We start from the raw sequence: 487587 nt of genomic DNA, 5'->3' as shown, positions 1-487587 counted from the left end.
AGCATAGATCATATTTAGCATTTATTTTTCACATATCTTTTTGAATAGCTAGGAATACTGAGTACCTACCGTGTGCCAGGCAGTGATCTGATTGCTCCAGATTCATTAGCACATTGAGCCTCACAGCAACGACACACGACATGGGTGGAATATTCCTCAACTCATTGATGAAGAAGGTGAGGAATGTAGGAGTCTTGTCCAAGGCCACACTGCTGGGTGTGGAAGGTCCAGACAAGCCACCTGTCTTATTCTAGTGCCCATGGGTACAAGCATGGCGTACCCAGAGACTCTCATCACTGTGTGGGGGACATTCTCAAGGTTGTCTCCCTAGTATGCACAGATCCCTCTTTGAGAGCCTATTAAAAAGGCAGATCCTAGGGATGCTGAGCAAGCCTGGGCTGGTGTGGGAACTACACGGTGTCCCCTGAAGTAGTCCCTTGCTTTTGTCCTGGTTGTGCTGGGGTTCAGAAGGCTCCCAGATGCACACCCACTCTGTGGGGGTGTGAAGGTGAGCAGTAAGCACAAAGAAGTGCCCTGGCCCATCAAGAAAGATGAAGAAAGCGCCGCCACTAAGTACACCCAGGGGAGCATGGGTAATCATGCTAGACGTAAGCATGGCTCAACAGCCTTGACTGCAGGTCAAAGTCAGGGCTATATCCTAACTTTAGTGCGCCATCATCAAGCTCCGTAAGTAAGTATAAGTAGGAATTCAGGATTCTTGTCAAGTACAAAAGTTTTGAACTGAAACAGAAAGATTCTTATGAATTAAGAGCCGCATATAAAATCAATTTGGAATGCAGACAGAGGAGTTCGGCAGAATGAGTGATCTGAATCCAGGAATGTGGGCTATGAGAGCAGTTTCTCTTGAAGGTAAGGCTCCCTGACGTAAAGCCCAGTGTGGCTCACTAGAGATGTGACATCATCATCATCTGGCCAGAATCTCTGGTGTTTAAGTCTTTGGAGAAGGGGTGGTAGACAGAATAATGGCCCCCCCCCACCAAAGACGACTACGTCCTAGTATCTAAAACATCTACACATCACCTTTTATTACTTTGCACGGCAAAGGGGACATTGTAGAGATGCAAAGACCATCCTGGGTTACCCAGTGAGCCCAAGGTAAGCACAAGGGTCCTTGTAAGAGGGAAGCAAAACAAAGTCAGAAAAAGGTGACATGATGAAAACAGGGCAGAGAGGGAGAGAGGAATTTGCAGATATTACACAGCCAGCTTTGAGGATGAAGGAAGGGGCTGTGAATCAAAGAACGCAGGCAGCCTCTACAACACTGATTTTCAACTGGCGTGCTATGAGAGGTCCTCAAGCGTGCCGTGAAAAAAAATTTTTTTTTTTGCAGTTTTTGGCCAGGGCTGGGTTTGATCCCGCCACCTCCGGGATATGGGGCTGGCGCCCTACTCCTTTCAGCCACAGGCGCTACCCCTGAAAAATTTTAAATATTGTTAATTAAATTATTTTCAAAAGTTTAAAGCAAAGTATGTTCCTCTTCTTTTTTTTTAAATCAACATAATTTAAGTGTGCCACAGAAGTTTAACTACAAGTTCAAGTGTGCTGGGAGACAAAAACGGCTGAAAAACACAGCTCCAGAAGCTGGAAAGGGCAAGGACACTGATTCTCTCCTAGAGCCTCCAGAAGAAACACAGCCCTGTGGACCCACTGTTCTGGCCTCTAGAACTATAAGATTAATAAACTTGTGTTGCTTTAAGCCACTTAGGTTTGAGCAATTTGTTACAGCAGTAGGAAGTCAAGGCAGAACAGATTTACATGGGACGATCTAATAGTTTCCTTAGCCCCACTGAAAAGGTCACCCTGGTTGATCCACTGCTGATCTACGCCCAGCGGAAACCTCTATGTCTACGATAGTTATTGAGCACGCAATAATTATTCACACCAAAAGTAAGATTTAAGATATAAAAATGCTTAAGGAAATCAGAACCACGTACAAAGTTTTTATTGTGTTGAAGAATATGTAAAAATTTAAGTTTATGTAATTGTCATGATTTTAAAGATTTGAACTCTTAAAGTGCTGGCTTATAATGCCCATTTAAAATGTGTCATCAATACATGTACCATCATATAAATGGGAACCCTAAAAAAGAAAGAAATTAAAACGTGTCACAAGTACTTGATTTAGATTTGTGATTTTTAGGTCAAAACCATACTAAGTTAATCTTTTTTTCATTTTTTTTGAGAGAGTCTCACTTTGTCGTCCTTAGTGGAGTGCTGTGGCATCATATCTCACAGCAACCTCAAACTTCTGGGCTCAAGTGATCCTCTTGCCTCAACCTCCAGAGTAGCTGGACTATAGGTGCCGGCCAGTGCCCAGCTATTTTTAGAGATGAGGTCTCACTGTTGCTCAGGCTGGTCTCAAACTCCGGAGCTCAGGCAATCTGCCTGCCTAGGCCTCCTAGCGTGCTAAGATTACAGGCGTGAGCCACTGCGATTGGCTCAGATGCATTTTGGATATTTGCTTCTTTTGTCCTTATTAGATATCATTGTGATGAATAAAGTTGTAAAATCAGCTGGCTCACATACTTAGCAGATAAAACATGTGCTTAGGGAGATGGCAAAGATGGCTGTCAGGTTTTATTGGAAAAATCAATATTTGATACTTAAAAGTCATCTTCATGGAAAAAGTCTAAATTCATGGTAAGCTATTGCCCTGGGGAGAGTGCTGTGGCGTCACAGCTCATAGCAACTTCCAACTCCTGGGCTTAAGCGATTCTCTTGCCTCAGCCCCCTGAGTAGCTGGGACTACAGGCGCCGCCACAACGCCTGGCTATTTTTTGGTTGTAGTCGCCATTGTTTGGCAAGCCTGGGCCAGATTTGAACCTGCCAGCTCTGGTGTATGTGGCTGGCGCCTTAGCCGCTTGAATTACAGGCGCCGAGCCAGTAAGGAGTTATTTTTTAACTCTGAGTATTCAAGGAGAGCAGTGCAATCTTTTCAGAGCTTAGGACCTCTAAAGATGGTGGACACATCTTGCAAAGCCACTTCTACAATGAGCAGAGAGCTCCCCTGGGTAGCACATACACTAAAATTTGAGTGATACAGAGAAAACTAGTATGGCTTCCGTGCAAGAATGGCACACACATTTGCAAAGCATTCTATATAAAAATAAAATCAAATTATATAATAAAAAAAGGAGACAGAATCATTGTGATGGCCCAGACGGGAGACTGGAAAGACAGAGCAAGGCCTCTCCCGCCATCTGTTGGTGACAGGTGTTTCCCATGCCCACTGAGGTTGGAGGCAGGCTTTGAGCTTTTTTTTTTTTTTTTTTCCAATTGAGACATAGTCTCGCTTTGTTGCCCTCTGTGGAGTACCTTAGCATCACAGCTCACAGCAATCTCAAACTCTTGGGCTCAAAGGATTCTTCTGCCTCAGCCTCCCTAGTAGCTGGGACTACAGGCGCCCGCCACAACATCTGGCTATTGTTTTTGTTTGTTCGTTTAGCAGGCCCTGGCTGGGGTCCAACCCACCAGTCCCAGTCATGTGGTCAGTGCTCTAACCACTGAGCAACGGGTACCCAGCCAGGGTTTGGGCTTTGATGATGATCCACAGCTTTGTTCATAGCTATGAAGTTTGTAAAGAAGGAACTTCTGACCATTCTATTTAAAATGGCAACATACTCACCTCATGGCACCATTAGGTGCTCCCCAATCCTCCTCCTGGCTTTATTTCTCTCTCTGGCACTCCTCAACTTCAGACACACTAGATTTTGCTTGCTATTTATTATTTCCATATCAATCAGATGATAAAGAAAAATCAACACACCAAGGCAGAGGGAGGGAAGGTATGCGTGTTGGCTTTGGGGTATGGAAGTCTTGGTGCTCAGGGAATGGTACGCCAGGTCATGACAGTAGATGACTGGTCATCATGGAAAATATAGTCAGATTAATTACTGGGCAAGAATTTCAGAATGGCTTAGATTTGGTATGCTTATTATCTCCCTCTTTTTTGTAAAGGATAATACAGGGCGGCCATAAAGTTCATATGTGATATAACTATTTAAATTGCACACAAACTTATGGCCACCCTGTACAGTAGAACCTCCCTAGTTGACCACTTCCCTACATTGACCACTTACTTAAGTTGACCTAATTTTCAAAGACCGGATGTGCACCAAATGTAGGCATCAGTACAGTAGGCCTATATCTTATAAGTTGAACACTTCTGTGTGATGAGTAGTTTGTTATAGTCTCTTGTGTGGTCAACCTATAGAGGTTCTACTGTATTTATTTTTTAAAAATTCCCCAGGATGTCCCATTGTTAGCAAACAATGTCCCCTCTATGGGTACATCAGTTACAATCATTGTTCAACACAACATCCTTGAGCCATTTGAAATGCCTCAAATGTCAAGAAACCCAACTTATCTCTGGCATGGTAAACTTTTTAAGGTAAATTTTTTCCTATAATGGTTACTACAGAGTGCTGCTTAATTTTTAGTTAACTGGAACCACATCCATCATAGGTATTCCAGTTACTGAGGTTTATGTCTATAAGGACAAAGTACCAGAGATAGAACATTTTCCCCCTTTCCAAGCAATTTCAAGAGAACTCAGCCACCAACACACCTCATTACCTTCTTAAAAATATAAAGTGAAATATTATTTTAGATGAACATTTCTTATGTCCTAATAACTTAGTATTATTTACAAAAAATTCTTAAGTTGATAAAGAATTTTGTTTTTTAATCTTCTATATTTAATACACCTTAAACTTAATTATACTTACCTTTTTTTAATAAAAGTATCACTTTCAAGGGAAAAAAATGAATGTTATTTCATGTACACAGAGAAATTGTGCTCTGTAAGAAAGTATGTAAATGTCCTTCTGCCCGACACACTTCCTACACCCTCCTGGTTCTGCTGTACCACTGACATTAATGAGGTCACAAATAGTAAACACATTTCACTTCCTGGGTAGATATAGGTATGTGGCAGAAAGCATGCTTTTCAGCAGGAGTAATTCTGCTGAATATCTTCACACATTCAGGGTAGTTGTTAGAATGGTAGTATTTTATTTGGCTTCTTTCTATGTCGCATTAGCACAATGCTGAAGTTATGTCTGTGTCCCCAGTTACCACCATCATTATTTGAGTCTTGGGACCCAGAGGCAGCATCCCCCATATAGGAGACAGACAGCGATAGGGGTACAGGATAGTGATAGAGACGCGGATTAGATTAGACCTTTAGATCCTTTGCTTCTATCACATTATTGTGAATTTATACAAATTCCATTTATAATTTAAAAACTGTACTATGTAACACAATTCTATACTACTAGAAAACATCCTTTTTTGTAAATGCATTGAAAAATTTCTGGGCATTTTATTAGGCCTATTTTTTAGCATTATTACAAATGCTGACAATCAGGTATTTCAAACCCCAAATATAAAGTCAGTTTTCTGAAATAAGTTATTTGAGTTAAAATGAATTCTATAGTAATACAAGAGATTTGCATGGGTTTTGTTCATTGCTTGCGGCAGAAGCAGCTTATTTCCCCAGTAACTACTTTTCTTTTCTTCTTTTTAGCAATAGACTCCACATAGTATGACCTGGGCATACAGTTGCCTACTAGGGAGCACATTTCCCAGACTCCCTTGCAGCTAGCGGTGGCTATACAGCTAAGTAGTGGCCAATAAGTTGTAATTAACTTCCCTGTTTTGCCTTCAAATAATGGCTCCCTTTCTGAAGGCTGGTCAGAGACATGGCAAGGAGGAGCCTTCAAAGGTCAATATCTTTGACAACGATCAAACAACAAAACAGAGGAAGCCTTAATTATCTGCTGACATACAAAGCACAGTTGCCCACCAGGCCTGGAGTGCCTGTTAATTCTGGACAGTGAATCTCTTTGTTACAGCCTCTGTTATGGACTAAACTGTTTCACTCCCCATTATGGACTGAATGGTTTTATCCTATCCCCAATCCCTTCATATGTTTAAGCCCTAACTCCTAACATGACTGTTATTTGGAGATATAGCTTACAAGAAGGCAATGAAGCTTAAATGAGCCTATAAGGGGGGCCCTAATCTGATAGAACTCATGTCCTTGTAAGAAGAACAGAGACCAGATCTCTCTCTATCCTGCCCTCTCTCTCTGCACACAGAGGAAAGGCCATGTGAGGACACAGGTAGAAGAGCCCTCACTAGAAACCAACCTGACAACACCTTGATCTTGGACTTTTAACTTCCAGAACTTTACCAGAATAAATTTCTGTTGTTTTTTTACATCCAGTCTGTAGTATTCTGTTATAGAAGCCCTAGCAAGGTCAAACAGCCTCTTAGCCTTTACACTAACTGATAACGTTGCTGCACTCCAGTACCTAGAACAGTGCCTGGAGATTAGCAGACATGCAATACATACCATTTGGATAAATACATGAATGAATAAAATGCAAGGACAATATTTAATTTGTGAAGTGCTACACAAATGTAATTTAGTGGAGTCATAGATGTTGTCTATGTATTCATTCTCCCACCCATTCACCTTTTTATCACTCAGGTTGTGTTTACAACCAAAATAAAACCTCACTATTATGGTGCCCTGTCTCCAACAGCCCATCCCAAATCTCTGTTGTCAACTCCTATTCATTTTACCACCTATAGTGCTCTTTTGACCATTACAAAGGCCACCAGTTCCCATTATCTCTTGCTTACTCTATGGTAATTGTTTCCAAACCTTTCCCTCTTCAGGCTCTGTACTTGGTCTGTTATAAGACTTCTAATTGCTTCTCTGAAATCCATTTTGCCTGTTTACCTAGGAACAGATATCTCATTTTATTCCATATGGCAATGCACTGTGTGAAACAACCTCATTTCCACACCATTCCTGCAACCTAGGGGCAGCCATATGATAAATTCTGGCTAAGGAGATAGAAGTGAAATTTGTTGGGTGGGGAAGGTTTCTGGAAAACCACTTTAAGAGAAGGATAGAAAGCTGAGACCAGGCCACTTTATTATTTTTGTTGACTGGAATTTGGGAGTGATTGTTGGAGCTCTAGCAGCCATATTGAGAATGGAGGAAGGAAGAGAGGAGATGGAGAAAGAAATTCTGTCCCTGATAATTTTGTGGAGCTGTAGTACCAGCCCTGCATTGCCTATTTCCAAGTTTCTTTTACATGACAATGAAATGTACTTTTTAGTATGTAAGCCAGTGCTGTCAGGTCTCTGTAATTAGCTGTTGGACACAATTCCTAATGGATACAGAACCCATGCCCATTACTGTCAGCCTAACCTTGCAGATGCATATTCTGAGGGCAGCAATTTTGCCATCGCTGATGCAGAGCTTAAAGGGTTATGAAACGGTTTCATAACATAGGTGGGAGGACTACCAATAGCCTCATTCTACAGATGAAAAAAAAAAAAAAGAAAACAAGGCCCAGGATCATATAGTTCGTAGGCACAACAGAAAGACTAGGACCAAGGTCTCAGATGATGCCGAGGGATGACAAGAGGTGAGACTTTGGTGTAAGCTACGGAATTTGGAGATTACACGCATGCTCACACATATCTCATTCCATCTCACCCTTTTGGATAACAAAACACTCCTCTTCTGGGAACCATCTCTTTTCCAACTGAAGCTGTCATCATCTGACTCTGGGTGAGCACAGGCACCTGATCCTAGCCCCCATGATGCTGCAGTTGGTCCAGAAATGGCTGTGTGCCCCAATCAGAGCCAAACAGACTTCTTCTGGGGACTGCCACTCATTCCCTGTGAACTTGAGCCTATCCTGTCTCCTTACCCATAAAATGAAGGTTAGTCGATTACTGACTCAGTTTGGCATTTGTGAGGATGAGATGAAACAACGGAAGGGGCCTGGGAGCTGGCAGATGTTCAGTTCCCATCACCTACTATTAGGCTTGTTTAGAAAGCTCTATTTCCCTAGACATCTTCACAGTTTGTGGGGTGGGAATCATGGCCTACAATTAAGCCCCCCAACTCACTTATATCTCTATTTTGTTTGCTTATTTCCCATCACAAAGAGAAGAGGTATATGTCTCCAATTTCCGGAAGAACCACTTCAACTGATTTGGCTGATGAAATGATGGACCTTGTGGAGAATTCCCATCCCTTTTCTGCCTCTAGAAAAGCAACTGTAATAGACAAAATTTAAGAAATATGCATTTCTTCTCAATCTGGCAATTTTAAAAACTACAGGCATTTGAATCAATCAGCTCTTGAATCAAAAGAGGTCATGTGGATGTGGTCATGGTATTTATTCATAATATATTTTCACAATGTATTAATAATAAAGAATAACACTTATTCATATACTGAGTATAACTTTTCCTGGAGCACTCTGGAGCTTTCTTGGAGTTGGAGAATACTGCCAAGTTTTCCTAATCTCTTTGGTTTTTAAAAGTGGGCAGAGTTTCTCAAACCAAATGTCTTCCACAGGCCACTGGTGAAGGTTTCCCTTCAATCAGGTTGAAGGGCAGAAAGACCACTGCTTTAAACAAAGAGTGGATTAATGGAAGATTAGAAGGACTGAGGCTCTTGTATTCCACAGTTCATTTCTTCACACAAATGCCAATTACTACAGCAGCCATGAAAACTGGCAGGGCATTAGGCTTGTGGCCTGAAGAGAAGTCTGTCACCTACCAATGTTTTCATGCAAAAGGCAATCCCGATGACTCAGAACCTGGCTCTGAACTTCTTCAGGTATACTGGTATGCTGAAGGGTAGTTCTGTTTTGTGTATCCTGTGTCTTGCTATGGGTAAACTCGTATATCATTTTAGAGTATTTTGACAAAATGGTGAGAGGATTTCACTTTCCCAATATCACTCTGTCACGAAGCTGCTTGGGGGACTCTCCATTTGACTATAGAGAGATCAAGGCACCATGGACTGAAGCAAAGTGTATTAACAATAAGAATAAGAATAAAGTCCATCTCTCTTCCCAAATAAGCATGTTCAAAAATAAGTAGAAATAGCTGATTTCATCCAAGTGGTCTGTCCATTAAAAATTGTCCTTCTGTTCCTCCCTTTTATTAAAAGTGTTTACATTTCTGAGTCTGAAGATCACTTAAATACATAAAATATTAGCACCAAGGCAGCATATTTTTTCCCAGAGATCACATAAAACTAAATAGATACTTAACATAATTAATAGTTGGTACAATCTGTGATAACACTAACTTACTTATTGGCTAATGACACTTTCCTAGAAATGCCAAAAACCTCTTTATACGACTCTCGTAGCACCTTGATGACAGTTAGGTTGTTGTTGTTGTTGTTTTTTTTTTTTTTTTTTAGAAAAACCACATTGCAATTTTAAAAAAAGCAACAATTTACAGATAAAAATAAACAATAGTGTACCGTGATAGTGAAGGATCACTTTTGTCATAGCACTACATATAATGTAGAGTACGTAAAATGCAGTGGTCTGACTGCAAGGGACAAAATAATGAAAAGGCAGTCATAATAGAATCATTTTACGTACAAAAATATTACATCACAATAAATAATTTCAAACATAAATATTAAACTTTACATCATTAGGATATTCCACATATATACACACATGTGTGTATATATGTGTGTATTCATATGCATATGTACACACATTTACACACACACACAAGCATACAAGTCCTCACACATACACACATGCGCACGCACCCAAATTTAAGGTGGAGGTATTGCATTACTATCCTTCATCCATCCCATAATGGCTTCCTCTTCAGAGCACCTGAAATAAACAAAAATAAACCAAAAATGTAAAACTTCTGCCTCTAATAAAGCATAAAATTAAAAAACCACTAGCCTGAAATCCCCACTCCCAAGATAACTGCTTTTCAAATATTGGTGTATTTCCTTCTAGTCTTTTTTCTACACATATGTGTTTATATGTATACACTGGAAATACTGTGTATATGTACTTACAAATTTTGAAACATACAACATATTTATAAAACATAATAGATATAAAATACATCAAGTATGTATCAAGTATGTAGTGGACAACTGATGATCATGGCCAGCCATCACCCATCTCTCCTCTTCTGGTCATAAGCCCTTGCATGTCCCTTGGGAATCATTGCTTTTCCAACTGAAACAGTCAGTAACCTGACGCTAGCTTAGGTGCATGATCTCAGGCCCCTGGAGATTGTGACTGATTCAAAAGTGACCATGTGACCTAATTAGAGCCAAATAGAGTTCTTCTGCAAGATACATGCCAGAAGTCGCATTAACATGGATCATTAGCTGTAAGGATGAGTAGTCCTAGAGCTGCCCAGGACCACGGTGTAGGGGAGATTGTCTGCCGGGGAAGGAAGCCACGTAGAGGCAAAGATTGCTGACTGACAGAAAGAAAGAAGTGCTGAGGACTCTGTTGGAGCCTGTGCATGCAGACATGCCAAAAGCTAGCACACCACTTGGATATTTCATTTATTTAAGATAATAAATTCTCATTATTTCCTACTTGCAAGAGAAATAATCTTAAGATCATAATTTTGAATATGGATGTTTAATTAAACATTAAAATACGAATACATAAATATCAAATAGGAACTCCTGTATTGCGCTCTTCACGTGCCTTGCAGGTTAATGGGCTGCTGGAAGTTTGACGGAAGATGTAGGCGAGTGACATGAGTGGGTTGAGTTGGTCCCTTGCAGCTGAGACACTAGTGTGATAAAAAGTGTCGATTCCCCCTTTTTCCCACTAGAGGGAGCACTTGCTAGCATAATCCAGTTAGAAGAGAGACTGCCGAATCTTTAACATTCATGAATGACTCGACTCCTGTGTATTTTGTCATAAGGCGGATTTTGATTTCACAGGTATAAGATGAGGCCCGAGATTCTGCATCCCTAACAAGTTCTCAGAAGAAGCTGGCCATGTTTGTCCTTGGTCTACACTGTGAGTAGCAAAGGTGTAGCACAGTGCAGTGATTGAGAGCACTGGCTTTGGTGAAGGACACTTGTGGGTTCTGCCAAGGGAATTCATCATGACTTTAGGCTACTCAATAGTGGGCCTCAGCTTCTTCATCTGTAAAAAAATACCCCCACCTTACAGTTTGTGTGCAAGGATTCAGTGAAATAATAACTGAAAAGTGCTTAGTATGTTGCAGCTCCAATAAATGCCACTGCTATCATTACTATAATACTCTTGGGTAGTACAAAATATTTCTCAAAGGATGATTTGAGAGTCACCAGCACCAGAATTCCCTGTGTTAAAATTACAGATCCCTGGTTCCACCAGAGATCTCGTGAAGCACGATCCCTAGAGATAGAGTCCAGCAGATAGTATTTTAAATACACATTGCAGAGGACTCTGATGTGAAGCCAAGGGATCTCCATCAAGGGTGGAGAACAGATGACTTCAGTCATGTGAGGACAAATAAGCAAGAGAGATAAAGGTAAGATAATGTTGGTTCAGGCTCAAGATGCTTAATAGTAACCCTGTCTGACCCACCTACATTTGCTCATCATTAGGCTACAGAAAAATAAAAGAGAGGGTCAGGTGTGGTGGCTCACGCCTGTAATCATAGCATGCTGGAAGGCCGAAGCAGGTGGATCACTTGAGCTCAGGAGTTCCAGACCAGCCTGAGCAAGAGTGAAGCCCCATCTCTGAAAATAGCCAGGCATTGTGGCCGGTGCCTGTAGTCCCAGCTTCTTGGGAGGCTGAGGCAAGAGGATGGCTTAAGCCCAGGAGTTTGAGATTGCTGAGAGCTATAAAGCCACAGCACTCTACCAGGGCAAGAAAATGAAACTCTGTCTCAAAAAATAAAATAAAATAAAAAAGAAAAAGAAAGAAAGAAAGAAAAAAACTAAAGAGAAAAAGAGAGACAGGCATAGGACACTTACCTTAGCTATAAAACTCGCACCTCCAGGCCAGTACCAGAGGATGGAGTACATTTTCCACAGTAACCACCGCATTTCCCTATGACTCGGGTACCATCCTGTAATAAGATACATCATTTTAGACTACTTGCTTGGCTAATGTTTGCAGAGCTTGCATTGGCTTTTGGGGAAATATTCTTGCACGCACAGTAGTTAAGTTTTCTGAACTGCAGTTCATAGTCTAAAGCAGGAGTTGGCAAATTATGATGTGTGGGCCAAATCCAGCCTACCACCTGTTTTTCTACGACCTATAGGACAAGATGGTTTTGACATCTTTAAATGGTTGAGAAAAAACAAAGAATAATATTTCATATCATATAGAATTCAAATTTCAGCATTTACTAATAAAGTTTTATTGGAACTCAGCCATGTACACTTATTTACCTAATGTCTATGCCTGCTTTCATACTGCTATAATAGAACCGAGCAGTTGTAACAGCTCTTATATTTTCACACGTCTTCTCGGGACACTACAAGTCACAATGACAGTTTTAACTTGACAGCATTTTGAGTGACACGTGTATCACTAGGTCATATTATTTATTTCCTTATTACCAGAGTACACCATTATGACAAATCAGGAAAAGAAGAGAAAGGCAGACTTTGACAGTTGCACTGTTAAATTACAGTGGCATGTGAATTATTTTGTTATCAATTCTAGATGACAAAATGTTTATTACAACACTATAGCTGTGTTAAAAGAATACAGTGTATACCAGCATTACCAAACTAAATACTCATCACAATATTCCAACTCACAGGAAAGCAGTGGTCAGAAATTTAAAAAATTTAAAATGGAATGCCTCACCATATAGCATGATTCTTTTATAAAAATAAAAAATGAAAATAATTTTCCTAGTGATTTGTTAGTCAACCAACAAAAACAATTTACCCATGTCAAGTTAATTAACAACACCTAGAGAAATGTGTTCAGAGAAAATACACTTAAGAACAGATACTTAAAAAGCTAATGACTTGGGGAGTTACATCACCAGTCAACTAAAAAACAAGGCAAATGATTGTAAGTGGTTATCTTTGGCTCTTGATAAGTCTAAAAATACTACTGATATGGTTCAGGTGTTATTGTTTATTTGAGGAAACAATGCCCAATCTGAAGTAAAAAAGAATTAGCCTCTGTGAATAATCCAGGGTATTTAGCAGAATAGTGCAATCATTTCTGGAATAAGTACAGGTGGGAGTATTTCAAAAGGTCGAGAAAGAACTGCAGAAAAACTGAAGTGGACTCTGTTAAGATGTGCTGAAAACAGAAGATGGTAAAAATATGTGCAGGGCAGAAAAAGCTGTAGTTGGGCAAATTTACAAAGGCCCATAAAACTATCAGATGTTTAAAGCACATGATTACTTATTGTATTATACATCAGCAGGTACTTTGTGGAAAATATTTGAACCTACCAGGTGCTATGAAATTAGGAGTGTCAATTATGAAGTTCATTTTCTATCATGGACCTAACCATCATCGGTTTTGTGAATTTTCTGTCAGACCTAGAAGTGCAATACCTTGACTTGTTTTACCATACACTGATTTGATGCTTAGCAGTATTAATAGTTTAATTTTGATTTTTGAGCTCAGGGCTAAAATAAAAATTTTTTTGAACAAGAACCTCACTCAATCACTCTAACTAAACACTTAATGGTTTTGAACATTACCATTTGTTTCAGTGTTGATAATGTTTCTTCATAAATTGAACCTAAAATTACAAGGCAGAAATGCACTTATGGGCAAAACTTACACTGTAGTAAAATCATTTCACTGACAGCATTTTTTGAATCACATGTAATGTTAAGCTGCTTTATATACTTCCCATAATTATCAAAAGTTAAAACAAGAAGGTACTCTTATTTCACGCAAATGTACAATTGATTCATTTCCTGAACTTTAAATGAAGTTCAAGCAGTATTTTTCAGACTTTAATGCAAATGCAAAGGAAATTTTCATATTTCAAAATCTATTTAAGTAATGAGGAGTTTCCATCTCATTTTCAATCGCAAGTAATTACTCTGCAATATAATTACATGCTAAAAGGCAAATATTGAGGGAAAACTCTAATATGTGTAGAATTCTATAAATGCCTGCCGAGTCATAAATATGCTCAATTAAAATTATATGGTTATGGACAGATAGTGTTTGGTGCTATCAATCCATGTAGAAAGACATTTAGAAAGATGTAATACATAATCTCATTTCCGATCAGCATTAATATATATTTATAATCAATTTTGATAATAGAGGACATCAATTAAGCAAAATGATTTTGTCCTCTCTATATCCCATTCTTCTCATTATCTACATGACAAAAGTCATATTAAATTATAATTGTATTTTGAATTTAATCCCCCCCCCCAATTTACACAAATTTGTTTTCTTTCTTGCCATATAAATACAAGGTCTAACTATTAAGTTTGTGAACTCATCCTAGAAAAAGTGCTACATACCTCCTTGCTGACTATCACTACTGTCACCTTTGAAGTATTCCCCTTGGGAAGCTATGCACCAAAGCCAGTGCCTACTCAATGCTTCAAAACAATTTTGGAACTCTTGTTCTAAAATGGCCATCAGAGCTATCGTTATACTACCCCTGATGCCCCAAATGTCATCAAAATGTCTTCTTTTCAATATTTCCTTTATCTTTGGGTAAAGAAAAATGTCATTGGAGGCCAGATTGGTAGAATAAGGAAAGTATTCCAATACAGTTACTTGTTTAGTGGCTAAAAACTCCCTCACAGAGAGTGCTGTGTGAGATGGTGCATTGTTGTGATGCAAGAGCCATGAGTTGTTGGCAAAAAGTTTGGGTTGTTTTCATCTAAATTTTTCACACAGCGTTTTCAGCACTTAACAAATAGTAAACTTAGTTAACTGTCCAGTTGGTAGAAATTCATAATGAACAAACCCCCTGATATCAAGAAAGGTTAGCAACATTGTTCTGACTCTTGATTTAGAGTGATGCAGCTTTTTTGGTCGTGGAGAACTTGCTGACTTCCATTGTGCACTTTAATGCTTTGTTTCAGGGTCATGTTGCTACATCCTTGATATGTCACCAGTGATAACATGTATGGCCCAAACATCATCTTGTCTCCACAAAAGGTCTTGGCAAACGTTAACTCTGCTTTGCTCTTGTTCATTGTTGAGTTCCTTTGGGACCATTTTGCAATGTTTTCATCAGTTAATGTCCACCCTGACCTCTCTCCCCTCAGAAAAGCGTTTAATCCATTTGTACACTGTTGTTTCCTTTATGGTATTATCCCCATCAACTTGGACCAACACATCTCTGATTTCACTTCCACTCTTGCCAAGTTTAACAAGAAATTTAATGTTTGTTCATTGCTCTAATTCAAGCTCCAGCATTCTTACAATGGAACGCAAAAACACTGCAATAACAATAATGTATGCCACTGAGCAAGATGCGGAGGTTATGAAACCTTACCAAGTTGTCTGTACAGTGCTGCCAATGTTACACACAGTGGCAAGTTTGTGAACGTCATTGTTAGACCTCATACAAACATAGTATCATCAATTTGACATCTTGGACCTCAAAGACTAAAATATGTATTGTGTGGCCCTTTACAAAGTTTGCCAACTCCCAGTTTAAACATCTGCACTCTCCCAATTCATCTTATACCATCCTTTTCCTGATGCTTGCATTTCTTTGGGCTGTTCTTTAGCTATGCCCCTTATATTGAAAGGCCTTTGTACATGCCATTCTCTGTGATTGGAACTCTTTTCTCTCCCCCTTTCCATGTGCACCATATTATCCCAGCTTTTGCCTGATAAATTCTTTGGAACTCAGCTCAAAGGCCACTTCCTCTAAGAACCTTCCTGACCTAGTTACTTGCTGCAAAAACTTCTTTTTGCAGTTTTTGGCTGGGGTTGGGTTTGAACCCACCACCCCCGGTATATGGGGCTGGCACCCTATTCCTTGAGTCACAGGCACTGCCCTGTATAATTCTTTTTTTAACATCTGTTTTCCTGCTAGAATGTAAGCTCCATAATGGCAAGGCTTTTAAAATACTTTTTAAAACTCAAGAGTATCTGCTCAGTGCCTGTAGCACAGTGGTTACGGTGCCAGCCACGTACACCAAAGCTGGCAGGTTCGAACCCAGCCCGGGCCAGCTAAAACAACAAAGATAACTGCAACAAAAAATAGCTGGGCATTGTGGTGGGTGCCTGTAATCCTAGCTGCTTGGGAGGCTGAGGCAAAAGAATTGCTTAAAGCCCAAGAGCTGGAGGTAGCTGTGAGCTGTGACGCCACTCTACTGAAGCTGACATAGTGAAACTGTCTCAAAAAATGAATAGATAGATAAATAAAAACTCAAGCATATCCAGAACCTATCACATTGTATGGCTCATAACAGTACTAAATACATATTTGTTAAATGAACAAATGAATGAATGAAACAATGAAAGTGAACTCTTCTTTTTGAACTGTAATTAAGATTGCCTTGCTAGGGTGGCACCTGTGGCGCAAAGGAGTAGGGCACCGACCCCATATACGGGAGGTGGTGAGTTCAAACCCAGCTCTGGCCAAACACTGCAAACAAAACAAAACAAAAAAACAGACTGTCTTGCTAATTAGTTCCCTTAATACCTTACCATGCTATGAAAAACTCCTTGCTTAATTGTGTATAATTACCATGTCCATAATCCCATCTCCCTACCTCCATTCCTGCACAATGCTTCACGTTTTCCACTATTGGGAATAACACTATGATGAACGTATCTGTGCCTACATCTGGAGATTTAGTTGGACTATATATCCTGACTGGGCCAAAGGACATGAAGATTTGTTACATACAGCCAAAGTATGAGTGCTTCTTGCAAACAATGGATAATTTCATTTAAAAAAAAAAGAAATATAGGTATAAAGATACAGTTAGATAAGGGCCAGTGGTAGTTCTGGAGCTAGCCCATGTCACCACCGTCTGGACTTGATGCCAGATCAACAGGCCTTCTACCCAGGAACTATCTCAGTAGGCATAGTACAGGGCCGGTGGCCTTCAGGATGAGATAGACTACCGATGATTTCTGTATCATCAAAGTTTATGCTTCTACCAAATTCTCCTGACCCAGGAAAGAAGCTAATCTGAGTCAGAGCTGCATATTTAAACAACCCCTGTAAGCCTCAGTTTCCTAGTGTACCGGTGAAATAGAAATAATAATCTTCCCTGTAGGTTTGCTGTAAGTGAGGTAATGCACATAAAGTGATTAGCATACTACTTGGCCTAATATATGTGCTCAATAAATGTTAACTTTTATTATCATGAAGGTGTTTTTTACATAAGCATTTCCACCACAGCCCGTTCCCATAGAGATGAGTAAGAGTCTGGATAATTATAAAATTACAAAGTTAAAAAAATAAAGGCAATGCTGAGTTTATCACATTCACACTCTCCCCTTAATTGGGACTCTGTTCATTTGATTTAGGTAAAAGTTGAGCTAAAACTTATTTTTATTACTGAATAAAAAAAGCCAAACCGAGAGAGCAAATAACAAAAATATAATTGTCATGGAGACAGTGTCTATTTCAGAAAAAAAGGTATATTAGATTCACCCACTCATATTATGAAACACTAATTTTTTTCTTCATTAAAGCAGGCCCTCTAGAAGTCTCTTTTCAATGAATATTTTGTTAGCCTAGCTTGAGCTATCACATATAATTAAAATGAATGAATCTCTATTCTACTAAGAATCATTTATATTTTACACTTTTCACTAATTCTTCTATTTTTCTCAGTTGTTATGAGAAGGAGAGGTTAGTGCTTATGATTTAGAAAGGCCAGCTTATCCGTGACTTATTTATAAATCTTTATGGTTTGCTGGTGGTAAAATTAAGCTTGGGTGGGGTAGATATTTTGCTTAGAAAATCCATACAAATAGTAATGAATGATTTTAGGGACTAAAATCCCATATCAGGTTCAAGATCATGTACAGTGAAATTTACCCTTGAATGTCCCTGAAAATGCCACAAGACCCAGCATATGTGTTTTTTTGTTTTTCTGAATCTAGCCCTAGACAGTTACATACAGTTATAAACATCTGTCTAATTTCTATAGGAAAGTCCAGCATAAAAAGCACACACATATAAAATACAAATTTACAGCGTTTCACTCTACTGGTCTGTGGCATGGTATTTATACTTGGGGAATAGGATTGTAGGATCTTTGTAAGTTAATTGCAGGTCACAGAGACGTGAGCTGACTGCACTTAGTGTGTGCACATATACACACATGTGGCTCAAATCAGGGGCCTTAACTTCACTGGCAGTGAACTGAAAGACAGGAACTGAGTCCATGTCTTCTATGGTAATACAACTTTCATTAATTTTTAATTTCAAGGCCATTGTTTGTTTACAGCCCTTTCTGTAGCACAGGAATGCCCATTAGACCACAGTCCTTAGTCACAGGCCCCTGGTTCCCCCAACCCGGCAAATTCCTCAGGCACACGAGGGCAAAGTGCCCTGTAAGCGCCCCTCACACCAGGCAAGAAGTGATTCTGCCTTCACACTGTTGGCTTCTGAAGGCCCGTTCTAGAACATTCTCCCTACAAGAGACCTGGATGGGCAGCTCTGAGAATGAGACGTGGATCCTGGGCCTCGACCCCCTTTCTGTCTGCCTGCTTCACATGCAGCAATCTAAGCAGACTGAGGAGAAACTCTTTAGATCCTGAGCTGAGCTGGTGCAGAAAAAGTATCTGCCCCAAAGTCCACCTGCTGACTAAAGAGGTGTCCCACACAACTCACTGCCAGGCTGGGGTGCGAGCTAGAGATAGGCTCAGCCCTGGCTCACACTGGAGTCCTACATCCTTCCATGAGCTATTGAATATCTCAAGTGAGGCTCAGTGCCTGTGGCTCAAGTGGCTAAGGCGCCAGCCACATACACCTGAGCTCACGGGTTCAAATCCAGCCTGGGCCCGCCAAACAACAATGACGGCTGCAACCAAAAAAAATAGCTGGGCATTGTGGTGGCGCCTGTAGTCCCAGATGCTTGGGAGGCGGAGAAGCAGGCAGGCAGAAAGGAGGCAGGAGAATTGCTTGAGCCCAGGAGTTAGAGGTTGCTGTGAGCTGTGATGCCATAGCACTCTACCCAGGATGACAGCTTGAGGCTCTGTCTCCAAAAATAAATAAATTAAATTAAAAAATATATCTCAGGCGGCGGCACTGGCCCCATATGTCGGAGGTGGCGGGTTCAAACCCAGCCCCGGCCAAAAACTGAAAAAAAAAAAAAAAAAATATATATATATATATATAATATATCTCAAGTGAGCCCCTCTCAAGTGAGCCCCTTCCTTACTCACCTGGGCCAACTTCTGAACCCACAAGGCAGGTACTGGGGCTATGAAAACACTATAACATTAATAGCTAATACTCGTGTGTCCCTGGTCTTTGCCCAGTGACATGCCAACAGCTGTACATTCTTACCTCATTTATGGTTCAGAAGAACCCTAGGTGCCAACAATAGATGAATGGTTACAGTAAATGCAGTACATATACAAAATGGATTACTCTTCAGCCATAACAAAGAATGAAATCCTGGTGACCGGTGACAACTCGGATGGAGCTGGAGGACATCAGACACCATGTTAAGTGAAAAGGTGGGCAGAGAAAATTAAACACTGTATGTTCTCACTCATATGAGGAAGCTAAAAATGTTGACTTCACAGAAGTAAAAAGTTGAGCAGAGAACACCAGAGGCTGCAGGGATAGGGAGAGAGACGTTAAATGATACCAAATTTCCCTAATCTGATTGGTATGCGATGTATGTATCGAAACATCACTCTGTACACTGTGAATATGTACAGTTATTATTTGTCAATGAACAAAACCCAATAAAATAAGGGCCACTCTAATCCCTATTTTATAGAGGAGTCCCCAGCCCTCTAGAAGTTAAATATCGTGCCCCAAATAGCAGAGCTAGTGAGTGAAGACTGAGAAAGACTTCAGAGTCTGTGGGCCTCACCTCTAAGATCTGCAGCCACCGAGGGCTATCACTGCAGCACTAAGGGCTGGGCCTACTGTAGGTCGCTAAGAGCAGTCCCACCACCTTTTCAATCTCCCAAGAATCTGACCTCATTCCCAACTTGCTGTCCCAAACTACTGGAGAAGGCACAGCTAGAAAACATAGATTTTTTTTACATGCAAACTGCTCAATATATAATAGCTATTTTAATTATAATCACTATTATTTTTATTAGGTAAAAATTGGAGAGTTCTTTCTATTCCACACAGGGGCACTGACAGTGAACTTGATATTGGACTTACTGTGATCAGCTCTGCCCCCGCCAGTGAGATAGCATCTCTCTCTTCCCAGGGGTACTGGAGATCCAGTTTTACCTCAAATGACTACAGGGTATCCCAAAAGTTGCCATACATACATTCAGAAAATAGGAAATTACAGCTACATGTACCATTATTTACAGAATATTAATTATAAAACTTTTTACAAAATATTTCTGTATGTGTTGATATAAAATATAAAAATATTAAAATATATCAGTTCATTAACTTTCTTATGTATGGAGACCTTCGGAATGCCCCATAGAGCTTTTAATTTTGCTTGGGGAAAAACATTTCATTGCCAAGGTGTTTTGTAGAATTGAGATTTTCATTGTGTTTTTTTCCCTCTGTAGGTCCCAGCAGAAAAAGAAAAGAACTTTATGGGGGCAAGACATGATTGCAAGAGGGACTTTACCTAACAATTACAATCAGTATAACCTGGCTTATTGTACCCTCAATGAATCCCCAACAATACAAAAAAAAAAAAAAAAGAAAGAAAAATGATTATTTAAGGGCTGAACCCAAACCAAGCTGTTTAGAGAACAGAGTTTCATAACCGGGCAAGGTCTGAGCATCGCAGAGGAGACTGGGCTTCAGTCCCCCAGGGCGAGATGGTGGTAGGTATTAAGGGGGAGCAGGATACGGCACTACTCCAAAGTGTATTCCAGGAACTCTGGTTATTTGGGGAAACTCAAAGGTGTAACTTTGAAAACAAGATTTTGTGGTTGGTTTAGTTTAGGTCAGTGGTTTCTTAAAATGCAGCCCCAGATCTGGAGCACCAGTACCCCCTTAAGAAATGGTAAGAAATGTAAATTCCAGCCTCTCCTCAGACTGCCTGTTTTCACAAGCCCTGCAGGTGATGTGATCCACACAGCAGTCTGAGCCACTGCTTTATGCTTCTAACGAAGCAGTTCAAGTAAAGCCACACAGGTTTCTTTCCTGTATATTTTATTCCAACCTCATATGCTAATGCTTACTATGGCTCTTGAGGGAGGAAATACGATATTATACAATTTTTTCCAAATGCACCGGGCCATGGGGAGCTCCTTTCACTGAGCATCCCTTGGGGATGCTGCTCCGTGGACCACCCTGTAGGTCAGGCACACAGCAGTGGTTCTCCAGGCAGCTAGGAGCTAGAGAGTGCTCAATAAGGAGTGTTCCATGGGCCCTTGAGATTAGTTTTGAGCTTAGGCTTTCTGAGCTGGCATAGAACACCAAGATTAAAAAAAAAAAAAAAAACAAAGCAAAAACAAAAACAAAAACAAACACCCCCCCAGCATTGCTGACAGAAACCATCTCCAATAGCTGTCCCTACAGGCTTGGGTAGCAGCCAGTGTAATAATCCTTCTCTCCAGAAGGTGGCGCTCCCGACTTTAATTACTTTTAGTTTCTGACTGAAACTGTCTTAACAGGCTAAGGGATAGGATTACAACTCATGTTGCACATTAACCTGGATGGAAGTGGAGGACATTATTCTTAGTAAAGCATCACAAGAATGGAGAAGCATGAATCCTATGTACTCAATTTTGTTATGAGGACAATTAATGACAATTAAGATTATGGGGTGGGAGGAAAAGCAGAAAGAGGGACTGGGTGGGGGGAGCCCGGGGCCTTGGTGTGTGTCACACTTTCTGGGGGCAAGACACGATTGCAAGAGGGACCTTACCTAACAGTTGCAATCAGTGTAACCTGGCTTATTGTACCCTCAATGAATCCCCAACAATTAAAAAAAAAATAGATGGGTTTCCTACAACCATGTTTTAGACAGTTAATGCTTTTGTTCTGGGTCATTGAAACATAATGCACAGTGTATTTCAAAACATCATGTTGTATACCATAAAAATATACCAATGTTTATTTGTCAATTAAAAAAAAAGAAACAATGCCTAGATTTTAGAGGGAAGGGGGTGGGGAGAGAACTGTAATTCTTAAAACACACCCACTGTCTCTCAGCTTTATTCCTTTCTGTATAAGAAAAAAATATTTAACAATTCATTTACAAGCAATAAATATGGTCATTTAGTTAGTTCATCAGATTTGAGGTCACTACTAGGCTTAGATGGTTTTTCACAGACACAAATTTAACCCTGGCAACTAGGGAAAAAAAATAATAAATTTTCCTGTATAGTCACGATTGGGCATTTTCTCTCTTGGTGGTGGGGCTGGAAATAGGTTTAGCTGCTTCATCCTAATTTCGATCAGGTAGAAATGTTTTTGATAGCGTTGCCAGATTGAGCAAATAAAAATACAGGATGCCCAGTTAAATTTGAAGTCCCATGCACTGATTACAACATATTTACAGTAAAAAAGTTCACTGTTTATTTGAAATTCAAATATAACTGGGCATCCGGTATTTTATTTGGCAACTCTACTTTGGAATAATATCCCCCTTTCCCAGTTCTCTTCCTTTTCCACCCCTACTCACATTTCTGAGGGCAGGGGAGCCCCCAGGCAGGGCTCGTCACTGAGGCCAGGATGGGGAAACAGCTCATGCTTGGGTAACCTTACACCTGCTTGCCTGCCAGCCAGGTTCCTGCTGCACATTCTCAGAACTTCAGAGAGAAGTCTCTAAGGGTTCTGTCCCGGCTGTACATCTGAATCATCTCGGGGAGTTTTAAATTCTACCTCTGCAAGGCCCCACCTCAGAGATTCCTATTCAGTTAACCTGGGTGGAAGGGACCCGGGCATGTGCATTTTGAACATCCCTAGGTGATTCTAATATATAGCTAGGGTGAGAAACAGCATATAGTTGAGATGCTCCTCCACATACGATGGGGCTATGACCCAATAACCCATTGTAAGTAGAAAGTATCATAAGTTGAAAATGCATTTTAATGCACCTAATCCCCCAAACACCAAAGCTTAGACTAGCCTACCTTAAACATGCTCAGAACACATATATTAGCCTGCAGATGGGCAGAATCATCTAACAACACTCTGTGTCATAATAAAGTATGGACAACAGAAAAACACAATTCAATTCAAATTGGGGGGAGGAGAAGGAGGGGGGGAGGAGAAGGGGAGGGGGGAGGGGAAGGAGGAAGGGACACGATGTAAGGGTAAGTGGCACACCTCCTGGGTATGGGACACAACTACAACGGGGACTCTACCTAACAAACCCAAACATTATAACCTAATTGTTTGTACCCTCATTTCAATCTAAAATTTAAAAAAATAAAATGTTGAATATCACATGCAATTAAATAAATACTGCCCTGAAAATGAAAAATGGAGTGGTGGTATGGTACTCAAAGTCTGGTTTCTACTGAATGTGTATAGTTTTTGCACCATCACAAAAATTAAAAAAATGGCTAGGTGCACTGGCTCATGCCTATAATCCAGTGCTGGGAGACTGAAGTGGGTGGAAGACCTGCACTCAGTAGTTCAAGACCAGCCTGAGCAAGAGTGAGACCCTGTCTCTAGAAATAGAGAAACTAGCCAGGCATTGGGGTGGGTATCTGTAATCCCAGTTACTCGGGAGGCTGTGGCAAGAGAATTGCTTGAGCCCAAGAGTCTGAGGTCGCTGTCAGTTACGATGCTATGGGACAGTGAGATTCTGTCTCAAAAAATAAAGTAAAAATCTAAAAAGTCAAGTCAAACCACCGTAAGTTGGGAACTGCCTGTATAGTCCCACACTTCTCAAGTTGTACTGTGCTCGGGATTTCGGTTCAGCTGTCGATCCTGACTCAGTAGCTTGGGGGCCACAGAACCTGCATTTCCTACAAGCCCCCAGGTGATGCTGATGTGCTCGCGTGGACCTCACCTGGAGAAGCCAGATTTTAAAGTACAAAAAATAGATTATTGTGGAAGCTCTGCATGTATTTCTAATTCTCCAGACCCATCACCTGATAAATTATCCCTTTCTTCCAGCCTCATTTGTATTTAAGTTTTTCTAAAACAAGATCATTTCCTTTAGGTTCACAAAAGTGAGCCACAGGTTGTCTAACTGCAAGATGTCTGGGCTGCAAGTGTTGGAGGCTTCTTCCTTTTTGCTTCCTGGGTAGGCAGTTTTTCTAATTACTCGGCTGGTTCACATGGGAACCTCTCTCAACTCACATGGAAACACTTCACCCTTAGTATTTTGTAAATTTTCTTCTTAACACTTTGCAAAATGGTTTGAATAAGTGGGAAAGCTGGCTGCTTCCTTCAGCAGCACCACCACACGTGAAAGGAAAGAAAAAAAAAAAAAGAAGGAAAAGAAGGGAGAAAGGAAACAAAAGTCACCCTCCACCCCGTCCGTAACCTTACCGGTGACTTCTTAATGTCGGAGACAGCGTAATTCCCCTGTGAAACCCATCTAGCAGATTCCGTAACAGACAGGCCGGTTCCATAAAGGTTGATGCTAAAACGACCCTGGAATAAATGACCAAGGAAAGATTTGTTAGCCCATATGACATCCCAAACAGTACAGGTACTTTGGAAAGGGATGGATGTTAATTGTAACTACTAATTATTGAGAGTATTTTGTTGTTTTTTTTTTCAGGACCAGGCATTTTTCAGACATCTTCTCGATTGCCCTCACAAGAGCTCAATGAAGGGCGTTTTCTTTACAGACGGGGAAACTGAGGCTTTAGCAGAGGTGATTAACTTCTCCAGGATCCGGTTAACAGTCCAACTCCTACCTTCCTGACTTCAAAGTCCTTGTTCCCAACCAGCTCCATTCGGCCTCTCTAACACAGCAATCCTGGTGTTACTCACAATTATCAGATTCCTTCAGGAACAAAATGTCACAGTGTAATTTTTCTAACAAGATCTCGCTGCCAAAGCTTCCTGGGCTTCCAGCTCCCTGGGGCGATGAGCACACCGCGTTCTAAGCACAGCAGGGCGGGACTTCAAAGACGGGGCGCTTTCCCCGGAGCGGCCAGCAGAGGGCACGGTTGGCCTGCTCAAGACCACGGGGGACTCGGGCGTGGGAAACTCCTAGGCCGATCTGCCACACCACTCCGAGGGTGCCTTTCACAACGTGCCTCTGCTGCTTTCATAGTGTAAGGAGATGGTGCAGCAAAGAGACGGTTTTTCTTTCCTTTCTCCAGTTGTCTCTGTTTCTCTCAACAATGACTTGGCAAAGGCATCTGAAAAAGTTTCTGGGCGAGGCTTCCTGTTCCACAATGAGCAGCTCACACCCCAGTGTTTCACCTGCACACCCTGCTCCTGGGACTGCCTTCTCTGAAACTGACCAGCCAGAGCCTTGTGAAAACAGTCTCTCACAGAGCAAGGAGAGTGGTAAGGTGGCACTCACAGCCAGCGGGACCTGTCTCTCCCCTGTGATTAGATCCTGGCTGTTTTAAGCATTTTAAAACCTCAGTTTGTCCATCTGTAAAATGGAAGGCAGTAACACTCAACTCCCTCCCAGCCCTGTAATGAGGACTAAATGAAATTAGCCATGTACCTTAGGACCAGAACTTACTTAGTGGATATGCAAAAATATTAGTCATCTGCCTTGCATTTTCTAACTGTTTCCTAAGTATTCATTTGATCTCGTCAACATAACGGTAAGCTTACTGAGGGCAGGGGCTTTGTCTGCTTTATTTATATCAGCTATGATTTCTAACATATGCCTAGCCCCTTGATAGATTCTCAATAAATATAACACCCCCTGCTTCTTGATTAAGGTTTCCAGACCTGGGGGTAGCTTAGAAGTCTCCTGTCATAAATATTGATGAGCAAGGGTTTATATACCCTTGTGGAGTCTTAGGTTCCATAAATGTGAAGTGGGGGAAAAACAGGATTCCTACATATGGAAGTGACCAAAGAATTTAGTCTGGACTAAGTCAGTGGTTCTCAACGGGGGCAATTTGACAAAGGGTGGGGGAGTAGAACTGTCACTCGGCATCTGGTGGTTAGAAGTCACAGTAATCAGCACTGCTGAGTAGCCTACAGTGCACAGGCCAGCCCACACAACAGACAATTACCCAGCTGACTGTGGACAGTGCTGAGTATGAGGAAGCCTGGTGTACAGGGTGAATTTATCCTAGAGTCTCACCCTCCTAACTTATTTTCAGGGTGATCTTGGGGCTTAACCTTCTGGAGTTCACCTATAAAATGGATTAGTAAGACTTAATCTGTGAATAGAGGTAATCAGACACAAGGCATAATGAGACGGTGGCAGAGAGTAGGTGATATTTTGGGGGGACATTATTTTTATGACAATACTATGCAGATGTTGCTGGTTCTCATGACTAGTGGCCTCAATATCCAGGTGTTCCTGCTGTGGCTGTGCTGGGGCTGAAGGGCCTCACTGCCCAGCCTCCTCGGACACTGGATGCTCATACTGCACGCTGTTGCCCAGGGTCCCTGTTTTATCTTCCTCCATCCTTCCTGCTGTTGAGACCGTCTGTCCCACCTGTACCACAGAGAAGGTGATCTGCTCTGGCACTGAAGTTCTCAGAAGGCCTGAGACTTGGTTTCTTTCCTGACAATGCCCCTTGCTGATCTGGGCGTCCAGGGCCCAGGCATGCTCCGGGCGAGTGGAAATCGGACTCCTCATTCCCTCTCTGCCTTCTACAGTTCAGGCTGTACATGTTCAGTAGATTTTAATGCTCTGAGTGCCACCAGAGAAGTAAAGACCTCATGTTCTTTCTAACTCTGTTCTGAGACATCTTTGCCTCTGAAGCTTTATATTTGGAGTCTAAAGGACACCAGAACTGAAGCTACTACCTCCTGGTGCTGATTTTTAAAAGGAAAGGTCATTAAGAGTTATGACTTCACCAGATGATCCATAAAGGTTGCAAAAGATGTGCTTAGACCAGAGAGGAATCCTGTACTCTGCTGGACAGGAAAAAAATGTTGCTGAAATTCTTGCCTGGAAACAGAATCAAAAAAGACATCTACTGGCCTGATACGGCTCCAGACACGTTCAGGCGCAAATATAACCTTTACTAGGCAGCAGCCATGTGAGTTTGGGCAAATTCCCCAATCTGTCTTCACTCTCCTTATCTTTAAAAAGGGGGCATTCTCACAGAATACCGTGGCCACTGACTGCTGCACTGAGCAGCTGATGCCCAGTGCCTAAAGCATGGTAAATACTCCATCAATAACACCATCGATACCAGCGCCACGTCTACTGTGAGCAGGATACAAAATACATTCTGGTTCTATTTTGAGGGGACAGCTCTTGGGAACCCACCCTTATGCATAAATCCCCAAAGCAACAGCAGTGGATGAGGAGGAAGACACAGATACTCAAATGCAGCATCCCCTTCCTTGATGTGTGGGTGATCATCAGGTCAAAGGATGAACTGCCCACTCCAGGTCAGTCTGTGTGAGCACCTCTGTCTTCAACCTTTTCTTGGAACACCGATTTGAAAAGCTCACATTTGTCATCAGTATAGTTGGTACCCAGTGAATGTCTAAGGAATTGAATTCTAAAAGTACCCAGTAAGGTTTGAACAATGAATGGCTGAGAAAAAAAAAAAAAAATGCGAATTAGCCTCTCCTGGGCTTTGAGTTTTCCCATTTAGGAACTGCTTCCTTGTCAGAATTTAGCAAATCAATCAGTTCATTTGTCTCTGCATTATTAAAATAAATGAATGCAAATTACTTTTCATTTACTTAAGCTTCCCAAAGGATGCATATGTGGAATCAAGAAAATCCTGAGACAATTAAAAAAGGCAGGACAGGGCCAATCTATTAGTCCCCTAAAATGCAACAGATACCAGGGGGTGTTTGAAACCATCAACTGCTTTAAAAACACTGCACTTCAAAAGTTTTCAATTCTTGGGTAATAGAGAAAAGGCTCTTTTTACCATTATGTCCTTTGTTTATTTTCTTTCTCCCCTGAGAGCTTCCTCTTCACTTCTCTAAAATGTTTAGCAATGCTCTTCTAAAGCTTGGGGCTGAAAAAACACTTCGTTAAAACAAAATTCAGATGTGTTTGTCTTTGGATAGTCTCTGTGGTTCGGGGTAAATCCATCCTATGGAGACAGTGCTTAAGATTTTGAACGCATCCCCCAGTTCCAAATCCCCAGCCTTGTGAAAGCTCACAGGCAAAGTTTAACCATAGCTTTGCAAAGACTTCATTCGAACCAAAGAGAAAACTGTGACCAAGTCCTCCTGACGAGAATCCCTGAATTCATTACGTCTGCCCCGCCTTCCAAGTGCAGAAAAGTCTTGCAAAGACCAACCCCTGCTTTGCAAAATTAGCCCAGACTGACTGTTACAGCACGTTTCCAAAAGCAAGTTCAAACTTGCCATGCCTCTGAAGAGTCAAGAAAGTGTCGAGCCACAGAATGGGTAGAAAAACTGCTCTTGACCAGAGCTGCACAGGAGGCCCAGCAGAGCGTGATGAGTTTGCACTTGTGGTCTGCAAACCTTACAGCACTGAAGTCGGGGTGACAGAGGGGGGTCATAGTAGTCCTGGAGGACTTCTAGAATATATTATTATTATGTTGTGGTTAATTCATTTACCTGTCCTTCTTCCCAACATCCCAATAAATTCCCCAAGGGGCGAACATTTGTGAGTCTCCAGTGACAAGGATGGTGCCTGGCATAAGGTGAGCACTCAGGAAACATCAGCTGATTTATTGTTAAGACTATTCTGGAGGCATTTCTGGCTATGATTAGAAAGTCAAAGAAAACCCCTATAAATCTTACAAATTTGGGGATATCCAAATCTAATATTTATTTTTTTTTAAATGTTTCATGCTCATTTTGAAAAGTTTGGAAAGCCCAGGCAAGTTAAACACTGATATTTTGCAAAAGTCCTTCCAGACTTTTTGTACATTTTTCAAAAAATATAGATGGGATCACACTGCATTTACTGTTTTGCACTTGTTTTTCCTACCTACCCCATAAACATTTTTCTATATTATTCAATAACAAGGATTGTTAAGGGCTGGCAGTGGTGTGTTGAGGCTCAATTGCGCTGGCTTTGAGAGTGCATCTCTCCCAACTCTCCAGTTAGTCATACAATATTGACAGCTTGAAATCAATCATGGGGCGCATATCTACACCACGGAAATTGACAAATGTTAGAAAGCAGGGGATTCTTTTCCTTCCCTTGGAGAGTCCGTCTTTAAGCATTTACAGGCACTCCTCCAAATATACAATATTCATTTTTTTAGCCATCATAATTTGTTTAACCAAGACTTTGCCATTGGATATTGAATTTGTTGCTAAATCAAAGCATTTTGCTGAATGCAGAAGTTAGGCATGTAGCTGTGATCATTTCCTTAGGAAATATTCTTTGGAATGGAATTAGGGGATTGGACTCTGTGAGGGTATGTGAGGCTCTTGATACCTGTGGCCAAATTGCCCTAGGGAGTAGCTGCTCTAATTGCATTCCCAGGAACAGATGAGGCCGCCGAGGGTCCCCTTGAGGTCAGTGGGAGGTAGGAGGGCCGTCCCTGGGAAAGGGGAGGCTCCCAGGACATACCTGTGGGCATTTGGCAGCACTGTAGCAGTCTCCGGCTGTGGCGAAAGGGACAGGATGTCCTTCGCTTGTCCTTGCAAACTGTAAGTCCGTGGCTATGGGGTGGAGAAAGGGTTAAAGGAAGAGGACAGGAGGAGTGGGAGAAAGAGGCAGGGAAGGGACAGGATATTAACAAGGAGACACAGAAGGGAACAAAAATAGTAAGATGGGACAGGAGAGAAAGAAATAATTTGAAGTATTAGTGAGCAACTGGATCCAGATGTGCTCTTGCGTTTTCCTCATGGCATCTGTGGTTCGGAGACCTTTGTTTCCTGGGTTTTATCAGCACTGACTGCCTGTCTCCTCACAGTATGGCAGTGTAGAGGGGGTTTCAGATGACTTTGGAATCAATTCCTACATAAATACCTATGCCAATCAGCTCTCTTAGACATAGTGTCATTGGCTGGCTGGGAACCTCCTGCAACACTGCATGGCAGGCTTAGGGCCAGAAGGACACAAGCCAGAAAAGCATTTCCAGTGATTTCAGAATCACTCTGAGGTTTCATCTGTCCTCCTGTGGCCTAGGCACTATTATTGCCAAAACGTGGAGCAATTAGAACCCACATCTTGAAATTATTAATGGCAGTTTCTATTTTTTTTAAACCAATAAAAACAATGTTGACCAAGAGCTCATGTTTTTAACCCCTACTGAAGACCCTGAGATCAGCTCTGCAAATGGATAAGGAGGAGTGAAACAGAGAATTCTGCAAAAGTCCTCAGCTGGGGGGACCAGAGGCCAGAGGTGGTTTTCATCTCCTTGCCTTGTGTTTTGGGAATGGCCAGAGGCCTCAATCTTTCTGTAGTTAACCACACTTTGGTGAGAGAGAAATCTGAGTTCTCCCTTCTGCCTCAGCATGCAGAACCCCTGGATCTCAGCCGGGGTGTTTTCCTAAGGGGAGAAACTGCAGACCCTTTGCCTTTAGCCCTCATCAGTCTAGCTAAAGGAAATTAACAATATCTTGGTACAAATCAAGTTCAAGATGAAAGCAAAGCAATACCATGGGCATAATATTAATGAAGAAAAATTAATTATTCATTATTTCTTTTTCCTCTATTCAAAGGAACATGCTTAGATATTTTAGTTGTCCTTAACCACTGCTATGATTAATGTCCCTAATGCAGATGCAGGGTGGGCCAGGGCATGAAATCAGCCCCTATGTGGGATAGTTTAGAAAGGTAATTCTGTGCTCCATTTTTCTTGTGCAAATTCACAATTGGATAACATGAGTTTTTATGCCCATGTGAGCATGTACCCTGTGCTGGGGAAAGCCAGGTACAGGGTAAACATTGCTGTATGACTCTCTTAGCTTAAACACTTCTGCTAACAGCTCGGCCTTCCCCACTGATCCCAATGCCTGGATAACACTTACTTGACCTTAAGGTTTCCATTTTGATGTCATATTTTCTGAGATGCTTCCCTGACTGCTCTCACTATAATAATGTCACTTTAATATGCTTTCATCAACTTCATTCATTCATTGATTCGTTTATTCATTCATCACAAATCTGATTTGTGCCAGCTAGCCACTTTGCAGGCACTGGGAATGCCGCAGTGAACAAAAGGGACAAAACACTGCCTGCAGGATGGTCATTACTGCACTGTAAGCTCCTGTCTTAACCCCCTTTGAATCCTCAGCACCCTCTCACCAGCCATGGCGCAGGGCACGCCCACTGACTGAATGGAGAGAAGCACGAACACATTCCCACGTGAGACCTCGCAGAACTTACTTATTATCTGCATGGTGGTCAGGTCTATTCTGATTTTCTGGAAACTGGAAAACCCAGCTGCTGTGTAATCCTTCCGACACTGGCAGTCATCACGTCGGCTCCCATTGTAGGGACATTCTGTGGGGTTGTGCAACCTAATTTACACAGAGAATGTTCTGGTAAGAATGGGAAAGTATTTCCAGGTGTCTGGGCTCTTATGAAACTGGCTCTCCTACCTGTACCCGTAAACTTCGGAGAAATTCTCAGAGTCTCCATGAACCAGTGTCACGTACTCTTTGGGGCGGTCGGAATGCATCCCCGCACAGAATATCTGTAAGACCAGAAATAACCTGTGAAGGGCCGCTCAGAACTGAGACAGTAAGAGCAATGATCCCTCACTCTAGAAACTTTCTTGACATGATAACCAACATCCAGCATTCACCTTTAGAAGCTTTCCTCTGATGACCAAGAAATATTCTCCATCTTCACTGGTACTTTTGAGTCTTTTTACTTCCTTGCAGTTCTGGGGTAACTCACCTGAAAAACACAAATTGCAAAAATGGGGCATGATGTTTTAAGATGTGTGATGTTTGCTAACAGAATGAATCGCATTATTCAGGCTAAAAGTTTTTAGCAAAGGGGATGATTGCTTTAAAAAAAAATTCTGTATTTCTAAGAAGGGTGAGCAAACAAATCAACAAAGAAAACCTTTTCTTCATGCAAAAAAGGATGGCTACATTTGGGCAACTTACAGTTATAAATATTATGGCAGGTTTTTCGTTCTTCTGGCTTCAGATCAGTGGGACATAAGTGGCTGGGTTGGTCCTCATTGGTTAGACACTGCACAGATCTCTGTATCACTCCAACACCACAAGATACCGAGCACTGTAAGGCAAACCAGGGTCAGCACTGGGGCTGTCCAGCACTGGAGGCTTGGGCTCCCGGCATTGTGGCGCTCAGAGCCCTGATGTCATGTACATGGCATCATTTCAGATACTGTATTGCTGAAAACAAATAGCTGATGTTTACTGAGCGCTTACTATAGACTAGTCTCTGTGCCAAGCTTTATATATTCATGTTTATACATACATATGTGGACGTGCCAAAAAAGGTATACACGTTTTAAGAAAGGGAAAAACTGTGTTAAATTTGTAACACTCAAGTCACGTTTGGCTCCTGCAATTCCAAGATGTGCTCAATGGGACCTGTATTCAATCTTTTGCTTTCGGTATATAGTGAACATTACAATTTAATACAGCTTTTTCCTTTCTTACAATACGTATACTATTTTGGCACCCTCTGCAGATAAAAACATATGTAAGTATAAAACATTTATACTGTTGCATACAATTATATGTAATTTATATATATACACACGTATACACAGATACATTTTTTATTTAAGCCTCACAATAACTTTATGTGATAGTACTACCATTACCCTATTTTACTGGTGGGAGATGGGGGGTTAAATATTAAGGAATTTGTTTAAGGTCATGGTGGAGCCCCGATTCAAACCCTAACCACTTTCAATTTGTCATTTGCCTGATCACTTTTCAAGAGTGAGACCCTTGCAGTCCAGAGCCAGGGGCCTGTGACAGTTTTCCAGGGCAGTCCCTAAGTACAGTATTCTGGCTTATCGAACCCTCAATGCACTCAAGCAGTTGAAGGACTGGAACACAAAGACTTCCTGACGACGTAAGTGGCAACAACAACTACTTCTGTTAACTCTTACAAAGTCGCAGATTTGAAGTGCTTTAAAAAAATTGTGGTGAAAAATATATACCCTTAAATTTACCAAATAATGTAAGTTCTTTTCATATACAGATTGAGTATCCCTTGTCTGAAATGCTTGGGACCAGAAATGTTTCCCATTTTAGATTTTTTCATGTTTTTGGAATATGTGCATTATTACCAATTGAGCAACCCTTATCTGAAAATCCAAAATTAGGAATGTTCCAAGAAGCATTTCATTTGAGCGTCATGTCAGTACTCAAGAAGTTTAGGATTTTGGAGCATTTTGGATTTCACAGTTTGGGATTGGCAATGCTCAACCTATTATAAACTCATTTCACCATTTCATCATCATCACAACTGCCCATTTTGCACGAGGAAACGGAGACACAAAAGTTTAGCAACTTGCCCAGTCATTCACCCAAGGTACCAGAACAAGGATTAAGATCCAGGCTGCCTGACTGCAGAACCCAGGCTTGAAGCACCAAGCCACACTGCCAGACAGGAAGAAGTCCCCTCCCTCCCTGTCCGCCCACTGCACATCCTAAGCTGTTTCCCAGTAGGACCTCTCCTGGAGCACAGTGACTCCGGGGAGTGGGGCAGGCAGGGGGTGTTTAAGGCAGGGTTTGAGAGCAAACATTTTTGAATTTGAGAGCTCAGTCATCTACTTACGCTCCCCCAGTTGCCCACTCTCCAGGTGGCCGAGACGGGGCACCCCCTCAGGAAGCAGGGCTGGACACTGGGGGGCTGGGTGCCCGGGCAGTTGACGGTGGTTTGGTAGCTGTACTCATAATTCTCCTTCCCGGTGTAAACTTCGCTGCACGAGACCAGCCTTTGTTTGTAGCCCTTTCCACAGGTCACTGAGCACTGTGAGGACAGGGGTTGAGAGGAGAGGTTGGAGCAGCTCCTGGGGACAGCCCACAATAGGCCCCTGACCTCCACAGCGAGCTCTGACCCCGTGACAATGCTGCAGAAAGCTCTCACTTCATTAGCTTATTTATTCATTTCAAGCTGCAGGCCCTGAGCACACAGGGGACAGGCAACCCTACGGGCGCCTCCCGGATCTGGCCTTTCCTCTGCACTGGGGGTGCCTTAAGCCCCTTCTCTAGGCTTCCAGCGGAGAAACGGGGGAGGCGCTCCAGCCCTCATTCATTCCATTTGCATCTTCAGCCCAACTGCACTGGCTGGCAAATCGCCCTTTTTCAAACCTACAAGGAACTCCAAATCGGGAGTGGGGAAAAGGAGCCAGCAGTCACCCCCCGAGCTGGCATTTCGACTGTGAAATCCAAGCATTGAGCCCAAAGGGGCGTCTGGGATCGGTTTCCTTCTCTACTTGATGCTGTTTGCTTTCCCATCTGCCCTCCACTTAATTTCCTTCTCTCTTCTCTTTCCCGGGATATAGATCTTGCCAGGCATGTCACTTTCTGCTTTCCTATCACTCTTGCTATCTAAATCATGCAGTTGCTTTAACTCTTTTATCATAAACACACAGCATTCAAAAATATTCAGCCAATACAGGCAGGGAGAAGGAATAATCTCCCTAGTGTCCCCTCTTCTGGGATGGGACATTAATCAGTTATTTATAAAGTTTTAAGTGTTTTAAAGTTTTGCTAAGTGTTTTATATCAGATACCGTTTAAAAAACAGAACTGAGTCACAATTAATTTCATTTTGATGAAATTTATAGGCACTTCCCGAGCCTCCCCTGCCGGGGAATCTGGATGGGTTGAACCTATGCCTCAAACCCAATGTCAAGGACTACTGTGAACACTCAGATAACATCATGGAATCCTTTGTTAAAGGTGCTATTTAAAATGAGGGTAGAGAATTAGCATTCTTCAGACCTAAGGTTCTCAGGGGAGGGGCAGATGAAACCCAGGAAACAATATGGCCCATGTGCTATGTCATGCTTTTCTTGGGGTGAGGAATGAAAACTTCATCAATTATCAAGGACAATTAAAAGCCACAGTGTCACCTGGGTACAGTGGCTCACGCCTGTAATCCTAGTACTTTGCGAGGCCAAGGTGGTAGGATAGTTGAGGCTAGGAGTTCAAGACTAGCCTGGGCAACACAGTAAGACCTCATCTCAAATAAATAAATAGGAAAAATTAGCAGGGCATGGAAGTGTGTGCCTGTAGTCCCAGCTACTTAGGAGGCTGCGGCAGAAGGATCACTTGTGCTCAGGAGTTCAAGGCTGCAACTGATCACGATCATGCAACTGCACTCCAGCCTGGATGACAGAGTGAGAGAGCCTGTCTTCAAGAAATAATAATGAGAAGAATGCGACAGTGCCTGCTTTGCTCTAATATCTCCCTTACTTGAAGCCATATGGCTTTTTCCTTTCTCTTTTTTCTATTTCTTTTTTGGGTAAAGTCTCTCCTTGAAGAAATCCTAAAGTCAGGAGAGGACGAGTCCAGCCAGAGGCATTTAGAGCATCCTCGGGCCTTCCCTTCCAGTTGACTGGAGACCTGGAAATGCTCTGCACACATTTCTTCCTTCTTTGGATGCCTGCCGTTCAAATGCCCAAAGGCCCAACTGACACCAGGCTAGGGGAGTATAAGGCTGGCCCGGGGTGTTTCATGCATGGACGATGGCAAACAAATGCTGTCTGTCTTACCTGTGGGTATCTAACCCGGCTCCTTCATGTGCTGACCTCGGCCCATACTAACTGAAACAAAGCTACGCGTTTGAGAAGTCACGTTAAGATGATTCTTAACCCTTACAACTCAGGAGCAAAAGCAGCCCACTGGCCATTTACAGGCCCAGTGGGAGGAAAGCATATGCTAAAGAAACTGAGCTCCAAATATGCTCAGGCTTTGGGTACAGGCTCCACATCTCTGAAAAGCTGGGAAGGACAGGTGCGCTCAGCTGGCTGAAATGCTGGGAAAATGTTGACTGTGGTTTCCTCAAACCATTTCAGAGCAGAGTTTGGAAGTGTAAGGGGCTCCTCTCAGGGGAGGGAAGCTCTTCTAAGATTTTACATGCCTTCCTGTCTGTGCCTGGCTCCTCATAAGCACATTGTACTTTTCTAATCTGAAAATAACAGTGAAGCAAAATGAAAACCATAAAAATGTGGAGCCCTTGTATTACGGATACACTTCAGGCCTTAGTAGGGAAACCCATGCATCCATCGGGGGTGATGAGGCGTCCTCACTGATAAATGGGTCACTACGAAAGTTTTGAGACTGACTGTGTCATGGTCCATTGTTTCACTTCTAAGAAACACAGTCGACAGCACTGTTTCTGATTCACCTGTGCAGGTTTCAACTTGCTCGGCTTTTTGGTGTTGCTGGGAGGGCTTCATTTGTTTCCATCTGCACAAATTTTACATTTCTTGAGTTTTGCGTATCTCAAAACTTGCATAATAACCTACGCACTAATAGCGGCCCCGTTTTCTAGTTGTAACAATCAAAAATGTTTCCTCAGAGGATAAAAATCACTGAAGTAGAGTGAAGGATGGGGAGGCATAGTTAGAAAAGACTTTAGGACCAGCGTTAGTGCAGAAATAATTCAACACCCAATACACATGTTATCTAAATGGGAATATTCATCCCATTTAAACAGAGGCCCTCAAACTTTTGAAACGGGGCCAGTTCACTGTCCCTCAGACCATTGGAGGGCCGGACTACAGTTTAAAAAAAAAACTATGAACAAATTCCTATGCACACTGCACATATCTTGTTTTGAAGTAAAAAAACAAAACGGGAACAAATACAATCACACCGCCTCATGTGGCCCACGGGCCATAGTTTGAGGACCCCTGCATTAGAAGGTGAACCTGCTGCCCAGTAGAACTTTGAAGAGACCTTAGTGGTAACAAACACGTTGCCTAAAAATCTTTAGCACCTTTGCTGTGAGCTGGATGCTTCCCTTTCAAATCTCTAAGTTCTTTTCAACAAATGACAAGTTGTTTTTGATGTTATAGATCTTTCAGGATAGTTTGAAAATAATATAATCATGCTGTTGGCTGGGTGTGGTAGCTCATGCCTGTAATCCCAACACGTTAGAAGTCTGAGGCAGGAAGAAAGATGGAGGCCAGGAGTTTAGGACCAGTCTGGGCAACATAGCAAGACTCTGTCTTTACAAAAAATTAAAAAATTAGCTAGACATTGTGGTAGGCATCTATAGTCCCAGCTACTTGGAAGGCTGAGGAAGGAGGATCATTTGAGCCCAGGACTTTGAGGCTCCGGTAAGCTATGATTGTGACACTGCACCCTGCTGTGGCATAATAATTTATAATTTGTTAATTATTAATAAAAGTGTCTGTGTCTAGGTAGGCACTGTATACAGGAGGATATATAAAAACATAGACACTTGAGATTCTTTGCATATGACAGAAAACTAGTTTATTCCTTTGGAACAGAGGTTGTTAAATGGGCAACCCACATCTGGCTTATGAAAATGGCTTGCTCTGTATAATATATATTGTTTTTTTTTTGTAGAGACAGAGTCTCACTTTATGGCCCTCAGTAGAGTGCCGTGGCCTCACACAGCTCACAGCAACCTCCAACTCCTGGGCTTAAGCGATTCTCTTGCCTCAGCCTCCCGAGTAGCTGGGACTACAGGTGCCCACCACAACGCCCGGCTATTTTTTGGTTGCAGTTTGGCCGGGGCCGGGCTTGAACCCGCCACCCTCGGTATATGGGGCTGGCGCCTTACCGACTGAGCCACAGGCGCCACCCTACTCTGTATAATATTTTAAATAAAAGATTTTAGCTCTAAAAGCCTGAGGAGATCTCATATAGAAGTCCAGACTTTTATCCTCTCTTGAAAAATAAGATTTGGTAACCCTGGACTCATATTTCCGCATGGCCTCAGCTGGAGTAGAAGAAAGCCTGCTCTCTTTACACAGCATGTAAAGAGCTATTTTGCCACAGTCCCCACCTCTCCCTATTGTCTCTTTGGCCCTACAATATTTTCTTATACTTACCCTTCTTTAGGCATCTAAAGGTATTCCATGAATTTGCAGCTGCTGCAACATTTCCTTTCTTATATGAATAGGACATCAAGGTGGATCACAGGATGTAGAGTTGATAATAGAATGTAGAGCTTAAAAACCATCTCATACACCTCCCCCCACTTTGTACATGTAAGACTCTGGCCCAGGAAGGCTGAGGGACTCATCCTAGACCAGTTCACAGTGGCAGAACTGGCAGGTGGGCCCCTGTCTCCCATATTCCTGCCCTCATCTCTTTGCCACTCTCAGGCCATGGCTGAGCTGAAGGGAGTTACGGATTCCCCAGGATGGTACCTCCGACCATTCTCCTGTGATCCAGACATACTCGCAGGGTTGCAAACTACAGGTCTCGAGGTCTGCAGGCCGCCTGCCCATGTCACAGTGCGTGCTGTGCACCTCGCTTTGGTCCGCGTCCACACACACCACCTTGCGGTACCTGGAGCCTTCCCCGCAGGTCCTGGTGCACTGTTAAAGACAAACAATGGACAAGTGATGGATAACTCACTATGCCCTATTACTGTAATTATCGGTTTTCCTGTGGGTATAGGAGTTAAGACTGTGAGACTCCTGACTGTAAAGATTATTGAGAATTCCATATTTTACCCCAGTCACCTAACAACACTGGTCTGGCCTTTAACACGCAGCAGTCTGAAGGAAGGAATGAACATATCAATAAGTGAATCTCAGGTCTGGAAAGGACCTGACAGCCTGGTTTCTTTAAACACTGACTCACTTTAAAACTTATGGCCAAATGGTTACCCAACAGAATCTAAATACCTCTAGCGTCAGGGACATTGTTACCTGTCCAGGTAGACCATGTCATAAGAACACGGAACTAAACAAATCTCTTCGAAGATTCCAGTCCCTTGTCTTAATTTTTTATTCCACAGGAGCCGAGATGACAAGTTTCATCTCTCACGAATAATTCCCATCAGGGGCTTAAACAGAGCTTTCTCATGCCCCCCTCGGGCCTTTTCTTCTCCATGGATCAATCAGCAAATATTCACCAAGTTCCCATCAAGTGTCAGGCCCTGTCGTGGATGCTGAGTGGAGATGAGACCAAACACAACTACCGTGTTCCCTGTTCTCGGAGAGGAGTTTTTATTTTAGGAGCAAAGGTAGACAATAGAGACGGCTAAGTAGTGAGATTTAGTGAGTACTATAATCTGCATTTTGCAGATGAAGAGGCAAGGACTTTGATTTCTTTAGGTCACACATCTCTTAGTGAAGCAGACAGGACAGATACATTTATTCCCATAAGAAAGTGGAGTATTTTATTCTAGGACAATCTCTATGCTATCCACAAATTCCTTGTCTTTTTTGCTGTAACCATCAGCAATTCCCCATCTTTAAGGTTTAACCTTAGTGATCAGTGTTGCTAAAGTTCATTCAAAGCCTATTTTATCTAAAGCACATGTGTCATTCAACATTTTAAGACTCTGGACCAGACTAGGACACCCCAGTGAGCTTACCAAAACCTGTGTCCAGGGTGGCTTCAAGTTGGCTATACAGCAGGGACTGAATACCCTGCTGCCCTGGCCCTATGCTGTGATTTTTGGTATGCTGTTGGCACACTATCTTTTAAAATTTATAATTTTAGTTTCTTTAGGGAGAGCCACAGACGAGGCCTGCCCTAACTCTTAGACAGCCTTTTCTCTTATTACCCCCTGTGTTTTTTTATATGTGTGTGATTAAAAAGATAAAATATTTCAGAGTTAATAAAATATTGACTATTTTAACCATTTTAAAATGCAGACTTCAGTGGCACGTAGCACATTGCAAGGCCGTACAAACATTACTCCTATGTAATTCTGGAGCATTTTCATCACCCCAGAAGGAAACTCTGTACCCATTCAGCAGTCTCTCCTCCTGTCTCCTGCAGCTTCTACAACCACCAGTCTGCTTTCTTTGTCTATGGATTGCCTGTTCTGGGTATTTCCTATTATATAGAATCATCCAGTACGTGGGTTTCACCACCTGGCTTCTCTCACGCGGTGTTTTCAAGGTCTTTCAGATTGCAGCACGTGTCGGTACTTCCTTCCTTTTAAGGCTCAATAATATTCCATCATATGAATGTATCACATTTTGTTTATCCATTCATTGGTGATGGACATTCGAGCTGTCTCCCTTGTGGCTACGGTGAATAATGCTGGTATGAGTATTTATATACAAATCCAAACACCTATTTTACTTACATTTTCCACTCTTTTGAGTCTATACCCAGGAGTGCAGTTGCTGGGTCACACAGCCTGCCCCGAGTCCTTTGTGAACCACCCTGCCCCTTTAGGAAGCAGAAAGGTTATGCTGATAAGTCCTGATAGCCTCATCACTTACAAACTTGACTCAGTATTTCTTCAGCATAGGAACAAACCTCAATATCTAGAGCCATTCATGTTGTTTTTTTTTTTTTTAAGAGACAGAGTCTCACTTTGTCACCCTCGGTAGAGTGCCATGGCATCACAGCTTACAGCAACCTTCAGCTCTTGGGCTTAGGCGATTCTCTGCCTTGCCTCAGCCTCCCGAGTTTTTTTTTTTTTTTTTTTGAGCACGGATAGGACTTGAAACCACTGTGAGGTAAGCACAGAGGAACACAATCCCTTTGAGCTAGTGCAGGAGGCTGGCTCAGCCTGGTTCCCTAGTGCAGGCCTAGCTCTGTGGTTTGGGGGTTTTCTGTTTTCCTGGAGCATGCTGTGAACTATTGTGCAGTGATAATGCTTTTGTTTCTTCACTAAAAAAAAGTGAGAGGGCCACTGAATGTTAAAAACAAAACAAAAACATAGCCGGCAATTCCCTTTTGTCTGCTATGAACGTTCATGTATAAATCTGAATACCTGTATGGTTATGTGCAGAAGAAATACTTAACTCCCCACACAAAAAAGTAATTCCTTAGAAAATCAGGACTCAGGTGACTCAGAGATCACAATTATCGAGAAGCCAAACCTGGACTAAACCTCCCAGCATCCCCTCTTGTTTCCACTAATCCACAAGGCTTTAACCTATGTCAATAAGTAACAGTTCTGAGCAGAAATGCAACGACTCCCAAATACTTCATGCTTGTTGAGTCTTTCTCCCTCTGTCTTAATGGTTAACTACCATAAAAACTGTTTTGCTATTGGTGAAAAAGTGAGCTGGGAAAATTTACTCTGAATGTAACTTTGAGAAAAATTAAAAATTAAACTAAGTAAATAAGTGACTTTCCCAGTGCTTTGGAATTAGTCAACAGCAGCTTGGAAAATCACGAGGCAAGGGTTTTCTCCTGGAATCTTAAATCCTAACAAGGGCATGGGGGCTGGGTAATCAGAAAACAAATCCAGCCCACGCCATCAGCTGGCTTCTTTCATCAGCTTTTGGTAATATCACTTCCTGAAACCCTCTATGATTGATGTTCCGAAAAATAGAAAGTTCAACTAGCCTCATTTTAATTTCCCAAGGTTTTCTCAAATTTCATTATGGCTTTTGGAAAAAAAAATCTCTAAGCAAGTGCATAAGTAATACCAACAGCCTCCTTGAATTTCATCATACACTATCATTCAGAAAGAAAATGATCACCTTGCTGGGCTGAGTTGGGGAGTTTGCCCACTGTCCTGCAAGATACCTCTGCCTTTAAATGTACTGAAATTAACCTAGGGAAAATAACTTTCCAAATCTGAGTGTGAAGAAGACCTAAAATAAATGGTTAAGGTATTATTTTATTCAGCCAGGTAGGTTGGCCACTGGGGGATGGCCTAAAAAGGATCATTTAATGCAATGGGTAGATACCGTCTTTTCTTAAAGATTGCAATCACATTGCTTTATGCTTTCGAATACATTTTTTGGTGCAATTCTGTAACCATAGGGGGACAAAAATCACTTGATATTCACTGGCTCTATCTTTTAAGATTGCTGATTTTCTCTTTGGAAGAAAGGATTTGTTGTTTTTAGTGCCAGATTGCCATCATTGGAGAGTGGACGGACAGGCATGTCACAGAACCAAATGGGGAACTCAACAGCACAGAGTTCCTGTGCCCCATTACATTGTCATGTGACAAGAAATAGTAATGACAAATCAATCCACTTATCTCAAGGATCATTTTAAGTCAGGTAGGTAGAATTCAGACATTTTTGCCCCCCAAATGGTATATTTTCAAGGGAAAAATAAGACAGAAAAAGGAGATACTTTGTAACTTTAAAGTCATTCATTCATTCAGCCAGTACTTCCAGTGGACCAGGTTCCGTACTAGGCACTGGGACACCACCCCAATTGCTCCCAGTCACCTTTTCTGCTTGTTATGACACCTAGGGTGGCAGCTACTCCCAGTCTGTGGTCCCAGGTGTTAGGTGAGCTGGCTAACTGGTGAACACTGGGCTTTCACACTAGAGATGCCTTGTGTAGGTAGGTGTGTAAGCAGATGGAGTTTTCACAGCAGAGGTGTCATAAGCCATCAGAAACACAAGAGGAGGGAAGTTCCCACAATGCTGAAACGGGACGTGGCTCAGGTGGTAACAGGTGAGAACGGGAGTGAAGGAGGGTATGAGTTACCTGGGCAAGAAGAAGGGGCCATTCTCAGGCAGGGCCCAGCATGCATGGAGGCTAGAGATGAGAAATGCCACGGGTGGGGAAGTGGAAGAGAGCAATGACCTCAGAATTTTTGGGTTTTCAGAGCAGATGGTTTGAGGTCTGGGTGTTTTTGTTTGTTTTTTACTATTTTAGAGATAGGGGTCTTGCTCTGTTACCCAGGCTGGAGTACAGTGCCTTGATCATAACTCACTGAAACTTCAAATTTCCGGGCTCATGTGACCCCTGCCTCAGCCTCCCAAGTAGTTGGGACTACAGGCCCATGTCACCATGTCCAGCTAATTTGTTTTTTTTTTTTGCAGAAACAGAGTCTTGCTATGTTGCCCAGTCTGGTCTCAAACTCTTGGCCTCAAGTGTCCTCATGCCTCAGCAAAAGGATGCTGGGATGTAGGCACGAGTCACCGTGCCTAGCAGGTTTGAGTTTCTGGAGCATCCCTAATGCCTAGGGCCTGGGACTTCACAAGGGATTGATAAATATTGGTTGAATAAATTAATGAGTAAATGAGTGATAAAGAGCTAATATCCATTGTAAACTTCATGAAAATCTTCTTAATTGACAGACACTTTTCTAACTTGGGAATCATTCTACAGCTAATCTCAATAAAGTCCTCAGAATCTAAATATGTGTTAGAAGGGCCCAAGTCCCTGAACTGGGCCAAAGAGCACTGGGGTGGGCAGTTCTGCAAAGGCCAGACATATCTGAGCACAGCTTGTCCATGGCATTGTGACAAGAAAATAAAACAGCTGTCCTTGTAGGAAAAAACAGAGTCTGCCTGAAAGTTCTAAAAGTCATTTTAGAATGTCCTTATTCTAAAGAGTTAAAGAAGAAAGGCCATCAAGTAGCAGGCATTACGCTATCCTCTCCCTCCTCCCTCCCTCTTTCCCTCTCTCCTTTCCTTCTTCTTATCCCTCCCTCCTTTCCTGGTACCCATCAATCCTTTTGTTCCTTCTTTTCTTCATAGATTCATTTATTCAAACAGTGTTTTCAATGCTGTACTATATTAATGCAGGGGGAAACTCTGTTGAATGAGTTTCCTGACCTTACATAGCTGAAAACATAAACAAGGAAAACAGTAATAATTCAGGATGCTAACTGCTGGAGGGGAGTCATTTCAGGGCAATGTAGCCTTTGATAAATTAACCTACCTAAGTGCAAGTTTCCTCGTATAAAATGGGCCTAAAAATACAATTACTACATTAGAACATTATGGAAAGGGTTAAATGAGATACTTTATGTAAAAATACTCAACATAGTTCCTGGTTCATAGCTTAGTAAACAATAAACTCTATTATTTTTATTGTCATCAGTATTAGGGCTCTTGTACTATACAACTCTAGGGGATACTATTTGTTCCCGTTGTACCCTATATGAATGGGACCTCCTGGAGTTATGCAGGGTGCAACCGTGTGCCTATACAAAATGTCCCTGATGATCATACCATGGTGAATGTGCAGAACTAGTTCTTCTCAAGGCACATGCCTGAATTATTTCTCAAAAAGGACGGTGCCCTATGCCATGGGCCTAGTATGAAATGTATTTCACCAATGAACCAGTAGATTTTGATAGTCCACCAAGAGAAAACAAAAGGGAAAATGCACACTCAAAAGGCAAACAAGGGAATAGATTCATAAATTGTGGTATATGTACACAATGGAATATTAAGCGGCCTTAAAGAAAGATGGAGACTTTACCTCTTTTATGTTTACATGGATGGAGCTGGAACATATTCTTCTTCTCAAAGTATCTCAAGAATAGAAGAAAAAGTATCCAGTGTACTCAGCCCTACTATGTAACCAATTTATAGCTTTCATATGAAAGCTACAACCCAACTATAGCCCAAGAAGAGGGGGTGGGAAGAGAGGGAAGGAAGGGGGGGGAGGGAGGGTAATTGATGTGAACACACCCACGGTGCATTTTACAAGGGTACATGTTAAATTTACTAAGTGTAGAGTATAAATGTCTTAACACAATAACTAAGAAAATGCGGTGAAGGCTATGTTAACCAGTTTGATGAAAATATTTCAAATGGTATATAAAACCAGCACATTGTATCCCATGATTGCATTAATGTACACAGCTATGATTTAATTAAAAAAAAAAAAAAGGCAAACAAGGGTTCTGAAGTGCTTGCCAATGACCACTAAGACAGAAGGGAACTTCCTGTGATGGGGGGCTCTAGCACATCTCATTCAGTGGGCGAGAAGGCTACATTGTGGTGGGCTTCCTGACCTCAAGTCCAGGAGGAAAGTCCAGACATGTACCTGCACTGAGCAGGAATCAGATAAAGTGGTGACTGAGTGAGTGGGTGTGAGAGGGGTGAGCAAGAGACGAGATAATGGCTGTTATTTAGGAGAACCAAGTGACCAGTCAACTTACTGATGAACAAGGACACTTTTGATCATAAAAATAGGAACAATTAATAATTACACTAGGGCTGTCCCAGGCAAACAGGACAGGGGTCACTCTATTCCTGACATGCTCTATTAAGGTGGCTGCCCAGCTGCAGTCAACATGCACTCTCAGCTTTCTTGCTTACTGTAGGGACAGGCTGGGCAGGCTGCTGGCAGGCCTTGCATATTTGGAGAGCATAAAGGTGTTGGATGGGGCAGCTCCCCACTCCTGCTGCCCTGAGCCTCACTCTTGCCAAGTCAGTGTCACTTGCGGGCCTCCCGTGGGGCTCCATCCACCTTTGCACCCAGGTCTCTCTCCCCGTTCAGACTCTCCACTTGGGCTGCAGGGCGTTGAGAAAGCCTGTATGCTCTCCTGAGAAGCACTACTAGATTCATCCTTCCCCAATGTTCACGAAGTCTTTTCTTTTTCTAAGAATGGTTAACCTCTAGGAAACTAGCCCCAGGTCAGGCCCTCATCTTCTTAAATCTTCTCACCTTATGTGGAGTTTGATAGCAGCATTTGAGTAAGGTTTTAAAATGACCATCTGCACAGCACATGCAAAGGCATAAACTTTCAGGCAGATTTTGTATGATCAGAGAAGAGGAATCTCCTCAGTGTATATGTGGCAAGGTTTTTCCATTCTTTGGGACACAGAAGGAATTGTAAATGGAACTCGCATTTTTGTGACTGGCTCCAGCATTTTCAAAAGCTGGCTAAAGTGTGAGCAGTCAGACTAGATTGATTTCTGGAAACTCTCTACTGTCCGCTCCTTGGAGCAGTCACACAGGGTTGAGTATGGCATGAGATGAGGAGGGAGAGGGAGAATGCAGGCAGTGGTATTTTTGAAACAGAATTATAAAAAGAATCAAGAGGTCATACTGGAGGAGAGTGGGTGAGGGGCTCCTCTTTCTTCTACGCGTGACATCACCAATCCCCAAATCATAACTGATGATAGATAACTCCACTCTATCCAATTTTCTCAGAACAACTTGCATAGTTACTTTATCCCCATTCTACAGATGGTGAAACCAAGGCTCAGAGAAACTAAGGATGCTTATTCTGAGTCACTTGACTACTAAGCGGCAGTGCTAGGATATGAACCAGGTCTGCAGAATTTTACAGTCTTTAGTGTTCCCAATCACTTGTGTGGCTCAAGTGCAATGAACCTGAATTGTTGCAGCTTTAGGCACTCCTCCCTGCCACTGAATGTCAGGAACAAAAATGTAAAGAAGGCAAAAAAACAGTAGACGGAGAGGGTGAGTTTCCTAAAGAAATGAAATTTCTCAAATAATGGAAATAATTCCTCAGGTGTGAGAGTGAAGGGGAAGAGGACAGGGGTGGGGGGCTGGGTCCCCACAGGGTAAAGAATACAGTTATAGGATCAATCTCATGACGGTGTAAGAGAACAAAGTCAGCCTCAAGTCCTGATTTTCCCATTTGCCAGATGTTAGGTATGTGATGCTTGGACAAATGACATCAACTCTCTGAATCTCAGTTTTCCTACCTGTAATATGGGATGATGATAATAATAATACCCATTTTGGCTAGTGGCAAAACAGGTTAGGTGAGGTGATGAACAAAAAGTACCCAGCACCGTGCTGGGGCCGCAGGATAACGGCTCTCCCACCCGTATCCTTTCCTTACATTCTGATGGGGGAATTCCTGTCTTAGTATTTACTATCTCTGCACCTTAAATAACTAATATCAGGAGACATGGTTTAGCTCTCTAATTCTCTTTCTCCCTTTTTCTATAATTTATTCTTCTGTTCCAGAAACAGAGGCTACCTCCTACTAACATCTTAACCTTCCTAATCAGACTTTTCCCCAAGGACACACTTAGGGTTTTCTTTAACAAAACATTAACGTGGAGTAGGGGTTAAAACAAGTCTGGTCTATTTTCTGAGTACACTGAGCATTCTACAGATTCAATCATTTTTTTAAATGTTAGAAATCCTTCACTAATTAATCAGGGTTTCGCATGAGTGCCCATCTTCTACTTGACAGCCAAAGTCACAGAAAGAGGAACAATCCAGAGTAGGTCCTACCTAAAGTCTGCCGTGTGGCTATTAAAACTAATAGGATGACCGAGTCTGTATACACGTATTTAAAATATTCCTTCCATCTGCCCCTCCTTTTGTGAAAGTTATCTGTATGCATTTGGCTCAAGGCCTGTTAAAGGTTTTTTTTTTTTTTTTTTTAAGCAGCCAGACTCAGAACACTCAGGAACACAGACAGACGTAGGAATTGCGTACAAACGAGGAGCTCTCCCACCCTCATCAGAATGTTTGCGTCTGACAGCGAACCTTCTGGGACAGAGCCAGCATTGTCACCGTGCTCAATGGCTGCTCTGGCTTCCTCGGGAATGGAGGTGATGATAGCAAGGGGGTGGCATGAAATACCTGGCAAGTGCCCCCTTCCTGGCTCTACTTACTACTTACTTCTTGCCATTCCTCTGCCCTCCAACTGTAGAGAGGACACGGTGGGCCTTGGCAGGTGCGTTCCGCCTCCGGTCTGGTGTGCGGGCTGCACTCGGACTCTCTGGCGAGTCTGTGTGTTCCAATCTGACAGCTCACCCGCCTCTGCTGCACGCCTCGGCCACAGGACACGGAGCACTGAGAAGACAGAGGACGTAAGTGGGAGCTTCGGCTCATTTATGTTCTGGGGGGGGCGGGGGTCATAGAGGAGGGGAATGAACTCCTAATCCAATGACTTTCATAGCAATCACATCACTTACTAATTTCCAATGAAAGGGAACCAAGATAGTATCTTACATGTGGGAACCCACTGTTTATCGATGCTGGAGAATGAGGAAGGTATTCAAGTTTGGAGGAATCTCTAAAGTTAACAAAACTCTCACAAGACTGGAGAGGTTGGTAGAGCTCATTACGAAACATTTAGCATAATCTGAGAGAAGGAGCACTGCCGTGTGAAATGAAAATTCTAAATGATTTCTAATCTGGAGGATCTGAGGTTCTTGAAAACAACAGATACAGCACAATACAAGAAGAATGTCTTAGCAGATGAAAAGCACAACCCAATCTGAGTAAAGCACTGAAGATTTTAGGGCCTTATAAGTACAATTATTTTCTCTAGTCTCTTCCTTTTCTTGTTTCTATTCCTGGAGATAGGAGATTTTTTTTTTTTTTAACCATGGAATTCATGAAAGTATTTGTGTCTATTTACAACCTCAGATGAATATATAAAGAATAAAATCTGACAAGAGAAAAAAACCATTTCCTCGAGCTTAATGTTTTTTGGCCCTTGAAGAATACTGTTAATCATCTGAAACATTCTGTTGACCGAGTTGCAAAACATCATATTAAATCTGCAATTAACTTTCCTCTAAATTAATTTTTTAATGATTTCTTCATTGCTGGGTTTCATAATCTCACTTATGGGCAAGCCAAGAATTATTGTCTTTATTAAAGTTTTGACAGTCAGAAATTAAAGGTTGACATTTGGAAAGAATGGCATATTATTACACTTAGCTATTAAAAATTACTTTCAAATTTTTGTGATAACCCAGCCTCCATTAATTTGTCTGGTATTGAGGCAATAAGTTCAACATATGTTAAAGCCATATTCCTCAGAGGAAGTTTTCTTAAAGAACAGAATCACGCTCTTTTAAACTAGAAAGGAATTCTCGTCCAATTAACCTACAGCAGCATTCAATTTTCTCTGAGGCTAAACGAAATTTGCTATCAAGAGTCACACCCAAATGGATTCTGATGAACATTAATTTTATCTGCATTTCAGTTTTTAAGAAAATAGGTGATGCTATTTAGAAGGCAGCTTGAGAAATCGTATTGTTCCAGATGAAGCTATGCCAGGGAGGGGGCCCATATGTTCACATCAAAGCTCGCTGAACAGAAGAAAATATTTTGGATCAACATAGCTACTATTGTTTGGGTTTAATTGTATTAATTGGATTGAATGAGTTTGTGACCCACAAGAGACCAGACTTTTAAGTCATTATGTCCTGGGTGTAATGGGAGAGTTCCTGGACACAAGTGAAAACGCTCTCTAACAGAATGGACATTTAATGCTCATTAGAGCTACATGAATAATATTTCCCATCGATTACATCACCAAAGGATGAACTGTAACATGGTACAGTTACCACCCCAGTGACAGAAGTGTTCAAACAGCATCATCAACAACAAACCAACTCCACCAAAAATCCCTTTGGCTATTTAAATTCCAGGTTTTAAATATAACAGTATGTATACATTTCTGGAACAATATATCCAAATAGAAACACAAAGAAAGAATAACAATGTTGCAAACAAATTTGAATTTGGCATAGGGCTGATGTATATTCAAAATCTCATAATGTTTGAATAACTTAAAGAAAACCTTAAAGATTTTGAGAGTGTGTAATGCTTTTTAGGTTACTAAGTAAATGAAACTTCTTTTTGACGCTGTTGTTATTGAATAAATTACTTATGGTTCAATGCAGGCAAGATATTAAGAGCTGTAAATATCCAACATTAAAAAAAATCACTTCCTACAATGTTCAATACTTTTGCAAAAGACAAATTAAGACACAAGAAAGTCCAATTATGCAATATGTCGTTCTGGCTTCTGATTTTCACAAGGTCAAAGCCAGCTTTGAAATAAATAGCACACTGAATTATTTTGGCATGACTAAAACGAAAGGCAAGGTACAAACCCTGCCATTCTGAATAACGCGTCCATGGTAATCTTTGCTCAAAATGAGGAGCATTGCATCAGAGTTAGCTCTCTGAGTTCTGCTTTTCTTCCTGAGCTGTCTCAAGGGGGGCAAAAGTTGCATACAGAGCCAGGCAGGCTTGCTTGGAGAATTCCAAGAGATTTGTGTAGAAGCCCCATGAGTAAAATAACATCAGAAAGATGCCTGTGTGACCCTGGAGGTAGCGATGGTGGTGGTGTGCGCCTGAGAGTGAGTGTGTGTGTGTGTGTGTGTGTGTGAATTTAACTTTTCTTGTTCTGTTCAGTACACCTTTTAGTTAGTTTGCAGAGCCAAATGTCAGAGCAGCCACTTGCAACGTGCTCCTCCTGTAGCCATCATTCCAGCATGCAGTCTCTCTGTGCAGATTTGAAAATAGATGTTGGCAGTTCTGAACTACTGAGCTGAGAGCTGTTTCATCTCTTCCCACTCCCCACTTTGCAATGCTAGTGTGCAGAACTCGCCCGCTCGCCCACTGCTGAAATTATGGTTGCTTGAAAAATAACTATATAAACCAAGCATTATAAATAATAAAAACAATAACAATAGCAAACTTTTACTAAGCATTTACTATGTGCCAAATGCTATACGAGGGCTCCTAAACCAAATACTTCTCTGTTGTGAGAGCTGTCCTGCACCTTAGAGGAACTTCAGCAGCATCCTTAGTTTGTACCCACAAATGCCAGTTGCAGCCCTTCTCAGCCCCCATGTCATGACAACAAAACTGTCTCCAAATGTTTGATGAGGTACAAAATCACCCCCAGGGAGACCTTAGCTCTATACTAAGCATTTTGCATATAATGTGTTTTAAACTTCAGAGATAACCACAAAAACAAATAAACAAAAAAGTAAAATTTGTCTTAGGCAATGTAGCATAGTTACTGTGGATTAGAACTTGGAGCCCAGCTTTTCAATATGGTGCAGTCTTTGGCATTTCATCAACGAGGGTGTGGTGGCAAAGCCTGTATTCAAACAGGCTTTGTCAATGCTCATGGTTCAAGTAAAAACAAAATAAACGGAGAAAGTCTACTTTTCATCACTGACCGTATGTATGTGGTTTCCTCAATTTCTCAAATACAAGCCATACCTTTGCCACGTTTCTCCCCTGCACACTTAAAGAATACTTCAGAATAAGACACCACAACTAAGATGCCCTTGAGATTGTACGCAAAGTCTTAAAGAATGGCTGGTAGATTCATAATGCAATTTTCCATTTTCCATTTCGGCATTAAAGCACTGAAGATCTTTTAAGAATTCTTATTTCACTAAATCTAAAACAACATTAATTACAGACACCCCATTATATTTTGTATCACTGTGAAAGAAAAGAGAGCTGTTAATTAAACCATGACATCCCTTTGTCTGAGAGGCCCAGGCTTTCCTGAAAGGTGTTGAACCATGAAAAAGACCTGCAGCTCAGGCTTGATGAACGGGTTGACTGATGAATTCATGATGGATAAATGAAGTGTTACTTGAATTCTAATCTGATCATTATTCTTTTTATTTCTGATTTTTATTTTAAAAAATACCTTTCTATATGAATAAGATAAGTTAAAAATTTTTACTCTGGGGTGGTGCCTGTGGCTCAGTGAGTAGGGAGCCGGCTCCATATACCAAGGGTGGTGGGTTAGAACCCAGCCATGGCCAAACTGCAACAAAAAATAGCCGGGCATTGTGGCGGGCGCCTGTGGTCCCAGCTACTCGGGAGGCTGAGGCAAGAGAATTGCCTAAGCTCAGGAGTTGGAGGTTGCCGTGAGCTGTGATGCCATAGCACTCTACCGATGGTGACAGGGTAAGACTCTGTCTAAAAAAAAAAAAAGAAAATTTTTACTCTGGAATGTTTTTGTATCATGGGAATTCAGAGCCTTTCTTTTTATCAGTCTGTATCAAGAATCTGATGCTGATTTTTGTCCTAAAATTTAACAGATATCCCTTAGCTCTTGATCAAAAAATTTTGAGGAAAAAAGAAAACCCTTTAAGACTTTATTGAGGATATCTCCCCTACACACACATACACAAAAAACTGATTTCCTTTACAAATTTGAGATTTCAAAGGATGGAGGAATGAAGCATTCCACTTTAAACTTCAAAACACCAATTTGGGGGCAAAGACTATAAAGAGAGGCCTGGCTGTAGGAATCTTCTATCCCCATATTGCACAGATCTTATTACCATCAGACATTTTGACATGATGAGAAATTGCACTAATTATGACCAGACTACATAGCTTCCTATAGAACACAGAAGGACCAGGTATAAAATCTACCAAATATTGTTGCAAAAGGACAATCATTACTCTTGTTTACTTTATTTTATTTATTTTTATATTGTTTTGCAGTTTAAGGCTGGAGCTGAGTTTGAGCCCGCCACCTCCGGCATATGGGGCCGGTGCCCTACTCCTTTGAGCCACAGGCACTGCCCTGTTACTTTTGCTTAATATTGCTGCCTTAGGGATATTCCTGTTTACCACCCAATCATTGGTAAGGCAATAGTCTTTAATAATGCAGACAGGCTTTTTCCATCAACCACTGGGTCTGATGATTGTTAGGTATAATTCTAAGTTATACCAATATTTAACCCATGCAGTGTCTTGCCTGCTTTTAAAATTTATTTCTGCAAATCCAACTATGATGTTAGTTCTAAGGCTGGCCACCGAGCATTACATAACTGTATATTTGGATTTTCTACAAAGGTGACTTGACTCTTCTAAGCAATGTTTTGAACAGGTGTGGGGTTTTTTCTGGGGAGGCATTTTGATAATCCTATTACCTTATGTTCGCAAAAACCTCCAGGGTTTAAAACTAATCATCCCAGCTTTGTAAGCAAGTTTAGACTTCCCATCAAGATCACATGATGCTGGATTAAAACTCACTCTCTGTTTACCAACAAAGAGCACAAGATTTTTAAAGTTGTTTTCTGTTGTGAATAAATTGGCCTTGAAAATAAGCATCGTTTACATGCTCTGAACTTAATATTCAGGGAGAATACAAACAGATAAGTTGAGGCCAAGGAACATAAAGAAAAATAAAAGAGCATAAAAGTCTACAAGACCAGAAGGTAATTAGTGTGGTATCTTAAATAACGTTAGCTGCAGGCTTTGACATGAATCAAACAGCCCCAAAAACAACAGGGATGGAAGTTACAGATGACAATGGTCACTTAGAGAACCATGAAGAAGAACGACCAGAATGAAATCCTGCCTCGAATGTGATCCCTTAAGGAAGGCAGAGGGGGTACTAGCTCTGGCTGGGTACCGAATCTTTGCTAAACTAAAACAAACACAATAATATGCCCTGAGAGGGATGATGCTACTGTGCTGGGTAATGATGCACCATAATTTTCATTTCCGTGACATGGAATAGACAGTGATGCCAGCTCAGGGCTGTTAAGAAAAATTCAGGTTTCAGGAATTTTCTACTAGTCATGTTGAAATGAAGGATTCTCAAATCCTCCCCAAGTTAACATAGCTGCATCTAATGCTCCTTTGGGGCCTTAAGAATCAGTGTCCAGGCTCTGGGAGAATCAATGCTAGATAGAGGCCGCTCACCTTGAATCTAGCTAGTTTCCCACCAAGTCTCAGGAGTCATCTGCATGATTCCCCACAACCTGGAAGCGCCAGAAATACAGCAAAACCTCACTGAATCACATCAGTGGGGAGAAGGATCAGCATTACATGCAGAATATTTTAAAAGAAATTGTGCCTTATTCCTTTGAAGTTAGCACCTTCCACCAAGCTGAGATAATGCACAAGTGTGGAGTCAGGAGATCACTCTAAGGACTGGCTTCCTCCACCTACCCACTGTTTATAGGTAAATAGAAGCTTTTCAAGTTCCTGTTTCAAATTCAGCAGGGAAACTCTCATATCCAGTTCCTGACTAGCGTAGGCAATGTTTAGAATTAGTGGAGTCTCACCGTCATCAGTGTCTTGGGTACTCCCCCTCTCTTCCCATCTCATACACACATCACGCTCATCCAAACAAAATATTACTCTTGAGAGGCTATTAGATTCAAGACCCCTGCAGAGTACTTGGCCTTCATTATTGCATTAAATCTTCATAAGAACCATATGAAGTAGGCTCAGTAAGGTTAAACAAATCACCCAAGGTCACAGAGCTAGAAAATGGCAGAGAACTCTCCCTCTTGTCTTACGTCTCTGTTGTAAACAAGCAAACAGGCAGAGAAAATATTTTCTAATAGATTCTACAGACAGCCAAGGTAAATTCAAGACTCAATCCATGCCAGGTGGCCACAGTCAGCTTTAGTGAAATCTGAATTAGGGGTTTCTAAATGGTGACTAATGATACAATGCCATCAGTGAAGTGAAGTATGGAGGGGTCCTCTGTGCTGTGTTTGACACCAATTACCTCTTAGGATTCATTTTCACAACCACTCCTTTATAGGTATTTCCCAAAGCCCCCAAGAGCTGCTTCAGCTCAGGGTCATACACCTAGTAAGTGTCCTGACTATTTAGCTAAAGACTCCTACCTCCCCCCACCCAACATTCCCTGAACTCCCCTCTCTAAAACCAAAACCATGCAGAGAAACACAGGTGAACAGGCTGGTGTCTGTCAACCGCGTGGCCGTGGGTAGGGAAGCAGTCGGTAGAGAAGCTTTGCTCACCTGACTCCAAGCGCCAGCCTTCCATTTAGGGCATCTTCCTCCTCGGCACTTTCTGTGCCCATCTGGCTTAGCAAGGTGTTTACAGTAATCACTTTCTAAATGGCTTCCATCTTTTGCCAGGCAGTAAACATTTCGTTGTTTATGCCCTCGACCACAAGAGACAGAACACTGCAATATAAAGCAATGGCAAGGTTGTTGTTGTTTTTTAATCACACGGAATTTGATAAAAAACCGGCGTCATGAAATATTAAGACAATGCCTAACAAAAGTTACTGTCCCCCTCTTTCACAGCTGCATTTCGGATAATATCTCAAGGCTCAATAGGGAACAGGGAGGGCACTGGGAAAAAAATGTCCAGAGCAATTCCATCCGGCATTTTGGCTCACTCCAAAGTGTGGGCTAATCCTGGTAATTTAGGCCAAAAATTAAAACAAACAAACAAAAAAAAACAACAACTTCATGAATCTAAAATTACCATGAAAGTCTGATTTGAAGTAGTCCTACTATGACATAGTAAGATACCACTTGAATAAAATGCCTTGTAATTCAGTGACTGGGATAAAGGTACATTTCCAAAATACAACTGTGTCTAATTTCTTAAGTGATTTAAGGAAACTCCTCAACCATTTTCCAGGCAAGAGGATAAACTCCCATTTTCCCAGTCCATTGGGAAGAGGTGAAAAAGGCATGTTAGAATCTGAAAGGTAAGCTCGCAGGTAAGTCCGTGCCAATTTCAGGAGGGAGGCACTACCTTTCAACTTTGATCTGCAGGTTCACTGAACTGTTTTAAATGTGACCTTGTCTGACCACATATAAGAAACTTGACTTTGATTTCAGATTAGGTTTCTCAGAAAGGTTTAGGAATCAAAGTGCCCACAGAATCAGGACAAAAATTTGATATGACAGTTCCTTGTAGAACAGGCAAGAGGCTGGCCCCACTGAGTGCGCTGAGATATTCAACGTCCATTGCCTCATTAGTGACCACAGAAGTCATTACCACTAGGATCATAAGCTGCTGGCTCAGGTTTTCAAGACACATTATTTTCCAATATAATGTTCTTGCTTTTTAGAGGGAAATGAGTTTAAGAATGAACAAAATGTGAAAATGCAATGAAAACAGTTTTCAAGTGTCACTGCCTTCTAGTCACTATTTTTTATTTCCTCCACTAACTTTGTGATTTTAACTTAAATTACCAACGTGCCCTTTTATGCTTAATGGATAAATAGCACCACGTAAAACATGTAGCCTAATATTAATTCAACCATTATTACCATGCTCCAAGTTACACCATTCATAAATGTCCCAGAGATGTTTTTCTAATAAACACAAATCATTATAAAAATTTCAGCAGCAGTGGATAGAGAAATGTAAAATATATATTAATACATTTGGCTTTAACTTTTTAACTTGAGGAAATAGAAACATTGCTGTTTTGATTTGAACTTTCATCTTATGAGTATTATGATTTGGTATAGTTGTTCTGAAGATCTTAATAGAGCAGTGATTTTCAACCGGTGTGCCCTGGCACACTGGTGTGCTGCAAAAAAATTTAATGGTCATTAAATAAATTGTTTGCAAAAGAAGTTCAAAGTACAGTAAGTATATACTTTTTCTTACCTTTTTTTTAAATCAACATAATTTAAGTGTGCCATGGAAGTATAACTATAGCTTCAAGTGTGCCGTGAGATTTAAAAAAGGTTGAAAAACACTGTAATAGAGGATATGGATAAAAGGAAGAAGCCCAATTTGAATATCTATACCAAAATAAAAATTCAACCTATGGTTAAATTTCTAAGAGTGGAATAAGGACAGATAGTCCCTATTATTAGTGACCAACTTTAATATTTAAAAATGTTATTTTGATAAGATAATATAAAGGCATAATTAGAATTTGGGATGAGTTCATTTGTTTATTCAACATTATTGAGCACCTACTATGTTCCAGAAATTATACAAAGTACAGGAGTGATGGACAAAACTCACATAGTCTCTGCCCTCATAGAGCTTACAGTGGGGGAAACCGAGATTAATTAAATGATGACAAAAAAAGCTGGACATTGGTGGCTCATGCCTGTAATCTCAGCACTTTAGGAGGTTGAGGCAGGAGAACTGCTTGAGTCCAGGAGTTAAAGATCAGCCTGGGCAATATAGCAATACCCCATCTCTACAAAGTATTAAAAATAAAAAATTAGCTGTTTGTGTGGTGGCTTGTTCCTGTAGTCCCAGCTACTCAGGAGGATAAGTCAGGAGAATCACTTGAGCCCAGGGAATTGGAGGTTTCAATTGGATCATGTCACTGTATTCCAGTCTGGTGACAGAGTGAGACCCTGTCTCTAAAAAATATACACACATGTACACACACACATACATATATACCATTTACTACATATGTGTGTGTGCATATTATAATGCATATTCATTGGGATGAATCCTATGCAACAGAGCAGACTGGAGTGCTTAGAAGAAGGCTCCTGGAGGCTGTCCCTGGGGTCAGACCAGCAGAGTCACAGGCCGTAATAACGAATCTGGATTTCCTTCTGCACGAGATGGAAAATCACTGAAGACTTTTAAGTCCAAGTAAGACATGGTCTGATTTTCGTTTCAAAAATTTTACTTTGCTGAGTGGAGACTGGATGGGAATCCAGTGTGAGTGGAAGGAAGGACAGTGCTTAGGAAGCTACTGTATCTGTTCTAGTAAGAGGCAATGGGGTCTGGGTTAGGGTGAGGAAGGGCTGGGTCAGGGAAGTTGGTAGGTTTAAAACTTGAATGTTTTAGGTAGAAATGATGGGTTCGGTGTGGGGTGGAGAGGAAAAGGCAACACCAGGGATGACTTTCAGGTTCCTGGGTTGGGCAACTGGATGGAAGTTGTAACACAGAGATCAGGAAGACTTGAGAAATAGCACCAGGAGTAAAGGTTATATATATTTCTAGGAAACAGATTGGACTTATGGAACCATGGGTGGGAACGCTTGACTAAGAGGAAGAAGCATAGCTGTCTTAGAGTAATCAAACGGACAGCAAGAACTTAAAGCAAGTCTGTCTGTAGGGATAGTCATTTCAATATGCAAATAGTCCAAACAAGCTGTCCCTTAATATGAAGGACAAAAAGGGAGTTGATGAAAATACTAATTTAGGAATCAACCATGGACATTAGAGGATACAGCCTAAAAGTAGGCAACAAGTCACAGAGTTATAGACAATTTATGGAATTACAAAAGGCACAACTCTTTCACATTTATTATATACTGCACTGCCTGAAAACTTTGTAAGCATTATCTCAATTAATTACCCCAATAACGCAATGACACACAAGAGTAGAGACAGGTCCTGTTACTGGAGACAATTGGTGTTTTCAAAATGGTCTAACAACCATAATTTACGTATTACCTCCCACATGACTCCAACACAAGTGGACACGTATCTGGTGGGGGCAACAACAGCATAGTAAAAGATAGTTAAATTATCGACAAGCTCCCTGATAGTTTACCTGAGGTGCAACCAACATTTGTTGCTAATGAAAGGAAAATGGATGAAGTAGTTTTTAAATATGATGGCTTAAAAACTTTTAAATGATGTGTATTAGCTGTAGCCTACCCAATTTCCATGTGTGTTTTTCTTATTTGGGGAATAAAGACTTGTAAAAAGAATGCAATACTTCAGCATGACTCACTGAACACCTTATTTGCTGAATATTGTTAAGATCTATAGGCGATTAGGAAGTTCTCAAAGTATATAATCTGATAATGCACACTCTTCTTTTAAGGCTTTCTAACTTACCCCAATGGAAAAAAAAATGACTTTATAAAGGAGCTGTCATTTTGATAATCAAACTCTTCAGCTCTTATATTCTAAGGGAAATTTCCAGTCCTTTCCCAGGCATCAACTTTTACATCAATGTGCATCGCTGAGATGAATAGTTAAATTTAGTGCGTGTTATTTACTGGCTCCATGTCGGAGAGTTTTTGCTGTTAGGAAAGTTTAATTCCTTATGTTTGCAGCTGAAATAGCTTCCTAGTTTGCCAATAGTACTCTTTTATTTTTTTCTCTCTCTTGGGAAAAAACCCAACTTGTATAAGGGAATGATTTTTCCCCTCATCTTTGAGCAAGATTCTCAAACAATGTAATCTCTGCTTGTTACTTGGAAACACCAAGGTCAGCATCCCAAGTGTGTGGGCTTTCAGGCATTTGTTTCTGTGTGGCCTGTTTGAAGGGGAATTGGAATGTGCAGCTTTGTTCAGATGTTGTGTTAACACTTTCGGCTAACCAAAGTCTAAGAGTTTAAAATCCTTGAACTTCAATTCATCTGGTGGAAATGAAAGTCAAGACGTGGGCAGTCTGTTCTTAACCTCTACCTAAGGCTTGATTTCTTAAGTAGCAGCAGCTCTGGATACCATGTGGATAGATTTGGGTCTGGTTTGCTTTTCCTGGTTTTAGGGGTACCCCGAATCAATTATACTGAGGGGCATGGTCTCTGAGTCATTAAGAAGCCAGCAAACCACCCTGTTGCATCTGCCTGGATGAGAAGGGGTGAAGAGCTAAAGAGAATAAGATCCCCAGGGTTGCTGAGGCTGCTGAGGACCTGGATGCCCAAATGAAGATGGAGCTCCACACAGAGCCGGTAAAGATACTGTAAGGAATCGAGGAGCAATAAGAAGGGGAAGGTGGGGGCCGGGTGCGATGGCTCATGCCTGTAATCCTAGCACTCTGGGAGGCTGAGGCGGGAGGACTGCTTGAGCTCACGGGATTGAGACCAGCCTGAGCAAGAATAAGACCCCATCTCTTAAAAAAAAAAAAAAAATAGCCAGGCGTTGTGATGGATGCCTGTAGTCCCAGCTACTCAGGAGGCTATGGCAAGGAATCGCTTGAGCCCAAGTAGAGTATGAGGTTGCTGTGAGCTATGATGCCAGGGCACTCTACCTAGGGGGAAAAAGTGAGACTCTGTCTCAAAAAAAAAAAAATAAATAAGGAGGTGGGGGATGCACACAATATAGCCAGAAGGAAGAGTCTGTGTGGGGCTGAAAGATACTGGAGCTTAGAGAAAGCACTGGACGGGTGGGGTGGGGACCAGGACACAGCAGTGGCAGCAGCTGCTGGACACGTGTGGGTTGATGGGTGATGCAGAGGCACCCTGGCAGTGTTTGGCAAGGTTCTACACATCCCGTGATGCCCGTCTCCAAGCAATCCACATGGATGAGATTCTGTCTATGTGAAATGTGTAGTGGGCATGCTGATCAACTCGTCCACATTTCCACCTATAGGACTGGCTGACAAATAGATTGGAAATAACCAGAACCGAAAGGCTAAGAATCATGTCTCACACACTAGAACCCTTTACCACGCTAAGGCAAGATTCTTCTTATCTAAGCATTTTTGACAATCAGATGGATGATGTCCCTCTGAGATAGGTGGAAAGAGTTCTGTTTTGAGACAGGAGACTATTAATGACTCTTCAAGGCCTTTCCCCTGTAATTCTGCAGAATATGAAAATAATATTTAAATCACTTCATTTAAAAAATGTCCAGTTGTGGGGGCGGCGCCTGTGGCTCAGTCGGTAAGGCGCCGGCCCCATATACCGAGGATGGCGGGTTCAAACCCGGCCCTGGCCGAACTGCAACCAAAAATAGCCGGGCATTGTGGTGGGTGCCTGTGGTCCCAGCTACTCGGGAGGCTGAGGCAAGAGAATCGATTAAGCCCAGGAGTTGGAGGTTGCTGTGAGCTGTGTGAGGCCACGGCACTCTACCGGGGGCCATAAAGTGAGACTGTCTCCACAAAAAGAAAAAAAAAAATGTCCAGTTGCATCTTTTCACCACAACAATAAGCTCTTCCTCATTCTGTTCTCATTTGGACTGTGTTTAAGAAAACATGAAGTGAAACGTCGTCTGGAAAGTATGTTATCAGAGAGGATGCAGTGCTTAGACACGAGGTTCGGGACTGCCTTTGCCAATCACAGTGATCAGTGACAACTGCGTGAGTGTCACACCACTGGGAAAGGCAAAAAGATGCCACCCTCTACCTACAGTTCCATTGAAAGAACCACATTCAAGTGCAAAGATATTAGGGATCGAATATAATAATCACATTCAAGTACAAAGGCTTAGGGATTCAAAGTTTCAAACACAGCTCAACGAAAGACCTGGAAAAATTATGTGGGCTTGTCACATAGCAAAAAGCCAGTAGCTGCAACTCACCCATGTTTATTTACTGCGTTCCCCTCTGTAGCCCATCAACAAATATTTATGGAAATGAATGAATATATGAAAGATACAGCCAACACAGAAGAAGTGTACTATAAACTGCATGTCATGTTTTCGTACAGGTTAGAAAGAAAGAACCACCTGGAATCTGACTCATGGTGCTAATGCTGAACTAATTTGGCGTAAGTTATTTCGATTCACAAAGGCCACCCAGGAGCACTTTCAGTTTGAGCTGAACTTCTGAAAATCATACCAGCAGCTTGCGTTGCGTTCATACCGTGACTAGGATGCTGGGCTGAAGAACACTGGCTTCTCATTTAATCCCGACAGCAGCCTGGAGGCTCAGGTGCTGTCAGTTTTCTTTTACACAGGTAAGGACACTGAAGGTCAAATAGGTGACATCCTTTGCCCAGGGTCACAGAGCCAGGAAGTAGTAGAGTTAGTCTTCAGAGATAGCATTTCTGTCCCCAGAACCACCATTTTTTTTTTTTGTCGAGACAGAGTCTCACTGTACCGCCCTCGGGTAGAGTGCCGTGGCATCACACAGCTCACAGCAACCTCTAACTTTTGGGCTTACGCGATTCTCTTGCCTCAGCCTCCCGAGCAGCTGGGACTACAGGCGCCCGCCACAACGCCCGTCTATTTTTTTGTTGCAGTTTGGCCGGGGCTGGGTTTGAACCCGCCACCCTCGGCATATGGGGCCGACGCCCTACTCACTGAGCCACAGGCGCCGCTTAACCCTTAAGCTATCTTGGAAAGAGGGCTTGGTTAAGAAAACAGGCTGCTCTCCTCCACCAGCCCATGGTGAAAACAGAAAGCAGATCTCAAGAAATGTCACTGGAGACGATTTTAGAGTCCTCTAATTCCTGAGTCTCCCAGAGAGCGGCTATGCAACGTCAACGGTTCTGACTTTGATTGTTCTTTTCACCACACATTTAGCACCTTGCAAAGAAGCCATCACAGGAAGCACATATTCAATCCTGCCAGCGAAGGGCCACATTTCCTCTTGGCTGAAGCCACACGCTGCTTTTCTCTTAGCCATCTTTTCAGGGTTTATCAACCCATGAGGCCTGCCTGATGCCACACAGTGAATTATGACTTCTGTGGACTAAATGAAAGGCTGCAGGTTGTAAATTCTGGCCTGCCAATTCACTAAGGAAAAACTATCTCCAAGATTATTCAGTCTACCTATTTATTTCACAAATTCAAGATTAGAGAAAAGAAGACGTGGCATGCTCCAAGTCCTGAAGCAAGTTAGAGGAGATGCAGGCTCAGGAGGCTTTTGTCGCTAGCAGGGGACACCATCTGGCTCCAGTCACACTGAGAGTCTGTGGTCGGGCTCCAGTGCTCTGCTCACTGCTCAGAACCCACAGCTAACCAGACACCTGATTCTTTCCATTCCAAACTGGGTGTGTGTACACAGAACTGAAGTGAAGGGCAAGGAACAGCCAGGTAGGTATAGACTTTGCACGTGTGGCTTTGAGGGACTGACAACGCCAATATAAACAAGAATGAGTTAGTGGCCGGGCACAGTGGCTCACGTCTGTAATCCCAGCACTCTGGGAGGCCAAGGAGGGTGGATTGCCTGAGCTCAGGAGTTTGAGATGAGCCTGAGCAAGAGTGGCTCTACAAAAAATAGAAAAAAAGCTGGCCAGGTGTTATGGTGGCACCTGTAGCCCCAGCTACTTGGGAGGCTGAGGAAAGAAGATTGCTTGAGCCCAGGAATTTGAGGTTGCTGTGAGTTGTGACACCACTGCACTCATGCCTGGGGCAACAAAGTAAGATTACGTGTCAAAAAAAAAAAAAAGAAAGAAAGAAAGAAAAGAAACAAAGAAAAGAAAGGAAAGAAAATTATGAGTTAAGATCAAATTCTGAGGGGTGACTGAGCCTAGGTCCTAACACAGGAAGGAGGTGCCCACCTTCACTTTGCTCTGAAATGTAGCACATTTGGGAGTCAGACAGACCTGGGTTGGAATCCCACCTGCCACACTGTACATGGTGCCTGGGGAGACAAATGACTTAGCCTCTCCCAGCTCAGGTCTGCTGTCTGTAAGATAGGACAGTAGCAGTATCTATACCCAATTATATTGGTGTTGCGATTAAATGAGATGATGCCTACAGAGCTCTCTGGATTGGCCAGGTAGCATACATGTAATAAAATAATACATGTTGTCACCATCACCACTGTGACTGTTTCTACTCAGTACAGTCTTTTAGAACATCTACCCTGAAGTTAAAAAGGTGAGTATTTAAAAATATTTTAAATAATGAACTCCAAGATTTAAATTCTAACACACACATTGATGGGTAAAGGTGGGACTTTGGTAAAATCTCGCTCCAGTGAATGAGTGAAGTGCTTTCTTTTCCAAAGGTCACAGAGAGCTCCACAGGACAGACATCAATGCTGAAGATTCCTTTTGTAGTGTCCTTTTCTCTTAGAGACTGTCACTTATTAATAAGATGTCTTCTTAGCAAAGAAAAGGCATCACATCTGAATGTCACATCTCTTTCTATTCCATCATTCCCTGCTCGCACTGTCTCAAGAACTACGGACAGTTCTCATTTTTCCCCCCACAAGGAAACATGTTTATTACAAAGGAAATACAAAAGATACAGAGGAAGAGATGCAAATTCTCATGTTTTTGTGATCTCATTGCTTTGATGGCCTGAGACACAGAATCATCATCTGTGATGAACATTAGGGAATACACAGTCACTTCCCGGCCACACTCTACCCGGCTTTGGGAGCTGTCATGGTCCTTTGTCAAAAAAGCATATTTCCTTAATGGCAACGTGAACCCATTTAGAGGGGTTTTATAGGGCTTCTCACAAAACAAGAATGACTCTGAACAGGGGCAAGAGGGACCAAATATTGAGGAGGAAGGGACAGAAAGCTTTACCAGGAAACAAGGGCTGTGACTTCAGGCCGTGAAGCCAGTGTTGACAGGCCTGCCTGACGGCTGTTTGTGGCTAGGACCACCCTGGCACTTATTACCATGAAAAGGAGCTGAGAGCTGGGAGAGATTGGCAGGGAACACCAAAGAAGAAAGCGGATGTGAGAGTCACGGTCATCACTGCAGCCAGATGGGGCATTAGGCCACCCTCCCATCCCCACTGCACCCACCCCCCTCCAGGCTTTGTGATGCTACAAAGTTCTATGAAAAGGAACTAAGAGTCACATGCCAATTCCTGGAGCACATGGAGGCTCCAGGCATAGGCTGTCAACACAGGGGCCAAGTAGGTGGCCCGGCAGATGCCCAGCAAGGGAGATGGCAGGGCCAGCAAAGGTGGGGAGACATGGAGAGGGACTGGTGCCCTCCACCCCCATTACCCTGGGACTCCCAGGACAGGGGACACTCCAGTTGCCCCCCTCTCCCATCTCACAACATAGCAACTTCATAGTAGGAGGTAAATTAAATTTTAACATTACATTAGTCATGCAAGTTATAAAACCTAAATTGAGGTTCTTCTTGTTCTGTGAGAGTGAAAATATTACACTTTTCCTCCTCATCTAGAGAGAAAGAAAGAATCTCCAAATGCAGCGCCTCGGGGGTTCCATCAGGGCCACACCAGGGGTGCCCCTGGGAACCTGAGGCACAGCACCAGGTCCTGTGACCCTCCTGTGCCCTTGGCTCCTCTCTTCCCTAGAGCACTGCCTGTTTTTGTCAGACTTCTTTTCCTTTTCAAGGGTAACACAGTGACTATTTGTAACCTGACTTCAGCAGAATAACATGTTGGCATTTTTCAGGAAAGAGGAGACGACAGTGTAAGAGCCCTCTCTGAGCCTGCGTTGGGGTTATTTATGAAGCAGTCTGGAGGACAGAGAGGGTAGTGGGTGAGATATTTGTTCCAGGATCCTTACTCTCAGCTGTTCCAAAGGAGAGTGAAGAAGCATCTGAGTAAGTAACTGTTTCTGTGGCTGGTAGAAACAGTGACCAAAGTTTCCTGGTACTCTCAAGGTGGACTGTGATGGAAGGCCCTGGGCAGAGGTTCATGGCTACCTGGCAATGACCACAGATAGATAATAGTGCTGGGGCAGATCCTCTTGACTTGACTTACGTGATTGTCAAAGGCTGTTAGTTAGGGATGGGTCTGGGACGTTTCAGCCACTTTTGGGAATGCTTCCAGTCTGCCTCTGGATGCTCACGTACCTAACAACGTCCACCCCTTGAACTTTGTCCTCTTCCCAAAGAAGCTATCAGTGTGTCAGTCAGGCATTTCTAAGACACAAGGACAAAGTTCACTCAATTGGCTTATCCAATCTAATCTTCTTTGTCCATCTGGCCCTTCATGAGCTTGGTATGAAAGGAACGCCTTTTCAGGCTGGCACGCCAAATACACTATACTGAAAAATTCACAAGATTTTGGCAAGCAGTTTATGTAACTAATCTCCTTTTGGGTGGATATTACTACCCAGCCCAGAACTGAGACATGCATATACATATCTGAGCCTGTATCCAGAGAAATACATCTTACTAGGAGAGAAAAAGGTCATTTTAACCATCATTGAATTAGACGCTCATCCTCCAATTTTGCATTGCTCTATCGGGAGTTCAAACGGCAGTCACTCTCTCTCAATATACATTATTCAAGTCCTTTGTGGCTTTTCTTGTCACCTGTTCCTGCCTACCTTTTGGTAAAGAAACAGCTCAAAGTACCAATATGAAAGGACAAGATGAGAAGAAATAAAAATCAGCGAAAAGGTAAATGGCATATAACACGGAAGTCTTGGCATTAAAAGTGGATGAAATTGTGTTTGATAGTTTTCTGCAAATTTAAATGATTCTTCCATTACTCTGAGATGTATTCATATGGAAATAGAAGGAATGAGTCAAAAGAGGGAGGGAGTTATGAACACAGTTTGGGGACAAGTCAGGCCTGGTTTGACCAGTACTATCTCTTCCTTTGCCATCGTCTGCAAATGCATATCTATACCACAAGCATCTACCTTTTCCAATTCTGACAACAGAGATAGGAAATGGTGGCGAATATGCACGTCAAACTTAACATATTCAAAACAGAAGTCCTAATCTTCCTCCCCAAATCTGTTCTTCCTATAGACTTTCCTATTTTAGTTGATGGAAACCATTCTTTCACTTGCCCAGTCCAAAAAACTTGGAGTCACTTTGATTCCATTCTTTCTCTTGTCCCCCACATCCAAACTCTCAGCTCTCCTTTGGAACTGCCTTTTTTTTCTCGGGGTGGCGGTTAGGGTCTTGCTCTGTTGCTCAGGCTACAGTTATCATACTTCACTGCAGCCACAAACTCTGGGGCTCAAGCAATCCTCCTGCCTTGGCCTCCCAAGTGCCTGGGACTATAGACACCTGCCACAAAGCCTGGCTATTTTTTCTATTTTTAGTAGAGACAGGATCTCGCTCTTGCTCAGGCTGGTCTTGAACCCCTGACCCCAAGTAATCCTCCCGCTTCTGCCTCATAGAGAGCTGGGATTTTAGGCATGAGCCATTGTGTCTGGTGGCACTACCTTAAAGATCCATCAGAATCCTTCTCACCACTTTCCCTGTGAGCATTGTCATCTGAGCCACTACTCTCATCTGAGTTACTACAATGGCCTCCTAATGGTCTCCCTGTTCCCTACAGATGTTCCTCCTGTGCCTTCCTCTGAATTCAGAAACCAGAGTCATCCTTTTAAAACTAATTCATGTTTCTACTCAGCCCCCCTCCCTTCACTGACAGTGGCTTCCTATCTTTCACTCAGGTGAAAGCAAAGATCCTTTCAATGGTCTGACCCTCTCCTACCTGCCCTTCCCCCACAGTCTATCTCAGCTTCCTCTGTGATTACCTACCCAACTATTCCAGCCACACTGGCCACTTTGCTGTTGCTAAGATGGCACTAGCAAATGTCTGTGTGGCTTGCTTCTGCTTTTCCCCATATCCTCACTCCAATGTTACCTATTTAATGGAAACTTCCCCAAACCTCCTTATAATTACAGTTCTTACCTCCTTTTCCACGCTGTTCCCTGTCCCTCTTCCCTACTTTATCTATGGCACTTAACATCGTCTTCTATAATATAAATTTTACCTTTTTTTTGTTTTGTTTGTTATTTATAGCTTGTCTCCACTATCCACTAGAATATAGGCTTGATGAGTTTAGGCTTTTTGTGTTTTGTTCACTCCTGTATCCACAGTGCCTAGAACAGTGCCTGGTTTAGGGAACACACTCAAATATTTGTGAAATGTTCAAATGAATGCATGAAAGGGTGAATAAACAATAGAATAGGACCCAGAGCCACTTATCTCATGAGAATATTTAAGGATTAGGCAAACATTCTGCACAATACTCAGTTTATTGTTAGAACCAAATAAATAACTATTGCTCTATCTCTGATGTCCATTCAGTCCCAAACTGGCCAAGTACTCTCGTGGTTTAATATTTAATTCACAGCTACATAACTAAATACTGCACAGGTAATAAATATCCAAGGGGAAGTTTATATGAGAATGTAACACAAGACAGACAGCAGGCAGAACTAGGAACTTAGACTACTTCAGTGCCCTGCAAATGTAAGACTAACATAAAGTTCCCCTCTACCACGGGCACCACCAGATAGTTTCTCCTTCTCAAAGATGCCACATTGGAGTACACTTTTGCCCGATGGAAAAATGTAGATAAACAGACTGAAAACGGAATACAAAGAAATGCAACAGACAAGAATGGATTCTATGAAGGTCAAGTATTTTTTATTGTCCACTCTGGCTAGGTACATCTAAAAGCAAAAACCTGAACTCTTAACACGTGTTTCAAAAGCAGTTTGTCTCAGTTCTATACTGATATTTTGAATTTTTAAAAATTTTTAAAGTTTTCTTTCATTTGGAAAGTGGTTCTTAAAGTATGGGATAGCTGGGATTATAAAACCAACATCTAACTCAAACTCTACTGCGTTAAACTCAGCAGAACGAAATCACGGCCATCCTCCTACACACTATCTAGCCAGCCCCCATTAAGCCTATCTCTTATGAGGGCTACTTGTTACCCAGATATTAGGATCAGGACACTTGCAGAAAGACCTATTTTTCTTAGCTCAGCAGGACTTTCCCTTACAGATGTACTAATCTTCATCATTCTAGGGTGCTATAAATGTCTAGGGGGAAGCCCATCCATCTCAGAGTTTTGGTCTGAGATTGCTAGGTGACCAAGTCCAATTTTTGAGTTTCTTTGAAAGCCAAGTGTAAAAATGTTCTATTCAGAAATGCAAATATTTAGCTACCTCCAACTTGTGATAAGTAAAATAAACAAAACCAGGAATCTGGCTGAAAACCCTTGGGAAATATTCAGATGTCAAAGACTCGGCTTGGGCCTTTTACAAAGCAGAGAACTAAATCAGTTTAATCAGTTTCCACTTGGGCAAGGGGTTGTTTCTTTTATGGGTCCCAAATCAAAATTAGTATTTCTAGAAGTTTTGAAAGCGCCCCCATGAAAGGCAGTGGGAAAATATGAGTTTTTGCTGTCCATCAGGTCTGGATCCAAGAATTACTGATTGTATAATATTGGAAACTTGCTTAACTTTCTCCCTGCACCTCAGTTTTCCTGTCTGCACAATGAACATAATAAGATCCATTCTGCAAGCATTATATGAGGATTAGCAATAATGCATGCAAAGCATCTGACCCAAGCTATGGCTCACAGCAGATGTTCGATATAGGGGGGCCTTTGCTATTCTTTTCCACTTCCAGTCAAATCTATGTGGCTGACTGGTCATCAGTTCATGACTGTGAAGTGCAGAAACTCATTCAATCAGAAAAGAGAGCTTTGGTGGTAGCTGTGTGTTCTTGTTTTTTGAGGGAAGATTTGCAGGTGCTCAAGCCTAGCCTAGAGTCACTGGTAAGATTATATTTGGGCAAAAGTCAAAATTCAATGTCTAATTTTAAAGGGCTTTTGACACATAGGCAATTTAATGTTCTAATTAATTCTGGACAGTGGCACCCACTGCCTTATGAAGAATCATAATCTCTTCTATATTGGGCTCTAGTGCATAAGTCTGTTTTTTTAATAAATATTTCTGTGGTCTTTCATCAAATGAAGTTTGAGCATTGTGGGGAAAGTCCAATGTTCCATTATAGCGTAAGTGCCACCATAAAATTTCTGAAATTGATGACAATAGCTTGGGTTCATCTTATTTGCCCTTCCTCTACCAATAGGTTTCTTCTCTAGTATTAAAGCTTTGGAGTCACTAATATTAGTGTTTATGGCTATTGTTACAGTGATCTTTTTAAAAGAAAACAATTGAGATTGATTTTCCTCCTAGGACCAGGAGATACATCATCTAAAATGTTCTCTGGCCCTCTGATCTCAGGGTTACACCTGCCATTCTGAGTATATAGGATGTGTCTGTGTGGCATGGAGCTTGGGCTTAGTAAATATATACGGCATTGGCCACCTTCTGAAGGAAGGAAGATTTGCAGTATGGACAAGAGGAGGTACAGAGAGGTAGAACTAGAGAACTAGAGAAACTTTCTTTCCCAGAAGTTCATATACAGAAAAACCAAATTAAAAGTCACACATCTGGGGCGGTGCCTGTGGCTCAAAGGGGTAGGGCGCCGGCCCCATATGCTGGAGGTGGCGGGTTCAAAAACAGCAAAAAAAAAAAAAAAAAAAGTCACACATCTGGAAAAGTTGATCACCTATGTAGTTTCTTCTGATGGGTTAAAAAAAATAAATAAAAACAAAATCCTTAGCTGGTGGGGAAATAATGGACTGTGGAAACATGATCTCTAAAATATAACAATTTCTCTTCCTTGAGGGGAGGAAGAGAACAATTTTGTAACCGCAAAGATTTCTCTGACTTAAAAATAGGGATTTGGTATCAAACATGTGTAAGAAATGCTGTAGCCTATACCCACCTAATGCCCATAAGAATGTGGAAAGTGAAATTTTGCTATGAAAAATCCATAGAACCAAAACTCCAGACATTGCCAAATATTCACAGGACAGTAGGGGTGGGAAATCCCCCCCTCCAATTGAGAAGCATTGAATTATCCTAAGTTCTCAGGTGAAACTTCACCAAGTTTTCAAAACCGAATTGATTTTACTTGACATGGTGGTAGCAGGGCACACAAAACTTCTTTGCAGATGGGAGTTATGAAGGGTCTCCCAACATCACTCCAACAAAGTCAAGGGCTGAGGGTAAACAGGTTGGGAAGCCCCTGTCTATAGAAAAGGTGACGTGTGCAACATGAAATCCATTCCCACACACAACAATGAAGATCCCAGTGGCAATGAGCAAACATGCTCTTCCTTCCTGACATCATGTCCGTGACCCTCCACCCAAAAGGGTTCCCCAACATGTCACGTCTGATTCAAAGACAACCAAGGAGTAGGAAATAATAATTTCACTCAGAAAGGACAAAGAGCAACACAAGAATAGGTGAGTTGGCTGGGTGGGAGCTTTTTATTCAACTCAAGGAAAACAAACAGCACACGTTTTTAAAAAATCTCTTTAGTTTTCAAAGGAATTTGAACTTTGACTTGGTAGCAGATTTAAAAAAGGGGGCAGTCTGTGTATGGTCAGATATTTACTGGAAGTTAGTAGCAAGACTTCCACTGAAAGTCTGGATTTCCCCCCAAAAGGACCATTCCTTTCATTTCACCTGCTTGAGTGGGAAGGGGGTGGAGGAAGAAAGGAGATGAAAAAAGAGAAAATCATGAGGAAAAAGCCAGTGGAAAAGTAGGATTTTATTCCTGTTCTCAGTGCAGTGCCCACTCTTCCTTATTATGCTATCGTGTAAATCTGAGATTAAAACCAGCTTCCTAAAATGTGTCAGGAATGTTTACGTTTGTGAAATAAACCCAGAGCTATTCTTGCCTTCCTTGCAAAGAAAAATACATGCTCTGAATGATTTATGTTCTTTTAAGAAAATTTTAAAAATAACTTATATTGAAAAATTTCAAACTTAGAGAAAAATTGTGGGAACATCACAACAATCTCCCTTATCCCTTCATCGAGAGCCGCCAATCACCATTTTACCACATTTGCTCCTCCATCTCCATCTCTGTGTATGCCGTTACCATTTTGTCTTCACCTGAACAGTGGGAGAGCAATTTATGGACATAATGTCCCACCATTTCTCAAACTCTAGTCTCCTTGAATCCAGGATTCTCTCCTACATAAACACCATGCAACTCTCCAAGTCAGAGTATCACTATTTTTACACCACCACTGAACAATCCTATTTCTTTCTTTCTTTCTTTTTTTTTTTAATGATTCCCTCCTCCAGCGAACTCTGTATTTCTAAACGTCTAGACCAGTGTGATAAGGGATTCAGTTCCTGAGTAGCTGGGTTCATTCTCATTCATTGATTTCAACTTTGTTTTAGCAAGTGCCTACTTTGAGTAAGGCACCAAGCTTGAACTGTGGGCCTCATCAGCTAGAGGAAATTAAGGTTGAAGGCAATTAAATAAATGATTTGGGAAACAATTTTTATTTGAAATGTGACCATTTCTGCATCTTTTTCTCTGTCCTAGATAAGGTAAAGAAAGCAAACCCACCCATTTCGTTTTTTCTCCTGTTATAATTCCCTTCTCTTTATCTTACCAAGTGCCCAAATCATAACTATGTTTTATCATTCACCTGCCACATGGACTAAGAGGTTGGGCAGTCCTTGAGAGAAGGAAGGGTGAAGAAAGGAAGAGATCGCAGGCCAGGACTGAAAGTGGATGACTGTCCTACCCAGGGACAAATAAGACTCAGTATTGCTGAAAGAAAAGTTCAGCAATGTAGCTTGGTTTTTGCTCAAGAAATAGTTTGGAAGACATTTTGATGCGTTTAATTTCAAACAGAGAATTACTAGAGTGAGATCACTTTTTAATAAGTTTTAATTTCATCATTTTTCATAATTCACCTATAGTGCTTTAGCATCTTACTGTCTACAGCAAACCTCACTGCCACAAACATCTGCAAAATCTCATCTCTGACAAAATTTGATCTATGATCCTAATTATATATACTTACTGAATAAACATTTTTATCATCTCAAGTTTTTCCATTTCTCTTTGTATATTAAAAATGTCCTAAATGTCACCCAATGTGTGATTCATACTCTTTTCTCAAACCCTAAATCTTGCTCTTTACCTGGATTAATTTTAAAAGAAATGATTTCTTATATTTATCTCCAATGTGCTTGCTCATCTCCTGAACAAAATCTGTAAATACCTCAATTAATTCCAGAATGTTTTAAGCAGTTACATGCTGGGTAACAAAAAATCTAAAATTATAGACATTCTTTTTCCACTGAGGTTACATTTCATAATTTTACCAACTATACAGTGACATGAGGGGATTCTCTCTGAGCTAAAACCAGTGGCTTGAAAGTTAGAAAATTCTGGGTTCAAATCCTGGTTTGACCACTTCCCAGCAGTGTGACCTATATTCAAGTAGTTCACTTCTCTCACAGTGTTGACTTCATCAAGTAGAGAGGATTCAATTTACAATGTGGGTGCACTGCTTAGCATAATTCCTAGCACAAACTAAATGCTCCAAAATGTAAGGGATTGGCTCAGCGACCATAACTCAGTGATTAGGGTGCCAGCCACATACACCAGGGGCTGGCGGGTTTGAATCCGGCCTGGGCCTGCTAAACAACAATGACAACTACAACAACAACAAAAATAGCCAGATGTTGTGGCGGGAGCCTGTAGTCCCAGCTACTCGGGAGGCTGAGGCAAGATAATTGCTTAAGCCTTGGAGTTTGAGGTTGCTGTGAGCTGTGACACCATGACACTCCACTAAGGGTGACATAGTGAGACTCTGTCTCCAAAAAAAAGAAAAAAGTGTGTGTGTGTGTGTATATATATATAATCATTATAATAAAAAAATCAAAATCCTCCCTATAATTGAGGAAACACATTGTACACAATTAAGTGGGGGAAAAACCACCTGTTTGGTGGGTAACTGAATCTGTCAACTCATTCACTTTATGAGCTATTTCAAAAGAACATGGTTTAGGGAGAATTATTTAAGTTATTTCTCACTCTAGTGCTTAAACAACCTGACACTGAGCATATTAGATTAATGTTTCTAAAAAACATACCACCTGCTGGATTATAGTTTAATTGAGGATGTTGCCCTAAAGAGGGAAAGAAAAAACACTTTATGTGGTCTCTAGAAAAGAGAGTTGATGACATCCTTAGTCAAAGGTCAGTCAATATTGCTGCATACATTTAATTTTTTTGGGGGGGGACATTTAGTATGGGGTATAAATATGAATGGACCCATAGGATTTGTTAACACTGCAGAGGCTAAGCTCTGCAAAGTGATGACAATTACAGTGATAGAGGAGATAGTGCCTCAAGTCTGTTTCTTCTGATGTGTCTTTGAAACAGAGTCCTTCAAAGCTAAGGAGTTCCACCTTTACCTGCTGGGTTCAGTGACTATGAAAAGCTGCCTTCCCCAAACTTTTATTTCAAAGAGGGAATGAGCTCTTGGAAGTCAAGCTTCTATATAAGGTGGCTACCTGGTGCTTTCCACTTCTGCCTTCTACTAAATCCATCAATCAAGCTTTGCCCTTTCAACCCACTGAACGTGTAAACATGCTTTCTCCTTAACTGAACTCACTGCCACAATGAACTTGAACTCTGAGGCATTAAGAGGAGAGTTTGTTTTAACAGCTGCTTTTACAATGAAAGTTCTGGAGTTACTACTCTCAAGACAGCTGGTTTGTACAGGCTCTCTTTCCACTGTCCTTGTTTTTTCTAATGCCCAGCTGTCAGGGAACACCCCACCACAGTTTTCCAAAACAAAGGCACAAAACACAAGAAGGGCAAGAGAACTCTAATGGTTGGATGCAAGGGCATCCTACATAGGGACTCCTTGTGTGCTGACATAAGGTTTTTCTCCCCAGTCTATTTTTATAAGTTTATTAATTCCTTGGCTAGTTTATTATTAATTGCTAAAGGTGTCCCATACCTTTGGAAAGGTTGCCCTCTCCAATGTGGTAGCCACTGGCTACAAGTGGCTATTTAAATTTAGAGTAAATAAAGTAAAAAAAACCCAACAACACAATTTCCTCGTCATTTAACCACATTTAAGTGCTCATTATTAGGCACTGGTGGCTAGCAGCTTCCATCTTGGAAAGCAAAAAGAGAACTCTTCCGTCACTGCACAAGGTACTGGGCTCTGCTGGCCAAGGGCACACCCTCTCATTCCTAAGAAAAAGGAGACACAGACCTAAGAGTGATGGGTTTCTGGGTTAAGCCCCCACATCAATTATTTTCCATACTATGCCCTGCACATCCTTTCCTTGGCTGCTCATTATCTAGTTTATAAATTTCTGGAAAGGGAAGTTTGGCCCATTAAACTCATTCAGGACAATCATCCCGCCTTGGAGGAAATAACAACAACAAGCAAAGAAGATGGTGTGGTAATGCACACATCCCAGATCTTTTAATTGATATCATTGAATAACAAAGGGGAAATGTACCCTCCTCCCACTGAGGCTGGGGGCCGCACAGGAAGAAGGCAGAAAGTCAGAGGCCCCTCTGATCCTGGCTGACAGACCACCCAACTCACATTTGGGTTCTAATGTGCCAGTGAATAGAAGCATATTCTCTTATAGGTTTTTTTTTTTTTTTTGTAGAGACAGAGTTTCACTTTATTGCCCTCGGTAGAGTGCCGTGGCGTCACACAGCTCACAGCAACCTCCAACTCCTGGGCTTAAGCGATTCTCCTGCCTCAGCCTCCCGAGTAGCTGGGACTACAGGCGCCTGCCACAACGCCCGGCTATTTTTTCTTATAGGTTTTTTAAAGCTCCATGCCGTGGCTAGGCAGCATTCATCACTGAAAATGACCTGACAATTGCATATTTAAAGGATAGGATTGCTAACTTATATTTGTTAAATAAACACCACCAGCAAGCACAAAGATATATACCCTTATAGCAATTTTTATTTTTATTTTTGTGGCGATGGTAGGGCAGCCAGACCAAAAAAACAAAACAGAAATCTGCCACCCCTCCACCAAATATCAGTTCTTTAATGTTTAGTTTTCTTCATTTAATACGAACATTTCTCTTGTTCCATTAGAATGACTAGTTCTGACTTAGTCACAGCTGTACCTTTAGCACCTAGAAGAGTGTCTGTCCCCAAATAGTCACTTACAAAGTATTTGTTGAAAAATAATTAGCTTTTTTTTTTTAAAAAAGGAATAACCTGTAGTTTTTCATTCCTCCTCCCCCTCTTAAAATAAATCTTTCTCAACTGTCCATCAGTTCTAATCTCCAGGATTCCCTCCCGGCCAATTATACTTGCACTCAAGCTCTGCCTCCCACTCTGCATTCCAAAGTTTCTATTCCTTTCAATTCCAGAAGGGCAACTCCATGACACCCGTCAGGGAGAGGACTCGTACTCCTCCTCAGAACCAATAACCCTCCTACCCTACTCCCCTCTGTGTTTGGAATTTTTAAGACCATAAAAATAGAAATCTGTCAGCTACCATGAAACAGCTATCAGAAAGTAAGAATTGAGTCTTTCATAGGCATACAGTCACTGTAAATACTGAAAGAAAGTATTAAAAGCTTGGAAAGTGTTACCTCCAATGAAGTAGAGGCAGGTGAGTGTTTTGATTTCTGAACACATTGGAAATGAGTTCTACACCAAACTCAAGTAAACTTTGTAATTTCATATGTTGTAAGACTTTGCTCCTTAAAAAACTGTCTTAGTTTTCACATTCCACACTGATATAACCAAATGATGTGGCTCTTATTTCTTTTTTTTGAAAGTGCTGGCAATATGTTTAAAATGTGTCTTCATTTTAGTAAAAATATAATAGGTATTAAACATACATATGCATTGAATGTGATATTCCTTATAGTCAAAATTGGAACATCATTTTCCTAACATGGCTAAAATTCTATCTTTAAAATGAAAGAGGGAGATGTTTTGCCATTTTCTAAACAGTTATTTAATGTTTTTCATAATTGCTGGTTATAGGCATGTACTGATGATGATAACGAATTTGGATTTTCTGTTGTTGGAGTCAAATGGACAATGTCAAAATTAGCTAAATGATATTGAGGTTAGGGGCTTAGAAACTGATTCTGACCATAGCTGTTTCTTTCTACCAATATAGTCAGTACGTTGACAGAGGTGTTACCACTGAGGTAGGTCATCACTTTGGCAAATGGGTTCCTATCAGCATCTCTCCCACAGGGTAGAACAAGAGCATCAGGGAGATGCGTTTGCTTAAGTTGACCTGGTACGCAGTAAATACTCATTTTAAAAGTTAGCTATTATCATCATCATTGCCTTTGAAGAAGTCATCTTATTCTTTACCTTATTAAAAAAAGTAACTTATATAAGAGCCCTCTTATATAAGAGCCTTGGTCTATTCACTCACAAATACTATACTAAACTACCGTATAAAGTGGAGGTCCAGCAGGGAAATGAAGGTATCATTGGGCCTCTAGGCTCATTTCTGTGATTTAGATTTATTTTCACCCTCCCTCCCTGATTTAGGCCCCCTTGAAATGCCCAAGTTTACTGCTATAGTACTTCATTTTTCTTAATAAGAAATGCTTCCTGGAATGTAACGCAGGTACATGAATAACAAAATTGACAAAGGTTGTAAGCCTTTTACGGTTACCTGAACACAAAGAATAAAGCGTTGTCAAATTTATGTACACAGATTTTCTCATGTGTTCAGAACTCCTTCTAATCACTCTTTTTGTCTTCTGGCTGTATTTTATCATTATCTACAAATTCAATAAATGGAGCATTCATATTTCATAGTTGAGACTCAGTGACTCAGGACAATAGTATTAGAAAAGAAAAAATTTCCAACAAGATGTTAAGCCTCATACATTTTTGTTTATATAACTAAGCATCATTTCCAATTCAGAAATATTTTATAAGGATCCCTTTAAAATACATACTTTGAAACTATCCAATTACATAAAGCTTGACACTTGGCTACTTAGATTTGAGGGAGAGATTATACAGCTTGTAGGGAATTTACAAAATTAAAATGTTATCTTTTTAAAACCAAAAGAAACATATACATTCATTTCTAATTCACATAGCCTACTTGCCTTTACAGTGTGCTGATAAACACTGATATTTTTAACATTGTATATAAAATTAAATAACATGAAAAAATAAATATGCTTTATTATATAAACACATAGAAATCTGTACCACTCAAAATATTCAGGAAATACTAGGTGTGACTGCTTAAAACTGTGTTTAGAAAACATGGTGGTGATATTTACAGTCTTTTTTTCTACAGGATAGATGCAGTGAGGTTAAAAAACACTGATGTCAAATATTTTCTCTTCCTACCTATAGAAGCTGCAAACTTTAATACAAAAATGAGGTAGATACAAATTCATAAGTTGGCCAGGCAGAAACAAAAGCACAGTTCCTCCATGAGCTCATAAATTTTCATTATTTGGGTCCACAAGCATTATTCCAACGCACCTAAAGCAAGGCTCAGAGAACACTTTTAGGTTTGTCATAAAAACCCAAACAAACAATTTCTTCTAAGGAGAACCATGGTCCCCCTGTTGTCTAGCAAGCAGACATATGGGCAAACCACAAAGGAACACGAAAGAACCACCACGGATACCTAGCAGACTTTTTAAATTTCATTATCTACTTGAATTAGCTTACTCTAGAATGCTCTGGATTTTAATCTACTTTCTGCTATGGTTTGATAGAATAGAGCTCTCTTTCCTATTTATCCCTCTAGCCATGGGACTTGTGCACTAAATACTGCGTATTTTCCCAGGATTGGCTGCAGGAGTTGACAGAAAGGCATGTTCGCTTAAGATATGTATTTAAAAAAAAAAAACTGCCAAAACAAAAGTGGGGGGCCAAGGATACATTTTTTTTTTTTTTTAAATAGAAAAGGCTGAATGCTTGAAGGATGTTTTTGAAAATCATGATTCTTAAACCTGCAATGACTTGAGCTGGAACCAAATGTCAGTCTAAACTAGGTACCCAAGCCCTAAGTTCATAGAAGCTTCATTTTAGAAACTCTGGAAGCCAAATTAACAGTGATGTCCTTCCTAAATACCGCTTCTTAACATGTGTTGAAGTAGGCGATCTCCATTTTGACCTTGGAGAGGGCTCACTTAACACAGCAGTGCTTGCCTTCTGACACTATCTTCTGCGTGGGAGTCCTTAGGCAGAGAAAGCAACCAGGCAGAAGGACTAATTGCTACTCTTGGTCTCTAATAAATCTAATTTGCTTTCTGTTGAAAGCAGCATGTTAGCACCTCAAATATGCTTTTTATTGTTGTTAATTTCACCGTCAGTTACAAGGATGAAGCACCATAGGAGTGGCTTTATGGCTATTAACACAATCCATTGAGGTATGCCAAAATTTAGAATTACTAAGATATTATACCAAAGCATCCATAGAAATAAAAGTAAAAATCCTACAGTAAGAATCTGAAAGACTGTCCTCTCACACACATAGTTAGGAAAAGGAATATATTACAAATATACCTATTTAAAGAAAATCCTTTTGATTTAATTTGTTTCAAAATGACAATTAAAAGCCTTGCAGAAGTGGCCTTGCCCCTAGACTGGAAAGGTTTTAAATATTTACAGAGGGTGCAAAAAATCTGTATTTTTACAGATTTTACACATTTTAAGAGATGTTGTCTACATATTAGTTTTCTAAGTTGAATTGAAGGTCCTATTACTGGTCAAATGTACCTAAACATGGTACGCACATCTATTTTACCTGCAATTCGTCTCCTTTTTAGAAATAATCAGTCTTATTTTCAATAAGAGCTCTTAAAATGTGTATACTTTTTTTGGCACCCCCAGTATTTGAATAATGATCACTTTATAAAGAAAGCATTAAAATCACATATACAGCAAAACTATTTTAAAAATCCATGCACTTGCTTTTGTGCATACCAGAGCATTAGACTCTCTCTTCCTCTTCTTCAGAAAACCATGTGCAGACCAAGGAAGACTGACTACTTCAAATAAAATTCATGTCTTCAGTTAAAATAATTCCTAGCTCACATTTTAAAATTTAATCATTAAATTTTAATGTCTTCTTAAAAAACCTTTGGGGGGAGGTGAGGATCTTGGGTACAAAAAAAATTGATCTGTGTGTAGAAAGTGTTCAAGAAGAAAATGCTATGGAATTTAATTTATAATTCTGTAAGACTAAGTTTTTTACCTGACTCTCCAAATAATTGTTCATAAAGTGAATAATATGGAAGGAGCAATGGAATTAGAGTTTGGAGAAGGGAAATACAGACTTTTTTCACCAAACCACAATGCAATGAAGAGTCTTGAGTAACCCTCCATAAGCGTTAAAATATTTTTTTTTTGGAGGGAGGGTCAAAATTAATGAAATACTACTTTTTGGAGAGCTAGTAGACTTTTTGAAATATAACTCTGTTGTTAGTGTTTCTGTCGGTTGGGTGAATAGGGTAAAAATATAATGAGCTCAAGAGAGAAAATTTCATGAAAAATAATATGTAATAGGTGATTAGGAAGCTGGGAATGTCAGAGGATATTTATGAAATTCTAGGGTTATTTTTGGTCTTCTTCAAAATGTTCATTTTGGGAGGGTGCCATTATTGTAGACAAAATAACTCCTGTATGTACTATATACCTAAGAGTAGCATTTTTTTAGCTCTTTAAAAAGTCCTCATAACCCACTGAAATAATACCAGTTGAGATGCTTTAAATTCTTCTAGATTTCTACTTAATACAAAGCACAGTGGTTATATAGCTGGTGGTGTACCTGCAGACACAACCTCGGTCATCTAAACCCTTCACTTTTAGAAGCATCAATAAATATTAACCATGTCACTTTACTTGATCTACTCTTTAGCTGGTTTCAGAAATAGTTAAGACTTTTCCTCAGAACTATACTGAATGCAAAGGCTCTGGACATGACTTGATATAGTACTAAATTTGGCTTCAGTGCATTTAATGTATTTACAGGACCGTTTATGCTATTTACAAGAAGCAGCCCTAATGGCTCCAGTAGCTTATGGCACAACTTAGCCAAATTATTGTTTTGACACAGCCGATCCTTCTGTTTGCCAAGAGCTGCCCCAGAAGTCTGCACAGTATTTACAGTGGCAAACCTGTCTCACCATGTCAGCTGCTAGCTAAGCAGATAGCAGAGGAAGACTAGGGCCAAAGCAAAAAAAAAAAAAAAAAGTCTAAAACAGGCTTCCTGTCCTGATGGAAGAGAGAGAATATTTCAGACACCGTAAAAAGGCACTGGGTCACTGATTCCACTGCTGGTCTTTTGCATTTTCAAATGCTTTTTGGTCTATTCTGTGGGTACAGTCTTTGTGGTGATTATGTTCAGAATGGTACCCAAGTCACACAGAGACAAATCATAGTCACTGAAGAAAAATTGCTTTGGCCTCAATAGGCAGGTATCTTCCCCAAAAGTCCAAAGTATGATAGCTTAGAAAAGGAAAGAACATCTGCTATCGAGTTGTCTGCTGAAATCACTATGTATGTATATACATAGTTCTTCTAGGAAAAGGCAGCTACTTCTTGGCACCAGGTCCTGTATGAGGTACATGTATTCCTTAAAGTCACTTTGGCAATATTGTAAAAAGTTAATTCTATTGTGCGTCGATATGGTGAAAAATATTAGATTATTTCTAGCATAGTTTCTGGGATGCCCTTGTGAGTATGACAGTTATCTGTCGCAGAGGAGTGCCCCAAAATACCTTGCAATTAGACAGTTTGCTTAACAAACATTAATAGTTAGGGCCGTACCGAGCTCCAAGGGCCAGTACTCCACGCAGCATCTTGTGGGCAAGCATGTGTGTTACACTGCTCACGATCGGGAGGTTTATCAAGAATTTCGCAGCTCAAATCTGGAAACCGTTCACCATTGGACCGCTGACAGACCACCAGTCTTGTTCGCATGCCTCCACCACACAGCTTAGTACACTGGAAGAATAGAAAGAAAGGCGGCAGTTATTTTGTCTGAACGGTGAACAGCAAGTTTTCTTTTCCCCCAAGAAACATTTCTTAGCCAAACTCTTATTATGGCATCAGACAAGGTAAGTCTCTGATAGGTGGAAACACATCAAATTACAAACAGTGAAATGTACAACAGACCAGAGCTCTCCAATGTTAGAGGTAGGTGTTAATTATTGAGTGCTTTCTCTTTTCTTGTACTAACAGCTTTTATATATATTGTCTCATCAGTAGAAGTCTAATTATTTGCCCAGTCTTTTATGGGGGGGCAACCAAGGTTCAGAGAAGTTAATTAATTTGATCAAAGTCAATCCATTAGCAAGTGATAAAGATTACTTGAGGTATAGAAAACCAAAAACAAACAAAAAACCAAAAACAAACCCCCCCCCAAATTAAAAAAAAAAAGCCCAAAAATAAACAGATGAAAACCACCCAATACAAAATAAACGAGATAATGATTTAGCCAGTATCATCTTCTGGCAACCTGTCAGAATCTGGCTATTCTCTGACCAAACTTAAAGGCCAATCTGGCTGTTCTCTGACCAATCTGGCTATTCTCTGACCAAACATAAAGGCCAAACATAGGCCTTTATGACGCTAAAACATTTTACTCTATCTCTGAATCTTAGGCCAACTATGACTTTCCCCTAAGATGACTAAACAGGGTGATGGGAACATTGGATAAAATCCTGACTCCTGGCTACATCCAAACTTGCGAGTCAGGAACAATTTGTATTTCTTGGACGGTGCTGCTGTGCTCACATCCAGGAACACTGACATTTGGTTTCCCTGCTGTGTCAAGGCCAGATCTCCCACAGAATTTGGAATGATCTGGTCTGTGCTGACAGCAAGCATCCCGGCAAATTCGTGTACTCTCCTGGCTTGGATCCAATTACAGAAGCTTAATCACAGGCCCCACAGGAGTTTTGGGAAACACACAATCGACAAGTCACAAAGCCTCGCTCCTCACTTCCTTTCCCTTCAGCAAAGCTCTCCAGAATGATGTAATTGTCAATGAAAGTCAACGGAAGCCCATTATGACTGCCTGCGACTACTAGGTCACGGGTATGAAACCAGAAGATGTGGACACACACTTTCTGCCAGGCAAGCATGGGGACTAACGTGCCCATCCGTCTCATTTGGCTTTTCTTCCCTTTTGGCATGGGGCCTCCATGGTGTTCATTCTCGTGTTTTATTTAATAAATCTTACAATCAAGTTAGAAAAAAACTCAACAAGCTATAAATATGTGCTTTCTCTGTGGATTCAAGGGTAGAGAGATATATTCTTAGTTAATTAAACATAAAAGAGTAAGTATCTAAGACCTACATTTAATAAGTTTAATAGAGGCTCAAAACCCCATTCATCAAAATGGAACTATTAGTAACAATTATTAACATTAATTATTAACACATTTTTATAATAGTTAATTATTTGAAGACTATGTGCTAGTCATTTGACAGCCACTACCTCACAGATGACATAACAATCATGAGTACTGTGAAGTCGGGGCTATCATTATTCCCATTTATAGATATACAAAACTGGGCAGTTGCATCATTTGCCAAGGTCACAAAGCTTAGAAGAGGCAGGGCTGGGAATGGTACCCAAATACTCCAGCAGGGAACCTGAAAAGGTAACAACTGAACAATTTCATTATTTGAGAATATAAGGCCAATTATTCACTTCTGCAATGAAAACACATCTTCTTTTCATAAAAATTCATTATGGTTTCACGGGAATTTGGAATACTGGGAGACACTGTGCCATGAGAACGAGGGTGTTCTATGCAGAAGATGGTAGGCCTCCATGGATCAGTTTAATACATATTTTAAAAGTACCCATGTTTTAATCGTCACAGATGAACAAACAACTTAAACCAGTTTTTAACTGGATTCTCTCCTTGCCTTCTTCTCCTATGTATTCAAGCTATCTCTTAGTAGCAATAAGTATACTTTATAAAAGTCTCCTAGTTATGCCAAATCCAGAAGTGTCTTCTGGACCTAGGTCTTTTTCCCTTAAAATAAGGTACCAGCAATACTTCGGTTTGCTCAGCACAATTCCTCCGTGTGTTTTCCAGAGGAAGTTCAGACGGGTGTGTCGCTCTCACCTCTCCCCAGCTGCCGTAGGCCCACTGGGGACAAGGGCCGGATTCGCAGGCTCTTTGCTCATCGGGTTTTATCCTCTCCACGCAGTCGCTTGCCATGTATCCGTTTTCATCCTGACACACAACCACGCGCCGCTGGGATCCACCGGCGCAGGTGCTGGAACACTAGACACATCAGTCAACAAGTTAATCCCCACCTCCATCTCCAGCTCAGGGACACAAAGAGACAAACGTGACAGAAAACATTCTCAGCTATCCACGAGGGACCCCAAGCAATCAGACTCTCCCGAGAACTTCCCATAGGGGGTTTATCTCCATGTCTTATAAACACCCCTCAAGGGCAGAAATGTGGCTTCTCCTGTGGCATGCTCCAGGCCCTCCACAGGGGCTCCGTAACTGCCTAATGAGTAACAAAACCTTGTGGCTTCCAAATTGGTCCTTTTATTGTCCTCCTTTATCCTCTCTGCATCTCAGAGAAGTACAGAGGTGTTGACGGACACCACAGTTTATTTCAAAATTCCTTTTCAAAACTCCAAGTTCCTATTTAGGACCAACATTTGACTTCCCTTTCCACACAGAGGTCATATTACACACTTAGTGAATTGCCAGTGGTTGGAATTAAGCTTCTGCATGAACTCATTCATTTATTCCAGGAAAAACATCATGGAATGTCACTTAGATATCACTGCATTAGAAGGTACATGCTCCCTTTTTTCCCTTTACAACAGGCTTACCTTCACTGGCTAAAGAGCAAGATTTGTTGTTTATTTTTTACTGGCCCAATGAACTTAATTGAATTCCATCTTGACAAACTTCTCTGTGGCTGCACTTTCTCACACACACTGTCTTTCACGTTTGCCTCTGTTTTATGTTTGTATTTCAGTTCATTTCCCACATGAGTTTCTCATAGTTCTCTAATTTATCTACACCTGGAGTGTTTTTTTTCTTTCTTTCTGTAACTTCCTTATCTTTTTAAACCCAACGTGTCTGCTGGTATCCTGTACTCTGACCTGTCAGTTTTAAAATCAGTTTGCCTATAAAATAACCATCTGGCCCTCAAAGCAATGTATTTCCCATGAATTATCAAGAATCAAATTGCACTTGGGAGCATGTCGTTAGCTTTAAGTTCTGAAGGCTGATCTGTGTTTTCTATCTAACCCTAGCTCAGAGTAGTGTTGTTTTAAAATACAGTAACAGCTCTGTGAGTTGACCACCCAAGGGACTGTGACAAACTGGCCAACATACAGGGGTGGTCAACATAAGGAAGTAGGCCTACTGTACTGATACATGAGGTACGTTTCTGATCCATGAAAATTAGGTCAAATTAAGGAGGTGGTCAGTGCAGGGAGGTGGCCAACTATGCATCTTCAGACATTGTTTCTTGTTTATCAACTTGTTCCATATCAGGATGTGAATATACTTTGCTGCATGTTGCACTGGACCACCATTTAATGTCCTTGCCTGTGCTGGTCAAATCATAAGTGATTGCAAAATGCACCGTAATCAATATATGTACTTTTATCTTTCATTGGGTATAATTCTTAAAATGTAGAGAAGGATAATAGATTTATTATTCTGTTTGAGAATACCAGCTTAACACATAATAAAAAACAGAGAACTATTATTTTAATTATCTTCGTTTGGAGACCATAATTTAAAATGTTAGAAAGTAACTTCCGTGTTATCAATAGATTTGTAATATGTATTTTGGCCCTTGAGTTTTTTCCTTGATAATGTAATCTTGTAGCATTCCTTTATTATATCACCTGTGAGCTTTATTTTATCACTTAAAATGCTGGTCACAGGATTTACTACTTGGTCCAATTAGTAACTGGAAGAAACAACTCCAGAAACCACATGCTACTTTCTCTCCAAGATGGCTGAGAAGCATGGACCCCTGATCCAAGGCAAACCAACACTCTGGAAGCCAAGTGACCAATCAACTGTTTCCTATTGAGAATCAGCTAAACTACATGAGATAGTTCTCAGGTTGAACCTAGCAGTTGAACTGCCCATACTTTTATTTTTTCAGAGACAGATTCTCACTCTGTCATTCCGACTGGAGTGCAGTGGCATGATCATAGCTGACTGCAACCTTGAACTTCTGGGCTCAAATGATCTTCAGGAGCTGGGATTAGAGGTGAGAGCCACTGTGTTCAGTTCTCATTGCACATTCTTGAACTACCTGACTCCTAGGCCTAAGTCTCTATACCCCATACAGAGGTAAAGTACTGTGTACATAACTTTCTCCAGGAGGTCTACTTTAGCATTATTTGATTAATAGGGATGCTTAGTTCCCTTCCCGTGTTTCAGACGTTCCCTTTTGGCTGCCTTTGGTAACAATATTCCAGTCCACTTTAGATGATAACATCTTCCCAGGTAAACATTTCTTTGAATGAGATGTATCATCTACAATGGACAAAACAAGGAAGCATGGCCTTTGGAAAAGGAAAAGGGTAAGGGACATTCATTTTTTTCCTACCTGCCCAACACACTTTCCCTTATATCTGGTAGCCCAATTTTCCTCCTAACTTGGTCTACCTATTATGATAGTCTTCCCTGGTTTGGTCAATGGGGAGCAATCAGACTTTTGTAGGAATTTGAATGAATCCTCAACAGAATAACTCAAGGGTAGTATAGAGTTAAAAGAGATTCATCAGACAGAAACTCCCTAAAGAAATTATTCCTTAGTTACCCCTCTATCTAGATCAAGGGTTGGCAAACCATAGCCCAAATGCCAAATCCGGCCCACTACCTGTTTTTAGAAATAAAGTTTTATTGAAACACAGCTGTGCCCACTCATTCATATACCGTCTATGGCTGCTTTTGTGCTACAATAACAGAACCGATTAGTTGTGACAGAGTTTGTATGGTTTGCACAGCTGAAAAGATTTACTATCCCGCCCTTTGCAGAACAAAACGTGCCAACTCCTTTGCAGATCCCTGAAATCCCTGAAGATGTTCTGGTCTCTGTCCCTACTGGGGCTGAAGGAACAGTTTGGTTTGTTTTTTTCTTTCACTTGAAAGAGTTAGTTTCTTTTCTATTTGCAAAATCCCTAATTGGTAACATGTGGAAAACCTAACAGAGGGTTCAAGTTTATGCAGAAATCTACTATAAAGTGAAGTAGATTACTTCAGAAACCACTGAAAAACTCAATTACTATTTTCTAGTGTTTAAAATACTTTGCTACCTTTTCTGCTACACAAGGCAGGAAGACCATGTACGGTTTGTGTACAGAACATTGCAAAGATGCATGTATACCCGTCATCCTCTGGGAGTAGGTCAGACACATCAAACTAGGGCTGAAAATCATATTGTCCAGCTTCAGCCTCACTTAATTTAGAAAAAAAAAAATCCCCAAACAAGAAACAGGCACAGTGAGGAAAAGAATGGTATTGCCCATTGTTTCAAAAAGTTTGCCTAATCCTCCCTAATTAGGAACTCTGCCCAAGGGCAGAATTGTTGAATCTTAAAGGACTGCATCATCCCCAAATGTAGAACTAAATAATAATATGAAATGGGTACAGGCGAAACTTACTAAAGGCAGAATACAAACGTCTACATACAATAACTAAGAAAATGCCATGAAGGTTACGTTGAACAGTTTGATGAGAATATTTCAGATTGTATATGAAACCAGCACATTGTACCCCTTGATTGCACTAATGTACCCAGCTACGATTTAACAATTAAAAAAAAAAAATCCTAGTGCTGTCATTAGAATACACATGCATGAGTTCGAATTTTTTTCAATCAGGAAAAAGCAGGGGACAATCAGTGATTACCTTCCCCTGATTACCCTTCAATTTCTCAGAACTGAAATCTCTTCTGACCCAGGCAAAGGGAGCCTTGATGGGGAAAGCCAGAGGAAGGGGAGGCGATGGCAAAGGTCTTGGGCAACTTGGCAGCTGTTGTGCATACAGCCAACACCGGCAGCAGTGGTGTAAATGTGCAGTGGCTAATGAGTATTCAAAGGAAAATATGTCTAATTTACTGAAACGTAACCATGGTGGGAAATGGTCAGCTTCCTTCTATTTCTTTTTAGTCCAGAAATAAACAGAATTAGGAGTACTATAAGAAAACCAAAAGCCAACAATTCAAAAGAAGACCTCTGAAAGATTAGTGAACACCTAACTGTGACTGCCCAGGGTCCCCTGACACCTTATCCTTCCTGGAGTTCATGAAATATGTCCAATATTCCATGGCATAGTTTTTTGGGGGGAAATTATTCAGTAAAAAATTAAAAACATTCCAAAGCCATTTTTCTTTTGATATTAAATATTTTTTCAAGGCCTTCCTAATTTAAAGGACAATGATAATAAGACAACTGTCAACACTAAGTTCTCTCTCTGTGGCAGGTAGTATGCAGAGCACCGTCATTGCATCATATCATTTAATTCTTACAACCCAAGAAAGCAGGAGTTATGGTTATCTTCATTTTACAGATGAGGAAACTGAGGTTCAAAGAGGAGAGGCGACCTGACTGAGGGCCCCAAATTTAAAAGTCTTAAGGCTTAAGGCTTAAGGTTGAGACATTTTCCCCCAGAGCCTGTGCTGATAACCATTAAGTTATGGTACCTCTTCCCTAAGTACAAATCTCACCTAGACTAGCTAGGATTTCCCCCCATTCCACAATAATGGTCTACTACAAATTACACAGCATTCTTGCCACTTGGCTATACTTGTGTGGAAAACAGTAAGAAGGGAAATGACTTTCATTAAGAATTCCCTATCTGAAAAATGTCTCTGTTCTCCTAATTCTCCTACAGGGATGCACTGCCTGTCATCTCCTGGATTAATCATGGCTTTCATGATACCTTCCAGGAGGCTACTTGAGTACATGGCCTGGTAGCGACCCCCTCCTCCACCGAGGGAGGCAGCTAACAGGTGCCCACAGGCAGCAGCTCAGGGGCTGCTAACTATCCCCTTAGAGTTCACCCTGAGCAAGTGACACTGCACAATGTCAATCCCTTGGGGAGGGGAGGATCTCCAGGTGCTTCTAATGGGTTTTTCCTCTAAATCCTACCTTAAGTGAAAGAAAAGCCAGCCATTTAGGGAAATACTTCCGCAAATACTCACTGCTCCCCAGGGGCCTGTTCTCCACTGGTTTCCACCGAGCACGTGGGTGCGGCTAGGGTTGGCGCTCCTGGGGCGATAGTCCGTGTTTTGGAAAGGGTGCTGAGCCAGGCCACCGTCTGGGGTCCGCTGAGGGCATGGTGACATGGAACAGTCCTGCTCGGTTTCTGGCATATAATCCAGGTCACATTCGCTCCGATCGAGCACATGGTCACTGTAGTTGACACACACCACTTGCCGGGTTGCCCTACCCTGCCCGCAAGTCACGGAGCACTATAGTGAATGTTCAGAAAGAGAAAGGGGTTGGTCACTGGGCAGGTGGCTACAAATTCCTGACTGTGCATTTGTGTGAAGGGACCACCACTCTCCCAGTTACTCAGGCCCCAAACCTTGGAATCATCTTTGTCTCTCTTTTCTTCCGACCCCATGTCCATGGCAGTGAGAAATCCTGTCTGTTCAGAATTCAAATCTATCCTCAATCCAGTCCCTCCTCACAATGTGCAGCCTCACCTCCCAGTCTGAGCTATCTCCCTCCTGTGCCAACTACTGCCACTGTCTTTCAGCTGAGTGCCTGCCCCTGATCTCGGCCCTCCTCACCACAAAACATGACCCTTTAAAACGAAAGTCAAATCATGTCATCCCCTCTGGTAACTTCCCAATTCATTTAGAATCATATCCAAAATCCTTATCTTGACCTACTTGGTTCTTTACCATGTAGCCACGGGCTGCTCTTGCACTCACCTCCCACCATTCTCTACTCACTGCACTCCAGCTCCACCATCCTTACGGTTGCTTCTTGACTATGGCAAGAACACTCTCATCTCTGGAGCATCACACCTGCTGTACCCTTTGCTGTACTATATATATATATATATATATATATATATATGTATGTATCTCCAAGTGGCTCATTCTTTCATATCATTCATGTCCTGCTGAACAACCGATCTTTTTGACCACCTATCTAAAAGGGCATCCCATCTTTCTCTAAGCCATCACTCTTCTTGACTTCTATCTAATAATTACCCATTCCTGTTGTTACATTATATATTTCTTTATCTGTTCAATAACTGGGTCCTCTATTGGAATACTCTTCATGAAGGCAGAGATTTTATATTCATTGTTCACTGCTCTTTCCATAGTGAGCTTTCACAAGCATCTGGTGAGTAGATGGATGGATCTGGTAGAAGATGAACTGATGGCCGTATCAGTGTTTGGAGGCACCAGGCCTTAGAGTGAGATTATCCACCACGTACTGAGGACCTACTTTCTGATAAGCCTTTAACGAATATAATCTCAAATAATCCTCACAATAACCTTGTAAAGGAGGTATTCTTTTTGGTCTTCTTTTAAGAACAGGGAAACTGAGAATCAAGGAGTTTAGCCACACAGCTCAATGTCATGCAACCAGTAAATGCCAAGGTCTGGGTTTTTACACAGTTCAATTTTACTATACCTCTTAAATTCCATGTATATATTATAATATTTATTGAGCTATTAATCTCTATTCTCCTTATGCTCTCTTCTTACCTATCCTGAGCTATTTCCTGAACTCCTGGATTTTTGCAGGACAGAAAACATAAGTTGCCTGAAGACAAAGGTTCTTCTGCTTTTATAAAAAACCCATAGATGGTGCTTGGTGTGCATAGGAGCCTGGGTTCCCAATACTGGATAAAAATCCCCACTTCCCTCTTGGCAAGGAAATTAAGAGTCATTTTACTCAAGGGTCACAAGGTGCAGGAGGCACCCAGACTCAAAGTTAAGAGAGTCTCCCTTTTGGTCCTCTATAAACCCACTGCATTCTGATGTGACTCAATGAAGACTGGGATCTCCAGTCATCCAACAGGATGGGTGCTCAAGCAGACTGTAAACTCATTTACATATTTTTTTTAGTAAAAAAAATATGGGCCAGCAATGTAACCATTCCTTGCACATTTACTTGGCTAAGATTCCTTGCATACTTGGCCAGCTGCATATATGTGGAGCATAATAATTTAGGCCACAAGCCAACTCTGAAATACTAGCCCTTCACGTTTGGGATCTCCCACTTTCCCCCCTCCCAGTTCCCCAATTCTCCCAATCCCAGAGGATTCAGTCGCTTACAGAACTCCAGTCCAAGGCCTTCCACTGCCCACAGGGCGTAACAGAACATTCCTCCTTTGCAACTGGTCTAGGCAGGGTAGCACAGGCACTCTCATCAGCTACAGAGCCATCCTCATCCCGGCAGCTGACATATCTCATTCGAGTCCCTTTCCCACAAGTGGCCGAGCACTGGGTGTGGGAATAAAATCAGACTTATAATTATTATAATTATTAATTATTAATATATTAATAATATATCAGATATATTATTTGAAATGGCTGCTTACTGGATGGTAGCATGACATGGCAGAGTCACATCAGAGAACATCTGTGTCCTATCTCCCCTCCCCATTTCTCCCAGTCTATTTCTTACCGGAGTCCAAGACCCAAATCGCCACTGGGTTCTTGGCACATTGTGTGTACTTCTCCTTGGTTCCGGGACAGCTAGGGGAGGGTGACAGGATGGTAATTCACAGTCCTAGATATGATGAGAAAAGAAAAAAGCCAAAGTTACCGTCAAGTCAACGAACAATAAAGTGGGCATGGTACTTACAACATTAAGGTCTAAGAATCTAAGCCCTCAGATTTCTGGGTGAGTCTGTGCAAATCACATGACATCTCTTAGTCCCAAGTTCTTCAACTGCAAAATGGGGTACAACCTGAGTCATTTTGTGGGTTCCTCAAAACAGGGTAAGGGTCTACTTAATGAATTTTAAAGCCATATTTATTTACTTGTTTATGTAAACAGAGAAAAAATATTTTAAGATGGCATGTAAGTCTGGACAGGGCAGCGTAACATTTTAAAATTAACTGGTAGTGTGTTAAAATTTTGAAGGCCAGATTCTGTTCCCACATTTCAATTAGTTTCATATTAAGAATTTGCTAATCATGAAACTTGCTTTTCCAGTTTATCTAAAGATAACACCTAAGGTTCAAAAGGTCAAACCTCGATATAAGAAGTGTATTCAACAGGCAAGTACCTGGAATTTATATAACACCTCTTTTTTTTTTTTTTTTCACGTTAAGCAGGTCCAGGCCAGGTTGGACCTGCCACCTCTGGTGCACAGGGCCAGCAATGTAACCACTCAGTGATAGGCACCCAGCCTATATAATACTTCTCAATCACTCAGAGGAAGTCTCTATAATGAATTGAGGTCATGTGGTATTTAGATAATATTCCCAGAGTTGCAGATGTGAAAAGAAATACATACCTACTCATATTCATTCCTGGCCTCAATGGTTAGCAACTAATCTCTGATTTAATGCCTCAGATGTGACAGGCACGGTGCCAAAGATGACTAAGGTGTCCCTGCCTTGAGAAAGTTACACATGGAACGCGAAATTCTGTTACTTGCCTCAGAACTTGCTTATTTCTCTGTCCGAGGTCCAAAGAAAGCCACAGGGAATTTTTCACAAAGTACAAAAATTATTCACATACTGCAATGGTGGCAGCCACCCCACAGTCAAATGGGTACTACAAAATAACTTGCAGGGAAATTACACTTCAAATCTCAAAGGGCGTTGCTAAGTCTGCACTCCGTGATTGTTTCAAATGTCATAGCTAACATTTCCCAGGCTTTCATCACAGTATGTTTTGGAACATTTTGATGAAATAATAAAAATACAAATGACACAAATCACCCATGGTATTTGGTTAATTGATCAGTGACATGAACAGTGCTGCTATATTCATTTATTTTTCTGACATTCTTAGTCCCTCAAAAACACAGCCTGAGATGCGACAGACAAGAGGTGTTTAAAATGAATGTAATACACTGGCTACGTGGGGTCTCACTCAGAGTATGAGTTCAGGGAATAGCCTGGCTTCGAATCCTCTCTTTGGCAATTAGCAAAGCTGATATGCAAACCCCAAATCATCTCTTTCCATAAATGATGCTAAAATCAAGGCCTACATAGAACTGTGTGCTGTTCTTTCTCAACCAGTTCTCTTGAGAAAAAAAAAAAATGCATGTGTGTGTTGATAGATATATGTACATACACAAACACATACAGTAGAGGCTAGACAATTAAGTTCAGAAATTCATCCTAGAAAAAGTGCTTACATATTTCACTGCTGAATATGACTACAGTCACCTTCAAAGTACTTCCCTTGGGAAGCTATATGCCTTCACCAGCACCCAGAGCACCCTTCAAAGCAGTTTTGGAACTCTTTTTCTGGAATGGTTATCAGAGCTGGCATCACTGTATGAGGTCTGACAGTTAAGTTCAAAACTCATCCTAGAAAAAGTGCTTTGGGGCGGCGCCTGTGGCTCAGTGAGTAGGGTGCCGGCCCCATATGCCGAGGGTGGCGGGTTCAAACCCAGCCCCAGCCAAACTGCAACAACAACAAAAAAAATAGCCGGGCATTGTGGCGGGCGCAGGTAGTCCCAGCTGCTCGGGAGGCTGAGGCAAGAGAATCGCGTAAGCCCAAGAGTTAGAGGTTGCTGTGAGCCGTGTGACACCACGGCACTCTACCCGAGGGCGGTACAGTGAGACTCTGTCTCTACAAAAAAAAAAAAAAAGTGCTTTGAAGGATGCACTAGGCCCTTCTATTAGTGCACAGCTTCCCAAGAAGAGTGCTTCGAAGATGACTGCAGTGATATTCAACAACGAGGTATGTAGCACTTCTTCTAGGACAGGTTTGCAGATTTAACTGTCCAGCCTCAGATGTTTACTTATTATCAATTTTACTGATATATAGGATGTATAGCAAACAATTTATAAAAACCAACAAAATATACAATTTTTTATTTTAAATTCCATACGTTCAGTTTTTTCTTATAGAATACTTTCGCTGATTTTTTGCTGAACTTTTGAAATTGTTGCCAAACTCTGGATATAACTGCCTAAAGAGTATAGTTTAGGTATGAAGGTTAATTGACATTTTGTTTATGTTTCAGAGTAGGGTGAAAGGGAGCTGATGAAAATGCCTGTCAAAACTTGGTTCACTGACCAGTGATGGAGAAGATCTCTTTGCTGAATCAAATAATTTTCAAATCCCATAAGAACATTTTCTCCTACATTTGTGCTATTCACAATGTAAAAGCTACAGACAGAAGAATCTTTTAAATTTAATCTGCTTTATTAATATTTTATTTATCAACTTCTTATTTTAAACAATCAAAAAAATAACACATTAAGACCTGAATTGTAGTGCTTGCTGATTTCTGTGGTGTAAATACTCTTGCCATGACCAACTTCAAGCTACCACTTGACATCAATGAACACAGAGTCAGGAGGAGATTTTTAGTAGCACAATTTTCATATAACCATCCAAATAACCTCAGAAGCATAGGCAACAGTAACATGTAGTAAAATAATTTGGAAGTGATACATTTTGATTTATCAACTTTCTTTATAATTCAATGTATTTAATTATAGATTCGTATTTCAGCTTCTAATATTGACTCACAAAATTCCTGAAAAATTTACTGGTTGGCTCTGAAACAAGTTAGCTCCTGCATATGTCTGCCTAGTGGCATAATACTGGTTATTGAATCCTACATTAAAATCATTCAAGCTGGGTGTTGTGGGAAGTGCCTGTAGTCCCCAGCTACTTGGGAGGCTGAGGCAAGAAAATGATTCAAAAAGTCTGAGTTCAAGAAAATGAGACTAAACAACCAACATTTGCCACCAATTAAGAATCAGAATCAATACAACATACATATATGTATATTTCAAATAACTACAGAACAAAACAGGCATGTCAAAATATTAGATTCTCAATGCAACGAACAAGTAAATCTGGATAACTCAGTTAATCAACTGGCTTCTCTATTTACATAATCTATAAAAGGATTTCAATTTTGTAGGAACTACTGGGAAGTTTTGAGATCTTAGTGCCCAAAGCCAGTAACTGAGTTGGACAAAGGAGACTCACCTGGGTATCAGTTGGCCTAGTGGCTGCATTACAGTCATTGTCATCCACCACTGACATGTACGTCCCAATGATGCATTTCACTGCTCGAAGCTGGTATCCCTGTCCACAAGTAACACTGCACTGGAAGAAGAAAGTCAGACAAAAAGGATACAATATTTAGCAAATCTTCTCTTTCCCTTATTTTCCCCATAACATTTTACAAAAGAAAAATATTTCTATGATAATGGGCCAAAGGGCAAAATTAGATAAAAATGGACAATCCTTCTTGGCACAAATTATACTGATTAACTATCGTGATTGTCACTTGAAATTACTTCTGCCTCCCACTGGCATTATATTTGTAGGTTCAGCTCCTGTAACTGTGAACTCCTGGAAGGATGGGAACGCATCTCCATGATAGTTACATCTTTCATACCATATGTAGCAGAGTGCCATGGCTATGATAGGTATTTACCACAGCTCTGTGACCTTATCCAAATTCTAGAAAATTGTCTTGAAAAAATAATTAGAGTTTGCATTCAGATTTTTTTTTTTTGTAGAGACAGAGTCTCACTGTACCGCCCTCAGTAGAGTGCCGTGGCGTCACACAGCTCACAGCAACGTCTAACTCTTGGGCTTACACGATTCTCTTGCCTCAGCCTCCCGAGCAGCTGGGACTACAGGCGCCCGCCACAACACCCGGCTATTTTTTTCTTGTTGTTGCAGTTTGGCGGGGGCTGGGTTTGAACCCGCCACCCTCGGCATATGGGGCCCGTGCCCTAGTCACTGAGCCACAGGCGCCGCCCTGCATTCAGATTTTTATATAAGATGGTTTTTGCAATATTATTTATAAAATACAACAAAATATTGCACACCACCTTAAGTATATGGCTATCAAAAGTTGGTATATATTGTGGCACACAGGGTAAAGAAAACAATGTAGCCCATAAAAGGAAAACTGTTACATTATAAACAGCAGTCTAGAAGACAGAAAGTAGGAGTCATGTCAGAGAAATGGCAGAGTAGAGAGTGCTAAGAATTGGTCCTTCCACTGAAGCAAACATTAGCTGGCAACAACTGGTAGAGTCGACTTCTCTGTTACTCTGGAATCTTATACAAAAAACTTACAGTGACTATATGAGTATTTAATGAACAAAAGCAAGCTGCCAAACTTTGGTAAGAAAGTGTAATGGCATTTTTTCTTATCCATCCACCATACTACACATTCCTCTCAAAGGCACATAGAACGTTTTCCAAGACAGAATTTACATTAAGCCACAAAATGAGTTTCGATACATTTTAAAAGATTAAAATTCCATAAAATATCTTCTTTGATGACAATGGAGTGAGACAAGAAATCAATAACAGAAGGAACACTAAAGAAATAACAAATAAGTGGAAATCGAACAGCATACTCTTAAACAACCAACAAGTCAAAGAAGAAACCACAAGGGATATTAGAAAATACTTTCAGAGGAATAAAAATGAAAACGGAACATAAAAAAATTTATGAGATGCAGTGAAAGCAGTGCTCATAGAGAAATTTATAGCTGCGAGCACCTACGTTAATAAAGAAGAAATATCTCAAATCAACCTTATATCTTAAGGAACCAGAAAAAGAAAAGCAAACTGAACCTAAAATCAAGAGAAGAAAGGAAATAATAAAGATTAGAGTGGAGATAAATGGAGAAGAGAACAGAAAAACAATTGAGAAACATCAATAAAACCAGAAATTGGTTCTTTGAAAAGATCAACAAAATTGACAAACTTTTAGCTATAAAGACTAAGAAAAAGAGAGGAAAGACCCCAGAATTACAAATGAGAGAGGGCATTACTACTGATCCTACAGCAACAAAAAGAATTAGAAGAGAGTACAATGACAATTGTATGTGAACATATTGAACTTGATGACACATGCAAATTACCAAACACAAATTGCCTAGAAACATAAATCACAAAAACTAATGTAAGATGAATAAAAAATATGAATAGACCTATAAGAAGCAGAGAGATTGAAACAGTAATAAAAGACCTCCCAACAAAGTCCAAGATCAATTCACTGGTGAATTTTTTTTTTTTTTTTTAGAGATAGAGTCTTACCCTCGGTAGAGTGCAGAGGCATCACATAGTTCACAGCAACCTCCAACTCCTGGGTTTAGGCAATTATCTTGCCTCAGCCTCCCAAGTAGCTGGGATTACAGGTGCCTGCCACAACGCCCAGCTATTTTTTTGTTGCAGTTTGGCCGGGGCCAGGTTTGAACCCGCCACCCTCAGAATATGGGGCCAGCGCCCTACCCACTGAGCCACAGGTGCCGCCCTTCACTGGTGAATTTTGTCAAACATTTAAAGAAACATTAACACCAATCATTCTCAAACATTTTCCAAAAAACTGAAGAGGAGCAATCATATCCTAACCCATTCCAAAAGTACCAAATAAAAGGAAAACTACACACGAATATTACTTATATATATATATATATATATATGGAAAAAATATAAAAATTCTCAACAAAAGGCTAGCAAATTGAATCCAATACCATATTAAAAGGATTACACAGCATGGTCAAGTCTTAAAAGAAAAAAAAGCAAAAAACCAATCAATCAATGCAATACACCAATACAACAAAGAGGGGAGAAAACTATATTATCTCAATTGAGGAAACATTTGAAAAAATTCAACACCTTTTCATGGTGAAAGTGCTGAAAAAACCAGCAATAGAAGGAAACTTCTTCAACGTAATAAAGGGTACTTACAAAAAAACCCATAGGTAACATCATACTTCCCCCCCCAAGATTGGTAACATGACAACAACTCCTGCTTTCACTACTCCTATTCAACATTGTACTGGAAATTCTAGCCAAAGAAACTAGACAAGCTATAGAATTAAAAGGCATGCAAATTGGAAAGGAAGGAAGAAATAAAACTTTCTGCTTGCAGATAAATTATCATACTATATACATAATATAAGAATCCATAAAAAATACTGCTGGAGCTCAAAACAAATCCAGTGATGGTAGGGTATAAGATAAAAACATAAAAATCAGGTATGTTTTTATAAACCAATGAACAATTCCCAAGGGAAATTTAAAAAAATAATTTCATTTAATTCAAAATAACATACAAAAGAACAAAATACTTAGGAACAAGTTTAAACAAAAAGATAAAAGACTTCTATAGTAAAAACTATAAAGCATTGCTGAAAGAAATGAAATAAGACCTAAAAAAAATTCAAAGACAAATGTTCATGAACTGGAAAATGGGGTATGACTAAAATGGCAATCTTCTCAAAATTGATCCACAGATTAAATTCAATCTCAATCAAAATCCTTATGTCCCTTTGGAGAAGTGAAGAAGCTGATCCTCAAATTCATACGGAATGGTAAGGGACCCCAAATAGCCAAAACAATACTGGAAAAAAAGGAGAAGGTAGAAGGACTCACAATTTTTAATTTCAAAACTTATGACAGTGATAAAAACAGTATGGCACTGGCATAAGAACAGACATATAGATTAATGGAATAGAATTTAGAATCTAGAAATAAAGCTATACATGTATGACCAAGAGATTTTTGACAAGGATGCCAGAACCATGCAACGGAGAAAGAATAGTCTCTTTAACAAGTGGTACTGGTCCCAGCTACTTGGGAGGCTCAGGCAAGAGAATCGCCTAAGCCCAGGAGTTGGAGGTTGCTGTGAGCTGTGATACCACAACACTCTACTGAGGGTGGCATAGCGAGACTCTGTCTCAATAAATAAATAAATAAATAAAAATAAGAAAAAAACAAGTGGTACTGGGACAACTGGGTCTCTACATGCAAAACATGAAGTTGAAATCCTACCTTACATTATGTACAAAGGTCAACCCCAAGTGGATCAGTGCCCTAAATATAAGAGCTAAAACTATAAAACTTTTCAAAAAATAGCAAAAAGCCCCATAACAATGGACTGGGCAATGATTTCTTTTTCACGTGCATATGATACCATAGCAAAAGCAACAACAACAAAATATAGACAAATTAGACTTTATCAAGATTAAAACATTTTGTTCTCAAAGGAAACTATTAGCAGAGTGAAAAGGCAATTCATGGAATGAAAGAAAACATTTGTAAATCATTTGTAAATCATAAGGGACTGATACCCAGAATATATAAAGAACTCCTACAACTCAACAACAAAAAAGTAAAAAATTGGGCTAAAAAATGGGAAAAGGAATAGTATGGAACTATACATTTAAAAGGGTTTAAGATGGTAGACTTCATGTTAAATGTATTCTACCACAATTACAATGTTTTAAAAACCAGGCAAAGGGGCGGTGCCTGTGGCTCAGTCGGTAAGGCACCGGTCCCATATACCAAGGGTGGCGGGTTCAAACCCGGCCCCGGCCAAACTGCAACCAAAAAATAGCCAGGCGTTGTGGTGGGCGCCTGTAGTCCCAGCTACTCGGGAGGCTGAGGCAAGAGAATCACTTAAGCCCAGGAGTTGGAGGTTGCTGTGAGCTGTGTGAGGCCACGGCACTCTACCAAGGGCCATAAAGTGACACTCTGTCTCTACAAAAAAAAAACAACAAAAAACAACAAACCAGGCAAAGGATATGAAAAGACATTTCTCCAAAGAAGATACACAAATAACTAACAAGCCCATGAAAAGATGCTTAGTATCTTTGTTGTTAGGGAGATACAAATCAAAACCATAGTGAGACATCACTTCACACCCTCTATGAGAGCTATAATTAAAAAAATGAAAAATAACAATTGTTGGCAAGAATGCGGAGAAACTAAAGTGCTTATAAATTGCTGATAAAAATGTCAAATGAGGAAACTGCTGTGGAAAACCATTGGCAGTTAAAAAGTTAAACAAAATAGCCACGTGACCCAGCAATTCCACTCCTAGGCATATATCCAAGAGAAGGGCAATCAGCTAGTAAAATAAATGCTTGTACATAATTATTCAAAGCACCACTATTCACAGTAGCCAAAATGTGAGAATAGTCCAAATGTCCATCTCGGATGAATGGATAAACAAATTGTGGTATATTCGCACAATGGAATATCATTCAGCCATAAAAAGAAATGAAGTACCATTGTACACTAAAATATGAAAATGTTACAGCATGTGAAAAGAAGCCAGGCATAAAAAGGTTTCTTTTGGGGGCGATGAAAACTGTTTCAGAACCCAGATAGATGTGGTAGTTGGAAAACATTATGAATATCCTAAATGCCACCAATTTGGTCATTTAACCACACCTACGGTGCATCTTACAAGGGTACATGTGAAACTTACTAAAAGTAGACTATAAATGTCTTAACACAATAACTAAGAAAATGCCGTGAAGTCTATGTTAACCAGTCTGATGAAAATATTTCAAATTGTATATAAAACCAGCACATTGTACCCCATGACTGCATTAATGTACACAGCTATGATTTAATAAAAAAAAAGAAAGTGGCTAATTTTATTATACGAGTTTCCTTTCAATTAATAAAAACAGAGCACAATCCAAGTATTAGTTTAAAAATGTTAGAAGAAAATCATAAACATGTTAATACTGGGAATCTCTGCAGTTGGATTTCTTCTTTATTTAGCAAAATTTCAAAATTTCTTTTACGAACACACATGACTCTTAAATAATATTTTTAAAAAGCCAGTTTCCCTAAATTGTACATTTGGTCAAAGAAAGAACAAATCTCTGGATATAAGATGGGCTAAGAATGGCCTGGAGTAGATGCAGCTAAAAAATAGGCCTGTCAGTTCTAATAGATGTTAAAATTCAAATCTTGACAGTGACCCTGAGCTGTGCTCTCTCCTTGTTATTCCCTAAAGTTATGCAGATGTGGACAAAAAGAAAGCAAGATCAGAAGCAAATGTGGACTTCCCTGTTTATTTAAACATAATTAGCCATTTGGACTGGGATGCTGTGAAATGGGGATGATTCAGAAGAGCATCAATAGTAGTGAGAGACATTGGAAGGGTGCAATAATAAAGCATGCATATTTGGAAATGAAGACAGAGGCTAAGGGACCAAACTATCTGGGCTGGTCAGAGTAGAGGGAGGGTCATTCTTTAAGAGATTATGTAAGTGACAGCAGACAGCTGCTCTGCTTCTAATGGGAACTCAGAGTGCTGCTCAAATAGTACCCAGAATGCTTTCTGCTTCTAGATTAGGAAGGACTTAATTCCGAGACTAGTGGCTTCTCAAATGCAAGCCCAGGGGAGCCTTTGACTCTCTTCCTTAAGAATGGTACAAGTTACGAATGTGGAACATACAGACTAGAGGACTCAGAAAAGATTCTTTCCAAGCATGACGATTCTGCAACTGTTGATCTAATTAATTATGTTTGAAAAGTCTGACTTATTTATGAGAGGTGAGCTTTGGAATTATGATGCTGGGAGGCAAAACATCCCTTCCAAATCCCGTTCCAGACCCTCCTGCCAAAGACTCTGGTGCTGGGTCACATTCTGTAACAGACCCACAGAGGCACGCTAGAAGATAACATCAGCCAGACGTGAAATCTGTTGTGAATTTGAGCAAATGCTCATGTGCTCAAGCTACAGTTCAAGCCAAAGGGTAAAGATATGCATGTGGGTCTGTAAAAGGAGTAATCAGCTCCAGAAGGGCAAGCAGCAACCCTCAGAAGTGGGACAAAATGGTTGAAGAGTTCTATGTGCTCAGCCTGGCACCACGGAGGTATAATGTGTGCCACACAGCACAGCGGTTAAATCCCTGCTGCTGGAATGCTCCTCTGCAAGCCCTCTCCAGATAAGAAAGAGAAAGAATGTAGTTAAGAATCTTATCATTCAAAATACCTGTCCCCAGGGACCCGCCTGCCAGGACGCACATTCCGGCTGCTGACAAGTCTGCATGGAGGCTGGTTTGGTCTCAGGGTCACACATTTTATCATTTAATCGATCTTCTCCAAACTGACACCAGACTTGGCGGTGCTTATGCCCTTTTCCGCAGGTGACCAAGCACTGTAATAAAAAGCAGAGCCAGTCAGGGTCACTGCTGATCAATGTGTTGTGGTATCTGGGGGTTATTTATTGATTAGCAGGAACAGGTGTGTTCTTTCCCCACCTTAATTCCTTCTTCCAAAGCAATTTGTAAGCACACCAAGTCTCATACTTTTCTATTCATTCATTCTGTATTTACAGTCTCTGGGCCAGTTTCACGCCCCGAATAAACTCAGCAACATGCTCTAAAATACTGAAGAACATACATTCACGATCTTCTAGCATAGGAGTTAACTGTGGGGAATTATGAGTCAGATCAACCTAGGTCTTAATCCCTATACAACCAGGGCACATGGTCTCTCTGGATCTCAATTTTCTCATCTGTAAAATGGGTATAATGTCAATCCCTACTGCCAAGAATTATGAAAATTAAATGAAAAAATCCAAGTCAAGTGCTTAGTAGAATGTTCACTCAATAAATGTCAAATATAATCATTATCTATGCCCACTGTAGAAAAATTTTAAAACATAGGTAAACATGATGGAGAAATTATAGTGATTCAAAATCTCACCACCCAAGGATGACCATTATCAACACTTTGCTTTTTCTTTCCAGTTTTTTAATTTAAGGAACTTTGGATCAGACTGAATTTAGTTTGATCTCTCCCCCACCCCCATTTTATCAAGTATTTTTGTAATGTCTGTCACTTAATTTGAAACGATACTTTAGCTAATACTAGCTGTTTAAGTAAAATTTAAACCCACTTTCTTATTTTATCTTTTTTAAACCAAAGACTAGAGTACAGCAAAGGCGGCTTATTAACCTAGAACTAAAAGCACTAGGTTTGTTGTTTATTTGTCCAGAAATCAGATACTGTTAATCACACATGCTGTTAATTGTCCACCATTCCACAGGCATTAATGGTGTCCTTTCCAAATTCATGTTTTACGTATTTGACGGTGAAAGGAAATAGTTAATACTCCACTTATATGGAGGAGATACGGGCATGCATGCAGCCGCTGCAGCACCTTCCTAACTTGGCCCATAAATAAGAAAACTCCTTTTCTCTTTCCACTTGTTCCCTCTTAAGGAAGGTAGAGTGAGTCACTTGCTTGGGGAGAATCTCCCTGTGCTCTGTTCATAGTGAGTGTTAAGCCTGGGCCATAAATTGAAGAAAGAGGCTCCACCTTCTTTATCTTGCTGTCTTGGGGTCACCTGGGCTAAGCAATGGAGGGTTCATTTCTATTTCTCTTTATTCCAAGTTTTTCTCTAGCAACAGGATGATAAGTCAGGGAGGTCACTCCCTGGGGTTTAATTCCTCTATTTCAAAGTCGAGGAAGTAGGAAACCTCATGTTGACTTCAGATCTAAGCTAGTATAGCTTTATGACTAATAAAGCCCTCATTTCCTTTCAGCAGGGCTCAAAGATGAGGGAAAGTGAGGGACTGGAACTTAAAATCATCAACAGAAGCGATCGTGGCGGGTGATCCAGTCAAGCCCGCCATACCTCTGAGGTCACTGGAAAACTAGTCACATCCAGTTCTAAAGTCATTCTGCAGGTGGAGAACTGAAGCTGTTTCCCCAAGGGTGGATGGGAGAAAGGTGCAGCAGGTTCAGCCTTAGACAGACCAGGAGAGCCCCAGAATTACAGTATCAGGGATGACCTAGTGCAGGGGTGTCCATGCCGCAGGCCACCTGCTGATTTTGTGAGGACGATATTTTGCTTATCCGTGGTGTCAGACATCATGAAAAGTATACATGGAACTTTTTTTTGCTAATCAGCTTTTCTTAGTGTTTGTGTATTTAATGTGTGGACTGGGACAACTCTTATTCTTCCAATATGTAGCAGAGGAATAAATAAGGTTGGACACCCCTGAGTCCTAGGGAGAAATAATAGCCTTCTCATCTCACCTCTGACCAGTCTCCAGATTTCCACTGTGGACAAGGGAACTCATTGCACCTCTCAACCGTGACTTTGTCCTGATGGGTGCATTTGCTGTCATCCAGTACATCATTTCGGGTGTTGACACAAATAGCCCTTCTCCTCTGGGTCCCACCATCACAGCTTTTAGAACACTGTAAAGACAAAAAAATTAGAGAAAGCTGTTGCTGAATTTTATACAAAGTATGCTCAAAATCCTGGCTATGCTGTTTTTTCCTGTCTTTGAGAAACAAACAACTAACCCTAGGTATAAATGTCACTTATTAAGTGACTCTAAAGGAGTCACTTCACACCGCAGAGCTTCAGTGTCCTCATCTGTGAAATGGGGGAAAATAGGGCTATGGAGGGGGGGGATTCGGTTATAATAGGGTTATTTGGGGGGAGATATTTTCATGTTATCAACCTATTTACCAGGTTTTTGTTGAAGTAAACAGTTAGCTCACTGGCACACAAAAGTCAGTGTGGAGCATGGAAAGGGACTGGTTGAGTTGTTCTTAACCCTCCCAATTTTCCACATGCCATACACTTTACAAATCAATCATGGTCGTCTTTTTTGCAGGGCTTGAATAAGGGCAGGCATTACAAATAAATCATGGCTCTCTTTTGCAGATAGCCTAAGTGGGGCTTCTCAACACAACTTTGCAAGGAGGCACCATCAGCTAATGAGTCTTAGCATCCAAGAAGACTTCTTTGAATGAGAGTCAACTTACCTCAGTCCAAGCAGAATAGCGCCAGCCACCTGTGTTACATTCTCCTGAGCATTTTTCCCGGTTGCTTGGTTTGGGGTTACTGCTGCAAAAACTGTCATCAACCTTCTCAGTCTTCCCATCCAGCCTGCTATATTTGGCACAGTAGATGTCTAATGTACGGTAACCCAAACCACACTGGGCACTACATTCACTCCTGCTGGCAACATGCCACCTAAGCACAACAAGATGAGAAACCAACATTACCATCAAGTATACATGCCTCATCTATATTCCACTGGGGGAAGAATTCAATTATTTTGTTCTTCACTAACTGAAATACCACGAAGCTCAAAGCCACTGTCAGTTACTAAAATCCAATTTGAAACCAACATATCCATACATTTTTCATGGCTGCCAATGCAGCCATAGAATGATGGCCAGAAGTCCTGTCTTTGTGAAGATTCCCCCTCAAAACATTCAATCTGAAATTCAAGCAACCAAAAAGAAAAAAAAAATCACACTGGAATTCAACAGAGCAAAAAATGAGTAATTTTATAGTTAAAAGGTTCAAGCAATCCATTGTGTCATTTGCCTTCTCCTAACAGAGAATCAATGTTGGAAACTCCCCCTAGGAATCCTCCTTTATGTGAGTCTATGCTAGAAAGTGCTCAATAGACATTCTGTGAATTAACAGAGGAATGAATAACTTCGACTGTAATTATGAATTTCAATTGAGCTAAACCCTGTGTACGTTATTATCTGTGGATAAAGACTCCAAATTCTTTGAAGATATAAACCATATTCTACACAACTCAATTATACACATATAAAATTAGATTTGAATCTATAAATCTTTGTGACCTTTGAATCTGTAATACCTAAAAGAGACTTTTGGGGCAAACAGTAGGTGCTGATGAATCATCTGGTTCTTTTAATGCCCCATGAACACTGTCAGAAGTGCTTAACTTAAAAAAATAAAACAAATAAAATTCTTACACTGAATAAGAAATGACCTTGAAACGTGATTTACAAATCCAAAAAGAACAACTTTTTTATAATCGTCATTTGATTTCATTCTTGATGGTTAATTCCCTAACTGCTCAAAGACTGGGTAGTTTGCTAATTACTAATGTCCTAACCAGCCCTTCCGTGCATACCTGTCCTGGGGGACAATTCAGGAAAAGGAAGAGGAGTATAGGTCACATGCCAGTCTTGGAATTTCTCACTAAAGTCCAAAAGTAGGTCACAGTTAGCCATTTGGCAATAAAGTGGGCTATGGAGCTTTTCTGTTACAGCGACACAGTATTGGGGGTTTGTTCTTACGTTGTCAGCGAAGGACTGCAAAACAATGCTTTATATCAGTGTGTCCAACCTTTTGGCTTCTCTGGGCCACACTGAAAGAAGAAGAGTTGTCTTGGGCCACACATTAAATATGCGACCACTGACGAAAGCTGAGAACCTTGATTTGAGCTTGCTATGATTTGCTTCACTTAGACTGCTATTATGGTTTGAAACATTGTACTGACAAGTTGGTTTTCACCTTGAAGATGCATGTTTAACTCATTTCAATGAGCGGTTAAATCCACTAAAAATGCTAAATCTGTAAGCCAGTTTTTATCAATTTCTGGCACAACTTTGGTTTTGATACCATAAACGACTTGATAACATGTCATAAATCATAAAATCTTGTCAACATTCGGCCTCAACTTAGCATCTTACTTCTGAAAAGTAAATGATGTTGCTGTAGTCAGCATCAGTGTTTCTAAGGAATTCCTGGAATTGGTGATGATTCAATTCCGCGGCCCTTAGGAAATTTACAGTCTCCATGACGACTGGCATGTTATCCATTTTTAAAGCTTTTAAGCATACATTTTCTTGATGTACTATGCAATGATGCTTCATCAAACGTGAGTTTGGGGTGGCAATTGCATCATCTTCTATCAACTTTAGAAGTCCCCCTGTTTTACCTACCATGGCTGGGGTATCATCAGTAACTACCCAGATATGTTGACAATGGAAAAGGAAAATCACTTTAACATATTTTTTACTGCTTTGTATCAATCTCTTGATTTAGTTGTGTCTTTTAACGGCACTAAAGAAGCCATTTCTTCAGTGACATTATATTCGTCATCTATACCTCTAATAAAAATGGCAAGCTGAGCCATATTTGTAGCATTAGTGTCCATTGCTGAAACATAAAATTTAAAGTTAGCAGCTTTACTTCCCAACTTCTTTTGATAAATTCTCCAGTTTCTTTAATTCACCTAGCTATGGTCTGGTGAGACAAACTAATTTTAGAAATAGTCCCCATTTTTCTGGGATAAATTATATCTCCTATGGTTTCCCTACATTGCTTAATAAACTCACCATCAGTAAATGGCTTGGGATTTTTTTTTGCCATTAAATATGCTACATATAACTGGCTTTTACAATGGAATCCATCTGAGTTGGAACTTGAAAAAAAAATGCTCAGAAGACAGACTTTTTTTAGTTCCACTATTTTGTCCTTATGACACAATTCTTTGTATGCATCAAATCTGGCAGCATGTTTTTGCATATAATGCCTTTTCAAGTTATAGTCTTTGATAACTTGCCTTACCATTTGCCTCAGCAAAAAAAGTAGTCATCTACCTACTTTTCATAGCAAAATCTTCCTTCATTTGTAATTTTTCTTTTGGGGGATTCTGTTTTCTTTTGAGATGGTGTAGAAGCCATGCTGGGATTAAAAAATGATAATAGATAAGGGACTACACCTACTTTTATCGTTAAAATTAATTGACCGGAAAATAGAAAGCAAGTTTTGGGTTCTTCCACATGTCACCTGCTGTTTGAGGGCAAGGTGGAAGGCTAATTTGCAAAGCATGGTGGGCAGTTTGTGAAGCACCACTGATGTGGAAGTACCTTGATAATCCATGAAAAATGCCTGACTATTCTAAATAACATTAAGTGCCTAATGTTGCAATTTATTATTGATAATTGCTGCATTACCAAGTCATCACTAGCACATGTAACGTCTGATGGTGTCATTCAACTGCACTGTAAGAGAACACACTTGAAGCTGCACACCACTATAGCACTGACACCACACGTGTGCAAACAGTGAGAGCGCAGTATGTTAATTTCATGTGATAAGAGAAACAGTGTTGTTGGTCAAGAAGAGCCCAATCAAGTGCCACCAAAAAAAAAAAAAAAAATCACTTAATGTTTTAAGCAAGTTTACGATTTTATTTCTGTCTTGGGTCACGTCCATAGCTATCTTGAGCCATGGGTTGGACACCACTTGCTTTATCTCATCAGGTCACAGTCTATGCAGGGAAAACTCTCACTTCCTTCAGGAAATGAGGCAAAATGTGGCCCAATTCAACAGCAGCATATGGAACTTTCATCTGCCCTTTGATTCCTGGCGACCTTCACTTTGCCTTTGTTACTGTTTCCGACGGCTAAGGGAGGCAGGAGTCCTGCTCTGGCAAGAGAACACACTGGCAGCTCAGGGTGGCAAAGCAGAGTCTCTCTGGTAGACACATAATCCCCAGAATCTCTGCAGAGACCACAGAATCCTAGAAAAGTTCTTCTCAAAATGCTACCCTCTGCTTGTGGTCTTGCCCTGGACAGCAGTCTCAACTTTAGTGCTTTGCCATCATTTGGTTCATTTCACAAGAATAAAACACAATTGTATTTTATTACCACATTTCAGAAAAGCATATTGCAAAGTGTTTGTTACTAAGTGGAAACTGAGAAAAAAAATAGGTGAGTATGTCTGTGTCACCGTGGGGGTTGTAGGATTAAATGGTTTTGAGAACTACTGAATTAAACCAATTTCTACACTGCAGAACTTCTCAGGGCCTTCAAAATGTTGATCAGCATTATGAGTCTCCACACAAAAGGGGAGAGCTGGTGAGGCTTCTCAGATATAACTGGTTTGCCACAGATAGTCTTGTGGAACTAGGGATCCACAAACATACCATGGGAAATACCACAGTATTTTAGAGTTTGACCACTTAGTAACAATCCTTTCTCCAGCCTTTCAGTTTTGGACATAGCCACTTGGCAATAATTAGTATAAATCATTATTACATTGACTATTAGTTGATAGAAGAAAGAACACCTTCAGGCTGGATTTGTGTCTTTGTGCATTTTAACCTGTAAAAACCAGTAAGACGTGAGTTTGAATCTGGACAAATAAATATGATCTTCTCTTTAATTTTAGGCATGAACGTGCATCTCTTTATTTAGGAGGGTTTTGTCAACCAATCCTAAACTCAGCATTTTTCTTTTAATTTTTTATTTCCTATTGTGTGGTCTTCACTTCCACCAAATGACACACCTGCAATCTCTTTACCTTCTTTTCCTTCATCAGTTACAGGTGTTATTATTACCACCCAAGCCTGTGATGTGAGCTGCTATTCTTATTTGGTCTCCATAGAGTTTAAAAAAATAAAGATAAGCACTAAAAAAACAGTGAGTTTTGCCAAATTAGGAATTTAGAATAGAGCATTTGGTATACCTACCATATGAAAGAAAAAGACTTTAAACCACGACTTTATCTAGATCATGTGATATTATTTTTAATAATCAGAGGATGAAGTATGGCAGCAGGAAGACCTGGGTGTGCATGTCACTTATTTACTAAGTGACCTGAAGCAAATCACTTAACATCGCTGAGCCTCAGCTTCGGTATCTGTGAAATGGGGGAAAATAGGGCTATTTGGGGGATTCACTGAGGCAAAGCACATATGGTAGGCATTCAAGAAAAGTATAATTTATTATTATTATCTTTGGTGTTTTATTCTACAACCAAATTTTAAATTGTATAACTCCACATAAACCATTGAGGAGAAATCCACTTGAGATCTTTTGTCTCATAAAAGTCACACATAAAAGTCATGTGGCTTTGAGGCTACCTTTTAATGTATTAGCTTTGTAAGGTCTACTTGAATATTATGTCTAAGGGTTTCCAATGTCAGAGAAACTTTGGAGAATATCAGATAAGCCAGTGTCACCACCAACTATGTTGTGGCTCATTTTGGAGTCTATTCAAATATTGAAAAATATTGGTTTCTGAAGTAACAGATCAATTATCATCTCTACTCTCAAATTGATGCTCTGTGAGTAAACTTTTTTCATTTTTAATTCATCATTTTTTAGAGACAGGGTCTCACTCTGACTCCCAGGCTGGAGTGCCATGGCATGATCACAGTCAATGTACTTCACACTCCTAGGCTCAAGTGATCCTCCCACCACAGCCTCCTGAGAAGCAGGGTGTGTGCCACCATGCCTTACTGATTTTTTTTTTTTGAAACAGTCTTACTCTGTCACCCTGCATAGAGTGCCATGGCATTGTAGCTCATAGCAACCTCAAACTCTTGGGCTCAAGCAATCCTCTTGAGTAGTTGGGATTACAGGCACCTCCACAATGCCTGGCTATTTTTTAGAGATGGGATCTCACTCTTGCGCAGGCTGGTCTCAAACTCCTGAGCTAGGCAATCCATCCGCCTCGACTCCCAGAGTGCTAGGATTATAGGTGTGAGCTATTGCACCTAGCTAATTTTTCTTTCTTTCTTTTTCTTTGCAGAGATAGTGTCTCACTACATTGCCGAGGCAGTCAAGAATTCCTGGCCTTGAGCGATCCTCCTGCCATGGCTTCCCAAAGTTCTGGGATTATAGGTGTGAAACATCATAGGAGGCCTACTGAGATAATATTAGCAGTTAATACTAAATAAGCCCTTAGAACATACTATTTATTTATTTTTGAGGCAGAGTCTTGCTTTGTTTCCCAGGCTAGAGTATAGTGGTGTCATCATAGCTCACTGCAACCTCCAAATCCTCAGCTCAAGCAATCCTCCTGCCTCAGCTTCCTATGTCACTGGGACTACAGGTACACACTAGCACAGTTGGCTAATTTTTCTTTTTTTTCACAAGACACAGGGGTCTCATTTTTGCTCAGACTAGTCTGGAACTCCTGGCTTCAAGGGATCCTCCTGCCTTGGCCTCCCAAAGTGCTGAGATGATAGGTGTGAGCCACCACTACCAGCCTCCAGGAGTAAACTTCAAGTAGAGTTCTTAAACAATTTCTTTTTTATGGTCACATTCTAGTACTCAAAATGTTTTGTACAGATTTGCTTTCTTTGTGATCATAGGAGCATGCTTAGCATGCATTTATCATGAAGGAGTCAACCAGCCACGATCTAATTCAGCTACTGGAGAAAGGAAAGGTGAGGGATTCCAGGTAAGATAGGGACTAGGAATGGGGCAGAAAACTCACGGGAATTACTTCTTTTCCCATAAGAATGAATAAAAGCTACACAAAATGGATCAATGACTATCACCCACCATTATAAATGAAGTAAGAATAAAACAGCTTTCTCCTAGGGGGTTAGCACACAGGATCTAGGGGTAGACAGATTGCTTTGGAACACTGAAACCTCTGTCACTCCACTTGTGTGACCTTGAGCAATTTGCTTAACTTCTCTTAGCTTTCTTTTTCCTTATTTGGAAAATGGTGATAATAACAATAACCATGTCACAGTGCTGTTTAAGGAATTAATAGAGTATTAATTATTTTAATAGGATAGTATAATAGGATAAGAACTATCCTATTAATAAAAGGATATTAACAGGATAATACATAGCTGTATAAAAGCAGTTCTTTGTGAATAGTTGGCTCTATTACCACTACTTTCAGAGTATTGGGAATTATAGCGATTATCACCTCACTCAATTTCTTAAGGTTATACTTCAAGTTAGTTAACTATTTTTTTCTGAAAAGATCTTTCCTTTTGACTCTAATTTGAGTCACCTGAAATGGGTTTAGGGATACAACCTATAACAAGAATACTCCCCAGTACAAACATCAACTTTTGAATGTCTTCTTGTCTTTCCACAATAAATTTTGTCAATGCTCTTCTACGAGTCAGTGACAAGCAAGTCAGTGACGCTGGTAGAGAAGTGTGGTGGGGTGCAGAAATCCTGGGCTTTGAAGTCAAAGCCTTTGGTCAGGACTGTCAAAGAAGATATGGCACTTGTGCCACAACTGTCCCTCTGATTCCTACGGCAGCATCACTAATTGATCACAGCACTTCTCTTTTCTCTCAGAGCCTCAGTAGAGTCTTATAATCTGTTCTCCAGCACTGTAGGCAGCCAATCATTGGACAGGATTTGACATGGTCATGTGGAACCCTCAAAATGCTTACATATTCATTTTACCACTATGAATAGTGAGTTAACACAATTCAATACCACTCTACATTGATCATTTCTCTTCTTAGAAAGAGAATAAAACAGCAACTCACCTGACCTGCATTTCCCTGTCATGAAGACTACACAATACAAGTCCTAGCCTACTTCAAGGCTATGGACTGGTTTGACTGCCTTTTCCTATATTCCTAACTCTATTCATTAATGGTGGCATAATCCCAAGCACTAGGTAAACTGGTAAACTGATAAACTTATTAGTCGCTGACCTTAAGTATTGTTGAAAAGAGATATTCTTAGATTAATGTAAATAATGATGAACAAGCAAAATAATGCAAAAATTGCTTGGGAATCTGGGGATGGAGTTTAATTGGTATGGGTTGGTGAGGTCCACAGGGTTAAACATGACATAGTTGACCTCACAAATATATGGGAAAGCTTTAGAGTTCTCCACCCACCCAGTATTTCCTGCCTCAGATTTCATATTTTTCTTCTATATAGAACTGTCTGAATATCAAGACATCTGTACATAGATTTTCCTTCTTATTCCTCACATGACTCTACTTTAGTGCACCACAACTTTCACATGCATGAGAGTTCTCTCTGTAGGGGGATACATAACAACATAGGTACTTTGAGGGACTAGGGTTTCCCCTTTTCTTTTGACTATTAGACCAAATTTTTGCATAAGATGCTAATACCTAGGCAGTGAGTTGTAAGGAACAACTGAGAATGTTTTTTGGCAAGCACCACACTCTATTAGCTATTTTTAATTTCCAGGTGAATAAGAAATCTGCAGGCATATGTCCTCAATCATCAGTTCCAGAGGGATGGAGACTTGGCTAAAGCTTATTTCACTGAAACACAAGAAAGGAGAACTGAAGACCAGCATCCCCACCTTCTCTTTCCCACATGCAGAGGCCTCCCACAAGACCCTCACAACTCAGCAGCAAAGCCTCACCTCAGGTCACAGTCTGTGCCGCAGGGTTCAGTAATAGGTTCTGGCTGGGGCAGCCGATCACATCTTTGATCAGAAACGGTGAGCTGATCAGATTCCCTGGTGCAAACAGGTTTTCGTTTCCGTTCCCCTAAGCAGGGAGGAAAAAAAAAATTATTCAGGGAAAGTAACCTATTCAATAAACTATTTAGACTAGGTATTGGCCAAAATTTTCTCTAAAGAGCTAGACAGTAAATATTTTCAAGCTAAATAACCTCTGTTGCATCAACTCCACCATCATGAGGCAAAACCAGCCACTTACAGATAATACCTAAACAAATGTGCATGGCTATGTTCCAATAAAACTTTATTTATAAAAGTAAGCAGTAGGCTAGATTTGACCCTGGGGCTGTTGTTTGCCAATCCCTAACTTAAGTAAAAGGAAACAAGGTAAGTAATATATGATATGACTTCTAAAACCATGTCTCTAGAAAATTAAGGTGACAGGACTGATTTTGCTTGGTTTTATATTTGTACAAACCTCTTAGGACGAGGAAACCTACCATTTACCGAATTCCTTTAAAAATTCAACTTGCCAGCCAAAAATAACCAGATAGATTCAGACAAAGCAGATTATAGAATGCATGCAGATAGAGAGGTTCATAGGTTGCACACATTTTGGCTGTTCTTTTAAAAATGAAAGAGATTTTTAAAATTTCTCAAATTTCCCAAACTCAAACTCAAAGCAGATACCTTGGCAGGGTTTGCTGCATGCTTGCCAAGGTCCGTGACTGTTCCAGTAAAACTGCTGAGGTTTATCTTCAATTGGAATATTGAAAGAATAGCGCACATCGGGGTTGTATAACTTTCCCACCGACAGAACCTGGAATGTATGGACAGAATGGAGAGGGTGTTTGTGGGCCTGTAGTTCTAACTGGAAGAAAAAAAGGTGGTGAAAAAAGAAAAGAAACACAGACAAATTTTTACCTGAAGCAAAAGTTCTTGTTCAATGCGATCTGTGGAGTTGATTCTTTCCACAACGTTGTCGGATCCGCTGTACTCTATCACAGCATTCCCAACACGGATTTCCCTTTTGGACATTGTGACAACAAAGTCTCCATTTAGCAAGAATTCACCTTTGCTGCTTGATAAAGCTGTGAGAAAAGAAAGTTTATTAATCTGGTGCTAATGACTAGCTGTTTAAAACATGAAATAACACTTTTATAGACAGGGAATCATAGTGCAAAGAACATGAACTTCTGAGCCAGACAGGCATGCCTTCAAATCCTAGGTTTGCCACTTGCCACCTGTGTAGCATTTGGGAATCATTTTCCTTCTGTCAGTCTCCATTTATCTCTAAAATGGAGATAAGAACACCCAGCCCTCATGGTATCTGTGAAAAACAAAATATAATGTAGGGTCCCAATTAGCATGGGGTTTGTTATACAAGACCCATAGTTACAGGATTGTAGATGAAAACAAAAGTGTAATGATTTGAAAATATGTACTAATGAACTGAACACAGAATAAAACTGGTTCCCAGACAAATCTCTCTGTGTATTTTAGAATTAGTTGATCCTACTGAATCTTGGATAAATTTTCTTTGTTTGACAGATGCTGAAATCTAAAAATACATGGTTAACAGAATGTTTAAATGTCACCTTTTCAGTAAGGGCCACTATAGTAGTCAGTCTCAAACATGGCCCCAGGATCTTTGCTTTCTCGTATTTATACTTTGTATCATCCCCTCCCATGATGAATAGGAATTACTGGGTAATCACCACCAGAGTGCAGAAATGATAAAGTGTAATTTGGGCAAGGTCAAAGGCGTTATGGCTCTGCCTTGTTCTTCCTTGGATTTCTGACTTTGGGAGGAGGCAGCTGCCATGTTGGGAGGACACTGAAGGAGCCCATGGAGAAGCCACCTACAAACATCAGTGAAGAACTGAAGTCTCTTGCCGAAAACTCCAAGTTGTCTGGGATGTGGATCCTTCAGTCCCCAGTTAAGCCTTCAGATAACACCACAGCCCCACCTGCTATCTTGACTACAACATGACAGGTATTACTACCAGAAACCAGCAATACCCAGCTGTGCTGCTGCTAATTTCCTGACATAAGAAACTGACAGTATATATTTAGTATTCTAAGCTGCTATGTCTTGAGATAGCTTGTTACATAGTAAAAGATAAATACACCTCCCCAGACCATTATCTTTCTTATTGTTTGGGATTCATTGAGGGTACAAAGAATTAGGTTACACTGATTGGATCTGTTAGATAAAGTCCCTCTTATAATTGTGTCCCACCCTCAAAGGATGTGCCATATACAATGACCCCCCCCATCCTCTTCCCTCCACTCCTCTCCCCACTTGCTCATCCCACTACCTCCCCTTGTATGAGCTCATCTACTGCCTCCAGATTAGAATTGAGTGCATTGGATAAAGACAATGGTTAGATGCCACAAAGTAGGTAGCAATGCCTTAACTGTATGAGTGTCGTCAGCACACAGAGGGGTTAGCACTCCCCTCTTCTATTCTTGTCAAGGTGTCATACAACACCCAGACCATTCTTTCTAAAACTTCTACCACCTCCCACTGCCAGCACAGATTTCATGTTTTTTTATCCCTTTTCCCACTTTAAATTTTCTCAATGGCATTTTGTTCATGATGTCTCCCCAAACAAGAATGTAAGCCCCATAAGGGCAAGAAGGTTGAGGCTATTTTATTCGTAAATATACCCTAGTTTCTGAAACAGCATATGGCAGGTGCTCTGGATACTGCCAAGAATGAAAAAAAAAATCAATGATATTGAAAAAGTAATGTTGGAGAACTGTCTGAATCAAGTGTCAAAATATGGCCAAATGAGGACTTGACAAGAGTTAGCCCAGTTATGGAATCTAAAATGGTCAAACTCATAGAAACACAGTAGAATAGTGGTTGCCAGGGGATGGACTGAAGGAGAATGGGGAGATATTGTTCAAAAGATATAAAGTTTCAGTTATGCAAGATGAATGCACTCTGGAGGTTTTAATGTAAGGCAACAGTGACTAGTTAACCATACTGTAATGCATACTTGAAATTTACTTAGAGGGTAGGTCTTACGTGATTTCACCACCAGTGCATGCGTGTACGCACACACACACATACATACATTTTAAAAGAAGAATGGAGGGAAGGAAAGAAGGAAGGAAAAACCCAAAAGAAAATGATAATTAAGTTCAGTGATAGGTATGTTAATTAGCCTGGTTTGGGTGATTATTTCACAACGTATAGAAATATCAACTATCAAATTGAACACCTTAAATACACATGATCTTTATTTGTCATCTGTACTATAATAAAGCTGAAAAAAAGAAGAAAGGGAAAGAAAATTGATAACGAGGATGATAAAATAGCTGCTTCAGAAAGAATAATTTACTTATTAAAGGGCCAAGAGAGATTCTCAGTAAAGTTAATGAACCCTGCAAAAGCTTTTCTAAAATTGACTCCCTTTCAAATTTTACTATTAAGTCCAAACTTCATACTCTGCAATTGTATGACTTGATATGGAAAACTTCTGCAAAAATATTTATCAATTGCTTTATTCTTTACAAAACGCTGGCATGGTTGAAGTGAAAATATAATTTTTTGACTCTAAAATCAAATAACTTTATCTTCCTACTTTTGTATTAATTTCTCATGATAAAATCCCAATGCTATCTTTTCCCCTTAGTAAGTATTTATTACAATATTTTGGTGTCATTTTAAGTATAGCCCTTACCCCGTTACCACTGCTCCTTAAATAATGAGCCCTCCTGAGTACCCACACAAACCGGGTACTCAATAATAAATCAGAGCCATTCAACATTTGAGCCCTGAACAAAACATTAGGAAAAGGTTCCCTTTTCTTTTGTAATTTGTGCACATTAGCAAATCTCAGCAGTGAGGAAAACCCTGACACGTACTTAGGTGAATAAAGGTAACATCCCAGACACCAATGTCAATCAGTTGGTACTGGCTGCCTGAGAAATCACGTAGAACAGAATTCACAAGCAGCATCACGTCCTAGCATCATATTAAAAATCTCTGTCTTGGTCACGGAACGAGGAATGACCAATTCATCTCAGGCAAGCGCCAAATCCTATCTCATCTTTCTCTGATGCTGGGGCTGTCCATTCACCACTCAGGTGAGAAGTGATGGGTATGTAGAAGGGGATTTAGGTTAAGTAGTGCACCCTGATGGGGACAGGAAAGAGGGCTGAGATGAAGCTCTGAATGTTCTTTGTGGTTCACTAACAGTGGGATCTTCATTTTCTTGGACACAGAAATCTCACAGAGTTTATGCAGTTGGATACTTTACTGATGCCAGGATCTCTCCCAGGACCAGGGATTAACTGCATTGAATTCTGTTCCCAATGCAGCATTTCATTGACCAGAATTTCCACCCATAGGAACACCATTTAGCCCCAAGGGAGGAACGAGAGGCCTTCATTTGAAATAGTTGGGAAGAACACAGGGACACAGAAAAAAGCCAGGGTTAGCTTTTAAAATGATAAGACCGTCTAACTTCTTGGCTTTATATTCTTTGATAGTCCCTACTCCCTATAAAACATAGTTCAAACTCCTTACATAACCTTGCTATAACTTTACAAATCTTATCCTCATTTACCATTCTAGTCTCACCACTCACTCCTACCAATAAACCTACATTTTCAGACCTGTACACCTCCACGTCAGTCATTTATTTTTTTCTACATGGAAGCAGTTAAGTGAAGTGGTTAAGACTGTCACATCTAGAGGCAGACCCATAAGGATTACAATTCTTCCCATTCTCTGTTTGTGTAACCTTAGATAAGTAACTTAAGCTCCATAAGCCTCAGTCGCCTTCTCTGTACAATGGGTTTCCTATAAGATTGTTAGGTGGATTACATAAGACTGTGCACTGAGGTTTTAGCTCTCGGCAGACCACAATGCCTGCATAGGTACCGTCCCCTTGTCACATCTCTGAGGCAGGGTCTTTTACACTATGTAGATGGTTAATTCATGGATGAGAAAAGCATGACTCAGAGATTATTAATTTACCAAGGCCACATGGTTTCTAATCAAGGAAATCTATCTCCAGAGTCTGTTAACCACGAACATTTTCCAAGAAGGGAGTCAGCAAATGTTTGTTAGATTAGTGAATGAATTCGAGCACTTTCTCTTGCAATATAAATGGAAATAAAATATGCTTAGGTTACAGATCTTTAAAATTTCAAACTGCTCAATTTGCTAGGCTGCATGAAACCTTCAGCAAAGCAACCATTTAAAAATTGATTTTCGTAAGCCCAAGAAAGATCCTAATCCATAGTAAGGTGCTCCATGGATGATGGTGAAAGAATGCATGGTGGATGAAAGCTGACACTCGGGGAGGACAGAGCTTCCAGCCAAACGGCTTTTCTCTATCTGTGTGAGCCTCCAACAACCTCATCTGGCCTGCAGCTCCTGTAGCATGAGGCCCACTGGGTCACTGATTGGAGCCAAGGTCATTTCTGCAGCACCTGCGGCATCCTAAGGCTGACGTCCCATGCGGGTCACTCACGTGGTGACAGCATGATGTGCTGTCAACAGAATCACCCAGTTCTTTCAAGTGAAGTCGCATACTAGCTACCCAGCTGATGTCTCACTAAAAAGAGGGAAATGAAATGTCACAATCCAGTTCTGTAAATGAAGTGATAATCTAGTTTGATTATATACAAAGAGTGATGGGCTATTCTAGGTTAATTGGGGGGCGGTCTTTTCCAATGTCCCCCAGGGTTCCTCTCATGCTTACGCTGATTTAGGGCATTTTACCCTTCACTGCATGTTCTTTATCCCAGTCAACAGCCAGGAGGGACTGGGATAGGAGCTCAAATGATAGAAGATTCCTCTTATGATCTGCTCTCGTAAAGGTCCCAGACATCCTTAAAATCATCAAATAAAGAGAAATTCCTGCTTTATCTTACACCAAATAGATTCCTGCCTTCCCACTGCCACAATTAATCAAGAGCTAAGTGTGCTGGAGACAAATAAGTATGACAGAAATGGCTACTTTTTCTTCCAAAGAGATATGAACGTGATGGCCCTGGGTACAAGTTGGCTTTAACTCAACAGGAGGGAAGGGTCCATGTGAAAGGATGACCTTTGACAGAGAGCCTTTCTGCTTCGGTACCTTGTGAAACAAATAGTTTCCTGAAAACAACCGTCTAATGCCCAACCTCCCACTAATGCGATTAGGGGAGCTAATTTCCTGGGTTGGTTTCCCTCCCATTGCACCCATCAGAACTGGGCTGCTACAAAGGCCCTCTCTCTTGGAAATCGCTCCCTCACCAAAACATGCAGGAGAGTACAGCTTGACTGATGATTAAAAGAACATGGAGGGAGAAGGATGAAGATCGCTTAGCAACGGAATGGCTATGACTCCTGTAGACACAGCATGGGTTGGAAAACCTTGGGCATTTGCCGCAATCTTCCTGCAAGCCAAGAGTAAACATTTACATACCCTGGACTTGATGACAACATCAAATTCTTCCTAACTTGTTAAGTAACCACCCTGAGGTTCAAAGGCTCTGAGGTCTTGACTTTCACACTCAGTGGCCTGTGACTGGCAATCTATGCTCACCCACTTTTCATTTGCTTCCAGAGACGCTTTCTTATGCCAACAGGTGACTTTCCCATAATATTCCCTTAAAGAGCCCTGAGTGCTGCCTGTCCCAGATGACAAATCTTCTTTAATTTTGTTTTCATTTTTTTTTTTACAAAGAGATTAAGAAACCTCCAGTGAGAAATAAAAGGTTATCACGAGATCCACCCTGAATTCAGGCACTTGATGTGGGCTGATTAAGTTAAACAGAATGGAGGCCACTACTTGGAGGAGATTATTTTTCCAAGGAGGAAAAGGATAGAAAAGAATTCTTCTCCCTTTCGAGAAGAAAGGAGCAACTCAATGTGGTTTTCAGCACTCGGGAAATTGATTTATAAAGTAGGTTGTATGCAATGCAGCTTGATTCAATTAGGAAGTAGTTAAGGACAAAGAAGTCACATGCTCAATTTTATAACCAAGCACACGAAGAAAAACGCACATTTTGCACAGTGGTGCAATGAAAAATGCTGGATTCCCCCAAAATAATTTGAACACCGTCTCTAAGAACTACGTTAATTGTCTTATAATGTCAACACTCCTTTGAATGTTTAGGGTGGCAAATAGCCAGTGCTGCCATTTAGTAATTAATTCCAAGTAAGACATTATGGGCCTTTAAAAGTGCATCTTACAAGGGTATATGTGAAACTTGGTAAATGTGGAATGTAAGTGTCTTGGCACAGTAACTGAGAGAATGCCAGGAAGGCTATGTTAACCAGTGTGATGAAAGTGTGTCAAACGGTCTGTGAATGATGCCCCATGATCATATCAATGTACACAGCTATGATTTAATAAAAATAAATAAATAAATAAATAAAAATAAAAGTGCGGATGAATCTGTATTTCCAAGGTAGGTACTCAGTATAGGGCGCATGAACAAGGCTTCTCAATGATTCAGCATTTACTTCAGACCTATCATGTGTAGGCTGTATATCAAGAGCTGAAGATGTAAAGATGGGGACCTGTCCTTACAACACTAGCAGGCTTATGAATAAATATGGAACAAGTCTCATCTCAGTTGATGGCAACTCCAACCCAGCCATCATTGCTCAGGTCAGAACCCTGCCGTTTTTGACTCTGCTTGATTTTTTCACACCTTTGACTCCTATCCGTCTCTCACCCACCATACTCAGTCCACCAACACATCTCGATGGCTCTGACGTCTAAAGACATGGAGAATCTGACCACACACTGATTGCCACCTCCACTGGTGAGCCGCCCGCATCTCTCTCCTGGATTACTGTGATGGCTGCCTAATCAGTGTCACTGCTTCTGCCCTGCACCCTTTCCATACCTTCTCTTCTCAACATCCCAGCCAGAATGCACCTTTACAAACACAGATGCAATTATGTCATGGTACTCTTCAGCTCAAAACTTTCAGGGGCTCCTCATGTCTCTCAGAGCCCAAGCCAAAGTCCTTCCAATTGTAATGTGAGTATGGCCCTCTAGACCTAGTTCTGTTACTATTCACCCTCACCTAGGTCTGTCCTCTGTGCTCACTCAGCAATACCCACAATAGCTTCCCTCTGTTATGACAACAATCCAAACATGCTCTTACTTCAAGTGCTCTGCAATGGCTATTCCCTCTACCTGGAATGCTCCTTTCCCAGAGAGCCTGTTATCTCTCTCCATGGTTCAAACATCGCCAACTCCACTGTCTCCTCTCCACCCTTGGTATCCCAATTTCCTTTATGCCACTCTGATGTCTAATAGCACAAGTAATCTTTTTTTTTTAGAGACAGAGTCTCATTTTGTTGCCCTCGGTAGAGTGCCATGGCATCACAGCTCACAGCAACCTCAAACTCAAGGGCTTAAGCAATTATCTTGCCTTAGCCTCCCAAATAGCTAGGACTATAGGTGCCCACCACGATGCCTGGCTATTTTTTTTTGTTGTTGTTATTGTTATCAATGTTGTTTTAGCAGGCCTGGGCCAGGTCCAAGCCACCAGCCCCAGTGCATGTGGCCGGCGCCCTAACCTCTGAGCTACGGGCACCAAGCCTAGACCTAGTTTCTTATGTTGACCACCTCCCTATGTTGACCTGTCTGTTACAGTCTTTTGGGTGGTCAACTTACATTGGTTCTACTGTACATTCACTTCTTTTAAAAACGGCTGTCCAGCAAGACTGCCCTGATTTCTTCTAGATATGAGTACAAACCACGTTGCTCTTCAAGGCTGGGAGGAGTCCCAGTGTACAAGGCAGCCAGCTGAATCCCTTTCACTCATGATTCTACTCCCCATGTCTTTCTTTCAAATGCCAGTTGGGCAAATTTCATAATCACTTGTGGCAGTTTACAAAATAATGAATCGAAGCGGGATTGGACAGAGTAAACTAACACAGGGTCATTAGTATGTGGTGGTTTAAATACAAGGAAAGATGTGAATTAATAATGTGTCTGTGTTCAGTGAGTGAGATTCTGTAAAGTGAAGATTCTGTAAAGAACAAAGTGGCTATTCCAGTAAAAGACTTGAGAAAAACACATACTACTCTAGAACCTTTGGGAATTAACCGGCATAATGAAATACTGAGTAAGTCTACCAACGGTCTGCTATTGATAACCTAAAAAAGTCAAGTAATGCCCCTAATAAAACATTTGTAAGCCAGTTACCCACAGGACATATTTTTTAAAGGACTTAACATGAGAATGATTTTATGCTAACCTTAGATGGTAAATGCTTGCAAAATCTGACTTGGGGCCTTTGTATTTTGTCAGATCCAGAGTAAACCCCTCGATAGGAAACAGTGCAAAATAGACAACCCTTAAATCAACACTCTGATGATGTATGAAGGAGAGGAGAAATAAAATCATGAATTTCAAGATTAACATCTTTTGTGAAATCCATGACTCTGGAAAGCTCTCTTTCTGGTTCTCTGGAGTAGCAGAAGCAGAATCTGCCAGTTGCTCCAGAGAAATAAAATCCCAGCAGTGGCAGGGGGCATCCCATCTCACCTAAGTAATTGTCATCCTCTGATTTCCCTGAGAAACTGTGCTGCCGCACATCAATATTGGTAGCACCAGCTGGAATTCGGACCACAGTATTGTAGCCTGGAAAAAATTTAGCAGAAATTCAGTATTCCACAGAATGGTTCAATTCCTTTAAATATGGAATAAAAGGTGGGCAACAAAGGAATATAATATAATTCTCACATAATTATTCTGCTAGGTGCCTTAGAGTCAGACTGATGATGTACCATATCAAGATTAATTTCATGCTTGACATTAATACTTTTATGTATTACGTGTGGTTAACAATTTTCAAACTTCGACCATTTCCCTTCTCATGGTTCTTAGGAACAAATTCTTACCATAATGTACTGTGTTAAATGTTCCTGCCACTGTTTTGCATGAAGAATTATCGCCACCACAAACCCCACATTTATCTCTCCGGGCTTTTGAGTTTAAAACATGATCGCATCCAGCTTGCTTTTAAAAAGAAAACATTTGAAATAAACAGTAAGTATTACAGTGATTACAAAATGGCAATTTATGTGTTTCTTTGAATAATCTGCATTTGGATGACAACAATGAGAAGTCCCCTTTAAACCTGCAAGGATCTTGAACTCAAATTATATATAGTCATGCTATTTAAAAGGCGGTCCTTGGGCCAGCAACCATGGGCATAGCCATGGGCATCCTCGATGCCCTTAGGAATGTAGAACCTCAGGCCCACCCAGTTCTACAGAGTTAGCATTTTAAAAGGATTCCCCAGATGTTGCATCTACAGATTCATGTTTGAGAAGCACTTGTCTATGAATAAGCAGAGGAAATGAAAAAAAATCCCTTAGAAATAAAAAAGGGGGTATGGTAAGACCTGTATCTAATTAAGGTGCTCATACCCCGTCTTAAGAGCGCAGACGCTGCCCACTGTAGGCTATTGCTGCCATGTAGAAATAGGAGCCCATTGTTGACATTTTCCAATTTTTGAAGGGGAGCTGGAAAATTTGATTTCTTGTGAAATCCCCTATGTTTAAATGTGGGCTGTGAAGGCAGGTCAAAGCATGACTGTAGACAGCCAGCCAGCTTAAGGCCTGAGGCTCCAGCACATGGATTCCTGAATTTCCTCACACATTAACACAATGCAGCAACGTACATTATGTTCCGAAAAGGACACCAGAAATGACCAGAATAACAGAGTCCACCCTCCTGTCCAGTCTCTTCCTTTATGTGAGCTAATCTTTGAGGATAAATTCAACATGGTGCCATGGAATGGACTGACAAGGAAATCCACACTGTTGCTCTGAGTTGGGAAGCATGTGATGCTCTTAGGGGCTCTTTCAATCAAATCCTACCAACCAGGAACTCCAATTTGCCTTTGGATCATATGCAGGAAAACGAATACATCATCTCAGAGCCCAGTTGGATCAGGAATGACTTTTGACTGGCAAGAACAGTGAAATAGTATCAAGCCCTTCTGGTGCGTTGCCATTTGCTAGAGATTCTCAATTTCCCGTTCAAGAATAATTAATGAGTATGTCATAAGTAGAAGTACTTGTGGTTAAAATCACAAAGAAGAATCTGAATGAGGACAGCTCTTTCTGGAGCACAGCCATTCAATACAGAAGACCTGCCCTCAGGAAGCATTTACTTAAGCAATGAGTTCAAGGTAAAGAAGAGCAAGCGTGTAAATTGTTATAATAAATATTTAAAGGAAGATTTGTGTGGACTACCCACAGAGGCCAGGAAAACCTAGGGCAGTGGTTCCCAAACTTTGGCACACTACACATCAAAATAAGGTGATGCTGATGCTGTCCCAAGGACCATACTTTGAGAAGATAGTAATTGCTATTCTATCACGGAAGCCACAAACCACAGCACGGCAGTAGGACAACACAATGAAGAAAACACCATCTGAGACTTACTCGGCAAAGGCCCTGGACACAGATATCGTTAGTGTCCTGGCCACACGGGGTTCCATCTACCACTCTGTCTCGGAGCTGATAGTAGGCTGTGTTCCCTGCCACTCTGCAGAACAACTTGCAACGGTCCTTCATCAAAACTAGAGAGGAGAAACAGGATGCAAGGTGACTTCTGTGCCTGGCCCCGAGACCAGCCTGCCAACAGCAGGCACCTACCCAGACGGACTTACTTCCACTGTACTTAGGGACCCAACGCACGTTGGGAAGCAGCCCGTTGATGTTAAAATGCTTTCCGTCAAAGTGGGCACACTGTTCATCTCGGAAGTCTCGCTTCTGCTTGAGACATGGCTCCGTGTTGCAGGACTTAAATTTCATTCTACGCCCTACACAGTATTTTCCACCATTTTTTGGCCTGAGAAAAATGTAAAGAACACACGTTGTATTATTATATTTCTCACACATCTTCCCTCATTCCTGATATTTGTATAATATGATGCAGCTATCTTGTATAGCTATTTATTGATTAACTGACTGATTAACTGATGGACTGCAGAGACTGGGGTTGTGTGTGTGTGGGGGGTTCCCCATGTTGCCCAGTCTGGCCTTGAACTCCTGACTTGGCCTTGGCCAAGTGATCTTCCTGCCTTGGCCTCCCAAAGTACTGGGATTATGGGCATGAGCTGCTGCATTCAACACTAAGGCTGTTTTGAGGATAAAATGGTAGGGAATGCAGCTTTAAGTATGAAATACAAAGCCTGAATCTCCTGGAGCGTTTTTTGTCCCTTTTCTTCAAAAGATTCACAGCCCTTGCATTTTGAAAACATAAAAGGTGAAAGGTACCTGTGAGCAGTTACAACACTCCCTGTCTACCTCTGAACCTTGAATTACCATGGTGGACCATCATAAACTTGAGCCCTTCCACCTCCATTCATTCTGTCCCTCCCAATCCTCTCTATTGGCAACCATTGTTTTTGTTTATTTTGTTTCATAGATAAAATGTAATAAAGGGAATGTGCCCATATTTGAATAAAGAGAAGTGGGAAAGAACATACTGGTTTCATTATCTTTTGTGTGACAGGAGTATGGAATGTGCTTTGCAAAGCATCATGGTGCAAATTTAATCTCAGCATGTATTTTCCAGATGTGATCCAGAAAATAAATTATACAATACATCGATCAGCAGTCAGCAGCTTGTCAAGTTCATCATGGATATGGGAAGATCACAGAATCATAGGAAGTCAAGGCTCACCTACCCAGGGCTAGAACAGCTTGGATTTCACAGCAACCCTGGGATACCCATGAGACTGAAAGAAAAATTTTCACCTTTTTCCATTACAATGAATCTTTCAGAATAATTCTGACTATAAAAAGTGGAGTTTTTTCTTCTTCAAAGAGGGGTTTTGATGAATGAGAAATACATCCATGGCCATAAAATATGGAATACAAGGTAAAAAGAATTCTGGAGTTGAATCTGGGTTCTCTTCTTGCCTTATCCTCGTGATATGGCCCTAGCCTAAGTTCTTAATGTCCCTAGGCTTCTATTTTCCCCTTCTCTAAAATGCATGCCCACAGTAGATGCTGGAAAATGTTAGCTGCTGTGTTATTACATGACAGCAGTACCCAGTCTAATCTGATCTGATTCAGCAGTTGATCTGAGCACCACCTATGAACACTGGGAGGCCTGGACTCAGTACCCAGATCTCAGGAAGGCCTACCTAGGGAAGATTGTCCTGTTGTTGTTATAAATGTCCTTTCCAGATCAAAGATTGGAGAATAAAGTGAGAGCACCAGATTTGCCATTACAAGCTGGGTGCCTCTGTGTAAGCTACCTGGTTTCCCTGGGCTCCGTCCTTCACATTTCATATGATGATGACACTGAAAGGCTTGCTGGGAATCTGAGGGGCGTAGCAAGGAGTCTGAGAAATGTTTACCATCATTTATCACAAAGAAGACTGTATGGAGGGATGCAAAATGCCACTTTAACACAGTGTGTCCATTGGATGGTTTCCCCATTAAGCCCAATTAAGCCCGTATGCTTTGAATCTGCACCGTGAACTCAACTTGCTAAAGCTCTTTCATGTCCTGCCCCGGGGTAGGGCAGATGAGGTACTTTTACACCAAGTGACAGGAAGTTCAGAGAAGTACTCTGCCCAAGGTCTAGCAGCTAATAAAGGGGCAGAGTCAGGCCAAAGTCCCCCACATTCTTGCCCCACTGCTACAGTATCCTTGTGCTGTGGTCCAGAGTCTTTTCCTTTTTAGTGGCATTTAGAGATGCAGACTTGGTTTCCTGGATACCAAGCCCTTTTCTCAGTACCAAGGCACCCCAGTCCCATGCATAAAACATTACAGATTACACATAAATAATAGATCTGGCCTGTACACTTGCTCAGGTGAAACTTGTCTTAAATGTGCTACAAGGAAGATCCCCCATTCAATTTTTCCTCAGGTTGAAATTATTTTTACAGAATCTTTTTAGATGTCTCAACTGACTATGGATGGATCATTTATTTATTGCCTGAAAGTAACTCATATTTCTTTCCCTTTGAAAAAAAAAATTTTAAGTTGATTTTCTTTTTACTCTCTTGTATAACAAGCCTTAGTTGACTCTTGAAATTTATCAAATGCAGTTGTTCTTTGGTCTGCAAATAGTTATTACTTGTAGGTGGCTTCCCTTCAGATGGCAACAGTTTCTACCTTGGCCTGCTTTGACCACTATAACATGGCAAATTGTATTTTGTTATTTATTTTTAATAAAAAACATTTTTTCATTAATACCACATTAAAAAAAATACTACATAGGAGAGGGAATACTGCCAGGGGTTATATTCCAGAAGGTTTGAATTCCAGCCCCGCCTTTTAATAATGGCACAATTATTAGGCAAATTGCTTAACCTCTCTAACCCTCAGTTTCCACATTTGTAAAAGGAAGACGATATTAATACCTACTTCATAGGGCTGTGGTGAGGATTAACTAGGTTAATACAATAAAAGCATTTAAACAAGCCCTGGCACACAGTAAGTGTTCAATACGTGTTCAGCTAGTACAAGGTTCTAGTAAAACACAGCCTCCCTAGCCAAATTTAACCACAGCCTGTTTTTGCATGGCTTGTGAGCTAAGAATGATTTTTACATTTTAAGATAATGGAAAACAAATTTTAAAAAAGAAGAATATTTCATGACACATGAGAACTACGTGAAATTCAAATTTCAGTATCCATAAATAAAGTTTTATTAGACCATAAGCCACACCCATATTGACTATGTATGTTTCTCCCTATATTGGCGAGTATTAAGTAGCTGTAATAGAGACCATATAAACTACAAAGCCTAAGATATTTACTATCTGGCCCTTACAAAAAAAAAGTGTGCTGATCCGATTTTTGTCACTGACTGTGCACAGCAACTTGTGAGGTAGGTAACAGCATCCTTGTTTTATAAACTAGGGAAATACGTTCAGAAATGCTAATTAACATGGCAAGGGCACAACCGGTCTAGTGAGAGGTGCTGGCTGGAAGCCAGTCCAGCTCTCCCTGACCCTAAGCTCATGATTCAGACTCTCTTCCAGCCTACCTCTTCCTAGACAGGACCCTTCCCATATCAAAACTTGGCCTGTGACTTGATTTATTTTTATGCAAAGGCAGATTATAATTTCTTTCTTAATTATCAATATGACTCAAACAAATGTGAATTTGTCCTTTTGAACTATATTCTATTTCTTCCCTCCTTAATAATGTGATTTCTGCCTGATTTGCAGGTAGTGTGTACCAGGAAAAGCTTTAGCCAACGGAATTCACCTTCTAGCATGGAAAAAAAATTATTTTATAATTTAAGAATTTAGCTGGATAGGAGTATTTTGTCCATGTAAGCAAATATTAAAACTTATAGGAGATGTGGTTTTAAAGATAATATTAACCACATTTTCTAACTGTTAAAACCCTTTTAAAATAGTGCATGTCAAATTGGGATGGAAAGGATTTAGGAAAAATGCTAGATTAATTATTGTCTTACACAGCCAAGTCAGATTTTTCTTTCAAGCACGTTATACAACCATGTTCATTAATACATAGGAAGGAAATGTGGGATGAAGCATGACCAAAACTATGAAAGAATTTTTGGAAAGATCCTCACAGGTACATTTTGCCTCAAGGAAAAAGCTGAACATTAGTCTACAAATGGACCTGAATGGAAATCTCATCTTTCATGTTTATTTACAATGAACGGTAGGCAAATTTAAGAGTGGCACAAGAAATTTCAAATGATACAACGAGCATACCCAAAAAGTAGTGTGCGTCCTACCCTCGAGGTTTTTAAGAAGGTGGCTGACAGACACTTGTGGAGAGTGCTAAAAGGCTATCAGAAGACTAGAGGGGATAGGGTAGGAAGCTGTATCAGAACATCTTCAAAGATCCTTCCAAATGGGGCAGTGTATGGGCTGATTCTTTTTTTTTTTCCTAAGACAGAGTCTCAAGCTGTCGCCCTGGGTAGAATGCCATGGCATCATAGCTCACAGCAACTTCCAACTCTTGGGCTCAAGTGATCCTCTTGCCTCAGTTTTAGTAGAGACAGGATCTCGCTTTTTGCTCAGGTTGGTCACGAACCCGTGACCTCAAGCAATCTACCTGCCTCAACTTCCCAGAGTGCTAGGATTACAAGTGTAGGCTACTGTGCACAGCTCCATCCCTTTATTCATTCATCAGTTAACGGCTCTTCCCCAGTAACCATTTCTCAATATTACATAACAAATTCATCTGAATTGAGTGCTTCTAAAAAACTGTGCTGTAATTCTTTATTATAGCTAAATGAGAAATTCAGGGTTTTGGTGGTGGTGGTGGGGAATAAATAGACATATGCTTTAGATATTCTTTTTATGTAAGACTTCATAAGCAGTTGCCATGGTGAAAGCCTAAATGGGAAAAATCTAGTTCAAAATCTTCTCATTTTCTCAAATCTATGAAGATTATTATTTTTTAATTTACCCTATCAGCTAATTTAAAAGCAAAAAAGAAGTATTAGGGGGGAAAAAAGTTCTGCCTTTCCTGAAGAATTGGTATGATTTATTTTTTTTTAATTCTGATAGACTGTTACAATTCTATAAATTGTATATGTTGTTTCAGCTACCAGGAAGCTCAGAGCCAAATTTCAAGCACAAAACAACAAGTAAAGGACCCAAAGGTCTAATAATGCATCTTCTAGTTCTAAAGCTTGGTCTTGTTTTTCATACTGTAAATTATGCTTCTGGTAGTACTAATTCTATCTTTTATTTATTTTATTTTCATTTTTTTGAGCCAGAGTCTTGTTTTGTCACCTGGGTAAAGTGCAGTGGCATCATCATAGCTCACAGCAACCTCAAACTTCTGGGCTCAAGCAGTCCTCCTACCTCAGCCATCCAAGGAGCTGGGACTACAGGCACCCACCATGGCCAGCTAATTTTTCTACTTTTAGTAGTGATGGGGTCTTGCTTTTGCTCAGGTTGGTCTTGAACTCCTGAGCTCAAGTGATCCTCCCACCAGGGCCTCCCAGAGTGCCAGGATTACAGATGTGGGGCACTGTGCCCCACTGGTGGTCCTAATTTTAAATTGTACTCTTTTACATGTTTCTTATAGGTCACATGACAATATAATTAATTATCCAATCAAAGATCCTTTCAGAATGAAAATGAGGGCAATGAACAACTTCTCCAAGGCAACAGGTATAAATTGGTACTGTCTTGCAAACCAGGATGCATAATCATCTTATCTGTAGGACATGAATCAAAATTGAGATTTAAAAAATTAAAATAGCATTTCAAGACAAAATATTAGGACCCCACCTGTAACACCAAATGCCGTTGAGATCAAAAAAGTTTTTGGCCGAAATTAGAAAACATATGGTCTCTACGACTTGCTCATCGAGTACTGCATAATCCCATGTACAAGGCTACTTCTCATCTTTTTTGGCTTTTATGCCTTTTCAGAGGGAGAAAAAAGCCCTAAGAATATAGCACAAAGCATCTGGATGCTAAATAAATACATTCTTGAATCAGATGAATTCTGTGGGGCAGGGGGGGAAATAATCCATTTGTCCTTAATAGAGTCATACTTTGAATTCTAAAAATGGAGCTCTACATTATATTCTAAGGGCTCATCAAACTGAGAAAAGGCATATTCCCAGCGAGGGGCGGCTGCTCCCCTCAAACTCCTTGAGAGGCATGACAGCAAACACTTCCACATTCTACATAATGAACCATCTGCTCCCTGAATTTCTCTGAACAAGCTTTTAAACGGAGATTTGGATCTGATTTTTCCCTTTCCAATGTCCCCTTCTCTTTTTAAATTGACTCGCCCAGAGCCATTGTAATCTCAGGATTCAGAGACAGTCTCCTTCCTCAATTAACAGGGACATCCGAACCTGCAAATAACTTGGAGGAGTTTTAATGAAATGATGTCAGTGCTGACACCCACTAGGTGGATTGTATTTTTTTAAAACCTCCCATAGCAAACAGCAAGGACAAGGACCTCTAATTGAGGTCTTTGGTGACTGGTTCTTAACTTCTGAATGTGAAATCTTTGTTTCTCTTTGAAGCTCAAGATCCTTTTCTGCTGAGATCTTTACACTGGGTGATTTTCTTTGTCTAGCCCATTCCAATTACAGAGTGATTTATCTCTCTCCGCTTTTCACATTACTTCTAGAATTGCTCTAAGACTTTACAATTAAAAAGGCCAAGTACTTCTTTTGAATGAAGTATTACTGAATCAAAATGTTAGTAAGTTTGCAATATCCACGCCCTCATAATAGCACTTAACTATAAAGTAAGAATTGTGCTCAAGGAAGCCACCAAATGGCTTTTAGTTTGTAGGAAATTCATCATATTAGCTGTTAGTTGCAACGGTTGTTTTAAAATCTTCAACAATATACACAGACAGAATATATAGTTGACTTTGAAAAGCAGTATGAGCCTTATTTTACATGATACTTATTTCATATAATACATACCTCATTCACAATCTGTTCTACAAGTCTGAGATGATCCACAAATTATTTTCCAGTGATTATTTATTGTGAGGAGAAAGTAGAGTACAGGAATCATGATGACAGAAATTTTTTATATCACATGTGTTTGTATCTAAATTTTTTTAAAAGCATGGGCTATATTTTTACTATTACTTTAAAAACTAATAAAAAATGTAGATTACATAGAAAATCTAATGTTTATTCATTTTTATCCATAGCTACAGTGTTAGTTTTACTGAGCAGAGTTTGTCTTACAGCCTTTTAGTTGTTTTAGAGATTAATATTAGGTGGACGTGAAATAGATGTTAGACTACAAACAAAATGAATTAAAATAAATTGATCATCACAGAGTATTTATTTAGACCAGGGTTTGCACATTAGTGGCCTATGGCTGTGTTCTTATAATTCACATTTTTCTTTTTTTTTTTTTTGGCCGGGGTTGGATTTGAACCCGCCACCTCTGGCATATGGGGCCAGCACCCTACTCCTTTGAGCCACAGGCACTGCCCAATTCAGATTTTTCTTATAAAAATTATTTATTTATTTATTATTTTTGGGGGGAAGAGAGACGTATTGCTTTTATTGCACTGACAGAAACAGTTTCTATTTAAATACACACAAATATATTTTAAAACATCTGGTAGAGAAACAAAGCACAGAAAGACCAAATGAGAGGGGCAGAAAGTTCTATTCCTTCTAACGCTGCTGTGAGCTAAAAGCTTTGTCCACATTAGACTCTCTTCCTACCGCTCCACAATCAGCTAGACCTGAGTAGTGCCTGGCACCTGGTCTCTGTGACTATCCAACACTGCTATGGTATCACACTAGCCCATCTCCTTCAGTTCACCTCTTCCTTCTCTCAGCAATTGAATTTGCTATCAATGGGTACTGCACAGTGAAATAATTTCACATAAAGCCAAAGCACCTGGGGTCTTTAAAATTAGCTGTTGGTTTATGAATCAAAAAACCATCCCTGTTCTGTAAAGACTTCTTCCTAGGCGCCCTGGCCCGTACATGCCCAATGGGAAGTCTAACAAAGTACCATAAAAGCTATTACTTATTTTTACTTGTGTACTATTTTCTATTCCTTCTAAACTTTATACATCTTATATCCACATAAAATTGGAAGTCATTCCTCATAATGAAGATAATAATTTATTATCTACATGTAAACAGTCCCCTCCCCAACAACACAAGTCAGCTGTAATAAACGCTAGGGAAAGGTTGGGCATGGTGGTTTCTGCCTCTAATCCTAGCAGTCTGGGAGGCCAAGGAGGGTAGATCACCTGAGCTCAGGAGTTTGAGACCAGCCTCAGCAAAAGTGAAACCCCATCTCTACTAAAAATAGAAAAACTAGCCGGGTGTTGTGGTGGGCAGCTGTAGTCCCAGCTGCTTGGGAAGCTGAGGCAAGAGGATGACTTGAGCCCAAGAGTTTGAGGTTGCTGTGAGCTATGATGCCACGGAACTCTACCTGGGGGACAGAGTGAGATTCTGTCTCAAAACAAACAAACAAACACCACTAAGGAAAAACCCCATTGATTTTACTTGAACATGTAAGTTCTAACAAGGCTAGAGGTTGCCATGGTCACATAAGAAGAATTATCCTGAAAGGCAAGAGACTCCCAGTCTACAAACGGCCAGGTAGTGGGATGGGGAGACCCTCGGGTGTTTTACCTGTAATACAGCTAGATTGATTAAAGAGTAATTCCCAACTTGAGGTCCCAGGTCCCTTGGGGTCTGTGAGCCCTTTTCAGTATTTCACTTAACTTCTTTTTTCCTTGTGAAAATTTATCTATTCACACTATTAATGCACTATCTCAAGTTGGGGGACTGGTGGGCAGTAGATATTCCCGGTCGTCAAAACTGAGAAACTTGGCACAGCCTACACAAAGCCCATCAATGGATAGACAGACTTCCTTGGGAGAAAAGTAATACAGAGCAGAGGTGCCTGGGGCTAGAGAGTTTGGGTACCTTGGGTACAAGCAGCCCTTGAAGTCCACCTGCTGTCTAACTTGGAAAGTGCTCTTCATCCGCCTTCAGGTAATTTACATCCCCCCCCCACCACCACCACCGAACATTCTACGCCTGCCACAGCAGCACCTACACCGAGGACTTACTCTGGTCTGTTGCACTCCCGTATGGCTGTTTTGATGCCTCCTCCACAAGTTCTTGAGCAGGTTCCAAAGTGACTCCAACTTCCCCAGGATCCATCAGTCACGGGGACCTCCATTTCTTTGGGAACACAAAATCCAAACTTGCAGTGCTGTATTTAATAAGGGGAACAGTGAGGGAGAGCTTGGCGCTGTGAGTCAATGTAGGACCGGCTGTCCTTTCAAATATACCACACTTTACTTTTTTCCCACGTGCTGCTTGGAAATGCTTCAAATTCATCATCTCTATGAATCACAGAAACTGTAGGGGTTTTAACTTCGCACTTACTGATTTTAGGCTATGTGTTCATTTACAGCTTTGTTTGGATAAAGCTGGCCAGCCAGGGAGTGACTGGCTCTGGACTGACAGAGTAACTCCAATGTTGGCCTTCAAACTGCTCTATTAGTCTACTAGAAAAAGCTGGGAGTGAAAACAGCAGACCGGTTATAGGGCCAAAGTGAGCGGCAGGATTCGTGTAATGTGTCTCCACTGACAAGGCCTAGAGATGTTACCAGGTACCAAGACTGGCGTATGTTCCATTGCTTCCAATGGATTTGAAAACCCAATTTTAATTACATAGGAGAGAAAGAGAAAAAAAAGCTAGTTACATGATTCCCACGAACTCACTCTCAGGCTGACACTGCAGCAAAACGGACACCTTACAGAGTCCTACATTTTATTACCTTTTTGTTACTGTTGGCTTCAGATTCTCCAGCAGGCAGAATGCTATGATGTTTTTTAAAAATAGTAAAAATAAAACTCCACAGCAGGATAAGTGAGTGGAGAAGCCCCTTCCAACCCTCTGCCATTGTTGGGGTGTGAAACCCTGACACAAAGCCGAGGTCACCAAGCACTGGACAAAGGAACAGTGGTGGCAGTGGCCTCAGGAGGGTGACGCCCCGCAGCTCACTCAGATCTCTGAAGCAGAGCTAGTGGCGGCTGTCATGATTTATCCCCAGTGAGGACACAGCCGTGGGGGGCAGATGCAGAAAGCCTGGAAGGTCAGGGGGTGGGTGGGGTGCAGGGAGACTGGAAAAACAAGAGGCAGGTGAAGGTCTCAGAACAGTCGGCCTCTCTGCCACGAAAGGCTGGGCGAACAATTATTTAAACAGTGCAATTAAGCTTTCTCTGGTCTATCTGCCTCCTCCCTGGTAATTATCCTCTTATAATATCTGGGACATGTCCTTTTCCCCGGGCTGTTTTGCAGAGGCTTAAAAGGTTCTGCACTGGAACCCTGGAACACTCGAGAAACATGGGCTGAGCCAGCAGGGATCATGTCACTCTGAAAATCACTTTAATATCTGTCTTCCGTGAACATTTCTGGGAATATATGCACATAAAAATACATGAATAAACGAACGAGAGGCAGTGGGGCCTAGAGTATCACTAACCAATAGAAATGGAAAATGAGCCATTGATAGAATTCAAGAATTTCTAGAAATTGCATAAAAATGTTGAAAAAAAATAAAGCCCTGAAATTAATTAAATTTTATTTAGGCCATGATATCTCAAATATCACATTATTTCTACATGTAGTCAATATAAAATTATCCATGAGATTTGTTTTTTAATAGTCTTTTCTTTGGTACTAAGTCTTCAAAACCTGGGGCATATTTTACATTTAAGCACATCTCCATTCAGACTGACATCTCAGGTGCTCAGTGACCACCAGAGTGGACAGATCAGGTCAAAAAGCTCAACTGGTAAGGAAGTCTGCCTGTGAGTGGTGGCTCTTCCACAGAAGAGTCATGGAAGTCTGAAAAAATGGGGACTTACCTGCCAGAGCTGTCTGGAGTATAACAGTGGCCATAATCACTGCAAACATGTATACAGCACTAGACTCAGTATCTGCCAGGCACTGTTCTAAGCTATACACACACATATTTATCCTTACCATACACTAAGGAGTAGGTATGATGGAACACAGGAACACTAGTACCTATCACTTTTATTTCTATAGGAAAGAAGATGGAGACACAGAGGGGTCAACACCAAGCATCAGTCAGGGAGGGGCAGGGATGAGGCTGAAACACAGCCAGCGAGACTGAACAGTGCCTACTTCTAACTGGAAGACATACTGCCTCTCAACTGTGAGCAAATGGGGACAATTTTTTTCTTTTTTTTTTTAAACATTTTTATTTAAAATGTTGGTGACAATTTTTGACACGTAAATAAAGACTGCAATTTTCACCAAATGTAAGAATTGTGAGATAGTTAAGTGGGGCTAAGACTCCAGGTTGTTCACCCAATATATATTCTCCCCTTCATCCCTCTACAGTAACAGAACTTGTAGTTTCCAAAGTTCTCCTACAGGTAGAGGAGGTCAAAGAGCTATCAACAGAATGCTCTGAGTGGGATTCCTAGGAAGTTCCTTTCAACCTTCTGTTCCTTGCCTTTTGACTTACTTCGGCTGGAAACTCAAGATTCCGTGGCTGGAGCTACAGCCATGTGTGACTCTGAGGATGAGAGTCATTTGCATCGGATGGTGGGACAGAAAGAGACTAGAAGCCTGGGTCTCTCACGACTTTATGAAGATCCCTTCATAAAGCTCCATCACCTGCCTTGCCCTTATACTAGCCTATTGTGTCAGGAAAAGAGCCAACATGTTTGTACTACAATAACTAGATCTGACCTGAACAAAATTCCTAACTAATATACCGTTGAGATCACAGATCTTGCTGCCAGGCACATATTTCATAAATTCTACGGAGTGAGGAGAAAATTCATATTCATGGATTTTAATGATGAGAAGTTTCCTGGAGATACATTATTTTCCTTCCCTCTAGACAATTCTGACTTCAGTCTCTTAATCTCTATTTTGTAGACTTCACATCCACACATGAGCAAACTCTGAAAGGACCATTACTCTCATTAAGCATTACCATAAACACCAGAACAAAACAAGAAGATAGTTTTATTATAGTGCTACCATTCAGCACTGCATTCACATGTCCTCACGGTCTTTTTTTTTTTTTGAGACAGAGTCCCAAGCTGTCACCCTGGGTAGAGTGCTGTAGCATCATAGCTCACAGCAACCTCCAACTCTTAGGCTTAAGCAATTCTCTTGCCTCAGCCTCCCAAGTAATTGGGACTACAGGTGCCCACCACAATGTCTGACTATTTTTTGGTTGTAGTTGTCCTGGATGTTTGGCAGGTTCGGGCTGGATTCGAACCTGCCAGCCTCGGTGTATGTGGCTGGCGCCCTAGTGGCTTGAACTACAGGTGCTGAGCCTCAAGGTCGTTTTTTTAAAGAGAAAACTTCTCATTAAAAATTGGTGTAGTGCCCATCAATCCACAAATTGATTAATAAATTGTGGTATATGTACACCATGGATTATGCAGCCTTGAAGAAAGATGGAGACTTTACCTCTTTCATGTTTACATGGATGGAGCTGGAACATATTCTTCTTAGTAAAGTATCTCAAGAATGGAAGAAAAAGTATCCAATGTACTCAGCCCTACTATGAAACTAATTATGGCTTTCATATGAAAGCTTTAACCCAGTTATAACCTAAGAATATAGGGGAGAGGGAGAGGGAGAGGGGAGAGGATGGGCAGAGGGAGGGTGATTGGTGGGATTACACCAACGGTGCATCTTACAAGGGTAGATGTGAAACTTAGTAAATGTAGAATATAAATGTCTTAACACAATAACTAAGAAAATGCCAGGAAGGCTATGTTAACCAGTGTGATGAAAATATGTCAAATGGACTCAGGTGGCAACCACCACGGAACAGATCTGAGACAGAAACGCAGGCCCCATGAGTAAAGGGTTTGCCTGAGGCGGTACTGGCCTGGGTAGAGCACGGGGACTAGAAACGCACGTGCAGAGCTAGGAAGTTCCCAGGGTGGGGCTGACCAGAGGACCGCTTTACTGAGCTTAAGACGCACCCAGCCCTCAGGGGATCACCAGCCTATAGACAAAAGAAGACAGGAGGCTAGAACCGACAGGTAACCAAATACAAACCTGCAGGAGCAAAGACAGGGCCTGAGGCGCAGGCTCTGGGAACTCAAAACAGCTTCTCTTCTGCAGAGAAATTTAGCTGGGACAGAAACAAATTCCTGCAAAGTTGTTCTGTTCTGTTCTGTCAGTAACATCAATCAGGGGTGGGGCTGGAACTGAGTGAACGCCCCCCAGCCTCCATCAAGTGTCCGAGGTTGTCAGGCCTCACCTCCCCCTGCTAGATAGAGGCAGAGTGCAGCGGCCTGGCTGAGCAGAAATAGATTTCCTTGTGATGAGGCAGGTGCAACTCCCTGGAGTATCTGTTAACTACAGGCAACTGGGTCAAAGCCCTGCCGGATTATCAGTGACTGGGTGTGACAGAGGTGGAAGGTGGGGAAGGAGGCATCATCCTTCCCAGACTGATCTATTTGCTGGGTGGGTCATCCTGACTCCATGGAGCACGGGAGCAAGCCAGATCAGAGTAGTCACCAGACCCCTGTGATCCAGTTGCCAGAGACCTTTTAAACTCTCCCACAAGAGACAGGTGCTGACTGAGACAATTGATTTGGACCTTTTGAACTGAGCCAATTGCCCGAGGACTATTCAGGTGGTGCCCTGGGTGTGTGGCTGTAAGAAGGTTTGATTTTCCATTTCCAATTGTTGCCTGTGGGGGGCGGGATGACTTAATTGATGGTATTTCTCCATAGCTAAGACTTCAACCCAGAGTAACTGTTTCACTAGGGTAGAACAGAGACCAGCTGAAAAAAAGACAGAACCACTTAGCCCCACCACACCAAACGGGTCCCCAGTTTCTCAGGCCATAGCACTGTACGGGTCCTCGACAAAGCTCCAGGGGAAAAATCAAATGGTGTAAAATAATCCTGGGGAAGAATCAGCAGAAAAACTCTGGTAACATGAATAACCAGAATAGATCAACCCGCCCCCCCCCCAAAGAAAGATATGGCAGATGTAACTGAAGATTCCATTCATAAAGAGCTGACCGAGATTCCAGAAATCGAATTCAGAAATCGAATCCAGAATAAAATGGAGGAAAATTTGGAATTAGAAATTCAAGAAGCAATTCAAAAGTCAGAATTAGAAATTCGAGGAGAAATTCAAAAGTTGTCTCAAGAATTTAACGAATTTAAAGACAAAACCACCAAATTTTGACACACTGAAGCAAGAATTTGCAGCCCTCAAAGATCTGAAAAAATACAGTAGAATCCCTCAGTAACAGAGAGGAGCAAGCAGCAGAAAGGATTTCTGACATTGAAGACAAAGCCTTTGAACGCTCCCAAACACTCAAAGAAGAAGAGAAATGTGGAGCAAAATGGATCATTCTCTCAGAGAGTTCTGGGATAATTCGAAGAAGGGTAATATCCGCCTTATTGGAATCCCTGAAAGTAATGAAGTGGCCTCGCAAAGCACAGAGGCCCTTCTCCATGAAATTATGACAGAGAATTTTTCAGACATGCCAAGGGATTCTGAAATTCAGATAGCAGACAGTTTCAGAACCCCAGGACGACTCAATCCCAATAAGACATCCCCCAGGCATATCATAATTAACTTCACTAACGTTAATATGAATGAGAAAATTCTCAAAGCAGCCAGAAGTAAGAAATCCATTACCTACAAAGGGAAGAATATTACAATGACTGCAGATCTCTCTGCTGAAACTTTTTAAGCCAGAAGAGGGTGGCCATCGACTTTTAATCTCCTAAAGCAAAATAACTTTCAACCCCTGATCCTGTATCCAGCTAAACTGAGTTTCATTTATGATGGAGAAATTAAATACTTTAATGACATTCATATGTTGAAGAAATTTGCCATAACCAAACCAGCTCTTTAGGATATTCTCAGACCTATCCTCCATAATGACCAACACAATCCTCTACCACAAAAGTAAACTCATTCAGAAACTTTTGATCAAACTCCAATTTCCACAGTGGTGAAAGGATTAAAAATGTCCACTGGACTTTTGAAAAACCGATACACAAAATTTTACCAGACTTATCAATATTCTCCATTAATGTGAACGGCTTAAACTATCCTCTAAAGAGGCACAGTTTAGCTGACTATATACAAAAACTCAGGTCAGATATTTGCTGCATACAAGAGGCACATCTTACCTTAAAAGACAAATATAGACTCAGGGTGAAAGGATGGTCATCCATATTTCAGGCAAATGGTAATCAGATAAAAGCAGGTGTTGCAATTTTATTTGCAGATACAATAGGCTTTAAACCAACAAAAGTAAGGAAGGATAAGAATGGTCACTTTATATTTTTTAAGGCTAATACTCAATATGATGAGATTTCAATTATTAACATTTATGTACCCAACCAGAACGCACCTCAATTTATAAGAGAAACTCTAACAGACATGACCAACTTGATTTCCTCCAGCTACATAATAGTTAGAGATTTCAACACCCCTTTGGCAGTGTTGGATAAATCTTCCACTAAGAAGCTAAGCAAAGAAATTTTAGATTTAAACCTAACCATCCAACATTTAGATTTAGCAGACATCTACAGAACATTTCATCCCAACAAAACTGAATACACATACTTCTCATCAGCCCGCAGAACATACTCCAAAATCGATCACATCTTAGGTCACAAGTCTAACCTCAGTAAATTTAAAGGAATAGAAATTATTCCTTGCATCTTCTCGGACCACGATGGAATAAAAGTTGAACTCAGTAACAACAGGAATCTGCATACGCATACAAAAACATGGAAGTTAAATAACCTTATGCTGAATGATTGCTGGGTCAGAGATGAGACTAAGAAGGAAATTGCCAAATTCTTGGAACAAAACAACAATGAAGACATGAATTATCAGAACCTCTGGGATACTGCAAAGGTAGTCCTAAGAGGGTAATTTATAGCACTGCAAGCTTACCTCAAGAGAACGGAAAGAGAGGAAGTTAACAACTTAATGGGACATCTCAAGCAACTGGAAAAGGAAGAACATTCCAACCCCAAACCCAGTAGAAGAAAAGAAATAACCAAAATTAGAGCAGAATTAAATGAAATCAAAAACAAAAGAATTATACAACAGATCAATATATCAAAAAGTTGGTTTTTTGAAAAGGTCAACAAAATAGATAAACCTTTGGCCAACCTAACCAGGAAAAAAAGAATAAAATCTCTAATCTCATCAATCAGAAACAACAAAGACGAAATAACAACAGACTCCTCTGAAATTCAAAAAATCTTTAATGAATATTACTAGAAACTTTATTCTCAGAAATACGAAAATGTGAAGGAAATTGACCAATACTTGGAAGCATGTCACCTACCAAGACTTAGCCAGAATCAAGTGGAAATGTTGAACAGGTCCATATCAAGTTCTGAAATAGCATCAACCATACAAAACCTCCCTAAAAAGAAAAGCCTGGGACCAGATGGCTTCATGTCAGAATTCTACCAAACCTTTAAAGAGGAATTTGTACCTATATTACTCAACCTGTTCCAAAATGTAGAAAAAGAAGGAAGACTACACAACATGTTCTACGAAGCAAACATCACCCTGATTCCCAAACTAGGAAAAGACCCAACAAGAAAAGGATATTATAGACCAGTATCACTAATGAATATAGATGCAAAAATATTCAACAAGATCCTAACAAACAGAATCCAGCAACACATCAAACAAATTATATATCATGACCAAGTCAGTTTTATCCCAGGGTCTCAAGGCTGGTTCAATATACACAAATCTATAAGTATAATTCAGCACATAAACAAATTAAAAAACAAAGACCATATAATTCTCTCAATCGATGCAGAAAAAGCTTTTGATAATATCCAGCATCCCTTCATGATCAGAACACTTAAGAAAATTGGTATAGAAGAGACATTTCTCAAACTGATAGAGGCCATCTACAGCAAACCCACAGCCAATATCGTATTGAATGGAGTTAAATTGAAATCATTTCCACTCGGATCAGGAACCAGGCAAGGTTGCCCATTGTCTCCATTGCTCTTTAACATTGTAATGGAAGTTTTAGCCATCACAATTATGGAAGAAAAGGCAATCAAGGGTATCCATATACGGCCAGAAGAGTCAAACTTTCGCTCTTTGCAGATGATATGATTGTATATCTGGGAAACACCAGGGATTCTACTACAAAACTCTTAGAAGTGATCAAGGAATACAGCAATGTCTCAGGTTACAAAATCAACATTCATAAATCAGTAGCTTTATATATACTGACAATAGTCAAGCTGAAAAAACAGTTAAGGACTCTATTCCATTCACAGTAGTGCAAAGAAGATGAAATATTTGGGAGTTTATCTAACAAAGGACGTGAAAGATCTCTATGAAGAGTACTATATAACTCTAAGAAAAGAAATAGCTGAAAATGTTAACAAATGGAAAAACATACCATGCTCATGGCTGGGAAGAATCAACTTTGTTAAAATGTCCATACAACCCAAAGCAATATACAATTTTAATGCAATCCCTATTAAAGCTCCACAGTCATACTTTAAAGATCTTGAAAAAATAATACTTCGTTTTATATGGAATCAGAAAAAACCTCGAATAGCCAAGACATTACTCAGAAATAAAAACAAAGCGGGAGGAATCACGCTACCAGACCTGAGACTATACTATAAATCGATAGTGATCAAAACAGCATGGTACTGGCACAAAAACAGAGAAGTAGATGTCTGGAACAGAATAGAGAACCAAGAGATGCATCTAGCTACTTACCGTTATTTGATCTTTGACAAGCCAATTAAAAACATTCAGTGGGAAAAGATTCCCTATTTAACAAATGGTGCTGGGTGAAACTTGCTGGCAACCTGCAGAAAACTGAAACTGGACCCACACCTTTCACCATTAACTAAGATAGACTCTCACTGGATTAAAGATTTAAACTTAAGACATGAAACTATAAAAATACTAGAAGAGAGTGCAGGGAAAACCCTTGAAGAAATCGGTATGGCGAGTATTTTATGAGGAGGAACCCCCGGGCAATTGAAGCAGCTTCAAAAATACATTACTGGGACCTGATCAAACTAAAAAGCTTCTGCACAGCCAAGAACACAGTAAGTAAAGCAAGCAAACAGCCATCAGAATGGGAGAAGACATTTGCAGGTTATGTCTCTGACAAAGGTTTAATAACCAGAATTCACAGAGAACTCAAACGTATAAGCAAGAAAAGAACAAGTGATCCCATCGCAGGCTGGGCAAGGGACTTGAAGAGAAACTTCTCTGAAGAAGACAGGTGCATGGCCTACAGACATATGAAAAAATGCTCATCATCTTTAATCATCAGAGAAATGCATATCAAAACTACTTTGACATATCATCTAACTCTAGTAAGATTAGCCCATATCACAAAAGCCCAAGACCAGAGATTTTGGCGTGGATGTGGAGAAAGGGGAACACTTCTACACTGCTGGTGGGAATGCAAATTAATACATTCCTTTTGGAAAGATGCTTGGAGAACACTTAGAGATCTAAAAATAGATTTGCCATTCAATCCTATAATTCCTCTACTAGGTATATAACCAGAAGACCAAAAATCACATTATAACAAAGATATTTGCACCGGAATGTTTATTGCAGCCCAATTCACAATTGCTAAGTCATGGAAAAAGCCCAAGTGCCCATTGATATTGTAGTATATGTACACCATGGAATATTATGCAGCCTTAAAGAAAGATGGAGACTTTACCTCTTTCATGTTTACATGGATGGAGCTGGAACATATTCTTCTTAGTAAAGTATCTCAAGAATGGAAGAAAAAGTATCCAAAGTACTGAGCCCTACTATGAAACTAATCTATGGCTTTCATATGAAAGCTATAACCCAGTTATAACCTAAGAATATGGGGAAGAGGGAGAGGGAGGAGAGGGAGAGGGGGGAGGATGGGCAGAGGGAGGGTTATTGGTAGGATTACACCTGTGGTGCATCTTACAAGGGTATATGTGAAACTTAGTAAATGTAGAATGTAAATGTCTTAACACAATAACTAAGAAAATGCCAGGAAGGCTATGTTAACCAGTGTGATGAAAATGTGTCAGACGGCTCTATGAAACCAGTGTATCGTGCCCCATGATTGCATTAATGTACACAACTATGATTTAATAAAAAAAAAACAAACAAAATATGTCAAATGGTCTATAAAACCAGTGTATGGTGCCCCATGATTGCATTAATATACACAGCTATGATTTAAGAATAAAAAAAGAAAAAAAATTGGTCTACAGGCAACGCCCATACCTCAGTGAGTAGGGCTCTGGCCACATACACCAAGGCTGGAGGGTTTGAATCCAGCCCGGGGCCAGCTAAAACAACAATGTCAACTGCAACAACAACAACAAAATAGCCAGGCCTTGTGGCAGGCACCTGTAGTCCCAGCTACTTGGGAGGCTGAGGAAAGAGAATTGCTTAAGCTCAAGAGTTTGAGGTTGCTGTGTGCTATAACACCACGGTACTCTACCCAGGGTGACAGCTTGAGACTCTATCTCAAAAAAAAAAAAATTGGTCTACAAATTAAAACATTTCTTAACTGTATGCACACTGACAGGTATCTGAAAGAGAGGAAGAACAGGGAAAGTTCCTGAGGTGACTGACACTGGAAAAAATGGGCTATTTGGGAAACATGTACCAGGATAATTCATTTTACCAGCAAATACATAAACATTACACATGGAAACAACCACTTAAGTCATAACAAAGCATTAAGTGACTGGTGACAGTGGAGCCAAGATAAAGTTAATTTTTCTTAAAAGTGTCCCAATTCACTTAAATAATATTTTACATACATGGATCTTTTTAAGAGGTTGGAAGGGAGTCTTTGGAGGTCAATTTTGTTCAAAGGAAACTTGAAACAAAAGAGTTTCAAACCTTAGACTCACAACCAAGGTTAAAATAAAAATGTTAATGGACTTAACAAGAGAATGGAGAAAACAAAGAGACTTTAGTGAGTCACTCATCAACATAACATCGTGTCAGCAGCCAAGACAGATTACTGCTGAGAGAGTAGGGCAGAAAGGCGAGAGAGAAAGAAAGAAAAAAATTAATCCAATAGCAAAAGGAGCCAGAAGTTGATAGCACATACAGAGAAAGGACATATACTACCCCGTTTCCCCGAAAATAAGACATCCTCCGGAAATAAGGCCTACTTACAGGAAAGATAAGACATCCCCTGAAAATAAGACCTAGCGCATCTTTGGGAGCACACCTTAAAATAAGACACTTATTTTCAGGGGAACAGGGTACTAAATCTATGAAACAAAATAACGGAAAAACCCCCCACAAATTGGGAGCACACCTTAAAATTAGACACTGTCTTATTTTCAGGGAAACAGGGTACTAAATCTATGAAACAAAATAACGGAAAAACCCCCCACAAAATTTCTGTGCCAACATATCTACCTTCTTTGGCTTGTAAAATGTATAAAGATTCTTCAGGGTATTTATACAGGGTGTCCATATAGCTTCTGTGTGAACACCCTGTATATCTTTGGTAAAAGCGGCTAGACATGGCTCCTTTTCTCAACTACTAAAAATGTGCCTATCATTTTCTCCACACAGTTGCTTCTCTAAAAGCTCCCCAAAGACCCCCATCACTCAGAAAACATAAGATTACCCTATAATCCCTTCTCTTCTGCTTCTGTTGCAAAAGACAGAAGATTAGGAAAAGATAACAGGCATCCTCCAAGTTTTTTCTGGTGTGGTTGGGAGACCACACCTCTACACAGGGCGTGGTAGCCCACTCACGATAATTCCCCCAAATTCAAGTCATTTCACCATGTTACTGAGAATTGTTTGTTGTGGATTTTTCAGCGACAACATGGGTCAAAAACACACACAGTGGGTGGGCGCATCAGGTTGACTAAGAACCATAGCAAAATACCAGTGATTTTTGGTGAGACCAAACATTCAATTCAATATGACTGGGATGGAGGGGTCAACCATCAACTGGTTGGGTCGCTGTGTTTAGAAGGACTCTGAAGTCACACCTTGATCTTATAAGAATGAGCGCCATGTTCTCAAATCTGAGAACCATATTCCCAAGCAAAACAATGATCCTCTGGCCACCAACACACTAATTAAATGTCCTGTAAAAAGTCTAAGAGTCATTCGTTAGCCAAAGAGATGTAATGCTTTTTAAGCCAACAGACGTCCCAGAAGCTATTATGACATCCTTATGTCATTTTTGTCAGGCTGTTTTTGGGGAAAGATGTACTCTCAATTGCTGAGATCCCAGTCATTTTGTACTAGACTTTACATTTTTCAAATAACTTTCGCTTCACTTTATAACCATCCTGAGAGGTGAGTGGAGAACCCACTAGTCCTCCTGTGAGATCCCTGGAAACTGAGATGTACTCTCAATTGCTGAGATCCCAGTCATTTTGTACTAGACTTTACATTTTTCAAATAACTTTCACTTCACTTTATAACCATCCTGAGAGGTGAGTGGAGAACCCACTAGTCCTCCTGTGAGATTCCTGGAAACTGAAGGAGCTTTGTAAATTTGTGTTATGGCTGCTCCAAAAGATCCTGCTGTCTCTTCCGACAAAGTCAAAGAGGAAACTGGGATGGGCAGGGGCTGCCCCAAAAGGTGTGTGTGACTTTAGGCAAGTCACTTCACTGTTCTCAGTCCCCTGTCTAGAAAACCAGAGAAGGCAGAGTTGAGTTCCACCATCTCTTAGGTAGGACTCCTTCTGCTGAAACATTCTGGGTGCTATTATTACAAGGTAAAGTGGAGAAAAAGGCATTAGGATAAGAATATAGACTAAAAAGTAAGTAAAGCAGATGATGGATGAGAGAAGAAAAGAAAAATATATATAAGAAAAACAAATGACTCAGAAATATAGTTTAGGGATTGTGTCACTGGTAAGTGACAAAATGCCATTTTCCATATGGATTAAAAAAAAGTCAAGATTTATATCCAAAACTTTTGTAAGCAAATTTTGGGACTGGTGATGATGCTAACATCACTAACGTGCCACGGGCATTTTTAGATGCACAGCAGGTGCAGAAGGGTAAGTTAATTATATTCCTAGGGGCGTGAGACACTGTTCCCACTGGGCGACACAGTGGCAGATTTTGTTTAGTTATTAACAAATAAGGAGAACAATTGTAACCCACCCTTAGAACCATCTCATGAGAATTTGGATTTGGATATATCCCAGGTGACATTGCACCTTAGCCCCTTAAAGGACAGGACACAAGTTGGTGAAAGCCTGGTATCGTACTATGAGCACAGTAAATTTACCGTATGTCTGTATTTCAATTCTACAGTGTTCTATCAACTTAATAATAGCTTTCCAATGCCACCCTGAAAAGAGAGAGAAGGAAAAGAATATGACCACCTCACATTAAACATACTCATAAATTGAAAAGCACTTTGGAATTTTAGAAATGCTAAAATGAAAGAAGGTCTTAAATTGATAGAATGTCCTAAAATTGAGGCAATAATGATAGGTATACCCTGATGCCAGCATTTTGCCATAATGTGAGTTTCATAATTTTCAAGAGTAAGCTAAACCGCCTCAAAAAGATATGCATGCTAGAACAGGCTGTTATTATCTTACATTAAACATCGGCAGCTGATTGAACACCAACCCCTGCGCATTTCTGCCGTCAGAGAGAAGTTTGAAATGGGGCGTTACTTGCCTTTCCAGGCTCACACTCCGTCCCGTCAGCCCAGGGTGTGTGCTGAGTCCGGCAGCCTTTGTGAGCTCCATCCACGTTATTGCACCAGAGCCGCCGGCATTGCATCTATTCAGTGCAGGTGAATGACAAGTAAGTGACAGTGTGATTAAGATGGTCTCAGACAAGACAAGGATTGCTTTCAACTAAGGCTTTGCTGATGATTTAAGGTAGGTGAGAAAAGGGTCTTTTTTTCCCTTCGTATAATAAATGACACAATGTTCCAAGGGATATAGAGTGCAGCCTATAAGACAAATTTCTGTGCATGGGAGGACTTAATGATGGTGCAAAATGAGACATAGAATGCCCTGGAGGCTTGGCGCCCATAGCTCAGAGGTTAGGGTGCTGGCCACATACACCAGGCCTGCTAAACAACAATGACAAATGCAACAAAAAATAGCCGGGCATTGTGGTGGGCGCCTGTACTCCCAGCTACTCAGGAGGCCGAGGCAAGAGAATCGCTTAAGCCCAAAATTTTGAGGTTGCTGTGAGCTGTGACACCACAGCACTCTACCAAGGGTGACATAGTAAGACTCTGTCTCTAAAAAAAAAAAAAAAAAGAATGCAATGGAGATACCCCCCTGACATCATGTGGTCCTCAGTGACATGCCCCCATATTACAGATGAAGAAACTGAGACTCAAAGAGATAGAGAAGAACACTCAACATCACACTGAAATTGTGTGGCTTGAATTTAAATTTTGAGCGAGGTTGTGATTACCTGTGATTTATGTTTAAAGTTTGGATTGAACCCCTAAGGTAGGGGTTTTGTTTGTTCTACTAGGTCACATACTGTCATGATCGTATTATACTCCTTTCTAAGACTTTTCAGGGTTATCAGAGGAAAGAAGACACAAAAAATTGTGAAATATTTTGGGCATACAAAAAGCACCCCCCAAAAAGAACATAGGGGTACCCACGTACCTACCATCCAGCTAAGAAAAGAAAATTTCACAGGCTTAGTAGAAGATCCTATCTACTTATCCAGGGTCCCTTGCTCTCACCAAAGGGGACCACTGTCCTGAGTAGGGGTCATCACTTCATCCTTTCCAATACTTTTCCCACATGTGTATAAAAATCTTCCCATAACATACAGCATTTAAGATTTATGTAATAGTACTGGACTGATAGATCCTACAATTTGCTTTCTTCCTTCCTCAGATACTATGCTTCATAGACTTACCCCAGTCAGTACCTGTGTATTTGCCTCTATATCAGGGCATACTTTTAGAAGATATTTTTTTTATTTCTCCTAATTATTAAACTGTGGTCATAGTAGAAAAGTTAAGAAGATATTCAAAGTAAATTTTTTAAAAAATAGAAAAAAACCCCAAACTACCAAGTCTTTTCTGTAGCTCCCCCCCCCCACCTTAGCCTTGAGAACACACTCTGTAAACATTTTTTATAATGTTATTTTAACTTAAAATCAAATTAGGAGTGTGTTCCCAGTTGTAGATCATTTTCAACTGCTACATAATGTTCCACTTAACAGAGACATTATAATTTGCTTAACCTTCCTTTTTTTTGCAAGTGTAAAACAAAGTTAGTTGAGGAAGATAAAGACAGGTTTACAGAGCAGAGCAAGAGACAGATAGAGGTTTACTGAACAAGATATGTCAGCCACAAACAATGAATGGACCCCCTGTTGTAACCAAAAGGCTCTGGTAGTGGTCTGGGGTCCTATTTTATACTGTATGGTTTGGGTCCATGCAGTATAAAATGATTCAGACACATCACCATGAAACCACTTTGATAGACAGTTAATGACATGATAATTAGCCTTAGGTTACAGTAGGTCACTTTCCAAATCTTTTTTTCCCCCTATTTCTTCTATGTTTATTAGCTTATGGTGTTATGCTCATTTTGACAACTAATACTTTCCTTAAAATATTCTGCTTATTTAACTTTTTAAACTTAATTTTTATTAAATCATAACTGTATATATTTATGGGGTACAATGTGAAGATTTAATATACAATGTGGAATGCTTAAATCAAACTAATATTGACTGTAATTAATTATAACTAATTAACATAAGATATTGACTATAATTAATTAATAACTAATTAACATAATCATGACATACATTTCAAAACAAGTAACAGTATATAATATATTAGGACTGTCATTTCAGTGACTTCTAATTTTTACTATCATGAGCAAGACAGAAATGAATATCATTATGGAAACAGTCTACTCAAAAATATTTTTATCATATCCTTGGAATCACTGTACTTCCTAATGTATATTATATACTGTTACTTGTTTTGAAATGTACCCTTGCATTGTGTACATTAGGTGAGATCCCACTAAATACCCTCCCTCCACTCGCCCTCCTCCCTTTTCTCCCCTCCCCTCTTTCTTTCTGAACTGTATTTGTGTTTTATCATTCTAGGCATTTCAGTGACTTCTAATTTTTATCATCATGAGCAAGACAGAAATGAATATCATTATGGGAACAGTCTACTCAAAAATATTTTTAGCATATCCTTGGAATCACTGTACTTCCTAATTCTCCATGTAGTCTTTGAAGCCTCTCCCAGCAAAATAAGGACACACACACCCCCTCAAAATGACAGAATGGGGCACCCGACAGAAGCACAGTTCTAGTGATGTGTCACCCAATAGCCACTGGCGCCTGTAGCCGGTAGAAACATCTATGTCATACACATCAAACTATCACACCTAGCCCTGTAGAGCCACCACCAGAAATGATTTCAAACCCCAGGTGGTTAGGATGCAACTTTGACAAGCTAAAAAAGGGCTAGAGTTTGGCTCCCAAGTTCCCTCTACTGCATCTAGACAAGTCCCTAAAATTTAAGACCTGGACAAGTCAAAGGGCATGCAAAGAGACAAGGAGAAAAAGCTGAGCTCTTTAACCACCAGCTCTATGACCCAGTCCCCTCTGAACTTCACTTTCTCACTTGTTCAGCAAAAAGAGATGATAGCATCGCCCTCCTGGGCGGTCATGAGAGTGAGGTGAGAAAGAGCGGGGGGGTGGGGTGGCGGTGGGGGCACCATCTGACAGCACGCAAGCGTCATCACCATAATCCCTGCCATCACTGATAGCCCATTTCATTCTCGGTTTTTCTCTGGGTACTTTACGAGACAGTGAGAATCCAACAGAAAACTATGAATAAAACGAGAATCTGTGGATGAGGGCAGAAGCGGCCCACACACACTTACCATATATGGGCACACCTGAGAACCTGGTCCAAAAATCAGTTCACATTGTTTGTTCACGTTGTAAAGAAGGCCTGGCAGTTGGGGAGGCAAAGGGTAAAGTCTGGATTCAGGTTCGTTAAGCAAACACTCGCCATAACCAGTGCTGTGGAAAGCAGAAACACACAGATGGTGAGGTGCACTGTTCATTCCCACTATAAGGAGGCTGGGCAGCTGTGGAGAAAAAAGTAGGGTCAGGATTCAGGTTCGTGAAGCAAATGCTTGCGGCAACCAGGGCTACAGAAAGCAGCACAGAGGGCGACCACCGTGGCCGACAAAGGCTTAGGCTAAACGTGAAGGGCACCCCACCATTTAAAGACAGAGAGGACAATTTCATTTTTACATTTGCTTCTTTCTTTTGGTCCAAGGTTAAGTCCAGAAGCTGAAGTTATATTTCTGCTCTGTACTTTGTGGAACCAAAAGCTATGTATTCAATATGGTCAGTAGGAAATACATGCTGTATCTACTCCAGCATTTATTTCAGGGTAATTATCTGTTTATTTTTTTTTACTATCTTTCTCCAGAGACTGTAAGCTTCTTATGGGCAAAGACATGGTCAGTGTCATCCAAGCATGTGGGCCCATCCGTATCAACAGGTGTTTAATAAATGTTTGCTGAAGGATGAAAGAGTGAAAGGACATTCAGAGGAAACACCTTACAACATCTGGTTAAAAAGAAAAACAGCAGCCCTTCAGTTCTTTCACTTTGCTGCAAATACCTCTCCTGGAAAATTCACACCCAGTGAGTTCTGATTAATAAAACCTCGTCTTCCCTGTGGTTGCAGAAATATACACCCAGTGACTTGGAGATAATCACTTAACCTTTCATACTTTTGGGAGAGAAAAGCAATAAATCTGTGACACAGGGGCATTGTCTAATGTAATTGGATCTCTGAGCAGCCTAGCAGGAAGCTTAAAAAACAAAACAAGAAAAAAAAGGAGAAGAGAAAGTGGTGGAGGGGGGCAGAGAGGGAGAGAGATGTCCTCAGTACAACACACGGAGGGCTGCTGCAATTTCCACCCACTCACATAATGTGCTATGGAATCGTCTCACACTCCACCCCTTTCCAATCCAGAATTCCTAAGTTAGAAACATAGAAACACTTAAGGCCTTCATCATGGAATCACATTCACTGTCCTTCTCCCAAGACCTGAACAGGGTTCAAAGCCTTACCCAAAATGAAACCACCATTTACACATTCTCTATGAGATCCCAACCTTTTGTTTAGCCCAGTCTGTAATCTTCTAAACTCTGGCAAGAATATTCAGTACACAGATGTCAGAGAGTACTTTTTTTCCCTCCTTCAAGGAATGTCAACAAAAATAACAACTCAAAAGGAATGTTCGACTCTGTATTTTCTTTCCCACAACTAGTTCACCGCATGTAGGGCAGATACTAGAAGACTGTGCTGAAGGAAAATTCAAGTCTTACTCTAGAAACTCAGTGATATATTTTCGACTACACTTTGACCACATCCAGGGGTTGGTGTAGAAGTTCAATGTTGGAGCCATGACATGCTGGGGACTCTTGACTCCTTCTTCTTTACATTTATTGTTGTCATCATGAGGCATGTTAAACCTAAAGCAAATGGAACAATTAAGAGAATGTCAATAAACCCCAAAGGACTGCGCTGTTATTACCATTGCTTCAGGAATGCATCTAAGAAAAAGATTTAACTAGCTGCTACATAAGAACCCGAATCCTGGCAAGTAAAACATAATTTAAGACAATTCAAAATGGACTGTAGTTTAAAATATGATTGTCACCCTATTTAATGGCTTTGATGTATAAAAAAAGATGAGTTGGGCCATTTATTTGGTTGAATTGTACTTTTTGGAAATGCAGAGGCTCTGAGTGTGCTGTAGTTCATGCTAAAATAAAGTAGTTGGCATTCCTAATAAGCCGTTAAAGGACAATTTACGGAGTTAAGAGTTTGGCAGGTTATAACATTGTAAATATGAAGAGTGAGTCAGATGTCAAAAATTGCAACCAAAAGCTTTCTACTAAGAGACTCACTATGGGTCTTGGCATTTTCCCCTTTTGGGGTCGGGTTGACAAATGATCTACCAGCGTAGGTCTATCATTACAAAGGTATGTGAGGTTTGCACACAATAAAACCCATAAAACAAAGTTGCGGGCATGGAAACCAAAGGTATGCCAATTCAACTGGCTTCCGTCAGAGATGGCAAATAGTTTTATGCTTCAAGCCAATGCTCACTGATCGGTACTAGCTTCCTGAAAAGTCAGGCACAAAAGGATTCTTAAATTAATCCAGGCTCTGCCTGTGAGACAGACGGAAGGACTGCCAATGATCTCTTGGGCCGGGGAGGGAACTCACAGCAGCATTAACACATACTTGCCATTCTTGGCTTAGGCAGAGGGAGTGGGGGAGAAAAAGGACAGGAAGTATTTCCTCAACCCAGAAACTCAATTCTTTGACCCACATGCTCAGCTCACGCATTACACAGATCGGGTGATAAGCTCAAAGGGGTCGCCTTCTCTCTCTGGATGACCATCCCCAACCACAAAATTGATGTATGTGATTAACTGAGCATTCCCTTCCCTAGTTCATCTTGAACACAGAAATAAGTGAGACAAAAGTGTGCAGACATGCTTCCTGTGGGAGTCAAAGCCGGGATAAAAGCCTGTGATATCTATTTCATTCATTTCTCTTGTGTTTTGTTTTCTTTTCTTTAAACACTGTAGGCACCTCAACATTTGCCAAAAGAGATAGGAAAACTAGATTATGTCTTGATGAACCTGGTAATAGTTCTTAAAACTTAAGACTTTTATGCTTAAGAAACTATTTCCTGAAAAGAATAACTGCTCTGGTTTGCAACTCCCAGATGCATATTGTAATACCTACATCAACAATCCCCTGATAAGTAAACCAGTCAAATCTTAGTGGATTTTCTGTGGTCAAAAGCAGCTAGTATTTCTTCTCCACCTCCACCATGACTTGATAAAATCAAGTTTATTTCCTCATGTAAATAGACAGAAAGTACATTTTCATTCAAATGTGGGGGATACTTTCTCACTGCAGTATGAGAAGGGAGGCTAAGTAAGGGGCTTTCTAGGGGGTGGGGAGGGAGGGAGGAAAACCTGGGCTGCTGAACTAGGAAGTCTAAAGGGCCCATAAGAATGTGAGTATAAGGTAACCCAGGTAACCAATGACCTATAGAGAGAGACAGTCAATGACCAATAGAAAAGAGCAATACTGCTCAGAGGTGCAGAGAGGCCAATGAAAGTTTTGCAACCAATTTCAAACAGAGAGGGTATTTATACCCCTTGTGTATAAATACCTCACCTCCTCCTCACCTCTCTCACCTCTCCTTCTTCATGGGAAGGACCCACTTCCAACTTTGGAGGTGCTCTAAACTTTATCTTTGTTCTTCTTAAATAAAATTTCTCTTTGTTACACTGTAACTTGTGTACGTTACTTTTATTTTCTATTTAACCTGCCTGTGCTGCTCCAATTTTATTTTCTGTTTTCGTTCATTTTTGCTTTCAATTACTGCTGTACTTTGGTTAAACTTTCTAGCTCAGCCAAGTAATTGAACCAGGTCAACTGGGTTTGGGGAACCAGGACTCAGGTCCCAACATTGTATAATGATAAATACTTAATGAATACTTTACAAAGATAATCAAGAATTTTCACTCTCCACAATGTACCAGGAGGTGTGTTAAATGCTTTATGTCATTTAATCATTTATTTGACCTCATGAAAAGCATCAGCTGAGCCTCTCTAACCCCCAAATCCAAAATGTTCCCAAATCTGAAACTTTTTGCATGACACCATGACACAAGTAGAAAACTCTATACATTGGTACTTATTAAAAACTTTGTTTGATGCACCAATTAAAAATATTATATGAAATTATCTCTAGGCTATGTGTATAACACGTATATGAAACATAAGTGAATTCCATGTTTAAACTTGGGCCTGTCTCCAAGGTATCTAATTATATCCCCAAACACTTCTGATCCCAAGCATTTTTGGATAAGGGATACTCAACCTGTACTATTAGCACTCACATTTTGCAGATAAGAAAACTCCCATAGAAACATTTAATTATTTGATTAAGGTCCCATGGCTACTAAGGTAGAGGAGCTCTACCTGGAATTCTCTTGAAGGAGTCACTGCGTTTCAGAAAGGTGCCTCAGAAAAAGGACAGAAAGGATATGCACAAAGCAGGTCTGGGCTGTTGCAGCTGCTTAATGCAAAGCCATGACTCTTTTCTGCTCTAAGTATTGGGCATTTAACAATATTTCCATTGGAGAAAAGAAAAGGGATGTGCTCTTAAAATATGTTTGAAGGGCATAGCCGGGCGTTGTGGCGGGTGCCTGTAGTCCCAGCTACTCAGGAGGCTGAGGCAAGAGAATCGCTTAAGCCCAGGAGTTGGAGGTTGCTGTGAGCTGTGTGAGGCCACGGCACTCTACTGAGGGCCATAAAGTGAGACTCTGTCTCTACAAAAAAAAAATATATATATATATGTTTGAAGGGTATAATTTAAAATATATACCCATCATATGTTGAACTGAGTTGGAGACAACTTTATATCTGCATCTTGGTCTATGAAGAGCATGACCTGCTGCACATAAGTGGCCGTCAAAAAACACTTGCATGGAAAATCTTACCTACCAGAGGATGCTGGCTCTAAATGAAGTTAACATATGACATACAAATCGATATACAGGTAGATTATATTAATGACAACTTTTTAGAAATTTATTTCAAAAATTTATAGTATAACTCCTTAATCATTCTAGAAAGAAAATAATTCAGATAAAAATCAGAATAACTTCTAGTAAATTTACACTGCTTTACTCCCTGTTCTAACCATGCCCTATCTCTAAAGAATCCAAGGGAAAAGCCATTCTATAACGACCACTTAGTCAGCATAATTAGGAATTCTCTGCATTTCTGTTCATTTTCTTTCCTGAAAGGGGGATATTACTGTTTCCAGACGTTAAATGTCCAAATTAGAGCTGTGTATAACTAGAATTAGGAATGATGTGGATTTGTGAAAGTCTTGTGAACCAGGGCACTATGAGGGGACCCTCCCAGACAAAGATGTTAAGTTAGAAAAGTTCTCCAGGATAATACATCCTCTGCTTTAGCAGAAGGAGCGGAAGGCCCTATTCCTCCTGTTCAGAAAAGAATACTAGATCTTGCATATTAAACTCCAGCAGTTAAACCAAAGACACGCACAAGTTGCGTCTGAAGAGGGTGCACTGCACTTACTTGACTTTCTGAAACCAGTCATTTCCCACAATTAGGTTCAAAGCTCTTCAACCCCGCAAACTCTACTATGACTTGGGAAGGGTCTTACACTCTCTAAAGTCAAGTAAATGCTCACTAATGCGAAGGAACAAAAGGTTTAGGTCACTCTGAATTAAATGAAATTACTGAAAGGAAACTCACACATGGCCCAGCTCGTGGGCGATTGTAAAAGCCGTGCTCAATCCACTGTCTTCACTAATAGAACAGCTTCTATACGGATCACAAATGGTTCCCAGTTCAGCAAGACCTATCCAAAGGGGGGGAAAAACCAACAAGGGTTTACTTTAAAGAGCAATTGCGGCTTGAAATAGAAATTGGTAATGAACTGTTTTAGCCACAGAGGATATACATGGAGGACTCACCCAAGGTATCACATTTGTCGTGAGCTCTGCAGATATCCTGCCTGAAAGCAAAGCAGACTTAGGCCTTGACAGCACCAGAGAATAAACGTCAGTACAAGCAAACACTTTAGAGTCTTCTAGGCATGCACAACAGCACACACTTCAGGGAGGGGCATTACAAAAAGTAAATTAACAAAGCTAGGGTTTCACAACTTGAGAAAGTTTGGGAATAGTTGATGTGAGGATTAAAAGCTACATTAAGAAGTCTTCCACAGCCTGGGAGGCCACAGAGCAGTTAGAAACCTCTCCAACCAGGATTTCACCCAATACCCTGGAGTAAGTGACCCTAGTTTCATAAAGACTCTTTGAGAACATTCCTGAGAAGGCACTAAACACCATTCATTTAAGTTCATTTAAGAGTGTTTATGACCCTATTGGAGGTGGCAGAAGACAGGTGTCACAAGGAGGCCAGCACCCCTGTTTGTTGCCCCATAGAGTGTTTTAAACATTTTGGGGATAGTAGCTACCATATAAAAATTAGGAAAATTCACATTAAAAAAAAATCCATCTTTTAGGCTTCTTACAAAATCACAAAAGCTGGCAACACTGGACCCATATTGCACAGCAATACCAGGTCCGTCTGAATAGCAGCTGCCCCTTTTATACAGATAGCTATTTACTTTCCAGCCTGCCTAACAGATTTATTCCTCATTTGGTACCTACTGGTTAGTGGTTCTCAACCAGGAGTAATTCTGCATCCTCCATGGGGCATTAGGCAATGTCTAGAAACATTGATGAATGTCACAATGTTCCCTTTCTTGGGAGGAAGAATGCTACTGACATGGGGTGGGCAGAGACTAGGGGTACTACTGAACATCCCCAGTGATCACGGCAACCCCCACAACCAAAAACCATCTGGTCCAAAATGTCAGTATTATCTAAGATGAAAAACTCTCTACATTATGGGCTGGCCAATAGGAATGTATGACCCATCCCAACAACTTGACCTGAAACTGCAAGAATCAAAGACTAAGAAATCCACATACCTTGTTACAAGAACAGCAGTATCATGCTGGATTCCACCTGGATAGTTCTTCGAATGCTGCCACTGGCAAAAGTTTTTTAATGTTGTCTGGGCATTAAAAGATATAGAAGGTCCATCCTAAATACAGAGAAGAATTATGGTTGGTCTGTTGAACCAACACCAATTAGATATGCCATTTCGGATACAGATAGAAGAAAAAAGAAAAAAAAAACTTCATTACCTGTTCATTATGAATCACAACTAAGTTCACAATAACAATATTAATTAAATTTCCAATACTTGGGTCTTTATAGATAGAGGCTACCTGCAACCGAGATAAATTTTTCAAAGTTAATTGTGAACTCCGTGTAAGCAATAAGCAGTTTATGTCTTAAGTTGGGCTCCACCTCTTTCTACGTTTCATGCTTGAAATCAATGCATGAAAATACTATATGCATTTTCTGGTTCTGAATTTTCATCATTTATTTAAAGTCTCTTTGTAAAATCCATACATGGCCATTTCAGATAATAATAAATTCAAACAAGTTTAAATTCCAAGGTGTTTTCCTCTGAAATTGCACTGCCACACAACTTAACATTTCTCTGTACCGGAACACTGGACATTAATATTCCGTCAAGCTCTTTCCTCCATTAGAAGTCTTGGATTGCCAACTTATAGAATCTTGCAATGACCACGTGTTCGCTAATACTACTGGTTCTTTATGTTTACCACTCATTTGTGCCCTTGACAACCTGGTAACCTTTTTTTTGGTTGTTGTTGGCATTACCATAACTAATTATAAGCTAATGGTCACTGAATGCTTAATGTGGTGAAAAGTGCACATGCATTTGCTTTAGTCACCACAACAAAACTCTGGGCTAGTTATTATTACAATCTCTGTTCAACAAATGAGGAAACTAAGGCTCAGAGAAATCAAGTAACTTGTCCAAGGCTATGCAATGGTGAATAGTAAAGTCACAATTCTCAATTTAGGTTTGAATTTGACCCAAAGTTCATGTTCATAATTAAAAGTCGTGTGACAGATCTGAAGTTATGGGGTGGAAATGCAGTGGTGAGTGTGTAAGATGAAAAAAAAGTAAAATATCTTATCAATTTTGGGAATCATATTTGGATATAAAATAAAATATATTATTAAAGTAACTTTGCCTTTTTTTTTAACTTTAAACATGGCCCCTAGAAAATTTAACATTAAATATGTAATTTATATTACATTTCTACTGGGCAGTGTTTTTAAGAAACACAGAAAACTTTTAACAGTGGTTTCCTCAGGAAAGGAGCTAGCAGTAGGCATAGAGAAGGATATTTATGTTTTAATCAATTGTTTTTGGTTCTGTTTGATTTTTTTTTGTTGTTGTTGCTGTTGCAGTTGTCACTGTTGGTTAGCTGGCCTGGGCTGGGCTTGAATTTGCCACCTTTGGTGTATGTGGCTGGTGCCGTAACCACTGTGCTATGGGTGCTGAGCATGATATTTATGATCATGCAAATATATTGTGTTTTCAATATTAAATGAGAGTAGGAAAAGAGAGTGAGAGATTCCTAGGCCTCACTCACCCGAGGGCTACCTAATTAGAACACCAGAGGCTCACAGCTACAAAGCTCTGGGTGTGACCGATTCACAGCCAGCATCCCACATCTGAATGTGCTAAGTTCAAAAGTGAGACAAAAAGCATTGGTTTGGGGAACTGGACAAGCTTACAGGTCACCTGCAGTGTCTAAGTGACTTTCTAGACTTACTTAACCGTGGGCAAGTGACCTAACCCCTCTGAGACTCAGTTTTCTTATCTAAGAAATGGGGATGATAATCTCACCCAGCAGAATTGCCAGGAGGATTAGGAATTATTCCTTTTAAGTGAAATGCATGTTGTCTAACACAGAATAAATCTTAAATAATAATGTAATATCAATATTAGTAAATAATATCAATAATCACTGATAACTACTATTGTCATCATAGAAAGGGAACCATGAATGACCTTACATTCACTTTGGTCACCTGCCTGAGTGATTCTGGAAAGCACTGGGTGAAAACCCATATTCCCCAATGATACATTTAGGGACCTTGCAAGTCACCTTCTCTTGAATGTACTTACAATTGACATTAAGGTTAAAATATAGTGTTGAAGGTTTGCTCCGTGGTATAAAACCATTCTGTTGTCTGCTACCACCATCACTTCCACAAACCGTGGATAGGATAAAAAACGTTTTGTCCTTCTGTGGGTCCTCTTTTCCCTCATGCTGTCTGTCTTGTTACTAGAGGCAGAAAACGCCTTTGTCGCTAAATCACCATTTAATACTTCCACATCCTCCGCCAGGTTATTCCTCTCTCCCCATTTTCTTCCTTGGGTCTTCTTGTCTTTACTGTGAATATTTCTGTGTTCTGTAATAAATCAGATGGTTTGCATTAAATTTCAAGCCTCATCTACTTTATATTAAGAATTTAACTTGACACGTCTTAAAATGATGCTTCTGTAGTCAAATTACACACAAGAACAAGTCCTCCATACTCAGACCTGTCCTGGTACAACCCAGTCTTTGTGCTCACCAAAATGACTACGGATTGGAGATGAGCTTCCCTGGGAGGCTTCCATACAAGCTACGTAGCTTAAGGGATCAGAGATCAGGCCTGAGTTTAAGGGCAACAATTGCAGGTGATTCTTTTCAGTTGGTAACAAAAGCCCTGCTGGGAGTCAAGAAATGTTGTTTTTTGCTATAGATAGTAAGGACCAGTAACACAGCTAGAGAGCTTGAAAGAATGGAAAGGGAAATGTTTCATATGTACGCTTTTTATTTATTTATTTATTTATTTATTTATTTATTTATTTATTTATTTATTTATTTATTTGTTTGTTTTGTAGAGACAGAGTCTCACTTTACTGCCTTCGGTAGAGTGCCATGATGTCACAGGACTCACAGCAACCTCTAGCTCTTGGGCTTCTGTGATTCTCCTGCCTCAGCCTCCCGAGCAGCTGGGACTACAGGCGTCCGCCACAATGCCCGGCGATTTTTTGGTTGCAGTTCAGCCGGGGCTGGGTACGCTTTTGATATTCAATGAGAGGCAGGACAGAGAGGTCTGAGAGATGGACAGACTAGCAGATGATACAAAGTAACTGCAGAAAACACAAATGGTATTCTATTACCGCATTTGGTCATTGCAATACTTGAAATACAAGAATAGGGTTTTGCTGCTACGTCTCAAGTCTCTAGTCAATGCCTCTGAATTTGTAATCAAATTTATTTTAGGGTGCAGTTAAGGAAGTAGATTAGACTCAGAGAATGTGGGTAGAGAGCTGGGGCCATGACACATAACATCAGATTTGCTCTACTCATGTCCAATTCTTGCCCAGGCCTTGTATTTTCTACACAAACTTTTTGCTCATTGACAACACCTGGAAACTTAATGGACCTGCAGGCTCTTTAGCCTCACACCAGACCTACCCAGGTGATTCCATTCACACTGAAATTCTGAGTCTCCAACTTGCCTTGAAGCTTTATTGCTGATGAAAACACTGGATTTTCACGTCATCACACAATAAACAGAATAAGCATGAAAGTGCCTGCCAAAAGATACTCTGAATAAAAATGGGATTTAATCAGTTATCCTGACTACCAGATCACACACAAATGTGCTTTACTGCTTTAATGTCACTAGCTCCTAATCTAAGATAGGCAACAGAATTATGCAACTAAGAAGTATGCCCCCCAAACAGGTAAGGACTAGAATTTGTTTCATACCCCAAGCACAAAAAGTTACATTGTAAGTGATCACATATTTGAAGGACCCAAATATCTCACCACTATAACCAGTTGCTAAACCAATCACTTTAGGCCAGGATGTGAATTTTGCCCAAGTGGACTGTTTAAGTAATTAATAAAATACAGTTGTTTCTCCTTTCCTCAGTTTCGGTTACCTTAGGTCACTGAAAATATTAAATGGAAGATTCCAGAAATAAACCACTCATTAAGCTTTAAATTACACACTGTTCTGAGTAGTGATGGAATCTCACACATCCTGTCCTGCCTGGACGTGAATCCTCTTGTTGGCAACACACCTACCCTGTACACAACCCCCAGCCTTCAGTCACCTAGTAGCCATGTCAGTGATCAGATCTACGGCCACATCATCACATTACCTCTGTCCAAGTCGCCCTTATTTTACTTAACAACAGCTCCAAAGAGAAAGAATGATGCTAACAATTTGGATATGCCAAAAGGAAGCCACAAAATGCTTCCCCTAAGTCAGTGGCCCCCAGCTTTTTTGGCACCAGGGACTGTTTCATGGAAGACAATTTTTCCACAGGCTGGGTATAGAGTGGAAGGTGGGAGGCGGAACATGGGGGATGGGATGGGAGGCAGAGCTCAAATGGTATAGCTGTGTGGCCCAGTTCCTAACAGACCTGCACTGCTACTAGACTGGGGGTTGGAGACTGTAGCTTTAATTGAAAAGTTCTAGACTTAAAAAGGAAAGAAAAAAAAATCACAGGCTAAGATTGCTACGGTGTACAGTAAGAAGTAATCTTCTATTCATGATTGTGAAGAAAGAAAAAGAAATTTGTTAGTTTTGCTGCTACGTCTCAAACAGAGAAAATTAGGGCCACAGAGAGTGGTAAGTGCTTAGGTAAGAGGGAAAAGGCATTAAGTTTGCAGATGGAAAACATAAACAGAAAAGGTGTTCCAACTCACAATTGGTACTATTAGTGGTTTCAAGCATACACTGAAAGTCTTTGAATATATTCCCCATGGATGGGGGTGGGTACTATAGTAAAATCTGTCTAAACCAGTGATTTTCAGCCTGTGTGCTGCTGTGACAACATCTTAGGTGTGGCTCAAAAACTTTTAAAGATCATTAATTAAAATATTTTGGAAGAAGTTCAAAGCACAGTAAGTATATTCTTTGTTTTTACTCTTTTGTTTTGATCAACAAGTGTTGATCATAGCAAGTGATCATTCAGTGTACCGTGCAAGTTTATCTATAGGTTCAAGTGTGCCATGAGATAAAAAGGTTGAAAAACACTGGTCAAAACTGTCAAACAAGTTATATGCAGTCCAACTCCAGGTAACATGACTAGCCCAAACCCTGGAATACAGTAGGATTCAACATGGGATTGTTTTTCTTCTAGTCTTTCTTTCAAGGATATTCACATATGTGTATCAATGCCGTACCAGCAATTAGGCTGTCATTCCATTTTTAAATCGTTGAATGACACAAAATAGATACCAGCAAGCACCTATCATGTGTCAGGCACTGAATTAGGCTCTTCTATAAAACCTAACTATTTTATGGATGAGGAAAGTAAGTATTAAAAAAATTTAGCAACTTGGGCGGCGCCTGTGGCTCAGTGAGTAGGGCGCCGGCCCCATATGCCGAGGGTGGCGGGTTCAAACCCAGCCCCGGCCAAACTGCAACAAAAAAATAGCCGGGTGCTGTGGCGGGCACTTGTAGTCCCAGCTACTCGGGAGGCTGTGGCAAGAGAATCGCTTAAGCCCAGGAGCTGGAGGTTGCTGTGAGCTGTGTGAGGCCGTGGCACTCTACTGAGGGCCATAAAGTGAGACTCTGTCTCTACAAAAAAAAAAAAAAAAAAAAAAAAAAATTTAGCAACTTGTCCAAAGTCACATAGCAGAAAGCAGAGGTATAAGGAATTAGGCATAGATTTGATCAATGCCCTAAACAAAGTTCTATTAAGCAAGATTTCTCAACACCTGGGAATTGAAATTGGCTCACAGTTTAGTTGACAGTTTCCAAGGTGAACTTGAATTGGGAAAAAGCACCTGGTGGATACTTTCAAGAAGACTTGCATTTGACAACAGGTATATGGAAGCCACGTTGAAAATTAAATATTTTTTAATACATTACAAAAATGTCAATTATATTGTGAAAAATAAATAATCCTTGTTTAATGTCTACTGTAAATATTTTAAATTGATCTATTATAATCAGTATTAATGTTTTATAAGTTTTAGCAGTTTTAAAGTTTCCACTGTTTTCCTACTCTCTAGTTATTGATTTCGGCTCTTTTATCTCTTTCCTTCTGTTTGTTTTAGGCTTAGTTTGCTTTTCTCTATTATCTTAAAGTGAAAGATTGTTGATTGGAGATTTTTCTTCTTTCTCAATAGAGATATTCACAGCTATAAATTTCCTTCCAATCCATCTTTAAGCAGTATGCCTTACATATGGGTATACTGTATTTTCATTTTCATTCATCTCAAAATATTTCCCAATATCTCTATTTAGGGCGTATGCTGTTTAATTTCACGTATGTTTGAACATCCCTTTTTTTCTGTAATTGATTTCTAATTTCATTGCATTGTGAAATGCACAGCAAAGATATGCTGTATTATTTTTATCCTTTTAAACGTATTGGAATTTGTTTTACCTTCTTGCGTATGGTCTAAGCTGGAGAATGTTACACGTGCACTTCAGAGGTATATATATTCTTCTGTGTGGGGTAAAGTGTCCTATAGATACTGTTATATGTGGTTGGTTTGTAGCGTTCAAGTTTTCTACTTCCTTGTTAACCTTTTGCCAAGCTGCTCTATCCATCATTAAAAGCTGAGTATCAAACTTTCTGTTATTATTGACCTATTTCTTCCTTTATTTCTATCATTTTTTGCTTCAGATATTTCGATGTTCTAAGGTGTATATGTGTTTACATGTATAACTGTTAACATGATCCTGAAGACTTGATCCTTTTAGTATTACAAAACACTTTGATAAACTTTACTGTGTCAGGAAAATATAATAAGCCAGTCACAAAAGACGACTACATTATAGGATTTCAGTCATAAGGAAAGTCCAGAAAAGGGAAATCTCTAGTAACAAAAGCAGAGTAGTATAAGTGGGGCATCCCTACCTGGAAAATCCAAAGTCTGAAATGCTGCAAAATTTGAAACTTTTTGAGCATCAACATGATGCCACAAGTGGAAAATTCCATACACAAGCGCTTAACACAAACTTTGTTTCATGCACCAAGTATTAAAACTATTGCATAAAATTACCTTCAGGCTATGTGTATTAGGCGTATGTGAGACACACCTCAATTTTGTGTTTCTATGTGGGGCCTATCCCTAAGATATCTCATTAAGTATATGCAAGTATTCCGAAATCCAACATCCAAAAAGCTTCTGGTCCCAAGCATTCTGAATAAGGGATACTCAACCTATAATTGCTTAAAGCTGGAGATAAAGTGGGGAGAGTGCTGAAAGATACAGGGTTTCTTTCTTAAGGCATAGAAATATTCTAAAATTTACTGTGATGGTGGTTGCACGTATTTGTGGATCTACCAAAAGCCATTGAATTATATACTTTAAATGGGTAAATGTATAAGTTACGAGAATTATAGTTAAATAAAGCTGTTTAAATTTTTTTTTAATTTAAAGAGATTATTTTACTGAGTTTGTGAAAAGTAAATAATCTTTATTTAACATTGTAAGTATTCTGATTTATTAGATTTACTTAAAGGAAAGTATACCTGCAGTGAGAAAAACAGAAAATGCTGTGTATAAAATTCATTCTTTTTGACCAATCTCAGAATCATTCAAAGGGAATTGGTATGGGAAAAATTGAGTTTGAATCAAAGCAATTATTTAAATAAAGTTGAAGAAATCAAGGCACCAATCCCCAAAAGGCTATAATATCTAACAGAGAACAATTCAGGTAAATTCTAATGTTTTTGGAAGACATTTCTTTTGTTGTTGTTGCAATTTGGCCGGGGCTGGGTTTAAACCCACCATCCTCGGTATATGGGGCCAGCGCCCAACCCACTGAGCCATAGGCACTGCCCCTTGGAAGACATTTCAATTTCAAGTAATCTGTGTATCACAGAAATAATTCAGCACACCGTAGGTGGCATGAAAATGCAAGAACTAAATTCCTTCTTTGGGATTGAAAGCATATCTTCTACTACATCATACTTTGCCTTTTCATCCTTCTGACCTCTTCTCCTAATGAGTTAGAATCATATTTATTGACCTAATTAGCCCAACTAATTTCTAGCACATTAACCACTTTAGCAAGCATTTTTGAATTTAAGAAGAACATATAAAATAGACCCAACCCTTTATATACTCAACCCTTCTGCCTCTGAATAGAACTGTAATAATAAGAAATAATTTCCACAAAAGGAGCGCACAGTGTTAGGATTTAAAAAAAGGCATCTACTTTTCTCTTAGTGACCTTTTAGCACAGTGGAATTGAGGCTAGTGTATAAGGCATTTGCAATGTCACTTTGCTAATAGTTTAATCAGAATGGACTACATGATGAAATTTCACTCATGTGGAAAGAACAATACAAATGGTCTGTGTATTCTTGCTCTTTTAAATCTCATACATAGCTTTATATTTATTATTGCTTTTTAAAAATAATACAGTAATATTACTCAGTGATTTTTAGTATATTCATAGAGTTGTGCAATCCTTGCCACCATCTAACTTTATGATATTTTCATCACCCCAAAAAGAAATCCTATACCTATTAGCAGTCATTCCGCATTCTCCTGTTTTCCCACCCCCTGGCAATCACTAACATATATTTAGTTCTATGAATCTGCCTGTTCTGGGATGGCACATAAGTAGAGTCATATACTATATGGCCATTGGTAAAAGGCTTCTTTTACTTGGCATGATATTTTCAAGGTTCATCTACGTTATACTGTGTATCAGTATTCTATCCCTTTTTATTATCAAATATTTTACTGTATGCATATACCACATTATGTTCATTCATTCATCAACTGGCGGGGATTTGGGTGGACATTCAATACCCAATTGAACAATGCTGCTATGAATGTTCATGTATAAGGTTTTGGGTGTATATATTTTTATTTCTCTTGGAGTAGAACTGCTAGGTCATACAGCAACTCCATGTTTAACATTTTGAGGAACTGCAAACAGTTTTCCAAAGTGACTACACCATTTTCTTGCCTTTTCTTAAAGTTGAGATAAGACATTCGGAAACAGGATATCATTTTCCCATGTTTCTTCTTCTTTGAGGATTCCTCAAAAATTAATCACATTTACTTAACTAAACAGGTTATGAGAAAACTGGCCTAGTTCAAATACCAAAATGGCATTTTGATACCTCCAAGAGAATCTATTGCATGTTTGCATTTGGAGAAAAGTGTAATATTTAGCAATGTGATGAGCACTTACATATGCTTGTAAACAAATTCAGGCATATGAACACAAAAGCTCTAACTGGCAGGTGTATGCTGACTATACCCACATCACAGGTTCAGATATCTTATTCCAAAGACATGAGTTCATGTTGACTTTTGTATTGATTTTGGCTTTGATGCCTACAAAAGGGAAGAAGTGTTGCCTATACTGTCACAGCCAGTGTTCTAGGAACTCGTGCAATGAAGGGGCTGAGACCTAATTCAGCTCCTATTTGATCTTGGGCATATAACTGACTCTGGTTCACCCTCAGTTCTCCCACTTATAACATGGGGTAAGAACAGTACCCATTTCATGGAACGGCACTGAGGAGTGATTGGAGATCCCTCATGCATGGTGCTAGCGTAGTGCCTAGCATTTAGAAAGGAATGAATCCATATTGTATCATTTTCCTCTCTATTTTTACCAGTCACGAACGGAGTTAGAACTAAAAGGAACCATTTAAGAGGAAGTGACCTGGGTTTAAAAACAATTTTCTGGTAGCATGTGCCTGATTTCACTTCTGACACTCAACTTCATAGTACTACAAAAAGCGTAGCGACTTCCAAACCAGAGTGCTGAGAGCTGGGCTTCCACCGGCCATACCACATCCAAAGGGCCTTATCTGAGTCAATTCTCTGGGCTTCGTTTTACTGACCTCTTAAGTGGGCATAAAAATATTCGCTTCCATCTTAAGGCTATTTTGAGAACTAAATGATAAAGTATTTACAAAATTTCCTATAAACTGTATGTTGAGGTTTTTAAAAAATCACTTCTTGACACCTATTTTGTGCAAGGTACTAGGCTAAGCTGAAATAAGTAACAGCGATGACAAAACAAGAATAAAACTTGGACTCAATTCTTAATTTGAGATGGTACCACTATTAAAAAACCTCACAGTCAAAAACTTTAAAGTCTGTTGATTTATTGATAAAAATGTTTTAAATGAGCTTCATGTCACATTGCAATACAATGAAACGCACATAACTACTAAATGAGTGGGGTTATTTTAGAATATAACAGCCAGGCCTTGTTAGTCAGTGGTTACTCATTGAAGTCGTTTCCCACCAACTGGAGTTGGGCTGAGGTGATTCAAATGTTACATTAACCACTGGGAAGTTAATGATTGCTCTCCATTTTCATAAGGTTTATCACAATTTAACTGAATTTCCTTAAGGCATTAAGCCACCTTTTAACTTCACATAGCACAGGACTAAAGGCAAGTCTCCTTTTTGCTCCACCCAAGCTTAACAGAGAAAAGGAAGACAGGTTAGGAACGAGGAGCAGTTTTCCAGTTGGATTCTAGAGCCAGACCAGCCTCAGTTCCCGTTTCTGCCCTAATGCTACTCTGGTTACCCTTTCTTAGGCAGTTTCCTGCCTCAAAACCTCAGTTTCTGCATCTGTAAAAGGGGGATAATAACAGCATACCTCAAAGGATAACTGTAGAGATTAAAAAAGATAATACATAAAATACTCTCAGAGCAGGGCATGTCACATACAGATTTATTAAATATTTAACATGATAATAATTATTAGTGATTACTGTTTTACTAGTAGTATACAAGGATTTCTCAAATAAATCTATTTCAGAAAGACTCTTGGGAAGAAGGAAGGGAAGGAAGGAACTAAAGGCATGAACGACCAGTCCCTGCTGCCACGGAAGGCCCAACCTAGATAAAAAGGACACACGCACGGACTGACAGTGAGAAGAAAGACAGTCTGACATGGAATTAGATGTAAATAAACGCAGCAAACACTTCCACTTCTCGACTGGCTCTAGTAGCCTAACGTTACCATACAGGTAACAAAAACTGGAAGCCAATGTCGGTTTCTCTTGGTTGTAGTCAGATCTGTGCTGATGGGCATGTTTAGGGAGTTACTTCATGAAGCCTCATACAGAGAAATAAAGTCTGCTGGGATCAGAGGATGATGAATGGACAAGCACAAAGTGGTAAAAAAACAAAAGACCACAGCTATAAAACCCATGAATTTTCTAATAATAAAAAATAATAATATGTTTCCAGTAACTGGGTGGAGAAAGAACTAAGAGACAGAATTGTTCTGTTCATATGCATTCATATAGAAAGTATATGAATGAAAAGTCAACCAAGTTTAATTATTCTTAGGGGTCCTCAATTTGCTAGCTTGCAAAACAACAGTGAATCACTGGATAGTCATTAGAATTACGTTCCCAAGCCCATCTCTCTCTCTTTTAAAACAAACCCTAAACTGCATTTAAAAAAAAACAAAAAACAGCGACATGGCCAGTGTCAAGCAGTGTTCCAGGCACATCCTGACAGTAAGCAGATGCAAAGGGCAATGGCAGGGGAGATTCTGGCTGTTCAGACTCCTTTGGGGCTGGCCTGAACCTTTATGAACAATGTTTCTATGAGAGTTAGTTTACAGGACATTAATCTCATAGATATTTCCAAAAACAAATCAATTAGTTTTGCACAACACTTAACACAGCTTTCTCCGTGTGCATTAGCATTTTAAAAGCTCTGAGAAGTCTTCCAAGAAAGCAACCAGTTTACTTGACTGCCAACCTTGCAGGGATCTATGCCAGTTTAAGAGGCAACAGTGGGCCAACAAGAAGAGGGAGGGAGTGTGTTGATAAGCTGTCCTCTCAGGGAGGGAGGGACATGCCCTTGGAAGAAAACAATTGAGAAGCTTCTTGGTGTTCAAGGACTGGTGAGGGTCAATGGGAGGCAAGTCCAGATGGCTACCTCATTATCTGCTAAGGGGGTGGATGTCTCCAGCTCCCTGGGGAGTTGAGTTTGCTGACTCAGGCATGTGGGTGGGGATTACATCACACTCACAGGCCCTTCTGCATCCTTCTACTAAATACAGTAACTAGGACTAGTGGCTAAGGTTTGTTGAGTGCTTTTCTTTCTTTGTATCACTCTCCTAAGCATTCCTTACAGCAACCCTATATGGTAAGGACTATTGTCTCCGTTTGATAAATGAGGAAACTGAGGGACACTTGAAATAACTGGAGAAAATATTTAAAGAATACCTATTCGAAGTAACGTAAAATGCTGAACGTATCAGGACCTGTATTTTATTAAGGAACTGTTTGGTTTTGCTATTAATATCCTGTAAAATACTCTTCAAGAAATATAGATTTTGATTCATTCCATCTATTAGCAGTAAAGGGTCCCAACTGCCCTCAGCTATCCTGTGCTGTCTGTAGCCTGTTGGCAATGGCCGTGTCTCAGCCCTCTTTATGCCACAGTTTGGGATTTTTAGGCCTAGCAGTCTCCAGGAGAAACAAAATGTGAGCCACACGTGGAAGTTAAGAATTTGGAGTAGTCTCATTTAAAAAAGTCAAAAGCAACAGATGAAATTAATTTTAATAATATAGTCTATTTAAGCCATATATCCATAATATTATTATTTCAACACATGACACTAGTCACTTCTCAAGGGCCTACCAGCAACTGCAGAGGACCCTACATTCTAAGCAGAGTGAACACAGGAGGCAGCGTGATGTGGTAGATAAGAATTTGGGCTCAGGAGTTGGGGAGGCCTGCATTTAAATCCCAGCTGCTCTGCATCTAACCTGTGTGACCTTGGGAACATCTCATTAGGACCTCTGTGTCTCAGTTTCCTCGTCTGTGAAGTGGGGATAATAACTGCTTTTGTCTAATAGCCTGGGGGGAGGGTTAGATGATTTCATCTATGCCAGGTGTAGAAACAGCCTGGTGTGTAGCAAGTGCTCTGGAGGCATGAGCTGTGGTGACTCTGTGACTTGTGTAGCTCCTGGGCTCCCTGCTGGTGATCTGCCTGCTATTTGACGTTTCACTGCAGCTTGTGGGAGGAGGTCCTGAGGCTGAACTGGTGCCTGTGGCAGATGGAGGTATCATTCCCATAACAAAGATTAAAGAGCAGCTGGGCTGGAGCTCTTTAAAAAGGCTTCTCAGCTACTTGAGGGAGCCTATCTCCCACATTCCTTTGATACACAAGCCTCCCAGTTTACAAGTGACTGAGGACTGGTTTATATGCCAGGGCCTGCCATAGATCCCTTTCTCACCCCAACGTTCAGTGACAATGGACATAAGTGGCCACAGGGGCATGATGTACGTTGGGGACAGGTGGCCCTCACTGGAATCTCCTCTCCTCCTCAACCACAGACCACCTTCCCCAGCAGCCTGGCCCAGCTCAGAAGAGATCAATCGATGGATTAATTTTAAAATCATATTTTATGGCTGTATACTCAGCTCTTGCTGCAACAACTTAATCCCTTAAGTGAATTAAAAGCCTAATATTTTTCTCTATAGGCTTGAGACAACTTCTTGAACAAACTTGCTAGTTTAGTCTTAATTATCCTTATACTTAAGAGAAATCCAGTGGTACTCCCCAAACTTCATTTGAGTTGTACTTTTGAACATCCCTTTTTAAAGCACGTCCACAGGCAGCTTCTTTGAATTTTGCAGCCTGGAAAGAACATTAGGACTGGGAAATATGATGTCTGTGCTCAGGGTCCAATTTTGCCATTTGTCCTACCTTTGAGGAGATGAGTCCCTTCAAAAAGTTCTGAGCCTTGATCCAACTTATCTATAAAGAGAGGGACTGGAATAGTTGTTCTCTCTAAAGTTCCTTCAAGTACTGAAATTTTGTGAGTTCTTATATTTTATAAGATAAAAGGGAATAATGATTAAAAATGAAGTCTTGAGATTCAAAAGAGGTGAAACCTGAGAGAGCTTCTCTCTAAGCCACTGTCACTTTTAGAAAGGTGATGGATGAAAAAAACCAAACGATTAGCAGGGTGGCATGATAGAGGGAGACAGAAAACCTCCCAAGGAGAGCCTAAGGCTACAGAAGTGGGCGTGTGCTGATGTTTAATTATAGTGCGGGGGAGAACAGTGTCTCCATTGCTTATTGGAAAGTCTTTATTTTGGACCTGCTAAAACAGCTAACAGTTTCTGAAAATCATTTCCCTGTTCTGTACCTTCAATGTTACAATGATATAAAATCAAACAGGAGCAGGAAGTTGGCCTGAAAGAAAAAAAATAACGCACAATCAAAGACACTTTTGGAAAACCCTTAAATTGTCCACAAAGCACAAAACAAGAAATTTCCACTTTCAAGAATAATGAATTTGGCTCGGCGCCTATAGCTTAGCGGCTAGGGTGCCAGGCACACGCACTGGGGCTGGTGGGTTGGAATCCAGCTCAGGCCTGCCAAACAACAATGACAACTACAAACAAAAAATAGCTGGGTGCTGTGGGGGCGCCTGTAGTCCCAGCTACTTGGGAGGCTAAGGCAAGAGAATCACTTAAGCCCGAGAGTTTGAGGAGTTTGAGGTTGCTGTGAGCTGTAATACTACCAAGGGTGGCACTCTACCAAGTGTGACAAAGTGAGACCGTCTCAAAAAAAAAAAAAAAGAATAATGAATTCACATCTCTCATTCCATCCCACCACCCAGCATCTGGCCTCTCAGGGATGAATTGCACACTGCCAGATTCTTCCATCTCTGTCTGTGTGTCACTGTCTCTCCCGATCTCCCCGTCTTTCGCCCCTCTGTGTACACATGTGCGAAACATCTTTGGGTTAAGTATGTGGTGACTCTTTTGTAACTCGTTTTCACCCATGAGCTAAGAGAAAGTACACCAGCTGGACGTGGAGAGTTAAGTTTCTGGATATCAATTAGCCAATAAAAACTATTACAACATGTCTTTTCTGTCAGCTTAGACAATAGCTTTGAATAACAAATCCTAAATAAGTCTTTCCTATTCCATTTCTGCCCCTGTGTCTTAGAGAAACTCAATACTCCGCCCTCCATTTTACTTTCTTGCTGTGTAGTTCTAGGTCAGTGTGAAATCTATGATGGATGAATTACTGGCAATAAAAGAAAAACCTGTGTATGAAATAAGTATCTGAAAATTAAGAGATTTTTTGAAAAGACAAAATACAATCTGGGAGATAATATTTGCAAACCACCTATCTGATAAAAGGGTTCTATCTAGAATCCATAAAGAATTCTGAAACTTCAATAACAAAAAAGAAAACATTCTGGTATTTTTAAAAGTGGGCAAAAGATGTGAACAGACACTTCACCAAAGAAGATAATATGGTTAGCAAATAAACATGAAGAAATGTTCAACGTCAATAGTCATTGGGGAAATATAATTTAAAACTAAAATTAGATTTCACTATACATTTACTAGAATAGTTAAAAAATTTTAAAAACACCACCAACAACAAAAAAGCCCCAACAAAATATTGATAATACCAAGTGCTAGAGAAAACGCAGAGGAATCAGAACATTCATACTCTGCTACAGGGGCTGCAAAATGGTACAGTCACTTTCAAAATCAGACTGGCCATTTCCAGGAAGTGCTTATCATATAACCCACCAATCTCACTCCTACCCAACTGAAATGGAAATTTATATTCACATAAAAACCCGTATATAAATGTTTATAGTGGCTTTATTTAAAACAGCCCAAAACTGTGTCCCTCAAGTATGTAATAGCTAAACAAACTGGTGTACTATGTATCGACATCACAGAATACTACTCAGCAATAAAAGAAAGATGAATTACTATTACAGCCAACAATGTGGACAAATGCACTTTGCTCAGTGATTCTATTTATATAATATTCTGGAGAGGGCCAAAGGCAGAGACAGAGAAGAGAGGTGGGGAGTAGGCCTGATGGCAAAGCTCTCCCTCCAGGAACTGTTCTATAACTTGGTTGTGATGATGGTTTAGTGACTGTACACATTTGCAAAACTTGCACAGCTAACACACTAAGAAGGATGACTGTTAAGGCCTGTAAATTACCTTAATATAAAAATGGATAAATACACTATGAAACATAAACAGAAAATAAAAAGATTTACAAACAAACAAGAAAAAACTTAACAGTAAAATTCTGAAGCCAATCACATCACCTTGAACTTTTTCCACATATCATTTGTATTTTTAATACCTCACCTCTAATTCCATCATATGAGAATTGGGGATCATTAAAAAAGGAAGATTGTGCCAACATTTGCCCCTCATCGATTCTGGTCCTTGTCAAAGCCCACTGGCCACGTGTACAAACCACATCACATCTTGCATTTGCCCGTGCTCCTTTTCGTGATATTCAGAACACTGTATATTCACTAATGATTTTCAGTTGCATGGAATACACACGCAAACATCTGGTTCAGATGTAAAAAAAAAACAAATGAGAAAACTCACCCCTGGATGGCTATAATGATTGTCATAAAGAATTCCACTTTGGGGGATACAAAGATGTAAATTTTAAACCTCAACTTTATTAAACAAGTAGGCTTATTCCCTCACTTGAAGAAGCTCAAGAAATTAGACTATGTCTTACTTTAAAAAAGACTCAAGTGAGAGGTCTGAAGGGTCCTCAGATTAAGCCCCAAATCCTTCTGCCTTTGTCAGCCAGACAGCCCTCTGCCAGAGCTCTCTGCTGATCCTTAGGTTTCTCCTAAACAAAGACGTATCTCAACCAGTTTCAAGTGGCTCCTGGGAAGATGCACTAATTAGTAGGTATCTACATCACCCTTTTTCCTCAGCAGAGAATGGGTTTCTGAAGCAAAGTGATAAGAACTTCCCAAAATATGATTATCGGGAGAGAATAGGGAAGGTCTTGAGATGGGGCAGAAGCTGGGAAGCAGGAAGCACCTCCTCTGCAGGAACCACCTCCTCTGGTCATCTCTGGATCCAGGAACTTATCAAAAGAGCTCCGGGAAAGGGGCAGGAAAGTATTTCACAGTCAATGAGTACTATGCTCAGCTCCAAACCAAGTGGCCACTTGATATGGCTTACTGAAAATTGGCTCTAGTAGGTTTCAAAACACAGGTGAGGGATATCCTTGAACAACAGGAAAAGGTAGCCTAAGAATTCTGGTCAGTGATGGACTGTGTATACAACAGTGATCTCGTAAGATTATAATTTCTTTATTGTACCTTTTAGGTAGGTTTAATACACAAATACTTTCCATTGTGCCCCAAATGCTTATAGTATTCAGTAGAGTCACAAGCTGTGGAAGTTTTTAGACTAGGAGGAATAGGTGTGCAGTCATCTGTGCCATCTAGGCTTGTGCACTTGTGCTCTATGATGTTTATGCTCACGAGGAAACAGCCAGCACATATCCCTTTGTTAAGGGACACGTTATTGTACTGTACTGTAAATTGAGGATCTTTCTATTGGTAAGACAAAAGCAAGAGGGCTATCAAAGCATTTCGGACAAAGGATCAAAAGGCAACCCAATCTCACCACTTTTTGTGCTCAAGTGAGTTACTCTGGTAAGAGACACAATGGTCCAGGCACTGGGTTTGGGAACCAGTACTGCTCTTCAGAAATCATTGCAATTGCAGTCTAACCATATGAGGATAAAGTGGAAGCAAAGACAAAAAAAAGTGCAAAGGCAGTGGTGCCTGTGGCTCAAAGGAGAAGGGCACTGGCCCCATACGCCGGAGGTGGTAGGTTCAAACTCAGCCCTGGCCAAAAACTGAAAAAAAAAAAAAAAAAAGTGCAAAGAAAAAAAGAGCTCTATGGAAGAAAACTAAAACTACAATGAAAATAGCAATTTTAACAGGAACAGTAACAACAAAGTGCGAAGTTATTTAAGAGACGATAACTGATTGCAATTTGTGGACCTTGTTAAGATCACAACCCAACCAATGACTGTACAAAGGCATTCAGTGTCAGTCAGAAACATTTTAATAGAAGTACTGTTTAGGTGACATAGAGGAATTATTAATAATTATAAAAGTGCTAATTTTGATCATCATGACAAATAATAGTACAGTTATGTCGGAAAATATCCTCCTTTTCAGAGAAGTATACTGGAATATGCTGGAATGATTTAGAGATGAAGTGTCATGATAACTTGGGTTTACTTTAAAATACCCCAGAAAAAAGCAAGCAAACAAAATCAAGAAGCAAATGGGAAAACATCTTAGTCATTGGTAGATGTAGATGATGTGTTTGTGGTAGTTCCCATTACTAATCGCGCTACTTTTATAGACCTTGAAGATGTGCACACTAAAATGGTTTTTAACAAGCAAATAAAGAGTAAAAAAAATAAATGCATAAAAGAGAACAAATGAAAGAAGAATCGGTTCCTGCATTTAAGTCCTTTTTTATTATCCTTTAATGATTTTATTGGAGGACTACACTACGAATATCAATGTTTAAAAAAAAAAGAAAAGCATGATTTTTATATAAATACCATAAAAAAGATCAGGCTGAAGAAATAAAATCAAGAATTCACTTATTTAAAACAGTAATTTTCTGGCTGGGCGCGATGGCTCATGCATGTAATCCTAGCACTCTGGGAGGCTGAGGCAGGTGGATTGCTTGAGCTCAGGAGTTCGAGACGAGCTTGAGCAAGAGTAAAACCCCATCTTTAGTAAAAATAGAAAAATTAGCCTAGCATCATATCGGTAGGCTGTAGTCCCAGGTACTTGGGAGGGTGAGGCAAGATGATGGCTGGAGCCCAGGAGTTTGAGGTTGCTGTGGGCTATGATGATGCCACGGCACACTGACCAGGGTGACAGAGCAAGACTCTGTCTCAAAATAAATAAATAAATAATTTACAAAGGATTTTAGAGGTCATTGCTTATATTGACTGTTTATTAGACAGAGGTCATTGAAGAATATTAAAAAAGAGGAAAAAAGTATAAAGACTGATAAAAAACAAAAACTGTAAATTAAAGGAAATCCCAAATGGCAGCAGCTATCTTTAAAAATTCAGAATCAGTCTTGGGTTACAGGACTGTTTCCTTTTTTTTTTTTTTTAGAGACAGAGTATCACCCTGCCACCCTTGGTAGAGTGCTGTGGCATCACAGCTCACAGCAACCTCCAGCTCTTGCCTCAGCCTTTGAGTAGCTGGGACTACAGGGGCCCACCACAATGCCCGGTGACCATTTCCCTTTTTTATACACTATGGACAAGTCCATCTGCCTCTCTGAGTCAAGTTTTCTCATTTGTAAAATGGGAATAATTGAAGCACCCCACCCCAACCCCCCAAGCTGTTGGGAATTAATGAAATAACCAGAGCATGCTTCCATATTGCCTGGCACAGGACTCCCTAAATGCTGCTTGTTCTTGACCATTGCAAGGCTGACAGGGTCTAAGGATGCAGAAAGTGTGTGGTAAAAATGCAGGCAAACTGGCTACTCATAAGTCACCTATTAGCCTCCAACCGCTGACATGCTTGGGGCCCAGGCAGGACTATGAAGTCAGCTAAGGCTTCTGTGACTGCTTGCAGCCCACAAGCTGTTGCAGAAGTGTTTACTGAAAGCTCCCTCAGGGATCTGCTCCTTAGCTCTGTCTCTCACTCCTTTTGGGCCCAGTTCATAGACCAGCTAATCTAATTAGCTGATTACTCTATGCTAAATTATTAATGGGATTCAAGAAGTTAATGTGTAACAAATACATACTCTAACAAAGGCTTGTTGGAGACATAAGGCCTCTGCCACATACTACATGATCAAGAAATGTTAGACATTATTAACATCATCTAGGGATTGGAAATCAGATGGAAGTCAAAGAAGATGCTCTAAAAACTTAAGTTAAAAAGGCATTTCTAGATGGCAGCTGCCATTTTTATTTTTAGCAGTGTGGCCCACAGGTAGCACACTGGAATCACATCTGAATTAAGGCTCAGGCCCACTTCCTACTGGCTGTATGACTCTGCACAAGTTTGCTCAACCTCTCAGAGCTATAATCTTCTCAACTGCAAAATAGAGGTAATAATACCTACCCTCTAATGTTTATGAACATATGTAATGTATGTGAAGTGTATAGGCAGTGATGTGCACATAATAAGACCCTCAGCAAGTGATGGGTTTTTCCCCTGTTTTAACTAATCCCCAAAGCAGAATGGGAAGTTATCACCTTATATTTTCTAGCTTTTATGATTCAGCTGTGAAAGCCCAATCAAGAATTGATGGTAACTTCTAACAGGGATAATGAACAGAGTCCTCAGGGACTAATGGAGACTAAATCTTGATAATCCCAGCATCAGTGCAACAGGTACACAGCAATTTAGCTGGATTGAGAGATAGATTCAACTTTAACTAGCCACAGGAACCCTAAAGAAGTAAACACATGGCAGGATTTTTATCTGTCTGGTTATTGAGACCATTACATTTCAAAACAACAGAGGAGGCTTGTCAATTTCCATTCTTAAGTGACCAAATCTTGGCTTGGCTGTTGGTCTCCAGTGACAGGTGCAATAGGGCTGTAAGTAAATACATGCCACTATCTCCATTTCATTTTACCTGTTTTTTATAATTATTGAACTATTCTAGAAGCATGGCAAAGGAACAAAATTATGAGGAGTCAAGAATGTATAGTAAAAAAGTAAAGACTGCCTATGTTCCTGGCAACCAGAAATAACTATTGTTAATATCTTTGTGCCTTTGCTCCAGATTTCTCTTTATACACAAGTACCCACACACTATCATTTTTTTTTTTTTTTTTGAGACAGAGTCTCATTATGTCGCCCTCAGTAGAGGGCCATGGTGTCACAGCTCACAGCAACTTCAAACTCTTGGGCTTAAATGATTCTCTTGCCTCAGCCTCCCAAGTGGCTGAGACCACAGGCATCCACTACAATGCCCGGCTATTTTTTTTTGCAGTTTTTTGGCAGGGGCTGGGTTTCAACCCACCACCTGTGGCATATGGGGTCAGCGCCCTACTCCTTGAGCTACAGGCACTGCCCCAGCTATTTTTTTGTTGTAGTTGTCATTGTTGTTTAGCAGGCCTGAACTGGGTTCAAACCCACCAACCCCAGTGTATGTGGCTGGTGCCCTAACCACTAAGTCACGGGCACCAAGCCCACACAAATCATTTTTTAAAATGAGATCCTACTAACCATACTAGCTCATCACCTACTTGTTCACTTAATATATATTTCCATGTTTGGCAACACAAAGCCATCCCATCACTTCTAATGGCTGCATAGGAAGCTAGTATTCAAATGCCCCATGATATATTGTTCTGTCTTCCTCTTGAAAGGCATTGAGCTTGTCTCCAGTCTTTTGCTACAGTGAACAACATTGAATTGAATCTTGCTCATAAACACCTTGAGGCATGGTCAAATTATTTCCTTAGGAGTGCACTGATACGTCAAAGAGCATGTAATTCCTACATGCCTTATTTAAGAAACAAAAACAGCTGGCTTTGCCGAGATGGGAAAGTGAGGGAGAAATTTTAGTTAACAAAAAATACCACTCTCTTTGAACAAACAAAAAGCCTTCTATGGGCTCTCTCCCATGTGGTTCTCTCACCCACCAGGAAGCATGTCTGGCTCACTGATAAGAACAATTAAAACCTCTTGTGCAAAATTCAGGGTTAAATAGGTCTGTGAGATAGAACCTGGGATTTCATCTGGAAACAAGCAATGGAAAGGATCAGCAGGAAGTGGTTTATAAAAGCAACAAAATCTCCTGAATGACTCCCATAAGCCTGTCCTTTGGCCCCCTGGTGTGTGTGACAGCCAGTCAGTGAGCTCAAATAAATCTTACTGAGCAGCCACCTTGTAAAGGACACTGGTCACAAGGGCATGCTGTAAGAAGAAGAAGACACCCCACTCCCCATCCTGAATGCTGAGGAACTTACAAACAGGATGAAAAGACAAATAAATGCAGGTGTACCGAAGCGGCCCAATGTATACACCTAGACATCACCAGTGATGGTGAAACAGAAACAGTCCCCCATGGCAGCTGCTGGACCAAGAGAAACTTGTGAGAAATAACATTTTAAAGTGCTACACTGGTACAGAGCAAATAAGCAGACAGAAAGGCCCCTCAGCCTTGTTACTAGCTGGCAGGGTGATTTTGGGCAAGTGCAATAAACCCTTTATGACCTGGTATCCAAGAAGCTTGAAGCCATTAGCTCTGAATTTCAGTACTTTGGATTTTCCTTCCCTTGCTATGGATTTTGTTTTCTACTTTCATGAACTTAGAGTCTCCTGTCTGCTAAATGCTGTCCTAGGGGCTTTCATTATTTCACACTCCTTTATTCCTGCCTACAACCTTGGAAGATACATGTTATTCTTACGCTCTAAAATATGCTTAAGGCCACACAACTAACTGGAATAAGGACAGTCCCTGGCACAAGGGAGATGCTCAATAAATATTTGATGGCTAAATGAATAAAATCACACACAAATGAATAAGCAAAGTTATAGATTTCTTCTAAACCCATAAAGGTTTCATTACATTAAACTCTTTCTACATCTATCTTTTTAATATACATTATCTTAGACTCCTTTTTCTGAAAATTAGAAAAAAGAATCAGAAATGAACAAGACTTATATTCCATCTGTATGCTGCATGTAATAGCTCCAGTGCCCTGCCCTGCTCAGACTCCCATAATCCAGAAACTAAAGGCTATTCCCAGCTCAGCAGAGGTCCACCAGGCATTCTTGGGCTAGGGAAAGTTCCAGTGGGTTGGTGTTGAACATATAGGATGTCACTTTTTAGAAATCAGTACATTAATACTCTGCAACTTTGGTTTCCTCCTCTATACAGAATCAGTGTTGGACTAGACCTCCCTGAAAAGGATTCCTCCAGATCAAATATTCTGTCTTACTACGAGAAGAGGAGATGTGGAAAGCCTGGACATAGAAAGCCAAGTTCGGAGCAATGCAAGCAGGAAGTAACTAGTACCTTAAGTCCAACTTGAGCAGTGACTCTCCAATTTAGATGAACATTGGAATTACTTGGAGCACCATTAAAACCACTGATTCTTGCTCCATCCCATTCAACTTGGAAAGTGGGTTTGTTTGTTTTTCTAAAGAGTCTGTATATGTGTCTGAGGCTCCAGGGGACTTCTAAGGTTTACTATTGGTTACCAACTACTGTTCTTGGTTGGCAGTTGGGGAAGAAGGGGGAATCCCTGAAACTGAATGGATTGATATTTTATAAGCAACCCTTTTCCTCTCTGACAAGAGGGAATACTCCCACCCCCAACTTACTGTCACTCCCTGTACAAAGGCTACCTGTTTCGGAGGTTTCCATGACCTGCTGGTCCGTCCCTCTAATGGCTGCTGGTGAATTGTGCCATATTCCAAAGTTCTTTCCAACTGTTCTGAGCCTCCTGCATCTGAATTCAAAGAAGGGGTGCAGAAGCAGCTGGAAGAGAGAAACCAGAGTGGCAAAGTCCAGCAGCAGCCTTTGGAATAGCCAGTCAAAATTTCTGGGCTCCTGACTCATCACACAGGTGAAGGAGGGACACACCAGACTGGTCAGGAGCGAACAAAAACCAGAAGGAAAACTAAAAATACTGGCACTGGTTCAGAAGGCGGTAGTAACGGCCCAAGTATCAATATGACTAGAACTGAAATAGGCTTTTTTGAAAAATTAAGGCGTCTTCCATTGTCCTCAATCTTCCTATTTTTAAGATTCATTCTGTGTGTTTTTTAACAGGATTTACCGCCTCCCCCCCTCCCCAATCAAATGCCCTTTGACTTGGGCAATTAATTTTAAAAAATAAACCTTGAGGATTTTTTTGAATGACAGTACCAAGTAAGACTTTCTCATCCTGTCCTCTGTCTCTCTTCCACTCCTGTGCAGAGACAACAGGTCATGAAATCAGACAGACAAGCAGGAGTCAGCCCTGGGGACCGGCTGTGAGATCTTGGGCAAACTACCACCCTGTAAGCCTCAGCTCCTCTTTTAGCTACAATGGAAATAAGAATGGAACCTATCACATGGGTTGTGATAAGGATTAAGGGAGATAGTGCAGGTAAGATGCTTTGCATAATCAGTGCCAATACAGAACAAGACCATAATAAATAGTAGGTTTTCTTTTTCAAAAATGTTGGTTTCCACTTTAGGGCAGAAGAATAGCACAAAGTGCCATTGCTCAATGAATCAATCAGTGAGCATATTATTTCAATGTCCTTCAAACATACACCAAAAGGATGGCAAGAGAAGAATCATATATCTCCTGTCTATCACATGTTATCTATCATTTATACATGTATAAAAAATGTGCTTGCTTCATATAGATTGGGAAGTCAAAAAGTAAAGGTCAGTGGTCTTACTAGTATGGTCAAATAAATGCGAGAAACATCTTGTTCATTAACTTGCTGGTGACTAGCAATCTTGACACCACACATGCTGCAGGAACTATTGTTTCTGATATTTCTGAGTACACTTCCTCCCTGCTCCCCATGCCCCTTGGCTACTCAGCTCTAACTGACAGAATATTGCAATTATATTCCATCCAGCCCTCGTGTAAGAACACAGAAATGAATGGAATAAAACCAAAAGTCTCACGATGCTGCCCACTTAGACTTGGCTACTTCCAGGCTATAAGCAATCAGTTTATCTTTTCTTAAAATATTCACCTTAGGAATAATAATTCCCATAAGGAAGAGAACAGCATATACTATCACACTGGAACAACCTGATACAGATAGATAAAGCAAGCAATCATTTAGGAAGCATTTGAGGAACTTCCCTGCCGATCTTCAATTTGGGTCTCATTTGGTGATACAAACAACAAAGACCCCAAGATACTATTTGATTTGAAGAAGCAACTTTTAAAAATAAAGAAAAGGGAGAAGGATCATTTTAGAAATAGGAACTCTGAGTTTTTTTAAAAAAAGTATTTGAACAAATGCAAGACCAAATTAAGGAATGACTTCAAATGAGAACCTATCACCAAGTAGAAAGTAACCAGGTTTCAGAGACAGTGAAGTGTAGCTGCAAGATTGTGGATTGAGAAACACAGATATAAGCTTTTCAAGGCGCCCAGAATAACATTTTCCTGACGACAGCCAAGCATGTCAGCATAAACCATCAAAGAATCTGGCCAGGACAGAAAGAAATCCAGTGATGGGCACATAAGCATTTGATTGGAACCTAACAGTGCAACCCAAGATCCATTCCTATGTTTCCTGAAGCCACTGAATATTAGCCAAACTGAAATTGATAGGAAAAATTCCAATAAACACATAGAAGTTTCCGTAAGCTCCATATGTAAGACTTTTTGGGAAAACATACATGGCTAAAAAACAAACAAAAATCCCCTAAAACCCCAAATGAATAGAAGACACCAAGAAAATACAAGTAATTTGTTAATTGAAGATGCTGCTATCACAGCCTCAACAAATCACTAAAGTTCAATCTCAAAAATTAGCAATTTCAATAGAAGAGGCAGCTCTGCCTATAGAGGCCACGGAGTCACAGATTTTTTTTGTTCATAACCTGACTTTGCAACTTCTTAGCTGCACAACCTTAGAAAATGTACTAAACTTCCCTTTAGTCTCCAGATCTCTACATAGGAGTATATTTACCTCATTTGAGGATTGAATAAATGGTGATATGATAGTGCTTCATAGACTGTGAAAGAGCTACATCTCTGTAGCAAAATAATGAACACAGCTCTCAGAGCTGGGATCTCTCTGCTTAAGCAAGAAGCAAATACCTGAGGTGTCACAGGCATGCCTTCCTGTTGAGGGGTCTCTCTGGGGCGCGCTGCGCCTATAGATAATGTGGGGTTTGTTTTGTTCCTCAGTATCTTCTTGTTCATCCATGGATAGCAGTGGTTCAATAAAATAATCCCCGTCATGGGACCGGAATGTGCCCAGCTGCAAAGGAAGAGAGATGAGAGGTTGATTTAATGTAACTTAGTCATCGGGAGAAAACAAACAAACAAACAAAAAAAAAAAAAAAAACAAAGGAACATTTCCAAGTACATATTGTGCCATTTTACCGAATCTTTTTCTCAGGAGGGCTGCTAAAACTGAAAATGCTGTGACTTATTCAGGGAAACATCATTGCCACATCAGTATCTTGTTCTTGATTTCACTTTGGTTTATTGCACCTGCTCTCCAAATCTACCTCTAAGAAATACTTCCTTGGTACCCAAGTTCCAATCATATTACTCCTTCAGGCTGTTGAAAGACAGCCTTTCTGTGTATTAAGACAGCCTGGAAACTTAAGGACAAGTATGAGCTCCAGAGGGAAAAGCTGGTCCAATGAAGCCTTGTTGTTGATTCAAATTCAGGAAGCATATCTTTGCCATAATGCACTCAGGTGGTGCCACCTGTACCTCTGGCATGTAGTCCTCTCACTCCTTCTTCTCTTTGCAATAAAGGAGTGACACCATACAGCTCTGGAGGCCCTAGGTTCCAGTTTTAGCACCACTACCTCCCCATCTACTTTGGGCAAGTTTCATAACTGCTCTGAGCTTCTGCTTCCTAGTTTTTCAACTAGGAAAACTGAAACTTACTGTAAAGACTTATTGCACAGATTAAATGAGATAATGCATATCCAGTGCTCAGAAGAGTGCCTGACACCTTGTAAAATGTCTAAAAACACATTACTAGTTTTTGAAGGTGAGGGTGTTGGCCTCTAACCACCAGGATACAAGCTGCTTTAATTAATCATTCCAAGCACCTTAAAAAAGGTAGCTCTCCTTGCCTCCCCACATAGCCCAAGTTTTATAAACAATAAAGATGCTTCAAGTTTGAACCACCCAAACTCAACATTACAAGGACACTAAAAAATTCCCCTGGCCATGATGGTATTTAAGAAGAGAAATAAAACTCTTCTCTATCCCTTTTTTAATTTTTCTGAAAAAAAAAAAAAAAAAAAAAAAAATCAGAGGCCTTTTACCCTTCCCTGGACACAGAGGAATGACCGTCCCTGAACATCAGCCATATCTGCATCAGTATCATCCAGGAGCTTGTTAGAAATTCAGTGTTCCTCCCTAAATCTGGTCTACTGAACCAAAATCTCTGGGTATTGGGCCCCCAAATTGAGCTCCTGTGGGTATTCTCATGAAGTAGGCTAAGGCGCTGCTTCCTCAAATCAGCTAAGCTTCAAAACCTCCTGGAAAGTTTATTTAATTTTAATTGGATTTGTGCCATCACAGATTCTGAACTTCTAGGAATGGGACCTGGAATCCATATTAAAAAAATAAAATTCTCTACATAATTCATGGGCCAATGGCTTAAGGAGAGGTCAGCTCTGGTGTGGTCATATTAAAAAACAGAGTAGCTGATTGCCAGCGAAGGAGTGATAATAAATTTATTGTCACCCAAGCAGCTCTGCTTGTTTTCAGTATACGACTCTAATGTTCTCTGAACACAGATCAACTTAACAGAGATGTGAACACAGGGAAAGAACACAGGTAAATGGGGAAACCAAGACACACAGGGAGGTAATTTGTCGAAAGTTCCCCTTCTTTGGTACAGAAGCAGCTGGATAATGCTAGTTTCGAGTCCAGAACTCAACATCCAGATGTTACTCCAGTGCCTTTATAGAAAAGAATCCTGAAGTTCTCATTAGGAGTTTCTGGCCTATGGTTAAGAGCAGGCGTCCTCAAACTTTTTAAACAGGGGGCCAGTTCACTGTCCCTCAGACCGTTGGAGGGCCGGACTATAGTTTAAAAAAAAAAAACAACTATGAACAAATTCCCTATGCACACTGCACATATCTTATTTTGAAGTAAAAAAACAAAACGGGAACAAATACAATCATACCGCCTCATGTGCTATAGATTGTGGGCTGCAGTTTGAGGACCCCTGGTTAAGAGCATAGATCAGAAAGACTGGGCTAGGGTCCTAATGCTCACTTATTAGCTGTGAGATGTTGGTAAGTCTCCAGCTGTCAAAGCCTGTGTCCTCCTCAGTGTAATGAGTTGTTTTGAGGATTGAGTTCTTGGGAGGATTTGGATGAGCTCATATATATGTAAAGTACTTCTTATAGTGCCAAGCACAAAGTAAACTGAATAAATGGTTCCAATAGGATTCCAGATTCATTGTGCTGTCAATTTGCAAAACAGCTGCTAGGCCTAAGAATGATCTTTTCTTGGTTAAGGTGACCATTTTTGTCGAAGATATTTACTAAGTATATACAACATACAAGGGTCCAATATACAAAACAGATAAATTGATCTGGACCCTGTTTGCCAAGGAAAAAGGGATAGGACACAGGTACCAAGAATTTTGATGCAAGGCCGGATACAGTGGCTCACCCCTGTAATCCTTATACTCTGGGAGGCCAAATCAGGTGGATTACTTGAAGTTAGGAGTTGGAGAACACCCTAAGCAGGAGTGAGCCCGTGTCTCTAAAAATAGTAGGCATTGTAGTGGGCACCTATAGACCAAGGGCATCAAAGTGAGATTCTGTCTCAAAAAAAAGATTTTTAATGTGAGGGAGGACATACTAAGCATCTTAAGGGAGAAACAGGTAAGTGTCCGCAAAGGTAAGGAGGGAGAGATGAACTAGGAAAAGGACCCTTGGGGAAGAAGAGATGTAAATTACACTTCCAGAGAAGCTAGGATTTGAGTGTGTGAAGCTGGGTGAGAAGACCAAGTTCATCTCAAGGCACAAAGGCAAGGAAGGAAGACTAGGATTGGGTCGGGGTGGGGAGAAGGCAGAGAAAGGAGCATAAAGCAGATTGCCTGGAATACAGGATTTGTGCAGAAATAACTGAGTCATGAGAGGGGACGTATTCATGCAAGTGGGGTGAGGGGGCTGTGTAAAATACAGCCACAGTTTGGTGATGTTATTCTGCTCCTAGTCGTCACTAATCTGTTAGTGGTATGTAGCAGGGATTGAGGAGAGAGACTGCAAAAGAAGCCTGATGGAAATATTTCTTAGATACCGGTCATAGTGAGAGGGTGAAGCAAAGGGGGCTACAATTAGGGAAGGTGAGCGACCCATCGGTGGTTGGGGGCAGGGGGAATGCACATCTCTAAACAGTTAAAGATTTCCGGGAAGCCTCCTAGATGAAGAACTAAAAACAGCACGACACGACTGCTACAGAACGGTAAGGGAAGTCTTGGGAGATTCCAGAAGACAAAGGGGCAGGGGTCTTGGAGCTGCATTAATGTCTGAAGGTACAAAAAGCCAGGGAGCCTATCTTTAAAATGTATTCGGGCCCTTTTCCCCAAAAAAGGCAGATTGCAAATTAAACGCAATATAAATGGGGTTATCACTGTCCAGGCAGTGGTTTCGGAGGCCCCGGGGTTCTCAGTTCCCAAAGAGACCACGTGCGCGTTCAGACCTAAAACTGCCAATGGAAATTCAGGTCCTGCGCAGCAAAATATTTATAGAACTGCTGGGGCCACTGTGTTTCCCGGCGTGGAGGCGGGCAAAGAGGAGGAGTAAAGACTGTTTACAAACTTGACGTACACACGCTGCCCTATCCCGAGGGTCCTTGAATTAGGGGTTACCCATCTTGGAATCTGGGGGTGCTCTGATGCTCTGGGCTCGTAAGCCTGACTTCTGCCCACCCAGGCCTTAACATTTCAAAGATGGGTTGGATTCCTGAGCTCCAGCCCTAGGTCTTGGGGCAGAGATGACTCACCGCAGCACCCCCTCCCCCTTCGACAAACTGCCGTCTCCGCCCACCCCCAAACAATTTCAACAAAGCACTTTGGGCGCCACAGCTCTAGGCGCTTTGCTGAGGGCTAGAGGGACTCATCCCTTTCCCCACGTTCTAGCAAGCTAAACTTCTCCACGCCAGTCTTCAGGCTGGCCTCACCCATCCTCCAATTGCTAGAAGGATGAGCTATCCAGATCTGCAACTTTAAGACCCACAAACGGCAGCACGCGGAGGGGGCAGCCGAGCGCTCGGGGTGAGTATCCAAGCCCCCACTTGGAAAAGGTGATGGGAGGGAGTATGGGTACTCAGAGAACAGTAAATGCATTACGGAGTACAGAGGCTAAGACCCTAGAGAGCATACCGCGCCATGCGCTGAGAATGACCCGGGGAAGTTTCTGCGTCATATACGCGCGGCAGAAACGCTAGTCGCTTGAGAAAGCCAAGGACCACCCTTCCTCGGGCCAGAACCTTACAGAGGGTCCTCAGACGTTGTGGGGAGGGATTGGCAGATGCCCTGTAGGACCTACTGGAGGGCCAGTGCGTGGGGTCGGCAGAGATCCCCAGCTAAGTGCGTATTTGACGGCGCAGGAAGGTGGCCGCCCTGCCTCGCCTGACTCCCTAGGGAAACATGCACTGCCGGCTCCCTCCCTCGACTCCTGGGAGTTCTCATGGGTGGGAGAAACCCCGACGGAGCCGAGATCACGTCCAAGCAGTCTCTCGGGGCTCTTTTCCACTATCTTGCTTCTCCCGGCCACCCCGCCAGCAGGGTGCAGAGTCGGGCTGCGCGGCACCCCCACCCACCGCTTCTACCCTAATTCAAAGCGTCCGGGGCAGGCCCCGCCCCGGAGTCCTCGGCCCACCCTTCCGATCCTGGGACGGGACCTGCTCTCTGTCAATCCAGTTCAGCCGCAGGGTTCCTGGCGCGTGAATAAAGGCCCCCGAGAAAATGCGGAGACTCTAGATTACGCACCGCCCTCTGCAAAACACAGAAGGAACTCCCATTGCCCTGGGCTGGGGATCCTCAGCCCACATCCACAACTCAAGACGCACCAATAAGGAGTCTGGTCCGCCCTGCGCTCAGCGGCTCCGCTCCCGGGCGGCCAACTTTGCTGCACGGAACCGCAACTCCAGCAACTTGCTCCGAGTTTGGAAACCTGACTTCCAGGTCGCCTCGCAGCGTTGGGCAAAGCACAGCTGAGCCGAGTGCAGACCCCAGAAAGCTCAGAAACATCCAGAACTCCCTGGGGGCGGGGGCGTGCGCTCCTCGCGAGTGTAACCTAGCTACCCAAACCGAAGGACGCACACGAGTTTCTAGATGATATTCACCGCTGGAGCGGAGACTCGCCGCAGGGAGAGTCTCTAGGCTGCAGGAGGGGAGGGGGCGCGCGCCTACTTACCATTCCCGAGCAGAGGCTGATGACGGCCGTGTGCTGGGACTTGGTATTGACATGGCCTTTGTAGAAACAGTGCTTGAGTTCCGTTTCCTCTTCGGAATAAAAGTTGGTCTGGTTCACCCCGGGCGCCCCGAGGAGGGTAACAGTGAACAGTGGAGCGATAAATCCGGCATGGGCAGTGAGATTAAATAGAAACTGCTGGCCGAAGGCGGAGAGGCGGTAATGCGCCTGGGAGGAGGTAGAGGACGAAGAGGAGGAGGCGAAGGCAGGCCAGGGGTCAGTGGCAGAGTTAATGCTCCGTCGCCTTCTCTTGAAGTGCACGTTGGTGGGAAAGGGTTCTCCGAAAGCGTTCACGCGGACGGGAGACGCGATTTCGTATTCGCTCAGGGTCTCTAATAATTTCACTGCAGAGAGAAGTAGTATATGAACCAATAATTCGTTTTTCAAGTCTGAATTTAACACGAAGGTGGGAACTTTGCCCTGACCTTATTTTTCAGCCTATTGAGAGTCATATCCCTTCACTCTTAACTGGTGGACAAATACTTGCTGAGCACCTACTATGTGCCAGTAACCGCTAGGAACTCTTAATAGCTAGGCGCTATGAGGACAGATTATTCAGAGCCAGACAATGAACAAGTCAAAAATACACATGATAATTTCAGATCCTAATAAATATTCTGAATAAAATATGTTGTTGCTCGCTGGTGCCCCCACTTATTAAGTAGCTTTGCTTTGGGACATGGTGTGGGAAAGAGAAAAGATATAGCTAAAAGCAAGTGGGGGGGGGGTTGCCAGATTGATACCCAGAGTGTCTCTCCCTAGCAACTGGCTGGGGATGACCTAAAGGGAGAGGCTGCAAGGCAGATAATTCTTTCTAGGAAAAGGAGAGAGGCCTTCGCCGCGGGGTTTCCCCGCTCAAGAGCTAGGCTGGGGAGGCGGCGACAGGGGCGGCGAGGTCCCAGGGGCCGGAGCCTAGTTACCTTGCCTCGGGTGCAGCCTGTCCTTGCGCACGGCCGCCGCGGCGTCTGGGCTCCCCATCTCGGCCAAGTCCCGCACCAGGAGCGTTAACAGTGTGGCCCAGGATACAAACTGCATGGTGCTCCCCACCCCTCCCCCCGCCACCCCCACCCCCCTCCCTCCTGCCCTCCTTGGCTGCGGCGGCGACGCGAGGCAGCGGCCGTGGAGAGCGCGCGGAGCCGGGCGCCCGCCGCCAACTTTTGACTTTAGGAGTCGCTGAGGTCTCGCCGCGAGGGTCCCGTCTGCGCTCGGCTGAGCAACGCCGCCGCCTGCCGAGAGCTGAGCCGCTCGGGCCGCAGGAGGAGCCGGAGGAGCAGCAGGAGGAGGAGGACTGGGGCTCGGCTGCTCGGCCGCATAATGTCCAGCGAGCGGGCAGGAGAAAGCGCGGAACGTGCGCTCCGAGGCGCGCCGGGCGCCCTGTGCTGGCCGGGGTAGCGGTGCGGCTTCTTGAATGGGGGGCTGGGGGGGCGGAGGCGGGGGGGCCGCGGGTCCTCCGCCGCCCAAGTGCCCCCGGTGCACGCCTCTAGGAGGAGGAAAGGGGAGGAGAAAGCCAGGCGAGCGGGGACCGCCTCCTTTCAGATCGTGTCCCCTCCTCGGCTGGCCGGTGCGGCCCCGCTGGCTGCAAGAGGCGGAGGCCGGAGGCGCCGCCAGCACTGGGGCAGCGGGTCGCGGGCCCCGCCGCCTAGCTGAAGTAGGGTTTTCGGAGACTCCCGGCCCCGGGGAGGGAACGCAGAGAAAGTCTCTCCCTTTCCTAGCGCGCGCAGCCCCTTCCTCCTCTCATTTTTTCGTCTTCGCCCTTCCCCTCTTCCTTCTCTTTCCCCTCCTCTCCTTCGAATGGCGTTTTTCTCCTCTTCCCCCCGTCTCTGTCCTCCTCCCCTTTTTCTTCTGTGCTCTTTCTCTTCTCCCCTTCCACATTTCTCTCTTTCCTTTCCCCTTTTTTTTCTCCGTCCCCTTCTCTGCCCACCAGTCCTCTCTCTTCTTCTGGTTTCTTGCAAGTGAAAGTGGCCCAGCGCCGGAGGAGCGCCTTCCCTTCCTGCACTTTCTCTCTCGGGACGACATTTGGCACCTGAGCTTAGCTCTCGATTTAATCGCCCTAAATTAAGAGTTTTAGAAATGGGTTCTTAATCCTGCGGTTCGGGTGTGTTTCGAATGCGTGGTCTCCGGAAAGTTTCGCGAAATTTTTAAGCTGTTCTTGCCCCCAACCTCTGTCCCCATTCCGCGAGGGTCCCCGGCCCAAAAAAGGTTAAGAACAGCTCTGGGCTGCGAGAGCGGGGCGGGGACTTTGGCGCCCCTGACTACGGGGGGGTGGGGGGTGAAGTTGTAGCTCCCTGGGGAAAGCGCCAGTCCCAGGAGGGGTTTCTCAATCACTTCCGCTAGCCTGAGAGATGCTTGGAGCGGCTGTAAGCGGGCACTTCAAGCTACGTCTACCTTTGCGTTCAGAGGCGATTTGAATGTCAGAAATTATGACAGAGAGGGAGGATGTGTGGGTGAGTGTGTGTGAGCGAGAATTGTTTGATCTCGAGTGGTTCAAACTCCTTTTTCCTGTTACCAGCCTTCAGAAAGATAGGATATTGTTAATTTCAAGAGAAAGGAAATGGTACTATTGGTAAAAAATATGGCTAATAAATGTATTTTTTGCCCAGGCAACCAAGATTCTCTGTTGGTAGGTGGGCTAGCCTTCAGGACTAGAAATACCAAAGATTGCCAACAGTGAGGACTAAATAGCAACATTCTAGAAGTGCCAAATAATCTGGAAATATTAATACATATTTTTCTCTGGGCGGAGAGAAGAAATAACAAGACTGAAATTTCCTAAGAATTGTTAACTCAAATGGGGTGCTACTGGAATTTCACAATGTGTATATAAAATGTAAAGATGGTAAAATAACAATACTTGTGATGTGCACAATTAGAGATTTTTAAAGGATGGCATTAAACTTGAACTTTCAATTCACTAAAATACATTTCTTCTAATACACACTATTTCTTTTAATTATGTAGTAAAATTCTTCACAATCGTAGTGTCTGGGAGTTTTAAGAGTTTATCAAAGAAGAAAAATACAAGAAAACAGTGTATTAACTGATTTCTATGGAAAGTATTGGAGCACTTTTCATTGTTTTCCTTAATTAAGCAGGGTTCATCTTTTTGAGCTCAAACCTCTCCTGATAAAGAGAAGCTACCAGTATAAAAATGATTATATGTAATAGAGTCAGGAACCTTCCTGGGTACTGTGCTTTCTTTGTAGGACTTTGCTTTAAGGATGAACTTTGTCAAAGGTTTTAAAACTTGATCCTCATACAACCCAATCATTTCAAAGAACTGATAGGAAAGGAAAATACAAGAGCCCTTTATGACCTCCCGAAGTGACTGATGCTTGGGTTTCTGAATTTCTTTCCTTCAGTGAGTTTGCTCATCTTCAGTGCTTTAGCTCCCTACCTGTGAATTGTAGGAAGTTGTGTTTTTTTTTTTGTTTGTTTGTTTGTTTGTTTTTGTCGCCCTCAGTAAAGTGCCATAGCCTCACAACTCACAGCAGCCTCCAACTCCTGGGCTTAGGCAATTCTCTTGCCTCAGCCTCCGGGGTAGCTGGGACTACAGGCGCCTGACACAACACCTGACTATTTTTTGTTGTTGTTGCAGTTTGGTGGGCGCCGGTTTTGAACACTCCACCCTCCGTATATGGGGTTGGCGCCCTACCCACTGAGCCACAGGCGCTACCCTAGGAAGTTGTATTTTAAATCATGAGACGTGAAAAAGATAACAGAACTAAGTAATTTAGGTAAAAATCTTTTGTTTGAATAATAATAATAATCTTTTATTGAGTACTTAGCGTGTCTCACTCCATATGCTAACACACAGTGTTTAATCCTCATAACAGCTCTATGAGACAGGCAGTACCAGTAATTTCATTTTACCAATGAGGATACTGAGGTCTAAAAAAGTGAAGTAGTTTGACCAGGGTCCCCCATCTAGTGAGAGACAGTATTCAAATGTTGTTTTATCAGTTTTGTGCATGTTCTTAATTACTACCATTTAGAATGAATACATGGTTAATCAGAAGTGTTGCAGATTTGGGGAAGGTTGGCTTAGACTAGAGTGGCTAAAATCATCAGGAGAATTGCCTCAAGTTTTTCTATGTGTAATTATTCTTTGGCCTTCTCCTTTTTCTAATGCTGAGTATTTAATGGTAATCATTTCACCTGTTTCATTGATATATCACAACTCTTTCCTCGGCACCTAGCATATACTACATACTCAAGAAATATTTACTATTTATTGAACAAATGAAAAAATATAGTCCCTTTACTTTGGATCAACTGTGCTAAAATGTTTTCTTTATTTTGTATATAAAAATCACAGTTTGGAGGTTGGTTCTATAAATAGATATTTAGAGTCGCATGACTCCAGAAGGGAAAAGTAGATTTTTAAGTTTAAATTGCCACTCACAAAAGTTTGCTCTGAAAAAAGAAGCAAAGCTTTATGAGGTCACTTGGAATTAATGGAGGGACAGTTTTTAGCCCATTTTCTTCTCCTGGGGCTTTACTGGAATTGAATGTTATTACAGGTTAAGTGGAAGTCTTTGACTGATCCTTTATGAAAACTGGATCCCAGAGGAGTGATGATTGACATTAGTCACTTGGGAGAGATAATCTAATCAATGGAAATGCGACCGATGACATCACAAATGACTTCTTTCCTTTGCCAAATACTGCTGGAAACATCTATTTCCACAGAAAGGGAAAACCCACATGCAAACGATAGGGAGGCACCAGCAGCCAGAATTGAAGTGAATCGTTTTCTGAGTGGTCAGCAGCATGTGGTTTCTGGAATAGATAAGCCCATGGTACTGGATTCTGGGGAGGGAATCAACCACACAGGGAACTGATGGTGGCTGAGCTCTGTGACCCTAGGCATAATCTTTGAAAGATGTGTCTTAAATCATGAGAAATGAAAAGGACACTCGAACTAACAAAATAATTCAGGTGAGAATATTTTGTCTGAAAAAATCATCACCATTATTTTTTATTGAGTACTTACCATGCTCCAGACCATGTGTACTGTGCCCTCTCTGCCCTGGCTTCTTATTTGCAGGGTGGGGGTGGGGAGAAACACTGCTGTCTTTGCTTGCCATGTGATGGAATTGACCTTAGTGGATTTTTTTGAAGTCTACCAATTAACTGATTGCAAGCAATGCATAGTGTTGAGGAAATAGTTTGTATCATTAATGATAATAACATTAAATTCTCTTCAGTGAGTTATTTCTGGGTGCTGGTTATTTAATCCTCATAGCAGTTCCCCCGTCTGAGTTTTACTGTCCCCAATTTTACTTAAGACGAAAATAAGACTCAGCAAAGTTAAGTGCAGTGCCTTGCCCAGTGTTAAAAGAGCCAGAAGTTGTAGCATTGGGAATTTCACTGGGGCTTAGGTACCTCTAAAGCTTGTAATCTACATTAATCCTAACATAAAGACTTTCCCCTAATTGATCTTGATTACTCAGCATTTATATTTGGCCTGATAAATATGATCTGTAAGAACATTATTTTTTTTCCCAAGGTTAAATCTAAAGGTTTAACTAGCTTCTCTTGAGCCTACTTGCAAATTGTAGTTCATTCAGTCTTTGAGGTGGCTCCATATAGCTCATGACTAGATTATGCCAAATCTATAAAGTGGGCCCCACCTTCAGCCTGTTTATTCACCGGGTTCTCCTTCCTTATTTTTCATTCCTAAAGACCATAGTTTTTGTCCAGTTTTGCTCAGGTTTGGGAACCCCATATGAATCCCACTAATATTTGCTTTGAGACTTTTCTTAGACTCTCAAATCCTTATTCCGCTTTCTCTAGTAGCCTATGGAATAAGACCTTCAGACCTGGGGTTTGACATCATAACTGCAAATGGACTTCAGAAGTGCCAGGTTTCTAGCTTAGATCCAAACTAGTATAAACTGGAGCCAAAGCAGATAGCAACACATGTGTGCAAATACAATTTCATTATTTTCTAAAAGAAATACTTGAAATAGATAATTACTAGCAATATGCTAGTATGGAATCTCATAACTCTCAGTATTTTTTTTAATACCAGAAATTTCCCTGTCCTGGTTTGTTCACACTTCTTGTTGGTTGATGTCCTTTGATAAACTTTGATTGATTCATTGATTGATTGATCATAGGGAGGGGGTCTCATTGTGTTTCCCAACTGGTCTCAAATTTTGGCCTTTAAGCAAACTTTTGCTCTTTACTCTCAGTTTTCCAAGCCTCTGTTAGACTTTTAGTTACGTAAGAGCAAAGGACAAAGCTATCTTTTCATAAGTAGTAGGCACTTTATAAACATATCTTAAATGAGTTTCAATTTCACTGTAGTTTTCAGAGCCTATTTTTTGTTTGTTTGAATTTATTAAAGTGATTCTTTCACGAAACCCCAGGAACAACTAAGGAGATTTCTGTTTCTCACAGTATCATTACTTTCACAAAGGCAAGTCCTGCTTTAATCAGAATCCTCTTGATTCTTTTTTGTTTGTTTGTTTGTTTGAGAATCAGAAATTTCCAGAGCTAGGCTTTCCCTGATGGCTATTTCAGGATCATGAATTATAAAGCAACCTTTATAGCATGTAAGAGTTGGACCTATCCTGTGGGCAGTGTCTGTCTCCATATCCTTTGCAAGTCCTGAATACAGGGTAATGATAGTTATTTGTCTCATAGGGATGTTATGAATTTGACTTAACTGATGAAAGTGTTGGCATAGAGGAAGTAGAATGCCCAGTTCATCGGTCTCCGATGCTGGTTAGGAACAGTGGTTCCTGCTTCCAGACTGGGCAAGACACCAGGACACAGCACTTCTTTCATAGTTCACCTTCCCTACCCATCACCACCTTAGGGGCCTTTCTCCTACTGGGAAAGAAAAATAGCCTTGTGAGTGCTTATCTTTCTTTGTGTATTTTGTCATGTTCATTTTTGCTGTTAGCCCCTCATCCATTTTTAAAATCTTTAATTTTTTAACAGATTTACTCTCTACTACCCACGTATAAGTCCAATTTAACATTTTTTCAAGCATTGGGCTTTTAAAAAAATTCTTGGCAGAATTTTTTTTTTTTTTTTTTGAGACAGAGCCTCAAGCTGTCGCCCTGGGTAGAGTGCTATGGCATCACAGCTCACAGCAACCTCCAACTCCTGGGCTTAAGTGATTTTCTTGCCTCAGCGTCCCAAGTAGCTGGGACTACATGTGCCCGCCACAACACACAGCTTTTTTTTTGTTGTAGTTGTTGTCTGGCAGGCCCAGGCTGGATTCAAACCCGCCAGCTCTGGCGTATGTGGCTGGCACCTTAGCCGCTTGAGCTACAGGCTCTTGGCAGAATTTTTTAAGTGACCAGAACATAATTTTCTTTTTGAACACTGAAAGAAAAACAATTTTTACATGGCAAACAATTTTTTACACATGCAAAACAGTACTTTTTTAGGTTAAGCACTTCTGCCAGACAAGTTGTCTGTCCTAATGGTATTTATTATAATGCTGACTACCAGGAACAATGGATAGTGTCCATTTCAAGCCTCCTGACAATCCAGTGACACAGGTAATGCCAGTGGCCACACTTTGCAGAGGAGGAAATGAAGGCACAGAGAAGATAGGTAGCAAATCCAAGGTCACACAACAAATGAGTGGGGATTCGGTGCCACGCTGTTGGATTTCAGGGCCTGCACTAAGCTCCTACATTATACTGACTGATAGGTAGTGATGTTTAATCAAGCTTAATATAGGATAAATACAATCTCGAAGACTGGAAATCCAAACATTCACAGAAATTCAGATATCAGGACAATGGGAGCCAGGGAGCCAATGTTGGGTGTGTTAGGGAATCAGTCACAAATGTGAGATTCTGGACGGCAGGCCAACTGGGGTTGAGAGGATGTCTTTCCAGCACCCCCAGATCACTCATTCACTCGTAAGACTGGCCCTGGGGAGCACTGGTTGTCTTCAGTAACTTTGTTGCCGCAATTATTCTAATAAACTCCACCGCTCTCAGTTGAACCCTGGTTCTGTATTGTTCATGCTGTGCTTTGGCCTACTATAAAAACAGTATTTGGTGAAGATACCTGCCTGGTAATTATAATAATGGTGCAGGATTTGAATTCCCTGTGATAAGTTTATTTGGGAGCCCACTACAAAAAAGGTTTTTGGAGAACTTTTCAAAATATCTCAACTGTAGTGACTTTCAAGGGCAGTGGGGAAGGGACAGGGAATACTACCTTCGTTTTCCAAACGAATACGCATACATTTGAAATGTGCAAAAATGTAGGTGTGTCACATGTACCAACTTGACCTGGTAGTGAGATTATGTGACATGGAATCAGTGCCAGCTGAAAGTGGTGTATTCACCTTGTACTACCTTTATCATAATTGGCACCAATAACAAAAATTAAGTTGCTTCCTGAAATGTAAGCCTAGCAATTAATTAGTGCCTTGTCAAGTTCCTATCAGATGCTGGCAAAATAATTGATTTTGCAGGGTTGTTTTTTTTTTTTTTCACTCAAAACAGGTCTGACGGAACATATTGGTGGTGTTCACGGCAATATAACCGGAATAAACTTCAGCTACTGTTGGGCCCTTTACAGAGAGGTACAGTTACAAAAGCAAGAGTTTGGAGGTACAGTTTACTTTTGAGCACCCTACCAAGGTGGTAGTGATGCTTGAATTCTGGTTACAGTAGGTAACAAACTCACTCCTGTAAATGTTTTTAGTCAGCATTTCTTACAAGTGATAATTCAGCTCATTAATTCGGAACATAAATCTGGACCCTGAAGAACTAATATTTGCTCTGTGGTACATGAAATGAAATGAAGATTGAGGTTGGGAAATGACTTGCCCCCTAATCTATGACTTTGTTCTTGTGTCCAGGAATGGCAGAGGTGGAAGAAAAAAAAAGAAAACCTGAAAAAAATTCAAGACCCTTTACTCTCCATTTAACTAACCAGGTGAAAAGGAAAGAGAACCATCTAGAGATAGTAAATGAATGAAATATTAGGCAATTGTTTAAAAAGTAAGAAGGGGGGTGGGAGGGAGGAGGTCAGATCGAGGGAGCGTGAATGGTGGGATCACACCTATGGTGCATAATGCAAGGGTACTTGTTGGATTTATTAAGTATAGAGTATAAATGTCTTAACACAATAAGTAAATGAGATGAGGTCTCTATTAACAAGTGTGTTGTAAACACTCCTAATTCTATATGAAATCAGCACATTGTACCCCATACATGCATTAATGTATACATGATCTATGCGTTTATGATTTAATAAAAAAAAATGGAAGGGCCATACATTTAGCATCTAAACATGTCCGAGATATATTATTCTGCAAGTCAGTGTTGTTTGTCTAATTGGTTCCTACTGTAGTAAAAATGGAATAAAACAGCAACAAATGAAATCTCAGCCTGTGATAAAATATGATATGCAGAGAAAAAGTCTAGAAGGATAGATATATATCCACCTATCACCAGTGGTTCTCTCTGGACTGGGAATTACGGAGATTTTGTATTTTCTACATTTCTGTGATACCTATTGCCTTGTTTGGTTCTTTTTACAACAAGAATATATTATTTTCTTAATGAGAAAAATAATTTTTTTTAACTAAAGAGACAGTACATAAAGAATATATGATGTTATCACTACTCTTAGGAAAAAAAATGTCTTATAAATTAATGTATAACCTCAGTGTTCTCTGTAACATTCAGTATGTGTTTCATTATTTGAAAATAACCATATATATTTTGTGTATATAAGAACAACCACTAGGAAGAGAGACTTCTGAGGGAAGCTGATGACCTGGATGGAAATATAAGCACTTGATAGAGAGTAATTGTAGATTTAGAACACGAATGAAGAAAAATAGCCAAATCGCAGGGCAAAAAAGATGAGCGCTCCCAACTGCTGGCTCTATAAGCAAGGAAAACATTTGTTCATTCATTCAATAAATATATTTATCTACTTCGTGCTGTGCACTTTGCAGATAGCAGAAGAGTTCACAGTCTAGGGGAGGAAGAGAGACACAAAATAAGTAATTCATGAACAAGTACATCATTAAACATTGTTCTAAGTATCGTAAAAGAGATTAAAAGGTGTAGATAAGGCAAACAGAAAAGAGCTCTTGGAGGGGGTGATAGGCAAATTGCAACCTAGAGAATAAGAAGGGGCCAGCCCCTTAAAGAACAGGAAGAAAAATATTCCCAGCAGAGAGAATAGAAGGGCAGGATCTGAGCTAGGACAGAAGCCTTTGTGGTCAGAGTTCTATGAAGAAGAGAAGATTTAGAATGGGGTAAAGGTATATTTCAAAATAACTAAAAAAATAGAATTGGAATATCCCTAGTGCGAAGAAATGGTAAATGGCTGAGGCGATCCATACTCCGTCACCTGATGTGACCATTACACATTATATGTTTATATCAACATATCACATAACCCATAAAGATGCACTATGATACATCCATAAAAATTAAAAATAAATTCTTCTAAAAATTTTTGAAAAATAAAAAGAATGAGGTCGGGAGAAAGTCAGCAGCCAGGTGATAGAGGGCCTTTAGCATAAGGAGCTTTTGGTTTTTAAAAGATGACTCTGGGGCGGCGCCTGTGGCTCAGTGAGTAGGGCGCTGGCCCCATATGCCGAGGGTGGCGGGTTCAACCCCGGCCCCGGCCAAACTGCAACAAAAAAATAGCCGGTGCTGTGGCGGGCGCCTGTAGTCACAGCTACTCGGGAGGCTGAGGCAGGAGAATCGCCTAAGCCCAGGAGTTGGAGGTTGCTGTGAGCTGTGTGACGCCACGGCACTCTACCGAGGGCAATAAAGTGAAACTCTGTCTCTACAAAAAAAAAAATAATAATAAAAAAAAAATTAATTAAAAAAAAAAAAAAAGATGACTCTGGCGCTCTGTGGAGAAAGGAGTCCAGACTGTGTTGTCCAAATTAGAAATCAGAGTGGTTTGAACTTAGGGTGGTATTAAGAGGCGGCAAAAATTGGACACATCCAAAGTATACTTTAAAGGTAGAATAAACAGGATACGATGAAGGACGTTATGAGAGATGAGAAGGAGAACAGGAGGAGGCAGGAAGATTGAGCTCCGGTATTACAATGCAGGTGTTGCTGTATGCAACTAACAGCCAGATAGAGAATGTGAAAGGATGAAAACACTACGGACAACAGCAACAGACTCTCTGAGATTAGAAATAACAAGAAATGTGCATGGCTCGTATGAGTAATGTTTTACACTAATGAAGACCTCAGAGGACATGTGTAAAAGAAAGAGACCATATTCTGAGGAAGACCGAATATTCCAAAGGTGCCCTGTGATAGTTTGTGAAATGACTGGAGTGTCAATACAAATACCAGACTTTTTTTCTATTATTTTTGTTTTGTTTCAACGAGAATAATTGATCCAGAGTTTGATTTAGGAAGATAAACAGAAACTTTGAAAATGAAAAGCAAAATGGAAATACCATATTAATACCAGATATGAGTATAGAATATAACACCTTAATAAATAAATAGGGTGATACTGGGTTGTGGAGAACAGAAAGCCCAGTGGAAGAGTCTACAAAATCCAGAAACAGATCTAATTGTTAGAATTTAGTTTCTAATAGAATGGTTTCTAAAACTGACTGGGAAACCATAGACTACTGGCTAGGTATGTGATGTTAGAAGTGACCAGGTCACCATCTGCTACAAATAATGACAAGAAAGTTAAGTCTGTGCTTCATACTTTATGAAGTTGACGAGGACTCTCTTTATAGTTTCATGGCTGGATACCTTCCGGACAACCTTCATATACTTGATCCATATCAAATGGATCAAAGATTGAATGTAAAAAATTAAACCAAAACTGGTCTAGAGGGAAACAGAAGGGAATAATTACTTTGTGTCTATGACCTCCTGAAGACTGTAACTATGACTCAAAGTTTGCAAGGCGAAAAGGAAAAAAATAATGGAGATATTTAACTTCATTGTAAAATAAACCAATTCTTCATGAAAGGAAACATGGTAACTTAGCCATATTGTGTTGCTGTAGTAGAATACCACGGACCAGGTAATGAATAAGAAACAGAAAGTTTTTGGCTCTCAGTTCTGGAGGCTAGGAAGTCTAATATTAAGGTGCTGGTATTTTTTGAGGGTCTTCTTGCTGTAACATCACATGGTAGAAAGGCAAAAGAACATGGGGGAGAGAGAGCGAGCACGCGCTAAACTCCACCCCCTTGTAAAATGAACTGACTCTCACAGATAACATCAGTCCATTCTCCTGACCTGATCACTCTCACTGGGGCCCCACCTCCCAACACCATTGCTCCAGGGATTAGGTTTCCAACACATGTTTTCCAGGGGACATATTCAAACCACAGAATATCCCAATCAAAATTGAAAGTGAAATGACAAGCTGAGAAGAAAATATTTCTTTTAACTTTGATCCATAAGAAAGGAAATACAAACAGCATAAACTTGTGACTAGGTGCTCTGTTTTACTCATAAAAAGAAAAATCTGAATTAAATATATACCAACATGAGTTTTTCGGCTATCAGGCAGAATTTAAAGTTTGATCAACAATAACTTAGGCTTTGGGGAACTCTTATACATCGCTGAGTGTGTAAATTGATAACTCCTAAGGAAGCAATTTGACAGCATCTGTCAAGACTGCAGAATCATACACCTTTTTGTCTAGCATTCTATGTTTTATACATCAGATATGTTTGCATATCTGGAAAATGACACACACAAGGTTGTTCACTGCAGTATCATTTCTAATGGTGTTGCTAAAGAAACACAACACTAGCAAAAACATAAACAATGAAAATATAAACTACAAGGGAATGATTTAATAAATCAAAATACATCTAGTGAAATATAATGCATCTATGAAAAGATTGGTACATAGTATGTATGTGTATGTAAAAACTGGAGAAAAGTAGTACTACGTAATTTTATTTGCACATATATTATAAAGAAACTCTGAGAAAATAGGTAAGAAACTGAGCCTAGTGGTTACCTCTTGAGGAAGATAGAGAACTGGAAAGGTGAAGGGGATGGATTAGTTGGCTAACGCTGTGTATGAGTCAGGAATTAGAGTACTTCAAAGAAACAGAACCAATAGGGGGGTGTAAGTGTGTGTGTGTTTATTACGTATGTGTGTATATGTTTTTGTGTGTGTATGATTTATTATAAGTGATTGGCTTGCATGACTATGAAGTCTGGAAAGTCCCCAAGTTTGCTGGGTGAACTGGCAAGCTGGAGACCCAAGAGAGCCAATGGTGTAGTTCCCATCTGAAGTCTGGGAGCCCAAGACCAGGAAGAACCCATATTTCAGTAAAGCCATATTTCATATTCATATAAGTTTAAAGGCAGGAAAAAGCTCATGTTGCAGTTTGAGGGCTCTGGAGCAGGAAGAATTCTGTCTTACTTGGGGAAAGGTTAGCCTTTTTTTCCATTCAGGCCTGATTGGATGAGGCCTATCCACATTTAGTCATCTGATTTACTCAGACTACTGATCTAAAGCTTAATCTTGGGCAAGTGTGGTGGCCTATACCTATAATCCTAGCTTGGGGAGGGAAAGGTGGGAGGATTATTTGAGGCCACGAGTTGCAGAGCAGCCTGAGCAAGAGCGGGACCCCATCTCTAAAATATAAATATAAATATAAATACACACACATATATACACAGGGTGTCCATGAAGTTTGTATGCAGTTTAAAGTAGTGTGCAATTTAAAATTGGACATGAACTTTATGGACACCCTGTGTACATATATACGTAAGAATTAGCCCTCTATAGTGGTACACACCTATAGTCCCAGCTATTTAGGATGCTGAGGCAGGAGGATCACTTGAGCCTAGGAGTTTGAGGTTGCTGTGAGCTGTGATGATGCCACTGTACTGTAGCCTGAGTGACAGAGCAAGAAGTGTTGAAAAAAAAGTTACTCTCCTTCAAAATACCCTTACAGAAACACCCACAATGGTGTTTGAGCAAATATCTGGGCATCCATTGGCCCAGTAAAGGTGACATTTAAAATTAACCACTACCAGCTACCATAACAAAACAGTAGTCTTAGAGGCCGAGTCCAAGATTAAGGTGCCTGCAGCTTGGTTTCTCCTGACACCTCTCTCTTTGGCTAGCAGGTGTGCACCTTCTTACTGGGACTTTGCATGTCCTTTCCTGTCTCTTCATGTTCTTTTGTTCCAGTTAAAAAAAAATTAATCAATTGTATATATTCACGGGATGCAGAGTGATGAATGTGTCCATACCTATAATGTATAGCAATCAGGTCAAGATTATTACCATACCCATCATCCACATCTCTTCATCTTCTTATAAAAATAACTAGTTCTTAGGTCTCCCCTTTTATGACCCCACCCTTTTACCTCCTTAAATGTCTCATTACCATATATAGTCACACTGGGGATCAGGGCTTCAACATATGCATTTTGTGGGGGACACAAAATGTTCAGTTTATAACAGGGGATAAGGAGGGCAGGGGACTTTCGTCGTTTATCTTTTCTTTTTTTCTTTTTTTTTTTTTTTGAGACAGGGTCTCTCTCTATCTCCTGGGCTGGAGTACAATGGCATTGTCAGAGCTCACCATAACCTCAAACACCTGGTTTCAAGTGATCCTGTTGCCTCAGCCTCCTGAGTAGCTGGGAATATCTGGGCACCACCAGGCCTGGGATAACAGCTCTAGTTTTTGTAGAGATGGAGTCTCACTGTATTAATCAGGCTGGTCTATAACTTCTGGCTTCAAAGGATCCTCACTCCTTGGCCTCCCAAAGTGCTGGGATTACAGATGTGAGTGACAGTACCTGGCCTCTTCTGGATTTTAAGATGCTTGAATGTATTATATATTTTACAAGGATCTTACCAGTGAACTCCCAGTCTCTTCTGCTAGCAGCTTGGAGGATATTGGTGCCTTTCACTGGGATGGGAAAAAAGAGTTTGGTGAGGTGGGAACAGGGAAGGGAGCATTGGAGATGCTGAAGAGAAACCGTATTGGGGTGTATGCAAGGTAGGTAGTGTCCACAAGAGTAGACTAGGTTGAAGGTGAGAAGAAAGGAGGGCTTCTGTGTGTTGACCAAGTCAGGGAAATGCATCAGGTCACCTAGGAGAGAGGTTCTCTCTCTTCCTTTGGTGTTCTATAACATAGGTAGCAGGGCTCTGCTCCCCAGAGTTTTTTGATTCAGTAGTCTTTGGGTGGGGCCCAAGAATTTGAACTTCTGACAATTCCAGGTCTGCTTGGGGACCCCACCTGGAAAACCACTAGTCCAGGACAATGATTCTTCATTCTAGCCTCACATTAATAGGACACGAAGAGCCTTAAGAAAAAAAAAATACCATTATTTGGGACCCACCCCACTATAGCCCGGTTAAGTTAGAACCTCCAGGTTGTGGTCCTGAGCAGTATTAATTCTTAAAGTTCCCTAGTTGATTATAAAGTGCAGTTCAGGATGAGAGCTTCAGACTGAAGGAAGGACCCCAGGGACATGAGAAAAGGTCAAGAACAAAGACCTTAATACACCTGCCTTTTAAATGACTGGGAGGCAAGGGGAATGGACTAAGGGTTGAGAAGTGAAAAGAAAGAGAAAACCAGGGCCTACACACTTGTGTGTCTTAGCTGATAGACTCTGTGCTGGGTTCTGGTGATACGGATATCATGCAAATGAGACCTACGCAGCCCTCAAGAGCTTTCTCAGTGTTAAGGGCCAAGATGCTCTTTTAAGGCAGTGATAGCATAATCTGTCCCCTTCTTGACATATGCCCCGTAGGGGTACTTGCTCACGTGCATAAGGACTGATGTCAGGGATATTCACAGCAACATTGCTTGTAATAGTGAAAAACCAGACACTACCTGTCCTCAGTCAAAGAATGGCTATTATATAAAATGGTGTTTCATTTGGTGAAACACTATACAGCACTTCAAAGGAGTGAACCAGGTAGACATCAGCTTTCCAGATCCCCAAAAATATTGTTGAAGGAAAAAAAAGCCAGTTGCAATATGATATGTATTAATATCGTTTATGTGAAAAATATCTCACACATGCATGTGTTTGTATATAAAGATATAAAAGGAGGTCTGCAAAGATGAACCCCACGTTCTTCTCAGGAGAGAGGAAGAGGGAACGTGTTTGTGACTTTAGATTTATTTGTAATGCCCCAGGCTAGAGCACAGTGGCTTCATCATAGCTCACTGCAACCTCAAACTCCAGGGCTCAAGCCATCTTCCCACCTCAGCCTCTCAAGGTTTTGGGACTAGAGTACATGTGACCATGCTCGGCTAATTTTTCTACCTTTTTGTAGAGACAGGGTCTTGCTTTTACTCAGGCTAGTCTCAAACTCCTGGCCGCAATCAATTCTGCCTCAGCCTGGCAAAGTACAAGGTGTGAGCCACCCACGCCCAGCCTGTATTGCTCTTAAAATTGTGAAGGCCTTTGAATAAATGCACGTATTTAATTATCTCAATGTTGCAATAATTTAAAATTTTAAACACCATTTGCCAATATTAATCACCACTATTAACTCTAAAGTTAATATATGCATGCCCTAGAATTGTTGGTTTTGCACAGGGTTCTGAAATAACGTTATCCATATTTGTTTCTGATTTGGGGGTTTATTCAAAATCTTCACTGACCACATGGAATATTATCTGCTAATCCATTTCCTAAACTAAGAAAAAGGGGGGCAAAACAATTCAAATAAAGTAGGGGAAAAAACCCACATTGCATGGCTGTTATTCTGTGAATTTATCTGCAAAACAAGCATGTTAAAATAGCATGTCAGTGGTCCCGACATCTTCCTTTCTCTGGTATCTTGACTGGCAGGCATATTACAGTTATTCAGTCCAAGGGCCCTGCTGAATGCTGCTCTGAAAAGTACCCAAGATTTGTATTTTGCAGGCCTCTGTCTCTGATGTAGCAGGTAAATGATATTGGGAGATTCTGTAGGTAAAGATACAGGACCCCCCCAAGAGCACACTTTTGCCTTACCATACTTTTGACTTTCAAGAAAAATAGATACCTTGGTGCTACCTAGGTTGACAAACCCCTGCAAAGAAGTGACCTTTAAATCCCCAGATGTCCATTTCCAGAGTTAGAGATGACCTCCTTGTGTGTAAATTCTAGAAGAACAGGGACCTTATCTATATCATTACCATCAATCCCAGGGCCCAGCATCATGTCTGACATAAAGTGGCTGCACAGCAAACATTTACGGAATGAAGGAAACCACACAAAAGGAAGAAAAATAAAATCGTGGATGAATTCTGTATAAAGTTAAGCAAAAGAAAGCAGACACAGAGAAGCATATCTTACTTATATTTTCCCTGTATGTAATATTACAAAATAGGCAAAATTAATTGCTAGCAATATAAATGGTTACTTCGGGGATTCTTGTCATGTTCTATTGACTGAGCTGAGTCCTGGTTATATGGATGTTCACTTTGTGAAAAAGTCAATGTGTTCGCTTTGTGAAAAAGTCATCTTTTTAAGCTGTGCAGTTATGATTTGTGCATTTTGCAATTTACGCTTTTTTAAGGTTTATTTAAAACAAAGTCAACTTTTTCTAGAGAAACCATCACTGTTAATAAAGGCACATAACTGAGGTTTTGAAATTTTGATTTTTGATGTTGCAGATGATCCCATCTCTGGAAAACTATTTTCCATTTCTAAACTTATTTTCATTTTGTGTTTTTGAAAAGAAAGTGTGTAACAACACTTCCAGGGCTTCAAGGTTTTGCCCTCTCTGTTCGAAGGCATTTTCTCATTCTTATCAGAATTCAGCTGATGGTAGAACAGCCATTGTAGGTTTGGAGGTAGCTCTGCTGTTGGGGTTTTAGCATCCATTCTTTTTCCTGCCTCTAATTTTTTCAAATTTCTAAACATTTAAACAGATAAGGAAGACTACTGAATGACAACCAGAAACTTCAGATGGGTGCACTCTCAGGGAAAATACATGATGTTTCCCACCATGGAATAACTACCAGACTCAGAATTCTCTAAGAAAGAGATTCCTGCCCCCCATATACCCTTGTGGTTCTTTTGATATTTAAACTGTATTATGTAAGGTCATGTCCAACGTAAAACTTGAAAAACATAGAATAATACTTTTGGCAATGATTATCAGAGAAAGCCTCAGTTTTGCCAAGGATGTGGAACAATGACACAGACTTAAACGATGCTGTTTGAAGGAACTATCTAGATAACTACCAGGAAGGTGGTTTGTCAAAACACATTAGATTCTAAATTTTCCTTTTGATTACGTATTTCTGGTCCTAAGAATTCATTTTAAAGAACGTAGCCTTGCATGAAGGAATAGCTATCATGGAGCATACTGAAGGGCTAGATTGCAGAAATACTGGGGAAAATACTAGATACATAAAATGGAAGATCTACATGAATTATGGTACATCTACACATTCAAAATGCAATTTCAGAATATTTAGTGATGGAAAAATTTTCATAACATTAGTAAGTGGAAAGTATACAGCACATACAACATAATACTGTGTGTTGCCAGAAGTATGTCTAAATAACTGTATCTTTGTGTAGGTCTGCTCACGTGTGTTTATAAAGCCAAAGTTTAGCACTTTTATTCTAGGTGCTAGAACAGCAGGCATTTCTATTTTAATGTGTGGCCTTTTGTGCCTGGCTTTTTGCACAGGCCTTAATGTTTTCATATTGTTGCAGGTATTGGTACCTCATTCCTTTTTATGGCTGAATGGTACTCTGTGGGATTCATAGAACACAATTTATTCATTTGTGCTGTTCCCTCGTTTTGGCTATTGTTAAACATTCCTGTACATTCATGTACACATATGTCACATTAATCCAACTCTTAGGTATTTATCAAAATGAACAGCACAAAAGTTGAGGCTGCTCCTTCCAGTACAATATGAACATTCATGAACCCATATTTGTGTTCACTCCCTGATTCTTTTGTGTATATTTCTAGGAGTGAAATTGCTAGCTGATAGAGTAATTCTATGTTTAAGATTTTGAGGAAACACCAAACTGTCTTCAGCAGAATGTTTGAACTGTTTTACATCTGTACCAGAAATGTTCAAGTCTTCATTTTCTCTATATTCTTTCCAATGCTTATTTTCCATTTTTTTTAAAAATAGCAATCCTAGTGGTTTGCTATTGACAGAGAAGTAGTACCTCACTGTGGTTTTGATATGCATTTCCCTAAGTGACTCCACAACCTTTGCAGAAAGCTTGTTTTAAGTCCTTTCCATATGTTGTAATTGTCCTTTTGTTGTTGGGCTGTGGGAGCTCTTTATATATTTTGGGTGCTAGACCCTTATGAGATACATGATTTACAAATATTTTCTTCCATTATGTCAGTTGTCTTTTCATGTTCTTTCATGCATTTGTTACTTTTACCCACTAATATTTATATAGAGAAATATTTTCAGTGCCTAAAATTATATCTTGGACATATTTTTGTGTTTCTACACATAATTGTCATTTTGATGGCTGCATACTATGCTGTTATATTCATAACCATTCCTGGATTGTTGGCAAATTATTTAAGGTTCTTTTGGTAACAGAAACCAGTTGATTCTAATGAATAATTCAATAACCAGGTATCAAAAAGAGGGACCAGCTGGCTTTGAGGATGGCATGCTTTTATAGACTTTGCCTGAGACACTACAGTCAACTTGTTTTTCCACATCCAGTCTCCTTTTCTCCCATTTCAGACTCTCATACGACAGTTATCTTTACTGGCTCAGCACAGGTCAGTGTGGAGCACTGCGCCATGCAACAGTGTTCATTCTCCTACACGCCAGTATTAGCTGCTGAGTTCTTCCCTGGAACTTACCCTGGCCTGAAGATCTCCTCTCCAGCCAAAGTCAGGTTTTCTTCCCAAGGGCAGCCGCATCCACTGGTTGGTGATACAGCTCCAGAGCTCCTTGTGGAATTGGCTAATACCTTGATATGGTAGCATTATTGTTCACTTTCCCCCATCCAATCCTGTTTACCTTACTTCCCCACAGGTATTGATCCCCCCAATACTTCCTGCATGCTAATATCTGAAATCTGTTTCCTGGGGACCCCTGGGGACGTCCTTAATCCAGTCAGCCCTGGCCCAGACACTGGGGGCATATCATGGCATCTAGGACCAACACTGAACGATTTCAAGGGTGGTCTCAGAAATGGAAGGGGTGGCTGTTGGGCTGCCTCTGTGCAATACCGAGACTATCCAGTTATGTTCCTCCAGATAACTCTGAAAGGAGCAGCCTTAATGTTTGTGCTATTTCATTTGGATAAATCCTTAAGAGTTGGATTATTGTGACTCCGAAGCATTGTATGCTGTTTTCCAGAAGGATTTCGCCAATTAACAGAGCCACTAACTGAGTGAACACTACTCAGAATTTTCAAATACCTGTAAGTAAAAAGAAGATAGAGAAAGGTAATATGAAACGTATAGGAAATCTGCCCAGTGATTTAAATCACTTATGTTGTCCCCTAATGTCTGTTTTCCCCTTCATCTCTAGTAATAATAATATTAATAAAACTTCTTTAAAAGCTCATGATATGATTTGACCCATTGCTGCTGAGAATGCATGCTGTATTTCTTTCAATCTTTCATAGGTAGATGTGCTTACATATTAGACATGTGGCTACATTCTATCCACTGAAATGAGAACAATAAATTGGGAAAACTTTCATTGTTCCTTTATTTATTTTATTTTTGAGACAGAGTCTCACTCTGTTGCCCAGGTTAGAGTGCCCTGGTGTCACAGCTCACAGCAACCTCAAACTCCTGGGCACAACTGATCCTCTTGCCTCAGCATCCCATGTAGTTGAGACTACAGGCACCAGCCACAATGTGTGGCTAGTTTTTCTATTTTTAATAAAGACTGGGTCTTGCTGTTGCTCAGGTTGGTCTTGAACTCCTGAGATCAAGCAGTCCACCTGCCTTGGCCTTCCAAGTGCCACACCCAGCTTCACTGTTCCTTTAAAAGAAAGGCGCACACTGTGGATCTTGCCTTTCTATTGGTTGGGAAGAGAGTGTAGCAGCCATCTTAGACAAAGAAAGATGAGCCAGAAAAGAGAAGGAGCCTGGGTCCCTGACACTGTGGAGCCCCCGTACCAGCCCCAGACATGTATGCTTTGTTTGTTATGTGGGAGGGAAATAAAAATCTTTCTTATTTAAACTATCAGTATTATAAATCTCTGTGATAGCAGCTGGATCTATATTCTAACTTAATATACTCCATTCTCAGAACAATCCTTTAGTGATAGTTATTATTGTTATTTTAGATACTAATGGAAGATTGCAAATATTAAGGAATTCACCCCAGAGTCACATCACAGGGACATCCAGATCAAATCCAGGTGTCTGATTAGAAAACTTATGTTCTCTCTCTGTTCTTTTTTGGAGCAATATAGAGTCCTTTTCTGGGATGTTTTCCAACACCAGTAACTAATTCTCCGATTCTACAGACACCAACTGGCTGTGCTGCAGTTCAATCCCATACTGTACGCCTGGGGTTAGTGTTAAATCCCACAAGTTGAAGGCACGCTTGCACAAGACTGTTCCTCCTTCCGAAGCCAACTGCAAGTCCTAGATCTCTTATGCTTCAGACAGGTTAGCTCTAAATCAGAGTTTCCCATGACCCTCTCCTTGTGTTCAATAATTTGCTAGAATGCTCATAGAACTCAAGAAAATAGTCTGCTTACTACTGCTGGTTTATTTACAAAGGATACAATTCAGAAACAGCCAAATGGGCACAGGGGAAGGTATGGGGGTAAAAGGGGAAAGGGCACAGAATTTCCATGTCTTCTCCAGATGTGCCACCTTCCCAGCGCCACACTGATGTGGTCACTTCCCCTGAACCTCATCACATTTCCTCTCTCCAGGGTTTTCATGGAGTTTGTCTCAATGTCCCCTCCCCTTCCTGGAAGCCAGTGGGTCTGACTGAACAGTCTAACCCTCTCTAGACCGACTAGGTCCCACCCTAAGTCACCTCATTAGCATAAACTCAGGTATGATCACAGGGTCTCCTTCTGCGTAATAAAAGATACTCTTTTCACTCAGGAAATTCCAAGGATTTTATAAGCTCCAATAATAGGCACCAGAGGCAACATCTAAATGTCTTTTACCACACCTTTGTAGGAACCTATTTTTCAAATCTCTGCCTTGCTGACTGTAAGATTTTTATACACATTATAAATCATAGTAATAAAAGTTGTTGAAAATGTAGAAATAAACATATTTTTGCCTTTGTTCTCCACAGTTAACATGTTTTTTTTTTTTTCCTTTTCTGACTCAAGTTTTTTCTGATTTCTAAACAACATTGGTATGAAAGCTATTCTTGTGTGATCAAGGGTACCCCTCTTTTGAGGCCAGGAAAGCTTTATAAATTTGTAGACTTTTGAGATGAATCTGTAATTATGGGTAGAATTTTGCATAATCAAGATTTTTGTCTTCTAGTTATTGGTGACAGAAACCCAACTCAAACTATAATAGTTTAAGTAAAAACAGAAAAAATGTGTTGGCTTAGCTAACCAAAAAGGGGTATCCTGCTTCAGGCACAGTTGGATCCAGGAGATCTAATGATGCCATGAGAGACCTATATCTCTGTCTCTCGGCCGTTTCTCCCTGTGTTACCTGTGTTTTCAGATAGGCTTCTTCCTTATAGAGGTAAGGATGGACACCAGTTCTCCTAGGCTCACATCAGCTACATCACAACAGCAAAAAAAAAGTGCTTTTCTCCCAATAAATCCAGCAAAATATACCAACAGGGCTCCATTTGGCCAGGTCTGAATCTGAAGTTCACTTTGTTAGAGATAGGCCCAACCCCATCAAACCCATGGATTGAGCTTGGGCAGGAGTGGTTCTCTAAAAGAAAAAAGTATGTTGTAAAACTAAGAAGGGTGATAAATGGATGCTGGGTTCCTAAGAACAAGTGATATTCATTACAAGTTTCACAGGTGGGGATGCAAAATGGGGAGGGGGTACCCAGGGGAAACAACAGCCTGAATAAAGGAGATAAGACAGTAAAGGAAGTCCAGTTTGGTGAAAAGATTGGGGAACAGAGAAAAGTAAAGCTGGAAATGTTGTAGAAAGCCTTGACAGTTAAGATAAGGTGTTTTTTGCCCACTTTTAAGGCAATGGGAGAATTAAAGAGGTGTTCAAAATATCATGATTTAAAAATGTAATATACCATCAGGTATAATTTAAAATCAATTTGTGTTCTTTATTTTCTTCAAGGGTCTGATACGTAGTCATATGCTTCATTTATAAGGCATTTATTTTCAATTAAAGTATATAAACTTGCTTCACCTATTTCTAGGAAAAGCTTTATTACATTTGCTGAATACATCTCTCTCCCCCAGCTCATTAAATTTTCTTTTGTCTATAACTTCAGAGTCTGGCTAAACTGAAAAATACATATTAGTTTGGGCAATCCTAGGTAGAGGACCAGGAAACTCACAAATAAATAGAAAGAATTCAACCAACCATGAATCCTTAGACCTGATGGGCAATTTACAACCTCGCTACTTTTAAGGCATTCATTTATTCATCATTTAAAGTTGTTCTTTCAACCTTAGCACAGACTTTGGAAAAAGAAATGTGTTTTGTTATAATAATGATTAAAAAGTCCCTTTGGAGGAAATAACTTGCTGATGGAGATTGATTTCCTTCTCCCTTCCTTTCCCATTTTCTCTAAAATGTGTCTTCTCTAAACACAGAAGCAAGAAAATGGTTGACTGGAGCCCAGAGTAATGGGCCATGAAATTCCCAATGGAGGCCAACTGAGGTTGATTGTAACTTGGTTTTAGTGGCCTCCGTTTGCTGTAGGGTTAAATGAGAAAAGGCTTTGCAGATAGTAAACCATGACACATGAATTCATTATAATCATCTCAGCAGCCAGGTAAGATTTATGTGGTGGGTTACCGTGGTTCCCATCTTGCTGATATGAGGCAGCGCCATGATGCTGAGTCCTTGGGCTCTCCAACAAGATAATCCTAAGTTGTTACTTAACCTGCCTGAGCCTCCATAGCCTATCTGTAAAATGGGATAATAAAAATATCTACTTATGTAATTGGGCTTTGGTAAGGATTAGATGAATAAAAAGCAGTTAGTTTATTCCTTACAGTTAGTTTAGTTAGTTTTCTAGAACTACCCTAAATCCCATATCCTGGGAACCCAGTCCAATTTCAGATAAACTGAGATGGTTGGTCACCCAAGAGTTAGGAACTCAGACACCTCTCTTAGTAAATATTGTCTATTTTTATTTTAGAAAAGTAAAGATTGGCTTGGCGCCGGCAGCACAGCAGTTACAGCGCCAGCCACATATGCCAAGGGTGGCGGGTTCAAACCCGGCCTGGGCCAGCTGCAGCAAAAAATAGCTGGGCATTGTAGTGGGCACCTGTAGTCCCAGCTACTTGGGAGGCTGAGGCAAGAGAATCACTTATGCCTAAGAGTTTGAGGTTGTTGTGAGCTGTGATGCCACGGCACTCTACCAAGGATGACATAGTGAGACTCTGTCTCAAAAACAAAAAAAAAAAAAAGAAAAGATTAAAATATGTAGCATAACATAAGGAACACAGGCATCACTAAGAAAATACATCTTTTATGATGAAAGAATTAAACTTTTTTTTTTTTTTTTGGTTTTTGGCCAGGGCTGGGATTGAACCCACCACCTCCAGCATATGGGACCAGCGCCCTACCCCTTTGAGCCACAGGTGCTGCTCCGAAAGAATTAAACTTTAAAGATTCATATCTTTAGGCTTCAGCATCTCAATCCTGTACTTTTTCTTTGATGCTTTCATTCAATTTTTCATCCACACAACCCCTGAACTCATAGAACTTACAGTTTAGAAGAGAACAGACATTTAATAACCAGTTACCTCACAAATGATTCAAACTGGCATTATGCTAAACAAATTTGATATTAATGACTTGTCAGATACTTGCTCATGAGTCAGTGTTCTAGGGATTTCTCTGAATCTAGCCACTCTCTAATGTTTCTACTTGCAACTATATTTTCATGCGAAGTGAGCGCCTTACAGTTTATAGCACAGCCTTTCGCCATGGAGGAGAAAGTTAATTGGCCTGAAATGGCATTTGGTCTGGTCCTGGGGTTTCTTTCTATATTTTAGTGGACTACGTGGGGAAGAAGACTGAAAGACTACAGTTCTGTCTTCTTCCAACCCACAATAGGCAGGGTGCTAACCAAGAGGGTGGAGGCCTCCCAGAATCTACACAGGCAAGCCAACTCTGCATTTGCTGGGCCAGAGTAACCAAACATGAAGAGACTTTAGAGTCTTACATTTCATTTTTTTTTTTTTTAGAGACAGACTCACTTTATTGCCCACGGTAGAGTTCCCTGCATCACACCTCTCACAGCAACCTCCAGCTTTTGGGCTTAGGCGATTCTCTTGCCTCAGCCTCCCGAGCAGCTGGGACGACAGGTGCCCGCCACAACGCCCCACTATTTTTTGTTGCAGTTTGGCCGGGGGGTGGGCTTGAACCTGCCACCCTCGGTATATGGGGCCGGCGCCCTACTCACTGAGCCACAGGCGCCGCCGGAGAGTCTTACATATCAACCCAGACTATCACCATCCATAAAAAAAAGGAAAAATGGGCTTTCCAAACATGGTTCCATTATAGGATGGAGTGGTCTTTTATTTTCATTTCAGTAAATGCCAGGAAATTCAGAATCAGTCACCTTGTCCAAAATATAATAATCTTTTGGTATTATATTTATGATAACCTATCACAGAGAAAGTGGATATTTCACCTGGGAGCCAGGGCAGTCACAGGGAGACTGACTTTCTTCAGCAATACCATGTTAATAAGCTCAAGAGAACTCTATGCTAGGCTAAAATGCATCTTGTCACCCCCACTGGCATGGCAAAATGAACAGAAAGGCAACCTCTAGCAAAACAGATAAGATTTCACAAAAAGATATGGAAATGGATACAAAATCTCTCACCGTGTCTCTGGCAAAAATAAAAGAACAAAAGAGCCAGTGGCCATTTCTTCAATGAACCTTCACTGGACTGTTTCTATTTAAAGGGACTTCTTTCTTACACTGAAGTTTAGGTGGCCACTGTTTAACAAAATCTTTGCAACGTTAGGTGTAGTATATTATCTTATGCTTTTTTATTTAGGATATGTTTCAGGGAGAATTTTTAGGTGTTTAGATTTGGTAGGAAATGCTATGGTCAGGTCCCACAAAGAAAATAGGGTTTAATTTTGGTCTGGGGGCTAACTCAGTGAGACAGTGAGGAGACTGTTGAAGGACAGTGGTTGGTTCTGTGGCATCAAGTACCAAGGAACTGGTTTGAAAGAATGGCTTCAAGGGTATGTCAGCAGCAGCATTTTAATTAGCATTTTCTTTTCATGTCTTGCTTATTTTGAAATTGCAGCAAGTCTGTGGCTATTTCTTAAAAGAATTTAGTACAAAAGTTGTGCCCCTTGCTATTCTGAGATCTTGCCCAAGATTTGAAAACATGCCCAATGCAGATGTGCTCTGATCGTTCAAATGAATAAAATAACTGCAAAAAAAATTTTTTTTTCTCATGGTGTAGGCTGGGAGAGTGCTAGAGAGGAGACACATCTGTTTTTCTTTTTTCTTTTTTTTTTTTTTAAAGGAAGATTCTTTGTTAATCAAACATCCTAGCAGGGAAGAAAAAAGGAGAAATCTTGTAATTGCTAATCTTGCATAAGTTTCATGGGCTGAATTCATATGTTGAAATTCTAAGCTCTAGTACCTTAGAATGTGAAAATACTTAAAAATAGGGCCTTTAAAGAGGCAGTTAAGGTGAAATGAGGTCGTATGGGCAGCCCTTCATCCAATGTGATTGGTATCCTTGTAAGAAAAAGAAATTTAGACACAGACCTGTGCACACAACAGAGGAAAGACCATGTGGACACAGCGGGAAAGCCGCCATCTTTAGGCCAAAGACAGGGCACAAACCAAACCTGCCAACACTTTGATCTTGGACTTCTAACCTCCAGATCTGTGAGAAATCTATTTCTGTTGCTCCAGACTGAGGCACTCTGTTATGGCAGCTCTAAGCAAACTGATACATTAAGTCAGATGATTATTTCTACCAAAGGATGTTGCAAATACAGCCTGCTCGCTCTGAGGAGAGGAAGAGCAGCTTGCTTTGCATCTCCCTGCTATACTTTTTTTTTTCTTGTAGAGACAGAGTCTCACTTTATCGCCCTCGGTAGAGTGCCGTGGCGTCACACAGCTCACAGCAACCTCCAACTCCTGGGCTTAGGCAATTCTCTTGCCTCAGCCTCCCAAGTAGCTGGGACACAGGCGCCCATCACAACGCCCAGCTATTTTTTTGTTGCAATTTGGCTGGGGCCGGGTTTGAACCTGACACCCTCGGTATATGGGGCTGGTGCCCTACCCATTGAGCCACAGGTGCCGCCCTTCTTTTTCTTTCTTTCTTTCTTTTTTTTTTTTTGAGACAGAATCTCCCTGTATCGTCTCAGCTAGAGTGCACTGGCATCATTATAGCTCACAGCAACCTCAAACCACCTGGGCTCAAGTGATCTTTCTTCCCCAGCCTCCCATGTAGCTGGGACTACTGGAGTGCACCATCACGCCCAGCTAATTTTTTCTATTTTTAGTAAAGACAGGGTCTTGCTCTTGTTTGACCTTGTCTCAAACTCCTGAGCTCAAGTGATCCTCCTGCCTCAGCTTCCCCAAAGTAGTAGGATTACATGCTTGAGCCACCACACCCAGTCCTCTACTGTACTTTCTTAGCTGTTTTTTTAAAAGTGCATCAGAACTTAGGGAATTTAGAATTCAGTAGAGTTTTTTTTTTTTTTGCAGTTTTTGACCGGAGCCAGGTTTGATCCCACCACCTCTAGTATACGGGGCCGGCGCCCTACTGCTTTGAACCACAGCCGCCGCCCCCATCAGTAGAGTTATTTTTTGGTGGGAAGGAATGCAAGGATATCTATCAGTCACATTCATTAATTTGAAAATATTTTAGTATACTTAATAAAATTGTTGATCATGCATAGAATAGAGGATAATTTTAATGAAGTAAAATAATTATTTTTAAAAGATTTTGATTTCTTTGCATGCTCTCATTTGTGCATCTTTTTTTTTTACTTAAAAAGACAGTGTAATTTTTGTTTCGTTTTTTTTCCCTGAAAAAAAAAAAAGTTGTAAGTTGTTTAAGATGTTCATGCTTAACCTCGCAGTGTTTAAGACTAATATAGCCAGAGATGGAATAAAATGCAGCTGGTTATAAAAAATGTAACACTACCATATCAAAAAATTTTTCAGTTGATGTTTTTCATGTCAACTGAAAAAATAATTTAAAATCATTGTATGTGTATTGCTACATACACATATGCACATCACTGCTATTATGCATAATTGTATGTAGAGGATGCATATTTTAATTGTACATACGGCATTACATGTAAGTTTATTTTACAAACTTAACCATAAAAAATTACTGTAAGAAAACAAACTGAACAGTGATTACTTAGGGCAGCGGTTCTCAGCCTGTGGTTCGCAACCCACCGGCAGTGTATTGAAGGGCCAGGGCATTAGGAAGGTTGAAAACCACTGCTTAGGGGAATGAGATTATAACTGGCCCCATCCCCTAGCTTGTTTCCATTTTTACCTACACTTCTTTAACAAGCATATATTACTTTTATGATTAAAGAAAATTATCTACCAGCAGCATAAAAATGTCTATGAGTTCCTGATTCGTTACTAATAAAATAAGCTGACCACCAAGTGTAAACACCTGACACAGAGCTGGGTCCAAAAGATGAGCTCAGTCCTATTTTTTTACACATGGATCAGACTAGATTCCAGCCACACAATAGGATGCACACAAGTGTCCCGGTGGTAGCTACTAGAGACACAAAACTAGGACTCAACACAATTTTAAAATTTGGGTTAGGAAGTAGAAGACGAGGGGATGTAGATTTTACAGTTAGTAGAATTTAATCATTTAGTGAATTTATATTTTACATTCCTCAATGGCAAACTTGCACATTTGTTTATTAAGGATTTATCAATTACATATTTCTGTGGAATTACAAATACAGACCCATCTCAAAAAACAAGTATTCTCCTTTAGAAAGAGGGGAAAAGTAAAGAGCATGTTGCAAGTCAGAATAGTATGCTACTTCAAGTTTCAATCAAAACACATGCTATGGGCATTGTATAGTTTTTATGGAAAACAGTGTTTTGGAACTATTTCAGTGTGAGATACCTGTGAGAGTCGTTGCTCTGAGCAAGCTCCCTTGTAAGCTTGACATGAGATATGGGGAAAATATCTATGTGATATGAAATTGCTCAGTGCTTTCGGCTAATTTCTGCAGTGGGGCTCAGCCTGGGACCCGCAGTCACAGAACTGGGCTTTTTTATCTTGCTTCTCTGCTTCCTGATCCTCCTTCCCTGAGGAGAAAAAAAAACCCTAAGCCACTTTTAGAACAGCTAAGGAAGTTGTGTAATGAGGAGCAGGAAAGGCTATTAACTTTAAGGAAGGCATTTTCAATATGGCCTAGCCCTTTCTGGCACCAGGGACGAGTTTCATGGAGGGCAGGTGGAGGGGGCCCATGTGAGGTGGAGCTCAGGGATGGAAGTGGCTGTCCATACAGATGGAAGTGGCTGTCCACACTGCTCCGTTGATCCTTGCCTCACCTCCTGCTGTGTGGCACATGGCCGTTCCTAAGCTTCGTGGGAGACGATTTTTCCTCAGATGGTGTGAGGGCAGTGCGTAGTGCCTCCAGCTCCTAAGAGGCCACCGACCAGCCCACCAGCACCTACAACCCAGGGGTTGGGTAGCACAGCTCTAGCTAACCACAGGATTTAGAAATTCTAGAAGTGTTTTTCTGAAGGTACTAGCCAGCCACTAACTCAAGAAAACATGAAATATACCACTCTGTGCAGCGTAAAATATTTTTTATTTTTTGGTGACAGAATCTCACTCTGTTGCCTTTGGTATAGTGCTATGGCGTCATAGCTCACAGCAACTTCAAACTCGTGGGCTCAAGCGATCCTCTTGCCTCAGCCTCTCGAGTAGCTGAGACTATAGGCACCCATCACAACACTGGCTATTTTTAGAGACTGAGTCTCTCTCTGGCTCAGACTGGTCTCGAACTCTTGAGCTCAGGTCATCCACCTGCCTCAGCCTCCCAAAGTGTAGGATTACAGGCATGAGCTGCCACACCCAGCCTAAAAATGTCATGTGTTAACGTCTGCAGATGGATGAGTACCTTCAGGGTGACAGGAAAGGACTTGTGCCTGTCAGCACTGTTTCTTACCTGATATCATTCTATTCAGTTCTCTGTGGAATGGACATAGAAGTAACTGAAAAAAAAAAATCTCTGATAGACTGCTTGGAGACGTGTGAGGGTTGTGAATCATTTGTATTCCTGGATTCTAAGCTGAGTGGTTCCTTCTCAACTGAACAAAGTACTTTATTTTCTACTTTGGTGTGAGTTGACCTGAAACTTTAGGGCTGGGCCAAGTTACAAATACACCCTAGTAGAAATTGGCCTTGCTTACGAATTCCTAACTAGAGTCCCATTTTGCTAAGGTTTAGCTGAATCTTGCAATCACAGGAGGACTGTAACAATATGAGCTTTCATAGCCCTGCTATTTAAGATTCTTTCTCACAGACTAAATAAGCAAAACTGCTCCCAGACATCCATCACGAAGGTCACAGACTGACTTACGGATCATGTAACTCCTAACTGGGTTGCTCCATTCCTTCAGTCTTCCTGACTTTGGGCAGCAGCATTCCTGAAGGCTGGAAATGAGTTTTGAAGACATTGTATTATTTGGCCGAGAAAATGGAGGGCCAGATGGCTTTGAAAGAATATTAAATGGCAGAAGATCCTCTTAGCATGCTTAATTGTTTCTAGAGATCATACTTTTATTTCTGACATAGTGTCCTCTTTGGGCAAAATTTTGCTATTTTATTGAAACCAGAAACAAAAACATGAGTAAGTTCTAGGTATTTTCTAAAATAAAAAACAATGGAAGTTTTTTAACAAGCGTAAATATAATTTTGAATATTTTTGATGGCACAGTGGTTAGGATGTTTTATCTTACAGACATATTCTGTTTTATTAGAGAAGGCATAATAGTTACTGTTTGCTTTTAGCCATGTACTCCTGTGTTGAATGAAAAAATTTTAAAGACTAGAATGATAGATCTTGCTCATCATTTGAAAACTTAAGTATGTATCAATGGAATCAAAGAATGAATACTGGTCTTTACTATCAGCAGGATTATTAAAATAATGTACAAAAAAATGTCTTAGCATGTTGCCTGTGACGTAACTGTTCAATAAACTCAGTTGCTATTGTGTTATGAATGGACTTAGAAAGTCAACTTTTTATTTGATATCTCCCCTTGGCTATCTCATAGGCATCTCAAACTTGACATACTCAAAGTTGAGATTTATTCAACTCCCTGTTGCAAAACTGGCTCCTCTCACTGGCTCCTCTCCTTGCACCAACATAATAAATGACACCCACATTTGTATTGTAGAATAATAGGCAGCGTCCCTCTTCTTTTACCACTGATGGTAAGATTCCTCTTCAACAAAAATGTCCCCAGACATTGTGAAATGTCACAGGGAGCAGGGGACAGAGGGGATCTACCCAGTTGGGAACCTCTGCTTCAATCCAAATTACTATCATCTACTATTCAATTCCTACAAAGTTTTCTTATGGTCTTTCCCCAGTAAGGGAAAGGTCAGAGAGGTTTTCATAACACATCAATCAGTTCACTTCCCAGTCTAAATGTTTTGCCTACTTTCCTTCATACGTTGGAGAAATAGAGTAGACCCTCCATAGTTGACCACCTCCCTACACTGACTACCCCCTTAAGTTGACTTAATTTTCATAGACTAGACATGCACCACTTGTACATATCAACACGGTGGGCCAGGTGCCTTATGTTAACCACCTCTATATGTTGACCAGTTTGTTACAGTCCCCTGGGTGGTCAACTTAGAGAGGTTCTACTCTGCTTTCAGTTGTGTTCGTCTTTGTGGAGTCTTAGTTCTTTCTTCAATCTGATCTTGTACACCTCCCTCACTATGCTCCAGCCATGCTGAAATTCTTCCCAAACAGACAAAGCAGCTGTGCCCTTCAGCACTTTCACACGGGCTCTCCCCGCCTGCAGTGTTCTGCAGCTGCCTCAACACCTTTCCATGTAGGAGCCTACTACTTCCCATCACAGGACCCTGATTGTTTCCGTCAATACCCCTCAAAGTTTGTCATTGTGCGTTTTTAATCTTGGATTTGTTGTTTGTGTCACACAAGACTGTATTTTTCTCAAAAGTAAGAGCAGGTCCATTTTATTCCTTACTCTATACCAATACCTATCATGGTGTCTTGCACATAATAGAGAACCCATGCATTTGTTTAGAATGAATGAATGATGAATGAATGAAATATGAAAAATTTTGATTGGGAATTGCTTTCCCCATTTTTTGCACTAGGGGGTGCCAAATAAAATACATAATAATTTTTTTACAGTTTTGGGGAGGTTAAGATGTTACTTTCTCATGATGCCATTTACTTTAACAATTTTTTTATTCATACATAATAGAGACATATTTGGAGGTACATGTGATCATTTAATACATTCATATAATTTATAAAGATCAAGTCAGTGTAATTGGGATATTTATGACCTTAAATATTTGTCTTTTCTTTATGCTAGAAACACTCAATCATTCTCCTCTAGCTATTTTGAAATACAAAATAGATTATTGTTGACTATATTGATATATTAGTTACTATAAAAAATAGATTATTGTTAACTATATTGATATATTGTTAACTATTGATATATCAAACACTAGGTCTTGTTTCTTCTGTAACACTATATATTTATATCCATTAATCAACCTCTTTTCATCCCTCCTACCCTCCAAATCTTCCCAATCTCTGGCTCCAGTCAATTCTCTTATTTTCATAAGGTCTACTTTTTTAGTTTCCACATATGAGTGAGATCATGTGAGATTTATCTTTCTGTTCTTGGCTTATCATTTAACATAATGACCTTCAGTTCCATCCATGTTGCTGTAAATGACAGGATTTCATTCCTTTTTATGGCTGAATAATATTTGTTGTGTGTATCTGTATCACATTTTATCCATTCACATGATGCCATTTAAATCTTGGTAGCTCAACATAATCATTTTTTTCACTTCATACTAGTTATCGAATTCAATGAGTTGTGCTAATTAAATGAGATATGCCTGCAAAGTGCTTCGCACAACAGTGCCAGTAATTAGGCTAAGGGCCCATTATGATTTTAATAATCTATTAAATTATAATTTAAAAGTTAAGTTTATATCAACCTTCCCACCAAAATGGTTAGAGGAAATAGTTTAAAGCTGCGAAGCAGTGCTAACTTACATTTCCCTTGAAAGACTGCATTTACATTTCCCAGAGTTCTCATTGTTTGCATTGAAACATACTAATACAACTTCCAATCCTTAGCAAAACATGGTCATGTACAAAACACAAATGGCTCAACTTTGAAGAATAAAGTGTTTAAAATGTTAGATTGACTTTACGTTAATCCTTGATATTCTAACTCCTAAATAAAAATGCCATATAATGAGATATTTATCTGAAAATTGTCTTGACACCTTTTAAATTTATTAAGGTTTTTCAAAAACCCTACTGCTGAGTGAAGATTTTATGACACATTTCCCTAATTTGGAACAAGCTATAGGTTAAGTATATTGCTTTGCCAAGACAGAAGCCAAGACTTCGATGGTATTGTCAAATGCTAACATGTTGTTCTGATTTTTCTCAGCATATTTTGAGCTATATGCTGTTTACAGCCTTCACTTTATCCAGTAGGCTGAAATTAAAACCTGTTAGGTAAAGTATGTGGAAAATAGTGTCTTGCAGATATCCATTTTCAAGTATAAAGTAATGGATAGTTTTCACACTATAAAGAAGATATAGTTAGAAAGTGAAGTAATTTACTTTCTACCGATCTTCATTTAGAGTTTCAAATTTCCCTGACTTCTTCATTTGACTATGCTATTTGTATTTTTATGCCCATTAGATCATCACAATGAAATGGGAATGTTGATTCTTATGTCCTAGGAAGGCGGGTTCACCCCTTCCCAAGCCTTTGCCCAACAAGCCATTATAATTGGATGAAAAATATTCCAAAGGAAAATTCACTGAGAACAAAAAAGCACCCAAATTATAAAAATATCTTTTGTAGGCTTGGCATCTGTGGCTCAAGCAGCTAAGGCACCAGTCATATACACCTGAGCTGGTGGGTTCGAATCCAGCCTGGCCCGCCAAACAACAATGACGGCTGCAACCAAAAAATAGCTTGGCGTTGTGGCGGGCGCCTGTAGTCCCAGCTACTTGGAAGGCAGAGGCAGGAGAATCACTTGAGCCCAGGAGTTAGAAATTGCTGTGAGCTGTGATGCCACAGCACTCTACCCAGGGTGACAGCTTGAGGCTCTGTCTCAAAAAAAAAAAAAAAAAAAAATCTTTTGCAGTTAGTTCTACAGTGGGGCAAATAAATAAACAAACAAACCAGGGACTAGTTTGGGATTTTATTCATTCTTCATGTCATACTTTAGCTCAGTTAGGTGGATGTTCTAGTAAGGCACCATATTATCCAAGTCATTACCCTTATCTGGTCCTATTAGTCTTGTGAAAGCACATAAACATCTTAATGAGCATTAGCTCTTATTCAAAGGGCAGGTTGGCCTGGGGACTGTGGAGAAATCATTTTAAGTTGTCTGTAGCAGTTGAAACACTATTCAAAAAGTTTTGTTCTGTAATGACCAGGTCCTATTACTTTCCAAGGTAATCTTTCTGTCTATCAACAGTCTTCGGGATAGCCTCATACAATTGGAGTTAGGGGTGAGGTGGGAGGGAGATTCACCAAACTTACCAATATCATGCTTGTCAATATTTTCATCTTGGTTGTTTTCTGCTCCATCATCATCATCAATATCATCAGCATCACTGCTGTCTTATTCTTAGTATGAGCCAGGCACTGGACTAAGTACATTATTTAATGTAATCTTTCTGTTTCTTGTTGTAGGCTTACCTCCATCATAGTAACAAAATCATTTACCTGAGAGACTACCCAACACATACAAGAACCCCAGAGCCAGGATTCAAAGTCAGTTCTCTCCCACTTCCAAATTCATCATCTCCATACCTGCATGCATGTGCTGACTTCAAGGCAGTAAGCCTGCCAGCTTGTGCTCTGTGCTAACCTTATATCCAAAAGTTCAATTACCTTTTTCTAACAAAAAAATTACTGAAAAAAAGTTTAAAACTCTTTCAAGGGAAGACTTTATAGTGCTCCTCCCAGTTAGCTTACAATTGATACTTACCCTTTAAAAGAAAATTACATTATAAACCATACTTCTGCACAATTCTCCCAGAGAGTGCACAGTGCTTAGTCTGTACCCATGTCCGAATAATAGGAAAGCTGCCTATTAGACATCTGACCCAGAAATGCTGTGGTGATGAATCCTGCCTTTTCCCAAGAAAAACAAAAACACATGACAAATCTTTAGGAATTTTCTAAATTACATACATAAAAGGAGGGAAAGCAGAGTATTGATGGCTTCATTTCAGAGACATTATGAAGATGTGCTCTGTAATAACAGTAGCTAACATTACTGAGCCTTCATCTATGCTCCAAGAAGAATGTCAATCAATGATTTAAATATTTTAGGCACACACGTATATGATATAAATTTTGTGTTCAACTATCAGTTCTTATTTTATATACAGGGATTCTAAGGGCAGGAGTGGTATTTGATCTTTGCAGGCTCTACGGTCCTGTGTAGAGTGACCACTGTATTTACTAGATGATACTGACTTATTACTATAGCAATAGACTTACTGTAGTTTACAGTTGGTGAGCTCCATAGACAATATCTGTCTTCATTATTGCAATATTGGTGTATTCATAGCACCAAGTACAGAAAATATAGTAGGGACTCATTATTAATCATTGAATTAGTACTAAAACTTATTTTATAAACAATTCACTGTATCCTACACCGTGTTAGATACTTAACATGTACTCAAATACATTCTAGAAATTTTACAATGGCCTTTGATTAAAATAGTCAAGATTTTCCTTGACTTGACTACTTGTTTTAACTCTGTAGTAATGGATTTGCACTTTTTCTTTTACCCAGTTCCCCTCCGTAACTTGAAGTGGGACTGCCCATGGAATGAGGCCAATCGTAGCAGTAACATCGTAGAGTTTGAATAAAGAAAATTGACCCTCACATGGATAAAACTGACCCTACACCTTCACCTCTTCAGTTATTACTACAGTAATCAAAAAAAGCAGTCTTGTAATAAGAGAAGTATAAGGTTAGGAGCAAGTGCGTACCATCTGGTCAGAGCTCTATACTAAAATGCTGGATGCATCCCAAACTTGCATCCTCACACCTCATTAAATTAAATTTATTTCCCAAAGTGTGGTCTGAGCTGCCAGGTGGCATGTAGGTTACTTTGTGGGGAAAGGTATTTTTTAATGCTGAGAGGCTAGTTTAAAAAAATTCAAGGCTTGGGCTAAAAAGCAAAACAAAACAACAATGCCAAAACATGCTTTCATACAAATTTTCTATTGCTGATTTTTTTTTTTGAGACATAATTTCACCCTTTCACCCAGGTTAGAGTGCAGTGGTGTCATCATAGCTCGCTGCAACTTCAAATTCCTGGGCCGGAGTGATCCTCCTGCCTCAGCCTCCTGAACAGTTGAGACTACAGGCATGAGCCACTGTGCCTGGCCTCATATGAGTCTTAGAAGTCTTGAAGGAAGAAATTTCAGGATAGAAAGACTTCGTTTTATTTGGGCTTTTTTGTTTGTTTGTTTTGAGACAGGGTCTTGCTCTATTACCCAGGCTGGGATGTGATGGCACAATCATAGCTCACTGCGGTTTCAGTCTCCTGAATTTAAGTCATCCTCCAGCTTCATCATCCTCACTGTCTGCACTAGCTAGGTCTGTCAGCACATGCCACTACATCTAGCTATTAAAAAAATTTTTTTTTGTAGCAATAGGGTCTCACTATGTTGTTCAGGTTGGTTTTGAACTCCTGTCTCAAGTGATCATCCCACCTGGGCCTCCTAATGTGCTGGGATTAGAGGCCTAAGTCACCTTGCCTCGCCTTTAGAATGACTTTGAATAGCAACACAGATAATAAAAGGAGATGGAAAAATGAGCCTGTTACATTTAGGGATGTCATTTTGCAGTCTGTCTGGTAGAGGAAAGACTCAGAACTTGCTATTAGAAGATCTGGGTATGAGTACCAGTTTTTGTTCTCCCTGCATTGACCTTGAACTGACCCTGAGGCTCAGTTTCCCTGTCTGTAGATTTGGGATAAATCTCTTGGCCTGGCACAGTGGTATCTCAAAAGTTATTCGACCAAGTATCATGTTCATAAAGAGTCTCAAGTGTAGATGTTTGGCACAGTCACCAAATGAAATTTTTACTTAATGTTCCTTAGATAAACTGACAGGACAAGAAATTAATTGTATTGCTTCAGCTTTTTGTTCCATTGATAGACTACGCTGCTATTCTTGGTGCATTATAATTTTTGGGGGGTAAATTCTGCAATTCTTTTGTTTTCGTACAGTATATTGCATTGTACTTTGTTCCGCTAAAATCATTCGTCAGGTTAATGTAAATATTTAAGAATGTAGCATAATTTTTTAAACTGGGTGAGCTCTAAAATATTTTTAATTGATTTAGAAACAGTACAACAGAAGCCAAGGCTGGGCCTCCTCACAAGGCAGAATGTACATAGAAGGTCACTGTTGTTACTTATATCGTGGTTTATTAGGAGGCTCTTCGGGTAGGCTGATGGGGGTCATAAGAGAGTTAAAGCCCTTGACCTCTGCTTTGGCTGCAGGGTGTGTCTAGTCCTTATCAGGCCTTACTTCATTTTTAAAATCTTAGAAACCACAACAAAGGAAAAGGCTTTGTGGAATTCTTTTGGAGATTGAATGTGACCCAATGAGATCCTTTAGGTAATGCTTTATAATACAGGAAGAGTATTATGAATGTAAGAGGTGATAATTAGCAACTCAAGTGTCCACGAACAGATGAATGGATATACAGCACATGGAACACACATACAACGGAGTATCATTCAGCCTTCAAAAGGAAGAAAATTCCGACACATGCTGCAGCACAGATCAACCTTGAGGTCACTAGGCTAAGTGAGATGAGCCAGTCACCAAAAGACAAATACTGTAGTGTTCTACTTATATGAGGTGGCTATAAATAGTTTGGTTCATAGAGATGGAAAATAGAATGGTGGTTCCCAGGGCCTGGAGTGGGGGTATGGGGAGAGATTGTTTAATGGGTATAAAGTTTCAGTTTTGCAAGATGGAAAAGTTATGGAGATGGATGGTGGTGATGGTTGCACACCAGTGAGAATGTACTTACACCACTCAACTGTACACTTTAAAATGGTTAAGATGGTACACAAATTTTCGAGGGAGGTAGTTATTATTACTCATTTCAATCAATCATTTGCCAAATAGACACCAGTCAATGGAAATAACTTAAAACTATGGTACCAATTTGTAAATTTAGATGAAAAAAATTGAAGCATCAGTTTTTTCCCTTCTTCCCTCCTGTCTTTCCTTCTGCAAACATTGATTGTTTGTGAATGGATAAACAGCACGTGGACTATGCATACAATGGAATGAGCTTCCACGTCTTTGCTGGCACTCTTTGAAGATCTAGGAACTGGGAAGAGAGCAAAGTCCTGGAACCTATGGATTTTACATTCAAGTGGCAGGGTGGGGGGAGTGGACAATAGACAGGAAAACAAATAATATCAGGCAGAGATAAGTGCTGTGAAGAAAAACAGCACGAAAGGTCCCAAAGAAAGTAAAGAGGTAGCAGGAGCTGCTGAGAGATCAAGGGGAAGCTTGTGTAGAGCCTTGACAGAAGTGAGGGAATGAGCCTGCAAATACCTGAGGGGATGGCTGTTTCTAGGTAGTAAAGATAGCAAGTACAAAGGCCCTGAGCTGGGAACATGCCTGGCATGGCCTGGAGACATCTAGGCCTCCCTTGTGGCAGAGAATGGATGAGTCAGGCAGAACAGTGAGAGAGAGGTTTGAAGGTACAGCAAGACCAGATCCAGACTGTGTAGGGTCTTGTGGGCTATTCACAAAGTAGTAACTGAGACCTAAAGAAAATAAGTAACTGAGGCTAATTGAAACATGCTGCTCTTCTGTGCTGGAAACTGCTCAAGGTCATCACAAGCCTTTCTGATGTTTTTCCACCTGTTTTCTCTTATCTATATACAGCCCTGTTACAAACCTGCCTCACTCCTTTTTTAACTAGTCCTGCTAAAAACCAAAGTTCAAGATCTTCCTTATATTGTATGTTAAAGATGTCTGATTATCTTCCTCTATTACTTCATGACTATGGAGGAAGTGCAAAAAGAGATGATGAGCTGAGAAAAAAGGACATTCTCTTGTTATGATGATTAATTTTATATGTCAAGGGGTTCCAAGATAGCTGGTAAAATATTATTTTGGGATATGTCTGCAAAGATGTTTCTGGTAAGAGATTAATGTTTGAAGTGTTAAACTGAATAAAGAAAGTCCCTAAGTAATGTGAGTGGGCCCGCCATCCATGGAGGGCCAACAGAACGTGAAGGTGGGGGAAGGGAAAATTTGGGTTCTGCTGGAGCTGTGACATCCATCTTCTCTTGCCCTTGGACATTATCACTCCTGGTTCTCACAGCTGAGACTGGGGTCACACCATCAGCCTCCCTCGTGCACAGGCCTTCAGCCTCAAACTGAATTATACTTTCACTTGTAATTTGGAAAATGTGTGTTATAGCATCATTTTGGAATGGTTTTTAAGCTACCTCTAAGCACAGTTTGATAAAAGTTGTAACGTGCACAATTAGGCAAGCATTAAGTTCTGCATTTGAACATATTTTAAAAAGCTATGCACATTAGATGCATGAAATGGTCATACTTTCTATCAAATGTTTTTTAATTTGCAAAGCAACCCCCTAGCTAGTAGCCTTCTGGTTTTCAGGTATGCCTTGTGTGACTTTGGGCTACTTTCTTGTTCTTTGCATTTTGGAACCAATGGTTTTTAGCATTGATTTCTACTTATGGACATTGAGGTGTTTTGTTTTTTTTTCTCATAGTCTTAAACATGCTTCCTTTTCTAGCCACACAAATCAAATTCCAATCTTAGATGGGCCAGAGCTAGCATGCAATTACTCTAACTGGAAATTGTTTTGTGATTATGTAGTTAACTTAGAGATGCTTCCCCATCTGTGAAAAGGGGATCATTCCACTTGGCTCCCCAGATTATTGTTTGATGAATTGAGAGAGCGATTTTAGAAGTAAAAGGGCCTATGCAAATGCTGGGTATAGTATTCTTGATTTGTACTCAGGGAAAGTAGTCCTCAGTTCTAAAAAGCTCTTTGTGGCTGCAAGAAGTTCCAGGACTGTGATCTTCAAACACTGCAGGAAGATAGCCTTCTCACTTTCTGATAGCCACACCACTGCCAGAGCAATATTTAGAAAGCAAATAATTGTTTTCTTTTGAGACAGAGTCTCACTTTGTCACCTCTGGTCTCGTCATAGCCGTAGCATCATAGCTCACAGCAACCTCAACCTGAGACTCTTGGGCTCAAGTAATTCTCTTGCCTCAGTCTCCCAAGTAGTTGGGACTACAGATTCCTACCACAGCGTCCAGCTATTTTTAGAGATGGGGTCTTGATCTTGCTCAGGCTGGTCTTGAACTCCTGAGCTCAAACAGTTCACCCACCTTGACCTCCCAGAGTGCTGGGATTACAGGAGTGAGCCACCAGGTCTGGCTTGAAAGAAAGTCTTGATCCTGCCACTTCTATGCTCAGATCTCTTCATTGACTCCAGTGCTTTGAGGACAAAATCCACACTCTCCTTAGAATGGCCAAAAGGGCCCTTTGCTGTCTCTTGTCCCTTGTCCCTCTACTGTGTACACCCACCATGGCTAATGCCCAGATGCAGCAGGTCTTACCTAGGTCAGTTCCTTCGCTGGGACGGCTCTTGCCCCCTTGGTCAGGGCTCAGAAAAGAACTAGACCAACAATGAGATCTCCTTCCTCACTTTGTATTTCTGCCTGCAATTTCTATCATCCTCCTGTTGATCTTGCAATCTCCAAACCATCTATGCTAGTGGACAGAGCAATTGGTGCTGAACAAATGCCTGTATGGGTACCAGTATTATTTTTTAAAGTAGGTATTTTAGAAACATTTGCTGCTAGATGACTTTGGGCTGTATTATACATTGTAATTTCTCAGGCCCAGCAGGTTTCTCAGCTTGAGTTTTCTTAGAGGTTATTACTAATGTTCTTTTGGATGTCCTCAGCATATACCAAAGGAGTGGTACAGAAAATAGCTTACCAATGTGTGAGAACCCCAGTGATTCATTCGAGATGAAGTGCTCCCCTTAGGTAACGTTCTGAAGTGTGTTACAGCCATACAATTAATGGATGACTCGGATCCCTTGAAATCATTTTTACTTAAAAACTAGAATACAGTAAGTAAAACTATACTATTCAGTGAAGCAGTATTTATCACATTTGTAAAGCCAGGATTAGACGATCATTCATATGTAACTGCGTATACAATTTCTAAACCCTTTCCTTCCTTGTCAGCCCTTCTTCTGTCTCTAGTGCTATATGCGTTCTTCCTGTCTCTACAGGAAGGTTTGAAGGGACCAATGAGAAGACACTGATAGAGCTCTTTGTGAAGTGAAAACTTGTGTCCAACAGGGAGGGAGCTCTGATAGCTATCTCGGCACTCAGTAGGCTATCCCCTACTGCCCATCATACTGGTTCTTAGTTGTGATGGATCAAGGACTTGGCTTATTATTCATCTATTGACTTCTCAGCACTTCCCAGCTTCTTTAGAAGTGTTCTGGGACAAGGAGAAAACCATGAATGAAGTCTGCTCTTCACAAGTCTGTCTTCTCAATCCCATGTCCTGCCCCCCGTCAGGGCATACCCCAATACGGACTTCATCATAGATTAAACTGGAGATTCTTGTGTCTCACAGGATGGGGTTAAAATCCCCAGATGTCACATACCAGTGTGTGACATGAGCATGCTTCTTAGCTTTATTGAGCGTTAGGTATCTTGTCTGTAAAATGAACACAATAAGAGTACCCTCCCTCTAGGTATCAAGTGAGATAATACAGAGAAAGCTGATGAGTATTGAATAAAAAGTTGGTACTTAAATGCAAGTAAAGCATATGGCAAGAGTGAGCAGTGAATATTATCTACTATCATATCATCATTATTATTTATCATTAACACAGGGTCTCGGGCAATTTCAGGTGTGGCCAGCTGCAGTCTACATCGTTTCCTGTTCAAAAAACAGTGATTCATGAAGCAAAGAGATGAAGGTGTGCTCAGTCCAGATAACTTTGGTTCTGACCCAATTTATTCTTTTCGGTAGAAGCCTTTAGTACAATTTGTTGACACATTTCTCTTACCAAACTTTACATAGCTGTTGGACCCATCAGCATTGTTATGACACCATGTTCCTGCAGGTCTGGAACAACGTGCCCTCCTATGGACACCCACTTGCTAAAAAGTGCCTGTGTCCTTCTGAGCGACTGCCCACTACCGGCTTCATGACTGCCAGCCCAAGTTCCTAGACACCAGGAAAGACTGGTCTTCAACAATAATTAATTATTATCATACTAATGGAGCAATTACTCTCTGTTGGTTGGCTTCTACATACTACGGGCAGACTTTATTGCGTTTGTGTGAATTGTCTGTTATAATTCTATAGCAGTCTCACAAGAGTCCTTGTACTGTTTTACATTTAGGAAAACTGAGGCAGGAAAAGAGGAAATAAATTGCCCACGGTCCTAGCAAAACTGTTGTAGTATTTGAACGCAGTTAGTCAAACTTCAGACTCTATGAGCAACCAAGTCTCTTTGTTTTCCCATTTCCCCCCATCTTCTTTTTCTTACAAGTTGAAGAGCCACATGAGATGTTCTAATGCTAGGAACTCACATTCCTGGAGCACATATTACATGCTGGGAATGTTATTGTTTTGCATTCTTTCTCCTTTTCTATTTCTAAAAATCCTAAGAGAGGAGAAAAGGAGTTCCTAGTGGTAAGTAATGGATCAGAGATCAGAGGTTCTGTGACTCTCAGGCAGGCTGGATCACCTGAAGTTCACGGGGACAGCTCTGGCTCCATAACCCATGCACCTTCTGTTACCACCACAGATACTCCATGAGCATATAATAATTACAAGACCTTGAATTAGATGCGTGGCTGTGCAGAGATACATTACAAATACTTTATGACCTGTGATCAGAGAGCCCATGGCCACAAACCGTCCTAATTATGTTGACTCAGTAAACACTAGAAGGAAAATATTTTCTTCCAAAAGAAAATTGATAGCATTTCTAGCCAGAGCTGAGACTTATAAACCATGGCACCCTTTTAAGCTTCTCCAAGTGCTGCCTAGATCCCCTGACAGTTTTCTGGTAGGAAATGTCCCCGACACTGACATCCTATTGCATGACAAGAATACAGTGGTAGTAAAAAGGGGCTTTCCTGAATGTGACTCCAAGATGTCATTGAGATGTTTTCAGATTCTAAAATAGTCACTTCCATCCACAGTCCTACAGGGTAATTAGAGCTTTGTCATTATTTCTGGCTTGGCTGTGATCCAGAACTCTGTTCTCCTTACCTCCCACTGTCTCCTCTCTGGAGCTCCGTGAGAGGGTGGACCAGCTGAGCACTCTAAATGTCTCAGGGCAGATCCTAAGGAAGAGGAATTAAGAACCAACCTTTGAACGAGAACAGACCAAACTAGAGCAAATGGAATGTGGGGCGGAAGTGTGCTCTTAATTTTTTCTCCAGGTTTGGGTGTGTACTTATAGGCTGTTAGAAGGAGCATGGGGTTTTGAGTAGACAGACTTCCCCCACCTGCCTTTTCTTTTTGAGGACACAGCTGACGTCGTGCCCACCTTCCACTGCGAGGCGCCGTGTTGTTTTTCTCATTGTCTGGAGTCAGGTCTGCCACACTTCCTTGACTGTATTCCTTCTTCCTGTCACGGACAGGTTTCTGGGGTCAGGCACGCAGCAGGCTCCAGCCCAGCCTGCCGACTCAGAAGTCAGGAGCCACCGTGTCCTCCAGACGTGGATCTGCGGTGCAGGGCTCAGACTTCTGAACTGGAACGTGACTGGGAACCAGAATAGGTCCATAGACATGGTGACTGAATTCCCAGGGTCTTCAGCCTCTCTGCAATGGTGCTGCCTCCAGTCTCTTAACAGCAAGGGTGCATTCCGAGAAATGTGTCATTAATTTCTGTCATTAATGTGTCATTAATGTCAATGTGTCATTGAATACTGTAGGCAATTATAACAAAATGGTAAGTCATATTAATGGTTAGATATTGAAACATGTGTTGAAAAATATCTAAACATAGAAAAGGAACAGTAAAAATATGTTATTACAGTCTTATGAGACCATGGTTGTTCATGTAGTCCACCGTGAACCAAAACATCATTATGTGGTGCATAACTATATTTGATAGTCTTTAAACAATACCCCAGGTATTGGGGGGTGGGGATTGGTCAGAGCCCATGCAGAGAGGATGCTGTGCTAGCGAAGGTACAGGTTGAGTATCCTTTATTCAAAATGTTTGGGACCGGAAGTCTTTTGGATTTCAGGTGTGTTTCTGGATTTTGGAATATATGCATATGTATAATGAGATGTCTTAGGGATGGTACCCAAGGCTAAACACAATATTTATGTTCCATAATTACCTTATACATTTAACCTGAAGGTTATTTTATATAATATTTTTAGTAATTCTGTGCATGAAGCCAATTTTTGACTGCATTTGGACAATGACCCACCACATGAGGGGTCAGGTGTGGAATTTTCCACTGTGGCCTCAGGTCAGTGCTCAAAAGCTTTTGGATTTTAAAGGATTTGAGATTTTCGATTTTCAGAATAGAGGTACTCAACCTGTACATCATCATACCCGGAGCAATGCTGGGTGATTTACTGGCATTATCTGAAATACGTCCTGTGACTGCTTCCTATGATGTAAGTGCTCCCATTATTCCCATTTTACAGATAAGGAAGTTAAGATTTAGAGAGATAAAGAAAGTTGTCTAAGGTTATGTAGTATCTTAGTTTATGTCCTGCTTTGGAACAGATCCCATGACAAGGATTGGAGTGCAAATAGATTCTTCAGCATGTTCAGGAAATACCAGTAGGATTGTTGGAAAGTTAGAATGGAAGGTCATAAAGGATGTGAGAGGAAGCCAACAGGAGACTAGCATGTCACTCCAAAGGGAAATGATGGAAAATGGCAGAGAACATATAGCCAGGAGTTACTCCTTCCAAAGGGTGAGAAGTCTGGCGTGTATTTTTATACCAAATTCTGCCAGTTATTTGCTAAGCAAGAGTAGGGTGGAAATGGTGGATTCATGCCTCAGCTTGGATAGAGCCCCTTCCTGGGCTTTGAGAAAGGTCCCCACACTATGTTTTTTTTTTTTTTTTCCTTTTAAACAAAGGGGTCTCACTCTGTTGTTCTAGGCTGGAATGAAGTGGCCTGATTATAGCTTACTGCAGCCTCAAACTCCTGGGCTCCAAGTGATCATCCTGCCTCAGCCTCCTGAGTTGCTGGAAAATCGGGCATATGTTACCATGCCCAGCTAATTTTTTTATCTTTTGTAGAGAGAGCTTCTCACTATGCTGCCCAAGCTGGTTTCAATCAAGCTGGCCTCCTCCCACCCTGACCTCAAAATGCTGAGATTACAGGCATGCGCCACCACACCTGGCCTACTACATACATTTAAAGGAAGAGCCGAGCCAAGGCCACAACCCACTTGCTTATCTCTTGCCACAGAATAACCCACTCCCAAAACTTAGTGGCTTAAAATAAGCAGCATTATATTTGTGCATGACTTTATGGATGTACAATTTGGGGCAAGTTTAGCTGGACTTTTCTTCTGCTGGCCCTACCTGAGCTCACTTCTGTGACTCTCCCCTCCCTGGTAGCTTAACTGGGATCTGCTTGTTCTAGGGACACTTCAGCTGGGACAGCTCCTTTCTGTTCCCTGATATTAGCAAAGTTTTTCTACGAAGTTTTAGGTAGTATTTTGGCTTTTCGGGGCATTCAATCTGGCACAACGTAGAAACTCTTCTGTTGAAGTCGGAAAGCAGGCATAGACCATACATAAACAAATAAGCACGACTGTGTTCTTATAAAACTATTGATAAAAACAGGTGGCAGAGGTGGGCCTGGTGGCTCACACCTGTGATCCTAGCACTCTGGGAGAATAAGCCAGGTGGATTGCTTGAGTTCAGGGGTTTGAGACCAGCCTGAGCAAACGTGAGACCCCTGTCTCTACTAAAAATAGAAAAACTAGCCAGGCATTGTGATGGGCATCCGTAGTCTCAGCTACTGGGCCTGTGAGCTATGAGGCCACGACACTCTATCCAGGGTGGCAAAGTGAGACTCTGTTTAAAAAAAAAAAACAAACAGGTGGCAGGATGGATTTGGTCCATGGGCCATACATGTACCATCAATTCCTGAGCTAGACCAAACTTCATCATATAGGGCTGTACAGTCAGAGAGAGTCAAGGCAGAAACTCAAGGCTCCCTGAGGCCTAGGGTCGGAAGTCCCACAGCATCGCTTCTAAGTTCTACATCAAAGCATGTTACCAGCCCAGCCCAGATCCAAGATGCGGGCAATAGACTTCACCTTATTGGAAAGCTCTGCAATGTCGTTTCGCAGAGGGCTGTGTATTCAAAGGTGGAAGAAAGGGAGGTGTGTCCCAGCAGAGCTTGTTTTCACAGTGCTTCTCTATTGTTTTTCCTTGTTGTCTTAAGAACCATGATATCCTCATGTTATTTTAACCCTCCCCCCCCCATTCTCTTTTGCGGGATGTTGGGGTAGAAGAAGGGAGGGCGAGGAGAAGAGGAGGAGACGTGAGGCCGTCTTAAGGCATCCTGCCTCTTCTATATCAGCAGTGGTTCATCTGGATTGGTGGCCATGGAACAGGTTCCCGTGCAGTGTTATGGCTAAGAGAGTATGTTTGGAAACAAAAGTGCCTGCTTTCCAAAGGAGTCTCTGAGAATGACTAGCAATGTGACCTTGGGCAAGTAAGTTAACTTCTCTGGACCTCAGTATACTCATCTGTAAAATGGGAACAAACACGTTTCTTACAGAGCTGTTGAGAGCATTCACTGACTTAAGGCATAGAATGGCTAACCACATGCACGTGGTTAACCTGGCATATAGTTAGCCTTCAACAGATGGCTAGCCACAATCATCCTTATTATTTATATTACATAGAACCTAGGCAGAAGGCCCTATAGTTCTCTTTGACTCAGCATGTATTATGTGGCAGTCATTTTACTTTTCACCTTGCCCGTGGTATTTCATTTAATATTCTCAACTCCCATAAGGTAAGGGTGATTCTAAAGTAATCACCCTTTTTTTCTTCTCAAAGGAATTGAGGCTCAAAGAAGGTAACGAACCTACCCCCAAACTGTGGTGGTGTGGGGATCCGAACCTAACCCTTCCACCAAATGCAATCTCAAGCTACCTTGATAAGGTAAACCAAGTCCGTGTTCCTTTTGCTGTTTACTCAGAGTGCCTTATTTTCTTCAGAGCTGTGTTGGTAGGCTTGTTTTAGAACTGTGTGGTCAGACTGGAAGTATGATCGGCTCTTTAAAAAACTCCTAAAAGTTATATTAATAAACATAGCTTAGATAAAGTTTGAGAATTGGCCATGATAACCAAAGACCCGCCAAAGGAAAATTACCCACATAACTTGTGTTGAAAGGATCAACAAATGTGTCTGGGGCAAATGATGTGTGTGATTTACTACCCAGGGCATGGACGGTGTGGACCCTCAAGAAGGTGGCTTATTCTCAGTCCTCAGCTGCTCACACTGTGGCCTGGGAGGCTGACCCCCGAGAAGGAAACACAACGGGTCATTTGTGAGATGATGTGGAGTTAGAGCTAAGAGCAGAGGCTCTTGGTGTGAGACCTGGTTCCGTCCCTGCTAGCTTGGGCAAAGACAACCATTTTCCATTTCTCTGAATCTGTTTTCCTTACATACGAGATGGGGAATGAATACACACATCTTAATCTCCTCGCAGACATATTGAGAATATTAATTGAGATAAAGGGCGTGAAACATGTAACACAGTATACTGCACATGATTAGCCATTATTCTTACTTCTAGACATGAGCTTATAGCCAATGCTTTGTTTTTGGGGAAGGCTACATTATTTCTCAGATGGTTTTTAGAAAATATGCCCTGATGTTAAGGGACAATGGAAAAAGAAAAATAAATTCAGAGAGGGCAGAGACCTTATTCAGTGGGGGAAGCAGTGGGCTGAGCACAGGACACAGTACATTCCCTGTATAGCACTCCCTGTCCCCTGTGATAGAGTGATCCCTTTCCAAGCTTAAGGGAACCTGAAAATTTGGGGGAAGAATGCTAATATTAGGCAGTGAGAGAAGATGGCCTTTTGGATGGGGAGTTGGGTGGTCCCGTCTCTCCTTCCAGACTTAGATTAACAATGACTTAATTCCAGAAATATTGTCAGCAAGTAAAATAAATAGACTAATGACTGTGGGCAAATTGTATGTTAATGTAGCTAGGCATTGTTTCCCATCTGACCCTTAAACATACATTTAATCAATCTAGATGGATGAGTCATCTTGCTCTTAATTAATCTTTTTGGGCATTTATAGAGAAAAAGCAAAGTCTTTACAAAGACCTTATAAATGTGTTTAAACTTAGTATAGATTTTTATTTATGTGCGTAGCATGAGCAGACGTTACTTCTAAATGATGGCTTGTTTTGAATGTTCTCAGACCTTCAAAATGTTTTACTTCCACCCTTGGGGAGGGAATCGGGGGTGAGTTGAAAGAAAACACATGATGGTCATTTTCCATGTCCCAGACTGGCTAACCTTTCTGGACTGTGCCTGTTTGCTTGGATTTTATGGCATTGCAAGTAAGGAGGCAGGAAAAAAGGGAAGGCTGCTGTCTCTTCAGGAGGCCCTTTTTGGGAAATGCTGCCACATTGGGAAGTTCATCTCAGTTGGGGTGACCCTGTGTTCAGGCTCCTTTGCCACAGACATCATCAGTGTCACAAAAGCATTTCCCTGGAGCCTAGAGGCCGGCTCTTACAACAAACACCAAGGCAGTGCCCAACTGCATTTGTTGTCACGGGCTTTGTTGTGTCCCACATCACTGGGGATGAATCATCTGCTTTGTGACTAGGAGCATGGTTCTGCTGCTGTTTGCTGTAGAGATTGACTAAAATTGGGGTCAATTCTTCCAGGACACCAGGCTGTGAGTGTGTGTGCATTGCAGATAAGGGCATTATCACTCAGTCTTCAAGCTCCTCTTGTCTGCCAAGTTTTTGTGTCCTAGGATCAATTACTTTGGCTATTTTTGTGGTCCTGCCTTTAGTTTTTGACATTCATTTGTACTGAGCACTTACTTTGTAGCAGACACCTGTGCTAGGTGTTGAGAATATAGTGGTGCATACTACAGACTAAATTCCAAGAGCTTACATTCTAAAGGTTTAGAAGAAGTTGGAATTCCAGATATTGATAAGTGACGTTTAAAAAAATGAAACCATTTACTGAGAAAAAAGTGGTATGTTTAGAGCCAGAAATAAGTGCACTGTGGCTGGAGGAGCATGGCCAAGGCTGGAGGAATGTGAGTGGGAATGTGGCCAGAGACGTGGGCTGGGCCGAGTCCTCGTAGGTCTCAGGGGACAGGGTAGAGAGTTCGGGTTTTACTCTAACTACAGTGGGAAGCCAATGGTGTCTTAAGCAAAGCACTGACGTGATCTGATCTGGGTTGCTGAAAGACTGCACTGGCAGTCAAAGTGTAATCCATAGATGGGTCATCGGCGTGAGCATGTGGCCAGAACGTATTAGAAAGGTGGAGACTTGGGCTCTGCCCGAGGTGTCTGAAGCGGTACCTGCATTTTTAATGGTTCCCCAGTTTGAGAACTAATTCAGTAGAGATGGAGCAGCAGGAGGAAGAAAGCTGTAACATCCCCCCTTCTAAAGTAAGGGAAGTGAGTTGTTGTAGGTAGATCTCAAAGACCTAACCCACACTTGCTTCCAAATTCCACTTCTGATTGCATTAACATAATTTTTTATTCACATATTTCTTTTGCTTCCTAGGTGACTCTCCTCTTTGCCTTTTACTCAGCAGCTGAACTGTCCTTTTTTTTTTTGGTCTTATTTATTTTTCTGTTCCTGGCCCCTCAAAGACCACAATTTCCTTCAAAATTCCAAGTAATAGTTGCATAAATTACCCATATCATAAAAGAAAGATAACTGGATCCCCTTATACTTTTGGTATAAGTTTGACATTACTACCACGTTACTAACAGAGGCTTCCTGAATGCTGCTGGCATGTATATCAGTTAGAATAAGGTTTGCTTTACCTGTTGACTGATTAACAATGGCTTATACAAGATAAGAAATTTCTTTTTCCAAGAGAATTAAATCATTGATTGATTACACAGGAAAATACAAGCTTCATTCCCATGTATCATTTTATCTGGTACCGTCATTCAATTTAGATACATTGCATATGATATATGCCAGTAATCATCTTTATAACCAATAATTCCATGATTTTCCTGGGTGACCCCTTTTAATGGTGAACTTCATAGTTCAACCATACCAAGGCAAAGCTAATGGCTTCTCCACCCAGGCAGGTTGTAAATGAAATTCAGATAGAACCTGTCATCACCCTGAAGCGGTTCTATCTTCACACTTTTGGGGAAGTTTACCAAACTGGCTTCAGAGCAGATTAACTTTACACACACATTAAAAAAAAAAAAAAGATACATTTATTCTTTAAGAAAATAAATGTGCCTTAAAGCATAAATGTGTCTTTAAAAAACATGTGCTGTAAGGCACACAGCACATCTCCTGGGTGAGAGGCACAACTGCATCAGGCACTTTACCTAACAAACACAAACCATGTGACCTAACATTTGTAACCTCATAGTAACCTCGAAAAAGACACATCTATTCAGCATTATGATTAGACTGTTTCATTTAGCAGTCAACAAAATGGGTGCAAAAAGATCTCCATTAAAACTCTGTTGGCATGCATTATAAGAAATGTCTTTCTTATCTCAAAATATAGAGGTAGATGATGTGGAATTGTTACTAAGTTTCTAGTCCATAAAGACCTCAGGCGCCCAGATTTGTTCAATCTCCTTTCACTGCACATGGCCTCCATTCCTAAGGTCACCTCATTGTCCAATATGGCTGCCTTACCTCCTGCCATCACATTAAATTTCCAGCCATCAGAAAATAAAATGTGAAAAAGACGGCACAAAGAAAGCATGGCAGTAGACTTTTAAGAAAGGTTCCTAGAGTTGCCACATAATACTTCTACTTCCATGTTATTGGCCAGAATATAGATTCACAGCCCCAACTATGTGGTCCCAACTCTGAGAATTGTTTTTTTGTTGTTGTTTTGTTTTTGTTTTTGTTTTTGTTTTTGAGACAGAGTCTCACTGTGTCTCCCTCCATAAAGTGCCATGGCATCATACTCACAGCAACCTCAAACTCTTGGGCTCAAGTGATTCTCTCTCTTCAGTCTCTCAAGTAGCTGGGACTACAGGAGCCCACCACAATGCCTGGCTATTTTTAGAGATGGAGGTCTCGCTGTGGCTCAGGCTGGTCTCAAACACATGAGTTCAGGCAGTCCACCTGCCTTGGCCTCCCAGAGTGTAGGATTATAGGTATGACTGGCTGAGAACTGTGGTTTTTGTTTTAGATAGCCAGGTACCCAGCTAAAAATCAGGTGTTTCATGCTTCAGAGGAAAGGAGAAACAAGTATTTGGGAATAAGCAGCAGTCTCTAACAGCATGCCTCAGGGAGTGTGATTTACTTTATAATCTAAATATGTAATGGTACCTCCCCACGAAATTTAATCTAGGCTGAATACTTTGTACCATCACCTCATTGTGGTGTCTTATAATTCTTTCCACTTTTCTTTCCAAAGAAAAAAGAGGTGTCTGATTTAGCAAGACTGCATTCTGCATTCAAAGTTGAAATGTGAAGATAAACCTCACCCACTTGGAATAGGATAAAAGAAAATCCCCTGGATAGAGAGAAATATGCAAACAGTGCTATTAACATATGTATCTTTTCCTGAGCTGGGTTTTTATGCAACGAAAGATTTGGAGGTAATCCATGCCCTACCACTGAGTATTCCTGATTCAGCAACCAGATTCCCATCATTACTGCACTACCAAAAGAATGGAAAAGAGTACAAAGACTGGACTTTTAGAGGAACCTGTTCCTAATTTCAAAACTTAGGTTTGGAATGGGTGTGTTTTAAATGCTTCAGTGCAGTGACTAAGAGGAGGCTGTGGAGTCAGCTAGGCCTGAGTTGAGAAATGGCATTTCTACTTAGAAGCTGGCTATATTTGAGCAAATAATCACAGATCTCAGTATATATGCTAGAAACTGGAGAAAACATAGTATCAGTTATGGGTTCATTTGCAATTCAATGAAATAGTGCATGGAAAGCACTTTGCACAGAGCTTGGTCCAATTTAAGAACTCAAAAAATGTTAGGTATTACAGATGTAGTCAGATTACAGAGCAATACACACACACACAATATAATGTGTATACTTTTTAGAGGCAGGGTCTTGCTCTGTTGCCCAGGCTAGAGTGCAGTGGTATCATACTTCACTACAACCTCAAACTCTTGGCCCAACCTCAAACTCAGCCTCTCCAGTAGCTGGAACTACAGGCTATGCATGGCCACATCAGCTTATTTTTTATTTATTATAGAAAAGGGATCTTGCTATGTTGCTCAGGTTGGTCTCAAATTCCTCCCAACTCAGCATCCCGAGGGACTTTTAAAGGATTTTCTTGAATCCTATTTCTGATATTATTTGTCTGTTTACTTACTGGTTCATCCATTAACTCCACAAATATTTGACACCTCCTGTGTGCTGGGTCCTAGTAGGTACTATTTGCTGGAGGGCCACAGGAAAGATAACAAGATGAATCAAACAGCTTCTGTCCTTAAAGGACCTCACTGCTCAGTGGAAGAGAAAAGAACTAAACAGGTAGTTCCAAAAAGAAAAATGCAAAGCATAAAGTGCTATTGAAATGAGAAGAGAGCAGGGCGCGGTGGCTCACGCCTGTAATCCCAGCACTGTGGGAGGCTGAGGAGGGAGAATCGCTTGAGCTCAGGAGTTCGAGACTCGCCTGAGCAACAGTGAGACCCCGACTCGTGAAAAAAATGGAAAAACCCAGCCGGGCGCCGCGGCGAGCGCCTGTAATCCCAGCGGCTTCCGGAGGCTGAGGCAGCGGGGTGCCCGCAGCCCGAGTCTGAGGTTGTGGTGAGCTACCACGCCCACTGCACTCTGCTCAGGGGCATAGGGTGGGACCCTGTCTCAACAAAAAAAAAAAAAAAAAAAAAGTGAAGAAATAAAAAATAAGCAACGAAATAAAATAAAAAAGCCAAAAAAAAAAAATAAAAAATAAAAAAAATAAAAAGAAATGAGAAGAGAGAATCATAACCAAGAGCACCCTATCTATGGCATTTCCTTAAGACATCATGAATTATAAGATGTATCCTTATTTAACATCATTTTGGGAGGGAAAAAAAGCAGAAATCTTACATTAAATGTGTGTGTAATGATTCTAAATCCTGTCTTAGTCTCAGAAACATGAATATGTAAGAAAAATAAAAGCTTGCTGTAACGTTGGGGAAAATAGTCCCGGAAGTAGTAAATTACTTTGGGATTGTCGGATGACACACGTTGTGTTGGTGAGCCAGCTGCAGGCCTGCATGCTAGAGCCCCAGTGGGAAAATTTTGGTTGGGAATGACTTTTCTGTCAGATGGAGACCGACTCATACTACGGCAACGAGACTGGTGCCAAGGAGGACTAGGATCAAATTTTTGGATAGGGTCTCTGTTTTGGGTTTCCTGTGCCTGGAAGCTTTCTTGTCCCTTATCTCCCTCCAGGCTACAGTCAGCCTACAGAACCGTCATAAGCCTTGCAGAAAACCCCTTGGGCTCTGCTCAGATGTCATAAATTCTTTGACCTTTTCTAGTAAGCTGTGCTTGAGTGATGAGAAGCAGGACTTTGACGTGTCTCCCTAGAAAACTAGTCATGATACTATACCCTCCCTTCAATGGTTAGCTGCCCATTGCTCTCAGGATAAAGAGCAAAACTTCTAAGGTGGCCTAGAGGACCCCTCGTGTTGCAGCCCTTGAGCACTTCTCGAGAATTACTGCTTTAATCCAGGAGAGCAAAGCCATCCGTGTACCCAAGGTCTTGTACCATGTTGTTTCTGCTTTTCCTGTTCCATTCTCTTTGGCTTCTTTCTTGGGTCATTATACCCAACTGTTTCCATTGCTCTGGGGTCTCTGCACGGGCCTAGAAGGGTCTTCCCACTCTGCCTTATGATTCAGATCTCACCTCAAGAGCTTCACACCCTCCCAAGGCCTTGCCTAACCCTCCCCCCCGGGGTGAGATAAGGGAGTGACTTTTGAATTAATACCTCCAGGTGTTTTGTTAGGTTTTGTACTACCAGACCACACAGTCAGTTCCCAATCATTTTTCTTCATGATTCTTTTTCTTTTTCTTCATTTCTTTTATTTTTTTTTAAACTAAGCCACCCTGTTCAGAAGTTCTTGTAGATTTTTTATCCTCTCCAAGAATTGGGTAGATGACGAGAGGAAAGATGATATTGATAATAATAACAGCAACTTTACATGTATGGCCCCATGTGCCAACTCTGGCCACAGGTAACGCCCATCCTGCATGGGGGCTAGAAGGCTCCCCAACTCCACACGTTGTTAACAAGGAACTCACCTGTGGCTCAAGGAGTAGGGTGCCGGTCCCCTATGCCAGAGGTGGCGGGTTCAAACCTAGCCCTGGCCAAAAACCAAAAAAAAAAAAAAAAAAGGAACTCCTGCATCCTGGCAAAAAATGCCCCTGCTTGGACTCCTCACAGGGGTGGGGAACCTGCAGTGTTAGAGCCGCAGGTGGTCTTCTGGATCTCTGAGGGTGGTCTTTTGACTGAATTCCTTTCCATAAAGGAATTTGTTCTGTGAAGTTTGGATTCGGTGAAGGGGCTGCTGCCCTCAGGATCTGGAGGGCCCACGTGGTCTTGAGGCTGCAGGTTCCCCACCCCAATTGGCTAAGCTGGGTTTCCTATCCAATCACTAGGGTAGTGGGGGAAGATTACCTTACATTTAGTTAGGTTGGGGCTATCCCTGGAGGTGGAAATGGAGCAAATCTGGCTGCTGCCCAGTGGGAGATGAGCATGATCAATGAGAAAAATGTAAGAGCCATGTCAGTTGCAGCCCTTTTTTTCTCAGGGATCCCTTTTATCAAATCTAGTGGCCAAGTTTGTTCCTCACTGCACGGTTTTGGTACCAGTGCTTATCTCAGATTTAGAGAGTAAGCAGATTAACACCTTTCACTTCTGCATCTTTTATTCTTGGCTGCAGTGTATTTGCGGGGATTAAAAGCTTACCTTCTACTAATTTCTAGTGCTAATCTCTAATAAACAAAGGATACTGCCAAGTGAAGAACATACTATTAAGTTGGTTGACATGCATTTAGCACTACAAGGCCTTTCACAATAAGATGTCTGATTATTTAGATTTACCTGCTCCTCAAAGAACCAGTCACTTCTAGCATGCCGATAGAAGTTCTGTGTGCTTACATTTACCCTAAAAATTTGCTTCCAAGGATGGCTTAATCTCATCCCACCAACTTTAGGATTAGAAAAGTGAGGATTTAAAGTCATGAATTTCAATGAAAGAGGAGAAGAGATGGTAAGTGTTCTTCTAACTTTAAAACACATCACATTCACCTGGAGAGCTTGATAAAACATGTATTTGGGGGCTCTACCCCCATTATTTCTGATTTATAGTGTTAGGGTGGAGCCTGGGAAGTTGCATTCCTGACAAGTCCCTAGATGCTGCTGCTGTGGGGACTAGACCTAGAGAACCACTGAGCTAGAATGACCTGGTTTGACAATTTGGGGATGGGAGTAGGATTTGGCCAGAGCTTCTTATGCTTCCTTTGAAAATCTGGCTCCAAATTTATAAACATCATAATCAATTCAATTCCAGAAAGCAATTCCATTATCATCTTCCGTGCCTGGGCACCCCAGTGTTCTCTTAGTCCTGCCTATATTAACCTAAAAACCCTCTTTTCTTCCTTGAGCAATACGCAGCTCTTCTGTACCCTCCTTTTTTTATGGTTCAGTTAGCCACAGTGATACGGAAGGGCTCACTCTGGGAATTGACCAGGTTACCAGATTCCAAGGATCCTAATAACTGTCCCAGTAGCTTCTGATGGGCAGAGTGGCCTGCAGGCATCAGGCACTTGGCTAATGGCTCTTCTGGCACTATGGCATTTAGCCCTCACACCACCCCTGTGAGATAGGGAGGGATATTATTTCCACCTCCCGGAGAGGAAACTCAGGCTGGGAAGAGGTTAAGTGCCTTTTCCTCTTAGCTAAGCAAGAATTCACCAGGCCTGTCTGACCCCACGTCTGAGCTGTCCCCAGCTCAGTTATACTATTTATCAGGTGAAACCACAGGAGGAAAGTAAACCACAGTGACCCCTTCCTCCACGATCTGAAGACTTCCCCCTTCCTCTCTGGCTCTGGCTCTGTGCACCCAGCTTCCCCCCTAATCTAAAGAAAACAGTGAAAGGCCTGTGATTCCTGAATACCTATTAATCAGAGGGAAGCGAAAAATCCCTACCACAGCATGTTACTGTTCATACCAGTGTCGTTAGAGAGAAGTTATACCATCCATTATTTTGATGGGTGCTGGAGGGAGGATACGGATGAGATCAGCCCCAAATGGATTTAGAAATTATTGGCAAGTATGTGGCGGAGGGTGTGTTTTGTACCTCTTTCAACCTTTCACTGAGGATAAATAGCATATGACAGTATGCAGTTATCTGTTTGAAAATGCAACCAAAAATAAAAAAGTGTTACCGAGGGGGAAAAAAATGAAGAAAATCAGGGATGGAGAAGAGAAAGGGCACGCGGAGTATGACGATCAGCAGATGAAAGCTATATTTTTCTCTTTATCAGAGAGGTCCATTATTGTGCCATATCTGTAGACCACGAAATGACTGCCCCTCACATTATTTCTAACCTTCTGACCCCAGGTTTGTTCCTAGGCAGTGAAAGAAACAACCCTAGGTTTCTCTGTATGCATGGATAAAAGGTAATCTTTTGTTTTTACTTCCAGATAACAGCAGAAATCCCGCATGAAAGTTAGCTAAAACTGCAGCTCAGCTGGAAGAGTGTTTATAAACAGTTGGGATGGAAAGACAAGAGCACGGTCGTTTTTTCCTCTACGTTTGCTCCCTGAGAAGGTTATGTGTTTAGATTTGTTCTGCAACCTGCCAGGCGGTTTTTTGTGGGTTTGGACTTGACTCCGTGTCTTCTGTATTTATTGTTTTAGAATCACTGGCTCCAATAAGTCTTCCTGTTCAACATAGGTTTCCAGTAAATGGCAAAGGGCCCTTAAATCTGTCTTGAACAGACAGGCCCGAAAACCTTCCCAGTAACCATGGGTGGGCATTCATCGAAGGGCTCGCTGTCATGTTTATTTCCTCACTTTGAAGGTAGAAGGTTGCCCCTCAGCTCTGAGAATGAATACAGATGCAGAGTATGATGATCAGCAGATGAAAGCCAGGGCAGGCTAACCGGCTGGGCTCAGAGGAAGCTGGCTTCAGGCATACCCCGCTGTTGCTACATGAGTGTTGTCATCATCACCATTGCCTCCCAAATTAGGCTTTACTGGGTCCAATTTACCTTCTGTAACTAAGACACAGATCACTTATCTTCTGTGCAGCAGTCATAAGACATATCCCAGGCAGACTTCAGCCCTTCCAGCTCTTAACTCCATTCTTGATGTTTTCCAACGATTACTCTTATTTATGTGTCTGCTTGAGATTGACCATAAAACTTTGACTCATACACCATACAGCCACAATGGGTGTTTATATACATTCCCGTTGCTTGTTGCTTTTGAGTTAGTGGATGGAGCCTTTACAAATATATTTGTCAGTGGTTCTACTATGCTTAGATATAAGGTAAAAATAAGTGGAAATTTCTCAGTATACCACTGCTAAGAGAGTTGGAGCTTTCTTCCTTGACTTTAACTCTTAGACTTGGCTTTTTTAAAGACACATGCTGCCCAGAATAATGAGGGAAGGATGGAAGTAAAGCCCCTGATACATAGTGAGTCATCAATAAAGTTTAGTTCCCTTCCACTCTTATAGTTTTCATTTCTTTTGATCTCAGAAGTTTTAGAATTCTTCTAAATTTGTACTTTGAGTTTTGAGTGAGGAGGAGGGTTAATATATATTCTGTTCCCACAATTAATGGGTTGAATTTCTTTCACTTGGCAATTAAAAAATTTTGCTTCTAGGTTCCACCAGATTGGGAGCTCCTGGAGGTCAAGTGCTATTCCAGACTCATTCCTGCCCTCCTTGTCCTCACCTGGCACAGGGCTTGGCTCATTGCAGGTGTGCATTAAGTGATTGTTGAATTCAGTTGTTTTGTTTCATTCAGCAGTTCTGCACGGCTCTGAGTACCTTAGTAAATGCAGCATGACAGAGCATGATAAAATATAGTAAAATCATTGAGTGTTAGGAAGGATAACATTTTAAGGATAAGGGGCTATATGTACAGAGACCTTGGCTTGCCTCAAGTCACAGGGTCTGAACTACTGAGATGGGCTTCAGGTCATGCTATCCCAGTGTGAGGCTCCACTCACTACAGACTTCATTTATAGCCACAAATATTTTAATATATTATTACCCTTAAAATTTATACGTTAACCAGAATTTACATGTTTAAGTACTAATGCCTGGTACCTCAGAATGTGATCTTATTTAGAGATAGGTGTTTAGAAATAGAGGTAATTAAATTCAATGAGGTCCTTAGGGTAGACTCTAAGCCAGTGTGACTTTGTAAAAAGGGAAATTGGGGCCAGGTACGGTGGCTCACACCTGTGATCCTAGCACTTGGGGAGGCCAAGGCTGGAAGATTGCTTGGAGCCAGGAGTTTGAGACCAGCCTGAGCCACAGTGAGACTCCAGCTCCACAAAACTTAAAAAAAAGAAAGAAAGAAAAAAGAAGGGAAATTTTAGACAGACATGCAGAGGGGGACAAGATGTGTGAAGAGACATACGGAGAAGGCGTCTGGGATTGAGCTCTTCCTCACAGCCCTTGGAGGGAACCAACTCACTGCAACTTTCATTTCCAACTTGTAGCCTCCAAAACCATGAGAGGATAAGTTCTTGTTATTTAAGTCACCCAGTCTGCGGGAATTTGTTATTGCAGCCTTAGCAAACTGAACTGGCTTTTGGTGTTAGTTTCCTAAGGATGCCATAAAAAATACCACAGACTGGGTGGCTTAAACAATGGCATTTACTGTCTCACAGTTCTGGAGACCAGAAGTCTGTCATTAAGAGGTCAGCAGGGTCGGTGCCTTCTGAGGACTGTGAGGGACTGGTTTGTTCTGGCCTCTCCCTTGGACATGGATAGGGCCATCTTCATGTTCACGTACAGCATCCTCCCTGCTATCTTTACATCATATTCCCTCCACATGTCTTGAAATAAGGAAAACTACTTAACTTTCAAATAAGGAAAACTACTTAACTTTCCGTCTTTAGGTGAATCCAAAGCCATGTCTGGCCTCCTCAGGGTTGCCTCTCTGTGCTTTCACATTTCTTCATTTACGACGAAGGTAAGGTTTGCGGCATCGTGGTTATTTTCTCTTTCCCTGTCTCAGTCTCTTCCTTTCTCTCCTTATTCACTTCTGAGCTTCCCCAGTACCCCTCTTTTATCCTCTTCTTTGTCCCTAATTCCCACCTCCACCTCCTCTGTATTAATTTTCTACTACTACGTGAGAAAGTACTCGCCTTACAAACTTAGAGTCTTAAAATAACACTCCTGTGTTAGCCATAGTCCTGTAGGTCAGAAGTCGGGGTGGCCTTGGAGAGTTTATTACGCAGGGTCTCCTAGCACTGAAATCAAGGTGCCAGCCTGCCTGGGGTTTAGTCTGGAGGCTCTGGGAAGAACCTGCTTCCACACTCATTCCTGTTGTCAGCAGAGTTCGGTTCCTTGCAACTGTGGGACAGAGAGCACCTTTTCCTTGGTCATTGTCTGCTCCTGGATGCTACTCCTAGGTCCTTCTACGTGACCTTTAGAGCAAGCAAGGGGATAGCTGTCCTGCAGTAGTGTCTTCTCACACTTTGTTTGTTGTTGTTTTTTTTTGGTCACCCTCAGTAGAGTACCGTGACATCACAGCTCATAGCAACCTCAGACTCTTGGGCTTAAGCAATCCTCTTGCCTCAGCCTCCCAAGTAGCTGGGACTACAGGCACCCACCACAGTGCCAGCTATTTTTTTTTTTTTTTTTTTTTTTTAGAGAAGGACTCTCACTCCAGCTCAGTCTGGTCTCCAACTCCTGAGCTCAGGTAATCCACCAGCCTCGGCCTCCCGAAGTGCTAGGATTACAGGTGTGAGCCACCATGCCCAGCCCTCTTCTCACACTTTGAATCTAAGTTCCTTTTCTGCCACCAGCTGGAGAAAGCTTTCTGCTTTTACAGACCTCCTATGATTTAGGTCCACTCAGACAATGTCCTTATTTCAAGGTCAACTTAGTAACCTTGATTACATTTGCAAAACTGCTTTTATCACATAACCACGGAGCAAAGATCCTGGGGCCATCTTAGAATTTTTCCTTCCTCACCCTGCTACTCAACCTAAGTAGTGAAACAAGATACAAACAGAAGCTGGTGGTTCATGCCTTTGTAGGTGTTGGGAAAATTCAAAAGCAAGATAGAATTTTAAATCTAGGGACAAGGTGAGAAAAAGAAGTTCAGGCGAGAAAGACCATGTACTTGATCCAAGTTATTTATCAATCATAATTGTAAGAGCAACTGTCTTTTATTAAGAGCCTAGTATGGGTCAATCAGTTTTGAGGATGGCCTTATACTGCTGGCATTATATTGAGTTTTTTTTTTATTTTTGGGCCAGGGCTGGGTTTGAACCCACCACCTCCGGCATATGGGACCGGCGCCCTACTCCTTGAGCCACAGGCGCCGCCCTATATTGAAGTTTTAATAACAATTTTCCAAAGTTCGTTGCATCAAAGAGGAAACCGAGACCTCTCGAAATTGAATAGCTTGTGTATATGCTAGTGACAGAACCAGAAATTCACACCTACGTCTGGAGGAGGCGAAGCCTGTGTTCTTTTCAGAGCTTTTCCTGCCCTCTCCCCACCCCTGCCAGATCATACAGTGGATCTTCTGTTTATAAAATGGCACTGTTAATAAAACCTGTTCAATGAGACAATTCAGAGAGCATTTTCTGATAAAATTAAGGAGATTCCATAGAAGCTACTATGAAGTAGGTCCCCTAATATCTGGAATTTGGAAAAATAATGTTTTCTGAATGCTGAAATGAGGAAGGCTGGCAGCAAACACAAAATCAAAGAGGAGAATGATGAAAAAGGGAATTCAGTGTGCTACTCTGAGCCTATATTTTTCTCATATTGTCCTAGAGGAAAAGAATGATCCATTTTAGATAGAAAAGATTTTGGACTATAGAAGTGTAATTAAATAGGCTATGTCTGGGTTTGAGAGCACCACTCCATGTAATGTCCAATTTCCCTTGCGTAAGCTCTGATTTATCATTTGGTGTCTATCTTTAATAAGGTAATACTTTATCTAGAAAAATAAACTTAGTTCTGGTATGAGACGGTTTCTTTTTTCTTTTATTTCTTATTAAGTTGCCAAGTAAGTCACTAAATACTGAGTGTGAGCCAGCTACATTCTAGGTATTGAATTAGGCATTGAAGATGGGACGTTGCTTCTGTCCTCCAAGAGCTTCCAGCTGGTCAAGTGAATGCTGTCCCTACTCTCTGACCCAGTGATGTGCAAAGCAGGAAGATAAGATGGGGATATCTCATGGTGCCATCCAGAAATACGGGTGGAACCTTGGAAATTGGGCAGGCCAAATCATGCTTTGAGAATTATTTCCAAGGTCTGATCCAGTAGAGCTTTCTATGATGAAAGAAAGGTCCTACATCTGCACTGTCCAGAATGGTTAGCCACAGACGGCTTTTGAACACTTGAAATAAGCAGTGTGACTGAGGGGCCGAATTTTTAATTTTATTTAATTTTTATTACTTTAGGTGTAAAGAGCTGCATGTAGCTAGTGACCCCTGTGTTGTGCAGCACAGAAATGCATCTGTGCGTGAAGCTTGGCCTTCCGTCAGCTATTTTGGGGCCCCTTCGGCTCCCCGCTCCTCTTTGACTGCTTGATGTATTTAATCTAATATCTGAGCTATTTCCTCAAGCAACTTAATCGTCTCAGATTAGTTTCTGGTATCAGTGTAAACACACCCAAACCAAACAATTTTTAGAGGTAGAATCACAAAGCAAACAATTATATTTTTAAACAAGCTGAAAAAGGTTATCAGCCTAAGCAGCATAGAAAGGAGTGGAAAATAATTAGTTGGATCACGTTATTTTAATCCCGTGTCTAGGTGCTCTAAGCAAACTCATCTCCTGCCATTTGAAGAAAGTTGCCAACATTTGCCCTCCTGTCCTTTGAGGAAATATGCCAAATATGCCTTCGTTTCGTACTGTTTAGACAGTTGTTTCAATGCCCTTTTCTGATGTTATCCCTGAACACACAATTAACAGATTTCTGCTAAGATCCCAGCTGCCGTGAGAATTGTCTGTCTGTCACTCGTACGAGGCTTCAACCCTGGCTCACTTAACATCGCTTGGCAATCAGATTCTATAATAACTTTAAGCTGCTCTGTCCGAACAATAAAGCTCTATGGAATTTCAGTCTAACCTTTTTTTTTTCTTTTTTCAAGCAAGTTTACCTCTTCTGTTCTTGGCCTCCACCAAGCCTGCGCTGCTGCTCTTAACAGGCTATGAAAGTTTTATGGGTTTTTGACCATTTTGCTTCTCTCAGGGCATTTTGATGCCAAAGATATCAGAAGTACAGTCCCGTTCCCTGCAGCCAACGGCTTGTCTTTCCTGGCCGCTTTATTGAATGGGTGTATGTCGTTGAGATGGAGCTGAGATTTTCTGGCAAGATAAGAGGCACTATATATTGAGGCTGTTGTTTCAGATTCCAGGCATTGTCCTCTCAAATTTGGCAACCCAGTAAGAATGTATCCTTTGGTAGGGCGGCGCCTGTGGCTCAAGGAGTAGGGTGCCGGTCCCATATGCCAGAGGTGGTGGGTTCAAACCCAGCCCCGGCCAAAAACCAAAAAAAAAAAAAAAAAAAAAAAAAAAAAAAGAATGTATCCTTTGGGCAAGGCACTACAATGAGTGGAGCACACGGGCCCTTCTCTTTCAAGGTCAAGGGATCTATAGTTGAGCTCAGTGAGGACTTTTGAAAGAACTATGGGCTTTCTAATGCCATTTGAAAGTAACTTACTGTTTTAAAATATCATGTAGCATGTAATTTTAGAAAATAAGAAATGTAGGGATGTGAAATGAGGATAATAATGCATATATCCTATGACCTAGCAATTTTATTTTCAGGTACCCATCTTTGCAAAATATTTATACATGTGCCCCCAAAAAAGGTATTCTAAAGGGAGATAATGAGAGTATCTGAGATTGCAAAAGATTTAAAACCATTCTAAATGTTCATCCACAGAAAGATAGGTTAAATGGGGCTGGGTGTGGTCATTCATGCCTGCAATCCTAGCACTCTGGGAGGCCGAGGCTGATGGATTACTTGAGCTGAGGAGTTCAAGACCAGCCTGAGCAAGAGTGAGAACCCATCTCTAAAAAAATAGTCAGGTGTTGTGGAGAGCATCTGTAGTCCTAGCTACTTGGGAGGCTGAGGCAAGAGGATCTCTTGAACCCAAGAGTTTGAGGTTACTGTGAGCTATGACGCCATAGCACTCTACCCAGGGCAACAAAGTGAGACTCTGTATTAAAAAAACCAAAACAAAAAACGGTTAAATGAATTATAGGACATCCCTATAGTAGAATAACTTGTAATCATTTGAAGATGGCACAGATTTATTTATGGGTGCTGGTATTAAATGATATTGAAGATAAATTAAGAAAAAGAAACAAACTTCAGCCCTATGTATTAGTTTACTTCTGTGTACTCAAGAGGCTTGTTTACATCAAAAAAGCCCCAGACACCCACATGTGTGTTTGTGCACGCATAGAGGAATCCAGAAGAATACCCAAGAAACTGCAAAAAGTGGTTACTTGAAGGAACAAGAGTTGTTTTATTTGTATTCCATTTGTACTGTGATTTTTTTTTTAAACCAGGAGCATGTTTTAATTTTTCCAGTGAAGAAATTACTTAATAAAAATAGATGCTATATCTATAAATCTACTATTCCAAACATTTAAAAAATATTTTGGAGTATATCCTTCTAGACTTTGCTTTTATCCATATATGGCAAATATATGAATAAAATGTTGAACAGTGATTTTGTGATTTTTTTCCCCAATTATAAATTTCTCCTATCAGTAAATACACTATCATCTCACTTTTTTGTTTTGATAAACTTTATTGATCATAAAATGCACAGATGGTAAAATTTACCCATGTTAAGTGCATAATACTTTGACAAATATAGACAAATTTTCACAAGGTCATTTTTAATGTTAGCATAGAACTGTTCCTTGCTAAACAGTAATTGCTATTTTCCTGGCCATAGAGACTAGTTTAAGGATAGGTCCATGAACCAAGTCAGCCCAAACTTAGCCATTCCCGGAATTTCTGGTGGCAAATACTTGATTGCCCATTCCACACAAATGGATGTTTAGGATGTTTTAAATGTTGAACTGCTATAAATAATGCAGAAATAAATGAACATTTTGAAGCCAAGTCATTGCAGACATTTTTGAAAGAACTGTGCCCTCTCTAGTGTCATTTTAAAGTAACTTCCTCTTACAAAAATATGTCATATGTAATGCCAATGTGCACATCTCTGCCCTCGGATTCTCTCTTTGCCTGCTTCTGCCTTTGTTTATCTTTTGCCACCTTGGTAAGTACAACTGGAGACATATTTGAGCAAATCTTACTACTTGACCAATAGATATAGCAGGTTGGGATGAATGTGAAGAAACCATGATGTCACAGAGGGAAGGTCTATTTAACACAGCAGCATTGTGTTAAATAGGCTACTTAACACAGTAAACATCCTATACAGGGAGCTCAGTTTCTCCACTGTCAATGGGGCCTCAGACATTGCTGTTTGCTCCCCGTGGACCTTGCTTCCCCCATTTGCAGGGTGGATTCCTTTTCCTTCCTTACGAGGGAGCTGCTCAGCTGTCTCCTCTCAGGGAGGCTTCCCTGCCTGGCCCAGCCACCTCTGTATCCCTGCCACCTCTTTCTTGCTTTATTTTTTTCCATAACACATCCCTTCTGACTTACTGAATGTTTTTCTGTTTTATTTATTCTGTCTCCCTGTACAAGTAAATTTCATATGAGCATGAATTAATGTTCTGTTAACTGTTCTGTGCATACCAAGCACAGAGTAGGTCTCCAGGTAATTTGTGGATGGAATGCAAAAATCATGTTTTACAGTTTAGAGAGCACATATACGTGACTTGTCCCTTCGTCGTCACAACATTCCTCTTCCATCCCTCATCTTTAAATAAGGAAACTGAGGCCTCAGGGAATCAAGTGTCTTGGTCAAGGCAAAGCATGCCTTCTCTGACTCCAGAACCATCTTTCTTTCCACCTTGTGAGGCACCTCTCTAAGCACAGTTACATATTTTATCCATTTTCTTCAAGGAAATGGTAGAGGTTATGACAGTCAGGCTAGGAACTCAGTGGAATAAAAGGGCAAGGCCCTGGAGACCTAAATTCTAATGCTGGCCAGAACAGCTCCCTATACAGGGAGCACTGTTCCCCTACTGTCAAAAAAGGAGACTAAACCAGACAGTCTGAGATCTCTTCCATCTTTTCTGTTCAGTGACCCTAAAGGGAAATATCCACAATTGATAAACAGATGCTGTCCACCAGTGGAGGCCATCCGTACTGCATTTAAACTCATGGACCCAAATTATTACCAGGCTGCTTTTGGTTCTAAAAAGGTCCTATGCAAGAAAGTGAATCATCACCTACGTTTTTGCTTATCACAGAAGGTGTCAAGATGAAATACTAGCTAGACTGATGATAGAAAATTCCGTTCTCAGAATGGGGAAATCCCAACCTTTTGTAGTTATAACATTCTGTCTTAAGTACTTTGTATGAACAAACATTCCTTTTATTAGTTAAGATTCTTTTAGTCACAAGTACCAGTAATTCTACTAACTTAAGCAAAAATGGTAGTTTATTGCTTCACAATTCTGAAAACTTCATGGTGGATATGAAACTTCAGGTAAAGCTGGATCAGGGGCTCAAATAATGTCATTAGAACTCTGACTCTGTCTCCCAGCTCTATATCTTTCTCTGCTGACAAAGTGACTGTCAGCTGCTCTTTACGTCTGATTATACTCTTGGTTCACCTAAGTCTTCCCAGAATATCCACCAAAAGTAAGGAGTGGTTCTGACTTGGGTCATAGGCCCATCTCTCCAAGATGGTCTCTCTGGCCAAGAGGATGGAATACACGGACAGTAAAGACCGGAATCATGTACCCACTCTTGGGTCACAGTGCTAGGCCTTATGTCACATAGACTATATGAACTGAGAGCAAGAAAGGGGTGATTCCCACATGAAAACAAAGGTGTTTGTACCAGAGCAAAAGGATGTAAACTAGGCAGGAAAAATGAACACAAGTTCATCGTCCTTTTGCCAGTCTCTCTGTTCATTTCCTCTACTCTCCAAACAACAGCAGGATATGGATTTTGTGATGATGATAGTGGTTGCTGCTGTGTTAGGGCATTTTAAAATTCATTTGGTTGTGAACCAAATTCATTGGGGGATGGAAAGGAATTCCTTCTCTCCCCATAAGGTCCCTGGACATACCCATGTCTGTTCCAACACCACAGCTAATTATCACTGCTTTAGAGAAATAGCCAGAAATCTTGCCTACGCTGGCTGGAAGTGCACCAGGGTGCTGTAGACACAAGTGTGTCTCAGCATGATACTATAAGGGTCACACCATGGACAGCCTCAGTGTGCAAGACTAAGGAATGATGCTCACCAGGTCCTGCCAGCATTCTGGGAGCTGGAAGGCCTACCAGTTATAATCTGGAATCTTTGGAAGAGCCAGTTACTCAGGGCCTGGAAGTAATTTCCTGTGTCCTTGTTTCCCCTTCAAAGAGAACAGAAAGACAAACTTCTTGCTAACTAACCCATCCCCCATCACACACACCAAAATCCAAAGACAATTTTAGTGTTTTAGAAAACATTTTATGTCTTATGGAGAAAGGATTAATTGGGGAGGAGTGGAGGAGGGAAGTAGTCACGGAAGATGATTGACTGATGGCGGATGGAACCTTCCCTGTTTCTCCATCCAGGCAGAAATGCACTCAACTGCCATAGGACACCGTGAATGCCAGGGGCCTTCTGGCAGCTTTCTTCTAAGAAAACTTACTTAGTCTTTACTCCCAAGAAGCTCACTGACTTTGATTAGGGTTTATATAGACTAAAGCTTAAGAAACTATGAAAATATAGATTGGGGGTTGGCAAACTATAGCTTTTGGGCCAAATCCAGCTCAACATCTGTTTTTGACAATATATATATTTTTTAACTTAAGGGAGTTTAATTGGGCAAAGAATAATACACAAATCAGTCAGCTCCCCAACCTGAATAGGTTCAGAGAGACTCCCTGTTTTTGTCAATAAAATGTTAAAACACAGAAATACTCATTTGCATAGTTGTGAGGTAAAACCTAAACTCTTTATTACTTGGATCTTTAAAGAATATCTTCCTGATATAGATGACAGTACCTATCCTAGAATGCAGAGGTGGTGGGAATGGGGAGGTACCCCGAGAAGGTGATACCAGAGGTGGGACAAGAAAGACACACAAGAATTAGCCAAGCAAGACTGAGAGTCAGGGCAGGCCAAGGCAGAGGGAGATCCTTGTGTCAACATGGAGAGATAAAAGTCCTGAGTCCTCAGGAATGCAAGAATTGCCAGAATGGAGATGAGGGCTGTGTCTACCTGATAGTTATTCAGAAGTCAAGACAGCTGGCAGGGCGGCTCACGCCTGTAATCCTAGCACTCTGGGAAGCTGAGGTGGCTGGATTGTCTGAGCTCAGGAGTTGGAGACCAGCCTGAACAAGAGTGAGACCCTGTCTCTAAAAATAGCCAGGCATTGTGTGGACACCTGTAGTCCCAGCTACTTGGGAGGCTGAGGCAAGAAGATTGCTTAAGCCCAAGAGTTTGAGGTTGTTGTGAGCTATGACACCACGACACTCTACCAAGGGTGACAAAGTGAGACTCTGTCACATACACACACAAAAGAAGTCAAGAGGACCATTGGAAGCTTTCAGCAGGGGTGAAGCTGAGCAGGGCTGATCTTGTGGACAGTCACTAAGCAAGGATGGAGGATGGGTTGAAATAGAGCTGCTTCCTTTCCCTTCCATTCTCCCCTCCTGCACCTCTCAAAATATTTAGCCTCTTGGAAACAAGCCAATGTAAGGTCCAAAACCATCTAAAGTTGCTGTGGTGGCCTGGGGATACCCATGTGACCTTGTGGTCCTCTGCTCTGGGAAGGCTGGTCCTGTCTACTTGGGGCTGCCTGCTCCTCCATAACGTAGAGCAGGGGAGTGGGGCTGATTATCCTCTTGATGCTTATAGACCCCTCAGTCTCAAGACAGAAATTTGAGTGGGAGTAATTTAATAATAACAGAAGAACTGGGCCCAGTGTAAAGAACCTTGCTGCCCTTTTCTCAAAATGACTTTCCTTCCTATGCATTATGATATAGCAGAGCCATTGGGGGTGGAGAGAAATATAAGGGATTGATTTTGCCTGACAAGGGGGTTAGGCTGTAGGAAGCAATTTTAATAGTCATGCTATAAAAGGGACATGGAAAAGGACAGAGACAGATCAGACCTAGGCCAGGGTGAGGTATGGGGTAGGCAGATGGGAAAGAAGATATATTTTTTATTTATTTCTGAACTTGAGCTACTGCCCACCTTCACCAAATAATAGCCATCCCTACTTTCAACTGGAATTACAAAATTCCTAATGTGTTTGAGGCTTTATTTCCTCTTCTTTATTTTAAGGAACAAAACATTCTTGCTAGAGGCATATTTTGGGTTCCTTCACTTACAAAGTTACTAATTTTAAAACTTGCTAAAACATTTCCATACTTAAATTCATGAAAAATATTTCTTTGAGACTTTTCACATTTTCATCTCCCCAGACAGAGACCTCAAAAGCTGGAGCTTCTAATTACAGGCAGGCTTTGGCAGCAAAGCCTGGTGCAGGCAGGTATGCAACACCTTCCTGTGCCTTCCTCGCTTGCCCTTGGTTACTGGCCAGGCCATCTACCAGCTATCTAATCAGGGTCCTGATTATCCCTGTCAAGTGTTTAATGATAACTGAGGTATCAGCCCATATGGATTTGAGTCCTGTCCTGAAAATAGAACATGGTCCAAGTTCCAGACTTGGGCATGCAGAAAGGCTGCAAGCAGCAAAGATTTCCCTCCAGTTGCGTTTCATTGATGGCTGCATATCTGGCTGACACTTGAGGCCAAATCCTGTTTTTCATTCAGTTTGTTCTCACAGCACTGTTAGGAGTACTGCTGTCTTACCAGAAGCTGAGAGAAAGAAGGGATTTATAGATAGTTGTCAATTATACACTCAAGTCACAAGCAGTGGCGGGAATAACCACACACAGCTGATCAGCAAAAGCTCTTGAGATGACTCTGTAATACATTCCTCTGCACCTTTTGCCTACCCATTTAGACTTCACTTAATAACTTGCTTTTCCTGTGCTGTTTTATTCACCAACCAGCTGAAAGTGTAGGGAGGCAATTCAAGTAGGAACAAAACCATCCTGACAAAATGTATGCATTGGTGAACCAACTCTGGCACTTGATTGGGGTTTATTGATACTTTATCTTTGCCTTTCCCTCTATTTTTTTCTACAATTGAAATTTCAGTGTTCCCCTAAAATTCATATGCTGAAAGGTGATGGTATGAAGAGGTAGGGCTTTTGAAAAGGCATGAGGGCTGTTCTTTTTTTTTTTTTATTGTTGGGGATTCATTGAGGGTACAATAAGCCAGGTTGCACTGATTGCATTTGTTAGGTAAAGTCCCTCTTGCAATCATGTCTTGCCCCCAGAAGGTGTCTTTATGAATGGGAGGAGCCCTCCTAAAAAGGCTTGAGGGAGTCCCTTTGCTCTCATACCACATGAAGCATGTAGAAGGTGTCATCTGTGAGGAAGCAGCCTTCACCAGACACCGAATCTGCTGGCTCTTTGATCTTGGACTTCCCAGCCTCTAGAATCATGAGAAACAAATCCCTGTTGTTTGTAAATTACCCAGTTTATGGCATTTTTGTTATAGAAGCCTGACTGACTAGGACAATCTTCTTTCTGCTGTTCTTTTTCTGTACTACAGAAGGATCAGGGGGTCTCTCTAAGGAGAGATCTAGCCAGTGCTTTGTGGTTTGCTATGGAATGAAACAGAATCTTGAAATAATGACTTCATTGTTAAACAGACTTAAGAATTTAGGACCTGGAGTGAGATATATAGAAATACAACTCTTGGATCTCTTTCTTACACTCTGGGTGAACCTTCAGTAAGTGATTTTTCCTCTGAGCCTTACTTTTGTCACCTACAACGCAATGAAGGTAGTGGTTCTGACTTCCCAGTCCTGCTGAGATGAATCAATCAGATTCATTCTAATATCTAGCCTGGGGCCTGGATATTAAAATACTACTCCAGGAACCAAATATTTTACACACAACAGTCCTAGATGGAACAAGGTAGAATGTTTACAAAGCTCTGGGCACTGTTTTCTGCCAATGATGCCATCCATGTCTTCATCAAATGTTTGTGGACCACTTTTCATGTCTAAGCAGTCATGAATGACAGTGGATAGGAGGCAAACAAGAATAGTTTATACGGTGGGAATGGAAAGGAAGGGAAGAGAAATAGGCTATAGACTGAATTTTAATTCAATAAATATTTGCCAAACTCATACAAGAGTCCAGGCATGATGACACTGTGTACAGAGCTATGGAGGACACAAATAAAATCCCTGTCCACGAAGACAGAACTCCTATAATTAGAGTTTGGGAAAGATATGACAGTGTAGCAAGGATATCAAGGTATAGAGAGAAAAGCCAGAACAAAAGTAGGAAGGAACACAAAATGAAGCAGCCTTATATAGTACATATAGTTAGATACCACTCTTCTGCTTTTAAAATCATGTTGCAGGTGTATGTATGTCCTGTCTCTCACCTACACTTGGTGAAATACCCCCAGTATCTACCTCCAATGCCACAGCTCTGAGGAATCTTTCAACATAGGCGAAGGCAGACAGGAAGAATCTGAACCTCTCGACCTCTTCCCCCTCCACTCACCTTGCTCTCCCTCTCTCCCCTAAGTGTTAATATGTTGTCTGTATAGGATTCCCATGGCATTTATTATAAACTGATTTGATTATTTAGATCGGCTGTCTACATTAATCAAATCTCACTTGTAGTCTTTCTGTGTGGACGTGGTGCTTCTTGAGCAATAGCAGCCACAAAATTGAACCAAAGCATCTCAAATGGGATTCGCCTACCAAACCAAACAGCCACATGCTTACAAACACAGCTGTATATAAATTATGAAATCAAGAACTATTTACCTTTCCTTCCCAGCACATGATTTTGATGGAGACCAAACATGGGAACTTCCACAAGACACCGGGAGGTGCAGCTGTGTTTCTAAAGGCCTCACAGGGTTTGAATAATTCAGAGTTTACATTAAATACCTCTAAGTATTAACAAGGTACAGAATAAACTGTTTGCTGATGATGCCTGAGTCTTCAGATAGGATGAACTCTTCTCAGTAGCTTACATTTTACATTGGCAAAGCAGGCAGTGACAGCCAACACCCTTGGGGGCCTGGAGTCCGTTTATCTTTCTAAGAAACCAGGTACAACCAGGCATCTGAAGCTGTTCAAATATAGTCCAGAAACAGGCCAAGCATGTGGCTTCCACCAGGGAGACTAGAATCTGAGCTCTTAATATGCAAACACCAAGGCTGTTTGTTTTCATCTTCTTTGCCAGCAAGATAAATGTAGTTTATTCTTTCTGAAGGATCATTTGGGGCCATTTACTTCCCTTGACTTAAAGTAGAAGCTACAGAAAAGGATTGATAATGTTTAAAAACTGCATCCATTTTGTTAATAAGCAGGCATAAGGCCATGTGCTAATGTTGTAAGGCATTAATGGGAATTCCTAGGTTCTAATCTAGGAGCCAGGCTGGGTCACCAGGGGCTGTCCACATGTGTTGAAGAAAGGGCATTTTCATGGATTTATTTGTGTCCAGAAAAGGGCATTTTGTTGCGGTCATCCTTGAACTTTACCCTGCAGTCTTCGGTGGACTATTAACTAATTTAGAGACAGCCAGCCACTTAGGCAGTGTAACTTTCACTTCTCGTGGGTCTTTATTTTTATTTTTTCCTTTTGATTTAGCAAGATAAAGAAAGGCAAAAGCTTCTAGAATTTATGCTTGGTCTCTTCAGCTACTGTGGTGGTGTTTACATATAGCTGAAAATTGCTATAAATCCATCTTAATCTTCTTGCTGGTGAATTGCTAGAAAATGCTGGAATACTTTATTTTGGCCACGTCCCAGGTCCGTTTAAAATGCCAGACACAGCAGGGCTGAATTCGTTCATGTTCGCTTGAGGACAGGAAAGTAGAGGAAGTTGTGTAAGGGGTTTGGAAATGGTAGGGTATGGAGGAGGGCCACAATAAATCTCAAACAAAAGGTAGTTTATTTGTGCTCCAAATACACCTTTCAGGAAAAGGCAATTTCTAACCCTCAACAAGTCACAACAGAGGGCAGATTGCAAAAATAGGGAATTGCTTTGAATTTCAAACTCAGTGAACTTGGAGCATGTCATCTTATTGTTAAACTCAGCAAGAAAAAAGAAACTCTCTTATCCAAAGTTAGGATAATTGAAGGGAAAAAATAGTGTGAAGATAATACTAAAAAACTATTTAAAAGGGAATATTCAAAATGAACCGAGAACCTTTAAGCAAAATTTGTGTGTGTGTGTGTGTGTGAATTTTTAAGACCTAGATTCAAATCTTCAACCTGGTACCTACTAGCTTTGTGGCTTTGAATTAGTTATTTAATCTCCAACTTAAATATCTATAAGAACGCCAACCCCACTAGTTTGTTGTGAGGTTGTAATTAGTGTGTGTACTATATCTGGTATATTGTGTGCCCATCAATTGTCAGTTGTTTTAAAAATTGTTCAGCATTTTAATACCATGGATGGCAAATAGGTTTGATTTCTTGTGGCAACTCTGAGTAATTAGTTGTGCCTGCCTGGAGGACTGTGTTGAGAATGGCTATGATACCATAACTGAGGTTGACAGAACAGAGGAAGGTGATTGATTATTAATGTCTGCTACTGGCACAGAATGTAAAACTGTATTTGCCATCCGGAGTCTAGTGGAAAGGTCACAAGATATCAGGAAACCCACACTTTCTTCCTCCAATTAGCTGGACAACCTGGGAACATATTTTATTCCCTCCAGGCCTCATTTTCTCTTATGTAAAATAAATGAGCAAAAATTTTTGATCTCTAAGGTCTCTTTGAAACTGAAAATTCCGATTCTAATCTAAAAATACTGCCACCATATCACAGGTTTGGAATGTTAATACATTTTATAAAACATGTTTTTTATTAGGTGCATTTATACATGTGAAATGTTCTCTGGCTCTATTTTGAGTAACGCTCACCATCACATAAAGTGAATGTGCTGGGTCAGTCTGGAGGTGGATGTTCCCCGGTTCTTGGCTCCCAGGTGCCAAGAATGAGCCCTGGTGCCTAGCGGATGATGGCGTGATCACAAATACAAAGCAATCACAATCAACATGCATTTATTACAGAACAAAGGAAAATACATCCCAAAGAGCAAGATGGGTCCCTCTCCATGAGTGGAGAAGAGACCCCAAAGTCTGAGCACAGGCTGTCTTTCATAAGCTAACTAAACTAATTAGTTGTCACCCTCCCCCTCCATTGGCTGTCATCTCCCATCTCTGGGGTAATTGATAAAACTTCTTAATATGCCTGTGTCTTCCTTCAAACCTTCCTGAAGAAGGGGAGAGAAGGGGACTGTAAATTAACAATTTTAATTATATGATAATGATGGGCCTAAGGAACCAGGTCAGTGCAAGGTCAATAGGGACTCCTCACTATCCGTTCTGACTACAGAACAGACCTTGCCATAACTTAGTTCCTACTTTCTGCCCTTAGCCACGCCCCTTAGTCTAAGGAGAGAAGCTGGGGGCCCAGGTCGTTAAGTCTCCTTCCAGGCCCCTAAACTCCCACTATACCTGTCAAAGAGAGAATCTGGGAGCCTAAAGGACATGTCTCCGCACAGCCCACAGCACAGGCAGCAAGAGACAAGCTGGGGTTTTAGGTGGCATGTCCCCCCTCAGGCACAGCAGCCCCTGTGGGTGGGACAGGCCATGTGTGTCTGTGATGGTGGCAGGGCTCTCTCTGCTGGAGCAGCCGCTGCCGGATTGAGGGCCTGTTTGGAGAAAGCCTGGTAGTGCCCTGTGTGAAGCCAGAGTGGGTGGTGCCCAAGCCAGACCAGCATCACCCAGCACATGGGTAGATAGTCAGTAAATGAAGCTACGTTTGAGGTCTCCTCCTCACTTGCTGTGTGCTTCTGCTTCAGTCAAAATCTCTCTGGGCCTTAGTTTCATGACCCGCAAAATGGAAAAAAAAAAACTATTTCTGTCCCCTCCAGATTCTCTGAGATATGGAAGAAATTAACAAAGTCACGTTTCTACAGTGCTTTGAACTTGTCAGAAGACAGATCTTATGTGACTCTAAAATATGAGTATTCATATAAAAATGTAGCCCAAAGATTGTTCCCTGGATACAAAGCACATTAATATCTATTTGATGTACTACAGCTTTATTACAACACAGTAATGCTTCCAGAAGGAAAAAAAGAGATGGATAAAACATCTAGACTTTATCAAAATGTTCCTTTTATGTTGAGCCTTCATTTTTTCCTTGGTGTAAATCACACCATCTCCACCAAGGTTGAAACGTAAGTGAAGGTGAAAGAACCTTGATGTTGAAGTATTCCACTTGGTAAAAATGGGCTCTGCAGGAGTAGATACACATTTGCTGCTTAATATACTTAAAACCAACTTGCTGTTGAAAATATGCAAAAATGAATCAACATGAAGTTGAAATATCTTGGCCCCGTAAATAGTTATGACATTGGTCCTAGTGTCAGATTCTATTCCAGTAGATGAAGTCGGAACTTGAAAAATGTCACATCAGTTTTCCTCAAAGGCAACAGTCCTAGGAATGATTATATCAACAAACAAGGAAAAAAAGGACTCCTGGCCTTCACTTTGGAAATACTTCTAAGACAGAAGAGAAGGTAAGCCAAGATGGGCAAATAGAATAACTTTGCTTCTTCCAGATCCTGTTGAATCAACAACTTTAGTTACATCTACCTAAAGCAAGGAAATAAAAGAAAAAATAATTTTCCATCACTTACTCCACTTGACTTTCTTTCTTTGCCTTTTACTCATAGATTCTAGATAGCAGGGATGAAGGTGACAGGTCAGGGCTAAGATTTTGGAATGGAACTCTGTCTTATTTTCAGCTGAGGCATGTCAATGTGACAGATTCCAAATAGCAAGGTGAGACAAATTTGCATATACAAGTTTTTAAAGAAAATGTGCAATAAACTAATCCAGTACTATTGAAAGGAGTACTGTACCTCTAACCCCCTGTACCTCTAACCTGTACCCCCTGTACCTCTAACCAGGCACTCCTTTGAGGTACAAAAGAGACCAAATTATGGAGTGTAGGGTTGTGTGGACAGATTGGCAAGGAGACTTTGTATGAGAGCTGATGCTTGCTATGCGATTCTTCATTTTGCTTTTCGGGAGAGAGGTGGGGATATTAGCATCTAACCCAGGGTCAGGAAACTACAACCTGCAGGTCAGCTCCGGCCCGCTACCTGTTTTGTATTGTGAGCTCAGAATGATTTTTACACTTTTAAATATTTGGAGTAGGGGTGAGGGGGATGCAAAAAATATTTCATCATGTGTAGAAATTAACCTTAATTCAAATTTCAGTGTCCATAAATACTATGCTGTTGAATATAGCCACACCCATTATTTACATATCATCTGTGACTGCTATGGTACCACAGGGAAAAAGTGAGTAGTTCTGACAGAGACTGTCTGTCCTGCAATGCTTGAAGTATTTATCATCTTGGTGTTAACAAGCAGAAGTTTGCTGACACCTGGTCTAACCACAGGCTTGGTGAAGAGGGACTTTAAAGGGACCCTTTGAAAGCTTTGAAATGCAACCTCTGTATTTGGGAGACATAGATGACTGGTATTTACTTAGCCCTGAAAAAGTCACACTGAAAGGACTATGGCCCTGGAAGCTCCTCCTTCCAGGGAATTGAAGACTAGAGAAAGGTCTACCATTGCTCTACTACTGGTGTTGGGCACATGCTGGCCTGGGTGCATTTCCAGAATATGTTGGGGAATGGATGCATGGATCAGATATGTTTTAGATGAGCGAGCTGGTGAGAGCTCTTCCTGGCTACCTGGAAAGGACCTCAGTGGAAAGAGGTTGGGGTAGCTGGGGAAAGGATTAGAGCAGGGGTCCTCAAACTACGGCCCACGGGCCACATGCGGCCCACCGAGGACATTTATCTGGCCCGCTGGGTGTTTTTGCCACAGCTGCCTGTCCTGCTTAGCAGCCGACTCGTCCCAGCCCGCTGGATGTTTTTGCTGCCCTGCCTGTCCTGCTTAGCAGCTGACTTGTCCCAGGCTGCAGCGTGCATGTGTGGAATGTGTGCCAACTCTCTGACTCTGCTCCTTCTCTCTGTCTCTCCCTGCTGGGTGTTTTTGCCATCCTGCTTAGCAGCCCACTTGTTCTGGCCCGAAGTGCACATGTGTGGAATGTGCCCCACACTCTCTTGACTCCCCTCCTTCTCTCTGTCTCTCAATTTGCGTCTCTCAGTCTCTGGTGTAATTGGAGGAGTTGCCAGGTTGCCTGTGCAGAGCCTGCTGCTGCCTAAGGACCGGGGTAAGAACAAGTTAGGATTTATTTTTTTTTAAGTTAGGAGGTCTATATTTTTTAAAATTTTGCAGTTAGTAGGGCCTTTTTTTAGTGGTTAAGGGGGGCCTTTTTTTCCCCCGAAGTTAGGAGGTCTTTTTTTTTTTTTTTTTGCAGATGGGGGCACCTTTTTTTTTTAAGTTAGGAGAGCCTTTTATTTTTTTTAAGTTGGTTAGTTGGTTGGGGTGGTTTCTAGGGAGGTTGCATCACAATGATAAGGCAAATAGTCAGTGCTCAGTGCTAATGCAAATTGTCAGTGCTCAGAGGTAACGCAAATTGTCAGTGCTCAGAGGTAATGCAAATAGTGCTCAGTGGTAATGATAATTGTAAGTGCTCAGTATTAACGCAAATTGTTAGTGCTCAGTATTAATGCAAATTGTCAGCAGTCAATGTTATCGCAAATGGTCAGTGGTCAGTGTTAATGCAAATGGTCAGTGCTCACTGTTATCACATGGGGGCCCCAAACTGGTAATCTGCCTAGGACCCCATGGGAACTTACTCTGGCTATGAAGACAGCCAAAGAGTAGGAAACCCAATTTATTTTATTTTATTTTTTCTATTTATTTATTTATATATTTCTATTTTATTTATTTTTTTATTAAATCATAGCTGTGTACATTGATGTGATCATGGGGCACCATACACTGGTTTTATAGACCATTTGACATATTTTCATCACACTGGTTAACATAGCCTTCCTGGCATTTTCTTAGTTATTATGTTAAGACATTTATATTCTACATTTACTAAGTTTCACATGTACCCTGTAAGATGCACTGTAGGTGTAATCCCACCAATCATTCACCCTCCACCAGGAAACCCAATTTAATTGACAGTAAGTGCATTTATATTCTGATTGCTATTCAGTTGTGTATGATGTTGTATGCTGTATGCTGTGTAAGCCCCGGTTTACACTGTTGCGATCTCTGAGCAGTGCGAGAATATGGCTGAACTCACATTAGATTTGGAAGAAAAAAGGCATACGTGCCTTTTTTTTTCCTGCAGTGGAATCTGATCGCATGGGTCTTCTCACCCATGCGATCAGATTCCTATGTGAGTTCACAGATCGCAGTGTGGTAAAAGCAGAGTTCCACTACATGGGCACTGGCGAGGCTGACGTGGACTGATGTGGACTGGCAAGGCTGCATTGATGGGCACTGATCAGACTGCATTGATGGGCAGTGCAGTCTATATGTCTCTGTGTGGGCAAAGTTATTGCTGGTATATTGTTTTTGGAGCACTGTATATATATATATATATATATATATATATAGGTATTTTACTAATAGCATTTTGGAATCCCTAGGAAACAATGATATCAAGAAAGAGAAAAATTGACTTGGAATGTAGGATATTCAAGGAACAGTGGACTTATGATTACTTTTTCATGCAATACAAGGAAAGAGATGTGTATTTGATATGCCGGAATATAGTGTGTTCAAAGAATACAATTTGCATTGACACTATCAAACGCAACGTGAAGATAAATATGATTGGTTGGAGAAGTGAGAAAAGATAAAATATTAAAACTGAAATATACATTTGACAACTTAGCAAAATACTTTTGTGAAGCAGAAACAGTTAAATACTTCATCACTGCGAGCAAATTTTCAAGTTGCCAAGCTAATAGCGTGTACTGGCAGACCATTCGTGGAGGGAGTATTTGTTAAAGAATGCCTTCTTTCTGTTGCCAAAGAGATGTGTCCAGAGAAGGCCGATTTATTTAGAACAATGAGTCTTTCAGGACCCTCAATTACACAAAGGACTGAAGAAATGGGAGACAATTTGCATCAGCATTTGCAAAACTCCGCAAAAAAACTTTCTTATTTTTCCTTGGCACTTGGCAAAAGTAATGATGTTCGTGATTCTGCACAACTTCTAATTTTTATTAATGGGACCAATGACTATTTTGAAGTCACAGAAGAGCTTGCTGCACTGCAAAGCATCATAGGAACAACTACAGGAGAGGATATTTGTGAAAAGTTTTGCCAAACTGTGAATAGTTTGGAGCTGGCCTGGGCAAAACTAGCCAGTGTGACAACTGAGGGTGCTCCTAGCAGGTGGGGTCTAAAAAAGGAGTAATTGCTCGCATTAACCAAGAGATAGACAAACATAACCATTCTTATCCAATAGCCATACACTGCCTCATCCACCAACAAGCGCTGTGTAGTAAATCACTGAAGCGGGACTCTGTTATGAAAACTGTGGTATCTTGTGTTAACTTCATTAGAGATAGTATACTAAACCACAGACAATTTCAGGAATTTCTGTCTGAGCTAAATGTTGCTTGTGAAGTTGTTCCATACTACACAGAAGTCCATTGGCTGAGTTGAGGGAGAATTTTGAAACATTTCTATGACCTACTTCCACAGATTACAGCTTTTCTGCTTTCAAAAAACAAGTACCAGAGCTCAACGATGCAGAATGGAAATGGCACCTTGCCTTTCTGGTAGATGTAACAGAGCTACTCAACAATTTCAATGTGCAACTTCAAGGAAAGGGGAAGCTCATCTGTGATATGCAGTCACTTGTGAAAGCATTTGAAGTAAAATTAGGCCTCCTCATCAAACAAGTGAAGGAGGAAAATTTCTGCCATCTCCCCACAACTCCACAACTCAAAATCTGTTAGTGGAAAATCCATTGGTTGCATTTCCAAATAAAAAATGTGTGGATTCACTGGAAAAGTTACAAAAGGAGTTCCAATTTAGATTTAAAGAGCTTCATCTCCATGAACAGGACATATAGTTTTTCCATAACCCATTTTCTATTGACATTGAAAATGTGGATATGATTTGCCAAATGGAACTGGCTGAACTGCAGAATTGTGACTCTCTGAAAGACGCATTCAAGTCAAGCTGCCTTCCTAATTTCTATGCATCTCTCCCCTCTAAGACATATCCTAATCTCAGGAACCATGCACTCAAAATGGCAACCATCTTTGGCAGTACTTATGTCCGTGAACCGACTTTTTCCAGAATGAAACATCTGAAATCTCCAACCACATCTAGACTAATGGATGCACACTTACATCACTTGTTAAAACTAGCAGTGACAAATACGGAACTGGACACTGACTATCTCATTAGCCAAAAGCAGGCCCATAGTTCCCATTGAAATACTGGTAAGTTTGTTGATTTAACTTTACTTGTTCTTCATTTTAAATATTGTATTTGTTCCCATTTTGTTTTTTTACTTCAAAATAAGATGTGTGCATTGTGCATAGGAATTTGTTCATAGCTTTTTTAAAAAACTATAGTCCGGTCCTCCAACAGTCTGAGGGACAGTGAACTGGCGCCCTGTTTAAAAAGTTTGAGGACCCCTGGATTAGAGGTTGAGGAAGAAGTCATGAGAGATTACCTGGAATGGCTGATACTTTACTTTTCTGACAGCCCAGAAGTCACCCAGCCAAGTACACACTTTTCTATACTGCTATGAGGTAGCTGTTAACAAAGAGAATGTGTTACGGAAGGTGAGAGGTGTTGAGATGTGGTGAGAGCCAGCCATGCTCTGTCCATTCTCTCCAGCTTTTTCAAGATTATCTTCACTGATTCAAGTTTAAAGAGATGGTAACAAACAGAAATACAGTTGTGCTTTATTAATGTCATAAGCCATGCTCCTCCAACATACTACTTATGCTATTTATTACCAGAGCTCTATATCTATATTCCTATTGAAGTATTCTGACAGCTCTCTGAGATTGGTACTAATACACCCATTTTATAAGTTACGAAACTGATATTCAGATAATTTAAATGACATGCCCAAGGTTTCACGCTGGTGAGTGGCAGAGCCAGGATTTTGTCTCTTGGATGCACAAATGCCTGCTTTTTTCATTATACTGTAGGAGGCTCTCATCTTAAAAGTGATACTTTTGGTGCTGTTTTGGGTCTAAAACCCACTTCCCCCATGATGGTAATGTTCAACAGGTAGTGTTATTGTTAAAAATGTACATTTACAGATTACCTTACAAAGTGGGGGTTTATAGCAAGGACAAACATTTCTCTAAGTTACCTCATGGTGGAGTTTAAAATCTGTTGTGGTGTTTCAAAATCTGAAGTTCTCACGCCTGTGGTATTGCCTCAGTAATACTAAGTGTCCAGCACTTGGGCAGTTTAGAGTCATCCAAATGATTTCACACATGTTACTTAATTGGATCCTTGCAACAGCCTAGAAAAGTAGGAAAGGAAATTATTGTTCTTATTTTTCAGTGAGTAAACACAGGCTCAGATGCTGAAAAATGTAGCACTCAGTGAATATTAATATTCACTTAGTTAATTAATTAAATAAATGAATGAATATAACTATCCCTGATGTGTTTGTCTATATGTAACAGTCATTGGTCTATGACTATTTATTGTTTGACTAGATTACAAGCTATGGAGTCCCTGTCTCTGTAGCCTATAATTTCCTATCAATGGATTGCCACCTGTGGCCTTCTGGATCCCTGAGTGTGGCCTTTTGACCCAATCCAAATTTTACAGAACAAACCATTCTAATGAAAGGATTTGTTCTGTTCAGTTTGGAGTTGGTTGAGGGGCTGTACTTGGAGACCTGGGACCCACATGTGGCCCTGAGGCTACAGATGCCCCACCTCTTAGAAGAGTCTTAATCTGAGTAAATACTTGATTTTGAATAACATCTCAGTGGCACTCTGCAGCTGAAGTGTTTATTTTAGGACCAGGCTTGTGGGTAAAACATACTCGGGTCTATATCCGGTGGCTTTTGTCTACTTGGGTATATTTTCATGAAGTTAGCAGACATGGTTTTCAATCCTACTTTGCCATCTATTTGGCATCTGACGTTGCACAAGTTATTGTCTTTATCTGTAAAGTGGGCCTAACAATACTACCACAGTAGTATTGTTTGAGCAGTAAATGAGAATTTAAGTATTTAACACCAACTTGGCCTACACTAGTACTTGATAAATGGCCATTGCTTTTAGTTAAAGTCACCAGCTGATGGTTTCATTTCCTAAGGTTTGCTATGATCTCTTCAGATCACAAGGTGTATCTTTTAGTTCATAAGGAAGGAACTGGGCTCTGCTATCTGTTCAGACAAAAAGAGATAAGCTCTGAGAGTGCGCCAAGAAACTGTCCCCATAAACTGTCCCCACACCTTTTATTTGGGGGCCATTATTGAGAACAAGGGATTGTCCTCAAAGCATGCCAAATCAATGAAAGTCCTGGGGACACGAGGGAGCTATGTTTTGAGTTCCTTGTCCAACCTCAGAATTGGTAGATTTATTTTAAAATTTCTAATCCTATCTTTTCTACCAAATCATTTTTTTTTAAATGTCAGGCATATTAAACTGAAAGGATAACCTTTCATTTATTCAGGTCTGAATTTAGTCATTTTTGCTATTCTTACTTGAAAGCGGTGATTACTTTTAAAGGATGAAAGGATTGGGTGGTTGGAAAATAAGATTGTGGAAAAAGATTTTTTTTTTTTTCTTTTTAAAAGTAAATTTTATTGTGTGTATACAATAAAACAACATGATGTTATGGGATACATATAGACAATAATATAGTTACTTTTGTGACCAAGGTTCACATAAGTATCATTTAACATAGTTACTTTTTCTCTGACAAAGTCTACTCATTTAACAAAAATTCCTAATACAGTTTTATTAACTTAGTCCTCATGTTGTGCATTACACTTGTTCTTGCTACATATCTGCAATTTTCTTTTTCTTTTTTTTTTTTTTTTGTTCTTTTTTTTTTATTGTTGGGGATTCATTGAGGGTACAATAAGCCAGGTTACATTGATTGCATTTGTTAGGTAAAGTCCCTCTTGCAATCATGTCTTGCCCCCATAAAGTGTGACACACACCAAGGCCCCACCCACTAACAAAATACCAACATCGTACTTTCAAGATTTGGAAAAGATTTTTTAAAAGGCTCTCTCTGGACACATTTCCTCCCAAATAAATTGAGCTCGCCAAATAAATTAGATTCCACTAAAGCATGATTTTCTTATTCATCCACTAATTAATCATGGATACAATGGCTGAGGCAAAGTGATTTTACCACTTATACTGCTGTTCTGTAAGCAAAAATCATGATTTCTTGTAAAAGAATTGATAAACATTTGAAATGCCTCAAATATCTTTTTCCTGAACAAATAGGATACACTCTGAACAAAATTTCTTGTGCCATCAGGTTCTTTCTAAATTTAATTTAACAACAAATTTTTTTTTGAGACAGAGTCTCACTATGTTGCTCTCTGTAGAGTGATGTGCTGTCACAGCTCACAGCAACCTCAAACTCTTTAGGCTTAAGTGATTCTCCTGCCTCAGCCTCCCAAGTAGCTGGGACTATAGGCACCCGCCACAATGTCCAACTATTTTTTGGCTGTAGTTGTCATTGCTGTTTGGCAGGCCCAAGCTGGGCTTGAATCTGTCACCTTGGCTGGCGCCCACGCTGCTTGAGCCGCAGGTGCCGAGCCTAACAATAAATTGATAATTCACATTTTATTTTCTTTCTTGTTACCCATTGTTCTGGAAAGACTATTAGAACCCATACTTAATTGCAATTACAAGAGAACCTCCGTAAGTTGACCACCCAAGGGGCTATAACAAACTGGTCAAAAGATAGAGGTGGTCAACATAAGGAACTAGGCCTACTGTATTGATACAAATGTGTGGTGCATGTCCAGTCTATGAAAATTAGGTCAATTTAAGGAGGTAGTCACTGTAGGGAGATGATCAAGTATGGCGGTTCTCCCGTATTTCTTTTTCTGATAGTTTTCAGGCTGGACAGTTGTGCTCCTTGAGGGGCATTCTACTTCCATTTATTTTTGTCCTATTCCCACCCCTTTACCTAGTACATAAGAAGTGAGGAATAAAGGTCCTTTGAAATGGAATTGAATGACTTAGGTATTTCCTGCTGAGAAAGGACAACCTTGCCAATATTCGCATAACAGCAAATTAGGTGAGCAGCAAAGAAAAGTGAGCAGTACCATTCCACACGCAGTTAATCTGGGAAATACACTTCCCACTCATTGGAATTATTTGACCTTCTCTGAGTAGGGAGCTCAGTTAGAATCTTACATGCTGATATCATTTGGTCACAGACCCCTATATTTCCTTTAATGTCAGCATCTGCTTGGAGTGTTTCATGCCATAAAACACATGGAGAGTGGGAGCCTGTGAACATCCTCCAGACTCTCCTTCCTCTACTTGTCCCATCTTTGCAAATTGTTTTCATGGTCACACATATCCAGCATGAACCGAAGCATCCCCTGGTTATGCAACACTCCCAGCCTACAGGCTGCGGGGCAGGCATTTGCTCCTAGTCCAAACAAGCAGAGCTAGAGCTTCTCTTCTCTGGGTATCAGTCTTCACAATAAAAGTAGCATGTTGCTCTCAGTGTAATCCTAATCTAAACAACTGATATTTAAAATGACATAAACCTTTTCCTTGGGAGCAGAAAAGTTTGCAAAGACCTCACTTGGTCCCTGCTGAATGCTTTAGTTTTTTAATGTCCTTTGTTTGGGGTCACAAATGCTGTTCCTTTTCAAGAGCTGGCTTGATCCTGCTGGCCTGATGCTGCATTCTTGGTGGGCTTGGACTTCATTGCTCTGCTGATGATACTACACAGCAGGAACACAGGATGAGTCTTGGTAGATCAGTCACCCTATTCTTGGGCAATTTACGAGGTTCCTTGAGAATATAAGTTTACAATGTGTGTTTTGTATATGCAGTAGTCCCCACTACCCAAGGGATGTGTTCCCAAACCACTCGGTGCATGTCTGAAACCACAGATAGTGTCACAATCTATATATACTATGTTTTTTTTTATATGTACATACCTCTTATGAAATATAATTTCTAAATTAGCCATAGTAAGAGATTAACAACTAAAAATAGAACAATTGGCCAGGTATGGTGGCTCAAGCCTATAATCCTAGCACTGTGGGGGGCCAAGGTGGGTGGATTGCTTGAGCTCAGAAGTTCAAGACCAGCCTGAGCAAGAGCAAGACTCCTGTCTCTATTAAAAATACAAAAACTATCTGGGCATTGTGGCAGGTGCTTGTAGTCCCAGCTACTCAGGAGGCTGAGGCAAGTGGATCGCCTGAGCTCAAGAGTTTGAAGTTGCTGGGAGGTATGATGCCACCACACTCAAATCAGGGCAGAGAGTGAAACTTTTGTCTCCAAAAAAGTAAAATAAAAATAGAACAATGATAACAAAACATTGTAATGAAAGTTTTGAAAATGTAGGTTGTTTCTTTCTCAAAATGTCTTACTGTATTGTACCCCCCTATTTTCAGACTGCAGTTGATCACAGCTAATTGAAACCAGGGAAAAATGTGAGACTGCAGATAAGGAGGGACTGTGGTATTACATCATGTACATACAATTGACCCTTGAACACTACAGGTTTGAACTATGCTAGTCTACTTGTATGTGGATTTAAAAAAAGGTTCTGCATCCACAACCAAATATAGATCAAAAATATACCATTAGAGGCTCGGCACCCATAGCTCAGTGAGTAGGGCACCAGCCACATACACTGAGGCTGTGGGTTCAAGCCCAGCCCTGACCTGCTAAACAACAATGACAACTCCAACCAAAAAATAGCTGGGCATTGTAGCAGGCACCTGTAGTCCCAGCTACTCAGGAGGCTGAGGCAAGGAATCACTTAAGCCCAAGAGTTTGAGGTTGCTGTGAGCTGTGATATCACAGCACTCTACCAAGGGCAACATAGACGCTGTCTCAAAAAAAAAAAAAAAAATATATATATATATAGCATTAGAGGGATACATAACCCAAAGATATGGAGGGCCGACTTTATGTATGTTGGTTCACTAGGACCAACTTTAGGACTGGTGTATGCACGGAAGTCACCAGTGGACTCCAAGGACTGATGATACATATATATTTTCGTCCCCCGTCTATTCACTCACCCATCAGTTTCCCCCTATTCCTATTCCAGGGACCATCTTTCATATCATAGTTAGATTTGCAACCCCTGGAGTTGTATTCTACACAGCTTATACTGCACTGCGCACTTACTGGATTCTAGGCACTGTGCCGAGCGCCTTTGATAAATGATCTCCCAAATTTTCACAACACTCTTATGAAGATTTACTGCATATCTTCTATACACAAAGGAACTGAGGTTCAGAAGGAATCTTTAACTGAGGAAGTTAAAGATCTATCAGGGGAAAAGTACAGTCTTCAGTAGGAGTGGATTATTAGTGAGCATTCTCTGCCTGTGATCCTCATGTGGGGCATTTCTTCCTGGGGGTGCATATCAGACCGCCTTCTCCATGGGCGGGATAATGGAGTAGATGACTAATAAAGCGTAGTCAATATTGTAGTTTAATAGCTGAGAATTACAAAACAATTTACAATTTTACAATATGATTGAGAAATAGTAAATATGATGGATATTTCCATGTAATGAGTCCATATGTAGAGTTACAGTGGCTCTTACTGGGGAAGGGAGGCGAGCTCATCTGCTATTTTTAGGAAACTCTGGGGGGTTGGTGAGGGATATTTAGGTTTATCAAACGTAGCATGTGTTACAAAAATAAGCTCCCTTCTACACTGATAAATGAAACCTGATAATTTCCAAATTTCTACAACTTTAAAGGTTTTTTTGACCCAGCAAAAACTAAAAGTTGTCTTTTCACTCCAGGTTCCAATATACAGATTCAATTCACTCAGCAGTGGCTCATTTTTTTATTTCCCTCTGTGAAGTCCTTGCTGGATTAAGCTGAGCATTGCACAGAATATATACATTCCCTGTAGTGGCTATGAAAATCAGACCTTAAAACTAAAAGATTTATGGTCCTACAAGCAAAACCAGCACTGCAAGGCCAAAGATTAGAAAAGAGGTATTTGGGTTGAAAACAACAATGAAATGCTTCACTTTTCCCGTCTGTGTCTATCTAGGAATTTTTTCCCAAAACTTTAGACCAAGAAAATCAAAATGACCTAGAGTTGAAAAGCCTTTGAGAATGGTTTATGCCAATTTCTGCATTTATAGGTAGAAAATCAAAGCTCAGACTGGGCTTACCTGAGGAGGCAGAGAGAGTGGCTGAACCAGAACATCCTAACTTTTGGTCTGTTCTGCCCTGTGTCTGCCAGTAGACTGGAGCCCTCCTCATTTGTTACCTTGGTATTGACCAACAGACTGAATACTTCTCTTTTTATGCTTATTGTATTTTTTTAAATGAATGCTTATTGTATTGTTTTAAATGAATGGTGTCCTTTGGCAGATGTCTTTTAAACACACAGTGGGGCAGTGGATATTTTTGTTTGTTTTGGATGTTGTAGTCTCCTTTTTCTTTTGAGAAATGAGTGTATTCCCCCTTAGTACTCTGACCTCTGGCCTAGAGGTTGGCATGTGACCCATGCAAGTCTTTCCTGAGAAGTGTTTGAACTTGAACTTTTCTTTTTTTTCTGAACAAGGAGCCTATAGTATAAGAGCAGGGGGCTTCTAGTTACCATGAACTTTACTTTGTGAAGAAGCATATTGACAGAAAATAAAATGAAGCTAACATCTAGGGTTTAAGTGTCTTGTCTAAGTTCAAATGTTTTTACTTCTGTGAACTTTAGTTGCTCCTTCTAAAAATGGGAATGTCAAGATGAAAATTAAGTTACCACTTTGAGAGCCTAATACATCAACAATGGCAAAAATAAAATAGAGGCTAAGTCTCCTGCTGTAGTCATGCCTATGTATTGAATAACTACCTTGCACTGTGTTATGCTTTGTTTTATTTATGTAGTTCTTGGCAAGGCTAATCCACAACAGTCTTAATTGTTTATATAAGAGTTCAGCTTTGCTGCACTGCGATGGACTGAATTGTGTCACTTCCCTTACCCCCAAAATTCAAATTTAAAAGCCTTAACCCCCAATGTGATGAATTTAGAGATAGTCCCTTTGGGAAATAATTAGGTTAGGGTGAGCTCATGAAGGTGGAGTTTTCATGATGAGGTTAGTGTCCTCATAAGAAGAGATGCTAGGCCAGGTGCTGTGGCTCACACTTGTAATCCTAGCAGCCTGGGAGGCTATAGCAGAAGGGTCACTTGAGCTCAGGAGCTCAGAAGACCAGTCTGAGCCAGAGCAAAACCCCATCTCTACTAAAAATAGAAAAAAATTTGTCTGGCATTGTGGAAAGTACCTGTAGTCTACCTACTTGGGAGGCTGAGGCAGAAGAATTGCCAGAACCCAGGAGTTTGAGGTTGCTTTGAGGTAGGCTGGCACCACAGCACTCTAGCCTCAACAACAGAATGAGACTTTGTCTCAAAAAAATTAAAATAAAAAAAAAAAAGAGACACACTAGACAACCTGCCCTCCATCACCCTTTCCCAACTTATGAGGAGGTAGTGAGAAGGCTGTCATCTATCTACAGGTTGGGAAGAGAGTCCTCCCTGGAATCAGCCAGTACCTTGATCTCAGCGTCTAGAACTGTGAGAAAGGAATTTCTGTCATTTAATTTACCTAGTCTATGATATTTTGTTATGGCAGCTTGAGATAAGACAAGCACAGTGTTATTTTTGTTTTGTTTTTATAGTAAATCAGTAAATATAGTTAACTAAAATTTACTCTTCCTGGGGTATATGCCTAGGGAGATGGTGGACTATCAGTAGTCTCACTTAACTATAGTCATTAATTTTAGTTTGATAGAAAAAGCAAGCAGGGAAAAAAATTTTAAAAAGAAAAAAAAAGCAGAAGATAGCAGGGAAGGGAGAATGTTTTTTTCCCCTAGCATCTGGGCCTGTCTTCTGTCATTTTGGTTGGTGAATTTCTACTACAGACCATGTCTTGGCTCAGAATTCTTTTTAGAGGTATATTTAGACTTATTTGTCCAGCTATTGTTATGCAATACAATTCCTAGGCTTAAACAACCAGTGCTATTTTGCATTTTTTCAGTGATATTTGTCAAGGACCTACTACTACAGGTACTCTTAAAGTAGCTGGAGATACAGCAGTGACAACGTTTACAAATATCCTTACTATTTCTTAAATTTCTCTTTTTTATTTAGGTGAAGTTTATGTAACATAAAATTAGTCCTAAATAAGCAATAACATAATATTGTGTTCATGGATTGGTAGACAAAGTGTTGTTAAGATGTCAGTTCTATCACATTTGTGTATAGATTTAATGCTACCCTAGTCAAAACACCAACAAATGCTTTCGTGGGAACTGACAAATTGATTTTAGAATTTACATGGAAACACAAATGACCGAGAATAGTTAGAACAATTTATAAAAAGAACAAAGTTGGAGGACTTAATACTACCTAATTTTAGAGGTTATCATAAAGTTTCAGATCATGACAATGTGGTCTTGAAATAGGATTGACATACAGATCTATGGAACAGAAGGGAGTTCAGAACAAATGATTTTGGGGAAAGATTCCAAAGCAATTAAATGAGAAAAGTAAAGATTTTTTTCAATAAGTGATGGGGAAACAGTAGTCATTCATATTAAAAAACGAATTTTGATGTCTTCCTCATGCCATAAACCAAAATGAATTTGAAGTGGATATCTTAGATCTAAATGTAAAAGCCAAAACTATAATATTTCTAAAATAAAAGTTTTTCATTTTTAACTTCGGGGTAGCGAAGATTTCTTAGACTAAACTTAGAAGCAAAAAATTACAAATTGGACTTTATCAAAATTAGTACTTTCTGTTCTTCAAAGGATACATTTGGGAAATCAAAAGGCAAGCCCCAGACTGGGAGAAAGTATTCTCAACATGTAACTATGACAGAGGACTTGTATCCAGAATACATGATCTGGGATATATATCCTCAATAATAGGATAATAATTCAATTAAAAAAGCAGGCAAAAAATCCTTAAAAGACACTTACTAAATGAAGCTATAAAGCCAATAAGCACATAAGATACCCAATGCAATGCCCATTAAACAGCAATGAGATACCACTTCACTGTACGAGAATGGCTAGAATTTAAATAACTGACAATTGCAAGTATTGGCAAGGATGTGGAATAACTGGGACTCCCATACGTTGCAATTAAGTGTGTAAAAGTTTTTTGGAAAACATTTTGACTATTTCTTATAAAGTTAAACTTGCAGTTACCATGACATAGCAATTTTATTCTTATGCATTCAACGAAGAGAAATGAAAGCATAAGCCCACTTAAAGACCTGTATACTAATGTTTGCAATGCATTTATTTATAACATGCAACAACTGGAACAACCCAAATGTCTATCAGTAGCTGAATGGATAAACATATTGTGATACACAGTTGACCTTTGAGTAACATATGTTTGAACTGCACAGGTCCACTTACATGCAAATTTTTTCCAATATATATTATAGAAAAATTTGGGGGAGATTTGCAACAGTTTGAAAAAACTTGCAGACAGACTGGATAGCCTAAAAATATTAAAAAATTACAAACAGGCATGTCATGAATGCTTAAAATATACGTAAATATTAGCCTATTTATATGTTAATCGACTATTATGTTACTGGTAAGGCTTCCAGTCAACAGCAGGGCTAATTTTGGGGGAAGTAAAATGTTATACCTGGATTTTCTTTTTCTTTCTTTCTTTTTTTTTAAGTAATATATTACAGACTTTATTATTATTAATATTAATTATTATCATTATTATTAATTATTACTATTAATAAAGTCTGTAACATATTTGGGGGTTTACTTAATTTTTATTAAATCATAACTATATACATTTATGGGGTACAATGTGATGATTTGATATATAATATGGAATGTTTAAACAAACTACTTATTTTTTGTAGTGAGACATTTATAATATACTCTTAGTTGTTTTGAAATGTAACCTTGCCTTGTGCACATGGTTAGATCCTGCCAAATACCCTCCCTCGGATTTTCAACTGTATGGAGCACCCCTAAGTCCCCCATTGGTTAAGAGTCAGTTGTATTCAGAATAGATGAATTATGCTATTTTACAGAAGCATTGTTTGCAATAGCAAAAATCTAAAGACAAGTCAAATACTCATAAATCAGAAAATGGATAAACTATGACATATTCACATAATCAAAGACTGTAAATATTGAAAAAGAAGTGAATTAGCATTTTATGGGCAAAGATATTAATTGAAAAAAGCAAAGCTTAGAAGAACATACATAGTATAATAGTAAGCTAATACCACATAAATTGTTTAGAGATTCTTACAGATATAGTAATCTTATAAGGAGGAAAAAGAAAATGATGGACCCCTAATTCAGAATAGTAGTTTCCTTTTATAAAAAATAAGTTCCATGAGTCAGGGATTTTTTTCTGTTTTTATTTCACTGATTTCTACTGCCTACAACATGCCCTGAGATATCATAGGTATTTGAGTATTTTTGAAGAAGTAACAAGAGGAGACAGGATTGTTATGGGCACTGCAAGACTGGCCAAGTTTAATTGCTTAGGCTGGAGCATGGAGACACAGTGCATATCACAGTATCCTTATATTAAAACGCTATATAAATGTGAGCATGTAGTCTCTTACGTTATAAAATGTAATAAATTGCACTGTCATATTGAACAGTATTACCAAGTGAGGTCTCCAGTCTTCAGACCTAACCTTCCTGTTGCCTCTGCCTTTGATCTTATCTTTGTCCTTATGGGAGGTAGGTAGGACGGCCAGGTGTAGGGTGGGAAAAAGTCATAAGATGAGCCTCAAAGAGTTGGTTGTCCCCATAGGTAAGAATCCTATTAAAACCAACATTTTTGCATTATAATTTCACCTGAAAATGGCCATGTTGGAATGTTCTACTTTGTGCCTGTATGAGGACTAACAAGTGAAGAAGAAGGAGATGTGGGCAGCTCTACTCAGGGGATGAGATGGAACACCGTTGGATTGTATTTCTTTCATTCTCTTGAGCTTCAAAAATAATTTTCACAATATATGTAAAAGTCTCTGAGGTATGCTTGCTTTGGCAGCACATACACTAAAAGCATGGCGCCTGTGCAAGGATGACACACAAATTTGTGAAGCATTCCATATTTTTACAAAATAACTTTCAACCCAGGATCCTGTGTCCAGCTAAACTGAGTTTCATTTATGATGGAGAAATTAAATACTTTAATGACATTCACACGGTGAAGAAATTTGCCATAACTAAACCAGCTTTCCAGGATATTCTCAGACCTATCCACCATAAAGACCAGCCCAATCCTCCACCACAGAAGTAAAGTCACTCACAAACTTTTGATCAAACTCCAACTTCCACAGTGGTAAAAGGATTAAAAATGTCCACTAGACTTTCAAAAAACTTGATACAAAAAACTCTACCAGGCTTATCAATATTCTCAATTAGTGTGAATGGCTTAAATTGCCCTCTAAAGAGGCACAGGTTGGCTGACTGGATACAAAATCTCAGGCCAGATATCTGCTGCATACAAGAATCTCATCTTACCTTAAAAGATAAATATAGACTCAGGGTGAAGGGATGGTCATCTATATTCCAGGCAAATGGAAAGCAGAAAAAAGCAGGTATTGCAATTTTATTTGCAGATACAATAGGTTTTAAACCAACAAAAGTAAGAAAGGATGAGGATGGTCACTTCATATTTGTTAAGGGTAATACTCAATATATTGAGATTTCAATTATTAATACTTATGGACCCAACCAGAATGTGCCTCACTTTATAAGAGAGACTCTAACAGGCATGAGCAACTTGATTTCCTCCAGCACCATAATAGCCAGAGATTTTAACACTCCTTTGGCAGTGTTGGATAGATCCTCCAATAAGAAGCTAAGCAAAGAAATTTTAGATTTAAACTTAACCATTCAATGCTTGGATTTAATAGACATCGACAGCACATTTCATCCTAACAAAACTGAATACACGTTCTTCTCATCAGCCCATGGAACATACTCCAAAATCAATCACATCTTAAGTCACAAGTCCAACCACAGCAATTTTAAAAGAACAGAAATTATTCCTTGCAACTTCTCGGACCATCATGGAATAAAGGTTGAATGCAGTAACAACAGGAACCTGCGTACTGATACAAAAACATGGAAGCTAAATAACCTTATGCTGAATGATAGCTGGGTCATAGATGAGATTAAGAAGGAAATCACCAAAGTTTTGGAACAAAATGATAATGAAGACATGAATTATCAGAACCTCTGGGATACCGCAAAGGCAGTCCTAAGAGGGAAATTTATAGCACTGCAAGCCTTCCTTAAGAGAATGGAAAGAGAGGAAGTTAACAACTTAATGGGATATCTCAAGTAACTGGAAAAGGAAGAACATTCCAACCTCAAACCCAGTAGAAGAAAAGAAATAACCAAAATTAGAGCAGAATTAAATCAAATTGAAAACAAAAGGATTATACAACAGATCAATAAATCAAAAAGTTGTTTTTTTGAAAAGGTCAATAAAATAGATAAACCTTTGGCTAACCTAACCAGGAAAAAAAGAGTAAAATCTCTAATTTCAACAATCAGAAATAGTAAAGAAGAAATAACAATAGACCCCTCAGAAATTCAAAAAATCCTTAACGAACATTACAAGAAACTTTATTCTCAGAAATATGAAAATCTGAAGGAAATTGACCAATACTTGGAAGCACATCACCTACCAAGACTTAGCCAGAATGAAGTGGAAATGTTGAATAGGCCTATATCAAGTTCTGAAATAGCATCAACTATACAAATTCTCCCTAAAAAGAAAAGCCTGGGACCAGATGGTTTCACATCAGAATTCTACCAAACCTTAAAAAGGAACTAGTACCTATATTACTTAACCTTTTCCAAAATATAGAAAAAGAAGGAATAGAACCCAACACATTCTGTGAAGCAAACATCACCTTGATCCCCAAATCAGGAAAAGACCCAACAAGAAAAGAAAATTATAGACCAATATCACTAATGAATATTGATGCAAAAATATTCAACAAGATGCTAACAAAAAGAATCCAGCAACACATTAAACAAATTATACATCATGACTAAGTGGGTTTTACCTCAGGGTCTCAAGGCTGGTTTAATATATGTAAATCTATAAATATAATTCAGCACACAAATTAAAAAACAAGACCATGTGATTCTCTCAATTGATGCAGAAAAAGCTTTTGATAATATCCAGCATCCCTTCATGATCAGAACACTTAAGAAAATACGTAGGAAGGGACATTCTTTAAACTGACAGAGGCCATCTACAGCAAACCCACAGCCAAAATAATATTGAATGGAGTAAATTGAAATCATTTCCACTCAAACAGGAACCAGGCAAGGCTGCCCATTGTCTCCACTGCTCTTTAACATTGTAATGGAAGTTTTAGCCATCATAAATAAGGAAGAAAAGGTGATCAAGGGTATCCATATAGGGTCAGAAGAGATCAAACTTTCGCTCTTCACAGATGATATGATTGTATATCTGGAAAACACCAGGGATTCGACTATAAAACTCTTAAAAGTGATCAAGGAATGCAGCAACGTCTCAGGTTACAAAAGCAACACTCATAAATTAGTAGCCTTTATATATACCAACAATAGTCAAGCTGAAAAAACAGTTAAGGACTCTATTCCATTCACAGTAGTGCAAAAGAAGATGAAATATTTGGGAGTTTACCTAACAAAGGACGTGAAAGATCTCTATAAAGAGAATTATGAAACTCTAAGAAAAGAAATAGCTGAAAATGTTAACAAATGGGAAAACATACCATGCTCATGGCTGGAAAGAATCAACATTGTTAAAATGTCCATACTACCCAAAGCAATATACAGTTTTAATGCAATCCCTATTAAAGCTCCACTGTCATACTTTAAAGATCTCAAAAAACAATCATACTTTGTTTTATATGGAATCAGAAAAAACCTGGAATAGCCAAGACATTACTCAGAAATAAAAACAAAGCAGGAGGAATCACGCTACCAGACCTCAGCCTATACTATAAATCAATAGTGATTAAAACTGCATGGTACTGGCACAAAAACAGAGAAGTAGATATATGGAACAGATAGAAAACTGAGAAATGAGCCCAGCTACTTACTGTTATTCCATCTTTGACAAGCCAATTAAAAACATTCAGTGGAGAAAAGATTTCCTATTTAACAAATGGTGCTGGGTGAACTTGCTGGCGACCTGTAGAAGACTGAAACTGGACCCACACTTTTCACCATTAACTAAGATGGACTCTCACTGGATAAAAGATTTAAACTTAAGACATGAAACTGGAAGAGAGTGCAGGGAAAACTCTTGAAGAAATCAGGCTGGGTGAATATTTTATGAGGAGGATCCCCCGGGCAATTGAAGCAGCATCAAAAATACACTACTGGGACCTGATCAAACTAAAAAGCTTCTGCACAGCCAAGAACACAGTAAGTAAAGTAAGCAGACAGCCCTCAGAATGGGAGAAAATATTTACAGGTTATGTCTCTGACAAAGGTTTAATAACCAGAATCCACAGAGAACTCAAACGTATTAGCCAGAAAAGAACAAGTGATCCCATCGCAGGCTGGGCAAGGGACTTGAAGAGAAACTTCTCTGAAGAAGACAGGTGCATGGCCTACAGACATATGAAAAAATGTTCATCATCCTTAATCATCAGAGAAATGCAAATCAAAACTACTTTGAGATATCATTTAACTCTAGTAAGATTAGCCCACATCACAAAATCCCAAAACCTGAGATGTTGGAATGGATGTGGAGAAAAGGGCACACTTCTACACTGTTGGTGGGAATGCACACTAATACGTTCCTTCTGGAAGGATGTTTGGAGAATACTTAGAGACCTAAAAATAGACCTGCCATTCAATCCTACAATTTCTCTACTAGGTATATATGCAGAAGACCAAAAATCACACTTTAGCAAAGATATTTGTACCAGGATGTTTATTGCAGCCCAATTCATAATTGCTAAGTCATGGAAGAAGCCCAAGTGCCCATCAACCCACAATGGATCAATAAATTGTGGTATATGTACACCATGGAATATTACTCAGCCTTAAAGAAAGATGGAGACTTTACCTCTTTCATGTTTACATGGATGGAGCTGGAACATATTCTTCTTAGCAAAGTTGTCTCAGGAATGGAAGAAAAAGTATCCAATGTACTCAGCCATACCATGAAACTAATTTATAGCTTTCTTATAAAGCTATAACCCAATTATAGCCCAAGAATATGGGGAAAGGGGAAAGGGAGGGCATGGGAGGGGGGAGGATAGTTGGAGGGAGGGTAATTGGTTGGACCACACCTACGGTGCATCTTATAAGGGTACATGTGAAAACTTAGTAAATGTAGAATACAAATGTCTTAACACAATAACTAAGAAAATGCCAGGAAGGCTAAGTTAACCAGTTTGATGAAAATATTTCAAATTGTACATAAAACCAGCACATCATACCCCATGATTGCATTAATGTACACAGCTATGATTTAATAAAAAAAAAAAATTCTCTTAGGTGAGTCAGTTAAAAATAATACCTATACTAAGGTGTTCCCAAAATAGAAATAGGGGGGAAATTGCTCAATCTAACCACAGAACAGCCTGCCAAAACCAGTTTTCCTAGCACCATTGGGATCAACTGAGATCATTCCTATCTTTTAGTTTCTTTTACATATTTCGTCTTTCAAAAACAATCCATCTGTTTAAACAACGTGGAGAGTGAATGTTCTTATTAGTTGGCTTGTTCCCACAGTGTCTTTTACTTCATTCCAGCAAGTTCTGGCTGAATACCTAGGATAAGCCTAACACCTTAAGGAAGTGCGGATAGCAGTAGGTACTAGTTCAAAAGTAGCTCATATACAGGACAAAACCTCCACCACAACTTACTTCATGAGTTAAGACACTGTGTAATTTCACTCCCTGCCATATTCCCCAGAATCTTATTTTGGGATTGTCAAATGTCATATTTATGGTATGGAGTCTAATACAAAAGACTAGGAATTTTACATTTTTTTTTATTTGGAAAGAAGGAAAATAAACTAGTTTTTGGTACTAATAAAGGCAAAGACTGATTGCTTCCTGTGATATGCACATTGCTATAGCTGAAGTCCACCAGGGAAGGTATTGGTAGCCTATGACTGAGCAACGGATCCAGCCCCATCTGACACAACCTGTTCCTGAACTTGGACAAGGCTAGGTTTGGTTTTTTCATATCAGTATCCTTAAGATTTCATCAGCCACTTAGCTGAGTGTCTTCATATGGGCTTAGCAGACATTTCTGGAGAATCTAGTTGGGGTTTCAAACATATAAACTAAGAAAATCATTTAAAATCTAAGTTAATTGAATTACCAAGTGAATAACGGAATTCATCCCTTCAATATAAAATTATGTATGACATGATTAGTGTTTTCTAAACTTTAATCATTTACATGTACAGGGTATCCATAAAGTTTATGTGTGATATTAAAATCTTAAAACTTATTTTAAATTTCATGTGAACTTTATGGACAGCCCTCATTATGAATTGTACCTTATACTGCAGATGACTTACAATATTTTAAGCTTACTTTTCTTTAAAAGTCTCATTTTTACTCAAATCTCATTTTAAAGCAAATTTTATATTACTGTCATAAAAAGAAAATCAGTACTAGTTGGGAAATAATTCTTTAGAGAGACACAGTAACTATAAAAGAAAACATTGATACATTTGTATATTAATGTTAAGAAATTCATTACAAAACCTTAAATATGTTGTAGAGGTAAGTTACTGATTGTAGTAAGATAACCTGCAATAGATAATACACTAGCAAAGAATCAGTATCAAAAATTAATATGTTAAGATGACTAGAAATCAATCAGAGTAGCACAAATAAGCCAGTAGAAAACTGAACATAGATTAGAAATGAGCATTTCCCTGATGAGATATAGACACATGTATACAGTAGGTGCATGAAGAAGTGTTCAGCATTATTAGTAATCAGGGAAATACCAATCGAGGTCACAAGATACCATTTTACACACACTTAAGTGACCAGAATGAAAAAGGCTGGCAATTCCGAGTACCGGGAGGGTGTTGACCCATGGAGTTTCATATGTTACATGTAGAAGTGCAAATTGGTGCATCCCTTTTGATTCCAGTTTGGCATTATCTCTGACAGATGTACATATTCTCTGACCCAGCAGTCCCACCCCAGAAGAGCTTGCACATGGACAAGCGACGTGCATCGTCGCTTGAGTATTCAGAGCATGATGAGTATTCAGAGCATCTCACAATGGCAGAGGCCTGGAGAGGCTCCAATACCCATTAAACTATATATAAATGGAATGCAACATTCATATAGCAGTCAAACCAGCGATTTCTAGCAATATCTGACAGAGATGACTCAGAAATAGACATTAGGGGGAAAGTCCCTAAGTATTATGGAGAATGATACCCTTTCTATAAAATAAAATACAACTAGCATAAGATTAATACATTTAGAAATACATATAAAGGCAATTTATATAAAAGGGTACCAACAGAATAATAATCATGGTATCAGGGTCAGGTGGAAGGAAAGAATAGAATGGTGTGGTACAGTTGGGTGGGCAGATGTCTGTTCTTGGAACGATCTTAGCTTTTGTCTTATGTGGGCATTTGGGGTTGCTTATTATGGTGAAAAATAACTAGCAAAATAAATCTTAAGTGGGTTATGCAAGGACCAGTGATTACTGTGTCATGGAATAAGGATTGCTCTGAGCATTTGAGGTTCTTTACAAAGAAAATGAATACCACTTGTTAAAAAGAGAAAATAAATACAAATCAAAACTGTAGGACCATTTTAAAGAGCCTTAAAAAGAGCATTTGTGTGCTGCTTTTAATCATCCCTTGTACTACTAGTGCTATACATAGTATGGAAACCACTGCCCCAACATACCCAGTGAACAAGAAATTCTCTTTCTGCTCTCAAGAATTTATGGCTGGTAGAGGAGGTACGTAAGTGGGTAATGATAACAGGAGGCACTCAGGGATAGAATACTCACGAAGAAGTGTAAAGGGCAGGGGTCATAAAACCAGCCTGGGCGTGGAAGAAGTCATCCTAAGAGGATGTCAAATCTAACTTTGCACTTGACACAGAAGGGTATCTTAGGCAGAGAGATCTGTAAAGGTGAATACTTGAGTTGCTGAAAATTATTCCATTGGATTGGAGCAGAGACAGGAGGGAAGGTGGGAGGGAGGAAGTGAGATGTTGACAAAGGCCTCATCACAAGCCTTACCCTTAAAACCTATCGTGCTGCATTTGGGACCTTACCTTGAGAGCCACAGGAAGCCATTGAAGAGTTTAAGCCAGAGAGTGATATAATTAGGTTTTTTACTTCACAAATAGCAGGGCCAGAGGCAGAAAGGATCAGTCAGATTAGGTAGAGGCTGATGCGGTTGTCCAGGTGAGCCATGATGGGTGTCTGAAGTATCGGCATTGTGACGCAGAGAAGAAGATTAGGGAATTCTTGCGGAGGTGGAATTAGTAAGACTCAAAGATTGGATATAGGAATCATATAAGAAGGGAAATTCAAGAATGAATTTGAATGTGGGTATATTAAGACGTGGTGGTGTCAGACACTGAGATGTGAGAAAAAGAACATGCACGCATTCTTCTTAAATGACACATTCATTTGGCTAGACGGTGGTTCACAGTATCTCAAAGCCTTCTCAGATGATGCGGACATTTCTCCAACAAAGTCTGGCTCACAAAGCTCTAGAAATGACAAAGATCCTCTTTTTGTTTCCACATACCTGAACTAAATTGTTAAAAGACACACAGTTGCAAGCCTCCAGACAAGAAGTCTTTAAATGAAGGTTTCCAAAATCCATGATCTAACATTATTAAAGCTTCTTCACTTAGTTTTTACCATAATCCTAGATGAGTTAATTGCATGGCAGAAAGTTTACAGCATTGCTAGCTATTTGTGCTGCTGACTTTCAGATTATAAAATGAGATCAGAGTTACTTTGATATTAGTTTTCTTCTTCTTAAAAGCAAATTAATTACCTAAACATTGTTATATTGGGTATCAGGTAAAAGAAAATCTTTTGCTTTGGGTGAAACAAAAAACAACTACATATTTTTCTTTCTTTCATACTATGGGCACGCACATGTGAAAGAAACAACATTAATTTTCTATAGAATTATTGCTGAGAGGAAATTTTCTGATTATCTATTGAAAATAAAAAAATAATATATGGACCTACCTCCTGTGAGAGTCCTGTAAGACAGCTAGTACTGTGGTCATTTTTATAGATAATTCCGCAGAAACCTTTAAAGCAAGATGGCCATGGGAATGATGCATTGCCAGGCTGCAGGAAATATTGGCCCATTACCTGCAGACCAGTCCCCGAGAGTTACTGTTAATATTTGGCCTCAGGGAAAAGAGTCAATAAAAATCCATGTTCATAATGCTTTATATACTCATGTGTAGGCAAAAGGAAGATTAAGGGAAGAAATTACACAGCACATAATAAGGATTATTAATATCAGTTGCCCATTCTCACGCTGCCAATGAGTGTGTTCATGTGGGTGGTACTGGTGCATGGTAGTTGGTAAAATGGAGTTTGGTGTTAGAGAAATTGAAGTCAGATCTTGGCAGTGCCACTTAAGTAGTAATGTGACTTTGAACAAATTGTCTAAACTCTCGACCTTTGTTTCTTCAATGGGATAATAAACCTCTTCCTTAAGTTTAATGAGTGAGTACAGGCAAAGAGCAATTCCTGATGCATCACGAGCATTCAACAAATGGAGATCAGTAAAGAAAAACAAATGCATTCTGATTATCCACTGCAGACCAACATCCGATATTAGACCTTGGTGCCCAGTACCACGTACAACTAAAACATTGCAAAATACTTCATAATTCTGTGCATGGTAGCTTTTTTTAACATGGTCTACAGGAAATAATAATAATATTTCATTGACTCCAAAATGTGAATTTTAAAATATTTAAATATGAAGTGTTGATTTTGCCTGCACATACAAATCAAAAATTGTAGAAAGAGTGATAGCAGGTTGGCAGAAAACTTCAGACCCAATAACGTAGCACTCTTTTTTTTTTGTTTGTTTGCGGTTTTTGGCTGGGGCTGGGTTTGAACCTGCCACCTCTGGCATATAGGACCAGTGCCCTACTCCTTTGGCCACAGGCACTGCCCGATAATATAGCACTTTTTAAAGAAATACTACATCATCAATGCTCTTGTTGACACGGAGAACGATGTTGTGAAGAAACACAGACATTGATAACCCTGATCTGAAAAACAATTCAGAAGAGCCAGACTCCTAAGCTTTTTTTTTTTTTTAATGTGTATAGCAGGTCTGATTATTAAATAGAGCACTCTTGATCAGCATAAATAAAATCCTAGTGATAAAGTGCTGTGTCATAGTTCGCCAGTCCTTGCCTATAATACTGGCACATACATAATGGAGCATCTTACTACAACTTGACAACTTGGTGTTACTGAAATACGGTAAAAAAAGCACTGACAATCAAAATCAAGAGAATTAAGAGAGTTTAGAAAATGAGTTAATGAAGGCAGAAATACCTGAGTTTAATCTTAGCTCCTCCATTTTCACCTATGTTAACTTTGGATAGATGATCATCTCTCTGAACCTCTGTAAAATAACATTTTACTTAAATCACTGGGTAAATTGTGTGGTTTAAATGAAATAACATAGTTGAAATGTTTAACTATAATAATGTACAAGTAACTGTAATAATGTACAAGTACTTTAAGAGTCCAATAAATGATTAATATTACAAGCTGAGTGTCCCTTAGCTGAAATACTCAGGACCAGAAGTGTTTTGGATTTAGATTTTGGAATATTTGCATATACATAATGAGATATCTTGGGATGTGACCCAACTCTAAAATTGAACTTTATTTATGTCTCACATATACTTTATATACATAGGTTGATGATAATTTTATGTAATACTTAAAATAATTTTGTGCATGAAACAAAGCTTTGACTGCATTTTGACCATGACCTATCACATGAGGTCAGGAATGGAATTTTCCACTTGTGGCTCAAAAAGTTTTTTGATTTTGAAGCATTTCAAATTTTGGATTTTTGAACAAGATGCTCAACCTGTATTGTTATTCTGGTAATAGATAATCAGCTGTTTTATTTTAAAAAATCAAACTACTTCCAGTTATTTGTCACAGCAATGAGAGAGCTATTTGTTTTATTTATCAATCATCCACATAAAACAAAACTGTACATTTAGATATATGAATGTAAGGCATTAATCAAGTTTTTATGTTTTTGTTTAGGTGTAATATAAAAGGAATGAAAGAATAAATATTTATCGGATTTGAAAGGTATATTTATAAAGGTCTGATCTGAAATATAATTTAAGTGCACTCAAACAGTAAAGTTGGAGGAATTGGGAGCACTGCAAAGACAGCTGGGAATTTTCTAGGTCAGACTGGTAAAGAGAGAAATAAATGACTGTCAGTCAAAAAAAGTTGGGCTCTACATACTAACAGTCATGGGAAACATCATCATCATCTACAGGGGTTTTAAACATAAGGCTTAATCTGGAAGACTTACAGGCAAAAATGTTAACCCCAAGAGTTAAAAATGAACTGCTTCATATGTGGGCAATTATGAGGAACACTCTAGCTGAGTTGGGGCAGGTATTTTGGTATTTTTTCACTTAACCAGGGTTAATGAGATGGTAGTGTGTTATAGTTACTTACATCATTCTGAAAAGCCTTTCTTCTTATTGATTCTCAGACTTAATATTTTATTTTATTTTTTTTTTAGAGAAAGGGCTGGCTCTGTTACCCAGGCTGGAGTGCAGTGGCATGATCACTGCTCACTGCAACCTCAGATTCCTGGGTTCAAGCATCCCAAGTAGCTAGGAATACAGGTGTACATCACCATGCCTGGGGCGGCGCCCGTGGCTCTGTCGGTAAGTCGCCGGCCCCACATACTGAGGGTGGCGGGTTCAAACCCGACCCCGGCTGAACTGCAACCAAAAAATAGCTGGGCATGGTGGCGGGCTCCTGTCGTACCAGCTACTCGGGAGGCTGAGGCAAGAGAATCGCTTAAGCCCAGGAGTTGGAAGTTGCTGTGAGCTGTGTGATGCCATGGCACTCTACCCGAAGGGCATCAAGTGACACTCTGTCTCTACAAAAAAAAAAACAAAAACAAAACATCACCATGCCTGGCTAGTTTTTAAAAAAATAAATTATGTGTTGGTAGAGACTGGGTCTCACCATATTGTCCATGCTGGTCTCAATCTCCTGGCCTCCTACCTTGGCCTCCCAAAGTGCTGGGATTATAGTTGTGAACTGTTGTGCCTGGCCTAAAATTCTTTTTAAAGGAAAAATAATTGAAGTTCTCTAGTGTTGACTAAAACTATTTACTATGTTACTTAAATGTATGCCTATAAAACTAAATATAAACAATTAGAAATGTTAAATTGAATCAGAAAAAATGAACACGAAAGCAATGAAATTTAAAATGACTGCATTTATAAAATGTAGTTGCAGAGTTGATTTGCTGAAACACTGTAGCTGTTTGCTACAGTGGGTGAACAAAAATTCCTTTGACTGTAGAGAGTAGAGTGATAGATACCAGAGGCTGGGAAGGATATGTGTGGGGGGACGATGAAGAGAGGGTGGTCAATGGTACAGACATACAGTTAGATAGAATAAGTTTCCATATTCAATAGTAGAGTAGGGAGCCTATTGTTAACAACATTGTACAGGCAGTCCCCAAGTTACAAATATCTGACATACAACTTGTAGTTATGAACAGAGCCTATTACAGGTAGGTAAATGCACTTGTTCCAACTTACATACAAATTCAACTTTAGGGACAAACCTATCTCATTTGTAATGTAGGGACTACCTATATTGTATATTTCAAAATAGCTAGAAGAGGAAATTTGAAATGTACTCAACATATATAATAGAAATGATAAATACTTGACATGATGGATGCCCTAAATACACTGGCTTGATCATTACACACTCTACAAAGTATTACACATACCCCGTGAAATGTGCAACTATTATGTATGAATAAAAAATAAAGATGCTTTCTTAAAAAAAAACAAACAGTTCCTTTGAATTTAGCCCATCTTAACCACCAAGTTAGGTATGATGAGGTATTTTCTTGTCACAGTTCTCTATTTGAAATACTAGAAAACTTTATCCCTTGCTTGACGTACATTTATTAAATCTGCCTTGATTCTGTTGTCATTAGCCTAATAAATCTAGTGTGGTTCCAATGCAATCATACACGCAGATGCAAATGAGGGTACCATATAGTTTCCTATTGCTTTGTAACAAACACCATAAGACCCAATGGCTTGCAAAGCAGTTACCATTTGTTCTCTCTTATGGTTTCCTTGAGTCAGGAATAGAGGCAGCTTAGCTGGGTGGTTCTGGTTTGGAGTCTTTCATTAGGTTGTAGATCAGCAGTTCTCAACCTGTGGGTTGTGACCCCTTTGGGGATCGAACGACCCTTTCACAGGGGTCGCCCAAATACATCCTGCATGTCAGATATTTACATTACGATTCATAACAGTAGCAAAATTACAGTTAGGAAGTAGCAACGAAAATAATTTTATGGTTGGGGGTCACCACAACATGGGGAACTGTATTAAAGGGTCGTGGCGTTAGGCAGGTTGAGAACCACTATTGTAGATAGATATTAGGTGAGGCTGGAGTTGCCACAAAGTTTTCATCACTCACGTGCCTGACAGCTGGAGGGCCTCTATCTCTCTGCAGCACAGCAGTTTCAGGAAAGACAGATTTCCTATAGGGTCCCTCAGGGCTCCCAAGGTGCTGCCCCATGAGAAAGCGGGAGGAAGTCTCACCACCTTTTCTAAACTGGTGTTGGAAGCAAATTCAAGGCCACCTCTACCTCCTCTGTTCATGAGAAGCAAGTCATGACACCCTGCCTATGTTCAAGGGAAGGGAAATTAGACTCCACCTTTTGAGAGGAGAGGTAGGAGAGAATTCACAATATATTAAAAAACCTCTCCAGGTATTTTGCAGTCATGTAGCCATATTCAATTTTAGGCTCAGTGTAAGTTTATGTCTGTTTACACATCTCATGTGGAACTCACAGAACCCCAAGGAAAGGTAAGCCAGTCCTCACTGGTTGAGGACCTCAGTTTGACGAAACTTCACTTATGCACCTATTTCAGTAATGAGTCTCCCCATAATGTAGAACAGAGATTTCCTTATGATAGTAATTAACAAGCTTAAAGAACTATGGAGCGAAGAATAGACAAACCAGAAAGTGTGTTCTGTGAATTGGTGAAGTGGAAGGACCTGATACGTATGCATGGATGACTATGCTTTCTATGTACCTTTTCCATGTATTCTAATGATAGTTAAGAGGCCTCCACCATAGTTGCTAGGACTTGATATCAAGATCTTGCTGTGTTCATTCATTGATAGGAAATACTATGAGATAAAACACCCTGCAAGGCACTGAGAATACAGCTGTAAAAATGAATAATGTAGCCTCAGCTTTTGTGGATAAGAGAGGAAACATGGCATTAACCAAATAATATAATAAAAGCTACCAACGGGAAGCCACGAGGTGCTGTGGAAATGCTAAGCTAGCCTGGAAGTGGGGATGGAGCAGGGAATGACACATAAGCTAGCATCAGAGATGAGGAGATGGCCAGAGGAAGGTGAGGTGGGTGAGTTTTCTGGCTTTTCCTATATTTGCTTTTGACCGTTGTATTTGTCTTGTTTCAAACATTATTCAGACATCATGGCTGCCAATGAAACAGACTTATGGTTTACAGAAGATTGTTGTCAATGGATGGAATATCAATATTGATTCATATTTGAGAATTACTTGATCTATAAAACCTGATAAATGCCCCTCCCCCCAATTCCTGTAAGATGTAATGGGGAACATATATTGAAATGAGCTGAGCCAGACCTCGCAAACCATTCTGACTGCAGTTCACCCGTGGTGTTCCCTTTACCTGTGCTGGCTTTCATGTTAATGAATGGTTTATATTAAAAACATTTAACTGAGAGGGCAGAGGTGTTGACTAATCAGAGTGGATGCAGCCACTGGGAAGGAGCGGGGTCTCAAGGGCCCCCTGTGATGCCAAACATGTGTGGCAAGGTCCATGAATCCTGAAGGGAGAGGGAGTCTCTGGACAGAGCAGTTTCCTAAGTGGACTGGAAATGTTTCACAATTAGAATGCCTGGTGCATCTGTAATGGAGGTACCTGTTGAGTCACTGGGTATATGTGGTGTGATGTGCATATATCCTAAGACAAAAGGATGTGTGTTAGAAAGAATTGGTGCCCCAGTTCTTTAACTTGCTGTGTGACCTTGGATAGCTCTCTCCCCACCTCACTTTTTCCAGCAGGCTAACCAATGTTTAGGCTCTTTTCCAGGTATAACATTCATTTTCATAATTCTAAAGCCGTGATGCAGGCACTATTTTTATTCTTTGCTATAAAGAAAAGTCAGTACTATGGTTGAGAGCCTGGGTCCCGCTGCTTGATCTGAATGCTAGTCAGTGATCCAGGGAGGGTTCCAGAAGTTTTCTGGGCTCCATTTCCTTCAACTGTGAGATGGGAAGCTACCACATATGACTGTCATGGGGTTTAAAGGAGCTGAATCCGGAAGAGTATGTGACCCCATGCTTGGTACAGTGGCACTCAATAGATGTTAGTTCTCATCAGTGTTAGTGGCTAGAGTGAGGTCAAGAGATGCAGAACATTTTTCTTCATCCTACAAACCCACCCACGAATTTCAAGGTTACTTTCCAAGCCCCAACCGCCCCCACTCCTGAACCCCACTCTTAGTGTTAAGGGAACAAGGACAGTGAGGGTAGTGATGGCAGCAGGCCATGTCCTTAGAGCATTGTGCCAGGTACAGCCCCAAGGCCCATTTTCTGATGTCTCGATTTGTTCAGCAGGACTCTGCCTCACGCCAACTTTTTCTAAGCCACAAAACAATTTAAAGTCTGTGATGTAGTGAAATGTTCAACAAAAGAGGATTCTGCCTTTTGCTGGAATTTGGAAGTAGTATTTCTAGGACGGACTCTTCAGATGTTCTTTTTCACATGGAGGTGTGATTAAACCGAGGGAAGTGGTTGGGGGTCTGGACAGATCATCTCCCAATTTTCCTATTCAATTCCACTCTGGAAGACACAGACACATGAAGGAACAATAGAGACATAATGATAACACAGGCAGGGAGGTGGATACGCTGGTAAATTCTAATTCATTGCAAGGTAATTGCAATCCTGGGAATTTACTGTTTCATTTTGTTCAAGAGCCCAGGAAATGTGTTGACATGAGGCATGGCTGGCTCAAATATTGTCACCAAGATTTGTTCTCTCTCCCTGTTTCAACTCATATTTCTTCTATTTTGCTTTATTTTCAAGGAGATTTTTCCAAGATGGTGGCTAAGAAGTCCACATGTAGCTCTAGGCTGGCTTGCATTTTACCAATTTGTCAACACTAGCAGAAAAAGAACACTTGCTTTTTTTTTTTTTTCTTCATTGTAGAGACAGAATCTTACTGTACCGCCCTTAGTAGAGTGTCGTGGCGTCACATGGCTCACAGCAACTCCAGCTCTTGGGCTTACGTGATTCTCTTGCCTCAGCCTCCCGAGCAGCTGGGACTACAGGCGCCCACCACAACGCCTGGCTATTTTTTTGTTGCAGTTTTGCCGGGGCTGGGTTTGAACCCGCCACCCTCAGTATATGGGGCCGGCGCCCTACTCACTGAGCCACAGGCGCCGCCCGGAACACTTGCTTTTTGAAACCATGACAGCAGATTTCCAGGTGGGATTCTTCGGGGTCAGGCTTGAGTTCTGTGTCCTCCTCTGAATCCCTCTGAAACTAAGGGAAACCACACTGAGATTGGCTGGGCCCAGGCCACAGACCACCCCCTCGGGATGCGATGGCTGAACATGTCAATATAGCAACTGTTCAGACCAAAAAAGTATTAAAAGTATAAACTCAGACTTCACATACTAAGAATAGGGAAAAGATTGGTTTCCCCAAAGAAAATTGGAGGGCTATTCCTAATGAAGGCAGTCAAAACCACAGCTCCCATTTCAAGCAAGGGTTTAGAAGGAAAGCAGCCCTCAACACACGCCACAGAAGTTGCATAACTGGAAACTTTAGTGAAATGGCTGGATAAATCTGGTGTCAATCCTGACAAATCATTTTTCTGTTCTCTTTTCTTACAGTGAAATCCTTGAGGTTCACTCACCCAGCAAACCTCCCTCCAGCCTTCACCAGGTGCCCAGTGCTGTGCCGGAAGCTGAGGGTAGGGGAAGAGCAAGGTACCCTGAGGAAAACCAGGCCTGATGTCTGCTGAGAGCCAAACCACACCACAGCTTCGTTCTACTTTTCTCCAACAAGGATGTCTCTATTTCGTCATTCCCTTCAAAGCCTGGATCTTTTCCCTTCCCTCTGAATGCCGAGGGTGCTGTCTCCAAGTTCCTTTGACTGGAAGGCACATTCTGTAATGGGACATACCAGCAGAGTTGCAGGTAAGAAATCCAAACTGCATGGCCTCACATAAACCCCACCAAACCTCTGTCCTGGGCTCCTTCCCCCTCAACAGGTGTAAGGACAAAAGGCTCATTGTCCTTGGAAGCCTATAGGATAAATAGAAAAGAACATGTCCTTGCCAGTTAATCTCCCGCTTGATAAAGAGGATTGTTTTATCTCCTGCCATCTCCACGTCCCATGGGATGAACTCTATTGTGACACAAAGTCCCCTTTGTCTTTCTGATGCAGTGAGACGTTTAAATTGACCTTTCATATATTCCTTGGTTGTCACAGCCAGAGCACTGAGTTGTTATTATGTGTTGAGAGGATCTTTTTTTTGCCCCTCACAAGGGAACTATCATGTACAGAGATGGTACAATGCTGGGAAATAGCATGCTTCCTCTCTAATTTAAAAAAAAAATGAAATTTTTGAGCATTTATAGGTTTAATGAAAAATTGAGGGGAAAGTACAAAGAATTCCCATCTACTCCCTCACTCCACCCATCTCTGTTTCTGCTATTATTAATTTAAGCATTTTGGATCAATGGGGTACGTTTGTCACAGTGGATAAACCAACATCCATGTATTATGACCAAAATTCATAGTTTGCGATGCAGAGAGCTCATTCTTTGCATTGTATATTAGGTGGGTTTTTGTCAGATATGTGACCAGTATCTGCCATTACACTATGAATCTGAACAGTTTCCCTGCCCTAGAAATCCCCTCTGCTCTACTTTTTACCCCTCCCTGCCTGGCAACCTCTGATCCTTTTACTTCAGTTTTGCCCTTTTCATATAGAATGTCATACAGAGCATATGTAGCCTTTTGAGATGGGCTTCCTTCAATGGGCAATATGCATTTAAGTTTCTTCATGTCTTTTTGTGGCTTGATAGCTCATTTCTTTTTGTTGCTGAACAGCTTCTGCTTAATTTTGAAGGCTTTTAGTGTAAGAGAGCAGTACAGTTCCCCAATCTCTCATTTCCTCCTTTGCTGGGCTTTTCCTAATTTTTTTTTTTATTATTAAATCATAGCTGTGTACATTAATGCGATCATGGGGCACCATACACTGGTTTTATAGACCATTTGACACATTTTCATCACGCTGGTTAACATAGCCTTCCTGGCATTTTCCTAGTTACTGTGTTAAGACATTTATATTCTACATTTACTAAGTTTCACATGCACTGCAGGTGTAATCCCACCAGTCACCCTCCCTCCACCCATCCTCCCCCCTCCCTCCCCTCCCTCTCCCCCTTCCCCCTATTCTTAGGTCATAACTGGGTTATAGCTTTCTTTTTTATTTTATTATATTTGATTTTTTATTATTAAATCATAGCTGTGCACATTAATGCAATCATGGGGCACCATACGCTGGTTTTATAGACCATTTGACACATTTTCATCACACTGGTTAACATAGCCTTCCTGGCATTTTCTTAGTTACTGTGTTAAGACATTTATATTCTACATTTACTAAGTTTCACATGCACTGCTGGTGTAATCCCACCAATCACCCTCCCTCTGCCCATCCTCCCCCCTCCTTCCCTTCCCTCTCCCCCTTCCCCCATTCTTAGGTCATAACTGGGTTATAGCTTTCATGTGAAAGCCATAAACTAGTTCCATAATACATTGGATACTTTTTCTTCCATTCTTGAGATACTTTACTAAGAAGAATATGTTCCAGCTCCATCCATGTAAACATGAAAGAGGTAAAGTCTCCATCTTTCTTTAAGGCTGCAAAATATTCCATGGTGTACATATACCACAATTTATTAATCCATTTGTGGATCGATGGGCACTTGGGCTTTTTCCATGACTTAGCAATTATGAATTGGGCTGCAATAAACATTCTGGTACAAATATCTTTGTTATGATGTGATTTTTGGTCTTCTGGGTATATACCTAGTAGAGGAATTATAGGATTGAATGGCAGATCTATTTTTAGATCTCTAAGTGTTCTCCAAACATCTTTCCAAAAGGAATGTATTAATTTGCATTCCCACCAGCAGTGTAGAAGTGTTTCCCTTTCTCTGCATCCATGCCAACATCTCTGGTCTTGGGCTTTTGTGATATGGGCTAATCTTACCAGAGTTAGATGGTATCTCAAGGTAGTTTTGATTTGCATTTCTCTGATGATTAAAGATGATGACCATTTTTTCATATGTCTTTAGGCCATGCGCCTGTCTTCTTCAGAGAAGTTTCCCTTCAAGTCCCTTGCCCAGCCTGCGATGGGATCACTTGTTCTTTTCTTGCTTATATGTTTGAGTTCTCTGTGAATTCTGGTTATTAAACCTTTGTTGGAAACATAACCTACAAATATCTTCTCCCATTCTGAGGGCTGTCTGCTTGCTTTATTTACTGTGTTCTTGGCTGTGCAGAAGCTTTTTAGTTTGATCCCAGTAGTGTATTTGTAGGTCCCAGTAGTGTATTTTTGAAGCTGCTTCAATTGCCCAGGGGGTCCTCCTCATAAAATACTCGCCCAGACCGATTTCTTCAAGGTTTTTCCCTGCATTTTTTTCTAGTATTTTTATAGTTTCATGTCTTAAGTTTAAATCTTTAATCCAGTGAGAGTAATAAGATGTGAGTCCAGTTTCAGTCTTCTGCAGGTTGCCAGCCAGTTCACCCAGCACCATTTGTTAAATAGGGAATCTTTTCCCCACTGGATGTTTATAATTGGCTTGTCAAAGATCAAATAACGGCAAGTACTGGATTTATCTCTTGGTTCTCTATTCTGTTCCAGATACTTACTTCTCTGTTTTTGTGCCAGTACCATGCTGTTTTGATCAGTATCGATTTATGGTATAGTCTGAGGTCTGGTAGCATGATTCCTCCTTTGTTTTTATTTCTGAGTAATGTCTTGACTATTCAAGGTTTTTTTTCTGATTCCATATAAAAACAAGTATTATTTTTTCAAGATGTTTAAAGTATGACAGTGGAGCTTTAATAGGGATTGCATTAAAATTGTATATTGCTTTGGGTAGTATGGACATTTTAACAATGTTGATTCTTCCCAGCCATGAGTATGGTATGTTTTTCTATTTGTTAACATTTTCAGCTATTTCTTTTCTTAGAGTTTCATAGTTCTCTTTATAGAGATCTTTCACGTCCTTTGTTAGGTAAACTCCCAAATATTTCATCTTCTTTGACACTACTGTGAATGGAATAGAGTCCTTAACTGTTTTTTCAGCTTGACTATTGTTGGTATATATAAAGGCTACCTATTTATGAATGTTGATTTTGTAACCTGAGATGCTGCTGTATTCCTTGATCACTTCTAAGAGTTTTATAGTAGAATCCCTGGTGTTTTCCAGATATACAATGATATCAGCTGCGAAGAGCGAAAGTTTGATCTCTTCTGACCCTATATGGATACCCTTGATCACGTTTTCTTCCCTAATTGTGATGGCTAAAACTTCCATTACAATGTTAAAGAGCAATGGAGACAATGGGCAACCTTGTCTGGTTCCTGATCTGAGTGGAAATGATTTCAATTTAACTCCATTCAATATGATATTGGCTGTGGATTTGCTGTAGATGGCCTCTATCAGTTTGAGAAATGTCCCTTCTATACCAATTTTCTTAAGTGTTCTGATCATGAACGGATGCTGGATATTATCAAAAGCTTTTTCTGCATCAATTGAGAGAATCATATGGTCTTTGTTTTTTAATTTGTTTATGTGCTGAATTATACTTATAGATTTATGTATATTAAACTAGTCTTGAGACCCTGGGATAAAACCCTCTTGGTCATTATATATAATTTGTTTTATGTGTTGCTGGATTCTGTTTGTTAGGATCTTATTGAATATTTTTGCATCTATATTCATTAGTGATACTGGTCTATAATTTTCTTTTCTTGTTGGGTCTTTTCCTGGTTTGGGGATCAGGGTGATGTTTACTTCATAAAATGTGTTGGGTAGTCTTCCTTCTTTTTCTACATTTTGGAACAGGTTGAGTCATATAGGTATTAGTTCCTCTTTAAAGGTTTGGTAGAATTCTGACATGAAGCCATCTGGTCCCGGGCTTTTCTTTTTAGGGAGATTTTGTATGGTTGATGCTATTTCAGAACTTGATATGGACCTGTTCAACATTTCCACTTGATTCTGGCTAAGTCTTAGAAGGTGACGTGCTTCCAAGTATTGGTCCATTTCCTTCAGATTTTCATATTTCTGAGACTAAAGTTTCTTGCAATATTCATAAAGGATTTTTTGAATTTTTAGGAGTCTGTTGTTATTTCGGCTTTGTCATTTCTGATTGATGAGATTAGAGATTTTACTCTTTTTTTTTTCCTGGTTAGGTTAGCCAAAGGTTTATTTTATTGACCTTTTCAAAAAACCAACTTTTTGGTTTATCAATCTGTTGTATAATTCTTTTGTTTTCATTTAATTCTGCTCTAATTTTGGTTATTTCTTTTCTTCTACTGGGTTTGAGGTTGGAATGTTCTTCCTTTTCCAGTTGCCTGAAATGGCCCATTAAGTTGTTGACTTCCTCTCTTTCCATTCTCGTGAGGAAGGCTTGCAGTGCTATAAATTTCCCTCTTAGGACTGCCTTTGTGGTATCCCAGAGGTTCTGATAATTCATGTCTTCATTGTCGTTTTGTTCCAAAAATTTGGCAATTTCCTTCTTAATGTCATCTCTAACCCAGCTATCATTCAGCATAAGGTTGTTTATCTTCCATGTTTTTGTATGAGTATGCAGATTCCTGTTGTTACTGAGTTCAACTTTTATTCCATGGTGGTCCGAGAAGTTGCAAGGAATAATTTCTATTCCTTTAAATTTACTGAGGTTGGACTTGTGACCTAAGATGTATTCGATTTTGCAGTATGTTCCGTGGGCTGATGAGAAGTATGTGTATTCAGTTTTGTTAGGATGAAATGTTCTGTAGATGTCTGCTAAATCTGGATGGTTAGGTTTAAATCTAAAATTTCTTTTTTTTTTTCTTTTTTTTTTTTTTATTGTTGGGGATTCATTGAGGGTACAATAAGCCAGTTACACTGATTGCAATTCTTAGGTAAAGTCCCTCTTGCAATCATGTCTTGCCCCCATAAAGTGTGACACACACCAAGGCCCCACCCCTCTCCCTCCGTCCCTCTTTCTGCTTCCCCCCCCATAACCATAATTGTCATTAATTGTCCTCATATCAAGATTGAGTACATAGGATTCATGCTTCTCCATTCTTGTGATGCTTTACTAAGAATAATGTCTTCAACTTCCATCCAGGTTAATACGAAGGATGTAAAGTCTCCATTTTTTTTAATGGCTGAATAGTATTCCATGGTATACATATACCACAGCTTGTTTTTTTTTTTTCTTTTTTTTTTATTGTTGGGGATTCATTGAGGGTACAATAAGCCAGTTACACTGATTGCAATTGCTAGGTAAAGTCCCTCTTGCAATCATGTCCTGCCCCCATAAAGTGTGACACACACTAAGGCCCCACCCCACTCCCTCCCTCTCTCTTTCTGCTTCCCCCCCCCATAACCTTAATTGTCATTAATTGTCCTCATATCAAGATTGAGTACATAGGATTCATGCTTCTCCATTCTTGTGATGCTTTACTAAGAATAATGTCTTCCACTTCCATCCAGATTAATAAGAAGGATGTAAAGTCTCCATTTTTTTTAATGGCTGAATAGTATTCCATGGTATACATATACCACAGCTTGTTAATCCATTCCTGGGTTGGTGGGCATTTAGGCTGTTTCCACATTTTGGCGATTGTAAATTGAGCTGCAATAAACAGTCTAGTACAAGTGTCCTTATGATAAAAGGATTTTTTTCCTTCTGGGTAGATGCCCAGTAATGGGATTGCAGGATCGAATGGGAGGTCTAGGTTGAGTGCTTTGAGGTTTCTCCATACTTCCTTCCAGAAAGGTTGTACTAGTTTGCAGTCCCACCAGCAGTGTAAAAGTGTTCCCTTCTCTCCACATCCACGCCAGCATCTGCAGTTTTGAGATTTTGTGATGTGGGCCATTCTCTCTGGGGTTAGATGATATCTCAGGGATGTTTTGATTTGCATTTCTCTAATATATAGAGATGATGAACATTTTTTCATGTGTTTGTTAGCCATTCGTCTGTCGTCTTTAGAGAAAGTTCTATTCATGTCTCTTGCCCATTGATATAAGGGATTGTTGGCTTTTTTCATGTGGATTAATTTGAGTTCTCTATAGATCCTGGTTATCAAGCTTTTGTCTGATTGAAAATATGCAAATATCCTTTCCCATTGTGTGGGTTGTCTCTTTGCTTTGGTTATCGTCACCTTAGCTGTACAGAAGCTTTTCAGTTTAATGAAGTCCCATTTGTTTATTTTTGTTGTTGTTGCAATTGCCATGGCAGTCTTCTTCATGAAGTCTTCCCCCAGGCCAATATCTTCCAGTGTTTTTCCTATGCTTTCTTTGAGGATTTTTATTGTTTCGTGCCTTAAATTTAAGTCCTTTATCCATCTTGAATCAATTTTTGTGAGTGGGGAAAGGTGTGGGTCCAGTTTCAGTCTTTTACATGCAGACATCCAATTCTCCCAACACCATTTATTGAATAGGGAGTCTTTCCCCCAAGGTAAGTTCTTGTTTGGTTTATCGAAGATTAGGTGGTTGTAAGATGTTAGTTTCATTTCTTGGTGTTCAATTCGATTCCAAGTGTCTATGTCTCTGTTTTTGTGCCAGTACCATGCTGTCTTGAGCACTATGGCTTTGTAGTACAGACTAAAATCTGGTATGCTGATGCCCCCAGCTTTATTTTTGTTATTAAGAACTGCCTTAGCTATACGGGGTTTTTTCCGGTTCCATACAAAACGCAGAATCATTTTTTCCAAATCTTGAAAGTACGATGTAGGTACTTTGATAGGAATGGCATTGAATAGGTAGATTGCTTTGGGAAGTATAGACATTTTAACAATGTTGATTCTTCCCATCCATGAGCATGGTATGTTCTTCCATTTGTTAATATCCTCTGCTATTTCCTTTCTGAGGAGTTCATAGTTTTCTTTATAGAGGTCCTTCACCTCCTTCGTTAGGTATATTCCTAGGTATTTCATTTTCTTTGAAACTATGGTGAAGGGAGTTGTGTCCTTAATTAGCTTCTCCTCTTGACTGTTATTGGTGTATACAAAGGCTACTGACTTGTGGACATTGATTTTATATCCTGAAACATTACTGTATTTTTTGATGACTTCTAGGAGTCTTGTGGTTGAGTCTTTGGGGTTCTCTAAGTATAAGATCATGTCGTCAGCAAAGAGGGAGAGTTTGACCTCCTCTGCTCCCATTTGGATTCCCTTTATTTCCTTGTCTTGCCTAATTGTATTGGCTAGAACTTCCAGCACTATGTTGAATAGTAAAGGTGACAGAGGACAACCTTGTCTGGTTCCAGTTCTAAGAGGAAAAGCTTTCAGTTTTACTCCATTCAGTAAAATATTGGCTGTGGGTTTGTCATAGATAGCTTCAATCAGTTTTAGAAATGTGCCACCTATGCCTATACTCTTCAGTGTTCTAATTAGAAAAGGATGCTGGATTTTATCAAATGCTTTTTCTGCATCTATTGAGAGGATCATGTGATCTTTATTTTTGCCTCTGTTAATATGGTGGATAACGTTTATGGACTTGCGTATGTTGAACCAGCCTTGCATCCCTGGGATGAAGCCTGCTTGATCATGATGAATGACTTTTTTGATGATAAGCTGTAATCTATTGGCTAGGATTTTGTTGAGAATTTTTCCATCTATATTCATGAGTGAGATTGGTCTGAAATTCTCCTTTTTGTTTGGGTCTTTTCCTGGTTTTGGTATCAGGGTGATGTTTGCTTCATAGAATGTGTTGGGGAAGATTCCTTCTTCCTCAATTTTTTGGAATAATTTCTGCAGTACAGGAATAAGCTCTTCCTTGAAGGTTTGATAGAATTCTGGAGTGAAGCCATCTGGACCAGGGCATTTTTTAGTTGGAAGCTTTTTTATTGTTTCTTTGATCTCAGTGCTTGAAATTGGTCTGTTCAGGAGGTCTATTTCTTCCTGGCCACGTCTAGGGAGAGGGTGTGATTCCAAATATTGATCCATTTCCTTCACATTGTCAAATTTCTGGGCATACAGTTTCTGGTAGTATTCAGAGATGATCTCTTGTATCTCTGTGGGATCAGTTGTTATTTCCCCTTTATCATTTCTGATTGAGGTTACTAGAGATTTTACTTTTCTATTTCTAGTTAGTCTGGCCAATGGTTTATCTATTTTATTTATTTTTTCAAAAAACCAACTCCTTGTTTCATTAATTTTCTGAATGATTCTTTTGTTTTCAATTTCATTGATCTCTGATTTGATTTTGGAGATTTCTTTTCTTCTACTGAGTTTAGGCTTAGATTATTCTTCTTTTTCCAATTCCATAAGGTCTCTTGTGAGATTGTTGATGTGCTCTCTGTCTGTTTTTCGAATGTAGGCATCTAAAGCGATGAATTTTCCTCTCAAAACTGCTTTTGCAGTATCCCACAGGTTTTGGTAGCTTGTGTCTTCATTGTTGTTATGCTCAAGGAAGTTAATGATTTCCTGTTTTATTTCTTCCTTCACCCATCTGTTATTCAACAGAAGATTGTTTAATTTCCATGCCTTTGGATGGGGTCGAGCATTTTTGTTAGAGTTGAGTTCCACCTTTAGTGCCTTATGGTCTGAAAAGATACAAGGTAAAATTTCAATTCTTTTGATTCTGTTGATATTTGTTTTGTGTCCCAGGATATGATCAATTTTGGAGAATGTTCCATGGGGTGATGAGAAGAATGTATATTCTTTATCTTTGGGGTGGAGTGTTCTATATGCGTCTATCAAGCATAATTGTTCTAGGGTCTCATTTAAATCTCTTATATCTTTGTTTAATTTCTGTTTAGAGGATCTGTCCAGCTCTGTAAGAGGTGTGTTAAAGTCCCCTGTTATGATGGTATTATCAGATATCATATTGCTCAGACTGAGTAATGTCTGTTTCAAGAATCTGGGAGCATTTAAATTTGGTGCATAGATATTTAGAATTGAAATGTCTTCTTGTTGTAGTTTTCCCTTGACCAATATAAAGTGACCATCTTTGTCTTTTTTGACTTTAGTTGCTTTAAATCCACATGTATCTGAAAATAAGATTGCAACTCCTCTTTTCTTCTGAATTCCATTTGCCTGAAAAATTGTCTTCCAACCCTTGACTCGGAGCTTTAATTTGTCTTTTGAAGCCAGGTGTGTTTCTTGCAGACAGCAAATGGATGGCTTGTGTTTTTTAATCCAGTCAGCCAATCTATGTCTCTTCAGTGGGGAATTCAAGCCGTTAACATTTATGGAGATAATTGATAAGTGTGGTAGTATTCTATTCGTCTTATTTTGTGAGAGTCCATTGCTTAGTTTTATCTTTTCCATCAGTGTGGAGGTTAGGTTCTGTCCTTTGATTTCTGAGTTCTTACTCTGCTGCTGATCCATTGTGGTGGTCAGTGTGCAGAACAGGTTGAAATATTCCCTGTAGAGCTGGTCTTGTTGTGGTGAATTTCCTCAATGTTTGTATATCCGTAAATGATTTGATTTCTCCATCAATTTTGAAGCTTAGCTTAGCAGGGTACAGAATTCTGGGCTGAAAATTGTTCTGTTTAAGTAGATTAAAGGTAGATGACCATTGTCTTCTTGCTTGGAAAGTTTCATTAGAGAAGTCTGAGGTCACTCTGATGGATTTGCCCCTGTAGGTCAACTGGTGCTTACTCCTGGCAGCTTGCAGAATCTTTTCTTTTGTCTTGACTTTGGACAGGTTCATCACAATGTGTCTTGGAGAAGCTCGGTTAGAGTTGAGGCGACCTGGGGTCCGATAGCCCTCTGAAAGCAGTGTGTCAGATCTTTGGTGATGTTTGGGAAATTTTCTTTTATAATATTCTCTAGTATGGCTTCCATTCCTCTGGGGCATTCTTCTTCCCCTTCTGGAATTCCTATAACTCGTATGTTGGAACGTTTCATAAAGTCCCATAATTCTGACAGTGAACGTTCTGCTTTCTCTCTCTTCTTTTCTGCCTCTTTTACTATCTGAGTTATCTCAAAAACTTTGTCTTCTACCTCTGAAATTCTTTCTTCTGCATGGTCTAACCTGTTGCTGATACTTTCCATTGCATCTTTAAGTTCCCTGATTGACTGTTTCATTTCCTTCAGCTCTGCTATATCCTTTTTATATTCTTCATATCGTTCATCTCTGATTTGATTCTGTTTTTGGATTTCCTTTTGGTTATTTTCCACTTTATTAGCAGTTTCCTTCATTGTTTCCATCATTTCTTTCATTGTTTTCAACATGTGTATTCTAAATTCCCTTTCTGTCATTCCTAACATTTCTGTATAGGTGGAATCCTCTGCAGTAGCTACCTCATGGTCCCTTGGTGGGGTTGTTCTGGACTGGTTCTTCATGTTGCCTGGAGTTTTCTGCTGATTCTTCCTCATGAGTGATTTCTTTTATCTGTTTCCTTGCCCTAATTTTCCTTTCACTTCCTCTTGCTCTTTAAGTTCTTGTGCCTGTGGACTAAGGGTTACAGGACCAGAAAGGTGAGAAGGTTGAAGAGCAAAAAAGGGATGAAAGAAAGGATGACCGAGTGATAAGAAAAAAAAGAAAGATAGAGAAAGGAGAGGGGGTAGGGATAAGGAATATTGACAAAAAGAATAGAGGCACAGAAAGAGGGAGACAGGGCAATATAGGTGTACAGTAGGGTACTTTGACACAACCTTAAAAAACCCCACCTTCTGGGGGTTGGGTGCCCAGTTGGGTGGTTCCCTTGAGGTCAGCAGCTCTTTGCTAACCTGGTCAGACACAGTACCCCACCTCCACCAAGTAGAGAGGAAAGACAAAAATGCTATAAATCAAACCAAAACAAGCAAACAGAAAACTTTATGGCGATAAAATTGGGTGAAAAACCAAGTGATAGCGGTAGAAACACTAGCAAAAATGAAGTTGTAGTTATTAAAAAAGGCAGCAATGGGAAATTATAATTAAACTAGAAAAATTGAGAAAGAAAAAGGGATCTGTATGGAAAAGATTGAAATTAAGAAACAAAAGAACATCAACAACGTCAAAATAAACAAACAAAAAAACCCAACCAAACAAAAAAAAAAAGAAAAAAAAATACACAACCAAAAACAAAGCATTTTGTATATGTTGTTGAATATTGTCTGGGCAACACGTGGTCTTTTGGGGTATGAGATGTTAGTCACAGTTCTGATACGACTGGAGGCTGCTGATTTCTCAAACCCCAGCAGGTAGACACCCTAAATCTCTCTTCAGCCCACTTAAAAGGCACTTGGAACTTGTAAACTTGCTGAGCAGAAGCTTTCCCAGCTTTCTCGCTGGAATCACTGCTGAAGTGGCTATCCACTTACTCAGTGTGCCAAAACCGGTCTCACTCTGCCCCTGAGGGTTAGGGCTGCAAGGCGGCTCAGACCCCACCCTTAGGCTACTTGGTTTCTGGGTTACCAGCTCCCACCCGTTTCTAGCTCTGCTACCCTGAGGGCGGAGCTTGCCGGGGCAGATCACTGACAATGGATCTGTGTGACCCACCGCCAAACACTATTAGCTCCGTCTGGCTCAGCGGCTCAGACTGGGGCCCTAGACAACGGCCAAAGTTCTCCGCACTCCCACTCAGGCCTTCCCCAAGGCAGTTCAACTCAGTGCCAAGTCCAAGGACATCAAAAGAGTTCACAGGTAAGGCCTTTCTGGTTTGCAGTCTCGCTGCTACTGAACTTACAGTTGTGGGCGGGTTTAGACGGTTGAACACACGCGACCACTTGCCGGTTTTCCACTGTTTTAGTCCTCCTCTTGGGGTCCAGAAGTCTCTCGCTGACTCCCTGTATCCTCATAGGAGTGATGATAGGCAGTTCCCACCAGCCAGAGATGCCTGGAGTCCTATCTCCCCAGACTCACGGTGCCCAGATGCAAGGAAGCTGTTACTCGGCTGCCATCTTGCTCCGCCCATTCTCTAAATCTAAAATTTCTTTGCTCAGCTTCTTATTGGAGGATCTATCCAACACTGCCAAAGGTGTGTTGAAATCTCCAACTATTATGGAGCTGGAGGAAATCAAGTTGCTCCTGTCTGTTAGAGCTTCTCTTATAAATTGAGGTGCATTCTGGTTGGGTGCATAGATATTAATAATTGAAATCTCATCATATTGAGTATTACCCTTAACAAATATGAAGTGACCATTCTTATCCTTCCTTAGTTTTGTTGGTTTAAGCCTATTGTATCTGCAAATAAAATTGTAACACCTGCTTTTTTCTGATTACCATTTGTGTGAAATATGGGTGACCACCCTTTCACGCTGAGTCTATATTTGTCTTTTAAGGTAAGATGTGACTCTTTTATGCAGCAAATATCTGGCCTGAGTTTTTGTGTCCAGTCAGCTAACTTGTGCTTCTTTAGAGGACAGTTTAAGCCGTTCACATTAATGGAGAATATTGATAAGTGTGGTAAAATTTTGGGTATCGAGTTTTTCAAAAGTCCAGTGGACATTTTTAGTCCTTTCGCCACTGTGGAATTTGGAGTTTGAAAGTTTCTGAGTGAGTTTACTTTTGTGGTAGAGGTTTGGGCTGGTCATTATGGAGGATAGGTCTGGAATATCCTGAAGAGCTGGTTTGGTTATGGCAAATTTCTTCAACATATGAATGTCATTAAAGTATTTAATTTCTCCATCATAAATGAAACTCAGTTTAGCTGGATACAAGATCCAGGGTTGAAAGTTATTTTGCTTCAGGAGATTAGAAGTCAATGATCACCCTCTTCTGGCTTGAAAAGTTTCAGCAGAGAGATCTGCAGTCATTCTAATATTCTTCCCTTTGTAGGTAATGGATTTCTTACTTCTGGCTGCTTTCAGAATTTTCTCCTTCATATTAACTTTAGTGAAGTTAATTATGATATGCCTGAGGGATGTCTTTTTTTTTTTTTTGTAGAGACAGAGTCTCACTGTACCGCCCTCGAGTAGAGTGCCGTGGCATCACACGGCTCACAGCAACCTCCAACCCTTGGGCCTACGCGATTCTCCTGCCCCAGCCTCCTGAGCAGCTGGGACCACAGGCGCCTGCCACAACGCCCAGCTATTTCCCTGCTGCAGCTCGGCCGAGGCTGGGTTTGAACCTGCCACCCTCCGCATATGGGGCCCGCGCCCCACTCACTGAGCCACAGACACTGCCCCCTGAGGGATGTCTTATTCGGATTGAGTTGTGCTAGGGTTCTGAAACTGTCTGCTCTCTGAATTTCAGAATTTCTTGGCATGTCTGGAAAATTCTCTTTCATAAGAAGAGGGCCTCTGTGCCTTGCGAGGCCATTTCATCATTTTCAGGGATTCCAATGAGGCGGATATTAGCCTTCTTTGAATTATCCCAGAACTCTCTGAGAGAATGATCCAGTTTGCTCTCCATTTCTTTTCCTCTTGGAGAGTTTGGGAGCGTTCAAAGGCTTTGTCTTCAATGTCAGAAATCCTTTCTTCTGCTTGGTCCACTGTGTTACTGAGGGATTCTAGTGTATTTTTCAGATGTTTGAGGGCTGTAAATTCTTGCTTCAGTGCATCAAAGTCTTTGGTGGTTTTGTCTTTAAATTTGTTAAATTCTTGAGACAACTTTTGAATTTCTCCTCTAATTTCTAATTCCGACTTTTGAATTGCTCCTTGAATTTCTAATTACAAATTTTCCTCCATTCTATTAATCTTGTTTGCAATCCAAATTCTGAATTCGATTTCTGACATCTCAGCCAGCTGTTTATGAATGGGATCTTCAGTTACATCTGCCATATCTTTCCATGGCGGGGTTGATCTATTCTGGTTATTCATGTTACCAGAGCTTTTCCGCTGATTCTGCCCCATGATTATTTTCTACCGTTTGATTTTTCCCTTGGAGCTTTGTTGAGGACCCGTATAGTGCTATGGCCTGAGAAACTGGTGACCTGTTTGGTGTGGTGGGGCTAAGTGGTTCTGTCTTGTTTTCAGATGGTCTCTGTCCGACCCTAGTGAAACAGTTACTCTAGGTTGAAGTCTCAGAGTGTTTGTATCCTTTGGGTTGCAGGTTGCCTCATCAGAGTTGATGTGCGTTCTTCAACCTTCTCTCTTGGTGCAGCTCTAATCCACCAGGTTACTTGCTACATTTCTGTCCTTTAACTCTCCTTCTGGATGGGAGTCTCTTGCCAATTCTTTTCTTGAAGTTGTTGAATTTTTTCATTCTTAGCTTTGGTCTCTTTCTCCAAAAGGTTGAGTCGGTAACTCCTCCTTCTGCAGCCCCATCACCCACAGGACGCAACTTCCTCCCTGGTTCTTTCTCCCTGCCACGGGCTCCGGAGTTATAGAAGTTTGAAAATAGCATGGACAGATGATCCCAGCAGCAGGGTGGAGGCGCCAAGGTTGCCCTGGTAATCGGAGCAGCGGCTCTCTGGGCTTTTCCTAATTATGATAGATTGCTAGAGCTTTAAAAGGTGGCTTACTATCTGCTTTATTTAAGAGAATTAAATGATGTTTCAGACCAACTCCAAGGACCATTTGTAAGGCTAGAAAAATAAGAAGTAAATTCTAATATCACAATCACAGCTAAACTAGCCTGTTTGGGCTGCAGGGAGCACATTTGTTCGTGACAGTTTTACCTAGAAGAATTTATATTGCCCTCATTAGTGTTTTCCTTAAAATAAATGATGTCCTGATTTGTTTTTTTTTCTAGCAGCACTGGAGGTGCTACTCACCTGGTTAACAATAATATTCATTTTTAATACGAGTCAAGCATTTTTCTTTTTTATTGACATTTCTGAAACAGAACCTCCTTTAAACAATGTTATAGAAGTGGAGCAATTTCATTCACCTAGCTCGTAATGTAGGAGACAGGGTGATGGTTGTAAAGGGTGCAGGGGGACTGAGGGAGTGAGGTTGTGCCCCCGATATGTCCCTTACTGGCTGTGTGTCCTTCAGTAAGTCACCTCTCTCTTGGATTCATATACCACAACTAATGCCAGACTATACCTTTAAGACTGTTAGGAAGATTGAAGGAGATCAACCGTGGAGAGCATTAAACACAGTCTCAACAACAAAACACTTCCTCAAACGTGATGCTAGCCACTCAGGGCACCTGGCCTACTCTCACAGGCCATGTTGAATAGAGTGCAGGTTCTCATTAAATTAGTCCTGAATGATCAAGGGGGTAGAGAGAGGGTTTGCATCTGGGCCCTCCTGGAACACACACATACAAGGAAGCTGACTTAGTTGGGCCAAGTGTGATGAAATTAGGGCCCATGTGCATCTCCTGGAACCATGGACACCACTTTCTGTACCTTTTGACTTTTCCCTTGCTGAGACAGGGTCACAGCTCACAGCTAATGTTCTTTTTCCCACCCTCAAAAGGCCCATTTCCTGAGAAGTACACGTATATGCTTTGGTTAGGTCATTAGTGGACAGCACAGTTCTCAAGTATAATGAACAATTTCTTTAGGATGAAATTGGAAGATACAAAATCATCCTCCCTTCTTCTCCTTATTCCCTTCACACCTCAAATAAAACAACTTGGTTACTAGTCACTAAGATCTCAATGGTGCAGTAAATCCATGCCCCACAAGAGCTAACTGTATACCCTTGGCACATTTTTTTAATCTTACTTTTACTTTTTATGACTTTCATTTTGTGGACAAAGCCTCTTTTGCCAAAGGCAGGGTAAATAAACTCAGTCACATCCTGTCTCCTTTATATCTTTTTTATCCACAAACTGTCAAAGATACAGAGGAAAATCCATGTGCTTGCAGCCATTATAAGAAGGACAAATGAGAAGGGAATAGAAAAGGTTGGTTTTAGGGGAATGTACTACCTAAAAATGATATCAGTCTGATCTCTGCAATGACCGAAAAAATAATAATTAAAAGATATGAACAAAAGATGACCAACTGCTTTAGTTAGGAACAGACTCAATCTCATAAAAAAGCAATATCAAAAAAGATAAATTAACACAGTAGTTCTGAACCTTCCTAATGCTACAACCCTTTAATACAGTTCCTCATGCTGTGGTCACCCCCAAGCAACGAAAATTTTATGGTTGGGGTCACCACAACATGAGGAACTGTATTAAAGGTTCGCCGCATTAGGAAGGTTGAGAACCACTGCATTAACAGCAATGTGAGAAAGTATCTGTCTAGTTAATGGGAAGGTGATAAAGCCTAGTAGTCATGAGCGTAGACTTGGAATGAATAGATTTTAGACGTGGTTTCCCTTTTCCCTTTTTAACTTCAACTGGACAACTCAACCACATGTGGGTTTAATTTCCACATGTGTAAAATGGGACAAATTAATGTCTCTTTCAGAGTATTATTTTTGAAGATTTAATGAGATAAATATGGGTGTCTATAAAGTTTGTGTGCAATTTAAAATAGTCAAAAAGTTGGCTTTTTAATAGACAACTATTTTAAATTGCACACAAACTTTATGGGCACCATGTATGTGAAAATACTTAGTACTTGACTCTGGTAGATTTTCATTAAATTAGCTCTCATCTTTAATATGTTATAAATAATAAAGATCTTGATTCAAGGGGCACACAGTATGCAGCACTGTCAAATTTTACCACTGTAATGCCTTTCTGTTTCCAGAGCATCCTGTTAGGTGATGGCTCTGTAGAGAGCAGTTTGGGAAATACTGCCTTAAATAAATAAAATCTAAGACTTTGGGGGAGAGTGGCTGCCTTGAATATCTTCATCAGAAAATGAGAAGTTTTAAAGTGGTATTTGTGGTTCTTTCTACATAATATGTTGGGTGCTGGGTTTGGGGCAGGAATGCATCATCAATACTGTGCTCATTTCCATAGAGAATCAGACATTTGCACACAAACTTTGTGGACACACCCTGTACTCACATCATTCCTACTTGCAGCAGCTTTCCTGGGACCCCGCAACAACAAGAACTCCCTGCCGGCAATGAATGCAAACTTTGCAAAGAGAAGTCTTTTTTGGGCAGGTGTGGGACAAAACAGCAGATGCAAGAAGCCCCGTCTGCGCATTTCTGCTTGCCGGGACAGTTTCACACACCCAGGACTCCGTGAGGACGTGCAGCTCTCTGGATAATGCTTTGGAGACAAAGGAACAGAGCCCACAACCCACCCCCCAGGTCTCTTGCCTGAGTCATTCTCTTTCTTAAAAGATAAAGGACCCTAGCCCTTGCCTTTTCTTACGCGAAGATAACATCAGACCAGATTAGTGATTATGCTTCTGTAATCTATAACCAGAGGAATGCTCACACCCAAACTTGGATGTGATTTTCCGTGTACTGAATCTTCACCATCTGTATATAACCTATGAGCTGAAATACTGCCGTCTTATGAACTAAAATAGCACCCAGGATATAGGCCTTGGCCTGTAGTCCTCAGTTAGACCTCCGAATAAATTTTCATTCTTACAGGGCTGTTGAACCTTCTTTCTTTCTGCCACACATTGGAAGAAGAGCTGCCCTCTCCCACTCATTAAATACACAAACACTAACAAAGCTGATGAGCAAAAGAAAAGGTCTGTGCATATTTTTCATGATATCAGACTCCACAGATAAGCAAAACAGTTCTCAAAATAAGCAGGTTGGAAACCCCATGCAGGCTTTTTTCTTTCTTTCTTTCCTTCTTTTTTTTTTTTTTTTTTTGCAGTTTTTGGTTACGGCTGGGTTTGAACCCACCACCTGCAGTATATGGGGCCAGCGCCCTACTCCTTTGAGCCACAGGTGCTGCCCTTGACTAATTTCTTTAGTTAACATAGGCAGCAGCCCTCTGTTCATTTCCCTTTACTATAAGGAAACTCCCCCTGTGCCCTATGAGCACAGAGCCCATCTCCTAGCCCTTGGGGAGGTGCTGTGAGCCTGGAAGAAGCATCTGAGCCTCTCTAGAGAGGAGTAAACTGCTCACAGGCTTATGGGGATTTTGTGATCTGGTATAGGTGGATAATTCAAGGTGCAGGCTCACAGCTTGATTTTTTTTTTTTTTTAAGGAAGATAGCTGAGCAGTGAAACTCATTTTCCACAACTCCCAAAGTGGTCTTGCAATAAATCTGTGAATTTAATCAGCCTCCTCTGTTCAGGCAATCTCCCCTAATTGGGTTCTTGTGAAGGATAATAGACACGAAGACAAAAATACTGCATTTCTGGAGAGGAAGCCAGAGTCTCCTCAGGGCTCATCGACATCCACCCCCCAGAGAGATGGGGCACCGGCCTGCAGGGCAGCCCCCAGCAGCAGGCTCACCTGGTGTCAGGACATATTTGTGTGTTAGATGATCATTCTCTGCCTCCTCTTTCCTGGTTGACAGCAGGAAAATGAAAACCCTGAAATGAAACTGAATGTCTCCAGGGCCGTATTAGCCAGGTAACTCAGCAGACTACTAAGCTTCTAGAAGTTTTCCAGAAGACTGCAGTGGAGTAATGGGGAACTGCATTGCAATTGAAAATAGAGCTGGAACACAGAATCCAGATTCGCTGGTTTTGTTTCTTTTCCCAGTCCCTGGTAGGCGACTCTCACCCTTCCCTGTCATCCCTGGCAATAATGGTGGTGTTTCACAGCGTGCCTGCCAGGAATGTGACACACGCAGCTGCTGGCAGCAGCTGGGAAAGCCACCAAGTGAAGATAGGGAGGACTGGCCCTAGATGCCTCATGCTCCTCAGTTACTGGACAAACTTGACCTCCAGATCTGGCTGGTGTCCGGAGTAGGTGGGTGGGATTTTGAGAGAGGGAGAAAGAGATCCTTTTATTGTAGGCTGACCCTTCTGAGCTGCTCAGCCCATGTAGAGGGGTGGGACAGCGGCAGATATACCCCAAGTTTTTCCATTGTGGAAAATGAGAGAAGCAAAGCGTGGCAATTGAATTAGAAGTGGGAGAAGAGAAAGAACTTCACGAGTTGTCATCTGTCTCAGTCCCCTCCCACTTAGCCTGGCAATGCCATACTGTCCCCTTTCCCTGAATAAGGAGCATTCCCAATGGGTCACCTCATTGGATGGCCAGTACATCATCTTGGTGATTAACATGAGAAGTCACGTGTGGTCGGCGGACACAGGCCCCAAACTGGAGGAAGAACTGAAAAACACCATCTTCCCTGAGAAAATGTCACAAACACTCACTGGCACAACAAAGAGCTGGTGTGCGTCAGCTCAGCTCATGAACAGGGACAGTAATGGCGCAGAGAGGCAATAAAATCCAGGGCCCTTCACTGCAACCCTGAGCTGTGATTTCTCTGTTTCTTCCCACTAGACAGTTTCAGTAAGAATCACTCCCCAAACCAACAGTAAACGTTAACCACTGCTCCCTGTGGGAAAACAGGAGTTCCTCGTGTCTTCCAGGAATTTGCTTCTCTGTTCTACAGACTAGGGGTTCTCAACAAGTGTCCTTCCCTGGGCAAGGAGCATCAGCAACACCTGAGAATTCCTTAGCCATGTGAATGCCCAGGCTCACACAGCCCTGTTAAATCCAAAGCCCTGGGGCTTGGGCCCTGCAATCTGTGATTTAACAGGGCTCCAAGCAAGTCCAATATGCATAATTTTGGGAGCCGCTGAGAGAGGCTGATCATTTCTACAAGATACCTCATATTTTCATTCTTGTGTGTTTGGTCCTCTATTCCCTCCGTGTGGCATGCTTTCTTCTCTTCTGATGGGCAGGCTCTTATTCAGTCTTTTTCAGAAAAAAATATCCTCTTCTGTTTGTTAGCCTCCTCTGACGTCATCTTCTTCATCTAACTGGAATTAATTGCCCCCTTATTTGTGTTCTGACAACACTATGGACATCTGCCCATACACTACCTTATTATCATACTAGTTTTCCATGCTGGGCTGAGAGGGCAAGAAAATGTCTCATTCAGCAAATGTTTTATACAAAATACCACAGGCCTACCATTTGGGTTAGTTCTGGTGAAGCCAAAAGGGACTGATAATCAAATTGAATTAAAAAGCAGGATACTGCCTTGGCTACCTAATTAATCATGCATGCCAAAGGAATTTCAAATCCCTGGCTTAAAGCATTACCTCTGCTAGCTGTGTAACTTTGGGCCACTTGTTCAACCTCTTTAAATCACACACAAAGTAAAGAAATGTTAATAGCATTTATTTCTGTTTATGAGATGATTAAATGTACAGTATTTAGCACAGTACTTGGCCACAGTAGGCACTTAATAAATGTTAGCTTCTATTTCTAGTTATAATAATATCACCATTATCATTAGCAACTTGTGGTTGAGACAGAGAATATGAACATAAACATTTGTGAAGGTTAAAAAAGGTCAGGGTTCAGGTGGCACCTGTGGTTCAGTGGGTAGGGCACTGGCCCCATATACCGAGGGTGGCAGGTTCAAACCCCATCCTGGCCAGCTAAAACAGCAGAGGCAACTGCAACAAAGAAATAGCTGGGCATTGTAGGAGGCACCTGTAGCTTTCTTGGGAGGCGGAGGCAAGAGAATCACTTAAGCCCAAGAGTTGGAGGTTGCTGTGAGCTGCAACACTACAGCACTCTACAGAGGGGAACAGAGTGAGACCCTGTCTCAAAAAAAAAAAGAAGATCAGGGTTCCAGGTTATCTACTATACTTTCTGGAGTACTTGACAATCACCTTAAGAAAATTTGATTTTACATGAAGTGTTTCATAAAGCATGCACAGAAGTGCAGAGAGCTTCTGTATTCCCTCCCCAAATTGCCCAAGGCCAGGGTTGATCAATACTGAGACACCTGCTTGGTTATCACATGGTTGTTTTAGGTCTATTCACTCCCCATTCCATCCACATCACCTTTAAACTATGACTGTGGTTCAGTTGATTTCACATTAGAATCCCCTGGGAGGCTTAAATACAAATCCTGATACCTGTGTCTCCCTCCCAAAGACTCAGATTTAATTAAGAAGAGGAATGGCTTGAGCTTTAGGATTCCCAGATGATTCCAATCATCTCACTCCAACCGTAGTGTTAGAAAACTTCCAGAGAGAAGAAACTGTGGCTTGTGGTGAAAAGTTAAATAAATTAACAGATCTTGCTGTTTTTGATAAGGATGGTGAGATTGCTGGTGGCAGTAGCATGCTAGTATTAAAACAAGGGAAGTGTCAGCAGGAATGTTTTAAATAGCATAACACTTGTGGTGGGTAGGCCCTTATGGAATACAATGATGCCTAAATCAGCCAGCACCCATAATAGCCCGTTGGCGGTGCTCATGGCTGCTGAACTACCCTGACCCTGCAGTTTAGTTTTGCAGTCAACATAGCTCACCTGTCTTGCCCTCAAACCAACTTCATGCATCAACAGTGCCACAAAGAATGTTAGGAGGACTCCCTTCCCATCAGCCTGGAGACCTGCAGTTCCTGAGATGCCGCTGTCTGTGGAAGCAAGGCTGATGGATGTCTTGCACCTGGTGTCCCCTCATGGATACAATTTAGAAATTGTCTGTGAAGCCTGGTGCTGAGAACTCAATGGATTGAGACTCCTTTTCTGACTATCATCTATCATGATATCATCTGTCATTCTCATCTCTCTCTCCAAATGTTTCCCTCGTTTTGACATTGCTTCTCAGATAAAGCAGCCTGAGTGTGATGGCTAGGCAGTGGCTTCTTGGGACAGGGTACCAGTGCCACCATAGTAAGGCTTGAAGCTTTGACTGTGATCTATGGTTATCTTCTTCCTGAGCTTTGTTTAGGACCAATAACCAACTGTCTGGATGGCAGAAAAGAGGGTTTATTTCAATTGTAACTAGTTAGGAGAGGTGCCAGTGGCTTTTAAAATGGGAATAATGCTCAAATGCTAATGGGATAAAATCAAATAATATACAAGCCTATGGTGGACTGTGTGCTTAAAAAAGAATTCCTTTCCACCGTTACTTCAAGAACTGCAGTTGGTTGACAGAGAAGAGCTCTTTAAACCTTCCTCGCAGATAAGTACTAGCTCAAGGTTTCTTCTTTTTCTTTTTGCTGTGTCCCCTACTCCTTCCCCCTTTCTTCTCCCATCAGCATTTTCAGGGTCAAGGAAAATATATCCTGGTACTCTCACCAGAGAAGTGAAAAGCAAAGAAAGCAGCCAAGACTTCTAGAGAGTTGCCTCTACACCAGGTGCATTATGTAACAAAATCTCCTTTAATCCTCACAAAACCCCAAGAAAGGATACTGTATACTACTTTTTTAAATGAGGAAAACCAGGCTCAGATAATAAAATGCAGTTTTCCAAAGAATGCATAGCTTCCAATTGTGAGTGTCAGGATTGGAAGTTGTAAGCTGTGTGACTCCAAAGCCCCGTTTCTTTATATCACCCTGGGCTGGGCTGGTAACTGCTCTCTGGCAGCAGTGATACCGTGTTTGATGTGCCTACACACCGAGCAGAAGGCCCACAGTGCACCTGGGTACACTATACCTTCAGGACAGCTCGAATTTCAGTTTGGGTCTCTTATCTTGTACCTCCAGTTATCCTCTTCTCAACAGCTGCCCATCCCTGTGACCCTGGGGGAACCTAGCAGGGATGGAGACTACTCTAGGACCACAGGCGCAGACCACTTCTAAGGGTCGAGTCTGCGGAAGCTGATTCTACACATTCAGCAGCCTCTTTATTTCTCAGAGTAGGCATTTCTTACATCTGTAGAAGAAGGAAGGAGAGAAACAGAGAGAGTCAAGTCCCAGGCAAGCAGGACACTGTGGGAGAACACACGGCAGTAAATTCAAGTGCCATTTGCTAATTCCAGCCTCGTCAGTTCAATGATGGGAGAGAAGACCCAACGGAGTGAAGTGTTTTGCTTCTGGCCAACCCCACTTCTTTCTTTGGGAGCAGAAGACACTGCAGCAAAGGGAATTTTGAAGTCAGGCCCCACAAAATGTGTAAGATTGAACACAGCAAAATGCACCTTCATTTAACCCCTTGGAGTTTTCGTATATCCTTATCCCGTGATAGATGTGCTTTACCGCTCACAAATGGGAATACATTCTAAATATAACCTTTTCATTGAAAAGCCAGACTATAATTTTTTCAGGGGTCAAATGTGTATCATGCATATTTTCATAAGTATCTTTGGGCTGTTGGAGCACCGGTTCCTTGCTACAATAAGAGAAGAGGTTTTGTTGTGGTGTGTTTTTCCTCTTCTTTTCCAAGGGTGTGGTGGAGAAGCAGGCCTTCAAATTTTGCAACTCTACAGCTAAAATGACACCGTCTACACCAGTAGTTCTCAACCTTCCTAACGCTATGACCCTTTAATACAGTTCTTGTGGGTCGTGACCCACAGGTTGAGAACTGCTGCTCTACACCATGGTTTGGGGCAATTTTTCCAGGAGTAGGCACAGATGGAGTCTCTGTCTCCTCCACAGAATATTTTCAGATATAAAGTCTCTGAAATAAATTATTCAACTGAGGCCAAAATAGTCTCTGGAAAAAAAATCCTATGTGAATAGGAAATAAGAGCAGCCCAAATGCCGGTGAGAAAAATGCATGGGTTTTTTAGAAATGGTAGTATTTATAATAATGTTTGCATTGGAAATGAGACCCGGGATGGTGGAAAGGGAGTATTGTTTTACCCAGGAAATTTAATGATCATCTTCTTTTTCTTTTCCTTTGTTCTCTCTTTTTCTCTCTCCTTCTCAGAGGGATTAGTGAATAATAGGCAGGAGTTGGTACTTCTAAAACTTTAATGAGCATGAGATTTACCTACAGATTTTGTTAAAATGTAGTGGGTCTAGAGTGAGGCCTGAGATTCTGCATTTCCAACAGGCACCCAGGCCAGTCTACCTTTTCTGGTCCACAGATTGCACTTTGAGTGACAATTGTTAGAAGTTTGGATAAATTACATTGTGGAGTAAAACTGTGCTTTGCCAAGCCAGTAAATTATTTTATTTATTCCTTCAATAAATACTTATTGAAACCTGTTTTGTGCTGGGCTCTGTGCTAGGTTTTGAGGATAACGTGGTGAGCAGATGGGCTTTTTGCCTGTCTTTGTGGAGCTTGGAGCCCAGTGTGTATGACAAAATTTAATCAAATGATCATATATCAAAATATATTGCAGCTGGGCGGCGCCTGTGTCCCAAAGGAGTAGGGCGCTGGCCCCATATGCCAGAGGTGGTGGGTTCAAACCCAGGCCGGGCCAAAAACTGCAAAAACTGCAAAAAAAAAAAAAAAAAATATATATATATATATGTGTGTATATATATAGCAGCAGTATAGGTCCAAAGAAGGAGGTACGTAGGGGCTATGAAATCTTAAAACTGGGTACCTGCACTAGCAGGTCAGAAAAGACTTCCCCTAGGAAGTGAGACTGAGCTCAGATCTGAAGATAATATAACAGGAGTTGTTATTACCATAATAATGAACAGCTAACTGTTACTTAAGCATTTACTTTGGGTTGGTACCTCCTCAGTAAGTATATTTCTGTCCATTATCTCATTTAATTCTCATAGCGACTGCCTAACCTAGGCACTGCGGTTATCCAGTTTTATAGTAGGAACATCTGAGGCTCAGAGAACTCGCACAAGGTCATGTAGCTGGTACACAGCAAATTCTTGACCTGATTACAGGTCATACATAGTCTTAACAGCTCCACCCAACTGCTTCCATTTATCATCCAGGGCTGTAACCAAGGAAACTGCTGAGTCAGCTGAATCAACTGACTCTGCTACTCTCCAGTTATGTATCTATATAAAGTTGGATTTTCTTCATGTACTTCAAAACAACATGTGACAGTTGGAAGACAAAGCAGATATGATAATAGACCTGTCTACTCTTTTTACCAAATAATTTTATTTTAGAAACTACAATTGTTTCTCTTAAAAATAAGTTATTTATGTTAACATATGAGTTGATGTTATTTTTGAATGGGTTAAAAAAGAAATTCTTTTAACTTCTTAGTTCTAACTTTGAATACATTAAATATTGGCAGGTCTAGTACAGATAAAGAAAGTTCTTTTGGGGGTCCTCAATATTTCTTTTTTCTTTTTTTTAGAGACAGAGTCTCACTGTGTTGCCCTCAGTAGAGTGCAGTAGTGTCACAGCTCACAGCAACCTCCAACACCTGGGCTTAGGTGATTCTCTTGCCTCAGCCTCCCGAGTAGCTGGGACTACAGGCGCCTGCCACAATGCCTGGCCATTTTTTTGTTGCAGTTTGGCCGGGGCGGATCCGAACCCGCCACCCTCGGTATTTGGGGCCGGCGCCCTACTCACTGAGCCACCAGCAAAGTTTGAAGACTTTTTCTCATGGCACATGAGAACACATGAGCTCTACAACCATGTGTGACTGGGCTTCTTAACCATTATGTCTTAAGAAATGTAGGACCTTGGCAAATTATTCCTACTTTCTCTGCCTTGGTTTTCCCATCTATATAATAAAACCCTCAGCCCCTAGGGTTGGGAATGATAAATGAGTCAACACAGACCTGATCAGTGTTCTTTCCGCTAGATTTCTCTGAGCTTCACTTTCCTTATTTATGAGATGTTTTAAAGGCCCTTCCACCTTAGCCATTGCATACTTCTGTAATAAATATATTTTCTATGATTAAAAAATCATAGAACAGCATTTTAGCGAAAGATGGTTCTGGCACAGAAAACTACCCTCTGAATGGGGGTTACTCGCACGGTTATGGACAAAGGAAAAGCATTCCTAGCTCTGCTGTGGATTTAAAAGCGCTTTTGGTATTTGAACTTAGATATCTTTTAGAACTTACCAAATTCAAGTAAATCCAATCAAGTATTTGGATTTTGAAAGGCAGCATCACTAACACACCAATAGGAATCCAGTTGCATTCATTTGCTGTCTAGCAAATGTTTAGGGAGCCCCTTCTGTGCAATGGGCAGTATTCTAGGTGTGAGCATGGAACAGACAAACGCAAACAACGGCAGGAGGGTATCATCTGGGTGTATGTATCAGAGGAGAGACAGTGAACACGTAAGTAAAATACGTAGTGTGTTCTCTGATAAGAAGTACAATAAAGAAAGATAAACCAGGGAGAGGGTGAGAGTGGGGGTGGGGAATGGAGGATGGGATACAATTTCCATTAGGTTGCTCAGGAAAGGCCTCACTGCAGAGGTGATTTGGGGGTAAAGATCTGAGGGAGCATGTGGGTATCTGCATGAGAGAATTCCAGACACAGGGAAACACAGGTCCAAAGAAATCATGGGAATGTGTCTGAGAAACAACAGAGAGGCCGCTGTGTGGGTAGGGCCGAGTGAACAAGGCAGGTGTGGGAGAAAGTGTGACCCAAGAAGTACCGGGGCGCTGCCCCCCACAGTCTTACTGGCTTGGGTTCCCTGATTTGGAAGTCACTGGAGGCTTTTGAGAAGGGAAGTGACATGATCTGAGAGATCCTGGTAGCCACTGTAGTAGCAACAGAGGTCATGACAGAGGTCAGATTCTGGATCTAATTTGAAGCTGAAGCCAATAGGATTTGCTGATATATGGGATTTATGGTTTGAAAGAAACAAAGCGGTCCAGGGTCACTGTAAAGCCTGAGTAACTGGAGGGATTGAATTCTAGGGATTGAGACCAGGAATACTGGGAAAGGGCAGGTTTCTGTCGGGGTGTGAGAGAGAACCCCAGAGCTTGGGTTCAAATATGTTCATTTTGGGGTGCTTAGGAGGCAGCCATGTTTCTTTCAGACATACTGAACAATGATCCAAATCAGTCAAAATAGCTGACACATTTTTAGGAATTGCTCAAAAGTAGAGGTGGCTGTATTTCTTTCTAGAAAAAAAAATCCTGAAATTTTACATATAAGATTGTTTTGGGTTTTTTTGCATGGCATTTTGGTGCAGGTCCAGAACTAGACACCCTATCCCAGGTGCGGTCTTATTAAAGTTTTACAGAAAAGACTATCTGTTCTGAGACACAATGCCTTTACTTGTGGAACTAAAAATAGCTCAGCTCTCATTCCCCAGCCTATGCTGATCTCTAATTGGCCATTTACTACAAGTCCATGTTGGCTTGACAGGTTTTCAAGGCTCGCCTGTCCACCACTCACGCTGCATCTGGGTTTACACCCCCTTTAAACTTTCATAGCTGCAAATGGAACTTTCTCCACTTCATCCTTTCCTCTCACTGGTGCTGGTGTTGAGTCTGGCTGCCCGATAACATTGTTGTCTCTAATAACAAAAACAGTATTTCCCAATTTAGTATCATCTGTACAGTTCATTAAAGTGATATTTATACTTTTATCCTGATATTTCAAAAGGATGTCAAATGAGGTGGATAATCATCTTACAATTAAAGTAAGCGAAAGGTCTTTTTTTTTGAACATAAAAAGGACATTTTCATGTTTTCTGCTGTTTTCAATAGCTCATTTGCTCAGCAAACTGACAAGACAAAAACAGCAGGGATAGGTTTTTTTTTTTAAGAGGATGCCAATTCATTCATGGATCGGGGAGAATTGGCCAGAAGCTAAAGTGTTGTTCCTTGTCCACATTATGTCACACTTATTTTTGAAACAAAGACAAGCCGGAAACGCAGATTTCATAACCTAAAATCTCTCTAGCTTCATCAAATGCCAATAAGCAACTGCAATGGCTGAGTAAAATACGCTAATGTGTTTTGACATAAGAATCGTGCCTGTTTCCCCTTACGAGCCGGCTGGGGATTTCCAACCGACTCTGGCACAGAAAGGCTGTCAAACCACCAGATGTGCCCATCCGTGAAAGGGGCCTTTACTGAATGGGCCATCTGAATGCTTGTCTGTGGTCAGCAGTGATGCAAATGTGACAGCTCTCAGCTTGAAAGTTGCTCTTGTGTACAGACAACTTTGTGAAGTTGTGAGATGGCACTTGGGAAGGAATTTTATTTATTTATTTATTTATTTATTTATTTATTTATTTATTTTTTATTTTGGGGGATTCATTGAGGATACAATAAGCCAGGTTGCACTGATTGCATTTTTTAGGTAAAGTCCCTCTTGCAATCGTGTCTTGCCCCCAGAAGTGGGAAGGAATTTTTAACTGTGAGTACAATTCATGGCTCAGCTGCAGGCTGAAGACTGCAGGAGGGAATTCACTTTCAGCAACTACGTGAATTCATGGATTAAATCCATGTTTTTTCAGTGCTTCACAGCTGGCCAAGTAAGAAGTCTTTATTTTTTCTTTTCTTAGAGCTGACAAACGTCTCTTTAATGATTCTGGAATGACTATTGCCAACTTTTCTTGATGACTTTTGTTTTGTTTCTCTCGGATGTTTCTTCTCACCTAGGTGATTTCCCAGCTAAGAATTTTTGGCTAATGTATGAGTATGGGTTTTTCTTTTTGCTTTTTGTTTTTGTTTTTTGGTTACCTGAAACAGCAACTTGGGATTAGTTTAGTCAAAAAGATGAGGCTCTAGAGCAGTGCTTTCAACCTTTGTATCTCGTGGCATACTTAAACCTGTAGTTAAACTTCCACGGCACACTTCAATTACCTTGATCAAAATAAACAGCAAAAAAATAAGAGCTTTGAACTTCTTTCCAAAATAATTTAACTAATGATCTTTAAAATTTTTTGTGGCACACCTAAGATCCTCTCATGGCACACCAGCTGAAAATCACTGGCCCAGTGCAAAGATGCAGAGGTGTTGTGATGAAATTGCGAACAGAAACACCTCTGCTTCTGTCTGCACATCGGCTTAATTTCTTTTTCTCCATAGACTCACATTCCCTGCTCCTCATTTCACCTGGTGGGGAAAGATCCTAAGGCCACATATTGTAGTTCCAGCATCAATTCTTTTCTCTTTCTCTAACTCCAGGATCCTGGAGTGTGTGTGAGGGGGGATGACCCAACTCGCGTCAGCCCCCAAACTTTGCTCCAGTGGGCTATGAAATTCTCAAGTGTGGCTTCTATTACTCCTTTGCTTTGTGTTAAGTGGAAGCCAAGGGAATGATTGTAAGCTGTTCAGATACGCCAAGAGGTGCCTCCACTGTTGTTGGAGGAGAATGACCATCTGTTGGAGCAGATAAATTTGGATTAAGGGACAATAGCAGGATACTAGGAAGGAAAACCCCAATCTTATTTTTCCTACAAAGTCAGTATCCCAAACATTTCTAGTTATGAGAAGCTGATAAATGATCTAGGGGAGCAGCTGAGCAGATTGATTGAAAAGTCAGCAGACTCATCATCAGTTTTTGACACCTTGAGAACATCAGGCTCGGCTGATGCATTATTGAAGCACAACGTATCTCCCTCTGGTTGTGTCATGTGCTAAAGAAGAACATAAAGTCCTGTCCGTCTGTAGCAAACGTATTTCAAGTACTGTCTGTTTTAAAACTGAATGGAAGAGGGTAAACCTGATCATCTGCTTGATTTTCATCTTAGGACCTTGACACGTGGACAGATGCCAGTTTTCAAGGGTTCTGTGTAATGAGTTCCCAGTGCACCAGATGCCTTCTTAGATAGCTGTGGTTTAGGATTTTTTTGTTTGTATCTGAAAACTGAGATGTATTAGTTCATATACTTGGAAAATTTGGGGTAGCACTGGCCAAACCTCATGGTTTTAGCAAATATCATCAGGATTTGGCCTCTTTGAGTCCTTTACTCTGATTTCCTCTGTGTCTGTTTCCCTTCTAGGTAGACTTTCTCTTATGGTTCATATTTAAAAAAGAAAATAAGCATAACCTGCAAATACACACACACACACACACACACACACACAACTCAAACTAATCAATAAGAAAAGAACAAATAACCCCATTTCTATGTGGTCAAGAGACTTGAACAGAAACTTCTCTGAAGAAGTCAGGCAGGCTCATGATTTTACAAACACATGCAAAAATTCCCATCACCTGTAACATCAGAGAAATGCAAATCAAAACCTCTTTGAGATATCATCTAACTCCAGTGAGATTAGCCCACATCACAAAATCCCAAAATTACAGATATTGGTGTGGATGTGGAGAGAAGGGAACACTTCTACACTGTTGGTGGGAATGCAAGCTAATACAGCCCTTTTGGAAAGAAGTTTGGAGAACACTCAAGGAACTAAAAGAAGAAATACTATTTGATCCTACAATTCCTCTACTAGGTACATACCCAGATGATCAAAAATTATTTTACAACAAAGACATTTGCACCAGAATGTTTGTTGCAGCCCAATTCATAATTGCCAAGACATGGAAACAGCCCAAGTGCCCATCTACCCATGAATGGATTAACAAATTGTGGTATCTGTACAGCATGGAATACTATGCAGCCATAAAAAGATGGAGACTTCACATCTCTTATGTTTACATGGATGGAGCTGCAACATATTCTTCTTAGTAAAGTATCTCAAGAATGGAAAAAAAGTAGCCCATGTACTCAATACTACTATGAAATCAATATATAATCACCTACACATTCATACGCATGGTGAAACATAACTATAGTCCAGAAAGAAGGAGGGAATGGGGCAGAGAGAGGGGAGGACGGGGGAGGGAGGGTACTTGGTGGGACCTCACCTAATGTGCATGATGCAATGGTACATTTCAAAACTATTAAGAATAGAGTATAAATGTCTTACCACAGCAATTAATTAAGCAAGGAGATGGTTATGTTAATTAGTTTGATGTAAGCATTCCACATTGCATATCAAATCACACTATACCTCATAAATGCATTAATGTACACAGTTATGATTTAATAAAGAAAAAATACTCTCTTCAACCAAAAAATAAGTAAATAAATAATAAAGAAAAGAAAAAGACTTCCTCCTTCTCTCTTCCCCAAGCTCCTTTCTCTTGCTCATTGCAGCAAAAGTCCAGGGATTATCCTTGTCTGGCAATGGTGATGGAACCAGTCCTAAAACGGTTGCCAAGTTCAGGAGGAGGTGGTGCTCTAATTGGCCCAGCCGGGGTCCCATGCCCAATCCTGGTGCTGGAGTAGAGATAGCCCCAGCCTAACATCAGGGATGGAGCATGGTGGAGGGAAAGTTCCCCAAAGGAAACACAGGATACTGACCCCCAAAGAAGGGAGCACAGATGCTGTGAAGACAGAATCCACAAATGCCTACTACTTAGCTAAGGAAGAAGGACAAACGTACGTGACTAACTGTTATGAAAACCTAATGGTGATAGGTGTTCTCAAATAGGCATTTGGAAAACAAAGGCGAGGAGCTAAATCCTGAGAAAACTAGGAAGATTTTGATAGGTGAAATGGTGTGGTGGGGGAGGGGAGACTGGGACAGGGTATTCTATGCAGAGGGAGCAATATGGAGATGGCTGGGGGTGGTACATTCTAAAAGGTACCAGACCAGAGTGTAATTTTTTCTTTTTGAGATGCTCTTACTCTGTTGCCCTAGGTTAGAGTGCCATGGTGTAAGCCTAGCTCACAGCAACCTCAAACTCCTGGTTTGAGTCATCCTCCTTCTCTCGGCATACTGAGTAGCTGGGAGTGCAGGCACCCTCCACAATTCCTGGCTAGTTTTTCTATTTTAGTAGAGACAGGGGTCTCACTCTTGCTCAGGCTGGTCTTGAGCTCCTGAACTCAGGTTATCCTCCCACCTCGGCCTCCCAGAGGGCTGGGATTACTTACAGGTGTGAGCCTCCATGCCCAGCCTCGACCAGAGTGTACTGAAGACATGGAGGTTGATATGATAGGACATTTCTCACCTCTGAGACCTGAATTGTCTTTCTGTCATTGATATATATAAATATATATACTTATATATCATATATATTATATGATATATAAATATATATATAATATAAATATATATTTACTTCAGCTCTTTAATTATATACAAGCATGAGCATATTACGTGCAATGGTGAAATTATAGCCAGGACTTTGAGTTCAGTCAGACTTGTTGTGACTCCCAGCTCAGCTCCCTACTCACTGTATGACCTTAGAGAAGTCACTTAAGTTTTTTAGCCTTCATATTTTTCTTTCTAGGGTGGTGATGTATCTACCTAATATTGCCTTTGTGAGGTTAATCGGAGTTCATGTATGCAAATTACCCAAATGGATATAATAGACTCTCAATAAACACCAGTTGCTTTCTCTCCCCTTCCCCCGTGTACACCCACGTGGTTTCTAATAAGAACATGACGTTGATTTGTTTTAATGCGTGCTTAGCAATCATTTGTTGAACACGGCATTCAAAGCTATGCTCTAGCTGGGCTGTGTGTCATATCCGGCACTCTGCCCAGTACCCCCGGAGGCACAGAGAGAAAGGAAACCAGCAAGAGATAGAGGGAGCAAAGATAGTCAATCTGAAGTTTATATTCCAAAACTTCCATTCCTGTAAAGTTATCATAGTTGCTGTATGACAGACTTCTTCACCCACCTCCCAGTCTCTCCTGACAACCACCTCTTTTCCTTACCTCTTCAGTCCTAGAAGTGAATACACCCCCCTAACCATTAGTAGCCCCATAGAATGGCTCTATCCCTTAATTGCTCCTAAAAAATACCCAGTTGGACTATACCGTTAATTTCCTATTGGGCCCTCTGACATCATTAACTCTTATTTGATAAGGGCCCCTCTAAAAATCAACTAAGATAAATGAACTCTTAATTCTATAGTTAGGGGAGGAAATCCCCAGACCGAATAGAGGCAAATGTAGCTCATACTTAATTACTTTCTTGGGGAGACATGTGCTGCCTTCTGAGACACAGCTGTACTTCCTTCACTTGGTTTTCACAGATTATAAAAAGTCTGGTAATGAGCCTGATATGAGAAATGACAGAAGATTCTTTTTCCCCTGGATGGGGACGGAAATGGGAGGAACAGTGGGAGATGAGGTTGTGCTTGAATCTCACTCATTTTCCATTCTAAGTTTGTTTTTTTAAATCACTTTTGAGTTTCAGATTGTTCCATATAGAAGGTTGGTCATTTTGAAAGGCAAAAATACTCATCTTTTTGGATAAATAATCCTATGGTCTTCTCTTTAAATATAGATACCTAATCCTGTCAGTACAACTCTGTTAGGCATATGAAAGGTAGATTGATTCAAAAGGTCACAGTGCAGAAATAGGTCATAAGAAGTCAAGTGCGCACAGCAGAACTCTGAATAGGATCACTTTTATATTTTCCATTGTGGAGGCCAATGGATTCCACACAGACTACTAAATTGAATCATAGGGAACTGCTAACCTTCTACCATTTTTTGATCTATAAGATGGCACTGACTTCACATCAGAGATGATTTATGCTGTTCTTAAAGAGATCATGATTGATATTGTTTCCTTCCCCCTTTCTTGGGAGTATTTTCTCTTTACTTCAGTGGTAGATGCCAGATTTTTCTCTACTCATTTTCCTGGTAAAATTGTCTAACAGATGAGTATAAAATCTTTGTCATAATATTTAATTTTTTATTAGTGAGTTAATTATATAAGCTGTATTAACTTGGTTCCCTGTATTTATAATGCAACTTTTGGATAAACATACTCACAAAAATCAACATAATTCTGGAAAATAGAACCTGATTACCACTGGGAACCAATGCTTAGAGACATGTGACCTATTAATGATCACAAAGCCTTTGGGCCAATATCTTATTGCCCATTAAAAATTCCATTCTGAGTTAAAATTTATTTTAAAACATCTACTCTTCACAAGAAATATCCTTTTATTTGCCCTTTATTTTAAATAACTGTGTTTCCTTGTGAAGGTAAGGGGCAGTCTGCTAATCTTCTACTAATATTACCACATTCTTTGCAGTACTGGCTAGTATACATTTAAGATTTAAACTGAAAAAGAGTTGTTTTGCTTATGGTCAAAAAAATACTATCCCATTATATGTAACCCAAGATTTTGTAACGGATTTGGATCTGTGCATTAGAAAAGTGATGAGATACTGTTGCTATGGGGATTGTCTGGGGTGCAGTTCCTACAAAGGGAGCATGTTCAGTTTTCACACAAAATTTAAAAAAATCAAAAATCATCCTCTGAAATGCAAGCTAATACTATCAATATAATAAGATTAATTATTTGCAAAAGAAACATACTAATCTATGTTTGCTTGTAAGACAATTGCATCTTCTAATGCTATCTAAAAAATCTTAGCAGCAGCAGCAAGAATCCCTTCTAAATATATGTAAAATAAAAAAATAATAGTATAGTACCAGTTAACTCTGACATTATGCTACAAAGGTAATTTTTGGACAGAGAATTGTGTGAAAATTCCCAGGACAGTCTGTGCACAAAGTATTTTGCTTGGGAATTATATCATGTACTTATGATTTTTTAAATAGGAAAATGTGATTACTGTTTTTATAGATGTATTAGTTTCCTACAGTTGCTGTAACAAATTTATACAAACTTAGTGGTTTAAAATAGCAGAACTTTATTCTGTCACAGTTCTGGAGGCCAAAAGGCAAGGAACCAGAATCATGTGAGCAGAAATCAATGGGTTGTCAGGGGCACATCCTCTTCTCCAGGGCAGAATCTGTTTCTTGTCTCTTTTAGCTTCTGGTGGCTGCTTCTTTGATTTGTGGCCTGCTTCTTTGATTTGTGGCCATATCGTGCCAGTCTTCAAGGCCAGTATCGGCACATCTATCTATGCTCCATCTTCATATCACCTTTTCCTCTGTGTTTTTCTGATCTCCTTTTGCTTATCTTTTATAAAGATACCTGTGATTGCATTTAAGGTCCAGCTTGGACCCAGGATAATCTCCTGATCACAAGATCTATAATTTAATCATATCTACAAAGATACTTTTTCCATATAAAACAACATTTACAGATTGCAGGGATTAGAACATGAATAATGTTGGGGCATTTTTCAGACTCCTGTGATAGGGGATGTTAGATGAAGCACAATAGTGAACTGAAGGACTAGATACAGGAAACCAGGGGCAGGTTCTTGCATGTGTCTAGGTTTCCTTGGGAAAGTCACTTATTTGACATTCACTTTCATCACCTATAAAATGGGTATGGAGTTTGAGGAAATTGATGCTCCCTCAGGTTCTTTCTGGTTTTTCAAAATTATGGCAGGGGCTGGGTATGGTGGTTCACACCTAGCACTCTGGGAGGCTGAGGCAAGAGGATCCCCCTGAGCTCATGGGATGCAGAGATCACAAGCAACCGTCTAACTACTACTTCTCTGCTTCAGGTTGCTCTGTTTCACAAAGTCCTGACCCCTACAAATAATGTATCTTCTGTTATAAATTGACGAATTGCCCTTCTGGCTGAGAAGCCATATTTTAGTGATTTCCTTAGGCTCGATCACTGCAAATTGATCCTCCACTGCAAGTTAGTCCTCCAAACTTGAGTTTCCTGGTGACCCTTATCCTGAAAGAGCCTGACATTTGTTAATTTATTTAACAGACCTTTATCTAATAATAAGAATAATAGTGGCATCTCATCCACATTGAAGACTTATTCTGTTCAGGCATAGGCCTAAACATTCTACATGAATTGTTTCATTTGCTGTCCACGATTTTCCAATGAAACAAGGTCTCATTCAGTAAATTGTTACTGAATACCTACTGTGTGCCAGGCATATGATGGTTCCTGGGGTATATAAGGATAAGCAGGGGCTTGACTGAAAGGAACATAATGTCTAAAAGAGGAGACCAATATTAAGCAGAGAATGACAGAAATAAATGTAATTTACAATTGCATCCAACATTACCTACCCAGGGAGGTACATGGTGCTTTTATACTCATTGTCCCAAAGCACAATCTAGGTAGGACTATAGACTTGGAAGCCCCATGAATAACCTCTATGCTGTGCCCCGTGCCTGGTTTCTCCATCACTATCAGGAGTTTAACATGACTGTCTTTTCTGGGGGCAGTCTCAAGTGGTGATTAGCCCACTATGACTGTGGCTCCAGAGTTAAGTTTTATTGACTCTTTTGAACATTCCTAGTGTGTGTAAATTCTAAAAGAGCCCTCAAGCCATTTCTGGAGTCTATGACACAGACTTTAGATCTCATTCTGTTAAGAATTTGATTCAGGACACTTCTGAAAAGTGAAAGTATGTACTTGGTAAATTCCAGAAACTAATAAGAACTCTTTGGCTATTATTGAAAAATGTCTAATACCATGAACTAAAGTGGTAAGTTATTTCCGCCCTTCACACCCCCTCCCCTTTAAAGTAGAGTGCTAAACTATGTTTACCACTGGGTGCAAAACCATTTCCCCTTGAAGATAATCTGAAATAATTTGATAATGATGGGAGGATTTGAAAGCAATGTCGATACACATCTATTTAAGTCTGCTATGCTTTAAAAAGTCTTTTTTTGACTAGCCACATTTTGTGTGCAATAAACTATTCATATATGATTATGAATTAAATTTTACACATTATTAATTAGATATGGCATTAGCAAACACAGTTATTTTCAATTTTATCTTACTTTAATGTAGCTACATTAAATGTGAACATATTTTAAGTCCCCCCCCAGGTATAGTCAGTTTTTTCATATATAAACAATACGTTTGTTATGTGGGCATAGCCAGAAAAAGCCAACATTCATGTATTTTATAGTTCCTGTAGGTTAAATACAAGTAGAAATGTTGGCTTTATAGCCAGCTTAATTTAAAAAAATACAAACTTGGATTTAAATCTTTTTTATGTACATACATTTGTATATAATATCATTCATATAATACCAATTAGCCATTTAAAAACTTTAATTAAATATTTCACTTTTTGTTTATAATTTGAAAATTAACTTAAAAGAGGTATTTTCCCTTTGAAATAAACAACCAATTTTGATGAGATTTCCCTTGAGCTGCTAACTAGTGAACTAGTTAGCACATCAAGGAGTGACCCCTAAGAATCGCATAATCACCGTCACACACCCAATAGCAAGGATTGTGACTGAGTAAACAGCACAATTCGGGCTGAAACACCAGCTACACAATTTACCCAGTCCCATTTTAATTGGTGACAAATACCATTTAATCCCAAGTAACTGCTCTTCCATTCATCACTGTTCCCAGATGTATCTATAATCTATTGTAGCAGAACATTCCCAAGAAATCATTTTCATTCTGCCTAGAATTGGTCAGCCCTGTTTTAGAAATCCTCAAGTAAATACTTACAATCACTGCTCTCTTTTAAGTGATCACTCAAAGGGAACAAGACATGTTGCTTTAAGTGCCAGACAGCTGTTTCATTTCCCAATTAGGGGAGAGCACTGTAAATGATAGTTCTAAATAAATATATAATATAATCTACTGATAAGGACAATGTAAATATTTATGGCAATTAGGGAAACAAATGTACACATATTTGAATATTCACCAGAGGCTGAAATTTAATTGTAGCCATTGCCAGGAAAAGTCCCTTTAGTGGGCTCTGCAGGGTGGGGTGGGGGTGGGGGGGAGCTGGGCCACTTGGGTATTTCACTCTTCAGCTGCCTCTGGCCTCACCAGGGGTGGACAGGAGGGAGATTTCTATAAAGGAACTACTTCCAGTAAATTGCCTTGCAAAAGAAACTGGTTTTTCTGCTCACTTGGTTTCAAATCCTGGATGAGATGAAACTGGATGTCCCCTGACCCAACCCTCTTGGCAAGATGCACTGGAACTACAGAAGGGAAGAACAGAAGACAGACGGTTTCCAGGGGCTGGGACAATCTGTCTTTCTAATTAGAGCCCTACTTGAGTTTTCACATATTCATGGTAACCACAGAGATTCAAAACATTGCTTCAGTGTGGGAATATTTTTTTTCCAGATAAGGTTTATTTCTCTATATGGCACATAAAAAGGAGGAATAAAAGACTGTGCATTATAACATTTGTCACCAATTTTATGCAACCTCTTGTTTAAATTTAGGACACACTTGTTGGGGCCTTCGTTTTCTGGTCACTAAAAAAGGATAGTGATACAGCCTTTTCTTGTGTCCTTATTCTGTGCTTTAGAAGACAGTTTGGATGTCTAAGTACTATATTTCAACTTAAAAAAATTGACTACTTCCTGATTATAAAAATAATAATTGACCATTATAATTTAAAAATGAATTAATATGAAGACAAACTCACTTCTTTTTCACTGTGAAAGTTTTCTCTATGTACACATTACATATATAATCATGGCTGCATAATCATGTTTTAATCAGTGATGGACTGCATTTATGATGGTGGTCCCATAAGATACTGTATTTTTGCTGTACATTTTCTGTTTAGGTACACAGATACTCCCATGGTATTACAATATTCAGGACAGTAACATGCTGTACGGGTTTGGAGCCTTGGAGCAATACCAATCTAGGTTTCTATAAGTACACCCTGTGACGTTCTCACAGTGATGAAATTGTCTAACAGTGTGTTTCTCACATTCCCCAGACATATGCCCGTCATTAAGTGGTGCAAGGCTGTATAGACCACACTGGATGTTCACGTTTAAATCCTGCTCTGTGATCTAGCTGTCATGAACATGTCATTAAAATGCTTTGTGAAACTATGCTTTTAATGCTGGACAGTATTCCATTGTATGAAGGAATATGTTCAGTGGTAACTAGTTTTGGAGATATAGGTGGTTTCTGCTATAAATGATTTCTATGGAAATGCCTTTCTTTGGTGTATTTTAGTCTCTCGAAATCTATTTTATCTCTCCTGCTAAGACCATGAGGACAGGAAGATGCAATTTTGAATTTCTGCCCACTACCTGCTGGCTGTGTGATCTTTACAGATGTTTAATTTCTGGGGTATCTTGGTTCTCTTATCTGCCAAATGGAGACCACAGTCTGTCTTTCACCACCCCATGAAGGTATGGCAATATGCCTGTCAAGTGTCTGCAGTACAGACGGCCCCTCGCATGAATCAGCCTGTCTCTCTTTTTCTTTTTCTTAATCCAGGAGTCCAAGGAATCCATGATTAGGTTTCAGAGTCTCTGGAATCTCCGTAAGAACCCCTGGAATTGTGTGTAAATTTCTGTATGTTCAGATAATATTAGGCCGGGGGGAGATTCACAAGTATAAAAAGCACCACAAATTGCCTTCCTGCTCTGTGGCTTTCCATGTTGCCATAAAATGATAGGACTGATCTTTGCCTGGTCCCCAATAGCTGCTTTATTGGCTCAAATTTCTCTTTTAATATCTCCCTCATCTGTTGGTGAGCTTACTGTTCAATATGAGTCCCACCTGATGCATAATCTCTATGCTGAAATTCCAAATTCTAAGACACCCGGTCTTAGAATAAGACCATTTTAGTCCACTGTGTGATGTACAATAAGCAGCATACAATAAACATTACTTGTTGCTCATATTATTATGCACATGAGATAATTCTTAGAAGAGGCACATGCCTGAAATTAAATGAGTGCTTTGGTTATGGAAGGTATTCTACATATGAATGGGTCTCTCTCTCTCTCTCTCCCTCCTGAGATCTGCATGGATTTGGCCACATTCTAAAATACTTCCAGGTTCCATTTTCTTACATAGGTTTATGAATAGATCAAATGAGCCAGAGATCACAATCTCTATTATGTCATAAAAGAAGGATGTGTGGAGGGGGGAGGAATTTAACTATAGGCAAATATTAGTGTAAGACTTTAAAATATGATAATGGTCCATCTGTCTTGAATAATTCAGACCATAAGTTGACCAATGAAGAGGAAACTGTTGAGATTCTTTCCAACTTTGCAATTCTCTGATCTTACACATGGTCTCTTTGACAAACCTCTCAAAAGCAAGTATGTTTTAGAATCTCCCTTACATAGCTGGACTGCTTAGGTTGGTGGGTATACTGAGGCATTTTCTCCAGTTCGAACTCCTATGAGTGGATTACTGATACTGCTATGGACTTTTAAAATTATTGATTTTTTTTTTTTTTTTGAGACAGAGTCTCACTTTGTCACCCTTGGTAGAGTGCCATGGCATCTTAGCTCACAGCAACCTCAAACTCCTGGGCTTAAGCGACTCCTGGGATGATAGGCACCTCCCACAATGTGCAGCTTTTTTTTTAGAGACGAGGTCTCACTCCAGCTCAGGCTGGTCTTGAACCTGTGAGCTCAGGCAATCCACCTGCCTCAGCCTCCCAAGTGCTGAGATTATAGGCATGAGCAAAATTATTGATTCTTAAAACATTTAATCTCTTTCTGCTCATAGCAATAGCACCCCATGGCCTCATTCAAGAAAAATGGAGTTTTTGTTTTGTTTTACTGTGTATAATAGGTGCTTCTGGAAATATCTGGAAACTAATTCAGACCATCAGAAATGAATAATCAAGGAAAATAGAGCCTGGACTCACTTCATTCTTATACTGGCTTAGGGAAGTGAATGTTTTGGAAAAAACACAGTTTGTTTTGAATGAGCCAATTTTCGGTAGCAAGGCTGAGGACTTCACTGTGTATGGAGAAAAAAATGAGTGCATCATTCCCCTTGTATTTTTAGAGGCCCAACCAGAGGCAGTATCCCAGGTGTTAGAGTCTACTTCCTATGTTCCTTTATCTGTGCTCTGTAGGTTAATTATAAAAAGTTTTGTCTTGCCCTTCTACCCTTACCTACTATGGAGAGTTGCTGCAATTATGACCCATGATGAATCATGCCTTCCACCCACACTGAGGTTTGGTTAATGGGGCATCAGAATATATAATGCTGGCCAGGTGTGGTAGCTCACCCCTATAATCCTAACACTCTGGGAGGCCAATGCAGGAGGGTCTCTTGAGGTCAGGAGTTTGAAACCAGCCTGAGCAAGAGTGAGACCCTGTCTCCACTAAAAATACAAAAAGTAGCTGGTATGGTGGGGTGGGCCTGTAGTCCCATGTAAGAGGCTGAGGCAGGAGGATCACTTGAACCCAGGAGTTTGAGGTTGCAGTGAGCTATAATGATGCCCACTGTACTCCAGCCTGAGAGACAGAGCAAGACATTGTATGGAAGAGAAAAAAAAAGACCAGGTAATGCAAGCAGAGGCTTGTGCTTTGGGTTGGAACTTGTCTCACCAAATACTATAATACAGTTACCATTTGAAGAAGCCGGAATATCTTTCTGAAGACATGGGAGCCAAGCTAGAGCCAGTATCACATGCCACATATGTGAGTGAGGTCACTGTGGAGCATCTGGTCCAGCTGGATGGCTACAGATTGGCATGGAATGCCAGATGAGACCTATAGAAGAGAGAACCCCTCAGCGTCCTCACCTGGAGTGCTGGCCCCAATTCATGAGCAGATATGATTGTTCAGTGCTCAGGTTTTTCATGAAACAATAGATAACCATTGACAAATCCATGGACTGCTGGGTGTTCACCTAATATAGCATATTCACATAGTCGAGGTCTCCCTAGAGATCACCAGGGGAACATAGTTGGGGTCTCCCTAGAGATCACCAGGGGCTGAGAGATGAGAAGATGGGGGAAATGGATGAAGGCGGAAAGAGATAGCACCGCTGGGGTTTTCAACTTTCTTTATTTCTTCCTTCAACCTTATTCACAGTGCACTTGAGCCTATAGTTAAACTTCCATAGCACCCTTGAATTATGTTGATCAAAAAAAGAAGAAAGGAAGAATATACTTCTGTGCTTTGAATTTCTTTTGACAATAATGTAATCAATGATCTTTCACTTTTTCGTGGCACACCTAACATCCTCTCACAGAACACTAGCGTGCCATGGCACACCAGTTGAAAATCACTCTAGCATGGTGTGAAAGTGAAGGCTTTCCCTTTCTGAGGTCTTTCTGGTCCCTGTGTAGGTCCTCTTTGGACAGCTGTGCTGGGTTCTCACTGGCTGAGTAGCTGAGCAGAATGTTCAGATCAGGGAAATAAACATTTGCTTCCTTGCCTCAGACTCAGTTCCTTTAAAAGTTTCCTTGGGAGAGTCAAACCTTATGTTTGATTGATACATTTCAACACCAAGGGATCGTCTTTCAATGGAAGACCACTGGGTCCTAAAGGGTGACAGTAAATATGTCATCATAGGCCAGCCTCTCCTTGTGTGTGATGTTTTGAAACATAAACTGAGGCCCAGTGCAAATGTCACCATGTGGCTTTACCAAAGCAAGTTTTGGGGGTTCTCCTCCCCACATCAACTAGAATGTAAGTAGTTACCCACTAAGTGATGAAAATTACTTTCCTCTAACCTACAACATTTAGTACTAAGTTTAGAATGTTACAGCTTTGAACATGTTTTTAATTTAACCCAAGGAATTGCTGTTTCAGCTCACATATAAGTATGCAACAAAATTAAATCAAATAAATTAAATCAATAAACTAAAATACTATCCTCTGGGTTCCTAAGTTTTAATGTGTTTTCTAACACATTAGGAATGGTTAGAAAATGAATATATAAACATAAAAAAATGAATATATCTTCCTGCTTCTACATATCAAATGGCCCTGGATTTCTTTGAAGCGGTATTTTAGAAAGGTTAAAAAATAGAACTAGAAAAGCCCCCACCATCTTCAAGTCTAACTATTATGTGAGGAAGGATAGTCTGGAATTTAAAAACACTATTTTTTGTTAGGATCAACGGCTGTTGGATTGTTGTAAAGAACACTCCCAAAATTACAAGGATGGACAAACAGCCTTAATAAAGAAAGGAGCAAACTTTCCCAAGAGTTTCCTTGGCTGGCTGAGTCACTGACTGGCAGCTGACAGGGTTTTCAATAATGCCGACTCGGCTGGCTCTATAGTGCCGTGTGCCCCAAACATAATTAAAAGCGTTAAGAATTTGGTAGCCTTTTACAGAATATATTCTCCTCACATACCTTCAGTGACCTGGTCGGAACTACTAGAGACAAATCACTCTCTCATTCTACTCCATGTACTAAGGTCATTGTACCCCAGGCAGCTTCTCTGACTGTATCTTCTCTAAACCCTGGAGATTCCAAAACCTACCCAGACGGATTGTGTGGGGTCACTTCAGCATCATCCCTGTCCTTTCTCAGAGTGACAGTGAACAATTAGGTCTTTGGGATATTTATAGAGGGTGGGGAAGGGTCATTGTCTGTTAACTGCTTTTGTTCAGTCCATCCACGCTTAACAAAATGAGATAGGACTTGCAGAATTGAAAGGGCCATGAGACATCAACACGTTGCCTCAACAATTTACATTTGGGGGACCCAGTGCTGTAAATAGGAGACAGCTTATAAGCATCTGAGACTTCTTCCTGCTGTGCAGTCTTCCAATTCCACACTACATAAATGTGAGAGTTTGAGGTATCTTTGCATCTGAAGCTGAGATAACCTTGAAGACCATGTAGGTTACATTCTAGGTCAAAAAATAGTTATTGGGGACCAAGATGAAGCAATGCCAGGTATTCTTAGGAGATGAGAGTAATTGTGTATGAAGCACCTCTCCAATGTCTTGCATGTATTTGTTCCAGAGTAAATTGTAGTGATTATTTTTCTCTGTTCTGCATGTAATTATAGAGGTGATTTCAAGGGTGCTATCTCCCCTACAAAGCCATTGGTCCGGGAGGATACTCTGCCACCCTCCCATGCTGGGTCAGAATGTATGCACAGAGTTCTCTCCCACTGACTTTTGCTGAAGCTTTAGAATTCTTGAAGACTTTCCTTCCAATGGCCGTTATAAGCTGGCTTCAAATGACACTGATCCCCACTGAAGATCAAGGTCTGTGTCTTGCTCACCAAGACTCTCATAGTGCTTTGTGCATGATAGGCACTCAGTAAATATACTAAAAACATACAATCAACTTAACACCAATAGGGTTATTACAAGAGTGCAGGAAGGGGAAATTAGAGGTAGGGGGTTGCTGTTTATTACGAAAATCCCAAGGCTTTCAAAAGCACTTCAGGGTGACTAAGAGGAATGACCAAAGGACCAGGTTTACACTGAGTCGGAGAGACATCTGGGCTCCTGGGAGCTCCTTTCATAGTTAACACAAGAATTCCGGGTAGTGGGTCAGGGGGCACCTGGGCCCGAACTGAAGTCATGTGGCTCCATGTGGAGCTTCCAAGTCAGTGGCGCCAGTGTTGTTTTCTGCTATTATTTCAAACCAGCGTCTGCCCCTTAGTCTTGGTTCTGGATCTTTGTGGCTGGATGCTCACCAACCCTGGCTCTACATGAATAATCTGGGGAGGTGGCCCAAAGCCAGAGTTACCCCCGTGCCCCAGATTCCATCCGCAGCTCTCAGATGGGCTTTCCTTCATGGCACAAAGACTTAGGGAGAACACAGACTCTTTGTGATGAGTCACCAGTCCATCCCTTAAGTAAGGGGAGGGAAAAAAGCCCAAGGGGGAAGAGATGAGCTTTTGTCTACTGTGAAGTAAGGAAGACCTAAAATAATCATCAAAATATGCTCATTGGTAATAAAATTAGAGATGAATCAAATCTAATTAGGCCCGTGGAAGTCTGGTGAAATGTTTAATTAACTTAATTGCCTACCTTTGAACATAGCTTTGCATATCCATTTCTCAACACCAAATAGAAACGGTGCTCAGGTCGTGGACTCTGGGTGTCAGCCTGCATGGCAGAGTAAACGCAACTAGAGCTGGTGTAATCCTGCAAGGGTTTTGGACTTGAACATCTTCAGGGGACAGCTGGGATTCCACATTCCCAAGTGAGGCATAGGACAAGATAAATGGGTGGAGGAAAGCTGTGATGAACCATTGATTTTTTTTTTTTTTGGCTTAATCTTTGAATTCAATGTTTTTATACACTCCTAGTCATTAAAAAAATCTTATTTGCAGGCCAAATTTGGCCAATCCACTTTGCAACCCTTGATTTAGAGCCTTTCTGTAAATAAATGTAAACTCTTTAAAAAACATATTCATATACTCGAATAACAGATGCTTCGTCCAGCAGAATCAGGTTAGTTTCCACTTCTTCCCTTCCCTCTGTATTTCCTAACCTATCAATATAAAGATGGGATGCTGAGATCTCAGGCAAATTCTTTAGCTATGGAATGAGAGTCAGGCAGAGGAAATACTGAGAATACAGTGATCACCCAAGGGACTGTGGCAAACTGGTCAACATAGGGAGGTGGTCATAAGGAACTAGGACTGCTATACTGAGACATACATGTGATGCATGTTCAGTCCATGAAAATTACGTCAATTTAAGGAGGCGGCCAATGTAAGGAGGTGGTCAATTCTATATAATAAGCAGTATTGTAGTGGAATTGGCCACCGAAAGTAGACGCCAACTGAAGAACTGATTCTTCCTGAGTAGGCTAGGCGTTTGTTTCCAAAATGTGAAAATGTTTGAGGGGACCCAGAGAAGGGATCAGGGAAACTAGGGTGGTAAAGGGGGAAATTTGGAGGGCTTGGGCAGTGGCTATTTACCTACCACTACAGAAATATTTAATACCTAAAAACCGGTATGGCTGTATTCATTAAATATCTAGGATAAGAAGCAAGTTCTGAATTTAATACAAGAATTAACCCCGTCAGGCTTTTTGATAGCTTTCAAGACTTGTTTGCATATGTAATTGATTGGGTAGTTGGGACAGAACCAGTTCATTTTAATGAACCCTATTTTTGTAGATTGGAACTGAGCTCCTTCTCAGTTTCTAGGAAGGGGGTTGCATTTACTGATTAAGCTTTCATTCAAGTAAATAGAGTGCTATTGAGCCTTCTCGGTTGCTCTTCAGGCATCTGCAAAATAGCTAGGTTTTGTTAAAAATGAAAGGCCTGCTTTCATCTACAGTGACAATGAGAAAAATTTATTTAGTGTCACCTCTTGTGTCTATACTACTTATTCTATATACATTCTATTTTAGACTATCAATAACCTGAGATAAATTTTATAATCCCCATTTTGCAGATGAGGAAACTGAGATTGTCAGAGTTCTATAGTTTCCCAAGGATTTTTAGCCAGCTAGACTAAATCCTAAGGTCTTTGAATCCAAAGGGTAAGCTCCCAAACACCACCAATATGGCCTGGTCCTTTTTAAAGATCTAGAGGCTGGGCACAGTGAGTGGCTCATACCTGTAATGCTAGCACTCTGGGAGGCTGAGACGGGTGGATTGGCTGAGTTGAGGAATTCCAGACCAGCCTCAGCAAGATATGACTCCATCTCTACTAGGAAAAAAACCCCCCAAAACTAGCCAGGATTGTGGCAGACACCTATAGTCCCAGCTACTTGGCAGGCTGAGGCTTGAGCCCAAAGGTTTGAGCTTGCTGTGAACTATGACACCACAGCACTGTACCCTGGGGTAACAGAGTGAGATTCGGTCTCAAAGAAAAACAAAAAAAGATATAGAGTAGCTTTTTCCAGTAGAAATATAATGTGAGCCACATATGAATTTTTTGTGATAAAATATGCAGACATAAAATTCACCATTTTATCTGTTTTTAACTGTACAAGTCAGTGACATTATGTATATTTATGACATTGTGCTACCATCCTTGCTGCTCATTCCCAGAATTTTTTCACCACTCCAAACAGAAACTCGATATCCATGAAACAACAACTCTCCAGGCCCTGCTCTGCCCTCCTTCTGTGACCAGAAGACCTGGTGACAGGTCTTCTTTCTCTTTCTGTGGATTTGTCCTACAAAATTGTCAATGTCATGTGGCCCACCCTAATACATTATTCCATCAGTGCATGTGATGTTAGCAATTTCCTTATGAAAAAGTGGTATTTCGTAGGGGTCTTAAAGACTGCGTACAATTTATAGGCACACAGGAAGGTGAGGCTCTTCCTAGGGGATGGAGTCGGGCAGAGAGAAGTGAGTTGATATAATAGCAGCAGCAGTGACAATAAAACCACTGTTTCTTGAGCATTATATATATATACCTATATATATTTACATAGTATATATACAGATATGTACCAATATATGTACCATATATACATATAGCTACACCTATCTATACTACATTTACCTATATATAAACACACATATATACCTATACACACACACACACACCTGTATATACTATATATTCCTGTATACACACACTATATATATAAAACCTCATTTAACTCTTATTACAACCTTGTGGGAAGGGTATTCTTTTTCCCATTTTGGGCTTAAGAAATTGATGTTTAGCAAGGTTAAACAAGCTGACCAAGATTGTGCTGTTATTTCTGACTCCATAGCACCCACCCACCAGCCACGTTTGCCAGTGACTGAGTGGCTCCTGGAGTACAGGACTTCCTGTTTCAAATCAGGGACAGTTCTCAGCACATCAGGACAACTCGGTCACTTCAATGACACAACTGCTACTACTCTCTTGGCAACATGGGCCCCTCGCCTGCAAGTCTAAAAGGCTTTTGCATTAAGCATAAGTCACACATGGCAGAAACTGATATTTTCCCAACTTTTCAAGCTTTTTCACTGTTGGCCTGAGCCAACAAGAACATTTCTCAGTGGATTGGGGATAGTTAGAAAAAATGTTAGTGATCACAGGCTTCTCAGAGTAAAGCCAGGTCTACTGCTTCCCAAGAAGGCCCATGGACTCTGTCACTCTAATATCTACATCAAGAGTTCCTAACCTGGGGTAGGAGTTGGGGGACATCCACGAACTTAAATGGGAAGAATGTTTACATCGTTATTTTTATTCCCATCTAATTGAAATTTAGTATTTCCTTCAATTACACATGTAGCCAACAAACCACAGTAGTAGCTGAAACAGTAACTTCAGCAATTCCATAAATTATTAATATTTTTATATCACATTAGAGTTGTCGAGATACTTTATACTATCATTTAAACCCATCAACAGTTTAGAATTACAGGAGATATCAGGCCTACCACTATCTCTTGATATTTAAGGTCTTAATAGGCACATGTATTAATTAGGCACAAAAAAAATATTTTGACAAATGTATTTCAATATAATTAGTTTCCTTTACAATTGTAGGCTCTCTGTTTTATCCTTTTAAGAATAGGTTTTCATGGCCTATAAGAGGTTATAAGAGGTTATAAGAAATCCTGCTCCAAACCAAGTGGTGACAGTCAAACTTCCTTTGATCCACCTTTCCATTGTTTTCCGCCTGACACTGCTTTACCAGTCCAGTGTTTCTTGAGGAACTAACCACTTTACCTGGCTTTCAAGACCTAATCTAATGCTTTCACTGAGTTCAGTGGGAGGGTGGCGGGGAGGGGGTATTGGGCCACAGTCGAATAAATTTAGAAACTAAACATATTGCCATCTAGGAAGTGGGGGACAGGGTTTCAACCCTAGAAGGCAGAAGGCTCCCCTAACTCAATTCAGCCTGCCAATCCCCTCACAGGCATTTTTCTCCCCTGACCAATTCTGAGAGTCCCATTGTGAATAACATGTCTGGATTAGTTTGCTGAACAATTGAACAATTGAACAATTGAACAATTCTCAGCCTCTGATTGTCCTTGCTTTTGTGAGTCAAAAATCCTTAATCTTATTTGAATGCAATTTAATTCCCTAGAGAGCTGAGTCCTTAGTCTCTTAGTTTTATAAAGTGAGTGCTTGGAAAAAAAATACATGAGAGCTGACACCATGCTTCTTTAAAGCTAGGTCAGTCTACCAAAGAAATAATTAGATAAATGTGCACTCCAATCAGGGGAGAGGAGGAGGAAAAGAATTTCTCTGCAAATTACTTTTAGGACATTTAAGTGGAATTGAATTAGAATGTCAAGGGCCAGACAGCTCTCAGGAGGTCATTTGATCTAGTCCCCTGTTGCTGGGCAAGAACACAGATGTGAAAATCTAGCCTGTACTTAAAAAGCTTCCGAGAAGAGAACAGATATTTTACCTCTTCAGATCCTGCAAGGGGGTTTAGAGAAGCTTGTGGATTGAAGGGAATATTCATAATAAATTCAATAATGGCATGTGGCTCATAAATTAATTCATGAATTAACTGATTAAACTTATTTATTGAGTCTCTGCCATGTGTCAGAGACAGTCATAAGCATTTGAGATACATCAGTGAGCATGCATTCCAATGAGGTCAGACAGATAAACAGTAAACCTACTGAGAAAATTATAAGGTATGTTGGAAAGATATATGCTTAGAAAAGGAGAAAAAAAAATAGAGCAGGGAATGGGAAGGAAAGTGCTGAAATGTGGGCAGAGAGGGCTACTCCATAGACTTGTAAGCATAAAAGAATCACTACATGCCAAGAGATTAGAACAGAGCCGAACATGGTAAGCTCTCAAAAAGTAATGTGTGTACCCACACGTCTCTGTTAATGGTATACAGAGGGTGCCCCAAAATGTATACATATTTTTAAAAAGGAAAAAGCAATATATTAAAATTGTAATACTCATGTCACATTTGACTTCTGCAATTACAAGACACAATATACAAGATAAACATTATCAATAAATATTGAGTATTACAATTTTAGTAGTTTTTTCCTTTATTAAAGTGTGTATACATTTTTGCCACCCACTATGTGTGTATATGTAATATTTTGGTCAGTTTCTTATATTACATGGGGTGGTTTAGATGCAAGAGACACTATTAACTCTGCCAAATTTAAGCAAAATAGAATTTTATTAGAAGGGTGGTGTGGGCAGCTCTGAGGAACTGAAATCCACCAAGAACATGATGATTCCTGTAGAGAACACCTCACCCCTCTCCATGCCTACGCAGGGTGGGAAGGGTAAAGGAAAACGATGAAAACGTGACACCAGGGAACTGAAAGATAAGCTTATTTTAGTTAACAATCTGACCCAGGTCAGAGTCAGCAAAGAAGGTATTGGAAGAGTGTGTTTCCCCACATTCTACCAACCATATCCCAGTATGATGTCAAATTTACCTGGATGGATTCTGATATAGTAGCATATAATATATACTATCATTTCCCTATCGAAAAAAAATACCAAATTTTGTCAGAAATGGACAAACGATAACCACAACCATGGTTGCAGTTCACTCTGGAAAACGTGTAAGTGGATTCTGGAGAATGAGGGAATCTCCCATGAGGGAATTATTGTCTCAAAGGTAGTCAGCTGGGTAACAGACGAAGGAAAACCAAAGCATACACAGTCTTTTCACTTTGAAGCGTCTCTTTTGAATAGATACTTTACCCAGCACTTGGCTTGCTCCATATCTTCCTTTCTGCTGTCTTGGATTTTCCACCCGCTCACAGTTCTGACTTAAGGACTTGTGTATAATCCAGAGCCAAAGCTGGCTGCATTCAAGCGGGAAGGTACGGAGGGTCTATGGTCTGTTAAAACGTGCTGCAGTGTGTCTGAGAGTATAATTACCACTTCTTTGTGGTTTACAAAAATTTCCTCATGTGAGACATTGTAATTAAGCACATAATAATTCCACTTGAGTAATTTAAACACTTGATTTGTCCCTCTGCATTTCCCCCAGTACACACTAAGGCTGGAATCTATTTGCCACACTCCCTTGTCCACATGTTTTATTTCCACTCCCCGGGTTCACAGGTTCCCTTATCCTCACGGTGCTTGTTTTTGGTCAGAGATCTCATATGTTTCGATGAATCATGCTTATTTTGGATGTCACTGTGATGCAGGTGTGTGAAGATTTAGAGGAAGGATTTGAGTCAGAAGTAGAAATGATTCGGTTTCAAGTATGATAAGCCAGAGGGACTTATTTATTTAATGACTAAATGGGATAACAATATATTTGGACATATGGAATTCACGTTATGTCTAATTTTCTTCAGTGTTCTTGGCAGGAAAGCCATAGGAAGAGAAATGGCTTTCTTTTCCCTGGTGGTTTTGCTTAAGCCGTGGAGAGTCACCAACCAACATTGGGTTCTAACATTGATCCTCTGCTCAAGCTGAAGTCACAAGGCTACAAGTTAACAATAGCATCATCTACTGTGAAGTTTTGGGGCAGTTAAAGCTGTTCAAATGCAGACCCGTTACCCATAATAGACCTTACCAAACTTAGAAAGTACCTAGAGGGAGACAGTATTATGATAATTTTAAAGGAGAAAAATATGAGCTAGACACATTAAATGATTACTCCCCATATAATTAGGACCCAGATCTCTGTTACAGCACCTTGAAGACTTCAGAGGCAAATGGAATATAGAGATGATGTTAGGCAGTCTTTGTCAAAGTGTGATGTACTTGCCTATGTGCACACATGTAGCTCACTTACTAGGTGTTGGTACCAGGCATTGTTTTTTTGTTTGTTTGTTTGTTTAGACAGAGACTCACTTTGTTGCCCTCGGTAGAGTGCTATGACGTCACAGCTCACAGCAACTTCAAACTCTTGGGCTTAAGTGATTCTCTTGCCTCAGCCTCCCAAGTAGCTGGGACTATAGGGGCCCGCCACAATGCCCGACTATTTTTGTTGTTGTTGTTGCAGTTGTCATTGTTGTTTAGCTGGCCCAGGCCGGTTCAAACCTGCCAGCCTCGGTGCATGTGGCCAGTGCCTTAACAACTGTGCTATGGGCACTGAGCCCCAGGTACTGTTATAAACCTTTTACGTCTACCACTCATCTAAAATCTCACAATAACTCTCTAAGTAGACCTTCTTATTGTCCTGATTTTGCAGATGGGGAATCTGAGGCACAGAGCACTTGCTCATCATCACAGAGCAAGTAAGCAGAGCTGAGATTTGGATGCAGACCATGTAGCTCCAGGGTCCGTGCTCCCACATGTTCTCATTTATTGGTTTCACATGCTATATATTCAATTATTATATAATAATATAGTACTGTATATTTAAAACAAAAAATAACTGTTACCACTTCAGATAAGCCTAAGACATGCAGGGTACTGGTACAGACATGGTGCCTGTCAGTCCTCCAGTGATGGGATCTTCCATAACAGCACACTGGGAGGATGGGGAGTGTGATATTTTATACCACATAATTAAAACCAGTGTGCCTATGTTAAATTGCAGATTTATTTTACATTTACAGATTTACACGGATAGGCTGAATGTCTGCATGTATGACTATTCTTTTCGACTCTATATTACTGGGATATTTTCCCACTCAAATGGCAAAAATTTTAAAGCCATGTAAGAAAGATTAAGTTTAGGAAACACTGATTCTAGTTCAACTCCTCTATTTTACGCATGAGGAATTTAAAGTCCAGGTTGGTTAATTAGCCTGTTCAAAACCTACTAAAAGTAACACTAATTTTCAATTCAGAGAAAGAGTTTTTTGGAACTCTTACTGTGTCTCAGGCTCTGTTCTAAATATTGTTATGAGGCTCATAATATTTATAAGTTGTATATAATCACAACTTCTAAGGAAAATTACTACTACTGTTTTATTGTTATTATCCCTATTTTGCACATAAGCAAAAGGAGGTTTAGAGATAATATGTAATTTGTCCTGAAACCAAAGAGTGGGGAAGGGTTAGGGTAGGGACTCGAACCCAGTCTTTCTAATTCCAGAGCCCAAGATGTCAACTGCACAAATCTATTTCCAAATCGTGTGACACCATAGCAGTTAACTATGGAGCAGGTCCCCATCCATATTTCTTCCAGTTCATATGACATCCACTGCCTCTGTGTACTGAGATTAGCTACCATGAAATACCACTTTAGAAGGAAAGGTGGAAGGCATACATGCTGACATTTACTTTCCCCTCCAAAAAATAACTGCAGGTGCTTGACAAGTTTCAAAGTAAATGAAATTCAAAGCAGAAAGCTATTAACCTGTCTGCCACAGTAGTAAACGTTCTTAATTTTAATGTGATGAAATCACACACTGAAATACAGGAAGTAATTCTAATGGCACATTCACAAACATTTTGTAACACTGTGATAATGTTTTCATAACAGTATGACGTAACTTGTTAGAGATGAGCCGGATATAATTTAACTTCTCTAAGAGTTATTTCTCTCAACCTACTCCACCCCCAATCTTGTTTTGTATTTTAAAATTTTACTAGACACTGATATCACCTCAATAACTAACAATAGCCTTTAGGTAAGTCTTTCATCAGAAAGAGAATCTCAAGGTTTTCTTTATAAACAGCGCCTTGATTAACTGCCCCCCTTTGGTGATGATAAAATGAAGCCAAGTTAATAGCATTGTGCTCTTAAGGCCTGGTGAAGACTGGCTGCCCAGAAAATATCAGTGCTTTATTTGGAAGCTATAAAGCCTGATATTCTGCTGAAAAGATGGAACCCAGCAGAGCAAATCTGGGAGACCAGAGACACATGTAAATGTGAGAAAATATACTCTATCGAGGGTACGATCATAGTTCCCAGATTTTCTCTCCACACAGTTATATTAGCCAAGTGTTATGACCTTCATTTCATAGGCTTGGGGAAACTAAGGCTGGAAGACATTAAGTTTAGTCCCTGAGGCCACACAATCAGTAGGGAGTGGAGCCCACATGAGCGCCCACGAGCATCTGCCGGTAAATGTTCACGCTGTCATTTGGCGCTGGAGCAGGAGGAGACTTGGCAACACGCAGTGGGGTCCTTGGAACACACACATTCCTGTGGATGATCTTCTGTTATTACTTGAGTTGCCTAAACACTGTGTGTATGATTAAAGAACTGAATTAATTACTGTGAGGCTGCTGGCCAGCACATAGCAAAAGTGTCACTTGGATTGGACATGTTCCCTCTAAGTGGAGGGTTGGGTGTAACATGGAGCACTTTTTGCTCTTCCTTAGAGAAATGGCTTAGACAATTGGTTGATACTTGGTAGTCTTGAGTTTGGGAATAAATAATCATTGTTCTAAATAAGGGCGGTTATTTGGGCTGTCTGCTCTGTTCTCCCCATGAAATGCATGGAACCAAAAGGTTTATCATCTGTAGGTAGAAAAGTAGAAATTTCATGATAAAACATTTTCATCATTGAGTACCAGCATGTGTCACAGCTCAAAGAAAAATCTTTATTTTTTCCAGCCATTGGAATGTGTTTGATAATGTCTAATCATAAAAGGCACTGATTCTGAGATAGAAATTACACAAGAATAATACCTGAATGCCTTGTAGGGTACAAGGCAATGTGCCTCCCTTCGTTTTCTGTTTTGCCAAAAGATCATGATCATCCTACCCAAGGCCTTTGTTATCCTTCTGCTGGAATATCCTCCCCCCATTTTTTTTTTTTTTAACATTGACACATCTTTGATCCTGTCCCAGCTGCAATGACATCTTTTCAGAGTCTTTCCTCTCTTCTGGGCATGCCTTTTTACATGAACTTATAATTTCTTATCTTTATAGAACCGATTGCTATCTGGACACTTGTGCTTTGTTTCCCTGTGACTGTCTGTCTCCATGACTGAAATGAAAGCTTCCTGAAGGCAAGAATGATCTCTGGTTAGCTGTTGTTTCCTTAGCACCTAGAATAGCATGTCATGGGTGCTCAATGAATACTTGAAAGTTTTAATGAATGAAAAAAAAAAAAGAAAGTTTTAATGAATGGAATCAAGGACAAAAATAGAGATTATATAACTGTCTTCTTGTGGGGAGGGTCTATCTTTGCATAAGAAGAATGCTGAATAAAAAAATTCTCTGATTTCCATTAATCATCATCCACCAGCTCCTTCCTTTCAGTTCTTGAACTTACTGGTGGAAGCCGTGTAAATCCCTCAAGCTTCTCATTTCTCCACGCCCCCCACCACCACCACTCTTCTCTCCTCTTGTTGGTTTCACCAATCTGACCATACGGTACTCCAGTCTTCATCATGTGCCAATACTGTTAGGATAAAGTCAAACTCTTTCCTGTGACTTGGAAGGTCTTCTACAATCCTGCCTGTGCTCCTACCGCAAGCTTCACCGCTCATGCCTTACTCCCTTCATCTCTAGACTCGGGCCATTTTGCCTTCCATTCCCAGCATCACCATGTTCTCTCTTGCCCCTGTGCCATTGCACATGCTCTTCCGTCTGCCTGGAACACCTCTCTCTACCCGCCCACATCCCCAGTGCACCACACAAATGCCTACCCATCTTTTAACTTTGAAGTGGGGCCATTTCCTTCTGGAAGCTTCCCCAACTATGACACTTTCTGTGGTGCCTCAGTTGATCCATTATAACACTCAGACTACACTGTCATTTCCAGGTTCCTGGTTTGCCTCCTGCATCAGATTGCACTTGTCTTGCATAACTCTAGTGTTAAGTATTGACCTTGACACTTGGTTGTCCCTTGGTACTTTTTAAAATATAAAATCAAACAAAGGGACATCACATGGTTTTAAAGGAAATCTTTAAGTTGCTTCTTGGAGACTTTTCGCCAGCTGTCAAAGTGTCTGCTAGGCACACCATGCCCAGAAATCATTTGGCCCTCTCCTCTCACTCTTGATTACCAAGAGGCATTGTAACCCCAGGGGAGTCTTAGCTCACAGACTCTGCCATTTAGAGTGTAATGTAAGAAGGTCATTTCTGGAAGCAACATTGTGCATGGTGGTACCTTTCAGCATAGAGAAAACTCAGAAAATAGGGTGGTCTCAGGCAAGGGTCAAATTGCAGATTCGATGCTTTATGTGCTTGGTAGTGCTCTAGACACAAATACATTAATCACGGAGGTATGCGATCCGGTCGGCAAATTTAGGCCAGCTAGAATGACATGGGAAGAAACACGCACACGAACACACACAACCATGAGCGCTCTTATTTGTAAAAACCACATTAATGGATGGCAGCTCCCGACCTCTGAAGTGATTTATAAATTAAAATAATTGCTTCTTTGAACTGTTCGGATATTAATTGATCTATCAGTAATGTATGTACAGTCTCCAAATCATCCAAACATTACCTAAACATTTTTATTCCCTTTATTCTGGAAATCCAAAAAACCACAAAAATAGGCTCTTTGTTCTGGTGCCAAGGGTCATAAAGGAAAAGCCATCAGCTTTGATGACTGTGCAATTCTTATTCTATTTCTTCATCAAATTAATTCTAAGTGAAACAGTGAGTACTCTGAACTTGAACAAGTCTTCTCGCTGCCCTCCCCTTTTAACAGTCTCCTCCCTGAGCACATGGATCCAGTTCTAGCTCAGATTTCTGGTAATGAGAGCAGGGCAATTCATTTTTCTTTTTTATTAATTTTAGCTTTTGGTATGTACCCCCACACCACCCCAGATTGTGGGCAGCCGGCATTTCCTTCCTAGATAGAATGAGGGAGAAACTAAATCGGCTGAGGCCCAGATGGGCATAGGCTGTGACAGGCTTGCTGGGGGCCCGTTTTGCAAGAGTGAACTTGACCTATTATCCAAAGGCAGGCAGGAAAATGTAGTATTTAAGACAGGAGTTCTAAGGCAGTGGTTCTAAATCAGGTGATTTTGCTCTTCCGGAAAATTTGACAATGTCTAGAGACAGTTTTGGCTGTTACAACTTGGGGGAAGAGGAGATGCTGCTGGCATCTAATAAGTATAGGAGCCGGGGATGCTGCTAAATGTCCTTCTGTGAATGTACAACAACCCTCCCAATCCCCAGAACAGAGGATTATCCAGTCCAAATGTCAATAGTGCTGAGGTTGAGAAACCTTTCCCTAGAATCTAAAATACTTGAAAGTTTCTTGATCTCTTTGAGCCTCAGTTTTCTCTTCTGTAAAATGAAAATAGTAATAAACTACCTATAATATTTTGTTGGTATTTTGTCAAGCCTGGAAGTTATGAGAGTTTAAAAATATTTTCTATTTTTATTAATTTATTAGTAAGTTTTAACTGAAAATGTAAATTTCCATGATGTGAAATTTAAATTTTTAAATTTTAGTTCTAACTTATTTTCTCTTTATATTAGCACACAATAGAATGATATAGAATGAATAATTCTATCCGTAAAATAGAAAGATTTGCCAGCAATTGACTTTATTTAGTATGGCTAAATATTAATACCAAAATGTCAAAGACTCATTCTATTTGATTTAGGACTAGGAAAGGATCAATAATTAATAGATACATTTCCAGCATCCATACAGATCCAGGGTTGCTAAATCATAAATATAGTAATACTTGTTTTAATTCAAATATTGAAAAAAAAAAAACCCAGGTTTCCAGCAAGTGAAAACACATCACTCCAAAATGCCTAAGAGAAGGAAGAAAATGGAAATATAAGTATTCTGATATTTTTCTACATCATATTAGTATGCAATGTCAGATTAAGTGTGAGAATAAACAAATATAACTTCTGTATAAAATTTAATATTTATTTGAATAAAGAAGTAAATTTGGATTTATAACATGTTTGTACCAAAACATTTCCTGAATTTTTTTATCTAGAATAAGTAGTATTTTGGTATCATATAGAATTAGTCTGCTAGAATTTTATTTTTTTATTTTTAAAGAAATCAACAATATTTATTTATTTATTTTTATTATATTCTTTTATTTATTTCAAATTAATATGAGAGTACAAATTTTAGGTTACAATGTTCTCACTTCCAAGGTAGAGTTCAAGGTGTAGAAGAGTATCTTAAAGTGATCATGACATTTTCTTATTTCATTTACTAATATATTGCAACTACTAATTACTATTGTACTTTTAGTGTAAAGAGACAAATTGTAAGCATTTTAGGCTTTATGGGCCATGCAGTCACAAATTCTCTATCCTGCCACTGTAGTGTGACAACCATAGACAACCTCTAAAGGAATGGATGCGGCTGGATTCTGCCCATGGTGGCCTGAACTTCTCCCCTGGTCTATAGTTTGCTACTCCTATACAAGAGCCACATTGATTGTTAGAATAGTTTTTTAGATACATATAATTATGCTAGTACATCAATAGTTATATTATGTCATAATAGTTATAAAGGGAAACATGACTTTTGACTTCAGTGTCTTAGAGATGTCATTAAGGGTTGTTATGTTGGTGCATGTTTTGGGGAATGAGATATAAACAAACAACATCTAGGCATTTAAAAAGAATGGTTTTCTAGAGTTTAATTAAAAATTCAAAACCTCTGTGACACTGCCCATGATTAAGCATGTGCTTGTGTCCACCATCATAATTTCCTGAATTCCAAATGTGGTCTTGGGAGCAGCTCTCTCAGGCAATGTAGGAAAACACTGCTTATTACTGCTGACTATGAAAGAGCCTTTCCATTGCATGACGTGAAGACTGTGACTCCAACACACTGCTGCAGCTTCTACCAAGATCCAGTCACTTTCTCAAATATTAAGATGTCATTTGTTACTAGACTGTTCTAACGGAAAAAAAATTCCTTGAATCAGCTCCTTTGTGTGGGATTCTATTAAAGCCTAGAGGCATGGGTTGTAGGTTGTGCTCCCCGGGAAGCAGATTTTAGGGCACATCTTAGCATTCAGGAGCTACAGTAGGGAATACTCTGGGGATGGGAATGGGATGGAGGTATATGGGCAGAAGGAGAACTGGGCTGTGTTGCACTCTCAACAAAGGCTTCAGCTGACCTCATTGAAGCTCTGGAGCTGGGGTCGCGTTGTCCTTAGTTAGAGAGAGGGAGCCTGGCATTTATACACTAGTGCTGAGGAGTTATTGGCTGAGTCTGCCCTAGAAGGGCAAGGCAGCCTACTCTTTAGGAGAATCTTTTTGGAAAAGGGGTGGATGGCAATCAAGTGTTGGCTCCCGGCAGCACTCCAGTAGCTGGGCACATAAACCTTTCATTCCTGAAGAGGGTGGTGGGACTTGTCTACCATCTTCATGGATTAACCTTTGATGAGAAACTTGCCCCTATCAACACTCTGTTCTTAGTTTGAAAAAGCAAAGTAGCAATGTTTTGGAGCATTGTGAAATTTTAAGTCTGATTTAAATTATTTGGCTCAATAATTTCATTCAATCATCCTATGAATACCAAGACCTACAAGCCCTCTATGTGTAGGGCATTGTCATGTATGTGCAAATTAGATATGGAAACAAATGTGAGGCCTGAGTCTTGTCTTCAGGGAGCTTGTGGCCTTTTGAGGAGAATGCAGAAATATGACTTACAAGGTGAAATGAATGGTGATAATATTGGAAATGATATAGTGATTCTTGGTCCTAAGAAACCCTAATTTAATGAACTCAAATGCATACAGAATTCTCATTCTATTTTTTTTAACTATTGCCCTTTATAATTTTATTAAGTAATAGTATTAGTAATAATCATGGCTCAATTTCTGCTGTACCGAAGCCTGGACTCAGAAATAGAATGTAGCTACATGGCAAGACTTGGGGATTGGCATCATGGCCAAAATTTGTTGTTACCAATAGACACTTCGTTACTAAAGTACCTGTGTCAGCTAATCCAGCTCTCAGCACCATGATCCATAACTTTTTTTTTTTTTAGAGACAGAGTCTCATGTTGTTGCCCTTGGTAGAGGGCCGTGGTGTCACAGCTCACAGCAACCTCCAGCTCCTAGGCTTAGACGATTCTCTTGTCTCAGCCTCCCAAGTAACTGGGACTATAGGTGCCCACCACAACGCTCGGCTATTATTTTGTTGCAGTTTGGCTAGGGTCGGGTTCGAACCCGCCACCCTTGATGTCACTTTTTTCTTCCCTTGAAATTATGTGTAATGTACTAGCATCTATAATACATTGTTAGTATTACTCCTGCGTCCTAATGAATAAAAATATTATACTATTTTAAAAATGAACTGTGGCTTAAAGATGGAATGCAGCTTTAGCTCTTGAAAATGAAGTCCTTATACAATTAAAAACCCAAAGCAGGATGTTATGTATACCGATACCTGAAGGAATGTGGACCAAGTTCAAGATGATATGGAATTCAAATCCAAATGAGGGAAAAAGAGATATCATTTATATCACATAAAATTCCAAAGTAGGGCAGTGCCTGTGGCTCAAAGGAGTAGGGCACCAGCTCCATATGCCAGAGGTGGCGGGTTCAAATCCATCCCCGGCCAAAAACTGCAAAAAAAAAATGCCAAAGTAATTGCTTCTGGGAGGTGTATGTGAAGGTATATACAAGCACATATGATTTTGTAGGTTTTATCAAACACTGGATATCAAATATGGTTTCCCGAATGAGGCAGTTCTAGTGTACGAATGACCAGTGATTTATTTCACTTACTCATCCATTCATTTATTCATTCACAGAGTACAGTGCTGCTGTGTTGCTCATCTCCAGGCAGTGTCATTTATATCATCTTGTGATGGTGCCCTTGAAGCTGGGCAGTACACAACCTGTGCAACTATACCCACTAGCCCGTATTCAACAATATTACTGAGTAGGTATGTTGTAGGCACTGGTCTAGGCATTGAAAATAGAGCAGTGAGTAAGACAGCCTTGATCTTGCCTCGTGGAACTTTATTTTAGATGAAGTCAGACACACACAAAAAAGGGTAATTACAAAAACCACATAAATAAGTGCCCAAAGCATAGGAGCAAGATAGTAAATGATTCTCTATTGGAGGGACCTACTACTGTAGGCCACCAGGGAAGAAATTCTGGGGAAATCACATTTAAGTTGAATCCTGAAGAGTAAGTATGTTAAATATGTTCAGGTATGTGAAAACCGAGAATGTTTGAGAAAGAGAGAACAGTGTGTCAGGAAGGGGTATGGGATGGCCGAAGAATTCTACTGGGGTGCACAAATGGGAGCCGGAGGAGATGAGGTTAGAACGGTCAAGGGCCAGACCTTTCGGGGCTTTGGAGAACATGCAAATGTGTGGAGCATTTTGGTCTTCATTCTAAAAACAGACTGGAAGACATAGGATGTCCTCGGCAGGAGAGTGGCTTTCAGCAAGACGACACTATCTGCATTTACATGAACAAGAAGGCCTATGGTTGACAATGTGGGGGCTGTTTCGGTAGCACAAGTGAAAGATGGACGTAGCTTGCTCTGGGGCAGTTCCAAAGAAGATAGGAAAAAGTGGGCAGATCAGAGAGATTCTTAGACAGAATGTCTCGACCTCACTTCACTCTGCTATTTGCAGACCAGTACCTCTCAGCCGCTTTGACCTTTCGGTGTTCTCAGACAATGTTAATTATCAACTATTGTGAGTAACTCCAGGAAAGGCAGAATTATATTATGTTAACATCGAAGACCATTGCCATCAGGTGTGGCATTTGCCTATTAATATGTCATATAGCCAATAAAACAGTCATTGGCCTTTCATATATCAACAGCCCTTTTGACCGTCGCCACCCTTTCCCCCCCTTCCACAACCTATAGTACCCACTTTGATGGGATTGTGGTGAATATTCAAAGAGATAATACATCTAAAGCACTTCACACAATGCCTTCTAGGTCATATTTGTTGTTAGTTACCTTTTACTTCTCTATCTTTCATACCTTCATTATCTTAGGGGTTTACCCTTGATCTTAGCCAAAAGGTCAAGAAGTGATATATTGGGGCTCTAGGATGAGAATTAGTCACATCTTTTTTCCATCTAAGTTAGGTACTAAAGTTTAATAACACAAGTACAAGTGTCAAACCATGAAAGATGTTGATAATAATGGCTTCATTGTCAATACTGCTGAATTCAAGATCATGGATTGATTTTTCCTGCCCACCTCTACCAAATCCAGGGATTGGTACATATAACCCAGGGAACCCTGGGTATCTGCACATCATAATTTCTCTATTTTCCCTATCAGGGATAGAGAAAGCATGAATAAAGCTTTAACCTTGGCCCTGATTCAGGTTAGCTTATATCAGCTTATATAAGAGATGCGTGGAATACTCTAATTGCTCAGGCAAACCAGAGAGCAGAGAAGTTGAGAGCATGAACCCCATAGCTAGACTATGTGAGTATTCCTGGCCCTGCCATTCCTCAAGCAGCAATGCAAGTCTCTCAGTCTTTCTAGGACTCAGTCTTTTTATCTGTAAAATGGGAATGATAATTATATTATCTGACAGGACAGTCATGCAAGTCTGAATAAATGAAAATGCTTGTGTCTGGCACACGGAAACTCCAACACCTGTCTGCCATTATCAAAATCTGAAAACAAAATCCAGAAAGCACTGCCACACACAGGCTTCTTCAATCCCACCCATCAGAGGTTAATCCTTCTCCTTGGGAAGAGCAAAGGAGAGGCTGAAAGAGAAGCATTGCTCCCATGCTTTGCCTTCCTGAGGAGTGGGATGTCAGGCGTTCCCTCTAAACTAGACACTGAGCAGAGGGGAGGGAAGGTTTACCTTCTGCATACTCTGTCACTTGACACAGTCTGCCTTGAACCTGTCTGATCTCTGTGGGCCCCTGTCGCTACCTGGAGAGAACAGATTTTGTCATATTCATTAGTATGTCCTTCCATTGCAAAGGGCCATACACCAAGCTTTGTATCCAGTCTGCGCTCAGTCAGTGCTTGATGGGTTTGAAGATGGGCATCTTCCTCTGAGAGATTTTGCTCTTTTTGGTTGCCTGGCCATAGGGTGCAGGTATGAACAGGAGGTGTGAGTGAATCTCCTTTGCCTGCCCCTGTCTTTGGACCCTCCAGCCTTCTGGATCCTGATTTACCAGACCACGCTGAAACTGTAGGAATCTGAAAATTAACAAAAACTTTCTTAGCATAGGGCAAACACTTTTCCCATTCACCTTCCTCCCTTGCACCTGATCTAGAATTTCTGGGCTTCTCTGTCCAAAGTGGAAACAAAGAATTGAGAAAAAGTTGATTATGAGATGAACACATTGATTTATTTGTTCCCCTCATTTGTGTGCTCATAGATTAAACTAAGTGTACAATACAGTGGAAGGATTAAGTAAAATAAGGGAAAGCAACTAGGCGGGATGTTAGGAGGCCAGGAACATCAATACAGATGCAGATTGAGTAGCCACATAGAAAACACGCACAAAAAATATTAAGTAAAGCATAGCACTGAACTGTAGTAACACTCTGATTTCAATGTGAGAAATGTGCCCTTCATTGTACGTGGTAGTCTCTGAAATTATCGCCATCAATTACAGTGTACATTCAATGAGACTTTGGGTTTTTTGTTTTTTTTTTTTTGAGATAGAGTCTTACTTTGCTACCCTCAGCAGAGTGCTGGGGCGTCATAGCTCACAGCAACCTCAAACTCTTGGGCTCAAGTAATCCTTTTGCCTCAGCCTCCCACGTAGCTGGGATTACAGGTGCCTGCCATAATGCCCAGTGATTTTTAGAGATGGAGTCTGGCTTTTGCTCAGGCTGGTCTCGAACTCCTGAGCTCAGCCAATCCACCTGACTCTGCCTCCCAGTGTCAAGGGGACTTTGACTATTTTCTTTGTCTCTGGAGCAAAGCAGGGTGCCATCAGAGGACCTTAGGTGTGCTGCGAAAATGTTTAAAGAACATTAATTAAATTATTTTCATAAGAGAAGTTCAAAGCACAGTAAATATATTCTTTTTTTTTTTGCAGTTTTGGGCTGGGGCTGGGTTTGAACCCACCACCTCTGGCATATGGGGCCGGAACACTACTCGTTTGAGCCACAGGCGTGCCCTTATTCTTTTTTAAACTCTTTTTTTTTTTTGATCAACATAATTGAAGTGTTCAGCAGAAGTTTGTTTAACTATAGGCTCAAGTGTGCTATGAGATTAAAAAGATTGAAAAAACACTGGTCTAGGGCTTCATGACCTTGCGGCAGGTTTGGTAAGCTGTGGCCAGCTGGCCACGTGTGACCCACTACCTGTTTTTCTAAGTAAAGTTTTACTGGAATCCTGCCAGGCTTGTTTGTTGATGTATTTCCTGTGACTGCCTTGTGATAGAACAGTAGAGCTGAGTGATTGTGTCAGAGGCCTTCAATGCCTAAAGTTTTTATTGTCTGGCCCATTGGAAAATGTTTGCTCATCCATGGCCTAAACTGCTGACAGATATTAAGTGCTTAAGAAACCTTTGTAGAACTGGTAAGTGAGTGAAAGAAGAAATGAATACATGTGGATAAAGAATGGAAGAAAATGCATATAAACAGAAACTGTTAAATCAGGATAGGATTATGCTTGGAAACTTTTTTTCTTTTGAAATCCTATCCTATTTTATTTAACAAGATGCATTGAATATATATCTTCAGTCTGAAAATCAAATATCTGAAATGTTGCAAAATTTGAAACTTTTTGAGTGCTGACACGGTGCTCAAAGGAAATGCTCATTGAAACATTTCAAATTTTAGGTTTTCAGATTTAGGATGCATAATCTATAGAAAAATGCAAACATTCCAAAATCTGAAAATATTCAAATTTGAAGTACTTCTGGTTCCAAGCATTGCAGACAAAGGATTCCTAGCCGGTATCATTTTTCTTAAGCAAAAGCAAAATTGAAAAATTAATTCTACCACATATGTAGATCACTGAGAATGTAGTTCTGTGGCCTGTGGTTCAAGAATTGCTGCAATTCTAGATTACTGAGCGATTCCCTCATGTTTTCCTTTTTAGTTCAAAAGCAAAGCGCCCTCATTACTAATTATCCTTCTAATTGTGTGAATTAACAGTGGGGAAAGCCAACCAGTGGGGATTACTTGAGAAGCTGTTCTACAGCAAACCATGTGGGTTGTCCAAACATGAATGCAACGGACTCAGCTTGTGTAGTAATGTAAATAATATTTACCGAACTGGTCATTCATCAAAATTAAATTGATACAAGACCTCATGAGGCTTGGTTATCTTAGTCTTTACTCCAGACATAACATTTATCTGATAATTCACAGAGCTTCCAAGCTAGCTCTCCTTAACTTAGCTGTTCTTACTTTGGCCTTCAAAATGAGCTTTCTTTGTTTAAAACCCAGATCTATTAACCAAGAAAAAAAGCAATGAGCCTTTATGTTTTTAAAAGATCAAAAAAAGAAAATAGAAGAGACATTTTATTTGTTTCACACAAAGATGAAAATTGGTCTCGCTCACTGGCTCCATCCATTTCCGTGCTCCTATGACCCTGGGTGGCTCTTCAACACCTCTTGCTCTTTTGCTTTACAGTCCTTTAGGGGCCTTTTCTAATAGCACAAGCCCAAAGAAGAGACACTGTCCATTCACCAAAAGATAGCTTTCTTAAAAGGCATTTTGCATACTTCATTTCACAAAGAAACAATGGTTATAAGAACTCTGGAACATCAATTTTTTACAGGCAAAATATTCATCTTTAATGCATATAGCCATAGGTTCAAAAAGTAACGTTAAGCTTGTGTATGTTGGCCATAGTAACTCTATTCAAGACTTCCTCCTAGTTCCCCATTGTAAAGATCTTTTACCCCACGGTGTTTAATGTTTTTCTCTGTGTTTCAAAGCCCTGGAATCAACTGCAATTGAGGTTGCCTGTTGAACTCTGAGGATATGCATATGTGAATTGATGTGCAATTATGTCTTTAATGAACAGTGGTCATGTTTTTCTAAAGTAACTCAACAACAGGGCACAAATTGAATTTTCCCCCTTGTTTTTTAAAACCAGAATTTAGTAAAATAGATTACATGTCAGAAAGAGCCCTGCCCACCCAAACAACCTTATTAAATATGGTTGCCCCTGCCCTTCCTTCCCTCCTATTTGTAATTAATTATTAAAATGGCTAGGTTAAGTAGCATCTAATTGTGAGGAAGGTTTAACTTGCTTCTTTTATATGGAAGAGAAAATTGAAATTATTCTGAAGCTCAGGACGATACAGCTCTTGGCAAAGGTCACTTAGTAATTGACCTTTTTTGAGTAGAGGTGAGATGTCTTGGAATGAACAAGATGAAGCAGCAACCCCAACAAAATGGCACTGATGTATATGGACACACAGAGAATGAAGAGGCCAAGTGTGACAAAATGCCAACAGACAGAGAAAGTCACCCCACTAGAAAACAGAGCAAGAATGCTGTTTGTTAATCAGCTTCATAAACAACGCATTTCCCTAGGCCAATAATGAGCTTACTACACAATTTGGGGATATCATTGAAGCCTCTTTTTACTCCATATCTAAAGCTACAGGAAGTCCAGCAGCCATGTATTATGCTTTTATTAGCTCGAGTATATCCAGATGATTTTAATAAAGTTTTAAAAGGATATTAGTTTCCTGCTATTTCAATGAAAACCACTTGCAAGATGAATTTAAAGTCATAGATCTATTTCTTGTCAACACATGCCCTCTTTATGCAAATATGCCATTCTTTTATAATCATTAACAAAACAACAAACACACACCATCATCAGCTGCATACGTGGGAGAAACATGTCATCGTTGTACATGTTTTAGGATGAAGAGAGGATGACGGTGATGGATGCTGTGCTTAAGGGCTGGGGTTCCTATCACCCCAAGTTTCGGAAGTTTGTAGTCTTGGCTACTGGAGTCCTCCTCTGGGAATTATCCTCAGCCAAACAGTGGCTTGTCCTAGTCATGTCTGCTCTTTAGGGACAGCTCACAATCCAGGGACTGGTCACTGCATATGTGGGTGGGACTGGTCCTGTAACATCGGGTGACCTGAGGGATCATCCTGGATACAGAGCTTCCCTTTGGAACAACTGAGGTCTTTGCTATGGCCACATCACAACTCAGCATCTCTTCCCCACTTCTACAGTTTCCCATTGGGTTCAATTTCAAGAGAAGTATTTCTCTCTTCATGCAAATATCTTCATGCAATTTCCCAGGGAACCCAACCTAAAACAGTGAAGAATATTCCTTCCCAATTTCTTTCACATTAATTTTTTTATTGTGAAAATATATAAACATACACAAAAGCCAAGAAAATAACTCATCAACCTTTATCAACATCTTAGCATGTTTCATCTAATGATTTTTAAAAACTGCATGCTTTTAATTTCACCCATAAATACTTCATCACGTATCTAACATATACAGATTTTTCTTTCTTTTTTTTTTTTTTTTTATTAAATCAACTGCTGTGTACATTAATGTAATCATGGGGTACAATGTGCTGGTTTTATATACTATCTGAAATATTTTCATCAAACTGGTTAACATAGTCTTCATGGCATTTTCTTAGTTATTGTGTTGAGACATTTATATTCTACATTTAGTAAATTTCACATGTACCCTTGTAAATGCACCGTAGGTGTGTTCCCACCATTTTTTAGACAGAGTTTCACTCTGCTGCCCACACTAGAATGCCATGGCATCATCATAGCTCACAGCAACTTCAGACCCCTGGTTCAAGCAATCCTCCTACCTCAGCCTCCCAGGTAGCTGGGATTATAGGTGCCTGCATTATGCCCAGCTGATTTTTCTATTTTTAGTAGGTATGAGGTCTCGCTGTTGCTCAGGCTGGTCTCAAACTATTGAACTCAAAAAATCCTTACACCTTGACCTCTCAGAGTGCTAGGATTACAGTTGTCAGCCACTGCACCCATCCATATTAAGATTTTTAAAATAAACAATGACTACAATAACATACAAATTGAACTGTAGCTCCTTAATACCATCTAAAACGCAGTCTGTGTCCAGTATTCCTCATTTGTCCCCAAATGTATTTATTTTTACACTACACATTGATTTGTTAATTTTTACTCCAATTTTCAGCACTTATCTTCAGGTAATCATTAACCCTCCAAACAAGATTCTTATAAGGACCTTCTATCTGTTTTCCTTGTCTCCATTCTCACTTCTGTCTTTTGGCATGCCTTTTTCACTATTGCCAAGGGCCCCTAAGTTGGACCTTTTTCTAAGTGTTCAGATTCCCCATTGCCCATAGCGCTGTTTCTCAAAGTATAGTCTATGGAACACTACTCGGTCAGCTGCATTTTAAGAAAGAAAAAAATTCATAATAAAAGGGAATTTTTAATCAATAAATCTGGAAAAAGCTGTGAATTCTATCCCCTTCTCAGATGTTTATAACACATACTAGCCTATTCAAGGCTCCAAGCAACCTTATAGGAAAGACCTGCTAAAACTTTTTAATCCGGTATTTTCCAAATCTGGCTGTATAATGCGTGCTTAACTTATGTTAACATCCTGCAGAAACTACTCTTGGAACACACTTTGGGAATTTCTGGCTTCTTGGAATGGTATGCAAGACCCTCTGTAACCTGATCTTACCTTTTGCTACTTCTTCCAAGAACTGGGTCTGAAATCGTCTTTTGACTTTTCTTCTTCTACCCTTTGGTTCTCTCTGCCTGCGATGGTCTTTTTGTTGAAATCCATTGCATGCTTCAAGTCCCAGATTATCTGAGAAGCCCTACACAAATCTCACAGCCAGAATTAACATTTTCTTTCTCTAAATTCATGTGGCAGCCATGAGGACATCAGGCATAGGATCATTGCTGTGCAAGTTATGATTTATTTTTTTTTTGCAGTTTTTGGCCGGGGCCAGGTTTGAAACTGCCACCTCCTGTATATGGGGCCAGCGCCCTACTCCTTTGAGCCACGGGCACTGCCCAGGTTATGATTTTTCTTTTTTGTAGAGACAGAGTCTCACTTTACCACCCTTAGTAGAGTGCCATGACGTCACAGGACTCACAACAACCTCCAGCTCTTGGGCTTCCGCGATTCTCCTGCCTCAGCCTCCGGAGCAGCTGGGACTACAGGCATCCGCCACAACGCCCAGCTATTTTTTTGTTGCAGTTTGGCGGGGCTGGGTTTGAACCCGCCACCCTTGGTATATAGGGCCGGCGCCCTACTCAATATGGAAATATGCAAATATACTCAACAGACAAGAAGATACTATAACTTTTACCCTGGACTTTCCCCCTAGGACCTGTTCCTCTACAAAATGGAAAGAAGGTGGCATTTACCCCATAGGGTTTTATGGGTTAAACAAGAGAATGAATGTGGGCACTATTAAACCTAAGGTCCTAAAGTCAAGGATTATGTACAACTAACTCATCTTTGTACTATCTGATGAAATGCAGCTTAGTCCTGAATATAACAGATCTTGAATTAGGTTTGCTGGATTATTATACTTGACCATAGACAGAGACTGTGTAATGTGCATTACTTTCATAAATATTTGTGGGATAAACTAACTGTGCCTTTGGAGGGGAGTTCTGAGTTTTCAGCTGTGATTGTGCATTCTAGTTTTGCCTTTATATACTGGATGGGCACTAGACGACCACTTACCCTCTCTGCAGCTCAACTTCTAGAATTGTAAAATTTAAGACATTAGGCTAAGTAAAGGGCTTTCAAATGTTGTTTGAAATCACCAAGAATTTTAAAAGATTACTTTCCTCATGATTTAAAGTTGTTTTTTTTTTAAAAGCTAATAGCAATAATTGAAGTAATAATGGATCTGCCTATTTTTTCTCATCAAAGTCATATAAAAAAAACTCAATGCTTTTTTTAGCTTGTTCAGTCTTAAATAAGTGGACACTTTCCCCCTGGACTTACTAGAATAATGAAGCACAATACTCAGACACTTACAGTGGCTCTCACTGATCCCTGATGTACAGGAAACATAAGTTGGCAGCTTCTTTTCATTTTTATGTTTCCTTTTTGCTTAAAACTTCTGTGACGCTCTAAGATAAATCAGAGCTTTTGAGATTCAGTTCTTGGACAGTATGCATACCATTTGTATGTGTTTATGTTATTGTGATAAAGGGATCAAAGATCTGGGACTCAGGTTAGAGGCATAGTATTCTCAGCCTGAGAGGTGATTGTCTGGAAAAAGAAGGCAATGAGAGAGTAGGGAAGAGTGATCTGGGCAGAAAGAACCAGTCCTGGTACTTTGGGGAAGTGTGAGTGTGTGTGTGTATGTGTGTATGGGTGTGAGTGTGTTACAATCTATCAGGAGTTAAAGCTGGAAAAGTTGAGTGGTAACTTTGTACCAAAGAGCCTTAAGGCTAGGCCCCCAACATTTTTGGCACCAAGAGAGTTTCACGCAAGACAATTTTTCCACGGACTTGGGGGTTGGGATGTGGTTTCAGGATGATTCAAGCACGTTATAGCTGCACCTCAGATCATCGGGCATCCACTTCTCATAAGGATCCTGCAACCTAGATTCCTCTCATGAGCAGTTGACCACAGGGTTCATGTTCCTAGGAGAATATAACGCCTCTGATGACCTGACAAGAGGCAAAGCTCAGGCAGTGACGTGAGCCATGGGGAGCAGCTATAAATACAGATGAAGCTTTGCTAGCTTGGCCACTGCTCACCTCTGGCTGTACGATCCTGTTCCTTACAGGCCACAGCCCAGCACCAGTCCATGGCGTGGGGGTTGAGGACGATAGGGATCAATGTAAAATGTATTCCTAACTATGTATTGAGGACAAAATAGTTTTCCCAACATGACTGCAGATCTCAAGAAGACTTACAAATGCTTGCTACAGGTCATGGTAGGAACCAGGTGGTGGACATCAGCAAAGCAGCCCATATCTGTGTCTCCCATTAAAAAAAAAAAAAAAAGAAAAGGCTCAAGATAGTGGGTCCTATTGCTGATACATATAAACCTATGACCAGTTCAAATGAAAAGGACATGCCTCAGAAGACCCAGGAATGGACTGTTTCTGAAAAATGTATTGGTTTAATGTGTTTCATGTTCATCAGCGGCAGTTCTGGGCCATCTCCGTAGTGTTAGATGTTTGTGGTTCAGTCACTTTTTTGCTTAGCATTTACCATGGTAGAGCCGGGACGAGCCATCTGTGCCGGGAACTTCAAAGATATGCTTTGGTTTACATTCTGTTACAATGAAGTCAATACAAATTGTTTTTATGTTGTTTTTAAAAATTTTTTATTTTACTTGTTTTTGGAAGAGGAATAACAAGGGATGTAATGAGTACTGACCGTGGGTTAAAACATGGTGTTACCCTGATTAAAAAAAAAAAAAAAAAAGAAGACTACAGCAGATGTTAGTTTTGATTATTCGTTTTCTGCAGTAATTTTACTATTTTTCAAATTCTACTTGGGTGCAGGTTTATTTTAGTAGGGGAAAATGCTAAATTTCCATTTAGATATATTCGTTTTAACAGTGGCAACTTGCCATACTTTCCTCTGTTTCCTTTCCTATTTTTTTCAGAAATAGCAAAAACACTTCCTTGAACTTGAGGCTGACCTTAACTTTATGTAATACTCCTACAAAAGCCCAACTGAAAGACATTATTTCTCATGGAGGAGAGGCCTCAACTGGAGGTTGGAGTGACCCAGGAGGTACCTTAGGGTGAACTTAATGTAATTCTTACTAATTTTGCAGATGAGGCAGTTGTACTACAGACAAGTGATGTGACTTGCCCAAAGTCGGAAGCTTGCTGGTGGCAGAAACCAGTGAATGGGCCTAGAAAGTTGCTCAGAAGAGGACTGGACAGGCCCTTTGCATTTAGCCACACTGCCTCCTCAGGTGCCTGGCAGGAGCTCCTCCAAGATGGCAGTTTCATGGGAAACACTGGCCATGCCAATCAGATAAAAGTCAGCATACCTTTTGTTACTGACAAGAAAATTTCAAAAGTAACTGACATTGTAGAATTACATACTTTAATGAATGGCTAATTGAATTTAATATCATACTAGGAGTCTCCAGAGAAAATTGGGAGTTTATTAAAAGTATTTACTGTAGGCCTGGCATGATGGCTCACACCTGTAATCCTAGCACTCTGGGAAGGCAGAGGCTGGTGGATTGCTTGAGCTTAAAAGTTCAAGACCAGCCTAAGCAACAGTGAGACCCCTACCTCTACCAAAAATAGAAAAATTAAGGCTGGAAGATCACTTGAGGCTGCTATGAGCTATGATGATGCCACGGCACTCCACCCAGGGCTACAGAGTAAGACTCTGTCTCAAATAAAAGAAGAAAAAAAAAGTATTAACTGTGACAGATAAAAAGATGGAAAGAAAAGTTGCCCAAGAAGAGTTAATAGTTCTTACCTGACATATAGAATATTTTCTCCTAGAATTATGATTTTTAAAAGTGCCTAAATGATATCCAGAGGAATTATCCAAATCACAAAAGGAATTAGAATCTCAAAAGGAAAATTTCTAGTAATTTGAATCAGGGCTCTAAGATAGCACCATTGATATTTGGACTAGACAGTCCTTTGGTATGGGGGCTGTTCTGAGATTACAGGATATTTCACAGCATTTCTAGCCTGTATCTACCAGAAGCCACTACTGACATTCCCATCAACTCTAGTCTTCCTTCCTGCAATGTGCATCACTTTGCCCTGGTTGGGGAGGGGATTCACAAGCAAATGTCTTCTGGAGGATCCTGCCTTCAGGTAGAGAGGGGAACTCCAGAGAAGAACTTTCTCTGCATTCGCTGCTCCCCAAGTTCTCTCAAGTTGAAGTCCAAAGAGGTTATTTTCTGAGCCCCAACAGTGGGCACCTTCTATGTTGGTGTCTGCAAAGCTTACATTTGTTTTAAATATTATTGAGATTTTTATGATTATAAAATAGTATTTTTTTTAAAGGAAATTTGGAGGGTAGTGACAACTAGAACTATTAAATCTAAGTGTGGCACCCGTATGACATATGCGTGGCACCTCTACTTGCGTATCTCTGTGTCACTCTCAAATATTTTAGTTTCATTCTAGCTAATTTCTTCATGTTGTCCTTCCTAGTCACTTATTCACTCGGTAATTATGATGAATCTCCTGGGAAATCTATTTATTGAGTTTGTCATAGTAATTATTACAGTTTCGACTTAGAGTTATATTTGATTCTGTTTCAAAACTTCTTGCTCATATCTTCAAGTTTATCTTTTATTTCTTTAAGCATCTGAAACCTAATTATTTTGTGATCTATGTCTGATAATTCTAATATCTGAGGTCTTCATGGAAAATCTATTTCTGTTCTGTTCTGTTTTTACCGGTTCTTATTCATGGTATCTTACCTCTTGTTTCCTTGTGGGTTTTTTTCCCCCCACTGTCAGTCCCTCATTTTCCTTGGATTTTATCTGAGGCATTCTTTGAGACTTGGACAGACACTGGGTTCCTTCAGAGAAAATCCTTATTTGTTTCTACTGGGTAGCTGAAGGGCACTATCTTCCCAGGACCAATTAGAATTCCAATTGTCTCTAAACTTTGCCACATGTTCCCTGGGAAGGTGAACTAGCCCCCCAGTTGAGATTCACCAATTTGGACAAGTTTGGATGTCTAAAACATAAGAGAAGAGTTTCTTTATTAAGGTGGGGGTGTTATTCTTTCTGATTTTAACTGTAATAAATATTTATATTTTGAAATATGGAAATATATGTTACTGAAATGATACCAAATTGCCTTAAGATCAGTTTTTGCAATGTTGTCTTATTCAATAAAAGTACAAGCCCAAAGATCAATGAAGATAAATTTAACTCTCTAGTACAATTTCCCTAAGAGACGTGGGGACAGGAAATGGAGTCAAAGCCCTCTTCACCATCTCTCATCACAGCACACAGCAGCTGCTTTTTCACGCTCTTTCTCACTTCTCAACCTTAACCCCGAACTCCAGCCCTTGCCGGCCATCCCGTCTCTTCACCCTGCCTGTGCCCTAGCATCCATCAACTCAGTTCCTCATGTAGTGCTCTGGCCTTTCCATCTAGATCCGAGTAACCTCTTTCCCGGTGTCTGCCTTACTCACTATGTGGATCCACTCAACAAAAGGCCTGGAATCTTCCTTGGAGTGTTCTGAGATGAGGGAAGGTTGTAAACCTTTATGCAAGATACTTTTATCGTCATCATAGTAAAAGGACAAAAAAAGTAAGGATCAACATCAGTTCTACTGCTCACAAACCCCCACAATTAACAATCTGGTGGATATCTTGGTAGGTGGTTTTGACACATAGGGCTATAAAAAGAGAATCAAAGTGAAAATATGTAGTTTGCATTCCCTGGGGGTGGAGAGAAAATAAGATGACTTGTCTTTGGCTTCCACAACCTTTTTTTCCATTGAATTATGAGGCTGACATCTAGTTGTTTCAGTTTAATGGGGTCATCATCACCACCATTTGTTAAATATCTACTATATATGTGCCACAGTGTAAGCATTTCACAAGAATATCATGCTTAACTTTCAGTAGAACTAGTAACACAGGTGCTATTACTAATTCCAATTGACAGATGAAGAAATCACATCTCTGGGGAGTTATATAAGTCAGCCCAAGAGTACAGAGCTATTCATTTTTACTTGTAAGTACAAGAAAAATCCCCACACTCAAGAATCCCTGCCCTCACCTCTTCCTTTTCCACAAGCCAATCTTTGCATACCTGTTGTGGCCAGATGATTAGGCTACTGTGACCATTTTCACTCATCTTTTTACAGAAAGCTGGAGAAGGGCTGTCAGACAGGCAATAGGAAACATTTGGCCCATGATTTCTTTTTTTTTTATAATTTTTTTTTTTTTAGAGACAGAGTCTCACTTTACTGCCTTTAGTAGAGTGCCATGATGTCACAGGATTCACAGCAACCTCTAGCTCTTGAGCTTCCTCAATTCTCCTGCCTCAGCCTCCCGAGCAGCTGGGATTACAGGCGCCTGCCACAACGCCCGGCTATTTTTTGGTTGCAGTTTAGCCGGGGCTGGGTTTGAACCCACCACCTTCAGTATATGGGGCCGGCGCCCTACTCACTGAGCCACAGGTGCCACCCTGGCCCATGATTTCTATTGGAAGAACTAACCTAAATATTCTTCCCCATGCCTGTCAACCATGCCTACTCTGGCTTGGAAATGTCTGGAAGCTCTTCTACCCACAGTGTGCCCCACAATCCTGCAGTGTCAGTGTCACTTGAGTCCTTGTGAGACATGCAGAATCTCAGGCTGTACCCCAGGACTACCAGGTCATTACCCAGATGATTTGAATACCATAGCTTCAAGGTCTTAGAAGTTGGTCCCAAAATAAGGATTCCGTATTTCAGTGGTTGTCAAACCTGCCATGCATCAAAGTCATTTGGAGGGCTTATGAAAACAGATTTCTGAGCCTCTCCCCTCCCCTCCAGGGTTTTGGATTCTATAAATTTGGGGTAGTGTCCAATAATTTGCATTCCTAACAAGTTTCCTGGTGGCCTAGGAAACCACCATTTGTGAACCATTGCTAAAGTCAAGTAAGTTGAGGAACTCCCAAAAGTTAGACTAAATTAAACCAGTTGTTTTTCTAACAGATCTTCTCAGAGCCTTTAATATGCTAATATTTGGTAAGTTTCTCAAACTCATATATTGAAATCATTTTTACCAAAATATCGCTGTAGTTTAGTGGTCCCTAAAATGAACTTTGGGAACAACTCACCTACAAACAATAGAGTCTCACAATTTTGACTTAGAAAAAAAAAAGGCGCTGAATGTAATAAAATGACCTCTTGGGTGGTGGGGGAGACAATCTTGGTTTTGGTGTCAGGGTGGCACAGCTGTTGCGTCTTTTAGCAAATGAATAGCACATTTCTTTAAGAGATTTGTACAGATTGAAAATAAATTTTCAGTTATTGAGATTCACATAACATAGACCAGGAACTTAAAAGGAACCAAAAAATATATCTGCAATGACATTTGAATTGCTGTTTCATCCCCCCTATTGAAATACAAGCCAAGAATAAAACATTGATTAAATAGAGAGCATTGACATTTTACTCCTGTGGTGCTGGATACCAGCCTAGACAAAGAGCCGGTTAAATTCAAAAGACAAAGAGTCCTTTTGTGAGGCAGTAAGTTCATCTGGGAGAAATATTAAGTGAAGTCTCTAAGGATAGAGTTCTCCAACGTCTTTACCTACAACACTCACTGAGAGGCAGTGAATAAAATCACACTCAAAATATATGGGGGAAGGAAGGTGAAGGGATTTATTAAAGGATGGAAATGGGATGCACATAAAACTCAATTTTGGCCTCCAGGGAGGGCAATTTATACTGAAGACGGAAAATCCAAATGGCCAGTGAGATAGGAGCAAGAAAATACATTCTTCCAAGCAAATAAACATAGTGTCTATTTTATCACATTCTCTATGGATAAAAGATATAGCAGTGGACGATGGGTATTTTTCTGTTCCCTCCAAGATCATACACTGTAATAAGGAGTACAAGTTTCAAAACAACAAAAGAATAAATCAAATAAGTGTTAGGTTTGAAGATAAACAAGGAGAGGAGGTGGAGACTAACACGATTTGGGTAGATTTGCTTTAGAAAGTGTGCTCAAGGAAAGCGTTTCTGATTTATTTGGGCTAAAAAGGGAAAAGAAAAAAAGCGAGCCATAGGAATGTTTGGGTAAAGAAGGTTCTAGAAATCCAGAACAGTGTCCGAAAGGGGGCCATATCAGGAAAGAAATTGGGGTATTTACTGAAAGGAGAATGCGTTGATTACTGAGACCTGTGAGAGTATGTGGCAGTGTATGTCAGGATGGAGTAGGCGGTGATGATGTTCAAGGGCAAGTTAGATGTGGCCATCTGTTTTGGGTCATTTCATTTCCTGGGATTTATTCACTCAGCTCCAAATGCCGCATGATGGTTTCTGCCATGTTGATATAGAACCAATCAATCATCTGGCTGTGCCCAGTTCTGCATATAGAGTCAGGTGTGGTGTTCTAAGTCTTGTTCTTCCTATACGATTCTTTTATTACATATCTCCTGCCTGTGGTTAAGAGCTATTTCTTGACATTCATGTTCAATTCTGTTTTGCACAAACAACTTTAACCAGTTGAAGCTGCTTAACAACTCTTCAATCCTTAAGGAGGCTTCTCACATCTCTTCCTTGGGGTGCTACAATGTGGACTGGAAGAGGCTTTTTAGGCCACTACTGGGGAATACTGAGTCTATGTTGGCTCAAATTAATTCTCCTTATTACATATCATTGTAAAAATGGATAGTTTAGGTAGATTTGAAATAGAAAGAGATGATTGAATATTTAAGGTACAGATAAAGATTCCTTAAGCCAATACTTGCAAAATGAATATGCAGAGGATGTAAATATATCAAAAAGGGAACATTTTTGAAAGTGAGTATGCGGAAAATTTTTTTTACATGATTTATTATAACTAACATGAAAATAAAAAGCAGACAGAGAGACACCAAAAGCTTGGGATTAATTATCAAATCATTTTATTCAGTCACACAGGGAGGGCTGGCAAGTGAATTCAAAGAAAGCAGGACCACTCACCCTAGTAGAAAAAAATGCATTTATATTTCCCTTTGTGATTCCTAATATTATGCATCTGAGCATTTGCCTTCTAAGAGGTTCAAATCCCTGAAATAGAAGCTCTCCCACTGTCCTAGCAGAACAGAGGCCATGTAATTGCTTCATTACTCAGAAGAAGTCCCAAATACTGTTTGCTTTGTGCTTTTAAGTGGCATCAAGTTAATCAAGGCTGGCTGAAATCATTCAAAGATAAGGCAAAAATCTGCTTTGCTTTTCTTTTCTGCAAGATGGCCTGATTTTTGTAATCATACCCATGTGAATCTGGCTTGTGTTGTTAGAGGAATTATCTCCTCATTAAAAACAAAGCTTAATAGGCCTAATTTGAAGGCTGCTTTTGTCTGTAACTTGATCAAGAGGGTAATGACTGTGAGCCATGCTAAACAGAGGGAAAGTAAAAGCAAGTCAGAAACATTAAACAGCACAGATTACAGTCACATTAGAGTGCTTTTGGTATGCAAATAAAGCACGAGAGGCTACAGACTGTAAATGGACTTGCTTCTATCCATTGTTGACACTCTACTTGGGGCAGGCAGGAAAAACCAAGTCTTAAGAAAGGATCCGGTTTGAGAGACATATAATTGCTCTTTTCAGGGCCTCCTTTTAGTTTTCTTGCTTGTAAAATGGGGATAATAATGTCTATAATTATTATAATAGGGTGGTAATAAGGATTAAATGAGTTAGTAGATAGCATTCAGAATAGTGTCTGGGCTTTCTAGTCCAGCACATAGTTAATGATAGCACTTATTACCATAAGCTTTAGCTATTATTATTATTTTTTTTGTTATTATTTTGGGTTTTTCTTTGTCCTTTTCTACATGAGCAGGAGCACCAGTCATAGACTGACAGAATTTTGGAATTTTAGGGTATTGCTTCCAGAAATGTATTCCATGAATATCCACTGTTATTTAAGATACCTAAGTAAGGTATTATGTGTGATAAAGGGTTTCCTCTAATCGATGGTTTTTGGGAAATGCTAGGTTAAATAAAATCAAAACCATTTTTACTTTTACTGTAAGATCTTTCAGAGAGTAAGGGAGAAAAACTAAATCTTCTCCTCACCCATTAAGAGGGTCATGGCTGAGACCTCTGTAACAAAAGACTGATTAACAAGAGAAAAGCAAATTTATTAATATAAATACATTTATAGATATATTAACATATTGGTAATACAAATGCAAAATTATTCAATATGTACACATATGAATTTTGCATATGCAGAAATGACCCAGCCAAAAAGGGGAAAACCGTGTTTTTATGGATAATTATGCAGAAATATGATTAGACAACAAAAGGTTATGATCTAAAGGTAGTAAACTGGAGAGAACTTAGTAAGACCTGTTCAGATTCTTCTTAGCATCCCTGCCTGACTTTCTTCCTCAAGGCACTGGGCAGGACATCTGCCAGCTGAGGGTCTTCATGGGAGGAGGGAGGAAGAAGGTCCAAGAGGGACCTTTCTATGTTTTATGGCCTGCCCCAGGGAAGAAAGGGCATGGGCAGTGCCCTTCTTGCTTCTATAGATTTTTATCAATTTCTCAGTACTCCAAGGTTTCATCTATTGGGGTATCATACTATGAACTCCACGAAGAGCCTTTCATATGCAGCCTCTAAAAGGGAGTTGTCAGCAAACAAGCAGTTATCATCAGATCTGCCATATCTCCTGTGAGCGTGTCTGTGGTGATAGTCTACCCAGCCATTCCTAAATTTATTTGGCCATAGAACCCATTTGTTATAAAAACATCTGGTAATCCCTTGAGGAACCTTATTTCTTAAAGAAAGTTATGGTTGAGAATGTAATAATGCTGGCACCTGTGGCTCAGTGGGTGGGGCGCTGGCCCTATATACCACGGGTGGTGGGTTCAAACGCAGCCCCGGCCAAACTGCAACAAAAAATAGCCAGGTATTGTGGCGGTCACCTGTGATCCCAGCTACTCGGGAGGCTGAGGCTAGAGAATCACCGAAGCCTAAGAGCTGGAGGTTGCTGTGAGCTGTGACGCCATGGCACTCTACCGAGGGTGACAAAGTGAGACTCTGTTTAAAAAAAAAAAAGAAAAGAAAGAAAGCAACTTCTCTTCCACCCTAAGCTAATTAGAGGCAGAGTCCTGAATTAGCCCTGGGTCTTCTGGTGTCTTCTGGACCTGGATCTAAGTGCCCACATCCCATTGTGAATGTCATGCAAGTTATTGCACTTTCCTGGGTCTCATTTTTTCGCCTCTGTAAATGAGGATGGTAATTGCCTTCCCTTGTGAAGTCGTTGAGAACTTAAATGAGAAAATGCTTAAAGCATATGCATGCGTTTAATTATAAACTGTTTATCATTGTTCTTGGCACATAGTAAGTGCTCAAAACATGTTGCTTATTACTGATCAGTAGTGTTTTAAAAGGGGAGCAGATCCCATAGTAGGGATGATAATTGTTTGCTGACAACTTCCTTTTAAAGTTTTTTGGTGACTGCTCTAGAATGCCACCTTATGAGGAAGGCTAGGAAGCTCTCCACACTGTTAAACCAGCCCTAAAACAGATCACTATCTTCCCCCTTCATATTGGTGTTACCAGGGGAAAAAAGCTTTCTAACTATTACTGTTAGGGTAGGGAATTTTGGCCTAGGTTTGGGATTGGATTCTACTGTAGTAATTTCTATGACAGGAAGAATCAGAGGGGCCTCTAAACCAATGTTTCTTACTCATGTTGGGAATATGATGGTGGGCCATGGATTCATGTCCCATTTGTTGCTTCCAAAAGCCAGTCCACGACAACATATGAATAGACATTGAGAGTTAGCTTTTGAAAACATTTATAGCAATATGTAATTGTATGTCTATGAATCCAAATAATAGTTTTTGTTTTTGTTTTGAGACAGAATCTCATGTTGCCCTCAGTAGAGTCCCATGGCATTATGGCTCACAGCAATCTCAAACTCTTGGGCTTAAGCAATTCTCTTGCTTCAGCCTTTCAAGTAGCTGTAACTATAGGTGCCCGCCACAATGCTCGGCTATTTTTTATTGCAATTGCCATTGTTGTTTAGGTGGCCTGGGCGGATTGGAACCTGCTAGCCTTGGTGTATATGGCTGGCACCATAATCACTGTGCTACAGGTGCTGAGCCCCAAATAATAATTTTTTAAATGGGGCTTGTATTCATGTTACATTTATCTTATTTCATTTGTCTAATAATTTATTATATTTTACAAAAGCATCAGTCTAGGACAGATTGAAAATTAAAATAGGATAAAAGAAAAGAAAATATGTCCTTTATCTTACATAGTTTGAGAATTGAGATAAAAAAAATGGTTCTCAAAAGTGTGTTCCTATACCAGTAGTATGTGCAAACTGGTTAGAAATGCAATTCTCACCACCACCCCAGGCCTACTGTATTGGAAATTCTGGGCTTTGGCCCAGCAATCTGTATGGTGATTCTTATGCACACTAAAATTTTAGAAGGATTAAGACCACTTCCAGGCTAATTGTACCTTCTTCTGAATTTAGTAGAACAAGAATAGGTATTATATTTTAAACTCTGGTGCTAACATAACAGAATAATATAACACCATTTCTCTAAAATCAAATTATCATAAATTTGCTTTGAACTACCATTCATCCATGTTGGTGGTAATTTCATGCTCAGTAAGAATTAGGTTCAGTTATGAATAATAGAGACGCAAAATAATAGTGACCTAATCAATAAGTAGACTTTGAAAACAAAAGCCATAAGAGTTCTCTTCAGGCAAATTTTCTGCCCTATAAGCCTAGCCCCTTGAAAGAAGAGAACACAGAGGTTTGCCTACCTTCTTTAAGAGTAGGAGAAACTCAGAGAGGACCCAAAGCAAGGGTCCAGAGTACTGTCCTGCTTCACTGACGATGGTGTTTAATCATCCCCTGTGATAATCTTGGGGCCAAACCAATACCTAGAAGTTCTGAGTAGGACTGCTGTGAATAGCTTGGCATGATAAACATATCAGATAGGTTTTTTTTTTTTTACCTTTTGACCATTGTCTGCTAAGAACTCCCTCCTTGGGTTTTAGAACCCAAATTACTAGCCAGGTCTGGTGGTTCATACATGTAATCCTAGCACTCTGGGAGGCTGAGGCCGGTAGGTCGTTTGGTCAGGAGTTCAAGACCAGCCTTCACTAAAACAACAATAACAACAACAACAACAACAACAAAAAAAACAGAAAAATTAGCCAGGTGCTGTGGTGGGTGGGTGCCTATAGTCCCAGCTTCTTAGGAAGCTGAGGCAGAAGGATCGCCTGAACACGGGAGTTTGAGATTGTTGTGAAGTAGGGATGGACGCCATAGAACTCTAACCTGGTGCAACAGAATGAGACTCTGTCTCAAAAAAAAAAAAAAAAAAACCAAACAAATGAACAAAAAAAGAACACAAATTACTTCCTTCTCATCTTCATTGGTCTATCAAGGATTCTCTTACCTATCACAGATTTTTATTTTCTTGGTACATTTCCTTGTAGCTGGAACCCTCAAACAAAGAAAGGTAGGTGGAAGCACATCTTGCAAATTCATTCTCATGCCTCTGGCATTGAATCAAATCTCTAATTGAGAAATTAGTGTTCAAGAGGCATTAATGAGGTCTTGAAATTGATGCTTTGCTTACCAGCCTGACATATTTCTGTCAGTTTCTTTTTTCATTGTCTTTCCTTTGAAGCTAAAGAGATTGTATATTTCCATTGGTTTGGGCTAGAGCAACAATGCTTACACAGTGATTTTTTTTAAAATGTAAGTGAAAACATTGGCAACTTTAGGATACATTTTGATACATTTCCAATTGTCTACTACTGTGTCTAATGAATTATGTAACATTTTTCTTAGTGTACCAGAGAATCAGTTATATATTTGTTGTATGTTCATTTGGTTGTCAAATATATTCAAAAAATTCAAATTTGATTTACTCCTGTTTATATTCCCCAGTGCCATCTCTGTTCTGTGATGTAAATCTCCACTTTTTGTTCAGACAAAAATTCCCCCAAAGCATAAGCTTCTCAGTGTAAATATATTTGAAGCTGATTTTTGCCCATCTTTATTTACTTAACAAATACATCCAGAAAAAGCACTAGGAAAAAGGAGAATCTTGTCAAATCAAATATTTTGTCAGTTTACATTAACTGTATAGGAATAATTTGTAACACAATTTGGTTATCATCCTCATTCTTTATTTTTACTTTCGTCTTCTAATATACCTTTTGTCTCATTTTGCTTGTTTGGTTTTAAAGTAGAATAAAACTATTTGCAATTCCACTCAAAGGCGTCCACCTTGGAATATTTGCTTTCATTTTGTTCTAAACTCAAAGAAAAATACCATTTTAGAAACACTGCCTTAAAAAACAATCTCTACATGTATTGTACTTATATTCACATGAATGCTTTTTTCCCATTTATAAAGTAACACATACTTGTTATCTCAGATTTAAACCAAATTGTATAAAGGAAAAAGTTGGCTGTGTTTTGTTGCCACATCTTGGGATCTAATTGCCCAAAGATCAGGCAAATTGATATGGCTTCTGTCACTCAAGGTTGGCTGTTAGTAAAACTTTTTTGTTCTATTGCTGGCACAACAGGCACTCCCCTAGAGCTCCTAGGTTAGTTTGGATGGGTCCTTTTATGGATTTCAAGATAATTGTTTTGTAACATCTTCTCCCAGAGAGTAATGCCAAAACTTGCTCCTCTACCTCAGATAGAACTGCGATAAGGCAGCCCAATTAATTGAGGGTGAGATTTATATTTTTATATTTTAATGTTTTTCTATTTAACAAGATGCAGTGGGCATTGAGAAGAAAAACTTGGAATGTGGAGTCAAGGAAAGAAAGCATATGTCTGTTTTTATGCAGGGAGCATGAAAACCACACGAATCAAGCATTCTCTGCCACATTCCCACACGCTCAGGATTAGGAGGATGCTGCGTATATAAATTAAGTCAAGATGATGTCAACCCTATACCTTGGTTTTATGAACGTTGCTTACTTGATCTTTTATTTTGTACCAACATGTGGAACTGCAGTGGAAGTGTGAAATGAAATTTCCTTCAGCAGTCTGTTTGGTTCCCCCAAACCAAAACCTTTTAGCTCTTCTCCCATAAGTGGAGGAAGAAAATGGATTCAGAAGAGATGGAGATTATGCAGAAATTTTTATTTCTGGCTCGGTGCCTGTAGCTCAGTGGTTAGGGCACCAGACACATACACCAGGGCTGGCGGGTTCCAAGCCAGTGTGGGCCTGCCAAACAACAATGACAATTGCAACAAAAAAACAGCCGGGCGTTGTGGTGGGCCCTTGTAGTCCCAGCTAGTTGGGAGGCTGAGGCAAGAGAATCGGTTGAGTGCATGAGTTTGAGGTTGCTGTGAGCTGTGACACTACAGCACTCTACCAAGGGTAACATAGTGAGACTCTGTCTCCAAAAAAGAAAAAAAAAATTATTTTTTGAATAGACCCTGGTAGCCACCTCATTTGTTCCAGATATTGGGGGAGAAGGGTTTTCTAGTTTTTTATTTTTAAGGCAGTGAAGAATAAGAGAGTAAGAATAGCTGTGTCACTTATGTTTTGCCCAAGTATGGTGACTATATATGGCACACTTGAATTCACCTTTCTGCTGCCCTTGGCAGACATGGCTAATCCATCAGGTCACATTTCCCCCTGAGCTTAAATATAGCCTCCGGATCTTTCTTGGTACAGTCCTCTGGGCAGCTGCTACCAATCTACCGTGGGTTGGCTTATGAGATTGATTTACTGAGTGCATTATTTATTCATTTATTCAACATTTATTGAACATCAGAACTGTGCCAGGCATGTTAAAGGCATTTAGGAGCAAGACATGAAACTTACACCCTGATGAAAATGAAACCTTTTTACTGCCATCTTTGGCCCTGCTGATTTGCTCTGTGTGCAGTAGATGCCAGGTAATGGTGTGTTTGTGTGTGTGTGTGTCCCATTGGATTGAGCTGGCTTGTGACGAGCATTCTGGCATCCGTTGATTCAGCTGAGAAGTGAAGTGTGGCAATCGTTCTCCCTCCAATAATGAGAACATTTGTTCCACCTTAGTTCACTTCCTGCTCAGGGTCTATTAAAAACAAACCCACCGTCAAGATGAGTTCTCAACTCCATAGGTTTCAAGGGGCAGGGGGAGATAGCTGGGAGAAGAATCAAACACAGGATCTCATCTCATCCCTTAAATCTGACCTCTGAATGTATTTTAGATTTGCTGATTGGATTCTTGCTAGATCACAGTACCAGACTCCACACTCAAAGGAAATAAATTAAGCCTCAGCACATGAGGACAAATGGTTGACATTGTGCTCTTGCTAACATCTTGTGTGCAGCTGTGAACCGCTGTGTTAGTGCCAGTTAAGCTGTGATAGTATCACTGGGGAGAGAGATAAAGGGCAATTCATTTGCAAAGTGCTATTCAAAGGGCCTCACAGGTGTGTTCTTAGGCTTGGTTTCTGCTTTCTCTCTTCTGTCTAAAATTTATACTGAATTACATTGGGTAATATAATTCTGCCAAAAGTATAGATTGTCTTCCTCCAGGAATGGTGTATTAGGGATATATGCTGTGAAATTCATAAACAAATATGCCATAGGCATTCCCCACTCGAGAAAGAAGAATAGCGTCTGACTCTCTTAAGTTGGTGTTTCACCCTGTAGCATTCCCTAATGAATAAGCCTGGGACAGGGAAGCACAGAATGTGCCAAGAGAATGACTCTTCCAGAGAACACCCTTATTTGCAATTTTGCTCTCCTAAAAAAGAAGGCCATCAGTGGTTTGTCTGCCAACTATAAATGGTCCCCTTCTTTAGTGAACAAGATGAGGTGAGCTACTAACTGCCAGTGAAGGGGACAAAATGAGGTAAGAGAGGACAGCTTGAAAAAAAAGAAAGAGATTGAAATGGCATTTAGATGTTTGTTTTATTTTTTATTTATTTATCTTTTTTGTAGAGACAGAGTCTCACTGTACCGCCCTCGGGTAGAGTGCCGTGGCGTCACACGGCTCACAGCAACCTCTAACTCTTGGGCTTACGCGATTCTCTTGCTTCAGCCTCCCGAGTAGCTGGGACTACAGGCGCCCGCCACAACGCCCGGCTATTTAGATGTTTGTTTTAAACAGACTTGCTGCTTGAGAGGGAAAAATGTGTGTGGCATGCCCCCTTGAAATTTGGAGCAAGAAGATAAAGAAGTGAAATTTAAAATTCTAGGTCAATATTCCCAAATGATGGAAGCGCATTTCCAGTGAACACGTTAAAGCCATGGGCTCACTTCGCACACTATCCCTGTAAGCAGTGCCTGAACTTTTCTGTGCAACTCCCTAGAGTACACAGCTAGGTTTGGAGATTACCAGTAAATCCTACATCAAACAAACAAAAATAAAGCAGATGAAATATTTAGGAAGAGAAAACTGCAGATGGAAGGAGGAGGATGAGATGGCAGGCCTGCCCCTCTACCTGGAGCCAAGCCAGTAAGTATAGCCTTGTAATCAGTTAATCGTAACTAATTGAGGACTTCCTATGTATGTATCCAGCGCTGATCCAAATGCTTTCTATTCCTTAAATCCTTTAATCCTTAAATTGTAAGGAACTGTATGAGTGAAGTAGGATCCATGAAGCCCCCTTCATATATGAGACAGGCACATTTTTAAGGCAGATGGAGGGCACAGCTGGTAGATGGCAGAGCCAGGGTTTGGACTCCAGCAGTTTGGCTCCAGAGCCTGTGCTCTCAGCCTCTGTCTTCATCTGATACTGACTTTTCTGTGCAAATAGAAGGCCCTGGAGAAACAATGTTTACCAAAGCAGTACCTTCCATCAAGGAGCTCACAGGAATTTATAATGTAATATACCACGTGTGGTGTGCAAAGTGCAAAGAGAAATTCACGAGTCACTGCAGGATCACAGAGGGCTGCCCCAGTGGGCTGACTTAGAGGTGGTGATGCTAGATCTGAAATTTGAATGGATCAATAAGAGCGAGTCAGAAAAAGATTGGAGGATGGGAAGGACTTTCTAGAAGGAGCAAAGCTTCAGACTAAAGATAAAAGAGATCTAGGTATCTCTCAGGCTTCTCTCAGAAGGCTGAATGAATTCAAGGTGGTAAGAATGATAACTACTCTATTATCGAAAGTAATTATTAGTGATTATTATGTAATTAGGACTAATGTTAATAATTATCACAGTCATTTGTATTACTATGATGATTGTGGTGTTCCACAACCTATCGTTGAGTAATAAATTATCCCAAAACTTAGTGACATAAAACAACACTTTATAATGGTCTTGGAGTCCATGGATCAGGAGTCCTTTCTGCATAGTTTGGGCAGCCTGGGGCAATGAACAACTAGGACCAGTGCATCCTCTTTCGAGAGGCATGGCCTTGCACTTGGGTAGGATGGCTAGAAACCTGGACTATGATGTAGTTGTTTGCCAGAATGCCTGCCTGTGCCCTCCTCAGCATGGAGGCCTTGGGGAGGAGGACTTCTTCCAAGGTGGATCAGTGCTCCAGCAGACAAGGTAGAGGCTGTCTTTTTTACCTAGCCTTGGAAGACACAAAGCATCATTCCCACCACACTCTATTGTTCAAGAAGTCACAAACACTTCCAGATTCAAGGGGAGAAGACATAGTTCTAACTTTTCATGAGAAGAGTACCAAAGAGTTAGAAGGCAAGTTTTTGAATTATCACCTATGATGAATGTTTATCGAATGTGTCCCATAAGCTGAGCACTGTGCTAAATGCTTAACCAAGGGTACTCATAGCAACTGTGTAAATTGTCTGCTGTTATCACTCCAGTTTACAGATAAGGGATCACAGGCTTAGGAAGCAGACGGAACTTGCCCAAGGTCACCAGTAAGTGGCCAACTTGAGAACTGAATCTAAATCTGCGGAATTTAAAAGCTTAAACTTGAGCTGTATTACCTGGGTGTTCTTTGTAACTCAGCCTTGACTCCTGTCTCCATGTGCACAGTAATCTCATTGTGTTTGAGGAAGGAAAGTATCAGCAACTATACATCTAAAAAGACTCAAATAGGGACTTTTGGGAGCAACATCGCAGTTGACAAATTCTCTTGGCAAAAGTGGAATCCTTTGGAACCAGTATCTGTGTGGACTTTGGGCCTGGCCTTTACATGTCTAATATCATTGTTTGGATTATTTTCTCTATGGTGGCCTCATCCCCAGAGACCTTGTCCTTGAATCCCAAAAGCAGGGGCAACTGTGATTTGGAAAATGCTTCTGATCCTGGAAAAATTAACCCCATTGGGAGCATTCTTTCCTAGAAATATAGCAAATATCTTTGACTACTTTTTATGGCTTATCCCAAACAGAAGAGTCACCAGTGGCATTTAAACACAAATTAATTTCGTTTTAATTATTCACTTAACCAGAAAATACACATTGGGCACCTAGTATGTGTCAGCCAGTGTGCTGGGTTATGAAGCCACTATGGTGAACAAGACAGAAACCATCTCCTCCTTCACAGAGCTTATCTTCTAATGAGGGAGACACACAGAAATTAAGTAGGTAACTTTACAAGTATACAGTTAAGAATTCTCAAAAATGCCATAAAGGAAACCAATACAGTGATAAGATAACAATAAGGCAGAAGGATGAGGTAGGAAATACTGTTTATACATGTTATTTGGGTCAGACCTCTGTAGAGAAGTGATATTTAAGCTGAACTCCAAAGGAAGAGAGGAAAAGAAAGGCCATGATCCTATTTATGTTTATTCTTACTCATTCTTTGGTCCCAACCTTTTTTCCTTTGAGTTCAAATCCTGTTCCAAAGGGAATAAAAGTAAAAGAGCATCAGAACACTGATTCCCAAAGAATCTAAACTGGTTCCAGTGTCAAGTCTGTGCATCCAGAGTCTTTACAGGCTGAGCCCTTTCTCTGATATGTGTAAAACCTTGAGATTTAAGGACTGACCTTGTTTCCCAGCAGCAGAGAAGTCTAAGTCCAGCCCTAACTGCCAGCCCCAAAGTAGGCTGGTGTGCCCACTCGGCCCCTGGGGTTCTCATGCAAACAGAGTCTTGGCAGGCCATGCAGCCCGTCTTCCAGAAGCACCTTCAAAAAGCATAAGTGGGCTAGGCCTTCAAGCTAGAAACCATTGAAAGGGGGGTTCCAAAGAGCTCACATCAATTTTACTTTTCAAAGTCAAACCGTATTTATATGCACCAAGGTATTGAAATTGAGGAAACCTGACAAGTACCCCTTAATTTATTTGTTAAAGTAGTCTAGCGAAGGGGGTCTCTAATATTTGAGCTGCTGACATCTGTGGCAGTTGCAGGAAGTAACACAGGGAGACTCAGCAGGACCAGAGGCTTTGGGTTGGTGCATATCACCGTTGGTGATAGTCCGAGGACTATCTAAACATGTAGTTGTTATATGAGACCATCTTTTGGAAATTACTTCATCACTGTGTGTGTGTACACATACAATATCAATATGCAAATACATATCAGCGCAATTAGTATGCATACATACACTTGTTATTTACTTTTAAAAATAGCAACTAACAACCTATTGCATACTTACTTATATTACTTAATTTTTACAACACTGGTATAAAATTGTTATTATCATGACATTTTACAGGCAAGGAAGTAATGTATCTACCTAAGACCTGTATTGTCCAACAAAATAGGCAGTAGATACATGTGACTATTTAAATTTAAATTATCTTAAACTAAATGAAATTAATGTTACTTCCTTAGTAACTGGCCACATTTCAAGTTGTTAATATAATATTTACATCAGCAAGTATAACATTTGCATCATCATGGAAAGTTGTAGTATACAGTGCTGAATTCAAATCTAGGCCAGAGTTGAAAAGTTCTGGCATGGAACATTTTGTCTGATCAACTGTTTGCTGGGGGTGGAGGGAGCTTAACTTGTGCATTGTAACATATTTAAGCAGTCTCTACCCATAGTCAGTGGTAGCACCTTCTCTTAGTTATGCCAACCTCAGATGTCTCCAGAGTTCCAGATGGTCCCTTGGGAAGAGAGAGCAAAATCATCCTTGGCTAACAACAAATGTCCTAGACTCAGTTTAGGATTTATGGGTTGGGTGGAAACTCTAATAAGTTGCTTTGAATACTTTGAGATTAACTTTTCCCACTAGTAAAAGAAGTTAAAAAAAAAAAAAAAGTAAAACACATTTTTTTCGTGGGGTTTTGTGAGGGTTAAATACTATAGGTAAAGAATTTAATAGATATTAAAAGTATAGTACAGAAATTTTAGGACTCTAATACCCTGACTTTGGCCCTGGTGTTCAGATTAGCTGATGTAGCAACTGAAAGCCTGAAAACCAAGATTTCTGCTTGATGTTGCCTTATCCCATCCGTGAATTTGGGCTTTATGTTCAGATAACCTAAAGTCTGGAGAAAATCACAGATCTGACTGGTTTGTTTAGACAACAAAACCTGAGGGCTTGGAAACTCTTAACCCCTCACCCCCTCACCCCCAAAAAAGCCAAACAATCATACAAGATTCTAACTGAATACCAAAAACTACCTTTCTGCTTCATTGCCCAAGTTTTGTCAAGATAGTGTTGAGAGCAATGAGGCAATCAATTAAAGAGGAAGGTTTTCAAATTCTCTATAAAAATAGAATCAAACATATCAATTATAGTGAAAACAATTAAAAATACATCAATGGAAAACTGTCAGTAAATTGACTGAAGTTTCAACCTCAGATCTCTAAATTGACCCTATCAGTAGAACAGGTTCAGACTACCATGTTAGTAGAATAGAAAGATAAGTAATTGAATAGTTTTGAAGTTTGTGTTTATCTTTGCCCTAAAATAAAAACCTAGGTGTTTTAATGGGTCTATAAGGAAAACGATTATCAACTTATTCTTATAATTAAAATTTTCTATGGGTTGGGCTCCATGCCCGTAGCTCAGTGGTAAGGGCGCCCATCACATACACTGGGACTGGCGTGTTAGAACCCGGCCTGAGCCTCCTAAACAACGATGACAACTACAACAACCACAACAAAAAATAGCTGGGCATTGTGGCAGGTGCCTGTAGTCCCAGCTACTTGGGAGGCTGAGGCAAGAGAATAGCTTAAGCCCAAGAGTTTGAGGTTGCTGTGAGCTGTGACGCCATGGCACTCTACCAAAGGCAACATAGGGAGACTCTGTCTCAAAAAAATATATATATGGTTTTTTTTTCCTATGGGTTATAGGATTGATAACTTTCTGAATCTCATACTATCATTACATTGGACCACATGAAATAGTATTAAACCATTTTTTACCTATTGGAAGGGAAATTCCAACAGGTAAAAAATTCCAATAGGTTAAAAAAATAAGATTTAAATCAAATTCATTGAAGAAAGGAGTACAATAGCTTATTTCTTCAATTTATGTTTCAATGACTGATATCTTGTAAGTCATCTATTAGAAACAGAGTTCAGGTTCACCATTCACAATATAACCTGTTCTCATACCATCCATTTACAGTGTATCAGGCCCAGGCTAAGAATTAAGCATCAGTTTATTAATCTCATTTAAACTTCACAGCAACAATATGGAGGGGAGAATTATTTACCCTTTTTTTGAAGAATGGAAAACTGAGGCTGAGAGGCTTTGAAAAACTTGGTAATAAGAGATACAAATTTCAGACTCAGGTCTGCAAAATTTCATAGCTTTTGGTCATCCGCCTTACTATAGCTGCAGGTCAGTGGTGAAGAACATACTCATTCTGATATGGGAATCCACACCTAGTCCTACCCCCTTTCCTTCTAGTATCCCTCTCTGCTCTCTGCACCTGGACTATGCTGGGCATAGGAAATATTATCTGGTAATGTTGACTCATTAAGCCAGATTATGAAAGGAGTCAGTATTCACACCCTCGCTGCACAAATATATATATATTTTTAATATGATCCATCAGCCAATAGTTCTGGAAAAATATGTTCTAGTTTTCTTACTCACCAGAGAAAAATTCTGACTGTACTCTTAATAAAAAGAAGTAGGTTCTGCATGCAAATTAATCAAACCGGTCCAATACTATTGGACCCAAGATAAGAAAAATATTAAAAATGGTCTCAATGAAAGAACTCGCTAATTTGGAGATACTAAAGAGAGAGAAATTTATTCATTCTGAATTAATAAAGTGTGTTGATTAAAATATGAGTTAAAAAAGGAAAGCCATTATTTGATATTTGATAGATGAATGAATTAGTCAAACTGGAGTGTGGAGTATAAAATGCTATGAAAAAGAGAAAAAAAGAACCACGTATAGGACTCATTGGGCCTAGTTTGATGGGCCTGGGTGAAGGCTATTTGAATATAGTTTTCCATTTACTTAACAGGTCAAGAGCTACTATAGTTTTGGGGAAAGAAGTTGTTCTTATAAACTGGTGAACATTTCCCTTGCAATCTTTTCATACTGTATTTTCTTAGCTAATTTTTTTAAATGTGAAGGTAATGAACTTCGTAGACTCTACCAAATAATTATGAATTTTGAATTGTTGGGAGTAGAATGTCTTTTTCTGTAGTTGGAAATTTTTTTAAATAACTAAACAAAAAAGGACAACCAAGTATGGTTACTTCTGTTTGAAACTGTCACATTTTGTTCCAAATTTAGCACTCTTCTTATACCAATAACATTAGAAACTGCATGCTAATTTAATGTGCTGGTGTTTATTTTTGGTTTGGTGATTTAGTCTTATTGCCAATGTCTATCTAAAAGAAACAGGTATCTAAACTAATATGAAAGCAAGTGAACTAGCCAATAAAGGATGATGGATAATCTTGGAGGAAGTTAGAAAAATGGAAATTAATTTGAATTCATTAGATATATATGGCTTATAATAAATTTTCCCAAATCTTAGGGGCTTAAAGCTACATGCATATATTATATTTTTTGAGTGTCAGGGATCCAAAAGCAACTTAGTTTGGGTTATTCTGGCTCAAGGTCGTTCATGAAGCTGAAATCAAGACATCAGCCAGGGGAGAGTCACACAAGGCATGACTGAGGAAGCTCATTCATGTGGCTCTTGGTTAGAGGCTTCAGTTACCATGTAGACATTTGCAGAGAGTTGTTCGTAACATGGCAGCTGACTTTCCCAAGGGTATATGATTTAAGAAACAGAGAGTTGGAGGGACAGAGGAGGGAGAGACTGCAAGATAGATGTGCTGTCTTTTTAAAACATACATCAGTTCTACTAAATTGTGTGTTACGTAGAAATGAGTAAGTGAACCTGGCACACAAGCAAGAAGGAGGAAGAAATTATACAAGGCCATGAATACCAAGAAAAAAAGACATCACTGGGGCCATCTTAGAGGTTGTCTACCATGATGAGTTTTTCACATGCTAATACCTACATTCTGTGGATTATCTAGAAGTAGTCCTCTCTGTAAAGTAGAATGAGAAATCAAATAAGAAGTCCAAGTTTTCTAAACTGTGTTTCAATGCTTGGAATTTTGCCCCTGTGATGTTTTACCCTAAGCCACTTAAGGAAAAAGATTCTGTTCACAGATATGATCACCATTCACTCAGAGTTGGCAATCCCCAGATACAGAAATATTGATCACTTTCTTGCTATGACTTGAGAATAGCCAGAGGACCTCCTCTCCCAGAGAATCTTCTTTTTTTTTTATTTTTTATTTTTTTTTATTAAATTATAGCTGTGTACATCAATATGATCATGGGGCACCATGCACTTGTTTCATAGAATATATGACACATTTTCATCTCATTAGTTGACATAGCCCTCCTGGCATTATCCTAGTTACTTTGTCAAGACATTTACATTCCACATTTGCCAAGGCTCACATGTACCCTTGTAAGATGCACCACATGTGTGATCCTTTCAATCTTCTAAGAGAAGCTATAGGATCCTTGGGGTACAAGATACACACCCTCAAGTGGGGCAACATTACTCACGAGGAGGCAAAAATTGGTTCCAGGGGGGCAAAAACTTCTCTTTTTATAAATAACTCATGGATGTACATATGAACACATTCACAGTACATCTGTGGTATTCCAATTTCATTGTGAGGGGAGGGAATCAGGTAAATAAATGCCTTCAAAGTTTTCTTAGGAATAATAATGAAAAGAAGATTGATAAAAACTGATGTAGGATAAGCCAGTAAAGAGAATTTTAAGGCAAGGAAGGCCTTGAGGAAGAAAAGACTGAGATAGCTCTGGGTGAGGAGGTGAATTTTATGTTTGGTAAAGTCTAAATGGACTGTCCAGACACATGCTGGGCTGAAGTTTTACTGCTCAACCTGATTTCACTAATTTCTACCTTTTAGAGATTCCTCAGAGTTTATGGCCCCTGGGGAGTTCCTTTCTGGTTCCACAGGTATGTACAAATTCATTTTACATCTCTGGAAGGTTTGGGGTTGGGAAGAAGGTTTTAGTTTACGTTTAGTTTACTGCCTTGAAATGAAAAGTGTTAGTTGTAGAGTTAGGAAAAGTGTCCCCATAATTTGTGACTTGAAATGAGAAAGAGGGAAGGACTAGAAAATAGGTAGGGAGTGTGAAGAATACAGGACTGTGTGGTGGCGAGAAAACCTGCACTGTCCGCCACCATATATGAATGTCTGGTCCTAATGATCATGGTGTATCTAGACTTGAGTTTTCTCCTTTTTGAAATGAATGGTTTATATAAAATTATACTTAAGGTTGACTACAGCTTCAACAATATATAATACCATGAAATACCATCTCTATCCTTACAATAATGTCTTTAAGTACAGTTGGTAGAATTATATATCTTTAAATTAAAGCTTTGATTCTGCTACTGCAACTCAAATACTCAGTAGACCAGTAAAAGTTAAGCTGTTCACCTGCAATTGTCACCCTCATGTGGACTGCACACCATCACAATATAAGGAGGGAAGACTCCAACTCTGAGGCCTTTTACTGGTTCAATATGGAAGCCGGGGATCAAGTCCTTTGGAGACCTCCAGGACTTGGAAGATCCTGAAGACATATTTAGCCCAAATCACAATTTTACATGGAGATCACCTAGTACACTGAACCACAAAGAAATTATTTTTTATTGGTTAAAGATGGTTGAACATTGACAATGTTACACAGTTAAACTAGAACTTAGCCAGATCAGTATCTTTTACTTTATGATATTTATTAAATAGTTGTCACTATTTTTACCATCTTTTAAACCCAAGGTGTAACTGAATTTGAAAGTAAAATAAAGGGATAGATGTCTATTTATAATGAATAAGCCAGAAAAACAAAAAGTTGTTCTTCTGGTTGGAAAGAGAGGTTATTCATAAATAGATGTGGTCAATCCACTTGCAGTTTTACTTATTTTTTTTATTTTTTTCATTTTATTAAATCATAGCTGTGTACATTGATATGATCATGGGGCATCATTCACTAGCTTCACAGACCGTTTACCAAGTTTCACATATACCCTTGTAAGATGCACCGCTGGTGTAATCCCACCAATCCCCTTCCCTCTACCCACCTCCTCCCTCCCTCCCCTCCCTTTCTCCCTTCCCCCTATTCTTAGGTTGTAACTGGGTTATAGCTTTCATGTGAAAACCCTAAATTAGTTTCATAGTAGGGCTGAGTACATTGGGTACTTTTTCTTCCATTCTTGAGATACTTTACTAAGAAGAATATATTCTAGCTCCATCCATGTAAACATGAAAGAGGTAAAGTCTCCATCTTTCTTTAAGGCTGCATAATATTCCATGGTGTACATATACCACAATTTATTAATCCATTCGTGGATCGATGGGCACTTGGGCTTCTTCCATGATTTAGCAATTATGAATTGGGCTTCAATAAACATTCTGGTACAAATATCTTTCTTATGATGTGATTTTTGGTCTTCTGGGTATATGCCCAGTAGAGGGATTACAGGATTGAGTGGCAGATCTATTTTTAGATCTCTAAGTGTTCTCCATATCTCTTTCCAAAAGGAATGTATTAATTTGCATTCCTACCAGCAGTGCAAAGTGTTCCCTTTTCTCCACATCCGCGCCAACATCTGTGGTCTTGGGATTTTGTGATATAGGCCAGTCTTACTGGAGTTAGATGATATCTCAAAGTAGTTTTGATTTGCATTTCTCTGATGATTAAAGATGATGAGCATTTTTTCATATGTCTGAAGGCCGCACGCCTGTCTTCTTCAGAGAAGTTTCTCTTCAAATCCCTTCAGTTGCAGTTTTATAAGACTCTGCCTCATCTTACCATTTTTTACTGTAGAGTTTGTAACAATTCCTTGTGGAAGTCTCTCCTACCCTGCCCCCAAAGAAACTCTACCTAAGAGAAAAGGTAGGGAGGCAGGAGTGGAAAATTGATGTTATATTTGTCTCTTCCATTTTAACCTAGTTTTGTGGGGTATACTCTGAAATTCTGAGAAAAAATATAGCAGATCTGATAAACTAGAAAATGAGTAAGCTGGACACGGGGTCTTGAGGCAGGGAGAGAAAGAAGGAGAGTGAGAGGAATTAGAAGATTTGGAGAAAGAGAAGAACTAGAAGAACTGGGAGTCTTAGAAGAATTTTGAGGAGAAAAATATTTGGGGGAGGAAGAGAAGTGAAAAGAATAGCAGGGGAAAGAAGTAGGAGAAAGGATGGAGAAGAAGGAGGAAAGGGGTGCTCGTGTTTTTTTTTTTTTTTTTTATTGTTGGGGATTCATTGAGGGTACAATAAGCCAGGTTACACTGATTGCAATTGTTAGGTAAAGTCCCTCTTGCAATCATGTCTTGCCCCCATAAAGTGTGACACACACAAGGCCCCACCCACGTCCCTCCATCCCTCTTTCTGCCCCCCCCATAACCATAATTGTCATTAATTGTCCTCATATCAAAATTGAGTACATAGGGTTCATGCTTCTCCATTCTTGTGATGCTTTACTAAGAATAATGTCTTCCACGTCCATCCAGGTTAATACGAAGGATGTAAAGTCTCCATTTTTTTTAATGGCTGAATAGTATTCCATGGTATACATATACCACAGCTTGTTAATCCATTCCTGGGTTAGTGGGCATTTAGGCTGTTTCCACGTTTTGGCGATTGTAAATTGAGCTGCAATAAACAGTCTAGTACAAGTGTCCTTATGATAAAAGGATTTCTTTCCTTCTGGGTAGATGCCCAGTAATGGGATTGCAGGATCAAATGGGAGGTCTAGCTTGAGTGCTTTGAGGTTTCTCCATACTTCCTTCCAGAAAGGTTGTACTAGTTTGCAGTCCCACCAGCAGTGTAAAAGTGTTCCCTTCTCTCCACATCCACGCCAGCATCTGCAGTTTTGAGATTTTGTGATGTGGGCCATTCTCACTGGGGTTAGATGATATCTTAGGGTTGTTTTGATTTGCATTTCTCTAATATATAGAGATGATGAACATTTTTTCATGTGTTTGTTAGCCATTCGTCTGTTGTCTTTAGAGAAAGTTCTATTCATGTCTCTTGCCCATTGATATAAGGGATTGTTGGCTTTTTTCATGTGGATTAATTTGAGTTCTCTATAGATCCTAGTTATCAAGCTTTTGTCTGATTGAAAATATGCAAATATCCTTTCCCATTGTGTAGGTTGTCTCTTTGCTTTGGTTATTGTCTCCTTAGCTGTACAGAAGCTTTTCAGTTTAATGAAGTCCCATTTATTTATTTTTGTTGTTGTTGCAATTGCCATGGCAGTCTTCTTCATGAAGTCTTTCCCCAGACCAATATCTTTCAGTGTTTTTCCTATGCTTTCTTGGAGGATTTTTATTGTTTCATGCCTTAAGTTTAAGTCCTTTATCCATCTTGAATCAATTTTTGTGAGTGGGGAAAGGTGTGGGTCCAGTTTCAGTCTTTTACATGTAGACATCCAGTTCTCCCAACACCATTTATTGAATAGGGAGTCTTTCCCCCAAGGTATGTTCTTGTTTGGTTTATCAAAGATTAGGTGGTTGTAAAATGTTAGTTTCATTTCTTGGTTTTCAATTCGATTCCAAGTATCTATGTCTCTGTTTTTGTGCCAGTACCATGCTGTCTTGAGCACTATGGCTTTGTAGTACACACTAAAATCTGGTATGATGCCCCCAGCTTTATTTTTGTTACAGAGAACTGCCTTAGCTATACGGGGTTTTTTCCAGTTCCATACAAAACGCAGAATCATTTTTTCCAAATCTTGAAAGTACGATGTTGGTATTTTGATAGGAATGGCATTGAATGGGTAGATTGCTTTGGGAAGTATAGACATTCTAACAATGTTGATTCTTCCCATCCATGAGCATGGTATGTTCTTCCATTTGTTAATATCCTCTGCTATTTTCTTTCTGAGGATTTCATAGTTTTCTTTATAGAGGTCCTTCACTTCCTTCGTTAGGTATATTCCTAGGTATTTCATTTTCTTTGAAACTATGGTGAAGGGAGTTGTGTCCTTAATTAGCTTCTCATCTTGACTGTTATTGGTGTATACAAAGGCTACTGACTTGTGGACATTGATTTTATATCCTGAAACATTACTGTATTTTTTGATGACTTCTAGGAGTCTTGTGGTTGAGTCTTTGGGGTTCTCTAAGTATAAGATCATGTCGTCAGCAAAGAGGGAGAGTTTGACCTCCTCTGCTCCCATTTGGATTCCCTTTATTTCCTTGTCTTGCCTAATTGTATTGGCTAGAACTTCCAGCACTATGTTGAATAGTAAAGATGACAGAGGACAACCTTGTCTGGTTCCAGTTCTAAGAGGAAAAGCTTTCAGTTTTACTCCATTCAGTATAATATTAGCTGTGGGTTTGTCATAGATAGCTTCAATTAGTTTTAGAAATGTGCCACCTATGCCTATACTCTTCAGTGTTCTAATTAGAAAAAGATGCTGGATTTTATCCAATGCTTTTTCTGCATCTATTGAGAGGATCGTGTGATCTTTATTTTTGCCTCTGTTAATGTGGTGGATAACGTTTATGGACTTGCGTATGTTAAACCAGCCTTGCATCCCTGGGATGAAGCCTACTTGATCATGATGAATGACTTTTTTAATGAAAAGCTGTAATCTATTGGCTAGGATTTTGTTGAGAATTTTTCCGTCTATATTCATGAGTGAGATTGGTCTGAAATTCTCCTTTTTGTTTGGGTCTTTTCCTGGTTTTGGTATCAGGGTGGTGTTTGCTTCATAGAATGTGTTGGGGAAGATTCCTTCTTCCTCAATTTTTTGGAATAATTTCTGCAGTACAGGAATAAGCTCTTCCTTGAAGGTTTGATAGAATTCTGGAGTGAAGCCATCTGGACCAGGGCATTTTTTGGTTGGAAGCTTTTTTATTGTTTCTTTGATCTCAGTGCTTGAAATTGGTCTGTTCAGGAGGTCTATTTCTTCCTGGCTAAGTCTAGGGAGAGAGTGTGATTCCAAATATTGATCCATTTCCTTCACATTGTCAAATTTCTGGGCATAGAGTTTCTGGTAGTATTCGGAGATGATCTCTTGTATCTCTGTGGGATCAGTTGTTATTTCCCCTTTATCGTTTCTGATTGAGGTTACTAGAGATTTTACTTTTCTATTCCTCGTTAGTCTGGCCAATGGTTTATCTATTTTATTTATTTTTTCAAAAAACCAACTCCTTGTTTCATTAATTTTCTGAATGATTCTTTTGTTTTCAATTTCATTGATCTCTGATTTGATTTTGGATATTTCTTTTCTTCTACTGAGTTTAGGCTTAGATTGTTCTTCTTTTTCCAATTCCATAAGATCTCTTGTGAGATTGTTGATGTGCTCTCTTTCTGTTTTTCGAATGTAGGCATCTAAAGCGATGAATTTTCCTCTCAAAACTGCTTTTGCAGTATCCCAGAGGTTTTGGTAGCTTGTGTCTTCATTGTTGTTATGCTCAAGGAAGTTAATGATTTCCTGTTTTATTTCTTCCTTCACCCATCTGTTATTCAACAGAAGATTGTTTAGTTTCCATGCCTTTGGGTGGGGTTGAGCATTTTTGCTAGAGTTGAGTTCCACCTTTAGTGCCTTATGGTCTGAGAAGATACAAGGTAAAATTTCAATTCTTTTGATTCTGTTGATATTTGTTTTGTGTCCCAGGATATGATCAATTTTGGAGAATGTTCCATGGGGTGATGAGAAGAATGTATATTCTTTATCTTTGGGATGGAGTGTTCTATATGCGTCTATCAAGCACAGTTGTTCTAGGGTCTCATTTAAGTCTCTTCTATCCTTGTTTAATTTCTGTTTAGAGGATCTGTCCAGCTCTGTAAGAGGAGTTTTAAGGTCCCCTGTTATTATGGTATTATCAGATATCATATTGCTCAGACTGAGTAAGGTCTGTTTCAAGAATCTGGGAGCATTTAAATTGGGTGCATAGATATTTAGAATTGAAATGTCTTCTTGTTGTAGTTTTCCCTTGACCAATATAAAGTGACCATCTTTGTCTTTTTTGACTTTAGTTGCTTTAAATCCACATGTATCTGAAAATAAGATTGCAACTCCTCTTTTCTTCTGAATTCCATTTGCCTGAAAAATTGTCTTCCAACCCTTGACTCGGAGCTGTAATTTGTCTTTTGAAGCCAGGTGTGTTTCTTGCAGACAGCAAATGGATGGCTTGTGTTTTTTAATCCAGTCAGCCAATCTATGTCTCTTCAGTGGGGAATTCAAGCCATTAACATTTATTGAGATAATTGACAAGTGTGGTAGTATTCTATTCGTCTTATTTGGTGAGAGTCCATTGCTTAGTTTTATCCTTTGCATCAGTGTGGAAGTTTGGTTCTGTCCTTTAATTTCTGAGTTCTTACTTTGCTGCTGATCCATTGTGGTGGTCAGTGTGCAGAACAGGTTGAAGTATTTCCTGTAGAGCTGGTCTTGTTGTGGCGAATTTCCTCAATGTTTGTATATCCGTAAATGATTTGATTTCTCCGTCAATTTTGAAGCTTAGCTTAGCAGGGTACATAATTCTGGGCTGGAAATTGTTCTCTTTAAGTAGATTAAAGGTAGATGACCATTGTCTTCTTGCTTGGAAAGTTTCATTAGAGAAGTCTGCAGTCACTCTGATGGATTTGCCCCTGAAGGTCAACTGGCGCTTACTCCTGGCAGCTTGCAGAATCTTTTCTTTTGTCTTGACTTTCGACAGGTTCATCACAATGTGTCTTGGAGAAGCTCGGTTAGAGTTGAGGCGACCTGGGGTCCGATAACCCTCTGAAAGCAGTGTGTCAGAATCTTTGGTGATATTTGGGAAATTTTCTTTTATAATATTCTCTAGTATGGCTTCCATTCCTCTGGGGCATTCTTCTTCCCCTTCTGGAATTCCTATAACTCGTATGTTGGAACGCTTCATAAAGTCCCATAATTCTGACAGTGAACGTTCTGCTTTCTCTCTCTTCTTTTCTGACTCTTTTACTATCTGAGTTATCTCAAAAACTTTGTTTTTTACCTCTGAAATTCTTTCTTCTGCATGGTCTAATCTGTTGCTGATACTTTCCATTGCATCTTTAAGTTCCCTGATTGACTGTTTCCTTTTCTTCAGCTCTGCTATATCCTTTTTATATTTTTCATATCGTTCATCTCTGATTTGATTCTGTTTTTGGATTTCCTTTTGGTTATTTTCCACTTTATTAGCAGTTTCCTTCATTGTTTCCATCATTTCTTTCATTGTTTTCAACATGTGTATTCTAAATTCCCTTTCTGTCATTCCTAACATTTCTGTATAGGTGGAATCCTCTGCAGTAGCTACCTCATGGTCCCTTGGTGGGGTTGTTCTGGACTGGTTCTTCATGTTGCCTGGATTTTTCTGCTGATTCTTCCTCATGGGTGATTTCTTTTATCTGTTTCCTTGCCCTAATTTTCCTTTCACTTCCTCTTGCTCTTTAAGTTCTCGTGCCTGTGGACTAAGGGTTACAGGACCAGAAGGGTGAGAAGGTTTAAGAGCAAAAAAGGGATGAAAGGAAGGAGGATCGAGTGATAAGAAAAAAAAAAAGAAAAATAGAGAAAGTAGAGGGGGTGGGTAAAAGGAATATTGACAAAAAGAAGAGAGGCACAGAAAAAGGGAGACAGAGCAATATAGGTGTACAGTAGGGTACTTTGATACAACCTTAAAAAAAAAAAAAAACCACCTTCTGAGGGTGCCCAGTTGGGTGGTTCCCTAGCGGTCAGCAGCTCTTTGCTAACCTGATCAGACACAGTACCCCACCTCCACCAAGTAGAGAGGAAAGACAAAAATGCTATAAATCAAACCAAAACAAGCAAACAGAAAACTTTACGGGATAAAATTGGCTGGAAAAACCAAATAATAGCGGTAGAAACACTAACAGAAATGAAGTTCTAATTATTGAAATAGTCAGCAATGGGAAATTATAATTAAACTAGAAAAATTGAGAAAGAAAAAGGATCTGTATGGAAAAGGATGAACTTAAAAAACAAAACAATCAACAACATCAAAATAAACAAAAAAAACAACCAAACCAAAAAAAAAAAAAAAAAAAACACAAGCAAAAACAAAGCAGTATGTATATGTTATTGAGTATTGTCTGGGCAACACGTGGTCTTCTGGGGTATGAGATGTTAATCACAGTTCTGATACGACTGGAGGCTGCTAGTTTCTCAAACCCCAGCAGGTAGACACCCTAAATCTCTCTTCAGCCCACTTAAAAGGCACTTTGAACTTGTTCACTTACTGAGCAGAGCTTTCTCAGGGAAGTGCTTGTCGCTGGAATCACTGCTGAAGTGGCTATCCACTTACCCTGCGTGTCAAAACTGGTCTCCCTCTACCCCCAAGGGTTAGGGCTGCAAGGCGGCTCAGAACCCACCCTTAGACTACTTGGTGTCTGGGTTACCAGCTCCCACCCAATTCCAGCTCTGCGACCCTGAGGGCGGAGCTTGCCGGGGCAGATCGCTCACAATGTCTGCCTGTGACCCAGAGCCAAACACTATTAGCTCCGTCTGGCTCAGCGGCTCAGACTGGGGCCCTAGACAAAGGCCAGAGTTCTCCGCACTCCCGCTCAGGCTCTCCCCAAGGCAATTCAGCTGAGTGCCAAGTCCAAAGACACCAAAACAGTTCACAGGTAAGGCCTTTCTGGTTTGCAGTCTCGCTGCTACTGAACTTACAGCTGCGGGCGGGTTTAGACAGATTGAACACACGCGACCACTTGCCAGTTTTCCACTGTTTTAGTCCTCCTCTTGGGGTCCAGAAGTCTCTTGCTGACTCCCTGTATCCTCTCAGGGGTGATGATAGGCAGATCCCACCAGCCAGAGATGCCTGGAGTCCTATATCCCCAGATTCACGGTGCCCAGATGCAAGGAAGCTGTGACTTGGCTGCCATCTTGCTCTGCCCCTTGCTCGTGGTTTCTAATCCATGGTCTCCAGGTTGGTCACTTTAGAAAAAAGAAGGGAAGTGAATGTTACTTGTTTCTGTAATTATGACTTTATTCCCTATCTTCTTTCAAAAGAGGTGTCAGTGACTGGGAGAGCAAAGGTGCCAGGAACATTTTAGCACTGCTTTGAGAGAAGAGAAGATATAGCCTCAATTTCTTTTAAATTTTCCTGTTGTGAATTATAAGTTTTTTTTAAATTGGAGGTACAAGTGTTTTTGTTACATGGATGAATTGTGTAATACTGAAGTCAGGGCTTTTAGTGTGCCCATGACCAGAGTAGTGTACAAAGGTCCTTATAGGTAAGTTTCTGTACCCCAGCCCTGTTTAGTTTCCAGTGTACTTTATAGCACTATATGATCGTGCTGCCCATCATTTAGCTCCCACTTATTAATGAGAACCTATGTGTTTTGTTTTTCTATTCTTGAGATGCTTCACTTGGGATAATGTTCTCCAGCTTCACCTAAGCTGCTGCAGAAGATATTATTTCATTCCTTTTTATAGGTGAGTAATATTCCATTGTCTTTATTCACTTTTCTATTGATGACAATTAGGTTGATTCCATATCTTTGCAAGTGTGAATTGTCCTGTGATAAACATTTGAGTGAAGGTATGTTTTTGATATAATGACGTATTTTTGGGGGGGGGGCAGTTAGATACCCAGTAGTTGGGTTTCTAGATTGAACGGTAGTTCTAGTTTTAGTTATTTAATGAATCTCCATACTGTCTTCCATAGAAGTTGTACTAATTTACAGTCCCATCAATAGTGTATAAGTCTTCCTTTTGTAATACTTCCATGCCAACGTCTGTGGGGTTTTTTTTTTTAATTTTTAAATTATTTTATTTTTTAATGATGAGATTTCTGGCAGGGGCAAAGTGGTATCTTATTGTGGTTTTAATTTGCATTTTCCTGATGACTAGTGAGCATGTTTTCATGTTTCTTGGCCATTTGTCTATTTTTCTTTGAAGAAATTCTGGTTTTTGTACTATTTGTTTCTTTCTTGCTGGAGTTCTCTGTAGATTCCAGACATTAGTCCTTTGTCAGATGTATAGTTTGCAAATATTTTCTCCCATTATGTAGGTTGTCTGTTAACTCTGTTGATTATTTCCCTTTTTGATGCATTGCTATTGGGGGCTTAGTCATAAATACCTTGCTTCAGCCAATATCTGTAAGAATTTTTCCTATGTTTTCTTCTAGACGTTTTATGGTTTTCAGGTTTTACATTTAAGTTTTAATCCATCTTGAGTTCATTTTTGAAAATGGTGAGAGAGAATTCTGGGAAGGTGGCTGACTGGTAGCAACCCTCAGCAGAAGCTCCTGACCAAAGAGAGAAAAAATGGATGGAATCAGACTCTATGAAGCCAAAGGTGGGAAGCTGAGCCAAGAAAGAAGTTCGGCAGGCTGTAACTTCAAGGAAGAGCATTCAAGAAAACAAATTACAGGGAGGTCCTACTTATGAACCTAGACACCACCCCACCAGGCATAAAATTGAACAGATATTTCCCCCCTACAAGTCCAAACTCACATTCCACCGTTCCCAGTTGCATGGTGGTCTGAAGTTCTACCCCCTGCAGAGTGCAGAGTGTTTGGTCTTTTCCTGAGAAATCTGGGCATAGTGTGGACCACCAACCATCAAGACGGAACCTGTGACTAACGGGGAAGAAATGGTGTGGGAAGAAAGGGACTATCAGTGGGAGGAGGAACAGTCCCCTGGTTATGAATTTGCCCGGCCAGTGGTGTTGATCGTCAGTTTGGCTGTGTCCAGCGGGACAGGGTGCAGAACCCCTGGTTCTGACGGCACCCACAGTGGGAGAATGGTTGCCCTGTGTGGACTGAGTTCGGCAGGCAGGACTGGTCCCTAGCCCCTTCTGGGCCTGCAAGCAGAGGCTTACCATGTGTGGACTGAGAACCGAGGGCAAGGGCATGGTCCCCTGTTTCCAGTGGGCGGTGAGCAGAGGCTAACGGGGGAAGACTGAGACCTGCAGGTGGGGTGTGGTGCCCTGACTCCCACAAAGACCAAGAACAGAGGCTTGCCAGGCAGTGGACTAAGACTGGCAGGTGGGGGCACAGTCTCCTGACTTCAACTAGTCTGGCAAGCAGAGCCTAGCTGGGAGTGGGCTGAGACCAGAGGGTGGGGGCATGGCCCCTGCCTCCAACTGAGCCTGAGAACAGAAAAGCGGACAACAGTGTGGACTGAGTCTGGGGGTGGGGGTATCAATCCCTGGCTACAATTGTGCTATCGGAGACCCTTGAATCCCTCTCTAATGAGCAGGGTTCACACTGCCTGAGATAATTTAATTGGAAATGTTGTCTGGGGTTGTCCACTCAGGGACATTCTGAGATTGACCTTCAAAGTTCTGTAGCAGAAAAGAATTGAAGGGTGGGGTAGGGGCTGGGCACCACAGCTGTTTGTATCTCTTCACAGCTGAGATTTAAACCTAATACCGTGGCTTCTAAAATTCCTCTACTAGGTATATATTCAGATGATCAAAAAATTATTTTACAACAAAGACATTTGCACCAGAATGTTTAATGCAGCCCAAGGCATAATAGGCAAGGCATGGAAACAGCCCAAGTGCCCATGAACCCATGAATGGATTAAAAAATTGTGATATATGTACACCATGGAATACTATGCAGCCATACAAAAGGATGGAGACTTCACATCTCTTATGTTTGCCTGGATGGAGCTGTAACATATTCTTCTTAGTAAAGTCTCTCAAGAATGGGTAAAAAAGTATCCAATGTACTTGATACTACTATGTAATCAAAATATAACCATCTACACACTCCTACACATGGCAAAACGTAACTATGGTCTAGGAAGTAGAAGGGAAGAGGAGTGAGAGGGGAGGGGAGGGGAGGGGACTGAGGATATGGGAGGAGGAAGGGTATTTGGGGGGAACTTGCCTAAGGTGCATGATGCAATGGTACATTTCAAAACTATTATGAAATGAGTATAATTGTGATGGATGTGTTACTTAGTTCAATGCAAACATTTCACATTGAATATTAAAGCAGCACCCTGAACCCCATAAATGCATCAATGTACAAAGTTATGATTTAATAAAAAAGAATTAAAAGAAAAAACAATTCAACAACACATTTCATTTGATACTGCAATCCCATTATTAGGCATCTACCCAAAACAAACAAAAATTTTTATCATAAAGATAGATTTACAAGTGCCATGATGCAGAAACAACCTGAACGCTCATCAACACATGAATGCATCACTGAAGTCTGGTATATGTGTATCATGGAATAGTATGCGATTATAAACAGATGGAGGACTTACATCTTTTGTATTAACCTGGAGAGAGTTGAAATACATTCTTCTTAGTAGAGTGTGGAAAGAATGGAAAAGCAAGTATCCAATGTTCTCAATACTAATATGAAGCAGTAGATGAAGTAATACACGGCCAAACAAGGGAAAAACTCAAGTTAGGGGGAAGAGAAGGGAGAAAGGGGCCGATTGGTGTGTTCCCAGTGAATGGGCACAATGTAAGGGCACATGTCACACCTCCTGGGTGTAGGACACAACTGAAACAGGGACTTTACCTAACAAATGCAAACATTATAACTTAATGGTAACCTCCTATTAATCAGAAATAAAACTTAAAACTGAATGTGTTGAAACCATGTGAACTGCCATGAGCTAACAGGCCCTGAACAAGGTTCCATGCGGAGCAGAGATGAGTGGGAGGGCCCAGACTCAACTTTTGGTTGTAGGGTGTTCATGGAAGTGCCTCGGAGCAAAGAAGCATGAGTCCCAGAGTTAAGTCAACTTACTGGGAACAAAACCCAAAATGGTTGGGTTTTCTTTGGCCAAACCATGGGACAAAGGTTTCTGTGTTTTCTACACAGATCTGCTACCCACCCTGCCACTGGAGCCCTTTCCTGCCTAAGCCTCTAGTTCTGACCTCACAAATGTCTGTGCAGGCTTGAAGGAGAGCGGTGAGCTCACAATGAGCAGTGGTCAGGACTGGCTGCAGAGTGAACAGACACATGGACCAGCCAATACAGGTGGCAGCAATGGCTGTTAGCTGCCCTCCAAGTTTCCACACTCCCCTCTTCCTTCAGGATAAAACCCCCACATTTGTAGGGGACTAAATTGCCCAGGGAAAACATCCATCGCCACCTTCTCTTGCCTCTAGGTATGGATAAGGGGCAAACTTCTGGGCAGTGAGATGTAGAGAGAAATTGTTCTAAGCTCCTGGCAGCTAATAACAGAAATCTAGGTGAGCTGAAAGGTGAGCTCTTTCCATTTGAGACTATGTGGAAAGCAGATGTGATAGCTGGAGCTTCAGCAAGCATTTTAGACCCTGATTCTCCTAAAGAACGTAAGCCATGTGATAGCATGATGACATAGAAAGACAGAAGTATGGATCCCTTATGAATAAGAAGCAACTAAACTATCCCTGTACGAAACATCACATGTGACAGAGAAGGCCCTGTCATTTTGGGTTTTGTTCCCAGGAAATGGACTTAACTCATCCTTATATTTGTCCAATTAGGAAGCCATCATGGGAAGGGACACATCTACCTTCCTCTGACCCTTACACCCCAGATAGCAACAGCTCAAGCTTGGCCTCTGTAGCTCCAGCCGAGCAGCCAAGAAGGGTCCTGAAGAGCCCCCCACCGCACCCCACCCAGGGTCCAGCTGGAAAGCTCCATCTCTCTGAAGGTGTGGTGGGGTGTTGCCAAAGACGCCTGCTGGCCTAGATGGTATTTCTATCAAAATTTGTGGCCTATCTTCCCCCCCCCCCCCAGTCTCTGCTTGAGTCTCAGGTCATGGGGAAAGGTTTCTATGTTTTCAGCTCTGGGACATCTCCTGGCCTAGAGCAGAGACAGGGAGGTCTCAGAAACACATGCTGCGTAACTGGATGGCTGGGCAGGAGGAGCCTCTGCTCACAGCAGACACCTGCAAGGGGCTGCTGAGTTTGCTCTGGGGATCAGGAGGCCTTGGTTTCATTCCTGATGGGTGACCCTGGACACCTTGCCTCACTCATTTACCCTAAACAAAACCACCCTTGGTTGGTCTCTGGTCTGTATGAGGCACTGAGCCCATGTATACAGGTGCAGAGATGAAAGGTCCTAAGGTCACAGAGCTGGCCTCTAATGGGACAGAGGGAGAAACAAACATCCCACACCATGGGGACCAGCACTGCGTGACAGGAAATGTGAAGGCCGCCTGGCCCAGCCGGGAGTTTGGGGCTCCCCAGGAGCAGGAACTCCCACCAGCTCAGCCCTCTGGGCCTCTTGTGGACAAGGCAAGGTTCAGGCACAGGAAGAACGAGTCCATTCACCAGCCTGCTGTGCGGCAGCCCTTGGGAGACTCTCCCACAACCACCATTGGAAGGAGGCCCAGTATGTGTGCTCATGCGCTACTGACTGACCCTCACTGAGCACTCGCTACCTCCCCAGCTCTTGTCTACACCCACTGCATGTGTTAGTTCAGTAATCCTCACCACAGCCTATGAGGTAGTTGGGGTCTCAGCCCCATTTTAGGGGGCAGGGTGGCTGTGAGGCCCAGAGAAGTTAAATGAGCCACAGCACCAAGCTACTGTGTGTCAGACCCGGATGCAGCCTCAGGGCTGGTGTGCAGCGGAGCCCATGTGCTCCAAACTGCACACACCACAGCCACCTCCCTCCTCAGGTGGGAAGAGGGATTCACAGACATCAGGCAAGGGGCAGAATCCTCCCAGACCCAGGTTTGTAGAGGCCTCAGGATCTAAGGGCCATTGTCCAGTTCTGAAACTGTGTGAGGATTCTGAAGGTGACTGGAGTGGACCAGGAGGGGCCCTCTCTCCTGACCCCTGTTGGGAACATTTCAAAGCCTTTAAAGCCCACACTCCTGCCTTGGTCAAGACAACCTGGCAGGTTAGCGTCCTGCCTCACCTGCCAAGCACTGTCTGTCCTATGTGAACACGCGGATGTCAGCATCTATTGTCCCCTGCGGGGAACTCTGCTCCTTTACATCATTTCCTGCTGTCAGCCAGAAAGTCACAGGAAGAGGGAGTCATGGAAGAGCAAATGAATAATTCACACCAGGGAAGGAGTGGGCAGGGTGGGTGGGGGAGGGCCCCCGGCTCACCTTGAGGGGCAGAAAGGCAGCTATGGTGATCCCGGCACTCAGGTGGCCAAGGCTGTGCTGTAGCTCACCAGGAACATGTTGGATCCCTGGGCCTCAGCTCTCACCCTGAGGCCACCGCAGTGCAGTGCTTAGAGCCCGGTGGCAGCCTCCCTGCACCAAGGGGCGAACCACCTGGTCACCCTGAACTTGTCCTTTATGTACAAGGCACGACAGGCTGGGGGTCCCTCTTCTATCCTAGGCTTGATAGGCAGCCTGATGATTTTCACTTACAAATTTTTAATGTAAGTATACTTCACATGAATATACTCACATGAATATTTTTTTTGCCACATATTGAACACAACCTGTATCCCAGCACCCAGATCAGGACACAGATTCTCAGCACTCCAAACTCACCTGGGGACACATCTGATGGCAAGCCTCTCCCCCAAAGGAAGCCTCTACCTTGACTTCTACCAGCACAAGCCTAATTTTGCTTGATGCTGCAGCTAAACTCACCCGTATCTGGCTTCCTCAGCTGCATCTCGTTCCCGAGCTTCCTCGTCTGTCACGCATTGCACGTCCCCATGCACATTTCCATACTTTATGCCGTTGTGTGGCTACAGGGCAGTAGACTCACCCATGCTACCGTGCACATTTCCGTTCCTTCCAGTCCGCGGCTCTGATCCACGGGGCTGCTAAGACCATCTGGGCACCTTCCCTTCTGGGAGTTTCTCGTGGGTGTGTCCTGAAAAGTGAGACTCCTAGGCCATGGGGCACACACACATTGTTATTGCCAAATAACTGTCTCAAAGTGGTTCCATCAGTGAAAACTGCTACCAACAGTTGCCCTACATTCCTGCCTGTGTTTTTCATCAATATTTGGATTACATTTTGAAACCTTATTCATTTTGATTCTGATAAAAAACACCTTTTAAGTGTACAGTACAGTAGTGTGACATACATTCACACTTCGTGCAAAGGTCACCACCATTTATCTACACCACGATTCATTTTATGGTATAGATAAATAAACATCCACTCCCCAATTCTCACCGCTCCTTCCCTCACAACCACCTTTCTACTTCCTGTGTCTGTGAAATTGACTCCTCTGGACACCTCATATAAGAGCAATTACACAATCTGTACATTTGAGACTGGCTTAGCACAGTGTCCCCGAGGTACATCCAAGTGGTAGCATGTGTCAGAATCTCCCTCCGTGGTAAGGTTGAATAACATTCTGTTGTGTGTACGGACCACATTTGTTTTGTCCGCTCATCTTTGATGAACACTTGGGTTGCTTCCACCTGTCAGCGATTGTGAATAACACTGAGGGGAACATGGGGGGACTAATACCACTTTGAGACTGTGCTTTCACATGAAATCCTATTTAACTTTTTGAGGATCCACAATACTGTGGTTATGTGGTAAGGATTTCTGAGCTAATGAATGAAATGGGTGTGCCATCCTAAGGAGTGTTAATGGGTTTTCCTTGAGCTTTTGCTTTGCAGTGCTCTGATGATGAGCGCTGTTGAGCATCTTTTCATGAGCGTGTTGGGCATCTGCATATCACCTCTGGAGAAATGTCTCTTCAGGTCCTTTGGCTATTGTTTAATTGGGTTATTTGTGTCAATGTATAGGAATTCTCTACAAATTCCAGATGTGAACCCCTAATCAGGTATATGAAGTGCAAGTATTTTCTCCCATTTCATAGGTTGCCTTTGATCTCTTGTACCCTTTGACACTCAGGGATTTTAGGTTGTTTTTCTTCTTTTTCATTTTGAGACGCAGTCTCACTTTGTCACCCTGGGTACAGTGCCATGGCACCCATAGCTCACAGCAACCTCTAACTCCTGGGCTCAAGTGATCCTCTCCCCTCAGTTCGCAAGTAGTTGGGACTACAGGCAAGAGCCACAGTGCCCAGCTACTTTTAGAGACAGGGTCTCTTTCTCTCACAAGTCTAGTCTTGAACTCCTGTGCTCAAGCAATCCACCTACCCCAGGGTGGCAGAATTAGAGGGGTGAGCCTCTGCCCGAGTACAGCTTTTAGCTTTTGATGTGGTCCCATTTACCTAGTGTCAATATGTAATCTGTGCTTTTGGTACAATGCCAAATCCATTGCCCTCAAGCTGTCCTCCTATGGTTTCTTCTGGGAGTTTCATAGTTATGGCCATCAACATTTAAGACCTCAATTCACTATGAGTTAACGATTGTGTATGGAGTCACGTCAGGATCCATCTTCGGTCTCCTGTATGTGGATGTCCAATCATCCCAGTACCATATGCTGAAGAGACTGTCCTTTCCCCACGGGGTGCACCTGGCACCCTTGTAAAATCATTTAACCATCCAGGAGCAGGTTGATTTCTGGGCTCAGTGTTCTCTTCCATTGCTCTCTAAGTCTGCCTGTGCCAGGACCACCCTGTTTTGAACTCAGAAGCTTGTAATGAGTTTTGAAAACAGGAAGTATAAGACCTCCAAGTTGGTACTTTTGAAGATTGTTTGATTTGGGGTCCCTTGAGATTCCATATAGCTGAATCTTTCCTAAGTTCGCTTTGGTTTTTACAGTACTTTTATGGAATCTTCAGTGTTTTCTACGGATGAGATCATGTCATTTGCAAACTGAACACTTTACACCGTCTTTTTCCATTTGAGTACCTTTTATTTCTTTCTCTTATCTAATTGCTCTTTCAGTTACTGGTGTCTCCAGATTACATGTGTCCAAAACATCCACTCATAATTGTCTTAAATCAAGCACAACACACAAATGGTACTAGGCTTTATCGCTGTCCATGTATTTGCCTTTCCCAGACATCTTTATTTCTTCATCAAGCTTTGAGCTCCTGTCTAGTGTCCTTTCTTTTCTACCAGAAGGACTCCTTCCATTGGAGGGCAGAGCTGTTGGTGCTCACCTTTTGGATAGCTGCCAAATGTCTTAATTTCTTCATTTTGAAACATGGTTTCTTGGATGTTGGACTCTTGGTAGACAGGCCTTTTCTTCCCCCATGACTTCGAATATTTCAACCCATTGACATCCGGACTCCAAGGTTTTTGATGACAAATCTATGTCAATCATGTGGGACAATGATGATGAGAGTCATCTTCCTAGCAGCTCAGTAGGGACCTTATTGTGTACACACACCCCAGAATATTTCTGTATAGTATCATGCTGGCAGCTATTTGTAGCGTCCTTCCAACACTAATTCAAATCGAAAGAAATAGAAATCGAATACCTCCCATATAAACACGATAAAGTCTCTAAACACCTAAAGTTATTGTAGGTTTTCAAACTATAAGTGAGAAGGCCATGGAAACGTTGTACAGGTTTTAATTTCTAATAAATGAAATCTCAATCTCTATAACCCATGTAAACCAGAAGCACTTGTTTCTCTTTCAAGAGGAAAATGCTTTTGCGCCCATATAAGGGGACAAAACCCCACCCTGTGTTATCCCCAGCCCTGATTGGTCCATTTCCCCCTGCCTCTGACCTCATAGAGAGCCATTGAGGCAAAACCTATAAAAGCCCCTGTCTGGGCCTGGGTCTTTGGTCGTTACAGCCCAGGAAGCTTCTTTCGGTGACCTGCGGACTTGACCTCAGATAGCGTGTTTCCTTGATCGTAGTGCTTGCAGTTATCCCAGTGAGTAGTTTGGCATAGTGTAGACAGTATTCGTAGCGTAGTGTTGTTTGTTTTGTTAGCATAAGGTCTCATATTATTTTTATCCTAGTTAGCTTTCATTACTAGTGTTAGCCTATTTAGTGCCCCAGTTAGTATAGTTTGTTAGTGTTTTTAGCATAGTGAGTATAGTTGTTTTTCATTAGTTATTTACTGTAGCTTATATAGCGTAGTGGTAGCGTAGTCAGGCTCCCCATGGAGCCTGGGGCGTCCTCCGTGTCTCTGGACAAGGAGGTCCTCCAGGACTACGAGTTCTTAAGGACCCTTGGCCAGGGCAGCTTCGCTGAGGTGAAGCTGGCCCGGCACCGTGGAACTGGCACTGAGGTGGCGGTGAAGATCCTCAACAAACGCTTTATTGCTGGCCTCATGTCTGTGTCTTCCGAGATTGAGATCATGCAGAGACTGGACCATCCCCACATCCTCAAACTGCTGGAGGTCAGGGAGGGTAAGGAAAATATCTACCTCATAATGGAACATGCGGGTGGTGGTGACCTGTGTGACCGAGTAATGACATCTGGTCAGATGGAGGAGGGGGAGGCCCGAGCCATATTCTTGCAGCTACTGAAAGCCATGGAGTACCTTCACCAAGAGGGCATCGTGCACAGGGACCTTAAACTTGAGAACATTTTACTAGATTCCCAAAACAACGTCAAACTGGCTGACTTCGGCAGTGCTGCAACCTTCAGCGAAGGTAAGACCTTCACAGACTTATGTGGGACCCCCATGTATTTGGCCCCGGAAGTTTTCCTTCAGAACTACAAGGGACCAGAGGCAGATATCTGGAGCCTTGGGGTCATCCTCTATTCAATGGCATCTGGGCTCTTCCCATTTAAAGGACGGGACCTCGATGAACTGCAAACGGCGATCTTAAGAGGCACCTATAGAACACCTGCTTTCATTAACCCCAAATTAAAATCCTTTATCCAAAGTATCCTAACCCTTGACCCCAGCAAGAGACCCACCCTCCACCAGATGATGGAAGACCCCTGGATCCAGTCTCGGAGCGACAGCATGAGGTCACGCAGGGCAGCGACAGATATGCCAGCAGAGGCAGCCACGCCACTGGAGGACTTCACCCCACTGGAGGCCTTCACTCCAGTGGAGGCCTTCACCCCACCGGAGGCCTTCAACCCACCGGAGACTGCCACCCCACCGGAGGAGGCCACCACACCAGTGACCACCACCCCCCCAGAGGCTGCCACACCACCTGAGGCCACCAGCCCACTGGAGGCTTCCATCCCACCGGAGGCCACCACCCCACAGGAGGCTGCCACCCCACAGGAGGCTTCCACCCCATCGGAGGCCTCCACCCCCTCGATGGCTACTACCCTACAGGAGGCTGCCACTCCACCGGAGGCCTCTATGCCATCAGTGGCCACCACCTCACTGGAGGCCACCGCACCGGAGGCCGCCACCCCACCGGAGGCTTCCATCACATCTGTGGCCACCACCCCACAGGAGGACACCACCCCACCGGAAGCCTCCATCCCATCGGTGGCCACCACATCACCGGAGGCCTCCACCCCACCAGATGCCACCACCCCACCAGAGGCCTCCATCCCATCAGTGGCCACCACCCCACCAGAGGACCCCATCCCACTGGAGGCCTCCATCACATCGGTGGCCACCAGCCCACAGGAGGACAACACCCCACGGGAGGCCTCCATCCCATCGGTGGCCACCACATCACCAGAGGCCTCCACCCCACGGGAGGCCTCCATCCTTTTGGTGGACACCACATCACCGGAGTCCACCACCCCACCGGTGGCCTCCATCCCATCGGTGGCCACCACCCCACCAGAAGACACCACCCCACCAGAGGCCTCCATCCCATCAGTGGCCACCACCCCACCGGAAGCCACCACCCCACCGGAGGCCTCCATCCCACCAGAGGCCTCCATACCATCAGTGGCCACCACCCCACAGGAGGCTGCCACTCCACTGGAGGCTTCCATCCCATCAGTGGCCACCACCTCACCGGAGGCCTCCATTCCATTGGTGGACACCACCCCACAGGAGGCTGCCACCCAACCAGAGGGGGAAACCCTACCCGAGGCCACCAAGCCACCTGAGATCGTCAGGGAGACCACGTCATGGGAGACCACCATCCCAATGGAGGCTGCCACCCCACCGGAGGGGGACACACCACCACAGACCTCCTCTCAACTTGTTCCCAGTCCCAGTTCTGCCCCCCAGCCTGGCCCCGTGTCCTCTCCCTCCAGCACCAGCCACCTTAGTGGAGGCCCGGCTGGAGACACAGCACCTGAGGGAAGTCCCAGTCAGGACTACTCTCTTCCAGCTGGGCAGGTAGTGGAGGACGAACCCACTGAAGTGGACCAGGGCCGGCGGGGGTGCGCTAGGAGGATTGTGAACTTCTTTCGCAGAATGTTCTGCCTCCCGCCGGCCCAAAAGAACCGCCGCAGGAACAAGGTGGTGCCTGAGACCAGCCATGGGACTTGACCCAGACCAGGAGGCGAGTGTGGGGCGGCCAAGCCCCGCTTCCTCCTTTTATTTCTTATTTGGATTTTCAATAAAGAGATTGAAATTGTATCTTTTACTGTGTGTACATGTATGGGGAAGAAGGTGAAGTTCAGGTGTGTGTGGAAAGCTCACACCCTCATCCCCTCAGGCAGATGCAGCATGCTGTCACTGATGTGTTGCCGCTGAAAAGCTGACCTCATAGAACGTTTGTGACATGGGGGTGGGAGGTACAGGGAGGGATTGGTGTGGGGAGTTTTTGTCGTAGAGAACAAAGTGTCAGACAGGATGAAGAAACCGTGACAGCCGTTGCACAGCAGGGTGACCAGGTTAAGGAGAATGTAGGGCACATTTCAAAAGACCTGAGAGTCCACTTCAAATGTCTCCTTGGAAAGCAAGAAGGCCCTGAGCTCCCGGGATCCTGAAACACGGTGTGGGAGGTCGGTCATGCGTGGACTCACAGCTGGGTGGGGGGCCAGACAGGCAACCTGCGGCCTGCAGAGGCCTCCTGGCCATGGTGGAGCCAGCTGAAGCATGGCCTGGACTCCCGCACTAGCTGGAACAACCGTTGAGCTCAGACTGTGGCTCCTGGGCACTTGTCTCCTCACTGCCCTTCTCTGCCTTTTCTTTCATGGTTGTGGGTGGTGGGGCAAGAGGGTTCTTAGTCATCTCACTCGTGTTTCTTTCAGAACAGTATAAAAACATCTCACTCCAGAAAGCTGAGGCCTGGGTATTTTGCTGTTTTGGGTCCTCCCTACACAGCTGGTGCAGGCAGCCTGCAGCATAGTAGTATTTGGAGTTAATGAGAAACACTCAGTGGAAAGGGGCCGTGAGGGAACTACCAAGGTCACCCAACGCCAACACAGGAATCTCTGGGCCGTGTGCAGGGCAGAGAGGCACACACCTTGCATGGCCTCCCCACACTGAAGGGAGTCACTGACCTGGCTGGAGTCCCCAAGGTGCCCAGGGGACCACTTGTCCCGCTGTTTTTTCTGACTGAATAGTGTATCACTGACACTTTCCTCTGTGATCTTCTCTCCTGTTCATATCAGTAGCACAGGTGGGTCCCTCTAAGAGGCCTGAGCCAGGTGTGGGCCTTTGGTTCTGCCCCGAAAACCATTCCTCTGTGGTCAGTCCTTTCTTTGCAAGAACACCTTTCCCCATGCCTTTTTTTTCTGTTACCTCTTTTTATCTGTTTTTTTTTCAAATCCATAGATTGAATCTACTTTAAAAAGTTGTCTAACTTATTATTTCATTTATTAAGTCTTTTGTACATAGATCATAAATACATTTATGCCATTTTCAATGTGTTGATTCTTTGTACAAATTGGAGTGCTTACATCATACTAATCAGCATAGCTTTCACTCATTTACCCAAGTATAGCATTAGGATATTTGTGTTCTACTCATGATAGTTCCAACTTGTACTTGCGATATGCTCCATAGGTGTGGACCCCTACTATCTCCTACCATCAATCCCACCACATCCCCTCCCCTCTCCCTGCCCTTCCCTCCTTTATCCTAGGCTAAAATTGTGTTTCATTTTTCATATGCAAGTGTGAGTGATGATAAATTGGTTTCACAGTAGTACTGAGTAAATTGGATACTTTTTTCCCCATTCCTGAGATACTTTACTAAGAAGAATATTTTGCAGCTCCATCCATGTAAACATAAAAGAGGTAAAGTCCCCATTTTTTTTTACTGCCTCATAGTATTCCATGGTATACATATACCACAATTTATTAATCCATTCAAGGGTCGGTGGACACTTGGGCTTCTTCCTTGACTAAAATCCATGAATTGAGCTGCAATGAACTTTCTGGTGCAAATATCTTTATTGACAAATGATTTTTGGTCCTTTGGATATATACCTAGAAGAGGAATCGCAGGATCAGAAATGGCAGGTCCACATTTAGATCCCTGAGTGTTCTGCAGACTTCCTTCCAAAAGGAACGTACTAGCTTGCATTCCCACCAGCAGTGCAGAAGTGTTCCCTTTTCTCCACATTCATGCCAACATGTGTTGTTTGGGATTTCGTGATGTGGGCTACTCTTACTGGAGTTAGATGGTATCTCAGAGTAGTTTTGGTTTGCATTTCTCTGATGACTAAAGATGAGGAGCATTTTTTCATGTGTCTGTTGGGCATGAGCCTGTCTTCTTCAGAGAAGCTTCTATTTGTGTCTCTTGCCCACAATGAAATGGGATCACTTGTTTTTTGCTTAGTAATAAGTTTGAGTTCTCTGTGGATTCTGGTTATTAGACCTTTGTCGGTAGAATAACTTGCAAAAATCCTCTCCCATTCTGAGGGCTGTCTATTTGCTTTACTTAGAGATGGCATTACACAAATATTCCCTCACTAAGGGCAAATTTCATGCCTTTTCCACAACACATCCTCCTCCGTGATTCACCCCATATGCAGAACCAGGTGCTTCCAGAGTTCCAGACTTTTGATTGCCAGTAACTTTAAACTGCGGTGAAAACGCTAAGAAAGGACATTCAGAATTGTCCTTTGCAGAAATAGTTACGTGAATTAGCATGGACTTATAATAAAATAGCTTAAAACATTAGCATAGGCCCAGGAGATATTAGCCTCCATAAAAATACATTTGCTAATAGAAATCAAGAATGCTGTTGGAAGCCTATGTATGATCCTTTGCTGTCTTTAAAAAGGAAGATAATGCTAATCACTTCTGTCTTCCCTTAACTGAGTTGTTTGAACCTAATATGCTGACTTGGCACAAATAAGGCTGATGAGCTGAGGGCAAGATTTTCATATTACGAAGGATCTAGCTATCAAATAAACTGCTGGGGAAAATGCATATACTTGAAATTATATTTGGGGTGATCTGTGGACTCAAGCTCTATGTACATTCCTCTAACCTGTGGTTGATAAATCCATGTGTTCAACAAATATTTATTAAGCACCTATTATAAGCTTGGACTCAGGTATGTGGAATCCTAAGAACATAGCAGTGAATTAAACAGACATGGTCTTTATAAGGCTTTCTGTTTACTTTTAAAGGTGGACATCGACAAATAATTACACAAACATTTTGTTTCAAGTCTGTTAAGTGATATAAAAGATGAAAAGAGAATATTTTGAGAATTTAGTGTCTTCATGCAGGAGAAGATAAATTCAGAGTGGCTAGAGAGATAGTTAGGAGAAGAGCCACCTCTCTATTTTCCTAGGATAGCATACATACCATATGGCCCTCACTAGCAGTGTCTAGAGAAATGTGCAGACATTGTATCTCTTTTATTTATATTTATCCAGTTTATTATTCTGTGACCTAAGAAATCAGGCATTCACACTAGGAAGACCTACAAAATTCAACACATGAGCATCTTTGTCAATACATACAATTCAGATGACCTGGCTGCTCTCACCCAATCAACGATACCAGAAATAGTCCTACTTATCACAGATCACAACAAGACAGAGCCAGTGTTTTACCCCAACTTCCAGGCAGGAGACATAAAATTGAGCCATTTTCCCCCAACCCTTCCTAGTCATTCCAGTTGCTCAGGAGGTAGGCTAGTGGGGAGTCCCCTGGGATGCTCCCCTGTGCCATCTTGAACTGACCTTTCGTCAGACATTGGGGTAGGGAAGCCCCAAAACCTAGCTGAGGACTACTATGTTTCCACCTTCCCTCCCCCTCTCAGTTAGCAAAGCAATGATGGCCAAACCCAGCCAGTCAGAATTAGTGTGGCTGGAAAACAAACACAGAGGCTTGCCCAGGAAAGCCCCGACACAGTGATACCAATGTTGCAATATCCAGAGGACAGCTTTCTCAGTTAGGGGGTGGGCAGCTGGGAAGCAGCAGAGAAAGAGTGAGCCGAAGTCAACCAGAGAAGCTGTGGAATCCACAGAGCCTTGTAATTTACCTTCCACTTGGGGTTATCTGTGGACTCAAGCTCTATGTATATTCCTGTAACCCCTGGTTTATAAACCCTCATGGGTAGGGAAGGGAAGAGAGAGACAGAGGTCCTGCCAGTTTAGGGATCAAACACACTGAATTCGGAAACCAGGACGCCATAAGGAGAAGGCTGCCAAGCCTCCTTCAACACACAGAAAAAGGTGGCCTGGTTTGAGAGTCCCCTGTACTGGAGGAACCCTCTCAGCCTTCCCTGGCTTCCCTCTGCCCAGGCCCCAGGGTTCTTGCCCTCTAGGCCTGCAGGTCGTTGCTGTTCCCTGTTACAGCTGTCTCGAGGGCTGCTCATAGTAGTCTGGTGTTGCTATTGCATTTAAGGCCCAATTTGACTAAGACTCTTGGCTGCAATGACATTGGAACCTCTGGAATAAGCAGAAATTCATGGCTTACTAACATTCCTTCCCAACTACATAATAACGTGTGTGGGGGTGCACCTGGTGGGGCACCCAATCAATGAGACAGCTACACAAGAGGACGACAGGGGTCACCAAAGGTTTTTATGATGAAATAGGTGTCTCCCAAATCAATTAGAAAAGGTTTGCTTAACAGCCACACCCAGGGTTACCCAGGGTTCTTGGATGAGTGGGAGCCAGTGTGGAACCCTGCCACTTTAGGCCTGGTTGTTTATGACCATGGCCACCAGGATCTGGACAACCCCCTCCTTGGCCTCCCCGTGATGAAGGGACACTCTGTGCCCAATAACCAGGATGTCCCCATTTGGGACAGGGCCACCAGTGTTTCATGGCTTTTCCCTCCTCACCTTTGGTCCCTCTGGGGCTGGCAGGACACTCTCTCTAAAGGGGTTCAGGTTTCCCTTGAGGGTGGCAGCTCTTTCCACCATCCCCAGGGCACCTTGGAGTGAGTGTCTGGGGAGGACATTGCTACAAAAGCCACTCTCAATAATCTGGCTTTTTGGCACTCCCCCGTGTTACATATCCTGTTTGTTGGGGACAGTAGAGGCCACTGACAGTAGCTGGGACATATCTGAGGGCCCAAGTCCAACGTCTGGATTTCCCTATGGGTTATCATAGTCAGAGGTGTCAATCGTGTATTAATCACTATTTCTGTCTTGGCTGATCTGGGTCCATGTTGTCCACCTTCTGACAGCTTCAGTGATTCTTTCTCTACACGTTGCTGGGCTTTCCTCCTTTCCCTGAACCCTTCTGTTAATTTGGAAAAGTTGGGTAGTTTTACCTGAATAGCTTCCATATCCTTATAAAACACACTAACACAGCTGCCACCGCCTCAACTGCTGCCGCTGCCGCTGCCACTGGGTCCCATTCATGAGGGTAGCTCAGCTGAGCTGTGGTCCAGGCGGCTCCCGAGACAGTGGCGGCAGTGGGAGCCAGGGCCTCGCATGCGGACCCACAGAGCCGTCACCTCGGCCGCCCGCCCTCCCAGCGGTTCCTCGCTGCCGCGGTCCAGTAGCCGCCTCCCCTTGGCTGCCTGCGGGCCGGGAGCGGAGCCTCTGCGGTCTCAAACAGTGAATTACGTGGGACAGCTGGCGGGGCAGGTGATTGTCACCCTGAAGGAACTCTACAAGGGCATTGACCAGGCCCCCCTCTCTGGGGGTATCGATGTCATCATGGTGCAGCAGCAGGACGGCACCTATCGCTGTCCGCCTTTCCGCCTTCGGTTTGAGAAGCTGGGAGTCCTGAGATCCAAAGAGAACGTGATGGATACAGGAATCCGTGGCAATGCAGTGGAGCTTCACGTGAAGCTGGGTGACAATGGAGAAGCTTTCTTTGTGGAGGAGACTGAAGAGGAACGTGAAAAGCTTCCTGCTTACCTCGGCACCTCACCAATTCCAACCGAAGATCAATTCTTTAAAGATATTGACACCCCTTTGATGAAATCGGGTGGAGATGAAAAACAACCCCAGAGTCCAGACGGCTCACACACCTTGGAAACAGAGACAGTTTTCACCCCGAGTTCTGTGAAAAAGGAAAAACGAAGGAGAAAGAAATGCAAACCGGACAGGAAGGAGGAAGAGCAGGCTGCTTCTCCCGCTGCGGAGACACGTGTGATGTGGGCGGGAGCTCTGAAGACGACAAGGGCTCCCAGTCAGCAACGGGATCTTCAAATGCTTCCTGCAAGGAGGAAGAATACAAGGAGCCAGAGCTGGAGGTGAAACCCACTGAGAGCCTGCTCAGATCAGAGTCTCACTGGAGAGGACTGGGGAGGATTTCCAGAATCCACCAAGGTCAGCAAAAGACAAACAGCTGACTATCATCCCAGGACGGCTACAATCACACCATCGGAAGATACCCATTTTCAGGTAATTCCCAGTGAGGATAACCTTGTAAGTGAAGTTGAGAAGGATGCTTCCATCGAAGACACTGTCCTATAGTGAAACCCAAGCCCAGAGCCCTGTGTAAGCAGTTGAGTGACACAGCTCCCACCACAGAGCTCCTCCAGCCTCTGGAAAGTCCCTAGATTCCCTAACTCTGTTAGATGTGGACCACCTTCCCAGTCCATCCTCAGCAGAGGCTGCCTCGGAATCCAAACGAGCAGCTAAAGTAGACTCACCGTCAAATAAGCAAGGTGTCCACAGGAGAAGCGAGCCCCAGGAACCTGATGATATTTACCCTGATGACCTAAGGGCTCTAGAACCTGAAGTTGCAGCTCTCTATTTCCCTAAAAGTGAATCAGATCCTGGCTCCAGGCAGTGGCCCGAGTCTGACACGCTCTCTGGCTCCCAGTCACCACAGTCCGTGAGAGGTGCAGCTGCTATAGTGGCACTGGGTGCCTCTCGGATTCTGCCATGGACTTGCCAGATGTCACCCTCTCCCTGTGCGGGGGCCTCAGTGAGAAAGGAGAAATCTCTAAAGAAACCTTCATGGAATATATCATTACTTATCATGAAATTGCAGAAAACCCTGGACTCATAGACAATCCTAACCTTGTCACACGGATATATAATCGTTAATGTCACTGGGCATTGGCTGCTCCCATGACCCTCAGCTCACAGGTGTTTCAGAAGATTCTGCCTAAGGACACAGTCGAGTCCTGGGTTAAAGACAAGATGCCAAAGAAATCTGGTCACTGGTGGTTTTGGCATAAGAGAGAAAGCATGACCAAACAGCTGCCAGAAGCCAAGGAGGGAAAATCTGAGCTGCCGCCAATCCGTGACCTGCCGTCAAGTGCAAAGGAGCCGGCAAGTGTCAGGCCGGCAAGTGTCAGGCCTGGAGTGATGAGGGGTCGCCAGAGCTTGAAGAATCAATCAAAGTGGACCCCAGTCCCATGGAGCTCCTGAGCCATGGCAGCACAACTTGGTATAAGAAGTCCCCCCAGCTCTCCTCAGAGGAGATCGCAAAACTGAGCTCCATGATTGCCCAGACGATACTGTGTTTAGTATCACAACCCAGCATCGAGGGACCTGCCGCTGTGCCGGGACCGTTTACCTGTGGAACTGGAATGACAAGATCATCACTTCTGATATCGATGGAACAATAACCACGTCCGACGCTTTGGCACAGATTCTCCCACAGCTGGGTAAAGACTGGACTCCTCGGGGCAGAGCAAAGCTCTACCATTCTATCGATGAGAATGGCCACAAGTTTCTGTACTGTTCAGCCCGTGCCATGGGCATGGCCGACATGACCCGTGGGTATCTGCACTGGGTCAATGACAAGGGCACAATCTTGCCCCACGGCCCTCTGATGCTGTCCCCCAGCAGCGTGTTCTCCACCTTCCACAGAGAAGTGATAGAAAAGAAACCAGAGAAGTTCAAAATCGAGTGTCTAAATGACATTAAGAAGCTGTTGGCTCCATCTGAGCAGCCCGTCTATGCTGCCTTTGGAAACCGTCCAAATGATGTCTATGCTTACACACAAGTTGGAGTTCCAGACTGTAGAATATTCACTGTGAACTCCAAGGGTGAATTAATACAAGAAAGGACCAAAGGAAACGAGTCCTCATACCACTGGCTGAGTGAGTTTGTGGAGCACGTCTTCCCACTTCTCAGCAAGGAACTGAAAGCCGCCTTTCCCTGCCCCGGAGTTCAGCTCCTTCGGCGACTTGTCAGACCCGATCCCTGAAGTGGAACTGGATGAATTGGCCTGAGATGGCACCTCCACTGGGCAGGTAGGGCTCAGTCACTCGTCCCACAGCAAGGGAAGGTGACCAGCCCTACTGCCAACCTCGGACACCAGCTTTCCTGAGCACAACTGGGGGCTCCTGGAGCTGATGTCCTTTGCCTTCCCAAGCCGGCTGCTCGGACCCTGCAGGTCTGCGGCTCAGCGCCCAGAAGGACCAGGGAAGAGCTCAGCCCAGAGCTGGAGGCTGTGCTTCCCTACCTCGCAGGCTGCACACATACTTTGTCGAGTTTTGTGCGGGGTGCTCCTTCCATCAGATAATTTAAAAGGAAGAAAAAAAGCTAAAAAAGAGTGGACCAAAACATTACACAACGTAAACTGTTACAATTTCCATGGGGCATTGGAGCTGGTTTCTCTCTGTAACCAGGCTTTCTTCAGAGGCTCAGGCCCTCCTCTGAACTGCCACAGGTCCAGGTAGTGATGTCAGCTAAGACTGTGCACATTTCCCCTTTGGGCACCTCACTTCCTGCTGTACTGGACAGGACTGCTGCTTGGGTGGGCCAACTTGGGCAGGACCCCCAGGCCCCTGCCCCAGAGCCACTGAGCCCAGCCCCACAGATGTGGGCTTCTGGAGGAGAAAATCCCCCTAGATCAGCGGTTCTCAACCTGTGGGTCGCGACTCACAAGAACTGTATTAAAGGGCCACAGCATTAGGAAGGTTGAGAACCACTGCCCTAGACGGTCTTCTCATGAGTCTTCCCCACAGTATTTTTTACATCTAACCAGAATAACAGAATTGCAGACATCAAATACAGAACAGATCTGTATTTGATGTCTGCAATTAAAGCATCAATAGTGGGAAGTTGGGTTTTAAAACAAAACAAAAAAACCCAACAACTATATTTTCAATGAGGCCCTGGAAATAAATGCAGATACAGTTCCATTGATCCTGGGAAGAGTGCTGTTTCCTTCTGCCAGTTGCCTGGCCTACATGAGCCTTTGGGTGTCTTGCTTTGGGACAGGATTTCTAAAATTCTAGGGTCCACATTTGTCAGGGTTTGTTTGAAAGCATTAGGCTTTGACATTTGGAATCATCACCCTGTAATAAAGCCGAAAGGAAGCTGTGCAAGAGGGGTCTTAGAGAGTCCTGTGAGCCCACTATCCCTCAGCAGTGTTCCCTCCAGCCAGGTTTTCCTTTGGTTGGTGGTGTTGAGGCCACCCTGTGAGACCCATGAGGGTGTGGGATGCCCACGTGTTCTCACTAAAATGTGCACAGCAGCTCCAATTATTAGCTCATTTATTTATTTATTATAATGAGCTCATATCAAATGTCCAAACAGATGGCACCAGGGGAGGATTGTGTGCCGTCCTAAGCTCCGTCCTCCCCTCGGAGCATTCGCAGCTACTGCAATAGTGACACCAAGAGAACTGCAAGAGTGGAGACTTTTTAGGGGACCAGAAATGGCACCAGGTCATAGTCACCATGTGAGAGCACAGGAGGTCAAGGCTCCTGAGCAGAGGGGCTGCAGATACAGACTGACGTCGTTAGGAAGGTTTAACACCTATTCCATGCACCTCTGCAGTTGTATGGGGCTGGTGGTCTTGTTTAGGTCTTGATCTATAAAGGGAGAATAGGGGAGGTTATTTTTCCAGATTGTAGAGTTGAAAGTCCTCAATGACTGATTGCAGTTTTTCCCTAGTGCTGGTGGGTGCATAGACGACATTGAAATGCCTTCAGCACAATTCCCAGGGGCAAAACCTGGGAGCCACATGTGCCCAGAGAAGGGACAACACAAGCTTTCTCTGGTGCAAACCTTGCCCTTCTTAAAGTACTTCATAAGACTGTTTAATCGGTTTATTTATGTATAGTAGGTTAGGGAGCCTAGTTTATGTTTATATAAAGTTCTACCTGGTTAGTGAATTAAAATCCTAGCAGAGCAGCCATGTATACACTTCATTTCATAGATGCCGTCCCCACGTCCTCTTGACTGCTTTCTGTTCAGAGGAAGAACGAGAGCTTTATGTGCTTAACCTGAGCTTAGTAGGACTTCTTTGCATATAAGTGATACTAAAAATCATAATAAACATCTTTAGTTCCTTTTAGGTTGTCCTTTAAAGAGTTTTTGGCTAGGATGTTTCTTTTTCTTGACAAACTCTTTGGACACGTGGCCTCGTTAGAGGGTCCAGCCTAGGACATGGGTCCCGGCCCCGTGTTGAGGTGGCTGGCCCCTGTGTCCCAGTGTCCATTAGCACTAGACTTGGTTGCTGCAGATTGATCCAGTGGGTACATAGGCTGATTAATATGAGTCATTTTCCTTGTTTAAAGGAGTCCTTCTTGCTGAAAGTAGGTGATGACTTTGGCTGTAATGTTATGAAAGTATTAAGTTTGTGCTGAAAATCCATTGCCATTTGGTACAAATGACATTTGTTCTCTCTGTGAAAGAGAGATGCCCTCGAGTGTGTTTGTACACAAACCCTTAGGATGGTGAACCGAAGCATCACCCTCACTGTCCGCAGTGACAGTGATGTCGCAGGGAGATGGTAGGCAGGTTGGCTCTTCATCATTCTAGTGGATGCTCCTTCTGTGAACCGGACCCTTCTCCTCTTTAGAGTGCAGTCTGACTCTAGTGTTCCCTTCGATGTCCCTGTGTGGAAAGCTCATCCTGCCAACTCTGGCCCTTGCCAGGCTGTGCAAGGTGCACGTGTGGACCTAGAGTATGCAGGCAGACTCCATGTTTGAGTACCATGTTTGGCTGTGTTTGAAAACATCTGCTCAGTTTTCAACTGGAATAAGAAAACGGCTTACGTGTGTACTGCCCTAAAATGAAAGCTGCTAAAAATCACGGGGAGAGCAGCTGAGGAACAAAGCTAAGTGAGTGACTGGGAGGTGCCCTGCCCCTGGACAGCCCACTCGACTGTCTGGCCGCATGAGTGTCCTGGCAAGACCTTTTATGGAAACAACGGGTAGAGAGGAATCAGCTTTTTCACTTTTTGCAGGTTGGTGAAAACAGACTCTTCCAGAGAATTTTATCTTATCATCCTATGTATTCTGGGAAGCTGTGTTTTTCCCCATTTTTGGAGCTTACCGGGTTTAATAAAACTGGTTAAAAATTGAGTTTTTTTCTTCAATTGTTCTTTCCAGGTGACAACTTTTTATTTTTTGTTCAGTTTAAAGGTAAACAATGGAGGGAAAACCTTGCTCTTTTAATTTAATAATTATGTTCAGCCTATGATGAGAAGAATCTGATGATTAGACAGCAATGTCACTAATAAATTTTAAGTTATCAGAAATTAATTATAAACATCAGTACAGTACTCTTAGTTATGGTAAAGACAATTGTCTTAAGTTGAAAAAAAAATACTAACATGTAGTTACAGAGATGGGATCCCCTTTGACCCAGTTGGTGATTCCACCCTGAACCCCCTTGAACTGTTTGATTTGCAGGTAGGAGCTTTGACTAGGGCATGGAGTCAGTCCCCTTAGACCTGACCACAGCCCAAATCCTGTTTCTCTCATCTACAAACATCAACGTGAGAGTAAGACACACACATCATTTCAGGTCAAATCAAAAACAATAGCCAGATATTCACATTCCTCTGTGAATTTCCCAGGATCAGCAGAGAAATTTCCTAACTCTTCTTTATACATCTTGACATTGCCCATTGAAAATAGAACATGAACCCTCACAGGCTGTTCTGTGGCTGCTGATACTTCCCGAAAAGGACATATAGAAGGGAAGTTAGAACGCAGAAGGGGTGGGATCCTGTGCTGATGGGGCTGAACCTACTCTGGGCTGAAGCAACAGCCACCGTCCTGATCACTGCCTCAAAGTCTCAGCCCTTTTCAAAGTCAAAGAGGCATTTGGATCTCTCCCTGTCCCCTTAAGCCAACACTTTCCCACACAAGAGTCACAATATTAGGTTTTATCCCTCAGGCCCCACCAGCAGGAAGAATCAGGACCCATGTTGTCCCGAAGCTTTCCTCTTATGTTTAATCCTAGGAATTCTATACTGTTAACTCTTATCATTTAAGTCTTCAATTCACTGCAAATTAATTTTTGTGTATGGTATTAAAATGTCAGTGTCCAGTGAGAATAGCCCCCATCACAAAGTCCCAAAGCTTCAACTGCTGACATGGATGCAGAGAGAAGGGAACACTTTTACACTGTTGGTGGGACTGGAAACTAATACAGCCTCTTGGAAAGAAGTATGGAGAATCCTCAAAGAACCCAAACAAGGAAGGGTTGTTCAAATTCTGGGAAGATGGCCGACCGGTAGCAACCCTCAGCAGAGGCTCTGAGCAGAGGAAGAAAAACTGGATGGAATTGGACTCTATGAAGCCAGAGATGGGGAGTTGAACCAAGAAGGAAGTTTGGCAAGCTTTAACTCCAAGGAAGAACATTCAAGAAAGCACATTAGAGGTATAAAGCCATTGACTAGAGGATGGGAGACCCCCTACCTCAAGTAGGGGGCCAGCAGGCTATCTGCGAAGGAGCAGGGAAAAGAAGACCTCTCATTTTACCTCGCTGGAGAGAGGTGCTAAACTCCAGGTGTCTTTCTCCAGGGAGGTTCCACTTATGAACCTAGACACCACCTCACCAGGCATAAAATCAAACAGATATTTTCCCCCACAAGTCCAAACTCCCAATCCACCCTTTCCCCGTGCATGGTAGTCTGAAGTTCTGCCCCCTACAGAGTACAGAGTATGTGGTCTTGTCCTGAGAGATCTGGCATACGGTGGACCGCTGGCCATGAGGACAGAATCTGTGGCTAACGTTGAAGAAAGAGGGTGTAGGAAGGAAGGAACACTCAGTGGGAGGAGGAGCAGTCTCCTGGTTATGACTATGCCCAGTCAGTGGTAGTGTTGACCCGCAGTTAGTGCTGTGTCTGGCGGGACGGGATACAAAACCCCCAGCTCTGATGGCACCGTGGAATGAGATTGGCAGAAAGAACTGATCCCCAGCCCCTGCTGGGCCTGCAAGCAGAGGCTTGATAGGTGTGGATGGCAACCTGAGACCGAGGGCGTGGTCCCCTGATTCCAACAGAACCCTTGAGCAGTAACTTACGGGGTAATAACCAACACCTGAGGGCTAGGGAGTGGTCCACCATTTCCTGTGGGGCTGGTGAGCAGAGGCTTACCAGGTGAGGACTGAGATCTGCGGGTGGAGTGCAGTGCCCTGACTCTAACAGAGCTTTGCGAACAGAGGCTTGCCAGGCAGTGGACTGAGACGGGCAAGTGGGGGCATGGTCCCCTGACTCCAACTGGTCTGGCAAGCAGAGGCTAGCTGAGTATGGACTGGGACCAGTAGGCAGGGGCATGGCCCCTGGCTCCAACAGGGCCTGTGAGAAGAGAAGCGGACTACAGTGTGGACTGAGTCTGGTGGGAGGGAGTGTGGATCCCTGGCTCCGATTGTGCTGTTGGAGATCCTTGAATCTCTCTCTGTTGGGCAAGGTTTGCCCTGTGTGAGACAAATTGGTTAGAACCCGTGTCTGGGGCTGTCCACTCAGGGACATTCTGAGGTTGACCTTCAAATTTCTGTAGTGGAAAAGAACTGGAGGATGGGGGCTGAGTACTTCAGCTGTTTGTATCTCTTCACAGTCGAGATGTAAGTCTAATTCTGTGCTTTCGTAGGATATGGTAGAGGTTGGCTGATATCAAAACAGCTTGCTTGTGCTATCTCACCAAGTAGGTCCTCAGAGTTTCTGGCCAAAACTCTGAAAGGGGCCTTTGTAAGGTTGTGGAAGATAAGCCACAGTACAAAGCCTAGAGCTTTGGTAAGGGGCTATCTCTACTACCTGGGAACCCCAATTCAATCTCACTGTACCAGTACTAATAACCAAACAGTGGAAAATAAACATGGCGTGGACCCAACAGAAGAACTCTGGCAGCAGGAATGAACAAAGTAGATCAACACACCCAAGAAATGACAAAGGAGATACAAATGAAGAAGCCATGCAGAGACAAATGGCAGCAATGTCAGAAATCGAATCCCAATATGGACAGCAAATAAGATAAATAGAATGGAAGAAAAGATAGAAATTGTATTTCAAAGAGTCGTTCTAAAGTTGTCTCAGAAATAAATGAATTCAAAGCCCAAGTCACCAAAGATATGGACATAATGAGAAAAGAGATTCCAGAGCTCAAGGAATGAAAAGGTTAGTTGAGGAGTTCCAAAATACAGTAGAATCACTCAGTAATAGAGTTGACCAGGCAGAAGAAAACATTTCTGAATCTGAAGACAAAGTTGTGAATGTTCCCAAACACTCAAAGAAGCAGAGAAATGGAGAGCAAAAACTGCTCAATCCTTGAGAGAGTTGTCGGATCACTGCAAAAGATCAAACATTATCTTATAGGAATTCCGAAAGGAAAGGAGGATGGTCCTAAAGTACAGATGCTCTACTCCAAGAGCTTTTGGAAGAGAATTTCCCAAGCATTGCAAGAGATACAGAACTTCAGATAGCAGACAGTTTCAAAACTCCAGCAAGACTCAAGACAAAGAAAGTATCTCTTAGAAACATTGTGATTAACTTTGCAAAAGTTAAGTTAAAGGAGAAATTTCTGCAAACAGCCAGACCTAAGAAAAGCATCACCTACAAAGGAGAAATATCAGAATGACTGCAGATCTCTCAGCCAAAACGTTTCAAGCCAGAAGAAGATAGTCATCGAACTTCAGTCTTCTAAAACAAAACAACTTCCAGCCCAGGATCCTGTATCCAGTTAAACTGAGTTTCATTTGTGATGGAGAAATCAAATGCTTTAATGACATAGACATGTTAAAGAAATTGGCCATAACTAAACCAGCTCTCCAGGATATTCTCAGACCCATCCTCCACAACCACCAGCACAATGCTCTACCTCCAAAGTAAACTCATCCAGAAATTTTTGAACAAAACCCAACTTTCTACTAATCAAAATAAAAATAAAAAAGAGAGGGAAAAAAAAACCCGGAAAAACAAACAAGCAAACAAATTCCACAGTGGTAAAAGAATTAAAAATATCCACTGGACTTCTGAAAATAATGACACCCAAAACACAACCAGACTTATCAATTCTCTCAATTCATGTGAATGGTTTAAATTGTCCTCCAAAAAGGCAGAGGCTGACTGACAGGATCCATAAACTCAGACCGGATATCTGCTGTATACAAGAAGCTCACCTTACCTGAAACAATAAAAATAGACTCAGGGTGAAGGGATGGACTTGTATAATACAGGCAAATGGAAACCAGAAAAAAGCAGGGGTTGTAATTTTAGTAACAGATACAATTGTCTTTAAACCAACAAAGATAAAGATAAGAAAGATCACTACATTTTTCTCAAGGCAAACAACAAACATGAAGAGATTTCTGTAATTAACAATTACACCCTAACAGAATGCTCCTCATTTCATAACGCAGACCCTACCCTAATGGATATGAACAACTCGATATCTTCCTGCACTGAAATAGTTGGAGATTTTAATACCCCTTTGACAGTTTTGGATAGATCCTCCAAGAAGAAACTAAACAATGCAGTATTAGACTTAAGCCTGATCCTAGAGCAATTGGACTTTACAGACCTCTACAGAACATCTCACCCTAATAAAACTGAATATACATTCTTCTCATCAGCACATGGGTCATTCTCTGAAATAGATCATGTCCTAGGACACAAGTCTAACCTCAGCAAATTGAATAGTGTAGAAATTATTCCTTGTATCTTCTTGGACCACCATGGAAGAAAAGTGGAACACGACAGCAACAGGAATATTCATACTCAAACAAAGTCATGGAAGCTGAATAATCTTAGGCTGAATGATAGCTGGGTCAAAGATGAGATTAAGAAGGAAATCACCAAGTTTTTGGAACACAATGATAATGAAGACACAAATTATCAAAACCTGAGGGATACTGCAAAGGTAGTCCTAAGAGGGAAATTTATCGCATTGGAAGCCTTCATCAAGAAAACAGAAAGAGACAAAGCCAACAACTTCGTCACAAGCAACTGGAAAACGAAGAGTATTCCAACCCCAAACCTGGCAGAAGAAAAGAAATAACCAAGATTAGGGCAGAATTAAATGAAATTGAAAACAAAAAATCATTCAGAAGATCAACAAAACAAAAAGTTGGTTTTTTGAAAAGATTAACAAAACTGATAAACTTTTGGCCAACCTAAACAGAAACAGAAAAGTAAAATCTCTAATATTGTCTATCAGAAACAATAAAGGAGAAATAACAACAGACATCTCAGAAATTAAAAAAATTCTCAATGATTACTACAAAAATCTCTATTCCCAGAAACATGAAAACTGAGGCAAATGGACCAATACCGGGAGGCACATCACCTTCCTAGACCCAAACAGAAAGAATTAGAAATCTCGAATAGACCTATATCAAATCACTGAAATAGCATCAACGATATGAAATCTCCCCCAAAAAGATAAGTCCAGGACCAGATGGCTTCACATCTGAATTCTATCAAACCTTTCAAGAGGAACTAGTAATTATTTTATATCACCTCCTCCAAAGATGAAGAAGAAGGATTACTTCCCAACAAATTCTGTGAAGCAAATATCACCCTGATCCCCAAACCAGGAAAGGATCCAACAAAGAAAGAGAATTATAGGCCAATATCATTACTGAATATTGATGCAAAAATATTCAATAAGATCTTAGCAAATGGAATTTAACAATACATCAGAAAAATTATGATGAAGTTGGTTTTATCCCAGTGTTTCAAAGTTGGTTCCACATACATCAATCTATAAACATAATACATAACATCAATAAAATAAAAAACAAAGACCATAGGATTCTCTCAATTGATGCAGAAAAAACCTTTGACAATATCTAGCATCCTTCCATGATCAGAACACTTAAGACAATAGGCATAGAAGGAACATTCCTTAAACTGCTAGAGGCCATCTACAGCCAACCCACAGCCAATATTATATTGAATGGTGTAAAATTGAAAACATTTCCACTCAGATTAGGAACGAGGCAAGGATGTCCACTGTCTCCACCACTATTCAACATAGTAATGGAAGTCTTAACCATCTCAATCAGGCACGAGAAGGCAATCAAGGGTATCCAAATAGGGTCAGAGGAGATCAAACTCTCACTCTTCGCTGATGATATGATCCTATACCTGGAAAATCTCAGGGCCTCAACTTCAAAACTCTTAGAAGTGATCAAGGAATGCAGCACCGTCTCAGGATAAAAGATCAATAATTACAAGTTAGTAGTTTTTATACACGCCAACAATAGTCAAGCTAAACATATAGTCAAGGACTCTACACCTTTTACAGTAGTGCCAAAGAAGATGAAATATCTGGAATTTACCTAACAAAAGGATGTGAAAGATCTCTATAAAGAGAATTACGGAACTCTGAGAAAAGAAATAGCTGAAGATGTTAACAAATGGAAAATTAGGGGTGGGCGCCTGTGGCTAAAAGGAGTAGGGCGCCAGCCCCATATACCAGAGTGGCAGGTTCAAACCTGGCCGTGGCCAAAACAAGCAAACAAAAATGAATAATTATACCATGCTCATGGCTGGGAAGAATCAACATTAGTAAAATATCCATACTACCCAAAGCAATCTACAGATTTAATGCAATCCCTGTTAAAGCATCATTGTCATATTATAAAGAACTTGAAAATGTAGTACTTTCTCTTATATGGAATCAGAAAAAAACTTGAATAGCAAATGCAGTACTCAGAAATAAGAATAAATCAGGAGGTATCACATTACCAGACTTCAGGCTATACTATAAATGTATAATAATCAAAACAGCATGATACTGGCACAAAAACAGGGAGGTAGATTTTTGCAATAGCATAGAGAACCAAGAGATGAACCCAACTACTTATCATCATTTGATCTTCGACAAGCCTATCAAAAATTTTTAGGGGAGGAAAGACTCCCTATTTAAGGAATGGTGCTGTGTAAACAGGTTGGCGACCTGTAGGAGATTGAAAATGGACCCCTACCTTTCATTATTAATAAAAATTCATTCTCACTGGATAAAAGATTTAAACCTAAGACACGGAACTATAAAAATACTAGACGAGAGTGCAGGAAAAGACTTGAAGAAATTGGCCTGGGAGAATATTTTATGAGGAGGACCCCCCCAGGCAATTGAAGCAACACTAAAAATCCATGACTGGGATCTGATCAAACTCAAAAGCTTTTGCAAAACCAAGAGCACAGTAAGTAAAGCAAACAGACGACCTTCAGAATGGGAGAAGATTTTTGCAGGTTATGCTTCCGACAAAGGTCTGATAACTAGAATCTACAGAGAACTCAAACTCATCAATAAGAAAAGAATAAATAACCCCATTTCTATGTGGGCAAGAGACTTGAACAGAAACTTCTTTGATGAAGACAGGCGCATGGCCTACAAACACATGAAAAAATGCTCATCATCCTTAATCATCAGAGAAATGCAGATCAAAACCACTTTGAGATATCATCTAACCCCAGGAAGATGAGCCCACATCACAAAAATCCCCAAACTACAGATGTTGGCATGGATGCGGAGAGAAGGGAATGCTTCTACACTGCTGGTGGGAATGCAAGCTAATACGACCTTTTTGGAGAGAAGTTTGGAGAACACTCAAGGAATTAAAAGTTCACATACCGTTTGATCCTTCAATTCCTCTACTAGGTATATATTCAGATGATCAAAAAATTATTTTACAACAAAGACATTTGCACCAGAATGTTTAATGCAGCCCAAGTCTTAATAGGCAAGACATGGAAACAGCCCAAGTGCCCATGAACCCATGAATGGATTAACAAATTGTGGTGTATGTACACCATGGAATACTATGCAGCCATACAAAAGGATGGAGACTTCACATCTCTTATGTTTACCTGGATGGAGCTGCAACATATTCTTTTTAGTAAAGTATCTCAAGAATAGGTAAAAAAGTATCCAAAAGTACTCAATACTACTATGAAATCAATATATAACCACCTACACACTCATACGCATGGCAAAACATAACTATAGTTTAGAAAGTAGAAGGGAAGAGGAGTGAGAGGAGAGGGGAGTGGGGATGTGGAAGGAGGGTATTTGTGGGGACCTCACCTAATGTGCATGATGCAATGGTACATTTCAAAACTATTATGAAATGAGTATAATTGTGATGAATGTGTTACTTAGTTCAATGCAAACATTTCACATTGTATATCGAAGCAGTACCCTGAACCACATAAATGCATCAATGTACAAAGTTATGATCTCATAAAAAATAATTATTAAAAAAAGAAAAAGAAAAACAAATCATTACTATAGTCCAGAAAGTAGAAGGGAAGAGGAGAGAGAGGGGAAGGATGTGAGCGGAGGGAGGGTATTTGGGGGGACCTCACCTAATGTGCGTGATGCAATGGTACATTTCAAAACTATTAGGAAATGAATATAATTGAGATGGATGTGTTACTTAGTTCAATGTACGCATTTCATATTGTATATCGAAGCAGTATCCTGAACCCATCTAAATGTATCAATGTACAAAGTTATGATCTCATAAAAAATAATTTGAAAAAAGAAAAGAACTCAAACAAGACCTTTCATTTGATCCTGGACTCCCATTATTAGGCATATATCCAAAACAAAACAAAACAAAAATATCATAAGGACATATTTACAATTGCCAAGATGGAGAAACAACCTAAATGCTCATCAACACATGAATGCATCACTGAAGTCTGGTATATGTGTATCACCGAATAGTATTCAATTATAAACAGATGGAGGACTTACATCTTTTGCATTAACCTGGATAGAGTTAAAATACATTCTTCTTAGTAGAGTATGGCAAGAATGGCAAACAAGTATCCAATGTACTGAATACTAATATGAAGCAGTAAATGAACTAATACACGGCCAAAGAAGAGAAAAACTCAAGTTAGGGGGAAGAGAGGGGAGAAAGGGGCCGATTGGTGTGTCCCCAGTGAATGGGCACAATGTGAGGGTACACGGCACACCTCCTGGGTGTAGGACACAACTACGGCAGGGACTTTACCTAACAAATGCAAACATTATAACTTAATGGTACCCTCCTATTAATCAGAAATAAAACTTAAAACTGAATGTGTTGAAACTATGTGAACTGCCATGAGCTAACAGGCCCTGAACAAGGTTCCATGCAGAGCAGAGATGAGTGGAAGGGCCCAGACTCAACTTTTGGTTGTAGGGGGTTCCTGGAAGTGCCTTGGAACAAAGAAGCACGAGTCCCAGAGTTAAGTCAACTTACTGGGAACAAAACCCAAAATGGTCGGGTTTTCTTTGGCCAAACCATGGGACAAAGGTTTCTGTGTTTTCTACACAGATCTGCTACCCACCCTGCCACTGGAGCCCTTTCCTGCTTAAGCCTCTAGTTCTGACCTCACAAATGTCTGTGCAGGCTTGAAGGAGAGCGGTGAGCTCACAATGAGCAGTGGTCAGGACTGGCTGCAGAGTGAACAGACACATGGGCCAGCCAATACAGGTGGCAGCAATGGCTGTTAGCTGCCCTCCAAGTTTCCACACTCCCCTCTTCCTTCAGGATAAAACCCCCACATTTGTAGGGGACTAAATTGCCCAGGGAAAACATCCATCGCCACCTTCTCTTGCCTCTAGGTATGGATAAGGGGCAAAATTCTGGGCAGTGAGATGTAGAGAGAAATTGTTCTAAGCTCCTGGCAGCTAATAACAGAAATCTAGGTGAGCTGAAAGGTGAGCTCTTTCTCTTTGAGACTATGTGGAAAGCAGATGTGATAGCTGGAGCTTCAGCAAGCATTTTAGACCCTGATTCTCCTAAAGAACGTAAGCCATGTGATAGCATGATGACATAGAAAGACAGAAGTCTGGATCCCTTACAAATAAGAAGCAACTAAACTATCCCTGTACTAAACATCACATGTGACAGAGAAGGCCCTGTCATTTTGGGTTTTGTTCCCAGGAAATGGACTTAACTCATCCTTATATTTGTCCAATTAGGAAGCCACCATGGGAAGGGACACATCTACCTTCCTCTGACCCTTACATCTCAGATAGCAACAGCTCAAGCTTGGCCTCTGTAGCTCCAGTCGAGCAGCCAAGAAAGGTCCTGAAGACCCCCCCACCCGACCCCACCCAGGGTCCTGCTGGAAAGCTCCATCTCTCTGAAGGTGTGGCAGGGTGTTGCCAAAGATGCCTGCTGGCTTAGATGGGATTTCTATCAAAATTTGTGGCCTATCTCCCTCCCCCCTCAGTCTCTGCTTGAGTCTCGGGTCATGGGGAAAGTGTTTTGTGTTTTCAGCTCGGGGACAACTCCTGGCCTAGAGCAGAGACAGGGAGGTCTCACAAACACATGCTGCATAACTGGATGGCTGGGCAGGAGGAGCCTCTGCTCACAGCACACACCTGCAAGGGGCTGCTGAGTTTGCTCTGGGGATCAGGAGGCCTTGGTTCCATTCCCGATGGGTGACCCTGGACACCTTGCCTCACTCATTCACCCTAAACAAAACCACCCTTGGTTGGTCTCTGGTCTGTATGAGGCACTGAGACCATGTATACAGGTGCAGAGATGAAAGGTCCTAAGGTCACAGAGCTGGCCTCTAATGGGACAGAGGGAGAAACAAACATCACACACCGTGGAGACCAGCACTGTGTGACAGGAAATGTGAAGGCCGCCTGGCCCAGCCGGGAGTTTGGGGCTCCCCAGGAGCAGGAACTCCCACCAGCTCAGCCCTCTGGGCCTCTTGTGGACAAGGCAAGGTTCAGGCACAGGAAGAACGAGTCCATTCACCAGCCTGCTGTGCGGCAGCCCTTGGGAGACTCTCCCACAACCACCATTGGAAGGAGGCCCAGGTCTCTGTGCTCATGTGCTACTGACTGACCCTCACTGAGCACTCGCTACCTCCCCAGCTCTTGTCTACACCCACTGCATGTGTTAGTTCAGTAATCCTCACCACAGCCTATGAGGTAGTTGGGGTCTCAGCCCCATTTTAGGGGGCAGGGGAGCTGTGAGGCCCAGAGAAGTTAAATGAGCCACAGCACCGAGCTACTGTGTGTCAGACCCGGATGCAGCCGCAGGGCTGGTGTGGAGCGGAGCCCGTGTGCTCCAAACTGCACACACCACAGCCACCTCCCTCCTCAGGTGGGAAGAGGGATTCACAGACATCAGGCAAGGGGCAGAATCCTCCCAGACCCAGGTTTGTAGAGGCCTCAGGATCTAAGGGCCATTGTCCAGTTCTGAAACTGTGTGAGGATTCTGAAGGTGACTGGAGTGGACCAGGAGGGGCCCTCTCTCCTGACCCCTGTTGGGAACATTTCAAAGCCTTTAAAGCCCACACTCCTGCCTTGGTCAAGACAACCTGGCAGGTTAGCGTCCTGCCTCACCTGCCAAGCACTGTCTGTCCTATGTGAACACGCGGATGTCAGCATCTATTGTCCCCTGCGGGGAACTCTGCTCCTTTACATCATTTCCTGCTGTCAGCCAGAAAGTCACAGGAAGAGGGAGTCATGGAAGAGCAAATGAATAATTCACACCAGGGAAGGAGTGGGCAGGGTGGGTGGGGGAGGGCCCCCGGCTCACCTTGAGGGGCAGAAAGGCAGCTATGGTGATCCCGGCACTCAGGTGGCCAAGGCTGTGCTGTAGCTCACCAGGAACATGTTGGATCCCTGGGCCTCAGCTCTCACCCTGAGGCCACCGCAGTGCAGTGCTTAGAGCCCGGTGGCAGCCTCCCTGCACCAAGGGGCGAACCACCTGGTCACCCTGAACTTGTCCTTTATGTACAAGGCACGACAGGCTGGGGGTCCCTCTTCTATCCTAGGCTTGATAGGCAGCCTGATGATTTTCACTTACAAATTTTTAATGTAAGTATACTTCACATGAATATACTCACATGAATATTTTTTTTGCCACATATTGAACACAACCTGTATCCCAGCACCCAGATCAGGACACAGATTCTCAGCACTCCAAACTCACCTGGGGACACATCTGATGGCAAGCCTCTCCCCCAAAGGAAGCCTCTACCTTGACTTCTACCAGCACAAGCCTAATTTTGCTCGATGCTGCAGCTAAACTCACCCGTATCTGCTTCCTCAGCTGCATCTCGTTCCCGAGCTTCCTCGTCTGTCACGCATTGCACGTCCCCATGCACATTTCCATACTTTATGCCACTGTGTGGACACAGGGCAGTAGACTCACCTGCGCTACCGTGCACATTTCCGTTCCTTCCAGTCCGCGGCTCTGATCCACGGGGCTGCTAAGACCATCTGGGCACCTTCCCTTCTGGGAGTTTTTCTTGGGTGTGTCCTGAAAAGTGAGACTCCTGGGCCATGGGGCACACACACATTGTTATTGCCAAATAACTTTCTCAAAGTGGTTCCATCCGTGAAAACTGCTACCAACAGTTGCCCTACATCCCTGCCTCTGTTTTTCATCAATATTTGGATTACATTTTGAAACCTTACTCATTTTGATTCTGATAAAATAACACCTTTTAAGTGTACAGTACAGTAGTGTGACGTACATTCACACTGTGGTGCAAAGGTCACCATCATTTATCTACACCACGATTCATTTTGTGGTATAGATAAATAAACATCCACTCCCCAATTCCCACCGCTCCTCCCCTCACAACCACCTTTCTACTTCCTGTGTCCATGAAATTGACTCCTCTGGACACCTCATATAAGAGCAATTACACAATCTGTACATTTGAGACTGGCTTAGCACAGTGTCCCCAAGGTACATCCAAGTGGTAGCATGTGTCAGAATCTCCCTCCGTGGTAAGGTTGAATAACATTCCATTGGGTGTACGGACCACATTTGTTTTGTCCGCTCATCTTTAATGAACCCTTGGGTTGCTTCCACCTGTTAGCGATTGTGAATAACGCTGCTAGGAACATGGGGGGACTAATACCACTTTGAGACTGTGCTTTCGCATGAAATCCTATTTAACTTTTTGAGGATCCACCATACTGTGGTTATGTGGTAAGGATTTCTGAGCTAATGAATGAAATGGGTGTGCCATCCTAAGGAGTGTTAGTGGGTTTTCCTTGAGCTTTTCCTTTGCAGTGTTCTGATGATGAGCGCTGTTGAGCATCTTTTCATGAGCGTGTTGGGCATCTGCATATCACCTCTGGAGAAATGTCTCTTCAGGTCCTTTGGCTATTGTTTAATTGGGTTATTTGTGTCAATGTATAGGCATTCTCTACAAATTCCAGACGTGAACCCCTAATCAGGTATATGAAGTGCAGGTATTTTCTCCCATTTCATAGGTTGCCTTTGATCTCTTGTGCCCTTTGACACATAGGGATTTTGGATTATTTTTCTTCTTTTTCATTTTCAGACAGTCTCACTTTGTCACCCTGGGTACAGTGCCATGGCACCCATAGCTCACAGCAACCTCTAACTCCTGGGCTCAAGTGATCCTCTCCCCTCAGTTCACAAGTAGCTGGGACTACAGGCAAGAGCCACAGTGCCCAGCTACTTTTAGAGACAGGGTCTTTCTCTCACTAGTCTGGTGTTGAACTCCTGTGCTCAAGCAATCCACCTACCCCAGCCTCCCAGGGTGGCAGAATTAGAGGGGTGAGCCTCTGCACCCAGTCCAGCTTTTAGCTTTTGATGTGGTCCCATTTACCTAGTGTCAATATGTAATCTGTGCTTTTGGTACAATGCCAAATCCATTGCCCTCAAGCTGTCCTCCTATGGTTTCTTCTGGGAGTTTCATAGTTATGGCCGTCAACATTTAAGACCTCAATTCACTATGAGTTAATTATTGTGTATGGAGTCACATCAGGATCCATCTTCGGTCTCCTGTATGTGGATGTCCAGTCATCCCAGTACCATTCGCTGAAGAGACTGTCCTTTCCCCACGGGGTGCACCTGGCACCCTTGTAAAATCATTTGACCATCCAGGAGCAGGTTGATTTCTGGGCTCAGTGTTCTCTTCCATTGCTCTCTAAGTCTGCCTGTGCCAGGACCACCCTGTTTTGAACTCAGAAACTTGTAATGAGTTTTGAAAACAGGAAGTATAAGACCTCCAAGTTGGTACTTTTGAAGATTGTTTGATTTGGGGTCCCTTGAGATTCCATATAGCTGAATCTTTCCTAAGTTCGCTTTGGTTTTTACAGTACTTTTATGGAATCTTCAGTGTTTTCTACGGATGAGATCATGTCATTTGCAAACTGAACACTTTACACCTTCTTTTTCCATTTGAGTACCTTTTATTTCTTTCTCTTATCTAATTGCTCTTTCAGTTACTGGTGTCTCCAGATTACATGTGTCCAAAACATCCACTCATAATTGTCTTAAATCAAGCACAAGACACAAATAGTACTAGGCTTTATCGCTGTCCATGTATTTGCCTTTCCCAGACATCTTTACTTCTTCATCAAGCTTTGAGCTCCTGTCTAGTGTCCTTTCTTTTCTACCAGAAGGACTCCTTCCATTGGAGGGCAGGGCTGTTGGTGCTCACCTTTTGGATAGCTGCCAAATGTCTTAATTTCTTCATTTTGAAACACGGTTTCTTGGATGTTGGACTCTTGGTAGACAGACCTTTCCCCCCCCCCCATGACTTTGAATATTTCAACCCATTGACATCCGGACTCCAAGGTTTTTGATGACAAATCTATGTCAATCATATGGGAAAATGATGATGAGGGTCATCTTCCTAGCAGCTCACTAGGGACCTTATTGTGTACACACACCCCAGAATATTTCCGTATAGTATCATGCTGGCAGCTATTTGTAGCATCCTTCCAACACTAATTCAAATTGAAAGAAATAGAAATCGAATACCTCCCATATAAACACGATAAAGTCTCTAAACACCTAAAGTTATTGTGGGTTTTCAAACTATAAGTGAGAAGGCCATGGAAACGTTGTACAGGTTTTAATTTCTAATAAATGAAATCTCAATCTCTATAACCCATGTAAACCAGAAGCACTTGTTTCTCTTTCAAGAGGAAAATGCTTTTGCGCCCATATAAGGGGACAAAACCCCACCCTGTGTTATCCCCAGCCCTGATTGGTCCATTTCCCCCTGCCTCTGACCTCATAGAGAGCCATTGAGGCTGAAACCTATATAAGCCCCTGTCTGGGCCTGGGTCTTTGGTCGTTACAGCCCAGGAAGCTTCTTTCGGTGACCTGCGGACTTGACCTCAGATAGCGTGTTTCCTTGATCGTAGTGCTTGCAGTTTTCCCAGTGAGTAGTTTAGCATAGTGTAGACAATATTCGTAGCTTAGTGTTGTTTGTTTTGTTAGCATAAGGTCTCATATTATTTTTGTCCTAGTTAGCTTTCATTACTAAGTGTTAGCCTATTTAGTGCCCCAGTTAGTATAGTTTGTTAGTGTTTTTAGCATAGTGAGTATAGTTGTTTTTCATTAGTTATTTACTGTAGCTTATATAGCGTAGTGGTAGCGTAGTCAGGCTCCCCATGGAGCCTGGGGCGTCCTCCGTGTCTCTGGACAAGGAGGTCCTCCAGGACTACGAGTTCTTGAGGACCCTTGGCCAGGGCAGCTTCGCTGAGGTGAAACTGGCCCGGCACCGTGGAACTGGCACTGAGGTGGCGGTGAAGATCCTCAACAAACGCTTTATTGCTGGCCTCATGTCTGTGTCTTCCGAGATTGAGATCATGCAGAGACTGGACCATCCCCACATCCTCAAACTGCTGGAGGTCAGGGAGGGTAAGGAAAATATCTACCTCATAATGGAACATGCGGGTGGTGGTGACCTGTGTGACAGAGTAATGACATCTGGTCAGATGGAGGAGGGGGAGGCCCGAGCCATATTCTGGCAGCTACTGAAAGCCATGGAGTACCTTCACCAAGAGGGCATCGTGCACAGGGACCTTAAACTTGAGAACATTTTACTAGATTCCCAAAACAACGTCAAACTGGCTGACTTCGGCAGTGCTGCAACCTTCAGCGAAGGTAAGACCTTCACAGACTTATGTGGGACCCCCATGTATTTGGCCCCGGAAGTTTTCCTTCAGAACTACAAGGGACCAGAGGCAGATATCTGGAGCCTTGGGGTCATCCTCTATTCAATGGCATCTGGGCTCTTCCCATTTAAAGGACGGGACCTCGATGAACTGCAAACGGCGATCTTAAGAGGCACCTATAGAACACCTGCTTTCATTACCCCCAAATTAAAATCCTTTATCCAAAGTATCCTAACCCTTGACCCCAGCAAGAGACCCACCCTCCACCAGATGATGGAAGACCCCTGGATCCAGTCTCGGAGAGACAGCATGAAGTTACGCAGGGCACCTACAGACATGCCAGCAGAGGCAGCCACCCCACTGGAGGACTTCACCCCACTGGAGGCCTTCACTCCACTGGAGGCCTTCACCCCACCGGAGGCCTTCAACCCACCGGAGACTGCCACCCCACCGGAGGCAGCCACCACAACAGAGACCGCCACCCCCCCGGAGGCTGCCACACCACCTGAGGCCACCACCCCACTGGAGGCTTCCACCCCACCGGAGGCCACCACCCCACTGGAGGCTGCCACCCCACAGGAGGCTTCCACCCCATCGGAGGCCTCCACCCCCTCGGTGGCTACCACCCCACAGGAGGCTGCCACTCCACCGGAGCCCTCTATGCCATCGGTGGCCACCACATCACCGGAGGCCTCCACCCCACCAGATGCTGCCACCCCACCGGAGGCCTCCATCCTTTTGGTGGGCACCACATCACCAGATGCCGCCACCCCACCGGAGGCCTCCATCCCATCGGTGGCCACCACCTCAGCAGAGGACACCATCCCACCGGAGGCCTCCATCACATCAGTGGCCACGAGCCCACAGGAGGACAACACCCCACCGGAGGCCTCCATCCTATCGGTGGCCACAACCCCACCAGAGGACACCACCCCACCGGAAGCCTCCATCCCATCAGTGGTCACCACCCCACCGGAGGCCACCACCCCACCGGAGGCCTCCATCCCACCAGAGGCCTCCATACCATCAGTGGCCACCACCCCACAGGAGGCTGCCTCTCCACTGGAGGCTTCCATCCCATCAGTGGCCACCACCTCACCGGAGGCCTCCATTCCATTGGTGGACACCACCCCACAGGAGGCTGCCACCCCACCAGAGGGGGAAACCCTGCCCGAGGCCACCAAGCCACCTGAGGTCGCCAGCCCACCGGAGGCTGCCACCCCACCGGAGGGGGACACACCACCAGAGACCTCCTCCCCACTTGTTCCCAGTTCTGCCCCCCAGCCTGGCCCCGTGTCCTCTCCCTCCAGCACCAGCCACCTTAGTGGAGGCCCGGCTGGAGACACAGCACCTGAGGGAAGTCCCAGTCAGGACTACTCTCTTCCAGCTGGGCAGGTAGTGGAGGACGAACCCACTGAAGTGGACCAGGGCCGGCGGGGGTGCGCTAGGAGGATTGTTAACTTCCTTCGCAGAATGTTCTGCCTCCCGCCGGCCCAAAAGAACCGCCGCAGGAACAAGGTGGTGCCTGAGACCAGCCATGGGACTTGACCCACACCAGGAGGCGATTGTGGGGCGGCCAAGCCCCTCTTCCTCCTTTTATTTCTTATTGGATTTTCAATAAAGAGATTGAAATTGTATCTTTTACTGTGTGTACATGTATGGGGAAGAAGGTGAAGTTCAGGTGTGTGTGGAAAGCTCACACCCTCATCCCCTCAGGCAGATGCAGCATGCTGTCACTGATGTGTTGCCCCTGAAAAGCTGACCTCATAGAACGTTTGTGACACGGGGGTGGGAGGTACAGGGAGGGATTGGTGTGGGGAGGTGTTTGTCGTAGAGAACAAAGTGTCAGACAGGATGAAGAAACCGTGACAGCCGTTGCACAGCAGGGTGACCAGGTTAAGGAGAATGTAGGGCACATTTCAAAAGACCTGAGAGTCCACTTCAAATGTCTCCTTGGAAAGCAAGAAGGCCCTGAGCTCCCGGGATCCTGAAACACGGTGTGGGAGGTCGGTCATGCGTGGACTCACAGCTGGGTGGGGGGCCGGACAAGCAGCCTGCGGCCTGCAGAGGCCTCCTGGCCACGGTGGAGCCAGCTGAAGCATGGCCTGGACTCCCGCACTAGCTGGATCAACCATTGAGCTCAGACTGTGACTCCTGGGCACTTGTCTCCTCACTGCCCTTCTCTGCCTTTTCTTTCATGGTTGTGGGTGGTGGGGCAAGAGGGTTCTTAGTCATCTCACTCGTGTTTCTTTCAGAACAGTATAAAAACATCTCACTCCAGAAAGCTGAGGCCTGGGTATTTTGCTGTTTTGGGTCCTCCCTACACAGCTGGGGTGGTGCACACCTGGTGCAGGCAGCCTGCAGCATAGTAGTATTTGGAGTTAATGAGAAACACTCAATGGAAAGGGGCCGTGAGGGAACTACCAAGGTCACCCAACGCCAACACAGAAATCTCTGGGCCGCGTGCAGGGCAGAGAGGCACACACCTTGCATGGCCTCCCCACACTGAAGGGAGTCACTGACCTGGCTGGAGTCCCCAAGGTGCCCTAGGGGACCACTTGTCCCGCTGTGTTTTCTGACTGAATAGTGTATCACTGACACTTTCCTCTGTGATCTTCTCTCCTGTTCATAACAGTAGCACAGGTGGGTCCCTCTAAGAGGCCTGAGCCAGGTGTGGGCCTTTGGTTCTGCCCCGAAAACCATTCCTCTGTGTTCAGTCCTTTGTTTGCAAGAACACCTTTCCACATGGATAGCCTTTTTTTCTGTTACCCCTTTTTATCTTTTTTTTTTCAAATCCATACATTGAATCTACTTTAAAAAATTGTCTAACTTATTATTTCTTTTATTAAGTCTTTTATAGATAGATCATAAATACATTTATGCCATTTTCAATGTGTTGATTCTTTGTACGAATTGGAGTGCTTACATCATACTAATCAGCATAGCTTTCACTCATTTACCCAAGTATAGCATTAGGATATTTGTGTTCTACTCATGATAGTTCCAACTTGTACTTGCGATATGCTCCATAGGTGTGGACCCCTACTATCACCTACCATCAATCCCACCCCATCCCGTGACCTCTCCCTCCCGTTCCCTCCTTTATCCTAGGCTAAAGTTGTGTTTTATTTTTCATATGCAAGTGTGAGTGATGATAAATTGGTTTCACAGTAGTACTGAGTACATTGGATGCTTTTTTCCCCCATTCCTGAGATGCTTTACTAAGAAGAATATTTTGCAGCTCCATCCATGTAAACATAAAAGAGGTAAAGTCCCCATTTTTTTTTACTGCCTCATAGTATTGCATGGTATACATATACCACAATTTATTAATCCATTCAAGGGTCGGTGGACACTTGGGCTTCTTCCTTGACTAAAATCCATGAATTGAGCTGCAATGAACTTTCTGGTGCAAATATCTTTATCGTCAAATGATTTTTGGTCCTTTGGATATATACCTAGAAGAGGAATTGCAGGATCAGAAATGCAGGTCCACATTTAGATCCCTGAGTGTTCTCCAGACTTCCTTCCAAAAGGAACGTACTAGCTTGCATTCCCACCAGCAGTGCAGAAGTGCTCCCTTTTGTCCACATTCATGCCAACATGTGTTGTTTTGGGATTTCATGATGTGGGCTACACTTACTGGAGTTAGATGGTATCTCAGAGTAGTTTTGATTTGCATTTCTCTGATGATTAAAGATGATGAACATTTTTCTCATGTGTCTGTTGGCCATGCGCCTGTCTTCTTCAGAGAAGCTTCTGTTCGTGTCTCTTGCCCACAATGAAATGGGATCACTTGTTTTTTGCTTAGTAATAAGTTTGAGTTCTCTGTGGATTCTGGTTATTAGACTTTTGTCGGTAGTATAACTTGCAAAAATCCTCTCCCATTCTGAGGGCTGTCTATTTGCTTTACTTAGAGATGGCATTTCAGAAATATTCCCTCACTAAGGGCACGTTTCATGCCTTTTCCACAACACATCCTCCTCCCTGGTTCACCTCATATGCAGAACCAGGTGCTTCCAGAGTTCCAGACTTTTGATCGCCAGTAACTTTAAACTGCGGTGAAAATGCTAAGAAAGGACATTCAGAATTGTCCTTTGCAGAAATAGGTACGTGAATTAGCATGGACTTATAATAAAATAGCTTAAAACATTAGCATAGGCCTAGGAGATATTAGCCTCCATAAAAATACATTTGCTAATAGAAATCAAGAATGCTGTTGGAAGCCTATGTATGATCCTTTGCTGTCTTTAAAAAGGAAGATAATGCTAATCACTTCTGTCTTCCCTTAACTGAGTTGTTTGAACCTAATATGCTGACTTGGCACAAATAAGGCTGATGAGCTGAGGGCAAGATTTTCATATTACGAAGGGTCTAGCTATCAAATAAACTGCTGGGTAAAATGCATAAACTTGAAATTATATTTGGGGTGATCTGTGGACTCAAGCTCTATGTATATTCCTGTAACCTGTGGTGGATAAATCCACGTGTTCAACAAATATTTATTAAGCACCTATTATATGCTTGGGCTCAGGTATGTGGAATCCTAGGAACATAGCAGTGAATGAAACAGACATGGTCTTTATAAGGCTTTCTGTTTACTCTTAAAGATGGGCATTCGATGAATAATTACACAAACATTTTGTGTCAAGTCTGTTAAGTGATATAAAAGATGAAAAGAGAATGTTTTGAGAATTTAGTATCTTCATGCAGGAGAAGATAATTCAGAGTGGCTGGAGAGAAAGTTAGGAGACGGGCCACCTCTCTATTTTCCTAGGATAGCATACATACCATATGGCCCTCACTAGCAGTGTCTAGAGAAATGTGCAGACATTGTATCTCTTTTATTTATATTTATCCAGTTTATTATTCTTTGACCTAAGAAATCAGGCATTCACACTAGGAAGACCTACAAAATTCAACTCATGAGCATCTTTGTCAATACATACAACTCAGATGACCTGGCTGCTCTCACCCAATCAACGATACCAGAAATAGTCCTACTTATCACAGATCACACCAAGACATATCAAGTGTTTTACCCCAACTTCCAGGCAGGAGACATAAAATTGAGCCATTTTCCCCAACCCTTTGTAGTCATTCCAGTTGCTCAGGAGGCAGGCTAGTGGGGAGTCCCCTGGGATGCTCCCCTGTGCCATCTTGAACTGACCTTTCGTCAGACATTGTGGTAGGGAAGCCCCAAAACCTAGCTGAGGACTACCACGTTTCCACCTTCCCTCCCCCCTCTCAGTTAGCAAAGCAATGATGGCCAAACCCAGCCAGTCAGAATTAGTGTGGCTGGAAAACAAACACAGAGGCTTGTCCAGGAAAGCCCCGACACAGTTATAAAAATGTTGCAATATCCAGAGGACAGCTTTCTCAGTTAGGGGGTGGGCAGCTGGGAAGCAGCAGAGAAAGAGTGAGCCAAGTCAACCAGAGAAGCTGTGGAATCCACAGAGGCTTGTAATTTACCTTCCACTTGGGGTTATCTGTGGACTCAAGCTCTATGTATATTCCTGTAACCCGTGGTTGATAAACCCGCAGGGATAGGGAAGGGAGGAGAGAGACAGAGCTCCTGCCAGTTTAGGGATCAAACACACTGAAATCGGAAATCAGGATGCCATAAAGACAAGGCTGCCAAGCCTCCTTCAACAAACAGAAAAAGGAGGCCTGGTTTGAGAGTCCCCTGTACTGGAGGAACCCTCTCAGCCTTCTCTGGCTTCCCTCTGCCCAGGTCCCAGGGTTCATGCCCTCTAGGCCTGCAGGTCATTGTTGTTCCCTGTTACAGCTGTCTCGAGGGCTGCTCATAGTAGTCTGGTGTTGCTATTGCATTTAAGGCCCAATTTGACTAAAACTCTTGGCAACAATGACATTGGAACCTCTGGGATAAGCAGAAATTCGTGGCTTACTAACATTCCTTCCCAACTACATAATAACGTGTGTGTGGGTGCTCCTGGTGGGGCACCCATCAATGCGACAGCTACACAAGAGGACGACAGGGGTCACCAAAGGTTTTTATGATGAAATAGGTGGCTCCCAAATCAATTAGAAAAGGTTTGCTTAACAGCCACATCCAGGGTTACCCAGGGTTCTTGGATGAGTGGGAGCCAGTGTGGAACCCTGCCACTTTAGGCCTGGCTGTTTATGACCATGGCCACCAGGATCTGGATGCCCCCGCACTTCCTTGGCCTCCCCATGATCGAGGGACACTCTGTGCCCAATAAGCAGGATGTCCCCATTTGGGACAGGGCCACCAGTGTTTCATGGCTTTTCCCTCCTCACCTTTGGTCCCTCTGGGGCTGGCGTGACACTCTCTCTAAAAGGGTTCACGTTTCCCTTGAGGGTGGCAGCTCTTTCCACCATCCCCGGGGCACCATGGAGTGAGTGTCTGGGGAGGACATTGCTACAAAAGCCACTCTCAATAATCTGGCTTTTTGGCACTCCCCCGTGTTACATATCCTGTTTGTTGGGGACAGTAGAGGCCACTGACAGTAGCTGGGACATATCTGAGGGCCCAAGTCCAACGTCTGGATTTCCCTATGGGTTATCATAGTCAGAGGTGTCAATCGTGTATTAATCACTATTTCTGTCTTGGCTGATCTGGGTCCATGTTGTCCACCTTCTGACAGCTTCAGTGATTCTTTCTCTACACATTGCTGGGCTTTCCTCCTTTCCCTGAACCCTTCTGTTAATTTGGAAAAGTTGGGTGGTTTTACCTGAATAGCTTCCATATCCTTATAAAACACATTAACAAGGCTGCCACCGCCTCTACCGCTCCCGCTGGGTCCCATTCATGAGGGTCGCTCGGCTCAGCTGTGGCCCAGGCGGCTCCCCAGGCAGCGCTGGAGGTGGGAGCCAGGGCCTCGCATGCGGACCCCGCAGAGCCGTCACCTCGGCCGCCCACCCTCCCAGCGGTTCCTCGCTGCCGCGGTCCAGCAGCTGCCTCCCCTTGGCTGCCTGCAGGCCAGGAGCGGAGCCTCTGCAGTCTCAAACAGTGAATTACGTGGGACAGCTGGTGGGGCAAGTGATTGTCACCCTGAAGGAACTCTACAAGGGCATTGACCAGGCCCCCCTCTCTGGGGGTATCGATGTCATCATGGTGCAGCAGCAGGACGGCACCTATGGCTGTCCGCCTTTCTGCCTTCGGTTTGGGAAGCTGGGAGTCCTGAGATCCAAAGAGAACGTGATGGATACTGAAATCCGTGGCAATGCAGTGGAGCTTCACATGAAGCTGGGTGACAATGGAGAAGCTTTCTTTGTGGAGGAGACTGAAGAGGAACGTGAAAAGCTTCCTGCTTCCCTTGCCACCTCACCAATTCCCACCGAAGATCAATTCTTTAAAGATGTTGACACCCCTTTGATGAAATCGGGTGGAGAGGAAAAACAATCCCGGAGTCCAGACGGCTCACACACCTTGGAAACAGAGACAGTTTTCACCCCGAGTTCTGTGAAAAAGGAAAAACGAAGGAGAAAGAAATGCAAACCGGACAGGAAGGAGGAAGAGCAGGCTGCTTCTCCCGCTGCGGAGACACGTGTGATGGGGGCAGGAGCTCTGAAGACGACAAGGGCTCCCGGTCAGCAACGGGATCTTCAAATGCTTCCTGCAAGGAGGAAGAATACAAGGAGCCAGAGCTGGAGGTGAAACCCACTGAGAGCCTGCTCAGATCAGAGTCTCACTGGAGAGGACTGGGGAGGATTTCCAGAATCCACCAAGGTCAGCAAAAGACAAACAGCTGACTATTATCCCAGGACGGCTACAATCACACCATCAGAAGATACCCATTTTCAGGTAATGCCCAGTGAGGATAACCTTGTAAGTGAAGTTGAGAAGGATGCTTCCATTGAAGACACTGTCCTATAGTGAAACCCAAGCCCAGAGCCCTGTGTAAGCAGTTGAGTGACACAGCTCCCACCACAGAGCTCCTCCAGCCTCTGGAAAGTCCCCAGATTCCATCTCTGTTAGATGTGGACCACCTTCCCAGTCCATCCTCAGCAGAGGCTGCCTCGGAATCCAAACCAGCAGCTAAAGTGGACTCACCGTCAAAGAAGCAAGGTATCCACAAGAAGCCAGGGACCTGATGATATTTACCCTGATGACCTAAGGGCTCTAGAACCTGAAGTTGCAGCTCTCTATTTCCCTAAAAGTGAATCAGATCCCAGCTTCAGACAGTGGCCCGAGTCTGACACGCTCTCTGGCTCCCAGTCGCCACAGTCCGTGAGAAGTCCAGCTGCTGATAGTGGCACTGAGTGCCTCTCGGATTCTGCCACGGACTGCCAGATGTCACCCTCTCCCTGTGCGGGGGCCTCAGTGAGAATGGAGAAATCTCTAAAGAAAACTTCATGGAACATATCACTACTTATCATGAAATTGCAGAAAATCCTGGACTCATAGACAATCCTAACCTTGTCATACGGATATATAATCGTTACCGTAACTGGGCATTGGCTGCTCCCATGACCCTCAGCTCACAGGTGTTTCTAGAAGAGTCTGCCTAAGGCCACAGTCGAGCCCTGGGTTAAAGACAAGATGCCAAAGAAATCTGGTCGGTGGTGGTTTTGGCGTAAGAGAGAAAGCATGACCAAACAGCTGCCAGAAGCCAAGGAGGGAAAATCTGAGGTGCTGCCAATCCGTGACGTGCCATCAAGTGCAAAGGGGCCGGCAAGTGCCGGCCAGCAAAGGATGACTCCTCGAGTGATGCGGGGTCGCCAGAGCTTGAAGAGTCAATCAAAGTGGACCACATTCCCTTGCCTTAAAGGATAAAAATAGACTCAGGGTGAAGGGACAGACTTGTATAATACTGGCAAATGGAAACCAGAAAAAAGCAGGGGTTGCAATTTTAGTAGCAGATACAACTGGCTTTAAACCAACAAAGATAAAGAAAGGTAAGGAAGGTCACCACATATTTGTCAAGGGAAACAACCAACATGAAGAGAGTTTTGTAATTAACAATTACACCCTACCAGAATGCTCCTCATTTCATAAAGCAAACCCTAATAGATATGAACAACTTGATATCTTCCTGCACTGAAATAGTTGGAAATTTTAATACCCCTTTGACAGTTTTGCATAGCTCCTCCAAGAAGAAAGTAAACAAAGAAATATTACACTTAAACCGGACCCTAGAACAATAGGACTTTATAGTCCTATGCAGAACATTTCACCCTAAGAAAACTGAATATACATTCTTCTCATCAGCCCATGAGGATATGATCTAAAATAGATCATATCCTAAGACACAAGTCTAACCTCAGCAAATTAAAAAGTGTAGAAATTATTCCTTGTATCTTCTCGGACCACCATGGAATAAAAGGTGAACACGACAGCAATAGGAATATTTGTACTCAAACAAAGTCATGGAAGCTAAATAATCTTAGGATGAATGATAGCTGGGTCAAAGATGAGATTAAGAAGGAAATCACCAAGTTTTTGCAACAAAATGATAATGAAGACACAAATTATCAAAACCTGTGGGAAGCTGCAAAGGCAGTCCTAAGAGGGAAGTTTATAACATTGGAAGCTTTCATCAAGAAAACAGAAAGAGACGAAGCCAACAACTTACTGCATCATCTCAAGCAACTGGGAAAGGAAGATCATTACAATCCCAAACCAAGCAGAAGAACAAAATAACCATAATTAGAGCAGAATTAAATGAAATTGAAAAGAAAATAATCATTCAGAAGATCAACGAAACAAAAAGTTGGTTTTCTGAAATGATTAACAAAATTGATAAACCTTTGCCCAACCTAAACAGTAATAGAAAAGTAAAATCTCTAATATCATCTATCAGAAACAATAAAAATGAAATAACAACAGACACTTCAGATATTCAAAAACAATCCTCAATGATTACTACAAAAATCTCTATTCCCAGAAATATGAAAATCTGAAGGAAATGGGCCAATACCTGGAAGCATGCAACCTTGCTAGACTCAACCAGAAAGAATTAGAAATCTTTAATAGACCTATATCAATCACTGAAATAACATAAACAATACGAAATCTACCTAAAAAGAAAAGTCCAGGATCAGATGGCTTTAGACCTGAATTCTATCAAACCTTTCAAGAGGAACTAGTACCCATATTGTACAACATTGTCCAAGGCATAGAACAAGATGGAATACTTCCCATCACATTCTATGAAGCAAATAGATACCACATGCGCAAATCTATAAATACACTACATAACGTCAATAAAATAAAAAGCAAAGACCATATGATTCTCTCAATTGACACAGAAAAAGTCTTTGATAATATCCAGCATCCTTTCATGATCAGAATTCTTAAGAAAATAGGCATATAAGGGACATTTCTTAAACTGATAGAGGCCATCTACAGCAAACCCACACCCAATATCATATTGAGTGGTGTAAAATTAAAAATATTTCCACTCAGATCAGCAATCTGAGGCAAGGATGCCCACTTTCTCTGCTGCTATTCAACATAGTAATGGAAGTCTTAGCCATCACAATCAGGCAAGAGAAGGCAATCAAGGGTATCCAAATAGGGGGAGGAGATTAAACTCTCACTCTTCGCTGATGATATGCTCCTATACCTGGAAAATACCAGGGATGCAACTTCAAAACTCTTAGAAGTAATCAAGGAATGCAGCACCATCTCAGGATACAAGATCAATAATTACAAGTCAGTAGCTTTTATATACGCCAACAATAGTCAAGCTGAAAATATAGTCAAGGACTCTACTCCCTTTACAATAGTGCCAAAGAAGATGAAATATCTGGAATTTACCTAACAAAGGATGTGAAAGATCTGTATAACGAGAACCATGAAACTCTGAGAAAAGAAATACCTGAAGGTGTTAACAAATGGAAAAACATACCATGCTTATGGCTGGGAAGAATCAACATTGTTAAAATGTCCATACAACCCAAAGTAATCTACAGATTTAATGCAATCCCTATTAAAGCACCATTATCATACCTAAAGAACTTGAAGAAATAGTACTTCATTTTACACGGAATCAGAAAAAAACTCGAATAGCAAATACATTACTCAGAAATAAGAACAAATCAGGAGGTATCACTTACCAGACTTCAGGCTACTCTAAAGCTATTGTGATCAAAACAGCATGGTACTGGCAGAAATATAGAGTGGTAGCTTTATGAAACAGAATAGAGAACCAAGAGATGAACCCAGCTACTTATCATTGTTTGATCTTCGACAAGCCTATCAAAAATATTCAGTGGTGGAAAGACCCCCTATTTAACAAATAGTGCTGGGTGAACTGGCTGGCGACCTTTCAGAAGACTGAAATTGGACCCCCACCTTTCACCATTAACAAAAATTGATTCTCACCAGATAAAAGTTTTAAACTTAAGACATGAAACTAGAAAAATACTAGAAGAGAGTGCAGGAAAACGCTTGAAAAAATCGGCCTGGGAGAATATTTCCTGAGGAGGACCCCCTGGGCAATTGAAGCAACACCAAAAATACATTACTGGTATCTGATCAAACTAAAAAGCTTTTGCACCGCCAAGAGCACAGTAAGTAAAGCAAACAGACGACCTTCAGAATGGGAGAAGATTTTTGCAGGTTATGCTTCCGACAAAGGTCTGATAACTAGAATCTACAGAGAACTCAAACTCTTCAATAAGAAAAGAATAAATAACCCCATTTCTATGTGAGCAAGAGACTTGAACAGAAACTTCTTTGATGAAGACAGGCGCAAGGCCAACAAACACATGAAAAAATGCTCATCATCCTTAATCATCAGAGAAATGCAAATCAAAACCACTTTGAGATATCATCTAACCCCAGGAAGATGAGCCCACATCACAAAAATCCCCAAACTACAGATGTTGGCATGGATGCGGAGAGAAGGGAACGCTTCTACACTGCTGGTGGGAATGCAAGCTAATACGACCTTTTTGGAAAGAAGTTTGGAGAACACTCAAGGAACTAAAAGTAGACATACCATTTGATCCTGTAATTCCTGTACTAGGTATATATTCAGATGATCAAAAAATTATTTTACAACAAAGACATTTGCACCAGAATGTTTAATGCAGCCCAAGTCATAATAGGCAAGACATGGAAACAGCCCAAGTGCCCATGAACCCATGAATGGATTAACAAATTGTGGTGTATGTACACCATGGAATACTATGCAGCCATACAAAAGGATGGAGACTTCACATCTCTTATGTTTACCTGAATGGAGCTGTAACATATTCTTCTTAGTAAAGTATCTCAAGAATGGAAAAAAAAAGTATCCAATATACTCAATACTACTATGAAATCAATATATAACCACCTACACACTCATTCACATGGCAAAACATAACTATAGTTTAGAAAGTAGAAGGGAAGAGGAGTGAGAGGAGAGGGGAGTGGCGATCTGGGAGGGGGGTGAGTATTTGAGGGCACCTCACCTAATGTGCATGATGAAATGGCAAATTTCAAAACTTAAGAAATGAGTATAAATTGTGATGGATGTGTTACTTAGTTCAATGTAAACATTTCACATTGTATATCGAAGCAGTACACTGAACCCCATAAATGCATCAATGTACAAAGTTATGATTTCATAAAAATTAAAAAAAAAAAGAAAATCGTGAAAGGTAAAGATTCTGTTTTATTCTTGTGCATGTGGCTACCCAGTTTTCCCAGTGCTATTTACCAAATTTTCCATCCTTTCCCAGGATATATGTTGTTATCTGCTTTGTTGAAAATTACTTGGTAATAACAATATGGTTTTATTTCTGGGTTCTTTATTCTATCCCTTTGGCCTATGCCTATACTTTTATACCAGTAGCATGCTGTTTTGATTACTATGGTATTGTAGTATAATTTGAAGTTAGGTAATGTGATGCCTTCAGACTTTTTATTTTTGCTTAAGATAGCTTTGGCTATTTGGGCTTTTTTGTTGTTGCTGTTCCATATAAAGGTAGGATTATTTTTCTAGATCTGTGAAAAACAATGTTGAGATTTTGGTGGAAATTGCATTGAATGTGTAAATCACCTTGGACAGTATGGATGTTTTAACAATGTTGATTCTTCTAATCCATGAGAGTGGGAGATTTGTTTGTCTCATCTATGATTTCTTTCATCAGTGTTTTGTAATTGTCCTTGTTGAGATCTTTTACCTCCTTGGTTGAGCATATGCCTACATATTTTATTTTTATTACAGCTGCTGTAAACAGTCTTAAGTTCTTGATTTGATTCTCAGTTTGACTGATATTTGTATATAGAAATTTACATTGATTTTTAACCTCAGACTTTGCTGTATTTATTTATCAATTCTGGGAGTCTTTTGGTGGAATGTTCAGGGTTTTCTAGATACAAGATCATATTGTCAGCAAACAGGGGTATTTTGAGCCCTCTTTCTTGATTTAGGTGCCCTTTATTTCTTTCTCTTGCCTGATTGCTCTGGCTAGGACTTCCAATACTATGTCAAATAGGAGTGGTGACAATAGGCACACTTATCTTATTCTAGTTAAGTGTGTTGGGGGAATGCTTTCAGCTTTTTCCCATTTAGTATGATAGTAGCTGTGGGTTATTGTATAAAACAGCTAAAAATGGGACCCCCATCCCTTCTAGCTATTAAAGTCTCTGCTGAGAAGTCTGCTGTTAGCCTGATGATGACCATGTGACTTGCTGCTGTTTTCTCTTTCATTTGTTATTAATTTTCCAGCTATTCAATAACCATCTCGTATCTGAATATCTAAATCTCTAAATCTCTGGTGATACCAGAGAAGTTTCTCTCAATGATTCCCTCAAATAGCTTCTCCATGCTTTTTGCTTTTTGTTCTTTTCCCTGAGGGACCTGTGATTCTTATACTAGTTCCTTTTACATAGTCTGATATTTTTCTGAGTAATTGCTCACTCTTACTTTTTCCTTTTTCTGTATTTTTGACTGAGCTAATTTGAAAACCTTTTCTTCAAGCTCTGAGAGTCTTTCTTTTGCTTGGTCTTGTCTCTTGTCAATGCTTTCTACTATATTTTGAAATTCCTTAAATGACTCATTTTTTAAGTTCTGTTATATCTTCTGTTATCTACCTCTTTATAGAATTTTTCATTCATATCCTGATTTTTTTTTTTTTGAGACAGAGTCTCACTTTGTCACCCTTGGTAGAGTGCCATGGTGTCACAGCTCACAGCAACCTCCAACATTTGGGCTTAAGCAATTCTCTTCCCTTAGCTTCCCAAGTAGCTGGGACTACAGGCACCTGCCACAATACCTGGCTATTTTTTAGAGATGGTCTCACTCTGGCTCAGGCTGGTCTTGAACTTGTGAGCTCAGGCAATCCACCCACCTTGGCCTCCCTGAGTGCTGGGATTATAGGCGTGAGCCACCATACCTCGCTCATATCCTAATTTTTAAAATTTTTGTTTGTGTTGGTTTTAAACTATCTCATAAATTCCATTCATGCTATTTGCCATCCATATTCTGAGCTCCATATCTGACTTTTTGACAATATCCTTTGGGGTAGAGTCCATTGCTGGAGACGTATTGTGATCCTGGGGGGTGGGGAGGATTAAACAACTTGTTTTATCATATTGCCAGAGTTATTATTCTGAAAACTCTTCTCTTAGCTCAAGATAAATAAGTCTACAGTACACGTATTTTCTGCTGGGAACTATCTTACCTAGTGCAAAAAAGGAAAGGTCTCTGGATGGTGCGCTTGTATCCTACTCTGGAGGATTGGCCACACAGGAGAAGGACAGATGCACTCAGAGCTTGTAACATAGCTGTTCTCCCATGTTGTCCCATTCTCCTGTTGTTGTCACAATCCAAGCTGGTGCTAGGGGATGTTTGTGCAGAGTGGTAAGTTGATCTTCAGGCCACTATTGGAAACACTGGGGGTGCCTTGGCATGGTCCTTCTCCATGGAGGTGGGTGGTGTGAGAGTGTGCTCTGCCTGGGTTTCTTGAAGTGGTAGCAGTCACAGCTGCATCAGGCTATTTAGATGGTGACCATTGGTGCCAGGGCTGTGGGCATTTGCTCTACCTAGGTCTGGGTGCAGTGCTGGCACGTAGTGGAAGGGAGTGGCTGAGGCAAGTGGGGCTGCTGTGGCTGGGCAGCACATGGTGGGGAGTGTGGCCATATTGGCCAGGCAGCATGCTGTGTACATGGAGGAAAGAGGCCATGGTAACCATGTGGCAATCAGGGGGGTGGGGCTGCAGTGACTGGGCACAATTTGTGGGGAGGGCTGCTGAGTCTCGCAGGATGTTGGGCCACCTCAGTTCATTGGAGGTAGGGCCACAGAGGTGTGTGGAGCCCTGTGGACTATTTGTGGCAGCTGACGCTTTCTCTCTGTCCAGGACTGGTGGTGGCAGCTGCCATAGTGCTGCTCAGGTGGCAGTGGCAGACATTTGGGTCTGTGGGCACCTGCTCTGCTTAGATCCCTCAGTGGCAGGGGAATGACATGGCACCCAGTCATGGAGCATGTGCCAGTTCCTGCCTACCCATTCCTTCCCCAGCCTGGCAGAGCAATGGGGAAGTGGTTATAGCAGAACCAACCCCTAAATACACTGGCCACTCCCAGGCTGAGAGCTCAGAATGGTGTCAATTGCAGCAGCCCAAGATCAGAAGGCACCAGGTCCCTGCTGTGCCCCCTTTCTGGATACAATGCCACTGCCCAGTCTCCAAGCAACCCCCTGCCAGGGAAGCTTGGGTTGCAGCATCCATGGGAGAATTTGGAGCCCCCAGCTTCTTTCCTCTGACCCTTCCCCACGTGGGGGTGCTTCACCAGGTACCTTCTGATCCTGCCCCGTTCACCCAGCTTCCTGCTCCTTCACTTTGAGTGTATCCAGTTGCTTCCTGTTGATTTAATGTGCTCCAAGATGATCCATCTGTCGGTGAACATTTCCTTGCAACTCTCAATCCTCTCCTGAAGAGTGGTGTGTGCAGGCTGTTTCCAGTCTTGCCATCTTAGCCCAGTGCAGCTTCAGCTTATACCTCTTGTTCTGCTTTCAATGCCTTACGCTGAATTAGAAAATTGACAGTAAAAAACAAAAACCAAAACAGACAAGAGCTCTCTGGATTTCCCCCTCACCCTTCATAGCTTACCCAATCCTTTTGGGTATTTATGTGTGTCTGTGAATTTTGACCTTTCTGGTAATCAACATGGTCAGGCTAGATCCTGGAAACAGACTGGAAATGTTGTTTGACATGTGGATTAGGCCGTGTTGACAAATAGTGTGGTCTCTCAGATATTCCACAAAACACTGCCACCTGCAGAAAATGATTCAAACCTCTTGTCCCCTAAGGGTGCATCTCATCTCCTGGAAACTCAAGACTGTCTCATTTCTGAGCAGAAGCATAGCAGAAAAGGCAAACTCACATATCACTTTCCAAGTAGATTTTTAAAAATTTATATATCACTGTGGTCAGCAATTCCCAGGACAGCACAATGGGCTATTTTAACCTAGCCAATAAACAAATACAGTAAATAAATAACCCTCTCTTTAATTCCTCCACAAGACTTTTCTCTCAGAACAATTTTCTTCTCTTCAGAAGCAAACTCTAAGGCCAAAGATAAGGATGTTATTTGTATAAACCCAGGTTCCTTGACAGTATATATTTTCAACCTGCCAAAAATGTGAAAAGCAGGCTGAATTTAGCTTCCCCAGAATTGAATTCGACTGGATATCTAACTTCCAGTAGGCCTCATAAAAGTTCCTGTTGTTGGCATCTGTAGTTAGAGCAAAGAGACAGCTGTAGAAAGCATCTTCTTGCCAAAACGTGATTCGGGAAAGGTCATTTTATTACATGATTTATTTATATTGTTTCTCCATGGTACAAAGCATTCTGATGTAGATGCAGAATGTTCTGATGTGTACACAGAGCCCGAAGAAGAAGGAGAAATATTTAAAGACATCCTTAAGGCCCACATGGTGCCACAACTCATAGGCACTACATGGCCCAAGGAGATGTTTGGTGTATGTTCTGAAGACTATTTTAAGCCTTCAACATGATGCAGCTTTACTACATCAATCAAATTAAAAAGGAAGTTCTATCATGATTAGTTCAATCTTCTCTCCGATCTTGTCAGGCTTTACCAGTAAGAAACACGATTTAGAAGTAGGTCTTGCGTTCATACACAGTTAAAACCAAGATGTTCTTCCTCTTTTAAGAGAAGGAAACGTCATCTTTACCAAGTTTCTAATGGTTTATCTTTTTTACACAGTTTTTTGTCATTTTAAAGGGCTTAACTTTTTCTTTTCTGAATTTCTTTTCTCAAAGAGGCATGTGTTAGTTACAGTCTAAATAGACCTACGGTATTTAATATGGAAAATTGAATATCTTTTTAAATGAAAACAGATGGGCAATTTTATTTATCTTCACTTGGCTTTATCATTATGTCCTAAACATTTGGGTGGGATTTTTAATACTAAGTTTGTAATAATGACAACTAAGATTTACTGGATACATACTTCTTTGACCTCCCGCTGTTGTGGAGTTCAAGCTCAGTGTTCCTGGGTTAGGTTTTCTGTTTATCATTGTTCCTGTTCACTTATTACCAGCAACTCTCAGATATTGAGGTCAGGTGTTGGGAAAACAAGAAACCAGTGGAGTGTTTACTCTTACCTTCAGAGCTTCTCTAGTGTTGAGACTTTAACCTTTTGCTTCACTTGCTGGAAAGTGCTTTTATAGGAAAGAAGAAAAAAGAGCCAAATTCATTGAGAATGTGAAGAATATGACTTGGCTTGTGATGGTTCACTGTAACGCAATCAGTCTCAGCCATCTTTCTTTCTTTTCTTTTTTTATAAATGTTTATATAGGTAGGAACTATTAGAATCCTGTAGCTAATTGTAAGTTATTTGATAGTGCAGACTCTATCACCATATCTTCAAAAGTGGTTCACTGGGGAACGCACAAGGTACGGATCGTTTTCTCCCATAATGTCTGTGGATATGTTTGACTGATTTACCTCTTCGATGATGAAGTCTGATGTCTCCGTGGAATTCCATTTGAGAGAGATTTTAAAATTAAACATCATGAATATGCAGCAATGCTGCTGGGAAGTTCAGCTCCAAGTGACTTAATCACTTTCTCTGTGATTTTCTTAAAGAAGCCATTGTTTGAACTAGGAATGCATTTATTCCAAATAGAAAAAATTAAAAGTTAAATATCAATGCAGTGTGATACATTCCCTTGCAATATTGAATTTTAATGTCTTTCAAAAAACATTTCACCCCAGCAAGGCCACTTTTAGAAGACAAGGTTATTACTTAGTAGTGTCTCTTTGCTTTCAGGCACATTTCATTAGAGTTTTCAGAGAATACAGGGCCAATACAGAAATGATTATCAGTAAGTCCATTTTCCTCTTTGCTCTGTGTCAGAAAAGAAAGTCATAAGTCATAAGTCATGAAAAGTCCCATTAAAAATTAGGAGGACTACCCTAGTAGTCAGGATATAAATTATAATGTAGGAGAGGAAAGGGGGTTAAGAAAAATTACTCAAAAGCTGAGTATAAAGCAAAAAGATTCCTGTGAACCCCTTTCAAAGTCATATTCACTGTTCTAAGCCTATCTGAACAGATATGAGACAAACAGTATCAATGATGATCTCAAAGGGAAAATTATTTAGATTACTGAGTGTTTGTATACTTTGTAAAACAAGTAAGAGAGCCAAAACTGTGACCAGTCCTAGGGGCTTTGAATTGGTTATTTCATTAGCCAGACCACCTTTAATTGAGCTCCTTGTGATAAGTTGATAACTAGGCTATGCTGAACCAAGTCCAGGAGGAGGTCTTGTACCAATTTTTTCCAGTGGTGAATAATGAGGCCTCCCTTCTGTAATCTAACCATAATATATCAATTAATTAGACTTCAATTCACTAAAGATGTCACTAAGTAAAGAACATATAAAAGTAATAACAGATTTCACGTATTTAACATTTTAGAGTTTAGAAATAACTTCTCACAAGTCTCAGTACTTTGGAAAGGAGATACCATTACCATTACCTCCCATTCCCATTTTGAAGGTAAGTATATAGATACCTAAAGAAATGCAACAACTACTGGGTTATACATTTCAGATCTGAGAATGGAATTCAAGTCTTTTGTGAGTTTTCAGCAAGGCTGTGTGGTCAAAACACGACTAGAATTCAGTTGTGGTTTGAATGCAAGTTGAGTAACCTAAGTCACTTTTCTAAACTCAGTTTTTTCATTTTTAATAAGGAGAGTATTAAAAGAGATCATTCGTTTCAAGCACTTAACACAGTGGCTCACAGTAAGCACTCAATAAATCTTAGCAGAATGGAAAAAGAAAATGAAATCATAGTGCAAAGTTGATTTCAAAAGATTTCCCCAACGTGTGAAAGAGAAGGTATTGGAACTACTGAATGTTCAATTCAATCACTAATCTCCAAAAAGGTAAATTATATTGAGAACTTAAGTGAAAGTGATTAGTATAGTGTACTTTTAATATCGTACACCACACATTAGTAAAAGAAATGTAGAGTTTCTGATGTTTACTGGGATTAATAAGGCAAGAAGGTGAAAAAAATACATTAGAACACTTTTGACCAACAGCACTGGGATAATAAACCTATTTCTAGTTAGTCATCGGTTAGCCTGAAAAAAAAAATTAAGAGATATTCTGGTTCATGTAAGTCATATATGTTTTTATATACCTTTTTTGAAGCACAAGGAGCTTAAAAATAATTTTAAAAGTGAACTTTCTAGACTGTTTCAGAATAATCAGGATTCCCTTTTTAGCTTTTCTTTTCTGGAACCTCTGGTGATTTACAGCAAAGTTTACATGACCTTCTACTGAAGGCTTCGGCTTATTTGGGGGAATAAGAAAGATGGAAAGATTAAAGAAGTCGTACAGGCCCAGAGCTGCCAGGGTTGGCAAAGTGATCTCAAGCTCAGAATCCTTAGGCCTAAATCCCCTCCAGACATAGGCTACTGGCAAATCCAGAGCAGAGCACCAAGCTATCTGCAGGCAAGTTCAGTACAAAGTGAGCCAATCCTAACTGCTTGGATCATTGAAAAGGAGACATGGAAAGCCGTCCATAGGAGTTAGCAGTGAGCGGCTTTTTATTTAGGGAAGGTTAAAATGCCCTGATACAGGCAGAAACACAATAAGCATTGCATTTCCCTGAGAAATTATCTTACCTGTCACCTTTTGGGTAAGGCATAACAGAGACCAGGGCAAGGTTCTCATTGTTTTCCTTTAAAAATCTTTATCGTTTCATAAATAGTTGGAAAAAAGTCAAGAAAAACCTTTCTTGCATTGCCTTACTATATAAAAACAACATATTTCCTTTCCTTTTCTTTCTTTCTTTTTTTTTGGTGGTGTGTGTGTGTTTAAAGTTTATACGAGCCTGTTTCCTTCATGAAGAACTTTTTGGGAACTTCATTGATAAGCAGTAAAAACCTAGTGACCTGTTTATCCTAGAATCTCTTTACCAGAAGTCCTTCCCAACCATTAATAATACGAAAGTTCAACATTTCAGAACAGTCCATTCTGGGTTGTCCGTGATGAGAAAGAGGATGAGAACCATTTTCAAGGGCTTTTCTCGTGACATTTGCTCCTCGGCTCCCGGGGAGAGCGCGTCAGCTCCGTCAGTCCGCAGCTGCACATGCGTTGGCCCTGACTGCAGTGCCCCAGGACTGAGTCCTCAGAGGAGCCATCAGTTTGATGTGAGAGCTGGAGGGGAGCCACTGTCGGGCAAAAATCTGTAAACAGATTGGTTCCTTCCCATGCTTCACAGCGGAGGAAGGTTGATGGAAGAACATGTAGGAGAGGAAAAGATGTGGGGAGAAATGTCCCCCAACTCAGAAAGAAGGCAAAGGGATTACTGTGAGCTCTTTCAAAGTCATACTAACTGTTCTTTCCAAGTTTTTGTGAGTCATTTGATGCTCTTAGGCTGCATTCTTCAATATGGTAACCATTAGTCATATGGGACCCTTTAAAGTTAGACCCGAATTAATTAAAAATTAAATAAAATAAAAAATTCAGTCCCTCATTCACACTGGCCACAAGGGCTCAATGGCTACATGAAGCTAGTGGCTACCATATTAGATAGCATAGGTAGAGAACATTTCCATCATTGCCAAAAGTGGTTGAACAGCTGCTCTGTGGGAAGATAATGTTCCCTTAAGGCTGACTATTAATTAAAACTCAGATTCTGGAAAGGTAGATGTTAACTGGCAAAAAACTGATAATTGAAAATGACTTTTGTTCTCCAGAGATGCAAATAATTTTTGTCCAGAAGAAAAGATAACCCCACAGGTTATACATAGATATTTTTTGCCTTCAAAGAAAATTATCCACTTTTGTATATAAATTTACAAACTTGTTCTAGCGATTTGGACTGACCAAATTTATATCGGCCTCTTATATCTTGAAGCAGCTTTGTCATCCTGCCGTGTCCTGTGTCCCTTGTTACTGAGTTAAAGAAATCCTGACATGTGCTCACCATATATTTGAGAGTATTAGGTTTGCAACTTTTTTTTTTTTTTTTTGGCCAGGGCTAGGTTTGAACCCGCCACCTCTGGCATATGGGACCAGCGCCCTACTCCTTGAGCCACAGGCGCCGCCCTAGGTTTGCACTTTTTAAAAATTATACTCTGACAAGAGATCAAACAGATGCATTCTATAGGAATGTTATTTAAATAGGTTCTAAATTAAATATTGGGCAGATTGTTCTCTTGGCAAAATGTATTTAAGTGCCTCTTGGCTTTTCTAATAACTCAGCAGCATGGAAAAGAGATTAGGAGTTCAGACTCTGAAGACCAGGGTCAAGGTCCAGAGAAGCTATTACCAGGATGGTACCCAAAAAAAAAGCAGAAACAAAGAGAAAGAACGGGAAAGGATGGAAATGTTTCTCTTTTTAGTTTGTATAATACTATATGGTTTGGTTTTTTTAAAGTAATGAGTACATATTATATAACTACATAACTAAAAATAAAACTGAAACAGAAATTGCATACACAAGGAAGCAACTTAGTGTCGTGGTTAAGAAGTTTTTGACATCACACACAACAAGATTAAAGTCAGCACTTTACCACTTACTGGCTGTGTGACCTTAGGCAAGTTATCTAATTTCTTTGAACCTCAGTTTCCTCATCTAAAAAATGGAAATCATAACAATTAGGTCCCAGGGATGTTCCATGATGAAATCAGATAATGTCTGGCCCATAGTAAGGACTGGATAAATGTTAACTGATATTATTATCACTCCAAGAACCTAGCAGCATTCCATGAATTTACTCATTGAGAAAGCAACATCTAATGCCTCCCATCTCATCTTAAACATTCATGAGCATCCTGCATTCTCCTGTGGCATCTCTGACAGATGTTAGGTTACGGGTTCAATTTTCATGATGACTAGGAGGAAAAGCCTTTTAATCCTGATGTTAGTTGACTTTAAGGACGCATGAGTGTCAAACAAGACACACACACTCAAAGAAATGTATACATACCACTACCATCACCCCGACCCCGGTACTGCACGAACAATGATGAGACACTACTGCACAGCTTAGCAGAACTTGAAATGTGGACATTCTTTTAGGTAAAGGGAAAGAAGAAAGAACAAGGATTTCAAGAGAAAATGAAAGAGGCTAAGATGGGAAGGACTTTCTCTTCCTGCCAGCAGAATGCAATCACCTGAAGCAATTTACCTGTTAGTATAAAGAGAACCCCAGAGAAGGGAAGCTCATAAACTAACACATCAGCTCCAAAGACCAATCTTGAGAGTGTCAGAACTGGGCGGCACCTATGGCTCAGTCGGTAAGGCGCCGGCCCCATATACCGAAGGGTGGCAGGTTCAAACCTGGCCCTGGCTGAAAAGCAACCAAAAAATAGCTGGGCGTTATGGCGGGCACCTGTAGTCCCAGCTACTCGGGAGGCTGAGGCAAGAGAATTGCTTAAGCCCAGGAGTTGGAGGTTGCCGTGAGCTGTGTGATGCCACGGCACTCTACCGAGGGCCATAAAGTGAGACTCTGTCTCTACAAAAAAGAGTGTCAGAACCAAACTAGCCCTTACATTCTCCCTAGGAGCATGGGAATCCCTTTCCCATCTATAGTCCCCAAGAAGCACATAACCAAGGTTCTGCCACTTTGCCAACGTGGCAGATGGTGGAGTGGCCATATTGTTATGTGTGCCTGCGAATTCCTCAAGGAGAAGTTAGGAGAAGAGGAGAAAAAGAAAGATATTAAGTTTATTTTATTTTTTTTGAGACAGTCTTACTCTTGTTGCCCTCAGTAGAATGCATCACAGCTCACAGCAATCTCAAACTCTTCGGCTTAAGTGATTCTCTTGCCTCAGCCTCCCAAGGAGCTAGGGCTATAGGCATCTGCCACAGTGCCTGTTATTTTTTGTTGCAGTTGTCCTTGTTTAGCTGGCCCCAGGGATGGGTTTGAACCCGCCAGCTTTGGTGCATGTGGCCAGTGTCATAACCACTGTGCTACGGATGCTAAAATGCTATTAAATCTTGATATTAAGATTTTTAATCCCATATTTTTGTCACAGATTTCCCTAACTCACATAACCACTGTGCTACGGATGCTAAAATGCTATTAAATCTTGATATTAAGATTTTTAATCCCATATTTTTGTCACTGATTTCCCTAACTCAGAAAGAATCCAGGTTCAACTGATATGACTTGAGACCAAGCTGGGCCCTGGCTTTCAAATGATGTCATAAGTGATCTACCTGTCTCTCTCCATCTTTTGAGTGAGCTCTCCTACCCCACCTGATTATCTATTCTTACAGAAAGAGCTCCCCCTCTACTAAGTCTATGTAGCCACGTCAGTCCAGCAAAGAACACTGATTGGCTCCCCTTGAAACACACCCCTAGTAATGAACCAATCACCATGACCAGGAGTATTCATTACTTTCATTGGCCTGTCTGAATCACATTACCACCTTGGGGCCAATAGTTGAAATCTAGCACATCTGAACCAAGGGGATTGACCATGATTTCTGGAAAACCAAGAAGGCTCTGTGCCTCCAAAAGATGCTGTGCTGTCAAAAACATTATTTCCAGAAGAATGAAAAATGTATGCCCCCACAAAAACTTATATGAGAATATGCACAATAGCATTATTTGCAGTAGCCAAAAGGTGCAAACAACCTAGTGTCCATCCTTTGATGAATGGAAAAGCAAATTGTGGCATATCCATACAATAGAATATTTTTCAGCTGTGGAAAGGAATGACATACTGAATTTACAACATGGATGAACCTTGAAAACACTTTGCTACGTGTGAGAAGCCAGTGACAAAAGGCTACATATTGTACGTTCATGTACATGAAATGCTAGAACAGGCAAATCCATAGACAGGAAGTAGATTAGGGGTTGCCAAGGGCTGGGAGGAGCGGGAATGAGAAGGGGGAGGGACTGTTAATGGAAATGGGGTGATAGAAACATTCTGGAATTTGATGGTGGTGGTAGTTGCACAATTCTGTACATAACCTAAAAACCACTGAATTTGTATTTAAAAGGCTAAATTTTATGGCATGTGAATTATGTATCAATGAAATAAAACTTCATGGTTACTTCGACACTAACATCTTCACACACCAAGTGACAGGGCTGAATAGGGCTAGAAGGAGTTAATAGTAAATTCACAGCAAGTATTAAGTGAAGAAGAGTTTTACTAAAATAGCCCCCTTGGTTGCATTTACCCAGTGCCCTTAAAGTATCTTTTATATTATTTTTATTAATATTTCATAAAAGTAATATTTACTACATTATTCAAAAACTTTCTGTCTTTGGACATAAGCAGGCTTTGGCTCTCAGTGTCCTGTAAATGGTTTTCATCCCCTGCAGTTCATTAGTTTAAGAAAATGGTTCGTCTCCACTTCCTGAGGTTCTTCACACGCAGTGTGAGCCCTGCAGATGGGAACATGGAAAGAACTTGGTGGCTGTTAGCGCTCATTGCTGTGATTACTGATCTAACTCTGGGGTCATCATCAGGGGGCTGACTCCTAGCACTGCTTAGGCATCATAAAGAAAAGCCGGTTGAGTTGTTTGTCAGCATCTTGGCAGTAAACTGGATGTATCACCACTTCCAGTGTCAATTGAAGTGATAGGTTGTTAACCAAGGGAGGTATGGGTGTGCTTTAGGAAACAAACAAAGGGTGGTGGGGCAGCCAGAGAGGAGCAAACACAAGCGGTCATGGCCATCCCTTGGGCTGCAGAGATAAGGAAGGAAATATTGTTACAGGAGACCTGAATTCCAGGGAGGAGGGCAAAAATACTCCAACTTCTCTCTCTCCCACCCTCTGACTTTCTTGTCAGTGTATTTCTTTGGCTGAACTCAGCTTGAAGCTAGCTGGCTAAGAATCCCTAGGGATTCTCTTTCTGCCTGCCAGGGCATAGAGAGAGGTGAACAACTGCTCATTCACTCCTGATTGAAATTCTCTCTATACATCATAGGAGGCCGGTCAGGGCCTGCTGTTCCTAGTTCTGGCAACTTCCTTCCCTTCATTAGCAAAAGCTGCCATTAAAATAACAACCTAAGCAAGTTAGAGGATATACAAAGGCAGCTTTAGCTACTTAATTTCAAAGCTCCAGTTCTTGGAACATTAAAGTCTGTTTCTCATAGAAGGCAAATGAGTTAATTTTAAAAGTGCTCTCTGAATATCAATAGACCACCCAAATATTTACTTATTTTATTTCAAATTGTTCTTCTAGTGGGTTAAAAAGAAAAACGCAGTTGCTTTGAGAGAAAGGTTGGGGGAGAGAAATTCATGCATATAAATTGAGTGCACTAAGGGCCAGTTCCATATTAAAATAACATTCATTATTCATTTAGTGAAAGAGAAAAATTTACCCATCATAGAAAATCTCTAGGGTGACATTATTTTCCACGAACCAACTTCTAAGCCAAACAGCATCTCAAATGCCTCTCCCTTTCAACCTTTCTTCCTGGAAACAAGAAAAGCTATGGAAAGAAAAACAACTGAATGCTTTATAGTCACAACATGTCTTAGAGGATGGTGTATGTAAGTTCTCTCCAACCAGGAGATCAAATCTGAAATTCCAGAGCTGAAGAACTGTGTATAGAAAACAATCCCTTGCCTCTGGCTCTTTAATAAAAGTTCAAACTTTGGAAAAAGTCAGCAGGGTGTGTTCCAGGCCTAGGATTTCAGGGCCTGGCAGAGGAGAACCCCCTGAGGAGGTGTCCAACACCTGGCTGAGCTTCCAGGTTCTCCCCTTCCCCACTCCCCAGCGACTTTCTGGAAACAGAACAATCATTGTCCAAACTCAACTCACAGTAGTCCACCAAGAGAAAAGTCTATTGTTCTGCCAACTGGAATGCTTTAGATTTTCAACAGCAGATCGAGGGCATGTCCTAGGCCCCCCCAAAGAAGAGTACCCAAAGAATACATTTTTATTTGTTAGAAATTAACCACCTTGTTCATTTGATCATAACAAAGTCAGGAGTCTGAAGCTTTCCACCATACTGACAAAATTTCCCTTGCCACTCTCCCCAAAATGCTGTGAGACCATAGTGATAGCCTGAACAATTTGTATTGTTGTTCTGGCTTTAATGAGCAGTAAACATTGATATGTAGCCTATTTTGAGAAGTCTTGGGTGTCACTTTTACACTGCTGAAGGCGTAGGATTGTTAAAATTTTGAGAATGGCAGGTATCTAGCTGAAGTCACCAAAGAAGGGCTCTTCCCCTGGGAGGTCCCTCACCCTGCAGAGCTTCCTTAAGCTTGCTGGCCTGGTCTGAAATTCAGTCTTTAGAGGTGTGCTTATTTGGTGCTTACTTGGATTTTTCAACTGTTTTGTTTTCCCATAAGAGACCCATATGTAAGTGCAAATACCACCAAAAAGGGATACTCTTGGTGCTGGGATCCTTGGAAGTTTGGAGAAAGTTGTTAAAGGGCAATAAAGTATTCCTACATCTTGAAAAGAGGGTGCTAAAAACGCTTTCACCTACTTCATAATTTTTCTGAAGGTTTAGCACTGCAGCCCAAATTTCTTTCAAGAGGTTTAAAGGTAGAAGATTTTACTTATTAGCTATGTGGCCTTTGGCAAATCTAAGCCTCTTTCTAAGCCTCGGTTTCACCATCAGCAAAATAGGGCAATAGTAATTACTTCATTTTGTGAGGATGACATGAGATAATTTACATCAAGTCACTAATATAGTACTTAGAAGATAGTAAATGCTCAACAAAGTGTAATATGATGATTCCATCTGCTCCCTGCAAATAGATAAACAAGGAAGGACATTTAAATGTGTACAGAGAAGGGAAAAATAAGGAAGACACAGATGGTTGGAACATTTCAACGGCAGCTGGTTCTCTGTTTCACTACTTCTGTCCCTTGCTGGGAATAGGGAGGCTTAATAAAGGATGCGGCCTTGTGTACAGCTGATTTGATTCCGCGGAGAGAGGGAAACACAGGGGAAGCCATAAATAGACGCAGCTGTCTGATTCCTCAGGTCCACCCCTGGGAGAATATTTACTTAGCTCCAAGGAAACAGTTTTATTTGGCAGATTATGATTTAAAAATTTCTTGCATCTGAATGCTAACGTTTCCTCTCCCCAACTAACTGCTTTCATGATGTGGCTCCTTAGATAGCATTTTCTGTGGCTATTAGTCTGCCCGGAGTTTAACTAACTTGATATAGACCAATCTCAGACTACTTTGCCTCATGTAGTGATGTGATGGGACAGAGGTTGAGGAAGAAGGTGGAAAACAAAACAGAACAGATTTGGGGTCAAAATAAGGTGTACAGATTTTAGTTGGATGATCATCCTAATTTGCTCACCTACGGAGTTTGCAAAGGAAGGAAAAAGATGTTGATAAGGGTTTAGGCTTCATGAAGAAGATTCAAAACCTATTACATAATTTTTAAGCCCTGAAAATAATTTCAGAAGCACATTTCCCTTTTATATCCTCCCCATGGCTTGGTTTTCTAGTGGAGTGTTTAGCATCTTAAAAAAGAAAACCCATTTCATTAAACAAGTTAAGCATGTTTGCCAAGGGCATATATGCAGTCACCTGGGAGAAAGTAGAGACAAAGGAGCAACAGGTGTGGAGCTGAGCTCCCATGGTCACCAGATAGCGATTTCTGCAGTTACCAATGGGACACTGTGGTTTCTGGCTTTCCTGTCACTTTCATTTGGTTAAGTTCTAGCTGTAGAGACAATGTCCTTCTATCAAAATCAGTGCAGAACTTTGTCAGCTGGGCCCTAAAGCATTACTCTGAAATGGGCTCTAGAGACTGCAGCTCCCAGGTGTGGGACTAGGCCATGGATGCCTCACACCACCCACCTGTGAATGTCATCCCAGGATCCACCTTACAGATCCAAATGTAGACATCTTTGGCTTCTTTTATTTATTAGATTTTCCCAGACGTTTTAGACATCCTATCATGCTTACCCAGGATCCTGATGTACATGGAAATCCACGGCTATCAATTGCCACGTCCATATCTCTTGGGAGTAGAAATTCCTATAAACACTCAGTACACAAAGACCAGCAATTCTCCAGCCAACTGTTTCTTCTTGGTCAGATGCTATTAGTGTTAATGCCACTCTCTATCCTTCTTCCCAATTGTGTTAATAAAAATACAAAACCAAGTAAGGTATCATCTTAGAAGTTGTTTGAAGTTGCTTACAGACAGAAATTATTTTACTCCTCTTGTTTCATTATCTTTTTTTTTAATTTGCATCATTTAAAGTTCTTTGAGACATAATTGATATACATAGTTTGGGGGTTATGGGGCAAGACAAGGGTGTTTGGGCTTTCTCACCATGGTTTTGCGGGAAGGCACCATGTTTTTCTTAGGTAGCCATAACTTTAGGCAGTGATGTCATGATTATGTAACTGCTGCTTGGCACTTAGTCATTATTGTTCCCCTGGATATAAAAGTGTGGGACTTTCCACTTGTGTGGAACTTCCCATGCTTGCTCCTCTGCCACCACCACCTGAATAAAAGCACGTCATACCTGCCCTTGGATCCTAAGTTTTTCTTTGGCCTGTCCAAATTAGAGCATTTGCATGACTCCAAATATGTGATATTTTGATAAATTCATATAAAGATAATATCAAGGTAATTGGGATATCTATCACCTTAAATACTTACCTTTTCTTACCAGCATCATCATTAACAATACCCCTTTCATTCCTCAAATTGTGGCAATTTCTGTGATGAAACATGTGATCACCATGTTTAATTTAGTTTAATTTAGGCAAAGGTTATGTTACTAGAAGAAGCATAGGGATGCTGTGGCCTTCTAGGTCCTTAAGTACAGCCTTTTGGCTAACTCTAAATTTTATAGAACAAATCCTTTTATTTTTATTAATTTTTTGTTCTTCTTTTATATTTTTATTTCAATAATTAATGTATTTTACATTCCAAAGAATAAAATAAGTTTCAACAAAATAATGCTCCCAGATTGACCAGCACAATTAAAACATTAGTAAGCCATAAGGCCTACATCGATGCCTGCTATACTCATGATTTAGTTCTAGTTTTCCCTGCCCCACTGGTGCCACTGGCAAATGAGGTTGGTTGGTGAGAATTTATGGGGAGTAAGTATACCAGTTTGTTATCAGCTTTTGACAGTGGTGGACTGTTTCTGTCTGAAGTGGAATTTGTGAATAGTTGCACAACTTGGCAGTATTTTTAATTCTTCTGCTTAATAGCTCATCATGTTAAAGAAGACCAAGATAACTCTGAAGGAATAAAATAGATTTTTTTTAAATGAGGATTGGGAATTCCAACATTATCTTGTTTCTGCTAAAGATAAGATGATTTGCTTGCTTTGTGAATACTGCGATATCAACATTAAAGAAATTCAATGCTCATCAGCGTTATAACACTCATAAGGACCACAAATATTTTAAATTAGAGAGACATGAAAGGTTGTATTGGATAAATTAAAAGATAAAAAGCAAAGACAATTCTTTCATGCTGTAATTCTTCATAAGACCTAAAAATGATGCCATTGGAGCATCTTTTTTGGCTGGGGCTGGGTTTGAACCTGCCACCTCTGGTATATGGGGCCGGCACCCTACTCCTTTGAGCCACAGGCACCACAAAACCTCTGGAGCATCTTACAAGCAGCTTATACACTAGGGGAAAAGGAAAGCTGTTCAGTGATACATAAATTGTGAAGAATGCATTATCCAAGTCATATTATGCTTAGACCCTGTTAATGTTCCAAAGTACAAACAACTGCCTCTTTCATGGAAAACCATAATGGAGTGGCAGCATGAGTTAGCCTTCAACTTAACAGAACAATCTCATGTAACACTTCAAAAGGAAAATATGTATTTTTCAACCACTTTGGTTTAATCAACTGATTCTACTTACTCAGTACAGGTTTTAGACTTTATTCAAGTTATAACAGAAGATTTTCTTTGCTATGAAGAGTTATTCACTTTTGGCACTCTTGTGAACAGAACACTGGGAATATCTTCAACAACTTTCAAGATAAATGTCATGAAGTTGGGCTGAAATTGGTAAATTTAATGAGTGTATGTATAGATGGCACACCTTCCATGACAGGAAAACACCAAGGGTTGATTGCACAGATAAGAAAAGTATTAACAGATCCAGATGCTTTCATTTCTTTTCATTGTATACATCAACAAAATCTGTATGCTAAAACTACTATTTAAGTGACACTTTGCAACAAGTTATAATTAGTGTTAACTATATTCCTGCAACTGCAACACAGCATCATCAATTTTGTAATGTGTTAAAGTTGAACTGATGAGTTAGTCAGTGTGAATTTGCTGTATCATTCTAAAACACATTGGCTATCACAGGGACAGGTGTTAGCCAAAGAACAGAATCAGCAATCAATGCGAATTACTGAAAAAGATTTTGATAGGAATGTAGCATTTCTGTATGATATAATGTCAAATTGAAACAACTTGAATATTTCTTTGCAAGGTAAAACTAAGCCTATATATGTGGCAAAAAAATCAAAGCGTTTTGAAAAAGCTATCTTTTTTCAAAACACCTGCTCAAAAGGAAATTGCAGGTGAACATTTTCCCTAGTTAGCAAAAGTAATTGATGAGCTGGATAATATAGGTGTGTCATTTAAAGAATATACAGCTTTATAGACCTGTTAATTGGAGAATACAATGAAAGGTTTACTGACTTTGAGGATCATGACATCACGCTCAAATTAGCATTTCAGCCTCACGCATTTCAGCCAAGGCACCCAAAGAACTACAGATTGAATTGATTGAGCTCTTAGTAGAAGACATTTTAAAGTCATTGTTTGATGCTAAGAAAGATCCAGTTGAAATATGGAAAAATGCAGAATATCCACACCTTTGGCAACATGGCTCCAAAGTGGTTTACTCCTTTTCATTCATTTATTGCAACAAATCTACATTCTCCTACCTAACCCAAACCAAGATGCCCTTAAGGTCACAAATGCCTGATACTCATCTAGATAATCAACTGAAACTATCAACCTCCATGCTACAACCAGGTATTCAAATGCTTTCCAACAAAAAGCAGACACAACAAAGTCATTAAGAGGTTAGTTAATATAGTTGTATTTTTGAAAATATATTAAGTACATAGTAGTTAGATTTTTTTGTATATCCTTAAGTATATCTAACTGAAGTTTCTTGAATGCAACCTTGTTTAATTGCAGCTAAATTAATGCAGCCTTCCAACATGAAAAGCCTCTCCTCCCCTGTGCTAAAACAAAAAGACTAAAAAATACAGTGGCTTAAAGAATATGGCGATTTTCTCCTCTCTTATCTAACAGTTCTGAGATGAACTGTCATCTAGATTGGCAGGGTCTCTTTTCCACAGGATCATCCAGGAGCCAAATTCTTTCCACATTGTCACTCTGTGGTCACTTAGAAGGTTGAGTATATCTACATTTTTAATTCTGGCTGCAGTCTGGGTTCCAGCTTGCAAGGAAGGGTACGAAGGTGAGCATACCCCAAGGCTCAGAGCCAAAAAGCAGCACACACGATTTCTGCTCTTATTTCTATTGGCAAGAACCTAATTACACAGTCATGCCAAGAGTCTTCCTGTCCGTTTCTTTCAAAGCAAAGCATGGAGCAAAAGTTTTGTGCTGTTTTATTATAGAGTGTCATGCCAAGAAGCAGAAGCGAGGAAAAATGGAATGTAGCAAGGAAGGGGCCAGTGCAGAGGCAAGGCTGCATGACTGCATTGGCCATGTGATCCAAAATAAATTATTATTATTATTTTTTGAGACAGAGTCTCTGTCACCCTGGGTAGAGTGCCATGGCATCATCATAGCTCACAGAAACCTCAAACGCTTGGGCCCAATAGATCCTCTTGCCTCAGCCTTACAAGTAGCTGGGACTACAGGCACCTGCCACAACACCTGGCTAGTTTTTCTATTTGTTTGCAAATTGTTGGGGAATCATTAGTTTTTCTGTTTTTAGTAGAGACAGAGTCTCATTCTTGCTTAGGCTAGCCTTGAACTCCTGAGCTCAAGCAATCTTTCTGTCTCGGCCTCTCAGAGTGCTAGGATTACAGATGTGAGCCACCACATTCAACCTAAAATAAAATCTTAAGCCTCTCCCTCCACTGGCTGGTTGATTAAACCCCTTCTTGGCCAAAGGGATCCCCTAAAACTGAGTTGCTAGCCATAAGAAAAAGATCAGACTTGCCTCATCACATCTTTTGTGACTCATTAACAGGCCTAAGGCTGTGCAAGACATATCTGGATGTCCTCATTATACATAACAAACCACTTGAGTCTTGGGCATATGTCAGGTAGTTTGTCTCTGATTAACACCCTTATCTTAACTCAAGCATCCCTTTTTGCTGACTCTTGATCTAACTAACTCTTTAGCCAGTTGTCAGTTAAAGATTCTTTGAACTCACCTGTAACCTATAAGTCACTTCTGTTTCCCTGAAATGTACAAAACCAAACTGTAACCCCACTACAAGCCCACTTGCTCAAGGCTTCTTGCCATGGAGCCCATGGCTCAGGGCCATGGTTCTCAAATTTGGCTCAGAATAAACCATTTTAAGTTATTTTACAGAGTATGGCTTCTTTTCCATTGACAGCTGATTTTTGGTATCCAGTGAGATCAGTTGTTCTTGGGAGATCATCTTCTGAAAAGTCGTGTGAATATCTAGGGAATTTATTCATCTCCTATTGGTAAAAGATTCAGAGGCATTAAATCCCCTGAAGTTTCAAGTTGCACCTCTTTTCTTCCTTCCTATTTTCTTTCTATCCATTCCTCCACCACAGTTGTATAGAGTATAGTTCTACAAGGATGGATCAATGCACACAATTGTGTGACCACCACTATAATCAAGATATGGCAGAGTTCCATCATTGAAAAAAATTCCTTTTGCCAAATTTTAGTAAACTACATAAACAACCATTGGTCTTTCTTTTTTTCTTTTTCTTTTTTTTTTGACAGAATCTCACTTTGTCACTCATGGTAGAATGCTATGGCGTCATAGCTCACAGCAATTTCAAACTCCTGTGTTCAAGCCATCTTCTTGCCTCAGTCTCCCAAGTAGCTGGGACTACAGGTGCCTGCCATAACACCTGGCTGTTTTTAGAGACAGGTCTCGCTCTTGCTCAGGCTGATTTCAAATTCCTGTGCTCAAGAAATCCACCTGCTGGGCAGCACCTATGGCTCAGTGAGTAGGGCACTGGCCCCATATACCAAGGGTGGCAGGTTTGAAACTGGCCCCAGTCAAACTGCAACAATAAATAGCCAGGCATTGTGGCGGGTGCCTGTAGTCCCAGCTACTCGGGAGGCTGAGGCAGGAGAATCATGTAAGCCCAAGAGCTGGAGTTGCTGTGAGCTGTGACGCCACAGCACTCTACCCAGGGCGACAAAGTGAGAGTCTATCTCTAAAAAAAAAAAAAGAAAGAAAGAAAGAAGAAATCCACCTGCCTTTGCCTCCTAAAGTGCTAGGATTACAGGCATGAGCCACAACACCTGGCCTATTGATCTTTCTTTAGATCTTAGGTTTTACATTTTCCAAATGTCATATAGATGGAATCACTTTGTATGTAGCCTTTTGATTCTTCTTTCACTCCATTTAATATACAGGAGAATTTCTGTAAGTTGACCACCAAGGGACTATAACAAACTGGTCATATGAATGTAGTCAATTTAAGAAACTAGGCCTGCTGTACTGATATGCACATGTGGTGCATGTCCGGTCTATGAAAATTAGGTGAACTTAAGGAGGTGGTTAGTGTAGGGAGGTGGTCAACTATGGAGGTTCTAATGTACTTGAGGTTTCTGTATGTTAAATGTATCAATTTTTTAAATTATTGAGTGGTATTCTATAGGATGGATGTAGCACAGTCTGATGATCCCTTCATTAGATGGAAGACATTTGGCTTATTTCCAATTTTGGATTCTTGTGAATGCCCCATAAATATTTGCATATATTTTTTGTGTGGACAGGTTTTTATTTCTCTTGTAAACCTCACAAAATCTTTCAAGATAGGTATTAACATATCTATAACATAGATGAAAAATCTGGGTCTCAGGACAGTTAAGTAACTGAGGTGGTATTACACAGCTAGTTGAGTGGTAAAAACAGGATTTGAACCAATATGTCTGAAATCATGGTCATTGAGCAAAAGACATATAAGCAAATAGATACACATATATAAAAAATATAAGGGGAGCCTGTAATCCCAGCTACTTAGGAGCCTGAGGCAAGAGAATCGCTTAAGCCCAAGAGTCTGAGGTTGCTGTGAGCTGTGACACTACGGCACTGTACCAAGGGTGACATAGTGAGACTCTGTCTCAAATATATATATATGCCAAAAAATACAAGGGAATCTGGAGAAAGTGTGCCTGACTTTGTCCCCCTTAGATAGTCATGGAAGTGTTCAGGGTGGATCTAAAAATTCATAATCTTAAGGCCTAAGCAGATTGTGTTGTGGGCGAGCTGTCATGTAAATTTCATACCTCATCATTAGTTTTGTTGTCTGCTGGCTTCCAAACTCCTGGAGCAGAATCTTACACACAGTAGGCACTCAATACATATTTCTTGAATGAATGAATGCATTTCCACGAAAGATCATAGCATGTGTAAGGGCAGGTCACTTGGATTCCATTAAGTACTCTTTCCTGGCACATGGCCTCTCTCCTTCAAGCGCAAGAGAAGCTATCCAGGTGCGATTTATGGATGCCTTTGCAAAAAATCTGACAGGATTTTTATATTTCCATCTGTCCCGTGGCCACAATCTACACTCTGAGTCCTGGGAGTCAAGAATCTTTATCTCTGACAAGCCAGACCTTGGCCTCTGTGGGCTGCCTGATGTACAGACAAACAAAAGGGAGGCAGGCTTATCTCCCGGTGTTCTGCCAACTGCAGGCAGTCATGGATTCTGTTCCTGTCCCTAAGGCACCAGCTCAAGATTTGGCCAAAGAAAGCTAAAGCCCATGGAGTGACAGGTCCCTATGGAAAGAAAAGGAAAGGGCAAGCTATTACTTGAGAAGCTCCCTTGAAGAGGGAGTGGGAGTTCAGGCAGCTGCACTGGGCATCAGGAAGGCAGGTGGACAGCCTTTTGTCTTTTTTCTTTCCTTACTAATGTAATACTTGATATTGTAGAAAATTTGACAATATTATAAATCAAAAGAAGAGTCTAAAATTATTCCTGCCCCAACACTGAAAGAGTAGCAGTTAACATATCAGAATTGATACTTTCATGCTGTCTCTACACACTCCCCACTATGTGCGTGTACACACACACACACACACACACACACACACTCCCAGAATGATTCTTATAGCTTTTACGGCATGCTTGTCCACATAATCAAGTATCAGGAACATTGTGCATGTCATTAACTCCTATCAACTCCTTTCAAATAGCTGCATTTTATTTGAAAATTGATTTAACCAATTGTCAGGATACACTTATCTTTAAATAGATTTTTGTTTTCAGAAAAAATATATTGTCACATGGTGGTTAAGAGAATTGGCTTTAGTTTGGGTTTTGGGTTTGAGTCTTACCTTCTGGCATTTTCTACTTTTGAGCAAGAGGCTTAAGTATGTTGCCTCTTTGGTAAAATGAGGATAATATTAGAATCTACTTCACGGGTCTCTTGCAAGTATCCTCTGAAATGTTTCATGTGAAATACTTGCCATGGCACCTAGCACCCTGGAGGTCCTTTGTACAAACTAGGTATAATTATTAGTAAAAAAAAAAAAAATGCAAACAATACCAAAAAGCATTCGATTTTAAAATTACTTGCAATTCTTCCACCTAGAGATAATTGATGTTAATCGTGTCTTTTTTATTTTTTTTGAGATAAGAGTCTATGTTGCCCTCGGTAGAGTGCTATGGCATTACAGCTCACAGCAACCTCAAACTCTTAGGCTTAAGCGATTCTCTTTTTTTTCTTTCTTTTTTTTTTTTATTAAATCATAACTGTATACATTGATATGATCATGGGGCATCATACACTCGCTTCATAAACCATTTGACACATTTTTATCACAGTGGTTAACATAGCCTTTCTGGCGTTATCTCAGTTACTGTGCCAAAACATTTACATTCTACATTTACCAAGTTTCGCAAATACCCCTGTAAGATGCACCACAGGTGTGATCCCACCGATCCCCCTCCCTCTACCCACCTCCCCTTCCCACTTCCCCCTATTGTTAAGTTGTAGCTGGGTTATAGCTTTCATGTGAGAGTCCCAAATTAGTTTCATAGTAGGGCTGTGTACATTAGGTACTTTTTCTTCCATTCTTGGGATACTTTACTAAGAAGAATATGTTCCAGCTCCATCCATGTAAACATGAAAGAGGTAAAGTCTCCATCTTTCTTTAAGGCTGCATAGTATTCCATGGTCTACATATACCACAATTTATTAATCCATTCGTGGATCGATGGGCACTTGGGCTTTTTCCATGACTTAGCTATTATGAATTGGGCTGCAATAAACATTCTGGTACAAATATCTTTGTTATGTTGTGATTTTTGGTCTTCTGGGTATATGCCCAGCAGAGGAATTACAGGATTGAATGGCAGATCTATTTTTAGATCTCTGAGTGTTCTCCATATATCTTTCCAAAAGGAATGTATTAATTTGCATTCCCACCAGCAGTGCAGAAGTGTTCCCTTTTCTCCGCATCCACGCCAACATCTCTGGTCTTGAGATTTTGTGATATAGGCTAGTCTCATTGGAGTTAGATGATATCTCAAAGTAGTTTTGATTTGCATTTCTCTGATGATTAAAGATGATGAGCATTTTTTCATATGTCTGAAGGCCGTGCGCCTGTCTTCTTCAGAGAAGTTTCTCTTCAAATCCCTTGCCCAGCCTGCGATGGGATCCCTTGTTTTTTTCTTGCTGATGCGTTTGAGTTCTCTGTGGATTCTGGTTATTAAACCTTTGTCAGAGATATACCCTGCAAATATCTTCTCCCATTCTGAGGGCTGTCTGCTTGCTCTGCTTACTGTGTTCTTAGCTGTGCAGAAGCTTTTTAGTTTGATCAAGTCCCAGTAGTGTATTTTTGAAGCTGCTTCAATTGTCCGGGGGGTTCTCCTCATGAAATACTCACCCAGACCAATTTCTTCAAGGGTTTTCCCTGCATTCTCCTCTAGTATTTTTATAGTTTCATGTCTTAAGTTTAAATAATGGTGAAAGGTGTGGGTCCAATTTCAGTCTTCTGCAGGTTGCCAGCCAGTTCACCCAGCACCATTTGTTAAATAGGGAATCTTTTCCCCACTGAATGTTTTTAATTGGCTTGTCAAAAATCAAATAGCGGTAAGTAGCTGGATTCATCTCTTGGTTCTCTATTCTGTTCCAGATATCTACTTCTCTGTTTTTGTGCCAATACCATGCTGTTTTGATCACTATCGATTTGTAGTAAAGTCTGAGGTCTGGTAGTGTGATTCCTCCTGTTTTGTTTTTGTTTCTGAGTAATGTCTTGGCTATTCGAGGTTTTTTCTGATTCCATATAAAACGAAGTAATGTTTTTTCAAGATCTTTAAAATATGACAGTGGAGCTTTAATAGGGAGTGCGTTGAAATTATATATTGCTTTGGGTAGTATGAACATTTTGATAATGTTGATTCTTCCCAGCCATGAGCATGGTATGTTTTTTCATTTAACATTTTCAGCTATTTCTTTTCTTAGAGTTTCATAGTTCTCTTTATACAGATCTTTCACGTCTTTTGTTAGGTAAATTCCCAAATATTTCATCTTCTTTGGTACTACTGTGAATGGGATAGAGTCCTTAACTGCTTTTTCAACTTGACTGTTGTTGGTGTATATAAAGGCTACCGATTTATGAATGTTGATTTTGTAACCTGAGACGCTGCTGTATTCCTTGATCACTTCTAGGAGTTTTGTAGTAGAGTCCCTAGTGTTTTCCAGATACACAATCATATCATCTGCGAAGAGCGAAAGTTTGATCTCTTCTGACCCTATATGGATACCCTTGATCGCCTTTTCTTCCCTAATCGCGGTGGCTAAAATTTCCATTACAATGTTGAAAAGCAATGGAGACAATGGGCAGCCTTGTCTGGTTCCTGATCTGAGTGGAAATGATTCCAATTTAACTCCATTCAATATGATATTGGCTGTGGGTTTGCTGTAGATAGCCTCTATCAGTTTAAGAATAGTCCCTTCTAGACCAATTTTCTTGAGTGTTCTGATCATGAAGGGATGCTGGATATTATCAAAAGCTTTTTCTGCATCAATTGAGAGAATCATATGGTCTTTGTTTTTTAATTTGTTTATGTGCTGAATTACATTTATAGATTTACGTATATTGAACCAGCCTTGAGACCCTGGGATAAAACCAACTTGGTCATGATGTATAATTTGTTTGATGTGTTGCTGGATTCTGTTTGTTAGGATCTTGTTGAATATTTTTGCATCTATATTCATTAGTGATATTAGTCTATAACTTTCTTTTCTTGTTGGGTCTTTTCCTGGTTTGGGGATCAGGGTGATGTTTGCTTCATAGAACGTGTTGGGTAGTCTTCCTTCTTTTTCTACATTTTGGAACAGGTTGAGTAATATAGGTACTAATTCCTCTTTAAAAGTTTGGTAGAATTCTGACGTGAAACCATCTGGTCCCAGGCTTTTCTTTTTAGGGAGGTTTTGTATAGTTGATGCTATTTCTGAACTTGATATGGGTCTGTTCAACATTTCTACTTGATTCTGGTTAAGTCTTGGAAGGTGGCGTGCTTCCAAATATTGGTCTATTACCTTCAGATTTTCATATTTCTGAGAATAAAGTTTCTTGTAATATTCATTAAGGATTTTTTGGATTTCTGATGAGTCTGTGGTTATTTCGTCTTTGTTGTTTCTGATTGATGATATTAGAGATTTTACTCTTTTTTTCCTGATTAGGTTGGCCAGAGGTTTATCTATTTTATTGACCTTTTCAAAAGACCAGCTTTTTGATTTATTGTATTATTCTTTTGTTTTCAATTTCATTTAATTCTGCTCTAATTTTGGTTATTTCTTTTCTTCTACTGGGTTTGGGGTTGGAATGTTCTTCCTTTTCCAGTTGTGTGAGATGTCCCATTAAGTTGTTAACTTCCTCTCTTTCCGTTCTCTTGAGGAAGGCTTGCAGTGCTATAAATTTCCCTCTTAGAACTGCCTTTGCAGTGTCCCAGAGGTTCTGATAGTTTGTGTCTTCATTGTCGTTTTGTTCCATAAAATTGGCGATTTCTTTCTTAATCTCATCTCTGACCTAGCTATCATTCAGCATAAGATTATTTAACGTCCATGTTTTTGTATGGGTATGCAGATTCCTGTTGTTACTCAATTCAAGTTTTATTCCATGATGGTCCGAGAAGATGCATGGAATAATTTCTATTCCTTTAAATTTACTGAGGTTAGACTTGTGACCTAAAATGTGGTCAATTTTGGAGTAAGTTCCGTGGGCTGATGAGAAGTATGTGTATTCAGTTTTGTTGGGATGAAATGTTCTGTAGATGTCTGCTAAATCTAAATATTGGATGGTTAGGTTTAAATCTAAGATTTCTTTGCTCAGCTTCTTTCTGGAGGATCGATCCAACACTGCCAAGGGAGTGTTGAAATCTCCAACGATTATGGAGCTGGAGGAAATCAAGTTACTCATGTCTGTTAGAGTTTCTCTTATAAATTGAGGTGCATTCTGGTTGGGTGCATAGATATTAATAATTGAGATCTCATCATGTTGAATATTACCCTTAACAAATATGAAGTGACCATTCTTGTCCTTCCTTACTTTTGATGGTTTAAAGCCTACTGTATCTGCAAATAAAATTGCAACACCTGCTTTTTTCTGATTACCATTTGCCTGAAATATGGATGACCATCCTTTCACCCTGAGTCTGTATTTGTCTTTTAAGTTGAGATGTGACTCTTGTATGCAACAAATATCTGGCTTGAGTTTTTGTATCCAGTCAGCTAACCTATGCCTCTTTAGAGGACAGTTTAAGCCATTCACATTGATGGAGAGTATTGATAAGTCTGGTGGAATTTTGGGTATCCAGTTTTTCAAAGGTCCAGTGGACATTTTTAATCCTTTCGCCAGTGTGGAAGTTGGAGTTTGATCCGAAGTTTCTGAGTGAGTTTACTTTTGTGGTGTAGGATTGGGTTGGTCATTGTGGAGGATAGGTCTGAGAATATCCTGAAGAGCTGGTTTACTTATGGCAAATTTTTTCAACATATGAATGTCATTGAAGTATTTAATTTCTCCATCATAGATGAAACTCAGTTTAGCTGGATACAAGATCCTGGGTTGAAAATTTTTTTGCTTTAGGAGATTAAAAGTTGATGACCAGCCTCTTCTGGCTTGAAAAGTTTCAGCAGAGAGATCTGCAGTTATTCTAATATTCTTACCTTTGTACGTTATAGTTTTCTTTCGCCGGGCTGCTTTGAGAATCTTCTCTTTCATGTTAACTTTAGTGAAGCTAATTATGATATGTCTGGGGGATGACTTATTGGGGTTGAATCGTGCTGGGGTTCTGAAGCTGTCTGCTATCTGAATTTCAGATTCTCTAGGCATGTCTGGAAAATTTTCTTTCATAATTTCATGCAGAAGGGCCTCTGTGCCCTTGGAGGCCACTTCATCATTCTCAGAAATTCCTATATTCCTTATGTTGCTTTTTTTCGATATATCTGAGAGTTCTCTGAGTGAGTGATCCGTTTTTGCTCTCCATTTCTCTTCCTCTTTGAGAGATTGGGAGCGTTCGAAGACTTTATCTTCAATGTTAGAAATCCTTTCTTCTGCTTGCTCCATTCTGTTACTGAGGGATTCTACTGTATTTTTCATATCTTTGAGGGCTGTAAGTTCTTGCTTCATTGTGTCTAAGTCTTTGGTGGTTTTGTCTTTAAATTCGTTAAATTCTTGAGACAATTTTTGAATTTCTCCTCGGATTCCTAATTCCATTTTATTAATCTTGTCTGCCATCCAAATTCTGAATTCGATTTCTGACATCTCAGCCAGTTGTTTATGAATGGGATCTTCAATCACATCTGCCGTGTCTTTTCTTGGGGGGGTTGATCTATTCTGGTTATTCATGTTACCAGAGTTTTTCCGCTGATTCCGCCCCATGGTTATTTTACTCCCTTTGGTTTTTCCCCTGGGGTTTTATCGAGGGCCCGTACAGTGTTGTGGCCTGAGAAACTGGGGTCCTGTCTGGTGTGGTGGAGCAAAGTGGTTCTGTCTTGTTTTCAGCTGGTTTCTGTTCGATCCTATTGCAACTTCTACTCTGGCTTGAAGTCTCAGCTTTTGTTTGCTTCCTTGTGATCGCAGCTCTCCTCAGCGGGGTTGATGTGCGTTCTTCAACTTTCTCGCTTGGTGTTGCTGGAATCCATCAGGTTATTTGCTAAATTTTCATCCCCTAACTCTCCTTCAGGACAGGAGCCTCTATGGAAAGCTGGCTTCAGTCCGCCATCTTCCCATCATCCCCCTTAAGCGATTCTCTTGTCTCAGCCTCCCAAGTAGCTGGGACTACCGGCACCTGCCGCAACACCTGGTGGCAGGCGTTTTTGATGTTGTTGTCATTGTTTAGCAGGCCCTGGCTGGGTTCAAACCCACCAGCCCTGGTGCATGTGGCTGGTGCCCTAACCACTGAACTATGGGCGCTGAGCCTAATTGCATCATCTTACACTTGTGCTCCTATGATCAATATAACATAGGTCCTTTTTCTGCCAAGTAATACTGCTTTATATTTTATGTCATCTTTCTATTTTATTATTATCTTTTAAATGATTTCAGGGCATTCCATTAATGCCAGTATGCCAGGATATATTATTGATAGAGAAGAAAATAAAGTCAAGCCCAGAACATAAACCCTGGGTCACATGCCCAGCCAAATCCTCATTGTGCAGATTTCCTAACACCAGCTAAGAATAATCTTGCCATAAAGTCAAATTCTGCAGAGTCAGGAAGGATCTGAGAAGTGTTTCCAAACCAGAGTTGACCTTGATTGTTCCAGGACATCACCCTTCACCTACATACTCTGCCAGTGGGTCTCAGAAGAATGAACATGGGAAACAGTCAGATTCCACGGCGACCCCCTTGCTCCTGCTAACTCAGCACACAGTGGACGCTGCAGGAGTTCCTGAGGTTTGGCAGCCACAGGGCTCTGGCTCTGCCTCTGAGGTCCCAGCCTCCTGGGGGCCAGATGGGGGGCGGGCTTGTTTACACTGCATCCCAGACCAAACAGCTGGGGAAATTGTAACCCCTTTAATTTTGCCCTGCTGCCTTTAAGAGGAGTTTGATTATACCGCACAAAGAAGTTTCTTTCTCTCATTTTTTTTCTTGCTTTCTTTCTTCCCATCTACTTTTTTCCTTTCCCTTCTTTCCTCCTTCCTTTTTAAAAATTTCCTTCTCTTCCACTCTCTTTCTCCTCTCTCTTTTCTTCCTTCTTTCCAACTTCCATAACAAAGTACTTTTAGGGACAGTTTTAAAAAGAGATAAATCCTTTATTTTTAGAGTCAGAAGGATTTCTCCCTTTCCACCCCAAACCCTCCTCCCTCCTCCCCCAGGCACATACTCTGGCAAAAAATTTATTTGCTGCTGAAGTAACTAGTGAAACAAATGGGTCAAAGGATTCTTTCTTATTGAGGCAAAATGTCCAGTGGAAAGTTCTGAAAAAAACAAACCTCTTAGTGACCTTAGGAATGGCATTTTTAGAAACAGAGGATTGAAATTTGTTTTCTACCCATGACTATTCCCCCTTCCCCAGCCCCTCCAGTTGGAGAATTCACTCCTCCAATCAAAGGAAAACAAGTGGAATTTAAGACAGGGGTGGCTACACTCCCAGCTGTGTGTCACCTGCCAGTCTGACAAATACCAGTTTTATATTCTCTTCTGAGGCATTGGTCAACCTAGTGCACAGGATAAAGACCTGTGGCCTGCGATTAGCTCTCTCATTTCGGTCCCTATTTGTTTATTAGGAACATAGTAGAAGATAGCATAGTTGTTAGATAATTGCCCCAAAGAAAGCCCCTCCCAACTTATGGCCTGCCCCTAACGCCTCTTCCAGCCAGGGCAGTAACTCCTTATTGGCTATTCTACCCTCCCGTCACCATTCTAAGACTTCCCCTAACCGAACCTATATAGCTCACTCTTGCACGTGTGCTCTCTCTCTCTCTCCCCGCCTCTCTCTCTGTCTCTCTCGGTCTCTCCTCCCCTTCTTTTCTCTTTTCTTCTTTTCTCTTTTCTCTCTCTTTTCTCCCCCCTCTCTCTCTTCTTTTCTCTCCTCCTTGGTGCTGCTCTGCAGCATTCCTCCCTCGTCAATAAAAACCTTTTGTACAAGCCTTGGTGGTCTGTGAGATCTTTGCTGGAGGAGTGCCCCCCCTTTCAATAGTTAAAAGCAGAAATCCCAATTCTGCTGTTGACACACTGTGGGTCTTTAAGAATAGGACTCCATTTCTGCAAGCCTCCATTTCTCCATCTCTAAAAGTAGAAGTAACAATGACACCCATCTGACAAGGTGATGCAAAAGGCTTACATGTTACTTGGGACAGGCAGTTTGCAGTCCTTGGTAGCAATTATTCATAATTAAGTTAGCTGTGAATCTGATTCATTAAATTATCATCTAGCCCATGCTTTCCACAAGGAAAAGAACACATCTGTTTATCAAATGCTCTTGCTGGAATGGAAGTGCATGATGTCTGGAATATTTTATTGATCTATCAAAAATAAGCTATTGAAAGAGGAAATAAATTTAGGCCAGGATGACTTGGACTTCTGCAGGCACCCAGCCAACTCCAGCTGAGCTCTTTCCTAAATGTTCATAAAATATGTATAATAACTGGGTTCTGAAAGCTAGATCCATTGCCTTCTAGTTTTTAGAATACACATTTTTTTCATTTTTGAAAACTGGAATAACATATTCCTGTCTCCAATTCCCTGGCCTTGCTCCCAGGCTCTGATTTCCCTAAGATTGCTGACAGTGGTTTTGTAATCACATCTGCAAGTTCTTTCTGTATTCTAGAATTTAATCCAACTTGAACTCATTAAACATCTACTTCCCCTTTCATTATCCCTTGTTCTATCTTAGGCTTCAATTGTCTCTTTAAAAGCTTATTTTCTTTTTTTAAAAAAATAATACATATTCATTTTTTAAAAATTTCTGAAGTATGGGTAAGCAAAATGAAGAGGTCAGTAATGATCAGTAATCCCAGCATGGAGCTAATACCTTCTGGCATTTTTCTCTGTAGATATAGATACACATGCTGTTGGATAAATAAAGCATCAACATATTTCCATATAATTAGTTCTTTTTCTACAACCTTGTTTTAATGTTCGCATAGAGTTTCATTACTGCTGTAATGTGAGATAATTTTTACCGAGCTCAACCCCTTTGGCTGAGCATCATGGCTTTCAAGCTATTTGCTGTATTATTAATAGTACAATTACTGCTATGGTGAAAGTCGTGTGCTTTGGTAAAAGAAGAAGGTGCTCAGTTGCTAACATCTTTCAGGAAGGAGGCTCCAGAGGCATGAGAATTTAGACTTCAGAAGGAAAGGCACTGCGTCCTCATCCTAGATGGCTGACTTCAGGTAAATCATACCACTCTTAGGGGATTCAGTTTTCCTTCTAAGAATTCTCTCTTGTTAAAGGGGAGGTTGACATAAACAGCTCCCAGAATGGGCTCTTGAGAAGGTTAACTGTAACATTGAATATAAATGCTGTTAGGCTCATGCTTGGCTCATAGGAAGAACAGAATAAATGGTAGCCATTGTGGCTAACATTATTTTTGAGTTCTATGCGCTTCGAAAATAAAGATACTATTAGAGGTCAATGATTCCCTAAATTCAGGGACTTAACGTTTTAAGCTCAGTACAAAGTGAGTGGAACCCAATAGGACACTGTACATAATATTAATGAGGACTCATGTAGAGCCAATGGTTAATTCTGCTATAACAGGATACATCCATTTCTAAAAATCATCATTCTGTGCAAAGTTGTACAATAAACTTCTCTCACACAGGATTGAAGGGAAATGGGGTTTGGCAGTGGTTCTCAACTACTCAAAATCTTCCGGGATTCTCCCTCTCTCCCCAGGGCACACTTAGCAATGTCTGTGATCATTTTAGTTGCTACAACTAGAGGGTATGGGAGGTCGTGCTAATGGCATCTAGTGGGTGGAGGCCAGGCCAGGGTTGTTGCTAAACATCCTATAATGCATGGGACAGCCCCACTCCACTCCCCCAGCTAAGAAATATCCAGCTGTGGATTTGGGGTACAACTTCCAAAAACTTGGGAAACATTAAAAAAAAAAAAAAGACAGGAAACTAATAAAAACAGTAGTACAGTTTAACCATGTTAAAGGATAAGAAATGCACAAATATTAAAATATTATACAACAACAAATATTGTACTTTGCCTTGAAGAAGACCTGGCATTTCCTGTGGCAGCAGAGGAGGAAGGCTTGCAGGTTACAAGCGATTGTGAAGTGTTGGGAGGGGGTTCTCTGGAACCCAAGGGAAAGCTGTAGCACCAGGTGTGCGTGGCGTGGCTGAGGACAACATGGGAACCAAAGTGGGCGGCGAAGCTTGGCGGTGTGTGCATTTCTGTATTCCCGTGAGGTTTAGTTCAGTTGGGTATATTTCTCTGCACTCATCTCATGTTTCTTGGGGATGAAATTGTGCAAATGTCAAATTCGGTTATGTTCAAATTGTTCTCTCATATATCAATGGCATTGAAACAAATTCCTGTCTTATAGAAAAACTGACTTTATGTATTTAATTACACTGAATTCACTTGACTAAAACTATAATGCCTAGTAACAGCGATTCTTGAAAATGTGGCTGACTTTATTATCAAAGAAGCTTTTAACTCACAGAAATTACCAAATAAGCGTTTCAGAGAAACAAGGAGGGTCCTGTTTAAATAAACACTTTCACATGCTTTAGTATAATATAAGACTTTTCCATGACCTGGCAAGTGGCCCATACTATTTATAACAAAGTCTATTTAAAATCCTGTACAATGCTGAAATATTTAAGAGTAAAATTATATGATCTATGGCATTTGCTTCAAAATAATCTGGGTTGGGATAGTGAGGGGGAGAGGCTGATAGGAAACAAGTGAGGTAAATAAAATTAGGAAATAAGAACCACGAGGCTTGGTTATAATCCTCACCCAACTTTTGTGTGATAAAGAGAAAAAGAAGAATAGTTAATTCAAACATCACATCTAAGCATTGAATTTGCAAGCAGGTTTATATACATATTGATTTTCGAATAGCAATGCTGTCTTTGCATATAGGGTTTGCCTGCTACTGTTATAATGACATATTGTGCTAAAAACATGGGCTGTGTTGAAGGTATTTAAAGCTTGTTTACCTTCCGTAAGTTCCAAAGGACTGACTCTGATGAGTAAAGCATGACGGTTAGCAAAATCAGTTTTCAAAGGGAGAAAATTAACATTCGACGGATGGCCTGTGACCAGGCAAAATACTTGGAGAGGTGTTTCCCTGGACTGAGGACAGGAGAATCTCTAATGGGGGGCAGGGTGAGACGCTGAGCCAGAGACGTGTTGATTCCCTCCCTGGGAAACTGGGCTGAGTACAGTATCCTGTGTGTTGAAAGCTTGGGTGAGCCTGAGTGTGACCTCACTGGGAAGGGCTAGTTTCACCGAGTGACCTGGGGCGAGTTAATCCAGTCTCTCTGAGAAAGTTTGTGAAAACTGGATTCTGCTTATAATGGGGAAAAAAGTGTGAGATGTGAAGAAACAACAAAACGGATGCCTGTGGTCTTTAAAGGCGCAAATCAGAATAGGTTTACAGGAGCTCTGAAGCAGTTTTGAGTTACTCTTTGGAGAATCTGATGAAAACTAGAAATGCTGTCCCCAGCAAAGTGCAAATGTGAACCCACCAAAAAGTGTTCACCTGCTTAGGAGTTCCCAGACCCCTTAGGGTAGTAAGGTTGAGAACCTGGATTAGAAGCTGGGGGGGTGGGGGGGACTTCAGTCTGGTGGGAACAGGAGACGTGATCCCAGCACTGCGGCTGCCGCTCCTGATGTGTTTCTCAAGCCTGAACTGTTTCTTCTACTCTCCAAATTCTGCTCTGTTCTTCGAAGTCCCTGACTTTCAAGATGCCTTTCTCAGCCAATGCCGTCCACTACAGAAGTTTCTCTTTTGAATGCTCAGTAGTAACTCTCAGCGTTGCTATTTTCGTCCTTAAGCATACGTTGTCTTTGAACGCTTTTCTTTGGAAGCCTGTGTCTGCTGCATGTGTGTTGACTGTCCAACTAGATTGTAAGCAACTTGAGAGCAAAACAATTTATCATACCCCCACCCCATATATCACCCCAGCACCATGCAGAAAACTAACAGACAGTCACATGGTTTCAAAGTAGGAGCTCATAAGATACTCCCAGAGTGAATGACTGAGTGATCTGTCACTCCTTCCCTCACTCCTTCCCCTCTTACTCTAAGCTCAGCACTCATTCTCCACTACTTTGTCTAGAGCACCCTTCCCTGCCGAGACTCCCTGAGAAATTCCCATGAGGTCCTGGGAATGAAAGCTCAGGGAAGTCCTCCATCTTGCACATTCTCTCTCTGCCTTCCTCCTGCTGCCTGGGTCCGCTGCCTCAGCCTCTGGGGGACCTCTTCATGCACTGGCATGCACACACCCTGCGATGGTGCCTCCAGCCGGTGGGTGGTACACACACTGCCGAGAACACGTGAGGTGCACGGAGTGTGAGGTACACAGATGGACAAAAATCAGCAAGTAAACCTGCACTTGTTTATCCTGTCATTTTAATGAACACTCATAACAATGTAACCATACAGCCAACCCATAATTTCCCAGAGAATATGGATTAGGGTAAGGCTAAGTTAAAAAAGAGATAGTAGGTTAAAAAAAAATAGTAAATAGTAGTTTGCTTGCTATGGTTCTATGATTACATTTGCACAGGTAGGCAAAAATTTTCATTCTGTGTTTGTTTGTTTGTTTTATTGTTGGGGTTTATTCATTGAGGATACAAAGAGCCAGGTTACACTGATTCTACTTGTTAGATAAAGTCCTTCTTATAATTGTGTCACTCCCCCAAAAGTTGTGTCACACACCGTGACCCCCACCCCCTCCCTCCTTCCCTCTCTCTGCTCACCCCTTCCCCCACCCTTCACCGTGGACTAGATCATTAATTGTCCTCGTATCAGAATTGAGTACATGGGATTCTTGCTTCTCCATTCTTGGGATGCTTTACTGAGAACAACGTGTTCCACCTCCATCCAGGTTAACACAGAAGATGCAAAGTCTCTCATTCTGTGCTTCGAGCACCACATGGCATTTGGGAAAGACCCATGTGTTGTGACAAAGGCATCTTTATGTCCGTCTCCCTTCCTAGGAGATAGCTCTAGGAAGGCCCCGCGAGGGCCCGAATCAGCCCTGGTAACTCCAGCGCTGGTATTCAGGGATGGTTGGCTGAACTGAATCAGATCAGATTGAATCTATAAATTCTCCTGCAGTAGCTTTGCTCTCCCCAAAGCACTGCTGTGTCTGCTCCCTGGCAGAGAGGGAAAGCAGGACAATGGCGAGAAGACCACTGCTGCCCTTTCCCTGCACGTCCCCAAGTGGTCCAGACAGGCCCTGTAGAAGCCTCGCTTTCCTGATCCAGCCCCGCCAGATGCCTTTGTTTGGTACATCTTCTCCCTGGGTTCACAGCCGAAGGGATGCGAAAAAAGCTGTTTTTGTCTTTATCGCAATTAACCAAGGACTCTCAGAACCTCTTTACCACGAGGCCTAGTTTTGTCCACCCAAGTATTTGCCATCTCCATGAAACAATGATTACTTAGCTAATGGTGGGTGTGTGTGGGGGGGTAGATTATGGAAAAAGAGGAAATTTAAAGCATCATTTCCTTTTGAAAAATCACGCAGAAGGAAAACTTAGCTAACCAACACCTGCCAGAAAAGACTAGAGGGTGGGGTTGGAGTGGGCAGGTTCCGCAAAGCTCTTCCCTAGGGAGAGAGCTGAAGCTTCCAGATTCTGAAGGTCAGTGTGTGAGAGGTCAGTGGTGTGGGAGAGTGAGTGAGCTGTGCCTGGGAGGCGAACAAAGAAAGGAAAAGGGCAGAGCAAGGTGCTTCCACTTCTCAAGGTAACACAGTTGGATGGATCCAACATCGAAATTAGCTCTAATCACTGGTAATTCATTCAGAGAAAATTACAAAGGGCCTCTCCCCCCTCCCTCCCTCAGTTTCCGCTTTAAGGATTTCCCAGGCTAAAAGGGCAGCTCAGTTTGAGTCACTGGTTTTCAGAAACAAAGAAATGATAACGTGAAACAGATCAACTGTGCTCCAGGGGGCTGTTAACCCTGTGTTTACAAGAATTCTTTTAAAAATCATTAACAATCAAATCTGGGTTCTTGTAAAGTCCTTCTACTATGAGACTCCTGCCTTCTTTTTTTGTTCAATATCTTCCCACTTTGCTTGAAGGGTTAGGGTCTCCCCCTAGAAAAAGGGATGCGTTGAAATTATAATCAATTCTGTTTGCTACTTGTTAAGGTATAAGGATCAGCTCTCCTTTATGGGGGAATGGATAGATACCTTTGAAAAGAGATTTTCCTAGAACATCAATATACTTTCTCTTTTATTTGATTGAAATATTACTATTTTTGAGTGCCTTGTGTATTCTAGGCTCTTAACATCCTTCCCTTCCTTGATTTCACACAAGAATTCAATGAGACAAATAATATTTCCTACCGAACTGTTTAAGAAAATTTAGACCTAATTGGTAAGAGGCAGAGCCAAGATTGTACCTCAGGTTTCATCTATTCCAAGTTATCCATGTATGTCTTTCTACTCTTGTGATGGCCTTTCTAGAAACTCTATAGAAAGACTTTATGAAATGCAAAAAGGAGTAGCATTTTGTCCAACAGTCAAGTAAAGTATGATTTATCACACGTATCCATAATATACGACTAATCTCTTGCTATGAAATACTTGAACACATTCAGGTCATGCTCCGCAGGTGCCGGGCCATCCCTCCAGGCCCCTTGGGTGTGCGCCTTTATGCTCCTTAGATTCCAGTGCAATACTCTGGGCCCACACTCACATTTCAGTACTTTATATTGTTACTTTGTTAACATTTGGGCTGATGGGGAGCAGCCACGTATGGGTCATGCTTTTGGCGGGTTGTTGTCACTTTTTTTCTCTCTTAACAATTTTTTATTAAATCATAACTGTATACATTAATGCATTTATGAGGTACAATGTGCTGATTTTATATACAATTTGGAATGCTTACATCAAACTAGTTAATATAGCCTTCAGCTCACTTACTTTATTGTGTTAAGACATTTATACTCTATTCCTAATAGATTTGACACGTACCCTTGTAATATGCACCATAGGTGAGGTCCCACCAATTACGCTCCCTCCACCTGGCCTCCCTCCTCCCCTCCCTTCCCCCTCTTCTCTCCTATTGTCATAGTTTTACTATTTAATTCCCAGCATCTGTGAGCACCAGGAGCCGAGTGCTCAGCTATCCTCCTTTCCACGAGAATCCGGGGGTCCGAGAATAAAGTTTCATCATGATCATGGATTTTCTTTTGTCATTTCCACTTCCAGAAGTATCTCCTCTGACTATGAAATACTTGAGCAACCAAAGTCAGCACAGATTAGAGAGAACAAAAGAGCTGACATCTCAGAATGGGGCAGGAGATTGGCAAGCGGGGTGGGGGAGCGAGTCTGCTGCGGCTGGGAGCTCCGGGGCTCTCATGGCCAAGGGGGGCCATTTAAAATTTTCTTGCCATTATGTTGCTTTATTTTCCGAGAATTGGCTTCAGTGCCTAATGACAATCTGTGGGGATCATCTCCCCAGAAACAGCCTCCTTATTCACAGACTGTCTGAAACTGATTGCTCAACGTAGCCGTGATAAAGCGTCTCACGTCTGATAATTACCAGAGAAAAGAATAACTTGGAGTTCTGGGAGTCAGGTTCTGACAGTCTCCTAACAAGTCCCAGTCACATTTGTCCTGATTGCCCTTTCGGAGAGCCAGTTTTCGTAGGAAATCTTAACTTTCTCATGTGCTGCCACCCATGTACTCTGGCCCTTTCTGTCCCCAGGCCAAATACCAGGGCTAATGTCCACCCTTTGGTGATGTTGTCCAGACCCTCGCCAGCCCCTTCTCACTCTCTGCAGCATTCTGGAAGGCTGCTGGGGAACTGGAGCTGGGCTGTCTTCTAAAAACAAGGAATTTGCCTCCTTCTAAAGACCCCATCACCTCTGCGTGCTCTCACAGGGAGGTTTCGCATTCTTTGGCTCCCCCAACTCTCCAAGCATACACTGAGACCATGGCTTATGTTTGGGTGGAATTAAACTGAGATAGGAAAGGCACACATTGCCATCGTCCCCATTTACAGATGGGGAAACCAAGACCTTTATGGAGAAGTCATTTGCCTGGTGTCCCAAACCTAATTGAATACAACTGGTCAGGCTGGTTTCAGATGAAATTCAAGCATTAGTAAGGACTGTAGTGGTTGTAGGAAATACAGTTTGGGGTCATGGGGAAGGTTAGATGCTGGGTACCTAACGTATCAGGAGCAGGTGACAGGAGACCGGGATGTGAAAGAGCTAT

General features: G+C 41.0%; 1 protein-coding gene, 2 long non-coding RNA genes, 1 other non-coding gene and 4 pseudogenes across 7 annotated transcripts; 6 read left to right on the top strand and 2 right to left on the bottom strand.

The window, feature by feature from the left end:
* Positions 1-3020: 3020 nt before the first annotated feature.
* Positions 3021-3127, top strand: LOC128592972 (U6 spliceosomal RNA). The gene has a single exon (XR_008382170.1). It is a non-coding gene; the product is annotated as a U6 spliceosomal RNA (small nuclear RNA).
* A 4556-nt stretch (positions 3128-7683) lies between these two features.
* ADAMTS9 (ADAM metallopeptidase with thrombospondin type 1 motif 9) lies at positions 7684-187632 on the bottom strand. 2 transcript variants are annotated; one of them, XM_053599270.1, is made up of 40 exons: positions 187181-187632; positions 186204-186604; positions 180895-181057; positions 157421-157707; positions 155550-155633; positions 155331-155446; positions 154306-154346; positions 154085-154190; positions 150091-150237; positions 148624-148765; positions 145403-145507; positions 131781-131926; positions 122904-123085; positions 122677-122813; positions 121123-121240; positions 120767-120862; positions 112170-112336; positions 111936-112065; positions 111207-111333; positions 103076-103286; positions 102335-102499; positions 100280-100444; positions 93496-93615; positions 89989-90093; positions 89637-89804; positions 87537-87806; positions 82460-82621; positions 80145-80321; positions 54227-54394; positions 47337-47510; positions 38246-38416; positions 33668-33862; positions 32014-32146; positions 31704-31798; positions 31498-31592; positions 31283-31416; positions 29519-29610; positions 24394-24498; positions 11822-11916; positions 7684-9707 (listed from the first exon to the last, which is right to left on the bottom strand). In XM_053599270.1, the coding sequence occupies exons 1-39, from the start codon at positions 187293-187295 to the stop codon at positions 11827-11829; spliced, it is 5805 nt and encodes a 1934-aa protein (XP_053455245.1). In that variant the 5' UTR covers positions 187296-187632; the 3' UTR covers positions 7684-9707; positions 11822-11826. The 2 variants fall into 2 exon arrangements, with proteins under 2 accessions (XP_053455245.1, XP_053455246.1); XM_053599271.1 differs by lacking the exon at positions 187181-187632 and adding an exon at positions 178460-178592 and having other exon boundaries at positions 7685-9707; positions 186204-186384.
* LOC128591628 (uncharacterized) lies at positions 46954-71398 on the top strand. 3 transcript variants are annotated; one of them, XR_008381601.1, is made up of 7 exons: positions 46954-47266; positions 47368-47527; positions 54861-54930; positions 56670-56804; positions 58662-58845; positions 60544-60792; positions 61361-71398. It is a non-coding gene; the product is annotated as an uncharacterized LOC128591628 (long non-coding RNA). The 3 variants fall into 3 exon arrangements; XR_008381600.1 differs by having other exon boundaries at positions 54861-54942; XR_008381602.1 differs by having other exon boundaries at positions 54861-54942; positions 58662-58856.
* LOC128593066 (uncharacterized) lies at positions 113621-113739 on the bottom strand (annotated as a pseudogene).
* LOC128591627 (uncharacterized) lies at positions 184615-400072 on the top strand. The gene is made up of 5 exons (XR_008381598.1): positions 184615-185059; positions 294632-294937; positions 387543-387592; positions 396973-397047; positions 397742-400072. It is a non-coding gene; the product is annotated as an uncharacterized LOC128591627 (long non-coding RNA).
* LOC128592978 (uncharacterized) lies at positions 278371-278512 on the top strand (annotated as a pseudogene).
* Positions 400073-414057: 13985 nt separating the features above from the next.
* LOC128591308 (phosphatidate phosphatase LPIN2-like) lies at positions 414058-416765 on the top strand (annotated as a pseudogene).
* Positions 416766-442434: 25669 nt separating this feature from the next.
* Positions 442435-444395, top strand: LOC128591307 (phosphatidate phosphatase LPIN2-like; annotated as a pseudogene).
* The last annotated feature ends 43192 nt before the right edge of the window (positions 444396-487587 follow it).

Source organism: Nycticebus coucang, chromosome 8 (assembly GCF_027406575.1).
Source record: "Nycticebus coucang isolate mNycCou1 chromosome 8, mNycCou1.pri, whole genome shotgun sequence".
Lineage (NCBI taxonomy): Eukaryota > Metazoa > Chordata > Mammalia > Primates > Lorisidae > Nycticebus > Nycticebus coucang.
This window is presented reverse-complemented; position numbering and strand designations above follow the sequence as displayed.

Excerpts from the sequence above, each read along its gene's own strand:
- ADAMTS9 (XM_053599270.1), bottom strand. The coding sequence starts at position 187,295 with ATGCAGTTTGTATCCTGGGCCACACTGTTAACGCTCCTGGTGCGGGAC. Across the intron at positions 155,634-157,420 it reads TTTTAACCTTAATGTCAATT|GTAGCCTCTATCTATAAAGA; the intron begins GTAAGTACATTC and ends TCTCGGTTGCAG. Across the intron at positions 123,086-131,780 it reads CGGGAGTGCAACAGACCAGA|GCCAAAAAATGGTGGAAAAT; the intron begins GTAAGTCCTCGG and ends CATTTTTCTCAG.